Source organism: Dasypus novemcinctus, chromosome 16 (genome assembly GCF_030445035.2).
Source record: "Dasypus novemcinctus isolate mDasNov1 chromosome 16, mDasNov1.1.hap2, whole genome shotgun sequence".
Taxonomy (NCBI): Eukaryota; Metazoa; Chordata; class Mammalia; order Cingulata; family Dasypodidae; genus Dasypus; species Dasypus novemcinctus.
Genome location: NC_080688.1, coordinates 59,006,926 through 59,583,641, shown reverse-complemented (window position 1 = coordinate 59,583,641; position 576,716 = coordinate 59,006,926). Strand labels below are relative to the sequence as shown.

Below are 576,716 nucleotides of genomic sequence, written 5' to 3'. Positions count from 1 at the left end.
CTCCAAGCCCCTCTTGATAGGGAAGGGATAGGAGGAGAGGGCTATTATAGTTAAGGCTCAGCACACTATTTTAGACATGGACATTCAGTGTAAGCAATCATTTAAAAGAAAAGGAACCCATCTTAACAAACAACCATTTTAAAATCCAAAACCTAAAAAAATGACAAAATACTTGAGATATGGATAAAAACATTTTTAATAATAAAAAAATGGTATTTATATATAATAAAACAAAACTTTGAGTGTTAAAAGCATATAGATTGAACCAGAAAGATGGCAGTGGAGTTAGGATCTCCTAGAGTCAGCTCCTGCTATAGGACAATTAGTAAAAACCCAGAGCTATCTGGAGCTAGATGAAGCACCTGTTTCAGTGTTCCAGGAGACCAGAAGAGTACGCTGCCACATTCTTGAAATAATGGAAAGAGGAGATTGCCCATCTGCAGAGAAGATCTGTAAGTAGAGCACTCCACAACATGGAGGCCAGTGACCATCCTCCACTGGAAGCGCAAGCCACCTCAGGAGTTGTTCCGCAGCTGGAATTGAAAGTTCCACTTCTCAAAAACAGGGGAGGAAGAGATGGTTGGGCACCAACTTAAGTTACTGATGAGTAAATTCAGTGGGCTAAAGTATAATCCTACACTAAAATTTGAGCCTGCCCAAGTCAGAAAGAGGCCAGTAGCTACCATTTTAACTCAGCACCTGGCACAAGGAGAAGGGGGGTGGATTGAAAATCATAGTCCTAATAGGGATTGCCTTCTTTCCATCCAGATCATTGCAGGTCTAGCTTAAGGGAGGAAGCAGGGGACCTGCACCAGCCTATACAGGTAACCGCAGGTACCTTTGGCTGGCACAGACTGAATAATCAAAAGTCAACTGGAACAACTGCAGTTATCTTGGACCCACACTGCAAGGATTGTTGCCCACACCTGCAGCTTCATCCCTGCCCCAGGCAGGCAGGGGAGAAAGGGGACTTAAGCCTCATTGGTCTCTCAGGGCAGCTATAGTTTGGCCTGCATGACTTGGATTATTCCACATAGCTGTGACTCTGTTCTACCCCTGGCAAAGGGGGAAGTTTGGTGAAGCTTCATTGGTCCTTGGGGCAATGAGGGCAGCTTGAGTCTGCACAGTGTATACCACCAACTACTCTAACTAGTTGGCTCCTACCGCACAACCAGCAAGGGAGAAAAGGCAGGAAGTTCTAAAGTAAAGGGAAAATCTACACCCAGAATAAATACTCTAGTAAGCCAGATGCCAAGACACCAACAAAAAATTACAATCCACACCAAATAACAGGAAGATTTGGCCTCCAGATGACATAAAGCAGTTGAGAAAACTAATCACTGATGTTCAAACAAATATCCTTAATAAATTCAATGAGATGGCTAAAGAGATTAAGGATATTAAGAAGACAATGGATAAGCACAAAGAAGAATTTAAAAGCATACATAGAAAAATAGCAGATATTATGGGAATCAAAGGCATAATAAATGAAATTTTAAAAAGACATTGGATCCATATAATAGCAGATTTATAGAGGCAGAAGAAAGGATTGGTGAGCTGGAAGAAATGGCCTCTGAAAATGAATATACAAAAAAAGAGATGAAGAAAAGCATGGAAAAAACTTGAACAAGGTCTCAGGGAACTTAAAGACAGCAAAAGACATGCAAACATACATGTCATGGGGACAGAAGGAGAAGAGAAGGGAAAAGAGGCAGAAGGAATATCTGAAGAAATAATGGTAGAAAGTTTCCCAACCCTATTGAAGGACATAGATATCCATGTCCAAGAAGTACAACACACTCCCATCTGAAAAAATCTGAGTAGACCAACTTTGAGACACATACTAATCAGAATGTCAAATGTCAAAGACAAAGAGAGAATTCTGAGAACAGCAAGAGAAAAGCAATGTATAACATATAAGAGATATACAATAAGATTGAGTGCTGCTTTCTTATCAGAAACCATGGAGGCAAGAAAGTCGCCTGATATATTTAAGATATTACAGGAGAAAAACTTTCAGCCAAGAATCTTATATCCAGGAGGATTGTCTTTCAAAAATGAGAGCAAGATTAGAATATTTAGAGAGAATATTCTAACCAAAAGACAAGATTTTCAGGAAACGTTAAAGTATGTGCCAGAACCTGAAAAGAAAAGACAGGACAGAAAGGTTGGAAGAGAGTCTAGAAATGAAGATGATATCAATAAAATTAACTAAAAGTAGGGAAGCGGGAAGTGGACTTGGCCCAGTGGTTAGGGCATCTGTCCACCACATGGGAGGTCTGCGGTTCAAACCCCAGGCCTCCTTGACCCGTGTGGAGCTGGCCCATGTGCAGTGCTGATGCACGCAAGGAGTGCCGTGCCATGCAGGGGTGTTCCTCGCATAGGGGAGCCCCATGCACAAGGAGTGCACCCCATAAGGAGAGCCACCCAGCATGAAAGAAAGTGCAGCCTGCCCAAGAATGGTGCCGCACACACGGAGAACTGACACAGCAAGATGACGCAACAAAAAGATACACAGATTCCCATGCTGCTGACAACAACAGAAGAGGACAAAGAAAAACATGCAACAAAATGGATACACAGAAGAGACAACTGGGTTGGGGGGAAGGGGAGAGAAATTTAAAAATTTAAAAATAAATAAATAAAAAATAAAAAATTAACTAAAAGTGTCCAAAGAGTGGGAAAAGTAAAATATGACAGATAAAACTCAACTAGGAATAAACTTAACCAAAAATATAAAGCATTGTATTCAGAAAACTGCAACTCAATATTAAAAGAAATCAAAAAAGGCCTAAATAACTGGAAGAACATTCCATGCACATGGAATAGAAGACTAAATAGCATAAAAATGTCAATTCTACTCAAATTAATATACAGATTCAGTGTAATCCTAATAAAAATTCCAATTTAAAAAAAAATTGAAAACATGATTATCAAATTTATTTGAAAGGGTAATGGGTCCTGAATACCCAGAAACATCTTAGAAAGGGAAAGCGAACTCTCTTCTCCAGACTTTAAATTATATTACCTAGGTATAGTGGCAAAAACAGCATGGTACTGACATAAAGATAGAAACATAGACCAAAGGAACAAAATTTATGGTTCAGAAACAGACCCTCACATGTATGGTCAAGTGATTTGTTGACTTGTTTGTCAAACCCACACAGCTCAGGCAGAACAGTCCACTCAACAAATGGTGCTGAAAGAACTGGATATCCATAGCCAAAAGAAGGAAAAAGGACCCCTATCTCACACCTCATACAAAAATTAACTCAAATGGATCAAAAACCTAAATATAAAAGCATGAACCATAAAGCTTCTAGAAGAAATTGTAGGAAAATATCTTCAAGCCCTGGTGGTAGGTGGTGGATTCTTAAAGGAGATAAGAGGAGGACTGAGATGGACTACTGATGTTTAATGTATGTAGAAGTTTTAACTACCTTTAATGTAAAAGAGTAGAAATGTATAGAGTAGATGGTAACAAATAGTGAGTAACAATTAGTTTATAAATGGGAATGTGGCTGAAACTGGTAGTCTAGGGACATAAATGCCAATTGACAGAATGCTAAAGAATAATCTAGTAACTAATAGCACAGTAAACCAAGAGGTGGATGGAAATTGTGGCTGATGGTACAGATGCAAGACTGTCCTTTGGAGCTAGAGCAATTGTACGTCACTACTGCAGGATTGTGGGAATGTGGAGAAGCATGGGAAAAATACCTATGGACTGTGGTAAGCAGTAATAATGTAACATGTTTGCATCTATGCCAAAGATGTACTCTGTTGATAAAGTAGCAGTATGGAGAATGTGTGCCCAATGTACACTATGGATATGGTAACAATCAGATGATATTATTTTATCTGTAACAAATGTTCCACCACAGAGTGGTATGTTGATAGATGGACTTTGTTTGGGAATTCTGAACATGTGCATAATTGTTTTACAAGTTTAAAACTTCTGTTATAAAAAATATATTTAAAAAATAATAATAGGGTGGGTTGGGGGAAAAATACACCAAATGTAAGATAAGGACTACAATTAGTAGTAAGATTTTGACAGTATTCTTTCATAACCTGTGACAAATGCCTCACGACAATGCAAGGTGTTGGTAGAGGGTTGATATATGGTACCCCTGTATAATATTATGCATGTTTGCTTTGTAAGTCCACAACTTTTACTACACACTTACTTTTTATGTGCGTTCATATATAAATGATATAAAGGTAATAATAATAGGGTGGGTTGGGGAAAATACTTTGGTTAGTAGTAATATTTTGGCAATGCTCTTTAATCATTAGTTTAAAATGTTTAACAATGCAAGGTATTGGTAGGAGGGTGAGTTATGAGAGTCTTTTATGATGCTATATATGTTTGTTTTGTAAGTTCACAACTATTACTATACACTTATTGTTTATGTATTTTTATATGTGAGTGATATACTTCAATAAATTAAAAAAATAAAAGTATATGGGTGGCACTGCTCCTAACCAAATGATTGTTCTGCTGGCCAAGAAGGAGTAATAAACATGATTGGATTTACTCTCTGGTATGATAAAACCAAAACTCTGAACAAAGTATATGAAACAGTGATTTTAAGACACTGGGCACCAGATAATGAGGCATAATGATCACTGAGGGAGTGAAAACAAATATGGTGGGTCATATGATTTCCCCAGCTTACTACATCGCAGACTGCAATGTAAGGGAGAACAACCTAGGAGAAGCCTGGAATAATCACATAGTTGGAGAAACAGAACTGAGAGTTCTAGGAGCCAAAGGTGGCTAGAATTTGCAGAACAGAATGCCAGAGACTAGAGACCTAAAAAGAGAGAGAAATTCAAACAAAATACAGAGGGAACCTGTATTAGTCAGCCAAAGGGGTGCTGATGCAAAATACCAGAAATTGGTTGGTTTTTATAAAGGATATTTATTTGGGGTAGGAGCTTACAGATACCAGGCCTTAAAGCGTAAGTTAATTCCCTCACCAAAGTCTATTTGGAGCAAGATGGCTGCTGACAACTGTGAGGGTTCAGGCTTCCTGGGTTCCTATGTTCCTGGGGCTTGCTTTTCTCTGGTTTCCAGGTTCCTTTCTTCCTGGGGCTGGCTTTTCTTTCCTCTGTGAGCTTACTTCTCAGGGCTCCAGCTTAAGTCTTTAGCATCAAACTCCAACATCAAAATTCCAACATCAGAAACCCTCAGCTCTGTTCTTTGCCATGCCTTTTATCTTGGTGGGTGGGGACTGGGACTCAATGCCCTAGTCCTAACTCAGTCATGCCCAGGTACAGATCAGATTACAAACATAATCCAATATTTCTTTTTGGAATTCATCAATAATATCAAACTGCTACAGAGCCCTTTAGTACTCACAGGGTATTGATCAGTACAGTAGTATGAGAAAACTACCCAAGATGGGGAAAGAACCACCAGAAAAGCTGAGAGGAAACAGTGCCTGGCACAAGAGAGTAAGGAATAGTGTCTGTTTCCAACATCCAGAGTGGAAAACCTCATAATTAATGGGACATTAGTATGAGTACCCAGAATGGTCTTGCCTTATTAGTCTAAGCCTAAACACTGCCTTCATCTCACATAACAAATCTTAAAAGCAGGACCTGAGTAAAGATAACCAAGGAAAGCAAGAGATAATTTATCGAGAAGATAAATAAAATTCTTAAATCTTTAGCCTGACTGATCAGAAACCAAAGAAAGAGAAGACACAAAACACTAATAAAAGAAATGAATGAGATGATATCACTAAAGATTTTACAGATTTTGACATGACAATAAGGGGATACCATGAACAGCTTTATGTCAAGAGCTGTGGATATTTAGATAAAATAGACAAATTCCTTGTAAAATACAAACTTCCAAAGCTTATGCAAAAGAAATAGGCAACCATAATAGTCCTAAATCTATTAAATTTGCTTTGCCCTTTAAAAGCCTATCCACAAAGAAGCTACAGGTTTCAATATTTTCAATTGAGGAATCCCAAGAAAACATTAAAGAAGGAAATAATAACAACTACACACAAATTCTTCCAGTACTTCCCAACTCATTCTGGAAGTCAGCATTAACATGATACTAAAACTGCACAAAGATATTACAATAAAAGATAATAGACCAATATGCCTAAAGAACTTAGATGAAAAAATTCTAAGCACAGTTGTAGAAAATTGAACCTAGAATGTCTGTAAAGGGTAATATAACATGAACAAGTGGGACTTTTTTTAGGAAAGCAAGGTGATTGTTTAACATTCAGAAATCAATAAATGTTATTCATCATGGCAAATGCAAAAAGAAATGCTATGTCATTTTCTCAGTAGATGAAGGGAAAAAAAATCTTTGTAAAAAGTCAGGGTCCATCCTCAATAACAACTCTAGAAAGGTAGAAGGAAAGCAAACTTCCTTTATATGATAAAGGGAAATTCTGTAAAACATACTGTATTAGTCAGCTAAATGGATGCTGAAGCAAAATACCAGAAATTTGTTGGTGTTTATAAAGGGTATTTATTTGGGATAGGAGCTTACAGATACCAGACCATAAAGCACAAGTTACTTCCCTCACCAAAGTCTATTTTCACATTTTGAAGTAAGATGACTGCCAACGTCTGCAAGGGTTCAGGCTTCCTGGGTTCCTCCCTTCCTGGGGCTTTCATCTCTTTCCTCTATGTGCTTACTTCCTTGGGACTCCAGTTTAAGGCTTCAGCATCAGACTCCAGCATCAAAACTCCAACATTAAGAACCCTTAACTCGGTCCTTTGTCATGCCTTTTATCCTTGAGTTCCCACCCACAAAGGGTGGGAACTCAATGTTCTACAGGCACAAGAGGGTTACATAATTACTTAATCAAGTGAATCTATGAATCCAATATAATCTAATATGCTCAGAGGAAAAGATCAGTTTACCAACATAATCCAGTATTTCTTTTTGGAATTCAACAATAACATCAAACTGCTATACTTACACCTAACATTTTATTTAATAAGGTGAAGTTCTGAATAAACATTTCTTCTGAGATCGAGAACAAGGCAAAGATGTCTGCTCTCATCTTTTCTGTTCAACATTTTACTGGAGGTTCTAGCCAGGGCAATAAATCAAGAAAAGAGAAGTCATCCAGATTGAAAACAAGAAGTAACTTGATTTTAAAGACATAAGAAGGTATTTCTATGTAAAATATCTAATGGAACCTATGCATAGACTACCAGAACTAATGAGTTCTATCAAAATCTACATAACATTTATGAGAATAATTAAAGATGAAATAGAGACATATAGCATATTTATGCATCTAAAGACTCAATTTTCTTATAGCTGCCAATTCCTCCTAATTATCCTGTGGATCATTGTAACACAATTAATGTCCTGGCATGCTGGACAAGTGAAAACAGAGTCCAGGAGTAGACCACACATGAAAAGATGCATAACAACATTAATCACTGGTGAAATGCAAATTGAATCACAATTATATAAGAGTACATACCAATTAGAAAGGCTAATTAAAGAAACTGAACATATCAAATGTTGACACTGGCATGGAGCTATTGGAATTTCCATACCCTGCTAGTGGGAATGTAAAATGATACAACGACTTTGGGAAGTTCATTTAGCAGTGTCTTAAAATAAGTTAAATATACACTTACTATAGGTTCCAGCCATTTCACAGTTACTTATTTACCAAAGAGAAATGAAATGATACTAGTTTTAAAGCAAGCAAGGACATGAGCATGAATGTTTGTTGCAACTTTATTTGTAATAGACAAAAATGGAAACAGCCAGAATGTCTACCAACAAGTGAATGAATATACAAACTATATTGTATATCTAATAAAAATGGGACACTATCCAGCAATATGGGGTGAACTACTGATAACACACTACAACATGAATAAATCACAAAGTTAGTGGGCTGAATGATACAGCATACATACCATATGAATCCACTTATATAAAACTCTAGAATATGCAACCTAATCTAGAATGACAGAAAGCTGAACAGAGGTTGCTTGAGGATGGAAGGGTGGAGAGGAGTGGGAGGGAGGGATTTCACATGCAGACAAGGAAACTTTTGTGATGATGAATATGTTTACTATATTAATTATGGTAATGAGTTCATATGTGTATACTGTAAGGATACTCCTTAGGGTTATTTGCTTGAAAACATAATAGGCCTGAAAAGATATTTTGCCCTTTCATCTTACAATGCATGGTCATAGGTCCTTTGACCTTTGGACTAGGAAATCTGTAACTCCAAAATTAACTTAGAAGTTCCTCAAGAAAATTTAAATATGTACAGTTTATTGTATGTCTTATATATTTGAATAAAGGTATATAATAAAAGGAAACATTCACTATATTTGTATTGTCAATAAAAACATGGAATCACATGAAATACAAGCAGTTTTAAATAAAAAATAAAATGTATTTATGGTCACTTAACCTCTTAACCACATCTTTTTGTCTGATTCTTTCTCCATCTCTCTTGCCCCCAAAATATACTTATACTTCTAATGTTTACACATATATATTTACTATATATGTGTGTGTCTATTGTGCATTGTAAAATAATGGAAATTAAATGATGGAATTATCTTAAAATACACTAAAATAATAATTCGGTTAAATTTTACAAGAAACCCAATTATCCTATGCTGTAAATTAAATATAATGTACTGCATAATTTAGGAAAAAATTAATATAGATTACCCTAACCAAACAGAAAATGAGTATAAGTTTGATTTTTAAGTAAAAACATTGACTAAAGATTTCATTCAGCGAAATGCTTGAAGGCTAATCCAAAAATTCATTGGAACCTAAGAATAAATTTATTCAATTGAAATGTATTACTAAAATTATTTTTTGATCTAATAGAGTGATAATTGAATTCTTTTCTAATCTGAGACAGAGGAGATAGAAGCACCACAACATAATTACTTGTCTAGTTAAATACATCTTCCTTTTTTGTGGAAATAATTTGCTTTCAGATTCATGCTGAGACAAAACTAGCTTCTCTTTATCATAATATAATTTAACAGAATGTAGCATTCCTTCTCCATCACATTAAGGCAATTTGGAAAATTGAAGAGTCTTTGGGTCTTTGATCTTCAATCATCTTCCATTGTTATTCTCAGCTGAAAAAATAACTGTGAGAAAGAAAGCAGCTTAGTTTCATTTCATGAAACTAAACTGAAGGGAAATAATGCCTTTAAAGATGGTTATGATAGCAATGTCCTCTTGACACTCTTTTCCATGGGTCAAGCCAGCTCCATTCAGGTTCTCACAGGACAGCTTAGAACTGGATGAGAAGATCAAAGCAGATGAAAGTTCAAACTGAAGAGCACTGAGACCTCTGTAATACTGACCAAAGTCTCTCATTTGTCTCTCTTTCTTTTTTCTTTCTCTCTCTCATTTTCTGTCATGTCCACAGACAGTCCAATGAAGAGGAGAACAGAATCACTTCCATATTAGACCTTAAAACAATTAAATCAATTAAGAGGCCATCCATGCTGAACAATAATGTCTGTTCTGTTTATGAAGTGCTCTTTTTTAAGTGATTAAAAAACCCTTTGATAAGGAGGATGCCAACTAGAAATTATAAGGTTTAAGCAATATTTTAAAAAAAGATTCTGCATGCCCTGGAGTTTTCCTGTGGAAAAGTCAGTTGTAAAGGTATTAGACGAAGGAAGATAAATGGAATACTGATTTTAAAAGCAAAAGTCCAACATATTCCTTTTGAAGTGTTTTTGAAACTATCATCTTTGGGTGATTATGGAATTTTGCTGAATCTCATGTTATTCATATTATTAACCTAAAACAACATCACAAAATTTATGTACAAATGAAAAATTACCCATTTTAAAATTTGGTCTTTTTTTCTTCAGTCTTTAGTATATGCATGTATTTATTTCAGAGTTTTAGGGAAATTTTGACAAAATCTTATATATGTAATTTTCACTCATAAAATATTCTGAATAATCATGTTAAGAAATTCGTTTGTAACTGAGTAAATATAAACGAATTAATCATTCCAATACTCTAAATCTTTATAGAAAGAAATTATTTTTCTTTATTAATCTTTTTAAAAATGACATAATCTGTAGAAATTATTTTTTTTTTAACTTTTGATTTATAGAAATTTTCAAGCATATATGAAAGTTGAGAGAATGGACCCATTTAACTAATGCCTCAAAACAATTCCTTTGAGGGAAACGGACTTGGCCCAGTGGTTAGGGCGTCCGTCTACCACATGGGAGGTCCGCGGTTCAAACCCTGGGCCTCCTTGACCCGTGTGGAGCTGGCCCATGTGCAGTGCTGATGCGTGCAAGGAGTGCTGTGCCACACAGGGGTGTCCCCCACGTAGGGGAGCCCCATGCCCAAGAAGTACACCTGTAAGGAGAGCCGCCCAGCGCGAAAGAAAGTGCAGCCTGCCCAGGAATGGTGCCGCCCACACATCCCGTGCAGCTGACGACAACAGAAGCAGACAAAGAAACAAGACGCAGCAAACAGACACAGAGAACAGACAACCGGGGGAGGAGGGGGAATTAAATAAATAAATAAATCTTTAAAAAAACAACAACAACAATTCCTTTGCTTCATCTCTTGACAATTGAAGTAGTCTGAAATGGTATATAATTACAGTTTACATTAGCATGTCCCTTCCTGCTCCTAAAATAGATTACCCTTTCAAATCCCTACAGATGCTTTTGGTATTCTAATCATTGAATTGCCTTTTCATATTTCTTTCTTATTTTTTCCTGTTACTCTTGGTTTTATTCTTTTGATTTACAAGTATTCATTTATATCATACTTAAAAGTGTTGCAAAAATAGTCTTGGTTTGTGGCTGGACTCTTCACTCTGTTGGTTGCTTTGCTTTAATTTTTTTGAATTTTCATTGTGGTAACATATATACAACAAAGCATTTCCCATTTTAACCACTTTCAAGTATTCAATTCAGTCATTTTAATTACATTCACAATCTTGTGCTACCTTGACCCTATCTGTTACTGAAACTTTTCCATCATCCCAAATAGAAACTCTGTACCTATTAAGCATTAACTCCCCATTACTTATTGAAAAAAATATATTAATGTCAACTCTTTCAAGCTTACTCATTTTGTTTATGATTGTATTTTTACTTTATGATTTTTCTTTTATGTATGAAATCTTTCCTTATCATGTAATAAAGATAAAATTTTTAATTAAAATATTTCCTCTTTCAAATTTATCAATTTTTTCCTAGATTTCCTTTGCATTTATTTTTGTGTATTTTTTAAGTAGGTGTACATTATTTTCCATACAGATGGCAAAAAAAATCTCAGCACCATTTTTTGGTTAAAAATTCTTACCTTCTGATATATAATGGCATGTCTTTCCTCAAATTTTATTAAGGTTTGAATCTTATTCATGTAAATCTTTCTATCTCACCTTTTTATTTTCTTTCAAAATTGTTCTTGTTATTTAGTGCCCATCAATATTTCATATAAATTTTAATGTCAATTTCTCAAGTTCTAGAGAAAGCTTTATTATGTTAATACATCTATTGTTAAACACATAATGATGTCTACTATGTGCCAGGTACTGTTCTAGATTGTGTTTTACAATAGTAATTTAGTAATTCTTTATATCAGCCATAGAAAGCAAAAATATAAGAATATCTAATATCTTCAAGGTTACCTGTGTGGTAAACATGGTACTGGTAAAGCTGAATTACAAACCAACACTGTCTAGATTTGCATGGAGTTTATATATTTAATTTTGTAATCATGAGACTTGGTGAACCACGAAAGAGTAAGTTAGAGGGAGGGGACAGAAATATCAGGAACTCAGTTTTTAACACTGCCAGGAATAACTGTGCATTAATATTGGAAATTATGATGGAATTTACTATATTAATAGATCAAATTAAAATATTATTACCTCCCTTTGGTGTGAAAAGGACATTTGATAGAACTCAGTATCTTTGCTGGTAAAGGACCTTAGCAAAGAATAAACAGTGCCATATTTCTTAATGGTTTAAATATACATTTCACAAACCATCTTGCTTATTAGTAAGATGCAAGAAGCATTACCATTAAGTCTGAGATAAAAGTGTCTGCCTCACCATATACATTGCTATTAGTCTATGAAATAATAAAAGAATGAATATTAGAAGAAAACTGCAATGTGATTTCAAGTGATTTAATCTAAACTGGAAAAAAAACAGAAATACCTCGAAGAAACCTATTAGAATTCTATGGGAGTCTTAGGAAAATAATCAGTCATAAAATAAAAATGCAAGCCTTAATAGATTGATTACATATTACTAGTAACAAGTTGCAAACTGTACTTTAAAATGTGTCCAATATATAGTATAGATTATAATTAGAAGTAAAGAGAATTTATGTGTATAATCTTTAAAATTATCAAAATCTTTTTAAGGAAAACTCATGATAATTATAGCAAGCACTTAAATGACACTTAATATACCAGACATTGGCCTAAGTTCTTAACACAAACATGTGATAGATTTTGTTATCTTTATTTTGCATAGAAGAAAACTTAAAAAAAGAGGGATTTAAATAATCTTCCTGAGATCAAGCAATTAGTAACTACCAGAGCCAGGATGCAAGTTCAGGATGTCCAAAATCAAAGTCTGAGAAACAGCTTGCTTTTTGATAAAAGCTAAGTTTAGTCTAATTCGTTCCAAAAGTTAACATTTCTTTAAAACTTGGACATTTCTTTAAAACTTGGCAAAATTATTTTAAATATTTATAAACATAAGCATGAAAGTAAAGGCAAAAACATTATGCAAAAAGGTAATTAAGAAGGGAGACATGTCTTACCAAATATTATAATGATTTTAAAGTTTTAGTAATCATTCAAATGATGCTGCCAAATCAATAGAACAGAAAAGATAACACAGAAATATTACTAATATAAATAAGATGTTATTTTATGGTTTTAAAAAATGAAATGAAACAAAGTAGATCATTTCAAATAAGTGCTAAAATAATTTTTTTCAATAATTTAGATTGTATATTTATATACACATCCTCATGAAAATAAATTATAGATTGAACTAAAAAAATCATGAATGCTCATAAGAAAGAACATATTTTTAAAAACCATTATTATGGGTTTATGCCACTTTTCCAGAGGCCACAAAGAATGGGTTGATGAATTTAAATTCATAAAAATTTAGAATAAATAACGCGTCCTTCTAGAAATCTATAAAGACAAGCAATGCATGATGATGGAGTGAGTTTTGAAAAATATGCATCTGGCAAAAAGTCAGCATCACTAGTTAAAAAAGTGTTTCTGTAAATTTACAAGCATAAAGGGAACACTCTAAAAAAGCTAAATAAGGAATCTATCCCTGTAGAAAAAGGAAAGGTCAATGAACAAAGGATGTATTAATTTTCATCAGTAATCAAAGATATTTGAATGAAACCAACACATTTTTTAGCCATTAGATTCGCAATGATCAAAATATTTAACATTGCTACGTTGCTGAAGATTTAGGAAAAAATAACTGCTATATACCGCTGTTGACAGGCTAAATTGGTAAAAATATTTCCAGAAGGTAATTTCTGATATGTTTAAAAATATGGTCTTTCCCAGTAAATCCACTTAAAAATTTATTCTACAAGTCTGCAAAGATTCATGTAAAATATTAATTTTGGTTTGTTTATGTATTGACATTTGGAAAATATGTAAATATTTATTAATTGATACAACTAAAGATTCAAATGGAGTATTCGAATCTTGTGATGGAAAATTTTTATATTAAGCTGAAATGAAATTCAAGTATATGGATAAAATAGCAAAACTTTAAGACAAACTGAGAGACTTTATCTTCCACAATGCTGAAAGAAATACAGTAAATGGGGTTAATAGAATACATTTACCTATTAAAATAAAATATTAGATTTCATTTTTCTAGATTTAATTTTTAAAACTCAACTGTATTTTGTATACAGATAGCAAATCTAAAACAAGATAGTTTAGAAAGGTTGAAACAAAAAGGTTAGAAAAACATATTTCAAGCAAAAAAGAAACAAGGAAAGTTGGGGTTAAAAGTAGTTAGCATACTAAAAATGTTTAATTCAAGAGAAAAGACTTCAGATTAGATACAGAAGGTCAACCACTTTTATAAAACTAAAGTATATCATTCAAAATCATGGTATTATGTCCTTGAACTTTTATGCACCAATTATTAGTATCAAACATGTAAGCAGTAACATCTGGTAAATAAAGGAAAAATTGATAGAAAATACTTTTGGGGTAGAAGAACGTATTTTTCTCAGATTATAAAAGAGCAAGGAATAGAAAAGATATAACTTAAGGCATAGCTTTAATCAATAAAAAATTTATCCTTTTCTCAAATACCTGTAACACAGATTTTAAAAGGAGCACAAAAAGACCACAAAGGAATATTCAGTAAATTCCAAATAGTAGAGCAAATATAAAGTACAATATTTGGACTCAGTGTGTAATTTTAGTCATTAAAAGCAAACAGAATGCAAAATAAAGCTAGAAAAAATTTTTTGAAATATTTGGGATTTTTATAGTATAATTCTAAAGCAAGTCTTTGATCCAAAAGAAGTTAAAATTTCAATTGAGAACCCTGTATTTCATAAGAAATGGGACTGGGTCCAAATGGTACTGTAAAGAAAATTTAGTCTTAAACATTTTTATAGGCAATGCTTGAAAATAAATGACTTAGCATCCAGCATAAGATGTTAGAGGAAAACAATGCATTACAACTAACAAAAGGAAGATATAGAACTCCTAACTGCTCCGGTCTGGCGGGGGCGAGTCCAGGGACCTGTGGGAAGAAGCAGGGTGGGGCAGGAGTCAAGAGAAGAATGGAGACAAGACAGGATTCTGATCAAGTCTCGTTTATTGGGGGTAAAACACGGGGATATATAGAGAGGGAAGGGAACGTGTACATAGGTGATAGGCTGGTCTTGTGGGTGGCAGACGTTCAAGGAGGGGATTGGCTGACAGTTCACTCCGGGTCTGTGGAGTTTCGCGCCTTGCGCATGCGTATTGCTGTGGTCACCTGAGTAGTGGCGGGAGGGGAGAACAAAGAAGCAGGGAGGAGAAGAATAAGGAAATGACAGGGCAGATTTGTGAACTCCGCCATGTTGTGAGATCCACCATGTTGTGGGAGGCTGTAGATAGGTCTCACAGTGGGTGGCTCCCTACAGGTCCCCCTTTTCTGTTTAATGAGTTATGAATTGAAGAAAGGAACAGCTGGCGACGGCTCATGATAGAGCAGGGCTTATTTTCAGTGGTGGCATGCGGCTGCAAGGTGCTCCCATGCTGAAAGCGGGGCTGTGCCTGTCTTAGGTTGGGGCTGCACCCGGTAAGCGATTCGTCTTACCTGGCATGCGATCAATCTTACCCATCATTGGGAATCATGGCAGCAAAAGGCCACGTCCCTGTCTTAGGTTGACTGATGGGTCAGCCCGGTTGCCCGTTATTGGCTAACCAGTCCAGCGCCTCAGCGACAGATGGCTTGCAATTACAGCAAGCTATAATGGGGAGCCCTCATAGACCGTGTATGACAAGCATGATGTAATGAGATTGGTGGATGTGGCCACACCCGCCCCGGTCTTGTCAGGCCAGGGTGCCCATTGCTCGTTCGAGCCGCTGGATCTTTGCTGAAGCCGTTCAGTGATATAGATTAAACAGAGAAGGTTAAGCCATGATAAGGGAGGTGGTGACTGTAAGGGGAAAACAGGCAAAGAAATGCTATTAGGTTACAGGATAGCAAATGAAACAACATAAGAAATTTGCATTTTCAAAGGTTGGTTGTTCGTTCTTCAGTCCGGAGAGGTGGGTACTGATGAACAGCAGCAAGATACATCACATGGGCCGAGATTTGCTTCATCCTTTCTTGGAGAAATTTAAGGAGGCAAGGTGCAAATGCACAGATTAATAGGAGAGCGATTAGGGGGCTGAGGAGGGGACCTAGCCAGGTCACGAGAGGGGAAGTGAGCCAGGCGGAAAAGGAGGAGGTAGATTGGGAGGGCAGTATCCCTTCCCACAATTCTCGCAATTTCTTAACATTTTGCTCAACAATACCAGATTCATTTATATAGTTAGCAGCATTCCTCTTGGAGAAAGAGGGAGGATCCCCCCTTTTTAGCTGTAAATTTAAGGCCCTGCGGTTTTGTAAGGCTACTTGGGTGAGGGATGTTAGTTGCCGCTGCAGAGAGTCAAGAGACTGCGCACTGGATTCTAGGCTAATTTGTCGTTGTTGTTTAAAGTATTGCAAGCTGATGAGGCCATGACCAAGAGCACCACGTGCTGTGGCAGCTGCAGTGACTGAACCTGTGAGGCTAATTTTTTACCAATATAGGGAGGAAGGCAGCTCTCTTTGACACAGATGGGGATAGTAAAATTTTTTAGTTTGCCTTCTCCATAGTATGTTAGTTGCGGGGTAATGGCTACTAGGATGCAAGGCCTCATTTTTATAGAATAGAGCATTTTTGGGTTATAGTTAATTTTCCAACCACAAACATATAAGGATCTCTTACACATGCCTGAAGATGATGAATTTGATTTAAATGCAGATATTGACCATTCTTACTATTATTCCCAATCCATTCTATAGCAGGAGCTTCTCCTAGAAAAACTTTCCACAGATTCTTCTGCTTGTGTATAGATGTAAGATTACACCATGGAGAAGGGATCCATTTCCCTTTCTGTTTCCAAACATAATTTTTAGTAAAAATTATTTTTTGTTATCCTTTACTATTTAGACCATGCCAAATAAATCTGTCATTATATTCAATGGGACTCCCCATAGGGGCACTTTCCCACACTATTCCATAGGAATCATTAAAAATGACAGATTCCCTTCCTATATGGCATTCTTGCCATCCTTCTTTATCCCTACTGTCTTTTTGCGGACAATCATAAGTAGGATTTTTAGTCATGATTAAATCGTAAGAGGGAAATAAAGTCACAATAAACTGAGTATTATTATTTTTAAAGATAGTTATGGCCCGATTTTTAACATACATACAGGAAGGATGGTTACTAATGCATAAGGGTTGATAATCAAATGGTAATATGAGAATATCGATTCTTTGTCTTTTTTTATAGGGTTTAATTGGCAAGCGATTATCAGTTGGTTTAGGGAATATATGGGTTTTATTCAGATATATATGAAAGAATGGATTTTTCCAGGTTAACACTCTAAGTAATGGGGGGTTAGGTATATAGGCCTAATAAGTGTAATTACTGGCAGCTTCCTTATTACTTACGATCACCATCATCAGAAGTTGTAGAAGACTCCATCTCTTCATTCTGGGGTTTAATCCTTTTCGCAGATAACTAAATTTGTTCTCCATTTTCTGAAATGATAAGAGCATAGCCTCACCCCCTTACTTTAATCCTGCCCTTTTTTCCATTCATTGCTTAAAATATCTTTCTAGAATATTGGTTGATCTTCATTTCCTGTGTCTACTGTAGATGTTTGACATTTTCTAAGTGACATTCCACAGGTGTTAATGAATTATAAACATTAAGAAAATGTAAAGTAAATAAAGCTTTTGCTAATTAATCTTTTGGTGTCATAATATCATTATCTCCCCCTTTTTTTTTTTGAAATCATAGTTTTTAGGGTATGATGGCCGCATTCAACTATGGCTTGACCTGCAGGATTATAAGGAATGCTGCTAACATGTTCAATACCATATTTTAAACAAAGATTCAAAGGATTTACTAATGTAAAAAGGTCCATTATCAGTTTTAATTTTCAGAGGGCATCTCCTTACAGCAAAAGCAGACCAGAGGTGTGAGCGAACATGATGAAACCGTTTCCCACTTGAGCAGTAGCCCACATAAAATGAGAATAAATGTCAATATAAACATGAACATATTGTAGTTTACCAAAGGATGGTATGTGAGTAACATCCATCTACCTTAATTGATTAGGAGTCAGGCCTCTGGGATTAGTTCCAGCCTGAAAAGGCACCACTGTTAGTGGTCCACAAGTAGGACAAGCATGAATAATTGTTTGTGCCTGTAATTTTATTAACTTTTGATATTTATTTCACAGGCCTTTAGCATTAATGTGAGTTAGAGCATGAGCACCTTGTAAACACCCTGCTAATAAATCAGCTTGAGCATTATTTGCTGTCATAGGACTAGGCAAAGAGGTATGAGAGATATATGAGTAATTTAAATAGGTCTTAACCTAATGAAAAGTTGCAAGATAACTCATTATCTTGCAACTCAGCAAAAAGTTGAGATAACTCATTAGTAGCAAAGATATGAGCTGTTTCAATATGCTTTACAGTAAGACTTACATATTTAGAGTCAGAGACAACATTCAAGGGCTCTTAAAACATTCGTAAAACTTAAATGATGGCTGAAAGCTCTGTGCATTGAGCAGATGAATAAGGAATTTGCTAAAGCTGTTCTTTTTGAGAAATAACATATGCTGCTTTTTTATTACTATTACTATCAGTAAATACTGTACAAGATGACTGGGCTATGCACACAGCCCTGAAAAGCACTGCAAAAGTCTATTGTTGGGTTTTTTACAGATAGGGGAATGCAGCTGGCTTGATTTGTCTAAGAAGACAATAAAGAAAGTCTTAGCAAGTTTTAAAACAAAGTGATAACAATACAGCTGGACTTTAACTTTTTGCAACAAACTAGCAGTGTTTGGGATTGCTGCATACTAGTGTTGTCACTTTAATCTATGATAAGAGGTTGTTTCTGTGACACATACTCTTTTATAATAATTAAAACCATGAATAACCACACTGTACTTCTCTTTAATATTATGCTGAAATATTGGTAACTTTATACACCTTTAAGCATTTATAGAAACCTTTTATTTATACAACTTTAATTAATAGAGGGTTAAAGGAAAGAAAAACTTGTTAATTTTGTGACACTGTAAAACACCTTTCATTTAACTCACAACATATTAAATGAACTCAACCATCACTTTAATTTTTCTTTCAAGGCAAAAGAACAAATCTCCTACAATTAGTCTGGAACAAAAGGTTACTGTTCAGGATCTGGTTTCGAGAAAGCAGTCCTGAACATTACGTTCCTTCAAAAGAGACAATACCCTCCCCTCTTGGAACACCAAAGAAACGATAAGCACAAGAAGCATAAGAAGCTATCTTGACAAGACAGACCCTCTCTGTATACTGATTATTGAGGATAAGAACTTTTACCAAAACAGATTAATGATGAGAGGCCTTGAGAAAGAATAAAAATTTTTAACTTTGCATCAGCATACTACTTGATATTAAAGCCTTTAAAATTTTATAGATAGACCCATTAAATTTTATTTAACTTTAACTGTAAAAATTCCTTTTCCACCAACCTTCTGCACTTTCAGTATTCACTCAGGTTTTGTCCCATACTCTACTCTTTCCAATAATCAATCATTTTATCTCAGGACAAAATCATCTTCTGTTTCCTTAATAATAAAAACACACTCCATATAGCCTACATACAAAGTTATCAAGCAAACCTTTTATAACATAATACCGTGAACACTAAACAAGCTTGTTAAAATAATGAACTTTTCTTTAAATACTTAGTAGCATGCAATATCAGAAACAGTTTTCTAGAAGCAAGTTGTGAAGGGAGGCTGGCTGCTGTCAATCTTTCCTGTTATAAAATTACCTTTGATGATGATTATTATTATTAATTCAGGTTTGTTTAATAATGACCTTTTGGAATTAGCCACTTAAACACTTTAATGTAAACAATGCTTCATAAGACCTTTTATAATTATTTATTACCATATAGACTATAATTATATCATTTTAAGACAAATTTTATCTTTACAGAACACATTCCCTTACTTAAAGTTATCACAATACCTTCTACAACTTGCCACATGCAAATTAAGTTTCAAGAGTTTATGAAAAATTAGCCATCCTACTTTAGGACAAAATATGCCTTTTTGCAAAACTTATTAAATTTCAGTTAGCATTGTCACAAACTTTTAACCTTTTTAATATTCATTTAGGTTTTGCATCCTTCATATTGTCCTGTGAAGAAAGATAAGTTATTCATTTCAATCTAGGCAAGAACAACTTTTTATAAAAAGGCTTATAGTAATTTTGTTAATCAAGACTTATGATTTTTAGCATTGTAGAGATTTTATTAACGTTTAAACTTAAGTATTAATATAGGCGCTTATTTAATTTTTGGCCATTTGAATAGAGCTCTTTTATAAATTTTTATTAATTTATATTACCATCCGGAGCTATCAAAATATACACAGACATTGAACGAACAAACACAGAACAATCACAACACAGTAACAGAAACATACAGTTTACAATTAACTTATAATTCTTACTTTCTTGGTATAGCTGCTTTTAAGCTCTCCATTATATGACATTTTAAATATTACTTCTTAAGATTTCTTCTGAAATCCATGTTGCCTGTAATATGCAAGCTGGTACTTGGAAACATTGTTATTAGTTTAGTTATGGTTAAACATTGTTCAAAGTGGGGGGAGGGGACAGCTAGCCTGAACTTTTGGAAGGGTTTATTGCTCCTCACATTTGAAAACGCTTGGGGCAATGACTGTTATCCCATTAGTAATGTGCGGGTACTTACACATTTGGCTTTATTATAATAGAGAGCTTTCTAGGTAATAAAATGTTTGGGGGTTAAAATAGGAAGGGCTAGATTTTTCTAATCAGTAGGTGTATTGTGAGCATGAGAAATGCTGTTTAATAACACGTGAGCACAAGGGCTATTAAGACTATATTTTTGAACGACTTTAGGAAGGTGAGCAATGGTTTTATGATGCCAAGGAGCCTAAAAGGGAGGAGAATCTCATTGTGGTAATTTACTGGAAAGAAGTGAAGAGGAGTGAATGGGTGGTGATTAAGGACAATTGCAGTAAGTGGAGCTGAAAGAGGGGGTGTAGAAGGCACGGCAGTGAAAGAGTTAATAAGCGGAGCTGAAAAGGGAGGTGTAGTAGGTGTGGCAGTGAGAGAGTTAGGCTCCAGTGGCTTTAGTCAGTGTCTAGTGGGGGATAATGAGTTATTTGATTGCCTAAAGGAGCCAGAGCTTGGGAAGCAGGGGGAGTACTTTTTGAGGGTGTAGTCTTAGGTTTTGGACCTAAGTTTGAGCTATTTTCTTCATTGTTGGAAGGGGAACTTTCACCATCACTATGTACAGTGATGGAGACTGAACTGGAGCGGCTAGAAGGTCTTACAGCCTGAGGAAAAGGAGGTGAGGGCTGAGGGCAGAGGGCTTCATTGTCTTGTATAGGAGGGGAAAGAGAAAGTGGCGGACTAAGAGCCTTTTCGCCCTGTTTTACTACTTCAGCCGCTTGGGGACAGGAATGGCACACGGCTAGGAGCTCATTAATTACAGACCAATAATTGAAAGCAGTAACGGGGACCCTTTTAGGGCCGAAGGTTTTGTAAAAGTCTTGTAAGGTGTTACCTACACAGCGCCACCATTCTTCATTAATAGTACCTTCCTGGGGGAACCAGGGACAAATTTCTTGGAGGAAAGCAAAAAATTTAGAAAGTTCTTTAACATGAACCTTTACTCCTCTCATCTTAAGTGTGGCCTGCAGGCCAGATAGGAAAAGGGAATGATCACTAGAGGAGCCCTGCCCCATTGTAGCCGATCACTTACCGAGATGTCTTCCAGGGAATAGGTAGTCCCCTGAAGGTCTCCTCCGCCCAAGCTGAAAGCTCAGGTCTTCCGCCCAGGCCGATGGCCCAGGTCTTCTGCCTAAGAATTCTCAGGTCTTCCTTATTCACAAAAGCCACCTGCACAGGTTTTCCTTTGTGTTGGCTTGCTTCTTCCCCGGGTCCCATCCACAATGTTTGGTGCCACTTGCTCTGGTCCTGCGGGGGCGAGTCCAGGGACCTGTGGGAAGAAGCAGGGGGAGGCAGGAGTCAAGAGAAGAATGGAGACAAGACAGGATTCTGATCAAGTCTCATTTATTGGGGGTAAAACACGGGGATATATAGAGAGGGAAGGGAACGTGTACATAGGTGATAGGCTGGTCTTGTGGGTGGCAGATGTCCAAGAAGGGGACTGGCCGACAGTTCACTCCGGGTCTGCGGAGTTTCCTGCCTTGCGCATGCATGTTGCTGTGGTCACCTGAGTAGTGGCGGGAGGGGGAGAACAAAGAAGCAGGGAGGAGAAGAATAAGGAAATGACAGGGCAGATTTGTGAACTCCGCCATGTTGTGAGATCCGCCATGTTGTGGGAGGTTGTAGATAGGTCTCACAGCGGGTGGCTCCCTACACCCAACAATGTCAAACTGCTATCTGTTTTATTCCCTTTTGTTTTGTTTCTCTAATTCTCATAAAGTATTTTTCTCTAGACATGCTGGCTCATTTTCGCAGCAACATCCCATGAAATCACCTAGAATGTCCTCCACTCTCTTTCTTTTACTTAATATGATATCATCTTTCAAAATCAAACTGAATATGCCTTTTTTAATAAATTGTTCTTTGACAATTATCAGATTACACTAAAAAGTAATAAAGAATTTATAACATAGAACAATCTCAGAATATATATAAAAATCAACATTTAATTATGTGCTCTATTATTATATGTATGTCATCTCTAATTAGATAAATAACTCTTCCACAGCCTTATACCTATTGCTTTCCCTTTCCAGGTTATAAAATAATGATTTATCAAGAGAAACATCAATATTTGGGCAAAGTGCAAATACATTTGTAACATGTTAATGATTGTAGCAGTGTGATATTATTTATGAGTTCCAAAAATAGATATTGAATTGTTTATAAACTGGTCTGTCCCTCCAGGCATATTAGATGATATTGGATTCAGAGGTTTTACTTTTACTTGATTAAATAATGATTAAGGCTTTGATTGGACCATGTCAATAAGACATTGCATCCCCACCCCCTTGGTGGGTGGGGACTCATAGAGAAACTACACCACAGAGAAGAGAGGTTGGAGTTTTGAGCTGGAGCCTGAGAAGTAAGCATGCAGAGGAGCAGAGCAGCTGAACCTAGGGAGAATAGAGCCATAGAAAAGAGAGACAGAGCTGGTCACTTGAGAGTCAACAACTGGCCTTGTGGAGAGAGCAGGGCAGCTGAGCCCAGAGAGAAATAAGCCCCAGGAAGAGAGGAACCCAGAAAGCCTGAATCCTGGCAGATATTGGCAGCCATCTTGGTACACATGGCAACAGACTTTGGTGAGGGAGGTAACTTATGCTTTATGGCCTGAAAACTGTAAGCTTCTACTCCAAATAACTACCCTTTATAAAAACCAAGAGATTTCTGGTATTTTGCACCACCATCCCTTCGGCTGCCCAATACAATGATAATATTTTTCCAATCACTTGTGATATGCAAAAGAAGATAGAGAAATATACTGAAAGATCAGAGATAAAGCAGTGATTTTGCCAAAGGACAGATTTTGTAAAATGCCATTTCCAAATAAGGGATAAACCCTGTGCCCCACCACTTAGGCTGATTATGATGTTACTGTTCAGTATTCTTTGAGTCCTTCTTTGTCACCACAGGCTGTGATATCATTGTATTTATTTTGCCACTTTACAGGACCTACTCTGTCAAGTATCTTTACTTCTGGCAAATACAACTTGTACAAAATGATTCTCAGTAAATTCCCTAAACAGGAGCTGGGATAGCCACAATTTGTAATTCAAAATCCTGTCATCCTTTCGCCTCCCTCCACGACCTCTCCACAAATCTTCTCTGCCTTTCCCCTCTCTTCCACTGATTGACACATCATTCTGACTATTTAGAAAGTTCTAAAAGTTATTTTACAAGAAGAGTTTGGAAAGAAATAAATTCTCAAACTCCTTGCAAGACGATCTAATGCGCAATAAAAATGTGCGTTCAGGAAAAATCAGGAGCAAACTTCAGATGACAGACGAGCACTTGCACTTCAGTGGTGCTGCTGCCTGGGTTGCTGAGAATTGTTTGTCATATAATACACTGGATAGATTACCTGCTTCTTGTACCAAAAGGTTTTATTTTTATTTTAAAGATAAGGGAACAATTCAGGCTTTCCCTATGATGGAGTTAAATTAAACTATTTTGAGGATTTTAAACTGCAAATTGTCAAGGAAAAAACAAATCCAAAGTTAAGTTAGGAGAGACTTTATTTGAAAGGATTGTTGCGAGAGGAGCAAAAGGGACTACTGCAATAGGAAAGTGACTATTCCAGAAAGGAGAGAGCTCTGACCATGAAATCTGCAAATGTTACTAAGGACTGGCAGAAAAGGAATTTTCTTTTATAGGGAGGGGTGAACAAGACTAGAATGAAACAGGGGTAGAGAAGTGGAATGAGAAGATGATAAGACAGTTGATCATTAATGTTTTCCCCTGAGATCAGTTGATATTAAGAAAAAGAACCCTTAAGGGGGGCTGATTGGGGGTCAAACTGAAGGTAGATCAAAGTTCAGGAGGCTAAGATAAGGAGAGAAACCTTACTAATGTTTAATCAAACCAAGGTAGCAGGTATTATATGCAGATAATTCAGTGTATAAAAACTGTTGAGCTAATCATTGATAGGCAAAGAATGGCAAATTTGAGGACCTGAGTTTGGCCTTTTAATAGGTAAACAAGGGGTGGGGAGAGCCTTGAGTCTCATCTGAACCATATGGGAAGGATGGTTCCTTGCAGTAAGTAGTTTCCAGAACACAAAGAGGTAGGGAATGTTCAACAATGTCCAGAGCAATATGCTTTAACCTAGGAATTCCCTGAGAATTCTGAGACTGGATACACATATGGACAATGCCCAGACCATATGTGTCAATAGAACTCTAATTCACCATCTGTACAGCAACCAGCCAGGAATCCAAAACACAGCTTCTGCAGTAACACCACCCCAGCTCCCACCATGGTCAGGAATTCATGCATGACTGCCAGCTTTTCTATTTTTGGCTCCTTGTCCTGAGTCAGGACACATCAGAGAAAGCCAAATATGCACCCCAAACCAATTATATAGGGTGCTTCACTTCTAGTTAGCCTACCTCTAACTTCCCCATGCCAACAACCTGAAACTGGAGCATGCCTAAGCAGTCCGTTATTTCACTATAAAGTTTTCCCACTCCCCTGCATGACTTTGAGTCTCTGCCAAATACAAATAAGCATGTAGCTCCTTACTTGCTATAGCAAGTAATTTGAATAAATAACCTCTTCTTGTTCTTAATTGGGTGGTTTATAAGTTTTCTAGGATTTCTACAATTTGGTTTCTTAAAACAACATAAATGTATTATCTCACAGCTCTGGAGGCCAGAAATCTGAAAAGTTTGGCAAGGCCTCCAGAGATTCTTTTCCTAGCTTCTGGAGGCTTGTGTCAATCCTTGGCATTTCTAGGCTTGTAGCTGTATCACTCCAACCTCTGCCTATGTTTTCACATGATCTTCTACTCTATGTATGTCTTTCCATTTCCTCTCTTCTTCTAATAAAAACACCAGTCAGTGGATTTAGGGTCCTATTTTCAAATAAGATCACATTCACAGGTACCAAAGGGTAGGACTTGGACAAATCTTTTGACTACAATCACATTATAGTTGTCCTTGTTTATTTCCATGGTTTTCCTGGGATCTCCCACTGATTCTAGTTTTTACCATTTATCATCACAGAGACCAGTCATCAACCAAGTGCAGTACCCACCAAGGCTCCTCGTGCTTTGCTGCTTGTTGCTTCTTTAGTCCATGCCAATGTGGTAAGTCAGCACCAGGTCTAAACTCTACCCAGAGTGGGTTCCCCATTATTCTGTTTGGTACCTAGATTTTGTTATCAGTTATCATAAATGAAGACATGCCTTTTCATCCTTTTTGCTCTCTTTTGTGCCTCTAGCCAATGTTGTGCTAAGTATTATCTTAAGAAGGATAATCACAGGGTAGAAAATAAACATTGGCCTAATAAGCCTGTTCTAGCTGATCTCACAAACCAGTGAACTTGCATTCCCATTCAGACAAACTTTGCTGTGGATCACAAATAAAATTAGATTGGTTCTCCTTCTGCCTCAATTTTTTTGCCCTGAAAGCTTGGTTCTCACATGAGAGCATTTCTCTGCTTCTTTGCCTGCCTGGGGGTGCAAATTATCAGGACTGTGGAGTCAGCCAAATGTCAGGTTGGGGTCCCAAGACTGAAAGTGCACGAACATCATTTTTGACCAACCACTGTCAGCTCTAATGAGGTTGTCTACACTTAAATGCTTCCCTCCTCCAGGAAAATCCGCTATTGCTTAAATAATTATACTCTCATTACAATCATAATTATTCCACCAATCTCTTTAAAAAGGCGTAACCTCAAGGATGATTTGGGCTTTCAGTAGCCACTCTGAGTAACGTTTGACTTAAAAACAAATTTGTTTATTTGAGAGGCCCCTTAGGAAAGAAAGAGAATAAGATTTTTCAGGCTTGGGCAGCACTTTTTTAATTGGTATGCAGATGCCTCCAAATGACAGTCTGATTCAAAATTTACTTTGCTAAAAGATTCTTTGGTCAAAGCTTATGAGCAATTTGATAAACATAAGCAACAAAAACTAGCCTCATTTTTTTTTTAAGTCAAATCTGCCCCCTCCTTGTCCTCCAGTTGTCTCTCTGTATCTATGTGACCGTTTGAATTTGGTTAATCCCAAAGAGATTATATTTTTAAACTAATCCATTCCTGTGGGTGCAGGGGCCCTTTTGATTGGACTACATCAGTGAAGCATGAACTAGTTTGGTCTTCTACACCTCCGTTGACTCCTTCCTCTTTTCACCTTGTCTAGACACACTACCATTTTGCAAAGACTTTCCTAACACCTCCCAAATGCCAGATGCCTATAAAAATCTATCCTACTCATGATGCAGCTACGTAAGCAACTCCATACTTGGACCTGAAAAAGTGCTACTTTACCTGAATAGGCAAAAGAGGTCAAATTGGCAAAAGGTGGTCTCTAATGAGATGTTTGAGTTCTTTGGCTTTTCTCATGCTTTTAGAGTTTAGTGACATTGTATTATGTTGTTAAAATACAAACAAGCAAAATTTGGTTAGCTTTCAGAGAGTTTTATTTAATCAATTCATGAATAGAGAAGAATCCAATCATCATAAGGTAGAGGAATTCCACTAAAGAAAGAGAGCAGCAGGCTTTTATAGATAGAATGAAGAGTAAACTGGGATGAAATTTTCATTGGTTAATGCAGTCTACAGCCTAAAATGTTTTTTGCAGGCAGCAGCATAGCAGTGAGAAAGTTAGCTGGAGTAAGATTAAAGAGTTGGTGATAGTTGATTGGCTTTTAAAAATTCTCTTCTCTGGGAAAGCTGCGAATTTACAGGGAATAGAAACTTACTTAGATTTTGATTTTGCTGATATGAGGCTTAATATGGGGTACCTCTGGTTGAGTTTTTGAGATTTTATTTATCAACCCCCCCTTTTGATCCAGCCCTGGGCCAAACCAAAGGCTGGGATCAAAACTTTTGCTATTTTGGAAGTTATTTCATCTTGTCAGGTAGCCCAGGGATGTGAGGAAGAAGGGTGCATAACTAATGACTGTGCTGTTGTCTTTGTCACAGTATATAAATAAAGGTCTGCCTGATGTTTGTGCAGTGATCATGACTGTAGAGAGGAGAGTTCAAGCACAAGGTTACATTTGGGACCTAAGAGTAATTAGTAATGGGTAAAATAATTGGGTCTCTAGTGTCATGCACAGATTGTGGTTTGTGATGATGGCTCCAAAAATCAGTTAGATTTTTCTCTTTGGCAATGGCCTGAGGAAGATAATCAATAGCATTATCTTTTCAGGCCATGGCAAGAAGGGAAAAAGACTTCAGCAAGAAGGTTTAAATGTTTTTAATGGTAGAGTTTTCTAAGCAAAATGGAAAAGGTATGCAAAAGGGTGTATGCAAAAGGGTGTGTGAAAACAATGGAATGCAATATTTGTAAGGAATAATATGATAAGAAATATCACAGGAATGTAAGGGTTCGCGGGATCTTGTTCCATGATCTTGGGTGAAAACTGTCCACCTCATGAAGCCATCTACTTTTTGTCCTAGTAAATTTTAGTTTACGTTTGGTCACCGGTCAAATTGGAAGGTGGAACCCTTTTAAGTTTTGGAATGTGAATGCAAGGTTCAATCCCTTCTAGTTTGACTGTCATATCACAAGTGAGGAGTATCTGGTAAGGCGTCTTTTAGCTGTTTCAAGGGCTGTTCAAGGGCAGTTTTTCATTGATTTCGCTTCCAGTTTACTCAATTGCTGGAAGTTAGGGTGTAAGAAGTCTGAGGAAGATTCATATCTGGAAAAGTGTCCCTCACCTGTTTTTGGAGATAACCTTTGGCATAAGTCATTGAGATTTACAGTATTGAGTTATCTCCTGCTGGGGAAGCAGGGGATCAATGTTAAGATGAAGGCCAATTGCCATAGATCTCCCATTGATAATTTCATAGGAAGAAAGCTTATATCACTCAAAAGGTGTGCTTCTAATGGCCATAAGTGTCAAAGGAAGAACTTCTGGCCAAGGTAACCCAGGTTCCTTGTTTAATTTAGACAGTAAGTTGTACTATGTCGTTTGTCCTAGAGGATTGAGGGTGGTAGGGACAATGATAATGTCAACTTGTTTATAGGATTTTAATCAGCACTTTAATGATCTGCCCAGTAAAATGAGTGTCTCAGTAACTAAAAATAATTGAAGGAATTCTCCAAGCAGACATTTTCTAAATGTTTTTTAATAACTGTTCTAGCATCTGCCTTACAACAAGGAAAAGCCTCTGTCCATCCTGAGAATAAATAAAAAATGACTAGGACTTATTACAAGTCACGCTAGGAGGCAGTTGAATGAAATCTAGTTGTAAATGCTCAAATGGGCCAGAGGATGGTAGTGTACAGCCTCCAGAAACTGCGATGATTTTTCCTGGGTTGTGCTGTTGATATGCATTTATTGTAAATGTTGGTAGCAGCCTTAAGAAAGTTTCCCAACGAATATTTATTTAATATTTGAGTCTTTTGTTGGCACTATGGTGAGATAAGGAGTACAAGGTTCTAGGGGCTAGTTCTTTTAAAAATCTCAGGAAATACCAAGGGACTATCCTTATGCTCCCAAAAAAGTCTGCTGGAATTAAAAACACAACCTTCATCTAGCCAAGTTTGTTTTTCGGCCACAGGGTCCTTGTCTTGTTTAACCCTCAATTGCTATGAGTATATTTGATTAAAATTAGGGATTGACATCTTTAAGAGAGAAAACTGAGTAAATACTTAAGATGAAGGTGGTTTGGGAAATCCGCTAGATTTTTTTAAAATTTCCTGATATTCTAGTTCTGTTTTTTGTTTTCAGAGGAGCCTTCATTTTAATAATAGTGATAGATATTGAGGAAGTAAGATGGCAGTTAGTATGTCACTAACTAGTTTTCTGTTCTTTATAGGGGATCCAGTTGATATAAGAAAACCACTCTGTTTCCACAACATTCCAAAATCACAGATGGCTATAAAAGCATACTGGCTGTCACTATAAATGATAGCTGTTTTTTGAGATCATAGTATAGATGCTCTAGTAAAGGTATATAGTTCTAATTGTTGGGCTAAGGTAAATTGAGGTAAGTGACCTTGTTCATGTATTTAAAATTGGGTTGTGACCACATTTCCAGCTTGAAATTTTCCATTAATTCCTTAGATATAGGATCCAACAACTAAGACAATAAGGTCAGGATTATGCAGTGGTATTTTCTTGTAAGTCAGGGTGGGGAGTTACTAACTGAGAGATAATCAGTTTAGTTATGAGGATCTCCTTTGTCTGCCAAAGGTGATAGGATAAAAGGGTTAAGAGGATTGCATCTTTTTAGAATCAGATTAGAAGGTGAGAGTAAAGTGATTTCATAGACAGTAAATTGGCTGGAGGATAGATGCTGAATAAATTCAGAATTTAAGAGGATGTGGACAGCCCAAGGGCTTTGTAAATACACATTGCAGTCCAGGGTTATTTCTGCAGAAGCATCAACTATTTTTGCAGCTGCAGCTACTGTTTTTAAATAGGTAGGGTATTCTCAACCCATGGCATCTAATTGTAGGTTATGAGAAGCAACAGGTCTTAGCTCTCTACCATGTTCTTATGTCAGTAAGCGAAGAGCCTACCCATTTCCTTCATAACAGAGTAAATAGTTTAGAATAATCTGATAATCCCAAGGCCAGAAGTGTTAATAAAGCCATCTGAAATTATTTAAAGACCTGCTCTAGAGAGTCATCCCAAGGTAAAGGTTCATATGTACTGGCTCTAGTTGACTCATAAAGAGGTGATGCCAATAAAGAAAAATTTGGAACCCAGAGTCAGCAATTACCTGCGAACCCAAGAAGTCCCCTTAATTTTCTTTTTTTCATGGGTTTAGTGAATTTATTAATCATTTTCATTCTTTTAGATGATAGGTGATTTTATTCAGCATTTAAATCATGATCCAACTATTAGACTATCTCTGGAGTGAGCTATAGTTTTTCCGTAGAGATTTTATGTCCCTTTATGTCCCTTTTGTAGTAAGTATATATAATCTCTTAACGAGTTCTCTTCAGTAGTAGAGAAGAGCAATAAATTGTCTACCTATTGTAATAGAGTGGAGCTACTAGGGAATTGCAGGGGTTCAGGCCCTGACATAACACTTGAGAGATATAAAAAGGTGTCGCTGTAAAGCCTTGAGGTATACCTGTCCAAGTATATTGCTGTTTATTACACATCAAAGCAAATAGGTATTGATTATCTGGATCTACAAGAATGCTAAAGAAAGCAGAACAGAGATCTACAACTGTAAACCATTTAGAATCAGGAGAAACTGGGGATTATAGGATATTTGGGTTCAGAACTACAGGAAAGCAAAGAATGACTAATTTGTTAATGGCCCTTAAATTGTGAACAAACCACCATCTGCAACTATTAAGTTTCTTTACAGGTAAAATATAATAAGTGTAACAAGGACTATTGCAGTTATTTCAGTTTTCCTGGGCTTCTCAAGCAAATACCATTAAAAAAACCTTATACAATGGGAATTTAATGGCTCTTGGTTTTGAGGCCAGAAACAAATCCAAATCAAGGCAGCATCAAGGCGATTGTTTCTTCCTGAAGATTGGCATTCTGGGGCTGGCTGATGGCAATTTTTGGTTTTTGTCTCCTCTGACACAAGACAGTGCACATTGTGCACATGGCAGCCTCTCCATTCTCTTCTGGGCTCCACTGACATTCAGCTTCTTGCTTCCCTGGCTCTTTTCCTCTGGGAATTTTATTCTGCTTACAAAGGACTCCAGTAATAGCCTTAAGATCCATCTTGACGGGGTTGGTCCACACCTTAACTGAATTAACCTTATCAAAATATCCTACTTACAATGAGTTCATACCCACAGGAAGGGACTAAGTTTAAGAATATGTTTTTCTGGGGTACTTCCAGCTCCACACCATTATAACAGAGAATAATTTGTCCTCGAGATACTAATTCTTTAATATTGGGGTTAGGCCAGCAATGGCCTCCAGTTTAAGTGGATTTGGAGAAAGTTTTGGTAAGCATGTGTGTATGTCTTTCTGTATTTTTATAGGTTGGGCACTTGGATTCTCCCTACATCAAGACTGGGTATGGCCCATAGAGATTCAAAAATTACATGAGTAATTTCCTCATCTTCAACATCTAGTAAAGTTTGCAAAGCACATATAAATTCTGCCACAGTATATTTGGGAATTTCTGAAGAGAGTTCTCCCTCTGGGGAGAATTGAATTTCACCTCTCATTTTTGATAACAGGTCACCTCCTAGAAGATTTATAGAAGCAGAGTCACAAAGCAAAAAAGAATCTTTTTTAATAAAAGAGCCTACAGGTACTTAGATTGGTTGGGATAAATACTCCTGCTGAGTTTTATTGCTAACCCACCATGGGTGACCCAACTAGGGACCTGTTGTTTTAACAATATGGGGTTAAGAGTTGGTGACCCCAATACCTACAAGAACCTTATTTGTTTTTCTCATTTATTTTTAATTCATTTTCACTTTGTGCATTTAGAGAGATTGGGTGAAGAGACCACTGAGGTCCCCAGAGACCCATCAACATTGAACCAGGGTTTCCCTTCCACTCTGGTAGAATTATTTTTTTCCATTTTTTCTGAGGGCAATCTGTCTTTCAATAGCCTGGTTGTTTGCAAACTAGGCACCTATTTCTAGGCCATTTTCTGGGTGTTTGATTTATGGACTTAAAATTGTAATTGGTTTAAAACCCTCTATTACTCAGTCTAGATCTGGTCTTGTAATTCTTTTCATTGTAAGGATGTATAGTTGGCAATTTTATTTTTTATCTCTTTCTAAGGTTTTCTCAAAATTGTTATCCATAGTCATAAGTTCATCTAGATCCATTACTTCCAAATCAATCTTTGGTTTTTTGGTAAGTCCCTGTATTTTGGAGACCAGGCCATTATAAATAGAACCCCCAAAGTGGATTGGGTGTTAGCAGTTATTTCTTTAAATCCCAAGCATATTAAAAAAAAAAAAAAAAAGTGTTTCTAATTGAATTTTAAAATACCACAGATTCATCTTTTTTTGTTTATAAATTCAAATGATGACCAACCAGTGTGTGCTGCAAAACTTTAGGAATCATCTGCAATTTTTTGAGCATTTTCATGCCCATGGGCATATGGCACCATGGAAACTTGGGCATTTTGAATATCTTTCCCAGGCTCCGGCCAGTCTACCTTACACATCAATTTTTTAACTTCTTCTGGCCAACTAATTTGTGGATTAATTTAAAAAAATCTAATAGCCATGGGTCTTGGGATCCTATAAATATTTTAAATTTCTCATAGAGTTTTTGAGGATCTTCCTGTGGCATGGGAAAATCCTTGTATAGGTCATAATTTAGCTTTTATCCATGGATAGAAAATTTTTCCTGGTGGTTCTCTGGTACCCCAAGAGGTCTAACTTTAAAAGGCAACTGTTTAACCTCCTTATCCAGAATGTAGGGTAACTCTTAGACTGTTACTAGAGAAGGGATATTCAGGCAAAGGTGGTATAGCAGTTTGATATTATTTATGAATTCCAGAAAGAGATATTTGATTATGTTTGTAAACTGGTCTGTTCCTCTGGGCATGATAACCTTTGATTATATTAGATTCAGCTGAGATGTCTTTGATTAAATTATGTTAAGATTAGGGCTTTGATTCGACCACGTCATTAGGGTGACTCAAGCTCTCTTTGTGGGCTATTTTAATGTAGATTCAAGGAGACCAAGATTCAAGGAGACACACAGAAGTAGATACACTCAGGAGAAGATAAACACATAAATAAAGAGAGCTCCATAGACATGGAAGAGTAGCTTTTATCCTACAACCCTGGAAAGAGAGATAAGCCATCCACCTGATAGTTTACAGTCCCTTAATAGGAAAGAGGAAGGCTCAATTCTTGCAGGCATCACTGTAATCTTGCTTCAACACATGGCAACAGACTATGGTGAGGAAGTACCTCTTATGGTACCTTGAGCTGTGGACACTTTAGGCCTTGTAACTGTACGTTTCTACCCCAAATAAATACCCTTTATAAAAGCCAACAGATTTCTGGTACTGTGCATCAACACCCCTTTGGTTGACTTACATGGCTAGATAAAGAAATGGAACTGTTAGAGGTTTGCAGTAATTAACAAGCTGTAGCTCAGTTCCCCCTGATATGCACTGGGGAAAGGCAAACCCTCTCCCCCATAAGCCTCTGTGTCTGAGGGCATGGCACTTGCCCAAAGGTTAAACAAAGAAACCACAAAGAGACGGGAATAAAGGGAGATGGAGATCTTCACTACCTGCATATCAAAGGGGGATGGAAACTTTCAATACCTGCTTATCAAAGGGAGATAAAGAAACCCTTTACTCCCCACAGATCAAAGGAACACCCACTCCTCCGGCATTCCAAACCTAACTCCCTAACCCACTTACCCTCTAGCCATACAAGGGAAAATTTTCACCTCTAGGGCTTCCTATTGGCCCCTGCACCTCGCTCAGACTTTCAACCCCCTTCCACTGACTATCATTTCCCTGCCTAGGAAAATTCTGTATAAATTCAAATCCCCCCTTCCAGGAGAGGGCTGAAGTCTCTCTTCAGACCCCTTCCATTGGTAGAGCTTCCCAATGTACTTTCTGCCTGCAGTCAGTCTCTGAGCCCCGTGAGTGTCATTTTTCTCCAACAGGAGTAGTTGAGGTAGGAGAGGTACTAGTCAAATACTTGGTGGCATAAAGGATTCACACCTTTAATTTCTCATTTGCTTTTCTTTAAAGGAGTCCTTTAAGGAAGCTATTTTAGAATCTTGAACTTTTTTGCATGAGTCAGAATATCATTTGCTCTCCCTTATTTGGGAGCCTGCTTTTTCAAATACACTTCCAAGATGAGTAATCTCATTCAGCTGAATATTTCCTCTAAGGACCATTATAATTATAAGTTATCCCTAGTGATCATCTGTTATTTAATTAATAGCAAAACTCCATGCCCCATAATTCCAAAACATAAAAGATGTGATGCTGACCAGCAGAGGGCACTTAGAATTTCAGTATCCCATAACTAGCAAAATAATGCAGACCCTACAATGAAAAAGCTGTGAACCAATTAAAGGGTAAGGATTTAGGTCCCTTATAGTGGACCTTTCTCACTAGAATAATTGGCCCATTAACCCCTAGACAAGAATTTACTGAGATCAGAGAGCTCAAACACAAAAAAGAGTAGAGTTCAAATCTGAGAGGAACTCGCTATGAATTTTGATAAGAGAGCAAGAAGGAAAGAAAGCACAATGGGTTCCTGCAGGTGCCACACCTGGCATTCAGTTTATTTGCAGAATCATCAGCAGTTTCCATTGGGCCCCTTCATGGTTGCCAAAATAACTGTTAAAATAAAACCTTGAGCAAAATTTGGTTAAATCTCAGAGAATTTTATTGCATCAATTCATGAACTGGGAACATTCCAATCACCAAGAGGTAGAGAAGAATTTCACTGAACAAAGAGAGCAGCAGACTTTTATAGACAGAACAATGGAGTACATTGGGAGGATATTTTCATTGGTTATTGCAGACTATATTCCTAATGTAGTTAGAGCAGGTGGTTACTTAACAATGAAGACATTAGCTGGCCTAAGAATAGGGATTGAGCAATAAATGATTGGCTGATTTTGATCCTGTTTTCTGGGTTAGTCAGGCATTTACAGGGAATAGAAACTTATTAGATGTTGGTTTTGTTGATATGGGATGTTTAGCATGGGGTGCTTTTGATTGGGCCTACCAGATTTTCTCTGTCTTCTGGCCATAAAATTCCTTGGGGACATGGTCTATCCATTGAACATCTCTCAGAAAATATTTTCCTCCACTTCTGGTTCTTTAGACCCTGTTGTGTTTTGTTTTATTTTGCTGTTGTTGTCATTTAATTTCATTTCAGCCTGTCTCTTACAATCCTCATTCAGAAGCCTGGGTGTTTCTCAGTTATAATCTATCAGGTCTTGGCATCCTTCAGTGTCCCATGAAGTTAGGAAATAGAGAATGATGGTTTCATCAGTAACACATAAAATACACTGGCACTTCTAATAGTGGCCAGAATAACAAATGGCTGCTCAATGGCTGAGAAATTTGAACAGGAACAGTTCATTTACATTAACAAATGACAGTCTCCAAAGTTCTAATTTAGCGTAACCAGGGCTAAGGAAATCGGAAAAGGAAGGAGAGAAATAGCTTGGGGGAGAATAATGAGAGAGTCTTCATTCAATGGGAAGTTAAGTCAGGCCTGAATTAGTAATGTTAAGGACACTGGATAATTATGCATTAAAGGTAAATCAATAAAGCAGCAGAAAGCAAATAACATGGTAAGTGCTAGTGGGATAATAGTTATCTTTCTGGGCAATTTAAGTGCAATGCAGGTTGTGGGCAGGATTTGCTCATAGAAAAGACACACTTTATTTTTTTAATGGAGATGCTTTTATTTATTTCTTCTTAAAACTGGGTTATCGTTTCCATTTTGTAGCAGTACATAGATGAGATCGCTAATAGAGGATTCATATAATGTTCCTGGAATGGCCTTTGCCATTCAGTGATCAAGTCAGGATTTGACCTTGAGAGATCTGACACCAAATCCTGCATCCTTAACTGCTTATTTACTCTGTCCTCAGAAACACTTCTCAAATGAATGAGGACACACTGCTTGGATTTAGGCTGGGTACTGAAAAGCAATGGTGGGGTTTGCTAATTCTAACTCAGTATGCTTTCGTCTCTTCCTGCATTACAGAAGACTGTGAGACTAAGACTCTGGAGCTGGCCTACCTGTGTGTGAAATCCAGCTTTGCTTACTACTAACTGTGTGACCTATGGAAAGTTTACTCCATCTCTGTTTCTCTCTTTTTTCTCACCTATAATAAGGAATAATATTAGTGCCCACTTCATGGAGTTATTTTAAAGATTAAACTTGTTCATATCTATAAATATTTAGAACAATGCCTGGCACAACCAGTAGTTCTGTGTGCTGTTTTTATTCCTTTTTCACAGATAATTACATTCCATAAAAGAAGATTTGTGGGAATAAGATATGGCTCAACCAGCTAGACACCCACCTACCACATTGGAGGTCCCAGGTTCAGGTACTGGTGCATCCTAAAAGCAAATGAATAGATGCCACCCCCACCACAACAAGCTAGACACCACCCCTGCCATAACAAGCTAGATGCTGCCCCTGCCACAATAGGCAGATGCCATAAGCCAGCAGACACTGCAACCCATGGGGAGCAGATGTGGCTCAGGCTGTTGGGCACTTGTATTTCATATGGGAGGGCCTGGGTTTGGTTCCAGGTGCCTCCTGGACAAGGCAAGCAAACAATGAGAAGACAGACAAGAGAACCATCTGAGGGAAGGGAAAGATAAATAAATATAAAGTAATTAAATAAATCTTTAAAAAAATGATTTGCAACTAATTAGATGCTCTTATTATGTACCCAAATTAATTAATATTTTATATTACTCTTTTTCATACATATAAGTCTTGTATATTATTCGAAACTTAAGTGCCTTGAGAGATTGGCTGAACCTTATATTTCTGGATACATCACAAATTTAAGCATGAACATTTTCTAGACTATATAAATTTTTAATTGTCTATATAGACATCATATTCCATAACTCAGTTACTAAAATGTCTTGTGCCACATGTACCAAAGGTCAGTGAGGGTGGAAATGCTGGCATGAGGAGATATTACAATATTAAGGAGATATTAAGTGATAGCATAAAAACAAGAGTACCCTTTGACCCTCAACTTTTCTTACTATCTCATATACTTGGACTATCTTTTCTATCTCTTTTAAGTTTAACTTTCTTGTTTATATTTTGTGGATAATAATTCTGAGTCTGCAGGGCTGTTGGAAGAGTAAATGAATTTAGTATAAGAGGCAGTGCTCCCAATAAGTGCTAGTTATTATTTGCTGTGCCTTTGACTGCTTGTATGCTAATGCAGGTTAGAAAGTTGGGTGGAGTCAGCCTTTCTTCCAGTTTTCATTATGAAATTCAAGTCATTGATACCCTTTGTGTATCTTATTTAAGCATATTCACTAACTTAGAGGAAGCCACTAAGAGACAACCACCCATTTACAATACCACACATTCCAGCATCACTTACTCTATGTCATTTTAGGAATCACTGGCCCATTCATTTTACACGGCTGTCACCTTCATCTTGAGTTAACCAGACCTTTCTCTTTGTGTTCACCCCAGCTCTTCCTCCATCCTGGGAGAAAAATGACTCTGATAATGCAAAGAAAAATATAACAGCTGAAGGATAAATTACAGCTAACTAATAAAACAGAAAGTGAAAAATCCATCAAGGCAAGATAAGCAATTGTGCTCAAGGCCTGTAGTTCAAGGCAACATTGTAAATTAAGAGTACCTGAAAGTTACCACTGGGCCTGGAGGAAATAAAATGCACAATGATTCAAGATGGAACTGGTTAGACTATATCAAAATTATGATTTTAAGGAAATGCTGACTGATACAAAGATGCATAATGGCAAACTGAATGAAAGAAACAAACCACAAATATACTGATTTGTGACTGACAAAGGGTAATAGTTTCACTATTAACAGAATTCATCCAAGACCATGATATATTTTTGCATTAATTCCATTTTTTTCAGATCATTATATGTCTTTCAATAAGGCTTTATATGTGTTTCAGATGGAACTGTGCATTTCCTACACAGCGTATTTTTAAGGATTTTATAACTTCTATAGCTACTTCTAAACTGATTTTTTTGTGTGTGGCATTTTGAGTTTTGGGGTGGGAGCTTTGTGCTAGATTAGGAATAAGGCTTTCGCTTTGTACATTTATATTGTATCTAATGATATTTGTCTCATAAATTCCAGTAGTCTTAAAATTATTAGGATTTATTGATATATAATTATAAATTCACAACAAAATATATGAATATATTTATATCAGTATCTGTAGCATTTATTTCATTTCCTTTTCTTATTGCAATACCAGTAGTAATTTGAATACCAGTAGTTTTATCTTTTAATTGGATTTAATGGCTCTAAAGTTTATATGGAAAAATAAAAGCCAAATAATATCTAAGAAATGTATATTAAAAAGCTGAATATTGAGGGAGAAATTTTACTAAGCTAGATATTAGTATAGCCACTGTAATAAAATCAACTTGGCATTTATTAGGAATTCAAAAATAAATTGTGGAAGGTAATATAATATAGAATATTAAGATTGAATACCTCTGGTAATGAAGAAGGAAGTAATTCATCTCAAAACTCCCACTGATATTAAGTAGAAAAGATGTTTAAAATATTAAATATATATTCTGGAAGTTATCAAAGAAAGAACATACAATGAAAAATAGAGATCAGATTCCTGAAGAAGGAGATCCAGAATAAGGAGTCTGGTGTTTGGCATTTGTGATTACTCTTTTTTTTTTTTCAGTTTTAACATTTTATTTTATTTATTTCTTTTAAAGACACTTTAGATGATATAAATGTTACATTAAAAAAATATAGGGATTCCTATATGCCGCACTCCCTCCTCCTCCCACAATTTCCCACATTAACAATATTCTTCATTAGTGTGGCACATTTTTTACAATTGATGAACACATATTGAAAGCATTGCCACTAATCATAGATTATAGTTTACATTATTACACTCTGCCCCACACAAATTTGTAAGTTATGACAAAATATATAATGACTTGTTTCCATCATTGCAGTGCCCTGCAGGACAATTCCAATGTCCTGAAAATGCCCCCATATTACATCTGTTTTTCCCTTTCCTTCCCCTCAGAACTCCAGTGGTCACTGCCTCCACATCAATAGTAAAAGTTCTTCCATTGCTACTATAACAGTAAGTATACAGTAGAATAGTAGTAAATCTATTTTAGTCCATTATTCATTCCCCAATCTTGAGGATTTGGGGATGATGATACCCACTCTGCCTCTAATCAAGAGGGGGCTTAGATCCCATGGGGCATTCTTGAAAATAGGGTAAAAGGCAGAGAAATTCATTAGAGCTTTGAGCAAATTCTCAGAGTTAAATTGACAAAACTTGGAACCCAAAGACTGCAAGGAGTACAGGCCTTGCTAAAAATCTGACATTTATATCCAGAATTTAAGGGATCTACCTATTAAAAAGTGCAAACCAGAAGGGTATGACATCATAAGGACTGAGGCCAGCTTTGAATCATCTTACAATCCCTGATATTGGATTAAGGTGACCCTGGCCAGTGCACCTAACTTCTCGCCCAAAGCAAATGAACATCTTTTCTGATGAAAGAAAAAGATGTAATAGAGTTTTATTTCTGTATTTTTAATTTCACATTGTTTCCACATATACTATTCACCACTCAAGAAAATACCTAGGCTCATGAAGAAACAAATAACACAATTAAAACAAAGAGCAACAGAAAATACAATTAGAACAATTAGACTGACACATGACTTTTTAGGATAAGGCATTGACCACCTTTACCTCCTCCTTTTTACGACCCCAACCAATATACATGGTACCACCACATATGTTTTAGATAACTACATCCAGGTTGACCTTGTAATTTCACATGTGAATGAGGCATTATAACCAATTCATAAAACCCTTTAATGTGATAGGATTGATTCCAGTTGTAATGAGCATACATTTATCAATTCCAGCTCTAAGGAATTTATTGCTTCATCATCTTGTCTGGCAAGTATAGTCAGTGATGTCAAAGAGAATCTGGAGAGATATGTCTGGTTTTAGATAACATCACCACTACTGGAAATGCTATTCAAGAATATATTTATTAATCTATTTTACTTAATATACTTTCCCAAATTCCTATCAATGATAACATGCCAGTATTGTGATCTTCCCACCTACATTTTTCAGATGGATTACCATTTATCATCAAATTCAATTAAGGCAAATCTACTGTTAACATTAGTCATAGATTGCTTCTAATACATTTATTTTCTGCCAGAGATCTTAGCCAGGAATTAATAATCCACACTCTATTTATTTGCTAATCGAATTGAGCTGAAAATTTCAATTTGATCAAAAGGACACTTGTTCGAGTGTTAATTGATATACTAAATTTTGGTTTTTACAACTTGGGCAAAAATGTTTTGACATATGTCACTACTAATGTAATGAAATAGTAAGTAAATTTTTAAAATGTTATTGGAATATAGCATCTTAAACAATCTTAAAGAATGAAATTAAGACTTAAATGTAGTCTCATAACTTGAAAGGTGAGTTTGTGTGCACACATTGCTTATGCATGTTTATGTCATTCTCTCTGTGTATATATTCCTAACCAGGGATAACAATGGATGAAATTATGAAGAGTGCATTTTATCTCTAGGGATTTTGTCCTCAGGATTTTTCAAAGACTTATTTTTTTCTCTTTGTTCTCAGGAGATACTTTGATAGCCATCAGAATGACAGCCACAGGGTTCTTTTCCCCAAGGAGTTTTCTCTCTCATTCTCATCCTTGTTCATTAAACGAGAAATCATGTCCAAGAAAAGGAATAATGTTGCTCTTGTTGAGATGTGTTGTGACAGGTTGATGCTTTCTGATTCCAGAAAAGATCACATTCTTGGAACTAATCCATCCCTGTCAGTGTGGGACACTTTGATTGGATTGGATTCAGTTAGAGGGGACTTTGATTGGATAACTGCAGTGAGGTGTGACCCAGGGTGGGTATTGGTGATCTTGCTGGAGTCCTATGAACAGAGGACTGAAAGCAGAGACAAATATAATAAAGTGGCAGAGACAGAGAAATCCTGAGAGGCTGAGAGAGACGGCTGGAGGAAAGGGGAGAGAAAAGTCATAGACTGTGGTATTTGGTAATATGAGCTCTTGGATCAATCCAATCCAATAATATATTATAAAAATATTATCCCTAGTTATTGACAGGATCGTGAATCATTTAATTTTATGCCATATTCCTTAGCAATAACAAAAACTATAATATCCCATTATAAAAAAAAATTCTAATTCTAATCAAATCTTTGCCCTAAAAAAATTTTATACATCTGCCCCTGGAGAGTTTCTATAGCTAAAGTTATGTAAGCAAAAGCTCTGCTGTTTGCTTGGCTAGTATTTAGGGATATAAATTAGTGGTTGGGTGTGGTTTTCTCTCTGGCTTTTTTTACAGAAACGCATGTGCAGAAGGACAAAGTTAGACATTAACATTAACATTCTATGCCTGCAAATATGTGCTAGGTCTTTAAAGCAATAGAGTTCATCCCCCCAAGCTATACTTTTAAGTGTTGACATTTATTCTACTAGAATATATCACAACAGCCATGTCTTTTTACTTTTTAAAAGATTTTCACTTTGAAATAAATATAGATTCACAAGAAGTTGCAAAGATAGTACAGAGAAGTCCCTTGTACCCCACCCTAGTTTCCCCTATACATTTTACATACCTTTAGTACAATAACAAAACCAGGAAATCAACATTGGTATGTAGTGTACATCTAGTTCTATGTCATTCTGTTATATTTGTAGATTCCTATAACCACCAGCGCAATCAAAATAAGAAATTATTCATAATCTCAAAGATCTCTCTTACGTTCCTTCTTAATAGTCACACCTACCTGCCTCTCCCTTACCATCCCTAACCCTTGGCAACTACTAATCTGTCCTCCATCTCTCTAATTTTAAGAGTATTACATGTAATATTTGATTTGTTGAGATTGTTTTTGTTTTTTTTTTTTACTTAGCGTAATACCATTTATGTCAATTCAAGTTGTGGAATGCATCAATAGTTTGTTTCTTTTTATTGCTGGCTAGTATTTTATGGTGTTGATGTTCCACAGTTTGTTTAACCTTTCACCTATTCAATGACATTTTGGTTGTTTTCGGTTTCTGGCTATTAAAGATAAAGCTTCTATGAACACTCTAATACAAGATTTCATAAAGACATAAGGTTTCATTTTTCTGGGATTAATATCCAAGAGTACAATTTCCAGGAGTCATATGGCAAGAATATGTTTAGGGTTTAAGAAACTGCCAAAGAATTTTCCATTTCTCACCAGCAATGTATTGGAGATTCATTTTCTCTATATTCTTGCCAGCTTTAAAAATTGTCTTAAATTATGAATACAATTTAATAGTTTTAGAGCAGGGTTTTTTAACAAGAGGTCTGTGAGTGTGAATTGAAATTCAGAAGATTATTCTTGTGGGGACATGTTTTTTCAGGTGTGGTATATTTATTAAATAATATACAGTATAGTGTGGACTTAGTAGGGGGTCCATAGTTTTTATCTGACTGGCAAAGAGGTCTGTGGAAAAAAAAATTGAGAAACTCTGTTTTAGAGCTATTCAGATTATGTTTCATATTGTGAGAGTTGTAGTAGTTTCTCCTTCATAGAAAATTGGTCTTTTTCATCTAAGTCTACCTCTCATGCTTCATTTCTGATATTAGTTATTTGTATTGTCTTCTCTTTACTTTCCTTTATGAGTTTTCCTTGTAGATTGTCAATCTTATTGATATTTCATAATCTAGATTTCTTTCATTGATTTTTTATTGTCACTCTATTTTCAATTTCACTAATTTCTGTTCTTTTTATTATTTCTTTCCTTCTCCTTGCTTTGAGTATTTTCTTCATTTTTTCTTTTCTTAATGTGGGACCTTGATTATTGATTCAAGACTTTCTCCTTAGTGCTGTAAATTTCCCTCTCAGTACTTCTTTTCTGTACTCCATATATTTTGATATATTTTAATTTTCACTCTGCTCAATGTAATTATTTTTCTTGAGACTTTTTTGTTCCATGGATTGTTCATGATTATATATTTTGTATCCAAATTTTGGAAATTTTCCTATTATCATTCAGTTACTAATTTCTAATGTGATCCCTTTGTAGTCAGAGAACACACTTGGCATAATCTCGATCCTTTTATATTTTTTATGATTGTTTTATGGCTCAAGTTATGGTCCATATGTTTTGTGAGCATTCGAAAGAATGTGTATTCATTTGTGGCTGGGTAAATATTCTATAAGAATTTATTATATTCTGTTGGTTGATGGTGATGTTGGGTTCTATAGTCAATCATTGTTAATTTTCTGCCTATTTGTTCTATCAATTATTGAGAAACAAATATTTAAATCTTCAACTCTACTTGTGGATTTTTGTATTTCCTATCCAGTTCTCTCATATTCTGCTTCATTTAATTCACAGATCTGTTATTTTGTGCCTACACACTTAGGATTTTTGTGTATTGTCAGTTGATTGATCCTTTAATCATTATATATATCTCTTTTCCCCTGTTAGTTAATTTTTTGCTCTGAAGTCTGCAACATGATATGAATAAAAACTTCTTTATTATTATTAATGTCTGAAAAGTATATCATTCATTATTTTTACTTTCAGCTTATCTATATTGTTATATTGGAAGTGTGTTTCTTCTAGATAGTTTAGAGTAAAGTCATAGTTGCTTTTCATTTTATTTTGTTTTTAATCCACTCTACCATTCTCTGTCTTTTAATTGGTCGATTTAGACCTTTCAATTTTGTGTAATTTTTGATATGTTAGGGATTAATTCTGCCATTTTATTTGTTCAGTTTCTGTTTGTTCCATCTGTTTTCATTTCTTTGATTTTTTTTCTCCATACTGTGGGTCACTTGAATATTTCTTAAAATTCCATTTTGATTTATCTATATTGTTTTGACCCTTTCTTTGTATAGGATTAAGTGATTGTTTTAGGTATGACATTGTGCAGACATAATTGATCATAGTCTAATAGTGTTGACATTTTACCAGTTTCAGAGAGGTATAAAAATATTTTAAACAAATTTATTTCAAATTAAAAAAAATAAAATAACAGGAAAATATAGCTCAACAGGTATGGAAATATTACTCCTAAAATGTTTTTTCCAGGCACTTTTATCTCATCTACTTTCAACTACCAAGTCATTTTTTCTCTATGGTTCTGATAAATACGCAGATGATAACAGATGAGTTAAATGACATAGTGAAGGGCTCCTTATTAAAGAAAAAAATGAAGAAGAGAAAAAATGCTTAATCATATTCATATCTCACAAGACCAAATTCCATATTCTTTTTTTTACCTTTAGCATTAATATAGTACCAACTTTGCTTTTGCAACAAAAACATCACAATGTTTTTGTTAACTATAGTCCATAAATTAAATTAGTTATAATTTTCCTGTGTTTCACCACATCCCCAAAACCTGGCAGTAGAGGAACATACCTGTATTTATATTATTAACGACAGTTCTCATCTACTGCCCAAATCATAATGATAAAACTAGAATATGGCTAAAACTCCATAACTAAACTTGACTGGATCAATTTATTTCAAGTCCCAGTGAAAAATAGGCGAGGTCATGATCTTGGAAAAACTTAGAAAGTAGAGTTACTGACAGAGCTTTACATCTCTGCTGTCCCTCAGGGCCTAGCAGAAGTCATGAAAGAATAGTTAGAACTTTGCTTACTTGAAGTCAATTCTAATAAATAACTGAAATTGGTTGCCCTTCATCCTGTGACTGGTTTCTGAGCAATTCACAAAACATTAAACATTTCTTAGTGTAAAACTGAGAGATTAAAAAAATGTGGATTGGGAAATGGACTTTGGCCCAGTGGTTAGGGCGTCCGTCTACCACATGGGAGGCCCCCGGTTCAAGCCCCGGGCCTCCTTGATCTGTGTGGAGCTGGCCCATGCGCAGTGCTGATGCGCGCAAGGAGTGCCATGCCACACAGGGGTGTCCCCCGCGTAGGGGAGCCCCACGCGCAAGGAGTGCACCCATAAGGAGAGCCGCCCAGCGCAAAGGAGGGAGCAGCCTGCCGAGGAATGGCGCCGCCCACACTTCCCGTGCTGCTGACGACAAGAGAAGCGGACAAAGAAACAAGACGCAGCAAAAAGACACAGAAAACAGACAACCGGGGGAGGGGAGGGGAATTAAATAAATAAAAACAAATCTTTAAAAAAAAAAAAATGTGGATTGATTCCCTGCTGGGTACAGATAATCTGCTTGGCCTATTTTCTCTACATCTGAAATACAAAAATAGCATCTGTGAGCCCTGATTATGCATACTTTACTGTCCTTAGCTCTTCATTTATTATGGGGGCCTTTGTAATTGCGGGTTGTCTGGCAGGTAGCTCTGTTTCTTACTAACATGAAACAGGCCATTGTGTGTTTTCAAATAGATATAATGTCTCAACTCTTCCTACAGAATCCATAAAAGGAAGAACCTCTCTCTCTTTGCTGTTTAGTATACAGATGAGCATGGACACATTACCCAGTCTTGCCCCTTTGATGTTTTTGTTGGTTTTTTGTTTGTTTGTTTGTTTTTAACTTTTTTTTAATTCATTTTTTAAAAAATATTACATTCAAAAAATATGAAGTCCCATTCAAACCCACCGCCCCCACCCCCCACTCCCCCCACAGCAACACTCTCTCCCATCATCATGACACATTCATTGCATTTGGTAAGTACATATCTGGGCATCGCTGCACCCCATGGTCAGTGGTCCACATCATAGCCCATACTCTCCCACGTTCCATCCAGTGGGCCCTGGGGGGATCTACAATGTCCTGTAATTGTCCGTGAAGCACCACCCAGGACAGCTCCAAGTCCCGAAAACGCCTCTACATCTCATCTCTTCCTCCCATTCCCCGCACCCAGCAGCCACCATGGCCACTTTCCCCACACCAATGCCACATTTTCTCTGTGGACATTGGATTAGTTGTGTCCATTGTACTTCTATGTCAAGAGGGGGCTTAGATTCCACATGGATACTGGATGCAATCCTCCTACTTTCAGTTGTAGGCACTCAAGGCTGCATGGTGTAGTGGTTGACCTTCTTCAACTCCATGTTAGCTGAGTGGGGTAAGTCCAATAAACCAGAGTGTAGGAGCTGAAGTCTGTTGAGGCTCAGGGCCTGGCTATCATATTGTCAGTCCAGAGATTCACATCCCCTAGGTATATCTTAAACCCCAGCACCAACTACAATTCCAGTAAAGTAGCATGAAAGTCTTGTGGAAAGAGATCCCATCTGAGTCCAGTTCCATCACGCAGAAACACCAGCTCCAAAGAAGGGCCAACTGACATGGAAGTGAACACCATCTGCCATGAACATAGAACCCGTGTGTCTCTTTAGCCCTCAAAAGAACCAATACTTGGGGTTGTATCTATTTTATCTGTCTCTGAGACTCTGCTCAGGTGTGCATAAGGGCAATCCTTCTGAAAACCTCCACACTCTTTTTTAGAGACTCATAGCCATATAAACTTATTTCTCCTTTCCATTTCCCACTTACATTAGGGCAAACAGCATTTTAAAGTCCTGTTATTATATGTAGACAGGGATATTCTGCTCATCCGCATTGAACCTTTAATTCAAGGTCATTTTCTACTTGCATCATCAGCTGGTATTTGGTAGTGGATCCCTCGGTGCCAGGGAAGCTCATCCTGGGTGTCATGTCCCACGCTGGGGGGAATGCACTGCATCTACATGCTGAGTTTGGCTTCAAAACTGGCCACATTTGAGTAACGTGAAGGCTGTCAGGAGGAAACTCCCAGGCACAGTGCTGCTCTAGGCCTTGTTCTTATTTCAGGCATATAGGCTCACAAGCATAGTCATTAGCATCAGGGGCTCACTGTTGGACCCTCATTCCTTCCTGGTTCTTACCGTTGCACCTGGGGGACTGCCACTGCTCCCCTAGGGACCATGACAGAGCACCCCTGACCAGGAACCCAGTACCCCCCAGCTGTTGTTTTTAATTGTTTCCACTATCAGTATATCCAAACATTACCATGCACCCTGGACATATGCCCTGTATAACACCCTGTCAACCATATATCGCCTGTCAATAACATCCCATACCAGTATTCCTCTGCTGCCATTGTTGAACCACTCTGTGATCCAAAACTTCCTGAAAAGCGAAGCCCAATATAATGTCAGGTTCCCTTACTAGTAAAATGGAATATAGCGATGAGTTTAAAGGTTAGATCTAGAATACGTATTAATTTGGAAAAATTCTACATCCTATCTTTTTCTTTTCTTTTTTCCTAATTATTGAGCTTCTCTTCACAAGAGCCTTAGATCACAGTAATTCATATATACAATATACAGTATTCCCACACATCCACCATAAAACCTACTTGTGATTGGTTTGTTAAGGTCATCAATTTCTTCTTCATCAGTATGGACTGCTTATGTGTTTCTAGGAATTTCTCCATTTCCTCTGAATTGTCACTTTGTTGGAGTATAGTTTTTCAAAGTATCCTCTTATGATAGTCTTTATTTCTGTGGGGTCAGTGGTGATATCACCTTTCTCATTTCTTATTTTGTATATTTGCATCTTCTCTCTTTTTTTCTTTGTTAGTCTCGCTAAAGGTTTGTCAATTTTGTTGATCTTCTCAAAAAACCAGCTCTTGGTCTTGTTTATCTTTTCAAGTACTTTCTTATTTTCTATTTCATTTAGTTCTGCTCTTATCTTTGTTATTTCCTTCCTTCTTCTTCCTGTTGGATTACTTTGTTTTTTTTTTTTTCTAATTCCTTCAAATGTGCAGTTAGTTCTTCAATTTTTGCTCTTTCTTCTTTTTTGATATATGAATTTATGGCTATAAATCTCCCTCTCAGTACTGCTTTTGCTGCATCCCATAAATTTTGGTATGTTGTGTTATCATTATCATTTGTTACAAGGTAGTCATTGATTTCTTTTGAGATTTCCTCTTTGACCCACTGTTTTTCTAAGAGTGTGCTGTTTAATTTCCAAATCGTGGTGTGAAATCTGGGCCTCTGTCCCTTGCAAATTTCCAGCTTCACTCCATGTGGTCAGAGATATTGTTTTGTATAATTTCAATCTTTCTGAATTCATTAAGCCTTTCTTTGTGGCCTAGCATATGGTCTATCTTGGAGAATGATCCATGTGTGCTTGAGAAAAATGTATATCCTGCTGTGTTTGGGTGTAATGATCTATATATGTCTATTAGATCCAGCTCCTCTAATATACTGTTCAAATGTTTTGTTTCTTTAGTGATTCTCTTTTGAGATGTTCTATCAAGAGTTGATAGTGGTGTATTAAAATCCCCCACTATAATTGTAGATGCATCTATTTTCACTTAGTTTTTCCAGCGTTTGCCTCACGTATTTAGAGGCACCCTTGTTAGGAGCATAAATATTTATGATTGTTCGATCTTCTTGACAGATTGTCCCTTTCACTAAAATGTAGTATCCTTCTTTGTCTCTCACAATTGTTTCGCATTTAAAGTCTATTTTGTCTGATATTAATATAGCTACTCCTACCTTTTTTTGTTATTATTTGCTTGTATGATTGTTTTCCAGCCATTCACTTTCAACCTCCATGAGTCTCTGGGTCTAAGATGTGTCTCTTGTAGACAGCGTATAGATGGGTCATATTTCCTTATCCAATGTCCCAGTCTGAATCTTTTGATAGGTGAGTTTAATCCATTGACATTCAGTGTTATTACTTTCAAGGAATTATTTGTGTTAGCCATATTTTAATTGGATTTGTGTTTGTCATATTTTGTTTTTGTTTTTGTTTTTCTTCTCTTTTTGTCTTTTTTTGTTGCTCTTACACTCTCCTCCAACTCTGCCTGTCCTGTTTTTTCCTTTCTTCCTGCCGAACTCCCTTTAGAATTCCTTGAAGGGGAGGTTTCTTGTTGGCATACTCTTTCAGTTTCTGTTTATCTGCGAATATTTTGAACTCTCCATCATTTTTGAATGCTAGTTTAGCTGGATAGAGTATTCTTGGCTGGAAATTTTTTTCCTTTAGTACCTTGACTATATTACCACTGCCTTTTTTCCTCCATTATTTCAGATGAGAAATCAGCACTTAATCATATGAAGCTTTCCTTGTATGTGATGTTTTTCTTTTCTCTTGCTGCTTTTAGAATTTTCTCTTTGTGTTGAGCATTGGATAATTTGACAAGTATATGTCTTGGGGTGGGCCTGTTGGGGTTTATGATGAGTGGGGTGCACTGTGCTTCTTGGATATGTACATCTGTCTCTTTCAGTAGATTTGGGAAGTTTTCAGCTATTATTTCCTGCAACACTCCTTCTGACCCCTTTCCCTTCTCTTCTCCTTCTGGAATGCCTATAATATGTATGTTTGAGCGTTTTGCATTATCATTCAGGTCCCTAAGTCCTTGCTGGTTTTTCTATCTTTTTATCGACCAATCATACTATCTGTTTGATTTCCGATGTACTGTCTTCCACATCACTAATTCTCTGCTCTACCTCTTCTAGTCTGCTAATATTTGCTGCAAGTGTATTTTTGATTTCTTGAACTGTGGTGTTCATTTCCATCATATCTGTTACCTTTTTGCGTATGTCTGCAATTTCCCCTCCAAGTGTTGTCTTCATGTTGTTAACCTCTTCCTTTACTTCATTAAATTTGTTGGTGATAAATGTTCTGAAATCTTTCATTACTTGTGCAAAGTTCTGCTCCCCTTCCTGATTTTTAGTTTGTTCATTGGATTCAGCCATGTTTTCCTGATTACTGGTTTGGTGTGTAGATTTTTGTTGCTGTCTGGTCATCATTTTATCTTGACGGGTTTAATCAGTTCCTTAGCTTCTTTGTCTAGTCTTGGAGATTAATTAGCTGTTGTTTTTGCATAAGTGTTATATCTTCTCTTTGTCACTTTGTTCTTCTTATTCTAATTTCTTATTGTTGGTTGAGTTCACTTTAAAGGAAAGTATTAGGGCCGGGGAAAGGCAATTGTGTAAGCAAGGAAAAAGTGTAAAGCAGTATTGGTGATATATGTTAACAGAGCAACAATATGAGATCTGGGAGGATGGATGTTAGATTCATGTAAGTTGTGTAGAGTTATAGCAGTAGGTAGAGTACCTATAATGAGGTAGTAGACTGAATATGGGAGGAATATGTTATGAATTAAAAACCTAGTGTTTTCATGAGAGAGGGAAAGAGAAAAGAAAGGCAATAGTTTCAAGAGTGGATAACAGACAGAAAACAAAACAAAGGTATTAGAAATTAAGAGTTAGACACTTTGTGGATCAAAGAAAGGGAGGTGGAATATAGGAGAGACAGTAGATGATAGAGGATATCAAGATATAGGGGAAAGGGGATAGTGTAGATAGCCAAAATCTATTCACAAAGAAATGAGGCAGTGGAGGATGAGGAAACCCAGCAAATGTGAGGTGTTCCCTACAGCACCTATTGTATTGTTAAGATAAAATAAAATAAGAAGAAAATGAGGGACAAGAGAGAGAGAGAGAAAAAAAAAGAGAGAGAAGAAAGGAAGAAAGAAAAAGGGGGTGGGTAAAGGGTGGGGAACAGGTAGGAAAAAGAAAAAAAAGATATACACCAACCACAACAGCCACAATAACAATTTAAAAAAAAACCTAAATAACTGAAAAAAAAGACTTTGGGGATATGCTGGGAGAAAAGCCTAGGGGATAATGCAATGTTAGCAATCATGACATTAAAAAAAAATAAAAAATAAAATAGAATAAAATAAAAACAAAACAAAAAAGAGAAAACGCAAATGTTGAGAGCTAAGACATTCAAGGACCTCAGATGGACCTCAGGGCATGATGGATTCAGGGATGGAAAGTCTGAGATATTGAAGACTCAAGAGGTGTGAGTCTCTGGGGTGTGGGCCACCAGGGTTTGGGGGACTCAGAGCTGGCAACCTCGAGTCCAGTTAACAGGGAGCCTGGGAGCACCGCAGTGCATCACAGCCTTCAGGGATCCCCGCAACTGGGTGCCAGCCCTATGGGTGAGGTCACATCGGCAAGCTTTATCCTGTGTGTCTGTACCCCACAATTCACTCAGTCACTGGGGTCTATTCTGTGGATATATCACCAATTCGACTTCAGGACCCCTCCCAACCTGTGATCCCCCGGAACGGTCACCTGGGGGCGCCTCTACACTGCAGTCAATTTAATGACGCAGATCAATAGCCAGGCCTGGGGGTGGGGCTCCAGCCGGAAATGCTAATAACAGAGTCCAAACCTGAAATTCCCATGCTTCGCAAAATATTCCCCTAATCGGCTTCCAAATGTCTCCCACCCTGCCAGACCCTGGTGGTGTCTCTTTATTGCTATCAATTTAAGTCCACTGTAGATCGGCAGCCAGGTTTGGGGGGGGCAGGGCTCTAGGCGGAAGTGCTATTGTTCATGTCCGCAATCAAAAATTCCCCCGCTTTGCGATAAAACTCCCGTTTGTCTCCCCAAATCGGTCTGCAAGCGCCTCCTGTCCTTTTAACCCCCCAATAGGCCGCTCAGGGTTTATGAATTCCCCAGTACTGCAGAGCCTCCAAAAAAAAAAAACTGCCATGGCAGCGCCAGGTGCCCCGGCTCCGCCCGCCCTAGGAGGGAGCATTGGGGACCTCTGTGTAAAGAGTCTCAATTATATTTTATAGACGTATTTTCTCTGTTACCTTCCCACCAAATCGATGTCCAGACTCCTCCTGTCCTGAAAAAATCCTGAAACAGCCTGGTCCCGAAGAACCTCCAATGCTGCCCCTCCTTTGATGTTTTTGCAAAGGCCTTGAACATGGAGGAAATGATGAAAAGTTGAAAGATGATTAGTATTTATTTTAAGTAGTGGTAGTATTGGTGGTGTATCAGGAGTGACAATAACCTGCTGATGTAATGGTGTTTTAGCCAGACAGTTCATTCTTGAAGAGAGATGATGTCTTATTTATTCTTGGCCTACCAGACCTATCACCTCAGGTTCTGATATTCATCCCAAGTCTAGTCTACTTCTGGTCAATTCTATGATCCCTCATTATCTTTCCACTTAATTCAATTTATTTCTCTTCTGTATGTATTCCAACCCCACACTTAAGATAAGCATATTTGTTTCTATTACTTGCAAACAAGAAACCTAAGAAATACAGAAATCAATACTGAGAATGGCTTATGGTCAACAGATTTATATGGAAAATGGAAAATCTGTGACTTGCTTTCTTGCCTAGCTGGAACAAATGAGAGTGAATATTCCATTAGTTTTTCAGGATGATAATCTGATATCATAAGATATGTAGTATAAAAAGAGTATTTTGATTATCAGTTTGTTCATATGAAATTGAAGGTCCATTATATCCAATGTGGCTGCTTCTGGAAGAAAATAATTAGAAGAAGAAGAATGTTAAACTCAAATTACTCAGCTTTCTAACTCAAGAATACAGGTTAAAATGCAGATTTTTTTAATGGTTTTGTTAAAGTACCATTTCTTCTCTTGTAGGCTATCATCTAAAATATTCTAAAATTAAATTTGAAGTTTAATCCTTCAGAATGCCAGCTAATAATACTAATTTTATTCACAGACTTGAGAATGATGAGAAAAGTAGTGGAGCTCTGAAAATTGGAATAGAAACATAGAGGAGGATTTAGAAGATCCTATACTCCATGAGACTCCATCCTTCAGTGAGTTTCTCCTTCCTTTGTCTATAAAGTTATTTCTCTCTAACTGGTATTTAAAGATACTACAATTTGTAATCTGAGTTTTTACCTTGAAAGAGGAGGTCAGTTCTCCCCTTGCTTTGCCTCCAACCCTCACTGCCTCTAGATCTATAACTAGAATCAGATTCCAGCATACCTAAAAGTACAAAATCACACATTACAAAGTCAAACATAGGAAAAGAATATTTACCAAAACAGAACAGCTACATCTTGGTTGTTTTCAATATAGAAAAAGTGTTGGAAAATACTTTGGGACATTAAAAATGGGTTCGCATGACTGCACAGACCAGAGACACTAGTTTTTGGCCTGAAACAGATGACTAATGTGATTCTTATAATTTGGTGATTGGTAAACAGGCCTATAGATTCAATGTGACTCATGTGAAATAAAGTTGAAATGTCAGAAATTCCTAAGTACAAAATAAAATATGAAATAAGCAAATTTTGGAATTAGAAATTCTAGAGTGCACTTCTCTTTTATGATCCACCACATTACTCCATATACTATATCCCATTGTAGGGATACTAACTTCACTACCTCCTTGAGACAAACATGGGAAATACAATGTCAGCACCTTTGAAACGTATCCCAATGGTTGTTATCAGTCTGCTAGTGATACTCTACAAGCTCATGGTGAAGATTTCTTGTAAGTGTAGGAAGATCAACCAGTGATAAGAGCCAAGTGGCTGCATATAACCAGAAGCAAAGTTGCCATGAATAGAATCACTGAAGAAAGGTGAGAGTAATGATCAGAATTATCTGACCTGCTATTATTACTGTAAGGCTATTATTTAATCATGGGGTTACTGGCAACAAAATAGTAGGGCAGCCCACCAAGGTCCTCTTTGATTTTTATTAGCACAATATTCACAGCTTCTAACTTGTTTCTCAGACAGATTCAATTCACAAACCCAGAGCTCCCTGAAGGAAGAAGAGTCAATGTATTTACTCTTTTATTTTTAAACAAATCAATTTTATTGATACATATTGATAAAGCATACAATTTATCCAAAATGTACAATCAATGGTATTTGGTATAATCACATCATTCTGCATCACTATAATCATTATTAAAGCATTTTCATTATTTCAAGAAAAATAATAATAAACAGCAAACAGACAAACAAGAAAATTCCTCACCTTTCAAGCTTTCTGTTTCCCCTGCTGTACATAGATGCTATTTCTGACTGTTCTTGCACAATTATTTATTTGTTTATTAAGCAATTTTATTGAGATATATTCGCATACCATATGATCTTTCCAATGTGTGTAATCAATAGCTCTTTTTTTAAGCTGTTAAAAAGTCCTTTATTGTAAAATTGCAAAATAAATAGAAAATAGATTAAAGAATTTAAAAATTTTCAAAGAGAGTGCAAGGCTAGGTTAGATTTAGTATAATCAATTATAAAAAATGGATAGCATAGCAAAAACCATTATAAATGTAAATAATAATTCAAATATAATAGAAATAATTCAAATATAATAAAACCTAATTGTAATTTTTATATTATAGCTCTAACTATTGGACATAATAATATCTAAGAATGAAATAAATTATTGGTTTAATTATTTAATTTCCATTTAAGCCATAATTCTTTCTAGATAATCAAATTCCTATTTGGGAGTTCTTCACATCTTATTGGAATAAATTACAGCAGATAGCAATTTGCCAACTCATAAAATTATGAGGCAGAAAAACTCAAAATCTTGTTCAACAGTAGTCATCTAAATCATTATTGATCCAGATAGATTATTTTAATTAAAGAGTATGAATAAAAATGGGTTAAAGAAAAATGAAGTATCCAAAACTTTATCTCTTTTCCAGCCCTCTTCAATTAAATGCACATGTTATTTTGTACGAAAAAAACTGTAGAATACTGATCCCTGGAACAATTTGCCAGCTCCACTGAGTAATTATTGTTCATATACTACAATATTGTTATTTTCCATTTATCTGATCTACTCTAGTTGTTTTTTCACTACTATTTGCATGGAATAACATCTGCCAACCTTTCACTTTTAACCTGGTTGTGTCTTTATATCTGAGGTGGGTCTCTTCTAGACAGCTATAGATGGCTCATAATTTTTTATCCATTCTATCAGTTTATGTCTTTTGGTTGGGGAGTTCAATCCATTAATATTCAGTGCTATTACTGTAAAGTTCTTACTTCATCCATTTTAGCCTTAGGCTTTCTGCTTTCATATCATTCTATTGTCCGTCCTTTAGTTTATCCTTCCTAATAAGCTTCATTTCTAAACTCTTTTCCAAATCTCTTGCCCTTGATTTTTCATTTCAGGCTGCAGCACTCCTTTTAGTATCTCTTGCAAATATAGTCTTTTGGTAACGTATTCTATCAGTTTTTGTTTGTCTGTGAAGACTTTGAACTCACCCTCATTTTTGAAGGATGGCTTGGCAGGATACAGAATTCTTGGCTGGCAGTCCTTGCCTTTTGGTACCTTAAATACATCATACCACTTCCTTCTCTCCTTCATGATTTCTGATGAGAGATTGCACTTAATCTTATCAAGTTTCCCTTATAAGTAACTTGATAAAGATTATATACAAAGATTACATACAAAACAAGTAAATATTATGTACAAAGCTTACATAAAAAGCAAATAAAGATACTTGCTTTTCTCTTGCTGCTTTCAGAATCCTCTCTTTATCTCTGATATTTGTCATTATGAATAGTATGGATCTCATAGTAGGTCTGTTTGGATTTATTCTGTTTGGGGTGCACTGTGCTTCTTGGATATTGATATTTACATCCTTCATAAGGGTTGGGAAGTTTTCAGACATTATTTCCTCAAATATTCTTTCTGCCCCTATTCCATTCTCTTCTTCTTCTGGGACACCAATAATGTAAATGTTTGTGCATTTTGCATTGTCATTCAATGCCCTGAGACTCTGTTCCATTTTTTTCATTCTCTTCTTTTTCTATTCTCTTGTCTTTTCAAGTTCAGATGTGCTATCTTTGCAATCATTAGTTCGTCTTCAAGCAATTAAAATCTTCTCTTTCATGCTTCCAATGTATTTTTTAAGAATTTTAAAATTTATTTATTCTACCCCACACCTCGTTGTTTGAGGTTACTGTCTGCTCTCTGTGTCCATTTGTTGTCTGCTCATCTTGTCTTTAGGAGGCACTGGAAACCAAACCGAGGACCTCCCATGTGGAAGAGAGGTGCTCAAATGCCTGAGCTACCTCAGCTCCCTGGTTTGTTGTGTCTCTCATTGTCTTTCCTCTTTGTGTCTCTTTTGTTTCCATCATCTCACTGTGCCTGCCCACCATACCAGCTTGCCTTCTCCAGGAGGCACTGGGAACTGAACCCAGGACCTCCCATTTGGTAGGTGGAAGCCCAATCACATGAGCCACATCTGCTTCCTTCTAAAGTATTTTTAATCTCATCCATCATGTCTTTCATTCCAATAAGGTCTGTTACTTTTATTTGTAGGCTTTCAATTTGTTCATTATGCTCTCCCAGTATCTTCTTAATATCCTTTATTTCTTTAGGTATGTTTTCTTTAAATTCTTTGAAGTGATTTAGGAGAGTTTTGTAGCTATCATTGATAAATTCTATTAAATCCTGTATCTCTTTGGAACAGTTGGTTTCTTCTTTTGGCTGGGCAATCTCTTCTTGTTTCCTAGTATGGCTTGTAATTTTTTGCTGATGTCTAGGCATCTGACTATGTTGGTGAATTTACTCTGATGACTAATTTCTCTCTCTTGCCTATTATTTTTTATTCACAGCTCTTCTTTGATATTTGTTTCACCTTATTCTCAGTCTTTAAATTTGACCAGCTTAAGCATTTACAATCAGGTCAGAGTCTCTCTCCTGCACACAGATTTTCTCCCAAGGGTTGGATACACATAGTGTGGAGAACATTTTCTGGCCAGCAGATGGTACTTGTCAATGCACCTTTCCACTGAGATGTTTCATTCTCAGCTTTCCTGTGCTCCAGAATGGAGATTCAGAGTGGGCTCTGCTGGTCAAATTCACTGAAGAAAAGCACCCCTCTTCCTCTCCCTTTTCATTGAAAGAGCTGACAGGAAGGAAGATGTCTATATCCCTCTCAGGCAGGTGCAGTGAGCCAGGTGTTTTACCCAAACTTAATATCTTGGAGGCAAGAGAGGGGAGCCCTTCCTGCCACACAGGGACTTGGGAACTCACATTTGTCATTTCAGCGTCTTCATCTCTCTGTCCCTTACCAACATGGGAATTGTATAGCACTGACCTGGTCTGTTGACCCCTAAAGCAGGCCCCTCAGACAACTTTTGACTCTTTGTCGATTGTTTTTGTGAGAGCATTAAGACAAGGCAACACCACCACAATTTGTACTCTAAGACTTTTTCCTACTCTTTCCAAAAATACCTAGGCTAACAGGGTAGAAAAAGATGTTAAATCATCAAATATGTAAAGGACTTTAGGGCACTAGCTCTAAGAACACTAAATCCTATACACAACAGTTGGTAGGATTACTAAATTTATTCTCTGACTTCATGGAGTAAGAAGTTATGGAAACAGCCAAATGCAAACTACCAGACTTCTATTTCTACCAAAATAGTAACTTCCAAGTCACATGGTATGCTTAGGGGACTTAGAGAAGAGTGCAACTGTTAAGACTTAAGATAATTCCTCAATATCCTCATTATATCTTCATGTGGCCAAATGCAAAGACACATGTGAAATTCAAGAATAACAATGATTTACAAAAGTGCCTATTGAAAATGCAGATTTCTTGATTTGGCAATGCAAAACTGCATTGCCCCTGGCACCTGGTAACAAATATTATCTCATTAGTCTAATAAACAGAAAGTGGAAAAAGCAGTTAAATTGCATCTGGCAAGTATATTTCACTTATACCAACATGCTCCAAAGGAGCTTCATGCCACTGGGCAAAGAGATTGAAAATGAAAGGGGGTCAGTGTGTCAATTGTAGTGATTGATTTTGACTGTTAAGACAAAATAAGGTATTTATAAGGTAGTGTTGCCAGGGAAGACTCACAGATGAAACTCAAGGGATCTATTGGGAAACCTCCTAAAATTTGTCTCTACTAGTAAAAATTAATCGAAGACCAACAGGCAAACCTAATTTATACCACTCTTAGGCCAGATAGTGGATATCTTTGGAGGGAGTAATGATTGGAAGGAAACTCAAGGAAAATTTCTGGAGAGCTGATAATAGTCTGTTTCTCAATGTCAGCTCTGGTTCATGGTTGTGAAGTCATTGAACTACGTATTTGTGTACTTTTCTATGTATTATGCTTTAATAAAAAGTTGTTACTAAGCAAATAAAAGTTTTACCTATATAGTATATCCTTCATATCCTTCAGAAGTATAGGTTTTGCCACACCATTGATTAACTCTTCCTGATCTGCTGAGGTGCTCACTGAAAGCAAAAAACCATGGAACGTGAATATAGAGAAAGACTCATAAATACTAGTGACACCCATGTGACTAGGTAGAGAAACAAAGATTATAATGTACCTGTAGATTTCACTTTTTTGTGGGCTTATTTTTAATTATTACTAGTTAGTTTTCTTCCTTCCTGTCATTTTTACTCATAATTAACTTAAAAAGTATGGTGTTATTGGTGTTATTGGTTACATTTATCCTTTGTTTGATATTTTGTAAAAATATCAAATGAGAATCAGGATGGATGGGTATGTCTCACCCAAAAATCCTTAATTTAAGAACTGGGTGGACTAACAGATGAGAACTTAAGTAAGAAGGAAAGTGGCAGTATGTTAGGATAGAGTGATCTTGTGTAGGTAGGGGGAATGAAGTTCCTGTGGATTATGGCCAGGCAAAAATGTTGATTGTAATAGCTATTTGCAACTGTCCATTGAGTAGAATTCAGTTCTTTCTTCCTATTTTGGAAGAATTCTCACTTATGTTTGGTATTGGTGGGAAACAAAACCAACCCCCCTCCTGGAGAAACTATAGTCATGATCATCTCTCTTCCACTCTCAGCGAAATGTGAAAAAACATGATTATAGTTGTATTAGCCAAAGGAGTGCTGATACAAAATACAAGAAATCTATTGGTTTTTTATAAAAGGGTATTTATTTGGGGTAGGAGCCCACATTTACCAGGCCATAAAACATAAGTTACTTCCCTCACCAAAGTCTGTTGTCACATGTTGGAGCAAGATGGCTGCCTATGTCTGCAAGGGTTCAGGCATCCTGGGTTCCTGTCTTCCCAGCGTTCATTTCCCTCTGAGCTCAGCTCCTTTACACTCTTCACAGGACCAGCTGTAGACTATCAGGCAAATGGTTTGTCTTTCTTCCCAGGGCCTCTACTGTGTCCAATTGAGCCTTCTCTCCTTCTTCACATATCTGCTTCTCTATGTGTTTACTTGCCAGGCTCCAGTATCAAAACCTCCCACTCCCTTTTCTAGGTGCAGTTTCTCTGTGAGTGCCTGCCCACTAAGGGGGTGGGAGTGCAATGTCCTGCTATCTGACCCAATCAAAGCCTTAATCATTATTTAATCAAGTAAAAGTGAAATTTCTGAATCAAAATAAAATAATATGCCTGGAGGGACAGGCCAGTTTGCAAACATAATTCAATGTCTGTTTTTTTAATTCGTGAACAATATCAAACTGCCACAATAGTTATGGGCAATTAGATGTTCCTACCAAAGACCTGGAATCTGCAGTTACCAATACAAAACCTACAAGTAGGTTAGAGTAACTACTGAGTAAATGTCAAGGTAGAGGAGTGTCAATGGTGGTGGTATTCTGGTCAGAGGGTATTTGGTAGTTTCTGTGCTTTCTGCTTCTTGTCCTTCCAAGGTTTGCCTTGGATGTGGTCTTCCAAGTCTGCTATTATAGATGCTAGTTGAGTTCATGAGTATCTTTTCTATTTCCAGTATATTTCTTTCATTGCTTAAAATAGCTAGACTCAGTATCTGAGGCTTGCAATCAAGAACACTGACCAAGACTAATCATTATTTAAATTGGTCATTATAGTATGTTTCAGACGTGGATATTGTTATCCACAATTTACAGACAAGAAAACTGAGTCTTGGAGAGTTTAAATAACTTACAAAAGATTCTTTGTAAGTAGAAGACTTGGAATTTTAGCCCTTATCTATCTAACTCCAATTTCTCACTTTAGCTGTTATATGAAATTGCTTTATAGTAGTAGGATGTCCTGCCTATTTTTTTTTGTCCAGGTGACTTAGGAACCCAGGAAGAAGTTGAATGACACTTCTTCCTAAAAGTCTGGAATATAATGTAAAACTTCAAGTTGTCTTTCTATATTGTTGTCAATGTTTTCTGCAACGGCTTGAATGAAGAACTTAGGTGCTGACTCAGCATTTCCAAACTATTTTCCTTCTGCTGCCTAATGCTTCCTTTCCTTCCTCATTCAGAATTAATATTACAAATTCTGAAAATGGACTTAAAATACTTCAGAAATTTCAAACAAAATAAACTGCAAACATGATCAAATTAAGATTTGTCCAGTCCCTCCTGAGATTTCTAAAATCTCTACAACAGCTTTTCTGACTTTAATGTACATGCTGAGATGCTTTTTCATTTCTTAGTGATATTGTTTAACTATTATATGCAAAATTAGGTCATTGTTATAGGTCATTGTTATACTATATTTCCCATTAAGAGTTTATGGAGGGAAACAGATGTTGCTCAACCAATTGAGCTCCTGTTTACCATATAGGAGATCCAACATTTGATGCCCAGGGCCTCCTGGTAAGGGCAAGCTGGCCCATGTAGCAAGCCAGCCCTCGTGAAGTGCCGGCCCACATGGGAATGGAGCCCTGCACAGGAGTGCTGCCCTGCATGGGAATGCCTCCTCATGTGGGAAAGCCACCCTGTACAGGAGTGCCAGCCAACATGGAGAGCTGGTACAGCAAGATGATGCAATGAGACACAGAGGAGAGAAAATAAGAAGACATAGCAGAACAGGGAGATGAAGTGGTACAAGAGAGTAATCACCTCTCTCCCACTCTGGAAGATCCCAGGATCAGTTCCCAGAACCACCTAATGAGAATACAAGCAGACACAGAAGAACACACAGTGAATGGTCAAAGAGAGCAGACAATGGCGGGGGCGGGGAGGGGATTGGGGGGGAAATAAATAAAAATAAATCTTTTTTTTTAATAGAATTTATGGAGTAGTAAGGGAAAGAGACCAGTAAGCACACAATTCTTTATAATATTCTAAATTCAGAAATTTGTCAAAGGTGTAAGGAAGAGTAGCACTTAGGCTAGCAATGGGATAGCATGGAATTCAGGAAATATTTTCTAGAGGAGTTGTCGCTGGAGGAAGGTATAAACTGGGATAAAGAATTAACTATCCAACCAAAAAGGATTACCATGGGGAGTGTATCCCAGGCAGTATTAGCCTCAATGAATCCAATACAGAGAATACATGTGGGTCACCACCACCAGCCTGGTATTATGATGAAAGGTATGATATAAGCAATGATTCTGGAGAGGTAGAAAGGGCTAGGTGAAGGAAGACTTTGGTCTTCCTTGCTAAAAATTTGGACAGAATCAGGAAAGCGGCTTTGCTTAGAAATTCAAGAAGAAGAAAAAATATTAGGTGGTAATCTAGTAGGATTTGCTGTTAGTTGGTTATAATGGCAAAGCAGAAGGAGTGGTCTAAGCTAAATCTTGGTTTCCTTCCTTAGTCAATTAAGGAACATAGAAAAGAGAAGAGTTATTAGAGTTGAGACCAGGTAATTCTGTCTTTAGTTTTGAACATGCTGTGGATGTTCACAAAGTATTTGTGTACATATATGTCTGAAGCTCAGAAGAGGAAATTGAATTGGAGATGGTTAGATGTACATATTTGATATACATTCAGAACAAGTAGGTTAAGTAGACGGAGACCCTATAAAAACTTAAAAAGAAAATCAGGCTACTCATTTGCAAGAAGGAGTCTTCCCTTTCCTTTCAGTCATACATATCCCATCTGCCTCTGAGATTTAGCACTACATGCTTCTCTAAGAAGCTTTCAACAAAATATTATAGTACTCTTAAAATAACTAAGTGGTATAGACTTAGGCTTGGGAAAAGTGAAACTTTGAGAGGATACTCAATTTTTTTTTTTCAGTTCTGGTAAGCCACATCAATTTATCTGGCACTAAACTAACAAAAAACTGGAGCTGGCTCAAGTTGTGTGCCTCTTTTTCCGACTCTGAGTTCAATCATATTGGTAGCTTGAAATCAGACAATATAGGAGTATTTACACCACAGAAATTGTTAAATGCTATAAATCAGGATTTTATAGTTTATATTTTACTTTTTCTTCCTCCTGGAAAGTCAGTTGCTAAACATTTACCAATACATTACCTGCTTGTTTTGTGGATAGACACTCCTCAAACAAGTTTTGCAAAGGCATCCATGGAAAGAGCAAGAAAAACATCTGGAAGAGACATTAGCTGGACTGCAGCCACCATGAGGGAAAAAAGAACTACAGCAACAGAGAATAGATGTGTGTTTGGTGTTGGGTTCCAATATATATTCACTATCTAAACTTGGATAAATCACTTGACATTTCTGTGCCTGAGTATTTTCACATACCAAATGGGAATGATGATATACCCAGAAAAATAAATGTTAAAAGATAAGTGAGGGAAACGGACTTGGCCCAGTGGTTAGGGCATCTGTCTACCACATGGGAGGTCCGCGGTTCAAACCCCGGGCCTCCTTGACCCGTGTGGAGCTGGCCCATGCGCAGTGCTGATGTGCGCAAGGAGTGCCGAGCCATGCAAGGGTGTCCCGGGTAGGGGAGCCCCATGCGCAAGGAGTGCACCCATAAGGAGAGCTGCCCAGTGCAAAAGAAAGTGCAGCCTGCCCAGGAATGGCGCCACCCACACTTCCCGAGCCGCTGACAACAACAGAAGTGGACAAAGAAACAAGATGCAGCAAATAGACACAGAGAACAGACAACCGGGGGACGGGGGAGGAATTAAATAAATAAATAAATCTTTAAAAAAAAAAAAGATAAGTGATTATTTTAACAAGTTTGACTGGCTATGCACATGTGAGATATTATTAATAAGTCAAGGTTTTGAATATCAGCAAAGTATATTCAGACTTCAGAGGCATCATTATATCTTGCCTCTGGCACCATCCTATTATACCCAAATTCTCTAAACTTCAGTGGTCTACAAGGACTTATATGGCTTGGCTTTGCACTAAAATTCTGGTAAGGTCATTCCTTTTATTTCTCCACATGTATTAAACACCTCTACTTTAGGGTTGGGTGTCTGTTTTGCTATTAACAAAAGGAAAGGGATTCCATAATGATATTTTTGCCTGAGAAACCTAGAATCCTAGCTGTAATCCTTGTTAAACAGTCTCAGAGCATGCCATCGACAGTTCTAAGATTAAATCAAATTATTTTTTGCTGTGTACATTGGAAGGTATTTCTGTAGCCAGTTTTCCTAGTTCAGTTCCTGGGGAGGTCTTTTGGAAAGAACCTGTGACACCGTACAATGAGCTGTTTGCCAAATCAGGATGAGAGCCTGGGTCTCTGGATTCTACTACTCTGCTTCTTCCAATATAACATGCTACACTCTGTGTCCTTAAAAACATTAAGCTGCATTTCAATTGCTTATAGTCCAGATTGCCTGTCCCTTTTATCTCTCCTTATCCAAAGCAGTCTGTCCTTCAAAGCTCAGTTTGAGTCCCACTTCCTACATGAAGGTACACCAATGACTTAGGCCCCAGTGATTTTTTTCACCCTTGTAGAAATCTCACACTATTTTAGTATTAAAATAGCATAAAATTGAGGCTCATATATAAAATATGCTCATAGCATAAAATTGAGGCTGTCTCCCTCATAGCATAAAATTGAGGCTGTCTCCCTCAGAAGAATGCAGATTCCTTAATAATAAGACAATATTTTTTCATCCTTCTGTATTTCTCATAACACAAGAGCAGACCTAGAATAATCTCTATATGAATAGTTTCTAATGATAATAATACCTATAATGAGCATATATATATCAAGAAACTCCATATTTAGAGCTAACACATGTTCCATACACATTTGGGCAAATAGATGATGAAATTCAAAAACATATGTGGCCCACTCAATATATACATGACAGAATGATATATTTATAGAAGTGGTTTTTTGAGAGTTAATTTATGTGTACTATATTTGAAGACTAGTTTCTTAGAAGGTTTTCCCCTCTTCCCCTGACGGATGTCTAATTAGTATGCTTTAAATTTAGAAAGCATGAATTAATTGCTGAGAACATTTCTTTGGAGAATTGGAACTAAAAAATTCCCCCTAAAATAACAAGATTTTCAGATCAATTGCGGAGATGCTCAGCCAGCTCCTTTGCTCATTGTCTTGACAGAAGGAATATAGTACATTATTTTGTTATTAATTTCCCATTTAGTAAAGGCTTTTTTTTAAAAGAAAAATAATAATGTGAAGGAACAAAAGTTGCTAAACATAGCAACTCATATGGCGTTTTTTTCTTGTCATGTCCCAACTTCTTCACCCAGTCTGAAAAAATGTCCCTTGAGAACATGCTGGTTTTGAGAACACCAGTGGATGCTTTCTGGCGACTGGGACCTGAGCCATTTCCTATCACTCTGGTAAAGCAGACAGTGTTTCCACAATCTTTTCCATGTTCCCAGAATCTTTTTTGTCTAGTATTAATAGTATCTGGATGAGTATATCAGAAACACAGAAGATCCAAAATGAAGGAGTAGGGAACAGTATAATATAATGGTCTGTTAGTGTGCTTCATCAATATATGAATTATTTCCCTTTTCACAAATTTATTCATCATTCACCAGATAAATGAGTGCTCATGGGCATTTGATGTACTGGGAACACTATGAGAAACACATTACAGTAGACCTCACATGGAATTTCTTTGGGGAGAAAGACAATAGGTAGACTTTCAAAGATAAACCTAAGTAGTGGGATAGTGCAATTCTCTCATCTACAGTGTAATTGTGCAAAGACAATGTGATTTCTTGATTTTGTCTATAACCACCTGGTTTTTCACCTATTCATTCTCTTAGAAGAAAAAAAAAAAGTTCAATGTAATGTAAAGCTCATTCTGATCCACTAACTTAAGTAGTGTCCTCTCTTGGATAAAATCCTGTCTCCCAGATAATCCCCTTCTCCTCCTGATTCTCTCCCTGGGATAGATCCTGAGGAATGAGGGAAAGAATATTTTATTTGCGCAGACTCATGTCCACAAGAGTGGCTGAAGGGAGTTCTAAGGTTTGTACTGGCCTTGGTTGTACCCTGGTCATTGTTTACCTGGCTGCTATATGCCCTGTGAAATCTCTGGATGATGAACTTGCAGTCCATTTTTGCACCCAGTTCAATAATCCAGAAAAGCATTCACCATTCCTCCTTTCAGACTTTCCTCAGTTCTCCCAGGCTGCAGGGCTCTATACCTTTGATTCTCCATTTGGTCTTCTGGTCTTTGCCAGCAAGGTACCTTGCCCAACCATACCAGGCTCCAAGAAAAGCCAGCTGTCTTTCAATTCCTTAACTATGCCACAGAGAAAATACAAACAGCTGTGGAAGTAAATGTCATACCCTCACCCTGACTAGCTATGGCAGGCTGTCAAATTTACTTGGAGGCCACGTCTCCACAGGTATATATGTGACAGCTTCTTCCCAGAGGCACAGAGAGGTAGGGGGCAAGCTCCCAGCACACTCCTGACTCTTCGCTGTTCTTTCTTCAAATCTGAGATCTGGGAAAGAATAAGCTTTTCCTTTACTTCTCCAAAGAGATGCTCTCCAGAGATGCCCTAGCTATCAGAGGAGAAAAGGGTCTTCTCCCCATTGTGAGCTGAACCCCCATGCCTGGTCTTTTATATGGTAAATGTGGGAAATTAAGAGCTCTGGGACAGCTGTCTCTCAATGACATTTATTTTCTTTATTATTTTGCATATGTCAGAAACCGAATATTATCTTGCTCTTTTTCTTTATATTTCATTTATTATGAAATATCAAATCTCCCACAGATGAATATCTCACATGGGTTCTGGCAAAGATCTAGTACTCAGATAACCAAAAGGAGAAATCATATCAAAATCTTACTCCTTTTACGTAAGTAATTACCAATAATGATAGTTTTTATAAAGGAAAAATATAAGGTGTAGTTAGATAGTGTAATTGGGGAATTTATTTCAGGTATAGGATAGGGAAAGTCTGAGAAGGAATTATTATGCTGAGACTTGAAGGATCAGAATGAATTTTAGAACATGAAATTTTAGATGTCTCCCTGCTCTTTTGAATAAATGGAAAACAGATTAGATTTAGGGCATTTAATTAAAAGTAATTCCTGCTGTGTAGCGTATCCCTTACCACACTGTCAAACCCGGTCTGCTATAGCAAATCACCCCAATTGTTCAAGCAATCTAGTCACCTCAAACACTGAAATGACAATTTTAATTAATTAATTTTAGTTAAAATCCCAAGCATATATAACCAATTACTATAGCCTACATGTATTTGTTTTTTTAATTGGTATTCTTTTCAGTATCTTGAGTCCATTGACATAAACAATGTATAATCAGAGGATTATAAGTAAACTCATATTACTGGCAAAGGTATAGTCTAAAGATGATATACATGCACACACACACACATACAAGTATATTAATTAAAACTGTGCATTTAGAATTATGATCAAACTGTTTTCAAAATGCAAAAATATAAAATTACAACTTGAAAATAATGAAGAGATTATCTGTGCACTTAAAAAATCTAATATGGTTTACATCAGAGCTAAATGACAGCTACAGGAATGTACTGTTCAATGAGAAAAAGAATGGATTTTTAAAAATTTCATTGAAAATACATTAACAATATTAAAGAAATCTTGTACTATCTTAGCATAAATTATGAAATCTAAAGCCAATTACCTAATATATGTCTTCTTACCTAACTAATGCAATAACATTAATAGAAAACTACACTTGGGTTTTACTAACCAATCCAGCAATATGTAATGCAACTAAATCCTGTAAATATGTAATGCAACTAAAAGGCTTCAAACTTGAAATAAAAATCTGCTAGAATTATTAAAATATGGAATGGTGCAGGTAGAAAAACAATGAAGATACAATTGGTTTACTGAATAGAAATAAATGATGTTGACCTTTCTTTGATGCTTAGAACAACTAAATTTTATTTCTCTGAACATTTGTTCCTATTATTTTTTTTCTTACTAGTGCAATTATCTTAAATAGCTTGCAAAGGTATTCTCTACAAAGCCCTCTGTCTGTCGCAGCACAACAGACTATTCTGCTTTAATTTAGCCATATATCTATTTAAAAACTTATTTTTATTTACAAACACTCTATACCTACCAAGCAAAAAATCCCCCTTCCCCCATCCTCATCCCCTTGTATTGCTAATCTACTTCCTTTCTCTGTGATTTTGCTATTTCTAGAACTTATACAAGAATCACACAATATTTGTCCTTATTTGCCTTGGTTATTTCATTCAGCAAAATGTTCTCAGGTTCATCCATATTGCATTCTCTCAGAACTACATTGCTTCCTAATGGCCAAATAATACGCCATTGTGTGAATGGCCCACATTTTGCTTAAACATTCGTCTGTTGAAGTGTTGTTTCCACCTTTTGGCTATTGTGAACAATGCTGCTATGAACATTGATGTACAGATATAATTTTGAGACCCTCTGTTCACTTTTTCTGTGTGTGGAATTGCTGGAGCATGTGATAACTCTTTAACTTTTTGAGGAAACACCAGGTTGCTTTCCATAGTGAATGCAACAATATGCTAGAGTGTTGATTTCTTTGCATCCTCTCCAATACTTGTTATTATTTTTTAAATAATAGCCATCCTTATGGTATGAAGTGATAACTCATAGCAGATTTTTTAAACAAATAAATTTTATTGATACATATTAGTAAAGCATAAATTCATCTAAAGTGTACAATCAGTAGTATTCAGTGTAATCACATAGTTGTGCATTCATCACTTCAATCATTTTTAGAGCATTTTCATTATTCCAGTAATAATAATAATACTAAAAAACAAAAAACAAACAAAACACATCACCTCCCAATCTCTCTATGCTTCCCCTACTATACAGAGCTGCTATTCTGGTTCCTTCTTCTAGGTTATTTGTATTTATACTTTGTAAAGTAAAAAGTCTTATGTATACAATATCACCCATATTTATATTTTAAAATAAGATTTCACTGTTATACAGTCCCATGTTTCATTTTTCAGCTTTTCTTCTATTAATAGAAATGTCCTTAGGTTTCCCCTTTCAACCACTGTCATATCCATATAAGAGAGTTTTATGGTTGCCGCTTTTATATTTAGGTCCAGTTTAAGTAGTACTGATATCTTAATGATATTTAGTTTTCCAATTTGTTAGTGCAAAATGTCCTTCTATTCATTGAAATGTTCTTCAGTTTCTTTTAGCAATGTTTTGTAGTTTTCTGAATACTGGTCCTTTATGTCCTCGCCTAAGTTTATTCCTAAATATCTGATTATTTTGGTTATTAGTATAAATGGAATCTTTTTTCTGATTTCCTCCTCAGATTGCACAACAGTTGTGAATAGAAACGTTACTGATTTTTGCATATTAATCCTGTATCCCACCACTTTAGTGAACTTGTATATTAATTCTTGTACTTGTTGTGGATTTTTCAGGGTTTTCTAAATATAGAATCATATCATTAGTGAATAGTAAACGTTTTATTTCTTCCTTTCCTATTTGGGTGCCTTTTATTTCTTTATCTAGCCTAATCGATCTAGCTAGAACTTATAGCACAATATTGTAAAACAATGGTGAGAGTGGGCATCTTTGTCTTGTTCCTGATCTTAGCAGGACAGTTTTCAATCTTTCACCACTGAGTACAATGCTAACTGTAGGTTTTTCATGTATGCACTTTAAAATATTGAGAAAGTGTCCTTCAATTCCTATCTTTTGGAGTGTTTTTGTCAAGAACGGGTGTTATGTTTTGTCAATACCTTTTCTGCACCCATTGAGATAATTATGTGATTTTTCTTCTTTGACTTATCATGTGGTTTATTGCATTTATCAATTACAGTAATCGATTTTCTTGTGCTGAACCACCCTTGCATACCTGGGATAAAATCCACTTCATCGTGATGTATAATTCTTTTAATGTGCTTTTGGATTCAGTTTGCAATCCAAAATCAATCCTTTGTTGAGGATTTTTGCATCTCTATTCATTAGAAATATTGGTCTGTAATTTTTCTTTTTTCTAAGTATCCTTATCTGATTTAGATATTAGGGTGATGTTTGCTTCATAGACTGAGTTTGGTAGTAATGTTTCCTGCTCAGTTTTTGGAAGAACTTGAGCAAGATTGGTAGAGATAGTCTTTGAATGTTGGTAGAATTCATCTATAAAGCCATCTGGTCCTAGACTTTTCATCTTTGGGAGGTTTTTGATGACTATTTCAATCTCTTCACATGTGATTAGTTTGTTGAGGTCTTCTATTTCTTCTAAGGTCGGTGTAAGTGGTTCATGTGTTTCTTGGGATTTATCCATCTCCTCTACATTGTTTAGATTTATGGCATACAGTTGTTCTTTGTAACCTCTTATGGTCTCTCTTATTTCTGCAGGGTCAGTGATAACGTACCCCTCTCATTTCTGATTTTATCTGTGTCTTCTCTCTTTTTGTCTTTGTCAGTCTAATTACGGATTTGTTGATTTTGTTGATCTTCTCAAAAAAGCAACTTTTGTTTGTTTTTTTAAAATTCTACTTGTTGTTGTTGCTCTTATTTTCATTTATTTCTGCTCTGGTCTTTACTATTTCTTTGCTTCAGCTTGGTTTGGGATTAGTTTGCTGTTCTTTTTCTATTTCCTCCAGGTGTGCAGTTAGATCTTCAGTTTTAGATATTTTTTAATGTAAGTGTTGAGGGCTTTACATTTTCCTCTCAGCACTGCCTTTGCCATGTCCCATAGGTTTTGATATGTTGTGTTCTCATTTACATTCCTTTCAAGATATTTCTCAAATTCTCTTGCAATTTCTTCTTTGACTCACTGATTATTTAAGAGTATATTGTTTAATCTCCATATATTTATGAATTTTCCATTTTTCTGTCCTTTACTGATTTCCAACTTCATTCCATTATGATCAGAGAAAGTGTGTTGTATAATTTCAATCTTTTAAAATGTATTGATACTTGTCCTGTGACGCAACATATGGTCTATCTTGGAGAAGTATCCAGGAGCACTTGAAAAGAATGTATATCCTGTTGTTTTGAGGTGCAATGTTCTATAGCTGTCTATTAGGTCTACTTCACTTATCATTTTATTCAAGCTATCTGTTTATTTATCCTGTGTCTGTTTATTTAATACTGGGAGTAGTATATTGAAGTCTCCAACTATTAGTGGAGAGACATCTGTTTCTTCATTCAGGTTTGCAAGTGTGTGCCTCATGTATCTTGGGGCACTCCAGTTAGGTGCATAAATATTTAGCATAATTATTTTTCCTTAGTGAATTGTCATTTTTATTAATATTTAATGGCCTTCTTCATCTCTTGTAACAGTTTAGCTTTTGAGATATATTTTGTCTGATCTTAGATTTGCTACTCCAGCTTTTTTGGTTACTATTTGCATGGAATATCTTTTTCAACATTTCACTTTTAACCTGGTTGTGTCCTTGTGTCTGAGATGAGTCTCTTGTAGACAGCATATAAATGGCTCTTTTTTATTATCCAAGATATCAGTCTAGGTCTTTTAATTGAGACTTCAAGCCATTAATATTCAACGTTACTACTGTAAGGCCTTATTTCATCCATTTTGTTCTTTGCCTTTTGGTTGTCATCACATCCTTTCATCTACCTTTTTACCCTTTAATTTGCCATTCCTAATAATCTTCATTTCTACACTCTTATGTTTTCCTTTCAGAATGCAGCATTCCCTTTTGTGCCTTCTTGTAATTCTGGTCTCTTAGCAACATATTCTATCAGTATTGTTTTTCTGTGAAGACATTGAACTCATCCTCATTTTTGAAGGACAGTTTTGCCAGATACAGAATTCTGGGCTGGTAGTCTCTCTCAGTTTTTAAAGATACCATACCTCTTTATTTTCTCCTGCGTGGTTTCTGATGAGAGGTCAACACTTAATCTTACTGAGGTTACCTTGCTGCTTTCAGAATACTCTCTGCTTCTCTGATATTTGTCATTCTGAATAGTAGTATCAGAGAAGGTCTATCCAGATTTATTCTGTGGGGTGTGTTTGCCTTCTTGGATAGTGAAATATATGTCTTTCCTAAGGGTTGGGGAGTTTTCAGGCATTATTTCCTCAAATTTATTTCTGCCCCTTTTCCATTCTCTTCTCCTTCTGGGAAAATGTTTATGCAGTTGTTTGTGCATTTGTTCATTGTCATTCAATTCCCTAAGACCTTGTTTCATTTTTTCCATTTTCGTCTCTTTCTGTTCTCCTTTAGTTCCAGTTTAGATATTCTGTCTTCAAAATCACTAATTTTGTCTTTGAGCAATTCAAGTCTGCTTTTATGTGCCTCTAATGTATTTTGTCTTCCATTCTCATAAAGTCCATTTCGTATTTTGTTTGTTTTTTTTTTGCAGGCTTTCAAATTGTTCTTTATCATCACCCAGTGTCTTGTTAATATCCTTTATCATTTTGGTTGTATTTTCTCCAATTCTTTGAAATGATTTAGGAAGGTTGCATAATTACCACTGATTAATTGTCTTAAACCCTGTATCTTTTTGGTTTGTCCCTTTGGCAGGGTGATCTCCTGTTTCCTAGTATGCTTTGTGATTTTTCACTGATGTCTAGGCCTCTGAATATGTTGGTGAATTTACTCTGATGACCAATTTCTCTATCTTGCCTATTTTTTTTTCACAACTCTTCTTTTGTATTTGGTTCAATTTAGTCTAAGTCTTTAAAATTGCCCAGTTTAAGTCATCAAAATTAGATCAGGGATTCATTAATGGTGTGCAGGTTTTCTCCTAGGAGTTAAGATACAGACAGAAACAAAAGCATGTTTTGTCCATACATTTTACAGACAGCCAGAAGATGGCAGTTGTGGGAACATCTTTCCACAGAAAAGAAATTGCTTTCCTGTGTCTTGATCTGGCCAACCTGAGATTCAAAGTGGACTCTGCTGGCTGAATTTACTCAAGAAAAGTCCCCTGAATCCCTCTCCCTTTTTCCTTTTAACAACTGACAGGGAGGAAGATGTTTGTTCTCCTTTCAGTCAGCTGCTGTAAGCCAGGGGTTTTATTCTAGCTTAATATCTTGGGGGTGAGGAAGGCAAACCTCTCCTGGCCACCACAGGCTTTTGATATCTCACTTTTTTTTTTCCTGGGTTCTTCATCTCTCTATCCCTCACCCTCTTGTGAGTTGTATAGCCCTGTCCTGGTCTGCTGACCCTAAAAGCAAGTCTTTCAGATAGGTTTTGGCATTTTCTCCATTGTTTTTGTGAGAGTGTTTAGTCCTGCCAGCCTAGTCTCAAGCCATCATCCAACAATTCCCTCATTTTAGTTTTTTTTTAATATACTTTTTATTGAAGTATAGCATTCATACATGAACACACATAAACAATAAGTATAAGGTAAAAGTTGTGAACTTACAAAATAAACATGCCAAATTTCATATAGGGGTACCATATATCACCCCTCCAACAACACCTTGCATTGTTGTGATAAATTTGTTACAAACTATGCAAGAGCATCATCAAAATATTACTACTAACTATAGTCCATATCTTACATTTGGTGTATTTTTCCCCCAATCCAACCTATTTTTTAACAAATCAATTTTATTGATACATATTAATAAAGCACACAGTTTATCCAAAATGTACAATCAGTGGTATTTGGTATAATCACGGACCTGTGTATTCATTACTTCAATTATTATGAAAGCATTCTCATCACTTCAAGAATAATAATAATAAATAAAAATAGACAAATAAAAAAACAAGGAACTTCCTCCCTTCTCAATCTCTCTGTTTCCCCTTCTGTACATAACTGCTATTTCTGGCTATTCTTGCACAATTATTTATTTGTTTATTAAGCAGTTTTATTGAGATATATTCACATACCACAGGATCTATCCAAAGTGTATAATCAACAACTTTTTTTAGCTGTTAAAAAGTTCTTTATTGTAAAATTATAAAATAAATAGAAAAATAAAATGAAAGAAATTACAAATTTTAAAAGAGAGCATAAGGCCAGGTTAAATTTAATATAATCAATTATAAGAAATAGACAGTATAGTAACACATTTATAAATGTAAATAATAATTCTAACATAAGAGATTAATTATAACATAATTCTAATTTTTATATTACAGCTCTATTTGACATAATAATCTCTAAGAATGAAATAAATTGTTGGCTTTGTTATTTACTTTCCCTCTAAACCATAATTCTTTCTAAGAAATCAAATTTCTACTTGGGAATTCTTTACATCTTATTGGAATGAATTATAGCAAATAACAATATGCCGACACATAATTTTATGAGACAGAAAAATTTGAAATCTTTTTCAACATTGGTCAAGCTAAATCATTATTGGTATAGATAGAACATTTTAATTAATGAGTATGCATAAGAAAGTGTTAAAGAAAAATGAAGTATTTAAAAATATTTCTCTTCTCCAGCCCTCCTCAATTAAAAGCACATGTTTATTTTGCATGAAGAAATTTACAGAATACTGATCACAGGAATAATTTGATAGATGCACTGAGTAATTATTTTTCATACACTATAATGTTTTCATTTTACATTTATCTAGTCTACTCCAGCTCTTTTTTGGTTCTATTTGCATGGAATACCTTTTTCCAACCTTTTACCTTTAACCTAGTTGTGTCCTTATGTGGGTCTCTTTTAGACACATGTAGCTGATTCATATCTTTTTTAACCATTCTATCAATGTCTTTTGACAGCTTGACTGGCTACAGAATTCTTGGCTGGCAGTTTTTCTCTTTCAGTACCTTAAAGACATCATACCACTTTCCTTTTTTCTCTCCTCCGTGATTTCTGATGAGAGGTTTGCTCTTAATCTTATAGAGATTCCCTTGTATGTGATGCTTTTATTTTCTTTTGGTGCTTTCACAATCATCTCTGTATCTCTATATTTGTGATTATGAATAGTAGGTGTCTCGGGGTAGGTATATTAAGATTTATTCTGTTTGGGTTGTGTTGTCCCTCTTGGATATTAATATTTATGTCCTTCATAAGGGTTGAAGAGTTTTCAGTCATTATTTCTTCAAATATTCCTTCTGCCCCTTTTCCATTCTCTTCTCCTTCTGGAAGACCAATAATGAGATTATTTGTGCACTTCATTTTGTCATTCAATTCCCTGAGACTCTGTTCCATTTTTTCCATTCTCTTCTCTTTCTGTTCTTCTATCTTTTCCAGTTCATATGTTCTGCCTTTGAAGTCACTAATTCTTTCTTCTAGCAATTCATATCTGTTCCTATGTACCTCTAATGTATTTTTAATTTCATCCATCATGTCTTTCATTCCATAAAGCCTGTTACTTTTCTTTGCAGATTTTAAAATTGTTCTTTTCACTCTCCTGGTTTCTTCTTAATATCCTTTATTTCTTTAGTCATATTTTCTATAAATTCTTTAAAGAGATTTAGGAGAGTTGTGTGCTTATCATTGATTAATTGCCTTAAATCCTGTATCTGTTCAGGATATTTGGTTTGTTCTTTTGGCTGGGTCATCTCTTCCTCTTTCTTGGTATGGCTTGTAATTTTTTGTTGATATCTAGACATCTGAATATGTTGGTGAATTTACTCTGATTTCTCGCTTTCACCTATTTTTTTTCCCACAGGTTTTCTCTGATATTTGGTTCAACTTATTCTAAGTATTTTAAATTGCCCAACTTAATTTTTCAAATTAGGTCAGGGTCTCACTAGTGGGGTGCAGATTTTCTCCCAGGGCTTAGATACAGAGAGCATGAGCAGTTTTTGTCCATGCAATTTCTATACCAGCCAGCAGATGGTGCTAATCAGGGTACCTTTCCACTGAGGAGTAACAATCTTGTGTTCCTGTGTTTAGCCTCCAGAGCAGAGTTTCAAAGTCGGCTCTGCTGCCTGAATTCACTGAATAAAAGCACCCCAAACTCTCCTCCCTTTTCCCTTGAAACAGCTGTCAGGAAGGAAGAAAGATGTCTGTTCCTCTCTCAGTTGACTGCAGCAACCCAGAGGTTTTACCCCAGCTTAATATCTTGGGGGTGGTAGAGCGGAGCTCTCCCACTGCGTCAGAGTCTTGGTAACTCACATTTGTCATTTCAGCTTCTTTCTCTATCTGTTCCTCACCCTCCTGAAAGTTGTGTAGCACTGTCCTGGTCTGCTGATCCCAAAAGCAGGTCCGTCAGACAATTTTTGGCCCTTTCTCTATTGCTTTTATGAGAGCATTTGGCTCTGCATGTTAGTCCATTGCCATCTTCCCACAATCCCTTCTTATTGTAGTTTTCATGTGCATTTCCCTAAGTGCTAATGATATTGAACATCTTTTCATATGCTTATTAGCCATTTGTGCTGCTTTTCTTTTTGGAAAAAAAAAATGTCTCTTCAAGACCTTTTCCCATTTTTAAATGGGTTATTTACCTTTTTGTTGTCACCCTATAAAAGTTCTTTATACTTTTGGACAATATGCCCTTATCTGATATATAATTTGCAACAAATTTCTCCCGTTCTGTAGGCTTTCTTTTCACTTTCTTGATAGTGGCCTTGGATTCACAAAAGGTTTTAATTTTAATGACGTCAAATTTGTCTATTATTTCTTTATTTGCTTATGATCTTGGCATTATATCAAAGAAGTCACTGTCAAATCTAATGTTATAAAGATTTGTTCCACTGTTATCGTCTAAGTATTTTATTGTTTTAGCTCTCAGGCTGTTCTTTCTGACTTGAATATTTTGTAATTTTTTGTTGGGAACTGGACATTCTGAAATAAAAAGGTGCTCTGCCACTCCAAATGTCTTAGTACATGCTGCTACTGTGGAGACTAAAACTGAGGCCAACATCTGTGCTGTTTCCTCAAGAATCTACCAGACTATAAAAAAACAAGAAAAAGAAAACCAAACAAACAGACAAAAAGGTGCACTGGCTCTTTTTGTCCTTGCAGCTGCTGGTGTGATGCAAAAAGCTACTGCGACAGGGGAGAACCAAAATTGAGACCAGCATCCTTTGAGTCATCGAGTATATGCCAAACCTAGAAATACCCGCACACAAAAGAAACAAAAAAAACCAAAACAATAAATAAAAGATGCACTGGCTTTTTACATCCTGCTAGGAAGCCAGAAGCCAGAACTGCCCTGAGTGCCAAAACTGAGGGTAGCATTATCGCTGGTCCTTCAAAGAACCCCACACTGACCTCAATCTCCAATCTCAAATTTTGGAACATCGGTCTTCCTCTGCCAGCCCTGGCTCCTGCTAGCAGCTCCTGGAATCCAGGCCACATTTCCATAGCTGCTGAGGAACCAGCTGGCTCTTCCTCACATTCACCTTAACTTACAAAGGCATCCCTTCCCTTCCTTTCTAATCCTGTCATTGTTCTAAATGCTCAATCTAGTTTCAGGTGCACCATCAAGTTAATTTTTTTCCAGTTCATTCATTTATCTGGTAAATGGAGTAATCTGTAGAACTCCTTTCTCTGCCATTTTTGACTATGTTATCCCAGAGTAATCTTTTTCATATATGGGTTGATAATTTCTCTTCTACTTCTTCTTGCATCTCATGGCTTTTGAATCTACTAGCTATCTAAAGCAGAATATTGCATTTCTCTCTATTCTAAAGCATCTAGAGGCTTCCCATCTGATTCAGAGAAGAAACACAAAATCTCCGAATTGATATTCTGCGTATATCCCTCCACTTCCCCATTGCTCTCTACTCCTCCAACTTCAAGTCCTGCTACCTCTTTCCCCCCTCCTCACCCTGCTCTGGCCACATTGGTCTCCTTTCTGTTTGTTGATCAGGCCACTTCCCTATCAGTGACTTGTGTGTCCTCTATCCATTGCCTGGAACAGACATCTGGTTGGCATCCACATGACTCACAGCCTTACCAGGTTCAGGTCTCTCTCTGCTCAAAAGTCACCTTAGTTATGACATTTTTCACACTCTGATACTCAAAAGTAGTTCTACTGAATCCTCAATCACTGGTTTTTCCCCTTTTTTGCTTCATTTTTCTCTGTAGCATCTGATATGCCAATAATTTCACATTTATTTTCTCTTCTTTCCTATTAGATGATGTTATACTTGGACAGAGATTCTTGTCTATTTTGCTCACTGTTACATTTCCAGTGCTTAGGACAGTGCTTATCAACACAGAAGTGTTGAAAGAACGAAAACATGAATGAATTATTGAATGACGGAGCACAAAACTTATTCCAAAGTCTCTTTATTTTGCAAATGCATACATTCATGTGTACATACATACATATATACATACATACAAATCTATAAAGTCCTCTTACTTGCTGCTTTAGGGGATTTGGGGACTTGATGACAGAACAACATTCATTCCCACTTAAAAGGAAGGAATATTTTTCAAAGGTACACACATTTCAAATAATGGACTTGAGCAATTCAGTAATATTCTGGTTTTGGACCTGCTTTAAATGAAACACAGCTACATAAAATATACTTTTGAAAGATACTTAAAAGGAATAATATTGAATTATAGTCCTTAACACACAGAAAAACAGCCATTTATTTAGTATCTACTCCTCAGATATTGGAGGAAGTAAAAACTCACCTCAATAGAGAAGACAGAGAACAATTATAAATATTAATATATTTAATTGTATGTCTCTGTTACAATGAGAGGATTATAGAAAATAAAAAGCACTAAGGATGCCATAGTTTCATTCCTTAAGATAAAGGTTCATGCTAACTGACCAGATTTTCATATTCTTAAGCAGTGATGCTAAAGTGACTTCTAAAATTATTGTTTTTATTATGAGAATTTCAAACATAAAAAATAGAGAGGAATAATATAGTGAGTCCCACTTTACATGATATTCAGTTTTAACAATTGTCAACAACATATTTTTTTTATAAAGTGCTTTGATGCCTTTGAGGATGCAAAAATAACACTTATTTCCCTCTAAAGAATAGTGGAAAAATGTTCATATATGTCCAAAATTTTCCCAAAAGTGGTACTCGTATTCTCAAAACACCTAGGAATTTCAGTGTTGAAATCAGAGGGGCATGGGAAGTGGATGTGGCTTCAGTGATTGAGCTCCTGCCTACCACATGGGAGGTCCATGGTTTGGTTCCCAGTGCCTCCTAAAGAAACTGAGCGGGCACAACAGGCATGTGTGGCAAGCTGACACAACAAGATGACACAAGAAGAAAAACAATGAGAGACACAACAAAGCAGGAAACAGAGGTGGCTTAAGTGATTAGGCACCTTCCTCCCACATTGGAGGTCCTGGGTTCAGTTTCCAGTACCTCCTGAAGAAACTAAAAAAGAAGATGAACAGATACAGCAAGTGTAAACAACAAAGGTGTGGGGAGAAATAATAAATAAAAAAGAAATCATAGTGGCACAATTCAAGAAGAGGTCAAATTTATCTGGTTGTTATTATTATGCCCATTTTTGAGGAGAAAAATGAACATCATTAGGGATTTTTGAGAAACTTGGCCAGGATTATACAATAAATAAATGAAAGATTTGGAACTTGAGCTTAGATTTTCTGACTCTGTGTCCTAAAATTATTCTGCTGTTGATATGAGTACTTAATTAATTTAGATCCTCACTTTGTTCTTTGAATTTTTCTTAATTAAATCTGCCTTCTCTCTTTCCTGTATTACTTTTGTATTAGTTCTTTAATTTGGACATATAACATTGATTACATTTCAATTTATTACATTTCAATGTGTATATTGATGATTATTATAATCTACTCAAGGAAAGGTCATGTGGCCTATGTAGTTTACATTAACAAATGCATCTAACAAATAGTATTAATTTAAAATACTTCTGCCGTGCTAAATCGTCATACTAACCCCAGAACTGACACTTAGATATTTGTTTTTTATAGTGAAGATGTCACTATTATAAAAAAGATAAAAGGGCACATTTATTCTGTGAAAAATAACACATTAATTTTGAAATATGAAGAACCAAAGATAAACTAATGGTTCTTCACTGATTTGTTTTCTGTTGCAGGTTCAATGCAATTTAGATAATAATACAGTTTTCAACATGATACATGTACTGTTTCAATTAAAAATACCAAATACATAAACAAGTCCAAATTAATGATTGGGGAACGTCTGGCCTTATTCAAAAGATTTTTTTTAAAACCTTGGATGAGGTAATTCATTATAAATGCAACACTAGATTCCACCTATGTAGGAAAGATAAAAAAGGTAAGCCAGATAATAGAAATTCATTAAAAGTTATGATTTAGACTTCCAGTTGATTTGATTCCAGAAGATAGAATTTTCCTGATGTTTTTGAAAAATTTTTAGAAAAATTTTGAAATAAGTACCTGAGGATGGTTTAACCTCATAACTCCATACTTGGGTAACAATATGAATGCAAAACTGTGAGTTCTTCATCGCTATATGCCATTCCCTAGTAAGGGACCATGACATTATATTGGGCTTCAAATTTCGGGGAGTTCTGGATCACAGAGTGTTTCAACAATGGCAATGGAGGGATACTGGTATGGGATACCAATGACAGGAGATATATGACTGACAGGGAGCTGTACAGAACATATGTCCAGGGTGCATGGTAATGTTTGGATATACTCATAGTGGCAACAATTAAAAACCACAGTAGGGGGGGTACTGGGTTCCTGGCCAATGGTGCTCTGTCGTGGTCCCTAGGGGAGCAGCGACAGTCTCCCAGGTACAGTGGTGGGGACCGGGAGGGAGTGAGGGTTCAACAGTGAGCCCCAGATGCTAATGACTATGCTTGTGAGCTGATAAACCCAAAATAAGAACAAGGCCTAGAGCAACTTTGTGCCTGGGAATTTCCTTCTGTCAGCCTTCATGTTACTCAAATGTGGCCCGTCTCGAAGCCAAACTCAGCATGTAAATGCAATGCCTTCCCCCCAGCGCGGGACATGACACCCAGGGATGAGCCTCCCTGGCAACGAGGGACCACTATCAACTACCAACTGATGATGCAACTGGAAAATGACCTTATACGGAAGGTTCAATGCGGATCAGCAGAATATCCATGTCTACATAAAATACCATGACTTTAAAATGCTGTTTGACCTAAAGTAAGGGGGAAATGGAAAGGAGAAATGAGTTTATATGGCTACGAGTTTCTAAAAAAGAGTCTGGAGGCTGGCAGAAGGTTTACCCTCATGCACAACTGAGCAGAGTCAGAGAGACAGATAAAGCAGATACAACCCCCAGATACTGGTTCCTTTGAGGGCTAAAGAGACCCATGGGAGTTATGGTCATGGCCGATGGGGTTAACTACCAGGGCAGATGGCCCCTCTTTGGAAATGGTGTTTATGTGTGATGAATCTGGACTCAGATGGGATCTCCCTTCATAAGACTTTCATGCTAATGTGCTGGAGGTGCAGTTAATGTTGGGGTTTAAGATATATTTAGGGGATTTGAATCTCTGGACTGACAATGTGATAGCCAGATCCTGAGCCTCAACAGACTCCAGCACCTACAATCTGATTTATTGGACTTACCACACTCAGCTAAGATGGAGGTGAAGAAGGACAACCACCACACCATGGAGCCTAGAGTGATTACAACTGAAAATGGGAGGATTGCATCCAGCATCCAGGTGGAATCTGAGCCTCCTCTTGACATAGAGGTGCAATGGACACAACCAATCCAATGTCCACATAGAAGAGGTGGCATTGGATTGGGAAAAGTGGACATAATGGACAAAGGGTATGGGGAAAGGCAGGAAGAGATGAGAGGTGGAGGCGTCTTCGGGACATGGAGCTGCCCTGGATGGTGCTTCAGAGGTAATCACCGGACATTGTAAATCCTCACAGGGCCCACTTGATGGAATAGAGGAGAGTATGGGCCATGATGTGAACCAATGTATATGAGGTGCAGAGTTGCCCAAAGATGTACTTACCAAATCCAATGGATGTGTCATGATGATGGGAACGAGTGTTGTTGGGGGGGGGGGAGAGGGGGGGTGGGGGGGTGGGGTTGAATGGGACCTCACATATATATTTTTAATGTAATATTATTACAAAGTCAATAAAAAATAAAAAAATTAAAAAAAATAAAAATAAAAAATAAAAAAAAAAACAAAAAACTGTGAGTTCTACTTTTTTATGAAATTCAGATAACTGTGTTAAAATGTTAAATGCTGACCAGATATTTGTCCCACCTGCTCTCTGTTTCAAGTACATCCTTGTGAGGAAAAAGTATGGGTTTTATAACGAATATGTCATTATTTAATTCCCACCTTCTCAGGATGTCAAATTTGTTTAGTTCTGTTTCCCCTCTCACCCTGCCCTATTCTTCTAGGCACTCAGGAACACTTCTTTTCTTGAGTTCACATGTGCCCTAGTTGAATGTCTGTAATGTCGTATGTGATTGTCCACATAGGATAACTAGAAAGAGTTTCAGGAATGTCTTACACAATATACTGCTGAGCAGTTTTCAGGTAAAATTGAGGATTCTGAGAAAGTGAAAACTCCATTCAACATGAATGGAAGAAACAAACTGTAGTTTATGATCATAGGAAGTGGAGGTTCTTAAGTGAGTGGAAGCATGAGGCAATATCTCTTTCCTAGGACCAACCACTGGGCTTTGCTTGAGCACAAACCTTCTTGTTTCTTAACTGTCTTCCTCAAGTGGCAATGTCCTTTTTGTCTCCCCATCGCTTACCCAATTTCCTTTTCAATGAATTTGCCCCAGATCTACTTTTTTCTTCTACTTCTTTTTAAATTGTTTCCTGACAAACTACTTTCCTTATTCATTTTCTGAAAGGATTTTATTGAATCCATTGAATCCAGAGCCTGACTCATTAGCAACCAAATAACTCAAAGGCAGAAAGAGCTAAGGCTTCAAAACTTCAAGAGGATTGAGAATTACTTGTATTCCATTCTTCTAATGCAGCAAAGAAGAGAGAACCAAGAGTTAACTTCCCCTATCAAACCAATCTTAACATTGATACTTTGTCCTCTTATTTGACTTTATGGAGTAGTTTGAGAAGGCCAAGTATATATCTCCCAAATCTACTCTTGAATATCCTTCCTATACTGATATTAAATCCTTTGATTTAAAATCTTATAATTTGCCATGTTCTCTTTTTAACATGGGACCCTCTTACTTGATTGAAGAAGAAAAGGAGGGAAGGAGAATAGAAAATTCAGTCACTACATTAACTAGCATCATAGTGCTTAATGAGTTTCTCTGAAGATGTGTCTACAAAGACCAAGTGTCTATCAGAAGATATCTATTCCAAACACACACACACACATGCACACACACACACAATCATTTTCACTTTCTATATGCTCATAGCATCTTGAGTAATAAAGGTCCTTGAAGACAAAAAGGTCACTTACCTGGGAGACCTTGAACTTCAAAGTTAACAATGAAAATTTTGCTGAAAATCTATTCACTGCACTGGCTGTAATGTAAAGCTCATATGATTTTTTAATAATAGAATCTTTATTTGTTACCTGACTGACTGAAAACTGACTTCTTCAAACACTATTTTGTAAGCTAGGAGATATAATTTACTGGAGGATTTAAATGTGGATGTTGACAAATCACTGCCCTCTCCTTACAATTAGTCTCAGTTGCCTCCTATAGGATAGGAAGTACAATATAATAAAGGCAGCAAGCTTTCCTTACAGAGACCTTCATTCAATCATTCAATAAACACTAGCTGAGCACCCACTTGGAGCCAGGCACTCTTCTAATGAGAGAGTTTACAGTGATGAATTCAGCTGAGTTCTTGGTCAAGTTGGAAGAGACAAGTAAAATAAACAATTTTAATAGGTATACAACCAATAATTGCCCAATAAAGAATATATACTGTATTTTGGCAAATCTAAGATACATTTAACATCTCGGAAACCAGAATATAACTTGTAATTAATGATCTCTTAAATTCAATGAAATATGACTTTTGAAGGAATATAAAATATAGTGTAATAAAAGGCAGGGTAAGTAAGCATGGGCCCTATTTTAGATAGGGAGGGCAGGAAAGGTCACACCAACAAGGTAAAAATTAGAAAAATCTAATAACACATTGCATGTGAAAGTGCTTAGTAAAATACCATGTGCCATAGAAATGTAAAAGCTGATGATTTTTATATAACAGCTTTATTGAAATACAATTCAAATGCTTAGCACTCACCCATTTGGCATATATATTCAGTGTTTTTAGTGTATTCATAGAGCTATGCAGCCATCACCACCAATCAATTTTTAAACATTTTTATCACCCTAAAAAGAAACCTCATGCCTGTTGTAGTCACTCTCATTTTCCTCTGTCCTAGGCAACCACCAATCTACTTTCTCTATACAGATTTGCCATTTTGGACATTTCATAGAGAATCATAAATATGGAGTCTTTTGTGACTGGTTTCCTTCACCTACAATACTCTTTTTAAGGTTCATCTAGGATGTAGCATGTATCAGCACTTCATTCCTTTTTAATGAATAATGCATAACATTACATATTATGGATAAGCCAAATTTTCTTTACCCTTTGCATCATTTGATGGGCATTGAGTCCTTTCCACTTTTTGGTTATTATGAACATTCCTGCATAAGATTTTATGTGGACATATGTTTTTATTTCTCTGGACTATGTACCTAGGATGGATTTGCAGGGTCAAAGAGTAGTTCTATGTTTAACTTTTTTTTAAATTTCTCTCCCCCCACTCCCCCCCCCCCACCAGTTCTTCGCTCTCTGTGTCTACTCGCTGTGTGTTCCTCTGTGACCGCTTCTATCCTTATCAGCCCCACCGGGAATCTTTGTTTCTTTTTGTTGGGTCATCTTGTTGTGTCAGCTCTCCGTGTGTGTGGCACCATTCTTGGGCAGGCTGCACTTTCTTTCACGCTGGGCAGCTTTCCTTGTGGGGTGCACTCCTTGTGCGTGGGGCTCCCCTATGCAGGGGACACCCCTGTGTGGCACGGCACTCCTTGCACACATCAGCACTGCGCATGGGCCAGCTCCACACGGGTCAAGGAGGCCTGGGGTTTGAACCGTGGACCTCCCATGTGGTAGGCGGACACCCTATCCATTGGGCCAAGTCCACTTCCCCTATGTTTAACTTTTTGAGGAGCTGCCAAACCATTTTCCAAAGTGGTTGAACCATTTAATATTCCCACCAGCACTGTATGAAAATTCCTATTTCTCCACATTGTCACCAGTACTTTTTATTATTTTTCTTTTGATCTTAACTATCCTAGTGGATGTAAAGTGGCATTTCATTGTGCTTTTGATTTACATTTCCCTCATAGATAATAATATTGAACCTCTTTTCACAGGCTTGTTGATCATCTATATATCTTCTTTATAAAAATGTCTATTCAGATCCTTTTCCCATTTTTAATTGGTTTATTTGGCTTTTTAGTATTGAGTTGTAAGAGTTCTTTATATATTCTAGATAAAAGTTCCTTATAAGATACATTGTTTGAAAATATTTCCTCTAAGAGTTGATTTGTGATGTGATCTGTGAGACTTAAGAGCCAAAGATCTCTTCACATGTACCCAAAATTAAGGGAAATGCAGCAGTGAGTTTTAATGAATGAATCATTTTAGGACTCCAACAGAGTTTAATATCCTCAAGCAAGCTAAAAGAATTTTTAAATTTATTTAATATTTTTCAGTAAAAATGGTCCCCTTGTTTACTTTTTCTTCTTGGCCAAAAGGTAAATTTTCACACCCTGGGAAGTCTACATAACACCAAACACAGGACAATGGGGTCAGGGTTCAAGATCAGCTCAACTCACTTCAGTTCAGAATCCACCCTATGAAACTTGCCTGGTCCCTGCCACAAATCTAAATTTTGGGGCCGATATTTGGCTGGATTAGCAGTTGAAGCTTTCTCAAAGATGGCCTATTTGTGAAGGGCTCAGCATGTTTGCTTTGGTGAAAGCTTAAATCCAGTCTTGAATAATTAGTTCAATTTTTCATAATACATGGTAAAAGTGTGAAAATCCAGGAAGATATAGGGTTTCCCAGAAGCCCTCCTGGGCCATGGTGATCTCAATAAGGAGGTGAGGAAGTATCACCGCTTCTGCAAACACTGGAAAAATAACAAAATTCCTTACCAAAACAGCACTATCTACGTAGCATCAATATGCTTGTAAACTGATTTTTCTGCTCTTTAAAGTTCATAATTGGGATATCACAATTCTAAAACAGAAATCAATAGTAAGGAATATACATCAGTTGAAAATAGAGTGTCTACTGAAATGTGCCATAATGTCAGGGAGTCCTCAAAATATGATTGAAAGAAAAAAGAGGTGTGTCCATAATAATGATGGGATGGAGGCCTTTTGGATGCTTGCATGTTGTTTTAATACGAAAGACAAAAGGGACATGTCTGTCAACAGGGTCCTTCCAGTTAATGTTAATTAAATTTATTTAAGTCAAAGAACTAATATAAATACTTATATATTTTATTTTATTTTCCAGTCCCTAAAGAAATATACATTTAGATTAGATATATGGATGGATATATATAGAGACAGAGATAGATTGTTATAGATATATATATGTACATAGATACTCGGATGAAAAGAATAACAAAACCCTCTGTGAAAATCCCTGCCTATTCCATCCTTATTAATTAATGTTAAAATTCTTAGAAAAAGTCACAAAAGGAAATGAACAAAAGAAAGAAGCAAGAGAAGGAAAGATGTAGGTTGAGATGGAGAAAGGGCAGAAGGCAATCTGTGGAGCAGACAAACCAGACACAGACAGACAGTGAGGCAGAAACTAAAATATCTGTAGAAGTGTCATTTCTTTGAAGTGTCATAGCAGCTTTTTGGGGAGGATCTTATTGACACATTTTAGAAATGACAAAGCTCAACATCATAGAAGTTAAGTAACTCATTCAAGGTCACAGCTAAAAAGTACATAGGTCTCATTGTCCCATGAGGGAAACTCAGGGTAGATTAACTGGAAACACCAATCCAGGTGGAATGCAGCAGCTATTGATTTTCCTAAGGGCTTCACGCCCAATGGCCTTTAGAGCTTGCTGAGGTTTCACATTAAGACAGTCAGAAATACACTTCCAAGAATCTCTTTGTTCAGGTAAACATGTTTTTGTATAGATCTTCTCTCTTCAATATATTTTTAAACTATACTCTAATTTCCATATTTGCCTACCCCACAGGGCTCTGTCTATAATTGCTTCTTAACTGTCTGATGGAGCATGTGAGTGTGACACATTAATTTGTATAAATATATGTGCATCCTTATTTATGTACATGTATCATGCACATGTGTGAGTTTTGTGTGTTTGTGTGCTGCTGAGATGGTTAAATTCCTCCACTGCCAATATTTGTGACCTTTCCGCTGACTTTTCTAGAGGAAACAGAGTGTAGTTGTCAAAAGTAGGGACTTTGGCAGGCTGTACTTTTTACATGCTGGGCGACTCGCCTTACAGAGAACAGGAGAGAAATTTAAAAAAAAAAAAAGCACTTATCACTTATCAACTGCATGATGCGGACAGTTACCGATCCCCTCGTGGCATTTAGCATGCTCATCTGTAAAATGGAGGAATACGAGTGAAGATATGTAAATCTCTTAGAATAATGCCAGACACGTAGCAAGTACTACATTGTGTTTTTGTCAGTTTTATTGCATGCTCAATTACATACTCAATTCTGTTTGTCCACTCAACTCCATCCTCGCTTCCTCCAGGCTTTCCTGAAAAAAAACACCTCTCCATAGGTAACATTATTCTTTAGATAAAGCTGAAAGCCCTTTAAATGGCCTTAAAGGCCCTGACTTGTCATGATCAGGATCAGTCTTCTTCTTCAGCTTGTTTTAAACAGTGTCCCTCATTCATTCCACTTCAGCCCTTCTAACTTTCTTCAGTTCTTAAGGGCTGCTGTGCACATGCTTATTGTTCTATGCAGAAAGTTCTTCTTTCCTTTGATTACATACTAGTATCTGACTGATCTTTCAGAACCTAGCAATCAAGAACCCCTTCCTCGGGGAAACCTTTGCTGACCTTTTTTACTAGGTCAAATATCTCCTTTCTGGGATTCATAGCACCATACATCTCTTTTACATAGAATTTTTCACAGTTCTAGTTTTACTCTGTTTTCCACTTAATTTTTGCCTAATGGCTATATTCCTCATTAGACCATAAGTGCTATAAAGGTGAAGTTTATATCAAATTTTTCTCATAATTTTATCTTGTATGCCTAATAACATGCAATGAATAAGTAATTGTGAAATGAATGAATGAAAGCAGTTTGTGTATGTCAGGTAGGGGGAATTTGATGTTATAGCTGAAATACTGAGAGTTTATAGCAGGACTGAGTAAAGAACTTCAGGTAAAAGTAGATATGGTTGTAGCTTGGAGTATAGTTTAAGAGTGCTTTGTGGGAAGCAGATGTGGTGCAAGCAATTGAGCTCCTGTCTACCACATGGTAAGACCTGGATTGAGTTCCCGATGCCTCCTAAAAGGAAGACAACAGACACAGCAAGTGCAAACAATGAGGGTTGGGGAGAAATAAATAAATAAAATAAATCTTTAAAAAAAAAAAATAGTGCTTCATACTGAGACTTGAGGAGAGACCAGATGTGGAAGAAGTGAGAGTAACTGGTGAGAGAGAGCACCGAAGAAACTTCACTGACCTCAGAGTTAGAGCTGTACATATCCTACTGATTAGATAACATTAGATATGTTGCTTACTACACAGGAATAAGCCCAAATAATGAGCTGCAAAATTATCTTGGCCATGCTCTGCAAATAAACTCAAATTTTAGTTTTCTTGCTAGAATTTCTGAAGTTCAGCTCAGGCCCATTGCTATTCCATTTTCAATGGTAGCATTGCCACCTTTCTACTCCATGTCTAACATCTCAGTCATTCTGAGTGAGAACAGTTTGGAGGTAGAAAATTTTCTAACCCAGTGTGTTAATTTCATAATAAGCTGTAAACAGAGGTTCCATCTGTTTCAGGACAGAATGATCAGATATGATTTATTCTGATTTGCCTCCAAAGCATAGCTTCAACCCAGAAAAAAATCAGTTTTAGTAATCTCTAAAGGATAAATGTAAAAAGAATATTAAAGTAAGAATAAAACTTATACTTCCATTTTACATATGAAAAGACAACACTGAAATATGAAAACTTCACTGAATTTTCCACAGCTAAACATAACAGGTCTCCTAACTTCCCATCTAAAACCAGATTCTATACATCAGTAGAATTATAGAATTAACAATTTAGGGATTATTACACTGATTCTTGTTTATGCCACTATCCTGATGCCTGAATATTTAAGAAAAACCCTAAAAATAACTACTAATGTTTGGAGCTGAGCTGGACTCCATGTTTTAGATGAAGTATCTGTAAACTCTTTCTATGAAGGATCAGATAGCAAATATTTCTCCTTTGTGGGCCATACAATCTCTGTTATAGCTCTACAGTTCTGCAGTTGTAGTGTGAAAGCAGCCATAGACAAAATGTGAATCAGTAAAATTGTCTTTACTATTAAAAATTTTTCAAAACAGGATAAAATAACGACTCTCATACAGATATAAAATGAATGTGGGTTAAATATATTTTCTAAGTCATATGAGGAAACCAGGCAGATATTATAACCAGTTCAAAGAAGAAGTCAAAGATAGACATATTTATAGAGTGAGAATATTGAAATGAATGCGCAAATGGAGCAAAACTGACTTCTCCACAGGGGGAGTTGGACCATCCCACCACTGGCCAAGGTTTAACTGCATGTCTCTAGACAAGAATTATTTTTGTTTTGGTCTCAGTTACTTACAATCTAGAGTTGTAAAAAAATAGTCCCCATAGAATCAGAGTCAGATGTGGTAGACAATGTATAGTTCTTTCATTGAAGCACAAATTTCCCCCTACATTATAGAAACAGGTGAATGGGGGAGACCTAGTTTGTTTAACCCTGTCTCAGGTGAACTGAAGGGAAGTAAAGAAAACAATGGCATTTTCCTCACCTAAGAATCTACAAAGGAAGGAAGTAGAACATGTCTACTGGTAGATGTCACAGGAAACTAAGTATAATCAAAATAGCTTTGAATTGGACACTTTGGGAGGATTCAGTTGTGGACACTATGCTTCTGTGACCTTCCTACAATGGGCATGCCACTTGAAGACAGGAAAAAGAAAGCCACCGATGCTACCTCTTTGGGATTTCCTAAAGATTCAAGATAGTGGATATGAAAAACTTGGAAATAAGTAAAGCACCAGAAAAAATATACAAAGAACCACACATGTAAAACTGTGATTCAAATTGCTAGGCTGGTGACTGATGACTGATGACCTCAAGTTTCTTGTTCCAGTATCCATACAGTTGTCCCTTATCAGTGCTTGCCACCTAGTTAATTTGGGAGCAGATGGTGAGAGAAATGGAGGACATTTCATGCAGAACTCCCACCTACCTGCCTCTCACCCTGGACCATAGGAAATGCCCTGTGTGCTCTCTAATCCCTCATTACTGGGCTAGCAAAGTGATCTTTATTGTTCGCAGTATAATCCTTATTGCCTAATTAGAGTCACTGGGAAGAAGTGAGAGATGACTTCACTCTAATTCATTAGAAAATAATATATCAGGGCTTCTTTAATTACAACAGAATTACTACAACCTATTATAGAGCGGAACCTTGCTGGAATGATGGAGGGTAGCTGGCCTCTCTGTCTTCTATTATCCCAAGACCTGCATTAGCTCAGTGGGGAAGGGGAGGATTGTTCATCTGGGTTGTTGCAACACACGCATTGGCACATTCATCTAATTGTGACCCCCTTATCACCAGATAATGTAATCAGTGTCACATGCCATTCAGTGAGTCACTCTTCAGCTGCTGAAGGCTCCAGTGGAAGGAAGGTGCTAATTCCCATTGTTGGCAATAGCTTCTGAAAAGCAGAGAAAAACATCTCATTCATTGTCTCTAACTGCTTAATTGCCAGATATGTTGTCTTCAAGTAAGGGGGAGGATGGAAAGGATAAAATAAGAACATAACCTCCTTTTTATAAGACACAAAATAGGAGACTCCCTTCTTTTGTGTTTTTCCTATTTAGTAGAATTACATATTTGCTTATTTTTATGTTCAGGTATTTGATAGTTATTTGCTGTATCTCTGCTATGTAACCTGCTCAAGTTTAAACTTTGCAAGGGATACACAGTTGAGTAAGCCCCAACCCTGCACACCAGGAATCAACACTCAGAAAAAGACAATCTTAAATATGCACATATTCACAGTATGAGGTTAACAAGAATGTTTAGAAAAGAATTTTACATGAAGGAAGTTTTCATTGAAGAAATGGGATTTAGCATAAATGTTAAAGAATGGCTATAATGTGGATATAAAATGATTGGGGAAAGAGCACTGCGATAAAAATGGATATCATGAACAAAATATATATAGATATGACAACAGGGATTATGTGTCAGAAAAATTTGATGTAGTCTAAGTTACTGGAAGTGTAGCAAGGAATAAAGTTGAAGGTTAGATAGCATATGATAGTTTTAGTGAACTTTAGTTTTTCTTTTTGGTTGCCCAGCATCTCTTAGCCCCTTCCTAATATATTCTGATTTTCATCAGAGAATTATATCCATTGTGTGTAAATTACTGGAGCTGGATACAAATCAAGGGGTAGTATCCTATCCTAGTCAGGTGTGGCTACTTAATTCAAGTTTGTTGCAGGGGTTTTCTTTCCATGACCTTCAAATCTTGAGCAGAGTTGGAAAGACCCAAATGTTGCCCAAACTTGGAAGTGGTCATGGCTCCTAATTAGTTTTATCCTATTTCCAAAGCTGGATTTCCCAAACCTGTTCATTTGGTGGCTAACTTTTATCTTGATTTACTAAATTATTGTGTTAATTAATTATATATACATTGTTTATGACCAATCAACAGACTTATTATAAGCCGAGAGATTTGGGTCTTAACCTTATCACTGAAGGCTTTAGGAAGAGAAAGGCAAGAGAAGGAGAAACCGGAAGTCAACAGAACAGGAAAAGAAAGGAGAAGATATCACCATGTTACAGACAAGTCAAGGACCCAAGTTTCTCCAGTAGCCAGCCTCAGAATGCCACAATCTTTATGGAGAAAGCATCATCTTGCTAACGCCTTGCTTTCAGACTTCTCCTAACCTCAAAACTGTGAGCCAAAGAATAACCTTTGGTTAAGCCAACCTATTGTAAGGTATTTGTTTTAGCATCTGGGAAAATAAGACATCCATCTAAATTAAATATTTCCACCTACATTTTAGAACTTACTATATCCTACTTCACACTATAAAGTATACCTACTATACTCTTCAGAGTTCTCCCTCTCCCCTAGATCCTGTCCACCAGTTATTAAGAATATGCAAGTCTCTCCTATACAGATAAAGAGCCTTAACTGGACCTCACTTTTCCCTCCAGCCACCATTTTTAAAATTTTCTATTCATAATCAATTATCTCCAGTGTTTTTTACCCACGTTTTCAATTTGCACACTCATCATGCTGTCCAATCTGCATTCTACCAGTGTACTTTGAAAAAATTTACTCTTATCTAATATTCCCAGTAACTTTCTTGGTATTAAATGCAGAACCCATTTTCCAACCTTCCTACTACTTTACTGATCAGCAGTATTCAATGATGCAGATCACTCTTTCCTTGACATACTGTCACCCTTTTGCTTTCACATTACTACATCCTAATATATTCCTCCTACTTTTTGGCCACTCTCAAATTTATAATTCTATCCAATAATTAATATTTATATTTTTATCCACAATTCTTCTTGAATCTCTTAGACACATTTAACAAACTACATACAAGATTCTTTACTGGGATGTTTAACAACTTCAACATGTGAAAATTTAAGCTCATAACCATTTTCCTTTACAAACTGATCTTCAAGTATATTTTCCTATCCTGGTTAATGGTACCATCATTCTAATCAGTTGAACAAATTTGAAGGTCAGAAGTAATTTTTTGGCACCTGCACCCTGGATTGAATTGTGTTCCTCAGTTTGGACATGTTATTGGTTTTGGTCCACATTCTGGCAGTTGTGGACCCATTGAAATAGGATCTCTTAAAGATCTTATTTCAGTTAAGATGTGGCATAACTGAATCAGATGGCCCTACCCCCAGATGGCTCCCTCATCTGTTTGCTCATTGTTTCTTGCTTATTGTTATTGTTCATTGTCTGCTCATTGTTTTTGCTCAATATGTGCTCATTGTTTGCTCCTTGTTTGTTTTGTCTTCTTTAGGAGGTACCGGGAACCAAACCTAGGACCTCCCATGTGGAAGGGGGCATTCAACTTCTTAAGCCACATCTGCTCCCCCATACTGGGTTTTAATGTAAATTACTGGAGTCTTTTATATAAGCAGAGTGAAATTCAGACACTGAGAGAGAAAACCATGCAAACCAAGAAGCTGAAATCAATGGAACCCAAAAGAAAGGTGTAGCAGTTTGATATTATTTATGAATTCCAAAAAAAAAGTATTGATTATATTGTAAACTGATCTGTTCCTCTGGATATGATACCCTTTAGATTGTATTAAATTCTAAGAATTTAGGTTTGCTTGTGTAAATCAAGATTAGTGCTTTGCTTTGACCACATCAATAGGACATGACTCAGGATTGAGTCCCTGCTACCTTGGTGGGCTGATAGAAACAGACATACACAGAAGAAGATGCACAGAAAGGAGAAGGCTCCAACGGCTAAGCCCCAGGAGGAGAGACAAGCCCTGTGCTAGCCTGCAGCTCAGATTGGAAGAAGCTGAACCTATGGAAACTTAAGAAAAGAAAGAAGGTGAGAACATACAGAAATTGCCTGCCATCTTGCTTCAATGCAGACTTTGGTGAGAAAACAACCTTAGCTGGACTCTTTAGGGCCTTGTAACTCTAAGTCTTTACCTCTAATAACTACCCTTATAAAACCCAACAGATTTCTGATATTTTGCATCAGCACCTCTTTGGCTGACTAATACAAAAGAAGAGAACATTACCATGTGAAATGTGGTATTATTCAATACCACAGTCTTTGAGGACAAAGGATCCATCACCTTGCTTATATCTCAATTTTGGACTTCTCCTAGCCTCAAAACGATGAGTCAATAAATTCCTGTTTTTTTAGACCAACCCATTGTATGGTATTCATTTTAGCAGTGGGAAAACTTAGATATACTCTTAAGCTTCATATCTAATCAATTTAAATCATACTTATTTTGAAATCCTAGATACAACTTTACTCTCCACTTTTATCTATTGCCATTGTCACTACAATAGTATAGGCTATTCGTGAAGTCATGGAGAAAGCCTCTGCCTCTCCTAACCCCATACTTGACACAGCTACAAAGCGCTTATGCTATTCTCCTAAAGTTCATTTTCAATTAGTGAGGGGATATAGATTAGTGGTTAATGGGGTGGGATCTAGAGTCATCCTATCTGAGCTCAGACTCTGAGCAACTGTCTTAACTCTCTGCCCCAGGTTCTGATTGTTCCCTAAGAAAGTTTCCTCCAGCTGGGTTGGAGTCTAGGTCTTGATGTGATGGATTGATAGAAAAGAGGAGGAAGAGTATTACAGGAGCTGAGAACTTTTAAGAAAACATTCCAGCATCAATTTAGAGATACTAATTTGACTTACGCCTCTGGTCAGCTGAATGGACCCAACAGAGAAGACTCCTTGCTTGACTGCACCACTCTCCTTTCCCAAACACTGTAGGTCTTGGTAGGCTTAGTCTCATATACACTTATCTCCTAAAAGGTAGTATTACTGACTTTAACTACTCCCTATCCTTCTTGTTAGTTGAAATGTTTTTAGCAACTTTATTGAGGTATAATTTACATATCATAATAAAATCACCCATTTGAATTTTAGCAAATTTACTGAGTTGTACAATCTTCATCATAATGAATTTTAGAATATTTTCATCTTCCCAATAAGAACTTCCGTGACCATTTACAGTTAATCACTATTCTTAGCATCAGGCAACCACTAATCTACTTTCTGTCTGTATAGATTTGCCTTTTCTGAGCACTTCATATAAATGGAGCCAAATAATATGTGGTTTTGCCTGACTTCTTTCACTTAAAATAATGCTTTCAAGATTCTTCCTTGTGGTAGCATGTACTAATAGTTCATTCCTTTTTATTGCTGAATAGCATTCTGTTGTGTGAGGTTGTGCCTTCAGTCAATGAATATTTGTGTTGGTTCTTTTGTTTTCAGTTATGACTGCTGCTACTAAAACATTAACAGACAAGTCTTTGTTTGATACTATGTTTTCATTTGGAGAGAGGCCTAGAAGCAGAATTGTTGGGTTATATGGTAACTTTATGTTTTATTTGTTAAGAAACTGCTAGACTGTTCTCCAAACTGACTCTATCATTTTGTCAGTTGAATTTTATCTTAAAAAATAAAACAGACAAACAAATGAGCAAAAACCCTCCTTTACTCTAAGGCATTGATATGAGTACAGAGATACTATATTTCTTTTATTTGAAGACAATACAAGTGTTGGTTATTAGGTTAATAAAAGATTTGGGTGAGAGTAGGTGAGGCAGTAGGGGCAGAAGGTGGTGGAAGCCTGGAGAGAAATACTACAGTTAAACACTTTACTAAATGAATTTGATTCAATTACCTAATTTCAGAAACCTTAACTTTTGAAAAATTTATGTTTCTTAGAATCAAGAATGAGTTTTAAGTCTCACCAAGTTACCTCTAATCTACCAGCGGCTCTTGCTGCCTGCCTACCTGCTTTGAAAAAGGCTCAGCCTCAGGGTCTTTGGGCAGGCTTAGTGGGAAGGAGCCCAGGGATTCATTAATGAGGGGTGCCCTGGTTTCATCATTTATGCCATTCATTTGGTTTTCCTGTATCGGGGATCGATTTATTTCTTTTTGAAAGAAAATAAACAGAATGAAACAAAACCCAGCTTTTAAAAAAATCATTAAATAACAAATAATACCTTTGTTCATAGGAAATTATTGCTTGTGATCTAATTTCAGACAGACTCGTGGTTGGTATTGGGCAGAGCCACCTTAAACATATTCTTCACCTTGAATCATGTAAGGCAAAATTTTCCTAGTTTTAAGTATTGGTCTGGATCGATGTAGTCTGTTTTTCAAATCCAGAAATATGTGACTTTCTGCTTTGCCTTCCACTAGGATCTGTAACCTCTGTTGCCTCCTAGTTTCTCCTTAACCTTTTTATGACAATAACCAAAGTAGGGATGTACAATGTGTACATGAAATCTTTCCTCGTGGTGAGGAGTCAGCCAAAATCAGAGTCCCAGCCTTACACAATAGGAGATTTGCACCTCCCACAGCTCTTCCCTCCATCCATGCCCCTCCTGTGGCCAGCGTCCCCCTTTACAACCATCAGTATTCTCAAAGCAGCTGAAAATGAGATACAAAGGCAACATGATGTACACGCAGCTGACAGTAGCACTGCACCCATTACCAGGTGGTCAGCCCTCTCCTCCCAGTTTTCTCTTCTACCCCTATTTGCCGAGAAACTTTGACTGCTAGCCATAGGACCAAATTTTGAGTATCAAGGTTCTAGGCTATTCCCCCTTTCACCACACCCTTTGTGAGTGTGTGTGTGTGGTACAGAACTGAGGCCGTAATATGTACAGTGATTTGGTCAAGATCTCACAGAAACCTTAGTGACAGGGCAAATCTAGCTGCTGGGTCTCCTCTGCTTTTTACCTAACCCAAGCCAGAGCACCAGGAAGCAATGAGGGAGCATTAATTGGAAGAGAATATGGGAGGTAAACTGATAGATGTCCTACCTGTATGTAACTTCAGCTACCAATGTACAGGTGGAGGAGCTGATTGAGGATTGCATTCCATGTATTACTGAACATTCAGCTTGCTGGAGAGTGTAGAGTGTCACCCTTGAATCAGGAATCCAGTATTCTGCCAGTGTCGCCATTGCTTTCAGTTATATATAGTGGGTAGGTCTTGAATAATCTGAAGGTTGCTTCTAGCTCTGACCTTTTGTGAATCTATAACAGATTTAAATCTGCCACAACTGGATGATTATTCAGCTTGTTTATTTTATTTTTCTTTCTGCTTCCAGGGAGTAAAATATCTGACTGAGAGAGAGAGTGCTTTGGGCAAAACCAGTACTTTTTAGAATCCTATGCTACTTGCTCAAGTGTTGTTTTCTCCCTACATTTCCAGAAAAGTGTGGCAGAGTTGTCTGAAGTAGATAGAAGTCAATAAACATGGGTTCAAATTTCCAATAAGCACAGTGTAATAAAGGCTTGCACCACTGTACATGAGTATTAGAATTAGAAGAGGGCATATTTATGCTGTACATGTTTTCATTCTACATCACTATTGAAAATGCACTTCATAAAAATGCTAATATCTACATGTCCTTGTTAAGTTACACCACATTTTCATACTTATATCTGTAACTCTTGCTCGCTGCAGTTGGTTGAGAAGCTTGTGGATTATAGTAGAACACTTGGAGAAATTACATTATTCCTTGTACTTTATAAAGTATATTTCTGATGCTTGGGTTATCATTTACTTGAGTATTTTTTTTTTTCCTTACTAAAAGAGGTTACCCAAATCTAATCATATCAACAGTTTCCCATTTCACTTTTATTATCATTGTATTTTAATGGCTGGTTTAGTTAATGAGATTTGAAAGTTTTATAATGAGAGCATTTGAAACAGATTTCATTAACACGGGAAAATTTTTCTATGATATGCAGAAAATTACATGTTAATAAAATAGGAATATGCTTTGACAAATTTTTTATACAAATTGATTTTTACATTAATGATTTCAGTATCCAATCTTGGAGAATGGGAGAGATGTCAGTTTAGTTAGATATGAATGGAGAATTTATGAATTTACTGCTCTGTGCACAACCCCATGTTATACCTGGAGAGCCAGAATGGAGTAAGTCATGTTTCCTACCTTCTAAAGATTCACTGTCTAGTCAGGTAGATGACTGACATCCAGGAACCAATTAGAGAGCAATGGGAGACAAAACAGAATTAAATTAGTATTATATTGTATTGTTTCAGACTGCAAGTGACAGCTTCATTTGAGACCCAGGAGAACATTGGATCAAGGAAAATTTCAATGAGAGCCTCTGGTAACATGAATCCCCACTTAAATTGAGAAGGGTGGGAAACAGCTAGTCCAATTCATGATGATTCATTTTTCTCTAGTTGTACATAGTTTTGTTTGCTTGTCTTTGTTTTGTTCCCTTTTAAAATAGACCATCCATGGTCATAATTACCAGTTCATAGAGAAATTAACGAAGAATCAGAACATCTGGCTTCAAGTCCAGGTTTCTGCTATTCAGAAAATTTGCACTTAGCTTGTATCTGGAAGAGTAACCATCCTAAAGGAAGTAGAAGCAAATACTTGTGAACTCACCTCCATTGAAATAAGCAAACAGATATGTTCTTGGGTGACAAAGAGGAGAGCTGTTTTTTAAGGAGAGCTCATTATCTGTCATTCAAATGTGTTTCCCTGTCCAGATCCCATCTGGATTTATGTCTTAGTACTATGTTGAATAAGGAAGCTATAAGTCCAAACTGAAAGACTTGTTTCATTTCATAAACTCTTTAAGACATTCGGATATGAGCAGTACCATTTTGGTATATCTTTAAAAAGCATTCTGATTGAAACAGGAAACATTGTCTTTCATCTCTTGATGCCATCTTCTAGTTGCAGTGGGCACCATGGGCCCTGGCAGAAAATAGCACCTTTTGAATAATACAGGGACAACTGAAGGGTGTCCAGTGAAAGGCTCCAGGGTCTGTTGGAACACAAGGAGATCCAGGGGACCCATCAATAATCAACAACAGTAGAAAGCTAGAGGACATCAGGAAGGAAATAGCCAATGGGAGACTCTTAGATATAATTGAAAGTGGAAGCATTTTGTAATGAGTTGGAGGGGAGGTAAGGGGTATAAGAAAGGAGGCAGTGAAACTTGAGTTATTATTTAAAGGCCCAAACTAATGAAGTCTAGAGCAAAGCAGCATGTTAATAATGTTGCATTGATACTTATGCATCTTCTTGAAGTTTTCTAAATTGAGGGTATATAATTAATTTTTGATCTCTCCTCTACCTTTATATGTATGTCTTTCAAATTTTGATATCTTATTTTTCCTAATGAAATTCACTAAATAGTTATTACAAAGGACTACTCTTTGCATTATGTATTAAACTCAGTTTTATATTTTTATATGTAGATATTATTTTTATTTACTTCCTCGTGTCGTCACTAAAGATTATTGGCACTTTTTCAATAATTTTAATTTGAATATTAAAAATTAAATAGTCTTCATTCTGATGTCTCAATACAATATCCCTTCCAATTCAAGCCAATGACTGAAACCTGGTCCTCACTCCCAGACATATTTTTTTTTATCAGGCAGTTTCATTTTGGGGGCAATTTGTATCATCCTTTGGTTTGGGTTTCCCAGAAAGACCTCCCCACCATTTTTATGAAGACTTACCCTTGTCTAAGTGTGGGAAGAATAGCTCCTTCTTGAAGAGGTAAATGACGCATGTGAGGCTTTTAAAATTCATCCACAGTGTTATTCTAACTACAGCTTTTGGAAAAAAACCATTAACTCTCAGTTTACAAATCAGTCATATGAAGAAATGAAGTCAAGGAGAAATAAAGGAAAGAGAGCATGTGAGACAGACCAACACACAAAGACAGGAATGGAGAGAGAGAGAGCTGGAAGCTTCTAGTATATTCTTTTTGCAGTTCCCAGCAGCCTTGATTTCTGTATTTCTTTTCTCACTTCTATTAGCATCTCCAAAATTCTTTTAATTAAAAAATTTCTCTTGTTTTAACTTGTTTGAACTGAGTTTTTGTCCCTTGCTATCAAAGGAATTCTACTAATACATCACTCAAATGTGATTGATATATTTATTACAATTTTATCATCTCCCTAATGGCAGTCTCTTATTTTTTCCTGGCATTTGATACCTAGAATGTCATTAATTCAAAATGGATGCTCCCTTTATTTTCCATTTTGACAAAGAAAATAAAAACAGACATGAAATATTTGAAGCAATGAATTTCCCTCCTAGTACATTTTTGGTCTACTTCAAAGACCCTGCCCTCATTTTCATTTTTATTCTACCTAGAGTGCTTTATCTAAATTGTTCTGATGTGTCATTGCAACTTAGAGAATGTGACTCTTACAATTTCTTAATATTTACAGTATTTTCCATTAACATTTTTTAAAAAGATACATTCTCTCATTGAAGGGTGATGATTTTATTATATATTCTTTAGATGTTAAGTGAGAAATCACTTAATATTTCTGATTAACTTACTACTATTTTCCCCAGAAGCAGGCTAGTTTAGGGAATGAAAAGATGAATCTGGGACGTGATAGAAACACTTGGCCATGAAATCCCATCTGGAAATTGTCTAAGGAAAAGATTCTGCCCACACCAAGAAGCTGCTGGAAGAATCTGCAAGAATTTTCCATGATCATCCTGGATTAAGGAAATGCCCCCCTTATTCTCAAAGTGCTTTATCATTGGGCTTCTGGGGAGAATTGATGGCTAGGGGAATCAATCAAAACAGCAAATAACTAGGACCCCTTCCCCAAACATTAGCAAGTGGGAGGAATAATTAATGGTTTAAAACCAAGCACAGACAACATTAAATCGGCCCTTTTTTTCCTTTCTCTGCCTGGACCAGTCCTCAAGTATACCTGAGAATCTGTAATTTGTTATTTTCTCCCATTTCTATTTTCCTCTCTTGTTTCCTTAATAAACTACTAGTCAAACTAAACTGGCATGTTCTAAATTCATTTATGTAGCCTAGCCAAGAACCTAGAGGAAATCTGGCAGCACCCCTGTGGGTGAGACAGTTTTTGAGAAACTTTGAGGGGATAGAATGTTGATTAAGTGTCCAAAATCACTGTCTTTAGATTATTTTCCTTTTATATTATTAATAGTTTTGGTATTTAGTTGTTTGGACTATAAAAATAATTTTTTTCTTTAAATTTCAATAATGTACTTGCCTTATTTTTATAACCAGAAAATAAAATATCACTACACAGTCTTCCTTTCTATTTTTCCTTTGTATTTTTCCATGTTTTTAAGTGCTACCCATATGAATAGTCATAATAACATTTTACTCCTTTTGTCTTACAATTTGCTTTGTCTGCCTGCCATTCATTAGCTGTGTAGGTAGTCACTTAACCTCTGTGGATCTCAATTTCCTCATTTGTTAAGTATGAATATTAATATGAACTTCATATGAGCTGTTTAGGAGTTAAGTGTCTGTCTGAATATACGTTCAGTTCAAGGGATGAGGAAGCTTTAAATCCACAGAAATATTTAATTTTCTGGTTTTTTAAAGTTATTTTTTACATTAAAAAAATATGAGGTCCCCATAAATCCCCTGCCCCTCTCACCCCACTCCTCCGCCCATAACAATTCTTTCTCAGCCACAAACACCCAAACACCAAGACATTGCAGGAAGACTGCATTACTTCTTTTGACTAAGCTGAATGGGAAACACATCTAAACTTAAGGCCCATAAAGTATGTATTCCCTCAAACCTTTCCTTTTCTATAACGTGCCCCATTCTTCTGACTTCAGAATATCAGCATCCTTATCTGTTTGATGGGTTTAATAAATGCTGTGGTAGGTTTTGGTAAGAATTAGACATGCTTTCTTTAACACAGGTTCAAGGGACTGTGGATGCGTTTATGGCTTTAGGTATCAATGGAAAGATGGTGGTAGGCACCGTCTATGGAGAGAGCTCTGGGCATAACTCAGAAGTGCTGGGTGTCTTTCTAGGTGTGTGCCCAACCTAGCCACATGATCTTGAGAGAAATCAGTTAATATTTCTGATACTTTGTTTCTTTCACTAAAAAATGTTTATTAACATTCTTTCCTAACCACCTTATACTCTTTTGGGAAGAACAAAGGATATAATGATTGTGACAGCTTTTTAACTGTCCTCATGAACAACCCACAATTACTTCTTTTGGGATACTTCCAAATTCCTTAGCTTGGTAATTGAGACCTTTCACAGTCTGACTTCTTATGGTTCTCACTAAATTTCTTCTTTCTGTCACCTTAAACTTTTGCCCCTCAAACCAAATTACTTGAGGTTCCCCAAAGTCACTATCTCTTGGCTTGGGGATTTTTACATAAATGATGTCCCTCTCCTTGGAATATTCCCCCCTAATGCCTCTCCCTAACTCATTGGTTTGGCTTACTCTTTTCAGAAATTTAGGGCTCACTGTCATGTTACCTCATGCAGATAAACATCTTTAATTCTCCAAGGATGGGCTGGTACCATGTTATTCTCATTTATATAAATTATCAAACGACTCTGCCCTTATTCATGTTTGAATTTATCTATATCCCTCACAAGTATGTGAAAATTGCTTCCCAAGAGTTTTTCTTTGAACACACTGCATGCATTTAAGAGCTATTTGTTGAATGGATCAAATAGTAAAGAATATATATGCCCAAACCATTATTACTATAAAACACCAGTCTAGGCCAAATATAAGTTTTGAGGAAGTGAGTGTGTAGATGCAATTCCCTTACTCAGAGTAAGTAAAATCTTTGTGGAATTGGAGGACAATACAATAATACATTAAAGAAGAGGTTTTAAAAAGAGTTTTTACAATTTTAAATGACTAAACAAATAAGAGGTTCAACAGATAGAGAATAATATTATTATTCTAACTATGTATTAAGAAGTTTTGAACTGGCAAGCTTCCAAAGAAGCTCTTTATATTAAAAAAAAAAAAAAAAAAAAAAAAGCCAGTCCTGAGAGCAAGAGTCAAAAAATGGTATGCACCTCAGTTTCCTGACAATTGCTTGAGCTAGGAAAACCTCTTTCTTTTGACTCTACTGCCATCTATCGTTTAAAAGAGTAATCGCATTTCTATTTCTCAAAATGTGATCCTGCGTAAAAGTACTGATTCCTCAACACCACGCTGAGAATATACCAAATCTACTGCTCTGGGACATGTGGACCTGAATTTTCAACAAGCTTCCCAGAAGGAGAGGAAAATGCTTGGCATAAGATCTAATGTGTATTTCAATAGTTAGTGGGTATAGGCGCTAAGCGAATTAGAAGCTTTTTAAGTGAATATATTGTCAAGGAATTATTCTTGGCTCAGTAAAGCAGGCCTTTTATTTTTCCTTGAGCCATCACCACCACCAGACCATTCCTCACTCCCAAGACCCACCTTGGGTGGAAAAGAACATTATACTCTGCTTTTTGCTATAGTTTGTTATGTTTTGGCTTGGTCCATTCAATATTTAATACATATACATATACTAATAATACGTTTATTGATCCAAATGTATGTAAGCAAATTGGGTAGAAGAAGAAACTGGTGTCAGTTTTCAAACTCCCATCAATGTTAACTTCAGATATTTATTTCACTTTTTTAAAAATTTCACATTTCACCACCCCCACTTCAGACTGTATTTTAAAATAAAGCATCTGCTTTACAAAAGCAAGCAAATATTCATAGGAGAGGTGACACATTAAAGAGTTGCTTGTCATCAACACAACATGAAGCACTTTCTAAATGGACTTTTCTGTGCTTTGGAAAAGAGAGCCTGTGTCTTGAGACCATGGATTCCTAGGATATGTAAATCTGTTTTTGGCAGAAGGGGTGGGCAAAGGATCATAGAACATAGCTTAAGAAAGGCAATATTTCATGGGTCTCTGCTGTGTGTGAGAGGGAGGGGCCTTGATATTTGTGAAGCAGCATTAAACCACCAACCATCAAGAGTGGAATTTAGGAGGGATTATAAAACAGCCATTAGTCCAAGATTTGTATTTCATAATTTTGCCCAAACCTAGTTCTGGGGATCATAGGAACATATTCTGTGCCTTCCTGTAGGATGCTTCAAATGATAGCTCCTGCCCACCATACTACTGGTGTTCTCCTTATATACCGAAAAGCTCCTGCTCATTTACTCTCTGGCCACAAACTTTAATTACTAGCTGATATAACTTATGTCTCGTTATGCTTAATTAATATTTTTTAGGCATTTATTGCTGGTGTGCAGAAAAGTAGAAACTTTTGTCTGTTGACAGAGTATCACCACCACTGTTTGAACTCAATTTTAATTTATAAAAGCTTGTCAATTTATTCTCTTTGTATGTGGTCATCCTTAACTTGTTTTTGCTTCACGAATACTTAATTTTACTATTATTTGTCATGTTCGAATGCTGTATATTTCTGGTCGGCAAACTCTGTCAAGCTAAGAAAGCATTATGTGAAAAGATTATTGAATATTATCAAGTGATTTTTTTCAGCATGTACTGAGAGGATCACATTTAATGTCATTTTAAACTAGCTAATAGTATAAATTACATCAAATTATTTTATGATACCAAACCAACCATTCTTGCAAATCTAGAATATTTACTTAGCTATATAGTATGTTATTCTTTCATTTTCCTTGAATAGATTTATATTATTTTATTTCAAATTTATGTTTCTGTTAATGGGTGAAATTGGTCTTCTTTTTCTGTGTGCATATTTACATGTATAATCATGCATGATTGTGCAAATGCAAATGCTTATACAATTACAATATTTTATTTTGTTTTGATGTCCAGGCTATTACTAACTTACAGAATGAATTGAGAAATTGGCTCTTCCACAATGATTTGGAACAGTTTATTTAACTGGTTGTTATTATTTCTTCATGAAGTAATTGATACAATTTTTAAAAAAATCTCAGGACCTGTTGTCTTTTCTAGAACACATATTTGATTATATTTTCAATTTTTTTTCCTACAGCGATTGGACCCTTCAGATTTCCTCATTTTTCTTGAGTTATACATAATATATTTCCCCAAACATATAATCTGTCTAGATTTTAAATTTTTGTATAAATTTGTGCGCAATAAATATGATATCATGCTTTGTGTTATTTTAATTATAATGGTAGTTATTGGAGAATTTTTAGAAAGCAGGGGCACTTAACCTGATCTATATTTTTAGTGTAAATCTTATTGAAGGATTACATACTTACTGAAAAGTATACATATCATGAATACACATGAATATTAACAAAATAAACACACCTGCGTAATCAGCACCCAATCAAGCAACATCACATTATCAGAATCCCTTGTGCTCCTTTTCACCCACAACCCATTTCTGACCAAGAACAACCACTATCTTGACTCTTAGCACCATAAATTAGTTTTGTTTATTTTTGAACTTTACATTAGTATGATTATACCATATGCACTCTCTACTAACCTGTTTCTTTCACTTAATTAAATATGGATGAGATCCATCCATGTTGTTGCTTGTAGTTTAGATAGTTCATTCTTATTGTTTTACTATATTACATTGTATGACTATACCACAATGTGTGTTTCCATTCTATTGTGAATCTACTATGTTTATACATTCTACTTATTACTGTTTTTCAGTTTGGGGCTTTTTATAGGGATTTAAAGGACATTCTTGTGAATATCTTTTTAGAAAATGTATACACATTTCTATTAGATATATACATATGAAAATGTTGGGTTGAGTCTATGTGTATGTTCAGCTTTATCAAATATTGTCACAAAGTTTTCAAAATGGTTGTACCAGCAGTGTTTGGAAGTTTCAATTGCTATGCATCTTTGCTGACACTGAGTATTTTCACCTTTTAATGTTTACCCTTCTATCAATTGTGTGGTGGAACTGAATTATAGTTTTAGTGGGATTTCCCAAATAACCAATTAAATTAAGAATATTTAATACGTTTATTGGGTAAATGCATATCTTCTTTTATGATGCGTCTGTTTATGTCTTGTGTCCTTATGTGTATTAGGTCCCTTTGTAAAAATTTATTTGTAGGTGTTTATATATATTCTGGGTAGAGGTCCTTTATCAGCTATATACATTTCAAATATTTTCTCCAACTCTGGGGCTTGCCTTTTTAATTTCTTAAGAGCAGTTAGATGAAGAGTAATTCTTCATTTTAACATGATTCAATTTATAATTTTCCCCTTTTATATCTTATTTAATAATCTTTATCACAAAATTAGGCTTTCTCCCCTGATTTCCTTTAAAAAGTTTATTATTTAATCTTTGAAATTTAGATCTATATCTAGAATTGGTTTTTTTATTAGGGTGATCACAATTTAGTTCTTTCCCATGTGATAGTCAATTGACTCAGCACATTTATAGAAAATACTATTGTCATAATTTAAGCAACCATACATGTGGAAGTATCTGTGGCAGTTTGATATTGTTTATGAATTCCAAAAATAGATATTGGATTATGTTTGTAAACTGGTCTGTTGCTCTAGGCATATTAAATTACATTGGATTCAGAAGTTTCACTTTTACCTGGTTAAATAATGATTAAGGCTTTGATTGGGCCACATCAGTAGGACACTGCATCCCTGCCTCCTTACTAAGTGGGGATTAGTAGAGAAACCACACTGCAGAGGAAGGAGGTTGGAATTTTGACCTGTAGCCCAGGAAGTAAAAACACAGAGGAGCAGAGCAACTGAACCTGGAAAGAATTGAGCATACGGAGAGAGACAGAGCTGGCCACCTGATAGTCACCAGCTGGCCTTGTGGAGAGAGCAGGGCAGCTGAGCCTGGACAGAAGTAAGCCCTGGGAAGAGGGGAACCCAGGAAGCCTGAATTTTTGGCAGATGTCGACAGCCATCTTGCTCCAACACATGGCAATAGACTTTGGTGAGGGAAGTAATAAATGTTTTATGGCCTGGTAACTGTAAGCTTCTACACCAAATAAATAGCCTCTATAAAAGCCAACAAATTTCTGGTATTTTGTATCAGCACTTCTTTGGCTAACTAATATAGTATCCTTTATATAAATTTGTATATTGATTTGAGATGCAACAAATTTACAAATGTGCTTTTCATTCTGATCATTTGTAAGTAAATTCTTTTTGAAATTTCTGTCTATAAAATTATACTTTCAATATGTATGAAGGCCTATATTTGTTCAGTTTTTATCTTCATATGCTTTATTTCACTGTCTGAGCCCAGGAGTTCTTCACTGAAAGATTTCACTGTAGATTAATTTTTAGTTGTATAGGACTATCATGATTTTCCATTTTATCTTGTTTCAAATTTTGAATTTATATTAGCCTTGAAATTTGTCCTTTTCATTTGAATTTCCAAATTATTAGCATAAATTCATTCTTAAAATCTTCTTATGAATAATAATGCCTGTAAGACCTGTAATGATGTTCTATATTCAATTCATAAAATTGACAATTTATGACTTCTCTATTTTTTTTAGTCTTTCTAGGGGTTTACCAATTTTATTAATCATTTTGTAAAAGTCCGACATTTGGCTTTGTTGGTTTTCTCAGTAAATTTTCATTTTTCATCTCTTTGATTTCTTTCCTTATCATTTTTATTTCCTTTTTCCTACTTTCTTTGTGTTTATTCCATTTTTCATTTCCTGACTTCTTAAGTTAGTTATTTAGATTATTAACTTTCAGACTTTATTCTCTTTTATGGTATGAGTTTAAAGCTATTTCCTTCTACTATGGCATTATTGCATCCCACATGTTTTGATAAATCATTTCATTTTCATTTTGCTAAAAGTGTTTTGTAATTATTGTTTTATTTCTTCTTGGACCCATGGCTTATTATTTTTTTAATCTATTGTTGCACAGCACATTAATCCTTAAAGCAACAAACATTGATTATCTCAGTTTCTGAAAATCAGAAATCTGTGAGTGGCTTAGTTGCTTGTTCCTAACTAAAGGTCTATCATAAGGTGGCAATCAAGTGTTGGCCAGAGCTGCAGTGCTCTGAAATCTTGACTGGGACTGGGAAATCCTCTTCAGTGCTCATTCACATGGTTATTGAGAGATTTCAGTTCTTTGCTGACTGTTGCCTAGAAGCCAGTTCCTCACCACATGGGCCTTTTCATGGGGCTGCCCACATCATGACAGTTAACTTCTCCATAGTAAATAATCCAAGAGAATGAGCGAGACGACTAAGAATGAAGACACAGGTCTTTTATTATTTAATCCTAGGAATGGTATATCATCACTTCTGTCTTATTCTCTTGCTCCCACAGAACAACCCTGAATAATGCAGGAGGGCACTCCTGAAAGGTATGAATACCAGGGATCACTGGGGGCCATCTGGGAGGCAGTCTACCCCAGTTACATAGTGTGTTCTGTGTTTATTGGGTGGAAAGTTCTGTAAATATCATTTGGGTCAATTTAATTTTTCATGTTCAACTATTCAGTGTGCTTTGTGATATTTGTCTTTCCATACATGTAGTGCTCTTGAGATATTTGATTAATTTCTTCCATTATAATTATGTTTTACCCATTTATCTTTGTAATTATGTCCATTTTTGCTTTAAAAATTCTGAATATATGCTATAAGATACAGACAACACAAGAATTGCTAAAGCCTTCTGGTTAAATAATCCTTTTAATCATTATGATGTGTTCATTTTTATGTGTATAAATTCTTTTTGCCTTGACATCCACTTTGATATTAACATAGTCAAACAAATTTTCTTTTCAAAATGTTTGCCTGAGATATCTTTTTTCTTGCTATATAAGGGCATCATTTGTCATCACTTTTAATTGGAGTCTATTCAACTTACAATAACTCTTGGTTCTTGTTAAATCTCCATTCCTGACTAGTGTCATGCAACTTTTCTCTAAGTGGTGAAAACCTCTCCTTTCCTTGATCCTCTCTGTAGCACTGATTTGAAGTATAAAGTTAACAAGCTTGGGTTAATATGTATATATAGAACCCTGTATGTAACAATTAGAGATCACACATTCTCTCAAACACACACTAGATGATTGATACCAGATGAGACCATTAAAGGAAATGTCAATATATTTTTAAATTATCATACAGCTCAGGATCCTTGACTTTAATACAATTAAATGTAATTTTTCCTGATTTTTTTCTGTTTGATATGCTGTTGTCAATATTTCCAAATATGATGGTGAATTTTCAGCTTTTCCTTATAATTTTATAAACTTTTATATATGTAGTGCTGTATTATTATGAAGTTCCAAGTTTAGAATTGGTAATGCTTTCCTGATGATTGTATCTTTTATGTAGACACTATTTGCTCCCTCATAGTGTTTTTTGCCTTGAAGTCTCTTTCTGTATGTGTAGAGTTAATATGGATATACTAAATACTTTTGGCTAATATTTTTGTATATATATTTTCCATCAACTGTCTTTCCATTTTCCTCTGTCTTACTTTCAGTGGATCGATTGTAGAAAGTATGCAATTTAATCTTTGTTAAACTAACAAACGGTGCCTTCTAATTGGTGAGTTTAGTCCATTTAGAATTATTATAAGTAATGATTATTTTACCAATCTATTTTGTGCTATATACAGTAGAAATATAGATCTGGAGCTTTGGGAATTAAATCTGAACTGAAGACCAAGATTTTGGAGTGTAGAATACATAGGTAGCCACGAGGAAAAATGAGATTAGCAAAGGAGACTCTACAGGGATATGGTAGTTTGTGGCTTTTATGAGGCCCAGAAAATCATGTTTCTGTGGGTGTGAAACTATTGTACATGGGACCCTTTTAATAGATTACATTAGTGGGTCTTAATCCTCTTACTGGAGTCCTTTGTATATGGGATGAATACAGAGAGAAACTTAGAGAAGCTGAGAGAATGGTGGAATCAAGAAGCTGAAGCAACGAAACCTGGAGAGAAGGGAGAAACCAGCAGACACCACCATGTGCCTTGCTATATAAGAGGGGAGTCCAAGATCACCAGGATCCAGTCTTTGAGGAGAAAGCATTGCCTGATGATGCCTTGATTTGGACATTTTTCTCAGTCTCAAAACTGTAAACTTATAATCTAATAAATCCCCAATGTAAAAGCCAACCTATTTCTGGCACATTGCATTTTGGCAAGAGACACCTGAGAAAAAAATCAAGACTGTGGAATCACTGATGCTGAGTGACAATTCTCAAGTAAAAAAAAGTGTGCAAGGGTGGCAAAGAACAAGGAATTCAATCTCCAAACCAAAGGACTTTGGCCAATGTGTGTGTGCTTTCCCTTTCTAGTAGATATGCTCTCCCTTCAAATGAACTGTATAACTCCATGTGGTCAGTCCTCCCTTTCTTCTGAGACAAAGTTCTATTTAAATTTTATGAGGCACAAAGATTTCTCTAATGATTGTCCTTCAGAAATTCATTATTACCCTGTTTCAGTCAAACCAGCCTGTCTGAAGACCACGGGAAGAGAGACACAAACAGTTCCTGCATAGCGATCGCCCTCCGAGTTCTGTGCCTATGACTTTATATATATTGTTTCATAAAATTTCTCTTCATAATCCTATAGTATGGGAGTTTAACCCACATGAAAGTGAGAAAATTGAGGTTCAGAGAAAATAAATAAATTTCTAGGATCACACAGCTAAAACATAATTTTTCTGATTCCAAAGCCATTCTTTTTCCTCTAAGTGAATCCATAAATTTCTCTTGCTGTTGTAAGAGAACTGGAACTTTTCCGAGACTCAAAAAGAAAGGAACACTTTTAACCAAGAACTTTGTGACCCAGGGATATTGAAAAGGGATTAGCAGACCTTTTGATTCAGTCATTTTCCTTATCAACCAGATTAACAAAATCTATTTTTCTCCTTCATTTGTCTATAGCATTAGTGATGAAGGATCTTACCATAGGTGCTCTAAACAGAATTTGAGGAGAAATATTGGATGTTCATGAATAGGTACAAGGTGTATAGCCTGAAATCCAAAACACTTTATAAATTCGCCCCTATCTACTTTTACAGGTTTATTTCCACAATTGCCCTACACAGCCTTCTCTTTTTAGGCACAGTGTTTCAACTATCATCTCCTATTATTGTTTAGTTTGTTTTGAACTCATAGTTCCTATTGCCTTGAAAGCCCTGTTTACAGACACTTCTCGCTTTCAAAATGCTTCACCTCCTCTAGGAAGTTTTTCTTCTGCTCATTATGAATAACAGCATCATTGTTTTGCAGATAGGAAGAACTTGTATAATATTCATTTACTGATTAATTATTGTCCAGTATATTTTGAATCAGAGTTGATTTTAAGTGCTTTTAATAATATTATTAATAATTTTAATAATAATAATTTTAAATATATTTTTTAGTTTTTATTGACATATATTATACTTTACACTAAAATGCTAAAATGCTCAGGGCATAATTTGATGAATTTTGACAAACATAGAAAGTTGTAATCATTACTAATCAAGTCAGAGAACAGCTCAGTCAGTCCAAAAAGTTCCCTCATGTCCCTTTCAGTCCATCTTTTCACAGAGGCCATTGCTGTTCAGATTTCTGTCACCATCAATGTTTTTAAAATTCAAGGTATGTTTTTTTTTAATCATTTTGTCTTTTTTTTCAATTGTTCAAATCATAAATCCAGATTTTATATTTACATCCTAACACAATTTATACTTATTCATTTATATCTATATCAACAAGACACATTTAAGGTTTTAACTTATATAATGATGTAATTTTAAAATTATTAAATTTATTAAATAGATAATACATATTTTTATGGTTCAAACAATAAAAAGTAAACCTGTCTATCTGTCAACCCTGACTCTCTTCTGCCCCCAAATGAAAAAACAAAATTGCTTTTACTATTATTATTATTTATTTCTTCTTGAAGGGTTTGTTATGTATTTACAGGACAATTGAAACACATGTCCCTCTCTTTTCTTTCTAGATAGGAGATTATATTCTGCACCTTGACTTTTTCACTTAACAATATATCTTGGAAATGTTTCCATATCAGTACCTAAACAACTTTCTCATCCTTTAAATTTCTTTAGTTTCTTGGTATTTCATTGTAGCAATATGACATATTTGATTTAACCATTTCCCTACCAATGGAATTTAGGTTTTGTCTAATAATTTCCTATTACAAATACTACCATAATGAGTAAAATGGCACATGTGTCATTTGCAGGAAAAGTTCATAGAAAAGGTATTGCTAGGTTAAAGGGTATACACATTGTGATTTTTTTCCTTTGCTTTTTTTTCAAACTACCCAGTTCTTAAGGGTACAGTTTGATGAGAGTTGGCAATTTTGACAAATATAAGTGTCTGGGTAACTCATACCTCTATCAAAATGCAGCACAAGCCTATCATTATAGAAAGTGTTCATTAGAAACTGCCAAAACTTGTAAAACTAGTAGTCCTATTTTTTTCACTCATATCAGCAATGTGTGAGGTTTTTGTTTGCTCTCCATCCTTGCCAACATTGGATCTTGTCACTTCTTTTCATTTTTGCCATTGTAGAAGATGGTTCTGGTATCACATCTTGGGTTTTATGTACATTTTTTGATGGCTAATTATTTCGAGTATAATTTTAAATAGATTTTGGCTATTTGTATATCTTCCTAGGTAAAGTGTCATTTGCCTGATTTTTGAAAATTTGAGATGTTTGACATTTTATTATTGATTTATAGGAATATTGTAATATTTTAAAGACAAGTCTATATAAATGTATACATATACATATATACACATACATACATATATACACATATATACATATACATATATACATACTTATGTATTTATATTTTATTTGGATGAGGTAAACAAATCTAATTTTAGTGAAGTGCAATTTATCTTTTTTTAAAACAGCTAGTGATATCTATGCCATATTTAAGAAACCTTTGCCTACCACAAATTAGAGCACATGTTATCCTCTATACTTTTCTAGTATCTTTGTAGTTTTTTAGTTTTTATGTTTATATAATGATTTATCTCAAAGTAATTTTAGATTGACTATACATATATTTATTAATATTTTAAATTTTATTTTTGAAATTTAATTGTCTAAGTGTTGCTGGTCTCTCTCTAGTAATGCAAGTGATTTTTTAAAAAACACTCACCTCGAAGTTTATGACCATGTTCCATATATAAAATATGATTTCCCAGCATCCTGTGTTGGGAAAGTTTTCCTTTTCCCATTGAATTGCCTTGGCACCTTGAGTAAAATCAAATACTATTTTAATGCTGAATCAAATCACTACTTTTATGCTAACCCAATTCTGAAATTTATGCTTTGTTCCATTAATTTATTTGTCTCTCTTGACAATAGTACCACTGTTTTCATTATAATTGATTTATATAAAATCTTGAAATAAGGTAGCATTGCCTGTTGTTTTTGTTTTTGTTTTTCAATTTTTCCAAGGATTGTTTTGGGAATTCTGGGACTTTGGATTTCCGAAATTTTTTTTAGAATCAGCTTACCAATTTCTACAAGAGTGCTTGGTGAGATTTTCATTGTGGTATGTTAAATGTAGAGATCAATATAAGGAGAATGGATATCTTAACACCATTAAAATTCCCAAAGTGTCAATATGGTATACCTCTTTAGTTATTTGTCTTCTGTATTTTTTTTTTACAATTTTCCACGTATTTCATTAAAATTATTCCTCAGTATATTATTTTCTATCTTATTATAAATGGAACTGTTGTGTTTATTACATTTTAAATGTTTCTTTTATAGATGTAGTATAAATTTACAAATACAGAAATCTGTATTTATAAATCATACACAGATTTCTATATTATCTTTATAATCTAAACTTTGATAAACATTTATTGGAAGAACTCTTTTTCCCCCCTTCCCCAACCCCTCCAGTTGTCTGATCTCTGTGTCCATTCACTGTGTTTTTCTGTGACCACTTCTATCCTTATCAGCAGCACTAGGAGTCTGTGTTTCCTTTTTTTTTTTTATTCATTTTTTAAAAATATTACATTCAAAAAATATGAGGTCCCCATTCACCCCCCACCCCCCACCACCACCACTCCCCCCACAGCAACACTCTCCCCCTTCATCATGACACATCCATTGCATTTGGTGAATACATCTCTGGGCATCGCTGCACCTCATGGTCAATGGTCCACATCATAGCCCACACTCTCCCATGTTCCATCCACTGAGCCGTGGGAGGATCTACAATGTCCGGTAGTTGACCCTGCAGCACCACCCAGGACAACTCTAAGTCCCAAAAATGCCTCCACATCTCATCTCTTCCTCCCATTCCCCACACCCAGAAGCCACCAGGCCACTTTTTCCACATGTTCTCGATTAATAACCACAATATTTCATGAATAGAATATCAGTAGGTCCACTCTAATCCTTACTGTATTCCTGCATCCTGTGGACCTTGGATTGGTTGTGTCCATTCCACATCTATGTCAAGAGGGGGCTTAGAGTCCACATGGATACTGGATGCAATCCTCCTACTTTCAGTTGTAGGCACTCAAGGCTGCATGGTGTAGTGGTTGACATTCTTCAACTCCATGTTAGCTGAGTGGGGTAAGTCCAATAAACCAGAGTGTAGGAGCTGAGGTCTGTTGAGGCTCAGGGCCTGGCTATCATATGGTCAGTCCAGAAATTCAGATCGCCTAGATATATCTTAAACCCCAGCACCAACTACAATTCTGGTAAAGTAACAGGAAAGGCTTGTGAAAAGAGATCACATCTGAGTCCAGCTCCATCACACAGAAACACCAACTCCAAAGAAGGGCCAACTGACATGGCAGTGAACTCCATCTGCCATGACCATAAAAACTGTGGGTCTCTGTAGCCCTCAGAAGAACCAATACCTAGGGTTGTATATACTTAATCTGTCTCTGAGATTCTGCTCAGTTGTGCATAAGGGCAACCCCTCTGATAACCTCCACTCTTTTTGGAGACTCATAGCCATATAAACTCATTTGTCCTTTCCATTTCTCCCTTGATTTAGGTCAAAAAGCATTTTTAACTTCTGTTATTATATGTCGACAGGGATTTCTGCTGGTCCGAGTTGAAGCTTTTATTCAAGGTCATTTTCTAGTTACGTCATCAGCTGGTACTTGGTAGTGATCCCTCGTGTGTTTCCTTTTGTTGCATCATCTCATTGTGCCAGCTCTCTCTGTGTGCGGTGCCATTCTTGGGTAGGCTGCACTTTCTTTTGTGCTGGGCAGCTCTCCTTATGGGGCGCACTCCTTGCACATGGGGCTCCCCTACGCGGGGGACACCCCTGCATGGCAGGGCACTTCTTACGCACATCAGCATTGCTCATGGGCCAGTTCCACACGGGTCAAGGAGGTCCCAGGGTTTGAATCGCAGACCACCCATGTGGTAGGTGGACGTCCCATCCATTGAGCCAAGTTCACTTCCCTGAAAGAGCTCTTTATTCTTCCAAACTGATGGCAATTTTCCCACAGATTTTTTCTGATCTTTTATGTACAAAATTGTCATCAGCAAATTAAAAGTTTTGTTTAATCCTAATTTTGATGCCTTTGTTCTTTTTTCCTTCTTCTTTTGCCTTATTTTAATGTCAAGCACCTCCCATACAATGTGGAATAAGAAAATAGAGTTGAAATCTTTAACCTGATCCTGATCTTAGGCAAAAAGTGATTTATATTTCACAATTAAGTTTGCTGTTGTCTGTAAGTTTTCCTATATCTCCTTTCTCAGGAAAAGAAAATTTCCTTCCATTCTTGCTTTTTAGGAATTCTTGCCATGAAAGTTGTTAAATTTCATCAACTGCTCTTTTTCCCATCTATGAAGATGAGGATTGAGTTTTTGTCCTTTAAAGTTGTGAATTACATTGATGTTTGGAATAGAAAACCAGTTTTGCATTACTAGAATAAACCCTACAAAGTTCATGATTTAATAATATTTCTGCATTAAGTGTTGGTCAATGACAATTATATTATATTCTCTTTTCAGTTGTTACACATTTATAAGGCATGTGCAGCCCAGTAGAAATTTAACGTGCTTGCATAGTTCCATTTTCCAGTAGCATTGCTGCACTTCTCCACTAGATGGCAACATTCACCTATTTGTTGTCAAAACGTACTGCATTTTCAACTTGAAGTTACTCACCTGAATCCTGTACTACTATGATTAGGAAGACCAATTTGTTCACCGTTTACTCAGTCAGCACTTTCAGGCTGAATAGTGGGGATACAAAGATGACTAAGACAATTACTCTCCTGAAGGTGGTCACAGTCTTCTGAGGGGTGAAGCAAACGTGTAATCCACTAATTAAAATGCAGAGTGTATTAAGCTCTTAGTACTCCTGATTTGAGGAGCATGTGAAATATCATCTCTTAAGTGCTTCTGACTCTCCCTAGTAGTGCATTCTCTTTTAAACTGAGGGCAGTTTTATAATAGGATCTGAAACTGATGTTTAAAATGGAGTCTAATGCAATAAATTATTCAGTGAGCACTTGCTATGTTTATGTGGAAACCAAGATATTAAGTGCTACAATCAGAAAAAAGTAAGACTCTTCCTTTCATACACTGCTTAAGAAACACAACCCCATATTGGGGAGTTATGTACTAAGATACAAGTATTCAGGTAAATATGAAATGGGAAATACTATAATGTGAAACCTTGAAGATTCTAAAAGGAGGTTAATTTCTGGCTGGGGAAACCAAGAAGTTCTTCATCTGAGAGATTCCAATTCAGGAGTCTTTTTAAAACAGATAAAGTTTCAAAAGACAAAAATTGCCAGGAACCTCATTTCAGCCAGAAGAAATAGCTGAGAGGAAACCCCACCTTTGGTGCAAATCTCCTACCATGTTTCTAATTCTACCCTTTTATCTAATTCTAATAGTGCTACTGACTGATAAGCTCTAATTCCTTTGAAAACAGTTCATTTTTCTGGGCCCTATATTTCTTGTCCACTAAATTAATGGTTTAGACATATGTAATCCCTATACTTATCTTCTCAAAGATCTACAAGTCAAAGATAAGGGAGTGAAAAAATATATTTTATTTAGGGAATGAGAATTCTCCATTTCTAACCAGAGTGTAAGGTCTGGTTAGAGGCCACTGTATAATAAGCCTTGAAAAGTAATGTGGCCATTCTGTATAAGTCCTTCAAATTGAGTTAGAAATTATTTATTTGATTTGGGTGTTCGGTAAGAAACTATCAAAGGTTCATGAGCAGGAGAGAGGGGTACTCTTGCCAGCACCCAGACAATAGTTTAAATCTTTGAGAACGAAGCCATTGCAGAAAAAGAAGTAAAGTTGGGAAGACTTTTTGAACACCAGTTGAAAACAGAACAATGGAACTGAAGTGATAGGACCTAGTAGAAGGAGCACTGAATGAGCAGTCTGGAGTCTGACTCATGTCTTGGTGATTTTCAAAAATGTCCTTGACCTTATGAAGTGCTGCATCATTGTAAAATGTAAAACTTGTCTTCCTTCTCACAAGGCATTTGCTTGGATCAAATAAGGAAACAAATGAGAAAGTGCTTTAAAAATTATGGGGTACTGGATAAATATAGAATCTAATGTGCTTTGTGTTAGAAAAGAACATAAAGATGAGAGCGTCTAACTCCCTTACTTGAGTGTCATTAGACAGATTTATGGCATGGTTTGTATTGAAGACAACCAAAGAATGCTAACACCTCTCTTCTGTGATCCCTAATACTAAATAGACTGCATTTCCTTTTTAATGGTCCCTGTCATATATCTTATCATACATACAGAATTCCATTAGGAAAACTTGAAAGAGTCATAAGAAGTCATTTAATTCAACCATTCTCCAAGCACTGGAAAATCTTCAAATCAAAATTTAGCTATATGACTCTAAGGCAAATTACTTAATATCTTCTGTATGTGAACATTACAACTTGTTAAGAAAATTGGAGAATATATATATGTTTTTAAAAGAACTTGAAAAATCATTAGATAGAAAGTAGTTACTGTTATCATCATAATTGGTAATAACAATAGCAACATCCTTGTCAGGTTGGATCTTAATAGTATAAAAGCTAAATCTTTCCAGTTTTACTTTCTCTGTTTGCTAGAAAATCTTTTCTTATATTCAACTGAACTTTCCCTTCCGTTGACTTCTTGCTATAGGCTTTTGTGTCCTTCTTTGGTCATTTAAAAAATAAGTGTCTTCTTTTTTCCAAATTGACAGTTCTTTAATTATTTGATATTGTCTCATGTTCCAAAGTTCATTCCATCAGAACACACATGACATGATTGTTTTGTGTGTCAAAAATGCCTTAGTTTCCCGACTCTAAATATACTTTAACTCAACATACTCCTTAATATATAGTGCCTGGGATTTAACATAGTAAGTCAGCTATGAATGGATTATTGTTGAATGCTTATGGAAAATCTTCTAGTCACTCTATTTTCTATTTACCAGTTCCTAGCACTGCTGTACACATAGCAGGTGCTCAGTAAATAATTTTAATATTTAGTGTAACTTAGGTTAACATTTAGGCAGCCATTTCAGGTTGTTGGTTTCATTTGTGTTTTGCAATTAACTTAAATCCAAAATCAAGAATGTTTGCTAAAATTGCATGGAAACTATGCCCCATACATGAAGGATAGAAAGTATTGGATCATATCAGTCCCCTTTGGCATTTAACAGGACAATAAAGTCATTATTAGTAGGCATAACTAAAATTTCAAAACAACAGAATATTATTATGCTTTATATCACGTAGAGTGAGGCAAACAATTTTTATAAGGCAAGACACAAAGCTTTGTTGACTTGCAGCACAGCTGGGAGAAATCAAGTGCTATTTTCTTTATTTGTGTGTACTTTACTCAGTAACAAAGATGAAATGTTCAGGGTATGGCTGAATAAAGGGTAGGGGAGTACCCCCAGTAAAAAGAACATATCTCTTCCACACTTCTCCTCAGCAACTCAGAGATATCCTGGCTACATGTCTTTGTATGTGAAGATGTCAATCAAACTAGGTGTTCTTGGTGTTGAGATGCCACTCAAAATGAACATTGTGCAAGTGAAACTGCCATTCAAAATGGCTGCCAGCAAATGGAGCTGTCATTCACCCTGAACAGTTCAGTCTGTTTCATTGTCAATAAGATGGGCTGTTATGCACTGATAGCGGCCTCATCAGACTTAATAAAATTAAACTCTAGATTTTAACTCCACGGCTTGTAGATCCCCAACCTCTTTCTTCAATAAAAAGATACTTTTTATTTTCCAAAGGGTTATGCTGACCAAAAAGAAAAACAAAAGGGGTCGTTGAGAGGAAAATACTTAGGGTACAAATTACTAATAGAAGTGGATAAAGAATTAGTTCAGACGCCTTTTCAACTTTTTCTTGCAGGCCAAAGAAAACGGAGTATTTTTTGTGATAAGAATCATAGACATTTATTCATTCACTCCACAAACCTTCATGGTATGCTACTGGGAACCAATCAATATAATTTGAGGAAAGACATTAATATGTTCAGCGAAAAGCAGGACTTCAGGTTCTCCAATTCTCAACCATCTCTACGTAAAATGCACCATCCTGTGCAATTCCAGTTTTGCTTGTTCCTCACCCTTTTGTTTTTAGTCACAGTTTCACTTGGCTGATGAAATCTCTTTGCTTTTTACTTGCTGTGTGGCTGCAAGTGATGGTCTCTCCTTTACCATTAATGTATTGATTTCAGCTAGCCAAACTTCCTGTAGTTGTAAAATGTTAATGGTAAAGTTACTGGAATTGTGGGGTGTTATGTGAATCTACTTCTAAGTGTAATGTCAATCATGAAAATAGTTTAAGCTGTTTGGTAAAGTTATTGGATTTGTGGGGTATTATTTGAATCTACTTCTGTGTGTAATGTCAATTATGAAAATAGTTTAAGCTGACAGCTATCTTAGGTCTTTCCAGCCACATCTACTAACAGAAAATATAAGATAATAACCTGTAGTTTCGGATGTATCTAATTCCCAAGAAAAAGCCAGCTCCACATCTACAGGAAACATATCTGGTGTTTCAACCACTGTGTAACTAGAAAGCAGCATTGTGCCTGACACAGGGAGGACCTCCATAAATCATGCTGACTAGAGGAATTTTAGCCAGAGCCAGGTGTGCAATTCAGAGGCTTCTCTCTAATTGTAGGGCAGCTAGACACTATCTTTCTAGCACCAATAGGCCCCATATTTGGACAGTTGGAGCATGTCCCCTGACCCCTGTGTGTTCCAAGTGCCTCAGCCTGTCTCCTCGCTGCTGTATTCTCCTAGACTGAAATACTGAACCTCTTTCTTTACTTCCTGGTCCAAGGCACAGTTTCCATCTAGTAATAAAGTTTTCTGTTCTACCAATAAAATTAAGACTCTTCTTTTCCTAGTCATCCCTCTTCTCAGGAGAGGCAACACTGGCTTTCAAGCCCCACGGATCTATTTAACTAGCAACTTGATGTACCCACCTCACCTAATTATGAGTATTTTACTGACCACCACCAGTTTTGATATGCTCCTCCTCTGAAAATTGGAAGCCTTCCGGTATTGGGTCTTATGGAAATTTGTGACATCCCTTTGGACTCTCATTAACATTCTGCTGCCCCCCCCTTTAAATGCCATATCCACAATCCAGTCTCGTCCTTCAACCCCAGATCTTCCTCTACCTAGTTCTTTCCCAATTGATGTCATGTCTCTTACACAAGTTCCATCAAGTTATGGCAAACAATCTCTACGTTTTTTTCGTTTTTGGTCATCTAAATAAATAAATGTCTAATTATACCAATAATCTTTATGTTAAATGACACTGAGTTTTAAAATGCACTGCCATATCATTTATAGATTTTATAGTGTTTTTTTCCTGCTTGTGATTATTAAGTTTTCTATCTTACCTGTATCTTACCTGCTCAGTTGATCCCAAACTCCTTGAGATAGTGTATGGTGAGCATAATATCCAAAGTTTTGTTTCATTTTAATTGGGGAAAAAGAGACTTGTATTTTGATTAATCTTTTATTAACTTCGTGGCTGAATTTCATGAGAAGTTTGCATTAAATTAGTTTGAAGTCCCCTTCAGCTCTGGAATTTTCTGCTCTTATGTCAATGATAGAGAAGTGAAGAAATAAGCAAAATATTTTTCCCCCTAGGAATGGGGAAGTAGGGAGTATGAATGAAAATTAACAAATCCCTGTCTAGACTGAGGCTAGTGTTGATCAGTGGTGAGGTTCAAATAAAGGGCAATGTGTCACCATGGAGAGATGTATCATATGCATAGAATCAGTCATAAATGACCTCAGTGGATTGGGATATGCCATTGTAATTTTATTGAAGATACAATTTTAATGTTTCTGATTGCATACAATTTTAATGCTTCTGACTGCACTTTCCTTCATAGACACCAGGTGGCACAAGGATTTGATTTATTAAAATGGAGACAGACCTGCAGCCTTAAAAAAATAAAGTGCTGTTCCACAGCTTTTTCAGGCTCACTTATATAATAAAATCGTGTTTTAAGAATTATGTAGACCATTCCATTTGTTCAATTAGCAGTGAAAATGGGCTACTCTGTGTGAGGGAGTATATTTATAATGAAAAGCATGTCAAATGTGGATCATTGATATAAAATAATAGAAAAGCTGCTAGATGGTAGAGAAGAAAGGGGAGATTAGGGAAAAAATATATACAGTAGAAGAGAGACCAAGGGGGAATGGACACAAACAAAAGAAAAAAGAGAATATAGAAAAATGAAACTTGAAAGAAGAATGTGAGAAAGGAGGGGGAAAGAGGAAGAACAGAAAGGGGGAAGAAATGGAGGAAAAAGTAAAAAAAGAATAAAATTGAGAATCTGATAGAGGGAGATTGAAGACGAAAGAGTCTTCCAGAGAAAAAATAAGGGAGAGAGGTTCAGTAACTTTTGGGGTGAGTAATAGAGATCACTTAATACTATTTATACTAAATAAGTATTTTGTTTGAGTTTTAGTTTGTCAGGTGTGCTATGCTAAATAACACACAGTGGGTTGGCATAAACAATATAAGCATTAATTGTCTCACACTTTTGAAGTCTGGAAGTCTAAAATCTAAATGTCAGCACAGCCAGGCTTTCTCCTGGTTCAGTAGCGTTCTGGTGATGGCAGTCCTCCATCATATGGAGATCTCTCTCCTTGTGTCTGCTTTTCCATTGTCTTCTGGCTTCTGGCATCCCTGACTGTGGGATTTTCTTCTTTATAAGGCCTCCAATCATGTGATTCAATTTGGCCATGCCTTTACTAATAATGACATCTTCAAAAGGTCCTATTTATTTATGGGTTCACACTCACAGATATGTGGATTAAGATTAAGAGTGGGTTGAGGTATATGCTTCATTTTACCACAGTTTGATTTACAAACCCTTTGAAAGTTTTGAATAGAGGTATATACATATATACTCTGGCACAATGATAAATGGAGCAGATGAGTGGATGAATCCCTTTACTTATTTGTAGCATAAGTTGATGCAGCGAGGAAGATATATGCAGAGGCCTTATTCTTATATGGATGTTTAGATGAACGCCACAATTAAAATGACTTTGATGATGTCAAGATTCTCACACCTTGCCCCTAAAAACATTGAAAGACATGAAAAAGGCCCCTGGCACTCACTGGTTTTCCTGGTCTGACAGTAACTCCTACTCCCTGCCTTCATCAAGTATAAAGTTTTGATAAGACATAGAAGTAGCTGAGGACCTCCCAGATTGACACAAACTTGTCCATGAATAGGAAAACCTGAGTAACAGAGAGAAGAATGATTGTCAATTACGGACTAGGCTATTTCTCTCTATGGCCATGGGCAATAACTCTAAGGACCATATCTAACCTCTAAGTCATAAGACCCAGCTCTTGGTCATCGAATCCAGTTGAAGTAGGTCTATCTTGGACTCTGTACAGCGAAGTTTATTAAATGGACAAGCCAATAACCATAGGAAAATTCTTTGATGTGTAACTCAAGCTCAGCCTTAGAACAGACTGTTAAAATAAAGTATGGTCTATTAGGCAGGAGTTTCTGGTTAGAAGTAAAGATAACCAACTCAAATGAGCTGAAACAAACAAACAAGATGGAAATATACTAGTAGATATAACCATGAAATTCAAGGATGGCATTGGCAGTTTCAACTGAGTCCAGGTATTAAAATATCCTATAAGCTCTACCTCTTCAGATATCAATTCTGAGACTTCATGTTCACCTTTATTTGCTATTGGATTCAGGAATCAAATAATGTTATCTTGGTTTGCTCTCCATCTTTGATCTGTATGGCTTTATTCTAATAATTGTCTCTGTCCACATGGTAGGAAACATGGCCATACAGTCTCAGATTCACATGTTCTTATCATCTAACACCACCTGTGAAAGAGTTCCCCATCTTAATAGTTATTGCTGGACATTCCAGGGATGGCTTTAATTGGTCTGGTTTGGAGTATCTGTCCATATTCTCATTACTAATACCAGAAAAATAGGGTTCTCTGATTTGTTATACCCAAGAATAAATGTTCATCTATGTAGGGGATGGTGTGGGACCAGTCTTACCCTAGCCACATGGAATAGGTTTCCACTGGAAAGAGATATTTTGTCATTAGCATGAAATGAGAAAGGGGAAAGTAGAATCATGAATATCAATTATACAGGGCCAATTTAACTAGTCTACAAAAATAATTAGGCTTGTGACCTCAGCAGGTTGGTGCTCTAGTCAGTCAGGGAAACCATCACAACCCTTTTCTCCATAAACTAACCGTGTGATATGCCCTTTATCAGCATCTATTAGTTGAATACTGTTTTAAATAAGCTCCTGCATCCAACTGTAGAAGTATTCAATATCAGCTGATTCTACCTTGCTTGAAAGGGTAAAAACAACTCAATAGACATTATGTTGAAACTCTTTCAGATACTTATGGACAACAAGTTTAATGCAAAGAAAACAACTTAACTTTTTCAAAAAATTTCACAAAATGTTTATGAGGAACAACTTATTGAAGACATTCTAAAAGGTATCACTGGACTATAAGTTCCAGTTTATTTCTAGGGTCTGGTATAGAAAATCAATTCAAAATCAATTTGCAGAAAAAAGAAGACTGAAAGACAGGGTTATGATGAACTATCACAAACCAAGTTGGGTTGTATTCTTGAATGAACATTCAGGATCAGAAATGAGTAAACAGGGAAGGCATTTCTTTAAATGGATAAGTTTATTACTTGGGTTTGGTCCTTTCCTGTTATGCTTTTTAAGCTATCCACTGTTGATCTTTCAAAAATCCTTTATCTCTTCCTTCAAAAGAGCATGTCAAACATATTTTACTTTAATCTTGAAGTCTCAGGTACACCATAATGTCACTTATTATAATTCATTGTGTTAAGGTAAAATTTCATGAGGTGTATTTAGACTATATTCATATAGTAGACAATCTTACAATGATTTATACATATATATATTTCTTTTCTTTGATATACAGCAAATAGAAAATATTTACCATTCAAAAAATATAAACAATTGACCTTGTCAATTAGGAGCAATCAAACAATAACTGTTCTTACCAGGACCAAAATTACTAATTATAAAGGATAACATTCTTCAGAAAGACCTTAGGAAGATTCTAATCTATGTGGTAAACACATTTTAAAAGTGTTCAAGTAAGTAGAGATGAAAGTAATAACAAGCAAAAAGAGGTCTATGACCAGGAGGAAAAGATGAGTGATCAGGACAGGTTTGGCAAAGAATATGGTCTTTGAACTAAGTCTTAAAGATGGATAGAACTGAATAAAGTATTTCAGATTCAAATCTTCTCTATATTATGGTCTTTTCCATTTGACTCTGATTAAATTTCTCCTGGAGGGTCTCAGACCCTAGGGTAGATAAGGCAAAGTGAAGGTACCATGCTGGAGATGAACAACAACATAAATAGCAGAAGAGTTGAATCTGTTCACAAAATCTAAGATATGGGTATAGAATTGAAATCATGTAGAGTTCAAAATGCAGGAGTGGATCAGAGATAAATATATAATGTAGTCAAAATGAAGATACTGGAGAAAAATGAATCAAATGAATGAGAATTGGAGTTTATTGAGAATAAACCCCTAAATATCCTAAGTGTTTGCCATGAAAATGTTTGACTGTTGTTCATCCATTAACATATGGTACACAGGCAAGCTGACATGTCTTACCAAACCAGAGATGGGGCAAGCAGATTTGGATAAAAGAGTCACAGAACTGGAAAAAGATTTTTTATGTGAATTAAACATTATCCAGACAGGGAAATGAAAAGTTCAGATATAATATACAGTGCTGGAGCATATATAGCAAAGGTAGAGATCTTTATGCATCTAGCTATGCAGATAAACCCAATATGACTCATCACTAAAATGGTCAATTTATTTTTACTGACACTTATAAGAGACCAATTAAAGGAAAATAAATTACTTCTGAGTAGTCAGTCATCCATTTTTAAGCTAATAAATTAAGTGAAGTTGATTTGGTAGCACAACAAGCCACTCTAGCCATGAGTAATCTTAGGGATTATTCTGTGATTTGTACATTAAAGACAAATGGAGTGGTTAAAATAGGCATAGCTTTAACTTGAAAACACTATTGTCTCTATTATAGAGATTTTCTCTTTTCTAAATTTCTTTTCTTTCCTTCCCATCCATTTATTCTTATGCCTTTTATTTGGGTGTTACCAAAAAAGAAATAGCATTTCATTTCAACAAATTTCCTTTGAAAGATTGTGGGAAGATGGCAATGGACTAACAGCAGAGCTAAATGCTCTCAAAAAACCAATGGAGAAAGAGTCAAAAGCTGTCCAAGGGACCTGCTTTTGGGGTCAGCAGACCAGGACAGGGCTACATAACTCCCAGGAGAGTGAGAGAAGAGACAGGAAGAAGCTGAAATGACAAATGTAAGTTACCAAGCCCCTGTGGCAGCCAGGAAGGCTCTCCTCCTCCACCCCAAGATATTAACCTGGGGTAAGATCACTGGCTCATTGTAGCCTACTGAGAAGGGAACAGACATCTTCCTTCCTGTCAGCTGTTTCAAGGGAAAAGGAGGGGAGGTTGAGGTGGTTTTCTTCAGTGAATTTGGAAAGCAGATCCCACTTTGAATCTCCAATCTGGAGATTCAACACAGGAACACAAGAAAGCCAAGACCAAAACACCTCCAAGGACATGTGTATTGACTAGCGCCATCTGCTGGCCAGTCTGGAAAGTGCATGGACAAACCTAGGCACTTAGGCTAGGCAACTTTAAAGACTGAGAAAAAGTTAACCAAATATCAAAGAAGAGCTGTGTGGGGGAAAAGCAATAGGTAAGAAAGAGAAATTAGCCATCAGAATAAATACACCAACATATTCAGATGTCTAGACATTAGCAAAAAATTATAAGCCATGCTAGGAAACAGGAAGGAAAGGCCCAACCAAAGAACAAACCAAATATCCTGAAGAGATACAGAATTTAACACAAGTAATCAGTGATAATCACACAACTCTCCTAAATCAATTTTTAAAAATTTAAAGAAAATATGGCTAAAGAAATAAATTATATTAAGAAGACACTAGGAGAGCATAAGGAATGATTTGAAAGCTTGCAAAGAAAAGTAACAAATCTTATGGGGGTGAAAGACATGATGGATGAAATTAAAAATACATTAGAGGCATGTAAGAGCAGATTTGAATTGCCAGGAGACAGAATTATTCATTTGAAGACATAATATCAGAACTGGAAAAGACAGGAAAACAGAAAAAGAAGAGAGTGGAGAAAATGGAGTGGAGTCCCAGGGAATTGAATGATAACATAAAGTGCAGTAACATTTGCATTATTGTTGCCCCAGAAGGAGAAGAGAATGGAAAATGGGTAGAAAGAATATTTGAGGAAATAATGACTGAAAACTTCCCAACCCTTATGATGGACATAAATATCAATATCCAAGAAGAACAACATGCCCCAAACAGAATAAATCCAAATAGAACTATCTTGAGAAACCTACTATTCAGTATGACAAATATCACAGATAAAGAGAGGATTCTGAAAGCAGCAAGAGAAAAGCAAAGCATCATACAAGGGAAACACAATAAGATTAAGTGCTGACCTGTCATCAGAAAGCGTGGAGGAAAGAAGAGAGTGGTATGATGTATTTAAGGTACTGAAAGAGAAAAACTGCCAGCAAGAATTCTGTATCTGGCAAAGCTGTCCTTCATAAATGAGGGTGAGTTCAAAGCTTTCACTGACAAACAAAAACTGATAGAATATGTTACCAAAAGACCAGATTTGCAAGAGATAGTAAAGGGAGTGCTGCAGTCTGAAAGAAGAAAACAAGGGAGAGAGATTTGAAAATGAGTTTAGAAATGAAGATTATTAGGAAAAATAAACTAAATGATAAGAAGAAAGACAATAGAATAATAAAACAACAAAGAGCTGAAGACAAAGTGGATGAAGCAACTCATAGTTTTCAGGTAGCCCTTTGCATCTATCCAATGAACTCTGAAAGATGTAAAGAAGAACTTTCTTGGGCAAGAATACTGCAGGAGCAGCAGAAAGTGGCAAAAAGGATTAAAACGAGTGAATCATCAGCAAAAGTAACAGATTTCTCATCAAAGTCAATTCCTGACTATGACTTTGAAAGTGATGACATTGTTGCTGTTTGTGCAGGTATTGCTGAGAAACAGAAGACATACTCAACAAATTAAATAATGGTTATTGTATCTGCTTCTGGGATGTAGAGATGTAACTGAGAAGGAAGATGGTGCTCCAATACCAGACAGCTCTGTTTTTATCAAAGACCAATGAAGGAAATGCATTGCATGAATTATTTGAATCTGTCTTTTTTTATCATCATTTATAGTTTTAGACATAGGGTTATTTATTCTGGTGAAACAGGGCAAAACTCCTGTTTGTAAGATAAGTTTTTCGGATGAAGCATATAAATCTAAATGGTAGCATTATTGTATAGTGTTTGGACTATGCTTTGATAAGTTATGGTTTATATTTAAGATTAGAATTCTGACCAATATGTTTTTGATACATAAATTTAATTTATTCTAAATATATGTATGGATACATTTTAAAGACACAACTTGAAAAGCAAATTCTTGAGTAGTAAAAAACAGTATTACTAAAATGTTGACTTGTTGACTTTTGTTTTATGATAAAGGAAACAAGTGATTCCCTTCTCTCCTAGAAATATACTGCTGTTATTATTCACTCTGTCTTCCTTGCTTCTGTAGAGTAAGTTTGTCACAAGGCTTAAATGTTTTTAATATTCATTTTGACTCAAAGTTCTGGTTTTGTTATATGTGGAATCTTTGAAAGTTCAGCCAAAAATACATGCAAATGTTAACATTCTGAAGTTTCTCTTAATTCTGATTTGTGCTTATGTTTTTGGCTTTAAAAAAGTTATAACAATGATAGTTGTCTCCTTCACTATTTGTTAGATGTGTGAAGTACTGATAAATGTCACAGGATGGTTTTATTTTTTAGATTATTACTGTAGGTAGGTTAGTGAGTCATAAGTGAGTCATTTTTTAAATGTTCTTTCATTTATTGAATGGCTTTTACAGATACATCATAATAAACTGTACTGCTACATTAAAAAAAATAGGGGATGATGTGGGAAAGGGAGGAGCAACATGAGAATCCCTCATATTTTCAATGTAACTTTTCTAAATCTAAAACCTCTTTAAAAATAAAATTCATTAAAAAACAAAAACAAAAATACAAAGAAACAAAATTCCTTTGGCTTGTGCTATGTAGGGTGACTTAAGATTTAAATGGAGTCACTTTTTAAACAGTTTTAATGAATTTTAACTAACACATGATAAGCTGCACCCATTTGAAATGTACAATTTGATAGGTTTTGACATGCAACACATCTCAAACACCATCATCACAATCACAGTAGTAATATCCATCACCCCCAAAGTTTCCTCGTGTCCCTTGTAATCTCTTGCTAGTGCTTCTAGTCCCTTCTTCTTCCAGAGGCATCTGCAAATCTGTTTCTATCACAATAAATTAGTTTGCATTTTAAGTTTTAGATAAATGGAAAACAAACTATGTATTCTTTTCTTTTTTTTAGACTCAGCATAATTATTCTTAGATTAGTCCAAGTTGTTGCATGCATCAATAGTCTGAGCCATTTTATTATTGAGGAATGTATGATTGTATGAATAGTCTACACTGTGTTTATCCATTCTCCTGTTCATGTGCATTTGGGCTGTTGCCAGTTTTTTGCTGTTACTTATATTTAAAACAAATATCTGTGCATTAGTCTTCATATGGACATATGCTTCCATTTCTCCTGGTAAATATCTACTAGCAGCACAACTAGATTTGGGGACACTTGAAGAGTGAAAAGGGCCTGGATCGAATGTCAGGACAGCAGTCGTAAACCAGTCTGCTCTGAGAAAACACAGTTTTGAGTCACCCTAAGTCAAGCTCCAGGAAAGTGCTTTTCAAGTTAAGCCGATACTGGCTTGGCAAAAAGGCAGCATTAATACCGCTTCTATAAGGTGCTTGACAAAAGCCTGGGGGCAAAGACCATTGGCTGTCTTCCAATATCTGTCCTCCCCATCTTTTCCAGCAGGGGTTGGCAAGCTGCGGCCCTCATGTCAGATCCAGCCTGCATCTGTTTTTGTGAATAAGGTATTACTGGAACATAGCCACGCTCATTTGCGTATTGTCTTTGGCTGTTTTTGCACTATAACAGCAGAGCTTGTTACTTATGACAGAAACTATATGGCTTTTGAAGCCTAAAATATTTACTATCTTGCTCTTTACAGGAAAAAAAAAAAAAATTACCAACCCCTGTCTCAAAGTAATAGGATATCAGAATTTTAGCTGGGCACATAATCACCTGGAATAGGATTTACTTTCTAGCTTCCTTTGCAACTAAGTTCTGACTAATGCCATATAACCAGATGAGTGTATGTGTAACTTCCAAAAGTAATTTTTAAATTAAGAGGGCCTGTCTCTCTTCCCCTACCAGTTGGTCTCCCTTTATGGGTACTAGCAGACATACTGGCTGGAGACCCCACAGCATCTTGGACAATGCGGTGACTCTGAGTATGGAAACTATGGTGCAGCCCCCAAATAGAAGAAACCTGTCTTCCTAGTATCACCCCAGACCATGCACTGACTTCAGCCATACTACATGAGTGAGAGAGAAAAAATAAATAAACTTCTATCTTGTTTAAGCCACTTTGTTTGGTTTTGGCCAGGTGAGGGGTTTCCTTACTGAAAGCAAACATAACCTAAAGGATTTAACACCTCGTGAAATGACCAAGTTCCATATTAGGGTCATCTTTGTACTACTCATGGACCCTCAGGCAGGTCTGCTAATCTCAGCAACCTCGTCTTTCAAAATCAGTTATGCAGGGGCTCCTTGCTTCCAGGATTGTACAAACATCACAACCTGCGGAGACCTACTTGATGCCTGCCGCCCACGGCCTCGGGCCTCTGCCTCCCTGCACCACTGGCACAAGGAGCAGGCTGGAAACCTAGAGCCAGGAGGCTGCCTCCTCGAAGCCGCGGCGGCCTCTGAAGGCGTGCCATCCTGTACGCTGCCACCAAGAACTTCTCAGGTCTCGCCTCTCCTGAAAACCCATCATGTGGCCTCTTGGGAAATTCCCTTCCCTTCCTCCGCCCTCTTGGGGTGCTCTTGTCCTTCTCTCTTTCCTTCTCTCTCTCTTTCTCTCACACTCCCTAATGTCAATTAAGCCCAGGCTTTAGTAAGGAGGAAGAACCTGTTGACTCTGAAGAAAATATTCGTTTTCAGCTTTGCCAAGATCCCTGAAGAAAGAGAATACTAAGGACGTACTCAGGGTTTCTGCTCCCCAGCACTGCTGACATCGGGGCTGGATAACTGTGTACTGTGGGCGCCTGCCCTGCGCATCAGAGGATGTTTAGCAGCTGCCCTGGCCTCTGACGCTAGCTGCCCAAAGCATCGTCCCCAAGTGGTGACAACCAGAAATGTCTCTACACATTAACAAATGTCCCTTTGGAAGGCAAATTTGTCTCTGGTTAGAATTCTCTAATGAGTGACTTAAAATAGAGGAAGGGAGAAACATAAGCTTAAAACAGATTACAATTTTAATCGTTTCACCCTTAATTATAGAATGTGTTCAGTGTACCAGGCTAAGGATTGTAACTCTCTTGTCTCATTCATCCTCACATGAAACTTAGGAAGTATTAACAATTTACTTATTTTATTGTTGAAAAAAATGATACTGCGTCATTTAGGGTCCGTCAGAAGCCAGAAACCACACCAACTGTTTGAACAGAGATTTTAGGTTAAAGACTTGTTTACTAGATAAAAAGTAATTAAGTAGGCAATTAAAAAGTTCGAAAGAGAATGCTAAGGCGCTGTGGGCTGGTAAATGTATGGTATGTGCCAATTTTAATGGTGTACGTACAAGCACCGTTTCTGATTTCGGCTACCAACTTGGCATCACAGAGCGCAACGTTGGAAAGAGAAGAGTACATCCGGCTCCCGTGAGCTGGCTTCTGTGCACCACAGACTCTACGGTATTGCCAAGGCAGCAATGGAGCAGGTAAGACCCCTAGCACTGAGAAAACAGAGAAGAGACTGGAATTATGTAAATGCCGAAACTTGGTTGGTTAGTGCTGGGATCTTTGCTTTTTGAGGAGACACCCTGGGCAGCTAGGACCCACAACTCCAAGGGAGGAGCTACCAACAGACTAGTGCTGGTATCTCTAAGAGAGTGCAGTGAAGCTGGATCTATAAGTATTGGAAAAATGACAAATTGATTTCAGCTGCTGCCACAGGGTGGAATTGCTGCTGCTGGAATGAAGAAGTGTTGCTATGGTGATACAGATAGGAAAAACAAATAGAAAAGAAAGAGTGCCTTCTTCCCCCCTACAGTCTTGCAATCTCTCTATAGTGCTGAGGACAACAGGGAACCACTGTCAAAGCAGAAATGTGGCTTTAAAGTCCCAGCCTCAGCACCACAAAGCAGAAGTGTGGATCTGGAGCCAAGAGGTGATATATTAAATAATTGGCCTAGTGAGATATAATGCCACTTACGTAATTATTAACACATATCAAGTACCTACGATCAGTTAACTAATTTAATGTAGACTTGAACACAAATAAGCCTGACTCTACTGCGTTCTTTTTCAAATTTTTTAGAGAAGTTGTGGGTTCATAGAACAATCATACATAAATTACAGGATTCCCATATAGCACCCTATTAATAGGTGCAGTATATTTGTTACAACTGGTAAAAGATGTTTTATAATTGTGCTATTAACTATAGTCCATGGCCTAACTTAGGGTTCATTGTGTTGTGCAGTTCCATGATTTTTTAAAAAATTTTTATTCTAGTAATATATACAACCCAACCTAAAATTTCTCCTTTTAACCATGTTCAAATATTTGATCCAGTGCTATTAATTATGTTCCAAATGTTGTCCTACCATCATCACAATCCATTACCAAAACCTCCCATCATCCCCAAACTGTATAGTTAAAGCGTAAACTTCCTATTCCCTATCCCACCCTGCTCCTCTCCAACCTACATTCTGATTCTGACTCTATATGTTTGCTTATTCTAATTATTTCATATCAGTGAATCAGTGTATGAAAATACATACAATATTTTTCCTTTTGTGTTTGGCTCATTTCACTCAAAATATGATTCCAAGGTTCACCCAAGTTGTTGCATGTATCAGAACTTCGTGCATTTTTACTGAATAATATCCCATTGTGTGTATATACCACATTTTGCTTATCCATTCATTAGTTGATGAACACTTGGGTTGCTTCCATCTTTTGGAAATTGTGAATAGTGTTGTATGAACATGAGTATGAAAATATCTGTTCAAGTTCCTGCTTTCAGTTCTTTTGAACATATACCTAGAAGTGGGACTGCTGGGTCCTATAGTAATTCTATTCTTAACTTTCTGAGGAGCTGCCAAACCCTTTTCCACAGCAGCTAGACCATTTTACATTCCCAGCAGCAATGAATGTTACAGTTTCTCCACATCCCCTCCAACACATGTAATGCTTAATCACCCCTTTATATTAACAATGTGTGTCCAGTAAAATTTCTTTTTTTCTTTTCTTGATGTTGATCTTTAACTTGCTATTAATAGATTATACTACAATTGCTATCTCTTGTGATGACCATTCTAAAAATTTTCTGACATGGTCTTTGCTTCTTGGAAGCAAATGTATGAAAAATGAATGCAGATGAAGATTGATTTGGTGAAAATAGATGGGATCATGGGATCTGGCTTCAGGAAAGAGCATTCCTTTTTTTTGGTGTGGGGTGTGGGCTGGGGATTGAATCTGGGACATCTTATATGGAAGCCAGTGCTCAACCACTGAGCCACATTGGCTCCTCTGGGTTGGTTTTTCATTTGTTTGGGGTTTTTTGTTTGTTTGTTTGTTTAGGAGGCACCAGGAACCTAACCCAGGACCTCCCAGGTGGGAAGCAGGCACTCAACCACTTGAGCCACATCCACTCCCCAGAAAGTGCATTCTTATCATAAGACTTCAATGTATTCACAAAACTGACTAAAGACAGCATAGAAAAAAATCTCATGATACCTAAGCATTTCACATTTCTGAACACAACTTTAACATTTTCTGTCAGATACATAGGTAAAAGTGTTTATTAGCATGGTTAAATAGAGTGGAAACATGGAAGAATGCAAAGTTCCTCTTTACTTTACACACATCACCAAAGAAATGGCTTTAGAAATTGCTTGGCACAGGGTTGTACACACACACATGAAATACAGAAAGGGTATACAAAAAGAAGATATTTAATCTGATATATTTGAAGATGCCATTGATTGTAAGACAATCCATTAATTTATTTAACATTAATGAAAATAATGCTGCCAATTAAATATGTCTTATTAGTGCTTGTAAAACACATCACAACTTCAGAGATGTACAATGTGAAAAATTGACATTAGAATTTATGAAATAAGGTAGAACTATATAAATTACATAAAAATTAAAATACAATAAATTAGGTATGTGAGATTATAAGAAAAAGCACATTAAGTTATAAGGAATCAGCACCAGTGAGAAGAAAGAAGGCTTTTGGGTCATTTTGAACAATTCCTCCGATATAGGAATGCTTTTTCCTTCCTAAGGCTCTTCTCTATCTCCTCCAAAGGATAAATTGTGTAGGGAGAACTTTGGGGACGGTATGTTGAGTTAAAATTTTATCTAAGGAGAACTTTTCTAATAGTAAGTTGCATTCATTTGTGTCCTTCAAGAAGCAGATATCAAAATGTGGTAAGATATGTCAAGAGATATAATGGGGGACAGAACAGGGAAAGGAGGAGGGAGCCCTCAGACTGGACTCAGGCTGGTAACTAGAAGAGAGAAAGAACAAAAGAGAGTTCATGTAGGGAGAATCTTGGACTACAGCACAGTTCCAAGAAAGGTTGGACAAGGGGAAACCTAAGCTAATGTCACCTGTTGGAGGAGTCACATGTATCAATGGAATGGGACTGTGTTCATGCGCCTAACATATTCACCCGTTGGCCAGGAGCAGTCACAGAAATCATGGCCTTAGTGTGCAATATGGTAGGTTCAAAGGGATAGCAAAAGCTGTCAGTTATACTCCCTGAGGTAGAACTGAGCAAGCAGTGCATTATCAAGTCCACTATATAAGCCTTGATAAACACTAGAAGAATGCTGAGAAATTTTCTCAATAATATGCAAAAAAATATAATCTCATCTTTTGGAATGAGTTTCATTCTAAAGGCAGAGGGACAAACCATATGAACTATTTAAGTCTTTCTCAGCCCTGCAATTTCATTACTACACAAATCCATATTGTGATCTACAATTGATGAAACTTTAGAAGCAAAAATCACAAATGGAAATGAAAGGCATTTAAAATGCAAGAATGTTATTGAGGATGTACCAGATGATGATGTAGAAGCAATATTTAGAAGTCTACAGATGATGCTAAATTAGGTGGAATGGTAATAATGAGCACAGTATATTCGTGTGCAGAACGACTTCAGTCATTTAATTACAGTGCTGGGCTAACATGATAAATGCACCTGAACTCAAATCAATAGTAAATGGTTTCCCAGAACAAAGCATTCAAGAAAGCCATGTATACTAAACAGAATAGTGTTTGCAATAAACAGCCAGAAATAATTCTGACATTAGAGGACAGAGTTAAAGCAGCAGAATTCTAATTACATATTGAAAATGGCTTTGGTAGGTGACTGAGCTACTTTCTGGTTATAAATGTGCTATTTGGGAAGCTGCCGTTTGGCTTAGAAATACTACTTATTGCACAGAATGGGTCTCTGTGTCCTGAGATAGAAGAATGAATGCCTACCCTCTACCTGTAATGAAGCCTGAACTCACACTAAACACCCAGAGAGGAATATGGAAAATTCCATGGGGTAGGGGGAAGATCATTCATAAACTGAGGCCACAGAATGATGTCTATGGCATACCCATGAGCTTAACCTCTCTGCTTTTCACTATTCCCAAGATGGAGGTAGGTCCACTTTTTAAAAGCAACTAAACGAAAAAGATTGACAGCAGAGGGCTGAGAAACCTAAGTAATATTTAATTGTCATGTATAAATATATGGTTAATTAATAAAAATTATTTTGTTAAAATACTCCCTTTTGGCAGATATTTCTCTTTGAAGTTCTGAAACTCTTACTGCTTTCAAAATAATCATTTATTTCATTTAAAAGATTGAAGTCCCCTCTAATATATGACTACACAGATAAATTTGTACTTCTAGAGATAGTAAACCATTATTGAGGGAAACCATTACTTCTTTCCCTCAATATGCATTTAGAGAAGGAACATTTGTACATAGAGAATGCACTAAGAAGTCAACATAGTGGATGTTTGCAGTATTTCGAGTTATGTTATCCAGTCACACACTTTGAGGAACAGTTTTTGTGTTCATGTAGGGCTCCTTTCCCTTCTCTCACTCACAGGATGTGCAGTTCCTGGGAAGCCAACTCTAACCCCAGTCCTAGGAGCAGCACATGGCAGTCATGCCAAGGAACCAACAGCTCATTTTTTTCCTGGCACTGGATGGTCTGGGAACAGGTGCATGCCTTCTACCAGGCCAACTGGAACAAGGTCTTTTGCTTCAGTCGTGGGAGTGGAGGATTTACTCTCCTGCTGAATGCAATCCTGAATGGATATATGAGCCGCACATGCTCCCATCATCTTGCTATCAGGTGGAACTTGAAATGGAAGCCAACACAGCATAAGGCAGAGCCAGAGACAGAGAATAAATTGAGCACTAAAAATATCATCTGATTAGCTTTTACAGCAGTACTGGAGCCGGTTCTTTTCTTAGATGTTTCAGTTTTATGAGCTCATAAATTCTCTACTACATTGGTTTGGATCCGATTTTTTTGCCTTCAACCAAAAGTGTGCTCACTTTCAGATTACCTGACAGTAGGTTATTGGGGTGGGGGTGGAGTAGAGTATATTCGAATCATAAAATAATTGGAAGTGAACACAAAATGCACTTTGTTTAACATATGTTAAATATGCCACAATCCTTCCTTAGAAAGTACTATAATAATTGAACAAGCTAGAAATGTTGATGGTAATGAACTAGGAATAAAAAGGTTGAAGAAATTTGATTTTGGTGGTATACATTATCCTGCCAAAGCTGAAAAAAACTGTATCAGCACAAATAATTTTTACCTAGGTTTGTCAGGAAGGAGAGTAATGTGGCAAGAGATAAAAGAAAAGAAAAATTACTTTAGAGAAATGCCAAGCTGATTATTCCCAAGAAAGCAGTGTAAATCAGGATGAGAAAGCTGGGGCATGAAAATCAGGAAGGGAAACTGCATAGGATGCAGTCACAGACATTGGAGGCCCAAAACTGAACTAAGGTGGCATTTCTTCAAGATAAAGACCTTTGGAATTCCTGGCCCAGATCCTCCACCTGTTTCCTCTTCTTCACACACCTGACCATACCTTTCCTCCAGAGTAAGTGCAGGAGCTCCAAGCAAGCTCTTTGAGGCATTCACTATTCATTTTAAGCATTCAGCAAGTATTTCCTGTGCACCTATTACTCTAGGCAGGCCCTGTGTTTGGGTGATATCATAGAATACAGAAAAGCAAGCTCTTTCCTCCAAGAGTTTATATCCTGCCAGAGTATGCAGAAAGAAAACAGGTGAGGAAACAGAATTATTTTTTAAAATGCTATGAAGTGGCCCATGAAAGGTTAAACTAAAAGACATGATGAGATATGCAGGTTCAGCAAATGTACCTTTAAGGAAGAGCAACCCAAGCTGACTTCTGTGTGAGAGTTAATAATGAGATGGCAGGATCAGGGAAAGCATTGCATCCAGAGGGAATATGATGGATGAAACCCTGTGTCATGGGGGAGCGCATCATGCTTGAAAATCTGAAGAAAGTTCAGTGTGACTGACACACCAGAGATCATGGACATGGAGCACAAGGTGAGATGAGAAAAAATGGGAGCCAGACAGAGAAGAGGCTGGCAGACTGCATCTAAGATTTAGAGGGGCGGCGGACTTGGCCCAGTGGTTAGGGCGTCAGTCTATCACGTGGGAGGTCCGTGGTTCAAACCCTGGGCCTCCCTGACCGGTGTGGAGCTGGCCCATGTGCAGTGCTGATGCGCGCAAGGAGTGCCTTGCCACGCAGGAGTGTCCCCGTGTAGGGCAATCCCACGCGCAAGGAGTGTGCCCTGTAAGAAAGTGCAGCCTGCCCAGGAATGGTGCTGCCCACATTGAGAGCTAACAGAACAAGATGATGCAACCAAAAAGAAACACAGATTCCTGTGCTGCTGACAACAACAGAAGCGGACAAAAAAGAAGACACAGCAAATAGACACAGAGAACAGACAACCTGGGTGGAGGGGTGGGGAAGGAGAGAGAAATAAATAAATAAATCTTTAAAAAAAGATTTAGAGCAATAGGAATCCTTTGAGAAGTTTAGTCAGAGGTGCCACATGATCATATCTATAATTTTAAAATATGTTTGGTTACCCAGTGTAGATTGACTAATGAAGGCATAGAATGTGATGGTGGGCTGTCATTTAGGAGGCCCTTAAGGAATCCAGGATTGGAACTCATTAAGATGTTAAAACTAGGTGAATCCAAGTAGATAGAATCAAGATGTGTTTAGGGGATAAATTAGAAATTTGTGTTTGATTAGGTATGGAAGAAGTACAGAAAAGGACTGAGATGTTAAAAGTGACCACTAGCTTTCTAGTTTGCACAAGAGGTTAGATGGTAGTTTTATTTCCACAAGGCTACTAATGAACATTACTTCACTTTGTCAGGTAGAACTTGAGGCATCTAGTGATCTAGAATGGGAAACTGAATGGGCAGGTAGATGTATCTGGACCTCAGAGGACTGATATGACTACATATATAAATTTGAAAATAATTAACTTTTGAGAACAATTGAAGCCACAGGCATGATGGAATTGTCTAGGAAGAAAGTGTGGAATAAGAAGAGAAGAGGATCCTTCTGAGATTCTCTGCTGTCTCATTCTCTTCTGTCAGCTCTTTAAAAATGGAAATCTCTGAGGAGTGAATGTGGCTCAAGCAGTTGAACACCTTCTTCCCATATGGTAGGTCCTGGGTTTGGTCCTGATACCTCCTAAAAAACAAACAAACAACAACAAAAATAAAACAAGGAAATAAACGAAAAACCAACTCAGGGGAGCTGATGTGGCTCAGTGGTTGAGTGCTGGCTTCCCACATATGAGGTCAAGGGCTCAAGCCCCAGCCCAGGTACCTCAAAAAAAAACATTAAAAAAAAAAAAAGGAAATCTCTTTAGGACACAATCTTAGATCATACATATAGGAAAAAATCAGAGAGCAAGAAGAAAATATTTCAAAGGGGAAAGAGTGGTAAACTGTATCTAATGCTATGGAGAGACCCAATAAGATAATTAATGGACTAATTAATGTCCATTTGATTTAGTTTTGTGAAGGTTATTGAGGACTGTATTGAGAGCTGCTGCAATGAGTAAAACAGACATAAAAATAGAAGTGGTACCTTAAAAATAAGTCCATAGTTTCAGATAATAATCTACCCCCTTCTATTTTTTAACCTAGCAATAAACTCATGAAGGATGATTCATTGAGTCCTGATGAAACCTATTCTTTGAAGTGTGATTGAAATGTAAATAATACTTTTTTGGTTTTGAAATGGTCATGGTCTGGAAATAGGATCTGAACATAAGCTGTTTCCAAATGCAGAGAACAACATGATAATAGCATTTTTGTTGCCTCAAACATTAACCTAGCAAAGACTACATTCTAATTAGCAGTCATAGCTTTTGCAGCTAAAAATGGAGTGGGCTTGCAGCTAAAACTGGGACTACCACCTAAAATGAGTCTACACCAGCATCTAGAAGTAACAGTTAGCGTACGGTTGCTGATTCAAAGGGAAACTCAGCCAAGAAACGTTTGAATAGCACCTTCTAAATAGCAGGTGCTGACTGATGGAGGCTGGGCTGTCAAGTTCAGTCCTCCTCCTGAGAGAAGTTGCATTTGGAGGTTTATAGTCTGGAGAAAGAAAGGATTCATGGCCCCTCATCCTCGTCCACTTTCTCAGCTAATAATTTCCTGAAAATAGTCTGTAATGAAAATGTAGTATCTAGCCAAAGAGAGAAGAGATCCTTATTTGGTGAGGCAGGGTTTATGTAAATATGATTCTTTGTTGAAATGAGAAATGATGGAGGCCAGACCCCCACTAGTCACTGTCAGGTGCAAGTGTACCCAGTGCACAAGCTGTTTGGGGAGACATCTGCAGCAACAGAGCGAGTGTCGCTTTTCAGACCAAGTTTCTGTCTTAAATTTAAGGGCCAGCTGCTTCTATTTGGGAAAAGACAAGAGGAGTACACACTTCAAAACCTGTGCTACAAAACCCTTTCAGAATCTCAACAAGTTTGACAGCAGGGGACACTGATCGTTGGTTTTGTTTCTCCTTCCTTCCCTACAGATCCCTGTAAGAATGGCACATCCATTCAAAAAGCAGGCATTGAGTAGCTCTTATTTGTTAAGACAATGTTACTTACTGAGATGTAAAAAGGAAAGTGCGCAATATCTCTTACCTCATTAAATGTACGTTGTCTTAGACCAGGTATACGGTGAAATATTTCACAAATGGAAAATGATTTTTGATATAACAGAAGTACAGTAAACTAATATGATATTCACTTGGAGAGTTGGAAGAGATTCGTTTTCTATAGAGATACGCATATAGAGCTTGACTTGAAGGACAGGAACATTGTGAATAGAGAAGATGAGAGGATGGTTTATAGACTGAGGGAACTGCATGAGTAAACAGGTGGAGGTATGAAAGGACATGGTGAATTAAAAAACAAAACAAACAAACCCCCCAAATCAGTGCCATGCAGAGGGAAACAGAATGTAATATTTCTATTCTCTGCTGATGTTAACATATGGAAAAGAACTTCAAGATTTCATGTAATCCTTCACTGTTTATAAAATGCAGGGAGGGAAAAGAGATACCTTTACTAAAGATGGAGAGGACAGCAAAGAGGCAGTATATCCTATTTTTAGGCACAGGACTCTGGATCCTGCCCATCTGGGTTCCAGTTGAACACTTCCACTTATAAGCAAGGTGGCCTTAGCATAGTTATTGTACCTCCATGAGCCGTGCTTTGCTCATCTATAAAAGGCAGATAACATTACACCCTTCACAGGGTATTTGGGTGTAGTAAGTGAGTCAATACTTGCAAAGCCCTTAGACCCGTGCCTGGAACATGGTCAATTCCATGCAAAGGCCTCAACCAAGAATTATTTGATAGATTATAGCTCCACCTACTGGCTGATGGGGTTAGTGTTAGTATCAATTTATTTAGAATCAAATTACATTTTTTACATATAGGAACCATGGGTGGCATAATAGTATTCTAACTTATGTTTTCCTGTTATTATTTTCTCCTTACTTTCCCCCTATTGTGGCAAATGCCTAAACTTATACTTCTTTGCTTCAGCATGTGGCAGAATACAAATTTAAAGTTAACTGCTATAGTTTCTGGAAAACCAATGTCCTTTGGAAAAAAAATGTGGAATTCCCAGGTATGGACACAATGCCTTGAATTAACATAAAGGGATCATTCATTCCCCTGGACTAGGAAGAGACTTTAGGTTATTAGTGGGGTGAGTGTAGAGAGAGGTCTCTTCTTCCTGGCAACTGCTGAAGACGCAGAAATGACCACAGGCTGATCGGAGCTTAAAAAACAAGATAGTGTCTACATTCAGGATAAGACCACTTGAAGACCCATGCAGCCTGGGATAGCACTGCCTTGGCGGCAACCTGTGTGGCATTATGACAGGTACCACACAACCACGGATACACCCTTGGAGGTGTGTGAGATCCTGGGGCAGTGAGAAGCCAGATGTGATGGTTAGACTAATGCATCACCTCAGTCAGATAATTCTGTCCAGTTGTTTGGTCAAGCAAGCACTGGGCTAATTGTAATACAAAGGCATTTATGGACTTTAGTCACCAGTGAGTTTATTGCATGAATGGCTGATTATATCTAATCAATCAAGGAGATTGCTGTCAGCAAAGAGTGATGTTTTATCCAATTAGTTGAATGCTTTAAAAGGGGAAGTGATTTCAGTATTCAGAGAGAATTTTCCAGCTTGACTTTGGACAGCTAACATCTCCTGGAACTCATCAAGGATCTTCTTCGGAGCCCCTGGTTTGCAGCCTGCTTGCAGAATTTGGACTTGTACATCCCCACAGTCATGTGAGAGAGTTTTATAAAATCTTATACTATTTACAGATATCTTCTCTTGATTCTATTTCCCTAGAGAACCCTGACTAATACACCAGGAAATCCCTGGAATGACTGAGGCTGTTTCTTTTCCCCTTTCATTCAGGACTTTGGGTACTCAGATTTCATTATTAATTAAGTCACATAAAATAAAGAAAGTGATAACCTGCTCACCTGAGCTTATGGTTACATCCCAGCTATATACTGGTTAAAATCCAAAATAAGGAATTTATGATGAAGTTAGGTAATTCTTCCACTTCCTCTGTTTTGCTTTCTTTTCTCTCTTGTTAATGATGAAAAGAAAATAGGGTTGAACTGGGAAAACAAAGTCTCACAGATATTTCAAATTAGCCTTTAACTGGGTTTAAAGAAACCCAAAAGTTACGGCATCCACTAGAAGGCCGCACAAATCTAGGCTGAGTTTGCCCAATCAGTTTATCTCCATTATTCTTCCACGTCTCATTCTGAGTCCCTTTCAGATTACCTGCCTCCTCTCTCTGGCCTTCAAGATATCACTATTCTTCTCACTCCCCATTTTTTAACAAAAATCTCTTTAAAATTTCCCTCCTCCCAATTATTATCAAAATCCCAAGTAATTTTGAATGATTGTTTTGTAAGCTCACAACTTCTCTAATAAAAATATATATTAAAAAAAAATCCCAAGTATTCATTATTATTACCTGCCTCATGGAATTGATCTGGTTATCTAATTAAAGCAATTCAGAGTAAGTCCTGAGAGAGCAAAAATTTTCCATAGGATATGTGTATTTTGTTAATACAAAGGAAAAATTCCAGTTATTTGAAAGCATAAAGAAAATCCACTTAACACGGGACAATATCACGGGCTCTTCCCTGTTTACTACTTAGTTGTCTATGATCTGAGATATGTGAAATCAGTGCTGCAACTTTCATTCAAAATCCAGTCCTTGAAAGTGAGTTTCCCAGCTGGTATCTTATAGAACTTATAGCTGAAAAAAATTTTTTTAAATACTTTAACTCATTTGATCTTCACAATAAAACTTTTTGATAGGCAGAACTTGTATTGCCATTTTTAGTTAGTTAATATCATGTGCTCACACCTCCCCAGGTTAAACATGCAAGCTTTTTCTGAATTCAGTATTTTGGGGATTATTTTTTTCAACTTTTTCCTTTTCATTAATGGAGTGATAATTATTAATCATTATTATTAATTTTGAAGATTTTTAATGATTTGATACTAAAATGAATATTCAGTATATAAGAACATTAGGCAAAATTCATTTCCCCTGGCTGGGAATAATCAATAGGAAAAAATAGTGACTTCAAAGATTGACTAGAATAAAAGTTACATAGAGGGTTCTAGTCCTTACTGAGTTAAAAAACAAATTAGTGGGAAATGGACTTTGGCCCAGTGGTTAGGGCGTCCGTCTACCATATGGGAGGTCCGAGGTTCAAACCCCGGGCCTCCTTGACCCGTGTGGAACTGGCCAAGTGCAGTGCTGATGCGCGCAAGGAGTGCCGTGCCACGCAGGGGTGTCCCCCGCGTAGGGGAGCCCCACGCGCAAGGAGTGTGCCCGTGAGGAAAGCCGCCCAGCGTGAAAAGAAAGTGCAGCCTGCCCAGGAATGGCACCGCCCACACTTCCCGTGCCGCTGACGACAACAGAAGCGGACAAAGAAACAAGACGCAGCAAGTGGACACCAAGAACAGACAACCAGGGGAGGGGGGGAAATTAAATAAATAAATAAATCTTTAAAAAAAAACAAAACAAATTAGTTACCCAAGGCTAAAAGGAAAACAAAAATGTTCTTGCATATTTAAATGGCTTTGTTCTTCAGTTCCAAAATGAAATCTCTTGCTAATTGTTCTTCACCTAGCATCAAGTTATCACATATTAAAATCATAGAACTACAAAATCCTAAAGCTGAAAGCAACATTAGAAATAGTTTAGTCCAGCCCCTATTTTTTTAAATTTTTTTTATTGACTTTGTAATAATATTACATTAAAAATATATATATATGAGGTCCCATTCAACCCCACCACCCCCACCCCACCTCTCCCCCCCCCCCCCAGCAACACTCATTCCCATCATCATGACACATCCATTGCATTTGGTAAGTACATCTTTGGGCACCTCTGCACCTCATGGTCAATGGTCCACATCATGGCCCATACTCTCCCCCATTCCATCCAGTGCCAGCCCCTATTTTTAAGATTAAGAGATCAAAAGTCTAAAATTCACCAAATTAGCAGATTTTCTGTAACAGATTGTCTATATTGTGACAAATACAGTTACAATAAAAAGAGGTGGCACTGTTACCATAAGGACAGCTATTTCCAATAGAAGGCTCTTCTGATCTGGCACCACAAAAGACAAATGCATTTCTTAGGGAGAAGGTGATTTATTGTGAGTACGCAAGCAAGGAACTGGGAGAATCATCCCCAAACCAGTTCAAAATGAAAATGCGGGCTAGGGTTTTTATCTGGAGAAAAGAAAAAAAGAGAAGAGGAGAGGAGAGGGGAGGAGAGCGGAGGGGAGGAGAGGGGAGGGGAGGGGAGGAGAGGGGAGAAGAGAAAAAAGAGGTAGTTGAGAAGAAAAACAAGTTAAAAAAAAAAAAAAGTGATGCCGGGGTCTTGTGAGGAGGCTATGTGCGATTTCTCAGTCCTATGTTGTCTCAAGCATATTGAACTTGTCCTTGATTTCAATGGCAAATAAACCACAGTTTAGATATAGTTTTGCAGGTACAAGGCCTTTCATGGCTTCTTTCCCAGCCAGCCGCTCGAGGATATCAAGCTTTTTTGTCTCTGAGAAAAGTTACAGATTCACACCATTCTATACGGTTTTGCTTTGAGACATTGTCTTATTTCTGTAAGCAAAAAAAAAAAAAAAAAAAAACTGAGAAGGTCTGGTTAATATCCTTCAGGGAACTAAGTGCAAACAACAGAAAACCAGCTCAATTAGTTTTAGAATTTCCAAAGCTGCTTAAGTGAAGAAATTGCAATAAGCACGCTTTCCAGTTATCAGCACTAGGTCCTGGTTTCCTAAATTCATATCTTAAGATGGTTCCATGGCCCCACACTAGAGTCAGGCAGGTTAAAACCAATATATTCCCAATTTCCTTTCAAATACATACTTAAAAAAACAAAAAACCACTCAATTCACTCAGGATGCCATCGTATTGTTTGGGTCTGTGCCCTAATTCCTCTTTGTAATTTTAGTCTTATCCTCTGTTCTGACCACTGCAGCCTGGATAAATACTCTAAGTTGCAAAGAATCTTATCACATCACTCAGCTTACTAAATTTTTTCAATAATGATAACCAACACCCATTTAGCATGTACTAAATGTTTTCTTTAGATACATTGGTTCATTTTAATGCTCACAACTTACAAGACGAGGAACTGCAGCACTGAGGGGTGAAGAAGCTTGTCGAAGGTCACAGCTAGTAAGTGGCAGAGGTGGGACTCAGATGCCAGAATCCAGGCTCTTAACCACTGTGCTGTGCTGCCTCCAAGATTCACCAGGGCTTGAGGGCAAAGTCGGAATTCCTTCAACACTGCTGAATTTGTTGGAACTAGCAGATGCTAAAATTGCATTGCTCACATCTCCTGCCTCAACCTTTGCTGTTACTCTGATCATGAGTATGCTTAAGCCAGGCTGAACTCTTGTCATTGCTAAATACCTGAGGTTTTTTTCTCTCCTCTAAACAAAGAGGGATTGAGAATTTCAGAAACTCTAACCGACAGAAACATATGGTGGCCCTCCATTTTCATGTAATTCACAATACATGTAAAATTAAACCATGATTTGTTAGGAACTGCAATGAAGTTATTTCCCATGCTAGAAATTTCAAAGATCAAATTCTTAAAATTAGTTTCTAAAGTTTTGGACCCTGCTTTTCTGGTGCCCTAAGCATGTGCTTTACCTGCCTATTCAATAAGCTGGCATCTCCCCCTGATTCCTTTCCCATCCATCCCTTTTAACTGATTATCTTATTAGATTGTCAAGATTCAAGAAAGATTCCTTAGTCTTAGAATGGTCTTCCCTGAGCCTGGGGTAGCCATCCCACCTTAGTCACCCTAGGGCACTCTGAAGTTCCCTCTAACATAACCCTTTACCGCACTGACCATCTATTGGTATATCTCCCACAGCAAGTAATTTTGTACCCAGCACCTGGTATAATCTAACAGATTACAAATAGTCAAATAATTTTATAGATCAAATAAATAAATGACTGAGAGCTGAGTTCTATTAGTGATCTGTATTATAAAATGCAATATGATAGGAATTCAGATACTTGGGGCCTGGTCTTGGGTCTATGGTAAAATGCTTTATAATCTTGGACACTGTCTTTCCATCTCTTAATCAATAAAACAGAAAACTTTTAATGTCTTTACCTGCATCATAGGGACTTCACAAGGCTCTAAGAAAGAATGTGAATAAAAGCAATTAAAAAGGAAATGAGTTTTTGTTGGAAGAACTCGTATTGCTTCTATGAAATGCATCACTAGCTCTTCCACATCATACTGAACATCAAATGATTGACAGCATGAAGTGCATCATCATGGGGTTCAGCTCATAAGCTTGCACCCTAATTCATCTTTCTATCTCCAGCCTTATCTCCTGTTTGAAACTTGAATCAAAAATCAGAGCCTTGGCTATGTGGAACAAGCAGTGAGATATGATGGACAATCACCACTCAATACAACTGTCCAAGATCGATAGAGGGATTAGAGGATCTGGCTACTGGATTGATTTGGCAGATCTAGCTAACAATCTAGTGTTGGCTAAACAAACATAAGAGGAAAAGTGAGTGATTTTCATAATGAGCTGAGTCCCATTCCACTCTTTCCTAACTGTAGTCAGTTGAGACATTTCTCTGGTTGGAGGGAACTGGGAAGGATGTCTTCTGATGAGGAGTGGAGGTAGGGGTGGCATTACTTGTTATGAAGTAAACACACTGCATGCATGCCCACAGATCTTACAGTTGCCAGCACCCAAAATCTATGGGTGATCTATTGTGTACATAAAGACACTGCTTATTTCCAAAATTCAAAGCAGTGTCATAGCAGAAAATATGCTGCATTGAGAACCAGGACATGTGACTACATTTCTTCCTTTAACTAGTCAGGTCACCTTAGGCAAGTCACTTAACCTCCATCTGTCTCATAATCCTTATCTGTGAAATGCTTAGAAAATATAAATGATGTCTCCTAGACAGGGTTATCATGTGGATTAAACAACAACAAAAAAAGTTGAAAGAAAGTTCTGTTGAAACCTTCCATGTTCTTTAAGAGTTAGAGGGCTTTGCCTTCACAGCAGAATAAAACTGAGTGTAGAAACACTGGGCACTAAAATCAACTTGGTTCTCATGATCAGAGTGTCTCAAGTATATATAGTCTGATGGGTTTTTTAGGCACTGCAAGTTTTAGGTAAGCCACACCCTCTAAAATAACTCATGGAATTCTGTGTCTCTAAGACATAACTGAGGATACAGAAGTGAGCCTTACCTTCAAAGGTTCTGAGTCAATAATTTGCGTACGGGTCTAAAAGCAATATTTTTAATGAGTACTCCAAGTAATTCTGTTGCAGGTGATCCAGGAAATACACATTGAGAAGCAGGTCTTTGGTATATGCAGTCATGATGTATATAAATAAACACTTGACAGTACTCTCTACTCTTACAATTATGCCTCATTCATCCATCATTAATGCAGAAGAGGAGCTATGCTGTACAAGAATTTTCCAGATAATTGAACTTCCTTTGAAAAATAAAATTTGTATTTATTTTAAACACTTCAATGTATATTCTTTTCAAAAATATATTATATATGTCTTTACCTTCTTCCTGAACTCCTGGACTGAGAAGGATTTTTATGGTTATCAATTTTACTGTGAGTGGAGGCAACAATGTCCCTAAGCATTATTAAGATGTAGAGTAAAACGTACCTCCACTCTTAAAATGACCCTGGATGGTTATGGATCATGATTTCTTGGGTATAGATTATTAAGGTTGATTTTAATAGTTGATTTAAAAATAATTTCAATTCTTTCAAAAACCAAGTGCAGTGTAAAATCTACCAAATACTCTGATTCCTAACTATTAAAATTCCATTCTTCCACATTCGATCCATCACCTCTCTCTCTTTCTCTCTCTCTTTTCCCTTCTCTCTCCATGCATGCACACACACACAAACACACACATTTGGTCATCAATCTTTCTTTTTTTAAGAGGTACCAAGGATTGAACCCAGGACCTCCTACAAAGCAGGCACTCAGCCATTGAACTTCATCCACTCCCCATAATGTTTGTTTTCATTTGTTTTGTTTTTAGGAGGTATGGGAGATTGAACCTAGGAACTTGTATATAGGAAGCAGGTGCTCAACCACTTTTCTTAAAACTATTTAAGAGCAAGCTGCACACATGGTGTTCCTAATACCCCAAAAATACTCTAGACCTTATTTCCCCCAAATAAGGAAATACTCTCCTACCTAACAACCACACAACCTTCCAAGTCAGAATATACCTATTGATCAAACAGTACTATCCATTCCACTAACAATAACATTGTATTTTTTTCACTCTCCTTCAGGTCTTTATCTAACTGGTTAGGGGAAAAATACTTTGTTTAGTAGTAATATTTTGACAATGCTCTTTAATCATTAGTTAAAAAGGCTTAAAAACAATGCAAGTTATTGGTGGTAGGGTGAGATATTATATATGTTTGATGTTATATGTTTGTTTTGTAAGTTTACAACTATTATACATTTATTGTTTATGTTTATGTATGAGTGATATATTTCAATTTTTAAAAAAAGTTTAAAAAAAGAACACTTACTGAATTTAATTGCTATGATAGTAAATTACATGATCCATGCTCTCCTCAAATACATACGCATTCCCAAATAACTCATGCACTGTCAGGATCCTTTGTATTCCCTCCTGTTTCCACTATTTACTATTCTTATCCACTTTTACCTGGGATCTGCTACTCGCTGTCCATGCCCCTCCTCTGTGAAGACTTTCCTCCTCCAAACTGCAACGGTTCTTTGCCTATCCTATCTTTAATGTTCCAGAAAGATTTAAAATCCATAGATCTTACATTCTATAGTTGACTCTCAATAGGATCTGTCCATTATTTATTCATGATCAAACCTATGTCATGCTTTCTTGGCAGGAATTAAAAAAAAAAAAAAAGATGCTTGTCTTTTTTAATGCATTATATCAGGAGGCATACAATATCCACCCATCCCACCACTAATTACCTGGTTCTCTTGGTGCCTGCCATACTGTAAATTCACGATTTTCCCCTTTGTATTAATGGTCAATTGGTATTTTCAAAGATTATGTCGATATCCTGTTCCTCATTAAACCTGTATCCATCAGCCTTAGCCTCCATTGTCAACCCTACCTAAATCAACTACATAATAATGTGATGATTGCCAAACTGTGATTTTATACTTTTTATTTTTTCTACATTTTTTACCTTTATTCTACTACAAGAATAAGCTTTTTCTTCTTTTGTACTTGTGCATTTATTCATAAATGTATTTCTATCATTATGAACTCATGGATTCCTATTTTACTAAATGTGTTGCATTCTGTTGCCATTATTATTTATTTTTATTTCAATTGCCCTATATGTGGGAGCCCTTCTAGCTGGTTCTTCTGCCATTTTGTCATGACCTAACACTCTTTAAGCACCTGGCGCAACAAGATGTTCTAGGCACCACTTCTTGTGCTTTCCTTGTTACAATCCTGGAATCTGACATTTCTCTAAAGAGGCCAGCTGGATAAAGGGATGAAGATCTGGGTGTTAGGTTCCTTCTTTGCTAGTGTGGTATCATTGCTTCTAGGCTCTCTTAGAAGACAGAGCTATGAAATATATGTATTTAAACTTGTGCATATGCATATATGCATATAAATATATATATATATATTTACAGTTACATGTATATTTTTAAAACATGGATACACACACATACCTCCAATTCTAATCCAATACCTACCCTCAGGGGTGACTCTGCCCTTTCACCCTTTCAATGTTTCAAAGGACTTTCTCCAACAACGAGAAACCTGGCTTCCATTATGCTCAAGTGTGTTCACTTATTTGCTAAATATAACTGATTTCACAACTGAGTCAAACATTTCTGGCCACCTCTCCACTCCTCCCCTCTAACACACAGTTTCCTAAGCTGGCAACATGTGTAGCTTCCCTTTCCCCCAGAGTGCTGTGCCCTCAGGTGCTAATGAATTCACAAAGTGCTTCTGTGGGGCACCTTCTATCCCATCCAGCTCCCCAGATTCTTAGGCACTGGCAAGCATACTGCCACTGCACCTCAAAAATGTCTCCTCTCACCACCATGCAACAAGCTTCTGCCACCTTCTCTACTCTTCTGCACTGTAAAGAGAACAGAAAGGAAGATATAAAGGAAAGGGACAATATGAAGGAAAGTGTGGTGGTTTAAAACTGTATCCCAGAAAATCATGGTCTTAAAGGTAATCTATTCCTGTGGGTATAAATCTAGTTTAAGTAGGAGCTTTTGAATTCGTTACTTCAGTTAAGGCATAGTCCAGGATGGGTCTTAGTATTGTTTATTGAGTCCTTTATAAATGCGATGAATACAGACAGAGACAGAGAGAAAGCCATGGAAGCAAGAAGCTGAGCCCAAAAAAAGCCTAGAAGAGAAGGGAGAGGCCAGTTGATGCCACCATGTACCTTGTCATGTGACAGAGGAGTCCAGGATTGCTGGCAGCTGGACTTTGGAGAGAAGGCATCACCTGATGATGCCTTGTTTTGCACATTTTTCTCAGCTTTGAGACTGTACACTTATAAGCTAATAAATTTCCACTGTTAAAAGCCAACCCATTTTATAATATCTACTCTTGGCAGCTTAGCAAATGTTTTTCCCTTATGAAAGACTATCAGCTATCACTTCTGCCAATGTCAATATGCTTTTCTCTACTGTATTAGTCTTCCCACATTTATGTATTTGATATTTATAAAATATTTTGGATGGAAAACCAGTATATTTAGATGCCAGTAGGTTAGATTCATGTCCAATGAAATTATAAAATGCTCAGTGCAAATATCTGAGTGCAATACTTGTGAATATCCAAGGAATTCAAAATCCTCAACTTCAGGATATACATCTCATGACCTCTATTCTGGTTGTCCAGGATTCATTAAAGTGATAAGTTGGAAAGCAAAAGCCTTTATACGATCCCTGCATGAGAGAACACCCCAACCCATAAGGATTCGTAGCCTCTCTGTGCATCAGCTTCTTCATCTGTATTATGGGATGATAATACCTAGCTCGTAGGTTTTTACGGAGATTAAAATGAGTTAATACAGGAAACGTGCTTGGAATGGTACTCAAAGAGGTACACTAAATAGAAACCAATGATTCTTTTATTTCTATATGACCGTGTGTTGGCAACAGAGACCCTGTTTCAGTCTGCTCTATCCAAACAGTAAACCTCCAGCCTGGGGAAGTTGAGAGTTCCTGGCAGTCTGCAGGCACTTGAAAAATTTTACCCCAGAAACAAATTAATACTCTTTAAAACTTGGTTCTTGAGGAAATGGGCTCTAGGTCAGGGATCTTTTAATTGTTGCCAAAAGATCAGGGGAAGAGGTCAAGAAGATCATAAATGCTAACCCTCATGTAAATGAAGTGTGAGAGTTTCATTGGGCTGAAATGGCTGAGATTAAATGACTTTTGGAACATAATACTTTACTACCTTTCTTGCACTTTTATTTCCTTGTGCAGTTCAAATAAGGGATTAGTATTATTTGAGGTTTTTTGTTCTGTCATCCATCTCAATATTTGTTTCATGACTAGGCCAGCTTGTATTCTCTTTTCCACTTGTAACTTTATATCTCACCATCATGTAAGAATGGTAAGGCTACATATACAAGCTTACCTAGGAGTATATAGTAACTTCCAATCCTTCTGCCATTCTGAGTCTGTTTCTATTTGTAGCAGACAGCCCACTGTTACTTCAGTAGTGTCAAGTCATCAGCTGAAATGGCAAATACTCTGATCCAGGAGCAAAGATGTAGAGCAGAAAATGAGACTGAATTGTGCCAGTGATAACCCAGCTCATCCTAAGGAGCAGATGGAGTAGATCATTTGCCACCATATCAGGAACTTGGTGTTTGATTTACCTTTGTTCCAGTGACTATCATTCACATTACAGATAATCAGAGAAAAGATACCTTATAGAACCCATACCACTTTCTTTATTGGTATGCCCCTGGTTGTCACCCTATTGTAACAGGATCATTCCGTCTACTGAGATGGATGAGAAAGCACTGGCATCCTCAAATAACACTGACTAACTTCCCACAGAGCCCTTGACCTGGCCATTCATCTCTTGAAATACATCTTTTACAGTTTGAAAACAAAAGAAATCCAGCATATGGCAGTTAGTTTGGATCTTAACAACTCTCTATTTTGCAAAGACAAATGATCAGCAAGCTGTTTCATACCTTAACCTACAATTTCAGAGGAATAATTTATTACCTAAACAAAAATCCCTTAATTAATCAAAGCTTAACATTAAAGTCCAAATTAAGTTATGTTACCAAGGCCATCTGTTGGCAGGTATGCATACTCTCTCCTTTTCTTCAGACAATGTGTTGTTCATTGAGCATATCTTAGTGGCTCTTTTAATCAAATGCTGGCTTCAATAAAAACCTCAACATTTTTGTGAAAGAGAAAGGCAGTAGATAATGAAAAATATAGCAAAAGAAGCAGTTGTCAATTTGTCAGGAAGAGAATGATATGATAGTGAAAGTTCTCCTGATTGATGATAATGACAAAGCCTACCAAATAACCTGTAGAGAACTTATGATCCAATAGCAAGCTTCCATCATTAGATTTCTAGACTTCTTAAATTGGAATCTAGTTACCTAGTGATTTTGAAAACACAGGACGAAAACAAGTTTGAGAAAGAAGCAAAATCTGTAACATTTATGATTTAATAAAAAATAGAGGTCCCAAAGCCAGTGTCAATTGGCATGCCTCTTACTCAGTGGTTGAATTTTACTAATGATATGATTTGAGCACAATTATAAAAAATGGCCAGCAAATTTGCAAGTCTACATTACATAAAAACAAACTAGTTGGAAGGGGGTGAATATGTTATAAGAAGAGAGAATATAGAGCAAAGCAGAATTATAAGCTGATAATAAATTTTAAGCTGGTAATAAAGAAGACAGAATGTTGAACAGTCAAAATAGCATATGGCTATTTCTATAGGGAGATACATAATATAGGCCTACATATTGCAGGAGCTCCTGAAAGATTATGACAATGGAAGCCAATGAAATAATGACCCAGTAATATTGTTAAATTAGGCCTACTGTCCATGATTTAATAAAGTAATCATACATTGCATATATCATAAATATTTAAATAAAGGTAATTTAGGTGCAGCCGGTAAACACGCTAAATAAAACTATTTGTTACCCTAGTATGCTAGTAATGGGAAATTTCTGGGTCACCTGCTCAACTTTTCTGGTGCAAAGTTACTTTGGCCTGAGAACTTGAAAGAATGCTCATGGTAGACTATGGACTTAATCTGATGGGATAGATTTATAATAGATTCCACGCCAGACCAAACTTAGAATAATTTTAAGTGAAGGGTGGGACTGAGCTTTCTAGAGGCCCTTCATATCATGTTATGGAGATATTCAACATTCATGTTAAAATATGAATACCTGGGAGATGTGTTAAAAGTTATTTTTCAAGCACTTTTCATGAGAACTCTAAATTTTCCCGAAACAACTTGAGTTTTTAAAACCATTTTGTTCCTTTTTCTTTTTTATTTCTGTCCTTCCCCCATTCTTCATCCCTCCCTCATTCCTTTCCTTCCCTCCTCTCTGAATCAAGTCTGGGTTCTTTCTCATTCATGCCATCTCTGTATATATGGGTGCGTTATTTACATGTTTAGGAACATTTTCGTTGTTAAGATAATTGGATTATGTGACATCAGTCATTTATCAACTGGTAAAATGCAGGGTCCTGTGGAATTTACAGCTTGGGGCTATCCAGTTGAGAAGAGCTGCCAGAGATAAGATGCTCCCCTCAAGCTGCACAAGCTCAGGGGGAGTGAAGGGCTCCTGTGTGGGAGGAGGAATGGGGTGGCTAAATTGATATGAAGCTAAGAGGAAGCTTCTTTGCTTTCATCTTCCCTGTCCAGGAATCATATTTATGTCAATCCTGGCTGTCTTATGTAAGATTTCAGCCCAAAATTTGCCACTCAAAATATACAGAGAGGGAGGGGAAAAGAAACAATCAAACCACAAGGACGACTAAAGCAGAATATCACAAACCCCCTAAGATATTTAAATTTCACTGTGAAGATTTTCTTTAAAAGAAAGAACTATAAAGACAACTTAAAATCTAACAGTCTTTATATTTATTCTTGCCAATCACCTCTTTTAATACATAAGGAAACTAAGGCCCATGGAGATCACGTTATTAATCCAATGAACCATGATAAGACCCTTATCATTTAATTTGTCATGTGCTGCTTTATTTTTTCCCTCTGTCCCAATGTCCTAAACCAGATATGTGGCTGTATAATCTTTGTGATTTTTGTGGGTAGTCGAGGAAGGAACGTGAATGAGAAGAAAAGAAATACTGATCAGGTGTGGGGACTTCTAACTCTTTAATGCATTCTCCTTTTAGGTTTTATATTTGGGATGAATTTTTAAATCTCCAAGCCTCTACTTCCTCTCTCTCTCTCTTCCGTCCTTGTCCCTCCCTCTCTTTCTCTCTCAATTCCTCCTTTTCCTTCTTTCTTTCTTCCCTCTTCTCCTTTTTCTTTCTCTCCACTTTTTCTTTCTTTACTTCTTTGTTTTTCTTTTGTTTCCTAATTCAGAATTCTTTCTCATGTCTTGTTTTTTTCACACATAATTAATTGATAACTTACCTGCCCCATGTTTTGTTTATTCAAATCTACTTTTCTTCTTGTAGCAGCTGATCAAGGGGGAAATATTTACTTGGGATAATATAATGAAAAGATTATGTGGCTCTTTAATTATGAAATTTAGTGGAAAAGACATCTGTGTATTAACATTAAATAACTAATCTCATTCACTAATGGAATAATGTAATCCTCACGTAAGGATATATTGAAAATAAGACATAGTCTTTATTAATAAGACAAACGAGCTTCTCTTTTCCTGTCCTTAAGCTTCATATTAAATTTTCAATATCAATATTTTACAATTTCTCATTAACCAAATAGCTATGTTTTCTTTTATTTGGTGAGCTCAAGATTCAATCACTATAGAGCTTCTTGACATTTCTTTTTTTTTTTTTATTGACTTTGTAATAATATTACATTAAAAATATATATGTGAGGTCCCATTCAACCCCACCCCCCCACCCCCCCTCTCCCCCCCCAACAACACTTGTTCCCATCATCATGACACATCCATTGGATTTGGTAAGTACATCTTTGGGCACCTCTGCACCTCATATACAATGGTCCACATCATGGCCCATACTCTCCTCTATTCCATCCAGTGGGCCCTGTGAGGATCCACGATGTCCGGTGATTACCCCCGAGGCGCCATCCAGGGCAGCTCCACGTCCCAAATACACCCCCACCTCTCATCTCTTCCTGCCCTTCCCCATACCCATCGTCCAGACATTTCTTGATAGAGAGATTTCAGAGCTTCTTTCAGTAATCTGGGGAAAGGAACAGATTGCTAGCTAAAAGAAATTTCTGGGGTTTCAGTTTAGTTGGTATAGGAGTCATTAAAGCAAATATTTGTTCCTTGTTAAATTGGTTTGATAATTATCAATTTTATTTTATTTTCTCATTGAATCTACTGCAAATATAAAAATACTTTGTTTCTGACAGACACAGGTAAAGATTCTAGCTGCTCTAGTTACCAGCTCTCTTTCTCTGCTACCTCTCTCCCCCATTGTAGCAGTTTGATATGGTTATGAATTCCAAAATTAGATATTAGATTATGTTTGTAATCTGATCTGGTCATGACTGAGTTATGATTAGGGCCCTTGATGGGGGGGACTCAGAGATAAAAAGGCATGGCAAAGAACAGAGTTGAGGGGTTCCGATGTTGGAGTTTTAATGTTGGCGTTTGATGCTGAAGTCTTAAGCTGGAGCCCTGGGAAAAGAGACAGAGCAGTTTGCCTGATAGTCTACAGCTGACCTTGTGGAGGAAACAGAGGAGCTGAGCCCAGAGGAACCCAGGAAGCCTGAACCCTCATAGACATCAGCAGCCATCTTGCTCCAACACGGGCAAATAGACTTTGGTGAGGGAAGTAACTTATGCTTTATGGCCTGGTAACTGTAAGCTCCTACCCCAAATAAGTATCCTTTATAACACCCATCAGATTTCTGGTATTTTGCATCAGCACCCCTTTGGCTGTCTGATACACCCATTTATGAACTTTGGAAGCAAACCATATATATATATATGATATATACATATGTTAGTATCCTCTCTTATTAGTATATATTAAATTAAATGAGCTTTGCTAACAGAGTCATTCATGTTTTGGGCTTCTTATTTACTAGCTGCACGACAGTAGATAGAATATTCAAGCCTCAGTTTCCTTATCTATATTTAGGTATAATAACAATACTTGTCTCATAACCAAAATAAGAGCTATTTATAAGAGAAAATTAATTAAAGGGCTTTGCCTATTTTTTGTGACAGAGAAAATCCTTTATAAATATTGATCATAATAATTATGATAAAATCCATTCTGTTCTAAATATTAATATCTAGAAACATATATTACCTAGATTTTCTTCAAACAAAAAGGTTTATGTCTATATCATAATGCTAAGAGAACAGAAAGGCACTGTGTTTGCTCAATGTTAATATTAAAGCATTCCTTCTGTTCACTCAGCACAGTATTTCCTTTAGACTCATAGATTTGGAAGGAAATTTAGAGATTAGCTGGTCTTGACAGTTGGTACTTGCCCTTGGCCTTTTCCTATCCCCCTCCTCTTTCTTCTCTTTCTCTGTTTGGAATTCTGACATAATGACTGGAGCTCTAGCAGTTATGTTTGACAATGAACTAATGTGAGAATAAAGATGTCAAGAGGGCAGATACCTAAGATGGCAGAGAAACAGGTGGATAAAGTCTGTGACATCGCAGACAACATGAAGTTGATATATCAGTCTGTCCTGCCTACTTCTGGACTTCAACCTCTAATTTTTCAACCTGCTGGTAATTCAGTCTCATAACTATTGAAATAAATTCCTCAGAGATGGCTACCATTAGCAGAAGACTAAGCTGAATTTTATGAAATTATTACACCTATTTTTTACATATATGTGATAATTCAATTAAAAGAAGTGCCTTTTATCTTTTTTTTTTTTTTCAGTTTTCTTCCTTTGGTTCAGCATTACCTAATAAAGGAGAAAAGTCTTCACAAATGCATAAATTTTATGTAACCTCTAGCTGAAAGGAGGGCTGTCGTTAGAGTGTGGCATTGGCAATCTTCGCAAATAATCTGTAGCTTGCTCTCTCTTTAGAGGGCAAATATTTCCTTCCTCATTTCCTTAATTTCTAGCCTTTCCCATTTTCAGCTTGAATATTGATTAATATGTGGTTTGGGAATGTTTGAAGGACACAAGATTGCCTCTTAACACACTCTTACCTCTACATTCTGTGCTCTTCCACCCTCCTGAGACCCTGGAGGCATGCCTCTAGATGTCCAGGGCTCTTCCAGGATGAGACTCAGTCCCACCCCTTTACAAAGATGCCCAATGCTCCAGGATTACTATCATTCCTCTCATTTTCATGTCATTAAACACTTACTGTCCTATTTTCCCATCTTCCAGGAAGAAAAGAAAAGTCTAAATTAACTCACCTTGGGGCATTGCATATGGACTCTTAGTTGTGTACCCTCTATAAAACAGTCATTGAACTACTATAACCTGTATTACCCATATAATTTATTCCTTCATTACATATTGTCTTGTATTCCTCAGGAATCATTCTCATGTTTTCCCTCTACTAGATTAGATTGTATGACTCCTGATGGTGGAGCATTAAGTATTCCATTAGATCCCAGAAGACGTATCTCGGCCTTTGACACACTATACTCGAATTTATTGATTTTGCTCTTCAAACAATGTTATCATAAAACATGAACTAGACTCCCATGGCTTAAGTAGTTTGAAGATAGGTGCCTGAAGATATCAAAACATAAAGGAAAATGCTATGAAAAAGCTGAGGTGAGGTACAAACCAGAGTTACTAACTTTAAGTGACCCCTAGATGTACCCCAAACTAGGCTAGTCTAAAGGATTAGCAAGAGACATTCTTTGTGCAGATAAGAATATTTAGAATGAGGAACCATCACATTAGGTTTCTTGTGAAGACACTGTAGAAGGTTGACAATGGGAAAAGTGCTACCATTTTGTGGAGAAGTATGTTATAAAATGAATTCCAGAGGACACCTTCATGTTTTCAAATTTATTCCTCATTTAAAGAACACTTACTTGATTGAAAACATCATGCCAGTTTTGCATACACAGGAAATGACTCTCCTAAAGAATATCTTGGGGTACTGGTCACATTGCCATATCTCTGTGGTAATGCTCACTGTGTATGTGCTGAACTGCTAAGTGGCCATTACAATTTATTTTCTCACTCTCATTGTGCCTTGTCAAGAATCAATCTCAGTTTAAAAACTCAATCTTAGATCATTTTTTTTCTCAGCTCCAAGGTTATTTGAATTTCAACTTTGATTATCTGAAGGCAGCAATGGCTTCAAAACATGATTATCTAACGTTGAAATCTTAGACATTCTGTCTGCAAGAGGGGTTGCTGTGACTTTTGGAAGGGAAAACCTTTCTATCTCCTTCAAATCATACTAGTAAGCCACTGTTCATTCCAGCATTTTGTTTAAGATTGGAGCAACCCTTGCACAGGAAATCATATAATTTTTTACCTTTAACTCTTTCCCATTAGATTAAGAATATAAAAAGCCAGTCTATTAATAATAACCACTAGTTTCACAAAATGAGCCCATCTGAGGCATTTAGTCATTCATTCCGCAGTATTTTCCTTTGGAGCCCATCACAAAACTAGGTGCTCTGGGCACCTGCAAGCACACCATGACCTATAATGCAGGAGTACCAATTCATTTAGGGGCCACTTGATCCTCACATCTTCATCTCTAGTTGATTTTAACTCCCCCTAATCAAGCATCTGAAGATTTCACAAAAGCTTCCACTAATTTCTTTGGTATATGGTGGTAATTCCAATTTCCACTGTCTGTTTTGCTCTTTATGTAGAAAACAGATTTTTAGTGTTTTCATAGGATTTCTTCTAAAAATGTTCACACATTTTTGGTAGAGTTTAATTAAAATTTGAGGCATTGCATAAGAATGTTAGTTATGTGGCTATGTGAACAAATTCCAACATCACCAGGTGATACTTTCTCTTACCACCCTCCCATATCTTCTTCTCACTCCCTCCTCACTCCAAATTTACATCTCTCTACTATATTAAACCTGTAGAAACTCCTGTCCCTGGGCAAAGTGAGAATGCCAGCTTGTCTCATTTCACTTAATGCATTCAAACTTGTTTTTACCAGAGAAACCCTTTTAATACATGCATGCATACACAGGAATGAAACAAAAAAAAGCTACAAAGCATCCTTCTTTAGTAAGAGGTACTTTGATATCACATATTCTAGTCTGGTCTGTTTTTGTCTAATCTAATCTAATCTATTGCTTTATAATTAGATTGCAACACCAAATTGATTTCAAAATCCACTAATAGTAAATCATAAAAAGCACTTTTAAAAACAATACTCTAATTTGTACACGCAAACCTGCAGAACAATTCCCATTTTGTTACAGTCTACACCTACCTTGGAAAGATATTGGGATATAGGAAGCAAAAGCTTTTGTTTCTTTAGTAAAAAGCACATTGGTGATAAGAAGGCATCACTTGGTCTTGCCACAGCAGGGAATTATCTGAATATCTTTGAATGATATCCTCACCTTGACTTTCCTACATTTGTGAAATTCCTTTGGACATTTTCCTTGTGAGGATTTAATTGTTCTTGGCTTTTGAAAGCATAGACTTTTAGTTCTTTTTCTGCTCTGATAGATTTTTATCATGTCTCAAGCCGATTAACTACATCATTTTTAACTCATCCATATTAATAGACCTTTTATTATAGGTGAAGTCATTATGACTTGACACAGGCCACATGCTTTTATAAAATTTTAATTTTCTAATAGTCTTTCTGTAGGTAGAAAGATGGGTACCCTTGGAGAAACTGGTATTTTAGAAACATGCAAAAAGATTTTATTTTAAGAAATAAGTACACAGGTCTTTATGGCCCAAACTAGACCTTTTGTGTGTGTATGTTTATATATGAATATTCTATACCTTGCATATACCTCTGTTACAGTATGCATTACAGTCTATTATTTATCTCTTTATATCTCTCAGTATACCTGCATATATTACAACTCATGCTTCCATAGATCATACTAGCTGTGGGATACAAGTAAGAGACATGGATTTAATAAATAGCATTTCTCTGACTCTCATCTATCTCCTAGTAAAGCTCCTCGACCCTTTTATATCCTTCCTCCAGAGTGGCTTCTACTACTGTGTGGCCTTTGTCCTTTTCTTCCTTTCCTGTTCTGGTTCTATGGTGAACACCTCTGCTGGGAAGTTACAAGCTCTTTCCCTTCCCCTGCAGGTGTTCTCCCAGCAAGCCGCCCCTGGGCACTGCAACCAAGCACCAGATCCCTCCATTGCCCCAGCCCAGGAGGCTGCTAATGCCATGGGGCCCTTCGTATTCACTTGAGAGCCCCAGTGTGCCCAAGCCACACCGTGCTCATGCACCAGTGGGCAAGAAAGGTATTGACACAGTTTTTTACTTGTTTCCCTACACCTCACAAAATATCTGCAAACGTTAGTTTTTCTTAGAGATTTTTTTTTTTCTCTGTAGTATTTAGATCCGGTTGGAATACATGTGAAAGGTGGAGATGATGTTGTTACAGGTAACTGAATTATCCCTGGGCCAAGATTTTCTCTGACTTCCTCTCCCTTCTGGGTATTTTTCAGCTTTTCATGCAAATTCTCCTTGTTCCTTTTCATTTATTCAAATACCTTATGGTCTCTTTCACTAGTACATCAGACATTTTAAGAAATATCTAAATCCTAGCTATTGGCACAATTTAGAGTCAAAATGCAAAACACCTTTATGTGTAGATGTTCAAAGAAATGTCTCCCTGCAAAAAGCAAAGTGTCCTATTTATTTCTGCACCATCAAGCAGTGTGTATGCCACATAAGTCACTTAATATTTGTTTGAGTAAATCCTAAAGCCAGATAAGAGTGTTTTTAATTATTTTTTCCATCCAGGTGAACTCATAGGAATGATATTCAGTACACTTGCTAGTTAATCAAGTTGTCAATTCTCTTTTCAGGTTCAGTAATTGATTTGCAGTATGGAAAAATGGGAAGATTACTGACTGCACGAGGGCCCCTGTTTTGTTTTGTTTTTAATTTTTGCTACATATTGACTATGTGAATTACATTAATGTAAGTAACATATATTTCCCCTTCTCTCAGAACCTGTTTAGTCTTTTATTAAATGAGGGAGCTGGATAAAATAATCTGTATCCATTTCTCATTCTATTGTTTTTATGAGTTTAGATTGTTCTCTATCTGGCATGGTCTTTTTATAGGTTTCCTAACATGTATTTGGTCTGTATTTAAAGCACTTTTTTCCCCCTAGAATAAAACTGCCCATATAAAATCCACAGCAGAAGCTCTATGCACATGTTAGTGTTCCAAATCTGTGTCTGACTCACTAAATTTATATAAATGGACAAAGGTTAGGGATGTTAGCAAACCATTTATGAATTTCATTTTTACCTCTTTCTATTTCAGCAAGTTCAGAACTAGATCTGTACTAGGTAATTACTTCATGATTTTAAAAGTGAATTTAGGGAAGCGGACTTGGCCCAGTAGTTAGGGCGTCCCTCTACCACATGGGAGGTCCGCAGTTCAAACCCCAGGCCTCCTTGACCCGTGTGGAGCTGGCCCATGCGCAGTGCTGATGCGCACAAGGAGTGCTGTGTCACGCAGAGGTGTCCCCCCATAGGGGAGCCCCACGCACAAGGAGTGTGCCCCATAAGGAGAGCTGCCCAGCGCGAAAGAAGGTACAGCCTGCCTAAGAATGGAACCACCCACACGGAGAGCTGACACAACAAGATGATGCAACACAAAGAAACACAGATTTCCGTGCCGCTGACAACAACAGAAGTGGACAAAGAAGACGACGCAGCAAATAGACACAGAGAAGAGACAACAGGGGGCGGGGGGGGGGGGGGTGGAGGAGGGAAGGGGAGAGAAATAAATAAATAAATAAATCTTAAAAAAAAAGTTAATTTGATGTGTTTGATGTGACACACTTTGAAAATTTCCCTCTTATTATATATACCTTCATCTCTTTGCTTCTCTATGCTTCCTTCCATCCTAACAGCATGAGTTTCATTGATATTTACCAGTCATTCCTCATATGTCTGCTCTAATTCCAGATCATCAGACCCTCTTCAGACCAATCTTTTCTTTACTCTTTAAATCATTCTTTTATGTCCACTTTTATACACCCTACACATTTCCTTCTTCACCTGTTTTATCATTCCCCAACTCTGAGTAAAGCTAATTACTTTTTTCTTTTTTATTTATCCTAGATTGATTTTATATATTTATATGAATGTTTAAATATATATTTTAGAATTTGCTTTGGTAAAATGTATATTCAATGCATTAGTTTCTTTTTGTTAATGTAACAAATTACCATAAACTTGGTAGCTTAAAACAATACAGATTTACCATGTTGAAGTTCTGGAGGTCAGAGTTGCAAAATCAGTCTCGTTGGGCTAAAGAAATTAGAGCCCCCATGGTCAAATCCCTATTTCTTTCTCTACTTTTGAAACCATGGGTGAGATAGCCAGGAATCATGAGTAAAAGTCAAGATTCAGACAAGACCCTGCTTATTAGGACTTCTTCATCCTCCATATCTAAAGTTCTTTCTGAACATGTTTTATAGTTGCCCAAATTCAGCTGTAAGTGGGAGACTGGAGCATGCTTTGAAATGCTTGTTCCCTGAGATACTAGGAACAAAATTTACCTCCCTTGGAATGAAGATTACAGGAACAAGTCATCAGAAGCAAATAAAATGTGAGTGTCTCCTCAAAAGGAAGATAGGATGCAGCCCACTGGCATATTTCTACCTCATATAGAATGTCCTATAAACAACCAACCAGAATAGGCCAATCTGAATCCCTGTCACTGACACCATCTCCCTCTGTTTCCGTCCTATAAATCTACCTTAATTCTTGCATTGGGAGACAGCTTTGAGCCTGTTCTAGCTTCTTGTTTCCTTGCTGGTTGACCTCACAATAAAACTCTTTCTTTTCTCAAAATCCTGGTTCCATGGCATTGGCTGCTATGTGCATCGGGCATTGAGCCAATTGTTTGGTAATAATTTCAATTCTCTTTCCTCCAGGGGATTACATCTTTCAGGCAGACTTAGTATCCCTGGGCTGCATCCTGCTCAGTGACTTTGATGTGTTTGTCCCTACTTCTAATAACTTAGCTTGAGGTTATCTTTCATGCCAGCTAGCCTCCTCTGCTACTCTCCATGCCCACATACAAACCCACCTCTGCTCTTACAGACATACACACAAAACACTCCCACACTTACCCTCCCACAAACTTCATACTCATAACCACACACACTACATCCCTACTTATCTATACACACTCATGATCATACCCACCAACACAGATACCCTCCACACACTCATACTCCCCCACACTCACCTATACACACACCCATATCCACACAAAGACCCCACACACATACCTCCTCACAAACACACATTCACAAATATTTATATCTAAACACAAACCTATCACACACACATCCTCACACACACAATCCCATTATACACATACTCACATAAGAACACATTAAAAAATGTGCACACACACTCCTCTCACACATGCCCTGCTGCATTCAAACACACATCTAGCATACTGGCAAACCCATCCACCCACCCAAAATACAAAGAGACACACACTCACACCCCCATGCACTTTTGCACCCATCCACACACACTAAGATACATATACTCACCACACACATACCACTCACTCATGCACACACACAGACACACAAACTTATTCACAATGCACCCCCATTAACTTCCCACACATGCACATGCAAACACATGCACAGAAACAAACACACACATTGCTCCCTGACACACACCCCCACCTCTATACATACACATGCACAAACACATGCATCCACATTCAGACAACCAACAATGCTTATGTCTTTTATTTAGAAAGTAAACATCCCCACATTATCACTCCAAAATGCAGGTAAACTAGGAGATTGTAAGAGAATTTTGGATAACAGCAACAATAATAGAACTCAAGTCTCTTTAATGGTAAGCACTCCCTAAATTAAGCACTCTGTCAAGGGGGTAAGAAGTAAAAGAATAAGCCATTTAAAAAAATAATAAAAGTGAAAACACCACAAATCAAAACATAAGAGATTTTAGCAAAGCAACATCCAGAGGATACTTGGCTGCTTTGTAATTGTAAATATTGCCAGAAACCTCTACGGTTTCCACATCAGCTCCTGACACCAACTTCAACTACTGTAGTGACTTAATTGATCTAATTCTGCTCTAACTACCTGGAGTCAGGCCAGATTCCTCAGATTAAGGGCAGTCCCTGCAAGATGAGTCGCCAAGTCCTGAGGTCCAGGCCACCTGCATTTCTGACCAACTGGTTATCAATTCTGGGGTTCCCATTACCCATCAGGTTAGATAATTCTCTAAAATGACTTATAGAATTCACTGAAAGCTCTATACTTAGGGTTATAGCTGAATTATAGTAAAATGACACAAATAAGAAGAAGCCAAGAGAAAAGATGCATAAGGTGAGCTCTGGGAGGGTCTCAGATGCAAGCTTCTATGTCCTCTCCAGGTGGAGTCAGACTATATGCCCCCCTCTACCCAGCAGAGATCTATTTTCTCAGTCATGCAAGTTTTTCAGAGCTTCAAGTGTCCTGAGTTTAAATTGGGGTCATTTGGTAGGTATAATTGATAAAATTCATGCCCAAGGAGCTGAACTCAATCTGCAGCCCCCACCCCTTAAGCCCCCCTCCCCCCCCCCGCCCACCGAAGATCTGGGAGGTGGGCTGATTTGAAGTGACTAGAAGCCCCAATCTCCTAATCACATGTTTGGTCTGTCTGGTGTGGCCAGCCCCCACCCTAAGGCTGCAGATGTGGCTACTGCCACACTGTAACTATCCCTTAGGATCCTGGGACCTCTAAGAGGAACAAAAGACCCTCCTAACAGAGGAAATTCCAGAGGTTCAAAAGTTGCTTTAAAGGCCAGCCAAGTTTTCCATTATGCTAAAATAATTCTTCATTATTATTAAATGATTTAAAAGAGAAAATACACAAATTTAAAATTTAATAAGATACATTGGAAAAAGCATACAATAACACACTCAAATACCAGAAGACAGAACAAATAAAGATAGCAGAAATAAATAATTAACTATTAAGGTGGCGGACTTGTCCCAGTGGTTAGGGCGTCCATCTACCACATGGGAGGTCCGCGGTTCAAACCCCGGGCCTCCTTGACCCGTGTGGAGCTGGCCCATGTGCAGTGCTGATGGGCACAAGGAGTGCCCTGCCACGCAGGGGTGTCCCCCCAATAGGGAAACCCCATGCGCAAGGAGTGCACCCTGTAGGGAGAGCCGCCCAGCGCGAAAGCCAAGTGCAGCTTGCCCAGGAATGGCGCCACACACACAGAGAGCTGATGCAACAAGAAGACACAACAACAACAACAACAAAAAGAAACACAGATTCCCGTGCCACTGACAATAATAGAGGTAGACAATAAAGAAGACCCAGCAAATAGACACAGAGAACAGACAACCAGGGTGGGGAGAAGGGGAGATAAATAAATAAATAAATCTTTTTTTAAAAAATGCACTTAATTTATAAAGTCAAGAGCTTTATTCCTTTAAAAATGTAACTAAAATATATTAACAATCTATAAAATAAGAACAAGAGAAATACACATTGTCTGTAAAATTGCCAGTAAATTTAAATAATAGTGTCATATGCTAATGGATTTAAATCCTCAATGAAATGGATGATTTTGAACAAAATAGTAACTATGGAAACAAAAGTTAAAATAAAAAAGCATTGAAAGCGTAAAGATTCAAGTTAGTGATCAGAGATTACGGTTATATATTTTTTAAAATATTCTAAAAAATAAATTTAATATTCTCATCAGCTAATTAAACTATTTGAATGTTATATAATTTGGTCAAATGCTGGCCTGAATTTTATCAAATTAAAGTAATTCCACAAGTGATTTTGGAAAAATTTAAGTCTTTTAAATTAGAGTAAATTTACAATACATAGTATTATAACCAAATTTTGTCTAGGTTCTTGATTATGCTGCAGAAATTATTTAAAAAACATGTTGGGTTAGTTAGGCCAGTAATTTATTCATGTAGGGAGGAAAGAGAAATGAGAGAAAATAACAGATCATGAGTCCCAGGTAGAGAGGAAGGGGCTGAAAAGTGATAAAGCAGGCTGATTTATAGACAATTCTCCATTAGAGATTATAAATGCCCAGGTGTTACATGGCCATCATGGTAGGGGAAAAACTGTGAGAAGAGGACATAGAAGGCAGGAAGAGGCACCAGGACAGGGTAAAGGCAAGAGAGAGCAAGAGAGAGAGATTCAGCATTTGCGCTTGCTTTGTAAACCACAAATTATTCCACCCCTTTGCTAATGGCATGGGAGGAGTCCCAGCTGTTTGCTATTTTGATTGATTACCCCACCCATCAATCCCCCAGGAGGGCCCAATAATAAGGCCCCTAGAAAATATCCGGGGCTTCCCCTACCTTCCAAAGGAAATCTTCTGAATGACAGAATTTCATGGGGGTCTTCCAGCCGCCGTCTTGGGAGGTCCCTCATGACACGTGGACTTCTTGCTAGGTTCCAAATCCACCTATTGATTCCCTGTCTTACTAGCCTGCTTCAGTATCTTATAAACACATTGAATCAAGTGGGATATAAGTTTATACCCTCTGCACATAAACATTTAATCAGTGCTGTTCGTTGCTTCAGTTGATTTACATGCAATTTTGTACTAAATGCTGCTTGATTGACTTTTCCATTGTCTTAAATGGTTCACACTGATTCATCATTGAAATGAAAATTCTTTGCAGAAAGACATGAAAACAGAGCAGTGAGGTGTGCGTGTGATTATCCTGAAGTAAATAGTTATTGTTGGGAATGACCATCACCACCAAAACCTGAGGAATTGGTGTCAGCAGCTTAGAAGAAAATGTTAGAGGCAATCTAAGATGCACTTTTCAGAAATGCTGCATCACTAATATTCTTGATGGTTTCTTCATTGCTAAATTGGGAATCTACTGTTGAAATTGCTATTTTATTCCCAATATTCATTTCCTAGGAAGCAACTCTAATCTTTAGCTAGGCACATGGCTTCAAGGCATGTAAATACATTTTGAAGACTCCCTTCAAGCTAGATCTAAAAGTCATATTTTCAATTTCTTTCTAATTAGATGAAAGTAGAAATGCTATGGGCAATATCCAGGGAGTGTTTTTAATCAGTGGGAGTGCCTCTTTCCACTTCCAGTTTTTGCTGGAATGCAGGCATGATGGCTAAATCTTGAATTATCATCTTAGATAATGGGGTAGAAAACACATATTGAGAATGGACAAGTAACAAAATACCAGATATGTGGGTCACTAATGATTATGGTGCCATTATCTTATCTTTGCCCTGCTTCTACAGGACTTCATTTATCTGAGAGTGAACATAATTTCTATGATGTTCAAGACACTTTTATTTTGGTTTTCTGTCACTTGTAGCCAAAGTTAACCTTAATTCATACAGCACTGAAATACATGTGCTTTTTAAACAGTTTTCTTCTGTGTTTGAAAACTCACATGATAGAAGTCAACTTTTCACTGTATAAGAAATGCAAAAATGCTGTGACTTTCTTTATGGAATATAGTTAAGCTCATTTTACTTATCTACAATCATTCTAGTGCTGGGTATAGGGATATTACAATTTTTCTTCTAGTATATAATTTACCATGGAGTAAATATCAGTCTATTTCTCTTTTCTCAAGAGGTTCTCCTTCTCTCCTTTTTCCAAGTGCTCTTTCTGAGGGAAGCTAATTTATTCTCCCAGAAGTAGAAGAAGTGGCAGCTTCACCTCACATAACTGTCTGGGTCCTTGCGAGATTCTTCAAGATAGACCTCACATCTCAGCTAGGACCTTAGAATGATGAAAGACAAAAATAGTTTGGTTTAATTTCTCAGAAATATAATCTGAATTACACTAACGATATATGTATATCGTACATATATTCAGTGTAAATTATAATTGTGATAGTAAATCTAAAAAAGCAAGCTGAAGAAGCAATAAGTTAACTTACCACAGCCATTTGAAGAAACTGCTAGGAAACTACCTTGGGAATATAAATTTACTTAAGCAACATAGAAAAAAACAGAGTAACATTTCTTAGTAGTAGATTTTAATTAATTCCTGCTCTACAATTGACATTTGCCCTTTCCTATGAGCCTTTTGAAGTCTTAGAAACTGATATACATGCGGATGTGTATCTATATATATGCCGACTTGTAAACATCAGACTAAAGACTCAGGTGACCTTTTCATGTTTTTAAACACTTTAGTTTGAAAGGATATCCTTGATACTGTCCAAGCAAGAGAAGTGTAAACTTCTTGCATGGTATTAAAGATGGGCAATCTCTAAAGCTGTAATTCATGACCCTGTTCATTCGGCTTGTAAAATGTTAGTTTATGACTTCAAGTTAATGCTTGTTAACATCTTGTAATATAGATTCATGGTCATTCCATTTTAACCCAAACTTAAATCTAATTGACCCACAGTGGAGCTTTCCTCAGAACAATGTGCTGGTTTTAATAAGAAGTCTACAGCCTCAGCAAGGGAACAGGTGCATATGCATTTCAAGTCATTCTTCTGGAAAATCAATGTTCAATGTGCATGCTGTTAGGTTTCAGTTGGACAAATCAATACATTTTAGATGTACATGGCTTTGTAATTCTTTTGGTTATCCTCAGGAAGAACAGAATATGATCTACTTAAGATGTCAAAAATGTTCACATTAATTTAAAATTCCCATTATATAAGTTAAAGGTTACTTCTGTAAGCCCTGGAGAATATTTTAAAGGTAAATGCAATATCGTGAAAATAACTGTGATCTTGGAATTAGAAGACTTAGTTTCGAACACAGTTCTGCCACAAGCTCTGCCACTAGTATCTTTAACTTAGAGAAAGAATAAAAAACTTCAATATCATTAATCTGAATTTCTTTTCTAATTTATTTATTATGAATCAATTTTTGAATGAATAATGCATGCACACTATTCAAAGGTCAAAAGGTACAGATATTTACAAAAGCAAAACATCAGGCTACTTTCAGTTGGTGGGTCAGCCAGTTGTCTTCCCCAGAGACAAACTTGGTTAAGAGCGTCTTGTGTATTCCTATAGACACATTACATAATACATCAAGCATATATATAAAATTAAGTATACATCTGTTGAAATATGTAATATGTAAAAATGATTGCTTCCACACCTTGAGTTTTTACTTAGGCTATCTTGGAGATTCTGCCTCAACATTCACATTAATCATTACCCTAATCCTAAACTGACTCTATTTCATTTTATGGAGTTACCATAACTTAATAAACATTTAGGTAATCTCTAGTCTTTTTTCCATATTAAGTGATGTTGTAATGAATATTCTTATGCTTATTTTTGGATCAATATGATTATTTTAGCATCATATTAGGAGCATGAATATGCTGGGAGCATTTTGAGTCTTGAGTGCAAACACATTTAGTATTTTGAATGTTGTAGCCAAAATTCCTTCATAAAATTTGCACTATTTTACATTCCCATCAGCAGTGTTTGAGAGTGCTAATCCTCCCATTCAACCAAAACAGTATGGTGGAATCATATTGATTGTATGGATTAAATGGGACATTATGCCAATCATGTACATTTTCCTTATTATGAATAAGTTTGGTCATTTTTTCCTTATGTAAAGGATATTTGAATTACTTTTGTTATTGTCAAAGTAGCTGTTCACATCCAGTTTTATATTAGGCCCTTGTTTTTCTTTTTTCCTTTTTGTTGTATGTGTGTTTTAAAGTGCTTATTTTAATTCCTCATGATCACAATGGTAGTAAATTACCAAAGGAAGATTAAAATCTAGGACATTCGAATCTACAGCCAGTATTTTTTTCCAATTTAATTGGTTGCCTTACTAAAAATACAGGATCATAAAACAGCGAGACAAGTTATCCTAAAGTTAGCTCCTATTCAAGGGACTGTATTCAGATCTTTTATAAAGTATCAGTTTAGATTCCAAAATACATATATACAGATTGTATAATATATGGGCCACTAAATTCAATATATATATACTGTTATTGTGACTTACAGAATATTATTAAATTATTGCAATATTAAAGAAATACTATTCTCATAATTTATTATGATAAAGAGACCCCTCTTAGGCTACATTGAATTAGACACTAGTCTTCCAGCTATTTATCACTTTGAATACAAAATATATGAGTTATCAACTACACTGGAAGTTACATCATTTTGAGATGTTAGGATCTAAGGTATGTTAGATTATGGGTGAGAAGTTAAAAGTTAGAGAATGGTATTTCTAAAATCTACATAAAGACACTCTGGTGAGCTTCCTAGACTGAGAATCAGTTTTTAATGTTTTCTGAAGGTTTGCTTGGCTTTCCCTTGAGGCAGTTCAGTTTATAAGAAATGCCATTTCAGAGCATGGAGAAGTCTCTTCCCTCTTCTAGGCACCAGTTTTATCTTCTTGCAGTCTACTCTGTATAAACTTAGAACTAATCTCAAAGAAATGTGAATTCTTATGCTGAGACTTTGTATGTGAAACTAACTACCTTTGAGGCCATACAATTTAATGAACTGTGGAAGCAGCTGTGGCTCTATCAGTTGGGCTTCTGTCTACCATATGGGAGGCCCTGGGTTTTCATCCCAGGACCTCCTCGTGAAGGCAGGTTCTCCCGCTGCCATGGAGAGCCACCGGCCTGCAAGCTCCACGGAGTGCTACCTGGCCTGCAAACACCATGGAGAGCCGACTCAGCAAGGTGACCCAACAAAAAGGGAAACAAGTAAAAACACAGAAGAGCGCACAGCGAATGGACACAGAGAGCAGACAACAAGCAAGCCACAAGAGGGAGGGGATAAAAATAATTAATCAACTGTCTTCTGCCATTATTATTATAAACATTGCTATTTTGGCAGTTTCTCATTTTTATTCTATCTGCTATATTTAGTTTATTCTAACTGCAATAGCAGGCATGCACCTTCTTCACATACAATCCCAACAACCCATGGCATTTTATTTATGAGCATCTTCAAGGCAGTGATGCTAGAATGTATCATCGAATAGTCCAATAACCACTCTTTGCAACTATCACTTCACACCTCTTCTGCCTGGTGCGCCTATGCTGAGGAGGGTGTTTTTGCTAAACCAGCCCCTGGGTTTTGTCCTCTGCAGTGCCTTCACTTTTGATAGGTTCTGCTATCCTAGTCCCAGCAGGACAGTCTGTGTCTTCTTCTGAAACCCTTTCTTTATACTTGAGGCTCTCATGTCACTGCTGGCTCATGTGGATGCCTTGATGGGGCTGAAGCCATTGATATTACAAATCGATTCAGCATTTGGTGATGAAGTGTGGGACATGTCGCTCTGTTTTCAGCCATACTCTGTATAAATGCCACAAAAATATTACCTCTTTGGACCATAACACCTTTAGATCCTTACTGAGATACATTGATTCTAACACCAGAGATCATGTGATCACTGTAATATAGCATTATGGCATGGCTTAACTCAAGATCAGAATCTGCATTTTAACAAGACTCTTAGGTGATTCACTTACATGTTAACATTTAAGAAGCTCTGATTTTGAGGATTTAGTTAAAAAGCAGATCTTCTGATCATGAATGCCTCTGTGGCCTCTTTCTTTCTCTCTTTCTATATAAATCAAAATGGACCAGGTCAAGGATATGCCTGGTCTCAGACTTACTATGTGCTCAGAAGGGTGGACTTTTCTCTAGAAGTAAACTTCGTTACAGAGCTAAGCTTGCTATTTATGAATCGCTTTTCCCAGGAAGCTCCTTAGAACTGATGCAAGGAGATCTCTGGCAAGATGACCCTCCAGATTCTCAAACCAACTTCAGGATAACTGTATCTTAGTAGCAGGCTTTGAACAACTTACTCCATTTGTGTCATGTCTCATTTTTGCTCAAGGGTCTTTAAACAGAGGACTTAGTTTTAAATGAACAGATTTAATCCACTGTGGTAGAAAGTGCTTTCTGTTGCCTCTCAGTCAGCATCAAGTCTTGTATAACAGTTTTATTTATCAACTATGCAGAAACATTTCAAAAAAGCAGGTGGGGGGAAGTTAAAAGTAAAACAGGAATATTTCTAAAATCTACACCAGGACAGACTGATGTGCCTCCAATCCGATAATCTTGTTTTTTTTCCTCAAGTTTTCTAAAATGCTTTCTTGGCTTACTATAGGCAAATCAGTTTCTGAGCTTTAAAACATTCTTAGAGACAGCTTCATTAATGCCACCTGAGTGTCTGACAGGTTAATTTGTTAATACCAATTATTAAAATATTCTAACTATACATTAATCTGCTTATATATGACATTTGAAGAAGACTTTCTCAGTATCTTCCTCCAAGTCTGCTACTTATTGTGGATAGCTTTATGTCTCAGCAATTAGCAATGAGGGCTTGGGATTTTATTTTTAATTGACCCAATAATTTTGTTACCTTCCAGATAGATCCTACTACTCATTCAATATTGAACTAGAAACTGTATACTAGAACTTATATCTATGTACTAGAACCTGTACAAGACATAGTATGTAGCATGAAACTAAAAATATTGGCTCAGAACTATGTTCATCCTTATCTTAATCAGTATCACCTTTATCATCATCATCATATTTTCTTTATCCTTTAGCTATTACTTCAAAAAATTAAAGGGGATGCTGAGTTTGGTCTTTCTCATCTCTTACTCACAAAAAAGAGTCAGGCACTTTATTTGTGTACCCTATGTTGCTCATAGTAACTATCTTGATAATGCAGAGAGGCAATATTAAAAAATAATAAAGGCTCTAGCTCATTAAAAAATAAATGAACTAATCTAACTGACTAGAAACTTTATTTATTTATTTTAATACCAATTCAGGTTTCTAAAGGCACACTAGGGAAGCCATCAAATAAATGACATAGCTACAGCTATTTGAGTTGTGCTTCGGAGCATGATCAGCAAACTGAACTTATTCCTTCTATAGTCTCCATGTTACAAACAAATAGAATAGACTCAGGAAACAGAAACCAAAGGACTAGTTAAACAGCCAGTCATCTCCAAAGAAGACATCCCATGACCTTTTCTGATTGTCAAAAGTAGAAAATAAAGGATTCGAGGATATAATGTAAAGGAAGATCATTGCCTTATAATCCCTGTCACCATATAATGGTTTTATTATAAATTGCTTTCTATTATTTTCATAATTCTGTTATTTCAAGAATAATATTGGCAAGTTTTTCTACAAATGACTAAGTTGGTAAACAATAGATTACCAGAATACTGTAGTCATTCCCTCTCCTCTTGGTATATTTTCCATAAATGCAAAGCACAAAATAAAAGTATGTATGTTATGTGTATGTGTAAATATGTACATAAATGTATAGCAATTAGACACACAGGATCCATACCCAAGTGGTACAGTGGCTTTATCTAAGGTGGGAAATGGGATATGAGGCGGGTTCATATTGAAGACAAACTTTCACTCTACAAGGTAATTCAGTTTTGTTTGAAATGTTCACAAAGAGAATATTTTCCTAGATTCTTTGTGCAGTTAGTTATAATCATTTTTTATTCCAAGGAAAAACATACAGGAAAATTTAGATGTTCTCTTCAATAGAGAAGCTTTTTCCTAAGCATGATACCGAAGATAGAAATAAATTAGAAAATAGTTACATATTTATTGTATAGAAATGTAAGGTTTCAGTGTGTCAAAACACCTTAAGTAATGTTAATATTGAATAAACCAAGAAAATATTACAACATATTTTTCAGACCAAGGGTCAGACTCCATAATTATAAATCACTTAAATGCTAAGAAAGGGAAACATGCCAGAATGAACATAGGGGAGAACACTCTTAAGCAAGTCACAAAAGCTTAAATACAAAAATAATAATTGTATAAAACAATGCTGAACCACACTATAATCAAATAACATTTAAAAACAATGTTACAGTACCTTCCCTATAAAATGGCAAAGATTGAAAGTAATAATAACCCCCAGTATTGCCATGTGGGAAGGAAACTGGCATGAGAACAACCTTGCTTTTGGCAGAAGTGGAGGAGGGGAGGAGATGGAAGGGGAAGGGGAGAGGGAGGGAGAGAAGAAGAAGAAGAAATTTCTGGAGGCCATTTGAACAATGTGGATAATGATCTTTAAACCTGTGTTTATTTTTTGGTATAACAATTCTGCTTCAAGGAATGTCTTAAGGATATAATTATATTTATGTAGAGATTAATGTATATAGGCTTCCTATCTTAGTATTACATTAAAAAGCTAATTTTAAAAGATTCTTAATATCCAGTGGTTTGGAACTTAACTATGATTGAATGCTGTGGAAATATTAAAGATGATACTGAACTTACTATCTTGGAAATATGCAGCATTGAATTTTTTAAAAATCAGTTTACAAAGAAAGGATGTATATCCTAATCATATATTTGTTTAAAATACTGTGTATGGGAACAGATATGGCTCAAGGGGTTGAGTGCCTGCTTCCTACATGGGAGGTCCCAGGTTCTGTTTTGGTACCTCCTAAAAAAAAAAAAAAAAACACAAGTAAATAAAAACAACAAGCAAAACAAACAAAAAAACAATTCAGGGGAGCCTATGTGTCTCGGTGGTTGAGCACTGGCTTCCCATACATGAGATAACAGATTCAATCCTGGTCCTGATGCCTCAAAATAATAAATAAATAAAATAAAATTTAAAAATAGACAAAATTAAATTAAACACTGTGCCATGTTAAATATCAACAAAAGTCTATAAAAGTATACAGTCTAAAATGTAGACCATAATGTAAACCATAATGGAACCATGCTTAGTAGCTATATTTCAATATCTGTATATCGCTTGCAGCAAATGTAACATTCACATGTGAAAAGATCATTGCCAGGAAAGGGGGAATGATTTTGGGTATATGGGAGTTCCCTATATTCTACATGTGACTTTACTGTGACCTAAACTTTTTTGAAGACATAATAAACATTTTAAAAAAGGATGTAGACACTGAGGAAGAAATGGAAGAGATTGCCTTGCCAGTGTACATACAGGCAACACCTATTGCAGTCATGAAAGGCAAAAGTCAAAAAAATTTTTCATGGTATTTTTCAATTTTAATATCCCAATTTATTTTTTACTTTAATTTTTCTAAATTATTATGTGTTCTTTATCTAATGTTTAAACCTATCATTACTATTTCATTTTCCTATTACTTGAATTTGGCGATATATTAGACTTAATTTTTGAAGAAGTTTTGGATCATAGAGGGGTTCAACTGTGGCAGGGGAGGAGCACTGATGTGGGGTGTCATTGATTGGGGAAGCATGGGTGGGAGGAGGTTCTCCAGGTGTATAGATATATATAGGTATATAGATATGTTCAGATGTTTGTTGGGTATGAACATAGGGGGTAGAGTTTCACATGACAACTGAGGGAGAGCTGAGTTCCCATTCTGGGAAACTGTCACACTCCCCAATGGAGCAGCAACAAGCCCCTAAGAACAAGGGCAAAGGCCAGTGAAGAAGGTCCAGTGATGGGTCCTTGATACTGATGACTATGCTTATGAGGATATGTGCTTGAAATTTCAACTAGGCATAGAGCTGCTGGGTGCCTAAGAGTTTTCTCTTAAGAAAATCCATATTGCTCAAATGTGGCAACTCTCTAAGTCAAACTCAGCATGTAAATGCATTACCTTCTCTCCAGCATGGGACATGACTCCTGGGGATTAGCCTCCCTGGCTCTGAGGGATTACTACAAAGCTGGTGATGCTACTAGTAAAAGACCTTGAGTAAAAGGGGGAAATGATAAAGACAAATGAGTTTATATGGCTAAGAGACTTCAAAATGAGTCAGGAGGTCATCAGAGGGTTCTCACTTATGCACATCTCAGCAGGATCTCAGATATAGCTAAAGTAGATTCAACCCCAGGTATTGATGTTCCTGAGGACTATGGAGACACCCAGATCCTACAATCATGACAAATGGCTCTGGAGTGCAGTGCCTTGCCAGTGGGCTCCACTTTGGAATTTGTGCTCATGAGAGTGATGGAGTTGACTCAGATGTGACACTCTATACATGCCTCTTCTGTCACTTTTACTGTGGTTGGCACTGGAGTTGGTATATGCTTGGGAGACTTGACTCTATGGACTGTCTATATGCCAGCTTGGTCCTGAGCCTCAGCAGTGTTTCAACACCTACTCTCCAGTTCGTTGTACTTACCCAGGCCAGCTAACAGGGAGATGAGGATGGTCAACCACCACACTAGGGAACTGAGAGTCTACAGTTGTAAGCAGGAGAATTTCACCCATCAGTCATGAGGGATCTAAGCCCCCTCTTGACTTAGGGTCCTTAGGAGGAATAAAATATGAATTAGAGTGGACTTACAGGTATTCTGTTATAGAATTACTGTGACTCTAGCAATGGAAGAAATTATGTCATTGAAGTGGAGACAGTGGCTGCGGGAGTTGCTGAAGGCATGGAGAGGGAAAAAGAGGTGTGATATTGGGGCATTTTTGGGACTTGGGGTTATCCTCAATGATAGTGCAGGGACAGATGCAGGGCATTATATATCCTGCCATAAGCCATTGAATGGACTGGGAGAGAGAGTAAACTACAGCATAAACTATAATCCATGCTGTGTAGCAATGATCCAAAATGTACTCATCAAATGCAATGAATGTACCACACTAATGAAAGAGGCTGTTGATGTGGGAGCAGTGGGGAGTGTGGGGAGTGGGGTATATGGGAACCTCTTACATTTTTTAATGAAACATTTTGTTTGATTTATGTATCTTTTAAAAATATGGTGGTGGACTTGGCCCAGTGATTAGGACATCTGTCTACCACATGGGAGGTCCACAGTTCAAACCCCATGCCTCCTTGACCTGTGTGGACCTGGCCCATGCGCAGTGCTGATGCGCGCAAGGAGTGCCTGCCATGCAGGGGTGTCCCCCACTTAGGGGAGCCCCATGCACAAGGAGTGCGCCCCATAAGGAGAGCCACCCAGTGCAAAAGAAAGTGCAGCCTGCCCAGGAATGGCACCGCACACACAGAGAGCTGACACAACAAGATGACGCAACAAAAAGAAACACAGATTCCCGTGCCGCTGACAACAACAGAAGTGAACAAAGAAGAAGACGCAGCAAATAGACACAGAGAACACACAACCAGGGTCAGGGGCGGGGGGGAAGGGAGAGAAATAAATACATAAATAAAATTTTTAAAAAATATTAAAAAACACTGTGCATAAGAAGGGAAAATAACAATATTAAGGATAGTAGTGTGTTATAGACAATTTCACTCTCTTACATTTGCTTGTTTTTTGTATTAAACCTTTATTACATGTACAATAAAAAGTGTTTTTTAAAAATAACTTTTTAATTAACTCATAAATCATGTACAATGCATTCAGATTGATTATAGGTTGGGGGTCTTTTATCTTCTGAAAAGAATACAAATAAGAATTAATCTCCCAGGATTTCAGTTTTAGTTCTTTTTGAGTTTGGCTGAAGTTTAAATCATTTAATCTCCAAACTAGACAGGATTCAGAGGGTGGCCCATGTAACATGGATTGACATCAAAATGTCAGCTTTAGAAATTTAATCCAAAAGGGATTTTTTTTCAGATAGGATGAAATGAGATAACCTGAGGGGCTGAGAATGAAAGCAACAGAGCATTTAATTGAAGAAGGAAAAAGTCTATTGGTTTCAGGATTTCCAGTGCTTTATTGGACTTTCAGGGAGGAAGGAAATCTTATGAAATTGGTAGTTGGCTACATCTCTGCTAATGTCCCCTGCAGTCTCCTAAATAGTTGGCACTTCTCTAGCAGCTTTAGGAAATCAATTTACTTTGGGAATTGTACCCATTCAACTTTATAGCTTTAATTTAGTCAAGGTCCTTATATATTTTCCAATGAGTTAAGAAACAAACAAAAACATCAGAGTAGTGTGGGATAGAATGAAATCCAGTAAAATTAAATACAATAAGAGTTCACATTCATGGTGACTTAGCAATTACAAACCATTTTCACATACATCACTTAGTTTATTCCATATAGAACACTGTGGAGGTAGGTATTATATAATCCCATAGTTATAGATGAGGAATTTGTTCAGATCATGCAGACATGCATGCTGTACTAGCAATCATAATAACAACACAAGAATAACCACTTGAGGCAGCACTACATATATCACACACTGTGCCAGGACTTATATAACTTATCTCGAATCTTCATAATAGAGCTAGAAGATAAGTACCATCATTCCCATATTAAAGATTTGGAAACGATGGCACACAAACATTAATATGCCCAAGCTCACTTGTATATTAAGTAGAATTTTCCCCTCCTCTAGATGACAGTTTGGATGAACAATTGTACAGGTTCTTATTTCTATATATATATTTTATATCCAGTGCATGGGGGAAAACCAGACTGGATTAAATTTAGACCATTTGGGAATTCCTGAAACAAGCCAGCAAGCTTTAAGAAATGACTAGGAGGCAAATGGTCACCTTTGTGGTCTAGTTTCAGGGAGGCCACAGTCGAACATTTACACCTGCTTTTCCAGCATTTTTGAGTTTGGTTTTATAGCCTTAAGACCATGAGAACGTGACTAAGTCTGCATTCTGAAAGGAAATTGGAAACACAAGATGAAATAGGTATAGAAAAGAATTTTTAAAAATGTACTGGGAGATACTTTTGGATGGCAGGAAGTGTAATTCCAAGATGTTGCAATTTTTCCCCTGCTGGAAAAATTAAGACAGAGTTAGGGAGCATAACTGCCTTGAAAAATGTTTAGGATACAAGGGAAATATCAAGGTCACACCAAAATCCAAAGTCAGGTACCTTTCCACTCCAAGATCCTTCTACAGTTCTACCCCAAGATCCTTTTATAGCTGTTAACTTCTAACTGTATATAAATTTGATAACATGGATGCACATTGGGGACATATTTAACAATGAATTATTTTTATTATACTTCTAATTAGCTTAATTTAAAATGTTGGTTTCCTAAGCAAAAGAAACTCATTACCCTAATTGAAGGAAGATACTTAAAATAGGAACAAGGATGCTGTTTAGATTGGGATATTCTTTTAATTATTTTAAAAAAGGAAATGACTATGTTCTTACTTGGAATAAACTAAATATTTGTTTTGTTTAGGAAATTTAATTGCTATCAACTCTAAAATAGTGATGAATTGGACATATTTGCTTAATTTAGAACAATACATAGATTAGATTAGATTAGACTAGAATCATGCTACTAAAAGTCTATGAGTAGCTGAAAATATTATAATTAACATAAATTTATTATGATATATTATGAGTTAAACTCTCTCACTTATTTATTCATTCATTTATATTGCAAACTCAGATGGTTTCCATATTAGTAAAGTTGAGCAGCTTTTAAGCTTAAGACTTTCTTGGAGATATACTTGATTGGGTCATTAGAGCAATACCTCCCAAATTGAATCATCATTGGAATTTGTTGGGAAACTTTACAAAATGCTAATGCCTGAGAATTTTCCCCAGAGCTCCAGACTTATTTGATCTAGATGTAGCCTAAACAGGAATTTCAAAAGCTCCTCACTAGACTTCAAGATATGAGAACACTCATTTGGAGGAAAATAGATTTCAGCAACCCCTTATTCCTACATGGCACTGATTGTCATAAACAGAAGTAGGCATAGTCCAAGGTGGGTCTGGAGTAATAAGACTGAATCAGATAGTGTTCATTTCTCATGTACCTTGGTTATAAGAATGTCTTGTACTCATTAGTCCTATGACTGTAAAATAATAACAAAACAACAACAAAAATTACACTGGGAGTTGTGGTAAATACAGTACGTTGGAAAATATGTTGGAAGTTGTGAGGCACTCAATTAAGGGAAGAGCTCCATAAAAGAGAGGTATTTTTGAACTTTACCTGAATTTTCTATAGAATCTTTAGATTCTGTCTTATACAGTTTGCCTACTTCTGGCCATTCTTTCAGTCAATAACTATTTATGAATACCAGCTAGGCACTAAAGATGATGGTAAATAGAAAAGTAAGTAATTAATGAGTCTTGCTCCGAGAGGAGCTTACACAAAGAGGTACACACACACACACTCTCACACAACTGCAAAACATGAGATAAATATGACTGAAGTTCAAGGCAAAGGCTCAGCAAAGAAGATATATTCTTCTAGAATTGTACAGAAAATGACTATGGAAAAAAACATGTCTTATCAAATACATATGTTATTAATACCTTTTTGTGCATTTTGTTCATAAACAAAAACTCACTGAAGAATTCTGTTGAAAATTTAAGCAGCATTTATTAATAAGACACAGAGTTGTCTCCAGTACATTTGTTCAACTAAGGTAAATTTGCTGTTAAAGCAGGCAGAAACCTAGATGGTACAAGGACACTTCAGAACTAACGTATATTTGAAAACAGAAGTCTAACAGGATGTTACAAGAAAGAAGCTGGTAAGGATTTATATGAGTCTGAGTTCTTAGTTCCAAACAACAGAATCTACTTCAGCTAGTTTATAGCTGAAAACCATAACTTAAGGTTTTCTTAATTTATGTAGATATTTCACAGAATCATTGGAAATGCTGAAGAAATTAGTTTCAAGCTGGAACAATTTCCATTCCACACTGCAGAACTGGAAGGAGTTACCTCAGGAAGTTTTCAAATTGGTAAGCCATAATTCTGGATATGGCAATTCACACCAGCAAAATAGATGTTTCATTCACACCCCCACCCTCCCCAACACACACACATCAGATTGGCAATTTCTAAATCATACCCCTGTCCTTTAGAATATATAACTATAATTCCAGCTGCATATATGCTCTTTTTGCTGATCCGAAATGAAAAGAAAGCACCCTGGGACACTGACTGGGGACCAGAGCCAGTCTTTCTTGTCTGTCTAGTCTATTAATTCATACAAAAGCATCTTCTGGAATAGGGATCCTGGTAAAGACAAGTTGCTCTAGGAAAACAGCAATTCCTAAAAGCTCACCCCATCCCCGTACGCCTCAAGGAAACTATCCCAGGAGCTCAACTGGTAACCTCGTTGTTACAGACGGGTCCTCAATGGAGCACACTAGCAAGCCTCTAATTCAGCTGTTTGCAATGAAACCTCAATCTCTTCTTGTCTGCCATTCTGTCATTCTATGCAGGTCTTTCAGCCAGAGAGCTATCTGGTCTTTCTCAAGCCCTTCCTTTCCCATCAACTTCCAGTCCCTGTCCGTAGGTCTTCTGCTCTGGGGCCACTATGCCTACTTTTCTACTGGTGCTGTAAAGAGAACAAGTCTAAGAAAATTGAAATGCATATAGAATAACTGCCCTGATCAATAATTCCCTGGATCAGCATTTAGAATAGTGCTGATGATCTGGGTATAAATGACTCTGCTTTGCATCAATCCTGTCAGAACTGATCACAGAGAAGTGTTTCCTTCCTCTTTAGATAAAAACAAAGAGAAGACTATGCACATTAGAATGAAAATAGAGCATGAGGGAACCAAGCAATAGTAATTTCTCAAACAAAATTCCTAAGAAAAAAGTTTTGGGCTGAAGAGTTCAGTCAAATAAGAGCACTTCTACAGCCATAGTTAGATGGCCAGCTCTTTCTATCTAGGTTTCCAGCTAATCAGATTGTTTACTGCCTAAAACTATGTTCCTTCTCACCAACTAAGCTAAATCCCTTGAAGGTCTCAAAAGGTCTCATATTGTTATCCCCTTTGTTTCAAACACATTGTTCCTCTCCTAAGCTGTTCTACTAAAGTAGACTGATTTGTACTTATTTATAATTTTCTTATGTTAGTATGAAAATTATCTCCAAAGTTTGCAAGAGTCATGCTTAAATATTGTAGATGAGGTTTCCTGTAGTTACTGTTCTTGGTTTATTCCCTAGGAGATATCCATGTCATAGGCTTCTTTGAAAATCTATCATGGAATTTATTCTCTCTATATTCTTCAGGCATTCTGCTGCCTTTTATGGAAACTTGGACTCCGTAAGAAGAGCAGTAGTTGCATTTTCAGGTATTCTTTCCTGAGTTATGTTCTGAGTGACTGCTGTGAAGTCGCCATGCTCTTGATAGGTTCTGTCTCTTCCTGGGAAGTGAAGAGGGCAACTATGCTTTTCTCACTGAATCACATGGACTGGCATTTGCAGGTCCCTTTTGTGGTTTCTAATGTGCTTGTTCTGTCTCCCTTGGCACTTGCCTGCCTGCATGCTGCCCTCTACCCCAGGCTTCTCCCCATGGGAACTTGTTTGCCTCTGTCCTTCTCAATAGTGGACCTTGCTCAGAATATTTCCTGGCTTGTGACTTCTACAGAGCCACCTTTCCTCAGAAACTCCCCCTCGGTAATTTCATTGCTCTTAACAAAACATCACATCAGCGCATCTATGTGAAGCTGTTAACACTGAAGTTTAACTTTTAAACACCAAAAGTTTAATAGCAGTTGTGTCTAGAGAAGGGAACAATAAAATAATATTAATGGTGGATGATATGTTTTCATGCATAAACTCTCTGACAGTCATTGGTTATTTGTTTTGTTTCATTTTGCTTATTTTTGTTTTTTGCGGAGAACAACTAAGAACAACACACCTTAATCCAAAGGAACGGACCACTATTATTAACATTCGCAGGTGCCAGTCTGGATAGTGGGAAAGATGTTTAAAACGTGTTGTAACAATGACACCAAAGCTACACCTAGGCAATAATCAGTCTCGTCGTAGAATCACACCTTCTGTTCTTCCTGTCATTATGAAAACACAAGTTAATCTTTGAACATCATCACCTGAAATATCAACTAGGCCAGCCATTATGTCTCTGGATACCCTGGTCACTGTGGAGGGGATTGGCTTGTTCTCCACACCACTCTCTTTTAACTGTCAGCCCTGCGGGCACAGGCTGAAGTTGCAGTGATTGGACCAAAACTGATTAAATATCTTCTTTCTGGAGCAGTAAAGATAAAGATAATTCAAAGAATGGTACCCAAAGATTAACTGATGTTATCAGAGCTGTCATATGAGAGGAAATTGTAATTTGTATTTGCTGAAAAAGGCCAATTAATTGGATCTCATCCTACATGTTTGATATGACTTGTCAGATATTTATGCTTTAACATCACCTGAGAAATATGTTGTGTGATTTTAACACTCTTTTTCCAATTCAAAAAAGGTAAAATCCTTTTTCTTTTTTTATGCAAGGACCTTAAGCTCTACTAGGTTACTGCATTTCTTAGATGGGTAGAAAAATTAAAGATACAAGTTACACAATATAAATAGTACATTAAACAAATATTTGTTTCAGGCCTGCTCTACACCAGTGCACTGTTCTAGATATTGTGGAAACAGATGATAATCTATGATTTTTCAAGTATACAACTTAGTAAAAAGAGAGAGTAAATTTAAAAAACCAAACAAAGGAGGTGAAAAAGTGCTAAGTGCTATGGAGAGAAATAAAGCATGGAAAGAGCACAGATGTGCCTCAGTGGAAGGAGTTTTGATTTTAGGTATAGTAATCTGGGAAGGCTTTTTTGAACAAAGATAACAAAAGAGATGAGAAAGCAATCCATACAGTATCTAGGGAAAATGTTGCAGGTAGAAGAAATAGCAAGCACATTATCCCCGGATCAAAAGTAGACTGGCATGTTTGAAGAACCTCAAAGCAGCCATGGAGCTAGAGTGGACAAGGAAGAGAATAGAAGCAGCTGACAACAGATAGGATAACATGGAGGCCATGTTGAATAGGGCCTTCGTGATGAGTGTAAGCATTTTAATTTTGAATTGAATGAATGAGAAGTGATTGGCAATTTTAATCAAAAGAGTGGCATAATGTTAATTATATTTTTTAACACTTTTTTGAGTTTTAATTAGCATGCCATATAATTCACCCATTTTAATTTGTGCACTCCATGCTTTGTTGTTGTTTAATTTTATTCACAAATATCCCATATACATTAAACATACACACCCCAGACACAGACCAAAAAATATAAATAGTTCTTACAATCTCTTTATTAATACATTTTCATGGTTGTGTAACCATCAACTCGATCAAATTTTAGAACATTTTGTTTCCCCAAAAAGAAACCCCATATCCATTAGCAGTCACTCCCTATTGCCCCCCTTTGACTCCCCTCACCTCTATCCTTAGGCAGCCACTAATCACTAATCTTTCCTTGGCAAGTCCAAATCTACCAGTGATTCCCTTTAGAGAATTTTCATTTTGGATGTTTTATCTTCCAAATTCAGAATTTCCATTCTTTAAAATAATTTCTATCTCTTTTTGATATACCCTATTTTATGAGATGTTATCATCCTACCTTCCTTTACCTTTCTCAGCATGCCTTCCTTTACTTCTTTGAACAAATTTATCATAACTTTTTTGAAGTCTTTGTTTGCTAAGTCCATCATATGGGCCCCTTCAAGGGAGTTTTATTAACGGCTACTTTTTCTTAATATAGGTAAGAGTTTTCTGTTCCTTTGCATGTCTTATAAATTTTTTGTTGAAAACTGGACATTACTATAGTGACTCTAGAAACTAATTACCACTGAAGGGTTTTGTTGTGGTTGTTGTTTGTTATTTATTTAATGATTTGACTGAAATAATTGTGCAATCTATTTCCTCCACAGTGTGCAGCTTCAGGTGTTCCTATTCAGAATATTCCCCCATATCTGTTTTTCAAATATATTTTTATTAGAGAAGTAGGTTTACCAAAAAAAATACAGAAAATCCACCTTCCTGTATATACCACACACAGTTATCCCTATTGTGAACACTTTGCGTTAGTGTTGTAGCTTTGTTACAATTGATGAAACAATATTATAACTATACAATTACCTATAGTCTATAGTTTACATAAGGGTTCTGGGTATATGGTAATTCTATACTTTCTGAGAAGTCAACAAACTATTTCCCATAGCAGGTCAATATTTTACATTTGCACCAACACATCAGCAATGACTGAGTGTTCCTATTTCTCCATGTCCTCTCTAACACTTGTTATTTTCCATTTTTTAAATAGCAGCTCTTATAGTGGGTGAGAAATAGTATCTCATTGTGGTTTTTGGTTTACATTTCCCTAATGGCTTCTAATGTTGAGCATATTTTCATCTACTTTTTGTCCATTTGTATATCTTCTCTGAAAAAATATCTATTCTAGTCTTTTTGTTAATTTTTAATTGGGTCGTGTGTCTTTTTTGCTTGAGTTGAGTTGTAGGATTTCTCTATATATTCTAGATGTTAAACCCTTACTGAATATGTGATTTCAAATATTTTCTCCCAATCTGTAGGTCAGTTTTTACTTTCATGATGAAGTCCTCTCATGCTCAAATGTTTTTAATTTTGGTGATGTCCCATTTATCTAGTTTTACTATTGTTGCCCACACTTTTCTTTGGAGCTAGGAAAACACTGCCTAATACAAGACCTGAAGATGCTTCTCTATGTTTTCTTTTCAGAGTTTTATAGTCCTTGCTCTTTTATTTAGGTCATTGTTCCATTTTTAGTTAGGCTTTTACACAATGTGAGGTAGGGGTGTCCATTCTTTTGCATATGGATATTCATTTTTTTTCTCCAGAACCATTTATTGAAAAGACTATTCATTCTCCAATAAGTGGATTTGGCACTCTTGTTAAAAAGTAATTGATCATAGATATGAGGATTTATTTAGGAACTCTTAGCTCCATTTCATTGGTCTATTTGTCTGTCCTTGCTCCAGTACTGTGCTGTTTTGGTTATTGTAACTTTGTAAGAAATAGGGAAATGTGAGTCCTCTCACTTTTTCATCATTTTCAAAATGTTTTTGCTATTTGGTGCCCCTTAACCTTCCATATAAATTTGATAATTAACTTTTCCATTTCCACAAAGAAGGCAATAGGAATTTTATTGGGATTGTATTGAAACTGTAAATTGCTTTGGGTAGAAATGACATCTTAATAATATTTATTCCTACAAATGGACTGTCCTTCCATTTATTTAGGTCTTGATTTCTTTTAGCAATGTTTTAAGGTTTTCATGTGAAAGTCCTTTACACTTGAGGTTAAATTTATTACTAGATATTTAATTCTTTTCTTTGGTACTATAAATGGAATTTTTTTTAATTTCCTCTTCAGATTGTTTATTACTAATGTATAAACACTCTATACTGATTTTTGCATATTGATCTTGTACCCCATCACTTTGCTGAATTTGTTCATGAAATCTACTAGCTTTGTTGTAGATTTTACAGGATTTTCTATATGTAGAATCATGCCATCTGCAAATAGGGAAAGTTTTACTTCTTCCTTTCCAATTTGGATGTCTTTTATTTTTTTCTTGACTAATTGCTCTGTCTATAACTTCCAGAATATTTCTTAATAACAGTGGTGACAGTAGGTATCCTTGTCTTGTTCCTGATCTTTGAGGGAAGGTTTTCAGTCTTTTAACATTAAGTAGGATGTGCAGCTTGGGGAAAACATTCATGTCTGCCCCACATCTTGCTCTGATTGCCCCTGAGTGGTTACCACCTAGTGCATGGGCACAATGTTGCTGACTCCCAGAGTTAACTGTCATCCTAGCAAGTCTCTTTTTGGTGGCCTTTCTTCTCAGTTCTCTAGTAAACCTCTAATTGTTCTGCTCTCTTGCTTTTTTAAATTTTTTTTTAATTTTTAGTATAGTCATTTTTACTTAATATTTACATACAATGAAATACACAAATCTTAAGTGACAAGTTATAACAAACATAAACATATATCCCTATTTACCCAAACCCCTATCATGTTATAGAATATCAACCTTTTTTTAATTTCTTTTTTTTCTTCTTTTTTTTGATGTTACATTCCAAAATTATGTGGTCCCCATATACCCTCCACCCCCCTAACCCCACCCCTCCCACATCAACAACCTCTTTCATCATCATAGGACATTCATTGTATTTGGTGAATACATTTTGGAGCACTGCTGCTCCACATGGATAGTGGTTTACATTGTAGTTTACACTCTCCCCCAGTCCACACAGTGGGCCATGGCAGGACTTACAATGTCCAGCATCTGTCCCTGCAGTACCAACCAGAACAGCTCCAAGTCCTGAAAATGCCCCCACATCATATATCTTCTTCCCTCTCCCTACTCTCAGCAACCACCATGGCCACTTTCTCCACATCAATGCTACAATTTCTTCCATTACCAATCACAATAGTTCCATAGTAGAATATTAGTAAATCCATTCGAATCCATATTCTATTCCTCCATCCTGTGGACCCTGGGATGGTTATGTCCACTCCACCTCTATATCAAGAGGGGATTTAGATTCCACATGAATGAAGGACACAATTCTCCTGCTTGCAGTTGTAGGCACTCTTGGCTCCCTGGTGTGGTGGTTGACCTTCTTCACCTCCCTGTTAGCTGGCCAGGGTAAGTCCAGTAAACCAGATGGTAGGAGTTGCAACTCTGCTGAGGCTCAGGGCCTGGCTGTTACATGGACAGTCCAGAAATCCAGGTCTCCTGAGTATATACCAACCCCAGCGCCAACCACAGGTCCGGTAAAAATAACAGAAGAGGCATGTGTAGAAAGGTCTTTGCTTTTATCACAGCATTATCAGCCTCCTTTATTCTCTACCTACTCCCCAATATATATGGAGTTTCTACTCTTTTCCATACAGACAGTGTTGTGGACTACTTCATACTTATGGCCTGCCTTCTGTCCTGGTAGAATTCCTATTCTACCACATCAGAATTGGGCATAATGACCTGCTTTTCCCAGAGTGAGAGTGACATTCCTGCTCTATGAATGGGTACTGAGTAAGGGTAGCAGTCCCTAAAATTCTTGGCTTGCCCCTTTTGACTTAAAGCCTCTGTCTAATGAGTGAGCTGGGGCAGGACAATTGAGGTCCCAGTATTCTTGGTCTGCCACATGGGAGTAAAGTTTGACTCCATGAGTAGGGGATGTTTGGGGGAAGGAAACTCAGTTCTCCCAGTCATACCTGCCTATTATTAGGCTTCTGTGACAAAGGGCTGTAGGGGAGATGGATGGTGAGAAATAGCAATTCTCCTCTAATGGGGTGAAACTGTAACCCCAGAATAGAAGCTAGGGGAAAGAGATACCTCAACTTCTTGACTTACACATAACCATGATAGAGCTTCTCTAATATGGAACTTGTGTTGGGTAGGGGTAGGATGAGGAGAAGATTACAGTGCAAATGCAATAGACTTTCACTCTTCTTACCAAGATTTAGCAGATTTTCTGGAATGAATGCTTATCCATTTGCTTTATTCTCTTGTACAATTTTCAGAGACTTTAAATAATTTTTAAAATATAATTTCCTTAGTTAAATTGTTATTTCTCAAGAGAGGACCAATCTAGTTTCTTATTCCATAGTTCTGGAATATGAATTATGTTTTTAAGGGCCATTCTAGCCACAGTATTAAGAATAGATTGTGAGTGGGCACAAGGGAGTTTTGTAATATAATTTAGGTTAGGTTTAGTGATGGCTTTTAGACAGGTTGGGTGTCAGAAAAGACGATGAGAAGTACTAGGGTACAGCAGTTTTCTGATCATATGAATCAGGGTCTAACAGGAATATAGAGATAATATACCTCATGTAATTGATTAATTATGTGACAGAATGTTTAGAAAAACAGTGTTAAATGAGGACATGAAGAAATAGCAACCACTTGATGTCATCACACTACATCCCTACGCTGCTGTGCAAAACCTAAGGGGAAACACCCTCCCCTCCCTGTTTTATACTGCGTTGTAAGCTTGAATATCAGAGAAGTTCAAAAAGAAAACTATCTCCCCAGACTTTGAATTAAATAGGGACAAAACATTTTATAATTACACAATGTGTGTTTATATTTTATCTTTTATTTCAAGAAGAATTTCAGTATGCTTAATTTAATGCAATAAATATTAATATTTCATTGATATGTACAAGGAATTATATGAAAACAAGTTCAACCAGCAAGAAATACATCTTTGTACCTGCACTCATTGAGTTCATGGTCAAGATGAAAAGATGATATATTTACACACAAATTTTAAAAATTGGAAATGTAGAAGTGACAAATAAGAGGTAAAAGTCATAGAATTCAGTGATAAGAGATCTCAGAGGAAGTATCGGGATTAACACATAGCTTATGAAAGTTTCTTAATGCAGTACAGTCATGGTCAACCTTAAAGTAAATAGAAAAGAGAGACAAAACTTTGTATCACTAAATGGGTTAGGCATTTCATAGCAATAGTATGATAAAAGAAGAGCTGGGATGTTCTCTGTACCCCAAAATACATCTTTCACACAATATGATATTATTAACCTAAGTGTTTGCATTAAAATATACTTCATTTAAAGTGTCTTTTCCTTAAGTGCAGATACTAATAAACTTAATACAGATTTTTCTAAGCAGATTACATTCTTCTTAACATCTATTTAACATGAGGCACAATAAAGAAAAGTGACTTTTGATAAAGGATAAAATAACTTTGGAACTCTGGGTAATCCAGGTGAGGGTGTTAGATAGCTCTAGATAGTGATATGATACTAAATTCAAGGGATTTGATGACATCAGTGAAAAAGGGAGACAGCACATACTAAGGGCAGACTTCTCCTACTTGAAAAGTACTCTTCCTCCCTTGTACTCTGTATTCCTACTTATTTTCTAAAATCTTCTCTTATCTCTACACATTACATAGAAGATTACAGTGATGGCACAAAACAGAGATCCTCTGCCAGTGCGTTAATTGATTAATTCACTAACCTATGGGTTCTTTCATTGAGTTGGAGAATGAAATTAATCTGTAGAATTAAGGCAAATTTTACAAAGGGATTCCTTAAACAAATCTAAATACAGTGTGGATTGACAGCTCATCTATATATGGCTCTATGATTTATTATGTGTTGAATAGGATTTCTATGGCCATCTGTATTGTGTCCTCTGCTTGGCTTGTCATTTAACGCTCTAAATCTTTTCACAAACAATGGCTTCTAACAGTGTCTGTCATTTCATAGTTGATTAAAACTGTAATAGTAGACAGTGTCTAGTCCAAAATCTTGTTTTACAGATAAGGAAAAGAAGGTCCAAAAGAAAATAATCTAGGTATGATCACACCACTTCCGTGATTCTGAAATTAATTCTAACTGCCCACCTAGACTTCCATTTGGCTAGTTTTTACTTCTTTCCTTGTTCTTTTATTATATGGTACTGTCTGGTGACCTATTGGAAGGATCTTTTCCTTTCTTCTGTAGAGATAAAAACTAATTCTTGTTCTTTTAACAAATATGTCCCTATTTAAGGAGGAATTGCATTCTCTGAAATTTCCTTTAAATTCCAAATTGCTTGCTTAGCTCTATATCTAATGCATTTTTTCAAAGGAAGTACTGGGGATTGAGTCCAGGACCTTGTACATGGGAAGCAGGCACTCAACCACTGAACTTCATCTGCTTCCTAATGAAAGTTGGGCTTTTTTTCATTTTTTCATTTGTTTGTTTGCTTGTTTTTAGGAGATACCAGGGAAAAAACCCCAGACCTCATACATGGGAAGCAGGCACTCAACCACTTGAGCTACAACTACTCCCAAAATGCCTTTTTGTAAACTTTGCCTTATTGAAAATCCACTTGTTATTAGAATAATAGGAATCACAAATATGCCCAGGACCAGGATAGAGACTGTCATTACAATTGATATTTATAAACATTTCTTAATTAACCACAGAAGTCAGGGCATGTAGTAGATATGAGGGTTCATGCTTGAGAAGTGCTGGGACCATTGGGCAAGGTAAAGTTGTCAGCCAAGAATTAGAAAGGGGTGGGAGGCCAAGGAGATTATTCCTGTTACAAAGACTGTCCTTATAAAGGCAGCCATGTGACCCGATTAAACAGCAGCATCCAAGAATGCACCACACTGAGGTAGAGGCAATGGCAGTTCCAAGGTAGGGAGGAGGGTAGGCTTGAGAAAAGAGTGGAATGGCTGATCCAGCAATATGACACAAGGGAATTCCAGACAGCAACAGAACTAAGCTAAATAGGCAGCATCGTGTCAGGTTTCTAAGATTTTCCCCTGTGATGTGGTGTGGAAAGAATCTTTAAAATACTCTCCCACATACCCAAAGAGAAAAGATGGGAAATTGCTAGTAGAGACTCCTTTGCTCCAGTCCAGTGGACTGGGGTTCAAGATGGTGTCCTAGTACCAAAGTTAAATGGCAGTACTAAGCAGAGCAAATAGCTAGTTCATAGGCCAATTGTTAGGGTAAGTGCCAAGCTCCATAAAATAGCTCAAGGATTTCGACCTATTTGGGTGAGTTTGTATGAGGAGAGAGAATGGGTGTTTGTGTGTATCTTTGGGGGTGGAGGTTTGGGAAGAGAAATGGAGGGATGGGTTGTTCCAAGGTCCTAGCAGTATAATTGCATCTGCAAAGTAATCTCTGCAGAGAATGGTGGTGATGCTCTTGGTATTTACCATCCTTGCCCTGAGTGTCTCAGAAACATGAGTGGCCTTGACTCAAAGGAAGTTCAGTGGATTCAATTGACACTGTGCAGTTAAGGATAAGTTATCATCTAGGTGGGTAGGTAAATTTGAGCATATTTGTAACTGAGTAAATAAGTAGATAGGGCCATTGTGTTTAATAATAATCATGCAGTAAGAATATTGAGAAGGGAAAGATTAATATGATTCCAGTACAAGAAGGATAAATGGAGGAGAAGCAACACAAATTACAACTTAAGGCTGTGTGGAACATGGATAAATATAAGTGAAGAAAGAGGTCACTTTAGGTGCAAAAAAGATTAAATTGAGAGGTCAGAAAAACTGCTAGATGGGTTTGAATGTGAGTAGGGAAGCAAGGTTAAAGCAGAGAATAGATATTTTTGAACATTTCAAAAATAAGTTCTGAAAAATGCATGAATAACACCATTGTCAAAACCAGGCTAAAAGGTAGGTTCTCTGAGAGGTAACCAGATCTGTAGTTCATCTCTAAGTGGTTACTGATATGGGTCATGGTAGACAGTGTGATTTAGAAAAAGAAGTCTGACCTTACGCTGCAGGTTCATGATTAAAAATGAGGGAGGAAATTGGTATGAAAAAAAAAGGAGAACTGGATAAATACATGAAGAGAAAATGGTCCTGATTTGGTAGGAGAAGAGACACATCATTCCCTTTGATTTCTTTGTGCAATGTACTAGATCAGAACAAAATGAAAGCCATAGCAATATTCTCATTTTTAATGATTTCACTGTTTTCTGTCTTTAATTTCTTATTTCAGGGACTAGCTACGTAAAATGCCTGTTATGTTTATTTTCCTATCCAAAGTAAGAGACCTAATTGTTGCTTCTAAACTTCTTACTAATATTCCCAGACTATCTCTGGAGAAATAAAATTTTCATCACTTATTTTCTCATTATAGAAAACTAATTAGAGTTCTAATTAGTATATAAATGGTTTTCAAAATAATCTTCTTTATAATACAAAATAATTTACTTTTCCAATTAAATTTTGTGTTTGGCAAAATATTGGATTGATTATATTTCTGAAAGACTTAGTTATTATGGCTGAGACCTTGTTTTCGATTTCCTCATGGGAGATTAGTGGAAGAAGAAAGAAAGCAATAATAGACTTTGTTCTCACTCTGCACTTCTGTATATGTGGTTAATAGTTCTTTACTTCCCAGGTCCTTGAATTTTACTCCTCCTCCTCTTCCTCCCTATTTTTTGTAAATTAATTAATTAACCTGTTTATTTGTTTCTTTGTGTGTGTGTGTGCACTACATGCACATGTGTATATACAGAAGCACATGTTTTCTTAACAGGAAGTTTAAGGAAAAGAATGGCCATCTAGGTCTTTTAGAAGAGCCTCCAAAGCAAGTCTAATAAAGTTTTAGGTAAATCAGATATATGGTTTTTAAAGATGAAAATCAGCATTTTTCTAAAATATAAGTATGGAGAGAGATGATTGCTAGATTGTGTACAAAAGGCAGGCCTTGAAAGTTCTTGTAGATCTCTTAGGGAGTATTGCCTTTATCGTAAGAGCAACAAGAAGTCATTAAATGGGTTTAAGTCAGGATGTATCATGATCAGATGTGCAGTTGGAAAGATCATTCTGTGTATAGTAAAGAGAACCAACTAAATGTGGCCCCAATGGATGATGACAGTGTAAATATCCATGCCTTGATTCCTTCCAATGACCATTTCTTCAGGAAATATTGTTAGATGATAGAGATAAAGATTGAAGTTACTTCCCACCCCCCTTACCCCCTGTATTGGAAGCTATGGATAAATACATCATTTGAATATTTTCAAGTCTCCAGTTCCAGATCTTATACTCTACCTATTGAGTTGGCTTGCTTTGCAGAAAGATGATTATCATGTGATTCTAAATTACTCAGTTTCTCTCTGTTCTATCTTAACAGTTCTCTTTAGTCATTCATTTATTCAACAAAAATACACACACACATGCATAGGTATATGTTCTCTATTGAGTGCCACACATTGAAATTCCTTCCTGACATAGTTTACTAAAGGTTGCCAAGTTAGTATACCAGAAATGGGTTGGCTTTTACTATGGAGATTTATTAAGGGTTGAAAGTATGCAATTCTGGGACCATGAAAGTGTCGAAATCAAGGCATCATCAAGAAATCAAGGCATCATCAGGCAATGTCTTCTCCCCAAAAGACTGGCACAAGGCGGTCTTCTACTCGTGCTTTTCAAAAGGAATTAATCACTCTTTGTTGGCACGTTTTTCCTTTGCAATTAACTTACAGTGAGGACCCTGGGTTTGACTCCCGGAATTCCCACTGGTTCTTCTTCATTTATCTGAACACCAATTCCATTGTCATTATAATGAGAAAATAATTCTGAACTTCCTTTCTTATTTCATTGTGTTTTTTCTTCAGCTTAGAGCAGGGGTTCTTACCCAGGGTCCATGGACCCCCAAGGGGTCTGTGGAAAGATTTCAGGGGATAAGTTTGAATTGAAAATTTAAAAAAACATTATTCTTGTGGGAATGTGTTAGTGTGGGTGTGATATATATGTTAAATAATACACAGTATAATGTGGACTTAGTATGATTTTTTATTTCAACATAGTGTGTTCTGTCTGCAAGAAGGTTGGTAAGGAATGGAGAGAGGGTTTGATGACATCATGGAAAAACTTGAATTTCTAAAAGTTTGCCAAACTTAAAAAACATAAATTAAAAAACTTAAATGAAATAAACCAATTTCTGAAAAATCACAAATAAACAAAGCTCACCCAAGAAGAAAACGTATAACCTTATTATTCTAACATAGTTAAAAGAAAAGAAAATATTGATGTTGAGTGTCATAAAACTATTTGCCACTACATTCTGAGAAGGAATCCGTGGTTTTCACTTGACTGGCAAAGGTGTCTATGGAACAAAATGGTTAAGAATTCCTGGCTTAGTGGGAAGGTATTCACTCTTTCATGATTAAGTGTGCGATATAAGTAGACGCCCTTTGTCAGGCAAAGGAAGTTTTCTATTCCTAATTTGCTGAGTTTTATCATACATGAATGTTGAATTTTATCAATTCTTTTTCTGCATAATTGGATATAATCATTTCATTTTGCTTTATAAGTCTGTTAATTTGAAGGATTGCCTTGATTGATTTTCCATTATTGTAAAACAGCCTTCATTCCCAGGATGAATTCCACTTAAGTGCAGTTTATTTTTAATATATTTCTGGATTTTATTTTATTCATGAGAAATATTGGTTTCAATATTTCTTTTCTAGCTCTATCTTTGCCAGCTTTTGGCCTCATAAAATTTAAAAAATCCCTCCTTTTCTATTTTCTGTAAAAGAATTAATAGAAGTATAAAAAGGATGGTTTTTTTTCTTTAAATATTCACCAGTGAATTTGGGCCTGGATAGTTTTCATAAGGTTTTTTACTTGTTTTCTTTTCTTTCCTTTTAACTATATTAGAATAATAAGGTTATACATTTTCGTCTTGGGCGAACTTTGTTTATTTGTGTTTTTTTAGAAATTGGTTTATTTAAGTTTTTTAATTTATGTTTTAAAGTTGTTCCCTAGTTTTCCTTTATTATCCTTTTAAGTCTGTGGGGTCTGTAGTGACATAGCCTCTATCATTCCTGATATTCATAATGTGTATGTGTGTCTTCTCTCTTTTTTACCTTGGTTTCTTAGTTTTGACAAATGTACCCTGGTAATATAAAAGGTTAGCGTGAGAGGAAAATGGGTGAGGATTATAAGGGAACTCTTTGTACTATCTTTGCAACTTTTTTTGTAAATCATATTTTTTTGGTCCTAAGCTCATCAGGTTTAATAGTTTATATATGATTCCAATATCAAAGATTGGAGAAAGGTTAAAGATTAATCAATATTAAATACTTGTGAGTTTCACTATACTAAAAATATAGCCTTTCCTTTCTGGTCTCAAAATTCTAGTCATCTATGACACATAAATAAACATATCAGTACAACACAAAATAGCCATGGCTTTTAAAGCCAAATATACTTAAATTTTAATTGTAGCTTTATTATTTATTTAAAGGCTATGCAATACTAGACAAATAACTTAGTCTCCCAAAACCTGTTTCTTTATTTATACAAAAAGGATAGTTGACTTTGACATATAAGACTGTGAAAATTAAATGAGATATCATAGTTCATGTGTCTAGAACCGTCTGTGGAACTTAACAATTGCCCAGTAAGCATTTGTTTTCCTCCTGTTTGGGCCTAAAATTGTTTGCCTTTGCTTAGATGCTAATTTTCTTTATATTTTCTCTTTCCTCTTCCTTAGTTTCCTATTTTGTTTATAAAATAAGCTGTACTGTTAATTGGAGACAAATTAATGATATAGATTTAACCCGTAAGCCACAAGATGATAGTGACTTCATGTAATGACTAAACTCTCTCAAAACTCTGGAAAGCTACAGCCTTATCCTAGTGGTGCTGTAATGATTGGAGACATAATTTAAAAACATGCTTTATAGGCCTTTTAGAAAATAGCTTTCAGAGGCTTGCTTGAGATACTCAAAAACCCTTTCATTTTCAATATTCAATATTCTTGAATATTCAATATTCTTCTTGTATGATTTTTATATCACTATCATAAAAGTCTCATAATATGAGTTGGAAATTGTCAACTGGAATATTTTTTTAAGTATTGACCGATTCATTCCTTGATATTTTAAGCCATCTGAAAAAAAATCTTTTTTTTAAATTAGATTTTAAACTACTGATTGAATTTCTTTGATGATGCTAGAATGGTCTATTTTGTCTTGGATAATTTTTGGTAAGTTTTTTTTTTTAATTTTTCAATTTTCGTCTAAGTTTTCAAATTTATTGCCATAGAATTATTCACATTTCTGTTTCTGTTTTCTTAATTTCTGCTGTATGTATCATCAGGTACTATTTTTCAATCTTGTTTCTTTTTTATTGATTAATCTCCTTTATTAGCTTTTCCAAAGTTGGCTTTTGAATTTGATTCTGTCCATGCTATTATTTGTTTTAATTTTGACAAATTCTCCTCCATTTTTAATCCTTTTCTATTTTCTGTGAATTTATTCTGCTCTTATTTTTCATCTTCTTAGGTTAGGTTGTTACTTGTAAATTGTAAGTTTTACTTATTTTTTATCATAGACTTTTAACATGATAGATTTCTCCAGGAACTATTTTTGCTGCATCCCACAAGTTTTTAAATTTAGTATTGTTGTTGTCATTTTGCTTTGAGTATTTTTAAATTCCCATTATATTTTCTTTGAGCCATAAAATTATATTATTTCCAAATATATGGAGAATTAATAGGCTTAAATACATGAAATATGGAGACAGAATTGTAGGTACTTTATAACCATATGATAAATAAAGGATTATAGATTGTTAAGTCTGTGCATTCATTATTCTAAACAATATGGAATCCTCTGAGAATTGTCTTTTTAAGTTTCCTTTCAAAGTGGCATTATATACAGAGAATAACATGGAAAAAGAAAATTGAAATGCTGATCACACTCACTTTCTGGGCTATGTAATACAGTGTAATTACCAGCTGTTAATACTAATTAGCTATCATCACTTAGCTTTCTCTGACAAAGGAATCAAATGGTTTCTGATTTCTCTATTTCCCTTCTCAAATATTTCTGATACAAGGCCCCTGGCTACATAAGGACACAAGTCCAGTTGCTAATATATGAAAAACTTTTACAGTTATTATTACTTATTGTTTTCATTGCTATTGTTATTTTTATATTTCATGAATAGAAATATCACTGAAGAGTTCATGAATTCCATTTGTGATCTCTAATAAAACAAACAAAAAGCTGCTGGAAAAGGTAATATTAAGGAGATGGGTTCTTTCTGGACTTGGTTAACCATAAAGTACCCAAAATGATGTCTGCCTAATATTTGAGCATTATTTTAGTGACTGCTTAATTTTAATTTCCAGAGTGAGAGTCTTTCTGCTCAAAGAGTACTTTTCTCTTATACCATAAGAATTAAGTGATGTAAAAATACTTAATCAGATGATTAAATATTTAGTCACTGAACTAGTATCTTTGTCTGAACAGCTTCAGGAAATCATTTTAATGGATGTATCTATAATTTCACTGGCATTTTAATTAATTTAATTATCCTTTAACTAGTAAGAATTTTAGGCAACTACTGCAAGTTTCAAACTATCCCAAGTGTCACAGGGTATTTTAAAAAACATAAAAGGAAGCTTTGCTTCACAAGTAGATAAAATGCACATGAAAAATATTGCCCAAAAAAAGTATAAATTAAAATACTGTGTGTATAATTAGAGAAAAGATACAGCTTATAAAACCACCTGCTTTGTACCGAAATTCATTCAACAGCAAAAATTTATTTAAAAACTACTATGTGTAAAAGGCCCTGGGAATATAGCTATGAATACGAAAGAATCTTTTACAAATAGCTCACAGTAAAATGTAATATATCATTGTAAGCAAGTAAGGAATTAATTATAATAATAAGGTAATGGGTACACAAAGCAAAAGACAGAGTATATGCAGGTGGTATTGGAGGGGCATTTTACCTGTTTTTTAAATTTTTTTTTAATTTTTAATTTTTTTAATATTACATTAAAAAAATATGAGGTTCCCATATACCCCCCACCCCCTTCACCCCACTCCTCCCCCCATAACAACAATCTCCTCCATCATCATGAGACATTCATTGAATTTGATGAATACATCTCTGAGCACCGCTGCACGTCATGGTCAATGGTCCACATCATAGCCTACACTCCCTCACATTCCATCCAGTGGGCCATGGGAGGACATACGATGTCCAGAAACTGTCCCTGCAGCACCACCCAGGACAACTCCAAGTCCTGAAAATGACCCCACATCTCATCTCTTCCTCCCACTCCCTACCCCCAGCAGCCACCATGGCCACTTTCTCCACACCAAAGCCACATTTTCTTTGATTACTAATCACAGCAGTTCATGAATAGAATATCAGTAAGTCCACTCCAATCCATACTTTATTCCTCCATCCTGTGGACCTTGGAATGGTTGTGTCCACTCCACATCTATATCAAGAGGGGACTTAGATTCCACATGGATGCTGGATGCAATCCTCCTGCTTTCAGTTGTAGGCACTCTTGGCTCCCTGGTGTGGTGGTTGACCTTCTTCACCTCCATTTTACCTGGTTTTTGAAGGTCAGGAAAGACTGAGTCTTCACAGATGAATTCAGGAGGCAAAAATCAGGAAGAATAGGGAGCAAGAGTGAGTATTCCAGGAATCAGAAACACATTATGTGCAAAGGACAAGAGAAAGAATGACACATTTTTAAAACTGCAACTAATAATCAAAAGTTGAAGATGTGTGGATAAATAGGCAAGAAATAAGGCTGATAATCCTGGAGATGTAAGCAGAGATTAGAACATGAAAGAACATTGAAAGTCATAGTGAGAAATTAAGCTACATATTCTGAAAGCTATAGCCCTGGAGATGTATAAATAGGGTGTGATCAGAGTCTTCCTTTCAAAATTCAATCTTGGAAGCAGATGTGGTTCAAGGAGTTGGATGCCTGCCTCCCACATGGGAGGGCCCAGGTTCAGTTTCCCATGACTACTAAGAACAAAAGGGCAAAAAACAAGCAAACAAACCAAAAAAGCCAACTCAGGGGAACTGATGTGGCTCAGTGGTTGAGTGCCAGCTTCCCCAAATATGCGGTCCCAGGTTCAATTCCCCAGACCCTGGTACCTCAAAAACAAAAACAAAAAAATCTGCCTTTATCATGGAGAATGGATTAAACATAAACAAGACTAGAGGCTCCCTGTGTACTGCTCCAATAATCCAAGAACATTGATGGAAGCAATGGGAATATAGCGAATATAGCCATGTAGCAGTGTGGAATCAAAAGTTATTAAGTCAAGTGCAAAGCACCTCAGAAAGTCTAACATGTAAGACAAGAGGGAAAATGAAAGGTCTGTGATGAAACTTGGTAAATGGTGGTATCATTCACTGAGTTAGGAAATCAGGAAACTGGGCTAGAAGTCCTTTTGAGATACCCAGGTGGAAATAGTCGTTAGGGGGCATGGTATATGATGGCTATTAAGTATAGGAGAGAATCTGGATGAATGATGAAAATCTGGGGACATCATATGTAAATGAGTCTTCCCAACTTATTGATAAGAAAGCTGAGGCTCAAAGCTGTTACAGGAACGGCCAAGTTGTCACACCTACTAAGTAGTGTAATCAAGATAAAAGTCAAATCTATCTTGCTACAACGTCAGTATTTTCCAAAATTCGCTTGGGTATTAAACTCTGTTAAAGGAAATATTATTCTCATGAACTCACTGTTAATTTAAATTTATTTACTTTTACAACTATGTACAAAAAGGAATTACAATATTCTTTTCTCTATACATATAAAAAACAAAATCAAATTTACAAAGAAAATGAAAAAAAATACAACCACAAAGTTAGTATGATTTTTTTTAAAGACATCAATTTAATATAATAAATGATGTTGTTTAGCTGACACTAAATCTCTGCCTACTTCTTGTACATGGACTGACAGTTGTGATGTGGGGTCTTTTCAGTTTGGTGGCCTTTACTTCTTGTGCTGTGTGGAAACTCAGTTTTCCCATTATATTCTAGTTTCTACTTACTAAGAAACCTGCAAACTGGTGCTCTTTGAACTTTCTTCTCGAAAGGCCCCAACAGCTACATATTTTCCCTTTTTTCCTGATTCAGGAACAACTAAAGTAGTACATGACATGAGTACTATTGTAAACATAAATCAAGAGCAGGCAAAATCCCAGTTGTAGAGTGTTCACCCAGATAATGCAGAATATGTTTGTATTAATTTTGTGAGCACATATTATTATCAAAATAGGGACAAAACCTTAAAATATCATCTTAGAGAGTTTGCAAACCCTTGAGAATGTGTAGATAATGCCCAAGAGGAAAACTGCTGGCCTTTCCTATGGGCCTCCCCTTAAAAGCATTGTGTGGAATTTTTCGTTTTTTCATTCATCTCGTTTAAGGTAGCCACTTTATATTTGTTGTCCAAATGAAAACTATTGTCCTTCAGAAGATATTTTTGGTTAATTAACATCTGATTTATTCACTTCTTTAGACTGTCACCTAAGCTAATGTTAGATTTTATATAAAATGGCTAATTATCTACATACTTTGATTTAAAAAAGGAAAGCTGTAAGAAATGGACAAATACATTTTTTAAAATTAATTTTTAAAGAAGCTTTAGATTAGAGAAAAGTTACATTGAGAGCATAGGAGATTCCCATATATCTTCACCCTTCCCCCTCTCACATTTTCTCCTATTAATAATACCTTACATTAGTGTGGTACATTTGTTACAATTGATGAACAAATATGGAAGCATTGCTACTAACCATGGTCTTTAGTTTATATTATGCTTTCCTCTTTGCACCATATACTTTTATAGGTTTTGACAAAATATATAATGGCTTGTATCCATCATTGCAATGTCTTGCAGAACAATTTTAATGCCTAAAAATGCTTCCATGTTCCACCTATTCTTCCCTCTTCTTCCCCTCAGAACCTCTGATGACTACTATCTTTATATCAATGTTACAAGTTGTGGCAGTTTGAGATTATTTATGAATCCCTAAAAGAGAGATTATGTTTGAAAACTAGTCTATTTCTCTGGGTGTGAGAACCTTTGAATGCATTAGATTCAACTAACATGTCTTGATTAAATTATCTGTTAAGATTAGAGCTTTTGATTCAACCACATCAGTAGGGCATGACTCAGGTTGAGTCCCAGCCCCCTTGGTGGGCTGATATAAATGGCCACTCACTGAAGAAGACACATGGAAGAGGAGATAACTCTGTCGTGTTTGACCTTGGGATGAGATGAGCCATTTACCTGATAGTTTGCAGCTGAAGAGAACAGAGCAGCTGAGCAGCTGATAAAACCTGGAGAGAAATGAATTCTATCCCAGACTGATATAGGAAGCACTGAGAGACAAGCCCTGAGCCAGCCTACAGCTAAGATCAGAAGAAGCTGGATCCACAGAGCCTTAAAAGGAAGAAGAACAAGAGACCAGGCAGAGATCACCCGCCATCTTGCTTCAGCATGTGGCAGCTGACTTTGGTGTGAAAGCAGCCTTGAGCTGGACTCTTCAGGGCCTTGCAACTGTAAAATTTTACCCCAATTAAATACCCTTTATAAAAGCCAATAGATTTCTGGTACTTGGCATCAGCATCCCTTTGGCTGACTAATTCACAAATTCTTCCACTACTACAATCATAATCAGTCTACTTTGGTCCATGGTTGCATTCCCCCCTTATGTTTATTCATTCTTCTATCTTGAGGATTTAGTGATGATGATGCCCACTCTGCTTCAGACTGAGAGGGGGCTTATATTTTGCAGGGTAGATAGAAGGAACTGTTTTGCTTGCAGTGATACATATTCTTTGATTTCGGGGATGGGGGTTGCTCATCATCATCATTTTGTTAGTTGTCCTGGATAAGTCTGATGAACTGGAGAATAAAGTGATAACTACAACCTGCTGAGATTCAGGGCTCAACCAGCACACAAACAGTTGGAAGATTTAAGTCTCTGGGACATACATTTAATTGTTATACTGCTAATTATGGGTTCAAGTAAAAGGTAGAAAATCATGTGTAGGGAAATTATAAATGAGTCTAACTCTGATATATTGGGGAGACAGGTTACCATGTATTCCAAGGTAAGGCAGATCAAAATCAGGATGGCGATTTCATGGGGTTGTATGCCTTGCCTAGAGTGTCCGGGTGTCTCTAGATCTTTGGGAGCTCTGTTTATTGTTTGAGGCTTTGTTTACTTTGTCAGTATAATCTGCCTTGAAATCTCTTAGCAGCTAAAACACTTTTGTGTTTAATTATTCCTCCTGTTAATCAAGGTCTTTTTCCAAATGTATTGCTGTTCGGTTATTGGTAATAATACCTCCATGCCAGTCAGGCTCATCCCCATGAGTCATGTCCCACGCTGGCGAGGAGTTTATTTGCTGAGTTTGGCTTAGAGTAACAAGAAGGTTTTCAGGAGTTAAATTTCAGGTTATTACTAGGCTATTTTTTTTTTAATTTATTTCTCTCCCCACCCTGCCCCCCTAAGTTGTCTCCTCTCTGTGTCCATCCACTGCATGTTCCTCTGTGAATGCTTCTATCCTTATCAGCAACATCCAGAATCTGTATCTTGTTTTTTTGTTGCATCATCTTGTTGTTTCAGCTCTCCGTGTGTGCAGCGCCATTCCTGGGCAGGCTGCACTTTCTTTCATGCTGGGTGGCTCTCCTTACGAGGTGCACTCCTTGTGCATGGGGCTCCCCTACGGAGGGGACACCCCTGCGTGGCAGGACACTCCTTGCACACATCAGCACTGCTTGGGCCAGGTCCACATGGGTCAAGGAGGCCCAGGGTTTGAACCACGGACCTCCCATGTGGTAGGCGGACGCCCTATCCATTGAGCCAGTCTGCTTCCCTTATTAGGCTATTTTAATTTTATAAGTGTAAGACTCATAAGTATAAGCATTAATATGGAGGGCTTGGCATATTCCATTTTCTTCTATTCGGCACTGCCTATGTACTCTAGAGATTCTTGCCACTCTACTAGAGAACATAGCAGGATTCCTTAAGATGGGAATTTAATATTTTGTTGGTTATTGTGTGGGTCTCCAGCCATTGACATAATACTCTATGACCACATGAACAGATTCACATTCCATTAAGGCATGTCCAGGTGCATCCTTCCCCACAAATCCCCCTATCACTGACCCCATGCAGCAGTGACCCTCCCCAGCCATAGTTGCCAAAAAAACACTCCCACAATTGTATTCTCAACCAGAGTTCTCTACCTCCCCAGAGTTCATCTGTTTCTTCCTCCAGCCCTTCCCCAAGCTCTATAGATAGCCCAATCCATCCCTCCAACCCTGCTTACACTCAGATTCCAAGACCATCCACCCCACGCACATTGCTGCCCCACCTTCACCCCCATCCACTGCCAAACCTCCCCTATCCACCTTAGAAAATGGACAGATAAGTTTTGAATATGTGAGGAAGGAACCCCAGGGTATCTGAGGATGGGAATTTCAAAACAGAGGGGTTTCAAAAGAAATTCCAGAAAGAGACTATTACCAAAATACACATTTTATGGTGGTTGCATTATAGATGCAGCTCAGCAAAAAGGGAATTCATGGATTCTGCACAGATACTATCCAAGAACAATAGAACACAGTCATTAACTCTCACATACAGTACTTGGGCATCTCCTGCTAGAACATATGTGCATTTTTTCACCATGATGCCCTTTGACAGTAAAGAGCCTCAGGACAGTGCTTCTAAAGCTTTGTTGCATATTGGAATTTCCTGGTGAGCTTTTAAAAACCCAGTGTGAATGCTGCACCTGAAATCAATTAATTCAGATTCCCTGGGGATTGGGTCCCAGGCACCAGTAATTTTTAACTCTCCCCAGATTCCACTGTGCAATCATATTTGAAACTCATTACTTAACATAGATAGTGGGGTAAAGAATTTATTCAAGATTTCCCATTTATTTCTTGTGATTAATTTGAAGTGTGTGAATATGACTACCCTATAAACTATAAATTCCCTGGATTTTATTTAATAGTAAAGGCACTTTGGGGATCATTTGTTTGTAGGGATAATTATACACACATCAAACTTTTAAAGTGTCATTTTGATTAAGGATTTAAAACCTTAAGATTCAAAAATTGGGGCAATAATCTACTCAATTTCTTCAGGGTGGACAGAACTGTCAGGGAACTTAGAGAAAAAAACGTAAAATATCCTACAGGATAGCTTCTGTTTGATATATATGCCAATCAGTATAAACCATCCAGTAATCATTTGGTATTGATTAGATTAAAATCAGGTACAAATATAGGTGGAAAAGATGGTCATTTCTGTGGTATTTAAGAAACATCACTGTCCCCAAACTCAGTTCCCTTTCTAAAATATCCATACCTGGGTTTGTAAACCAGAAATGAGTAATTCATTTCACTGCCAACTCTATCTTCCTGGAATAAATGTGGGGAGAAGAACCAGAACATGATCACAGTTAACTTGTCACAGGGGATATTTAATAAACATATATTGAAGAGATATAAGATAATTGTTTCTAAAATGAGTAAAGATCCAGAAGAAATACGTTTTTTACAAAATCGTGTTGGAATTTCTTGTGCAGATTATAGAAGTGAAGAGCACTAGAAAATTCTAGTGTTCTTTATCTTTCCTTGGGTGTCAGAAAGTCTTTCTTTTTTCATTTAAGAAAGAATGGGAGTGATTTCAAAGTCTGAGAAAGTCAAATAAACCCACAGGAAACTAAGATCTTTTCAGGGTAAACAATAGGTGAATTTAAGAGCTATCTGCTGTCTAGAAGTCTCTTTTTTGAGCAGTAGATATCTGCTTACTTGACAGTCACATAAATACACAATAGCTATGCATTAGTCTTAACACATCCCAAATAGAATTCTTGATTTTTCTTCCAAACTTCACGCATCCTTTTTATTTTTAACCTAAATAAATGACATCATCCGTCCAGAGGTGCAGGTCAAATTGTTGATTCCTTTCTTTTCTTCACACTTTGCATCCAATCCACTAGCAAGTCCATATTGCTTTATCTTTAAAGCAGTTAGTGTATTTTACCACTTCTAAAACTTTCCTTTAGTAATTTGTGCTGTCCTATTCTTATCTGCAACAAAAGGCCACATAGTTTCCCTGGCTTTCTCACATAGAAGCCAGAGTAAATGTTTTAAAACGTGAGCATGCCCTTCCTCCTATGTGTGCTGAATACTTACAGGGGGCTGACATCATCAGTTACCGTTCAGACAATTCTATAGAGGGCTGCTTTATTTTCCAAAACCAATAATGAAGTACAAAACCTTCAGAGCCCAGAAATAAATGTCTCTATGCTTTCTCAGTAATCACTCAATTGGCAAATAACTGTAAATGCACCATTACCATTTAATGTCTCCAGCAGTTCCAATGGTACCTGGAAGATAATAAAGAGGTGTCAGTATTATTCATATCTTTTAATTGCTCCTATTAGCATTGCTTTTGTTATCCTGTGGGCAAAATTGTAATACTTGGCTAAGCATACAGTGACATAACAGTCCAGACTAAAATACTCTTTCTTCTAAGTACCCATTATACTGGATAGCTATGAGCAACAGTATAACTTTGCAATAAAACCTATTTACTGGTAAAAATTAAAATTGCTTTTAACAGCTTTATAGCATGCAAACAATTAAAATAATTATATCAAGTTGCAGCTGCTGTTCTGGTACTTCTGGCTAAGAAATAGAATAAACAAGAAAGGAAAACAAAAGAAAAAAAAGGAAAAAAACAAAAATAACGTAAATCCCAAAGAGCAAATACAAGGACCCTGTGAAATCTGAGAACCTGGGATCAAGTATTGCCCCCTTTCTTCCAAAGTGATTCACTCTTCAGACTATTTGTGTGGTTGTAGAAATCATCTTATATACACTTTCAAGTTCATAAGTGTTAATTAAAGTAATGCTTTCCACTCGATTTACAAAGCCTCATGGAACATTTTGAATGTTTACTTTTTATGAGGTGTGAGAAGTATCTCTTTGAAGACTCACTAAGCAGTCTCTTCACTTTGTCTACAAGCCTTGTCCATAAGCCAGAAATCCCCATGGCATGATGGGTAAAATCATTTTCAAAGGTAGCCAGAGAACTGGAAAACCTACCATACCCAGAGATTTTATTTGAACATACACTTTTTTTTTTAGTTTCAGGTAAACTATATTCTTCTCTGGTAAGTCATTAAAAAATTGGAAATGACTTCTTTGTGAAGCCCTGATGGACAAAACAAGGCAAGATATGCATGCTACATTCAGGCAAGTAAAACCTTGAGCCGCAGTTCAGACCACCTTCTACTCTTTCTACATGTGTGTTAGCATGCAGAGTTGAATAACCTGAGACTCAGAGGAGAGTGGACTGGCTCAAAATCAAATGTGAATCCCAAACTAGTACTAGATAGCTGGCCTTACAGTGATACCATTTATTTATTCATTAAACAGATTCCAAACATCTGTTATTGTTATCTGCTAGCCTTCTGGCACTCACGTAGGATGAAAAAGTCATAGAGCAAAGGCTCTGACATTTAGCAGCCCACAGGATATAGGAGGAAAGAATGCCACATAAAGGAGTTATTGCAAAGTTATTAGTTCTTAATGAAAGATATGAACAAAATAAGGAGTGGTCCCTTCATTAGATCAGGTAATTCATTTTTATTCCCAACTATATAATTTAAAACCACGTATCTTAGCTGTAAAGATAAATACATACCTTTATTATTTTGAAGGACTGTTTGAAAAATAATAGTAAAAGTTGCTATTTATTGTATATGCTAAGTTTCAGTATCCATTCACATTTCAAAAAAATTATTTACGGAGATGAGGAGCCAGATTATATCATGCAAGACTACCTGGATCTGAATATTGTCTCTGCCACTTATTAATGAAGTTGGCCTTATCAAACTCATTTTAAAGGTGTGGCTAGTGGAGTGTGGGTGTAGCTCTGTAGTTGAGTGTCTGGTTTGCATCCATGAAGTCCCAGGTTCATTCCCCAGTACCTCCTAAAAAGAAAAATAGCGAACTAAAAAGTGTGGATACCTAGCAGCATTTTTTTGGTGAAAATTAAAACATGTGCATGAGGAAACACTTTATAGGCATTGCTCTATTATTACCTCCACTAAGTTTCACAGAAAGCCAATGAAGTAAGAGGTAGCCTTCCTAGTTTGCAGGCCTGACAATTGTGGTTCAAAGAATTTGCCCTAGGGATCTCATGAGCAGATATGGTGGCAGAAATTCAAAGCTAAGTTTATCTAAATCTGAAGATATGGCAATAAACCAGAGTTCCTCTTCTGTTTCATCACATCCCATCCTCTCCAATCTCACTTTGTATACCCATCCAGGTTTGGTCTGGTCTGACCTCATGACTTTGAAAATCATTTATTTCTCTAGTGGACATACTGTCAGCTACTCTCTATGGTGTCTTCCTTTTGATGAACTGAAATTCTTAATCTCAATATAAATGAGTTTCCTAACCATTCCTTTATGGCTTACACATTTCATGGCATATTCCAGAAATCCTTCCCCAATCAAAATAATAGCAATCTTCTATAATGTCTTGTAAATTTTTAAAATTAATTTATTGAAGTAATTCACTCATACATAAACCTACATAAACAATAAGTGTATAATAAGCGTTGTAAACTTACAACATATATGAAATCATACAGGACTCTCATAAATCACCCTACAACCAATAACTTGCATTGTTGTTGAAACTTTTTAACTAATAATTAAAGAGCATTGTCAACATATTACCACTAATCAAATTATTTTCCCACAACTAACCCTATTATTATCTTTATATCATTTATATATAAACATACATAAACAATTAAGTATATAGTAAAAGTTGTGACCTTACAAAGCAAACATACATAACATATACAAGGGTCCCTTACATCAACCCTCCACCAACACCTTGCATTGTTGTGAGACATTTGTTGCAAATTATGGAAGAATATTGTCAAAATCTTACTACTAATCATAGTCCTTATTTTACATTTTGTGTTTTTACCCCCAACCCACCCTATTACTATTTTTTAAAATATATTTTTTATGATGGAAGTTGTAAACTTATAAAACAATCATGCACATGTGCAGAATTCCCAAACAACACCCTTCTATCAACACACCACACTGTGGTGGAACATTTGCTACAGATAAGATAATATCATCTGATTATGACCATGTCCATAGTGTACATTTTGCTCACATTTTCCATATTGCCTCATTACCAACACAGTGCATATTTCGAAAAGATGCAAGGATATTATATTATTACTACTACCCACAGTCACTCCAACTGTATTTTTTCCCATTGCTTCTCCACATTCCCAACACCCTGCAGTAGTGATGTACATTTGCTCTAGCTCACAAAGGACACTCCTGCATCAGGACCATCAACCACTATTCTCATCCACCTCTTGTTTTACTCTGCTATTCACTTCCTAGATTATTCTCTAGCATTATGTCAATTGGCATTTATATACCTAGGCTATCATTTTCGGTCACATCCCCATTTATAAACTCACTATGTGTTACAATCTACTCTATATATTTCCACATTTTTACAGTAAAGCTAATTAAAACTTCTATATGCATTAAACATCAGTAGTCCATCTCAGTCCTCCTCTTAGCTCCTTTAAGAGTCCACCACCTACCACCAGGGCTTGAAGATATTTTCCTATAATTTCTTCTAGAAGTTTTATGATTCTTGCTTTACTTTTAGGTTTTTGATCCATTTTGAGTTAATTTTTGGATAAGGTGTGAGATAGGAGTCCTCTTTTCTTCTTTTGGCTATGGATATCCAATTCTTTCAGCAACATTTGTTGAATGGATTATTCTGCCTGAGCTGTGTGGATTTGACAGGTTAGTCAAAAATCACTTGCGCATACATGTGAGGGTCTGTTTCTGAACCAAAAATTTGGTTCCATTGGTCTACATGTCTTTCTTTAGACCAGTAGCATGCTGTTTTTATCACTATAGCTAGGTAATAGGATTTAAAGTCTGGAAGTGAGGGTTCACTTTTCCTGTTTATGATGTTTCTGGCCAGTCAGGACTGCCTACCCATCCAAATAAATTTGATGATTGTGTTTTCAATTTTTTAAAAATTCTGGTGGAATTTTTACCAGGATTGCGTTGAATGTGTATGTCAATTTGAATAGAATTGGCATCTTAATGATATTTAGTCTTCCAATCCATGAGCATGGAATGTTCTTCTAGTTAATAGGCCTTTTAAAATTTCTTTTAACATTGATTTGCAGTTCTCTGAATCCAAATGCTATGTGTTATTGGTTAAGTTTATTCCTAACTATTTACATTTTTTCTGTCATATAATTTTCACCACTCTTTTGGCACTTTTAGTTACTTTTATTGATATAATCTTCATTTCTCTTCCAGGCCCCTCTCTCCTGTCTTTTCTTTTCAGGCTCTAGCACATCCTTTAGTACTTCCTGAAAATCTGGTCTCTTCCTTAGACATTCTCTCAGTTTCTGTTTATCTGTGAATATTCTAATCTTGCCCTCATTTTTGAAAGACAGTCTTGCTGGATATAAGATTGTTGGCTGGAAGTTTTTCTCTTATAGTATCTTAAATATATCTGTTGAGAAATCAGCACTTAATCTTATTGGATATCCTTATATGTTATGCATTGCTTTTTTCTTGCTTTTCTCAGAATTCTCTCTTTATCTTTGTCATTTGACATTCTGATGATTTATGTGTCTCAAAGTTTGTCTATTCAGATTTTTTTCAGATGAGAGTACATTGTGCTTCTTGGACATGGATATCTATGTCTTTCAATAGGGTTGGGGAATTTTCTACCATTATGTCTTCAAATATTCCTTCTGCTCCTTTTCTCTTCTTCTGGGACACACATGACATGTATGTTTGTGTGCCTTTTGCTGTCATTTAGTTCCCTGAGACCTTGTTCAATTTTTTTCCATTATTTTCTTTATCTCTTCTTTTGTATGTTCACTTTCAGAGGCCATTTCTTTAAGCTCACCAATCCTTTCTTCAGCCTCCTCAAATCTGCTATTATATGATTCCAATGTTTTTTTCAATTTCATTTATTGTACCTTTCATTCCCTTAAGATCTGCTATTTTTCTACATATGCTTTCAAATTCTTCTTTGTGCTCATCCAGTGTCTTCTTCATATCCTTAATCTCTTTAGCCATCTCATTGAATTTATTAAGGAAATTTGTTTGAACATCCGTGACTAATAGTCTCAACTCCTTTATGTCATCTGGAGGCTTATCTTGTTCCTTTAACTGGGCCATAGCTTGCTGTTTCTTGGTGTGTATTGTAATTTTTTTCTCGGAGTCTTGGTATCTGTCTTACTAGAGTATTTATTCTGAGTGCGTTTTTCTCTTTAGTTTAGGGCTGCCTGCCCTTTCTCCCTTGCTTGTTGTACAGTAGGAGCCAAGCATGCAGTTGTTGCTGTAAGCTGTGGCGGTTAAAGCTGACCTCATTGCACCAGGGACCAATGAAGCTTCTTTCAACTTTCTCCTTTGCCAGGGGTGGGGCCAAAATCACAGCTGTGTGGAATAATCCAAGTTTTGCAAGTCTAGACTGTAGTTGCCCACAGAGACTAAAGAAGCTTCATGCCCCTTTCTCCCCTGCCTGGGGCAGTGATGGAGGTGCAGGTGTGGGCAGCAATGTATGCAGTGTGCATCTAAGATGACTGCAATTGCCCTGGTAGACTTCCAATTTTCAGTCTGTGCCAGTGAAAGCTACCTGCAGTTACCTGGATAGGTTAGTATAGGGCCCACCAGCCTCCTCTCTGCCAGAGGCGGGGCTAGGCTGGGGCTGCAAGCTGATCTGGGTGAAAGAAACCAGTTCCTACCTTCACTGTGATTTTCAGTCAGCCCAGCTTCCCCTCAGGCTGGGGGCAGGGTCAAAATGTCGAACCCCGAACTTTTTGCAACTTGGTCTGATTCACACCCCAGCTGTTCCCAGGGTTTTATCTTAGCCAGCTGAGTTTACCAATCAGTAGCCAAAATTGGCAGCCAACTGTCTTCTCCTTTCCTGTTTTTGGGAATGGAGCTTCCAATTTCAGCCACAGAATACCTACTGGAGTGGCTTGTGCCACCAGAGTAGGATAATCACCAGCCTCTACAGCTTGGCCGGTAATTTCCCAGAGAGGCTAGTGCAGGTCCCTGCAGCTTCCTCCCTGCTGGAGATGGCACTGGAGCCTAGGCTGGAGCTGCAATCTGATCTGGATGGAAAGAAGCCGATCCCACCAGCACTGTGATTTCCAGTCCTTCCTACTTCCCCTCATGCCAGATGTGGAGTTAAGATGGCAGCTCCCAGTCTCTTTCTGACTTGGACAGGCTCAATCTTTACCTTTTCTCAGGATTCTACTTTAGCCTGCTGAATTTACTCATTAGTAGGTGATATTGGTGCCCAACCATCCCTTCCAGTCCCATTTTTGAGAAGTGGAGCTTTCAATTCTAGCTATGGAACAGCTCCCAAGGCAGCTTATGCCTCCAGTGGAGGATGGGCACTGGCCTCTGTGTCATGGAACTCTCTATTTATGAGTATTCTCTGCAAATGGGCAGTCTCCTCCTTCCATTTCTTCAAGAATGCTGCAGGATGCTCTTCTGATCTCCTAGAGCCCCCAAACAGGTGCTTCAGCTCTCTCTAGATAGCTCTGAGTGTTCACTAACTGCCCTGTAGCAGGAGCTGACTCTAGGAGCTGCTTAATCTGCCACCATCTTGCTGGTTCTCTCTGTCTTGTAAATTTTTGACTTGCATTTCTTCTCTCTAAATCACCTGGATTTAAAGTTTTGACAGTCAACAACTAACTGTTTAAGACCTAAAATAAAAAAAATATGATCTACAGTTTCCTTATTCATCTATAATAATAAATTTATCATAAAGTTAGTTTCTAAAAATGCATGGACTGGAATTTATCACAGGGTTATCTTTCTATCAATATCACCCTGTTGAAGACGGAGAAGCACTGGACTCCTCTAGGTTCTTGGCTATGATGCATATTCTTCCTGAATTTAGAGGCAAGCTATCAGTCACATGGCTCATCTTTCCCTGGACCTTACCTCTTTGAGACTCTCAGGGTCTTTTCTCCTTGCAGCTTAGCTATGGGTGAAATTACTGTCCTTTCTCTTACATGGCTGGATTAAATATGGCAGAGCTCCTCTTTCCTGTGTGTCTATTTATATCAGATTAAGCAAGAGGGTGGAGACTGAACTTTAGTCATACATCGTTGACATAGTCCAGTCTAAAGAATCTCACACTCTTAGGAATGGATTCATTCAGGAACATAATCTTTTTCTTTTTGTGGTTTATAAAGTAACTCCAAACTCTCACAATTGGTCTGTAGATTTTGTACATTTTCCATGTAGACAATCATATTGAATTTTAGTTATTTTGTTTTCAAATCTTGTACATTTTTTGCTTTGTGCTCACTGGGTCCTTAGGTTTACTTAGAAGTGATGGTAGAGGGCATCCTCGTCTTTTTCTCCCTCCAAAGAGAATGGCTTTAACACTTTAACATTTCATCATGTAGCATACTCTTTTCTATGAAACTTTTTAAAGTACGTTCTATTTCTCACTCTCTATTTCTGAAGAATGTCATCAAAAAGATGTTTAATTTTGCCAAATCCTTTTCTACCTCTATTGATTGAAAAGATTTTCACCTTTAATTGTTAATATAGTTCTTATCGATTTCCTAAAGTTAAACCACATATTCATTTCTAATGAAAACCCAGCATTGTTTTAATGTATTACTTTTTTTTCTTAGTTTGCTTGGATTTAATGTGCCAATATCATTCTGAAAAATATTACCACTGTTTTGTTGAGTGAGAATGGACTATGATTTTCCTCATTCATACTTGCCAGATTTTGGTATTACTACATTAAAAATTGAGTTGGCGAAGTATGCCCTATACTTTTTTAATATGGACCAATTGGTACATATTTATAATTTGTTTCCGGAATGTTTGGTAGAACTTGGCAGAAAAACTTTCTCTACTGGTTTATACAGAGGAAATTTTAAGCCTCTGTCTTAACTTTTAAAGATTATTGGAACTTTCAGGTTTTTTATTTCTTTTAGATTCCCTTTTGGTAAGGTAAGTTTCTAGGAATACAATGTTTTTAGCGCATTATTATGATACTTCATAATATCTTCAGTGTCTTTTTATTACTTACAATGCTTATAGTATCAACATCATCATTCCTGGGTATGTATGTGGAGTTTTGTAAATGTTATTAGTCTTTTTAAAGAACAAGCTTTTGGATATTTTAATCTTTACAATTGATATTCAGGCAGTGCTCAGTTGTAATATGAGTGAATTTCTGTTCCCACAGTTTCATTAATAAGCACCAGTTCCCCAACTACATAATTCAAATTATAGCTATCACGGTATGTTAACTGTGATTAATTGCATAAAGTACAAACTTTGCCGCTAGGTTTTCATTCTACAAACCATGATTAGTCATCAAACCCATCACTTCTTTTAGTTGAAATGGCACTAAGCACAGAAAGCAAGTGATTGAAATAGAGTGTTTACTTCTACTTTGAAAGGCTTTAAAAAAAAAAAGGTCATCCTAAACCAGGAATCCCATTCAGGCCAAAGCATTGAAATTATTTGACTCACTTAAAGGAAGTGATGATTACAAGGAGACTGGAAATCATCCAATTTCTTTAGTGAGTTTTGAAAGAAATGTGACAGAGCATGCAACCAAAAGCATTCAAGCATCAGGTCTGGAAGGCACGATGAGGAATATGTATACAGTATGGCAGACACTTTTACCATACTATGCAAATAACTTTGCAGAATTAAAATAAAACATAAATGGGGTTATAGGAGAAATAGCAGACTAGCATAGTGACACTGACACTGTTTGAGAGAGAGAGAGAGAGAGACTCAAGATATAAAGCCAGAAGAGCTTAGTGAAGGCAAGCTTATGGAAATAAATGAGGCAATTGGATGTGACGAAAGGTTGAAGGTATCCCAGAGAAAGTGATACCTGCAAAAAACTTCACATTAAAGAACTATAAGAGATACTTCATAACATTGAAAGTACAATGTACTAAATATTACTTTTACTATTTTTATTTCCCTATGTATTATAAACAAATACAAAAGACTTTTTAATATGTTTTGACAAAATCTTTTAAAGTACACAGAATAACTGTAATTTTTTACTTTGATTATTTTTTACTTGCATTTTTTTACTTTCATGGTTAATTTTACAATCTGTGCACAGCAAGAACTGTATTTGTTTTCTTTTCTTTCTTTTCATTTTTGGTTTCCTTCTTATTGCATGCATTATTTTTTCCTCCTTTTTTGAAGGTTTATTTTCATTTTCTGAATTATTAGATTGGCTGGTTAATTCAATATTTGGCCTTTCTTGTACGTGCATTTAAAGTTACAAATTTTTATCTAAATATTATTTTGGTTGCATCCCACAAATTATGATAGGTAGTATCTTAGTTTTATTCACATCCAAATCTTTTATAATTCCTCTTATGATTTTTTCTTTTAAACAAGAGTTGATTGGGAGATAATTGCTTACTTCCAAAATACATAATATTTAACCAGTTATCGCTCTGTTATTAAGGTTTAATTTAATTTGCATTGTGATAATACTACTGATTTATATGCTACTAAACCTTTGAGATTTATTGGCACTTGCTTTATGCCTGAATGTGTGGCCAGTTTTACAAATATCTCACATGTGCTTTAAAAAAATGTGTATTTTACTGTTCTTAAGAGCAGTGTTTCATGTATATTCATAATTACCCAGCTTGTTAATTGTGCTGTTCCTATCTTAAAACATTAGTTCATCTGTTATATTTGTCAGTTATTGATAGAGGATTGTAAAACTTTAAGATCTATTTTTCTGCTATTTTTCTGCTCTAGCTTTCTTTTAGAATATCTTTTCCAAAATTTATATTTAAACTTTATTTCTTTAATTCTGGATAGGATACCCTTGGAGACCATGTGGTTGGATTGTGTGTGTGTGTGTGTGTGTGTAGCTGGATATTACATCTTTAAACAGTTGTTTTACTGTTGTTAACTGAACCATATTTTCATTAGTTGTAATTATTAATGTATTTGAGTTTATTTAAAGTAAATATATAGTCTCTTTTTCACTTTCCATTTGAACTAATTTGTTTTGATATTCCTTGTCTTTTTCTTTGCTTCTCTCAGCTTGAAGTGCTTTCTCATTCAATGATTTTATTCCCTATTAATTTAGCAGTATATTTCTAATTTTTAAGTGGTTTTCTTTTTAAATTACTGAGGTCTAACCAATATCTCAATCCTTTGCTCAAAGAATTTTATCACCTTAGAAAACTATAATTTAAAATATTTTTCTCATGAATTATATAAAATAGTTGTCAGATATTTAGTTCCATCTTATTTTTAACCACATGAGACATTACTATTAATATTTTATACATTCAAATATTTTTTTGGCTTTATCTAAATAATTGCAACTATTTTTTTTCCTTTCCTCAGATAATTTTTTTAATTGAAGAATATCTATTTCAAAACCCTTCAGAGGGACTATAGAAGTCACAAACACTCTATTTTTTTTCATCTGTAAAAGCACTTTTTCTGTCACTTTCAAAAGAAATAGTTTTATTAGCATACAATTCTAAATTGACAAATATTATATTTAGTGACATTAAATACATACTTCCTCCACCCTCTGGCTTTGATTGTGATAGAAAGTTTAGCTGTTACTTAGTAGTTTCTCCTTTGAAAGTAATCTATCCTTCCTGCTTTTAAGATCTTCTTTTTGATATTTATGTTCTAATTTTACTTGATGTATGGTAATGCTCACTTCTTTATTTTTAAATTCATGCTTTAGATTATTTGGATTTTCTGGACAGATTCACTATCACTCATAATTTCTGAAATCTTTTCAGATGTTAGATAATCAACTATTCCTTCTCTACAATTCTCCTCCTTCTGGACATATATTAAATGTTCCCCATATATTCTTCATTCCTTTTAATTGTTCATATTTTTCATCTCTTATACTTTCTGTGTTGCATGTTGGGTGGCTTCTTTAATTTTATAATCCAAACCTTTAATTCCCTTCTTAAATGGGTCTAATTTGTTAGGTCCACTGTTTTTAATTTCTATTATTATTAAGTCTCATATCTGTAAGTTCTTTTTACTAAAAACATTTTCCCTGTTCATTTTGCATAGAGCCTTACTTTTAATAATATTTAAAATCCACTTTAAGTATATTAAAATAATTCATTTTTTTCCTGATTCTACACTGCTAATATTTGAGGTTATTTCCAAAAATCTCTAATATGTGTGTGTTTTGTTTTTGTTTGGCTTTAGCTCAGAATGCATCATTTTTTGTGTATTTTGTGGTTTGGTTTTGTTTTTGTCTTGTTCTGTTTTGTTTGTTTATTTTGAGTTAGGAGGATCAGGGATTGATCCTAGACCTTCTATGTGGGAAGCTGGTGCTGAACCACTGAGCTACATCAGCTCTCTGAATTGGTTTTTTCATTTGTTTGTTTGTTTTTATTTTTAGGAGGCACTGGGGACCGAATCCAGGACCTCCCATGTGGGAAGCAAGCACTCCACTATTTGAACTACATCTGCTTCTCTGGTTTTTCATTTTGAGGTCATAGTTCTTGGAACTATACATGTGAAAAGTTTTTAAGGGCAAATTCAAAGTGGGTTCTTTCTGAGAAGATTTGCATTTGCTTCTGCCAATTTCCAGGGGGATCTAACTACATAGTAACTATTTCAAAACTAATTATTGGCTTCAGATTTTTTTTTCACACAATTGAGGTAGCATGAATTTGGACTTCTAAGTCATAGGTGAGCCTGATTATTGGTATAATTTTTTGTTTCCCTTTATTAAGCAGTAAGTTTCAACAAGAACAGTTTCTTTGTTTTTTGTTTTGTTTTTGTTGTTTTTCTTTTAATTCATTTCTTTTCCTTTTGGGGGGAAGTGCATTGAAACATTTGAAAATATTATCAAAAGTATTTTACATTTTCTCTAACACAATGGAGACACTGGTGTCATATCAAATCTGTCATAGAGCCAGAAATGGAAGCCCACCCAGGGCTCTCTATCACTGAAACATGCTTAATTGTGTTTATTGTTCCTTTAACTTGTTAGCATTATTTCTTTGTTTGTATATTTTTCAATCTCTATGAACTAGCAAGTAAGTACCATAAGGGTAAGGTCTTTGTTTTGTGATTAGTTTAGATTTTCAATGCTGTATTTCCAGTGCCTAGAATATCATCTGGTACATAGGAGCATAATAAGTATCTGCTGAATGGAATAATGATGAATTTTAAGTAATTAGTGATCAAAGCCTAGAGTAATGCCATTCTCCTTTCTCTTTCTTGCTCTTTATACCTTCTCACTTCCAATCATGTAAGAGCTAGTGCCAAGGTTATTACACTGATCTGTGAAGGCATTAGTTTTGCATCTCACCGAAGCTACAGATTCCAAAACTTAGATTTAAAATTGGGTGCATCAAAGGCACCTGGGTCTGTGGTCTTGACAGAAGTTGTGTTCCATCGGTCCAACAGAATCAGTTAGCTCCCTGAATGCAAAACTCCAATTAAAAGTAAAATGATACTTTATTCAATTAGTGCCAAGGCAGTATTAGGATATTCATTAAATCATATTTCTAGTTTAATTGTTTTTTGTTTTGGTTTTGTTTTGCTTTCATTTCTGGTATACAAATTCCAAAATATTTTGACCATAACCTTATGTTTAGAGCCCTGGCCCCTGTAGGTTTCTACCATACTATGAAAACACAAGTTCCTATTATGAAACCAAATTACCTAAAATGTCTTTAAAGAAAAAAGCGTGTTTTAACCACTAATTCTCGAAGAAATGTTCTAAATTCCTGTATATATATGTGTGTATACACAAATGTTTGTGTATTTCAATAAGATGGCTCAGTTTTCTTTAACAAGAACTAGATATCTGACTTATTCTCTACCCAAATCAACCATAATTTATTCATTCAGTAAAATTTTATTTTTCTCTTTTAGGGTCCAGGTAGACTTAACTAATGACTACTTTATAATTTATTGCTTTAACTATGTGAGTAAGCCTATTTGCTTTAAAGAAAGAAATTTTCAAAGGTTGATTTTTTTAAAATGTGCTTTTCTCTGAATATTTTAATATCCTCTTTTAAAAATACAACCCTTAAATTATAACTGTTTTCTGTCTTTAATCTATCACATGCAACTTCTGTCCCTGTGCTGCTCAATTCTGTTCATTTTCATTTGCAAAATGTACTTCTGCTGGTTTTCACATTATAATCATCACTCTGTACTAGAGGGTCTCCTTTAAAAGATTATTCAAAGATGAAGCTGAATCCAATGTTTTATTGATGAGTCCTAAGAGAAAGCTCTTTTGAAATCACCTGGATTGGAGAAAGCTAGGTACCTGTGGCATTATCTTAGATAGCATCACTCATCTTTATAGAGCAAAAGAAGCCACTTCTGTCATTGTGAAATCTTAGTGCTGGATTTCAGAAGCGTGTGTGCCTGAAAGCAATGCCTTAGGCATTTACACAGCTGGTCATTAATGTAAAATGAGGAGGGTATTACTAGCTGTTGTTATCACACACTGAATTTACTTTAATATCTGAAGAGGGGAAAAAAGAGTATATTATTGTTCTTGCTTCTCTTGGCTTTTTCCCCTGCTGATAATTAGAGTGCTTAGAAAATAAAATAGCCATAGATTCTTCTCAGGCACATGGAATGTATTAAAATGATTAGAGGTATCTTTCTTCTATCTGCAAGGAAGCAAGTTATTATTCAATTATTATGCATTTACCTGAAGTAATCTCAAAAAAACTCAACTGCCATGTTCCTTGTCATGCATTTGCAGAATTTCACTTTCTAAGGAAAATATTTATAGGATAAAACTTTTGGATTTACAAGAATTTTATTTTTACAAAGAAGTTTTATAAGCTGGGGGCTAGAAACAAATAATATATATGAATTGAGTCTCTAATGGAGATAATATATGTAAGAATATGGATATTTTTTCACATTTGAGGGAAAATGGGTAGAATTGCAAAAAATTATCTAGATCAGTCCTCTTTAATGTGCAGGTATAGACAGAGTCTATGAGGATTCCTCAAGGACTAAAAAGAAATTCCTGTAATGTCACTGGCATGTAGATACAAGGATTCAGATGGAGTTTGGCCCCGATGCCCAACTATAAAATTAATCAGTTATAGGGATTTTTGTTTATATTCATATCCCCTTAATAATACAGATATGTACAGAACTCAAACCTAACTCAATATTAATTTTGCCAACTGCAGAAGAATGAAAAGGCTTCCAACACAAAGAGAGTGTGCTCAGAAGAGTCAGAGATCAGGGTACTTTAGACTACAACTAGTTCAATATAACTGAAACATAATGTAGGAAAGAGATTGGTGGAAATAAGATTGAACAGGTGAACAGGAATAAATCAGGATAGGTTTTGAAAGCAGTGCCTAGAAATCTTCATTTCACCTCTGTAATTCAGGGACTTTCAACAAAATTTTCATGTAATAATCACTTAGGAAACTTGATTGCACTACTCATACCTAGTGTCTATTTCTGGATAGTTAATAATATAATAGATGCAGTATGGATCCCCCATAGATCTTTTATTGAAAAAGCATGCCAATGTTTATGCTCCACTAATGTAAGCAAAGAATGGTCATCAAAAAATTTTAAATGAGCCAATTAAATGTACCTGTTAGAAAAGACACTCTAGGAAGAAAAAGGTCAAAATAGGAGCAGGGGGGCAATATAAATATATCAAGGAGAGAAATGAGGCCTGAATTAAGTCAGTAGCAAAATTGTTAAGGAAGAATATACAGACTAGAAAGACTCTCAGGAGAACTGACTGAATGTGGGATGGGTGGTAAGGAAGAGGGAAAAATACAGGATAACTCCAAGGTTTTTGGTTTAAGTTGGGCAGATGTGGTTGACATTGATAGAAATATGAAAAACAAAATGATAAGTGACTTTTGAGAGGAATTTCAGACGAATAAATTGAGCAAGGTGCTTTTGAGCCACTAAAATGGAGATGTCTAAAAGGTAATTCATGATATGGGTCCCTCAGAGAGGAAAAGTTGTGGAAGGCAATATGACTTCACAAGGGATGAGATGGGTGATTGACAAGCCTGAAAACTAGGTAGAAGTGGTTGGATTTGATACAGAAGGCATTATAAACTCAAAGAGAAAAATTACAAATAAGAGTAGAATTGATGAAGGTGGCATGTGCCAGGCAACAGTATGTTTGAGAATTATGATGAGAAGAATTGGAACAAATTCTGGGGAATAAGCCAGGAAGTTTTACAATAATAAGTCATATTAAGAGTCAGGACTAAATGGCATTTGAAAGCATCAACAAGAAAGGGAAGTATTAAGACACTATGGGACTTGGCAACAGAATAAATCCATGGAAGATGAAAAACAGGGAAGAGTCAGAGTCATGATGTTACTAATTCAAGGTTAAGGTGCCTTTTAATAGGCTTTCACTTTTACATGTACCATTAAACAAGATGGAAAAACACTGCAGAACAGTTGGGCAGATGTGAAATATTAAAGGGCCCTGTGAAATCAGTCCTGATAAACTGAAGAGTCAACTAACTACACTGAAAATCCAGGGTCCCCAGTCATTGTGGACTGTCCATGGCAAAAATTAGTACTTCCTGTACCATCAACACCTGACCAGAGAGTCCTTGAAATTATTTTTTAGAAAGAAATTTATGTTTGCATTGTTTTCAAATCAAATTTTATGTTTTTATAAAGATGCTATAAATGGCCTGGTTCATGAAACTTGATTGCCCTTCTTCAGGTAGCAGATCTGAGTATCCCTTGACCTACCTTGAACTAGCACTTAAAATGGCCTCCCTCTGCATTTCCCCAAAGTATCTTTATCCTTAAAACCATAGGCAGATAGCTGGGAATCCTAACTACATATCAAGATTCAAGCCAAAACCGGCTGCTTATCAGAATTACTTCTTCTCCCATTTTACCTTCCCGCAGTTTGTCTTACAGGCAGTCATATTTAGCTTCAGTCAAACTTAGCTGCCCATGGACCATGCACAGACACAGACACATTATACCCTTGAATAACCTTTGAGATACCAAAAACAAAAATCGCCCTCCTCAGAACTAAGATTATGAGGATGAGGAGTCAACAGAAGCAAATAAAATGTGAGGGGTCCATCAAAAGGAAGATAAAATGCAGCCTGCTGATATATTTCTACCCTATGTAGCATGTCCTAAAAACAACCAACCTGAATAGGCCAACCTGAATCTCTTCCTTTGTTTATATCCTATAAATCTACTTTATTTCTTAAATCAGAGAGAGAGAGATTTAAGTCTGCCTCCTATCTCCTTGCTAGTCAGCCTCACAATAAACTCTTTTCTCAGAATCTTGGTGTCTTGGTATTGGCTTCTGTGCACATGGGACAGTGAGCCCACTCCTCCATAGCACTCTTGTATATATGCCTTTGCATTGTATAGCTAAATATTTCTGATTCTAATAGAAGAGATAATGGAAATATGAATTGCCAACTGGTTTTTTTTTTTTTAACTTTTGGAAAACTAGAAAATGGACGTTGTGTAGTGAAGAATTAACTTCACCCAAAGAGAGGTCTGGCCTTTTCCTAGACTCCCGAGGGGTAGCATCTAAACCTTTCGAATTTCTCTTACTAAAAGTGTCTTTCTTGTTCATAGCAGGGTGAGGAGAGGTGAGGGCTGTCAGGGGACATTTGTATACCTGATAGTTTATGCTAACAAGATGACTCAAGGTGCGGCATACCAGTAGTCTAGGTTGGGGAAGGAGATAGCCATGCCTAAAAGATCAACCTTGTGATTAGACAGTTGGGGCGTTCAGCTACATGATGTCAGTCTTATTTTCCAGGAAAGGAGAGGGACTGCAAACTGAGTTCAACCTCATGGACAGTGATTCAGCCTGTCACGCCTATGAATAAAACCTCAATTAAAAACTCTGGATGCAGAAGCTTCAGTGATCTTTGCAGGTTGGCAATATACTTTGAGTACTGTCATACATTGTGTGCGAGGAGAGCTATGTCCTGGGGAGAGAACAATGGGAGCTCAATATTGGAGACCCTCCCAGCCTCACTCTATAGACTTTACCCTATGTGTCTCTTCATTTGGCTGGTTTTCAGTTTATCCTTTTGCTATAATAAAACTATAATCATAAGTATATCACTTTCCTGCATGTGTGCTTTCCTGAGTACTATGAGTTGTTCTGGCAAATTCTTGTTCTTGACCAGGTAATGAGACCCCCAAATTTGTAACCAGTTGGTAAGAATTAATGGTGGCTCTGGGAGCCTCCAAATTTGTGGCTGGTGTTTGTGGAGGACTGTGCACTTGTGGAGGACTATGCACTTAATCTGTGAAGGCAGGTCTGACTCCCAGTAATGAGTGTCAGAAGTCATTTCAGGGGTATAATTAAGTAATTATGTCTCTCATGGTAAGTGCTTTACATGGTATTTTATTTCCATCTCTACATATTGCTAATGTTGATCTCACAGCCAAATTCAACTCAAAACCCTGGATCATGTCATCATAATTCTGATCATTCAAAACCTTTGTTTGTGCTTTCTGACTCCAAAATATATGCTGTAAGACCCAAATGTCTTTTATCAAATCTGTATCTCTTCCAAATAACAAATTTGCATTTCCAAGTGGACACTCTAAAACCGTTCAACATAACCCAAACAAAAATGGTAAACACATTATTGATCCCTACCCACCCCCACCCCCAACACACAATCTGCTAATTTTTCAGTTTGTATTTCCTTTTTAAATTACTGGTTTTGCTTCATCAGAAATCTCATACTAGTAACTCTTGATGGCCCCTTCTTTTGATCTGCATAATAAGTTAATCATCAGATCCTGCAAATTCTCTCTTGAAAATGTCTCTTAATGTAGAACCTCCTTCTCCATCCCCTTTAAAATGCCTTAGTTCAGAGTCTTAGTACTTGCCTGAAGTATTATGCTGGGAGATTGAATGTAAGAATGAACAATGGCCAAACAATCCACGTCAATAGAATTCTGACCCATAATCTCTACAGCAACCAGGCGAGAACAGTCAGGACTTGATCAATGAATGTGAGGTCCCCTGTTTTTTCCTTTTCTCCAAACTCAGGACCAGCCAGATAGAGCCAAGATGCTTCCCAAACCAATCACATACCCTGCCTCCAGCTTCCCTACACCAACAATTTTCAATTAGAACATGCCTGAGGCTTTGCTTTCCTTTTTGTCACACTAAAGTTTTCCCATCCCCTACCTGTCTTTGAATCTCTGCCAAATGAAAATAATGGCTGACTCTTTCGAGGTTGACGATCTTGAAAATTCTGAATAGATAGCCTCTGTTTTTTCTCATTTGGGTTGACTTGGTTTATTTCCATGGGATCCCCTATAGTCCTGCCTCTGTTAGCGATAATTTGAAGAAGTATCTGTCTTACTAAGAAAAATATAAAATCAATCCCAGTTAAAAAAATTTCTATATCCTCACTATCCATTGCTATTATTGTCAAAGTGCTTCACAAAATGGCATTCCTAAAATTCTCTCATTTTCTACCCATAACTAAATTATTTCAAGCTAAGAGGCTCTTTCCTTCCAACATAACCCATGAACATCCTCTTCTCTTCTTATTTCCCCCATAATTGTCTCACTTATATGAAATTGCAGCCCTTTCTGATACAAATCCTCTTCATATGATCTCCTATTGTTTCCTTTTTCACCATTTGCTACTTTGCTAAGATTCTGCATCAAAAGACACCTGGTGAATTAACAGCACTGAAATATATCTCTGAATGTGGTTAAAATGGGAAATTTTAGGTTTTATATACGGTAATAGAATACTTTTTTTTTAAATCCATGGAACTGCACTACATAAACTATGAACACTAAGTTAAACCATGGAATTAACAGTACAATTATAAAAATGTGCTTTCATCAATGGCAACAAACGTGCCACACCAGCAGAAGGTTTAATAATAGGGTAATTATTTGGGAATTCTGTATTTTGTGCATGATTGTTCTATAAACCCACAACTTCTCTAATAATAATTTTCAAAAGACAACTGATAAGTAAAACAGGGAAAGTCTGAATAAGATCTGTGGATTGATCAATGTGAGCTGTGCTGATTATGATAGTATACTATAGTTTTTAAAAATGTTGCCATTGGGGGAAATTAGGCAAAATATACAAGGATCTTCCTGTATTATTTACTGTAGATGTGTGTAAGTCTACAATTATCCTAATAAAAATTTCAATAAACAATAAGACAACTGCAACTGAAATGGTCAGTGTATTAGTCAGGATTCTCTTGGGAAACAGAAACCAACAGGAGATATCTGTAAATACACAAGATTTTATAAAATTGTCTCACAGGACTGTGGGGATGGGCAAATCCAAATTCAGTAGGGCAGGCTGCAAGCCAGGAGCTTCAATGAAGGTCCTCCCTCACATGAATTCCCCAGGAGAAGCTGTACTGACTGAAGTAGAGATGGATTTTTTTCCCTCTGACTGCAGAAGTCATCACCTCCTTTGAAGGCCTTCAACTGATTAGATGAGATGCCTCTTGTTACTGAAAGGCCATCTCTTCAGTTGATTGTGGATGTAATGAGCCATATATACAATCAATTTCCCAATTATTTAAATCCAATAAATGTCCTTATAGTAACAATTAGGCCTGTGCTTGTTTGACCAAACAACTGGGCACCATTACCTGGTCAGGTTGATACATCACAGCCCACCCCTTGTCAACTTGGCACCCATACATATCATCTTAAACTATACTTACTCTCTAAATAAAAACAATAACATTTTTTGCCTGACCATATTCAACTGCCCTGCATTTAACCAGAAATGCACTAAATCTCCCCAGAATAGGGTGCAAGTTCTTGGGTATTATTCACTCTTAAACATGATATCCTGTAACTTAAATTTTATGACTTGAAATGAAACCAACTTATATCATATGATAAGAAGATACATTACCTGGCTAAGTTGAAACATAAGCCTAGCTTAACCATCACAGACAGCAAAATTCTTCTTTAAAAAAAAAAAGATAGGATCTTAAGTGAAAGTCAAAGACAGAATTCTCTTTTGCACTCTGGAAAAGAAGCAGAAGGCTATGAATACTCGTAAATTATTAAATTTTTCAGTTGTATGTGTGTTAATTGAATTCAAAATTAACAATGATGCTCTATAACTCTAGGTTGATTTGTTAGTAAGAAAGCGACTGGAAAGTCATCTTAGAAAGCATCTCTTGAGCATAAGACCTTGGTCTTGGAAACCTGGAAGTGTGGATCAAGTTAACTTCCCATGCCATACTAAAAATTCCTTTTATAGTGTTCCTTTCCTGTGGATATCTAGTCTAGAACAAATACCCTGGGAATGCTCCTACTCACAGAGATAATTCATGTCTTGGAAAATCCTTCCTCAAACTGAATGTGCATCTTGCTCCATGAAGTATCCCCTTACTCTTCTTAATTGCATTCAATTGGAGACATACCAAACAAGTCAAATAACTCTTCTGCATGATTCCTTTCATATATTAATTATAACTATCATTTCCCCAATGACTTATTCCTTTTCTAGGTTAAATGCCCTCATTTTCTTTGAATTATCTTCATATGACAAGATGTTCCACAATGCTAGGTACACTGTACTGTTCATACCTAACTATCCCTCTTAAAGAGCCTATAGTTAAATACAGCACTTTGGGTATATTCTGACACAAGTACAGTACAATGACTTCTGTTTGTTATTTCTGTTTTCAAGGTAGCAGACTTGCAGTACCTTTGTTGACCACATAAATCAAACTTACCAATTATTTTCTACCATTTTTTAAAGACACATATCTTTCTTTCCCATATATACGTTTGTCCAAGTTTTGCTTTTATTAAAAGGTGTATATTTTACTCAAGGTATTTGATCTCCCTTCCAGATATAAGGCACCTAACAATTTGATAACCACACTTTTAATAGTATCCAGATCTCAGCCTTGGTCAACCCAGCCTTTGAAAATCTAAACACAATATGTGTAAATTTCCTACATGTCCTATGCAAAATCCAAAGTCTTTCATGGACCCATAACCCTGCACATGTTTTATCTGTTTCCCCTTACATAAAGCTCAGTATCTTTTCTTGATCCTCACCTTCCTGTCCCACATTTTATTTTTAATTTACTGAAAGACCTTTATGTGAGTATCAGACTTTACTTTGTGTTTGAGGGATAAACACCATTTCAAAAATGAAAATGAAACATTGAACATTGTTTTTATAGAAAATGACTCAACACTTTCCAAAATATTGCACTGATTTTTTTCCTACCATTTGATTGGCTTATCTCTACATGACTCTATTCCTCTTACCCTAAATTTATCTTCCACTTAAAAGCAGACAAGATTTTTTTTTCTCTTTTGTTTTCTTACATCCTGCTGACTCACAATGTACTTATTTTACTGAGTACTGAGTTGAGCAAATTAGTTTTTTAAACAAATCCCAAAAGAATTCTACTGCTGGACAGTAAGAGATATACATAATACATCATCATTTATAAGATAAGAATGCTAGGTAAGTAAAAGATGACTAATGGTTTTTTGGCCAGGGAACAAGGAATATCATGTTCTGTAAAGTAAATGGTTAGCATAAACCTACCAACTGCCAATACTGGGAACACTGTTGATGAGGTTCATTCCTTGTCCTAAAACTTTTCAAAGTCTAGCTGGGGAGATAGAACAATAAATGAATAAACTAAAAAAAAATAATAAACAACAATTATGCAATACTAGGAAAGCATGGATGATGGAATGATTTATTCATGAAACAGACAGGGATGACAACCAGAAGGAAAAGAAAACTTTAAGAAATTATTTGGACTAGACCTTAAAGGATAACCAGGTAGTTACCAGGGAAAGAGCATTCCAACAAGAAGGGAAAATATGGGCAAAGTCATGGAATTTATAAGTTGTAGGGAACATTTTGAGAAAGGAATGAGTGGAATCAAGATGAAAGGGACTATTGGTGAAAGGATACAACATGAGAATAAGCCCAGAGATGTACTTACCAAATGCAATGGATGTGTTATGATGATGGGAGAGAGTGTTGCTGTGGGGGGAGAGGGGGTGGGGCAGTTGGGTTGAATGGGACTTCATATTTTTTGAATGTAATATTTTTTAAAAAATGAATAAAAATAAAAGTAAAATAAAATAAAATATCAAAAAAAAAGATTAGATTATAAAGGATTTGTGTGAACAATTCTATTATTTGGTCTATAATAAACCAAAGGACAAGGGAGCTTTATAATTAGGAAAGACTTATCATCTGATCTGTTCCTTAAGAAGGCCACCTTGAAAATAGGTGGGAAATGAAATGGCAGATAAAGATACCCAAATGTGGATAGACAATGCTACTAAGTAAGTGTATGAGATGGGGAAATAGGTCACTGAAACCTGGTTCAGACAAGTGGATGTATGGGAAACAGTAATGTATTAAACAGCACCGTTTGGCTAAATGACAACTAGCTGTTAATATCCAACTAATAATCCTTTATGTTGTAGGGGGATATTGGAGCTTCTCAAGCCTAAATATATTTTCAGTATCTTCCACTTTGTACCAATAGAAGAAATCATGCTGGAATAGCATGAACGGTCTTTGTTCATTTTATCACGAGTTGTAACAATCACCTTTTCTTCTAAATGTTTACTAGCAATCCTTTAATAATTTTCTTTCAAATATTTCTGGAGGTTGATATAAGGTTAGTATATAATTTGTAGAAATCACCTTTCTATTTTAAAAAATTATAATGACGCATGCAACTTTTTCCCTTCCAGCAGAACTCTGTTTATTATTTTTTAACTTAACCTAATAGATTTGTGATTTTACCAGCCAGAAAATACATTGTATATTTGCCTGTAATTCATCTGTGAGGAGACTTGAAATTACTTGGAAGAGCTAGCTCTTCTCTTTCAAACTCTCCATTCATCTTGGGCTTCAATTCCCTTTCTCAGTTTCAGCACAAGAATAATTTTACTTGACAGAAAACTCCGAAAGACAAATATGAAACAAGGTTTTCTTCTTTATGTAATCAATTAACAATATAGTACCACTTCCAAAGACAAGAATGCTTACCCTTTTTATTTTTTGGTTCCAAAGTCTGCTCTGTTTGTCTGGGCCTTTTTGTAAGACATGGTTTTTCATGGTTAGAGTTTAAAGAATAGTTTAAGGTTATTTATATTTTAAAGAATAGTTTAGTTAAGGTCTGCTCATTAAAGACTTCATATATACTATGCTGTTTTTTTCATGGAGGACATTTTTCAGAACACTCAGAAATGCAATGTTAAAGATTCTGCCGGTGTTTTGGTCTCAGACAAACCAGGGTTTGAATGTTCTTTTCATACTTATTATGCTCTTGAAATTCACTTAGATTTCAGGGTCACATTATTCTCATCTGTAAAAATGGAGTAAATGGGAAATTAGCAAATCCATTATCTTAGTTTGCCAAGGCTGCTATGATAAATACCACTCAGTGGGTTGGTTTAAACCAGAAGAATTTATTGACTTATAGTTTGGAGGCTAGAAGTTCAAAATCAAGCTGTTGACAAGGCCATGCTTTCTTTCGGATTCAGTATGGTTCTGATGATGGCAGCACTTTGTCGCATAGCAATCACTCATCTCTGGATTTTTCTTTAAAAAAAATTTTTTTTTTTAATTAGAAAAGTTGTAGATTTACAAAAAAATCAAGTTAAAAAGCACAACATTCCCGCATAACCCACCCCTCTATTATTAACACTTTGCATTAGTGTGGTACTTTTCTTCTAATTGATGAAATAATATTATAATTATACTTTTTAACTATAGACCATAGTTTACACTGTGGTATATATATATTTAATATAGCACCCTATTCTTAAAAGCTTGCATTAGTGTGGTACATTTGTTATAATTCAAGAAAGAACATTTATATAATTGTACTATTAACTACAGTTCATTGTTTATGTTAGGGTTCACTGTGTTGAATAGTCCTATGCTTATCCTCTAATGTTTATTCAGGTAACATATGTTTGATCTAAAATTTCCCTTTTTAAATACATTCACATATATAATTCAATGCTGTTAATTACACGTACAGTATTATTCTCCCAGCACTACCATCCCTTTCCAAAATTTTACAACCAAGCCAAATAGAAATTCTGTACAAAGTAAGCATTAATTCCCCATTTCCTACCCCCAACTCCCTCTATGGCTTCTTTTGACTTTGAGCTACTAGCACTGTGGACCAATTCTCTCTCTTTATAAGGCCTCTGGTTATATGAATTAAAATCTCCCCTGATTCAAATTGGCCACATCATAACTAAGAATATCAAAAAGTCCTATTGAAAAATGGGTCCTCATCTACAGAAATATGGATTTAAGATTTGAACATGTGTTTTATGGGGTATATGATTCAATCCCCAACACCCATATAACAACTTTAGAAGAGAATCTGGCATATAGCATATTCTTAAATATTAATTTGGTTCTTTCTTCTTAAATTTCCTTTTAAATATAAAGATACTGAACTTTTAGCTAAATATTCTCTGTTTTGGGGAATATCTCCAATTTTGGAATCTATCTATTTTTGGAATTGTCTCTGTTTTGGGAATCTGTCTTTCAAAAAATTTGTCAACCATGCTAAAATAATAAAAATACTCTTTCTTCAACTTTCTTACTATGATCATTTTATCAAACAGTCTATATTACTCAGAATAAGATAAAATTAGAGTAAGAGTTCTTTAATAATTATTTCTAGCTGCAGCTGTGTTTGACTTTGTCATTAAACTGAATTTTTTTCATTATTATTATTTTTTTAATGTATTTAGATTATACAAATGTCACATAAAAATATAGGGAATTCCCATATGCCTCACTCCCCACACCTCCCATATTTTCACACATTAACAACATCCTTCATTAGTGAGGTACATTCATGCAGTTGATGAACACATTTTGGAGCATTGCCCCTAAGCGTGGGTTAAGTTTACATTGTAGTGTACACTGTCTCCCATCCAGTTCTGTAGGTTAGATAAGATATATAATGGCCTGCATATGTTGTTGCAATGTCATTCAGACAATTCTCAATTCCCAAAAATGCCCAGGTATTATACCTGTTTTTCCCTCTTCCTGCCCTCAGAACCCCCAAGTGGCCACTGCCTCCACATCAGTGATATAAGTTCTTCCACTGATAGAATCACATTAAGTCTATAGTAGAGTACCATTAAGTCTACTTTAGTCCATAGTTCATTCCCCAATCCTGAGGATTCTGGGATGGTGATGTCCACTCCAGATGGGACTGTCTTGCTTGTAGTTGTAGACTCCTTTGATTCCTTGGTATAGTAGTTGTCCATCATCTCCTCTTTCTTAGTTGTCCTGGATGAGTCCAACGATCTGGAGAGGAGGTTGCAACTCTGCCGAGATTCAGGGCCCAGCTGGCACATCGACAGTCCAAATATTTAAGTCTCTTGGATGTACACCTACCAACTCTAGTATTAATTATGGGTTCAAATAGAAGGACAGAAGGCCATGTGTAGGGAAACCACAACTGAGTCCAACTTTGTCACCCTGGGGAGCATAAATTCCAAAGTAGAGCCCACTGGCAAGGCACCAAACTCCTGAGCTATCTACCCTAATTATAGTGTCTACAAATCTCCAGAGCCCTCAGGGGCCCTGCTATTTGGGGTTAAACTGATTCTTGACTAACTCAGGTCTCCGTTCTCTAATCCGGTATACCCTGCTGACTTCACTATTCTGTCATTCGCTTGGGACAGTGTTGCATGTCATGTTTTCTTGGACTCATCTCATAACTGCAAACAAAAAGCCTACCACATACTCAGAGCCTGACATTCGTAGCCTTGACACAAGTGTTATGCAACCTTGTTATACAAAGTTCAATGCACAAATAAATAACACAGCCTTAATGTTACCTGGGAGCTTGTCAGGAATGCAGAATCTCAGTCTACACCCCAGACCTACCAAATTAGAATCTGCATTTTAACAAAATCCTCAGGTAATTCATGTGTATATTATACCTTGAGAAATACTACTATAGGAGGTCAAGAGAGGTGAAAATCAGTTTAACAGGAGAATAGAATAGAGTATGGTTTTACTTTTATATAATGAAATATAGGTGAGAACTGAAGGTGAGAGTCTAACCTAAGAAACCTCTCAACCTATTCCAGTTCTCTACTTCAGTTAAGAGACCTCAGAAATCTTTTCATTTAGTAGAAATTAATTGTACTCCTATGACTTTCAGGAAGCAGACTCATTTAAATTTGAGATTTCCTACCTTAGGATTTGCATTTAACTGTCATAGTATTAAGATGACTTTACCTTACTAAAATGACAAACTAAGAGTAGAGTAATTGTTTCTTAAATGCAATAATGTGAAAGTCTCTGAATCAAGTGAAATAAACGTTGGGCTATAAAAGAAATAACCCATTTTCATTCCTTGCTTTATTGCAATGTAAAAATTATCATTATACTTATTAACCTGAACAAATAAATATTCATTGAATGATCACACTCCCTTTTATTAGGATTTTCACAATAATAAAGACATCTAAATTTCCCTTTCACATTATGTTTGTATTAAATATCTCAGATGAAAATGAGATGAACAGTGTGATCAGTGTGGTGAGGGTAAAACTATTTAAGAGGAAATAACTTATATTACCAGAAAGGGCTTGCCTCTCATCTGAGCTCTTTTCTGAGCTCTTTTGAGTTTTTCTTCTTTTATTTTTCTTTCCTCTCTCACCTTCTCTCCCTCCTGTCTCTCTCTCCCTCCATTCTCTCCCCTCTCTCCTCTCTTTTCCCCGTCCCCATCCCCTCCCCTTTTCTCCCTCTTGCTTCCTCCCTCACTTATTTTTCCCTCACTCTCTTCTTCTTTCTCTTCCTTCTTCCTTCTTGCCTCCCTCCCTGTTTCCTTCTTTCTCTCTTTTACCCATCTACACATATTTAATGGAAATTGTCTATGTGCCAAGAAGTAGATGATAGAGCTATCATGGTGAAAAATACAAAATATCTGATCTTATAAGGTTTATATTTTAAGTGACCTGTTTATACCGCCAGACTTGGGGATACAACCTTGCTTTGGAAATTATCATCTGGATGTCTTTCTATAAGTGCATGTCTTCCCACAAGTGCATCAAACTTATCTTTTTTCCTACAATATATAATGTTTGCCTCACTCCCACATTTCTGAGCTCTTATTGACTCATTTGATTCCTTCATTCTCCATATCTAGCCACCAAAGCAAGTTATTTTACTTCTATATTTAGTGAAATTATTCGTTTTTGATAATTTATTCTATTCCTGTCACAAATTTGGTTATTCACAAAATTCTTCTTCATCTTTACATTGAATGATATCTTTATAATCTAAGAGATGTTCAAAGACATCTCTACTGAAACCAAAAAATAGTTTTAGGAAGAATTATTAAAGAAACCCTAAATAATCTGAAGGATACATCATACTGAAAACTGACATTAAGTATTATAAAGATGTCACTTTTCCCAAATTAATCTATAGTTTTAGCCAATCCCAATTAAAATCTAAACATTATAATATAATTATAAATTTATTTTGGAAATGCAAAAGATCAAGAATGTCCAAGGCAATTATGTAGAGCAAATCTGAATAACATGTAGCACTAGATATAAGACCTATTAAAAAGGCATAATGATTAAGACCATATGGTATTGGTGCAGTGATAGACAAACTGACTGATAAAACTGAACAGACACTTCAGACACAGACCAGCACACACATACTTATTTATTCCCGTGGTGCCACTATGCTACTGTAGAACAATGGGAAAATAACAGCCTTTTCAGTACTGGGCAGATTGGCTGTATTTTCTGTGCACATCCAAGTATCAGGGTGACTAAACTGGCACTCCAATTACAATTATTATGAGGAAAGATTACTTGATCTGATATAGGAAATTTAAGGATTCCATAGTGACTCTAAGTAGTATTACGTAGTTTCGTATCGTTTTAAGCCTCAATGACTGGTAATGGTAGCTGGCATGACACAAATCAAGGAAATAGGGGAAGAGTTGCTGGTTTGAGATAGGGGTTCATTGGCTTGATTTTGGATATTTAGATAAACTTATTCACAGTAAATGTTTGGTGGCTCATTGTTGAAAAATAAAAAAAACTGACAAAAACTCTAAGTGGATATATTCCATAAAAAGTCTATCATCTAGAACCCCTTACTCATTTTTTGGACCTACAAAATACTCATTTGCATATATTCTTTAATATTGATGCACCTAAAACTGCAGGAAACACTCAATTTAGTCTGCATTATTAAGTTACCAATTGTGTAGAGAGAGATGTAGAGGACGCACTGTTAAGAACAAAACTCTTTACTTCTTTTCAAAACTTCCTTTGTTTGTCCTCTTCCTCCTATGTTTGATAATTCATAACATTTTGATGCTTAGTTTTGTGCTTGGTCCAGGAATGCACGTGCTAGGCAAGTACATCGTGGACCTTTAGGGATCAATAAAAACCGATAAATTATAGTCCATGTGAGATTCTAAAGATTAAAAAAAAAAAAAAGAAAAAAAAAACCCAGGATGAACATTTGCAGCTATATTCTGCCTTAGAGGAAGGCCAGATGAGGCTGCCCATTCTTCTTAATTCCCAGTGTCTCCACGAGTTGCTCAGAATATCACTTTAGCCTTATGATGATGCTTCCAAATCTTTGAAATGACATAGGAATGTTATTTTACAAACAGCAAAATATTATGACAGAAAAATGATGAATAGGGAGAGTACTCTCTCCTTGGCATCTTCTGCTAATTCAAATTTAATACCACCTGATTTATTTTTCAGGTGATGTCACGAAACACAGGCATTTTAGTGGTAACATTGCAGGGGGAGACATATGTCATCATTAAATTTTAGATAAATAAGATGATGTAAGTAACTCTTTTACATTCAATGACAAACAAATAGTTCAGCAAGCCGTGGGTAATTCGTTTTTATTAACATTCATCATAAATGCATCCTTTGTGCATTGCTGATGCAGCAATGACTGCAGGGAAATATCTATTGATAGATTCTATCGGTCATATTTTAAATTCTTAAGCTCCCAAATCCAAGAGGCTGTCTCTGTCTGAAGAGGCAGGTGTTGACTTTCCTGCTATTCTTAATGCCATCCTCACATATGCATCAAAACAAGCCATTTAAAATTGTACGTGGGAAAAAAAATTACCTTCTTCAGGAATTTAACATCAATAAAACCATGAAGTGTCAGAAATGGAAAGGGTATTAGAAATCGTTTGCTTTGGCCTTATTTGATATTTGAAAGGCAGCAGAGTGTAGGAGAAAAAGGTGACCTTGGACTGGTGATTAAACACTAAATTCATTTGCATCATCTCTATGTTATAATTTCCCCCATCCTACTATCCTGAGTGCTGAAAGAATTCTTGCAAACCAGTAAGAAAAATCAAAGTTTGCAACAACAACAACGAAAAAGGCAAATGATATAAGCTGGCAATTCACAGAAGAGGAAATAGGGAAGGCTAACATATATTTGAAAAGATGTTTAGTCTCACTGGTAACCTGAGAAATAAAAATAAAAGAACCATGAGACCATGCTTCGCACCAGCAGATTAACAGACCAACAGATGTTGGTCAAAATGCTTCAGCAAAACCTGGAGCTCTCCCACCTAGTGAGCTCTCCCAGGTGCTCCAGAGAGCAATTTGGTTATACATAGCGGAGGTAGAAATGAAAACAACCTGAAACTCAACAATTTCACTTTTAGACACATATCCTAAGAGAATTCTCGCACAGGCACACTAGTAGTTATATATTGGGAAGTTCATTGTTGCAATGCTTGCAATAGCAAGGAAACAAATTGTGACTATGTGCACCAGTGGACTATTCTATGTCTGATAAAATTAAAGAACTAGATTTATAACTGTCCAAAGGATAAATCTAAAAGAAAATTATTCATTGCAAAATCACTACATGTTACATACATAAAAATTTTAAGATATGAAAAGTAACATACTCTATATGAACATATATAGGTAATAAAACTAAAAAAAAATATATGAACTGAAATCATCAAACCAAAGACTAAGAGAATAAAACTGATGTATAGAATGTGATGTATTATCCTCCCCCACCCACAAATTATATGGGTCATTTTTCAAAATGCATTACATTATTTTTCTCAGGAAGAGTATGAAAAGGAAGCTATTTGCGTAAGAGAAGTTTTTTAACTTTCCATTATGAATAATTCAAACATACACAAAAGTTCACAGAATAGTCATATATCCATCCACCAGATTCAACAATTGTCAACTCCCGGTCAATCTCTTACATCTGTGCTCCCATCCATTTCCCTGTGCTACATATTTGCATTATTCCAGAACAAATCTCAATCAGAACCACAAGTAATATATTAATTCTAAAGAAGAACATATGAAACATAAGATAATATCATTTGATAATTCTGAGTGGTGAGTATGTAGATATTTGTAATTTTAGCCTTCGGACATTTCTGTAATTAAGTTTTAATAAAAAAGAAATAAAATGACAGGTAGGGGTGGGAGGGAATAGGAATAACAAACAGCCCTTGACTATTTCTTATCATTTTCTCCAAAGTAATCACACATTTCCACAAATAGTACTACTGTGATTCTATATACAATAGGTTATTGTTTTCAACTTTCGCCCAATTATAGAATTCTCCTTTCTATATAGAATGAAGCAGAATTTTAAAAGATGCCATCACAGAATAGCACTTTTTATTTTAAGCAGAGGAAAGAAACATTGACTGTTTATTTCATTAGAATGATTGTCTACAGTGAGGAACTTCCTGTGCTGGAACCCCAACTATGCACTTTCTGTAAAGGAATTGTTCAGCAAAACAAGGGGAAATGTAAGATTTTCAATGTTGCCTTTAAACAGTAGAATTGTTTCTCAGAAAGCTTGTCCTTAAGTTCATTCAAACACTCCTCAAACAGCTCCTTGGTCTTAATAATCTAGAGAGAGAGAGTTTTTACAAGTATTTTAGTTTAAATAAGTGGTAAGAAATTAACATTCAAAAAACTCCCAAGGTATCTGTCAGCACCTACCTTTGACTGGGGAAAGTTCTCCATGTAATATGCAAATTAGAAATATAACCTCACCCACATACTAACCAGGATTGATCAATGATAAGAGGCATAAATTAGAAAGTGTCAAAAAGAAATCTATTATCTTTCTTTCTTTTATAAAGTGCACGCATCATTTGAATGCAGATGTCCAGGACAGTTAATTCTGCTCAGATGAGGAAGAAGATAATTAGGTTTCAGGAGGAAACATGGCTATACAGAACCATTTCCTCTTAAATTTGAAAATATAATCCACATGTGAAGGATTAATTTCAAATCTTTTCTTAAAACATACCGATTGAAATTAAGGTATAAAAATGTTATATGACAAGAACTATTTGCTTGGGCTCATGAATGGCATAATTTAATTAACATTTTCTTAGTTAAATGAGATTTTTTTCAAAATAAATTATGGACCACCGAGATGTCTGACAAATAGCTCAGGAAGATTTATAACCAAAAATGTGTCCAATAATTTCAGTAAGTACAAATACAAAAAAGCTTATTTTTATTTACTTTAAATTTACTATAAACAATTTAATTTGGCTTTTTGGGGGAGGCAGGAATTATATTTTGGGAAGCTATGAGGTACTCAGAAAACTAGAAATGTAACTATTTACTCAGGAAAGTAGAAATGCAGGAATGTCTGCTGGGGAAGTCAGGGACACAGCTACTGGCATCTCCCAGCCCTCACCTACCCCTGCTTCCTTTTCTAATTAGTGTGCAGATGTTTCTCTCTGTGTCCATTCCATAGTCTGGGGAAGATGTTGGGTCTAATAAAAACTCCTGACCACACCTTAAACCCCAAACCCAGGACAAGCACTCCCAGCTGCTTATCAGGGTGGGAATTCTCAGTGGCAGGACTGCTCCCCACTGGTTTGTGTAAGTACCACACTCTCAGACAGCTCAGATTTGTCTCTCCTCTCAGATGAGAAGTGACTCTAGCTGTTGGCTTTCCCCAGGAGACCAGCTGCAATGAGATCTCTTCCCCTGCTCTTTTGGCCCTTTTACCTGTGCAGGAAATAAAGAGGTCACTTGGTGAAAGTTTCTGATGTGCCTGAGCCTGTGTTTCCTTAATATTCCATAAAGAAATACATTTTACAATGTCCACGAGAGTTTTTTTTTTTTCTGATTACTTCTAATTTTAAACATCAGTTGATTTTATGTCTTATTTTTTCCCTTTATTTTCAAAGGAAGCTTAGATTACATAAATGTTACATCAAAAATATTGGGGAGTCCCATATACTCCACCCTTTCCCCCTCCCACACTTGCCCCCATTAACATCTTTCATTAGTGTATTACATTTGTTACAGTTGATGAATACATATTGAAGCATTGCTACTAACCATGGTTGATAGTTTACATTTTGCACTGCACAAGGTTATAGGTTTTGACAAAGTGTGTGATGGCTTATATCCGTCCCTGCACAATCATGCAGAACAATTCCAATTTCCCAAAAATGCCCCCACGTTACACCTATTCTTCCCTCTCCCTTCCCTCAAAACCTCTGGTGACCACTGTCTTTATATCAATGTTATAAGTTCTTCCATTACTTGAATAATATTGTCTACTTTAGTCCATAGTTGCATTCCCCCCTTATGTCTGTTCATTCCTCCGTCTTGAGGATTTGGGGATGGGGATGTCCCTGTTTCTGACTGAGAGTGGACTTGAAGCCCATGGGGCAGATGGATGGAAATGTCTTGTTTGCAGTTGTAGATGCTCTGTTTTATGGGATGGGTGTTATCCATCATCACCATCCTTTTGTTAGTTGTTCTGGGTAAGGCTGATGAACCTGGAGAGGGGTATTGGCTGCAGCTCTGCTAAGATTCAGGACTCAGTTGACATATGAAAAGCCAGAAGATTTAAGTCTCTGGGGCAATGATTTAACAGGTATAATGCTAAGTATAGGTTCAAATAAAAGGGGCAGATGAACCATGTGTAGGAATATTATAAATGAGAGTAACTCTGACACATTGGGGAGATAGGTTATCATGTATTCCAAGGTAAAGTCCATTGACAGGGTGCCAGTTTCCTGGGTTGTCTGCCCTGCCTCTAGGGTCTAGATGTTTCTACAGCACTCAGGATCCTACTAGATTTTAAATGTTTCTCTTAACATTCCCTAAACCCTAAAGTCAGGAGACTACCTCATTTAACTAAGCATCTTGGAGGTTAAGAGCTCATATGTGGGTCCTAGTTGCTCATTAGCTATTTGCATTTGGACATGTAGTTTAATCTCTCTAAGTCTCAGTCTCTTCATTTATAAAATAGGTATATAGCAGTATCTAGTTTGTACACTTACAATGATAATTAAGTGAGATACCGTGTATAAAGTTCTTTTCATTGTGCTTGGAAATTAATAGTACATGCTCATTTAATAATAGTTATCATGACTTTATGGAAATGCTAAAATATATTTTTTCATTTATACAGGTTTATTAGGCTACAAATGTATATTTAGCTATATTATTGATATTAATAACCAGTGCATACATTTTCTTTTTGTGTTTAATATTTTACCAATATCTCTCAGAAAAAAAAGTCCTAACAGAGTGAACAATTACTCTGGTAAAATGAGAAGAATCATTTGAATGAGATGAGTAGGGCTTGAAAGATAGGGAGGAAGGGGCTATTGCAATAGTAAAAGCCAGGGATGCTGCCAGCCTAAACTAATACCATGATAGTGCAGATAGAAAGGATGGGGTACATATGAGAGAGATGCAAGGCATAAATGCAATGAGATCAATCAATCTCAGGGACACAGGATTTCAGAGTCTGAAGAGGTAGGAGACATCCAGGTAGATTCCCATATATCTGGTTTGAGTGGCCTGTTGCATGGTGAAACTATTAGCTTGTACTAGGCCCACAAAAGGAAGACAGGTCCACAGACGAGGAGGGTGAATTTAGTATTTTATTGCATATGTGACAATGTGCATGGACATTCTTTTTAAAAGTCAGCTAGGGAAAACAGGAATCAGTGAAAGCTTAAGTTATAGGGAAAAGCTTCGTATGGGCTTTGAGGCAAAGATCTAAACCTGAAGTCCAGTTCTTTTACCTATTGTCTGTGTGATCTTGGACAACTTGCATAAATTTCCTGAGCCTCAGTTTCTTCATATATAAAACATCTCATTGTGTGTGTGTGTGTGCACACATGCATGTGCAAGAGAGAGATGAAAATTATAACAAAGGACTTAGCTTATAGTGAGCCTTCAAAAAAGTAATAAATATCATTACTAATATTGTTAATATTAGGAGGAATTTGAAACTCAGCAAGTTAGGACTATGTAAAGTATTTGTTGCCAGGCATTGTACTAGGTAGTTTGTATATGTGATACCCCTGTATAAGATAGCTTATTCCCACTTCATAGATAAGTGGGGAAAAAACTTAAGGATCTGAAGCTGTCATGTCTGTATCTACTGGCTCCCAGACTCCAGTCTCTTTCTATCCCACTCTGCCTTTCTTAGCATTTGTTATTAAGAAGTAATATGGCCTGTGCATGAATTCAAGTTTATCTAATTCTGTGTCCAAGTTTGCCTAGTTTCCAGAGAGCCAATTAAGTGACATAGGCTCTATAGGCTTTGAATATTAAGGGAAAATATAGACTGAATGTGTATTCGAACTTACATCCAGACAGAATGTGGGTAATATGTTAATTCAAGTTTACCTGGTATGTGGGTGGTATGTTAATCCAGGCTTACCTGATATCCAAACAAATCTCTAAACCCTACTAAAAAAGAAACTAACAAAGTCTTTTTATGCCAAAACCTCTCCTGGCCCCACCTCGTGTGTCTCTTGTATAAAAATAACCTAAAGCACCTACTCTGCGCTTGTTTTTTATGGACAGAAGTCCACCGGGCCCTGCCGGTCATAAATAATCTTTCTCAGAGAATTCCTATGTCCTAGCCTTCAATACGCAATCCCTGAATCCTCTCTGCTTCCACTACATTTCCTGGGGGCTCATCTGGGATTGCTATGAAGGCCAGAGATGGCAGTAGTTGCCCCTTTTAGATGCCTCTGAGGAAGCTGGGTGGGCCAAGAAGAACCCCAGCCTAGGGCGCCCCTGGACCACTTTAGTCCAGAAAGAGGTTGTGGACTCCGCTGGAGCCTCCCCAGAAGAAACTGGAGCCACTAAAGTGTCTAAAGGAAATCCTGAGAACAAAAGAGGAGCTCCGCATGCCAGATGGGTAAGACCCCTGGGGGCATAATGTAAGAAAAGCCTGTGACCATTAGAAGGGGGGCCTAATCAACTCCCAAGACGACCCTAATACCCTCGTACCCCCAAAAGTTCAAGGGGAGACTGTCTTCTCCCAATCTGAAAAGGGAAAAAAAAGAAAAGCCTGATGTTTGGTTTTAGTGACTGTGGGTTGGCATTTGGTTTGCCTTCACTGTGATAGTGAAGGTTTGGTTGCAGTGGGAGAGGTATTGAAGGGTTTAAGTCCCACTCCCTAGCTCCCTTTAAGAAAAGCCCTGCTGCCTCTTGAGCCTTTATTTTGGCTGCTTTCTCTCTCCCGTTCCGCTGCCATAGGAAATATTGTGTCAGTATCTCAGTGCTTTCCACTGGGATGCATCCTGAAGAATTGGTCTAAATTCGAAAGATCTCCATTACAAAAAATGAACTGGTTTTTATGATAAAGCTTAGTTTGAGTATGAATTGAGCTAAGGGGAAGTTTGGCCAAACATAAATCTTTTAATTTTAATGTTGGATTGCAATTGGGCTTGTTTTGTAAACAGCAAGGGTAGGTAAAGAATCCTGTTAGAACTTCCACCTCACTAAGTTTGCAATAATTAACAAACTGTAACTCAGTTTCCCCTGATAGGCATTAAAAAAAAGATAAGCCCCCTCCCCCTATAGCCTATGATGGCACTTCCCAAAAGTTTAACAAAGAAACCTCCTAGAAATAGAAGTAAAAAGTAAAAAGCTGGGAAATGGCCATACTGGAGAAGTGGAAATTATGAGGCAAATTGATGGGCTTTGTGTTTCTGTCTGTGTGCCATGGCCCTTTAGTGTTTGTCCATTTGTTCAATGCCAATGTATGTTTTCATGCCTCCAGATGGTGGTATTGAATTGTGTGAAATGGTAAATTTTGGTTAGGCTGGAACTCTGGGATGCCAGGTCAGTCAATTTACAGGGTATCTTTTCATTCTTCCTAGAATGATAAACATGCCTTCTGGCATGCCGGTGGGCTCCGCATGGGAGTCTCTTCTCAGGAATCGGGAAGTTCTGCCTGCTGCTGGCCCCATGGCCACAGAGCAGCCTCTGTGTGGAACCCTGAACTCCAGTTAAACCAGCGTAAAAAGAGGAACAGATAGATCTGAGGCCTAGAAACCTCATATCATGTCTCCTTAAGGAAATAAGAAAAGAAACCTCGAAATTCCATTAGTGTAAACTCGGTTGTGCCTATAAAAGGTATAAAGAGCGATCAAGATAAAACGAGCTCTTATGCCTTGAAAATCAGATTTGGAGTTCAACTGTTGAAAAATATAGAATTTTTTCTTATGTTTTAATCTGTGCTTAACTCTGTGTTCAGCTTCCAAGTCTGCATTTAGTTTTGTCAGTTTGCTTATGCCTAGAAAATCAGATTTGGAGTTCACCTGTTGAAAATTAAATAAAGGTGAAAGGTAACCTAAAATAAATTGTTAAATGTCAATACTATCTTGCTAGTGAATTTAATGCATAAATCACCAGTGAAATTTATTTAATTGCTGAAAAAAAACACAAAAACTACCCAAAGTTATAAAATTGTTTTAATTGCTTAGTTAATAAATAAAGGTGCCCAAACTGATTTTAAGTAAAAACTTTCTAGAAACTAAGAGTTGAAATTATTATATAAATGCCTTTATATATAAAACAGCAAAAAAATAATAACTGAAATTATTACAAAGGAGTAGAGGTAGCCTAGATTTCAGCTATTGTAATGGTAATCTTAAACTAATTTACCTTCGTTTATAGCTACTTCAAGTCTATCTAGTGCTTACTATATTAATGGTAATTATAACTTAAACTTATCTTTAATTATGGTTATTTTATAACTAACTTCACCTAGCCTCTAGATGTCAAATTGTGATGGTAATTATAAAATGAGTTTACTTTTGTTTATAGTTATTGCAGGTCTAGCCTCAGTGAATATACACATGGTTATTCTCGCTCATTCAAAGTCTGCTAAAAGTCAAAGTAAAATATAAAGTTCTGAGGTAAAGAAAAATTGTATTAAAGCATTGGAAACATTTTGATTATAAACCATTAAGAAAGCCACAAAGAGGGGGAATCACAGACCTCTAACCTAGAAAAGCCCGCAAAGGAAAGCCTTCAGGGAGATCTTTCAAATGTTGTTTTACAGTTGAATTTGTTTTGAAAAAAAAAAAAAAGAAAGTTTTAAGTAACTAACTTAAGTTGTGTTTCCATGTCAAACTATTCATGTCAGCCTATTTGCTTGGTGTGTATCTTCATACATCGGAAAAATAATATCAAATTAACAAATAATTCCTAAAAGAGCTCTATTCAAATTGTTAAAAATTAAATATACAGTTATATATATAATGAATATTCCTAGAACCCAAATTAAGCTGAAGAAAAACTAGATGTAACAGATTAAAACTCTTCTAAGCAGAAAAAACTAAGAATCAGTTTATATTAAAAAGGGGTTTAGCCCCCTGTAAAGAAATGGAAAAAAACTGTATAAACTATAACAGTTTCAATTTATTCAGCTTGGATGTTATCTCTTTGGTTTATAAAATACCAAGTTAATGAATTAACATTATATGTATTAAGTCTTTAATACGATAAAATTCTAAGTTCATATCTAATGAAATTAAGTTGAAATGTAGACCTGCCCTCTCTTAAATGCAGTAAAATCCATTGGTTGCTATTTGTAATCTAAGGTAAATTATCCAGTCTGTATGGTTGTGGTTAATTATAAAAGCATCTTCTAAACTGAAGCATTTAAATAGCTAATTCTAAAAAGCCATTATTAACTAAAAACGTACATTGATGTTAGCTGCAAAAAGTAACTTCATAGCAATATGATCTGTCTGGAAGTCACCTCAATGTGCATATTCAAGTGATGGTAATGAAAAGTTACCTCGGGAAATGGACTTTGGCCCAGTGGTTAGGGCGTCCGTCTACCACATGGGAGGTCCGTGGTTCAAGCCCCGGGCCTCATTGACCCGTGTGGAGCTGGCCCATGAGCAGTGCTGATGCAAGGAGTGCTGTGCCACACAGGGGTGTCCCCCGCTTAGGGGAGCCCCACGCGCAAGGAGTGCACCCGCAAGGAGTGCACCTATAAGGAGAGCCACCCAGCGCGAAGGAGGGAGCAGCCTGCCGAGGAATGGCTGCATCCACACTTCCCGTGCTGCTGACGACAACAGAAGCGGACAAAGAAACAAGACGCAGCAAAAAGACACAGAAAACAGACAAACGGGGGAGGGGAGGGGAATTAAATAAATAAAAATAAATCTTTAAAAAAAAAAAAAGTTACCTTAATTCAATTGTGAATTTTCAGTTTTCATTTTAAAAATAAAAAAAAGTGTTTTTTTCCCCTACTGTTAAAATAAAATACCGTGTAATTAACATCTTCATGGTAAAAGTGTAGAAGTAAAAAGTACTAAAAGTTCATTTAATATGTAACACATTGCATTAAAAATGTTTACAAGGTATATAAAAATCAAGAGATAGACTTCAGCATTGTCAAACTCTTGTACATTCAAAGTAGGCATTTAATACATTGCAGGTTACCTCTCTTTATGAGTTATTGGCTAGGTTGTTCACTTACCCCTAAAATAATAAAGATATCTACTACATCTCTGGTTGTGCTCCTGAAGTGAATAGGACTACGCTGCAGTTTCAGACTCCTGCAGCAGCCAAAAATAACTCAGTACAGCCAAATATATAATGGATATCACCTCCAGACTGGCACTGTTTCATAGTACCAAAGAATACTACGCACCAGGCTAGTAAAACCCTGGAACCTATTTTCCTAGCTTCTCTCTAGGCTCAACGGTGCTGCAACTTCTGTGAAGAACATACCAAGTGAAGCAAAGATTACCAGAGTACTGGGAGTAAAACTTAAAACACAATTAGCACTATAGCTTGCTCCCATTGAGAAATAGCCTGTACGGTATTGCAAACCTGAAACTTGAAGCTATTATTTGCAGCTCAAGGAGAAACTTATGGATTGAGTAGTACATTAATTAGTATTAAGTACTGTACCTATATCCTATTCAGTTATGCACTGTCCAAAGTATCAGCAAACAAACTGCTATAGCAAAGGGAAATGCTTGAGCTGATGCAGCTGCTAAGGCAGCAGCACAAACCCAGGTTTCCCTCCTACCCCTTATTCCAGCACCTGTACCAGTACCTGAAGTTCCACAGTATGCCCAGAATGAACAAACCAGGGCAGCTAGCCTGGAATTCACCCTGGAAGCTAATTAGTAGCTTGTTAAAAAGACTCAATTCTATCTGCCAGGAGTAGTGCAGTAGAAAGTCCTTCATGGACTTCACCAAGCCACTCATCTAGGGAAAGGTGCCCTAACCAGCTTAACCAAACAGGTTTTCAAAAGACAAAGCCTGATAAAAGCAGTCAAAGAAATTACCAGGAGGTGCTCAATTAGAGCCAAAATGTAAACATCTTTACTCTGTAGTTCTGATCACTCCCACAGCTATTAAAGTTAAAGGAATGTACAGCTTGGTGCACTAATCTTGAATGAAGCCAGCTGCCCAAGAGAGTGTCAGTTCACCAGAAGCACCTGACAGAACACATGAGTGCCAGTCATTGGACAGCCTGAAATACCTCTTCAAAAGACAAAGCTAAGTAGTGTCTATGTCAAAATCAGCTGTTACCTCTAACTCTAGCCCAAATGCCTATTGCTAGGGGAAAGGCAAACCAGACTTCCCTTTAAAAAACTGCCTCTTTTCTTTTCCTTTACCTTAACTGAAAAGAGAAAGGCCTCTTCTCATTCCTTTCCTCTACCATAGAAACTGGGATTGACAATTTATACCTATCCCTGAAGTCTATTGCAATTTCTCTCTAAAGTTAACCAACAGCATAAAATAACTCAAAGAAAAATACTGTTTCCCACCAATTTTAGGAAAGTGCAGCCTTTGCAGGCACCTAACCTTTTCTACTTCTGTGGTCCAGTGTCCTCTTAGTGGGACCATATATTCTCAAAATTCCAATTTTATTACTTGCAGAATCAACATCTTGTTAACCATATGGAAACTTCATCCAGCTTCACTCAAGATGCCAGTTCCATCTTCCTTCTACCAAGAAACTGAGATAAGATTGCCAGAGAGTTTCACACCTTGTCAGGTAGGGCCAGCTGCCCCTGACCAGCAGAAAGTAGCTACAAAAAAAAAAAAAGATCATCTCCCTTCAGCACCCCCTTTAAGATTAGAGGCATAAACCCTCTAAAGAAAAAATAGGGCAGGCTATTAAGATAGGAAATCAGTAGACAGATGTGGAACTTAGGAAGAAATCTCCCTGAGATTCTACCACTCAGAAGAAGACTTCCTCCAGAAGCCAAGAGAAGCCCCAGATGTTCTCAGAGACTTTATCATTAAGCCCTCCTGGGAAATTAATGGGAAAAATGAGCAGTCAAGATGGTGAATAGCTGAAATTCCTCCCATGCTCTCATCATACTTCTCTGCTTCCTCCCCTTAATAATAACTAGAGTATGTGCTTTAATAAATAATGCAGTAAGAACACAGACAGCAGCCCACCTCATAATGGACTATAGTGATGCCAAAGCTTAACAAGCTTAAGCATGACTCAAAGGGGAAATAATACGGCCTGTGCATGAATTCAGACTTATCTAATTCTGTATCCAAGTTTACCTAGTTTCTGGAAAGCCAATTAAGTGATATAGGCTCTATAGGCTTTGAATATTCAGGAAGAATATAGACTGAATGTGTATTGGAACTTACATCCAGATGGAATGTGGGTGATATGTTAATCTAAGCTTACCTGGTCTATTAGTCAGGGTTCTCTAGGGAAACAGAATCAACAAAGAATAGCTGTTGATAGTAAGAGATTTATCAGAGTTTCTCACTCAGCTGTGGGGATGCACAAGTCCAGGTTCCACAGGCAGGCTGAAACCAGGAGCTCTGATGAAAGTCCAGTGAAGATTCTTGATGAGTTCTAAAAGATGTTGGCTGTCCAAGTATGAGCTGGGAAATTCTCTCTCAATGCTGAAATCACTCCTCTTTTAAGGCATTCAACTGATTGGGTTAAGCGTCACTCATTGCTGATAGCAATCTCCCTGATTGATGTAACTATAACCAGCTATCTATGATTTACCACTGCAATAAAGTCTGTGGTGACTAAAGTCTATAAATGCCCTTGTACCAATTTCACTGAGGTGGAAATGTGCATAAGCTGTTTGAAGGACAATTATTCCTGCTTGCAGTGCCTTTTCCAGCAGACTTGGTCACTGTGGATCAAATGGAGCACAGTCTTTTTGACGTTTTTTGCCTTCCTGTCAGTTTCCACCACCCAGCAAGATTTCCCACCCCTAGCACAATGCTGGAGAGTACTTTTTAATTAAGAGGAAAATAGGGTAAATTCATTTTTATTGTACCTACTAGGACTGGAGGACTTAGCATTTGATGGACTTTCCTGATTCTAAAAGCAACGCAAGTTAACTGTGAAATACAAGAATATATAAATTTCCTACCATTTCTAAAATACAAAAAGGAAAGATTTTAGCATTTTGGGAGTGGTACATCATCTTCTCCTATGCATATCTAAATTCACGCATATGCACAATCAGGCATGTACATATCAATACATATTATAACTGACTTTGTGCATCAATCCTCACAACCACTTGTGAGATAGGGAATATTATCCCTAATTTTATAGATAAGAAAGCTGAGAGACAGGGTCTTAATACTATATAACATATATATATATATATATATATATATATATATATATAATACTAGATAACAAATGATATGGCTTGGTTCTAAATTCAGAAGAGCCTAGCTTCTAAAGTCACATTTCTCCCCTGCCTTTACTGAGGTTAACCTCATTTGGAGATTGATGCTTCTTTCAGAGATTTCATGAGGGCTCAGTCATAAAGAAACTATGGGGCCTTCAAGCCAGGACAAGGTTGTGTGGCAAATAAAAAGCCGAGGTCAGTATTAGAAGTTGTAGGGTAGTTGGGGGATTGCTAAATCATAGGAAATATAATTGGAGAGCAAGAAAGAAAGATAAGCCAAAGTGCTCAACTCACTTATTGACCACAATCCTCTGCCCCATTAGGAAGTGGCTCTGAGGCGGGAGGAGACGTCTGTTGAGAGAGAGCCAGATGGAATCCTGCTGAGCCAGGACTGATACCTGATGGGTCAGGTTCTGTGACTTGGCAGTAGTCTTCACCAGATACTTTCATATCCCCTGTGGAGTTTTGATTTCTGCATATAATGAATTCTCATGTTGTTGTGGAATTTAAGAGAAGTTCAATTATTTGAGTATAGAGAGGCCAGGACTCAGGAATGATTTTGAGAAGGAAAAATGGTTTATTGACGGCCGGCCGGACTCGGGAGCTTTCTGTTTGAATCCCGAGCCCCGAACAAGATTTTCAAAGGTCTTTTATACAGAGAGGAAAGGCCAAATGGTCCCTTTGTTTCAGTTCTCAATAGGCTTCAATTAGCATATATCTCTTCCACATCTTAGGTAAGCTTTTAGCAAGGACTCCAGACATTCTAGATAGGCCTTGGTTTTTGCATTTCCCCTAAATACTTAAAGTTTATAGCCCTTGCTTTGTTAAACATTTCCTGGGACTGGAGCCTGCTGTCACCGTCCCTAAGGGCAGGACTGCAGCCTCTTACCGTTCCACACCCACAAGTCAAACAACTTAGTTATTTCTGAAGAGACCCAAGTCAAACAGCTTAGTTATTTCTGAAGAGACAAAGAGCCTTCCACCCATAGCCCACATCATTCCCCCCTTTCTGCCAAAGATTAACTTGCTAAGCTTTGGCATAATTATTGTTGGAGCTATGAGGTGGATGGCTGTTTGTTGTTTTGATTGATTATTTATCAGTCTTTAGTACAGCATCCAGGACTGTTTTTAGAAGTTTAGAGCTTTTCATTCTGGACAGCAGAATCTTGGGCAGGGGCCTCCTGCAGTTATTCTGCTGCCACTGGCACTCACGTGGATTCCCAGTCAGGTTCCAGATCCATCTATTACTTTTATTTTACTCTTAAAGAGTTTACACCTTTAATTTAAAAGGGGTGCTGAAGGGAGACGATCTCTTTTCTGTAACTGCTTCCTGCTGGCCATGGGCTGTAGTCATTGCCTAATAAGGTGTAAAACTCTTTAATTTATTCTAATTGGAGGAAGATGGATCTGGCATTCTGTACGAAGTTGGATGAAGTTTTCATATGGTTAATAAGATGTTCACTCTGAAAGAAACAAACTTAATTAAAATTTTGGAATACCTGTTTTTAAGAGGACACATTGGATTACAGAGGTAGACAAGGTTAGGTGCCTATAAAGATGGCATTCCTTAAAAGCTGGTGGGAACAGCATATATATTCTTTTTTAAGTTATCCATCTTTAGAGAGAAATTGCAACAGACACTTAGCTTTGTCTGAAGACACATTCCAAGCTGTTCAATGATTGACACTCATTCGCTCTGTCAGATGCTCCTGGTGAACTGGCACTCCTTGGGCAACTGGCTTCACTCAGGATTAGACCACTAATTTGGAAATACTCTTAGTTTTCACCTGTGGGAGTGATCAGAACTACAGAATAAAAGATTTTTACACCTTGGTTTTCATTGTACAATTTCTAGCAATTTTGACTTGTTCAATAGGTGACTCACCATCAGCAAGCAAGCCTCACTTTTGCTACACAGCAGAGTACAGCAGAATATGGAAGCTGACTGAGACTGGCTGAGACTGCCACCTTATTCTATAGACATGTTATTAACTGTTTAGAAAATGATTTTACCAGGAATTTAACATGTCTAATATACTTCTGCACTTGATCCAAAATAAAAAAGATAACATTACAATTATTAGGCATATATTTAGTACAGGATAAAAGTACAGCACTTAATACTAACTAATGTATTACTTAATGCATAAGGATTCAGAGTTGCCATTATTAGTTTTGAGTTTCAGGTTTGTAATACTTTACATGTTATCTCTCCATGAGAGCAGGCCATAATGCCAATTGTGTTTAAGTTTTACTTACAGTCTCCTGGTATCATGGCTCCACTTAGCATGTTCTTCAACGCAGTGAGCAAGTTGCAGCATCCTTCCAGTATTCCAGAGATTTTCCAGTATTCTACTAGCCTGGTGCATAGTGCTCTCTGGCACCATGGAACAGTGCCAGTCTGGAGGCGATATCCATTGTACACTTGGCTGTACCGAGTCATTATTGGCTGCAGGAGCTTGAAACTGCAATATAGTTTCCATCGACTTCAGGAGCAGAACCAGAGACTGATATAGCACATATTTTTAATTGAGGGGTCAGTGACCAGCCTAGCCAATAACTTACATGGAGAGGCCACCTGTAATGTATACAAGGCCTGGTTCGAATGCACAAGAGTTTGACAATGTTAAAGTTTATTCCTTGTTTTATATATATATTTTAAACAACTTAATGCAATACATATATCAAATGACTATTTACTTACACAATTTTACTATGAAGATAACAGTAGGTACTTTACTTTAGTAATAGAGGAAAAATATTATTTTTCATTGTTAGAATGAAAACAATATTTCCAATAGAATCAAGACAACTTTTTATTACCATTTACTTAAATGTGTATTTTGCAGTGGCCTTCAGACAGGTTTATTATCATGAAGTTATTTCTGCTACCAATACCAATCTAAGTTTCTTTAGTTAACAATGACTTCTACAACTAGAACTATTTAAACATTTTCAGTTTGGAAGATGTTTTACAAACTCTTTATAATTGACTATAACCGCATTGACTAGACACCTCATGTTTAAATAAACTTACTAAATTACAATTACCAATGAAAGAAATTTACTCTTTATTTAAGAGAGCATATCTACAATCTTTTTCCTTTAGCCTAATTTCACCAATGTGAACTTACAATTTTCACTTACAATTTTCATTACTGTAAAGATTTTGTACATATGTTAATTTAGTTTATAAATTAACTATGGGAGATTACACTCAAGTTAAATAAAATTGAAACCATAATAGTTTATGCAAGGAATGTTCTCTTTTTCCCTTACAGGAAGCTAAAAACTTCTTTTCTTTAAGTTATGAAAATTATTAATTTAAAAGCATAACTGACTACCAGGTTTTAAAACACATGCATACTGACTTCCAGGTTTCAAAACACATTACACAATTACTTAATTTTTTAAAATCATAACCCAGGAAAGATCTCTCCATAGTTTTTATGGACTTTCCTTTACTTACTGAAATTTGTTAATAGAGCCACTAATTACCTTATTTTGTTGGAAAGAAATCTTCTGGAAGAAAATAAGGCTCACCAGATTGTGGAGAAGAAAATTCTTTATTCTCAATCTTGCAAGAAGGGGCGCAGAGCCAGATATGGCTGGTGCCCCGAACAAAGAAAAATGACACAATTTATACCCCTAAGCCTAGCATGCAAGCTCTTCCTGTTTTTCCATAGATTGGATACTTCAGAAGTTACAGCTTATCTGAGATTTAACTTTCCCACGCAAAAGTTTGATTTAACTGCTTCTTCTATCACATTCCAACCATTTTAGTTTTTACCTGCTCCCCCCCTTTGTCAAATAAGGAATAGAATTTAGTGCTGAAATGGCACCGACTTAGTTAGCTCCTTCTTGGGCATCCTTCCACTGCCCATAGGACTGGCCTAAACTGGTCTCCTCCACTGCTGTCCAACCCGGGAGTGGGAGACTGAGGCAGCAGGCCGCCGGGTTACATCAACATTTTTCTTCTGTGAAAATTAACCTAATCTTTGTTTTGTTTTTTTTTTTTTCAATTTATGGCTGACAAAGGTTTAAACTGGGAAATTACCAGGCAAACTGATTCTTAATTCCCTAGCCTAGTAGATAGGTTTAATCTGCCACACCTAGTCTTGCCTTAAAAGCTCTTGCAAAGAGGAGGCCCTTTCCCAATTGTTTCCATAATCAGATTTCTATGACTTTTTCATCCTGCTTAGTTCAATTTGGGCTTTAAGAATATTTATAAATATAACTGCATATTTAATTTTTAACAATTTGAGCAAATAGGCAGACATGAATAGTTTGACACAACAACATGACTTTAGTTACTTTAAACTTTTCAAAGACCTTTGAAACTCTTCTTAATTTGCACTATGACCATGCAGTTTACCACAAGAATTTTCTTTCTTACTTAATGGATTGTAATAACCAAAATGTTCTCAATGCCTTAGCACCATTGTTTTAGAACTTTATATTTTACCTTGAAATTAGCAGAATTTTGGATAAGCAACAAGATTAGTTTTATATATATTTACTGAGGCTATTTGAAGCCTCAGGGAGACAGACTGCTTTCTCTCATGAATTGCCACTCTTAGGAACACTGACCGTCAAGGCAGGAGACTTCTCCCCCTCCACCCCCCTTTTGGTTTTGGAGATAATAAAACTCCAGTGGTCATTTAACCTTATTCTATCAGGCAGCAATTTATTTAGTTTACACTTGAATTCATGAGAGAAAGGGTTACTAATACCAGAAGAGGAGACAGTGATGTCCCAGCTCTTCTCAATTATGAAATAACCACAGGCAAAGGCAAAGGGCGAGGTTAGGCCTGAAGCAACCATAAACAAAGGAAAGGTTAGTGTAGAATTTACACTTAAATAATAGTTTCAGGCTAAATTCACCCAGCTATAATCTCAGTTATTGTCTTTCCACTGTTTTACAATATAAATGCATTTATAAATGATTTTAACTCTTAGTTACAGTTTTTATTAATTTTTTAAAACCTATTAATTTTATAACACCTTTAAATACCTTTCATTCAACTTATAACATATTAAATGAACTTAACCATTACTTTAATTTTTCCTTTAAAGTGAAAAAATAAATCTCTTGCAGTTAGTTTGAAATAAAAGGCTACTTTTCAGGATTTGATTTCTAGAACATAAAATGTTCTTTTAAAAGAGGTAAGACTCTTCTTCAAACATTGAGGATATGATGAGGTTAAAGCACAAGAAGCTATTGATAAAATATTTTCTTTGTATATTGATCTTACTCAATTTAATCATAAAAATTTCCCTTCCACAAACCTTCTACACTTTCAGTATTCATTCAGGTTCTGTCCCACACTCTACTCTTTCCAATAATCAATCATTTTATCTTAGGACAAAATCATCTTCTGTTGCCTTAACAATAAAAACACACTCCATATATCCCACATACTAAGTTACCAGGCAAACTTCTTGCAACATATAATTGCCATTAATACTAAACAAGTTTGTTAAAATAATGAACTTTTCTTCACTTTAAATACTTAGTAGCATGTAATACCAGAAACAGTTTTTTTGGAAGCAAGTTGGCAGGGGAGATTGGCTGCCGAATAAGTTTGTTATAAAATTGCCTTTTATTATTATTATTATCAATTCAGTTTTGTTAAATAATGACTTTCTGCAATTAGCCACTTAAATACCTTAAACAATGCTTTGTAAAACTTTTATATTTATACCCTTAACACAAATTTTACCTTCACAGAACATTCTCTTACTTAAGGTTACTACAATACCTTCTAAGAACCTGAGCAGAATGCAAACGTATTTTGGCTTTGACACCCTAAGGAGGGAACTTTACTGCATTTATTCTGATTCTGCTTTTCACCTCCTTCACTTCCCCCCCTTCCAGGCAGTCGGGTGCACAACAAACAGGAATGCGGCTTATGAATAGAAGGGTGGACTCACTGGAAAGGGGCAAGCCGCTCCCCCCTTTCCAGCTTTCAGCCAAAATGGGCAGACAGAACCTACTCAAATTTGGCAACTCTCCCAGGAACCCAGCCGCCCTGACTGGGACATTCCCAACAGACTTGGGTGCTTGGCGCGGACACAGATGGCCTCCAAGCCGGGGCAAAGGGCCAGACCAGAGACAAGACACCAGAACATGCACAAACATCTAGACTCCTCAGCTTTTGCCCCAGAATCATTTCACCCCCTTGCCAATGGCAAGGGGGTGCTCCAGCTCAGCTGTAATTCTACTTCATGTAAGGACACAACTCCAACACTAACATTGAGCTGACACAGACAGAAGCACAAAGGTCACTAATCTGACTCACAAGTGTATATATTTATTTTCACCACGGCTGCCCCCACAGCCATCACAAACCTCAGAACACTTAACATTTGGTATAAAGCAAATTCATTCACAAATTAGCACCATAACAAAAGATTTCAGCTAGACTTTTCCACTGTTTAAACTTTACACCCAGACCAAGCTCCACCAGAAAAGCCGATCCATTTTCCTGTAACCAAGTTTTGTTTTCCTTAATCTAGACCAATTTCCAGGATATTAGGACTCGAACCTATAAATACCCTTCCTATTAAAATCGAGACTCCACTCCTTTAGTGGATATAAGACCAGTACCAGATTCTAACATGCAGTTAGACAAACCCAAAACACCAGGGCTTTTCCCCGGTTTTCCTCCTTTTCCCAAGCCTAGAGAGAACGGCTTCCCCCCAGCCTTCTGGGGCTACTAGGGTTCTCTCGGGAGGTGATCAGCCTCCCCTTCCTAGCAATTAAAGCTAGGGCCTTCCAGACTCTGCTCACCCGGGGAGTCTTACCTTCTTCCCTGTTCAGAGCTCTTTTTCGTTCCCAGAATCTTTCTCTTCAGACCTTCCATTGCCCCTTGATTTTGTCGGGAAGATTCTGGTGGAGCCCACATCTTTTCTGGATTAAATTTAATCCAGGGGCGCCCAGATTTGGGGTTCACCCGAGTCCTCCCGGCTTCCTCGGGGATTTGGAAGGGGCAGCAAAATGCTACCGTCTCTGGCCTTCATTTATTGTCCCTTCGTGGTCGCCATTAATGTTGTGGAATTTAAGAGAAGTTCAATTATTTGAGTATAGAGAGGCCAGGACTCAGGAATGATTTTGAGAAGGAAAAATGGTTTATTGACGGCCGGCCGGACTCGGGAGCTTTCTGTTTGAATCCCGAGCCCCGAACAAGATTTTCAAAGGTCTTTTATACAGAGAGGAAAGGCCAAATGGTCCCTTTGTTTCAGTTCTCAATAGGCTTCAATTAGCATATATCTCTTCCACATCTTAGGTAAGCTTTTAGCAAGGACTCCAGACATTCTAGATAGGCCTTGGTTTTTGCATTTCCCCTAAATACTTAAAGTTTATAGCCCTTGCTTTGTTAAACATTTCCTGGGACTGGAGCCTGCTGTCACCGTCCCTAAGGGCAGGACTGCAGCCTCTTACCGTTCCACACCCACAAGTCAAACAACTTAGTTATTTCTGAAGAGACCCAAGTCAAACAGCTTAGTTATTTCTGAAGAGACAAAGAGCCTTCCACCCATAGCCCACATCAATGTCACCTGGTTTACATTCTTCAACTTGCTTGTCTCATCTTTGCAGCTATTTTATTGCACATGCAGAGTATGTACAAAATGTATACATTCTAGGAGTAGAATTCAAGCACAAATGGTAAGGAAATTAAGACTCATTTATTGTGTGTATACTTACTATAAATAACATTAAGTATTTACCTTTAAAATAATGTGTTTTATAGAGGTTCTAGCTTTTCTCGGAAATATTAACCTGTCCTTTGAGAAGTATTCTCTCTTCTGTTATATTTGATGAAACTCCCCCTTACGACAGCAAGCAGTAAATTCAGCTTTATCCTTTTAGTTCAGATATAGAGGGGTGGTCTCATCCTTTGACACCTACAATTAGTTAAGCATTAGAATAAGAACATGACATGTAGTATCTCAAGTAATTCTCACAATTGCTTTATAAACTCAGTGTCATTAGCTTTTACATGAGAAAATTTAGCCTCAGGGAGTTTAAGAAACCTGCTCAAGGACACACAACTTTAGATGACAAAGTCAAAATTTGACCACAGGTATTTTAAACCCAAAGGACGTGCACATTCTCTTATACCAGGCTGCTAAGAGAGTAATATTATTTCTCTTCATTTTCTTACTTCTGTTAATGGGAAAATGCATTATGCAAAGATTAGACTATCGATCTTTTTATCATAGGGGTTGTTCATTTCTCAGCCCCTTTCCATCCATGACCATCATTTTGCACACACACAAACATACACATAAACACATGTGGGAAGCTGCCTCTGGCACTAGTATTGTATCGGCCATCTTGTTACCAAACGCCATCTTAGATACTAACCCAGTTAGGTTTCTATTCCCCCAACCCAGTTAGGTTTCTATTCCCCCATCCTCACTGAAGTAAGTTAAGTTTCTATATCTCTTTACGCCACTCCCCCGGGCTCCGATTGTGCACTCCCTAAAGCGCGCGAAAGTTTTTTCGCCACGTTGCCCAACAACCATCTGCGCATGCGTGTGGCGCGAAAACCGACAATCTAGTTACTTAATCATTTACCAACACATGCGCTGTCGTCAGTATGTACTACCTTCTTCCCTCCTAGTTATAAATACCCCTACCCTACCCCTAATAAATGAGACTTGATCAGAATCCTGTCTTATCTCCATTCTTTCTCGTCCCCTGCCCCTACCCCCGCTTCTTCCCACAGGTTCCTGGACTCGCCCCCGCCGGTTTCAGACAAACACATATCAGGGAATTTATGGAATCACAGAGTTCTTAAGCCAAAAGGAAACTTAGAGACCGATTAAGTCTCATACTTCATTTTCCTGAGAGGTAAAGTAATGTTTCTTTCTCTCTTTTTTGATTCCCTTTCCCAGTTATGCACAGATTCAATTATTTCTCCAAATTTATCCCACAGCCCCAAACATGGGACACACATGAATACAACTATCTTCTTTCCCTTCTCCATGATAATGCATGTCTCCCATCACTAATCCTGTTGTCAAGGGAATCGGAAGCCATTTAAGATGCCACACAGATCCCTGTTTACCACATACCTAACAATCTCAGATCTATCATGGGGGAAAGAGTGGACTTGATTACCCTTATACTTCTGTCATCTCAGAAGCTCAGCTGGCTCTTTTATTAAGACAATGAGTAATGGAAACTACAGCAAGTTTTGCTCTCTCTATGTAAAACCACACCAACAGATTTTTTTTTTCTTTAGAGCAGATTCCAAATAAGTAGTGAATATGTATATTTTGGGGGACATGCAGAGTTGAATTGCTTAATCAGACAGATGAAATTTTGCCATCCAAATTACTGTATTACATGGAATTACATTAGAGATTATATTGCTCAAGTTCCATATGAAATTTGTGTCCCTCATAACATTTTTTTCTTCAAGGGAATCAAACCAGCATCCATTTCCCCCCGCCCCCACCCCCTTTCCTAAGGGAGTGATGCTTTGCATAATTGCATCAAACATGTTTTCACTTTTTAGAATTCAAGTTGATACTTTACTATGTGCTATTTGGCATTGATCTCTAATTATTATTTGGAATTTGTTGTCCTAATTTGTTTTTATAATTCACAAAGAAAATAACATAGTGCTGGTCTTTCATGGTTTCAAGTTGTATGTACCCTGGAAAAACACGTTCTTAAATTTAATCCATTCCTGCAGATGTGGACCCATTGTAAGCAGCACCTATTAATGAGGTTATTCTAGCTAAGGTGTGACCCAAATCATTCAGAATAGATCTTAATCCTATTATTGGAGTTCTTTATATAAAAAAAAATGAAAGTCAAGGAAGCATGAAGCTGAAAATAAAGAAACTTGGAAGAGAAGGGAGAAACCAGCAGGTGCCGCCATGTGGAAAAGAAACCAAGGATTGCCCACAGCTAGTCTTTGGAAAGAAAGCATCACTCTCTTAATTTGGACATTTCCAGACTCTATAAACTAATAATTTTCCATTGTTTTAGGTAACCCATTTCATGGTATCACTTTAAGCATACTAGGAAAATAAAACAGATTTTGGTACTGGGAGTGGGGTGCTGCTATTGCAAATACTAAGAGGTAGAAATGGCTTTGGAATTGGTTAACAAGTAGAGACTGGAGGAATTGTAAACTCTTTGATAGAAAAGTCTTAAATTGCTTTGAAGAGACTGTTGGTAGAAATATAGACGTTAAATGTTCTTCTGATAAAACCATAGACAGAAATGATTAATGTGTTATTGGAAACTGAAAGAAAGGCAATCCTTGTTTTAAAGTGACAGAGAACTTGGCAAAATTGAGTTCTGATATCGGATGGAGGACAGAATTGGAAGAATACTTATCTGAGATTTCCAAGCTAAGTGTGGAAAGTGCAGCCTGTTTCTCCTTGCAGCTTATAGTAAAATGAGAGAGGAAAGGGATAAGTTGACAACTGAATTCTTGGGCACAATGAAAGCAGAAATTGATGGTCTGGAAAATTCTGAGCTTCCAGAAAGCAAGTTCCCAGAGAATAGTGCTCCATGTGAGGATCCAGTCAGCCATTTCAGTGCATGACAGGATTGGAGGGGCAGTTATCCAGGAAGGATCTGTGGAAAGTTCTACTGTCTGATGGTTTGAACCCATGAGCTACATGCAAAGGTTTTCTTGTGAGATCTGTATGAATGGGACCACTGCCAGCCTGGACCAAAAGAGACAAAGTGGACAGATTGAAGGAAAAGTCACTTTAAGGGTAGGACTATGGAAGCTGAGGTCTGGACTATAGACATATTTTCAGGCCAAGAGAGTGGGCCCACTCATGTATGTAGAAAGGGTGAGTCTGCCTGGCACTTAGAAAGCATAGGCCTTCCACCCACTATGCAAGAAAAGTGCTACCACCCCTGTTTTCTCAGATACCCCAGGGATTGTGGAGGGTCTCGCTGCTATCCCCATGCTTGAAGAAGGTGGAAACTACCCCAGTGAGCAGGGAAAGCATGGTTTCTGTGCAAGCCCTTGAAAAGGGTGAGACTGCCACTCCATCAGGAGGATAAAACATCATTCCATAGATGACAAGACCTTGAAACCTAATGGGGTGTACCCACCAGGGTTTTGGGATTGTTCAGAATCTGTGACCCTTATTTTCCTTCCATTTTCTCCTTTCTGAAATGGGACTGTGTTATTCTATGCCTGTCCTTCCTTTGTATATTAAAAGCAGATAACTTGTCCTCATGTTTCACAGGTTTACGGATGGAAGGGATTGTGCTCCAGGACAGACTATACCTATAAATGATCTTGATGATACTTTGTACTTAATGTTGTTACTGAAATTATTTAAGGCTTTTGGCATATTGTAATGGAATGAATGTATTTACATTATGGAAAGAGCATGTCTTTTTGAGATCCAGAGTGTGGAGTGTGGTGGTTTTAAGCTGTACATTTCCCCAGAAAAACATGTTCTTAAATTCAATCCATTCCTGTGGGTATGCACCCATTGTAAGTAGAACTTTTTGATGAGGCTACTTCAGTTAAGGTATGACCCACCTCATTAAAGATGGATCTTAATCCTGCTACTAGAGTCCTTTATAAATAGACTGCCATACTTAAACATGGCAGCAGACACTACCATGTGCCTTGTCATGTGGCAGAGGAGCCAAGGAGTGCCAACAGCTAGTCTTCAGGAAGAAAGCATCACCATGGCGATGTCTTGATTTGGACATTTCCCAGACTTTAACTGTAAGCTAATAAATTCCCATTGTTTAAGCCAACCCATTTCATGGTATCTGCTTTAAGAAACCTAGGAAACTAAAACATGGTCAGATTGAAAATATATTAAATACTCATGAAACTGAAAAATTTTGGACAAAGGAAACAGCTAATTTATTTAAGAGTTGGATCAGTACAAACAAAATCTCTTCCCTCTCCTAAAATTCAGTAGTGGTATATGTATTTAAAATGTGCCCTCTTGGCTTAAATACATTTCCTTTTGTTGTTATTTAAAAATGAAGGACTAATCATTAATTATTGACAAGACCATTATCAGAAATGAAAATTCCACGAGCTGACAATTCTTGGATTTCTGACCTTTTTAGTGTTACTCCTCTTTTCTTCTCATTGGTGTATTCATGATTGCAGGAGGGAGAAATGATCCTGCATCTGTTTTTGTGCCCATCATTTTTCCCTTTTCCCAAAGATCTTCTCATTCTCCCTTCTACATTCTCTATGAAATCCATAAATTCTTCATCTCTGTAAGGACAATTTACAGAAAGTACCAATGACACCCACTGATCCCACACTTATCTGCTATAATCATATAATATTTTGCTATCTGCCAGCTAGGGGTAGAATGTGTGGTTTTTAAAGTCTGAAGATGTGAGTTAGCATTCAGCTATATACAAATTAACCATATGGCTTTGGACAAGCCATTTAAATTCTTACAGCATTTGTGTGTTTGCTTGTTTTTGCTGATTATTAATTTTTCAATATAAAATACAGGTTTTATTAAGAATACTCAGCAAGCAGAATGAAGAATAATATATTTTAAAGTACTTTGTCATACTTTGCAAAGGTATAACTTGACTTTTCAATTTAATTATAAGGTCCAAAAGAATGTCTCATATATTTATGTACTTTCCAATATATTTAAAACAATGTTCTTCATCATGTCATCAATAAATACTTACTGAATAAATATAACTGCACCTCCCAGTTTTCTTTTAAAGTGGTACGATATGTTGATGTATTCCCAGTCCTGTTGCAAATTCCATCTATAAACTAAAGATTGAACAATGAATGAATAACAGAATTAATAGCTACAACTAGAGTCAATGCACACTGAAAGCATAAATCATTGTTGTACAAGGTTTTCATTTTTCCACATAATTTTTCCTTAAACTGTGCCTGGGCTGCAAGTTTTCTTATTAGGCCAATAAAGATATAATGAAATATTAGCAATGAATCACTCTTATTATATTATAGTATTAAGCAAATTATATTATGAAATTAAATTAATGTTGTAATAACAGCATAACTAAGATTTATAGGGAGAACTTTGTTCTCAGCTGTTAACCTATTTATTGATGAAATAATAGGTAGATAGATTAATCAATCCCTCTTACCTTAATCAAATGACATATATCAACTTGACTAATTCACCTTAGCTAGGTGACTGGTAAGTAAAATAATATAACTTGCCAGTATCTTTGAAAAGAAACGCCATAATTTTATAATATTTATCATTTGGTGGTATTCCTTTTTTGAGGGAAAGAGTTTCATTTGCATGACAAAATATGTTTACCATCAGAACCTTCCTCTCTAGTTTTAAGGTACCATATAAAGGTATATCTTCTAATTCTGATTCATTTATGAAGGCGAATAAATGGAAGGATACGAAGTGGAAAAATATCCATTCTTCTCCATGCACATCATTTTTCTGATCATAGTTGGAGAGTATAAGACTTTGCAGAGTTAAATCAGAATAAAAAGATCAAGTTGATCAGGATAGAGGCGTCCATGTTTACTTTGCATCCTTCAGAGGCCAGTTCTTGTACATGGTAGAACTCACAACATGTGGCATTTTTCAGGGCTTCAGTGCATCTTCCATAAGTGACTTTTATTTCAGATAAAGTTTATATGCCTATAGAATATTGCTCTAATTAAGGTCAACTTTATTTGCTTTCTTTCCTATAAGATGACCTGAATTAGAACACATTTTTAAAAATTCATTTCTCCCAAAGTTTCTCAACTGCTAAAAAATAAAACAAAAACCTACTACAGGACCATGACAGAATAACTAATGCAAGCTTGTCCTTCCATAGAATTCAACAGTAAAATTGCACAAAATGTATAAGGCATCTGTTTCCTGGCATAACATGAAATACAGGCTTGTGTTCCTTGAGAAAATGGAAAACTATTATGTGAGTCCATGATTAAGCCTGTGTTCTGCCTCGGGGCAGAAATACTAATTCATCATGAAATCTTTTGGCCAGAGAAGGCTGAGAAGCAATGATACACTAGTAGCAAGCATTCTACTAGCACCAAGATCTTGGTTTCTGAATACCATTCTCCATTAAGAGGTAAGAGGACTCCTTGAAGAAAAGACTGATTCCAATGCCAAGGCAGTGAAAGTACTAGATGTGCCTGAAACACCCCGTTACTCCAGAAAGTAAGGAAATGTTCAAGGGATGATGAGGACATATCAAAAATATACGGATCAGTTTGAACATTAAAATAATGTTATGTTAATGAGTAAAATAAGATTCCATGAAATCATATTAATACAAATAAATGAATAGGAAGAAGAAAAATCTCTTTTAGATATAGAAGGGATGAATGAGTTAGAAGGTCATCATTGGATCTAAAAATAGTGGTGAGAAATGTGGTATTAAATTGTTTTCAATTTATCCCTAAACAAAATTACAATTAGTTTAGAAAAGAATATGTTAACTTTATAGTGCAGATTCCTGGTAGACATCACCTTAACCAAGTGATTAAAGTTAGCATCACTAAATTTAGGATTAAGCGACATCAAGTAACTCTTGATATGAGGAACTGAGAAAAGCACAGCATCACTTCCGAGAATGCATGCAAGGGAGGGGTCATAGTGGTGTGCTATGCAGTTGAGGAGAGAACTGAGGATTCATACTCTTATCCTCACACTACAGATGAGGATACTGAGATCCAGTAAGACAATTGAACAGTTCAAGTTCACCAACCAGTGGCAACAGCTCCCAGCCCTGTAACTTTTTATTCTTTCTGTACAATTTCAAACAAACAAAACATGGATTAGGGAATGGAAATTAAATGGGTTTCCACTCAGAACAAATACACAATTTTAGATTCTCAACCCCTGTGCCCCTCTATTAACCTTTGCCAGTTTGCAATCCTATTGTTACAGAAGCAGAAAGCCTGTGACTTAGGGTTATTCTCTTACGTGAAAGCCCAGATCCCATATACTCACATCAGGTAAATCCATTCTATGTGACAATCAAACAGTCAACATTTTCAGATTGAATATAAGTTTATTTCTGGACTTTTGTCTTTCATTTCCAAACTGCCAGTAAGGAAGACATAAAAAGTAAAACAGTAAGTACTGGCAGTATAAGAAAACTGTGCTGACAGACAATGTGTCTGCGAAGAAGGAATTCTCATTTAAAACACCATACCATTCAAAAGCACTTAAGAAATTACTCTTTAGGGTTTCCAAATCTCTGTGACAGATTCACTTCTATTTGGAAGCAGTTAAGTATAATTATGTCAAATACAGAATTCTTTGTATGTTCATGTAAATCTTGTCATTTAATATTTTTAAAAAGGTTATATAAGCTTTCAGGGTCTCAAAAATTTTATAGCAAAAATTAATCATCAAAATTTGTAAAACATGACCTACATATTACCCACAGTGCTGGAGTGGAGGTCCCTGAAATATAACACTATCTCAAAGAGTTCAAAACCTTAACTGACCCAATACCCCATGCTCATGCACATGCTAAGAGAGAATATGCCTATTTCCCAACACCCTATAATCATGCACACACTAATAGAGAACTTCATGTGGCTATAGAGAACAAAGGCCAGGCTTATATAGTCCAGAGGTAAACAAAGCCTAGAGCTGGGTCCAGTATCAGTGTAAGAAAAGTTACATTTACATAAAGAAGAAGGGGTTTGCCACAAGTATTAAAATCGGTCATAGGTATGGAAGAATTCTGAAATGTAAAAGCAAAGGAAGCACAAGGCCTTATACTTAACAGTGTTCCATGTTTCTCTTTCCTTGATGTTACAGTTTCTTTGGAATGGGGTGTATGAAAATAGATTTGACATGGAGAAACCACAGAGGCAGTCATTATGAAATGGCATCCAGGTGAGCCTGTGAATGTCTATCAGTGATGCTAGAAGGTGAGACCCCCTCCCTCACTGCTCCCCTCCGCTTCTGCTCTAACTGCTATGTTCCTTTGAATCTGAGAAAACACTGCCATTAACAAACTTTATCACTAAGGTTGATCCAATTTCTCTCGGCGTTCCTATTTGGAAATACACCAATGATCCCTCCAGTAATGGAACCCTGAACTTCGTATTAATGAAAGAAAAAACACACAGGCAACATCTACAAGTTATGAAATATAATGGGTTTATATAAGCGATTAAAACCTACATGAACAGTAACTATTTTATTGACTTAATTAGAATTTTAACAAGAGAAACAAATGACAGTTAATTTTGAATACATTTAGAGTTAGCGAGGAGAGCTTTCTGCATAAGAAGTGGGCAAGGTAAGCATAAAAGAAAGGATTCCTTTTACCCCTAACAATTCAGTTTGCAAAAAAACCCAAATATGAGTGGATGCTTATATAGCACTTAACATCACCCAAGTACAGGTATAGTATTTTATCTATATTTAACTAATATAATCCTCCCAAACCCCTTGAGGTATGTAACTTGTTCATGGTCAGAAAACTAACATTTCAGAACCATAAGTCATAACTCCATGGCAGTCTGGCTATGGAGAACTTGATTATATCCCTGACTTTTAATCATCCAAATGCCAATTTCAGTGCTGAACACTGCGGATTCAAAGATATGTAAGACAAAGTTTTAATCACAAGAAATTTTCTGCCTGGGGAGATAAACTTTGATCTTGTCATATACAGTAGGATGTGGGCCAGAACACAAAAACTAGACATCAAATCCAGTCTTGAGATAGGAGATGAAAAGGAGTGGGAACATGAAAGAAAAATTCCTAGAAAAACTTTGGATTTTTTTTTACAGGTTGTATGTCTAAATATTTATTCAGTTTTCTTCTGATAACACACGGTTATACATTTTACTTTGGAAAGATAGCGGTAAAAGATAGGAACCAAGAAAGGTACAACTACCAGGCCACCATATTCGACACTTACAAGGAGGTTCATAAGTTGAAGGAAAGTCTCCTCTTGGAATAGCTATTTATGTTGGACAAAACAAAAAGGAAGGGAGAGAACCACTAAGAATTAACCAAAGTCGCTAGTGTGGCTCTTTCATCCTGGCCTTTCAGTTGACTCTTTTTGAACTGTAACTACAATGTCTACTGAAACGCGAACTAATCACCTACCCATCCTCTTCTCTCCTCTTCTTTTCATCCATACATAGAATACTCTGGCTACGCATACTCTTCATCTTTAAATCTTATTTATTCTTCAAGACCCATTTAAATCTTACCTCTTCCTTGAAGCCATTCTTGACCACTCTAGTTCATATTTATTCCTCCCACCTCCCTACCCTAAAATCATTATGTGTCATATCAAAGATAACTCATTTTGTAACTAGATAATGCTTTCTTTCAAATAACTGTGAACTTTCAATGCCGTAGTTGGTAAAAGAAAAAAAAAGACTGTACTTAGATGGTGTGTATTCAAATCCTGGATCTTCTACCTTCTAAATACATGTCTTTGAGCAAGTTGTTTGATTTCTATGAGCTGCTATTTCTTCATCTATAAAATGACCTTATTGATAATGTCCACCTCACAGTATTGTTGAAAAAATTGAAGCGCTAACATGTGTGAAGTGTTTATGACTGCCTATTTTAGTCATATTTATTATGGGCTAGTCATTCTTTCTATTCCAGTCACTGGATTAGAGTACTGACCTAGCTTACACTTTTCTTCTGGTTTTCACAGCCAGTTCTCAAACATTACATAATATTTTGAATTGAAATGATAGCAATAATTGATAGTAACCCAGAGCATTAATTTTTGCATGAATAGTTTTTTCACATTTATTTATATTTATCTCAGTATTTGAACATTTGAACATTTACATCAAGTCTGTATTTGAATATTTACATCAAGAGTTGTCTGATCTCAAGCAAGGCACCAAAATAAATATGAATTTTTACTTTTTGTTTAGTTTTACAATAACCTTTTGGTAAAAAAATAATGATGTAATACAGTTTTGATTTATAAGAAGAATAATTATCAATTCATTGTATAAAAGTCAGCCTAATAGAGGTATCCATAAACAGAAATTAAGAGTCATGATGTTTTCTTTCTCCCTTTCAATTAATTGGTGTGATTAGGGTTCTGCTTTTGTTTAGTTCCTTTTCCTGCCTTTGAAAAAAATCTATGTTTTATTAAATCACATAATGAACAATCATATTTTTTTTGTTTGTTCTTTCTTCACTAGCAGCTAATATCATGCCTGTGTTGGCCAATATGATAATCACTATCCACATGTGACCAGCACTTAAAATTTGACTATTCCAAAAATATGCACTGCCTTTCTAAGCTTGGGTATGAAAAAATGAATGCAAATATCGCCTTAAATATTTATATTGGTTGCATACAGAAATAATACTATTTTCAAAATCCTGGGTTAAATAAAATATTTAAATCAATTTCACCTGTTTCTTTGCAGTTTTATTTAAAGCAAACTATTTCAACTTCAAAACTAAAATAACAGACAAAAGGCAGCTGAACAAATTATGGAAGAATTACTTTAAAAAATTCTGTCCAGGCACATTTGTCTCATATAATCTTAAAAATCAGACTCAATTGTTTCTCCAGTGTTCAGAAAGGTACATAAAGAAGCACTGATTGATTAAATTTCATGACCAAGTCCTCCTTGTTAATGAAGAAAAAGAAGGAAAAAAAATACTTAATTATATTCATATCTCATAAAGCTTCTTTGTAATTTTTTAATGTGACTACTACTAAATTTATAATTACATATGTGGCTTTCCTTATATTTATATTGGATGATGCTGTTCCTGGAAGTAAAAGTGCCTCGCCTATAATGAACATTCAATTGGTATTTCTAATGTAAAGCTTGTCTCTTTCTCTCTTCTGTTCTTCATCCCTAATTCTTGGTGCTTGCATATAGCAGTGGTAGAAATAATTTATTGGAAAGATAAAAATAAAACACTGAGAGCTCATCTAATTTATTCTCTAAACTCTAAGCCAAAGGATCTGAAAATGCACCTATGATCATATTATTATCTGTATGAAAATATTTCAGTGGCTTCCTGTTTTCCTCAGGATAACATCCAGAGTCCTTAATACAGCTTACAAGTCTTTGCATTTTCCAAGCTGCATCTTTCCCCACTCACATCTGGCACTTACATCTAAGTTGTGCAAATTCCCTTGTGTCCCTTGTACAGTGTGTCTTCTCTCTTTTGCACAGCCTGTAACTATCCCCTTCCAACCCCTTTTCGTATGATTACTTTTTATTCACCCTTCTGTTGCTAGTTTTTTTGAAAGACCTTCCCTAATTCCCTAAGGCACTAAAGTTGGGTTAGAGATCTCTAACACATGCTGTGACATCCCTCGTAAGTGATGTAATTCTGTAATTTATATTTTATGTTATGCCATATTTTATGTACCAATTGTCTTTCCTTCAAGACACTATTGACATTTTAGGCAGGACAGTTTCATTGTATGGGTCTCTTTCAGGCAGTGCAGGGTGTTTAGGTTACCTAGATCTTACCCATTGAGGACCTGGAGCACTGCCTAGTTGTTATGTCAATTGGTAGCATTGCTCTCTGGACACCATCCCCCCTCCTCCCACCCTGCCTCTCATCTCACCACTTGCCACTTTTCCAGACCCTATCTAGGGAAGCTAATCACTGCTAGGTAAGACCCACTTAACTGTAAGCCCCATGATACACCACTAGAATGTTTAACATGGAATGGAGAAAGTGCATGTGAATTATCTTCCCAATTAGCAAATATTCATGGGGTCACCACCATCACTTCTTTACTCCCAGAATCTCACAACCAAGCTTCTGCAAGTATCCATGAATTGAGGTTGAAGAAACAGTATTTCTCCTCAAATCTGCTAAATTGCAAGCTCATTTAAACACCAGGATTTCTGTCTTGGTCCGTTTCAAACGAACTTATGCAACATCCAACTAAAAAATAAATAAATAAATAAGCTATTTCTAATGGTTAAAGGATTTAGTCCATTTTTATTGTTCAATAAGAATTTATTAAATTTGATTACTATATAAGGGTCTAATTTCTATAAAAGACAGTATTTGGGTTAAAAATAAATATAGGTGTAACATTTAAAGAAAAATAAATAATTGGGATTAATGTGGTACTTTGTTGACTAATCCATTGCCAACATCTTTCTGCAATCCTTCTGTTATGTCTAGTGCCTAGTTGTGGGAAAAAGAGTTTCACCTGTTCTATTGTAGATGTTGCCTTATTGTATATGTTGCAGTTGTTCCCTATTATTGTAGATGATGTTGTAGTTCAGATAGCAAACAGCTGCTGGGTTGTTTCCAATAAATATGAGGTAAAAACTAGAGTCGAGGCTCTCGGTTCCAGAAGCCGTGAGTCTCCTGGTCTCATCTTTTTCTCCTCTCTTGTCTTTCTCTCTGTCCTTTATTTCTAAAGTTCTGCGTTGCCTTCCCTTCGAGCCAACCTATGGCTGAGCTGATCTCAGCACCTGGTTACTTTCTCAATAGCTTGTCTAAATTTCAAATGTAATTCTCACCTTGGATCTCTGAGTTCTATCTTCAAATGTGTAACCAACATTCCACCTATGCTACGCAAGATACCAGTGTTGACATAGACCCCAATATCGTTTCTATAAATGTCCTATGTATTCCTTGGATCTTTTGTTCTAAACGATGAGCCTTGAGTCTTGAGCTCTGGCCATTAATGACACAAGATAGAAAATGGGCATTCCTTTGCAGTTCAGAGACTAAAGCCAGATCCCAGCTTCCACAATCAATATTTAGGCAACTGCTAAAATAGTCAGACAATGGAAGCCAACACAGACTCAGAATATAACCAAGTGAGCAAAATGTTTGTCTTTAAATATCATTTTAAACCTCTTAAAACCATTTTTGGATTAACATTTGAGTATAAATAAACTAAAAATGAAATGTGCTTTCATTTTAAGGGAAAGAGAACTTACTGATCTTGGTGGCTGATATGGAAATAAAAATCAACATCTGCAGAAGAGGAGTGATGACTTAAGAATTTTTTGTTGTTGTTAGACACATTTTTAAACCACCTGGCATACCATCTGTACCAAGAATCTGACAAACTGAAAGAAATGATGTGCAAATGTGCAAGGCTAGAAGTAAAACAGTCTCCTTTCCTATATCCATATGTAGTCCACCACCTGAAAATATGTATTTACACAGAAATCAAGGCTGAAACTTTTCAATTCATTTCTATCTTTCCCTACAAGGAGGCTGTATTATTGTTTCATTTAAATGATTTAACATCCAAATTTATGATCCTTATTGATGTTCAGCCAGAAAAATATTTCACCAAGATTGACTGTTTCATCATTTCATTAGTTCCCTATTTATAGCTCTTCTAACCAATTTTAGCAGTAATCACTATTGCATATGTTTGTCTTCCTTCTTTGTTGCTTTAAAAGAATTTTTGGATCAAGCACCATATCATTACAGTTGTGTACATTCATGCATATATTTAACTACTTATCAGGCATGAATTGAATATTTATTGAATAGAAAAGCAACAGAAATTAAAGTTACCTGAATAAAATGAATAAAATTTCTTTGAATAATTATTTATATGATTTATCTGAATTTTACAAAGAATATTAGTGGAGGAGAAGACTTGAACAAACGTCTTGATTCAGAACTGTCTGTTAATGATAGGAAGGGGCAATATCTGGCTTACTTTGAGAATGTAGCTAACCATGCTAAAGATTCCACTCTGAAGCACCATGTTGTGGTATATGCCACTTTAAAATCACATTTCAGGAGCTGCCTGTGCATGTTTAAAGCTTGATTATTGGAGGCACAAATGGGAGCATATTTTAAGGACTACTTTCAAAGCAGTATGTTCAATTGTAAATTTTATCTGGTCACTCAGTGAGAGCCCATAGTTTCAGAATAATGTTTGAACCCTGCTAAATATTCAGTAAGGAACTGTGTGGATAGTGAGATTGTGGTGGACACTGTCGGTGCCCTTCCCAGAGCCCCTTTCCTGAGCTGGTGCACTTGTTTCAGCTGTGGCCAAGTATTGTCTGCTCACAGCTGCACTCCTTTTTAGAGAAGGTGGAGAAATAAAAAGCCTTTTAAAAATAGTGCAGAACCTCTGTCTCCACATCAATGATACAATTTCTTCCATTGCTAGAGTCATAATAGTTCTATACTAGAATAACAGTAAGTCCACTCTAATCCACATTTTATTCCTCCTTCCTTTGGACCCTGGGATGGTGATGTCCAGTCCACCTCTAAGTCGAGAGGGGACTTAGATCCATATGACTGATGGATGGGATTCTCTTACTTGCAGCTGTAGACTCTCTCGGTTCCCTGGTGTGGTGGCTGACCGTCCTCACCTCCCTGTTAGCTGACCTGGGTAAATCGAATGAACTTGAGAGTAGGTGCTGCAACTCTGCTGAGGCTCAGGGCCCAGCTGGCACCTGGACAGTACAGAGATTCAAGTCACCTGAGCATACACCAACCCCAGTACCAACCACAGGTTCAGTAAAAGTGACAGAAGAGGCATGTACAGAGAGGTCACATCTAAGTCCAACTCCATCATACTCAGAAGCACAGATTCCAAAGTAGGGCCCACTGGCAAGGCACTGAATTCCAGAACCATCTGCTGTGATCAAAGTACCTGTGGGTCTCCATAGCCCTCAGGAGCACCAGTAACTGGGGTTTTATCTACTTTGGCTATCTCTGGTCCTCAGCTGATCCTGCTGAGACATGCATAAGTGCAACCCTTCTGAATATCCTGGCATATTTATATACCCTATATACATGCCGTGGAGAACTCCCTCCCATCCATGTGTCCCCCATCAATGACATCCCACACCAGTGCTCCTCTTCCGCCATAGTTGAAACCCACTGTGATTCAAAACTTCTTAAAAAATGGGTGATCCAAAACTTCTTTGCTGAGGTCAGGGAAAGGGAAAAAGAAGTGTGATATGGGGGGCATTTTTGGTACTTGGAGTTGTCCTGAATGATATTGCAGGGACAGATGCAGGACATTATATACCCTGCCACAACCCACTGAATGGACTGGGAAGAATATAAACTACAATGTAAACTATAATTCATGCGGTGTAGCAGTACTCCAAAATGTAGTCACCAAATGCAATGAATGTGCCACACTGATGAAAGAGGTTGTTGATATGGGAGGAGAAGGGCAGGTGGGGAGTGGGGCATATGGGAACCTCTAATACTTTTTAATGTTACATTTTGTGTGATCTATGTATCTTTAAAAAAAAAAAAAGAAAAATTGCTATAAAAATAGTGTAGGACTTTGATAAGTGACAAAATATTCTTCATAATGGAATAATGATGTTGGATTGTGTAAGTACAGGACAAAAGTACCAAATATCTTTCTCACTCAGCAGCTTCTAGAGCTTGTGGGGTTTCACCTCACAGTGCTGGGCCCTCTGTTACCTTCATTTATTGCATCTGCTTCTGGAAATTCCTTTGAAGTACTCAGATCCAGAAAGTTCCAGTTGCTGTGTTCTTGCAAAATTATTATAAATGCCAATTCTTCTTTTCACACTTGTATCCCTCTTTATAGCTTGGAAACTCTATGGTCACAAAAATTATAATTTTATGTAAATATAATACATTTGTTCCAGGCATAGGACTTTCCTGTAGACTATAGACAGCAAAGGAAGAAGTCTGGAAGAGCATGTGCATGTGTCATTTTTCCTCCCTCTGCCTCTTTCCCATCTACCTGTGGCTCTAAGCATGTTCCACATCATGGTCACTTGTGACTTGCTAAGTTCCCGGCCAATAGGAAACAGTCACATTTTAGAATGTGCAACCACACCTCATTTTCCCCTTTCTCAACCAAGTATGAAACAGTTTTCTTTATAGGCAGTTAGATTTATTTCCCTTATGAATGATGATTTGTGTATACTTCTGCTAGAAACAATTGATTAGTATATATAGACATAGTCAGTATGTAACCATAGCTTGAAATAGACTACAGTGCCCCATCATTAAAATTGTTCCTACATTGTGTTGGGTGGGACTGATTTTCCTTGGTTGTGGAGGGGAGGGAAAAATGTAGAAAGAGGCAGAGCTGAAAAGATTGAATAAGGTGAAATCACAAAAGATACTCAATGAGTATTATAGTATTTTGGACTACATTCTGCAGGAAATAGGGAGTCTCTAAGGGCTTTTAAAGGGAACAGTAGCATTATCTGACTTAAGACTTAAGATAAATTGGCCCACAATATGAAGGAAAGGTGGTTGAGGAGACTAATCAGGAGTCCATTGACACAATTACCCAGTGAGGGATGACGAGGAGCTGCACAGGAGCAGTTCCTGCACATTCAGCAGGAATGCGCTGGACACCATGGCTGGCTGGAGAGGGGAAAGGGGAAGAATCTAAAATGACACTGAGTTTCAGAGAAGTTCAAGTGTTCATGTTTATGAATACTGGAGATAGATTAATTGATTAATTTGGGGCCAGCCCAAAGGGCAATAGAGGCTTTTAGGAACTTTATGAGCATTTGGATATAGGTTCAGTTTTGATGCTGATAGATGAGCAATACAAAGAAAGAACAACTGTTATCTTCTGTGGCAGTTTGATATTATATCTGAATTCCATAGATATTGATTATGTTTGTAAACTGGTCTGTTCTTCTAGGCATGATACCCCTTTGATTGTATAAAAGTCAGAGGTTTCCCTTTTACTTTATTAAATCAAGATTAGGCTTTCATTTGTCTACATCATTAGGGTGTTCAGCCTTGAGTCCCTGCCCCCTTGGTGGGCTACATAAATGTACACTCAGTCAAGAATATGGAAGTAGATTCATGGAGAAGAATACAAAGGAATAGAGACAACTCCCTGAACATAGTAGAGGCCCTGGGAAGAGAGAGTAGCCTAATTGTCTATGAATGACCTTGTGAGGAGAACAGAGCAGCTGAGTCCAAAAATAAATGAGCCCTCCAGCCTACAGCTGAGATTGGAAGAAGATGGGCCCAGAAAGTGTTAAAAGAAAGAGGAAGGCTGAACCCTCCCTGATATCTCCCACCAATTTAGTTCAACACATGGCAACAGAGATTGGTAAGGAAGTATAACTTTGAGTTGGACTCTTTAGGGCCTTGTAACTCTAAGCTTTGCCCCCAAAAATCCCCTTTATAAGCCAACAGTTTTATGGTACTTTGCATCAACACCCCTTTTGGCTGACTAATCTTCCATTCCTGAAAATATTCATAAATGCTCTCCTATCACATTAAAGCTAAAGCAGACTAGTAAACAAATCCCATATGTGGGAGAAAATTTGAATTCCCAGTGTCTTTCCGAGTGCTGTTTTGTTTTAATGAATGTTGTTAGCCTTCATTCGGGTATGATTTGGAGGATGTCATATGGAGTCAATAACTCTTCAGTGGGGCTCTCCCACACCTAGCACACACATAAATATGTTAATTATTCCTAATTAAAATAACTCCATTCATTATAGAAATATATTTGTTCTCATTACACAGCCCTGTAGACTGGTCACATGATCATGTTAAAGCTAAATGGCATTTGGTAAATGCATATGCAGAGATGGGGGTGCCAGGTGTTTTTGTTGTTGTTGTTTTTACTTTCAGAATTGTGTGTCCTGCTAATTTGACTTTTTCAGCAGTGAAAGGTAAAAGAGACTTTTGATATCATGTACTAATATTTTTATTCTTAAATCTTTAGGAAGACTTTCTTAGGTCATGTCCATTTTAAGGTGGCAGGCTGCTTTATTGTTTTATTAATATGTCATCACTTTATGCTAAGTACTTCATATAAGTGGCACCTAAGACTCCTGGAGACAGCATGAAACCAGTTGAATGTGAGATTAATTAAGTCTGTTAAACTTACTTAATTATCCTATTGTTTAAACCATTTTATAATTTTTGAAGTACCAGCTCAATTTACACTCAACTCAGTGCATTAGGGATCTCTTAAAATATTTTAAGCACTGGTTAACTTAAAGACATTCTTGGCAAGTATAAATATCTGCTTATGATTTAACTTTTCCTTTTTTTTCAAAATTAATGTTACAATTAAAATTAACAGATAATTCTACTTAGAGCTTTTACGAGCACTTAAGTATAGCACTGACATTTCCTAAGCTAGCAATAGGGAGTGCTAATATCTCTGGGATGGTTTAACTTTTTTATAGTATGGTTGGAACAAGTTTCTTCAGAAAGAATGAAAGTTCTACTCTAAGATGACAGTTACCCATGGAGAGAACCTATTTCCTACTGTACTATTAGTATGAGAATAAATGAATGGACTCTTATTTTTAACAGCAGTTCTTAACAAGGTGTCCCTGAGCTTGAATTGAAATTCAAAAATCATTCTTGTGGGGAATGTATTGGTGCAGGTATGATATATTTATTAAATAATACACAGTATATTGTGAATTTAGTAAGGAATCTGTGGTTTTCACCTGATTGGCAAAGGGGTCCATGGATCAAAAATGATTAAGAGCCTCTGTTTTACAGGGACAAACCTTGATAAAATAATTTAGTCCACTAATTTCTAAATATGGCTATGCATCAAAATAAACTGTGAGTTTGTTTACTTTTTAATAACAAATATACCAAATGGAATCTCTGACACCTGGAAGATTCCTGTACAATCATCTCATCATTAATCTACAAACAGACAAGTGTTTAGGAACTACTGGTATGATCAACTTTATCTCTCCCACATTAATATTCTCTAGATAAATTACTCAATTTTCAAGAAGTCATACTGCTATAAAAAGTGAGCAGAATTTAGTGGTCAAGAACAAGAAGTATGAAGCTAGTTGGCTTGGGATTTAATTCATTCACTGTGTCTCTTGTGCTGTGACAAGTTATTTAACTTCCCTGTGTCTCACTTCCTTCATCTGTAAAATGAGTTGTTATGCAGATTAAATGAGTTCACATGCCAGACACCAAATGAAGGCTATATAAATGTTAAATGAAAAAGTTAACCAGAAGTTTCAATTATAATGATGCAAAACAACATGCTTTTTAATGGCATTCTTTGATATCTTTAGAGGATTAAGCCTTGTAACAAAAATTTGCATTTCTGATGACAAAATGTCACTTTCCAGTGAAGAGTTGATGGGCCAGAAACAGGGTTATATGTTTTTCTTACCATCATTGCTTCAACTATTCTAGCAACAATAAAAGATACAATGGCTTAAGGATCAAAATTGAGTGAATAAAATACACTTTCTATACTGAAAACATTAATAATATAGTTGGGGAGCCAGCATGTAAATTAATAATTGCAGTATAACACTAAGTAAAAAATATAAATTAAGTACAAATGAGAATAGATTGTACAAAAAGGGTGGGGATCACAAAAGGTGGAAACATTTGAGTTGAGTCTTGAAGGAATTGCATGAGTTCACCAAACTGTTATGTAATAGCCATTAATTCCTTTTGCCAGATACTTTTGGTTCTTCCTACTTTAGGACCTATTCTTTTCCTAATCCCTCCACTAAGGCAGGCATGGCATGGACCAATTTTGCCCAGTGAGCCAGGTTTTTCCTGTCCCTCTACCACCAAGATTGGCCACACTGGAGACCATGTCTACTCTGCCTCTCTGGTCCAGAAGTGATGAGCAGTAAACGCCTATTGTTAACAAAAAATGGACTTTGTTGATTCAGTCCTCCGAGATTTTAAGATTATTTATTCCTTTTTAATGATAGAATAATTTGGTGTGGAAAGACAGAGGTGCAGGTGAAGGGGTATGAATATGTGGATCAGGGTATTCAGGTGATTTATAAATAGTTCATTGTAGTTGGAGTGGAGGGTTAATTTGAGGTTTGAGGCTCATGACAGAGGCAGGGCCAGCAGGAAATGAGATTTCAACAAAGGATTTTACATTGAGGAATAAAACTGAGAAATCTATGAACTAGTACAGTGTATCAGCGATTTGGCAGTGTAGAAGTTAAATTCGAGGGGACCAGTTCTGAAGTCAGAGAGGAAAGTTAGCATACTGGCTCATCCTGCTACTTCTGTTCTGCCTATTTCTCCCATGCTAAAGACAATGCTCCCTACCCATGGTTACCCACGATTAATGACAGCCTTTAAAGGATTTCAAATGAAACAGCTTATGTAAACTGCCAAGCCAGCATAGAGCCTGGCATAAGGGAACTGTGAATAAATGTAGGGCCCCTTGCCCCTGACGGATAATGCCTGTGAGATGAAGAATATTTTAATGTGTTTGTTGTCTCCCTACACCTAGCTCAGCAACCTTCTGTGCTTGTGCTTGTTTACAACAAAATAGGAATGGATAGTTGGAAAATAAATGCTGTGTTGGAAAACTTAAACTCCTCTGACATTTTTATAAGGCCTAAGTCATAGGACATTGATATTTAAGTGTTGCATGTAATGGGTCAAATTGAAGTGATAGATCGTTTTTATGAACAGTCCCAAAAATTAGGCTTTTGATGTTTTGCTTTTCTGGTTAATTGAATCTTATCCATTTAAATACAGTGTATTAGTAAATATTAATTTTAGAAAGAAAAGTTTTTGATGGTTTTGTGTTTTATTCTACCTTCAAATGTAATGTATAAAAAATAAATTTATGATATCTTTATAGCACATTGACCCTACTGCACTGTCCCTACTGCTGATATGAAAGAAGGGAATGAGTTAAGGATGACTCCAATGTTTTGGCCTGAGCAACTGGGTAAATAGAGATGCCACTAAATGAGATGGAGAAAACAGAGAGGAGAAGGTCTGGAAAAGGAAACTGAGAGTTAAATTTATTAGACGTCCAAATAGAAAGATTAAGTGGGCAAATAGACAAACAACTCTGCTGATCAGGGTTACTAATTAGTGTTAGAGTGGTCATGAACACATGGACAGTTTAAGCAGGCTTCAACACTGGATGAGATATCCTAGGGAGGACAAAAACAAAGTAAACAGAGATGAGAAAAGGCCTCAGGTCTTGAGGTACCTTTACATTTAGAAATCAGGATTAGAAGATTCCAACAAAAATTATTAAGAAAGAACCCCAGAGAGGCAGGTAAAAAGCAAAGCGAGTTTGTTGTCCAGGAAACTTAATGAAGAAAGAGTATCTAAAGGTAAGGAATTATGAAATATGTCACATGCTCTAAAGGTATGAAAAAAGATAAGACTGAAAAATCACCCCAAAGATGTTCCAATATGAATGTCATAGGTGACTTTGATGAGGACTCTTGACTTTTCCAGTGGAGTGGTAGGAACTATAGGTTGATTGGAGTAATTTAAGTGACGTAGAGATGGAAACGCTAGGTAAAACTTTCATGGAGCTTTGTTAAAAAGTTTAAAGAAATGTGACAGTAGGGGAGAGATGGTATAATGAGAAGCAAGATATTGAAGGAGGCCATATGGGATAAGATCTAATAACAAGTAGAAGGATGGAAAAAATGACATTTCATCTAGCATAACAGGAGGGGAGGCAAAATATGTATAATGGGAAACATATGCATTATTAGATTTGGTGATATCAGGATTTGATAATTTTCTGATTCTATTTTGCAATGAGAAATGGAGAGGAAATGAAAGAGAATAGAGTAAATGGATCTTCTGGGAGAGCCAGAGAGTTGACCATTAAATGTAGTGTAGTTTTAGGCAAGCATTAAGATCCCAAATGAAGTTAATGACTATTAATTATGGTGGATAAGTCAGCATCATTATGTGTTTTTCACCAGCCACAAAATAGGTAGAAAATGGATTAAACTATGAATAAGGTTTTTCCAGGTGAGTATGATAGAAGAAAATATGGGTAATGTGTTGAGGTTCAATGTAAGAAAATGAATATGATGATGGATCTAAACTAAGCATTGGAATGAAGAGGATGGTGTATAGCAATCAGAGAAAATGAGCTGCAAAAGCAAGAGCCACTTGGAGATTTAATGCTTAAAGATTAGATTTTCTTAGAAGTAGCAAAATGATTGGAAATGACCATGAAAATGGGTGGTTAAGGTGGTATAGTGAATGCAAGCATTGGAGGTGAGGAAAGTCCAGGTACTCTGAAGCCAGGATATTGGATGGATCACCCATATGATTGTTAAAATTACTGAGAATTATTGGTGGAGAGAAAGTTGTTATGACAGGTGCTAAATCTTTAATTAATGAGGGTGATCAGGAAAAATGCAGATATCCACAAAAAGAAGTGGTAGCAATGGTATGTTCTGATGGCAGGTGCTTCAAAGATAAGGGGCAGGGAGAAGGGTAGAGCAGAACAGTGGTACAGCAATATCTAGGAGGATTTCTGATACCCCTCCAGGCTCTGTGGTACAAAATTTGTGAAAGAGAAAGCAGGTTCTAAATGAGAGGGCTTCTGCTGAAGCAGAGGTCAGAGAGCAGTCAGGTTTCAGTTAAAGCAAGAAAGTGAAACATTTCAAGAAAATGATGGAGGAGGCATTTCTCTGAAGAGTGAACTCCAGAAGACACTGTTAATAAATTTTGGTTTATGAAGGGCATAATTATGGATTATTGTAGGAGGCATTCAGAGCCATAGTGTAGGGAGAATCTGGGAAATAAGGGATTACTTTAGGGACTTGGATTTCTTTCAGGACCTGAGGAAAACAGGGATGCAGGCCTTCATGTAACTAGTTGTGTTAGTCTCTCTGGCAAGGATGGTCTAATTTTTTTCTCTTCTTAGAAGTCTGTCTTTAGGCATTCCAGTGGTAAGCCCTGGGATTGCACTGATAATATTCTTTTGTATGTTAATTTTGCTTTCAAATAATTCTAAGGAATGAGAAACTATATATTAAAGCTACTTGGAAATGGGTGAAATAAAAGAATAATATTTGCAAAAATTATTCTGCATAGGTTTTATGACATTTCATAATGCTTTTGAGTTTTCTATATTTTTGGCAGTGTCGAACATATTAAGAATGCTGATCTGGTAAATTCTATTTACTTAACTTGTAATTATTTCTTCAGTTTCTCACACAGGTTGTGGCAGAAAGATCACAGGATTTGGAGTCAGACTACCAACTTAGTTTCATGTCTTTTCTCTGTAGTCATGTTTCTCAACCAAGACGTACATTAGAATAACCTGAGGGAACTTCTAAAAATTATCGATTCTAAGGGCCTACTCTAGAAAAACTACAACAGAAGTTCTAGGGTGGAGCCAAGGCATTGGTGATTTTTCAAAGGTCTCCTTATTGTTCTGTGCAGCCAGAACTGAGAATAATTGTTTCACAGCTTACTGATCTTTGCCAATGTTACTTGCCAATTATAGCTAAACTTTATGGGCTCTGATTTTGCATGCCTAAAAATAGGAATAATGACCCCTATTTAACTGATTATTTTAAAAATTAAATATTCATATTTTAAAATCTAGCTCCAACACTTTAATAAGAATATATACATCTATCAAAATGCCTTCCTTTCCCATAATCAACTCATTGTTTGGCTTAGAGCAGAAGTTACAAATGTGACCATAAAAATCACTGTAGGCATAGCAAATGATTTTGAGATGATGACTCATGATGATGGTCTGTTAATTTGTGGCCCGTTCAAGCATCAAACACCTGACTCAAAGCCAGCTCTTAAATGAAAAGTGGTAAGTAACCTTGCTTGGGGAGTCTATCTGTAGGTCTCATTTTATTTTAGAACTTTTTATTTTCATGCAATTTCCAATTTACAAAAATGTTGCAAAAGTAGTACAAGGAATTCCTGCATATGTATTACACAGATCTACCAAATATTTATATTTTCTTCATTTGCTTTAGTATTTATTATAATTCTTTTTTTTTCCTGAACCATTTGAAAGTAAGGTGAGAGCATTGTACCCTTTTACTGCTAATATTTAAATTTGTATTTCCTAAAAGCAAGAAAATTCTCTTATACAACTATACAACAATTACAAAATCAGTAAATTTATCACTGATACAATATGATCATCTAATCCACACTCTATTCAGATTTAATCAACTGTACCTATGGGGTCCCATTTTAAAATGTTTTCTAGCTAGGATTTCCTTAGAGTCTCTTTCAGCATATTTAAAAGGCAGTTATGAGCTCACTCAAGTTATTATACCTACCCCAGCACATAAGCAAGTTTAGATAGTATGACTGCAGACCTCCAAGTAAACAGCCATGTGTATGTCTGCTACTCCAAAACTTTGGCAGGCTCCATCCTTCTATCAGACCAGTTAAGTATCCATGCTAGACTTGCCATTCTTCATGTAAAAACCTTGCACAATAGATACCCAGCAAATACTCAGAATCAATGAATGAAAGGAAAAGATATAATTTCTACCACCAGGAATGACCACCCGCTCCACTCCATACATTCCAAATCTATCCCTCTGTAGATATGATAAAAAATTTTTTAATGAATTCATCCATAAAATAATCTTTGAGTGTCTGTTATGTGCTAGACTATGAATTAGGGGCTAGAAATTCAACAGTGAATAAGATGGATGATGGATAATGCTCCTACCTCATAAAGCTTCCATTCTAGCCCAGCATAGGTTGTGTCTAAGGGGATCTCTTCTTTTCTGACCACACTTGGATAGTGACATTCGAATATCAAAAATAGAGCATCATTTATTGTGTTTTACCATTATATGCATCTTTAGTTGGTATGTTTGTATAGTTTGTCTTTAGGCAGTTAATAAAACTTAAGGGTTGAAAGTTCAAGATTTGGTGCCAGATTGCTTTGTTCTGAGGACATGCTCTGCTACTTGCTAGCTGTGTGACAGTGAACAACTCTCTTTATCATTGGAAGCTTTTCTGGAATAACACCAAGGCCATCTACACCACAGTGTTAAGGAGATGATGCTTGCAAAGCTCTTAGCAGAATGCCAAGCACATACTGAACATTCAGGAACCATCAGCTGTTAGGATTAACTATTATTTTAGAGAACTGGAATTTCTGTTTATACATTTATTTCCAGCTCCCACAGCCGTCCGAGTCATAAGGAGGTACACAGTAAATTCCTGATGAGTTAAACTGAGCTGCAAACAAATTAAAATGTTGAAGATGTGTTCACTTAGAAATAACATTGCAAAATACCCATTCATAAAATTTTCAATTTTTACTGATATAAGAAAAAAAAACTTGTCTTTTAAAATTTTTTTTTAAGATTTATTTATTTATTTTTTAATTTCCCCCCTCCCCCGGTTGTCTGTTCTCTGTGTCTATTTGCTGCGTCTAGTTTCTTTGTCCGCTTCTGTTGTCATCAGCAACACTGGAAGTGTGGGCGGCGCCATTCCTGGGCAGGCTGCACTTTCTTTCCCTCTGGGCGGCTCTCCTTACTGAGGCACTCCTTGCGTGTGGGGCTCCCCTATGGGGGGAACACCGGGGAACACCCCTGCGGGGCAGGCACTCCTTGCGCGCATCAGCACTGCGCATGGGCCAGCTCCACACAGGTCAAGGAGGCCCGGGGCTTGAACCGCGGACCTCCCATGTGGTAGACGGTCGCCCTAACCACTGGGCCAAGTCCGTTTCCCTAAATATTTATTCTAATGTTCTCTCCTTTCTATTCCATTGAGATAGCATGCTTTTCTTTGGAATAATGATTATAATTTATTTATTATTCATAACATTATTTTGCAAAATTTTAACATTGTTAATTTTCTGTTATTAATATACTTGCCTGCTTAACATAGGGATCTGAAAAACACTAATAGACTGTAGCAAGTCCCTTAGATTTAGAGAAGGCATGGGCTTTGATAAACGAAAGCCCAAGTTCAAATTGTGAGAAACTGAATTAATGTCAATATTCACAAAATAGAAATGATAACATGTAATTCCTAAGGTTATGTGAAGCTCAGTAAGATAGTTTATGTGAAATCCATTTAGTGATAGAGATATACTGACTCTCAGTTTTTAATATTTAATCTTAAGTTAATTATGGTCAAATCTGACATGTTTGGATTCAGACCATTGACACTTTTCATGTCTTTTCATAAGTAAAGATGATACAAACAAGAGCACACTTAAATCAGCAGATATTCTATACATATGGATTAGGTCCCTAATCCATAGCCTAGCACATTAATAGACACTCAACCCCTTCCTCCTTTGAACAATAGTCTTAGATCCCATTTAGTGGATTAGGGACTTGAGCAATTGACTTCCGTCAGGGGAACCCCTGCTATCCCCATTGTTTGGTGACTAGTGATATTCTTTAATAGCATCATGCTTTTTATTACAAGATTGGAGATAAAGCTTAAATTGCAAATCCCCCTGGAAAAAGTAACAATGATTTAATCATGTTCAAATCAAGTTGTAACTGATTTTATGAGAAGATAGGTGTTTGTTTGTTTACTGAGAGCGGTTTGATAGGGAAAGCAGGGGAAGAATAAACTGCCTCCAAGTAATTGCATGAAAGGAAATGATAAAAGAGAGAAAAGGGAAGCAGAAATGAAGGTCCCAGGGTAAAGCCATACTTTACTACTTTTACCATTGGTTAATGGTCTTGTTCTCAGTGAAACATTCAGAGATTTGGTCTTAAAATTTTTCTTCTTCCAACTAAAACTCCATGACCCACACTCCCCCAGAGTAGGTTAGAGAATAGCAGACAGAAAAAGGGGGCTTCTTTGACCCCCTTACACGCCCTGTTCCATAGGCAGTCCACCAGCTCCAGCATTCAGGGAGGACCCCTGCTAGGTGTAGCAGTGTATAAGTATCGGTGCCAGCTATAAATGTGGACACTGGCAGCACAGGACATTGCCTCTTTTGTTTCTAGTTTACTGCAACTGTAAGAACCATGGATTTGGTATCCTGTCTTTTAAAAAATCATAAACATGGCCTTTGTTTTAAGTTTTCTCCTTCCTACATCTGCCTCCAATGCCCTCTCTTCCCTCTTGTATCCTACTTTTGTTGCTTCTCTACTTGTAATTCCTGGATGTCCACAGTAGTGCCTGACCCCCCTCTCCTTGGGCAAAGTACAAAGCTTTGGACCTGAACTTTCCTCCATCCCTATTTTAATGGAAGTTACATATTCTTTTATGGTCTTGAGCAAGTAGTTAATAGATTGATGAGCTTTTTGTTTTGTTTTTGTTTTTTCTAAAATTCAATACCAATAATAGAAAGAGCATTGACTTAGGAGTCAGATGTCCCAACTTCAAATGCTTTCTCTGCTACATAACATGTGACTTTGAATGACTTGCTTAATCTCATCAAAGCAGACTCACGTTTCTCTTCTAGCTGGGAAAAAGACATTCTATGAAGATTTAAACATTTTTGTTGTTCTAAATCACAGACGATGGTGAATAATGATTTTCTCTTAATTTAATTATTCCTTAGTGTGTTTTCTTAAAAGAAACTCTTTTAAAGTTTAGAATAGTTTAGATTTCTTTAATTTTTAATTTTGGATAAATATTTATCTTCCTCTATTCTTGCTACTTGATGTTAGAGTAAATTAGGTTATAAATTCCTATGAAACAGTATCTAAAGCAGAGATTCAAAGAGAACTATTAATTGCTCATTTTTTCCTGGAGAATGAAGGAAATTTCTGCATGATATTAAGTCAAAAGAGATACTATCCACACACAAAAAAAATATATAGATGGAAAGAGTGAAGGAGGTTGTAGTGAAAATCAGTAACTCTATAATTTAACCTGGTTAGATCAAATTAGATATATTTGCATGTGCTTTTGGAGTGAAAAATTAGCATGTCACTTATATTTATAGTACAGTGATGACCTAAAACACTTAAATTTCCTCATACTCCTAGATTATTGCAGAGAATGGATGATGGATATTTCCCATTCAACTTTCTCATTTTTGCATTGGTTCATTTGACATATTGGATTTCAAGAACAATTATAGGCAATTAAGTTCTCATGTCAAGAGAGTATTATTTTCCCATAGTTAAATATGTGCACTCATATATTGATTTCTACTGGTTTCTTTTGTGGGATTTTTGCCACTAGAAAGAGACCAAGGCATTGATTATACGCTGGCTGTCTTTTACATTCTTCAGCTACAGCATTCTACAGAGGGCTTGTTTATTTGAGCCCATTGTTGTTATTTTCAATCACCATATATTATAGAAGATCGAACATCATTCTTGAAAGTCTTGAAAATAGAGATACTTCTCATTGGTGTAATTTTTTTGTTTTATTACAAAAATTACTTATGAAAAAATTGGCTTTACACAATTTTGGGAGCTGACTAAATAAATCCAAAGTCTGTAGGGCAGACATACAGGAAGCAAAGCTCATGACCTGCCTGGGATCCCATGGGCACAAGCTGAAGCTTGTCACAAATGGCAGTCATAAGGGAAGACCCAGTGGGAAAGACCTGCAGATGCTGGTCTGTTTGGAGTCTCTCTTTACTGGTTTTAGTAGTTGCACATGACACAGTTGGTACAGGATCCCAACTGAGTATGCTGTACAAAATATCTTGGCCAAGCAAAAGAAGCATACAAGCTTAAGCTTCCAAGCTTTATGAAATAACATAAACAATCATCATTGTGTTTCTTTCTATACATCAGGTACCAGATACCTCAATAAGGATAAACTAATTCTGGCTACTTAATGAACCAAAGAGACATCTGATAAACTAATAAATATTCATTGCTTATAAATGTATGTGTATGCGCTTACAGAATTTCATGTACTTTATATCACAGTATGAATTACATATTGTTTGTATCTATAAAATTCACTTAAGAAATTATGTGGTTAAAAATTAATATAGAAGGGCGCTACTTTGGAATTTGTGCTCCTGAGTGTGACGGAGCTGGACTCAGATGTGACTTTTCTGCATATGTCCCTTCTGTCACTTTTACTGAGCCTGGGGTTGGCGCTAGGGACGGTCCATACTCAGAAGACTTAAATCTCTGGACTGCCCATGTGCAGCTGGACCTTGAGCCTCACCAGAGTGGCGACTCCTACTCTCTTGTTCATCGGTCTTACCCAGGTCAGCTAACAGGGAGGTGAAGATGGTCAACCACCACACCAGGCAATCAAGAGTGCCTACAACTGTAAGCAGAGGAATTGCATCCATTATCCATGTGAAATCTAAGCCCCTCTTGATCTAGAGGTGGAGAGGACATCACCATCCCAGGGTCCACAGAATGGAGGAATAAAATATGGATTAGAGTGGACTTACTATAAAACTATTGTGACGAGTAATAGAAAAAATTTTAGCACTGAAGTAGAGAAAGTGGCCACAGTAGCTGCTGAGGGCAGGGAGAGGGTAGAAGAGATGGGATGTGGGGGCATTTTTGGGATTTTGAGTTGACCTTAATGATACTGCAGGCTCAGATGCTGGACTCTATATATCCTGCCATAACCCACTGAATGTACTGGGGGAGAGTGTGAACTACAGGGTAAACTATTATTTGTGTAGTGCAGCAGTGCCCCAAAATGTGTTCACTGAGTGCAATGAGTATGCTGCAATGATGAGGGAGGTTGTTGGTGTGGGAGGAGTGGGGTGGGGGTGTGGAGGATATATGGGAACCTCATATATATTTTTTTTCTTCTTGTTTTCTTTTAAATGTTACATTCAAAATCTTATATTTTTTACTGTAACATTTTTTTTTGTGTGATGTATATATCTTCAAAAATATATAATTTACAAAAATGTGGTGGGGCTGGGGAGTGGGTTATATGGGAACCTCTTATGTTTTTTGTTTATGTTTTTTAATGTAAAATTCCTTGTGATCTATTAACTTTAATTTTTAAAAAAGATTTAAAAAAATGAATATGAAAATGCTTATTTAGTCTAATGTCTCATATTATTATTTAACCTTTAAACATTTGCAAATGTAAACCATGGTTCTTTGCACAGTCTCTCCCCCTCCCACCTCTTTTACTTCTCTGACTGGTTTTATTTGCAACTTTGCATTTAAGGCAAATTCAAAGCTTCTAGTATTCTCAGAGGAATACTCTGCTAATCATATTGCTCAAACAGAAATCACTGATCTTCATGAACATTTAGGGTTTTGCTAAGGAATTGCCCATTCAGAGAGAACAAGCTGGCTCATCTCTCCTGTGCATTCACCATGCTGAAACTGAAATGGCTCAGGGGCAGGAGAGAGATGGTACAGCTGATTGCTGTGCTTGGAAGCCCTTCTGATACACAAAATGGGAATCCTTTAGGTAAATGTTCTATTATTCTGTCCATATCCTCCAGACCTGACTTGGACTTACGCTCGCTCAATGCTAGGAAGGGGAAGGTGCTTCATCAACAGTTGCTAACAAATCTTCTCTTCCATGAAATGACAGCTTCCACATATAATGGGGCAATGTGTAGGAGAGGCAAGAGAATGGCAGCCCATCAGGTCCAAGATACTGCCCTGCTCTGCTTCAGAAGAAAACCAAAAATCTTCGGTCTGTTCATATGCCAGTTGAGCACTGAATCTCAGCAGAGTTGCAACACCTACTCTCCAGTTCATTGGAGAGGTCCAGGACAACTAGCAAAAGGATGATGGTTGACAACACCCATCCCATAAAACAGAGAGTATTTACAACACCCAACCCATAAAACAGAGAGTATCTACAACTGCAAGCAAGCAAGACAGTTTCATCCATTTGTGCCATGGAAATCTAAGCTCCCTCTCAATCAGAAACAGTGGACATCATCATCACAAAATCCTCAAGACTAAGGAATGCACAAACATAAGGCATAAGTGCAACTATGGACTAAAGCAGACTTATTATTCTAGCAACGAAAGAACTTCTATTATTGATATAAAGGCAATGCCACTAGAGGTTCTGGGGGGAGGGATAGGGAAGAATAAGTGCAATATGGGACATTTTTGAAACACTGGAATTGTCCTGCCTGACATTGCAATGATAGATACAGGCCATTATACATTTTGTCAAAACCTATAAAACTGTGTGGTGCAAAGTGTAAACTATAATGTATACTACAGTCCAGGGTTAGTAACAGTGCTTCAATATGTGTTCATCAATTGTAACAGATGTACCACACTAATGAAAGATAGTTGTTAATGGGGGAAAGTTTAGGAGGGACAGAATATATGGGAATCCCCTATATTTTTTATGTAACATTTATGTAATCTAAAGCTTCTTTAAAAATAAATAAAAATAAAGAAATAAATAGGTGAGGTTTCAAGATGACAATGGCTGAGTGGCAGACCAAAGGGCCAAGGTGAAGACCCTGTGAAGTAAAAGAGGCCATAAATCGCCCACACTATGCTTTAGAAGTCCCAGGAACTCAGCAGAAAAGTGTTTTGTTTTGCTTTGTTTTGTTTAATGAACAAATAAACAATACATATTTTAAAGATGGGACAGATATCTACATTGTCCACCAAGAGTAGAAAGTTTATGAACCCCACAGACAAGACCTGACAGGAAGCCCAGAAGAGAGAATTAAAGAATAAAAAACAGTTCATGATGGTACAAGCTGCAGTTTTGAAGATAAAGGATCCCATGCAGATTATCCACGACACAGAGAAATGGGATGAAATGAGGTTTAAACCCATGCAACAGCCACAGTTAAGGGAGAAGGTGCTGAAAGACAAACGTAAAAAGCTGTGTGAGGGAAGCGGACTTGGCCCAGTGGATAGGGCATCCGTCTACCACATGAGAGGTCCACGGTTCAAACCCTGGGCCTCCTTGACCCGTGTGGTGCTAGCCCACACACAGTGCTGATCGCACAAGGAGTGCCGTGCCATGCTAGGGTGTCCCCCGCGTAGGGAGGCCCATGTGCAAGGAGTGTGCCTTGTGAGGAGAGCTGCCCAGCACAAAAGAAAAGTTCAGCCTGCCCGGGAATGGCGCCACACACACGGAGAGCTGACACAGCAAGATGATGCAACAAAAAGAAACACAGATTCCCATGCCTCTGACAATAACAGAAGCAGACAAAGAAGAACACATAGCATATATACACAGAGAACAGATAACTGGGGTGGGGAAGGAGAGAGAAATAAATAAATCTTTAAAAAAAAAAAGATGTGTGAAACATTTAAATGTATTCTATGACTATGAAAATGAGAATCCAGGTATTTACAAAGAATTGAGAAAGTTAGAAGTAGAATATGAACAAAAGAGGGCTCAACTTAGCCATTATTTTGATGCTGTGAAGAATGCTCAGCACTTGGAAGTTTAAAGTATTCCTTTGCGAGATATGCCTCATGCTCCTTCCAACACCTTGATCCAGGACATCCCACTTACTGGTGTCGAGCCACGTTCCATCCTTTAAAAGACTTCAGCCTATGGACCTCCAGCTCGGGCAGTTTCTATATGTCCTTTGCTTAGACGTGGTGCTCCATGTTTGCCTCCCGACAGAAATCTCATTGTCCTCCCACTGGTCCACCTCCTCCTCCAGTCTTGCAGATGTATGGCCACAGAGTGGGCTTTGCCCTAGATCTTCCTCCATGCAGGAGAGATGAAGATATGTTATATAGTCCTGAACTCGCTCAGCAAGGTCATGATGATGATGTTTCGAGAACCAGTGAGGATGATGGCTATCCTGAGGACATGATGATGATGATATTATCATCATGATGACAACACTGATGACAGTGACACTGACAGATCAGATGGAGAAAGTGAGGGGGATGAATCTGTGCACAGTGATGGTAATGGGAGACAACAATGAAGGAAAAAAGTCAGATCTGAGTCAATTTGCAGATATGCCTGGAAATTCAAGGGAAACAAACAAACAAACAAAAGACAAACATAAAGGAATTGACTCCTCTTCATGCCATGGTGTTTCAAATGGCAGGTCAGGAAATCCCAGAGGAGGGATGAGAAGTAGACAAATTTTCAGAGGATAATGATGAAGATGATGAAGTTGATTCTGAAGAAGAAAAGCAATCACAAAATAGCATAAAGAAGAATCTCTTTCTAATGGCATATCTACAACTTCTTCACAGCAGCAGGCTCCTCCACAGTCTGTTCCTCCTTCTCAGATACAAATACTTCCTATGCCAGGTCAACTTCCTCTTGGACCACCACCTGTACCACATTTACAGCCACCCAGACTACCTATAGGTCTTCCTCCTAGGCCACCTCCAGGAGCAACTCTGCTTCTGAGACCACCTGGAATGCCAGGACTTTGAGGGCCTTTGCCCTGACTTTTACCTCCAAGACCAGCCCAAGCCCCTGGCCCTCCCCCAGAACCTCTTCCAGTTCTGCCTTCTGGCCTTTCTCCTCAGGGACCTCTACCAAGGCTGCTTCCCTCTGCTCCTCCAAGTATCTCTTCACCTTGTTCTGGCATGATACACACACCTTTGGTACTTCTACTTGGACCTGCCCCAGTTGGGCTTTTCCCACCAGCACCCTTGCTGAACCCAGGACTTCTGTGCCCTACCCAATTTGATTCAGTGGCCCAAGGTGACACACCTGCAACCACCATTGAGAAGATAGCTATAGCAAACATCAGTGCCAAGCCACAGATCACTAATCCCAAGGTGGAGATTACTTGATTTGTGCCCACTGCACTGAGGGTGCATCAGGAGAATAAAGAAGCTACTGCTATTCCCCAAAGAAAGTCAGAGGATGATTCTGCTGTGCCTTTTGCCAAAGCAGTCCCCAAATCTGATCCTTCTCTTCCTGTCTCAGTGCAAACTAAGGATGGTGTATATGAAACTTTCATGAAAGAGATGGAAGGGATGCTGTGACAGCTTCTGATGCGATTTCAGGCTTCTGTTCACATCAGTAGCTCATGGAGAGTCTCTTCTTAAGGATAGGTGAAAGAGCTACTTCCACTGCCAGGGTATTTTCTAATTTCAGGGCAAAGGATGTCTTAGTCAAAATTTACTGCATATAAGAAGGGGTATTCATTGACAATAGATTGATTAGTGAGGCAGTGCTACTAACATCCATTCCTTTCATATCACCATTTCCATCCCATTTTTTCTCTCCAATTCTTTTGAAACATGTGACCAGGGAATCTTAGTTACTCTCTTGTTTTCACTCTCCTCTCTTGTTTGCTGTGCACACATGAGAGATTTCTGAGAAAATGGTTTATTTCACCCCATCTTGGCTTTTGTGTTTGAGTTATTGTAAATTTAAAAAAAAAATATTTTGTAGTATTTTACTTGTAGTGAAATGGATCACAGTGTCATTTCCTAATACAAAGCAGAATTCATAGGAAGAAAATGTACAATTCTTTGATTAAACTTATTTCCCACTGACCTCAACTTTGAGTGTTTCATGGGAAAAAATAAATAAATGTTTTACACCAATAAAAAGAGATAGATAAATACATACATAAGTAAATAAAGATCCTGCCCTCCTCTGCTTCAGAAGAAAACCACGAACCTAGGAATGGTTGCTTTGGTCTCTTGGTCTGACCAGAGGGTTTGATAAGCAACTGTGGAGGCTATTACTGCATTTTCTCTGAGATAGCAGAGTTCTGAAGTCAGCTATATCAGACTCAAAGAGTGCTTCTTTCCATTGAATTTTGGAATTCTCACCCAGTGTGAGGAGCCCATAGGAGGTGGTGATTTGGGGAAGGTGGGACAATCATAGGGCAGCCTGGGTTGCTGGGTCTGAGTGAGCCATAATCCTTTGCACATCATTGCAGTTAGCAAGGCCATCAGCCAAGCACAGAGGATCCTTTTTGTTTAGACTTTCTCTTTTCCTCATATTCCTCATTACTATAGAAGATTCTGATTTGCATGGGGCTGGTGTAGATTCAGTTTATCTCATCAGAGGGCCTTTTCCCTAGACACTAGTCTTCTGGGAGTTGGACATATTTTAGATATACCATATCTAAAGAGGGGATGAAGAAATTAGGATGTGATCAGGAGTCATCACAACTTGGAAAATGTCTTGTCTTTGCTTGTTAGTTTATCTTTTTCTGTAGGCTTTCTCAGTATGGAGCTGGTCCAAGCAAACATGCTTTTGGTAGCACTCTTCACAGCAGGCTGCGATGCTGCTGACAGCATGATTTCAACCTGAAGATAGTTTGCATCCCAGGCTGTGAGCTGATTGAAATCTCTCTCCTGAAATATTGGAGGGGAACTAGTCTTTTACTAATCCAGACAGCTCTCATTTCGCCATGTCGCAGTCAGGCGTCATTGGCATAGCAACCGGAGATAAAGAGCCTGTTATGGTCCGCCTCAAACTCTTGATTCATACAGCTCCATTAGAGTAAAGCAGCTCAAAATGTTTCATATAATTCACGTTCTTTAAACCTCACCCATCTGAGGTGCAAAGATTAGGAAAGAAACATAAAGTAAAATTATTCAGCAAAATTAACTTAGAAAATACACCTACACCTATGTGTAAACTTTAAAAGTTTGCTGCTAAAGTATCAACAGGATGGTTATGAAAAAGGCTTGCGAATGCACCAAATATACACAAAAAAGATTTAGATACAGTTGGAGTCACTATAGGGGCCTCTGTGTGTAATTTAGTCTCATTGTTGATGACATTCGTGGGTTGTTGTTTCTTAATGTTTAGAGCAAATCTCTTTCCATTTCCAAAAGCATCATGAAACTGCAAGGAGGTGTTTGTAAAGGGATAGGGAACAGATATTTTTAAGGACTAGGAATTATTTAGCCATACATAATGCTTGATGACACATGCATCTGTCACTTTATATTAAGCATGTTCTAGTGACTCAAAAATGTGCTAATTCCTATGGAGGGATTAAGATACCACCCCTGACCTTAAGGAACATACATTGTGACACTTTTTTTTGCAAAAATGACTAGAGAGAAGAGCAGTATAAATGAAAATGCTGAGCTGTATTTCACGCAGATAACACTTGATTCTTAAAAGTATGGACTGTAGTAATTAGCAGAAACTGTGGATAAAACAGAAGTGGATATCATCTCCAGGGGAAAAAGAGGAAGAGGGCACAATGCGTGGCATAGAGACAAGACTGAGCACCTTGGGCCACAACGGGCCCCACCTGGCAAGGCAGGGTAGGGTGGGAGGTGATGCACTAGGTAGAAAAGGTTAAGTGGTAAGCCAGTGAGAACCCAACCTAGGGGCCTTGAAAAATAACAAAAGAAGCATAAAATGCATGCACCAGACAATCAGGACACACTACTACCTTAAGAAAGTAATTGTAGGCTGTGATCCACTCGAAGGCTCTACCCTGGCTATCCATGCAGTGTGGAGCTTACATTTGAAGGTTTCTTTAAGAGCAAATTGCTCTTTTGCACTTCCTAGGATGCTGGAAGCCTCACCTAAATCACTCAGCTGCCCTGCACCCTGTTGGTCTATCAACCTATCTAGGTGGCAAGGAAGAGCATATCTCCTGGAGCATTTGAAGCTGGGCTACAACGGGACCTCTCATGGCATCTTCAGCCCTCCTTACTCCAACAAGCCACACAGGATTTCTGACAAACTTCTTTGCCTTCCACTGATTTGCATCCTAATAAAAGAACTAAGTCTTTGGAGTAGAGATTGGTCATTTCAACTGGCTTTGTTTGTATTGGAGGCAGTGGATTGAGTGAGGAACTCTTGATAATGAGGAGGCAGCAGGACTATAGTGGACCCATAAAGGACTGTTGACTCTGAAGACCCCACCCGGTTCACACCCTGAGAGCAACTCTTGCAGGATCTCAGTTTACTGACCTGACACCCCACTATCGGGATTAGCTAAAATAACGTCTCTAGAATACTTTACAATAACAAAAGTCTAAGCATTCATTTCTTAATAAATAAGCCCTTTGGTTCAGTCAAGTATACCTTGAAATGCCCCCTGTGATCTATGCTGAGCACTGGGGATACCCAGGTTAAAGGATGGATTTCTCTCCCCCTCTCATGGAGCTTCTGACTCTGTAAATTAGGGAGTAGAAGGATTAGGAAAAGGTTATTGAGCTAGGAAGAAAAGGAGGGACATGAAGGATGCTAGTCTAAAATGCTTTGAATTACTAAGATGTAAACTGTAAATTCCTCAATGGAAAGAAACGCAGCAGGATCTGAATTTTCTTGTCTATAATCTCATTTTCTGTTCTCTAATGACAGACCTGGCCAGGCCTTACAGGACCTGCTGAAATCCTGGCACCACTTACCCCTTAGAATGTCCCAGCCATATACACATACCACTCTTAGGAACTCTGAATGTTGACCAGGAATCACAGGAATCTTTTTAGGCAATTAGATGTGAACAATGAGTTGCAAAGACCACGAAGGAAGAACAGAGGAAGAATTACAGCAAAATACAAACAGTGGGGCTGGAGAAAAAATGGTTAAAATCCAGCCATTCATGTTTATTTCCCTGTATTTAATGCCCATACAAATATTCTCATTCTTTTAGCTTTCATTAAATTTGTATCATTTTAGCATTTATTAAATTTGCATCAGTATATAACATTCAGCTATATAGTTATGACTATGGTCATAAGAAACAAAGATTGGTTCTAATTAAATTAAGCAATGAAAATATGATAGTAATCATAAGCAGAGTAACTTATTCAAACCTGCAGGGTTGACACACAGAATGGAAAGCAGCATCACAGCTGGGTTCAGGAGACTCAAAACAAAAGAGGCACAGCTATCATGCTCGTCTTGACTCTCTCCTCTGCTGCTCCCTGCCTGTCTGCTTGATTCAGCACACCCTAGCAGCAGCTGTCCCCGTGCAGGTGGGGTTCCTGGGAGGAAGATGCTGAAATACACCTAAGGTGTGAGTTCTTTATCAGGAATCACCTGCGGAGGGAGGGGACAGCAGCAGAATTGGGTAAAGAATTGTGATGCTGGCCTCAGCCAAGGTGACAGGCAGCTCTGGACTGAGAATTTCCCATCAGGGCTATCCCCTGTCAGGCCTAAGTGGGGCATCTTCATACCCCTCCTCACAGGCACTGGATTCAGGCTATCCTGGCAGGAACAGAAAGAGCACAACCCCAGGAAAAGGTGGCTCTGACTATGCAGCTGAGAAGGATCCTGAAAGGGGCTGACACTGGGACCATCTACTGACTCCACTCCCTACAGTGAAGGGAAGCCCCCTCTCTAAGTGAGAGCTGGGCAGCCCATCGCCACATCCATGGTACTCTTGGACTTTCTTGTCCACAACAGTGTAATTGTTCCACAGCTGTTGGGTTTCATTCACCTGGTGTCCCCCCACTAACTATAAGGCTTAGAAGGCCGAAATGGCCCTTTACCATTTGGGTGTCCCCACAACAGCTGAGCAAATAGAGCACTGTCTTTACATGAAGTGGTGCAATCAGTGAATGCTGGTGACATTCTTGATTGATTTATAAACAGGATAAATATTTAAAATTAAGAATTTTTATAGTTTGGCTGTATAAAAAGAAAGTATTCCAGTAAAAAAGAACAATAGAACATGGTATTAAAGAATTCTGTGGAACCTTTTTTTCTGGAGAACTTCAAGCAGAAAAAATAATCTGCAAAAAAAAAAAAAAAAAAAACCAAAAAAAAAAACCCTTAGGAATTAGTGTGGCAATCTTAGTTATTGCCTTAATTCAAAAACTAGTTAAATGTGTGACATTGTTCAAGATACTTGGCTTCACTGACCTCCAGCTGCTTAATCTGTTAAATAAGAAGTTGAGATGAATTGCCACATTTATTACAATATTTCATGAAATCATAAGAACATAGAAGGTGACGTGCTGGGTATTCTAGCAATGGTACCCAAGGGGTTATTTGTGTTTTCTTTTACTTTTTAAAAATTTCCTAATGTAGGCCTTCCCTGATTTGGAAAAAAAAAAAAAGAAGTTCATGTTATAAATAAATAAAAATAGAAAAAGAAAGAAAGGGAAACAACTGAGAAAAATTGAAGTGCCTAACAGGTGTTATGGGTAATGATACTAGAAGCACTTTTGCAGACTTTGGTTTATAGATAGCACTACTGTGTGTTGGAAGTCACAGTTTAGGATGGAAAAACCTGAGTGTGATTTCATCGTCTCCCACTGATTATTTTAGTCATTGTAGATAAGTCACTTAAACCCTCTCAATATCTTCCTTACCTTTTACAAGATGAATGAATAATATCTTAAACTTATACTTCAAGGGACTGCTGAAAAGATATAATCAGATAATATCTGGGAGGATTCTTTATAAAGCATTAAAAGCTTATATATACATTAGTAATCTGGTTATAATTATTCCAATAACAGATAGATAATGGATTTTGTATTTTGAAGAATTTTAATCCCCTTAGCTCAGGGTGAGTGAGACCACTTTTCGCAGTGGCTTGGGAACCTGGGGTGATCTAAGGCACTAAGCAGGAGGGCAGGTATTAGGGATGTTAGAAAGATGTGAACCTGCAGAAAGCAGAGTTGGGCAAGAAAGGATAAAGTCTGACTTTCATTTTTTTCTGTAACTTGGCCCTGACTTTCCATATTATCTCTGGCCCAAGTCTACTTTTTCTTGATAGCATTTTTTTTACTCCTTAAGATAAAATGTAATTCATGAGAGAAATGTAGTAAAATTTAGCTCTTAAATAAGAAGTCATAAAATTAAAGTTCTCTTCAAACCATAAACTTCACTGAAGCCAGCCCTTTCAATTAGAACTCATTCCAAGCATCCATATTTTCATCTTCTTCTCAGTCATCAAGATATTTCATAGTACAGGCATAAACTCAGGCATGGATTAATAGTTTTGTGATTCATGGAAGAGCTGTAAAAACATTATTTTTAATCACTGTAGTTTATAAATAGGAAATTGCATAATAAGAGTAGATGACAATATTTATAATTTCTTAACCTCATATTCATCATATAGTGACCAATTGTTTTTCATAATAGAAAAGTTGTATGTAATTCAGATTGACCTCCAAAAGCTTGTGTTTTAAAAGAAGCCCTATATACAACAAAGATTAATTTTATGAAGTAAAGAATTGGTTTATAGTTTATGTGGCGTTGGATAGTCATCTATTTGGGATTTTTAAAAATAAAGTATATTGCAGCTCTTTAAACACTGTCACTTAGAGTTGGTAAAATTATTTGAGATTATCTGGCCCAACCTCTTTCAACTTTTCAGAGGATAAAACTGAGATCCTTGAAAGTGAGGAGACCTGCCCAAAGTTCACAGTCCTTTACTGGCAGAACCTGTGACCAACCTCAGCCTTCTGATGCCAAGCCCAGTGGGAAAATAAGCCTACATTTGCCCTCCATGCACTCTGTATGAACACACTTCTTGTGCCCACTAGAGAGAGGTTTTTGAATTCTTGTTCCTCCAATATTTTATGCCAGTGAATTCAATAGGGCATGACATTTGTATGAGTCCATTCAATTCCAGGGCTCATAGAGAGATAAGTAAGAATCTTAGTAATGAAAGAAAAACCTTAGTTTTTTGTTTGTTTGTTTGTTTTTTTGGGGGGTGTGGAGAGTTGATCACTCAGTGGTCTCTTCCTTCCATGAGTGTTTTGATTGCTGTGTTCTCTACAAGCTGATATTACAGAGATACAACTCAGGCACAGGATCAAAGAACACAGGCCTCTGGGAGTCACCACCATTGGTCTCCTTGGATATATGTGTGATTAGATGTTGGATGGAAAGTAAATAAATGCTACCCTCTGCTGTTTTCATCTGTAAATATGAGAGTGAACTCAGGAGGAAGAAAGGTGAAATCCTGTCTGCTTAAAAACTGAATAACTACGTGAAACCTTAAAAGCCTATAATTTACCTAGGAGCTGAAACATATGTACTCTCAAAATAATCAAAACAAAGAAATAATCTATTTAAAAGCCATGGGCATTACAGTCTCTTAGCTCTAAATTATCCCTTCCATTAAAGTGGGAAGAAACCACTTGGCTGTGTTTTAAAGATAAGCAATAAACATGTTTATAAGTGCGCCTGAAGCCGGGAGGGACTTGTGGCCTGGAATTCACGATGAGGAAGAGCAGGTTCCCTCCCAGAAAATTGAGGTGCTGTTTCTGAGTAGATAATCACAAAGTCTGCTACAGAGAAGAACATGGATTCCAAGTGGGGGTATCTGAATATGAACCAATTTTCATGATGGTTTGATGGGAAATTTTTCAAGCAACATTCTAAAATACTGGAATTTGGCTCTATAGCTACTGTAGAAAAAGAAAGAGCAACAGCAGCATTTTGTCTTTATGGATAACTTATTCATTCTCCTCTGTAACTATAGCCTCCTCCACCATCACTGTCATCACCACCCCCTACCACCATCCTTCTTCTGAAATTAAACGGTGATTGTTATGACTGATTTCTAAAGACATTCGAGTAGATCAGAGGCTCAATAAAACTTGGAACTTAGTGTTTTTAAAATTACTTTATTGGTTAAACCAAGCTCCCACCACATGCCAAGATTCTTGCTCTGGACGAACTTTCAGATAAAAAGAGGAGACAAAGATGTAAAGAAATACTGAATCAAGTAGCAGAGCTGCACATTTGGTAAGGGGGTTTTATTTCAGGAGCTGTGGAAGCAGAAGTAAGAGGAAGCTCCTCAGGCAGAGCACTTTGGCATTAGGTTCTCAGCCTTCCTATTTTCCTTGCCCGATGCCCCGCGTTGCTAGTTGTCTTTTTCCTCACAGGATCCCCATTGCTTCCTGCTACCACTTGCCCCATCATCACCTCTCTCACTGTCTTAAAAATCTGTTTCAAATTTTCTATTCACATTGAGATATAACTGATAACAAAAGCAGGTATGGGGAGATGCTAAATGAAACACTACAAGTAAAATTTCAGGCAGAATCCAATCCAATGGATAAGAAAAAGTATAATTTAAAGCATATATCATGTGGTTATTTTTTTCCTTTGGGATAAGCAATAATGACTGTGTGACCTCCTGCTCTTGCCCTCGTATGTGGAAGCAAATCTTCGCTCCCTGCCATGCTCCCCTTTCCCAAAGGCCTTTGATATGTGCACAAAGTAGCTCACAGGTGCTCAGGAGCAAGCCAAGTCTGTTTCCACCTGCCATTTACTGCTGTAGTTCTTATCTTCTGTTTCAGGCATCTACTTTGCAGCTAGTTGTCTTATGGGTCTTCTGTGCTTTTGGTGACTTTGAAAGCTACTGTTTGTTCCTTCAAGATATACCATGATTGGATGTTTCTCAATTAGGATTTATTAAAGAGATATAGCTAATTACCCTAGCCTATTCAGATATAGTGACTGTAATTCTCAAAATAAAGCATGGATGCAAAAACAGGAATTTCTTCCAATAAATAATGCAGTAATATGAAATCTCTTACACTTTTATAAAGAACAAATTCACATTTACTTATACACTTAACATTATTAAATACCAGTACAATTATATAATACAGTGGTTAGTAAAATGATTATTTTAATCATTTACAGTGATTTACTATACTTGATTCCTACAAATGTTGACATCTCCATTTGAAGAATAGCTATTTTGTAAGAGAAATTATTTATTTTGCTTCTAGTAGCATCGTATTAAAATTTTCAGGGCATTTCTATGGTATATTAGGAAAACAGGGAAGGAAGTTTCCAAATTGAATTAATAAAAAGTTTCCTTGCCTTCAAGATCTCTACAGGAAGGAGGCAAGCAGAGTTGCAATGATTTCAGTGGTAAATTGCAATCATTTTATTGAGGTTAACTTACTTCAGTTTACCAAATAAAACTCTTTTGCTTCCCTGCTGGTGCCAAACTATCTACTCAGACAGATGTCTGCTTAATTAAAAAACAAAATATTTTGAAAAGACAATCAAAGTAGCTTCATTTCATTTGGGTTCTTCAGTGGTTTGCATGGTCTTTAGTACTTTGTAGGTGGCTTTGCTATCCAATTACTCTGGACATTTCTCAACAGCCAGATTGCAGAATTCGGGAAAGTGCTGGGGAATTTATGTACTAATTCATGATGTGTAAGTCTAGCAAGACTGACTTATACATCCATGATCATATTTTGAGGGCTCTTTGTGGGCTAGGGGATGTAGGGAGTTTGTCCCCTCCCTGCTTTTCCCAGTCATATCCAACTTCTCTCCAGTGTTCCTTGTGCCACATGCATTTAAGTGAAAATTGAGCAGAAGACTTCATGTGACGTACCCCAGTCTCTGTCCTTCCCTTACTTAGTATTGTTTGTGCCAACAGATGATCTCCTGAATTATATAACCTAGTATCCACAAACCCTTAGTTGTAACCTAGATGGTAGTATGGTTTGAGCTGTGTCCCCTCCTCCAACAGTTATGTTGAAACCCTAACCCCAGTTGCTCAGAATGTGACCTTATTTGGAAATAGAGTTTTTGCAGGTATATCAAGTTAAGGTGAGGACATACTGAATTAGGGTGGGTCCTAATCCAATATGATGTGTGTCCTCAAAAGAAGAGGGGAAGAGACACAGATAGAGATACACAGGTGTGAAGGCCATGTGAAGGCAGAGGCAGAAAATGGACTGATGCAGCTATAAGCCATGAGCATCGGGCCCCACCAGATGCTCAGAAGAGGGAGGAAGTCTCCTTCCCTAGAGCCGTCTTAGAGAGCACGGCCCTGCCAACACCTTGATTTCCTAGACTCTAGAAATGCAAGAGAATAAATGTCTGTTATTTTAACATAACAAATATCCACATTAATTTTAACATAACATAACATAACATAACATAACATTAATTTTAACATAACAAATATCCACATTAATTCAACACGTTACATAGACCAAAATTTGAGAACTACAACTCTAAAATTTCTAGAAGAGAACAGAGGAGAAAATCTTAGTGACCTTGGGTTTGGCAAACCTTTCTTAAGACATAAAAGCACTAACTATAGAAGAAAATACCCATGACCTGGACATCATCAAAACTAAAGGTTTTCCCTTCAAAGGACATTCATGAAAATGAAAATGCAAGCCACAGCCTGGGAGAAAATTTTTGCAAAACATATACCTGAAAAAGGATTTTTATATAAACTATATGAGAACTTTTAAAACTTATTAAAATAAACAGCTCAACAAAAAGGGGAGAAAATTTGAATAAACTCTTTGAAAAGAAGATACATAGGTGGCAAATATGCATTTGAAACGATATTTACCATCATTAGGCACTAGAGAAATATTCATTTAAAACACAATGAGATACACTAAACTCTCACAAGAATGGCTAAAATGAAAAATACTGATGATACCTAGTGTTGACAAGAATGTGGTACAAACTAGAATTTCCTCTATTGCTGGTGAGAATGTAAAATGGTTCAACCACTTTAAAAAAATGTTTCTCCTTCTTAAAATGTTAAGCATGCACCTACCATATAACCTAACCATTACATTCCTAGCTGTTTACCTAAGAGAAACAAAAGTATGTGTCCAAACAAAGACTTGTATAAGAATATTCATACAGCAGCTTTGTTTGTAATGTCCTGAAACAGGAAACAAACCAATTGTTCATTAACAGGTAAGGGGATAAATAAATTTCAATTGTACATTTACACAGTGGAGTACTACTCAGGAGTAAACAGAGAAACAGGTCCGTATAAAGTCCCCTCTTCTAGGTAATATTGCTTCATCACAGCAGTGGGAAGCCTCCCTTTCTGCTCTGCAACCTATACACCTGGCTGCCCGCATCACATTTTAGGACCTTATTTTACTCAGTTTTGTATTATATATCAATTTTGTCTTTGGGCATACAATGTCATAAGAAGAATAACCAGGTGCCATTGTGCAGAATGGATTCATGTAAAAGCTTGGGGTTCAAGTTTTCATCAAAGATATCAGAGGATGAAAGATGGGTATTCTTCAGATATTACTGGTGAGGAAAGCAACAAATAAACTCACATGACTGAATTCTCTAGAGCAAAGTAATTTTTAAGCTTGAAAGGATTATGGAAATCAAGTTCTTCTGAAAACCAACTAGATATCCAAGAATTTGGACAATAAAGGACATTCTCATGGAATCATATCAACATTTAGAATTTTGAGAAGAGAATGGATATATAGGCCATGCCTTAACATTTTCCTCCTATTTTTTCTGCAAATCCACAAGGTTTTTCTTCATCAAGCAAATCATACTATCTTAAACTTGTAGATATACCTGGTCATACACAAGTGTTTGTTCAAGGAGAGAAAATTAATATCTAATTCTCTTGAAGTATATGCAAACTCTGAGGAAAGGAAAAGCAGGACTGTTAGAAATGATGGATCGTGGACATGAGATGGGTTACAAAATACTCCCAGTGCTCATGCCTGACTCCCCAGAGTATTGGGGGAACAATGAAGCAAAATAACATATTGCTAAGATAAAATTCCTGGCTAATTCTTAACCCCCAGATTTGTCATTATACAGCAAACTGATTCATCCCTGAAATTTTTTTTCTAAACTATCAGGCACGTCAAGATAGTTTAAAATATTCACTGTGGAACTAACAATTTTATTTTGCCATCATTTATTTTAAGTAATTGCAAGGCATTTTCACAATGTAACTGTTATGAATTAAAATACAGGGGGCAGATTACCAGAGAAAATAGCAAAACTTCTCACTTCTCCAATGGTAATTGTAATTGAATATATGAAGCCTTGCTAAAAATCAATTTTTCATTTTTTTTTTATTCCTAGGAGGTTGAATTCTCTTTCCAAATAGTTTGACCAAGGCCAGGGAAAGAAAATGGAGAGGGTATAAGAATGGGTGAATTCAGTCAATCAAAGCTATATAACAAATGACTCCTGGTATACCTTATGTCACATCTATGCAGAGTTCATTCATACTCCAAATCCTATTTTAAAACTATTGAAAAATTTCTAAATTCAAAGTAACCTGACTAAGTTATCCCACTGTAAATGGTCTTAAAAGTAATCGTACATTCTCTGATGGAGTATAATTTGAATTTTTTTCATTTTATTTATAATTGTGTCTTATAAAAAGTATACATATTTTTTAAACACAGAGTATGGCCACAACATAAATTAAAGTGCAGAGTGAGAGCCAATTTTGAGCTAAGTGTGGAAATATTTAAAATATATGGCCTAATGGACAGTGAAGAGTAGTGTGCCTAAGGATAACAGCTCCTACAATCAGGAAAGATTAGTAGGTCTGGTCAGGTCCACCCAAGGAAGGCATCAATGGCTGCCTCTAACTTCTTGGGAGTCAGCAAATCTGTGGAAGTATGGACTTGGGCAAGACAGTTTTGCCCTGAAAATAGATAAAGAGAAAGATGATAAGCCATGCTGTTTCTTAAAGGTAAGCAACCAGGGGCATTCGCCTATGTCTTCAATTCAGGAAAGGTTTCTTAGAGGAGATTATATTTGCACTGACTCTTGAATTGTAATTAAAATTATCCAAGTGAAGAAAAGCAAGAACAATGCTTTAGGCAGATGGAATGAAATGACCAAAAATATGAAGCTTTAAATTAAAAAAACATAGATGTGACTTTATATTATGTAAACATGGGAAGCAGACTTGGCCCAGTGGTTAGGGCATCTGTCTACCACATGGGAGGTCCACAGTTCATACCCCGGGCCTCCTTGACCCGTGTGGAGCTGGCCCATGTGCAGTGCTGATGCGCGCAAGGAGTGCCGTGCCACGCAGGGGTGTCCCCCGTGTAGGGGAGCCCCACATGCAAGGAGTGTGCCCCAGTAAGGAGAGTGCCCAGTGCAAAAGAAAGTTCAGTCTGCCCAGGAATGGTGCCGCACACACGGAGAGCTGACACAACAAGATGACACAACAAAAAGAAACATAGATTCCTGTGCTGCTAACAACAACAGAAGCGGACAAAGAACACACAGCAAATAGACACAGAGAACAGACAACTGGAGTGGGGGTGGGGAAAGGGGAGAGAAATAAATAAATCTTTTAAAAAATGTAAACAAAGTGTAAGGTGGGACATGATAGGGAAAATAATTTAAGGTAAGCTTTTTTACGGAAGGGGGAATCGTTTGCCATGTTAAGAGCTTGGAGATAGGCTTAAAGCAGGCCAAAAATATGCTCATATTTTAGTTTCATATAATGTAATGTGAATGATCAAGTCACCTATGAAGTAAAGCAGAGCGGCTCAGATAAATTATTACATTGAATGTAGGCCGAAATGATATGGACAAAAAGATAAACACTAATTCACCGAAGGTCTTGAAGACCAACTTGCACTGTTCTTAAAATCAAAGTCCCAGGGTATATATTTTTTGTTTTAATTGCTTCCTATTTACCACTTTGGTGAGGGATGGTTTCCCACCCTATGGTTGCAGGGATGGTCAAACACTCGACAGAGGAACACATGACATCCAATTGTGGACAGATGAGATACAGAGCAGTTTATTAGTAATGTACTCAAAGCCCAGGGGAGAGGGTCACTACATGCCACCCAGGACAACATGGGAGTTATAATTGGAAACAGAGTGAAAAGTCAGGGACTGTGGCAGGCAAGCTTTGTAGTAACAAGAGGGTGGGGTTCCCATGGTTCCTGCAAAAGAATGTAATTGGTTTGTCTAAGTAATTACAGTGGATGCCAGGAAACTGAAACCTGCTTCTCAGAGAGAAAGGAACTGTACCAGGTCTCCTTGATAAGGAAGGTTGTTTGGCTATGGGGACCTTAGCCATTGGGAGGGGAATTGGTAGCTAGCAAGGCCTTCCTAGTTTCTTATGTCAAGGCAGCATATAAAACTGGCTCTTAATTTTAGGCCAGCACCCAAGTCTTCCCTAGTGAGAATAGTAATCATCTCTATTATTTATTGGCCATTTTATATGTGTCAGGTACTATTCTAAGAGTTTTGCAAGTGTTATTTCTTTTAATGTCACAAAACTCTTTGGGGTAAAAACTTAGATGTCCTCATTTTAAACACAAAGAAACTGAAGCATAGGTTTACACAATTTTATTAATTTCAAGTTAATAAATCTTTGAACCAAGATTTGAACACAGGTTTGTCTAACGCTGAAGTCCTTGGAATACATATGATACTTTACAATAAAAATCTACAATAGAAATTTACTCAGAGATTTATGTTTGAACTAAATTCAGCCGAAATATGTTATGAATTAAAACATCATATATGCTTAAATTCTTAAGGCAAATTTGGAGACTTACTTTGGACTCTGGTCTTAGATCCCTTGGTATATACTTTCACTCTCGTATGCCTTCAAGAGTACTTCAATGGAAATATGTAGATGCACTGGTAGCAGGAAGGAGTCTGAGTCTCAGTTCTAGCTCTGCCACAAAGAGTAAGACCTGGCATAAGCCATTTGACTTCCCTGAGCTTCAGTTTATGTCTCAAGAACAACAAGACAATAAATCCTGTTATTTTAAGCCATTCAATTTGTGGTACTTTGTTAAACTGCTCTAGAAAACCAAGACAAGGCAATTGCAGGAAAGATTGGCATGACAAGGCACCTGGGGTATTGAGAAGACAGCAGAAAATTTGGGAGATTTAAGGGCATGCAAATGGGAACAATACAAGTCCAAGGGCAAATGCTTGAAGTTTAGAGATTAAGATTTAGGGAAAAAAGTAGTTCTCAGCAGGGTTTGCTCTTGTTTCCTTGCAGCCCTAAGGTTTTCCTTCTTCCTTTATGTTACAACTGTCATATGAACCACTCTGTCGTTTCTGTTGTACACACTGCCACCTTTTGTACTATTCCTGAGGGCTTTTGGACTTGAATTCTCTTCTGATTACAATAAATTTGGGTCAAAATCTAGAAATATGAATCTGGATTAAAAATAGAGTGTGCCTTGGTTGGTTTTACAAAATAGAACCCTCTGACTTTTCACTTCATTTTATATATCAGAAATGCCAGTGACTTTTATTGATTTTGAAATTGAGAATTAGGTACTATGCACTATATATAAGTTTTAAATCTTGGTGTGGCAGTCTGAGATTATTTTATGACTCTCAAAAAGAGTAAGACTATGTTTGTAAACTAATCTTTTCTTCTGGATGTGCTACCCTTTGATTGTATTAAATTCAGCTGGGGGTTCTTTGATTAGATTTACCTGTTAAGATTGGGGCTTTTTGATTTGACTATGTCAGTGGGCTTGACTCAGGTTGAGTCCCTACCCCCTTGCTGGATCTGATCTAAATGGACAGTAATACAGACAGACACACAGGAAGAGAGAGCTGTGTCATTTCTGATACTGCCATGTGACAAATAGAAAGCCCAAACAGCTGAAGTTCCGAGGAGAGATGAACTGTTTTGCCTGGTAGTTTACAGCTGAAATCAGAAGAGAGCAGAAAGTCCAAGACTGATGTAGAAGGCCCAGAAAGAAACAAGTCCTATGCCAGGAGAGAAAGGACTATAGGATCATTTAAGCATGAAACTTCAAAAGGCTGGACCCAGGGAGCTTCGAGAAGAAGAGGAAGCCCAGGGGGAAAGGCAGAGACCAGCAAGAAATCTGTGACCATCTTCTTTCAACACGTGACAATTGACTTTGGTATGAAAACAACCTTGAGTTGGACTTTTTATGGCCTTGTAACTTGCCTTGTAACTTTATTTTGTATTACCCAAATAATACCCCTTATAAAAGCCAACAGATTTCTGGTACTTTGCATCAGTAGCCCTTTGGCAGACTAATACACTTGGTAAGAGTGATAACAACCCTTGATCTCATAGACTCAATTCTTTTTCAAATACACCACATTATGAAACTGGATACAGAAACAGAAAGGCTTAGAGCAGAGCTACTCAAAGAGTGGTTCATGGACCAACGACAATGAAGGAAATGTTTGGTATCACTTGGCGATGAGTACAGAAATTTAGAATAGCTTCCAAAAATTTTTGGAGCAATTTAATGGATTACTATATTTTTAAGCTTTTTTTCCATAGATCTTTTTTTTTTTCTTTATTAGAAAAATCAGCATAGAATACAGAATTTCCATACACCAACCTACCAACAAAAACTTGCATCGGTGTGGAGCATTTGTTACAAGTGATAATAGCCCATTTTTATAAGGGTACTATTAATTAAAGTCCATAGTTTAATTTAGGGATCATTGTGTAGTAAATATATTTTTTTAAATTTTTATAAAATCCAATATTTTTCCTTTTAACTATTCAGATATGTACTTCAGTGATGTTCATGACATTCACAATTTTGTGCTACCATCATCACCATCCATTCCCAAGACATTTCCATTATTCCAAATAGGAATTTTAAGCCTTAACTTCCCATTTCATATCCCCACCCCATTCCCTGGTAGCTGATATTCTGCTCTAATCTTTGTTGTTTACTTCCTTCTGCTTGCTTTGGGTTTGGTTTGCTCTTCCTTTTCTAGTTCTTCCAGTTTTGAGACACAATGGCAGGTCTGCTGGCCTGGGTCTCTACCTTGTCCTCCAGGCTTACATTCTTCCCAAGTTCAGCTGTGAGTGACAGGCATATGGCTCATCTCTCCCCTCTCCTCCAGGCCTTGTCTTTTTCAGCCTCTCAGAGGGCCTCTTTCCATATCTCTGTGCTGCACTGACTCCAGACTCTGGCCTCTGGGTCATCTCTCTCAGCCTCTTGGGGTTTCTCTGTCTCTGCTGCTTTTTTTCTGTGTCTACAGCTTTTTAGTCCACTGTTTTTTTTGTGGTGTGTGTGTGTGTTTAACTTTTTATACAACTCTATTCATATCCATATTTCACATAATAGATTTAGTTCATAAAAGGGCAATCATACAGTATTTGTCCTTTTGTGTCTGGCTTGCTTCACTCAACATAATGTCTTCTAGGTTCATTCATGCTGTCATATGTTTCATGACTTCATTTCTTCTTACTGCTGCACAATATTCCACTGTGTGCACACTCCACAATATGTTTAGCCATTCCTCAGTTGATGACACCTGGATTGTTTCCAACTTTTGGCTATCACGAATAATGCTGCTGTGAACATCAGTGTGTGATATCTATTCATGTCACTGTTCTGAGTTCTTCTCAGATGGTATTGCTGGGCCCCACGGCAAGTATATACTCAACTTCATTAAGAACTGCCAAACAGTCCTTCACAGTGGCTGTAATATTCTAAATTCCCACCAACAGTGAATAAGCATTCCTATCTCTCCACATCCTCTTCAACATTTAAAGTTTTCCATCTTTTTGATAGTGGCCAGTCTAACAGGTGTGAAATGATATCTCATTGTAGGTTTTTTTTTTGTCTTTATTTTTTTTTTAATGTTACATTCAAAAAATATGAGGTCCCCATATACCCCCACCCCCCTCACACCACTCCTCCCATAACAACCTCCTCCATCATCATGGAACATTCATTCCACTTAGTGAATACATACATCTCTGAGCACTGCTGCACCACATGGTCAATGGTCCACATTATAGTTTACACTCTCCCCCAGCCCACCCAGTGGGCCATGGGAGGACATACAATGTCCAGTAACTGTCCCTGCAGTACCACCCAGGACAACTCCAAGTCCTGAAAATGCCCCCACATCACATCTCTTCTTCCCACTCCCTACCCACTTTCTCCACATCAATTCTGCATTTACTTCCATTACTAGTCACAATAGTTCCAGAATAGAATGTCAGTAAATCCACTCTAATCCGTGAGCTACATCCGTCTTAATCTCTCTCTCATTTTTGCCAGATATAAAATTCTTGGCTGGCGTTGTTTTATTTCAGCACTTTCAGTATTTCAATACACTGCCTTCTTGCCCCCACAGTTCTTGGTGAAAAAGCAGCAATCTGATTGGAACTCCCTTGTATGTACTCTTTGTATTTTTTCTTGCAACTTTCAGAACTCTCTCCTTGTCTTTTGCATTCGATAGTGTAATCAGTATGTGATAGGATATATTTTTCTTCATGTTTATCCTGTTTGGTGTTCTCTGAGCTTCTTGGTATGCGTATTCACTTCTTTTGCTATATTTGGGGAGTTCTCTGTAATTATTTCTTTGTCTCTTCCTTCTGTCCCTTTCTCTCATCTCTTTCTGGGACCCCATAATGTGGTTATTGGTGTGCTTGCTGTGTTCATAGCTGTCTTAAGGTATTTTAGCTTTTAATATTTCTTTTTTCTTTCTGTAACTCAGCTTAACTCATTTCAACTGTCTTCTCCTCAGGATCACTGATTCTTTCTTCTTCCAGTTCCAATCTGTTTTTGAAACCCTCCTGAGCATTTTTCTTCTCAATTATTATGATCATTAACTCCAGAAGTTCTATTTGGTTCCTTTTAAAAATTTTTACCTCTTTTCTTAGAGTCTCATATTACTCATTCATTGTTTTCCTGATATCTTTTACTTCTTTCTCTGTACTGTCCTTCATTTCCTTGAACATTTTAGAGACAGCTTTTTAAGGCATTGTTCGGTATGTCCACATTCTCATTTTCTTTGTTGGTGTTTTCTGTATTTTTATCCTCTACCTTTGAATAGACCATCATTTCCTGCATCTTTCTTTGTCTTGTACTCGTGTTGTACACTATACATTTTAATATTTTAAAATGTCAGCTCTGGGATTTATTCCTTGAGATGTCTGTTTCATGGTTTTATAACTGACTGGTGAAAAAACAGAGATGTTGCTGAGCTTCAGACCTTGGACAGGAAGTTCTACCCAAAGCAAATACAGTATACAGGTGTTCCCCTGTCTCTCTGGGCTTCTGTCTTGTCCTGGACTTTTGCTTGTTGGTTGTTTTCAAGTGCCCCTGTTTACAGGAGTTTGGATGTCTCCTTTGTTTCCCAGATAACAGAACACCCTCTCCCAGGAGATATCGAGGATTGAACCCAGGACCTTGTACATGGGAAGCAGGCATTCAACCACTGAGTTACATCCATTCTCCTGCCTCAATAGATTTTTTACACTCTTTCATTTTCTCTAGGTGCTTTTGCCTGGAGGGCAAATATTGTAAGACAAGACTTTCCGGAGTCAGTTTTTCCCTGCCAGAACAGGGCCAGGGACCACTGAAGGGGCACAGACTGGATCCAAAGTGCCCTGGAGAGGTTCTGGAAGGGTGCCAAAAACTTCTTCAAGGGCTTCCCAAAGCTGAGCTTCCCTGGTCCGTCCAGCAAATACAGCCCTTCAGCTAACTGGCCCCACCTCCCTGTCCTGAGGAAGTGCTCTATCTTTAAATCTCCACTGCCTCTCATCCTGTCCAGGGAGGGTTGAAACAATGGCTCCTGCTGCCTTTGTCCAGGGAGGGTTGAATCAATAGCTCTCCCCCAGAGCCAGACCCACACAATCCAAATTTGCTAACCAAAAGACATGATCAGTGATCAATCACCACCTACCCCTGTTCTTGGGGAAGGGGCTTTTACATTCCTTTCTGTCACCAGGGATCTAGCCAGGGACTGGACCCCAAGGAGGCATTCCGTGGGAGTTGGGGATTGGCTGACAAGCAAAGGGGTACTTTATTGTTCTTTACCTTCATTTATCAGCTTCTTCCTCCAGCTCTTCCCTGTAGGCCCTATAGTGTTCTTCTGGTCCCTGGAGTTTCAAAATAGTTTCAGGCAGTTTCTGCCTGTTTAATAGTTGTCTTGATGGAAGAACTGATTCCTGGAGCTTCCTGCTAAGCCACCTTCCCCGGAAGCTTGATAGATTAAATTTATGTGTATTGAATACAATAATGAAAAACAGGAGCTGGATTGTATTTTGTATGTATTTGTTGTTTTTAGAGTTCTGTTTTCTGGAAGTGTAATTTCTTACACTTTCCAAAGATAGCCAATGTAACAGATTGAAGGAAAGTAAAACCAAAACAGCAACAACAAAACCTGGCCCTTCAAATCACATAGTTTCTTCTCCCCAGTTTCACGTGGCTTTTCTATAACATGCAAATTGTGCATTTCATGATTATGGGATCCCATCCTCATCCTTTATCTCATATTTCATGTAAGCCCTCTAGCTAATGCCGTGGGCTCTGCACTTAAACACTTCTAGGCCATTGACTGGCCAAGGATTCTGAGAATTGCAGTGGTCTCTCAACAACAGGATGTTTACCAAAAAAAAAAAAAAAAAGAATAACACCAATATAAAATGAAATTCCAGAGGCCACTTTTCGTAAACACCAGAAAAGGAACTTAGGAAAATATTCCATTTACGCAGCTGACTGCACTAATAGCAAAAATAAATTTACCATTGACTACTAAGACTCATGAACATAGATATCATAGACTTTCAGGCTAGATTTTGAATATCGTTAATTCAAGGGATATTTACTTTCCAATTTTCAATGAAATATGAATAGTTTCTGCCCGGAAGTCGTGGACACATTTAGTGGCTACCTCCCAGCCCTTGCCTACCCTGCACCTCCTTTTCTATTGTGTGCAGATGTTTTCTATTGTGTACAGATGTTTCAATGTGTTTCCATTCCAGCCTGCGGTAGCTGTTAGCTCCCCTGGAGCAGACTTATTATACCTTAGAGCCAGGAACTGGGAACTCACGATCTCGCTGCTTATCAAGGCAGAAACTCTCAGTGGCAGGGTCCCCTCCCCTGAGGTTGTACAAATATCCCACCCTAGGGCATCCCAGATTTGGCTCTCCTGGGAAATGTGACAAGCAGCATCCACCTTTGCAGACTCTAGCAATTGACCTCCCCGGAACACCTGTCACAATGAGAGCTCTTTCGCTGCTCTTTTAGAGTCTTTGTGCTATGCCAATAATAAAACGGTCATTTGCTAAAAGTTTCTGTTGTGTCTGAGTCTGTGTTGCTATGACGCACATATAGCAACTTGCCTCACACACTTCCTTTATAAGGCATATTGATGCAAGTAAAGTGACTGCAAAAATATGATTAAACATTAGCAAATATAAATGCTTTTCAGTCGTATTACTCTGACGATATCAGACAAGAAACTATTAATATTTATTCCTTTTTCTTTGAACATTCCACATTTACTGTTTGAGTCGAATGCATAATACCACCCACCTTTCAATTATAAAAAGTCTCTGGGACAATTTAGCCAACAAGCCAGGTTTCAATTCTCTCAGGCATGTAAAGTACTCAGGTAATAAATGTGTATGTGAAATAACTTCAGGGCACATGCTATGGTGGAAATACAATGAGCTAATAATACTTGATCTTGAGAACAGAAGCAGGCGTAGCCCCAAAACAATGCCTGGTTGTTTTCTGATTTGTTGCAAAGAAATATCAAGTCTATTCTCTAGGTGGCAGCAGAAGTCTAAAGACTCTCACTCAGGAAAGAATGTCTGCAAATGCCCAAGGTAAATCTAAGATGAAACAAATTTTGAAAAACAAGCTCTCTCTTTCATGTCTTTGGGAAATCAGAAGTTCTTAACGGCACAAAAAATTGTTGCTGTTTTTTTTTTTAGCCTGTTAAATAAAATGATAGAGGTTAATGGCAGCAATAAAATGCTAGCAACTCAACCAGGTCATGTCTGAAAAGTGAGCAGTTGTCTAATACTTTATTTCAGGCAAAAAAGGAAGGTACCAGGGAATAAAAATATTCTTCCACATGACAATGAACATCTGAAATTATATTATAAAATCCTACTTATTTTCTTTAAGAACTTGATCACAATTAAATACAAATTTCTTTGAGTGACTTAGAATTTAAGATATCAATAAGTATAATTGTAAAAATGGAGGTAAAATTATAATTCTCAGTTAGCCCTCTTCTCCTTACTTCCTTCTTCTCCCTTCTGCTAAATTTCTGTTTACTTCTCACTTCTTACACTACTTTCTTCACTCCTCCTCTTCCTTCTCCTTTGGTATTCTGAGTCATGTCTACCATTTTAAATCCTTTTACATAAGGCAGGAAGGAAATATTGAGATTTTTAAAAGTTCACAAGAAAAAAATTTTTGGCAAGTGCTTTTCCTGGAGAAGGCTGGTGGGAGTAAAAACCAAAATTCATTTCAGAGGTAGATGTCATTTTTTAGGGCAAAAATGATTATTTTGGTAATGAAAGGGGACTTCTAGAGCAAATTTATTAGAAATACATTAAAAAATAAGATAATTTTAATTTTCCAATGGAAACTTGGGAGATAGGTTCTGAGTAGTTTAGAATCAAATAACAAGGAAGTAGTAGAAAGTTCCTACAAGGAGAGAGACTAGGTCCCTGTTACATGGCAGCAAGAGACATTATTTATACTTTGAAAGCAAAATGTTTCTCTTACAGTAATTCTTGCGAAGAAGATACCAAAACTGACTTTATCCTTGCAAAAAGTCATATACAAGTTTTTACAGCAATAACCTAAATGTTCACTAACTGACAAATGGATAAACAAAATGTGTATCCATTCATTGGAATATTATTTGCCCATAAAAAGGAATAAATTCCTGATACATGTTCTATCATAATTGAACATTTAAAATATTTCTAGATAAAAGAAGCCAGAAACAAAAGACTACATATTATTGGATTCCCTTCATATGAAATGTCTAAAACAGGGAAATCTTCAAGACAGAAAGTATTTTTGTGGTTGTTTAAGGTTGATGAGAATGGGGCCATGGCCAGTAGTTCCTAAAGAGTAAGGTGGGTTCTTTTGGAAGTGAGAGTTGTGCTTACTTGTGAAAATACTAAAAACCATTGAATTGTATACTTTAAATGGGTGAATTGTAAGTGTGCCCTGACTTATGAATTTCTCTTCAACTGTTTCTAACCTGCTGAAGCTGATAGGAGACCCCGAATGCTTTCACTAAAACACCAGACCCTTACTGGACCTACTTAAAGACTTTCCTGACCAGAGAACAAAGAAATTATTCTAACCAACTATATACAGACCTATGGATTCATTCTGTCCTCTTTAGTGTGCTGGTTTTCTGTGCTGAATTAACATAACTGCCATGAACTTCTTTTTATTTCTTCGTGACTCCTGAGCTACCCCCTCTCTGAAATACTCAGCAAATTTAATCACTGAAGTGTGTACTCTTACTTTGCACAGTTAGTATATACTCAGTTTCATTTTTTTTAACTTCTGTTAGTGTTTATCTTATTTGACAACCTGATATCTAACATTTACTTTGAAGTCCTATTTTGACTCTTCTCTATTTCTCTTTCCTTATTGTCAAACTTTAGCTAAAAGTCCATTGTTTGAAACTATCGTCTTTAGTTATGCTTTGTAAAGTATTTCTCAAACACCTCACTTTTATTCTGTTTTTTTCTTCTGTGAACATCTGTGTAAGCTTCCATCATCTTACCCTTTAACTAGTCATCCAGTTCTATCTCTTATTCCTTTGATAAGAAACTTCAACAGCTCCTATTTATAGAATAAAAGTCCTTGAGTTTCTTTAAAGAGATCCTACATCTGGTCCTAAAACACTTTTCCAGTCTTATGTCCCTCTAGTCTCTTGAATTTATGCATTGTTGTTGTTTTCTTTCAAACATATCCATTCATTATTCTTTAAATCTGCCTGAATTTTGACTTCCTTATTTCTTCCAAGTTCCACCTTTAACCTAGAATACCATGTTTACCTCTTCAAATCTTACTATTGTTTACAGACTTGATTAAAGTCCTTCTATTTCCAAGAAGTCTTATGGAGCTTGCTCTAGTCATTTCTCACATCCCCTGGAATCATAGCTCTCATTATTGTGTGCTTTATTTGGTGACCCAGCAAACACTACCTGTTAGCATCACTTGACCTGTGATTCTGAATTATAATTTAACTTTCCACAAGCCTTTCTCAAATTTATGGCATGTGAGGGCAGTAGGTTTTTTCTTCTATAAACTTTTGTATTTTCCTCAGCGCCCAAAGTGGTCCAATAGTCCAGTTTGGTAAATGTATGCTGAACATTCTTAATGAAAAAGGAATCATTCTAGGTTCCAGATGTATTTGACCCAGGATGTATTGGATTATAATGTGGCCACACATAACTGAAAGTCTCAGTGGCTTAAAACAATACAGGTTTATTTCTCAAACAAGCAATCTTTCCATCACAGGTAGTCTGGGCATTCTGCTTGCCCTCAGACCCAGGATATCCATTGTCTAGAACTTAGCTGCCTCCATAGCACAGGGGAAGAAACAATGGCTAGTCTTGCACCAGCTCTTAATGTTTCCCATCTGGAAGTTATATGCAGCACTTCTACCCACATTTTACTAGCAAAACAAGTCACATGGTCAAACCTTACACAGATGAAGGGTATAATTAAATTCAATCTTACCATATGCCCAGGAGGAGAACTGGAAATATTTGGCACTATGGACAGACAGGATGCAACAGAGATACAATGCAACCTCATATGGTAACCCAATTATTTATTTACAATAGATAATCCCCATTATAAATTTTGCACATGAAAAAAAAATTTTGTACATGATTGCTGGTACTATTGAAACACCTAGCAAGTATTCAATCAACAACTGGCATTTAATTATGTGTTCTATATGTTTTTGTCCTTCTAATGATCAAATGTTTGATAGCGAATAACTGCACTATAGTCCCAATTTGCTCCTTCATCATATGATCCAAATAGTTAAGCTTTATAGATAAGCACTAGTCAAAGCTGAATAACAGTAAGAACTAATTTGAATTAAATTAGTTAACTGTCTAGTCCCTAGAAAGCAGAGGTAGTTTTAACAGAAAAGAAAAATAATTTACAGCTAGAATAATCATCTTACACTTGTTTTTAAAGGTTACTTAAAATAAGATGTGAATTTATTTGAAAAATATTCTACCTGAAACATGGGCCTGGGGTAATTTTTATATTGTAGTTAATATTCAAAATAATATAACATACATTAACTGCATTAACCCCTCATAAAATTCATAGGCTTTAAGTCCCATCCATGCATCTGAGTGCCTGTAGGAAGAGAAACCTTGCCATCTGCATTTAATTAGAAATTGCCAGTTGCTTTTGTTCCATAAAAAATAATCTTATAAAAGACATCTGTATTAAGGGAAAAAAGCAACATCAGAGAACCTGCAATAAAAACCAAACCTGCAGGCGTTGCTTTCTCCACATAGATATTGGTTCTGTAAATCCAGACTTGCCTTGTAAAGTTAATGAGGCTCCTCCAAGCCTTTAAAATGACTACAACGTGGAATCCACATAACTAGAGAAATAAATGGAGGTTAACCGTACCATCGGCTTATTATTCTCGCTATGCTGACTCCCTTAAAAACTTGAGCTAAATGAACAGGTGTATTAAACCTTTTATTGCATATATATTGAGAACAATTGTTTGTTGGGGCTAACTGTGAACTGGAAAATACAGTCACCAAGTATATGGTTGTGGTGGTTTGGAAATGTATGGTTAAGTTGAAGAGAAAAATGTTCTTAAATTTAATCCATTCCTGTGGGTGTAAACCCATTTTAAGTAGATTTTAATGAGTTACATTATTAAGGTGTGGCCCACCTCAATCAGGATGGGTCTTATTTTTTTAATTGACTTTATTTTAATTATCTTTTTTAAAAGTTAATAGATCACACAAAACATTACATTAAAAAACCATGAGATTCCCATATACCCCACTCCCCACCTACCAACCTCCATCAATTTTTCAGTTGTATTTTTTTCAAGATACATAGATCACAAAAAATGTTACATTCAAAAAATATAAGAGGTTTCCATATACCATCCACCCCCCCTCACCCCACTCCTCCCACATCAACAACCTCTTTCGTCATTATGGCACATTCATTGCATTTGGTGAATACATTTTGGAGTACTGCTGCACCACATGGATAACAGTTTACATTGTAGTTTACACTCTCCCCCATTCCATTTAATGGGTTATGGCAGGATATATAATGTCCAGCATCTGTCCCTGCAATATCATTTAGGACAACTCCAAGGCCTGAAAATGTCCCCACATCACATTTCTTCCCTCTCCCTTCCCTCAGCAGCTACCATGGTCACTTTCTCCATATCAGTGCTATAATTTCTTCCATTATGGGTCACAGTAGTTCCACAGTAGAATATTAGTAAGTCCAGTCTAATCCATATTTTATTTCTCCATCCTGTGGACCTTGGGAGGTGATGTCCTCTCCACCTCTATATCGAGAGGGGACTTAGATTCCACATGGATGATGAATGCAATTCTCCCACTTGCAGTTGTAGGCACTCTTGGTTCCCTGGTGTGGTGGTTGACCATCTTCACCTCCCTGTTAGCTGACCTGGGTAAATTCAATGAACCAGAGGGTAGGTGTTACAACTCTGATGAGGCTCAGGGCCCAGCTGGCACATGGACAGTCCAGAGATTCAAGTCTCCTGAGTATACACCAACCCTAGTGCTAACCACAGGTTCCGTAAAAGTGACAGAAGAGGCATGTGTAAATAGGTTATGTCTGAGTCCAACTCCATCACACTCAGAAGCACAAATTCCAAAGTAGGGCCCGCTGACATGGCACTGAACTCCAGAGCCATCTGCCATGACCATAGAGCCTGTGGGTCTCCATAGCCCTCAGGAGAACCAGTACATGGGTTGTAGCTATTTTAGCTGTCTCTGGGGTCCTGCTAAGGCATGCATAAGCGCAAACCCTCTGATGACCTCTTGACTCTTTTTTGAAGACTCTTCAAAACTCATTTGTCTTTGCCATTTCCCCCTTTTATTTAAGGTCAAAAAGCAGCTTTTAACACATGATCCTACTTGTAGGCTGAGATGTTATGCTGGTCTGAATTGACCCTTTTATTCAAGGTCTCTTTCTAGTTGCATCACCAGTTAGTGATTGGTAGTAATCCCTGCATGCCAGGGAGGCTCATCCCCAGGAGTGATGTCCCACACTGGGGGAAGGTAATGCATTTCCTGGAGTTCCTAATAAGCAAAATGAATTTGAGACTGACAGAGCCGGAGGGAGCAGTCAGAACTGAGTATCACTGGAACCTGGAAGAGAAGGGCAAGACCAGGTGACAGTACCATTGCACAACTGTGTGTCAAACTAAGGACAAAGAATTGCTAGCAGCCAACCTCAGAATACCACAGACTTTGGGGAGAAAGCCTTTCCTTGATGATGGCTTGGTTTGGACTTTTCCTCAGCCTCAAACTGTGAGCCATTAAATTCTCATTTTTTTAAGCCAACCCATTGCATAGTATTTGCTTGAGCAGCCAAGAAAAATAGACAATGATTTTATAAAGCAGAAGGAAAAGGATTAACTCCAGAAGGAATATAAGCCAGTGGGACAAACATGAAAGCAAAGCACAGGGAACCAGAAGCAGAATAAGTAGTGTGAGAAGAGCAAGGAATGAGACAAAGAAGACAGCAGAAAATTGATAATGTGCATAGTGATAGGCTGTTTTTTCCTAGTGAAGGATCTGTACTAAAATTGACAGTTAAAGGTTTCTGCACCTATTGTTTCCCTTTTTGTCTCTTAACTATTGTTAATCAAGCATAGCATATCTACATAAACTAAATTCTAAGTTTCAGCTGAACACATTTTTAAAAAGTTAATACACCTATATAATAACCGAAAAATCAAGTTTCAGAACATTTCCAGACCCTAAAGAGCCCCCTAATTTATTTCCTCCCAAGTCAATACACTCTGTCAGAGGGGTACTCAGTGCCCGACTTCTATCTCCTTGAATGGTTTTGGCTATATTTGAAATTTTATAGATGGAATCATACAAAATGTACTATTTTGCATCAGTTGTGTCTGGTTTCTTTACCTCAACATTGTCTTTGAGATTCATTCATGCTGTTTTGTATAGCTATAGTTTGTTCTTTTTCATTGTTCCATAATATTATTTCCTATGAACATACAATTTATTCATCCATCTAGTGTCAATGGCCTTTAAGGTTAGGTCTAATCTGGAGCTATAATGAATTCTGAGGTTTCTGATTTTTTGGATGTGTCTTTTGAGACACATATATACACATTCAAGCCAGATATACACCTGGAGTTTGGGGAGCATAAGGTAAGTGTATGTTCAGTTTTCTACATGATTATACTAATTTATACTTTCAGCAGTGTATGAGGATTAGAGATTCCCCAAAGACTAACTGATACTGTCAGTGTGTTTATGTATTTATTTCCATTTTTGCTTTTCTCTTGAGTGTGTATTTTATCATATTTTGATCTTTATTTGCATCTACGGTGAGTTCTGAAGTTGAGCACCTGTTTGCATAATCAACACATTTCATATATCCTCAATTGTGTTTTGAGGTTTGTCTGTAGTTTCCTTATTGATTGGTAGGCATTCTTTATAAATTCTGGATATGTTATTTACCATTTAAACGTAACCCAAATATTTTCTCCCATACCACAGCTTGCCTTTTCACACTTATATGATATTCTTAATTGAATAGTTGTTTCTGAAATTTTAATGAAGCTTAATTCATCAATCTTTTCACTTAAATTTGGTAGTTTTGTGTGATTTTAAGAAATATTTGCCTACTTGAAGATTATGATAGACTGAAGTTTAAAAGATATATTGTTTACTTTCCACATTTAGATGAACAATTAATTTGGAATTGGTTTTGATTCAGGTAAAAGGAAAGGGTCACAATTCAGGATATTTTTTCCACACAGATATGCAGCCGATGCAGCATTCTCTCCAGCTATCCCTCCTCACAACTACTGCATTGTTGTGGCATTCTTATCCTTACTCAGATCACCCTATATTCCTGGTTCTGTTTCTGGTATACCTTTCCTTTCCAATGGTTTATTTAGTTATTCGAGCACAATTACCACACTGTTCTTATTATATAGCTTTATAATAATTCTGGATGTTTAGAAATATAAATCTTCCCACTTCATTTTTAACTATTATTTCCATGTACATTTTAGAATCAGCCTTGTTAACCTCGACATGCCAAAATAAATGTCTGCTAGAATTTTGATTAGGACTAGATTAAATCATAGATCATTTTGGGAAAGAAGTCTCTTCTAAATATGCATGTTATATTTCTCCATTTACTTATGCTTTCTTTAGTTTCTCTTGGTAATTTTTATAATTTTTAGAGTACAGCCCTTACACACACATTCATTAGATTTATTCCTAGATATTTCATGTTATTATAAATGGTCTTTTATAATTTCTTTTCTATTTGTGTATGGCTACTATGTAGAAAGAAAATTGTTTACACTGAACTTATACCCAGAAACTTAACTAAAGATACCTATTAATTCTAATCATTGTCTTTGAATTCTTTTAGAATTTCTTCACATATATCCGTGCTGTCAATGTATGCTTTTATTTCTTTATTTTCTTTATTGCCCTGGCTATGACCTCTGTTTTACTTTGCTAAGGGCTGCAGAGACAATATACCAGAAATGTGCTGGCTTTTTTTATTGAGGAGTTATGAGGTGGAAAACTTACAGTTCTGAGGCTGTGATAGTGTCCAAACCAAGGCATCATCTGGAGACTGTCTCACTAACTTGTAGCTGTGGTCAATAAAGCACATGAGGGGGCAAAATGCCAGCAGCGCATCTCTTCCCTCTCATTCAGGCCTTGTTTCCTCAGCTTTGAGCTGCTCCGTGGGTCTCTCAGGGCCTCTTCCCATGCCTTTGTGCTCTACTGATTCCAGTCTCCAAACTCCAGGACCTTTCCTCTATCTCTGTCTCTATCTCTGTCTCTATCTCTATCTCTATCTCTATCTCTATCTCTATTTCTCTATCTCTATCTCTTTCTCTATCTCTATCTCGCTTCATCTCTAACTCTAATCTTTAACTCTAATCTATCATCTCTCTACTTCATCTGTCTATCTATACCTATCTATCTATCTATCTATCTATCTATCTATCTATCTATCTATCTTCAATTTCCCCTCCTTTCCTATTATTTTTACATTTACTCTAGGGCTCATATCATTCTTAACTTCCTGGAGTCTTCCTTACATTAGTATTTTTTAGCATTTCACAGATAATGCAAAGACCTACTTAAATTTCATTTACTCCCCCCACCAACTATTGTCATGTGTTTTTATTCCACATGTTTAATTTCACAAGATTTTGTAAGCAGACAATATTCCTTTGGATTTCCCCTACATACCTTCCATTGGTCTTCATTGTATCCTACATTACCATACTGCTATCTATGATCATTCTCAATCTACCTAAAACACTCTTTTAGTATTAATTTTAGTGCTTATATGCTAGAAAATAATTTTCTCTGCCACTATTATACATTTTATTTTTGAGTGCTATATTAGCTGGGTAGAAAATTCTATGTTCTAAGTTTCAGCATTCTAAATTTACCATCCTTATTTCTGGCTTATCTCCTTTTTGTGAAAAATCAGCCTTCTGTGCCAAATTTTTCCTTCACATGTAAATTAACTTTTCTTTGGCAGATATTAAGATTTCCTTTTTGTTTCTGGTTGTCAGCAATTGTGCTATGATGTGCCTTATATGTAGAGTTTTTTTTATTATTGTTATTAGTTTTTTTACTTAATTCTTGGAATTTTTTGAAATTTGAAAATCTCTGTCTTGAAATTTTCCCTGTTTTTCCAAGAGGAATAATCTTTATAACTTCAAATATTGACCTGCCCATTTCTACTGTATTTCCTTTCTTTTGTGATTCTGTAATGACAGAGTAGGGGCTATATCTAGACAAGAGTGATGTATTCCAGTTTGTTTTTTTTTCATATTCCTTCAGTTTTGCCCCTCCAGTTTCATAATTAAAAGTCTGAGGATTTTATGAGACTTTTTCCCTTGGTGGGAACTTATATCCAATTTTTATCTTTCCCAAATCATGAAACTACAACATTCTCTATTTAGGTCTTTAGCTTCTAGCATCAGCTTTCTGTTTATTTCACCATGTTTTGTTCTTTATGCTTGATTTAGGAGTCACACCATAGGAGAAGAGTATGCACAGAATGTTAGGCTCTGCAGTTCTCTTATCTCAGCGATCTTAGCCTCCCTCAAGTTCTGACTGTTTAATAGCCCTGAACTCTACTTTTTTGTGTGACTGCTCTGTTCAGCCTCTTATCTGCAGGAAATTGGCAAGTGCCACAAGAAGCAGTAGCAGCAGAGAATTCAGGGCACACTTCAATGTATTTCCCTTCTCTCTTGGACCTTAGCTTCACCATTTCTGACAGCCTTGTTATTCTCCAGTGCTTTCAGGCAGCTGTTGTATGATAGTGTACTGATTTTAAAATTGTTCTCAGTGGGATAGTCTAATACCAGCTATTTTGGTATAGCCAGTCACAGAAGTTACATTTCCTCTTTTATAAGGGCAACATTAGTTGACAAGTAAATGACCCTGCTACTTTTCTCAGCATACTGAGAAGATGTTTTAGCAAAAGTGCTAAGAGCAAGAATATATTATCTTCTAAAAATCCATGAATTATTTGGATTAAAATTTAAATATAAATGATCACTTTTAACCACAATGACCATTGCAATGGAAGCATCTGCTATATTTTTTCTACTGCCTAAATTTTAACCAGTAATTGACTATACATCTCCATACTGGAACAAGATAAAAACCTATTCAGACTCACTGATAAATGAATATCCAGCAATGATTTTTGTTACAACCATTGAATTCTATTGAAGATATAAAACTAACCCAAACAAAGAATCTGAGATCAAGGATTATAGATCACTCTGTCACCTTCCCATGGGTAGAGACACTTTCCTTGGCTTCCTTCTGAGAGATGCGCCATGACTGCTACAGCAACAAAAGCATGATAATGGCAACACAATGGGGAGTCAGTGTGAAACTGGTAAGGCCCCCACAAACTGGCATCTATTTTTACCATTGCATATTTCACTTTTTACAAATAGTCAAGTCTCCTCTTGCTTAAATTGCAGGTGAAATATCTTATGGTTATGTTAATTTTGGACAAAATTATATAAAGAAAAGCAACTTGATGAGGTCTGGAGGAGATAAACAGTTTAAATCAGAGACTGGCAAACTACAACCCACCATCCAAATACAGCCTACACCTGTTTTTGAAAATAAAGTTTTATGAAACACAGCCATGCTCATTCATTTACATCTATGGTTGTTTTCATGCTATAACTGCAGAATTCAGTAGTTGCAATAAAAGCTGCTTGGGGTGTGCAAATCCAAAAATATTTCCATCAAGTCCTTCACAGAAAGTGTTTGCCAGCCCTTGCTTGTCTTAGTAATCCAAATTAAAGATAAAAAAGGATGCCCAGGACAACATTAGGAAGATAATTCCTTGGTATGAAAAGAAAATTTGAAACACAAAGCACAAAAACTCAAAGAGAGAAGGATCCATTCTGCTTCCTCATGAACTTTTTATTTTATTTATTTATTTATTTATTTATTTATTTATTTAATATTCTCGCATATCCACTTGCTAACTATAGGCTTTTTATCTCCAAGCCTTCATACCCTCAGCTGTAAATGGGACAATAATATCAATAGCTTCATGGCCTGGTTGTGATGATTGATAGAATATTAACTGTGAAAGCCTAGTTCACTGGAGTAAATGTCCTAATAACTTCTTATTTCTCAAAATCTTTTCAGAGGATGAAAAAAAAAAATCTTTCCTAGGAAGAGATATAGAGAATTTTAACTGGTTGACTTTGACTTTGAGAAAACTCTCTTTTAGCAGATTATGTCCAGATATTTTATAATGTTCTCTTCTTAAGCTGTGTTTTAAGATTCTTACTCAATAATGGATATATATATATATATATATATATATATATATATATATAACATCACTTTTACTTTCATATCAAGCAGGGAAGGAGTTATATTGCAAAAGAATTTGTCCTAAAACGTAATTGTGCTTTTTATTTTCCACTCCCTTCTTTTTCTGTTTTTCTGTCATTTCCAGTTCAGAAGTTCTATCTTTGAAATCACTAATTCTGTTTTCAAGCAATTCAAATCTGCTCTTATGTGCCTCTAATGTATTTTTTTAAAGATTTATTTATTTATTTCTCTCCCTTCCCCCCTCCCCCACCCCGGTTGTCTGTTCTCTGTGTCTTTTTGCTGCATCTTCTTCTTTGTCTCTTCTTCTTTGTCTGCTTCTGTTGTTGTCAGTGGCAAGGGAATACGTGTTTCTTTTTGTTGTGTTTTCTTGTTTTGTCAGCTCTCTGTGTGGGTGGCGCCATTCTTAGGCAGGCTGCGCTTTCTTTTGCGCTGGGTGGCATTCCTTATGGGGCACACTCTTTGCACATGGGGCTCCCCTATGCGGGGGACGCCCCTGCGTGGCATGGCACTCATTGCATGCATCAGCACTGTGCATGGGCCAGCTCCACATGGGCCAAGGAGGCCCGGGGTTTGAACCACAGACCTCCCATGTGGTAGATGGATGCCCTAACCACTGGGCCAAGTCCGCTTTGCTCTAATGTATTTTTAATCTTATCCATGGTCTTTCATTTCCATAAGGTCTGTTACTTTTCTTTTCAGTCTTTCAAATTGTTCTTTATGCTCTCCCAGTGTCTTCTTAATATCCTTTATTTCTTTTGTCATATTTTCTTTATATTCTTTGAAGTAATTTAGGAGAGTTGTGTGATAATCACTTAAATCCCATATCTCTTCAGGATATTTGGTTAGTTCTTTTGGCTGGGTCATCTCTTCCTGTTTCTTAGTATGGCTTGTAATTTTTTGCTGATAGCTAGGTATCTGAATATGTTGGTGAATTTACTCTGATGACCAATTTCTCTGTCTTGTCTATTTTTTTTTTTTCCATACCTTTTCTTTGTTATTTGGTTGAACTTATTCTAAGTCTTTAAAATTGCCTGGCTTACGTTTTCAAAACTGGGCCAGGGACTCACTCATATGGCACAGTTCAATCCAGGGGTTGGATATAAAGAGCACAGACCACGATTTTTGTCATGCAATTTCCAGACCAGATAGCAGATTGTGCTCATCAACACACGTTTCTGCAGATGTGTTTCAGTGTCATCTTTCCTGTATTCCTGTGTTGAATCTCCAGAGACTCAAAGCAGGCTCTGCTACCAAGTACCCCAAACTCCCCTCCCTTTTCCCTTGAAACAGCTGACAGGGACAGAAATGTCTGTTCTCCATTTAGTCAGCTGTAGTGAGACAGGGTTTTGCCCCAGCTTAGTGTTTTCAGGGTGGGGAAGGAGAGCCCCTCCCAGCTCCCATGGGGGATTGGTAACTCATGCTTGTCATTCAGCTTTTTTGTCTCTCTGTCCCTCACCCTCTTGGGAGTTGTCTAGCATTGTCCTGGCCTGCTGACCCCCAAAGCAGGTCCCTCAGACAGCTTTTGGCTCTTTCTCTATTGTTTTCATGAGAGCATTCAGCTCTGCCTGTTAATCCATTGCCATCTTCCCACAATTCCTCCATAATTGTTTTGAATATAGCCTAGATAATAAAGATTTAATATTTTAAATATCATGAAATTTTAGATTTCCAAATATATTGAGTAAACTTTCATTAAACTTCTCTATTGCACTCTGCAAATGAGAAAACCAAGACCTCAAAACAATAAGTGTTTATTACATAGATAATTAGAGAATTGGGGTCATAACTGGGCAAATGACCTGTGCCACATGATTCTTAGGCAATTGTTCACTTTCCTATCACTGAGTTCCCCATTGTAATGCAGCAAAATATTATTTTTCTTTGTTCCCAATAAACGTTTTCTGTTGTTCTTTTTACCAATTATCCCTGAAATTCATGAGGATTTTGTTTAGAAGCATACAATTATGTCTTAATTGCTATTTATTTGTTTGAATCTGATAATGCTTTTTAGTCTTTTAAACTTCAACTTTTCCATTTCAATTGGTTTAGCCCCTAATTGACTGCAATTATTCATTTTAATTCACAGAAACTAAAAGTGAAATTTGTGATTAAATTCTGTATTCCAAATGACATGACATTCATTCAATCTTTCAAAACAATTTTTTTTTCTTTTATATGGGATTCTGCATAAGGTGCTATGAAAGTTAGTGGTGGAAGTATTACAGGATTGCTTGTGGGCTGAGGAAGAAATTACCATGTAATACAAAATATTACTAGCTTTATGGATGATTGTTAACTGAGTGTTTTTATATTCGCTTTAGTCTTCTTGTGGTTGCTAGTTAATCTCACTTGTTTTTATAGTCACAAAGGGCTGGCCCCTAAGGCTGAAATCTGCCATCTTGGAGATACATGGTTTTGAATTCAAGGGGTCCTAAGCAGGAGCACATGCATACTACCAAGGGTGCACCTGAAGTGTTACTGCTATTCAAAATGGGCAGGGTATATTTTTACATTCTCACCATATGACTCCATTCTCTGGTTAGTGGAAAGTATATTACATAAATATCCAGAAAGGGTTTTAGAGTTGGCCTGGGCTCCAAACCCAGCTACTACTTGATAGACTAGTGGCAACGGGGAAATCATACATCTAGGAAAAGTTCTCTCATCTATAAATTGGGAAGAATAAATTTTAGTTACCTCATTTATCAAGAATAAATGGGAAACACATATAAAGTACTTAGCCTAGAGGCTGGCATAAAGTAATAATTCAGAGAAATGTTAGTTATGATGATGATGATGATGATTACTCTTATTTATGGTTAAGCCCAAGTTTTCCATCTCTTCTATCATTCAATCCTACAGTGTGGTAAGATCTTTAGAATCAAATATTCTCTCAGTAAGCAGACATGGAACATTGTGCTGGGTGCTTAGCTAGACTGTAACTACAAGAATGATGAAACATCATAGCCAAGCCAAGTTAGCTTCTCAGCACAGGAAGGCCTTCTGTAGTATTTAAGACAGAGAGACAGACATTTAGTCTCATCCTGTAAATCTCTTCCTGACAAAGTGTTATCCATTAATAGATAGATTTTTCTTTACATTTTCAAGCCCAGTTTATAACACTGTGGTTATAACAATAAAAACAAAAATAAAACAAACAACATTCTATGTGCCTGATATTTATGATTGTTTCAGTTATTATAACTGCATAACAAATCACCCCAAACCCGATGGTCTAGAACAACAATGATTTTCCTTTGCTCATGGATTCTTTGGTTCAGGAAGTAGGAAAGAGCACAGAAGAAGTGGACTTTTCACAATGTCATGGAACTCAGCTAGGAAGACTCAAAGCCTGAAGTGACACAATGGCTGCAAACTGGAATCACCTGCAAATTCATCCACTTAGATGTCCGGTAATTGTTACTGGTTGATGACTGGGACCTGAGCTGTGTCTGTCTGCTGGAATGTCTAAATGTGTTCTTGCCATGTAGCCTCTTGAACTTCATCACAGTATGGTAGCTGAAATCTAAGAATGGACATCCTAAGAGAACCTGTTGCAAGTTGTATCACTTTTTATGACCTAGCCTTGGAAATCACATAGGGTTACTTCTGGTATAGTAAAAACCCAATAAAATCCAATGGGAGGGGACATAGATTCCACCTTTCAGTGGAAGAGTGTAAAACTTAGATTTTAAGAAATTCATTCTGGATGAGAAATATTGAAAAAAAAACATTCTATCACAGTGATAGATTCAAAACTTGAGCAGATTTAGAGTTAATCTAATTCAGTCTGCTATTGAGGAAACTGAGGTTAGAGATATAAAGTAACTTGTCATTATCTGATTAGTAGATCTTTTGGTATTTTGCACATTTGGAAATTATTCTTTGATCCACCATACACACCCAACACACATACATAAAACTTATTAGCAAGAAACCAATTATATTTATAATGCTGTATTTTCGACTCAAAGTTATAAAATTATCCTGAAGTCATTGCCTAGAAAAATCTTCACCCATCTTAATTGTTCCCTCCGGGCCTGGTGTTTCCCAAGGGTTTTGTTTTTCCATGATCTCACTTGATAACACAGCTTTGGATATAGCCAGGCTCTCATCACTTCTGCTTTTATTATATATTCACAAAAATTGAGTATATCATTGCCTTGTCACCTCTTTATAATAAATATATCAAGTATCTGAGAAAACAATATTTTAAGCACAAAATCTGAGCTGTGTTTACTAACTCAAAAAACATAACGTTGTATATGAATAAAGAATAAAAATAAAACTGAAAAAAGAAAATTCCTAAAATGTAAAGGTTTAAGGATTATAAAGAAATTTCCTTTTTTATTATCTTCACTGTAGGAATATTGTGTAATTCTATTTAAAATATTGGAAACAGACTCTATGAGGCAGGAATGTAATGATCAGTTTTAAGATATTTGAAGTGTGTCAGCTTGCTATTTAAATTATAGGAATATTGTACTGTTATTTAAAAGTTTATTGCTTCTAAAGTTCATTTTTCCATCCACTAACAGAACTAGCCTTATCACCTGTATAGAAATAAACATAAATGACTAACAAGTCTTTGAAATGCAAAGAGTAAAAGAACTGAATTCGTGACCCTGTTGTGTAAACTGGGTTTGCTCTGGGTGAAGCTTACTCTGAGGTTGATGTGGGAGTCTTGCTGAGGAAGTACCCACTTGACCCTTAAGAATACAATCTGTGCCTCTCAATATAGAAAAAAAAATTTTTCTTGCAAAATATTAATTTCCGATCTAAGATCTTAAAATCCTGACTCTTCTTGGCCAGGGAACTCTTTTATTTAATAGAACACCTATGTTTTATCTGGTTGTTATTGAGGGACTTGGGGAGCATATTAACCACTTAGTCACCAATGTTGGTGGTCAGAAAACTTGACAATCTTTCCCAACTAGTTAAACAAAGGATTCACACCAGCAAAGAAAATTTCATTTTTTAATTAAATTGTCTTTTTTATGAGGTACATAGATCACAAAAAAATGTTACATTAAAAAATATGAGGTTCCCACATACCTCAGACCCCACCTCCCCACTCCTCCCACATCAACAACCTATTTCATCATTATGGCACATTCAAGCAAAGAAAATTTGTATCTTAGAAGAAGACAGGAATGTTGACTCTCTATCTGGAAATTTTAATTTGTGAATTTAGCATAACTTGTCTTGATGTTATTCTTCTCAATATCATTTGTTTGCCCTCTTTTTCCTACCAAAACCAAATTCCATTTGAGTTATTTGACTTTGTAAGGTCCATGGTCAGATGCAATGAGATATAATGAGATTTACAGAAAACTTCAGGTCTACCACCTGAAGGAAATTCCTGTCTAGAACAGGATGCAGTCAAGCACCTATATATAAAAGGTGGAGCATGGTAAGTTTCCTAAAAATAAATAAATAAATAAGAGTCACACTTCCAATGTAGGAGTTTAATGAAGATGTGGTATCTGAGTCTGAAGTATGGGGAAGGGCAGGGGTGGGGGGGACAGACCAGGTAGATTGCAGAGCATGAACTAGGTATGAATGTGCAGAAACTACTCAGATCAGTCAGGAAATTTGTCAAATAAGTTCCTTCATTGTAGACACCCACCCAGAGTTATTTCACTCTATAATGAAGAGCCCACTTTCATGGAAAACCACATATAATAGTGAAACATAGGATGCTCCTTATGTCCACCAATTATACCATGGATTTGAATTTCATTCTGATTTCATGAGTGCCTTTTTCATCTAATACAAGATTTCAATAGTTAATTATGCTTTCCAATGTGACCAGATATGTGTTTTCAAGACCTAAGTAAAGGCAGTGAACCATAAGTAGTTTATGACTTTGACTGTAGGTCGTGAGATGTCCTTGGGAAGGCATAGAGTTTGAGGATCCACTGGGCCTTGTGAGGTGCAATATGGAGACATGTGGGCCAAGGAAAGGATGTGGCATCAAGAGATGGATAGCAACAGGCAGAAGGAGGAAGATCCATCAGGAGAGTACAGACTTCATCGAAAAGTGAAACTCTCCTGGACATAGTATTTGACTGAAGTAAGCTTTATCTCTCCCTCTAATCTCTCTTCCAAAATGTCTGCTACTGACCCTAAATTCTCACCACTTTAACTGTTTGGGGTTTCCCAAATGAGGAATGTGGTCCATCTCATGACACATATCTCTCCTTGATTCCCCATCCTAAGTGTATTGCACTTCCTTTCCTAATAAACACTTTCTGAATTTTCAAACTCACCTCAAATTTTAATCTTCCTGTGAATTTATCTTTAATATTTTCATTTTACTCTATCATTGTTTGTTTAGAGTTAGTTTGATTCTGTTTTCTCAGGATCTCTTACTTAATTTGAAACATTACATCATACTTTGTTGTCTATATTATTGTCTCTCTCACCATTGTTTGTCCCTGTAAGTGTAAAAACTGTACCTAGTCAATGTTACACTTTTGTAGTCAAGCATACTGTAAATAGCATGCAATTGCCACCCAATAAAATGTAGGGAATTAATAAGGAAACCAAGGTAGGGGTGATAAAAGCATAAGGAGAGGAGCCAAAGGCCAGTGTAGAATATACATAAATGTAAAACAATTTGCCAGCATCATTCCTTAGGTGGAACTGGAAGTTGAGATTCAAAATCAACTTAAGCCAGCATACCCAAATTTAAACCAAATTTAAATCCAAGACTTTTACTGTCTTTGTAAAGTTTATTCATGCACTAAAAACCTAGTAGCTTATGACAATGATGACAGGAAGGATATATTTGATGGGTGCTAACAAAATCCATTTGCATGTCAAGTAGTAATTGATGAGGGTAGTGCTCTTTCTAAAATGAATCAATACTAATCATCTTCAAAGAAAATTAGAATAGCTGAAATATTGCCATTAGATAATGAAATAAATAAGTATTTTGCATAGTTCTTGAAAATCTTGAAATCAGGTGGGGCAAGTAGGATTTGAATAATTATAGAAGAAAGAGGAAAACCCATTTAATTAGGAGATTAGTATATGATTATCCGGAGGCAGAAATGGTTGTGGACTGTGTTTGGGACAAGAAGTTCAGACTACTGGACAATGAATTGTATATAAGTGAAAATTTTTAGATAATGTTAGAGCAGTTTTAACATAGGCAAGACGGAAGTGATAATAGAAGCTTTTAATAAAAATCACTAACATTAATTGAGCTCCTCTTTTATTCTGAGCATGACTAGCTACTTCTATAGGTATGATACCAGCAATGGTCACAAATACCTATTGAGGTATGTTTTGAATAATTCCTTCTTGTATGGAGAAAATTGAAAATCCTCATGATTCTTAAGATCACTTCAAGATTATAAAAATCTCAAGATTGCCCATAATGAAGAAGCTGGTATGCTTGGTATGAAGTCAAGAATAAAGCCCAAGTATGTCTGACCCCAAAGTTCATTCCATACTCATTCTTGGTTTTAGTATGGGGTTCATGCAAATATATTCTTTAAGTGAGAAAAGTCTTCACTTGAAGGGTACTTTCAGGTGAGAAATTGTTTTTATTAATTTGGATGTTTTCCAGGTCCAAAAATGAAAAGTCAACTCTAATGTTAAAGGATATAATTTTTTAAAGGAAAAATCAAGGCTTTCATACAGTTACAAGATGAGTTTGTTTTAAAGATTTTATTTAACTCATTATTAATGAAGGAACTTATAAGATGTTATAATCAGTTCAAAGGACAGATAAATTTATAAATCAGGAATATTAAAAGTAACTTGCAAATGGACACATAGCTTCTTTTCGAAAAATTATTTTGCATTGCAATCAGTTATCTACAACTTCCAAAATTATAAGACAGCTCAAGAAAATGAGAGACCAGAATTAGATAGCCCACAAGAGTGTATGCTGTACAATGCATAGTTTTTCATAGAAGATACCAGTAATATTTTCTTGCTTATTCAAAATTTCTCTACACAAGTTAAGTAAAATGAGAATGTGGCCATAAGATTATACTAGATGTTTCTTGATACCAAACCACAGATCACTCAAAGAACAAACCAAGAGACACGTGCTTTCCTGAATCCTTATCGTTCATATATTCTCTCTGGGCATGTTTTGATTTTTTAAAAAATATTTATTTATTTATTTATTCCCCCGCCCCCCATAGTTCTTCACTCACTGTCTGCTTTCTGTGTCTATTTGCTGTGTGTTCTCTGTCTGCTTGGCTCCTCTTTGGGTGGCACCAAGAACCAATCCTGGGACCTTCCAGAGTGGAAGAGAGGTGCTCAATCTCTTATGCCACCTCAGCTCCCTGGTCTGCTGGGTCTCTTATTGTCCCTCCTCTGTGTCTCTTTTAGTTGCATCATCTTGCTGCACCAGCTCTTCCCATGTTCCAGCACTCCGCTTGGGTCAGCTCACTGTGCTGGCCAGACTGCCATCTCCAGGAGGCCCTGGGGATCGAACCCTAGACCTCCTATGTGGTAGACTGGAGCCCATTTGCTTTAGCCACATCTACTTCCCTGCACATGGCTTTTGCTTTCTCTCTCTCTCTCTGTCTCTGTCTTCCTCTCTCTCTCTCACAATTACCTTTTATCTCTTTCTTACTCCATAAAACAATATAACCACAAACAGCACTGGAGTTTATGTATTTTCTGGAATGCAGCCATAATATTCTGGTTCTCATTCCCCAATTAAAACTTCCTAGGGAAGAAATCTGTCCCTTCCTTGTTTGGGCACCTATCCCTAGATCTATGAATTTATGAAAAGGGAGTCATATCTTTTTATTCTAATTGAACAAATTACTCAGTAACAAGGTGGATGGAGAAAGGAAGAACAGTGGCAATTCCACAAGAATGTGTAAAGCTGAACAGTTAAAACAATTGACACTTACTACATGATGTAGGCCAGAAGGAAAAAATCTATAAGAAGATTTTTACACAGTACAGAGGCATGCCAAATATGCAGGCATTTAATAGGTCAGTAGTTTTGAACTACAGTACATAGTATGAATAATATTGGAGGTAGGTTGCATTGTGACCAAGGAAGCATACAAACATATACACATAAATTTTCCTAAGATAATATTTATCCTTACTTCATAAGATAGACTCTCTTTTACTCTACCCTATAGGGCTATTTCATTTATGGAAATAGCAATTAGAACCTACACAAAGTATTTCATGATTTCCAATAATTTCTGATCTGAAATAGAAAATCCTGGGCTGGTAGAGCTAAGAAGGCTCCTGTAAGTCAAGTATAAAATTAAATACCATGAAGATGCTTAGTTAAAATAGAGGAAAAAGGAACCAATTTATTTCCCATTGATTCTAGGTTGATTCGAGCTCAGGTTGTGCTCCCAAGGGACAGATAGGTCTTGACAGTGGAAGGGAGACTGGGGAAATCAGAGTTACAGAAATCAGAGTTCATCCATTCAAACTGTTTTGATCTGGCTTGAGGAAATGAGTCACATTAATCCAAATCACGAGTCTGATACAATTAACTGCAAAATAAGAGGACATTTCCACAGTAAAACTCAAAAAAACAAGCTCAAATAAAATAATTTGCCTTTTAATATCTAAAGTAAAGCATGGGATTTGGTATCAGTAAAATATTTCTTGAAATAGAACATCTTGATGTGGTACCTTATACCATTCTATAGTGGTTTTTTTTACATAACCATACCTATAATAATTTAATAATAATTAAAATAATCATTAAATTAATTTAAGCATTACATGCTTTGCTAGAAAAGGTTCAAGGATTCCTGAAAACTCATCTCTGGTGACTCTTTCATTTAGGCTCCAGTGTAGACAACCTTCCTTTGGTCACAATTATATTATTGTCAGAACTTATCTTTTCAGCCCATTTTAACAAAATTTGAAAGATACTCTTTTCTCCATTTTGGGGAGATAACTTTAGGAAATTGAGACGTGCCCTAGAAAAATGCCTCTCAAATTTTAATGTACATTCTAATCAGCTAGGGAAAAAATGCAAATCTGTTACTGTAGGTATAAAAGGGCTTGAGACTCTGCATTTCCAAAAAGCTAGTTTCAATGATTGTGTGTGAATCTCATTATCTTCTTTGTTCTGACTATGGAGCAAGTACTAGGTGTACGGAAGACCAGAACCATTTGAAGACTTAGACTGTCTTTTGAGCAGCACCAAAAAGCTCAATTAGAATTAGAGAAATAAAATTTTTGGTTTTTAATTTGGTAGGCATATTTAAAAATTAACAAAGTAGAAAGTACCACTACATAACCTGGCACCCAGGGCCAGAGATTTTTAGCTGTTTTATTGACCCATTTGAAAAACACTTTTTATGCATACCTACTGAGTCTTGAGCATTAGAGATGCACAGGTCTGGTTGTATAGAACTTTCATTTTAGCAGGGAGATAGGTGCATAGGAAGAAAGGTACAAAACACTATGGTGGGAAGCAAATGTGGCTCAAACAATTGGGCTCCCACCTACCATATGGGAGGCCCTGGGTTCGGTTTCTGGGCCTTCCTAGTGAAGGCAAGCTGGCCTGCACCACCCTATAGAACTGAGAGCAGATAGCAAGTGCAAACAACAAGGATGGGGGGAAGGGGGGAATAAATAAATAAAGTAAAATAAATAAATCTTTTTTAAAAACTATGGCAAGCTCAGGAAGAGTTTTGCATTGGAATCTGAAACTTGGGAGACTTGTAGACCATTTACTTAGAATTAATCTGCCCAATCACTAAGAAAATTGTGGAAAACTTCAGTTGGAATGTAGCCCAATGAAGATAGAGCGAGAGTTTTGTTTCTTTCAATTGTTCCTGTTGCTAGTCACTTTCTCTTAAAACATTAAGATCAAAGGAGGTGCTTTCCTTCTCTGTTTGCAAGCTTTTTAAAAAGGGGTGCAATTCATGTTTCTTAGATTATTCTCCATCATCTTTTTGAAATACTAGAATAAACCATGTGTATCGATAAAACGTCTGAAACACACATTAGCTTTTTTGGAGGTTGGGAAGTAATGGAAAGCAGTGAGATCTGGGAAAGGGGGACCTTCAGTGAAATCATGGTAACCCTGGACAATTGGGGAAGAAGGTTATCACTGGATAAGTGAATTTTGTGGTTGACAGGTGATAAACAAAACTCCTTTTTCTCCTTATTGAATAAAACTTTCTACAACATGTGATTACTTTACCACACGTTAGTTAATAATATACAGAGACATGCAGGCTGTTTATGTTAGAATTCTGTGCAGTGTCTTCCCTGTGATTTCAGCCATGTCTTTAGGTGTTTAAGTCATTTCCCAAAGAGAACACATGTTATTTTTAGATATTTTTTCCTGTCAACTGTGGAGATTTCTCATTTCCCTGAGAAGTATATTAAGTTGACTCTATGTTTGTCGGTGCTAATTGTTTGTTTTGAATTAATTTCAATTACTTGAATAAGGCACATATACTTGGAAAAATGAATAGGCCACAAGATACAAATGCTCTGAAAGCTCAGAAGACATGTACTTCCTTGCTCAAATGAAAACACCTTTCTTGTAGGTGCACTACCTGGCAACTCAAGTCCCAAAACTCATTCTCATTCCAGATTTATTTTCATTCTGAGGGATGTGGATCTAGAGGAACTAGCCTGAATTTTGCCTGCTTTCCCTTTTCCCCCAGGAACTAAATTCTTAATTGGATAGCTATGAAAATATGTGTAAAGGAGATGAAATGATTGCTAAGAGAAATCTCTTCCTACAGGGAACTTACTTATGCTCAGTTTTAAATATCTCTGACTTGCAGATGCTGGTTCTGGAGGCTGAAGCTAAGACAGAGCAATAGCTTCATCTAAGGCTTTGTGTTATAGTAGCTAGAGGAAGGCAAAAGAACTCAAGGAGATGTACCCCAACTTAGAAAATAAAGAAATCAGTGAAAATATTAAATTCTCTGTCTTTCAGCATAAGTTGTGTCAAGTCATGTAAACAAACAGTAATGGGTTCATATTGCAGATCAGGCACCTGAGTTCCAGGGAGAAATAGATATTCAAGATCTGCTCCATATCTCCAACTAATTATTGCCATTAAATCCAGCACTTTTTGGTCATTTGTCCTTCATCCCCACACTGGTTCATATGTACTTTCTTTTTTGTCATTAAAGGTGTATTAGTAAGTCAAAGGAGTGCTGATGCAAAATACCAAAAACTGATTGGTTTTTATAAAGGGTATTTATTTGGGTTAGGAGCTTACAGATACCAGGCCATAAAGCATAAGTTACTTCCCTTGCCAAAGTCTATTTGGAGCAAGATGGCTGACAACATCTGCAAGGGTTCAGGCTTCCTGGGTTCCTACATTCCTGGGGCTTGCTTTTCTCTGGGTTCAAGTTTCTTTCCTTCCTGGTGCTGGCTTCTCTTTCCTCTGGGTGCTGACTTCCTGGGTCATCAGCATCAAATTCTAACATCAGAAATCCCCAAATCTGTTCTTCACCATGCCTTTTATCCGTGAGTCCCCACACACCAAGGGGTGGTGACTCAATGCCCTAATCATAACTCAGTCATGCCCAGGTACAGATCAGATTACAAGCATAATCCAATATTTCTTTTTGGAATTCATCAGTTATGTCAAACTGCTACAAAAGGTAAAAATGAATGCTTAACCCCCTTTGTAGAAGCCTAGATTTGGTAACCCCAAGGAAAATGCTCTAGAAACTTAATAGGCAAGTATTTGGAAAAACCAAATTTCCTTTCTTCTTATGCAATGTATTTTTTTGTTCTTGTTCTTGTTGTTTTATTATTGTTGTTGTGTTTGTTTGTTTTTTTTTGAGGTATGGGGGCCAGGGATTGAATCCTGGGCCTTGTAAGTGGGAAGGTGGCACTCAATCACTGAGCCGCATTGGCTGCCCTGTGCAATGTACTTTTTTTTTCAATAAAGATTTATTTATTTTTATTTATTTCACCTTCTCCCCACCCCCGCCCATTGTCTGCTCCCTGTGTCCATTCACTATGTGTTCTTCTGTGTCCACTTTCCATTCTTGTTAGTGGCACTGGGAATTTGTGTCTCTTTTTGTTGTGTCATCTTGCTGCGTCAGCTCTCTGTGTGCAGGCTGTGCTTTCTCCGCGCGGGCGGCTCTCCTTGCAGGGTGCACTCCTTGCACATGGGGCTCCCCTACATGGGGGACACCCCTGCATAGCATGGCACTCCTGCTCATCAGCACTGCACATGGGCCAGCTTACCACTTGGATCAGGAGGCCCTGGGTCTGAACCCTGGACCTTCCATATAGTAGGCAAACACTCTATCAGTTGAGCCAAATCCACTTCCCAGTGCAATATACTTTTGATGGGGTCAACGAGATACTAAGTGTCACCCCAGCTGTACCAGGATAATACCAAGGAAATAAAGGTCACAAATTTCCACCCTTCCTGCATACTCCTTATAATGAAAACAACAGGAGAGCTTCCCCTTCAAATCTTTGTCTTCTTGAAATTAGCTTGTTCTAGTTCATCCAAGAGTTTTCCTGACCTAATTTTAAGATATTAATTCATGAATACCCTTTTGTGGGACACTTTACAAGGAACTACCTATTTGGTGTGAACCTATTCTAAATTACCCATAAAGTCAAGTCTGTGATGTCAAGGACAATATCTTATTTATGTGTATGCCTGTGTATGTGTGCAAAGATAGAAGGCCAGGCAAGGCTAGTGTCTGTGCTTATCAAGGGTTTGCTGGTTACTATTGCCTAGAATCAAGGCATTACACCACAGGGCAGGCTAATGAGTAGATCATTTCTAAAAGATTTCCCATTCTTTTTATCTCTCCTTGTTACTCGCAAATGAAATATACTAACAAAGACAATTCACATAATTACTTACACATATCAAATGTTCTTTAAATATCACTTCTCCTCTGGTGCCTTTTTTTTTCTTATTACACCAATAGCAATGTGCCGTAAGAATCAAATTAAATGAAGCCTAATCTCTATTTGCTACCCTCTGCACAAGACTGTGAGAGGATGATAGAAGACATTTAAAAAATCCCCAGCCACCTTTAGACACTTGGATCTTCTGCCAAAAGAAATGGTTTACTGAAAATATCATATAAAATTGAAGTACCAGTGCAGAAAATTATAAGAAAGTAGCATGCATAAATTTATGCTCAATTTTAAAATGTGGGTAAAAACATTGCCCTTAATGTTTGTTATAACTACAATATAGCATATGCCCACTTGCCCTTCTTTGGAAATGGCATTTCTGCAGTTAACGTAACCTCACATTTCAAAGCTCCCTACTGGAAAACCTAGTTGCTTGTCCTGTCAAAACAAAGTATTTTCTCCTATCTCTTCTGTATAATTTCACATCCTTACTCAATGGCTCTCTATTTTTATTCACAGAAGAAAGAGGAAGAGACTAGCATTACAGTTCTCCTTCTACCATCCATCTTTTTTTCATTATGCTGAAATCAATGTTTCTAGAAAGGAATAGCTTCTAACCAATCAAAAGCAATCCAGTCATTTGCTGACAAAACTAATAAGATGAGTATAAAAATGAGCCTCAACCCTTGTAACATAAACAAAAATGTTTACATAATAACCAAATAAACATCAATGACTAAAAAAACTTAGAATAAAAAAGCAATGAATCTCAAAAAATTTATCAGACAGACATGAGTTTTCACTATAATTAAAATCAACATGACTTAAAATATTTTAAAAATTATGTGCTTTTTATTTTTATTCAAAGAAAATATGTACTAGAAACATTTAGTGTGTTCCTTTCTTATACATATATAGTACGTTTCACTATGCCTAGTGCAAAGGTGGGCACCTATAAATGCTCACAGCCTTTGATGAATAAATGGTAATATGCAGCTTGCTGGGTGCTCTCACTTAGCAATATTCACACAAGGAAGAAATGAATCAGGAAATTCTGAGCCGAGATGTTAAATTTCTGGTGGGGATACCATAGGCAGTCAGAAAGCCAAATGGAAAGACAGATAGACTTAATTTTATAAAAATGTAAGTTTTCTATATTAGAAATAATAATAAAAAGTCAAATTATACAGTAAGAAAAATTTATAACATCTAAGACTAATAATCTTCTATATCCTTTATATGTAAATAAATATTATAATTTTTTAGAAAAATGTAGTCCCTATTTTCTATCTTTGGAATACATTAATGAGCAAAAAAGATAAATACCTGTCGGCATCACATTTACAGTCTAGGGGAAAGGAGTAGACAGTAAGTAAATTCTAATGCATTCTGGTCTTCGGACTGTGGCCTGTGCCTGTTTAACTATACTATACGTAAAGAAAACAAATGTTATCATTTTCTTTTGCTATTTCACACAAATACACACACACATACAGACAAGAAAAACAGCTTGGAGTGGCACCAGGCAAGGCAGCAATGGAAAATGCTAGACAGCATCTGGCACTTCAAGAGGAGCCAGTTAGTCAGTGCCTTGCCTGAAGACAAGACACTCAGACAGGAATGTACAACTTTTTTTGGAAGTTTTTGAATTTTTTCTTAAACAAAGCTCTTGCTTCTTTGTAGCATGTAGAGGCAATCAGGGGTGGAGAGCAGAGGAGAGAGGATAGCCAAGAATTATTTTGTTGGAGAAATGCAGTAAAATACTGGCCTATCCATTTTTTGAAACTATTAACCACGGTGTGAGAGCTACTCATTGTGGCTCTATTTTGTCATTTTTTAATCCATTCAAAATTGGCAATCTACAAATGGTGCACAAGCCCTAACACTCAGGGTTAAATGGAAGATAAAGGTGCCCCCCACCTCAACCTGATAACATTGAGAAGCTAAAACATAAAACCTCCACTAACTGCTTATGCTATGTCAACATTTTACCAAGTCAGAGCGCTGAGGGGTCTGGGAGAGCAGACTGACTGGGGATATGTCATTGCAGACATCCTAGGCAAAGGGGAATAAGGGCAGGATCTGCCCTAACCTAAATTAAACTGAGCTTTAAAAGAGAGTAGGATTCAGCCCGGTTGTATTTCTTAGATGGAAATATTGAATGTTTTTATAAAATGATTGATCTGTAATTCAATGGAAATTTCCTCTCTTGAAATTTGAGCCAAGAGCTTGAGGCTTTTCCCAAATTCGGCATATAGAATATTCATAATCTCACATCATCTCTGAATTTTTCACCAGGTAGATATATAAAAATATCATTTTTTAGGAATGTTCCAAGTTTTTAAAGACAGGAAAATTATTTTTGTCGACATATTTAGGCTTCTTCAAAGTCCTCTTATCACTTCTAGGTGCAATAATTAAATACTAGCAACTCTTTCATATGAACATCCAATTTAGTTCTAAAAGCCCTCTGGTGATGCCCAGAGACAAAAATATTCCTGTTTTATTCACGTTTTATAACTCTAATACTATTTTAATGGGAGAAAGCAGAGTCATGGTTTTCGTTTTGTCTGATAATAGATATTTCTGAAGAAAAGACCAAGGCTTCTTGGGTGTGACTGTCTCTTATCAAAGAATACACTGAGATTTTTTAGAGCAATGTTTCTCAAACTGCAAGCCATGAAACTGATTTTATGAATTGCAATCAAAATTGTTTTTTGTTTATATATTTTAGAAAGTAATGGGATAGGAAGAAATAGAATAGAATAGAATAGAATAGAATAGAAATAGAATAGAATAGAATAGATCAGAATTTATCACCCATAGAGAGAGTAATTACTATCTTATGGTATCATGTGTGTGATGGCATATGTGACAGTTTAAACCTTTTTGTGATCCCAGAAAAGATCACGTTCTTGGAGTTAACCCATTCCTTGGGGGTGGGACCCTTTGATTGGATTGATTTCAGTTGAGGGCCTTTGATTGGAGTACTTCAGGGAGGTGTGACCCAGGGTAGGTCTCCACCGTCTTGCAGAAGTCCTGTATAAATGGGAGAAACATGCAGAGAGAGACACACAGCAAAAGAGAGCTGCTTTTACTCCACCATGTGAGAGAGGAGTCCAGGACTGCCCACAGCCACAGAAGGACAGAGAAACCCCAAGAGGCTGAGAGAGAGACTGGATGCTGGAATTAGTGCAGCAGCTTCAAGTTAAAGAGACATAGCCCAGGGAGAGACAAGCCATATGTCTGATCACCCATGCCTGAGCTCAGGAACAAAGTGAGCCTGGAGGAGAAAGCAGGGCCTGGCTGCCATTTTGCCTGGCCATGTGGATGAGTCCAGGATCTGCCAGCTGCCTACCAGCAGCTGGTGAGACACCATCTCTGATGATGCCTTGTTTTGGCCATTTTCACAGTTTCTGAACTGTAAGATCTTATCCTGATTAATTCCCTTTATAAAAGTCAACCCATTTCTGGTATTTCGCATTGGCAGGCTCTAGCAAACTAAAACAGCACATAATATAGATTTCTGTGTTCATGTGACAAATGTTAAAAAGTCACTGTATTAGAAGGTAATGGACACAAGGAAGAATAATTTTACTTCTGGACATTCCAAAATGCAGTGTTATTCTAAAAAGAAAATAGAAACAAATATTTACACAAAATACTAAACAGGGCCAAGTTCTGATGTTCATGCAATATGCACTAAGAAGGTTACCACATGCTGGGTTCTCTGTTGGTGCTGGAGGTATAAAGATGAAAAGGTTTTATACCTCTTTAAGGAACTTACTCTAATAGAAGAGTTTTGCCTAGGTGATCTTTTGGACATCTTTTCCTTCTCCTTTCCTTTGTTGTTGTTTTTTTCCCTCTCTGGAATTTAGTGCCTCCAGGTGTTCTTTCTCAGCATCCTCAATGAAAATTTATTGTTTTGATTTTTTCAGACTCCCAAGTGACTCTACTTCTCTTGGTAACTCAAGGGAAGTATGTGCTGCTATAGTGTTTGGCAACCTTTCTATTTTAATAAGGAACAGTTTTAACTTGAAATAATTCTTAAGAGAGGATTAATTTATAGAAGACGCAAACTGCTTGAAGACATATTACCAAGCAGGGAGAAGAGGGCTTCCTGGTCTGCTTTAATTTAGACCATGAAGAGCAATTTCTGTGGTATCAATAAAATGCAGTCATTGAATCCTGGCCTTGGCCTCTGTATACTTATGTTTGCAATCAGTTTCACCTGAACTGAACTAATCTGTGACATGGTTGCAATGAAAGTGGAGGAGGCCTTCGCAGAACACAGAGAACCATAAGCAATTTTCCCCCCATAACTGTAAAGGGCTAAGGAACTAGTATCATAAATGTACAATTTTTTAAACAAAAAAGTTTCCGTTACATTAAAGAAAATAAATCACTAGGATGGAAGAAACATTCAGAACTTTAGTATTTCATTGAGGGAAAAATGTTTCTTTCCTAGCTGTGTGCACTCTATATTTTATAGGTAACACTTGTAATAAAATTGACAATAACAATAATAATAATAAAGATGGCTTTCCAAGACTTCAGAGGTTCATCACGATTACCATAATAAAGTAGGACTCAAAGGAAAAAAGTAGATATTACTCTTAAAACTGTGCTTCACATCAAGGTCAGGGTAAGCTGAAGATAATTTGGGGTCAAGGGAACAGACTTCTAAACATGTAAGTATACTTCAACTAGCCATCTACCACCCTACCAACAGAGTTCCCTGGAGAAATATATGGACAGAGGATATATGTGCTGGTTATCTCACATTTATCCCTCCAGGCCAACTCTCCAATCATCACTACCTTGCTCTCTACTTCAGAAGGCAGATGACTGCAGAAAATATCACCAAGATGTTTGGCTATCTGACTTCTTATGGGGTCTAGCCAAAGAAAATCTCTAGTTTTAGTATAGCAATTGGCGCACATGACCATGATGATTGGCAAATCTGAATTCTGTAGAGCAGACTGCAAGTTGGAAACTCAATTAAAGTGATGTTGAATTCCCCAGGAGAAGCTGCAAGCTGAGAATTCTGATGAAGTTTCCATGAATTCCCCAAAAGAAGGTGGTTTTATGGAACAGAGATAGAAATTCTTCCTTCTAACTGCTGAAGTCCTTCATTCTCCCCTTAAGTCCTCCAACTGATTGGATAGGAAGACACCTGTCATTGCTGGGAGCAACCTCCTTTGCTGATGTAATCAGACATAGATGAATGGGCTATCTTATTTAATTTTCCATTTTATACATAAAATGTATAAAATGTGTGTGATAGATAATTTTGACAAATCTCCGAAGATCAGAAATAAAAAAGGATAACGTAAAAATAAGATAAATACAGTTCTGATCATTTTTCCACATGTTTATTGGGTTGTCTTGTGCTCTTTTCAGAAGAACCCTGGTCAAGATCATTTGTCCCAAGACAATCAGGCTAGAGCCATAGCATAGGCACACTCACTGTTCCTCACTTGGGCAGGAAATCAGGCAGAGCAAGAAGTGTCAGATGACAAGAAGCCACTAGCATTTGTCCTTGACCTTTAACCTCTTTGCTCCTTACATTTAAAACCTAATGGTCAAGAAAATGCCCATGTCCTGAGACAGGATTCTTCTTCATTGGTGGTCATGTGAAAAAAATCTTGATCCTGGGCCATTCCTTTTAAGAAAGATGATGAAAAAGGAAGTGCCTTCAATTTCCCCTAAATACCAGCATTCTACCTAAACTACACTCCCTTCTAGACCACATTTCCAATGCTCCACCTTCCAGTGACCCTTAAATTCTAAGGAGTGAGGCTTTTTCTGCATGTGCAGCTCTCTGACTCCATTTTAAGTCCCTTAGCCTAAGTTACTTCATATTGTTTTATTTCCTTTCACAGCTTCAAGATTGGATTTTTAAAGAATGGATTGCATAGCATTGGCTAGCACACAGGCTAAGAATTAACTTCCCCTACCAGTATGCATTATAGGAACTCTGGAAATCCAAACCATCCATAATTTAAAAAGTAATAATAATAAAGAAAAATTAACAGTACAAGATTTAAATCATAAAGAAATTTCACTTACCTGTGACCTCCAGTACCTACATTGATTTAGCTTCTAGTAAATCCTAGAAGCTTTGAAGTTTTGAGGCCTTCTACTCAAAACGGAGGAGTAGAGGAGGTGGGAGATTCAAGGAGTATGGTTCTGATAATTTCACACTCCTGTTTAAAACTTTTAATGGTTCTTCAAGTCTCTAATTTAATATAAATTCCTCATCTTGGTGCTTAATAACTCTATATACCTTGAGAAATAACTTATTATGCCAATTTTACAGTTAAGGAAACCAGTACTCAAATTAGGTCAATGGTGTAAATTCATACAACCAGTAAGGGATACAGTCAGGACCTAAACCTGAGTTTCCTGGGTCTTATTAGGAATTCTTTCCAGATCCGCATTGTCTGTCCTTTCAGGCACTTCAGATTATGGCCCTATACCACATTTTTCATTTTCCCTCTTACTAATTTGCTATATAAGGCACACCTGTTTCCATCCTTGCTTTCGTTCTTTGAAATGTCTTCCTGTCGTCCACCCCAATTTCTATCTCCCAAGATTTTGCCCATCCCTCAGGATTTTACCTCAAATATCAACTATTTGATAAATCAGATATTGTCAACCTTGTTTGCCTATATGAAATATCTGGGGATATTTTAAAAATCCAAGTTGCCCACCTATAAACTATAAATCAGTGTCTGGGGGAATGGGGCCAATTACAAGTAGTTCCTACTTATACCTGCTGCCAAGGTTGAGTATAACTGTCTTAAAATCTAAATGTCATCACCAGCTGACATTTAGAAAAATTTTTCTCTAATTGATTTCTCAATAGATTTTACTGATTTTGTTTTCTCCCTTTCCTCAGTCTCTACCAAACATAATGCCTTACATATTTTAAAGACTTAGAAAGAATTTATTTAATTGAAATGAATTGGATTCATGTGAAGGAGTATAAAAGACCATCGGGGTGGTTCTAGACTAATTGTTTAGAAAATAATTTTTCCTTTCTTCTGGAAGATCAACTTGGAGTTTTGGCACAAAGACATCCATTAAGAAAAAACAATTTAAATATACATCCATATTTTAGGACTTCCCTTTATGGTATTTTCTGGTTTATTCTTTTAGCTGGGAGATTTTAAACTTAATGCACATACATTGGAATTTTCTACTTAAAGTAATTACCCATTTCTAATGTAATATCATTCTTATCTTAAAGACAATAATGGACTAAAACTATATAGCTGTCATGCATCAGAGTATTTATATTTCCAAGAAAGCCAGATGAAGATAATTTATTCTGATATGCTTTATATCTTTTATTGCAATTGCCTTTGCCTGTTAGTGCCACAAAAATGTTCTCATACTGATTAAATTGTTATTAATACCATATCCACAACAGTATCATTCTCACCATTACCATTATCATTTCCTAGCTATTGACCTCAAGCTATCATTGTTACTGATTTTGACTAATGCAGTAGTTTTATACCTGATCCTTTTCCATTCTCTAATCCTGCTTCCATTTTGATTCCAAGATAGTTTCCTAAGTTACAGATTTTCTTAGTTCAGTCCCTAAATAAAATAACTTTAGTGGCTCCCTATATTTGTAGGATCAAGTCAGCAGTTCTCAACTTGGTATGCAAATTCCTGTCAAATATGGCTTCTCCCTAAAATTCGCAATAGTTCTCCTCATGGCATACTCCTTATCCCTCAAGGTCTGTGGAAGTCCAGCCACCTTTCTCTGAGCATACCCCAAATATGTTCTACTTCTTCCAATATCTGCCAGGAAAATCCTTAAAAAACTTCCTTAAGAATATATTAAATTCATTACATCACAGAATGTTTGCATAGCTGCCCCGATGAAATTAGTGTCTATCGTATTCTCTTAGCAGTTCTCTGGTTCTTCTAATTTAGTTTCATGAGTGGGGTTTAAAGTTTCATTGATAGGATGGTAAAGTAGACACAACATTTCCTTGTATTTGGAGGGGTCCATCATTCATCAGCACCTCAAAAAGTCTATGACCCCCGAGTGGGTAGGAACCAGGGGTCTATGATAGCATTTGTTAGTCAGCTTCTGTTCACATTGTTTATCCATCCCCTCATTTAGACTAAAGTCTCCTAGACAAAAATGTCTGCATGTTAGTCATCTTAGTATTGTTTTATTTTCCTTGGCTGGTCCTTATAGTTTTCTCTCTGTCTAAATTTCATTCTCTTATGAAGGACTCCAGTAATAGGGTTAAAACACATCTACTTGAGCTGGACTATACCTCAACTGAAGTAGTCTTATCAAAATGTCCAATCTTCAATGAGTTCACATCCACAGGAATGAATTAAGTTTCACGATATATTTTCTCTTGAGTACATACAGCTCCAAACCATCATATGATCTCCTGAGAATCTGACTTAAAATGAAGCGTGAGAATGATCTAGAAACAAGTAGAAAATGAAGTAGTACATAAAAACATGGTGAGCATTCATTTAAATCATGTGGCTTAAACATAGGTAATTTCTTTCCAGCTGCTTTGACTTCACATGTACAGGAATGAGATGACCAGTCCAGGGAGCAACATCATAAGGGGATTTTTACAGAAATGATAAGTTTAGTAAATCTAGAGACTTGTTTCCAAGAAAAAGCAGGTAAAATATGAAAAGAACAGTGGAGTTCACCGTCAAAAGTGTGACTTCCTAAGGAGTAAGGGACTCCGTTGAGTGAAAAGAAATATGATACTATTTTTTTTTCTTGTCTGCATCTATCAAACACCTAACCAAGGCCCCTGAGCTAATAGATACTTAATATTAATTTGTGTATTGCCTGATTAAGTAAATGAGAAGTTCACATGTGGCTGAAGCATATACATGTGTCAGAGGAGGCAAATGGCTAAAACTAGCAACCTGGTGAGATTATCTCATCTGCTATGCCTTAATGAAGAAATGTTTGGAAACTTTATTTCCCTTTCTCCCTACCACATAATGCCATGAACGACTGCAGTTAAAACACTAGATCAAAAGTAGGTAATACCCCAGATGTATGGATGGTTGGTATTCAACTCCTTTGGGCAATTTATTGGGCTGTATTACCAGACAGATTATTATATATCATAGATGATGATTGTGGGGACAAAATCAGACATGAATATAAGAACTTGCCTTTGAATAAATGCTTAAAGACCAAACCCTCAGCTCTTTTGTAAACATTCTTCTAATTATTTCAATAATCCTCTATTGATAAAAATAAATGAAGAGGGGTAATATTAGCTTAAATTCATCATGACCATCTTGGGGGATACCTAATACTGGAATATGCAAGAGCAAATTTTATGACAATTTTTGGTGCTCAGTTAATTCCCTACCATTACCAACATTTCCTAGCTGTAAAAAACAAGCATTACTTTGCACAGAGAATTTTGAATTAGAGTTTGAAGAAGTGCAGTCTTCTACCACCAATGGAAACCATTATGAAAGAATGGGATTTTCAAATCTGCACTCTGTTTCCAGTGTTTGAGTTATCCCTAGGTTATCACAGCTGCAGAAGCAAAATCTCAGGATCACACTAAGAGGAGGATCCTTCTAACAGTGTTTCTTAAAGAGAATAAAAACCACTCTATTCATAGTTTGATTTGAATGCATGACTTCCTTTCAGGGTAGCCAGATAATATACCTTTTGCACTAATAGGTTTAACACAGAGGCAGAATTGGAATGTTTCATCCAACGAACTCCAGAATCCCTTCATCCCTTGGCACCTACTGCCCAATTACAGGCATAGCAGGAAGATGACTCACCATAGGGCTTGTCACATTTGCCCGGATCAGGTGGAGAAAACCCTACTGTTCCCATCACCTGTGTGGACCCCATTCAGATACAGGGAGGGTCTGCTAATAACTGCCATCCTGCCATCACTTCAGATGTTTGTGACAAATACTTCCTCTAATTTGGGCCAAGATAAGTAAAGTTTTTCCTAATCACTTTGTCATCTTTTTTTTTTTTAGATGTGATACATGAAAAATTGTCATGATTGTTCATGTATTTGGTGTTTATTTGTTTCTAAACAAATTTGCCACAAAATGATCATTTCCCTTATGCATGGTACCGTTAAAGAACTTTAGATCTACAGAGAAAGAATATCTCAGTTATGTACAGTAGTAGTTCTTGAACTTGAGCATGCATCAGAATCACGTGAAAGACTTACTGAAACACAAGACTGCTGGGTCCCACCCAAGAGTGTTGGAGTCAGTAGGTCTGGGTGAGGCCTGAGAATTCTTAGTTCTAGCAATTCTTACCGTGGCGGCGATGCTGTTGGTCCAGAAACCACAGTTTGAAACCAGTGATGTAGGGAAATATGAATCATATTTTGTGAGGGTGCCAGGATTATAAGGAATTCATGCCATTTCTAAGGTATCATGTTATTCTTTGAATGTGAAGAGCATGATGCTTGGAACAAGTTGGTTTTGGATGTTCATTTGTTCATCCATAGTTTGTTGACTTTCCAAAAATGAAATAGGTTTGTTCCACTGTATCCACTCACTTCACCTTCCTTCCTCCTTCTCCCCCAGTGTCAGTGGTTGAGAGTTGCCTAAAGGATTAGTAATGACTTTGGAACACAGCAGGCCAGCACAGTGAATTAAACTAGCTGTGCAGAGAAATAAGAACATGCCTTCTGCTATTTTCAGCTTAAGATGGTGTAAAATATTCATGTTTTATCCACTTACATGTTTAAAAGTAGTGATTGCTTTACTGCCTTTTACCTTTGGGATAGCAAGTTCAGCTCTAAACAATTCTTTAATTTCCTTTTCCAAGAAACTATCCATAGTTAGTGACTGGGATTCCTACTTAGTATCTTCGGGTTGATAATAGAAGAATTTCAACCCTCAGCATACCTAGGGCAATAAAACACACACACCCTCATACACACATTCATTGAAGTTAACCCTAAAGAGAAAAAAACAAAGATTTAATATATTTGTTTACTGCTTGTTTTGTGTTCTTAAACCTCACCTTTGATTAGCATATTCCTCTAGGGGAGACACCATTTCTCTTGGTTCAAATCTTCTAATCTGTCACTTTCATGAGTGGAGGGACTCAGGTCAACCTAGCATCTTAAGTCTTTGAAATGTCTGAGACTCTGTTTTTTGGACATGTCAACTTAGGGTAAAATTATAATGACTATAAACTTCCATAGCTTACTTCTGAAAAAATATAGCACTTGTTTACTTCTTTCTCTTGTACATTCCTCTCAAAAACATTAAAAAACCAACAACATATATCTGAATAAACACTCCCATATATTTCTCTCATAATGGATTATTTCCTATCTTTTCTAGTTTAGGTAATTTTTGACAGAGATAGTCCACCTGCCTTACTTATTTGATTTTGTTAGTTAAGCTAGGATAAATCTAAGTTTGTATCACCACCAACTGTAAGATATGATTCACATTTGCTTGTAATATAGAGATTATAATTTGTAAATCTCAGTTTGTAGTAGAAGTTGGCTCTGAAAAATTTTGGCAAGGCTTTAAACTGAATTTTTAAATTATTTTCCTCAAACATTTTACATTTTAGATTTTTAAAGTGATGGATTACAAAAATAGAATTATTCTAAATTGGCATCTGTGTATTCTGAATGTTAAATACTTGCATTTTGATTTTTCATATAGCATTTCAATTGATAGGCTGTGGGCCCAGAACATTTTTTCTGTTTAGAAACTATTTTTTTGTCAGTATACCCAAATTTTAATAAGTATGTATGTATAAGTAGGTTGATATCTATAACTGGCATAATTTAAAGTGAGGAAATTTGGGGGGTAACTGTGACAAGAGGAGAATCTGCAGTTCATAGTGTTCCATGGACTAAAAAGAATTCTATGAGCAGGTGGCACATAAAATGTTAACAGAAATTCTTGTTTATTTCTAGGTAACAGGATTATTTTTCTTCTTCTTTTTGCTTCTCTGTATTTACTGAAGTGTTATAGCAGTTGAGAGAGATTCAATTATTTGCATATATAAAGGCCAGGACTCAGAATGATTTTGAGAAGGAAAAATGATTTATTGACAGCTGGCTGGACTTGGGAGATTTCTGTTTCAAACCCGAGCCCTGAACAAGAATTTTGAGTTCCTTTATTATAGAGGAAGGGTCAAAATGTTCTTTGTTTTAGTGCTCAATAGGCTTGAATTAGCATATATCTTCCACATCCTAGGTAAACTTTTAGCATGGACCTTATACATTCTAGATAAGCTTTTAGCACATTTGGTTTGCATTTTCCCTGAATATTTAAAGTTTATAGAGTTTGCATTGCTAAACTGCTTCTTGGGACCGGTGTCGTTGCCATGGTCACCAAGGGCAGGACTGCAGCCTCTTACCATCCCACACCCACAAGTCACAGACAGCCTAGGTTATTTCTGAAGAGACAAAGAACCTCCCACCCATAGCCCACATAAAAACAGCTCTAGTAAAGTCATATTGCTTATGTAATATTTTAAAAAAAGAAAATTCAATTATGCCACATTCAAATATTAACTCTATTGATGTTGGTAGGAGAGACTTTCAAATATTTTTGTTGTTGTTGTTTTGGTCAGACAAAGCACAAAATGTCTTCCATAAGGTAAAAATGGAAGAACTTTTCTCTAGTTTTGTGATCTATGTCCCTAGAATTGCAGTAGACACATCATAATTGCCCACTAAATTCTTTCTTTATGGATCCTAGATTATCAATTTTTCACTTAAGTTATGTTTAAAGATGCCAATAACTGTTAATTGAATCTATGAATGGCAGGAATCTAGAATGCTCTGCAGGCATGCCATTAAATTTTCCTTGACTCCTGTTTCTAAATTAGAGCCAACCATGTGAAGTTTGTAAAGATGGTAATGTATTTACAACACCTTTCACTCTCACTCACTCTTTTTTATTCAGTCTGCATCTCATCTCACATATGTGCTGCCATATCTCTACTCACCACCCCTACCTCTCTTGCTTGAAGTTTATAATTTTGGCCACCTTACTGGCCTTTTCAATCAATTCTACATGTTGCATAAAGAATCAATTTGTTAGTCTAGATTTCAAAGGTTCATATTCAAATTCAGTTTCCCCCTCAACCTTTTGCATGAATTGTATTCTCCTGCCAAAGCTTAACTTTTCCCATATACCCCACCACCATCCCTTCATCTTTGCCCCGTCCATGTAGACAAAGAGTTTTACACAGAGCTGGCTGAGATCAGGAGTTCAGAAAATACTAATTCATCCTCTTCTGCTTTAGCTGTCCAACTTTTCCTTATTCTAACCCTAAACAAAAGTCCTGATCAAATGCCACTGTATCTATGAAACCTTAATTACCACCACTGGAATTCATTTGTCGCCCTTTCCAAGTTCTGAATTACTTAGTTGTAATATTCATAACAATTATCATTTCAACCTTGGATCACAGCAGTTTATATATTTCTCCTTATTGAAATGAATGCCCCTAAAACTCAAGGTCTTTGCATCTTCAACATTGCCTAAAACATACTTCTACATAGTAATTTTTCAATAAATATCAGTTGAATTCAAGAATAAAACCTATACTTACTGGAGATCTTTAGGGTTCCCATTGGGCCAAAGAATATCTATTCTCCTGATATGACTTTGCCAAAATGAAGGGCTCTCATTTTTGAAATGTGGTCTCATGAAAGGTAATTTAAAACTTTTCACCAGAAAATACAAATTATAGTGAATTAAGCAAAAAATAAATAAATTCTATATTTTATTTCTGTACATATATTCACATACAGGTGTATACCCAAACATGTGCATACAAATACCTACATCATTCTTCACAATCTAGTTTACAATGACTGCACTGGAAGGAGCTAGTCTATCAGAAAGACAGGTGAGAGGCAAATTAAATTTAGATTCAGGAAAATACACCCAAAAGTTTAATTTTCTTGGCTTTGTTTTGTTGGGAGCTTTTATAATTCCTCCATAATATTTAAAAATATTCCTTTCCTGGACAAATAAAATTAACAGTGGTCCTACATGCCAAAACTTGGTTTCATTTAATGTCAAGGTGGCTTGGTACTTTGAAAACAGTTTGTCAGTTACTCAAAAAGTTAAAAATAGAACTACCATATGACCTGGTAATTCTACTTCTTGCTGTATTCCCACAAGAATTGACAGCAGGGACTCAGCTAGATATTTGTATACCAATGTTCACACAGCATTACTCACAGTGGCCAAAAGGTAGAAGCAACTGAAATGTCCATGAGCAGATGAATGGATAAACAAAATGTAGTATATACATAAATGGAATATTTCCCAGCCTTAAAAAGGAATGAAGTTCTGATACATACCACTACCTGGATGAATCTTAAGGACATCATGTTGAGTGAAATAAGTCAGGCACAGAGAGACTGATACTGAATGATTTGACTTATCTGGACTAGTAGAATATGCAAATGCATAAAGACAGAAAATAGAGTACAGGTTATCAGGAGCATAAGGGGAGTAGGGGAATGGGGAGTTAATGCACAATGGGTATAGGGTTTCATTTGGAGGTGATGGATGGAGGTAAGGGTACCACAATGTGGTAATTATGATTAATCCCCATGAATGTGGTTCATCTCACTAAATTGTATACTTGGAAATGGTTGAGATGGTAAAGTTTATGTTGCATATATGTTTCTTAAAATTAAAAATAAAAGAGCAATTAAAGAGACAATGACAAATGTAATATATGATCCTGGAAGGGCTCTAGTAAGGAAGGAAAACAGGCCCAAAAGGACATTATTGGGACATATGAAAAAAGTAGAATATAGACTGATAGCTTTACATCAACGTTAAATTTCTTTAATTTGTTAACTGTACTTTAGGCAGTTACCTAAGTGATCATCTTTGTTCTTAGGCAATACACATGGAAGTATTACGTGTTCAAGGAGCATAATTTATACAGCCTACTCTCAAATATTTAGAAAATTGGTAAATGGTAGGTAGATAGATGATAGTTAGATCAAAAGTTATAGCAAATTGAGTAAAATGTTAAAAATGTTGATTATCTGGGTATCTAGGTACCTGGGAGAAGGGTATATTGGAGTTCTCTATGATTTTTGTATTATTTTTGTAACTGTCATGTAAGTTTGAAATTACTATCCTGATAAATGAAGGGTGTCTGGACAAGGCTGTCAAAATTTCCTCAGAAGAATTTATACTGTGAAAACTGAGTGTTGTAACTTTTATGTTCATATATTATTATTCTCTTGAACAAGTTAATCATGCATTAAAATTCTTTATTTCAATCAGTATTTATGACATAGCAATAAAATCATACTTTAACTTTTTTATAAGGTGGCCATTAAAGTGAAAATTTTCTTTTGAATTATAATTACCAGTGACAACGTTTTATATTTTCAGTGATACTAGTAACTATTTGCCATTTTGTATTCTTCCTCAAGCTCCTCCACTTCCATCTTCTACATTGAAAATTATCTGCCACATCTCATTGTCCCAAAGTCTCTGTTTGGAAAATTAAATTAATTTAAAATTAGTCTTGTAGTGTTTCTCAAATGTATTCCTATGATCATCATTGCCAGCAACTCCCTGCATGCTGGCTCAGAGATATTTGTTGAGCTAAGGGTCATGCACAATACTAGTCAATGGATGGGTGACAGTAAGCAAGATAGACATGGTTCCTGCTCTACTTTCTAGTGGAGAGAGACAGAAAGACAGTAAGCAAGTGAATTTTTCAAGTTGTGACAGCAATAAAAAGGAAACAGAGCTCTAATCGGTGATAACATTGTGGAGAAATTCAGAGATGGTAGTCAGAAAAGAACTTCTGACAAGGTAACATCACTTAAAAAGTGGGGAGTAGAATATATATTTTGCTGTTCTCATACACACAAGAGCTTGTAGATTACCAGTCTTGTAAACTTCATAGCTACATCTTTAGATATATGTGGACTGATCCAATGGTTAAATTTTTCCAGATATTCCCTATTGCTCTCATTTAAAACTCAAAGTATACATCATGATATATAAGAATGGCTCTTTTGATGAGAACTCTAACTTTTGTCCCATGATCCTATTGCTTTCTACTCTTCCCCCATGTCACAGTGACCATTTGCAATTCCTACTTTGTTCTTCCAAGTCTTTGGGTTTTTATAGGTCTTTAATCTTTGTGTGGAAGGGTCACCCTTCGTGACCTGGGCCACTCCTACCCTGGGCCACCTGGCTAACTTTTATTTGTCCTATAATTCTCAGCTAAAATGCCTCCTCCCTATTGCCTCCCTCATTTTTATTGGATCATTTGCTTCCCATGAGACCCATGAATATGCCTATTTTAACACATTTCACATTGTATTTTTGCTGCTTCTCCTTTTTTGCTTTGCCCACAATTATTACTTCCCAAAGAAAGATATTCTACACATCTCCAGATCCCCAGCCATATTCTGGCTCAGAATAGGTCTCCAATGAACATTAGGTAAATGAAGGTAGGGACTAATTAACTACATGATCTTGGTTAAAAATAGGGAATACTTCTGAGAAGACAGTCACTTACTTTCCCTTATTCTTATTGTTAACTATATCTAAAAACCCTGGGCATTAAATATAACACAAACACTGGAAGATTCTGAAAGGTAGAGAGAAGAAGGCAGATGGACTAGAGATCTTGGGTCTAAGGGTGGACATAGTGGTGAGTTCCTTAGGTTTTCATTTTGCCTCACATATCCCAGACTTAGGTCTGAAGAAGCCAGCAAACCAAACACCAGCAGGCACAGACAAAGTTTCTTCCCTTCCTCCCCCATCCCCTCCCCCGACCCCACCACCATCCAAAGCCTGTAGTTCTAAGGAAGGACCAGTGAAAAGCAAGAAAGAAAACTTGTAGACAACGAGCATCCTATCAGCCAAACACCACAGAACTACACTTTGATCCCCACCCTAAAAGAATCTGAGTAGAGAGTCTAGAATTCCATCCTTCCCAAGTTGAAACAATATGCCCCAACATCTCTGCTGGGATGATGTCAGAGAAGTCCAGTTAGGGAATCTGGATTTTCATTCTTGCCCGGCAATATTATGTGCCTATCATCCCACTGCCATGGTGTCAGGGGAGACCATGTGGGATACTGGGACTTCCATTCCCACCAGGCAATAGCAAGGTGGTCATCACCCACCTCGCTGGAGCAGTGTATTACCCAACCAGGAACAGCAAGGCCCTCCTACCACTCCTAGCCCAGGGCAGTATAGCAGAGGTCTAGAGGGATCCAGAGCTCCTACCTCCACCCAGCAGTAAGAAGAGCCCCCATTTACCTGAAAAGGATATACAGATTGCAAACGGGCACACAGATATATGTTCAGCATCACTAGCTATTAGGAAAATGCAAATTAACACCACAGAGTGATATCACTACACACCTATCAGAAGAGCTACAATAAAAAATAGTGACAATGCCAAATGTTGACAAGGATGTGGTGAAACTGGACCATTTATAAGTTGCTGGTCAGACTGTTAAGTGCTATACCCACTCTGGAAAAGAATTTGGCAGTTAAAAATAACTAAACATGCAACTCCCATGCCACCTAGAAACTGTACTCCTGGGCATTTATCCCAGAGAAATGAAAGATTATGTTCACACAAAATCTCATTCATGGGGAAGTGGCTGTGGCTCAATCGATTGGGCTCCTGTCTACCATATGGGAGGCCCTGGGTTCATGTCCCAGGGCCTCCTTGTGAAGGCAAGCTGGCCCGCACCTGAAGAGAGCTGACGGCCCGTGCCCACAGAGAGCTGATGGCCTGCACCTGTGGAGAGCTGGCGCAGCAAGACGACACAACAAAAGGGGAGACAAGGAGACACAGAAGAATGCACAATGAATGGACGCAGAGCACAGACAGCAAGCAAGCCGCGGGGGTGCAGGGGCAGGGATATATAAACATAAAAAATAAATCTTTAAAAAAAAATCTTATTCATGAATGTATAGAAGAGATTTATTTTAATAGTCAAATAGTGGAAGCAATGTATACATCCTTCAAATGGTAATACTGCTCAGCAATTAAATGGAACAAACAACTATACTCACAACTACCTAAATAAATCTCCAGAGATTGTGTTGATTGACAAAAGCCAATTCCAAAATGTTGCATGCTGTATTATTTCATTTATACAACGTTCTTTAAATGGCAAAGTTATAGAGATGGAGAATAGATGAGTAGTTACCAAGAGGTGGAGGTAGGGTACAAGGCAAATGAGTCTGGCTATAAAAGTACAAAATGGTGATGCCTGTGGGGATGGAAATGTTCTGCCTCTTGACTATATCAATGTCAATATCCTGATTGTGCCATTGCCCTGTAGTTTTGCAAGACTCTCAATAAGAGGACTGGGTAAAGAGAGTACAAGGTATCTTTTATGTCTTACAACTGCATGTGAAGCTATACATACTCAAAATAAAAAGTTTAATTTAAAAAAAATATATATATATAATAATCTTCACTAAAAACACAGTAAACTAATTTTTATAGTGCTATTTTTCATATTTGCCAAACTGTAGAAACACCACAAATTTCCTTCAATGGATGAACAGATGAACAAACTATTATATTTTCATTCAGTGGAATACTACTTTGCAACAAAAAGGAATTCAATACAGGAAACGACATAGATGCATCTCAAATAACTTTGCTACACAAAAAATGCCAGTAGCAAAAGCTTATCTACCTTGTGATTCCATTACATGACATGCTTTAAAAGGTAAAACCACAGCGAGAGAACCCATTAGTGCTTAAGGGAAGTTAAGGTGGAGGGGTGTGTCTGAAAAGGAGGAATAGAGGGGGATTCTTTAGAGTGTTGGAATTGTTCTATACCCTGTTTATGGTGAAGGTCACAAGAGTCTAGTCATGGACTAGAATTCACCTAAAAAGGCAAATTTTACTGTTTGTAAATTTAAAAATTTAATATATGTTAGAAAAATTGGGTCACAACAATGCAACAGTAATAATAAAAATAAAACTTTTGTGTACAGCTTGGCAAGGATTTCAACACTGTCAAATTCCTCCCCAATTAGTTCTAGATGACCAGTCTTTATTTTACATTTTGTTCCAAACTTTATAGTCGGCTCTCCCTACGACTGCCTCCTCCTTCTCTGTCTTCACCTTGACCTTTTTGGCTGAGGAGTTTATCATCTGGTTTTGCCAGTATGCATAAAACCTAGTTGGGAAGTGCCCATGTCACTGATAGCCACAATGAAAGCACACAGGCCTGAAATGCTCTCTTCTTCCATGGTCCTAGTGGGTGAAGTTTCACTTTGATGCTCATTCTAATGCAAGCCAGTGCTTTTCAAATAGGGAAAGTTCCCCTCCTCAATACTGTGCTAGAATCTTCCATTGTGCTAAAAAGCAGTATTGCCTTGTCCTATAAACTTACAGAGAATTCAGAAATTCTTTTAGTCCTTACTACAGTTTTTAATCCACCAAGGTCTATTACCACCCAGGAAATTCCAATAGGAATTCAAGGGATTTCTGCCAGACAATCTCCTAAGTGGCACACTATGCTATTCTCAGAATTGCCAATTCTACTCCTTTTTCTTGACCAAAGCTTATGCTCTCCAACTTGCTCTTCCCTTAGGATAACTCTTAGAATCTACTTCTCATGGACATGTGAGACCAGCCCTCTCCACATTCCCAAATAGGTAGGAACCAGATTGAATATGCCTTTACCTCGAGCTGGAACTGCCTCCTACAAAGGAACCAAATCATAGATAATTGTCACTAAAAAATAAAGGACCAAACTTCCTCTTCTGTGATACCACATTGGATTTTACCCCACAAAGAACCGAATATATCCATTTTCTTCTAACAAGTATAAAAACAAGAGTGGATAGCAGCAATTAATTACTAAGCAGTCATTATACAGAGCTATCTTATTAGGAACAGAGATCATCATACCATTCTGTCCAAGGGATGTTAATAAACTGTATTAGTTATCAAGGATAGAAAGAAAGAGCAAGTAAGAAATTGCCTACCAGATTAAAATTTCCAATATTTCAATTATAGAAAGCTATTGAACATACAAACGCAATGAATCTTGTAACCCATGAATTATGTTCTGGCCACAGGGAACAGCATCACAGTGTCTCCACTTAATAGAGTAAATAGCATCCCATTCATTAATAAAGGCTCTCAATGTAAATGCTAAAAGGCTGTTGGATAGAATGCACACACAGCACTCACCAACAGTATATTGGCCTCCTAGGTCAGTTCTGATTTGCCCACCACCTCTCATCATGCTTTAATGCCAAATGATATCTTTGTGAAGAAAAGGAAGTTCCTGTTTCCTTCCTTCTTAACTTTGACCAAATAATTAGACAATGATCGTTATGAGCTTGGAAAATCCACTTGGTACTTAACTTGCTTTCTAGTCCCCCGAAATCAGCCTTCCTTTCTCTCTTCCCATGAAATAGAAGGGCAATTTCAGCCCCATTTTCTTATCAGAACTATTAACCTTCTGAAAGTTTACATTAGAAAAGAGTATACATCTTTTCAATGAATTGAGTTATTCAGCATTGTGATTCATTCCATTTTTTTTCCCTAAACTAGTTTTAACATTTGAAATTCATTTTCCTCTTTACATTATAATATGTCATATGGCAATATATAAATTTTTACAAGCTGTGTCTTGCTATCTGTGGCAGATTGCGATTATTTATGAATCCCAAAAAGAGAAAGATTATGTTTGTAAACTAACCTCTTCCTCTGGGAATAATACTCTTTGATTGCATTATATTCAAAGGATTTACGTTTACTTGATAAAATCAATTTAGGGCTTTTGATTTGACCACATCAATAAGGCGTGACTCAGGTTGAGTCCCTGCCTCCTTGTTGGGGCTTTATAAACAGACACTCACTCTAGATTACACAAGAAGAGAGGGAGAGAGCTCTGTCATGTTTGGTCCTGGGGTCCCGGGATAGATGAGCCATTGGCCTGATAGTTTGCAACTGAGAGAACAGAGTTGCTGAGGAGCTGCGAAGGCCCAGAAAGAAACGAGCTGTATGCCAGAGACTGATACAGGAAGCCCTGAGAGACCAGGTGGAGATCAGTGACCATCTTGCTTCAGCAAGTGGCCACTGACTTTGGTGAGAAAGTATAGCCTTGAGTTGGACTCTTTAGGGCCTTGTAACTGTAAGCTTCTACCCCAGATAAATATCCTTTATAAAGCCTAGTATGTTGTGTCAGTGTCCCTCTAGCTGACTAATATACTATCCTTGATAATTAATGTAGTGTAATAATATCCTTTGGGCAGGTTCCTCATGATTATGATAATACATGTCAATGGTAAAGAATTGCTACAGTAACAAAAGTATGGAAAAAGAAAACTATTACATCTCCCATTCACTTTCCAGAGAACTCCACTTAACTGTTTTGTTATATGCAATCAAGCACGCACATGTTTTAGTTTAATTTCTTCCACCTCAAAGACTTTCCTCATCCTATTGCACCTTCCTAAAACTACTACTTACTAAAATGGAGATAGTTTTAGCCTATAGTTTATACCTTCCTCCTCCCTCCTCAAGAAAAATATTACTAAGCTAATCCCACGTCCATGTGTTCACACTGCATGTGTGTGCACATATGGATTTTTTGCTCCATGGCTCTTGGACCTGCACCATAAATATTAAGTGATAACTTCTAAAAAAGGCAAATTCTTGGGAAGACCCCAGTCTTACTAAATTTGAATATCTTGTGTGGGGCCCACTAATCACTATTTTGACAAGCTATCCAGCCAATTCTTCTGCATCCTGAAGTTTGAGAAGTCCTGCATTGATCACATTTTGAATCACTGATTCCTTCAGGATGTATTTATTAAGCACTTTCTGAATCGAGGGCCTTTTCTGGGTGCATCAGACATGAATCCCCTCCTGAAAGAGTATAACATGCAGAAGAGATGGTAATGAAAGTAATTAACACCCCTAAATGGTTGAAATGGATATTGTCACAAGGAAGATTCAGTCAACGCACTGTGGACAATTACATGAGGCAAAGATTCTTTCAAACTAAAATGCTTTGTAACATGTGGCAGTGGAGTGGAATTGCAGTAGGGCTTTGATGACTGAATGGGCTGTAGAACTAGTGATGCAGGAAAAAGCAAGGGCCAGCGGTGTGTAAAACATAGAAAGAACAAAGGTACAAAGAGGGAGCACGTGGCAACAGCAGAGAACGGCAAGTGGTTGAATCTGGTTGAAGCATGTGGAGCATCACAAATGCTTATTGTTGGACATAAGAAAGTTAAGAGCAGTTAAAAGAGCAGAGAAAGCTTTGAAAGAATGTTTAATCCATGTTTATTCTAAGTCACTTTTCTGTATTTTTAATTTAATCTCAGAAAAAAAAAGCTCTCTGAACCACTTACTATGAGAGAGGAACTAAGGAATAGGCTGTGCCATCTTTGCATCTACAGTGTCTCATATGGTTCCTGATACACTGCAGAGGTTCAATTCTATTTCTTTGGTAAAGAAATGACATTTTGTGTCTTACAAGTACTAATAACAAACAGAAACATTCACTTTGTGTATGAGCCCCGTGCATCTGTTTGAAAAATTAAAACTCCAGAGAGAAATTTAGATGGTTCATTGTATCCACATATTAAACATGACATAGCAAAAAATGGAATTTTATTTTTATTTATTTTTTTCTTTATAAAAGTATTAGTGTAATGAAATGTTTTTTGGAACATTAGAAATATGTCACCATATGCTTGAAATGTTCCGAGAATTCTACAGAGGATTCCACTTCACCTCTTGTGGGTAATAGGCAATTATAATTTTGGCAGAATTCTAAAACTCTGGACAAAAAGAGAAGATGATAAGCTCTTCTGGGCCAGAGACCATGTTTATTCATCACTCTGCCTTCCATGGTGTCTTGCACATAGTAGGCAATCAATAAATGTTCTTTAATTGAATAAACATCCAGGGACTAGTTTGAGGCAGCCTAGGTTTTTTAAACACATTGCCAAACAACAATGGTTATGACAGGGCAAAAAAATTCTCTGTATTAAAAATGCTCGATTTACAATAGTAGGTGGGGGTGGGGATTTTATTACTATGCAGGGAAAATACGCAGCAGCCAGCCTTGCTGGGAAGTCAGGGGATCAGCAAAATGACCCATGCATATCTATAATCGTAATTTTATTGTTGGTCTGGGATTTGGATACCAAATGGAAACAGTTATTAAGCCTCATTTTGTGAGCACAGTATCTCCTTCACCTTAAATGAGCCAGGATAAGTGCAGTAATGCTCCTTTCCTTCCCTAGAAGGGGTCGGGTTACATGTTAGGCTCCAAGACAGAAAGCAAACTTGGTAATGGGACAGGGCTGTTTTTTTCTTCTTGTCCCTCTTCTCCAGCTGTGGCTCAACATTATAGCAAAGGTCAGGGCTTTATGAACCGTCCACGAGTCTCCAGGGAGGGTTTCCTTTTGCTGAGCTTCTACAAGAAATGAAAGTAGAAGTGATGACTTCTGCCATCCATTTTCTTGTGGAAAATAAGAAATAAAGAGCCACCTCGGCCTGTAAAATTGCCAACAGGCAAATCTGTTCCATACAATGGGGCTGAAATTTCATAGTTTTGAAAAGAAAATAATAGTTTCAAGGCAAAATGAACAAGTTCTTTCTCTCATACACGTCCTTTTTCTCTTTTCTATGGCTGAAACAATTGACAGCTCTATTAAATATCCCCTTGGCTAACTGGAAAGACACATGGTTTGTCACCCAAGATTGCTTACCCAGAAGACACCAAACTTTGTCTACAGGTCTGAATGAGCTATGGGTGGTGCGGAGGAAAGTATCTTTTCCACCTCTTCCATGCAAATACTGAGTTCCATTTGCTATTGTCAGGAGAGCTAGCTCCAGAAACTCAGATATTTTCATCAAAACTTTGAAGCAAGCATGAATGGCAAATACTGTCATTTTGAATCATTTGTTGGTTATGATTTTAAAGCAGTGTTGTATTAGTCAGCCAAAAGGGTGCTGATGCAAAATACCAGGAATTGGTTGGTTTTTATAAAGAATATTTATTTGGGGTAGGAGCTTACTGATACCAGGCCATAAAGCATAAGTTACTTCCATCACCAAAGTCTATTTTCACGTGTTGGAGCAAGATGACTGCTGACGTTTGCAAGTGTACGGGTTTCCTGGGTTCCTCTCTTCCAGGGTCTTGCTTCTTTCTGGGTTTAGGGTTCCTCTCTTCCCAGGGCTTGCTTCCGCCTAGACTCAGCGTTCCTCTCCTCCTGGGACTTGCTTCTGTTTTCTTTGTGAGCTTACTTCCCAGGGCTCTAGCATCAAACTCCAACATCAAATCTCCAACATCAAAAACCCCCCAACTCTGTCCTTTGCCATGCCTTTTATCTCAATGCCCTAATGACGTGACCCAATCAAAGTCCCTATCATAACTGATCATGCCCAGGTACAGACCAGATTACAAACATAATCCAATATCTATTTTCAGAATTCATAACCATATCGAACTACTACAAGTGTGTACTTTTAATTATTTGAAAACCAGTTGCAATGTAGCAGCATATAAGAAAACTCTGAACCTCCTAAAGTTGGAAAACTTTTTTTCCTAATAATATAACATATTATGATTTCAAAAAATAATACCCTATCAATATCTCTGTTATATGTGGAGGAAAGTGCTAACAAATTATATAGGTTCTCTCTCTCTCTCTCATTTACAGGACATCCTTTACATATTATTTATTATTAACTATCAGCTCTCTACCCCATCCCCACCCCCAACCAACTACCACAACCCAGAAAAGAAGTTCCAAGAGAGAAGCATATTGCCTAACTGGTCCAGACCCTGACCCCAGTGCTTAGGACTGAGCTGAACACATGATAGGTGCTCATTGAAAAGGTTTGGATAAATTATTCCAGTGTTATTAATATGAAGCCTCTAGGCTGTACCCTACACAAAGCACACAGTCACCATGGGGGCATTAAATTCCTTCCTGTGCTTGGCAAGGCTTGACTCACCTGGGGAAGGCAGGTGTTCCTCTTAGTCATAAACCTGAAGTGATTAGCTCAGTTTTAGCATTAATAGTGGAGCCAGGAGGACAAACAAATTTTCACTCAAGCCATGCTCTCCCCATTATAGAAGAGAGACACAGTCTCCTTTCAACTGATTGCCATTACCCAGTTCAGAGCTATATTGTGGTGAAGACAGTTCCCTTGGAGAAACAAATCAAAGCTCCAGATTCTCTCTCCAGACATAGATACATACACACACGATTTTGTACACAATAGTAAAGACTTCACAATTGGACTTGAAGCAAAAATTAAGAATTCTTGTCATTGTTCAGTCTTTGTTCCTGCCTGCTGTGAGCTAGTTAGTTTTTTAGTTTTGAAATTGTATTACAATGTTTCCTTATTCTGATAAACATATTTGATTCTCATTATAGAATCTGAAAAGCAGTTTACTTCCTCTCACCAGATCTAGAGGCCCATTGGGTCCAGTCAGTGTTCTACTGTCCCTCTGTCTCTTCAGCACTCCTCATACCCCTGCCCTCCCTCAGTGAGAACCGAGAGGTGCATTTGCCAAGGAAAATTATACTCAGAAAGAGCATTATCAGCCTGTACTAGTCCCTCCTTTTGACTGAAATGTCTGAGGTCAACATTTTGAGAGTTGCAAATATAGATAACCCAAGGTAGTTAATTAATCATAAAATGGAGGACAAGCATCTATTCAACAAGTGAATTTAATTGTAGGTCTCAGTAGAATCCTTTAGTTTTTGGAAAAATTCTGTCCATGAATGTAGTATATCTTCACCCTGAATGCTCTATTTTGATTCCTAGGAATCCAAATTAATAAAATTAAAACAAACTTTTAAAAAGCAGAAAACTTTTAAGAGCTGAGTTTAAGATCTTACAACCTGACTGACTTGCTGACCTAATAATTTGAACAGGAGTGCATTTAGCCAAGGAGCCTACTTTTGATCTAGGATAAAAGTAAGCGCATTTGCTATAAAACCTCATAGTTATTATTCAATATATCTGTTCCAAATGGTAAAGGACATTACTAAGAAACTCTTTATTTAATAACTAATTAAAGATCTACCAGTGGAATTTTATTTAAATTTATTTTACAGTTTTCACTCAAAAAAAAACTATGGTGCAGTATTCTTGCTAAGTAAATTTTTACATTTGATAATAGATAAATGATTATTTACATCAGCATACTTTGGATATCTTTATTAAGTCCAGATGTAAAGACAAATGATCAATTGGTAACAAATTTGCTTACATTTAAATGGCTCATAGATTTTTCACCTCTCATTTAAATATCTTAAAAGCTAGTTGTAATATAGTGCATAAATGAGCTGAGAATAAGGTCTTTAGCAAAATGTTTTCTACTAACAACTGTAATGATATTGTGTTTTTGCTCATATGTTATATAAAGCCTGATTGTACTTCCACCTCAAATCTTGATAAAATAACATACTTTAATGCATTCTTAATTTAAGCATTAAAAAATCAAAGCATTTTTAAAACAAAAATCTGTTTTGGTTCTTGAATAAAAAGCACCATAATTGTAATTAGGGACAAAAGCTGCTGTCTTTTTCTTATTATAGTGATAGATAAAAACTGTAACTACATTGTTGGCGCCTAAATGAAATGTAATAAGCTCTGTCAGCAGAAGATGGTTCTCTTGTAGATATGGATATATTCTGCCTGGTAATGCTAAAAATTCATTTTGCTGCTATCAATTTCTTAATTATTTATTATGCAGAGTATGTTTAAGCCATGTCTACATGAGATAAGAGGTTCACATTGCCCTGCATCCTTTGGCCCCAAATAATTCTCTATTTTCACCAATGCATAATAATTTAGATAATAGAAATCCAGTAAATTAGAGTATTAAAGAGAAGCCCAGGCTTTAATTGATTAGGAATGGCAGTCAGCCCATGTACTTTGGTAATGAACACTGCCTTATTTTATTGTGTTAAAACACTGTCTTTGTTCATTGTTTTGTATGTAGCATAAGGTGATAACTTGCCTATACAGACATGAATAATGATAATCTTTCAATATAGTTCATCACTGATTTAAAAGTAACATTCAAAGAGATAGCTCAATCGCTAGTACATGGTGACTGTATCCCAAACTTATATGCACCTCTTAACTCTGAGTTGAGATGGCTTTTCCTCTAACAGGCCTTTGGGAATATCATGGGATCATTGATTTTCAGGTTGTTTTTATAGCATTTTCCTTGGGACTCACAAAGAGGGAATTGAGCTCTGCATCACTTAGCAATTTCTTTCTTTGTGTTTGGGACTGAGGGTTGGGAGAGTACATTGGAATGCACTTACAGTCAGTCAATATTTATTGCTTATACAATATGGTAAGGTAAGGACTAGCTGCAATAAAGTTGTAGTTCGCTAAAATCTTCCCAAATTCTGGTAGATGAGCAACTGGAGAAAAAATGAGTAAAAACACAATTAATCCTCAAACCTTAGGATATGGCTACAGAGATCAAATGAGGTCTCTTTCAGAAAACATCTGTGGTATCACTGCCTCCTCCTCCTCCAACTTCTACATCCTCTGTACCTCCGTATAGGCAGTCACAGCCTTCTGCACCATGTGCTGCATATACATCTAGGAAGCACACAACTTCAGAAAAAATTATGGCTGCAGAGAGTAATTGTGAAGACTTCTGCAGCTGAAAAGCTGTGTACCAAGCCATTAGTTGGTTAGAGCACTGGAAAGTGAAGTTAGGTACACTTTTCTTATCTGCATGCCAGAAGGTAGAGCCCACCTGCAGCCTTCCTGCCCTCTGTTGTTTCAGAGGACTGTTTCTGAGTGCAGAGGTGGAGCCATTTGTACTGCCGGAGGTTTACTTGTGGGCACATCCAGTACTCTGCCACAGGCTCTTTAATTAACTGAAAGCCAGCTAAAGAATGTTCAGTTCCTGAAGGTAAGCGAGTAGGAAAAACAAAACCAAAAATGCGCATTATTTTTCTATTATTGAGCGACTCATGTCTTGTAACAATACCCTGAATACATACAGGTCCCCAAGTTTGAACCAGTCCCCAGGGAACTAGATCAATTGCAAAGGGACAGAAACATTAGTGCTGTATTATTAAGAAGGGGCACAAATCATCATAGTTACGCAGAGCAGACCACGCATCGTTCTACAGAGCCTTATCCATAAAACATAAGTGTTTGATAATTATCATAAAAATAAAATGCATTCACTGAAATATAGTGTCCTGGAAAGTATAATGCACCACAGAGTTTACTTTTGATTTTGCTGGAGGTGTTTTCTAAATAGCTCAATTAAAATAATTTTCTCCGTTTGGTGTTTAAACTCACTTAAGTACAAATTCGTGCATATAATGGCATGATTCAAATGTACATCAATAGCCAAGTACTTTAGAATGTATTTCATAATTATCTTTCTTACAGCATTTGCCACCTCCCTGCTCTGTGATCCTCCTTCACAATATTCTCTCCCTGCTCCCACTCCTGCAGTTCGTACTATCCCTGCTGTCCTGTGATTTTTGCTACAACCTTAAGGATAAAATGTCTATTGTTTAAGTTGTTTTTAAGCAGTAAGATAAGTTATTCAGAGGTAAGTTTCTGTGGAATTCTAATAAAGGCACATTTTTCATTCTTTATTAATAACCCTAGTGTATAAATATCATAAGTAATATTCATCACAGCCACCAATGCTTTCAGCCCTCCACCATGACTGAACTTTAACAAATGATTCTGTCTAGTCTGATTTTACTTCTGAGGCAACCAAGTTGCATTTTCCTTGAGGGGTGGGTAGGGGGGTAAGGCCCAAGAATGACCAGCATATACCCTAGGTAGACTACCAGGCCTTGGATTACTTCCCACACCATTCCATCATCTATGACAACCAGGCTGAGTTACAAAGCAGTAACTCAGTGGTGCTCCTATATAACCATTGACTTGTTATTTATAGCAGTTATTCCATTCGTTTTATACAGTTCTTATTATCACCTGTTTAATGTGTGCTACTCACTGTGCCACCTGCTAGAGGACAATGATCATAGTCCTTTCTTTTTTTCTTTCATTGCACAATCTCTACTATCTCAGTGCTTACCCATGGTAATAAATATTTGAGAAATGGTTGGATGAATAAATACAAATTTTGGATGAAAAATAAATAAAATACAATAAAATAGAATGAGGCTGTCAGATTTAGTGGACGTAAATAATCCCCACTGTTGATTAGAAAAGAGTCCACAAAAAAAGACAATTCTAATCTGTAACATTGGCTCATGTGTCCTCCTGGAATTGACCAGTATTTGCTGAACAGATGACTCAATAAATCACTACTTCTTAATACATCATCTTGTACCCTAATTTCAACCCTGGGTTACAATCCTACCTTTCTAAAGGCATGTTGGGGATCTGTGTCTGCACTTAATATTGCTCTGTAACACAAAACATCACATTTAGTTTTTTAAAAGAAAATTTTATCGAAATATTCATATGTGAACATACATTAAACAATAAGTGTATAGCAAAAGCTGGGAATTTATAAAACAACTTTTTATATCATCATACAAGGTTCCCATACATCTTTCCACCACCACGACCTTGAATTGCTGTGAAACATCTGTTACAAACTATGAAAGAATATTATCAAAATATTACTACTAACTATAGTGCTTTATCTTGCATTCGATGTATCTTTCCCCCACCTGATTATTAACACTAATATTTGTATATTATATATTTGTTGTTGTTTATGAGAGAGTGTTCTCATATTTGTCCTGTTAAACACATTTCTTCTTCCACTGCTGAATTTCCTGTGTATACAGAACATGCTTTGTACAACCCATTCAAATAGGGCATCACATTTACTATTAAAACTACTTCTGCTTATAACTATTACCTTCACTCTCATTTCCATCACCAACAGGGTAAATTATTACAAACAACATTCTCAATTGTGGGGATTTCCTTATCTCCCATTGCCACTTACATTACATGATTCCAAGCCTTGCTCTGTATTGTTACTTGAATATGGATGGTCTTTCCTTTTTCCACAGCCCACACCCTCAAGGCAAGCACTTCATCCCTTCACATGCCTTTTGTCTTGATGGCCCTAGGAATTCTTCCATTTGCATGTCTGTAGGGAGTGGTTTCTTCAGGGTCAGGGCACTGCACTGTATGTCCTACTGCCACCTGCTTTTATAAATAAAGTTTTATTGGAATAGAGCTATGTCTCTGTTTACATTTTCCTCATGGCTGCTTTCATACAAATGGTGGAGTTGAAGAGTTGTGACAGATACCACTTGACCTACAAAACTCATACTTACCCTCTGGTCCTGTATAGAAAATATATGCTGATCCCTAGTATGAATTGGTGTTATAAACATTAGGGAAACTTGATTCAGTACCAGGATTTCAGACTTAAAGAAGACAAGGGATGTCAGTTTAACAGGGAGCCATTCATTAACTTCATATACATTTTAAAATTTTGTAAAAATCCTTTTGTTGGCATATATTATAGACAAAAGCATCATTGTAAGACCTTCTTTAGCCACAAGTTCTTGTGGGTAAAAGCACCCTAAAGAGCACTGCTTACATCATCTTCCAAAATTTAACTCTGACAACTATATATTCCACTTGGAAAATTCCCACCATTGTTGGACCAGAAACCCAAAATCCAGCCACTTTCATATTTTTGAGGGTTGTAGCAGCTAAGAAGTAGCAGATCTCCTAACACAGGGAGCATAATTGACTGAAGGCCACTGCACTCAGAAATCCACGGCTATGTTGGGTGACCGCCATGCCTCTTCCAACTGGCACCCAGCCAAAAACTGAGTGCTCCAGAGATATGGCAGACCCATTCCTGGGAGACACCTGTCCCTCTGATGGGTGACTCAGCTTGCAGACTCCTCTCCTCAAAGACAATAGTAAACATGTCTTAGATAGTACAGTGCCTTAGGACTTTTCTACTCAACCTCACTTCCCTCTCTGCTTTACTCAGAATCAGATTTGCATCAGGATCTGATGGCTTGGCATGTCTTTTCTGGCCATGCTATTTTCTCTTATTGGTGTTTTCTAATAAAATTCTTGCATATTAATTCCTTCATGGTATCTGCTCTTGAGATATGTGGACTCTCCCCTTTTCTACAAAAGTGGTCTCATTGCATTTAATCTTTTCCTTCTCCTTTCTTCATTCAGTCTTTCCTTATCCCGGTTTTTAAAAAATCAACATTTTTCTTTGCTATTGGATCTTTCTCTAGAGAATTTCAGGAAATAATTAAAGTCTTAAGTGTGGAAAGGACTTTAATCTAATTTTGTTTCTTTTGTTGGAATTTATTACGATTTCGTTCTTTTGAACAAGTGAAATTATCATCTAGACTTTATTTGCATACTTGTAACACTCTATAGGGCAGGGTGATTAAAGGTCCATAGGGGAATATTTTCAGTGAAATGATGTAAGGTGATCACTCTGCACCTTATTACCTTCTTCAAAGTATCACAAACTGTAGAATTTCAGAGTGTGATGGTTGCTATTCTCTGTGACCCATCCACACAGCTTGGGGAATAACAAGCAAATTGGACACAAAAGTTTCTATTTTCATCTGGGGATTTCCTACTTTAATTAATTAAAGAAGTGGGTAGCTCTAAATTGTGATATTCCTGCACAGTGTCTATTTGTGGATTCATGAAGCAAATATTTATTGAATGCCTGCTGTGTATGAGTCAGGCACTGTTCTAGTCATGAATCAGGCCTTTCATTCAGCAGTCTTCAGGAAGCTGGTGCCATTTGAATGTGCCTCTTTGGGACACCTTAGATGGTTCAGAGATTAGTCAAGAAATTAGAAAGTACCTATTTGCTGAAATACACTTGCCCACATATTCTATAAATAGGAAGTTAATTTGGGTCCACTTTTAAATTACAAATATATCTTCTTCAAAGAGATGAGACTCAGTGAGGGGGCAGGGGGAATACGGGAATGTCTTATATTTTTTAATGAATATTTTTTTTCTGATGTATATATCTTCAAAAAATACAATTTACAAAAATGATGAGGTGGGGGTGGGAGTGGGTTATATGGGAACCTCTTATGTTTTTTGTTTTTTTAATGTTTTTTAAGGTGATGTTCTTTGTGATCTATTAACTTTAATTTAAAAAACATAGGAAAAAAGAAGACTCAATGAGATCACAATCTAGAATTTGTTTATTTAATCTGACAATTACATCTAAGCAAGTAACTTGAATAGTTTCTCAGTGTGAAAATCAGCAATGTAAAATAAACTCAAGAAGCATGAAATGCACAGGGTTCCTATTTGGAACAATGGAAATGTTTTGGTAATGGATGGTGGTGATGGTGGCACAGTATGGTGAATGTAATTAATGGCACTGAGATACATATCTGAATGTGGTTAAGAGGGGAAATATAAGGTTGTATAGATGGTAAATGAATAATTAAAAAAAAAATCCATGGAACTGCACTACATAAACAGTGAACCCTATATTAAACCATGGATTATAGGCAAATGTACTTTCATCAGTTGTAACAAATGTTCCACACTGATGAAAGGAGTTAATAAAAGGGTGATATATGGGAATTTTATATTTTAATCATGATTTTTCTGTAAACCCACAATTTCTCTAATAAAGAAAAAAATATATAGAACCGAAGAGAAACATGTGAAAAACAGAACAATTACAATAATTTTTTAAAAAGAAAAGTGAGATAAATCTGAGAAATGAATTAGCAAACTAGATGATCAGATTTAAAAAAATCCATTCTCCCCAATGAAAAAGGAAAGACTAAAGAAACAAAAATGAAAAATATGACTAAGTTATGCAGAAGAGAAAAGTATTAAGTATTAAAACACAGCTAGTTCCAGAAAGAGATAGTAAAAAAACAAGGAGGAAGAAACATACAGTTAATGGAGATAAATTTTCTAAAATTAAGAGAAAGCACTACAGACCTCAGACTGAAATTGCTTATAAAGTGCTAAAGGGGAAAGGCATTTAGACAATAATGCAATAGAAGAATACCATAGATGCAAAGAAAATTCAAAAATCTTAAAGAAAAAAACAGCTCATATTCAAAGGCACAGACATTTTTATGATTATACTAGATGCAACATGGAGTATAGTTTTCCAGACATTGAAGGAAGAGAACATAGAACCCATAATTTTTATGTAACAGCACTGTCATACTAAAAATAACCATAGTTGTACAAGTCCTCAGAAGCTTTATTCTACATTATTGATGAAAGATAAATATCAGCCAATCAATTGCTGTTGTTAAGCCAACCCATTGCATGGTATTTGTTTTACCAGCAGAGAAACCGAAATAATCAGGATAAACTCCATCTCAACGTCACCTGACTCGCAGTCTTAATTCAATTTACATCCCAATTCCCCTTTGTTGTATAATTTAACATAGCCCTAGTTTCCAGGGATTGGGATGCAGGCAACTTTGTGGGACCATTATTCTGCCTATTACAACCATCAAAACAAATAAGCTTTCCATACAATTCCACACCCTGGTGGATCATTTGTTACAGATTATGAGATAATATCATCAGACTATTACCACCAATCATGGTCCAGAGCATACGTTTGGCACACTTTTTCCATACACCTCTTATCAACACAGTATAGCTTGGCATTAATGTAGGGAATATTATAGTTAACCACAGTCTATAGGTTACACCAATTGTAGTTTTCCCATGTTTCTCCATATTCCCATCATCCTACATTAGTCATGTACATCTTCTCTAGCTCACAGAAGGACTCTCTTGCATTTGTACCCTTAACCACAATTCTCAACTGCCTCTGGGTTCACTGTGTTATTCAGTCCCTAGATTATTCTTTAGCTTACTTTTTATTGACATTTACTTCCCCAGACTACCTTTTTCAATCACAATCCCATTTATAAACCAGTTGTTACTGTAATGTGTTACTATCAATGCTATCCATCTCCACACTTTTACAGTCAAATTAACTAAAAAAAAAAAAAAGTAATATGGGTTGGGGGGAAAAATACATCAAATATAAGATAAGGAATATAGTTGGTAGTAATGTTTTGACAATGCTCTTGGATAGTTTGTAATGTTTCACAACAAAGCAAAGAGTTGGTAGAGAGGTGATATATGGGACCCCTGTGTGATGTTGTGTATGTTTATTTTGTAAGTTCACAATTTTTTACTATACATTTATTGTTTTTTGGGTTTTTTTTTTAAGATTTATTTTTTATTTATTTCTATCCCCTTCCCCTCCACCCCCACCCTGGTTGTCTGTTCTCTGTGTCTATTTGCCGAGTCTTCTTCGTCCACTTCTGTTGTTGTCAGCGGCACGGGAATCTGTTTCTTTTTTTGTTGCGTCATCTTGTTGTGTCAGCTCTCCGTGTGTGTGGCACCATTCCCGGGCAAGCTGCACTTTCTTTTGTGCTGGGCAGCTCTCCTTATGGTGTGCACTCCTTGCACATGGGGCTCCCCTACACGGGGAACACCCCTGTATGGCACAGCACTCTTTGCGTGCATCAGCACTGTGCATGGGCCAGCTGCACATGGGTCAAGGAGGCCCAGGGTTTGACCTGCAGACCTCCCATGTGGTAGAAGGACACCCTAACCACTGGGCCAAGTCCGCCGTCTACATTTATTGTTTATGTGTGTTCATGTATGAATGATATACTTCAAAAAATAAACACCTAAAAAACAAAAACAAAAACAAATAAGCTACAGTACTGTAACATATGGTTGAACTTTTGCAATATAATATTATGTGAAAAAAGTCATTCTCAGAAGATTATATAAAGCATAACATCATTTTTTATAAAGTAAAAATAAGTGTTTAAAAAGAATATATTTAAAATACAATGCAGCATTATAGAAAATGGAGTTTTGGGCATTCTGAATGCATGGCTGTAGGAAATGGGTGAAGGAGAGTGGAGACTAGAATGAGCAAGGTGAAATTTTGGAATATCTACAGGAGTGTCTCAGGCACAAATGTAAGGAAACAACTTGCCTTCTTCCACCAAGTAATTTTTAACAATGTGGATTTTATTCTACTGATCATTTGTGATATGCAACTCTATAAATGTGAGCAATTATACAGAAAGAAATGTTAAAGTGGGTCAGTAAATTTGAAGGCCTTACTCCATATTTTCAGAGTCTGGCCATTCAGTATCACCCCGATGAGTTCTCACATAATATTTTTTTCATTATGTGTCTACCAGAGAGAGTGAGACTAACCTGATTTAGGCCTGCTTGAAATCATCAATTAGATTGAGACTGACTTTTGTTTATAATTTAGTGTTTTTCCTTAGAACAATCATGCTCAGAGGAGCATCTCCACACTGTGTGTGAGAAGCAGCCTTATCACCATGTGATAACTCTCTCTAGAACATCATGAGACTCCATCTGTACTAATCACCATTTCAGAAGTTGGACAAGGAATTACCCATTTATAAAAGTAGTTGGATTTATTGTTCTTAGAGATGATGTATCAATTCAATTTATGTGTCACTTGAGAGGCCTGGACTCCTCAAATTATCTTAAAATGTCCTGTACTTGTATTATGTATCAGGCTTTGCAAAGTGTTCTCAGATCCATTATCTTATGAGGGCTCTCTTGTGATCCTATATAATGGGTTGGAAAGCATCTTTAGTGCCACTCTACAGATGAGGACACTGAGATGTGGCAAGATTAAATACTTCATCTGATGATGATAAAACTCATACCGTATTCCTGTCCACTGAATCTTACCTGTATTAATTAAGGCAGTACTGTTTGTTGCAATAAACAGTGAATTATATAATAGCTAATATATGACAGAAGTTTTTCTCTTTCAGGTGAAGTCTAGCAAGCATTTTCAAATTGTTGGCAATTTCCCCCAGGCATGATTTAAGAATTTAGGCTCTATTGCAAGCTTCCAAGTCACTGTCTCTGTATGTATCAAGTCACGTTCTTATGGCTCAATCCAGACAGAAAATGTCATCTAGTTTTATGCCCAGGTAGATAATGAAACTAGTTTGATGTCCACCCAGTCTGCTTCTGCTGCACTAAATCAATGTTCTTTCTACTACACCCAATTACCACATAGGAGAGCAAGGTCTGAAGATTCTACCATGCCTGTTAATTAGATCCATTTTCTCTTCCAAAGTCTTGAAGTTCTAAAGATTAATATGTTTATTCTAGCAGGATCTGTAACATGTAAATGACCATGTTCAATGAGCATTATGAACGTGTCTGAGCCAAACCTAAATGGAAACTCCAAAAAGGGTCCACAAGCTTTTGTATCAGCCTTGTCATGGCTAACATTGTAACGTCCACCTGGATGATGACATAGATGGCACATCTGCCAATATTTCAGGTTCCAAAAACTAGTTAAAGTTAGTTAGTGTGATATGTCTAGAAACAGAAGAAGCTTCTTAGGGATATTGTGTTTAATGTTAGGGACCATTTTTATTAAACAATGTTTCCATGTGCCAAGACTAGTAATAATCAGTTTAAAATGCATCACTCTCCCAGATAAGGTAAGTTCTATTATTGTACCATTTTATAAATACAAAACTGAGACCTGGAGAGGTCAAGTGACTTGTCAAAGTCACATCACTGGTATGTGGTAGGTTCAGAGCCTGCATGGCTCTAGAACCTGAACCCTTAATCAGGATGCTATTTATCTTATGATTCCCGGGCTAGACTCAGGAGCCAATGACCCTAAGGAGCCCTAATATGGATATTTAAACAGAGCTGTTAGACCACGTGACCTGTTTTGTAATCCAATTATTCTAAGAGTGATTTTCTTATTTGTGTAAATTCTTACATATTATGGGATTGAAATTTTGACAATTTTTCTAATAGGCTGACATTTTTATAAGCCCTTGACATTTTTAAACATATTTCAATATGAACAATTTATTATGTAGTATTTCTTTACCATCCTCTAAAATGTAAAAACAATAAATACGGTCTGTTTTACCAAGCCTCTTTTACAAAAATCTAGACTAGGGATTTCCTTGGCTTTTGGCTGTTACCATTGAATGAAGACTGAAGCCACAGATCTAATTTTCTGCAGGCTATGGTTTGTTTTTCATTCATATCACATGTCTCCAGTAATACTCAGGGGGTCTTGCATAATAATGTGGTCAGGAATTACAAATACTAAGTTGGTCTTTTCCAGAAATTCAATTTGACCTCAGCTCTCAAATGTAGGTTCTGAAATTCTTGCCCAGTTATGATATTTTGTATTATAATTTCTAACTTTAAAAAATTGCTCATATGAATTATTATGGTTCTAACTGGATAAATTGCTCATATGAATTATTATAGTTCTAATTGGATAAACCACCCTCTTACTCTCCACAGACCTGCCTATGAACCCCCATTCTTGAGGCAATTATAATTTTAAAGTTAAAATTTTTGAGGCAGAGAGGAAAGGGGCAGGAATTAAATGGGAAACTTAACCCAATCATCAGAGATATTGCCTGTATATGGAAACACAACTTCCCCAAATCTCCACTCCAGCATGGTTATAACAGTAGAAATTTGTGAAAATTATTTCAGTAGTTTATCCTGACTAACGTCTACCATGAAATATAGGGTTACCAAAAAGGACTTCTTTTTACAGAATAAGAAAGAATCTTATTCTTTGGCACGTTTTGGAACAATATATTTCAAATTTGTTCCTAGTCACAAGATTTGGCTCAATTTGTTGTTCTTCTGTTATAAAAATCACTATCTTTTCAGATCCTCTACCACAATAATTTTGGGGGCAAATTTGCCCATTGCAATTAGGTCATTGGTTTCAATTCTTCTCTTATGTAATTCATGGATGAATGACTATTTCATAAATAGGTGTAGCTTAAGTTATCTATAGTTTAGGAATGATATATAAAGGAAACACAGTCATCTATGATGCTTTTAATGTCTGCATAAAAATTGTATTCAGTCAATGAATTTGATGAAGAATTCATGCACTTTTCCTTGTGGAATTGCAGGTCTGATAAAATCTGATAAAATCCCCTGCAACTGGCAGAGGTCACATATGAGATTCTGCTCTCCAACAGTAGTCCTGGGAGGACAGTGGACACCCGCCCATGTACCCAACCCATTCACTATTCTGCACCACTTTGAGGAGTGTTCTGTACATCTCAGTCACCCCTGCATATCCCCTTGCCCTTCTTTTTCATAGACAGTCATCTCTGCATGGGCTATCCTAGCTCCGGAATTCTTCATAATAACAAGAGTAGCCTGGGTGCCATTGTCCACCTTTGGAGGCAAATTAATCTGTTCACCTCAACAGGACCCAGGCCTGGCTTATGAGATGCCACTTTTCTCTCACTCGTGTGGCCTGGTAAAAAAGATTTTTAGAGGATCTTTAAAATGAAGCCTGATATGCAAATTAGATAAAGTAGAAAAAAGTTGCTGGGGTTACCCAGATTTCTCTTGTTCAGCTCCTCTTGCAAATGGAGCCTGTGACATCTCCATGGGCCCCCACGGCTTTGTGGTATGTGATCTAAATCCATTGGAAGCCAGAGGCATGGGGCTGGGTCTTGATTTCATCTCACTCTGAAAATTCTCAGTTATCTTTCCTGCTGTCCTAGTGCTTCTTTCAGAACAGTGTCCTATGCTGATCCCTTAAAGCTTGGACGGGACCTAAAGTGCCTACCTCCCTCCTGCATGTTCGTCTTCCCATGAGATTAGGGCAGTATTATAAATGAACAAATTGCCCAGAACTGTGATGCAGCTTGAAATTTCCTGTTACCACCTCATTAGGTCATGCAACTGACTCCCGTTGCTTTGTTTTCACAGATTTGATTGCCTAACTTAGGCTTCATCTAAAGACACATCAGCTGCAAATGGATAGAAGTAACCAATATATGTTGTTGTAAACAGAGTTATGCACCCTAGATAAAAACACAAACATATCTTAATCTTAACCCATTTGTAAACAGGACCTTTGAATATGTTATTACTAATGTGCACAATCTGAATGAGGGTGGGCCTTGATCCAATATGGCTGAAGTATTTATAAACACAGGAAATTGGACATGGAAGAGATAGCAACAGGGAGAAGTCAGCAGTCAGCAGGAAACTGGAAGAGAAAGGAGAAGACATCAGCACGTGATGGGAAAGCCAAGGAACCCAACGATTGCCAGCCCACCAGTTTGCTACTCCAGAAAGAAACAAGGCTTCCTGCCTCTGAAACCATGAGACAGTAAGTTCCTGTTGTCTAAGCCAACCCACTGTGCAGCATTCATCATAACAGCTGGAAAACTAAGACATGGAGATGGAAGTATCCAAATTGGGTATCATCTGAGATTTGAGACTGTAGACTAAGACGTTTCACAAGCTTTCATCCTTTGCCCCCACTTACACCTTGATCTGAGTGTTTTTTAGACACCCTGTCCATGATAGCTGAGAAGCACTTTGTCACTGCTGCTGAAGTAGGCGTCCAGGAGGCAAAGCCCCTTCCAGGCTGCGCTCTAATCAGTGTGACAGAATAGTAAGCATAAATAACTTCACCTAGCATGCCTATTCATTGTGGAGACATCAGGGTCCAACATGAGACACTGCTCCAAAGTTCAAATGTAGCTACCTGATACTGGAGGTGACAGCCCAAGAGATCTGACTGTTCCAGGCCCAGCCATTCTAAGGAATGAGGGATTAAAATATTGGTTCACATGTAGCTAGGTATGCCCACTTTGCATCGTAGAATACATGGACTGTATTAAACAATGCGAAGAGGGAGGAAGAAGGAAGAAAGAGGAGTCAGCTTTGAGGCCCTGGTAATATAGTCCTATATGGGGCTTAATCAGTTGTGCTGGGGAAATGAAAGGTATACAATGTGTCCTGGTGAGATAGTGGTGGTGGATCCCTTTTAGAGAAGCCACCATGATGGTTTCCCCTACCTCATTTCATACACCCTCTTAAACTTCATTAGAAAGAAGAGGGCTGTCTGACTAAAACATATAACAACACACACATGCACCTGATCTTGTCTGAATAAAATCTCCACCTAATTAATTAGTATTTGGTTCTTACTACCGTTTTATGTTGAGCACTGCTTTTTGTTCTGAATGTCTGACCTTGAGGCTCAACCACTTTAACACCACTCTTATAATTATTCATGAGAAGCAAACAGGGTCAGAAGTTCTTAATGAAAAAAAAATTATTTGGGGTCTGATTATGATAACTACACTCAGTTGACCACCCCATAGCTCTGATGGCTTTGATTCAGCTCAGATATTAATTGTTATCCATACCATGGGGTTAAAGGGACAAAAATTCTAGTAGTTGGGCTATAGAAAGAAAACCAATTTTCCCATCAGAGGAAAACCCAATCAATGATGTATTGCCTTAGAACTAAGAGTTAAAGGGACCAGCTATAGAACCATTTCTACCACCAGATGTTGTTTGTCTGCTTCTGTGTACTAATTGCTATCAATAATTAAACACAGGCCTTTGATTCATATGCACAGAGGCAGTGATTCTTAAATTAAACATTTTAGAATCATTATAGTACAGTTTATAGGTCCAGCTAAACACAAGACTGGCTGATTATGATTAAACATACTGATACTAAATTACATATTGATCTCATAAATATCAATGCATGCAGAGAAGCAATGAGAAGAATGCTTGTAACTAGGAGTATTTTAATTTTAAATGATGATGGGGACAGTTTTTAGTGGGACTTCATGCAGAGGTTTGAGCTCTCCCAGTTGACTTTCATTATATAAGAAACAGGTTTACTTTTTCTTCCATAATAGTAAGCATTACTTATAGACTATGTCTAATTTTTGAAGTACATGATAAGCAAAAGTAGATTCACATATTTGGGAAATGGAAAAGAAAAATCATTCAGGTCATCTAACTATTTTCTTTGAACTTTAAACTAATGATATAACTTAAAGTTCTTTCTACATCCTTGAATTTTTCCAGTAGGATAAAAGACAGATGAACCATATGAAGAAAATGCAGAAGTTCTTTTGGAAAGGACATCACATTTTTTTGGTTAAAAATTAACAATACAACAAGACTGTGCTTCAGAGTGGCTGCTGCCTTTCCATGTAACCTTGTGCCAAGACTCATATTACAGACTGAGTAGTAGTGTTCTCTCCTCCATCATGAACAATATAGCTCAAAGATCTCAGAGGTCTCTTACAGCTCTAAAGTTATACAGTCCTATTGCCTTATTAAAATCCACAGCTATTTTAGAGGAAGCCACATTAATTCAAGGGTGCCCTGAGATTGCTCACTGAAGCCAGAAGTTACGCTTGATGATTCACTCATTTCCAGTCATTTCATCTGCTGATCCATTGAATGATGCAGATACTTTACACAGTCTGCATCAACATCTTCAATCAAAGCCATTAGATGATGCAACATGTATAAAGGCTTATCTATCAATTATGAATCATATGTTAAACTGTGCTAGAGGAGACAATAAATAATGAAAGCATTCCTATCAGAAGAGAAAAAGCAATGATTTAAAAAATAGATAAGTTTATTATTTCTTGTTGGTAAATTGCTAACTTGAAAACTTTGAAAAAAAATATTGTATCTCTAGTGTTACTAAGTTGATTAGAGATTTTGGCAAATTATAGTGTGTGACATATATAAAGAGCAGATGACACTAAGATCCTTTCTTAGAGCTTTTGTCTTCAAGGTATATTTTAAAAGTCACATTTGTTGATTCTTTCTCATTTCTTCTCTATTACTCTGACATGCTACAGGAGTGCCTGTGCCAGGTTAGAGACAAGCACAGCACAGCAACATAGCAACATAGCAACAAGGAACATGGTTTCAACGAGGTCAAAGAACTAACAAAAACGGAGGAGTAACCACAGTCCAATTAATCAGGGTTTTGAAGTGTGGCTTCAGGACTTATCAAATTCTTCAACCTCTATGGGTCTCATTTCCTAGGGAAATGTTTATCAAAGTATCATGGAACAAAAGGGAAAGCCGTGACTAAATTCACATCTTCATCTGTAAAATGCAACAATGATATTCTGAACTATTAATTATGATGATGACTAAGGTCTTCCAATTAAGGAATTAAATCACCATATTGCAGCCCAACTTGAGCATTGTATCTTATTTACAGACAAATAAAACATAGTCCCATTACCCTCAGTGGCACCTTCAAATTCTTTCTACTATCTAGATGCAATTACAGTGCTTGGGTTTTAGAAATGTTCACAAAAGTACAAGAAAAGATGATACCATTTTAGGTTGATAGAAGCACTGCAAATGAATATATCACATTTCAATACAAATTCAAGGTCATTTTAGATGACTTGCTCAGAGTCTTGAGTAATCAAAAAAATGGCAGTGTAAGATTTTAATATATTGATCTGTAATGTATTTTATGGATTTTAAAAAGACATATTTCATAATAAAATTAAAATATATATACTAATATAAGAGTGAGGAATGCAATAGGTTGAACATATTACATGCTACCAGAGAGGTCAAATATGGAATGAAATTGCCATCCATCCCAAGTTTAATGATGGAGAAAAATAAGAACAACATATTTAGAGTAGAGAATATATTTTAATTTTTCTAACACTGTGCTTCAGAGGGAAATCTTAATGAATACTGACACAAAATAAAGTAAAGCAAACATGACAAGGGGCCATAAATATGATATGAAGAATTGGATGATTGCAGCTAAATCTATAGAGACCTGCGAAGAGAAAATGCAGCTCATGGTACATGCACAGATACAAACAAAGAACCGCATTACACATGTAAGCTGCTGCCCAGACAGACAAGGAAACATTATTCATAAGCTTGCAAAGGCCATTTGAAATACAGAAATAGCCCAAATAGAGCACATGCTGTGATGCAGATACCCATGTGCCGACGTGCTTTGGAAAGTGATAGCATTTTCATCACCTGCCTTTGCTAGTTCAGAATGTATTTTTGAGTGGATGAGGATGTTATTAACTTTTGAGTCTATATAAGGACACTGTTATCTGCAAAGGGAATTAGTGCCAAGTGTGACTGATAAGGAGTACACGACAAGGGAGCACTCTGGGTATTGATCCTGAGAAATCCCTAGGAGATGTCACAGGAGGTTGTGCTCAAAGGATTTTGCATCATCCCCCTGCAACAGGCACTTTATTCATGTAACAATCTGATTCTGAGAGGTCTCAATAACTTGACAGCCCCATAGTGAAGGCAGTCACTCCAACAGGTACTTCATTTATTGTACATCAGTCTTCAAACCTGGTGACATTTATTTAGTCAGGCCCAAGTAGTTTCCATTCCATTTAGAAAATTACAGAACTACGTTTTACATTTAAAGCAGCAGGGTATTTTTTAGTCTCACACTATGTAAAAGTGCCTAAAATGTACCTGGAAATTTACTGTCAACTATAGTTAGCTATTTACTAAAACTTGTTCTCAGGTTTTAATTTTGGCTCCAGCAATAGTGAAGGTATTACAAATACAACATAGGAAAATCACCTTTATTTCTGTCTTCCTGAACAAACCCTTGTATTCAAGATTCACCTGAGCTATTTGTAGCTGTTCAGTGATTTCATAAGGTTATAATATAAGGAAACATTCTAGAGAGCAGTCAGTTGAAAGATAAACTAAGTAAATTATTAAGACTGGGCCAATACTTGCAAAGGGGAGTTGCCAATGTGATATATGTATTGATCTTCACCATGGCATTTGTTACAGGGTCCTACGCTACTTCAGCAAATGCCATGAAATAAGTTGGCTTAGACAATGAGACTTTGTTAGCCTATAGTATTGAGGCTGAGAAAATGTCCAAATCAAGGCTTCATCAAGGCAATGCTTCATTTACAAAGACAGGCTACCAGTGATTCTTGGCTCCTCTGCCATCTGGCAAGGCACATGACAACATCTCATGTCCTCTCTCTTCTTTTCCAGGTTTCATTGATTTCAGCTTTTTGCCTCTGTGGTTTTATACGTATATATATAAATTTCATTCTCTTTTAAAGGACTCCAGTAATAGGATTAAGAGAAAATTAATCCTGAAAGATGTAGGTCACACTTTAACTAAAGTAGTCTCATCAAAAAGTCCTACTTACAATGGATTCACACCCACATGTATAGATTAATTTTATTTTAAAAAGGCTTTAGATTACATTGACAATATAGGGGATTCCCATATACCCCACAAATTTCCCCATTAACAACATCTTTCATTAATGTGGCACATTTTTTATAATTGATGAACACATATTGAAGCATTGCTACTAACCATGGACTATAGTTTACATTATAGTTTACCCTATGCACCGCACATTTGCATAGGTTTTGACAAAATGTATAATGGCCTGTACCCATCATTGCAACGACATTCAGAACAATTTCAATGTCTCAAAAATGCTGCATGTTACATCTATTCTCCCCTCTCCCTCCCATCAGAAGCTCTGGTTACCATTGCCTTTATATTAATGCTACAAGTTCATCCATTGCTAGAATGAAAATAAGTCTATTATAGTCCATAGTTGCATTCCCCCCTTATGTTTGTTCATTCCTCTATCTTGAGTCTTTTAGGATGATGATGCTCACTCTGTTTCTGATTGAGAGGGGTTTAAACCCCATGAGGCAGATAGATGGAACTGTCTTGCTTGCAGTTGCAGATACTCTCTTTTATGGGGGGAATAAGCATTGTCCATCATCATCATTTTGTCAGCAATCCTGGAAACAACACCTGGAGAATAGGTATTGCAACTCTACTGTGAATCCAGGCTCAACCAGCACATGAACAGACTACATATTTAAGTCTCTGGTACATATTTTTAACAATTATAGTGTTGACTATAGTTTCAAATAAAAGGGGTAGAAGCCATTGACAAGGTGTGGAATTCCTGAGATTATCTGCCTTGCCTGTAATGTCTAGATGTCTCCAGAGCCCTCAGGAGCACCTCTGCTTGAGGCACTGTTTACTGTGACAGTCAGTAAGATCCTCCTGAGACATGCACAAACAGCCTCTGGAATGACCTCCTGACTAACTTTGAAAACCCTTAGCCTTTAAGAACATGTTTTTCTGGGTACAGAGAGCTTCAACACATCACCAATGTGATGTATATATTGTCCCTCACCATGGCATTCAACAGTTTATCCCTCTTTTCATTAAGAGACTCATTTTGCTTACTTCTTTAGATGGTTTTGCAAATAAATTGGCTATTAAATTATAAATGGTACCTGAGCATAGTACCCGGAGAAAGCAGGATATCCAATACTGAACTGAATCTAATTTCTTGGGTAAGTCCTAACAATGTCAAAGAGAAGCCCAAGAAAGCTAGATAAAGGAGGGAAAAGTAAAGGAAGGGTTAGCAAAGTTTGGGTTGTGGGTAAATTCCTTACCTTGTATGGGGTGTTATGGACTAAATTCTTGGAATCCTGGTTGTAGAGGAAGAAGGAAAAAGAGGAAATGTAGAAGGTAAATGGAAAAATGCTGAAATGTTTCTTTTATCATTTTTACACCAAAGGACTAAACCTGAGTAAATGCTGTCTTACTCTGGACACATGGCAGGGAAATACTGTTGCAGAAAAAGGGAACAGAGTTAGAATCTGCCTTTCTTTTCCTCAACCTCTTTGATCCTCTGTCATTCATCTTGATAGACAACAGTAGAAGACACACTTCACAAACAATTTAGAAAACATATGTTATTAAAAGTTCAAAATAGAAAACCAGGGGGATACATCTATAGAATTGGGATATCCCAAAAGCACAATTTCAGTCTAACACATGATTTCAAAACCCATTTAGCCAATACAATGAGTTTCTCAAAGACAAGAGTCATCATTCATACATCTCATAAGTTACTTATAGGCTTAATAGGTTCATACTGATTACCTTTGTAACTCCATAAACAGAATTGAGAGAAAGCTAACAAGGGTTTACACTCCTAGAAATGAGCTTGGGATCTAATTTCACACAGAATGAAAAGTTTGCTGATGACCTGACCCAAATCTTTGATAGCCCCAAATGCTGATAATAATAACCTAGAGAGTAATTGCTGTAGGCTGATAATTTCTGGGCAGATGAGGCATAATTCGTGAAATTTGGATAGATTTTGGGAATAGATTCATTTATCTTATGGAGGGACTAGAACTATTTAAAGCTACTTTCAGCATGTCACTCCTTAATCCTTCAAAACAAATGAAATATTTCCAAATCTTTAATGCTTTGGACTGAGTAAAGGTACATGCCCATTTACAGCCTTTATGACCTGCTACTGTGATTTTGTTGCTGTGATTTATAGCTTTCTTTCCTCACTAAACTATAAATCCCTTGAATATAGACTTACTTTTATTCATCCTTTTAGGCTCAGTCTCTACACCATCCCACAGGATAGATAGATACTCAGTAAAGTCTTATCGAATATTAACTCGAACAGGTTCAAATCCTTTAAGTTCGTGCTCAAGATGTATCAAAAAAACTTCCCACCCTATTTCCAATATTTTAATTACTACTGTCCTATACAAATAGTACTAAAATAAATCTAACTTCTGGACTCACTGTACCTGTTTAAATCCTTCCTTTTAAGGACAATGTTTGTTGATACAGGTCTCTTTCTTTTCTAGTGCTGAACAATAATTTGTATAATTTTTCTTTGCTTGATCCTGGTTTAACCAGACTGCTACTAACCATTTACATTTGGGACTAAAATTCTAAAGTGACCCTTGGTCCTACCCTACTCTAAGTGGGCCCAGAAACTGGGTAGAACACAGATGTACATAAATATCCTATGAATGTTTTTAAATAAACTTTACTTTTGAATAATCTTAGATTTATGTAAAGACTGAAAAGATAATACAAATGAGATTTTTTTAATGCAGAAAATCCCAAGGAATAATAGGAAAAAAACTCCTTGAACTAATAAGTGAGTTAGCAAGGCCACAGGATACAAAGTCAACATAGAAAATTCCATCATATTTCTATATACATCTAATGAAACATTGGATACCAAAATTTTAAAACACAGTATCATTTACAATAGCTCCAAAAAATGAACATTAAAATAAAAAACAGGTATAATATCTGTATGCTGAATGCTACAAAATGTTGATAAAATAAATTTTAACAGATTTAAATGGAGAGACTTAACCATATTCATGGTTTCAAAGACTCAACAAAGTAAAGATGTCAATTATTCTCAAAGTGATCTATGGATTTAACACAATACCAATCTAATACCAGCTGGAATTTTATAGATGTAGACAAGTTCATTCTAAAGTTTGTATGTAAGGGCAAAGGAACTGAAACAGCCAAAGCGATTTTGAAAAAGAACAATATTGGGGGAATTACACTATGAATTTAAGACTTACTATTAAGCTACAATAGTCAAAACAGTGGCAAAGGTTCAGAATCACAGATAAATGGAGCAGAATAGAAAGTGCAGACAATCCACGCTAATATGATAATTTGATTTTGGCAAAGGTGCAAAAGCACTTCAATAGAGAAAGGAAAGTCTTTCAACAAACGGTGTTGGGCCAGTTGTTAATACATATGCAAACAAAGGTAAAATTGACCTAAACTTCATATATTATTCAAAATTAACTCAAAATGGGTTATAGATCTAAATGGAAACATAAAACTATAAGAAGAAAAAAACTTTTAAAAGAAAACTTTCCTCTCTAGGTTAAGCAAAGTGTTCTTCAAAATGACAGCATGATCCATAAAAATAAAACTTGATAAACTGACTTTTTCAAAATTAAGAACTTTCTCTCTGCCAAAGACACTCTTAAGAGAATGCAAAGATAAGCTACAGATTGGAAGAAAATATTTGTAACTCACTTATAATACAAAGGACAGATATATAAAAGTCCTCCAGAACATATAAAGAAATCTCAATATTCAAAAATAACAAAACAAACAACTTAAATTCCAAAATAGTTGGGCAAAAGACTTGAACAAACACTTTACCAAAGAAGATATATGAACAGTAAGTAAGCACTTGAAAAATGTTTCATATTGACTGTTAGGGAAATGCAAATTATCATCACAATGAAATATCACTCCATATCTTTCATACCTAGCAGGAAGACTAAAATTAAAAGTACTAAGGATACTCACTGTTGGCAAGGCTGCAGAGCAAATGGAACTCAAATGCATTACTGATGGGAATCCAAAATGTTATGTTCATTCTGGAAAGTGGTTTGGTAGTTTCTTATAAAATGATATACATACTTACTAAAAGACCTATCAATCCCACTCCTGGGAATTTACCCTAGAAAAATAAAATCTTATATTTACAAAAATACTTGGACATGAATGTTCCTAGCAGCTTTTTTCGTAATAGACAAAAACAAGAAAGAACCTATATTTCCTTCACCGGGTGAGCAGCAAGCTGTGGCTCATCCATACAATGAAATATGACTCAGCAATAAAACAGAGCCTGCAAAAACTTGGTCAAGCAAACACTGAGCTAATTATAATACAAGGGCATTTCATGGACTTTAGTCATAAAGTGAGTTGATTGCATAGATGACTGATAACATCCACACTCAACCAAGGGGATCGCTGTCAGCAATGACTGAAGTCTTATCCAATCAGTTGAAGGCTTTTAAAGGGAAAGTGATTTCAGCATTCAGAAAGAGAATTCTCAGACAATCAACATCTCCTGGAAACTCATCAAGGACCTTCATTGGAGCCCCTGCCCTGTGAAATTTGGACTTGTGCATCCCCACAGATGCATAAGAGAATTTTATAAATTCTCATACTATTTACTGATATCTCCTATTGGTTCTGTTTCCTTAGAGAGTCCTGACTAATACAGCAGGATAGAAAAGACAAAGGGATAGAAGTAAAGGAGGATAAAAATGACAACAAAGAGTCCAAAGGAAGTAGATTTCTGTGGCTACTAACCTGTCATTTGGAGATTAAACTAAGCTATCTGTATATTAATTTCTCTATTCTAGATAAATTCCCTTTTATTTTTCTCCGTTTCTTCCTTCCTCTCTCCTTTCCATCTCTTCTTCTTTCCTTCCATTTTTCTTTTTTCATTTCTCCCTCATCTCTCTGCCAAACTTCCCGTCTGTTTCTCTAGTCTTGAATCTTCTCTACCCTTTGCCATCCCTTCACTCTGTTTTCTCTGCATTTTTTTTCCCCTCTTTCTTCCTCTCATTCTTTATTTCTTGGACCATGCTGTATCTTGGTCATTGGCAACAATTTAACCTTGGATATTTGGATGACAGTTCATAATTTCCTACAAAATCAGAAGAACTGATCAGTGAATCTGCAAGCCATGGCTGCACATCAAATGGACTAAATGTGGTTGAATGCCAAATATAAATCAGTATGTTATAATTCAATTTTTAAAAAAAAGATTCCTGTAAAAGATGGAGGGGGGTGGCAGGAAAAAATGTGCAACCTGGACAAAATTAAATTCAGTAATATCTAACTAATATATGTCATGCACTGTCATCTAAAATTTTTTAGTAGTCATGATTTGGCTAAATAAACTACCATTGACTTTTCTTTTTCTTAAGGATTATGGATATTTTCTCAAGTATCAAATGATTTCCTAACTTAATCTTTTCCATTTATTTTTCTGTCATTATTAAATAGATATCATTAAACTGTGGTCTTAATTTCTCCAATATATCTAATTAGTGTGTGGTGTTTCTAAAAAGGCATGAAGATTTTGTCCTACGCCTGCTTTCCCAGGGGAGTGTTATTGTTGATTTCATCCCCCAAAAAGAAATGTAGAATTCCTAACCCCTGGTATCTGATAATGTGAATTTGTTTGGAAACAAACGTTATTTGTTAGGTTTAAATGAGGTCATATTGTAGGTGGCCCCTTAATTCAATATGATTGTATCCCTTTAAGAAGAAGACATTTGGAGACATGCCAAGACAGACACAAGGGAGAACACAATGTGACAACTGAGGCAGATCTTGAAGTGCTAAAAGACAAGGAATGCCAAGGATCAAGGACATATCACCAGAAGCTAGGAAGAGGCAAGAAAGAATTCTCTCCTACAGGTTTCAGATAGAGCAGGGCTCTACTAACACCTTAATTTCAGATTTCTTGCCATCAGACTGTGAGACAGTACATTTCTCTTGTTTGTGGCAATTTGTTAAGGCAGCCTTGGGAACTAAAAGAAGAAAATACCGTAAGCAGAGATAAAGCATAATCACTACACGTTTTAAGAAGCAAAGGTAGAGTCATAGAGGTAATTTCCATCCTTTTCTTTTTTCCCCTGGAATATGGAAGCGTCTTTCATTTTATAGAGAGATGTAATTATTTTAAAATCTTATCTCCTGAGAAGCCACAAAAGGATCTCATCTCAAAGTAAACTATGAACAAGTGTTACTAGTTTTTTGTTTTGTTTTGCTTTGTTTCTGCTTTTAAGAGTAGGTATGAGTTTGGGAAGGGAAGCAGGTAAAAGCAAAAGAAATGAACACTAAATTTTGGAAGAAGTGAGTGCTGTGAGGGAAAGAAAGTTTGCATAAAACAAAGTCAAGGAAGTCAAAGAGAAGTTTCATCTTCAATTTTTAATTTCAGGCATGTCCATTACACATCTGGACTTTTTATGTTGGAGGTGTTAATCGAAGCAGAGGGTTTCAGTAATGAGGACATTAGAGCTGTTCCCTCTGGGATAGAAAATTGTTTCTTAACATATAATAATTGGAAGGAAGCTTAAAGGCCATGGGTTTCTAAACCTTTCCACCCCAATCTGATGCTGGATCATGATTCCAGTTCTCTGAACATTACCCCAAACTGCTTTAGATATACAAAACAGACATATGCTTCTGAATTTATAGGGTTCTAGGATTGTCAGGAGAAATCTATGACTTTTATTTTCATTTCTTTTGATAATGTTGAAACCATGGGAAAGAACATTTAGAAATGCATATTCATTCTATGCAGCAGCCCAGGAAGTTTATATTTCATATAGATTTTCTTTATATAATTTTTATATCTTTATACAAGATTGATTCCCACTCCTTTCGATCCCTGTACTATTTTTATAACATCTGTAGCTGGGAAAAAGAAGTAGCACAGAAGTTTTCTGCTACTGACCAATCAAAAGGGGACATGCAGATTTGTGACACTGAGAATAATTCAGAGGGAATAGGTGCTTGAAAAATTAAAGATTGTTCAGAAGGATACTCAACATTTTGAAATTTGAAAAAATCATAGCTTCATCATAAATCCATGCACATTCCATCTCTAGTTTCAGTTATTTTTCTCCTTTATGCACAATTGCCAGAATACTTCCATTATATCTACCCTAATTTGTTTGCTCTGTGTCCTTGAAAATATTTTTACTGTTGTAAAATATGTAGCCATTTTAATTGTGAACACACACAATTTTTTGGTAAACTTTATATGTATGTGTGTGTATGTATAACACCTACAGAATAGTACACAATTTACATCTGAACAACTCAATTAACTTTACAACAAAAAAACCTATTAGCATCACCCCACAACCCTCCCCTGTGTTCCGCCCAGTAAGTGTCCCTCACAAAGGTGACCACTATTATAACCTCTATCACCATTGACAAGTGTTTTTTATTTTTGTTTTAAATTCAGAAAAATGAAATCATATAGTATGTGCTTTTTCTGTCTGTATTCTTTCCGTCAACAGTACGGCAGCACTTTGTTCTTTATCGTTTTGGTATCATATTCTACTTTGTGAATTTATCCAATCTAATGTTGATAAGAAAGGTGAATCATTTCCAATTTTGGGTAACAAGGATAAGGCTGCTATGAGCATTCCTGTACACATATGTAGGAATTCCAATTAGGAATTTAGCCGTGTATGGAACTGCATAGCCATAACATTTGCTTATATTCTGCTTTAGTAGGTTCTGTCAGTTTTTCAAAATGTGTGTACCATTTTAAAGGCCTAACAGCAGTGAATATTTCTTATTGTCTCATAATCTTATTGATTCTTGGTGGTGAATTTTTTTTTTTTCTCCTCTCTAGGTCTTTTGGTGAATGTATTGTCCTACACATTGTAGTTTTATTTTGCATTTCCCAGACAAAGTAATTTAATATCTGATTATTAGTCATTGGTGTATCCTTTGTGAAGTGGATTTTCTGGGCTCTTCCCCATTTTTAATTGGAATATCCTTTAAAAATTAATTTTTACAACTTTTAAAAACATACTTCTGTATACAATTTCTATGTCAAAAATAGCATTGTGAATATATTCTTCTAATCTGTGGCTTGCCTTTATGGTTCACTTTTGTCCTTTATAAATTGTATTTTGCCTTCATTGAGTTACCATTTTCTAGCAATGACTTTGCTCAGTTTTTGTTTTCTATAAATCATTTTCTTTCACCTTGATTTTATGAATAATTTTGCTGGTACATAATTCTAGATGGGCAGTTAATCTCAGTATTTTTTAAAAAGATTTATTTATTTATTTATTTATTTATGTATGTATTTATCTCCCCTTCCCCCCACCCGCCCCGGTTGTCTTTTTCTGTGTCTATTTGCTGCGTCTTCTTCTTTGTCTGCTTCTGTTGTTGTCAGTGGCACGGGAATCTGTGTTTCTTTTTGTTGTGTCATCTTGCTGTGTCAGCTCTCCGTGTGTGCGGCACCATTCCTGGGCAGGCTGCACTTTCACGCTGGGCAGCTCTCCTTACGGGGTGCATTCCTTACACGTTGGGCTCCCCTACACGGCCACACCCCTGAGTGGCATGGCACTCCTTGCGGGAATCAGCACTGTGCATGGGCCAGCTCCACACGGGTCAAGGAGGCCCGGGGTTTGAACTGCGGACCTCCCTTGTGGTAGACAGATGCCCAAACCATGGGGCCAGGTCTGCTTCCCTCTTTCAACATTATAAAGGTTTTATTCTCCTGTAACCAGGCTTATATCTTCTCTACTGAAACATTTTCTTAATGCTCCATGAAGGTAATGTATCTTATTTTCTGAGTTTCAAGCTTATTGTTTTTGCCTTTTTTTTCAGCCATTCAACTGTGATTTCCTTTATGCAAATCCTGCTTGGAATTCTTAATGATTCTTGGATATGTGAGTTGACGTTTTCCATTGGTTCAGGAAATTCTGTTGTTATTTTCTTTTCAAATATTGCTTATACCCCATCCTTTTTTTTTTTTTTTCAGATTTTAAACATTTTACTTTATTTTTTTTATTTTTTTATTTTTTTTATTTTTTATTTTTATTGACTTTGTAATAATATTACATTAAAAATATATATGTGAGGTCCCATTCAACCCCACCCCCCCACCCCCCCTCCCCCTCCCAACCATTCCATCCAGTGGGCCCTGTGAGGATTTACAATGTCCAGTGATTACCTCTGAGGCACCATCCAGGGCAGCTCCATGTCCCAAAGACGGCTCCGCCTCTCATCTCTTCCTGCCTTTCCCCATACCCATCGTCCACCATGTCCACTTTTCCCAATCCAATGCCACCTCTTCTATGTGGACATTGGATTGGTTGTGTCCATTGCACCTCTATGTCAAGAGGAGGCTCAGATTCCACATGGATGCTGGATGCAATCCTCCCATTTTCAGTTGTAATCACTCTAGGCTCCATGGTGTGGTGGTTGTCCTTCTTCAACTCCATCTTAGCTGAGTGTGGTAAGTCCAATAAATCAGATTGTAGGTGCTGGAGTCTGTTGAGGCTCAGGACCTGGCTATCACATTGTCAGTCCAGAGATTCAAATCCCCTAAATATATCTTAAACCCCAACATTAACTGCACCTCCAGCACATTAGCATGAAAGTCTTATGAAGGGAGATCCCATCTGAGTCCAGATTCATCACACATAAACACCATTTCCAGAGGGGCCATCTGCCCTGGTAGTTAACCCCATCGGCCATGACCATAACTCTCATGGGTCTCTTTAGCCTTCAAAGGAACCAATATCTGTATACCCCATCCTGACTTTCCTTCCCTTCCATGATGCTAAATTATACTTACATTATAATTATTCTCATCTTCCACATATCTGTTAAGATCTTTTCTGAATTTTCCATTCTTTTAGTGCTCTGTGCTTTAGTCTTGATATTATCCATTGATTTTACTTTTCTTCCAGTTCATTAATCCTTTTTACTCTTATACTCCTCAGTCATCTGTTTATTTTAACCATTTACTTCTTCACTTCAAAAATTGTATTTTTCTTTCTAGAATGTTAGTCTGAGACTTGTAGATGCTTGTTTTCTGATAAATTTTCTCATTTTATAATTTTTAATAACAATATTAATAACAGTTATTTGTGGATCATCTATGGATCTATTTTTGTTATCTATTTTCTCCTTGGTTACATTTTTCATTAAGTCTCATGATTATTGATTGAATGCTGAACAATGTGTGTGAAAAATTTCCAGATTGGATTCATTTATCGTCTAGAAAGCTGCCTTTATTCATTCAGGAACTAATGACCCTGGGTTTTGTTTCTATACAGTCTCATTTTATTGTTGATTTATCTTTTCTCCTTGATGTACTTCTTCAGCAGTTTCAACTACAACCTGTGTTGTTACTCAGGATCATTCCCCTAGTAGGGTGATAAGGTACAATTTTTGTCTTCACAGCCCCATGAGTCAGTTGAAATCACCATTTTGCTTTTCAGTGACTTTGTGATTAGCTTCTAAGCCTCTGGCCTTCAAATATGAAGAACTGAACATGTATATTTTTGGGGGGATCACTCAGTGCAGGGACCATTCCTATGTCCCTTCTCTACTCCAGTGAGAATGGCAAAATATCTGCTTGCTTCTCTGTTTATTACTTAAGTTGTTTTGTTTTGCCTGATCTCTTAATTTCCCACCATTTTTGAAATCAGAGCATTCCCTGAGAGAAAAAATTACTTGCAGAATGTCAGCTCACCTCTCTGATGTTTCTTTTTCTCTCATATCTTGGATCTTAGAGCTTTCTGTGTCTCTGAAATTCTTAAAGGCCTTAAAACAAACTTATATAACAGATTTTGTTTGGTTTTTCTAATTATTCTTGCCAAGTCTGCTACAAGTGAATCCCTTATTGATGTGGGCTATAGGTGGGAGGCTCTTTGTCTCTTCAGAGATAACCTAAACTGTTTGACTTGTGGGTGTGGAACGGTAAGAGGCTGCAGTCCTGCCCTTAGTGACAATGGCAAGGACTCCAGTCCCAGGAAACAGTTTAACAATGCAAGGTCTATCAACTTTAAGTATTTAGGGGAAATGCAAACCAAATATGCTAAAAGCTTATCTAGAATGTCTGGAGTCCATGCTAAAAGCTTACCTAAGATGTGGAAGATATATATGCTAATTCAAGCCTATTGAGAACTGAAACAAAGGGACCATTTGGCCTTTCCTCTCTGTATAAAAGAAATTTGAAAATCTTGTTCAGGGTTCGAGATTGAAACAGAAAGCTCCCGAGTCCAGCCGGCCATCAATAAACCATTTTTCCTTCTCAAAATCATTCCTGAGTCCTGGACTCTCTATACACAAATAATTGAACCTCTCTCAAATTCTACAACATTATAACTTTGAGCGAAGTCTGAATATGTTTTATATTGTTGAAAAATATCTAGTGATATTTGTGTGTATATGAATTTATTTTTCATAAATGTTTTGCTATAACTCTTAGTATTCTCTTCAACATAATAATTAATAAAATATAGGGATGTTGAAATACATATATATTAATATATTTTATTGCTTTAAGCTTCAGGCTAATGTTACATGAGTTGTTTACAAAGCAATTTACTTATTCCTTCATATTGTGATGGACATTCACATGTTGCTTTCAACTCCCTGACACCATAAACAATGCTGTCATGTATATTCATACATCTGCCCCCTTTCTGGCCTGCTGTGAGATTTTCTTCTTGATGTATATTTACTAATAAAAGAATTGTTAGATCATGGGATATATATATTTTATGTTAGCTTACTTCTGTAAATAGCATTCAAAATGTACTTTTTGAAAATTATGGTGTATTGATCTTTAAGTTCACTATTAAATATAACTATATATCTTAATATCTTCTCACTATTCTTAACTTTCTAAGTAAATTCTAGATTAAATAGTTAAGACATTTTTCATTATTTTCCCTGCTCCTTAGTTTGCATGCTTTGAGAAACATGGATTCTTTAGAGCCTGGGGAAAAAACTTGTCAACAAAACTGTCCCATGACAAATAAATTGTCTAAACCTGTAATGAAAATGATCTGTAACTGGCAAGAATAAAAATGTGTCTCTATTCAGTCATTATGTGTCTATTATTTCTTTTAATTATTTATAACAGTTTTGCTTTATGTATTCAATGTTAAGTTATTTGGATCATAAGCCCTAAAACCATTGCCTTTCAATCATCAAAGTATTCTTTTATAAATATAAAATTGGAAAGTTTCTCCCTTTGGATTTAAATTTTTCTTGATGTTAATTTCTCCATCTCCATATTTTTAATAAATCATCATTCATTCTATTATTGTAATATTTCCTTATGTTTTCTTTTTTTATTGACTTTGTAATAATATTACATTAAAAAATATATATATATATGAGGTCCCATTCAACCCCACCACCCCCACCCCACCTCTCCCCCCACCCCAGCAACACTCATTCCCATCATCATGACACATCCATTGCATTTGGTTAGTACATCTTTGGGCACCTCTGTACCTCATGGTCAATGGTCCACATCATGGCCCATACTCTCCCCCATTCCATCCAGTGGGCCCTGTGAGGATTTACAATGTCCGGTGATTGCCCCTGAAGCAACATCCAGGGCAGCTCCATGTCCCAAAGACGCCTCCACCTCTCATCTCTTCCTGCCTTTCCCCATACCCATCAGCCACCATGTCCACTTTTCCCAATCCAATGCCACCTTTTCTATGTGGACATTGGATTGGTTGTGTCCATTGCACCTCTATGTCAAGAGGAGGCTCAGATACCACATGGATGCTGGATGCAATCCAAAAATATGGAACGCTTCACGAATTTGCGTGTCATCCTTGCGCAGGGGCCATGCTAATCTTCTCTGTATCGTTCCAATTTTAGTATATGTGCTGCCGAAGCAAGCACTCCTTATGTTTTCATTTATAGTCATTTTTACTTAACTAGCATAGAGTTTTACTTTATTTTTAGTTTATCTTGAAGTTTATAAATCTTCTAATTAGATTTTAATGGCTTTATCAGTTTTTTTCTATTGTGTTTATAATCATTTTTGTTTTTCTCTTGCTTCCTGTCTTTTGTTAGCACTCTTTCATGTTGGGACTATATTATCTAGTGACATTAGATATTAATCATTTTCAATTGTACAGTTTTAGTCTTTTTTTAACCATTTATTTCATTAATTATCAAGAATGTGATTTTTAAATTCCACTATTTAAGATGGAAAATTTCATCAACTTCTACCACTTCCACACTTCTCCAACACACATATAAATTATCCCATTTTGTTGTTGCTAGTGGAAGGAAAAGACAGGTCTCACTTAGTGTTTTAGTGTCCCAAAGTGATGCCAATGCAAAGTACCAGAAATGGGGTGGCATTTATAAAGGAAATTTATTTGGGGTAAAAGCTTACAGGTCCAAGTCTGTGAAAAGCACCATCAGAGATGCTTTCTCACCAATGTCAGCTATTGTTGATCCCGGCGTGTTGCCCCGTGGTGAAGCAAGATGGCTGACCATCTCTGCTGAGGTTTCAATCTTCCCCTCTGGGCTAACCATTTCTTTTTGAGCTGCTCAGGGGTTTTGTGCTTCAGCAACCCTGTAGTCCTCTCTCTTACATGGCAGGATAAAATATGGTGGCTTTCTTTTCCTGTGTCTGTCTGACTGAGTATCTCTCTGTGTTTTTGTTTATACCAGACCCAGCAAGGTGGCAGAGACTCAACCTTAGTCACACTTCACTGACATAGTCCAATCAAAATCTTTAAAATGATCTTATTGGGTAATCCAATCAAAGGTACCTCAACTGAATTTAATGCAAGCAAAGGGTATCACACCCAGAGGAATAGATTAATTGATAAAATAATATTTCTCTTTTGGGGATTCATAAAATAATTTTAAACTGCCAAACTTTGGGATAGATGGAAGAGGAAGAATTGATGTGTCCCGAGGCGCTATAAAGAGTTGCCTTCAAAGTAAACTAAAATTCAATAAGCTTCTGGAATACTTCAAGGTCAAAATTCTTGTTGGGGAACAAATATCCAAGAACAGGAGGAGTCAGTTCACAGACCACAGCTTAAACAAAGGTGTAGAATGTAAAAATAGAATGATGCCTAGTCATGAAATATAGTGTAGCAAAGCAAACCAGGAAGTAGGAAACTTCTGTGATACTTGAATCTTTGGGTACTTGCTCGTATGCAGATGAAAGATGTGGCTTAAAGGACATCACTAGAAATAGGGATATATGAATTTAAAGAAGAAAGAAATATTCAGGGGTGCTGGTAAATCAGAGATTCATAATAAAAATGAAGCTCTGACTTTTAAAAGCGAAAGAAGATGTGGAAAGGTAGAAGGGAAGGAATAATGAAATCTGTCTGTAAGACTCATCATTAATCCACAGTCAAGGAAAAAAAGGTCAGTAAGATCAGTCTGGGTGGAAGAGGGTGGTGGCTGTGTAATAATTTGGTCTAGAGTTCAGTAGAGAGTAAAAAGTAAAAGAAATATGAATATAGTAACAATCTAAGAAGTTTTTCCCTAATTTACGGGAAGGATTGTCACTTTCTCCTGAAGTCTGTAAGCTCCATGAGGCCAAGAATTATTTTGTCATCATGACCAACATACATCATCCTCTTAGAAAAAAACCAGGAATCAGTGCATATTTAATAAATATGTGTGAAAGGAAAGAAAAGAAAGCAAGGAAGATCATAAGCTTACTTTTAGTTTGGACTAATGAGGTTTTCATTTGTGTGCCATTAGAGCCTAATATATGTTGACACATAGCAGATGTTTATTAGGTTGAAGGAAAATTTAGAAAGGGGATTTCTGAAGCAGCAACTTGGAAAACATTTGTCTTGCAAGATTTTGACTTGGATTTGCTTGCAGTATCTATCTGTTTCATTATTATTAGAACCAGCATTCTTAATAGAATGATATGGAACATTAAAACAATTACCCATTATCTATTATCAAATACTCCATTCTACTCCATCCACACACTGGAAAAATGCTTTTATATGATTTAGTAATCTTGACTATTACTAAAGATTCCTAAACATTATTGCAAAATTTTCAAAACTAAGTTTTCCTTTGTTTAACAGAAGACTCTAATTCCACTCTCTAATATTAATTTTAGAGAGTGGAGAACACATAGACTAAATCATATAATTAACAAGCTATACTAATAAAATGTGTAATTCAAACTATATAAATAAAATGAGCAAAATAGAAAAAAAAGCAAAAACCCTATCATATATTGAGTTATCAAGGGTTTAAATTCAACTGGATTTCTTAAAACTAAATGGAATTCAAATATTCTGTTAATTGTTTTTCATAGTAATATGTAGACCCTTGCAATCGGAAATATAGTAGGGTAAATACTGAGTCATTTAAAGCGTCAAAGAATCACTCTAAACTAAACACTGTGCTTAAAGGTCTGTTTTTCCCAGGGCGGAACTTGTTGGAAGCTGTGTGTTTTGGGCGGTGAGAAGATGGTTACCTAGCAACGACCCCTCCTACCAAGTCTCTACTGCAAGAGTGATATTGCGCATGTCAGCGAATTGATTACGTGTTTGCTGGATGTAAAGAGAACATTGGTATAATGTGGTAGGGCATTAGTCTCGATCGTAAGAAACTTACAGCTTTTTCTCTAAGTGGGGTCGTCTGCCCACTCTTCATCTAATGCTACTAGAATTTTATCTGAAAAATTTCATCATGAACAGTAAGTTATTTAGCATATTCAGACACTTTAGTTAATAACATTTATTTTCAATTTGCTTGTAAAGCAAGCATTGAAACAGTTACTACATCCACGATAGCACTAGCTCTGGGCAAGAGATAATCTAATCACAATGTATCATCAAGAAATGAGACAACCAAGGATGGGGTGGGGCTCTGTGAAAACAGTTTAAACAATCTAGGCAGATTTTAGATGACAGCTTTTTGCCACCAGACAGTAAAATTAATGAGATTCTAATTTATATAGAACATACACATAAAGTACTTATGTTTACAACAAATGAGCTTAACCATATGTTAGCAATAACTTAGTTAGAAAATAAACACTTTAGTAAACCCCACACCATATATGTTGTCTACCTGTAATATGCATCACAAATAAATATCCCCCTCTCTTTCATCAAATGGCTGTTTATTCCTAGGGACAATCCCACCAGGTGCAGGCATCACTGTGGAAGAAGCTGAACTGAATGAAGTGGATAGATAAGCACGCAAAACACTGACATCACCAATGAAAAATCAATACAGCATATTAGTTTGTGCATTTTCATAGCATGAAGATACAAGGCCAAAAAGAATAATAAATCTATAAGAAGAATGCTAAAATACCAAGTGTGTGGGGGTGGGTAAAAAGAGAACAAAAAGAAGCTTTGCTTTATAAAATTTTCCATGATGCAAAAGACCAGAGCCAAGTTCTCCCCAGACAGAGCCCTGATGCTCAGGACAGCTACTCTCCAATGTACAGGAACCTGTCACTTGTACAGGAGCTTTCAGAGGGCTCCCCCATTTACCCCATCTCCCCACATCCTCACTTACACTGAATGCCATTTTCTCACTGAGCTACGGAGCAAAGGAATTCTTTGAGGACCAATAACTGACATTTGGAGTCACAGCTCTAGTTCTCTCATTTGGAAATTTGGTAGACATTTGTTTTAAGAAGGCACAGATTCAAATCATTAGAATATGACATCAGATTTTCCCCAGTTCCTCATCCCTAAAATGTTAACAATTTTGAAAAGAGTAACTTTTCTTTTGAAAATAAACAATAATAATCAATGTCACTTTAGATTTCTGTCTATATCTTGTAACCTTTTTTCATAAACCTATAAGAAGCTGGGCTTTTAATCAGAAATATCAATGCAGAAGCAGTTTCAGTCTATGCAAAAATCATAGGAAAGAGTCGTATTCAATGCAGAAGGGATTATTCCCATCTGTTCCTACATACTTTGGTCAAATATCAGATATTGAAAAGAAGGGGGCTGAGAGTTTAGGATGGAACAACAGCATCAGCAAAGTGTTTAGAATAATAATTTATTTGAAAATAAGGAATCATAGTGGGGGGAGTTGTTATCTTATTCAGATGGATCAAAGTATGATGGATTTTTTGTGGCATAAGTACAATGTGTCAAAGGGAAAAACTGAAATAAAGGAAATACATTCTTGGGTTTTACAATGGGTCATTTGATACAGAAGTTTTCCCTCTTCTTACTACGGCCTTAACCCTCTCTGTTGATCATATTATTCTGAAAACTTAGAGAGATATTTTTACTCATCTAGATCAGTAGATTTTTATATTAAGAACTGACAGGTAACAATTTGGGATCGTATCTCCGTGTGCCTCCGAGGCCCCACAGAATAGAAGATCTAATCTCCAGTCGTCCAACAGTTAAAATAATTGATGAGTGTGTGTTGAATCCTCAGGAGAGGAAGGAGGAAGCAAGAAAGAGGCAGAGAGGAGGCTTGGAAGGAGGAGGGGAAGGGGGCAGGTGCTGATTTCAGCCCTGTAGCGTCAGGATTGCGTCAATTCAGGTTTCAGCCACGTCTAGAGTCTGGGGACACAGCTTCTCAGAAGAGCCAAACAGGAACAGAGGTGGCAAACCACTGCGCGAGGGCGAGTGGACCTCCCCCTTTGCCTCCTCCCCGTTCCAGGCGCAGGTCCCCTGGGCTCTGCGTCGTTGCTTTCAGCGCACTGGAAAGCCGGCGTCTTCGCGTCCAGGCAAGTGCACCAAGCTAGGGAGTTTTCCGTTCAGCACCTCGGACAGAACACGCAGCAAAAAATGGCTCCGATCTCTACGACCCGGGAAGAATTTGGTAAGCAAGTTCCACACTCAACTTACAACTGCGGTTGTTTCTTGAATACTCCGGGGGGTGGGGGGGAGGGTGCGGTTTTTTTTTTTTTTTTCCACCCCTCGCTGGATGTTGGATATCGATTTCCTAGGTAGTTAATCTGAAAGAAAAATGAGAACAGCAGCCGGGCAATCGTGGCTCAGCTCGGTTCTTTCTTTGGTATTATTTTTTCCTTAGAAATTGCCTTCTGCTAGGGCAATTTTACCTCTAAGAAGTTCTTAAACGTTCCGATAGCTCTGTAATTGTAGCACGCTTTGGGAAAAGGAAAATAGATCTGTTGTTTGCTTGTTTGTTTCATCTATAACGTAGGTGATTCTTATTTCTAGGTATATCTATATTTAACTTATGAAGGGAAACCAAATATATCTGTGGTTACATAAGAGTTTGATCTTGGTAAAAAAATAACTTGTACATTTGGGTCTGGAATGCATATTTCATTACAGGATATACCATAAGGATGTTTTTCTTGTATCCTTGGAATATGCTGCTAGTGAAAGAAATAGAATCTTTTGATTTAGAGTTAAGGGGACTTTAGAGCTGATCTAGCCCAACCCATTTCATTTCACTGGCGAGGTAACTGAAGCCCAGAGAGGTGAGAAGTGTTTCCGGTCATGCAGCTAGCTAAAAGGTGCTGGGAACTAAAACTAAGGCTCTCATTTTCCAATTCAGTTTCCCATTTTCTACAACAAAATTTTGGCATTGTTGCTCTCCTTTTCTGTTTCAGTAAATAAAATCAAGAGCACTTTTCAGAATGAAAAAGTAGCATTTTAGGTCCCATTATATTCCAAAGACAAGAGCTCAGAGTTCTACTTACTCTACTAGTTTAAAAACATGTATCAGGGAATTTTATAGAAGTTTATGCATTAGGAATGATATCAAAAATTGTTGGATAATTTGTAGTAAACTGAATGAAATAACTGAGATCTTTGCTCTCAAAAGCTTAAGACCTTATCAGTAGAGAATACATAGGGAATAAGTGATTCTTTCCATGTCATATTGAATATTTTGCCATTGGACATAAATACTCAAAAGAGGCAATTTGTGATATCATATTCAGAAATGTTGGTTTTTTGTTGTTGTTGTTGTTGTTGTTGTGTTTTTTTTACCATAGCCTTCCCTTTGGGTGTTTGGGTTTTTATTGTTGCAGTATGTATTCCCAATTCCTGATAGAAAAATGAGCAATTTTCTAATACTGAGGGATTATAGAGACCAGGCTAGTGAAAATAGGTTTTAGTTTGGACAATCAGTTTATTTAGGAAAAAAATATTCTATTGCTTTTACTGTTCTTCTTGCATTGGCTGAAGAATTACCTTGGTTCATGACTTTGCTTTGCTCTCTGACTTTGAATTAAAGAGTTCAGAAGTGAGGGTGATGATGTATTTGGGTTTTTTTCCCCCACAAATATTTGAATAGAAGGAAAAACTGAAAAGCTGATACTAAGTTTAGCTGATCAGTTTTAGCTCTTGCCTCATTTATTTTCTATAACAGTCATTGCTTCTTCTATTTTAGGAATCCAAAGGATTCTTGTTTATCTCTACATGATTGAAGTTCTTAAGATACTCAAAATATAGACAATTTTATTGTTGTGATTGTTTGTTATTTTATATTCTTAGATACTTCTGATCTTATTTCCCTATATTCTTTGAGTTCAGTTTTGTGATTATGAAATAGGTAGAGAGAAGATTTTGGGGGATGGTGAAGAGAACTAACAAAAGATTATTGAAACAAGTGTTAACCCGTTCCTCACTGGGACTTTTAACTTTATTTTCACTATTTGGACTAGAAAATGTGAATGGAAGTAAGGGCAGTTAATATTTCATTAGTTATAGTCACTTTGATTGTACTAAATGCTGATTCAATTCCACTATGTACTATGTCCAGTTGTAGTAATACTGCTTTTACCTATAGAGTGTTACTAATCATTTGTTGAAGAAATATGCTTATATATAGAACATGATAAGCTTCATACCCGATCGATATTACCTAATGTCAGTAATTTATTGTTATCTCATTTAAGGAAAGAATGCCAATTTATAGTCGACTGCCATTTGCCATGTGGAAATGTACTAGGAAAAAAAATCAGTTTTAGATAAACTTGAACTCTAAATTATCTATGTTCCTTTATTTTTCTCATTACGTGTTAAGGAGTGATGATTCATTTATAACCACTGTTCTGTTTTTATATTATTTAAATGTAATTAATTTGTACTTTGGATAATTCAGTGCTTGCATGAGTGAGGAATTTGGGGTTGGAGTACAATGGTTTGCAATGCTATAAGTTATATGATAGTACATCCCGTTGCTCCTCTTTTTTGTTCTTTTTTTCTAATATATGCACATTTCTCTTAAAACTCTTCTATAATTAGGATGAAAATAATCAATGTGTTTGTGGCAATGGCAAATAATGTTCTAATGCCTCTTTAAATTGCCTGAATCAGTGAGTTCATAGATGCTTGCTGCTGAAATCCTGGGAAAATAGAGAACTACTAAGAATACAGAATCCCTCAGTATTTGAAGAATGTGCATTTAAATTTCCACAGTCGGTAAGAATTGATCCTCTGTAAAGCATCAAAATGTCACCGAAAAAAAAAAATGAAATTAGTACTGACCCATCATGCTATAGTTGTCTCACATAATCTGAGAAAACGTAGTTTTAGGTCAGAGTCCTTAAGCTTCCATCATTCCTGACCCAAGCCCAGTTTCTTCTCATTTTATATTTTATGGAAAACTACTGAAATGGAGAAGTTTCTAACATATGTATTTTTTTCTGCATGTCACACAGAGGATATGTTTATCCCTGAAGGTGGTATGAAATGTGTACATAACTCATACTCAGAACAGTTGGAAAGTAATTCAGTCTGTCTAACCTACAGCAATTGCCAGCTCAATTATACTTTTCAAGTAGGCTTCTATCTCCAAATCTGCTCCTTTAATGTATGTTATTGGTCATTTGATTTTTCAGATGAAATCCCCACAGTGGTGGGGATCTTCAGTGCATTTGGCCTGGTCTTCACAGTTTCTCTGTTTGCATGGATCTGCTGTCAGAGAAAATCATCCAAGTCTAACAAGACTCCTCCATACAAGTTTGTGCATGTGCTTAAGGGAGTTGATATTTACCCTGAAAACCTAAATAGCAAAAAGAAGTTTGGAGCAGATGACAAAAATGAAGTAAAAAATAAACCAACTATGCCAAAGAATTTATTGCATCTCGACCTTGAGAAGAGAGATCTCAATGGTAATTTTCCCAAAACAAACCTCAAAGCTGCCAGCCCTTCTGATCTGGAGAATGTGTCCTCCAAGATCTTTTCAGAAGGGGAAAAAGAGGCTATTTCCCCTGATAGCTTGAAATCCAGCACTTCCCTGTCTTCTGAAGAGAAACAAGAGAAGCTGGGAACCCTCTTCTTCTCCTTAGAGTACAATTTTGAGAAGAAAGCATTTGTAGTAAATATCAAGGAAGCACGTGGCTTGCCAGCCATGGATGAGCAGTCAATGACCTCTGACCCATACATCAAAATGACAATTCTGCCAGAGAAGAAGCACAAAGTGAAAACCAGAGTTCTACGAAAGACCTTGGACCCAGCTTTTGATGAGACCTTTACATTCTATGGCATCCCATACACCCAGATCCAAGAGTTGGCCCTGAACTTCACAATCTTGAGTTTTGATAGGTTTTCAAGAGATGATATAATTGGAGAAGTCCTTATTCCTCTCACAGGAATTGAATTATCTGAAGGAAAAATGTTAATGAACAAAGAGATCATCAAGAGAAATGTTAGGGTAATTCATTTTCAGTACTTCAAGTTTTTATAAACAATCTTTTTGAAGTTTTTTTTTTGTATCTAGGAGATTTTCATTAAAATGATGAGATTATGCCATTTTAAACTATTATTAATTATAATCAAATGGAGAGCAAGGCACTAGAGCAGCTAAAAGAATTTAGCTCACACCGAAATGTTCAAAGTATTATAATGGTATAAAATAAATATACATCCATTACGGATACTTAAATATCAATTATATAAATATTTTTGGTGATTTCTGTCATAACTGTTTTGACAAAGACTGCAACTTTAACTTAATTGCAGAAAACATTTTTTATTCATAAACAAGTTAGTAAAGATGTTTCCAAGTCAGCATAATTGAATTTGAAATTATAATTGAAGTTTAAAATTAAATCACTTATTTCTGAGGATTTGGAACTTGCATTGACTTTTAATTGAATTGCTTTTAAAGGAGATATCACATCATGGTGAATTACAAATATCCATCCTTATGTTGTATAATAGGAAGTGAGTCACTTTGCCTTTGCAATAATACTACTTTGGTTGTTCTGTGATTATTGGAAAAAGATAAGGTATCAACTAAGCAAACTTAATCATCTTTTCACTTGGTATTTAACAATTTGTGTCTATAATGGCATAATTTTGAAACATTCCAAAACATGCTAATTTATGCTTTTTAAAAATCATAAAATTAAACTTTAGAGTGCATCTTAACCATATCTTCATCTTTTGTCTCTTTGTTGAGATTTTTAAAAATTCAAGGCACAGAGACATTAACCTTGTTTGAGACAGCTGACTGTTTAATGGCACAATGGGAATAAAGATCTGCCCCCTTACTAGTATTCTCTTTGGAATACTCATTCATATATACATACCCCATGTCAGCTTTTATATAAATATATATTGCCGTTATAGGAACCCTAACCCAGCCATCCTTATTAGTTATAATCAAGCCCCACATTTATATTTTATTTTCAGTTGGAACATATTTTGAGTTCTTGGTCATCTTATTAATGTCTTTAAAGTACAAATAAAATCTATGTATCATGCAAAGAAGGATCCTATGACATCATCGAGAATGAAAGATTGTTTAAATCAAAAGGTTTGGAAGTCTGGACCACTTCTCTCCCATACTTAAGTCATTCCTTGCATTGAATTGGTACTATAGGGGAGGGCCAGAGAGTTTTAGCTCCATCAGACCTTTGGGTCAGGGGAGTTGGTAAAGGTAAGGATTAATCTCAGTTGGTTTGAATCCCAATCCCAATTATGTCAGTACTAAAGAATTATAACTTGAATCAAATTTAATTTAACAGTAAGTCATTTTCTACCACACAGATTAAGTCAAGTGGTTACTTTGTATTATTATTATTTACTACAAAGAGTATATGTATAACTAAAAAGCAAGAGTCACAAATACCCCACTCAGACTATATATACATGAAATATTCTTTTTAAGTGTTTCTTGTGATGGGTGTGGCTAACTCATGACGAGTTATAACACCCGTAGTACCTAAAATGACCACAGGATGGCAGACAGGTGTTCTTAGGAGGTGATGGCACCACAAAAAACTTTTATACTAAAATAAAAATAAGAGGAACATTTTATTTAAATATCCCAGAATGCTAATATATTGTCAAAATATTTATAGAAGTCCAAATTACAAAACCAAAAAATGATAAAATAGTTCTAACTCGTTTCCTTCCTTTGTTTAGAAGTCTTCAGGACGGGGTGAGCTACTGATCTCTCTTTGCTACCAGTCTACCACGAATACTCTCACCGTGGTTGTTTTAAAAGCCCGACATCTGCCTAAATCTGATGTGTCTGGGCTTTCAGGTAAGAATGCTTCTGAAAAACATCAGGTTCTGTTTATATATGAGTAATATATTGGGCAAATAGTTAATTAAGATTGGTCTGTGATTCCAATTAGCCTGTTATCTCAATTACAAGTGATGTGACTCTTTCTGAGTACATGAAACACTAATCTGAGCCAATGCCATTAGCAAAAAGAAGGAATTTACATAGATCTCAGATCCAAGCCTACCCCAGGCACATGGTAGATGTCTTATCAGATGGGGTCAGAGCAGAAAGCAGTGATGAAGGCAGGGGCCAGAGGCCAGTGCCCAAAGTACAGTGATAGAAATACAATTAAGACTTGAGGGAAGATTTTTTAATTTTAGCTTAAATTAGGCTGCTTATACTTACCGTTATTTTTTTATCTTTAATTCTTTATGCATCTGCTTTAAGAATCAAAATTAGCTTTCACTTTTGTTACTAGTTTGGAAAAAAAAAACACTTTGTGGTGTAGCCTGATAAAAACAAACAAGCAAACAAAACAAAACAAAAAACAATGAGTTATGGTTAGAATGGCCTAAGCTCAAATCTTAACCCTTCCATTTCTTAGCTCAGTTGCCTTGGCTATGTTTTTTTAACTCTGCAGTTTGGATACAATGCCTATTTTACGAGGTATTATAAGAATTAGAAAAATATACTTCATTGCATATCATCTACTGCTGCCATTATTTTATCATTAGATCATGGAAGTTTAAGATATGGTTTTAAAGGTTTATATGAGAAAGCTAAAATTAACTAATATGACTCAACCAGAAGAAGTAGGCAAAAATAATATAATTAGAGGTGTGATAAAAACAGCATGGTTCTAAAATCCATAAGCCAAAATGTTTGGAAGGGTGACACAGGGAATATCAACACTGAGAAACAGGAAGCAAACCCAGCAGGTGATTAAAGAACTACAGAAAATTTAAAGCCCCAAAAGTCACTAGCATTTTGTAGTAAAATTTCCATTCAACTGAAAAAGCAGTCAAAATCCAGAGAGGTGGAGAGACTTACCGAAGTCACACTGTCCAGTAATGCCAAATGTCATCTAATGAGTTTATTTTCTGTTTCACTCTCTGGAATGAGTTATAAATAGCTCATGTGTTCATAGAATAGTTTTTCTATTTTTCTTCATTTCCTTCCCCATCTGCTGGTTGAGAACTTTGTTTTCTCTTATGCAGAATATGCTTATTTAACCGCAACTTGTTAACAATAGAGAGGCCAGGCTTTATCCTTATTTGAACTTTGCTCTGTCTCATTTTCATTGTAATTACATTTTACTGGCTTGCAATGATCACGAAAGGCACCTTAATCTTGAGATCCACTCTCCAGCCTGGTTCTGTGAGGATAATGACTGCTCTTTGCTATTGCAGATCCCTACGTCAAAGTGAACCTGTACCATGCCAAAAAGAGGATCTCCAAAAAGAAGACTCATGTGAAGAAATGCACCCCCAATGCAGTATTCAATGAACTGTTTGTCTTTGATATTCCTTGTGAGGGTCTTGAAGAGATAAGTGTTGAATTTCTGGTTTTGGATTCCGAAAGGGGATCCCGAAATGAGGTGATTGGTCGGTTAGTGCTGGGAGCAACAGCAGAAGGAACCGGAGGAGAGCACTGGAAGGAAATCTGTGACTATCCCAGGAGACAAATCGCCAAATGGCATATGCTCTGTGATGGTTAGCATCCTAGCCATGTGTTGGAACTTAAATGATTTTTACTAGGCAAGGAGCAATTTTCTTTCTTTGTGATTGTAATTGTAAGCTTGTCACAACAAGCTACCTTTTTTTGTTAGAGATGAAATGAATTAGCAGATCAGAAAGTAATTGTAAAGATGTACCATGATAATTTCCCCCTTTATCTAGAGAAATTGGATAAATTTTCAGAAGACACTAAATTTTCCCTGAAGGGTAACAGTGATATAAGTAAGAGTAGCCAAGCACTTTATGAACATGGCACCACAATCCCAAATTCTGGGTGTGGTTTAGAAGGTGATGACCTCATTGGAATGTGTCACTAGAAGGTAATGTGTTGTTAGGGTTTAGACATGAAAAAGCCTGTCTTCTCTTATGAAAATACATCCATTTTCTTCAGGTTGGGAAATCAATTTTTCTTTAAATCCAAAGATATTGCAGAACTGTTCTCTAGTTTGTTTTTATTAATTATGTCATGTACAGATGGTTGTCCTGCATATAATAGTATGTGGTCATTTCTCTTTGGTTTGTAATTTTTTGATACAATTCTATCATAAGAGGAGTAACTTAGGTGCATTTTTAAAGGACAGTGACCAAGCTGAGAAATCATTTTTATCAAAGGGCTTAATTGAGAACACTGTGGCTGAAATATGACTTTTCTTTCTTCTCAAGTTAGATGTGAGTCAAAGTATTATAAAATATAACACGTAAAAATCATAATCTTGAATTTATTCACTGTCATAAATCATAAGCCTCAGTGTGGCCTAAGAAACCCCTGCTTACCTTTGTGAAGTTGTTGACTTAGCTAATGGATAAAGAAATAAACTTCAGTTAGAAATACAGTTTTCTTGTAGGAAATATGTACAGTGTGCAGGTGTTCTTTCAGAGTCATCCTTTATACTCAGAGATTGCATTGCTAACTAAGTCTTCATTTAGCTTCTTCTACCCAACAAATGGCTAAGCTGCTTGGAAAGAAAATAAAACAAAAAGACTGTGAAGTTTTAACCATTTCCAGATAGAAAGTGTTACATAAGCCCAACTAACTAAATGATAAGACTAAAAAACAGTTAAGCAGCAAGTCTAATATAATTTACATATGTTCACACAAATATATTTAGGCTGTCAAATTAGCACAACAAAGTATGTGCTCTATCTTTTCTAGGCTAATTTGTCTTGAGCTGTTGTCTGTGAAACAGTTTATAGACTTGTGTCTTGTACAGTTTTCCAGTGCCAGGGCTCTGAAATTCATTAAAAAACCCCTTAGAGTAAAGCAGTGCCATGTGATTATTTGGAAAGAATTGACTTGAGGGTAACTTCACAATATTTGAGTTTTTAGGGAATTATGAGAAAAATTCGGGTAGAGTTTAATTATTAAATATGCAAGTTAGAAATAAAGTCTACTGAACAATTTACATTTTGAGTCTTTCAGGTTTTGTGTCAGTACTTTAGCAGTTTTTGAGAATGTGTTTGATATGACAGTGTTTGTAAAATTCTATGAAAATGCATTTTCAAAACAACTTATACATGCTTTTTATGACTATGCCTAATGTAAAGAAAATGTATTACATTCTGTATGTACACAGATTAAAAATCAACGTTTTTTTGTGCTTTCAACTGACTTTGGTATTTAAAAAAAAATACATCCCTATCACCGTCTTCATCCTACCACAAAATCACCTCAAGCATCTTGGTCTGCTCAGCATTTCTGTGAATGCAACAGGAAGCAAGTTGTAGTCAGTTTGTGGTTTGGGGAAGTCAGATGGCCTTTTTATTCATGTATGTTTTGATATCTGAGGCCATGGAATAGAATTTATTTTGAAGCTTTGCAAGATTGTAGTGAGGAGTCAGAAGTTAATGGTGTTACCAGCTTAAGAATGGTTGTTGGAGAAGTGTGAATTTTTCTTTAAGTGGAATAACAAAACCAACAACAAATACTTTTAAAATTATAATGGGTAATTTGTAAATAATTTTTATTTTAGCTTTTAAATTTTAAGATTTTTTTTTTGAGTGCGAAAAGTTGAGTAAACTATTTGCAACTGATTTTAAGAAAAGAAAGATGAAAAACAAGAAAGGAATTGAAACAGGCAGGGACATGTGTGATCCCATCATCTTCCAAAATACTTAACTGTTTTATAATGTATTTACAATACCAATGTGGGTATCTTGAACTGTTACAAATCCTGCGCTGTAATAAACTTGTAAATTAACTGTTTGTCTGATTAGCCAATCTAAACACCCTGCTGGGGTGGCATCCATGTTTGAAGAACTGTGTAACTCAGTAACTGATTTGTTCTGTTGTTGTAACTTAATAGAAGTGATTTGGAAGGAAGCATGGTGTGTGAGATGGCGTCTGTTCTTTCGTGACAGCTCTGTATGATGTTTGTAAGACCACGTTTGTAAGACATGAATAAATTGCTGCTTTTGCCCACCCCGTTTCAATGCAAACTTTCTGTCTTGAGCACTCAAGATTCTCGAATAGATCTCCTGGCACAAATTTGGAAACGTTACTGACTGAATATCAACCCCTTGAGTGTGCTTTATTTTAATCTTCTGGGGGCAAATATCATTATACCCCCTAGACAGAGAAGCAAAGCTTGAGCCTATACTCAGGGAATATAGGCAATTGACTCAAATACCAAGGGATAGTAAAGAGATTTCACAGCATATCCCATTCTTGTCTCCATACCAGGCTATTCTCTCTAAAGGCACCTCATTAATTTGCTCTGCTAAAATCTTAAAGGGGCTCATCCCCACTTTCTTTGCCTTCTTCTTTCTACCTTTTTATTTACTTTTCCATTTTTGTTTTTTCACTATTTTCTGTTGCCATTTTCTTTTTACTCTTCCTTTTCTCTATTTTATTTTTTAGTCATTTTCCATCACTTTCATTTCCTCTTTTATGTTTCTCCTTTTTACTTATTAATTATTTTATTACATATCCCAGCACTGGATGGATTTGGTTACAAAAATGGGTGTGAAAATAGAAGTCTTATTCCTTCTAAAGCAGGGAGTAAACCTCAGAACATCTGCCATGTTTCCATGATACACCAGCTAAGGTAAACTGGAGCAATGAGCTCTACCACATGGAGAGCCCGTCATTTTTTACAGCACTGGGATTCAGAGTTATTCTATGCTGAACAAACTTGGGAAACTAGTCTTGCAAATGGAATGTAACTAGAATTCACTGCCATTATATTTATGATTAATACGATTTGCAACAAAAATAAGTGTGCACAGGCATATTATAATTGGTTAATCATTATATGTGGTTGGTCATCACATTTAAAAGCTCAGATATATTTTAAGAATGTCTACCTTCCAAAAACAACCAGAGACATTGAACATTGAAGAAATTTAACAAGGTCATTACTCACTAGAGAAAAGTTAATTAAAACAAGAAAGAGATACCATTGCATATCTATTAGAATGGCTAAATTAAAACAACATGAGAAGAGTTGGTGATGATGTGGAGAAAAAGGACCTCTCCTACACTGCTGGTGAGAATATAAAATGTCCATCTTCTTTGGAACACATGTTGTCAGTTTCTTAAAAAGTTAAACATGCACTTGCCATATGATCAAGTCTTTCCACTTCTAGGTAATTGCCTAAAAGAAATGAAAGCGTGTGTTTATACAAAGACTTGTACATGAATATTCATAGCAGCTTTCTTTGTAATAAACCTGAACTGTAATTAACCCATATGGTCATTAAAAAGTTAATGGATAAACAATTTTTCATATACCCATGCAATGGATAAGACTCAGCAATAAAAAGGAATGAACTATTGATACCTACAAGAACACATTAATCTCAAAATAATTTTTCTGGGTGAAAGATGCCAGACATCTACCCTAAATAGAGTACAGACTATATAATTTCATTTGTAGAAAGTTTTAGAAAATGCAAACTAATCTATAAGTATAAAAAGTAGATCTATGTTTATCTAGTGTATTCATCAGCCAAAAGGGTGCTGATGCAAAGTACCAGAACTCTGTTGGCTTTTGTAAAGGGTATTTATTTGGGGTGGAAGCATACAGTTACCAGGTCCTAAAAAGTCCAACTCAAGGTGCCATAAGAGGTACTTTTTCACCCAAAGTCTGTTGCCATTTGTTGACACAAGATGGTAGGTGATCTCTGTGAGGGTTCAGCCTTCCTCCTTCCTCCTAAGGCTCTGTGGTCCCAGCTTCTTCCGAGCTCAGCTGTGGGCTGGCATGAGGCTCGTCTCTCTCCCAGGGGCTTGTTTCTTTCTGGGCTCAGCTGCTTTGTTCTCTCCACAAGGTCAGATGCAGACTATCAGGCTCATCTCTCTGCCTCTGCCATGTCTAATGAGCTGTTTCTCTTCCTCGGTATCTGCTTCTGTGTATCTACATCTTCATGAGAATCTGTTTTATCAAACCAACGGGGCTGGGACTCCATGCTGAGTCACACTCTAATGATTTGCTTGGATCAAAGCCCTAATTGTAACATAATTTAATCGGAGATCTCAGCTGAATCTAATACAATCAAATGGTTATCACACCAGAGGAACAGACCAGTTCACAACATAATCTATATTTCCTTTTGGAATTCATAAATAATATCAAACTGCCACACCTAGGGATAGAGGAGGAGATGAAGGATGTGTGGAAGACAGATATTAAAAAGAGGCAAGAAGGACGCTGACTTGGCCCAGTGGACAGAGCATCCGTCTACCACATGAGAAGTCCGCAGTTCAAACCCCGGGCCTCCTTGACCCGTGTGGAGCTGGCCCACGCACAGTGCTGATGCGTGCAAGGAGTGCCGTGTCACGCACAGGTGTCCCCTGCATAGGGGTGTCCCCCGCGTAGGGGAGCTCCTCGTACAAGGAGTGCGCCTGGTAAGGAGAGCTACCCAGTGCACAAGAAAGTGCAGTCTGCCCAGGAAGGGCGCTGCACACATGGAGAGCTGACACGACAAGACGATGCAACAAAAAGAAACCCAGATTCCTGTGCCACTGACAACAACAGAAGCGGACAAAGAAGAACACGCAGCAAATGGACACAATTTGGGGCGGGGGGAAGGGGAGAGAAAAAATGGGAGGGGAGCAAGAGAAAACATTTGGGAGTTATGAATAAATTCATTATCTTGACTGTGGTGATGGGTTCATGAGTATATACACATATCAAAATACATCCAATCAGGGAAGCAGACTTGGCCCAGTGGTTAGGGCGTCCGTCTACCACATGGGAGGTCCACGGTTCAAACCCCGGGCCTTCTTGACCCGTGTGGAGCTGGCCCACCTGCAGCGCTGATGCGCGCAAGGAGTGCTGTGCCATGCATGGGTGTGTCCGTGTAGAGGAGCCCCATGCACAAGGAGTGTGCCCCTTAAGAAGAACACACAGCAAATAGACACAGAGAACAGACAACTGGGGCCGGGGGAGGGGGGGCAGGAAGGGGAGAGAAATAAATAAATAAATCTTTCAAAATATATATATAGATATTAAATATGTCCAGTTTATTGTATATAAATTATACTTCAATAAAGTTTAAGGGAAAAGTCCATTATATAAAAGTCGATTATAATCCAACAACAAAAAGAATATCCAAACATTATTCCCTGCAATATGAATTGTTAAAATTAATAATAAAGTATAACATTCTTCTTAGGCAGTTCTTTTTGTTCTTAAGATTGTTCTCCCTAAGGATATATAATTATATTGTTATTTTTTAAAATCATTTGAGACAGTTCTTGTGTAATTATGCCACCAACTCATGGTTAATTTAAGTAAATTTCTTGTTTGCTTTTTATTTCAATTTTTAAGAAATTGTTTTTTAAATTATACATTTTTAGTTATATAAAATATTTAGATTGTTCTAAAGTAAAATTTACAAAGCAAATTATATTTCCAAGAAGCCCATTTTCTATTTCTACACTCAACCTGCTCTCTCCTTCATAATGATTTTGAAAGTTTTGGTTTAATTCTTCTACTTTCAATACAAGCAAAGACATACAGATATTTATATTTTCCTCTCTAGCAGATCAGCAAAATCATGCTACACACTTTTCTCCACTTGTCATTTTCACGTAATATATCCTGGAGTCATTTCCTAGCTTATATAGAAATGGTCCTCGTTCCTTTTTACAGCAGTATAATACATCTTACAGCATCATATTTTTTGACCATATATTTGCTCTCCCACTATAAAATAAGATTGTCACAAGGAAGAAATTTGTATTTTATTGGTATTACTGTTCCATACTACTTAGATTGGAGTTTTCAAATAATAAGCTCAATGAATATTTGTTTAATGAAAATTTAAGCCACCATTAATGTCAAATTTGAATCAGATATAATTAATTTTATATGGGAAAGCATCATAAAACAATTATTGTACAAGGATGGTAGAAGGAAAAAATCAATTATTCCCAAAGACTTAAAAGGATTTTTGTCCTTCTAACTGATTGCAGCAGTTTGAGATTATTGATGAATTCCAAAAAGAGAGATTATGTTTGTAAACTATTCTTTCCTCTGGACAAGACAACCTTTGATTGTATTAGATTCAGCTGAGATTTCTTTGATTCGGGCTTTGATTTGACCATATCAGTAGTGTAACTCACTGTAATTCCGGGCCCCCTTGGTGGGCTATATATAAACCGGCACTGACTCAAGAAGACACAGAAAAGAAGGCACAGGAAGAAAGGGAGCTCCAAAGACACAGAAAAGAGAGAACTTTGTCAGTCTTGATCCGGGAACCCCGGGGGAGAGAAGGGTCATTCACCTGATAGTTTGCAGAGAACAGAGCGGTAAGAGGAAGAAGGAAGGTGGAGACCAGGGAGAGATTAGGGACTATCTTGCCATCACATGTGGCAACTTGTGGGAGAGATTAGGGACTATCTTGCCATCACATGTGGCAACTGACTTCAGTGAAAAAGTACCGCTTACAGTGCTTTGAGATGAACTCTGTAGGGCCTTGTAACTGTAAGCTTTTACACCAAATAAATACTCTTTATAAAAGTCAACAGATTTCTGTTACTTTGCATCAGCACCCCTTTGGCTGACTAATCCACTGATTATATATGAGAAGCCATATAGATATAACAGACATGGCCCAGATTTTTAAAAAATTAGTTTTCATCTGTTTTGTTTAGAACTGGATTGGCACTTCAAATGTCAGTATGAAGCTAATACTGAAGAGATTTTGTTTTTTGTTGTTGTTGTTGTTGTTGGGATATCATCATGGAAATAAAATTTTAAAGTTACTAGAAATTGACAGACCAAATGAAGTGTCGAAGTTCATCTAAGCAAAATATTTTAAGAGCACGTAAGTCTTGGAGGCCTGACCGTGGTGGTCTGTGCAAGGCCATGCAGCTAGCACTTGGTAAGTCACAGCCAGCAAGCAGGCATCCAGCCTGTACCTCGGATGTCCACATGCCTCAGACAAAGAAGAGACAGGAGCACACTGAAACCATCGCCTCAGCCTCTGCTATGCTCATAGGCTTTTTATTCATAGGAGAACCCATAAAGACACATGACCTTGGGATAGGGACTAAGGTCCAGCTCTCAGCCCTAGACAGCTCCCTTGGTCCTGGATAACACTGAGGATGAAAGTGCTGCTGCTGCTGCTGTATTTCCTCTAGTACTAACACCACCACCTTACACTTATAGTTACTTGTTGAAAGTTCATCTTCTAGTTTGATAGGGCATTATGCTGTGAGTTTCATTGCTGTATTCCCAGGGTCTGATTCATAGGTACTCAAACATTTGTCGGACTGAAATAGAAAACTTAATAATACTTTACTGATCACACATTTAATCCACAGTGTAAACCAAGATGTAGGCGCCATTCCCCTAGTTCTACTACTGATAAGACTAAATCTCAAAATGTTATCTAATTTGAAATCATCCAATGGCAGAGATGATATAGAGCTCAGGGGTGCTTCAATCCAAAGTCCCTGCTTTGTGTACAGCATCATACTGACCTGCTTTAAAGTGGCAAGGTATCCTATGTCTTACTTCTTTCACCCCAATTCCTGTGATAACGTTAGACACACTGGAAATGCTGAAAATGCTAGGAAATACTAGCTGAATTAATTACCATTTTTACTGATGTTTCTTAACAATGATCACATAGCAAGTACATGGTAGAACCAGGAACTGAATATGTGTGCTCTTTCTACTAACAGTTTTAAGAATTACTGTCTACTCTGAACCTTTGAGTTTGAAAGTTTATTGCAGAAAAGGCAACTTGAGGTTATCTTGGATACAAATACCAATCCAGTGCTCAAAACTACCTGAAACATCAGGTTGAGATGGATTAAGTTTAACAGAAAATGACTGGACTTGATTATCTGTGGACTGGGAAGGGCTTTTAATGATCTCAGAAAAGTAAAATGCCATTGTTCTTGAATTTATGCTGCAAAAATGTGAATTGATTAAATGGTTTTATCAAGTCAATGTATCTTTTTCTTATTTAAAATTATATTTTCATTCTCTGTATAGTTTAATGGACAAAGCATGAGCTCGATATCCAGACTCCCCTTGGTGTGAATCTTGGCTGTACCTCTTACTAGTTATATGAGCCCTACCATATTACTCATTATGTCTGTGTCTCAGTTTCTTCACCTTTAAAATGGATAATAATAATAATTCCACAAAAGAAAAATACCCAGATTGCACAGGATAGTAGTGAGAGTGATTAAGTCATGTGGAGAAAAGAGAGAAGATCTCCTGAATAAATTCAGACATCTTGTCCAGATGGTTTATAGAACCAACAAGATCCAGGCACCTCCACCAGGCTGCTTACAGGCAGCACAATCCAACATGCTCAGAGCCAAACAGCTTTTTCCCCTAAGCCCCTTCCATCTGAAATGTCTTCCACATATGATGGCTCCATATTGAGACCAGGAAGCAAGCTGGAAAGCAGGGTCCATGCGAAGAAAAGTTGATGTTTCTTTGAATGAATGTCTCAAGTAAATGCAGGTAGAAATGGATGATGACTAAGGATTTAGTCCTGGGTTTTAGGTTTAGGTTTTAGATTTTGGATGTTAGATTTGCTGACAACTGAAGAAGATGAATAGTAAATTTATGTTTATTCCTCAACCATTTTCATCATGACACTCACATTTCACGTAACGTGTGCAATTTTTTTATGTGTGGAATTTGAAATATTACAGGACAGAAAGTAAGGGAAGAAGTAATTTAAAGGAGTTATAATAAATGCTATGAAGGGGCCAGGTTAGAAGTAAAATGAAGTCTTTCCATTTGATAACTTTTTGACTTCAGCCATTGGAGAGACAAATTTCAATAGACAAGTGGGGACCAAAACCATGTTATAATGAGTTGAGGTATCAATTTCACTTTCTTTATCTCCATACAGGGTTACTAATAATTCCATCATAGAGAAATGCCAAAAGTGCATAGAACTATGGTGAAGGGATTGCAGTGAAAGGTGAAACTCCCATCAAAAGCAAAGTGATTGAGCAGAATCATGGGAGCAGAGGAATAAAAACATAAGATTTTAATCATAGAGTGGGATCCTGGAATTGAAACTTCCATATGTGGAATTGTTCAAGGTGACAACAAGTTCTGGAATGAGACTACAGTGTGAATTGTTGAATGGGTTTTCAGAAAACATTGATTGGATTTCTTTAGATCCAAAGAGGCAGAAAGAAAATCTAGTAAATCAAATGGAAACTTTAAAAATAGATATTGATGACTTGTTAGTAGTTCAACTGATTCTAGAAGCTTTTTATTTCACATTATAGTGTATATCCATCTTAATATTTAATATTTCCACTAAATCTATGAATGAGATAAGAAAGATATTTTTTTAAAATTATTTAGGAATTTGAGGATTTATCAGAGCTTAACATTTTATTGTACAAGTTGAAGCAGTTGTGGGATAGAAAAAGCATTGGGCTGGAGGGAGACAGCATTTCAGGGAGAGTTTAGGATTAAGGTAGAACAGAGCCAAATCACACAAGAAAGAGAAAAAGCATGTCAAATGAGGGATACTCCAAACCATTCATGTCACTCAGTGGCAAGAACAATGGGGAATTTTGATGGGTTAAATGGGGTGAGTAGACTATCCCCCTTATGTGAGAAATGTTTTACTTGGAGAAATTGAAATCTCAAATATTTTTGGTGGACCTATTTTATTGCTCTGGTAGTGCAGCTCTGTTGTTCATTCATGTACATTAATATACATATGTAGAATCCTGGGTGTTTTGTTTGTAATTAAATATCAAATATGTTATTAGCAGCCAAAGCAAAATTTCAACCTCATTATGTTTATGAACGCTATTAAAGGAATCACACTAAGGCAAAATGTTGCTGAAGTATTTATAAAGATCAAAATTATTAAGTATTATTTTAGCATTATAATTTTATTCAATCAACTATAGCAGAAGCACACAGGTATACACCTTAAAGAATTACACAGTGACTATACCAAAAACAAACAGTGCTGTACTCTAAGGAAAGTAAAAAAGAGATAGTTGGGCAAGTAAAAAGATTAATTTATTCCCCCAAATGCATACCATGCTGCTGTTTTATATTCAATGTAAAAGAAACACCTTTTTGAGACCACGTTAATTTCAAGGCTTTTGTTATACTGTTCCTTCTTCCCCTTGATATATATGGGTAACAGTGAGTAATAGGAAAAGTCATGCATATCCAGAGAGAGATTGTAAAAACATTATAACCTCATTCTGAAAACACATTTTGTGGAAAGAAATTAATAAAAAGCATTATTATTATATTGATAAATATATTAATAACATTTTTAGCTACCATCTTAGGTGACTTTTTCACTACTGCAATGAAATAAAAACTAGTCTTTCCATCAAATATGGACTTAATTTATTAGAAGTAGTTAGAAGTGTAATAGGTAGACTGGACTTTCCTTTTCTTAGCACAGAGAAACTAAATTTTGACTTCAAAGTGATAATGAGTTGCTATGGAATTTTAAATTATTTTCATAATCTTATGTTAATGACTATAGAAATATGCGCATTGAAAACTTATGGGGCAGTGTGGAAGGGTGCTACAATGAGATATGAATGGCAGGTCCCAATCTCAATCTCAGCTCTACTATCAGCATGTTTTACTATTTAAGGCTCCACAATTTTGTATGATCAAGATAACTTTGTTCTATTGTGATATCATTTAGATATTCAAATAATCTGATTGAAATCAATACAATTCTTCCACATCTTTCATGCAGTACAGTCCGGCAAAAAAAAAAAGGTAAATAAATTTCAAGAAACAATGTTGAAACCAAGACTTATGTTTGGTGAATATGGACCTTTCTTCTTAGTACTCAGTTCTCCCAGTTTTGCTTTACTATCACCCTCGCACATGTCAGAGAAGTGTAAGGATCAGTTGACTTCTTCAGTCACTAAGCTCAGGCCTCTGCTGCCACCACAGTCCTTCAGAAATTTCCTTCAGACTAATCAAAACTCATCTTCCCTGCAGGTGAGAGGGGATTCTTTCTAAAGAGCATGGTATGAATAGTTCAAAAACCATGCTGGTATCTACAACTGCAAGCAAAACAGTTCTGTCCACCTGCCCCATGGAATCTAAGCCCTCTCAGTCTGAAGCAGAGTGGACATCACTGTCCCCAAATCCTCAAGGTTGAGGAATAAACAAAGTGTGGAATGCTACTGTGAACCAAAGTAGACATTATTATTGTAGCAACAGAAGATCTTGTAACATTGGTATAAAGATAGTGGTTACCAGACGTTCTAAGGGGGGGGAGGGGAAGGAACAGGTGGAACATAGGGCATTTTTAGGGCATTGTAATTGTTTACAAAATATTGCAATGACGGTTATAGGCCATTATACATTTTGTCAAAACCTATCAAACAAAATGGTGCAAAGCATAAACCATAATGTAAACTATAGACCTTGATTAGTAGCAATGCTTCAATATTTGTTCATCAATTCTAATAAATGACCACACTAATGTAAGATGTTATTAATAGGGGAAGATGTGAGGGGAGGTGGGGTGTATGGGAATACCCTATACTTCTGATATAACTTTTCTGTAATCTAAAACTTTTTAAAAAATAAAGCTTGTTATATGAAAATAAAAGAAACAATCCTATCCATTAAATAAATATTCAGCAGGAAATGCTTTGAATTTTACCATTCATTTTTTAGGATTTAATATTGCCTCTTCCAAATGACTGCTTCAGAATATACTGACAACTTAAGAGGCATAATATAATATATTAAGATCTTCAGAATTAAGGTGAATGCATGTAAATCAATCAGGTTACTTTAGACAAGAGGATCTGGGCTCTTACATGTGAGTGTAAGATAGACAAGTAAAAAGAAAAGGAGAAAAAGTTGTAAAGGAATGGTAGACTCTGAAGGTGAAAGTAATGTCCTTCAGCGTTATACTGGAGATTTGGCCTTAGAACTGTGACACAATTATCTTCTATAGTGTACCAGTTGTTTATCATTGGAAAATTTTGAACAAAACAACATATTGTAAATCAAATCCTATTTTATACTGACTTGCAGAACTACTTATACAAAGGAATAAGATTTTTAAAAATCTATGAGTATAATGACTTGGATCAGGGAGTCTTAAAACTAGAAGGAAATGGAAGGTGGAGGACATTGTTATTTTAAAACACTATCTTAAAAATTGCCACTCTTGAAGGTTCTGTCTCAGTAGAATTTCAGTAAGACTATTCTGGCTGGATTATTCCAATAGCTTCTTTTCTCTCTGCTTACATCCTTGAAATACCACCTAAGACTGTTTTCCGCACAATTGCCGGGATCATTCTTTTAAAATCTAAACCACACCATTTTACTCTATGCTGAAAACTCCCCAGACTCTTCCCATCTGAACACAGCCACCAAGGCCTCCATGGTCTACCCCAGTTGCCTCTCTGACCCCTTCACCTGCTCTTCCCCCCTCTCCCTCTGCTTCAGCCTAAGTGAGCTCTAATATTCCTCAGACTGCTTTTTTAGAAGCTTTACATGCATTGTCCTCTGCCTTGGATGATGTCCCCTTGGAATTCCAACATGCTCTGCTCCCTCATTTCCCCCAGATTTTTTTTTACTTCTGTTATTTTTTTTTAATTAATTTATTGAAACATATCATCCACACATAAAGATACATATCTCCCAGATTTTTGCTCAGCTTCCCTTCATCAGAGAAGCTTTCCTTGAAGTCCATCTCCTGCCACATCCCCCCTTTACTTTATTTTTGTCCATAGTTCTTATTTCCTCCCAGGAAAGTATGTTTTTATTTACTTTTTGTCCCACCCATTAGATTGTAGACTTCATGAGAGAAATGATCTAGTTTCTTTATTCCCAGGTACTAGAACAGTGATTGATGCAATTTGTGTATTCAGTCACAGTTGTTAGATGGATGTATGAAAGAAGCCAGGGCCATAAATGTTAAAAGTGAAGTTTCTGAAATTGTACGAGGTATTTATGAGTTGTGCCTCACTAGTCAAAACTCCTTCATTTCAGTAGCAATCCTAGCATCTATAGGGGAAAAAAGAAACAAACTCAGGGTAGAATTCCCCAGAACAAGATTTTCTGCTGTCTCCTAACTACCTAATTGTTTTCTAACCACACCATCCTCTTCCCAACCACTTTCTCATAAATGGGTTTAACAATTAAGAGTTGGTATTTTCAAGGCCTATAAACTTAATCAGATCTCATCAAGAATACTGGCAAAGAAATGTGAGTAAGTACTTGAAAAACAAAACTGGGACTCTTGAATTTTAACTTCTAACCAATTTCTTAATTTAGAAAGGTCCAACCAGAGAGAAAAATAGCTTAAGGAAAACTTCATGCAGGACCTTCTTCCTATACTTTCAGAAATCCTGCCTGACCTTTTAAAACATTACACCATGTACTTTAAATTGTTGACCTGTCCCTCACAATGAAGGTGAAAAGGATAAATCTGCCATGGGAACACAAGCAGCAGAGTGGAACTCAATGCAATCCGTCCAGGGAACAGCAGGTCGTTCCTTGTTTTGTTGTGATTTGTAATAACTTCCTAGAGATGACAATGTTAGCAACAATATATGTTCCAGACAGGCTTGCAAGTCAATGGAGGGGGAGCTGGGTGGAGAGCTGAAATGGATGACCCCTACCCTCTGTGGCATCTTGGGAGTCCTGAAATTCCCATCAGCAATGGTAAACCTTACATTTTAACCAGAATATGAATGACAGAGTTTTTGATCTTGCAGAGATCATAGATCTCTTATCCTCATTTAATAAATAAGAAGACCTTAGTGAGGCATGTAGAGGGAATACGTGTTACCAATAGAACCTGCTGACCTATGGATCAGAGCAATGTATATCACTACACAGAGCTGGGTTGACATGCAGGCACAAGTAGTTTTCTGGTACCACACGGTTCAGACAATTCATATTATCATGGGGCGTCATTGTCATTTACATTATCAAAAGGCAAGAGCTTGACTTGGTTGGCTTAGTTTGCTGTAGTGTTAGTGGCAAAGAAATTGATGCGTTTTTGAGCATCTGAAGTCAGCCCAGATGAAGCACAGCACGAGGGTGCTTGGCTCCTTATGAATGTGAGGGTGGAAAATTTGAACTTTAGAAAATAATGCAGAAAGACTGGAAAAGAAACATGACCTTTCATTCTCTTAGTTGTATAAAAATTCATTCCCTTGATGAAATTTTCCTCATCCCTAAGAGGCTATTGTGTTTCTGGTCAGACCAGTTAGGGATGACAAACAATATCACATATGTCAGGATCCTCCCTGAAATGCTCCTGATTTCAGCATTGCCCGTTTCCCCCCTTATCCCTCCTTCATTCTCACTCCCACAAAATCTTCTCTTTTTGAGAGCTACCAGGGACTATCACATATGTGCACAAAGGCACACTATAATCAACAATGACCATTTCTTCCACTAGCAGTGAGCTTCTCTCCCTGTGCTGGTGCTCCACGAGCTCCAATGAGCCAAATACTTTCATAAAATCACAGTGAGCTTTGTTCTGTGCTGTGGGTGATCTCATCTTGCAACCAGTGAATGCCTCCCTGTCTGAAGCGTTCTGTATGCCTTCACCATTAGCATTATCAGTGGTCGAGTAGTGTGTTTTTCATCTCAAGACCACCACAGCAATCCTCTTTTTCATGAATATGGAGAGAAATGTCCATTCCCTCTGTAAAATTATGTGAGTCCTAGAAATTCTCCCTCTCCTGCTGCCAAAAGATCATATATCTTCTATTCAAAGGGTCCTTCCAGTTTTCACTCTCCAAGGTAGCTGTGGCCATAAGTTAGATGTTCCATTGCTCAGAGATAAGCCCATGGGTCCTGGAATTTAAGGTCAGTACATGAGTTTTACTTTGTGGTACTAACAATCTTCCCACAACCTAAGCCTCTCCTCCATCCCTGTCATACAACCTTTGGATTGAGTTTATATGTCAATTCTTTTCTTTGGAAGTATTGTCTCCCATAATGTTCTAGCATATTCTGGCAGGATCCCTGTAATACCCATACATGTTTTCCAGACATACCTGAAACCCAAAGTGAGCAGAGCCAAGGTTTACACTCAGTAGATTCCTGTTGCCTATAAAATTGCCAGACCTGATGACCCCTATTACCCTCCTAGCACTAAAGTGCTCGCCTCAAGTTAAATATTTGCCAGAATTATCATGGTGATACCATAAAACATCAGAATTTCTATCTCCAAAAAGCTAAATTAGTGTTCTGATATTTGGAAATCGAGTAGATACTCATATCTCAGTCTGTTACTAACTAAGTTTCAAGGATGTTTTAAAAGTAGCAAGTAAAATTTGTGTAATGGCAGGGAATTTGGAGGTAAATGGTGTACTGGCAGAACAATGGGAATTTATTTCAAATCAAGGAAAGTATTAAGCACACAAATGCTTGTATAATTGTAACCAATGGGATTAATAACCAATAAAACTTAGTTCCTGGCCTCAGGGCCTCTAGACTGATGCTAGAAAAAAAGAGACATATAAGCAAGACTTAAAGTACAGGGCAGGATGTGTTACATGCTGTAACAGTGATATAAAGTAAGATAGGATTATAGAAAATGGAGAGTAATTATTAAAAAAGACATTCTATCGAGTCATAGCAGAAGTTGCTGTAAGTGAAAACTTAAGTTTGTGTAATTAATAGGAATTTAAACAAGAAAAATATGGATAAAGCAGTACAGGGTTTGTCGTAATTGGGGAATAAGCGTTTGGAGAGAGATACTTTGGTTAGATTTTGAAAGGCTATGAAAGGCTTGCTAATGCATTTACATATTATTTTGTAGACACTGAGTAAACTGAAAGCTGTTATTTTCTACCTCTTTGGGCACCGATCTTTAACAACAACAACAAAGAAAAGCCAATACAATGGGGATTTATTTTTTTTATTTCTTGTATGTTTTCCACCAATAAGACATACTTTCTGGTGATTGCTGAAGGATATTTCTTTTGTTTAAACTTTTTATTTTGAAATATTTCAAACTTACAGACCATAGCAAAAATAATACCAAGCTCCATACAGTGAAATCCAACATTCCCCCGGCTCCCAGGTACCCAGATCCACCAACCACCAATTTTAACATTTTGCAACCTTTGCTGTATCATTCTCTCTGTCTGTCTATCTATCTATCTCTATCTATCTATCTATCTATCTATCTATCTATCTATCTATCTATCTATCATCTATTTTCTGAACATTTGAGAGCAGGTTGCATAAATCACACTCCTTAAACACATAATACTTCCATGTAGATATCCTAAGAACAAGATTATTCACTTTTGTAAACCTTGGGTGCAATTATCAAGTTCAAGAAAATTAAAATTGATATAAACTTAACTATATTCCAATTTTTCTTAAGTACCAATAATGCCCTTTTGAGCCATTTCCCCTCCCTTCTTAGAGCCATCCTATATCGTGTATTTTATTTAATTGTCATTCTTTATTTAGATTTTTTCTGTTTTTTAAATTGTGGAGATACATATATATGATATATATATATATAATATATGTCATAAAATCTTCCCATCCCAACTGCTATGAAGCACATAATTCAGTGGGAGAAATCACATTCATAACATTGCAATACCCTCACCACCATCTACTGCTAAAAATTTCCTTTGCCCCCAAACAGAAGCCTTACATTCATTTTGCCTTAATTCCCCATTTCTCTTGCCTTCCACAGCTGGTAACCTGTACTCTACTTTCTGTCTTTATGAGTTTGCATATCCTCTGATATAGGTTTTTTTGGTTACCATGGGCTTTAAATTTAACATTCTAAATCTATAACAATCTTGTTTGCTTTGATCACAACTTCAATAGCACACAAAAATGTATGCTCCTATATCCTACTATTCCCCCACTTTTATGTAGCTCTTTTCACAAATTACCTAGATACACATTGAGTCCCAAACCACTGATTTATCATTACATGTTAGGCATTTGCCTTTTAGATCCTGAAGGGAATAAAAATTGGGATTACAAATCAATAAAACAATAGTACTGATATTTATATTTTTCCATGTCATTATCCTTACAAGAAATCTTTATTTCCTCATGTAGCTTCAGTCAATTGTCTAGTGTCCTTTCCTTTCAACCTGTATAACTCTCTACAGCATTTCTTGTAGGGCCAGACCAGTGGTGACAAAGTCCCTTAATTAATCTTTATCTAGAGATGTTCTAATTCCTCCCTCATTTTTTAAAAACAGTTTTGTCAGATACTTGTTTGGCTTTTCCCTTCCTCCCTCCCTTCCTCCCTTCCTCCCTTCCTTCCTTCCTCCCTTTCTCCCTTCCTCCCTTCCTCCCTTCCTCCCTTCCTCCCTTCCTCCCTTCCTCCCTTCCTCCCTTCCTCCCTCCCTTTTTTTGCTTTCAGCACTGTAAATGTCTTCCCACCGCCTTCTTGCCTTCATGGTCTCTGATGAGAAATCAACACTTCATCTTATTGAGGCTTTCTTGTATGTGACACTTTGATTCTTTCTTGTGGCTTTCAGAATTCTCTCTTTATCTTTGGCATTTTAGTGATAATAACATGGTGTGGTCTTGGTTTCTTTGGGTTTATCCTGTTTGGAGTTCATTAGGCATCTTGGATGTATGTATTCATTCATATCTTTTGTTAAATTGGCAAAGTTTCAACCACTTTATATCCTATAGCCAGAAATCCCATGCCCCAGGCAACATGACATGACTGTTCTCTCATAGTATTCTGTAATAGAGCTTAGTGAGCCACCTTCTACTGCAGAGTAGTTCTAGGATAGCGAGTCCTTCAGGCCACTGCCAGATAGATTGAACCATTCAAACATGCTCCCAGTATGTGCACGAGACTCCCTCTGCTCTGGTACCAGGACCAGGGATCTGTACTGGGAGCACAGACTGACTCTGTGCTGAGTCAGGGAAGGATAGGGGGAGTGGTTAGCAAGGGTGCCATGAGATCCTACTACTTTAAAGCCACATTTTTCTTGATTCAGTGCTTGCCCTGTTACTACAATCCTTTAACTGTTTTCTGGAGCTTTAGAAAGATGTTTCTGCCGGTAGTTCTTGCTGGTTGTTTAAAGCTTCTGTAGGGAGATGGAGACTCGAAGCATCTCACTCTGCCATCTTTAGCAGGGTGGGGGCCAATATTTGTTTTTAATATGTACCTCTAATTCCAAGCAAGGAGTACAAAAAAGTTGAAAATTAAACTTCATACCATATACTTGGTTTTAAATTAGGAGTGGTATAATGAAAGTATAGCTTGATGTTTGGCTGCTAGTAATCACAGAATTTCCTTCCCTTTATCATCTCCTTAAAGAGTGGACATCTCAGGCCTTTGTTTTCTGTCTTTATGAAGTGTGTTTCCCCAAACTCCAATGCTTTGAGGCTGCTTTTACACTGCTTTCCATCATATGTCTTTGGTTCCCAGTGCTGGAAACTCATTTCCTCTCTGCTATGAAAACATACTTTGTTCATGTCTTGTTATGACTGGTCTCTATTTTGTGGCGTGGTATAAAAGGCACTAACAAGATTATCAGGTAATCTTAATCTAACCTATTCAGTTCTTTTGACTGGTTTATGCTACTTTCATAAAGTCAGGAGGGTTTGGTCAATTTAAAACACATCTGTTTTCTGAACACCTCCAAAAGATGACTCTACTTTGCAAAAGTAGTGCAGTTCATTCAGGGTCTCCTTTTGAATGGGGAGGAGCTCATGAAAAAAACTGGCTCTCACACTACATCCCTGATTGGTAGTTCCAGCACTAAGTTTCCTAAGCCCCTGCTACAAGATAACACTTACCCTAAAAGGGTTATCTTGTTTCCAACTTCCAAGCTCCTTCTCCTTCAGCAACATGAAAAGAGTATACTTTTCTGCCCATCTCCAGATGGGTGGATCCATATGATTTATTTTGGCCAATGAAATATGCACAGAATTGATGTTGTCATTTTCCATGGATGTTTTAAGAGCCAGGAATGCTCCATCAGATTTGCCTTTTATGCTGTCCTGGTATTAAGTAATGGTATAGCTAGAGGTGTTGCTCTGTCATCCTGGCTCCCATGATGTGGAGCAGAATTCCCAACTAATCCATTATGGTTTAAGTCACTGAGATTTGGGAGTTTTTAATTACTGCTATTACTCCCTGACCTTCAAAGGACCTCATCTCAAAAATGTAACATGGCTTTACCAAGGTCATACAACCAGCTGGAGGCAGAGTAGACTAGAATCTTACTATCGACCAGTTCTCCGGTATTTTCCACTCTGTCCCTCTTCCAGATCTAAAACCTAACCTTTTCTCAGCAACTTTATTCAATTAGCCTATCCCTTTGGAATCATCATTTTCTCAGTTTCTATAATATTATTACCATTGTTTTCCTTTGTAGAACTGTCACTGTATTTATAAATATATTTATATTTGCAAAACTATACTATATTTGCTTCCTTCAAGTCCAATTTTAATATGCTACAGATATTTTTAAATGGTGTCTCCTTCCCTTTTTTGAATGTAGGACTCAAATACCATTTATAAAAGACAATTTCAGGCAAATTTGCCTGTGCAAGATAGATATATGAAAGGAAAACCTGATCATGTTAGAATCAGGAGTTGAAAGTAAAACTGACAAGAGAGCTCAGACAGTACCCCAGTAAGCCATTTATTTTTCAATCAGATAGGAACATTGTATTCATATTATGCACATTTCCTTGTAATTTATTCCAGACAGTAAAATTGGTAAGCATAATTCTCTAAGAAATATTCAAGAATCTAGGAATGAATCAATTAATCACACATTTAACTGTAGCTGTAGGAGAAAGAGACCAATATTACAGTTCTTAAAGTATTTGTGCACATATTCCTGTTACATTTCTTCAGAAAATTTTATTTCCAGGGATTTCTGAGAAGCATTTTTATATTATTAATACCCAGCTTCACACATTCAGTCATTAGCAACATAGCTCTCCAAAACATTTTATTTTCCATTACTATTATCTTTGTGTTCATCTTGTTGTGTCGGCAACCTCCTTATTACACATAAGCAGCTTCCATAAAACTTCTTCTTTGGATAAATAAAATGTGGTATAAACATACAATGGAATGTTATCTACCCGTAAAAAGGAATGAAGATCTGATACAAGGAACAACATGGACAAACCTTGAAGACATCGTGTTGAGTAAAATAGGCCATACAAAAGGATACAAATTATGTGATCTCATCTATATGAAATAATCATAATAAGCAAATTTAGAGTCTGAATCTAGAGTATAGGCTACCAGGGGACAGGATGGGGTAGGAATAGGAAGTTATATCTTAAAATGTACAGAGTTTCTATTTGGGTTGATTGTAAAGTTTTGATAATGTATGTTGGTGATGGTGGCACAACATTGTGAACATAATTAATAGTCCTGAATTATATATATGTGAGATTAAAAGGAAGAAATTTTAGGCTGTATATATCTTACTAGAATAAAAAAAATCTATGGAACTATACAATACAAACAGTGAACCCTAAGTTTAATCACAATTACAGTTAATAGTACAATTATAAAGATGCCCTTTCATGAACTGTAATAAATATACCACACTAATTCAAGGTATTAATAAAAGGATGGTATATTGGAACTCTTTATTTTATGATGATTTTTCTATAAACCTGTGTCTTCTCTAATAATAATAAAAATGTTACTCTTTTCCTTTACTCCATTTCACAACAAGCTGAGAAAATGATCTCTAATTATCTAGCTAGGATTCCTATCTAGATTGACTTGGCTGGAAAATGTACAGACTTTGCCCACAGGGAGATCAGGATTTGAACCTCATTTTTCTCACTTGAGCAAGTTATTCTGAAATTTGATTTCTTCCTCTGTAAACTGGTACAATGAATACCTACATGGCAGGCCTTCCTGATGGCAATTTACACAAAGTGTTTGCAAATCAGACACTCAAAAATTGGAAGCAACAAATACCCTAGCTCCGAGTTTATCTCTGCTCTCTGCTATGCTGTAGTAACTGTTGTAGTAACCAGACCAGCTGCAGAACATTGCCTTCCTTTGGAGAATAAAAGTGGTAAGCCATATTCTCTAAGATTCTGAAGAATCTAGAAAACACTGGGCATACATACTTGTCAGGTCCTCTTTCATTTCCCCATACTGCAAGTGTGCTTAACACCAAGGGGAAGATCAGACAACTCCTGGCTGAGGCGACTTCTCCCTGCCATGGTTATGTTCTTATATATGTCTACACATGGGAAACAGCTTAAATATAGCAATACCGCAAAGGGGTCTGCCAGTTTGATATCTCTTGCAATAGTTTTATTTATTTTTTCTTCTTCACAATTTGGACGTAGGCTTCTTGAAAAATTTAGAGACTATGTTTTTCTCACGTCTTCATTATGTTTTCTCTTGACCCAGGTTTAGCACACCTACTCACACCCTATATCTTATTGTTTCTTCTGTTTTAGCCTTTCTCCCCAGATACCAACATGGAATCACCTGAACCATGTTTCTTTTTTCCCGTTTGAACAGGCATCCTTAGTCTCTTAGCTGGTTTTCAGCTTCTGAAGTCTTGTTAGTTACATGTATTTTCTTCCTTTATTAACTCTTCTCTGAAATTCTTCTACATTCTGCTCTCAGCCACAGTGCCATGTATGGTATATCCTGTATTTGCTTATGTACTGCTATCAATAGCTTACAATTGATTCTGGGAAATAAAAAATCTGGATGAAAAGCCATGGACACTCAATTGTGGACCATAAAGGTCATGGTATGTAAGCATAAGAAAAGGACCAAGTGGAATAAATATGAAATCATTTCCTTTTACTTTACACATTTAGAGACCCATGCTACAATTCTTCCTTCTCCCCAAATGCTAAAATAATTCAACATAATTTAGGTACTATTGCCATCTGGGAATTGAACCAAATGGGATATAGGATACTGCAAGCTGAGCACTTCTGTCAATTTTTCCACCTGGGAACAGCCAGAGAAGGCCAGGGTATATTTACAGAGAGACTGAGCTGTGGCTCCCTCAACAGACTCAAGGTGGCAGATTATTTGAACAAGCAATTTTTCTAGGGTTGAGGCCCTGACCCTTGAGGGCTCATCAATATGCATAATGTCAAAAAAGATACTATAATTGTAGTAAGCCTGGCATATGAACATTAGGTCTGGTTTCTATTGAAACCTTAGCAAAATTTTCTGGCTTTGTGCTAAATTTTCATTGATTGATTCCTTCTCTTTCAATCAAATCCATCCATTGAATTAATGTGACTTAAACCCATTAGATATATTTCCATTTAAGCAGATTATGTTTAATGTGACATCAAACATTTGTAGAAAAAACTTAAAACAACAAAGTCTAAATCCTGGATATATGGTAAGCAGCCAAATAACCACTGTACTCTTCATCCCTTCCGCACTCCTAGAATCATACCTGTGTGAACCTCCAAAATTCATTAGGATCCCAGGGCCTGTTCCATTGTGTCTGTGCCATTAATAAATATGGGTTAATATTTTACTATTAAAATATTATATTTTAATAAGTATTTGGTTTTTTCTCTTTTTTCTTTTTTCTTTGTTTTTTTTTCTAGATTTTAAAAATAAAAAAAAATAATTTTCTAGACATCTGGTCATAAATATTTGTTAAATCCATGGGCCTGGATTATTGAGTAACCAGAGAAGTCATGAGGTAGGGATTAAATAGGATCATCCAATGATATGAATTTCTGGTTCACTATGTCTGGATGAGCATGTCTCATAGCGGTTTGATAGCATGAAACCTCTCTTGAAATCAGAAGAAATGGATTTGGAAACTTAAATATGGAATTTTTTTATTGTATTTTCAATGAAGTATTTAAACTCCCAGAGTTTCAGTTTTCTCCTCTGTAAAATGGGATGATAGAATCCTATCTTTCTGGCCTGTTAAAAAAGTCATGGAATAATGTGTTAAAATAAGTTTTCAAGGCATTGTTTGGATTAAGGTAAATATTTATATAAAATGAGCAATTGTCCTTAACAATTTTCATTTGCAGATAAATGGAGCCTACAGCTATGACATTTGCTCATGTGTCATATACTTGATTGGATTCAGTTTAAATCACATCCATTTTTTGAACACTAATATTTAGTTCTAAGTTATCGGTAATATATGGTTCCTACCTCACCCAAAAGGGCTAAAGTAGAACCAATGGTTTTAAAGACTAGAGGAATGCAATAAATATGGGCACATTGAGACGTGGGCCATTATTTCCAGCTGGGATGACCTAAAGAACAAAGCAAATGAAAACCAAGGTGAGTCTTGAATTAGAGGAGGGATTTTGAAGATAGGAATATAGAAGAAGCACTGTAAGAGAATGCCTACATATGTCAAAGCCTACAAAACTGTACAGAACAAAGTGTAAATCATAATGTAAACTATAGACTTTAGTCAGTAGCAATACTTCAATAATGGTACATCAAGTGTAACAAAGGTACCACACTATGTAAGATGTTAATAACAGGGACAGCTATGTGTGTGGGTGTGGGTTTGTGGGTGGGGGGATTATATGGGAATTCCCTATACTTTTGGTGTAATTTTTCTATAAGTCTAAAACTTCTCTAAAGATAAAGTTTATTATTACTAAAAATATATATATATATTATAGGAAAAGCCCAGTCAGATTGGACTGAAGCCCAGGAAATATGCAAGAGAAAATGAGAGATATTCTGGAAAAGTTAAGATAGTGCTAGACCATTGAGGGTCTTGAATGCCAGGGTGAGATCTTTGGACATAATTCTGAAGGTTGTAGGACAATTCAAAAGTTTGAGCAAAGGTCTGACAGTATCTCTTCAGTGCTTAGAAAAGCACTGGAAAGACAGATTAGGTTTTTAAAAAGTGAGTAACTAGGAGGCAAACGTGGTAGTTTTTTTTCCTCCCACCTCCAAATGTTAGGTCAGTAGAAAAATTATACACATTGTCCAAGGTGAGAAAGAAGCTGTAGGTAGAGAGCTTGGCTTTATGTTTGTTATAATATTTTATTATCATATTGTTATTACTTGATAATACCTATCTCTTATTTCTGACACAAGATTTTTGTTTTACTTGTGTTTTTATCCTGCCCAGTAATCTCTACTATTGTCCTTCTTTCTTTCTAACATGTTTTTCACATCAGAACAAGACTCACGGCTTCTGTAAAGCCACCCCTGGCTTGCCCAGCTCTTGCTATTTTTCCACTTCATTGCATCCATTCTTATTTTATAATCTGAAGTTCACAAATAAATGCCTAGTTATGTTCATGTGCTGCATGGTTAACTTAATTGTGTGTTCATCTTGAATCTCTTGAATCATTTTCGAATCTTTTTATGTGTAATTCTGTAATTTACACTGATTTTTGTTTTGAGTACATGGTAGATACTCAGGCAATGTGTGAGCATTACTTGATTGGGTGATGGTAATTTTTTTCAAGTAATATCATCTATTCTAATTCTATAACAATTGAAAATCAGTCAAGCTGCGCAGGTAGAATATTCTAGTTGGGTGTGGACAAAGAGATGTTCAACTTCAAGTTTCCAATTTTAGGAGAAACAAAAGAGAGACCAGTAAACAGGAAGAGATCTGGGAAATGAGTATACCATGGTTTCCCTGCTAGTTGCCAGCAGCATTAATCAATCATTGGAACCAGATTTCAGGTGCTAGAGAAAACTAGTTCTGCAGATATGTGTTTAGTCTCTCAGATCTTGCTTTTTTATATACAAGTGTAGCAGTTTGATAATATTTGTGAATTCCAAAAATAGATATTGGATTATGTTTGTAAAGTGGTCTATTCCTCTGGGCATATTAGATTGTATTAACTCCTGAGGTTTCACTTTCACTTGATTAAATCATGATTAGGGTTTTGATTGGGCCAGTGGTAGGCAGGGACTCACAAAGAAAAGACACTGTAGAGGAGAGTTGGAGTTTTGATGCTGGAGCCCTGGGAAATTAATACACAGGAGAAGAACACAGAAGAATAGAGAAGACTCCACAAACACAGCCGAAGCTCCAGGGAAAGAGAGAGTCTGAGAGTCTACAGCTGCCCTTGTAGTGAGAACAGAGCAGCTGAGCCCAAGAAGAAATGAGCCCCAGGGAAAGAGATGAGCTTTATACCAGCCTACAACTGAGACCTGAAGAAGCTGGGACCATGGAGCCTGAAGAGGAAGGATGAATCCTCATAAAGATCAGTAGCCATCTGATCTTAGTAGAGCACTACTAAGTTAAGTAAGTTAGTAGAGCACTAACACGTGGCAACAGACTTTGGTGAAGGAGGTAACTTACACTTTATGGCCTTGTGAATGTAAGTATCTAACTGAAACTGAAATAAATACCCTTTATAAATGCGAACTTATTTCTGTTACTTTACATCAGCATCCCTTTGATTGACTAATACAACAAGCATGTGGGCATTTCCTCTCAAGAGCGTCGACAACAAAAAAGAGTTAGGCCTTCTTAAATTTTAGAGAAAATGAAAGATGGAGATCACATGTAAGGTGAAAATAATCATCCCTTACCTTATCCCCATAATATGAAATACCTAAATTGAGGTTTTTCTATGAGTTTATGATTGCTACTGCTTGCTCCATATGCTGGAGGATTAAACTGATTTGAAATAGCATCTCACATGTTACAAAGAATTGGAAAATAAAAAATGAAACAAAAATTCACACTGAAGCTAATTAAGTCTAAATTATCCTGAAAATTAAAATAAAAATACACATAAGGAAATTGAGGTTTTAAGAGATTAAGTGATTTATCCATAGTCACTCTTTTAAATATTACTAAATATTAAAAACAATAGAAAGGCCAAATATGTTTAAACCCATGAGGTGATAGCTTCTTTCCACCTCATTTTGGGCTCATTTGCTATAGCAACATCATTCTAAGATTTAATGAATTTTAAAGCATTCTGACCCTGTAAGTGTTTATAAGTAGAAAGATTAATGGGCATATATAGAGGAAGGAAGCGAGGAAATTAATTTTTTCATGGTTTTCTGTATAAAAGCAAGAAAGCACAAAGTTTCCACAAAATTTAGGGGGATGGCTTTGAATTTACTCAGTTCTTGAATTAAACAAGTGAACTGATTGGGCTCTTGCAATAAAGACTGCAGAATATTTTCTAAGTTCCTCCAATTTAAGGTAAATTCTAAATTCATTTAGAATGTATTAGTTTTATGAGAAATTTCTGAGGATGTACAGCAAATTGAATGCCTGAGTTTAGAGATAAATTCAGCAAAATCAGGACACAAAATTTGACCAGGTCGATAAGGAGTCTCTTTAAGACCAACCTTTCACTCTAAAGTAGATATATTTTCCTGAGGAAGTTAAAATGAAACTCAAAAGAGATAGAAGATTACAAGTAATTGCATTGTAATTTAAGAAAGTATTTGCTACTACATAGAAGAGTAATAGGTAAGCCTGGCAGGTACACAGCCTTGATGAAATAGTGAATTGGGTAAAAAATTGACTAAGATATAGAAGCCAGTCTATGGTGGTAAATAGCTCTCCTAACGGAAATAGCAAAAGTTCCATCACTGAGGTCATTTACAACTGAGTTGGTCAAGGTACTGGAAAATATTTTCAAATAACAACCTTGGAAGAGATGGAACAGATATTCTAGTAGACTTTCCCTCTCCTTACTGGGGAGACCAAGTGGCTAAGAATCAAGTAAATTCTGACAAGTAGAATATTAAAGAGGATCAGGTCTGGGTGCACTCCTGTGCTTCTGAGAAAGGATCATTCGGTCTTAGGAGAAATATTGCTCAATTCTGTCTCATGAGCCATTTACCTCATATAGGAGGCCCAGAAAGAAACAAGCCCTATGCAAGGAAAGAGAGGGCTATAGGATCACTTACGCATGAAGCCTTAAGAGGCTGGGCCCATAGAGCTCAAAACGAAAGGGTGAACCGGGAGGGAAAGGCTGAAATCCAGGCAGAGATCAGTGGCCATCTTGCTTTACCACATGGCAACATGCCAGGATCAATAGTAGCTAACTTTGGTGAGAAAGCATCTCTTAGGGTGCTTCAGTTTGGACTTTTCATGGCCCCTGGCCTTATAACTGTAAGCCTTTAACCCAAATAAATCCTCTTTTTAAAAGCCAATAGATGTCTGGTACTTTGCACCAGAACTCATTTTTGGAAATTAATACAGTGGGTTCCACTCTGTCTCTGAGGTTTTTTTTCCTGTGCCTGTGGCTTTTTATTCCTCTGTTTATAAAGGACTTCAGTAAAAGAATCAAGACCTGCCCTGGGTCATGACCTACTAAAATGATTTAATCAAAAGGAAGATCACTTAAATAAATCTGATCAAAAGGTCACAACAGGAGCAGATGTGGCTCAAGTCGTTGAGAACCTGCTTCCCAGATGGGAGGTCCCAGGTTTGGTTCCTGGGGTCCTGGCGCCTCCTAAAAACCAAAACCAAAACCAAAAACAACAAGCAAACAAATGAAAAAACCAACTCCGGATTGCTGATGTATCTCAGTGGTTGAATGCCGGCTTCCTGCATACAAGGTCCTGGGTTCAATCCCTGACCCCAGTATCTAAAAGAAAAAATGTACTATCTATGATAGCTTTACATGAGCAGGAATGGGTTAGCTTTAATAACAGGATTATCTAGGGCCAACAAAAGACCCAAACTGCCACAGTAAGCATGAAAAATTCTTGTTGATTTTATGAATCAATTATTTAATTAACTAATATAACACATTTTAGGAACCATGGTGAAATAAAATAATAGAAGATGCAATGGAATAAGAAAATGCACATTATATGACAATAATGCTATAATACAATGACATCTAAAAGTGTAAATTAGAAATGAGGTTCAAAGAAGAGAAATTAACACGTGGAATTGGAGTTTGTATTGACTTCATGAAGCCCATGTTTGAGATGACCAGAGTTTTAACAGCCTGGGAGAGAGAAATAGATCTATGAAAAGCAAACAGAACAGAATCAACAAAGAAGTAGAACGTATATGGACAAAAGGAAGTGATTGAATTGCTTTGGCTTATAGGTTATGCTTAGAGAAATATGAGGAGATAAGTGGCAGGAGAAACTTTGGGATATGGTAAATGAAACCATATAACAGTGACACTATTAGTGACAAAATAATATGGGATCAAGAAACCACATTTGTTAAGGAAAGAGAAGCTCAAACATGACAAACCTTAATAATGCTCTTGCTCTTCAATATGGTATGATGAAAAATTTCAAACAAAAAACTACAAGAAATATACAATGAATGCCCATATACCCACCATCTATAACTAATGGCAATTATTGTTTTGCCAAATATGCCTAACACCTTTGTTTGTTTGTTTGCTTGCTTATTTATTTATTTACTTTTGTGGATGCATCTGGAAGTCAGATGCAGGTTTTATAATAGTTCACCTCTAATACTTTAGAATGTATTTCAAAAAAATAGGAACATGCATAACTGTAAGAATGTCATATCAAAAAGTTATAATAACTTACTAGTATGATCAATAATCAGTCAGATAAGTTTTTTTTTTTCAAACCAGGATACAATCAAGGTTCATCCATTGTATTTACTTGTTAACCTTTTTTGATCTTTTTAATCTAAAATAGACTACCACCATTTATTTAAAAAAATTGTTTACAAATTTGACTTTCTGGGGAGTGTAGACCAATTACCATTCAAAATGTCCTATCATTTTAGATTTTTAAAATTATTTCCTCTAAATATCTTTTAATGTATTTCTTTATTCCCCTGAATTTACTGTACAATAAAATTAGACATAAAGTATTGATGAGATTTGTGAGAATATGTCATAGTGATGTTCACATTTTTTATTGCCTCAAATCAGGAGGCACATAATACCAGTTTGTCCTGTTATTTTTGGTTCTCGGGTTACTCACTTGGTTAAAATTGAGGTTGCCAGATCTATCCATAATAGTACATGTGTTTTCCCTTTACAATTAGCTTTAATCAGACACCAGGTGAAGATCCTATTCCCTAATGGTTTATACAGCTACTCATGATTCTTACTTGAATTAATTATATCATTGTAGGTTATAAAATGGTAATTTAAAAATTCTACCACTATTATATTTCTTAGCTAATATTCTTTAGTATAAAAGGGCTTGCTTTCAGCCACAAAAAATGAACAACGTAAAACAAAGGCTAGTTTTGTTTGTTTGTTTTTGCCCTTTAAATGATCAGTCTTTCAAATAATGACTTAATGAAATGAGTCGTTCTGATGATGGTAAATTATTATTCCCTAGAAACTCCCTTTTTTGACTAATATTATGGTCTCATGAATTTTTATGTATGCACATTGTTACTGATAATATTTTTATTCTTTATTATGTTAAAATTTTACAAATATTGCAGATGGGAGTACCTTCAAGATGGCTCCAGTGTTCTTTTTAAAACATTCTGTCTTTGAGCACTTCTTTGCTTTTGAACACAAGATCACCAGGTGCATTCTGTGTTTTCCCTGCCCTAAACCTGGAATCAGCCATTTCTCTAAGGAATTCCATATTTTAAGAAACTGACATCTGTGTGCTGTGTTATCACAATCCCTAGAAACTTTTGACAGGAATTCATATGTCTAAATTACATATTTATAATACTATTTTCAATCAAATATTAACAGAGTATATCTTTTCTTTGTCTACTTCATATTTGATTTTTAAAATTTAGAATAAATACCATAGCTCCATGAAAACATGAATATATTTACCTATTTGGTTCATCTGCAATACACACAAAATGGTTTCAAAATTGCCAACTCATTAATATTATTAACAGTTTTCTTCTTTGGTGAATTTCTTGTTCATCCCTGTTGCCCATTTTTCTATTTAATATCCCTTCGATATTTGTGTGTTTTTTTCATTAATACAGGTATTGATGTGGGCTATGGGTGGGAGGCTCTTCATCCCTTTGTAGATAATCAAAGCTGTCTGTGACTTGTGGGTGTGGGAAGGTAAGAGGCTGCAGTCCTGCCCTTGGTGACCATAGCAACAACTCCAGTCCCAGGGAACAGTTTAGCAATGCAAACTCTATAAACTTTAAATATTCAAGGAAAATGCAAACCAAATGTGCTAAAAGGTTTATCTAGAATGTATAAGGTCCATGCTAAAAGCTTACCTAGGATGTGGAGGATATATGCTAATTCAAGCCTATTGAGAACTGAAACAAAGAACAATTTGACCCTTCCTCTCTGTATAAAAGGAACTCAAAATTCTTGTTCAGAGCCAGGGTTTGAAACAGAAAGCTCCCTAGTCGGGCAGGCTGTCAATAAACCATTTTTTCTTCTCAAAATCATTCCTGAATCCTGGCCTTTCTATATGCAAAAATTGAATCGCTCTCAAATTCTACAACAATATTAGCAAAGTTTTCTGTCATATATATATTGCAAATAACATGAATTGGTCTCTGTCTTATCTTTATCCTTCCTTCCACATTTAACCTTGCTGGCTACCTTGGCAGCTGGATTTGTTTGCCCATTTAAACAATGATGAAACACATGTTCCTATGTATGGGAGTAGTATCACAGAATATGCGGGCAGGACTCAAGCCTAGTCCAGCTTTTTTTTGCCTTTCTGCTCTCCTTTTACAGTGCCTTCCTGGTACAATTATTGTGGTTATCTAAATTCACAATTAGTGCACCTTGATCATTTTGAATATTTCTGAATATTTGTCCACATTTTGGTACTTTCTATTGAACAGTTTCTATGAAGATTATTTCTGTATAAAAGTGATAGACTTAGCAGATTTAATATGACACATGTGCATAAACTAGAAACAGTAGCACCTACACACATCTTTAAAAAAGAAGCAGGTACAATTAAATGGGTAAAATGTAGAAATTGAAATGTATGTAAAGTTTAATTGTTTTGTGTTATAATTGCTCAGTAAAGAGAGGTTTTGCAAACATCCCTTAAAAAAATTAAGGGCTTGCATTTTTCCATACAAATGAAGTTTGAGGCAATTGTTCAGATACAGGCTGCTTTTTCAAAAAATGTTTTTTGAGAATTTTAGCTAAGGTGAGGATTCACTCCATGCTAATTATCTAATTATCTCATTTAATCCTCTCTAAATAAGCCTGCATTTCTCATTAAAAAGTTCCATTGCATAAGTACTTAAGTAGCTCAGGAAGTGTTAAACAGCCTGCCTAAACGCATAGAGTTAATGAGAGTGAAGCCAGGATTAAATCCTACTCTGTTCTCTTTTTTTTTTTTAAGCCTGTTTTCTTTAGCAATACCAAAACTGCTTCCAAGGAAAAAGAATACAACTTTAGTTTGCAAGAAAAAATAAAAATACAAAACAATGAACTACAGTACTTAAATTGAGGACTTGCAAGTTGTGATGTTCTCATCTCATTAAATCATCTCCAGAACACTGAAATAATTATGGAAAATGAAAAACGTCCAGAAAAGAACAACTTGGAAGATGAAGTCATAGATAAACCTTATCACTTGGAAGTAAGAAGGAAGTAGGGGCATTAAGCTAGAAGAGGAAGAGATTTAAGTCATATTACCTCCAGATCTTTGGAAATCTGCAGTATTGAAGGGGGATTTGTCTTATCCTGTGAAGTAATTAAACAAAGGGAAGAAGTTATGGAAATTATTTCACTGTAAGAAAGGAGTTTTCTAGTTAAGAAAATCTCCAGACCAGTACTCTATCCATGACTCTGTTATCCTTGGTTTATCCCAGAACATTGGAAGCAGAGGTTCTTAACAAGGGGCTGTGAGCTGGAATTGAAATAAATAAAAACACATTCTTGTGGGGACGTGTTGGTGCGGGTGTGATATATTTATTAAATAATACACAGTATAATGTGGACTTAGTAAGGGGCCCATTGGTGTTCACCTGACTGGCAAAGGGTCCATGGAACAAAAAAGGTTAAGAACCCCTGATTGGAAGGATGGGGTATTCTATTGACTTCACACAGAAACCAGTATGGAAACATTTTCTCTGACCAAAGGTTAGTTAAAAGTTCTTTTTAGCAAGGGATGGTTTTCATTGAGCAAGCTTCTGCCAATACACAAGCAGAGATTAGCAATATAGAAAATCTGTTTTCCCTCTTCTCTAACTGTAAGTCAAAGTAGACACGGGAAAGGTTATATTCTCCTGTGACTTTCTATTTAAAAGTTTATTTCTATATTATCAGAATCGCCCATTCTTTTTTTTTTTTTTGAACTCTTCGAGAAGTGTACACAAGTCTAAACCTCATTGAAGTTTCCACTAAAATATTACCCTTAAGCGTGAGATTCTTGACATTATAGAAGGAACAAGATCATTTCAATTACAGATTAGGATAAATGATTTAAACAAGCAAAATAGTAACTTCAGTGAGATTTAAACTTCTTACTTTTCCTATTGCTCTCAGGTCCCGGCAGCCAAATGTGGCTTTTGACTCTGACTTCCTGTTTCTTGGATATCACCTATTCTCACCCTCAGCCTTCTCTACCTGCCTTGAGTCTCTGCTTCCCCCAGGCTCACTTAAATCTGCATTTTAACTAGCACTCTGGGTGGTGATTCTGATGCAGGTGGCCCACACTGATCGCCTTATCATTTGATTTGGTAAATTAATAATAACATCATTTCGGTCTATGTCAAGGATTTTTGTGAGGCTCAAATGAGATAATCTTTGTATTGATAACAATGCTGTTTGTTATCATTATTATTAGAGACATGGCTTGTGTGCATGACTCCATGCGCACTGCTTATTCCTTTTTATTAGTTTTCTACAGACTGCTACCTCAAAGCCAGATTTACCTCCAGCACCTGGGTGATATTAAAAATTGTAGAACTTTAGAGATAGAAGAGTCTGTGGAGACTTTGTAGATCAAACCTCTTAATTCTTTAATTCATGCATTCACTCACTTGTTTACTCAGTTAAATACTGTTCTGGAAGCATGTACAAAAAAGCCAGAGAAGAGAGTGACCAACTTCCAGGTGAAGTCAAGAGAAGATGTGCAAAAATAGACCTTTGGTCTGGATCTGGAATGTGGAGTAGAATTTTGACAAGCAATGAAATGTAGCATAGGCAGAAAGAAAGACATGAACAGAAAGCATTTTAATAAAGAGGGCTTACTCTTTTATGATGCTGGGTGGGTTTGAAATTTGTCCAGTTGGCAAGACAGAATAATTGGAAGCCAACTGTATATAATGAGATACCCACACACACACACACATGTATACATATACACTAAATATAAATATATATGCACACAGTTACACACACATAATATGTGTGATGATTATGTTAGCCATTAAGAAATGAGTGCAATGTGGTGGTAAGGAGACAAACTAGGAGGCTATTGCAGTAATCTAAGTATTAGAGAGTGAAGAAACCTAAACTAAAGCTGCAGGTATGAACAGGAGGAATGTAAACCAGGAAACATTAAATTTAAATCAACATACTTTGTCAATAATGATGTGGGCTATGGGTGGGAGGCTCTTTTGTCTCTTTAGCGATAACCTTAACCTAAGCTGTTTGTCCTAACTTGTGGGTGTGGAAAGGTAAGAGGCTGAAGTCCTGCCCTTGGTAACCATGGCAATGACTCCAGTCCCAGGAAACAGTTTAACAAGGCAAAGTCTATAAACTTTAAATATTCAGGGAAAATGCAAACCAAATGTGCTAAAAGCTTATCTAGAATGTATAAGGTCCATGCTAAAAGCTTACCTAGGATGTGGAAGACATATGCTAATTCAAGCCTATTGAGAACTGAAACAAAAGGACCATTTGGCCTTTCCTCTCTGTATAAAAGGGATTCAAGAATCTTGTTCCGGGCTCGGGATTGAAACAGAAAGCTCCCGAGTCCAGCCGGCAGTCAATAAGCCATTTTTCCTTCTCAAAACTATTCCTGAGTTCTGGCCTTTCTATACGCAAATAATTGAACCTCTCTCAAATTCTACAACAATAATAGCCCCTAAAAGGTGATAGAATTCAGAAATTCCTATCATCTGCCATACTTCATGGTGGGAACTAGGCCAAGGATTAGCTATAAGCTAGTGAGTGAGTTAGAGGAAGGGGTTGCAGGTGGTAGGCATGTGCTTGAGAAAATGAACCACTACCAGATAAGGGTAGTGGGTCCAAGACTGATGTAGATTAGATTCTGAGGTCTAAGCACATAAAGTAGAAGAATGAATAAATCCAACAGAGGCCATGTCAAGCCCCAGAGAAAATCAATTTACCAAAGCAAACCTGGAAAGCAAAGAACTATCGCTATAACTCGAATCTTCGAATCTTTTGTCACTAAAAAAAATGCAACATTGCTTTATTCCTTGTTTCTATTTTTTCTATGCAAATTGGGCTTAAACCATTAGATTTAAAACCTACTGCTACCATTTTTATTGTTAGAGTATGTGGTAATGCTCTTTCAAATCTCCCTATAGCAGGGTTCAAAAATGGATGTTAAATTGTAAAGAAATCAAAAGAAAATGAAAAGAAACTCTCTACTGCTAAGGATATCAAAGTATGTCTTTTGAGTTGTCAGCTTGGCTTGCATTATTTGCATTCTGGACTTGGCCTAACGGTGAATATCCTCCTGGCTGTCCAGCAAAGACAAACCATTTATTTTAAAGATAAGATAACCATCTACAAGTCCCTACAGGTGTAAATACCAAAGGGAAAGCTGAATAATTTGTAATACAAAAGGGTGTAATTAACTCTCTGCATAATGTAAGGAGACTTAAAAGGAGAAATTGAAGGTAATGTCAGGGAACTACTCCTTAAAGATGAGGTCTTTGAGAGGTTTGCTGCAGAAACTTCCTAGGATGTGGTGAGAGTTCTGGTGTTTTAACAGCTTCATCTGCACTGGGCAGAGGCTGAAAATATTTACCATCAAAAAATGATGTCCTACAAAAGACAGGACAAGAAAAATTAAGCTCCAATCTTGTTGTAATCCTTAGAATCATCAAATTATTCACTCTTTTTTGAAAATGGAGACAAGATTGAGGAGACCAGGGCTACACATATCACTACTATAGATGATGCAATAAATTCACAGAAAACTGAACTAAATAAAAATGTATTGCCAAAGTCAGGGGAGGAACTTCCCACTTCGTGATTCTTTTATATATAACTTGTTCTTTTGAGTATGTACCTTGAATTTCCATGTCCCCCCCGCCCCCACTTACACACATACACACCCACAACACTCCCTCTACAGAAATAAACATTTTTCTTTCTGAAATAGCTAACACTAGGAGTTACTGCAAGCATAATATGGAAAGGTGAGTGGGAAAACTTAAACAATGCATAGCACTGTAGAGAGGCACACTAATAATTGAGGGCAATGAGTTATTTCACAATAAATCCACATGCCTATATGTTTATAGCTGTACTTTTTTAACCCTTTTTAAATCCAATTAAGTGAATTTGCCAGCCATCTTGTTATCTATGGTAACTCCTGAGGGGAAAAAAAGGAGAGTCATTGTGTTGCTCTGTCCTCATATTTAAGGAGTTCTTGGAATGTGTATATTTTAAGATATAAGAACCACAATGAGTCATAGTCTGTTTTTTTTTCTCAACAGCAAAACATTCCGTCAGAGTTGAAGAGTCAGGGGGAAAGTAAGCACTACTGGAATTAGAACCAACAACAGAGACACTACAACATACCTTGACCTTGGTCATGACCAACTGATGTGGGCTATGGGTAGAAGGCTCTTTGTCTCTTCAGAGATAACTAAGCTGTTTGACTTGTGAGTGTGGAACTGTAAGAGGCTGCAGTCCTGCCCTTAGGGAAAATGGCAACAGGCTCCAGTCCCAGGAAATGTTTAACAATGCAAGGGCTATAAACTTTAAGTATTTAGGGGAAATGCAAAAAGTAAATATGCTAAAAGCTTACCTAGAATATCTGGAGTCCATGCTAAAAGCTTACCTAAGATGTGGAAGATATATGCTAATTGAAGCCTATTGAGAACTGAAACAAAGGGACCATTTGGCCTTTCCTCTCTGTATAAAAGACATTTGAAAATCTTGTTCAGGGCTCGGGATTCAAACAGAAAGCTCCCGAGTCCGGCCGGCCGTCAAGAAACCATTTTTCCTTCTCAAAATCATTCCTGAGTCCTGGCCTCTCTATACTCAAATAATTGAACTTCTCTCAAATTCTACAACACAACCACAGCTGCAAAGATCCCGTGATGCCCTGTTTTCTGATGTGTAGGGTGGATGAAACAAAGAGCAGGAGGGTGGAGTCAGACATCTCTTTCTAAGCCCTCAATGAACTCAGCAATCAATAAGCTCTGCCCCTTTGGAGCCTAAACAGGCATCTTTTCCACAATACTCAATTGGATATTGCATGTGTGGTATAAAGGGTGGTAGGAGGGGCTTCTGCATATTTAACCATTGCTTTCCAGTGTTCAGAATAAATGAAGGCATGTTTCTGATTTGTTCACTTTTATCATACTTTCCTACTTGCAGTAGAGTAGCACGGTAAGAACAAGGGAAGAACAAGATGGAATGTTAGAGATCTGATTAGAATTTTAATTTTAGCATTAAAGAAAGAATGGACGGTATTGTTTAAGGAGTGAAACCCCAACTGGGAAGATGAAAGCCCCAAAGTTTATAGCGGTGAAGTTCTTTCTGCTTTTCATCACATTACCTTCATCCAACATTTCTGCAAAGAGACAGGCTACAAATATTTGATTGAAGTCCCAGATAGGACCAAAATAACATCCCCTAGTATAAATTATTTGTTTTTCTCATAGTTCAACATGAACATGCTTTGATTCACATCTGATTAGAATTTGTGGTGCAACCGCATTTTAATTCTTAATAATTATTTGAAATTCAATTTTATCCTGAATTGCATCATCTAATTTTCTACCTGAAAATTAGTTTGAACTCCTAGAGATAAGACTAACTAGGCAAGGACATCATCATAGTTTTCCCTTTACCTGGGAACTACAGATATTAATGAATAACTCCAAACATAGTGGCATCTTTTTTCTACATGATTTCTGAGGTTAATAGTTCACCAGTGGTCTGACTCATGTAAGAAATTGCACACAGTGATGTAGGAGAGGAAAATTCCTGGAGCATTTGTTCTTGTTTCCTGGCAAGACTGAAATATCCTTGAGGGAAAGAACCATTTCTCATGTACTTATAATTCTTCAATTCCCAGTATTAGTAACTATCATTTATTGAGCCTTCCTTGCTTAAAACTATCTCCAATCTCCTCACCAATCCTACATACAAGATATTATTGATTATCTATCTTCTCTCTTCTTTTATTACACGTAAGAATGCTAATGTTGTTGTAGAATTTGAGAGAGGTTCAATTATTTGTGTATAGAGAGGCCAGGACTCAGGAATGATTTTGAGAAGGAAAAATGGTTTATTGACAGCCGGCTGGACTCAGGAGCTTTCTGTTTCAATCCCCAGCCCTGAACAAGATTTTCAAATTTCTTTTATACAGAGAGGAAAGGCCAAATGGTCCCTTTGTTTCAGTTCTCAATAGGCTTGAATTAGCATATATATCTTCCACATCTTAGGTAAGCTTTTAGCATGGACTCCAGACATTCTAGATAAGCTTTTAGCATATTTTGTTTGCATTTTCCCTAAATACTTAAAGTGTATAGACCTTGCATTGTTAAACTGTTTCCTGGGACTGGAGTCGTTGCCATTGTCACTAAGGGCAAGACTGCAGCCTCTTACCGTTCCACACCCACAAGTCAAACAGCTTAGGTTATCTCTGAAGAGGCAAAGAGCCTTCCACTTACAGCCCACATCAATGTAGCATGTTAAATAACATGTAGTAGCATAAAGCAGTTAAGTAATTCATTGCTACATTAAGTAACACAAAGTAATACAAAACAGTTAAAAAATATCAGTTAACATGAGGTACAGTAGATTGAAAACCAAGGCTATAAAAGGTATAAGTCTATGCCTTTTCCATTACATCACCCACATTATGTCTCATTTCATATAGTAGAATTTCAATAGTACTGTGGTGTGTGTAGTATTATGGTAGGACTGGGGATTATGGGTGATGCTTTCATCACCTTTAAAGAGAAATAGGAACTGTAATCAATTTCATAAAGAATTTTTCAATAATAATTCTATAATACATTCTTCAGTGTCTCTGATTCATTCTTCAGAATATTCAGAGTAATTTCACAGTGATTTATTTTTTACTTGTATTAATGCCATTATCTACATTTTACAGAAAACAGTGCTAAAGCAAAAAAAAAAAAAATTAGAATCAACCATTTATGGAATCTCATTTCTGGAAAGGAAGTTTTAAGGTTTATTAGGTACAAATATGTCATCTAACAATAAATAATGACAGTGAATAATTATTGTTTATGATATGCCCAGTAAAGTGATAAATTTGAAAAAAGCTTTATCATTTCTCCAATCAAGATGGAGGAGTGAGACATTTCAGAAACTTTGAACAAAGAGTAAGACCTGACAGAAACATCTTTCTCAAAGCTCCAGAAAACAATTACATGACTGTAAACAGGGTAAATGTCAAATCAAGAGAAAGACTACTTTAAAAGCTTTAGAATAATAATAAGTCAACTTTAATTCATTGTTTATTCCCCAATTTTGAGGACCTTGGGATGGTGATGCCCACTCTGCTTCTAAATGAGAGAGAGCTTAGATCCTATGGGGCAGATGGATGGAACTATCTTGCCTGCAGTTGCAGATTCTCTCTGTTCCTTAGGATGGCATTATTCCACTATAAACTTATTATTATTCTAGCAATGGAAGAATTCTTATCATTGATATAAAGGCAGTGGCCACCAGAGTTTCTGAGGGATGGGAGAGGGAAGAATGGATGTAATATGGGGGCATTTTCAGGACATTAGAGTTGTCTTGCATGATATTGCAGTGACAGATACAGGCCATTGTATATTTTGTCCTACACTACAAAATTGTGCAGGGCAGAGTGTAAACTATAATGTAAACTATAATCCATAGTTTGTAGCAATGCTTCAATATGTGTTCATTATTTGTAATAAATGTACCACATTAATTAGGGATGTTGTTGATGTGGGAAAGTATGGGAGGAAGAGGGAGTGGGGCATATGGGAATCCCTCAGATTTTTTTATGTAACATTTATATAAACATTTATTAATGTAAACATTTACTTATTTAAAGTTTCTTTAAAAAAATAATAATAATTTTTTAAAAAGTGGTAGGATCTGTGGTCTCCTTTGCAGGGCAAGCAGAGCAACCCTTGTAAGGCACATACTGGGGGCATGTAAATCTTGTCCTGTCTGTCTGGTGGTAGTCTGAGGGAACACCTGTCCCAGAAATTGCCCTGCATGTAAAGGTGGCTCCCTGAAGTTTTCTACAGAATACTATGGGAAAGCAGTCAAGTCATGTGGCTTGAAGTAAGGAATCACTGCAGAATCTGAAATTATGAAGAAACTGTTTCCTAGAGAAGAGGGGACATTCCCAGCTATGTAAATAGAGGAATTCCTAGGGCTGAACACACATACCAAGACAAGATGTATGTGTGGGAACAACCAGAGAGGACCCTATGCATTGACCTAGAGCTTTCTCTAAACTCATCTTACCATTAAACCCTGAAGGGAAGCAGTTTCCCAGGTCAATCTGCTAAGACTGGAAAAGGTGTTTTGTTTTTTTTTCCCTTCTTTTTCTTTTTTGTTAGCTCCTGGTGTTGTAGAAATTGAGAGAAGTTCAATTATTTGAGTATAGAGAGGCCAGGACTCAGGAATGATTTTGAGAAGGAAAAATGGTTTATTGATGGTCGGCCGGACTAGGGAACTTCTGTTTGAATCCCGAGCCCCGAACAAGATTTTCAAACGTCTTTTATACAGAGAGGAAAGGCCAAATGGTCCCTTTGTTTCAGTTCTCAATAGGCTTCAATTAGCATATATATCTTCTACATCTTAGGAAAGCTTTTAGCATGGACTCCAGATAGTCTAGATAAGCTTTTAGCATATTTACTTTTTGCATTTCCTCTAAATACTTAAAGTTTATAGCCCTTGCATTGTTAAACTGTTTCCTGAGACTGGAGCCTGTTGTCATTGTCCCTAAGGGCAGGACTGCAGCCTCTTACCGTTCCACACCCACAGCCTTCAGCTTAGGTTATCTCTGAAGAGACAAAGAGCCTTCCACCCATAACCCACATCATTCTCCCCCTTTTGCCAAAGTTTAACTTGCTAAGCTTTGGCATAATTATTGTTGGAGCTATGAGGTGGATGGCTGTTTGTTGTTTTGATTGATTATTTATTAGTCTTTAGTACAGCATTTAGGACTGTTTTTAGAAGTTTAGAACTTTTCATTTTGGACAGCAGAATCTTGGGCAGGGGCTTCCTGCAGTTATTTTGCTGCCACTGGCACTCACGTGGATTTCTAGTCAGGTTCCAGATCCATCTATTACTTTTATTTTACTCTTAAAGAGTTTACACTTTTTGGACATGGTGGACGATGGGTATGGGGAAAGGCAGGAAGAGATGAGAGGTGGAGGTGTCTTTGGGACATGGAGCTGCCCTGGATGGTGCTTCAGAGGTAATCACCGGACATTGTAAATCCTCACAGGGCCCACTGGATGGAATGGAGGAGAGTATGGCCTACGATGTGGACCATTGTCTATGAGGTGCAGAGGTGCCCAAAGATGTACTTACCAAATCCAATGGATGTGTCATGATGATGGGAACGAGTGTTGTTGGGGGGGGGAGAGGGGGAGAGGGGGGGTGGGGGGGTGGGGTTGAATGGGACCTCACATATATATTTTTAATGTAATATTATTACAAAGTCAATAAAAAAAAAAAAGAAAAAAAAAAGAATTTCTATACAATACAATGGTAGCAGATATTGGAAAAGTACAATTGCTTTTTGCTTATATCTCATGAACTAAGAATTTTCAGTCATTACAGTTATATTTATTAAACTTCCCTTTTCTTGAAAAAAAAAAGAGTTTACACTTTTAATTTAAAAGGGGTGCTGAAGGGAGACGATCTCTTTTTTGTAACTGCTTTTTGCTGGCTATGGGCTGTAGTCATTGCTTAATAAGGTGTAAAACTTTTAATTTATTTTACCTGGAGGAAGATGGATCTGGCATTTTGTACGAAGTTGGATGAAGTTTTCATATGGTTAATAAGATGTTTACTTTGAAAGAAACAAACTTAATTAAAAATTTGGAATACTTGTTTTTAAAAAAGGATACATTGGATTACAGAGGTAGACAAGGTTAGATGCCTATAAAGATGGCACTCTTTAAAAGCTGGTGGGAACAGCATGTATATATTTTTTTAAGTTATCTATCTTTAGAGATAAATTGCAACAGACACTTAGCTTTGTCTGAAGACACATTTCAAGCTGTTTAATGATTGACACTCATTCGCTCTGTCAGATGCTCTTGGTGAACTGGCACTCCTTGGGCAACTGGCTTTACTTAGGTTTAGAACACTAATTTGGAAATACTCTTAGTTTTCACTTGTGGGAGTGATCAGAACTACAGAATAAAGATTTTTACACTTTGGTTTTTATTGTATAATTTTTAGCAATTTTGACTTGTTTAATAGGTGACTTAATATCAGCAAGCAAGTTTCACTTTTGCTACACAGCAGAGTACAGCAGAATATAGAAGTTGACTGAGACTGGCTGAGACTGCCACCTTATTTTATAGACATGTTATTAACTGTTTAGAAAATGATTTTACTAGGAATTTAACATGTCTAATATATTTTTGTACTTGATTTAAAATAGAAAAGATAACATTATAATTATTAGGCATATATTTAGTACAGGATAAAAGTACAGCACTTAATATTAACTAATGTATTACTTAATGCATAAGGATTCAGAGTTGCAATTTTTAGTTTTGAGTTTTAGGTTTGTAATACTTTACATGTTATCTTTCCATGAGAGCAGGCCATAATGCTAATTGTGTTTAAGTTTTACTTACAGTATCTTGGTATCATGGCTCTACTTAGCATGTTCTTTAACACAGTGAGCAAGTTGCAGCATTTTTTATCTTAGAGAGATTTTTTAGTATTTTACTAGCCTGGTGCATAGTGCTCTCTGGCACTATGGAACAGTGCCAGTCTGGAGGCGATATCTATTGTACACTTGGCTGTACCGAGTTATTATTGGCTGCTGCAGGAGCTTGAAACTGCAATATAGTTTCTATTGACTTCAGGAGCAGAACTAGAGACTGATATAGCACATATTTTAATTGAGGGTTCAGTGACCAGCTTAGCTAATAACTCACATGGAGAGGCTACTTGTAATGTATTCAAGGCTTGGTCTGAATGCACAAGAGTTTGACAATGTTAACATTTATTTTTTGTTTTTATATATATTTTAAACAACTTAATGCAACATATATATCAAATGACTGTTTACTTACACAATTTTACTATGAAGATAACAGTAGGTACTTTACTTTAGTAATAGAGGAAAAATATTATTTTTCATTGTTAGAATGAAAACAGAATATTTCTAATAGAATCAAGACAACTTTTTATTATTATTTACTTAAATGTGTACTTTGCAGTGGCCTTTAGACAGGTTTATTATTATGAAGTTATTTCTGCTATTAATACCAATCTAAGTTTTTTAGTTAACAATGACTTTTACAACTAGAACTATTTAAACATTTTTAGTTTGGAAGATGTTTTACAAACTCTTTATAATTGACTATAATCACATTGACTAGCCACTTCATGTTTAAATAAACTTACTAAATTACAATTACTAATGAAAGAAATTTACTCTTTATTAAGAAAGCATATCTACAATTTTTTTCTTTTAGCTTAATTTCACTAATGTGAACTTACAATTTTCATTACTTTAAAGATTTTATACATAATGTTAATTTAGTTTATAAATTAACTATGGGAGATTACACTCAAGTTAAATAAAATTGAAACTATAATAGTTTATGCAAGGAATGTTTTCTTTTTCTCTTACAGGAAGCTAAAAACTTTTTTTTTTAAGTTATGAAAATTATTAATTTAAAAGCATACTGACTACCAGGTTTTAAAACACATGCATACTGACTACCAGGTTTTAAAACACATTACACAATTACTTAATTTTTTTAAAATCATAACTCAGGAAAGATTTCTCTATAGTTTTTATGGACTTTCTTTTACTTACTGAAATTTGTTAGTAGAGCTACTAATTACTTTTATTTTGTTGGAAAGAAATCTTCTGGAAGAAAATAAGGCTCATCAGATTGTGGAGAAGAAAATAATTTATTTTTAATCTTGCAAGAAGGGGTGCAGAGCCAGATATGGCTGGTGCCACAAACAAAGAAAAACGACACAATTTATACCCTTAAGCTTAGCATGTAAGCTCTTCTTCTGTTTTTCTATAGATTGGATACTTCAGAAGTTACAGCTTATCTGAGATTTAACTTTCTCACGCAAAAGTTTGATTTAACTGCTTCTTCTATCACATTTTAACCATTTTAGTTTTTACCTGCTCTTTTTTGTCAAATAAGGAATAGAATTTAGTGCTGAAATGGCACCAACTTAGTTAGCTCTTTCTTGGGCATCTTTTTATTGCCCATAGGACTGGCTTAAATTGGTCTCTTCTACTGCTGTCTAACCCAGGAGTGGGAGACTGAGGCAGCAGGCCACCAGGTTACATTAACATTTTTTTTTATGTGAAAATTAACTTAATCTTTGTGGGTTTTTTTTTGCATTTTATGGCTGACAAATGTTTAAACTGGGAAATTACTAGGCAAACTGATTTTTAATTCTTTAGCCTAGTAGATAGGTTTAATTTGCTACACCTAGTTTTGCATTAAAAGCTCTTGCAAAGAGGAGGCCTTTTTTTAATTGTTTCTATAATCAGATTTCTATGACTTTTTCATCTTGCTTAGTTTAATTTGGGCTTTAAGAATATTTATAAATATAACTGTATATTTAATTTTTAATAATTTGAATAGACTTTTTTTAAGAACTTTTATTTGTTAATTTGATATTATCTTGATGTATGAAGACATACATTGAGCATTTTTTTTAAATGGGCAGACACAAAGAGTTAGACACAAACACAACTCATTGATATTACTTATAATTTGCATTATTTTATATACTGTTTAGCTTAATTAATTAGTGGTCTAGAAATACATATTACTTATATAACTGCATATTTAACTTCAACAATTTGAGCAAATAGGCAGATATAAATAGTTTGAGACAAAAACATAACTTTAATTATTTTAAACTTCTAATCTTTACAAAACAAGTGTGACTGCAAATATTTTAAAGACTCTTGAAACTCTTTTTAATTTGCACTATGACCATGCAGTTTACTACAAGAATTTTTTTTTTTACTTAATGGACTGTAATAACTAAAATGTTCTCAATGCCTTAGCACCATTTTGTTTTAGAACTTTATATTTTACTTTGAAATTAGCAGAATTTTGGATAAGCAACAAGATTAATTTTATATATATTTACTGAGGCTATTTGAAGCTTCAGGGAGACAGACTGCTTTCTCTCATGAATTGCCACTCTTAGGAACACTGACTGTCAAGGCAGGAGACTTCTCCCCCTCTATCCCCTGTTTTGATTTTGGAGATAATAAAACTCTAGTGGTCATTTAACTTTATTTTATCAGGCAGCCATTTATTTAGGTTACACTTGAATTCATGAGAGAAAGGGTTACTAATACTAGGAGAGGAGACAGTGATGTCTCAGCTCTTTTCAATTATGAAATAATCATAGGCAAAGGCAAAGGGTGTGAGGTTAGGCTTGAAGTAACTATAAACAAAGGAAAGGTTAGTTTAGAATTTACACTTAAATAATAGTTTCAGGCTAAATTCACTTAGCTATAATTTCAGTTATTGTTTTTTTACTGTTTTATAATATAAATGCATTTATAAATTATTTTAACTTTTAGTTATAGTTTTTATTAATTTTTTTTAAAACTTATTAATTTTATAACATTTTTAAATACTTTTCATTTGACTTATAACATATTAAATAAACTTAAATATTACTTTAATTTTTCTTTTAAAGTAAAAGAATAAATCTCTTGCAGTTAGTTTGAAATAAAAAGTTACTTTTCAGGATTTGATTTTTAGAACATAAATGTTCTTTTAAAAGAGGTAAGACTCTTCTTCAAATACTGAGGAAATGATGAGGTTAAAGCACAAGAAGTTATTGATAAAAGATTTTCTTTGTATATTGACCTTATTCAATTTTAATCATAAAAATTTTTTTTCTATAAACTTTTTACACTTTTAGTATTTATTTAGGTTCTGTCCCACACTCTACTCTTTTCAATAATTAATCATTTTATCTTAGGACAAATTATCTTTTGTTTTTTTAACAATAAAAACACACTCTATATATCTCACATACTAAGTTACCAGGCAAACTTCTTACAACATATAATACTAAACAAGCTTGTTAAAATAATGAACTTTTTTTTACTTTAAATACTTAGTAGCATGTAATACTAGAAACAGTTTTTTGGAAGCAAGTTGGCAGGGGAGACTGGCTGCCGAATAAGTTTGTTATAAAATTGCTTTTTATTATTATTATTATCAATTCAGTTTTTGTTAAATAATGACTTTCTGCAATTAGCTATTTAAATACTTTAATTTAAACAATGCTTTGTAAAACTTTTATAATTATTTATACCTTTAAGACAAATTTTACTTTCACAGAACACATTCTCTTACTTAAAGTTATTACAATACTTTCTAAGAACCTGGGCAGAAAGCAAAGGTATTTTGGCTTTGACACCCTAAGGTGGGAACTTTACTGCATTTATTCTGATTCTGCTTTCTACCCCCTTCACTTTCCCCACTTCCAGGCAGTCGGGTGCACAACAAACAGGAATGTGGCTTATGAATAGAAGGGTGGACTCACTGGAAAGGGGCAAGCCACTCTCTCCTTTCCAGCTTTCAGCCAAAATGGGCAGACAGAACTTACTCAAATTTGGCAACTCTCTCAGGAACTCAGCCACCCTGACTGGGACATTCCTAACAAACTTGGGTGCTTAGCGCAGACACAGATGGCCTCCAAGCCCCGGCAAAGGGCCAGACCAGAGACAAGACAGCAGAGCATGCACAAACATCTAGACTCCGCAAACATTTAGACTCCTCAGCTTTTGCTCCAGAATTATTTCACTCCCTTGCCAATGGCAAGGGAGGGCTTCAGCTCAGCTGTAATTCTACTTTCTACTTTACATAAGGACACAACTCTAACACTAGCATTGAGCTGACACAGACAGAAGCACAAAGGTCACTAATTTTACCCACAAGTTTATATATTTATTTTCACTATGGCTGCCCCCGCAGCCATCACAAACTTCAGAACACTTAACATTTGGTATAAAGCGAATTCATTCACAATTTAGCACTATAACAAAAGATTTTAGCTAGACTTTTCCACTGTTTAAACTTTACACCCAGACCAAGCTCCACCAGAAAAGCTGATCTATTTCCCTGTAACCAAGTTTTGTTTTTCTTAATCTAGACCAATTTCCAGGACATTAGGACTTGAACTTATAAATAGCCCTTCTTATTAAAATCGAGACTCTACTCTTTTAGTGGATATAAGACCAGTACCAGATTCTAACATGCAGTTAGACAAACTCAAAACACCAGGGCTTTTCCCCGGTTTTTCTCCTTTTTTCAAGCCTAGAGAGAACGGCTTCCCCCCAGCCTTCTGGGGCTACTAGGGTTCTCTCGGGAGGTGATCAGCCTCCCCTTCCTAGCAATTAAAGCTAGGGCCTTCCAGACTGTGCTCACCCGGGGGGGAGTCTTACCTTCTTCCAAGTTTGGAGTTCTTTTTTGTTCCCAGAATCTTTCTCTTCAGACCTTCCATTGCCCTCGATTTTTGTTGTGAAGATTCTGGTGGAGCCCACATCTTTTCTGGATTAAATTTAATCCAGGGGCGCCCAGATTTGGGGTTCACCTGAGTCCTCCCGGCTTCCTCGGGGATTTGGAAGGGACAGCAAAATGCTACCGTCTCTGGCCTTCATTTGTTATCCCACCAGAGTCACCAAAAATATTGTAGAAATTGAGAGAAGTTCAATTATTTGAGTATAGAGAGGCCAGGACTCAGGAATGATTTTGAGGAGGAAAAATGGTTTATCCGGGCCGGACTCGGGAACTTCTGTTTGAATCCCGAGCCCTGAACAAGATTTTCAAATGTCTTTTATACAGAGAGGAAAGGCCAAATGGTCCCTTTGTTTTAGTTCTCAATAGGCTTCAATTAGCATATATATCTTCTACATCTTAGGTAAGCTTTTAGCATGGACTCCAGATATTCTAGGTAAGCTTTTAGCATATTTACTTTTTGCATTTCCTCTAAATACTTAAAGTTTATAGCCCTTGCATTGTTAAACTGTTTCCTGAGACTGGAGCCTGTTGTCATTGTCCCTAAGGGCAGGACTGCAGCCTCTTACCGTTCCACACCCACAGCCTTCAGCTTAGGTTATCTCTGAAGAGACAAAGAGCCTTCCACCCATAGCCCACAACACTGGCTTTCAAGGGAAACTCTGCCATAATATTAGCTGGCTACAAGGTTAAGAACAGATAACTCAGAGTCTAAATTCCAGTGATAATATATTAAAATATTAAAATGTATAGGTTCCAGTGAAAGAGTATAAAATACACAGAGGAAGAGGAAGTGATGGCCCAGGCAAAAGAGAAGATTAAAGTATTAGAAATCTTCAAGGAAGAGGATCAGATATGGAACATTTCAGACAAAACTTTTTTATAAAAAAGTCCTAAATGTGCACAAAGAGGTAAAAGATGAAAGGAAATCAAGAAAATGATAGGTGAACACAAAGAGAATATCAATGTAGAGATGGAAATAATGAAAAGGAACTAAACAGACCTGAAGTCCATGAAAACAAAAATTAAAACTATCCTAGAAGAGTTCAACAGCAGATTGGAGCTATCAAAAGAAAGAATCCACAAACTTGAAGATAAGACAATTGAAACTATCAAATCTGAGAGGTAGAAAGAAGAAAGAAGGAAGAAAAGTAAACAGTCAAAAAGACTGTGAGACAATAACAAATGTTCCAGTGTATGTATAGTGAGAGTCCCAAAGAAGAAAGAAAGGGGCAGAGAGAATATTCAAAGAAATAATGGCTGAAAACTTTGCAAATTTAATGAAAGACATGAATTTATATATCTAAAGTGCTCAACAAATTCCAAAGAGGAAGAACCCAAATAGACCCATACTGTGACATATTACCATCAACTTACTGAATACCAAAGGCAGAGAGAATTCCTTAGGGATCTATCCCCTGGACTGAAACTGGAGAACCAAATTTGAAAATAGCATTTCAAAAAATGACATTTTCTTGCTTAAAATCTTTCTATGTCTCTCCATTTCATTAGAATGAAATCCAAATCCAATCTCCTTCTCATAATGTAAATATCTGCTACTGCTTCTGGGATTTGTTTTCTCTCTTGTCAGGGATCTCACCATTCTTCTATCCTAGCCCATGTGATTATGGTGGAGATAATTTTATCTAAAGGTCCATTCGATTCAATCAGAGCATACCAGCTTCATGGACTCAATAAATATTTTAGGGATACACATATGAACAAAGCTTGATAGTGAGAATCTTCCTCAGAGCTAATGGAAAAAAGGATCTATATCTCCACTGAGAGTACAAAGACCTAATAGGAGATTTGCTGGTAGCCATCTTTTCCCTTACATGTGGATGAAGAACCTGCTTGAGAAGAAAGGAAAAAGAGTAAAGCTGGCCTGAGAAAATGAGAAAGAGTACAAGTGAGAGAGCGCAGAGTCCTGATAACTTACTTGTACCCCTACATCATATGGCACTTTCAAGCCAGTTTCTCTTTGGAATTTTCAGAGATATGAGTTAATATATTATCACATTCCCTGATTTGAGTTAGGTTTTTAACACTTGCATCCCAAAGAGTTGCATCTAACCCATATAGACTATAAATCCCAGCTTGAACTTTATGTAAATCTTGCCTGAGGTTACTCTCCTACTTGCTTATTATGTTCTTATCACTCTGACCTTTCATTTTCTACAGGTCTTTCCCAACTTCACAAAAGCAGTCTATGTACCTGCAATGCTTTACATGGCTGGCCCCTCTCACTATTTAGATTTCAGCTCAACATTTGCCTACTTAGACAAACTAGCCCTGACCACTCTCTCTAAATGGACCTGTAATGACAGTTTTCTGCCACTTATTTCAATGTACTTTCCTAATTTGAATTTCATATATATTATTTGCATATATGCTTTTGCTATTTTTCCCCAAACCCCAAAGCCTATATACTCTGTGACTGCTAGAACCACATGGGATTGATTTACAATTTGCCAGAATGTAATGTTGTTTTTGTTACTTAGTATTTATTCCTACTGAATGAATAAAAACAAATCTTCAAAAACCATCTGAGGGAAGCAGATGTGGCTCAAGTGATAGGGCTTCTGCCTATCATATGGGAGGACCCAGGTTCAATTCCTGGGGCCTCCTAGTGAAAAAGGAAAAAGGAAAGCATACCTATACAGCAAGCCAGTGCCTGCATGGTGAGCCAGTGCCCATGTGGTGAGCCAAGTGCCCGCACAGTTAGCCAGTGCCCACACAATTGAGTCATGCAATAAGATGATGATGCAACAAAAGAGAGATGAAGGGACACTATGGACATGGTAACAATCAGATGATATTATTTTATCTACAGCAAATCACACACCACATTCTGGTGTGTTGATGGAGGGGTGTTGTTTGGGAATTTTGCACATGTGCATGATTGTTTTATAAATTTACAACTTCTGTCATAAAAAAATATATTTAAAAAACAATAATAGAGTGGGTTGGGGGAAAAACACAACAAATGTAAGATAAGAACTATGATTAGTAGTAACACTTTGATGGTGTTCTTTCATAGTTTGTAACAAACATCTCATGACAATGCAAGGGTGTTGGTGAAGGGTTGATGTATGGGACCCCTATATGATGTTTTGCATGTTTGCTTGTAAGTTCACAACTTTTACTATACACTTAATTGCTTATGTATGCTCATATATAAATTATATAAACATAATAATAATCAGATTTGTTAGGGGAAAATACTTTGTTTAGTAGTAATATTTTGACAATGCTCTTTAATCATTAATTAAAAAGGTTTAAAAACAATGCAAGTTATTGGTGGTAGAGTGAAATGTTGTATATGTTTGTTTGATATTACATATGTTTGTTTTGTAAGTTCACACTATTATACACTTATTGTTTATGTATGAGTGATATATTTCAATAAATTTTTTAAAAAAGAAAAAAAAATAAAAGAGACGAAGGGGAGGGTCAAGGTAAAGCACAGTAGAAACCAGGAACTGAGGTGGCACAGCTGATAGGGAACCTCTCTCCACATCAGAGTTCCCCAGGATCAAATCCAGGTGAATCCTAGAAGGGAAAAAGTGAGAAAGAGAAGACAAAAAGAAATAGATACAGAAGATCACACAGCAAATAGACACAGACGGCAAAAACAGCAGGTTTGGGGAGAGGGAGAAAGGAAGGAGGGAAAATAAATAAATATTTTTTAAAAAAACAAAACATCTGAATGAAATTAAGTTTGAAAAGAGAGACAGATGTACAGACTGAGGCAGAAAATTAGGAAGTTTTCCTATGAGTAAATCAGGTAGCAATCACAAGGGGGTAAAATTTCCTATGTGACCAATTTTTTAAGGTAATTTTTTTTGGATAATTTGCTATTCTACTTGGATAGTCAAGTAACTTGACACTTATTACTGTATTTTTTATGGTAGAAGACATATTAGAGACTATCTTTTTCAACCATCTCATTTTTTTTATAGATAAGACATTCAATTTCTGAGAAATTAATAAACTTTTCTAAGATCATGCAGCTAGTCCAGAATAGACTCATGATGAAATTCAGTCTTTTTAATTCTAGACCAGTGATCTCTTTACCCCATCATAATAAATTTTATTTCAGTCAAATCATAATCAATGTTTCCAGTATTCATGTTAAGACTGGATATAGACATTACCATGTATGGATTCCAGTTGATTGAGTACTTAATGAAACTCCTCTGCCCTAATTAAAGGGCCTCTGTTAAATCTGATCTCATTCCACATTCTTTCTCTGTAAATCTCCCTGATTTAGCCAGAATAACCTCAAGTGCCTCCTCTATTCATCCACAATTAAGCAACTACTTTTTAACTTAATGCCTTTACTCATTCCATATCTCATACTAAATCCTGCCCCTCCTCTCTGTCTGAAACCTACAGAGGTTTCGGCAACCACTTTTCATAGGATGCCTCACCTGTCTACTGAAGCCAGCACTTCAGTCCTTCTCAGGACTATAGCATGTATTTTTTTCAAATTATTTTACCAATGAACTTTTGTCTTATTCTTAATTTGCTTCCTATTCATCAGTTTAATAGATCTCCTCAAAGTGGGAGAATGCTCTCTCCTTCTTTGATAATTTCCACAGGATTAAGCATATAAACCCTGAACAACTTTATTTTGTCCATTGATTCAGATATTGGTCCTCCATGTCAACTGGATTCATGTACATTATAGTGAAATTCTAGGAAAACCCCAAAACCCATGTTAGAGTGTTAAGCCTTATTAATCACAAGACATATTGATAAACAATATCATCACAGCAATTAAATTTTAAATTTCAGCTTTCTAGTAATGACATGATCAGAAAACAGAGAAGGACACAAAGAAAATGCCTCTCTGGAGAGTTCAGGCTCATTGGGAAGCCAGGAAGGGAGTTAATGGCAAATCTCTGGACATTGTGACTGTTTATGGTGCTAAAAATTTATGTTATGGACCATCACCGTGCTTCAAACCCAGTGAATTCTCTTCTGATATGAGAGATCATTGCCAGTGTGCAAGTTTGAGGGATAAAGACTTAAGATGTCCCATCATGCCTGGGAATTAAAAACGCATCCATGGTGCAGCTTGAAAACCCACCAAGGTTTATAGAGGCAGCTGCTGGCAGCCACAATATTAAAATAATCTTCTTTCAATCAGCAAGAATGATTTTACACAGGGGATCTATTATTCAATAGTGACTGTTTAGAGTAAAAGTTTTATTGGGGCAGAGGAAAAAAAATTAGCAATAAATAGACTGTCAGAAACGCTGGAGCCTGTCTGATTAGGACCACATTATAAGAAAGTCATGATAGAGACAGAGAATAATCTTAGGGAAATTTCCACCCAAGGCTTGTAAAAACCATTGCTTCTGATCGACTCCTTTTATTTTTATAGACACAATATTGCAGACTGAATTATTTATGGAATATAAGAGGCAAAAGGGCTAGCAAACAATTTCTGGGAGCCAAAATCAAATTATTCATGCTCCAACAGGGACCTTGGGCCTTCCTGGCGAAGAAATATCCATTGACTTCTGTGTAAACTTGATATTTAGCTCAATTTAACATTTCAGGATTTTAACTTTGAAAAGAAAGGGCATGCCTTATTGCCACTTCTCCATATGATATTTTTGACCTGTGTCTCCAATCGTCAGAGTGGGTGATTAAGTTAAATAAAGAAAACACGTGCCAAAATATTGACACATATTTTCTTTATTTACTACACCATAAAAGGCAATTTAAACCTTACTTGGTGATAATTTTATTCAAACAGGTTTCTTCTGAAGAGACATTATTTACATCTCCCTGCCAGTCTGTTTCCGTACATTTCTGTTCCTTTCTGCTAACACTAATCTCCTCACTATCCACTTCTAACAGTTTTCAGTCTTCTCAATTTATAAAAAAAGGAATTTTAGAATTCAAAACAATTTCATGCTGATGACATTTTATTTTTTTCTCAGAAATCCATAGGAAAATAGAATTTCATAATGTGAAAAAAAAAATTTAGGTGTCAGTCAGCTGATCAGATTTCATTATCCCTCCTTAGGAGGAAAATAAGGAAACATAAGAAGAAACATTTTCACAGCAAAGCAGATAATTCAAAACAGTCTTGGAATATCAGAAGAAGTGTCACTACACACATTCAAGAGAGATATTTTACTGAAAGGGGAGGAGTCTGAGATTCTGGAGAAGGAAAGTTTAGGGAACCAATCCAGGGTGAGACAGCTATACACCAGGGGTTCCACATACACCCCCACTTCACAACACCCTTAGAAGGTAGATGTTTTTATTGCTATTTTAAAATGAAAATACATGGCTCCCGGATACTAAATGACTCTAAAAATCATACAACTGCTGATCATTAGAAGGATAACCTGGATTCAAGTTCTGTCTATTCTACTCCGGAGCCTGTGTTGTTGTTTCAATCCAGTCTTTCTCTATTATCTCCCATTGGTAATTGCCAGAACTCAAGAGTACTTTGCTAGTAATTATGTATTTTATTGCATAAGGGGCATAGATCAACTGAGGTATTAAAACTCTTTGTTTTTTACTAGATGCATGCATTTGTATTTAGAATACTTTTAGATTTGTGAGATGGTGAAAAATGACAAAAGTTGTCTGACTTTCACGATGAAGCAGTCGGAACATGTTTGACACTGCCTGTTCTCACTATTCAATAGATTGTCTCCTGATGTGGAAAATACTCTCTTTAGGCACTCTGCCCATTTTTAATTCTGCTCCTGCTGCAGAGCACTAGTGATGGAACTAAAGGGCTGGGGTAAGGAATGAAGAGGGGATCTTCTCTGTAACTTATAGTAAAACTGGAGGTCTAGACAATACCAAACCAATCCTCAAAAATAAAAGCCTTGTCTCCCATGTCTTCCCTCTACCAGAAGGAAGAGAGTTCAGAGACTAAGCAGAAGAATGGCACCAAGTAAAGAGGTACTGGAATGAAGGGTAGGAATCAAGATTCACTAACTAACTATACAACCTTGCAAACTGTTTAAACTCATTGAGTCACAGGATCACATCGGCAGGTAAAAATAAGTTTCCTCTATCTAGACCAGGCTTGAGCAGTTTGGAGTCATTTTAAAAGCAATAAATAGTGTTTCTCTGGCTTGCCGCTTCTATCTGTTGCAAGACTTTCAGCTTGCCCCCCATCCTCCAAACTCTCCACTATTTGGGGATGTCCTCAGTAAGTGTGAAGCCACCATTTTCCTTTCATTTCCCTTTCCCAACTTCCCATCTATGCTTTGCTCATAAAGCCAGGTAAAAATGGCAGCTACTTGTTCCTGCTCTTGTAAGTATCCAAAACGCTAAAAGGGTGTTTATATAGGTTTATCTTTGAAGCACTACAAATATTTTCCATAGAATGAGTTGTACTGAGTTGAGATTTTACTAAATTCACTGAGTCTTTTGTTTGAAACCATCCCTAAGAGGATGACAAAATGAGGTGGTTGCATCTCCCTCTATCTATAATCTATTTGTGAATAGAGTATATAATAATTTACAAAGGAAGATTCTTGCAGAAAAAAAAAAAAAACATAACAAAGATGCAAAGAACTATTTAGAGGAATGCCCTAATCTACGTAAGTCAAAACTAGGCCTGGTAAACTCCAAGGTGTCAAAGAGCAATAAAAGGAAATGAAAAATATAGTCTGGGATTAAAGAAATATAGGCACAAATGTTTGGATACTGAGTAAAATCTTGGTTTACTTCACAATTTGACCTAGAGCAGACCCTTAAAACTGAAAGGTCTTCATGGATAGAAAATTGGAGTTGAAGGAATTCTAAGTATGAATAATGTATGAAGATTCGAGGTGATGAGAGAGAAATTCCAATATACAACCATGTCATGTGACATTAAAATCTCTAAAACCTCTAGCTCAGAATGGGGTCAAGTTGAAATCTGTAAAAAGGCCAGAGGAAAGCAAAAAGCAGTGAAGGCTGAAGGGTGAGAAAACAGAAGAGACCTGTAAAAAAGTGAGTCACACAGCTAATGAGGAAATTCCTGGGAGAAAAAATAGACTTGTATAATCCCAAAATAGGGTCAAATGACCACAAACAAAGCAATCCTGCTAAAAGGGGACTATATCTACATTTGTCTTGAGATAAAATGGCCATAATGGAATACTAAACTATCCCATTTCATGTTTTTGAGTGGGAGATTAGGAAGGTTCAGGGAAAAAGGATTAGCCAAAACCCTGGAGTCAATTGAAAAAACAATCATTACCCAAGTCCACTGAAGAAATCTCAGTGAATACCACAGAGCAGTATCTTAGAGAGTGCTATACATCATACTTGACATATCTGTGCAGTGGGCAACCCCCTACACAGTTAAAGGTTGATAGTAGAGAAGTCAGTTTCTAGGACCTCAATGTGTCTATAAATGGTGTAATGACATCTTTGAAATTTCTACATAAATGTGTTTCATACCAGCTCCATTTCCTTAACAGTATAGTTGTATAGATAATTGAAAAAATTTAAATGAGAGCATTTTGAAGATTTCCTAAATTATTATAAATGTAAATATTATTATTAAATAGATGAATGCGGAAAAAATAGAAACCAATTACTATACAAAGTAATATTAACATTATAAAAATAAATGGAGGGGAGTGGACGTAGCTCAAGTGGTAGAGTGTCTGCTTCCCATGTATGAGGTTCAGGGTTTGATTCCTGGTACCTCTTAAAAACAAACAAACAAATGAAAAAACAAAAAACAAACCAACTCTCATTGGGCATTGGGGAGTGGATATAGCTCAGTGGCTGAGTGCCAGTTTCCCACGTACAAGCTTCTGGGTTCAAATGCCAGTATTTTTTTTTTTTTTTTTTTTTTTTTTACTAAACAGGATAATGTTTACAGCCTCTGAAGAAAAAAAATGACATTTTAGAAAAATATGTAAGAAAACACACCAATATTAGATCTGAATTCACATTAAAACTACAGTTCAAAACATCAGCAAAAATAAAGATGAAAATAAACCACAGAATAGGGTAGTTATAAAAATGTCTTAAGCATAGTCCCTTTATATATAAGAACTTCTTAGAAATAATGATCATCGTATCAATTGAAAAATGGACAAAAAAACATGAGAACAGTCACAAAAATGGTAACAATGAACGTGGAAAAATGTTTATCTTCTCTGTTGATCAAACAAAGCAAATTTTAGCAGGAAATTGTTACTGATTTTTTTAATAGCATAAAAATACACGGTGAAGGTGGTGGGAATGAACACAAACTTTCCAGATTCATGAACTACACAGAAATGGCTGCTCTTCCTCCCAGCTTCCTTTCCTCTCTAAAAACCTTCAATGTTAAACCTGTCGGGTGGGCTGGCTGAGCCAGGCAGCTGCGCCGAGGGTCCAGAGCTGGAGGTGGGAGTCGGAGCACGCTGAGGATGCGTCCTCTTGGGGATATGGGCCAGCAGGTGAGGCCACAGCGTAAGGGTGAGGGGCGTCCACGTGGGAGGTGGGCCACAGGGGGTCACTCCCTGCAGCGGCGGCGGCTGAAGAAAACCCGAAGGACTCCCGGTAGGCAGATCGCCAAAACAGGGTGATTTTTAACGTTCGGTCTGTGCCAAACCCTGCTTGTTAGCGCTTCACCTTCAAAATGTTCCTGTGTCGGGGTCGGGCAGGTGATGATATGTCCATTTTACGCAACCGCACCTTGACTCTGGGGGTCCCAGTGCCCACCCAGCCTCTAACAGAAGAGGTGCTCATTCTTTTGCATTTCATTTTCATTGTATTTATTAGTTTTTAAAAACCGGCGATTGAGTTGTAATTCACAACATACAATTCACCCACTTAAAGTGCCATTCGGTGTTTTTGGAGTATAGACGCAGCTTGTGTTGCCATCACCACCGTCAGTTTTAGAGCGTGTTCCTTACACCACGGGCCCTGCGTGCCTTTAGGGGCCAGGCCATCGCACCTCCCAGGCTGGCTCCCTGACGCGCTCCCTGGGTGCCGTTCCGAGAATGAACTGGTGATTCAGGACAGGCCTGTGGGCTGGGCCTCCTCCATCGGGTCCTGGCCTGAGCTTCTTAGATGGAAGCTGTGGCTGGCGTGAGGCTGAGGGAAGGACTTACCTGCGACCGACAGACAGTGTGGCACCAGGTGGGCCCCAGGCCGGAGGGAGGTTTTTATAGCAGACAAAATGCTATCATTTATGTCCTGAGCACATTGAAAAGTATATTTCCATCTCCCTGGTATTTAGACTGGGCCATGTAGCTCATTCTGGCCAATGGATTGTGGTTGGAAGTGATGTCAGTCACTTGAAGACCTGGTCATAAAACTTCTCTTTTGTTCTCTCAGGTGCTTTCTCATCTCCTTCCTTGCAGCTGGAAGAAAAAAAAAAAAAAAAAAAAGCCAAAACAAACTAAAAAACAAAAACAAAAAAACTGTGACTACCGGAGTTCCAAGAATGAGGGAACAGGAATCCTTTAACTCCACATGGAACTGAGGAGCTCTGGACAACCTAATCAGTAACCTTCCTGTTAGAATTTATATATTGATGATATAAACCTTTGTTGAACTAGGTCACTTTGAACTGGGGGTTATTTGTCATTACTGCATAGCTTATTCTATCTAGAATGATATATTGCTAATTACATTTATTTTCCAGGAATATTTTAGAATTTTGTCTTTTTCTCAGGATGAACTGCCATGTATGTTGTTCTTCTCCTCCTCCTCCACACTCCACATCTTCTTTTCTCTTCCTCCTCTTCTTTGATTTCCTTCTCCTCCTAATATTAAATACCTCTTCAATGCAATCCCATTTATGACATGAGGTCTAAAATTTTAACCCTGCCCAACAGTTTTACAATTCACTTCGTGTCTCTTTCTTTCACCTTAATATCATCCACTTGGCATATTCATGTTAAAATGTGGAAATAAACTCAAAACAACATACTTCTGTTTACCAGCACAGATTATATTGTAACTATTATCTAATTTTCTTCTGCACAAATATCTTCAATTAATGAACCTAAGAAACAATCAAATAGTTTTAGTAGCTGCTCTTAAATTTTTCTTTTTGGCTTATGTTAGATTTGCAGACACCTATCATATAATTTATATTAATTGAGGTTAAGACACATTTCCACAATTATCTCTCACTATGTATTTTTACTCATTTCTTTGGAAGACTTAATGTATGTTTTGAATATTGGCATCTGATTTCTATTAGATGAGAAAGGGCTCCAACAATTTGCAAAAGGAGAGTGGGCTAATTTCTGAATCTTCCAAGGATGTACTATCTTTTGAAGCTCTGACTGTGTTTCTGTCCCTGGAAACTTCATTCCAATGGAATGTATGTACTAGCACACAGCACAAAGTTAATTCATCCCATTTTACACAGTTGTCTAGTGAGTAAATATATAGTCAGCTCATTTAGAAAATAAATAAGCCCTTAAATCCAGAACTGACTCATGGAGGAAAATGATCTTGTTACCCAAATGTTATGATTAACTGAAAGTTAAATAGAAAGGGCGAGATTGACCAAAATGCTAATTTGCTAATATTCTTTAGTTATTATATGTTTATCATCCAATTGAAATAAAGTGATTTTAACCTTTCATTTTAGATCTAATTTTTAATTTAATCACTGAATATGTTCAGATATTCTTAATAATGTCTCCTGCATTCAACACTCTTTGGGTGGCTTGCAGAATTTGATTGCTCTTATTTCATAGAAGTATTCATTGTAATATATAAGAGCAGAACAATTTTAAATGTATTTAGAATTGATATTTTAAAGTTGAAATCCTTTTGGAGGGAAAAAATCACTTTTTTTTTTTGCCTTCAAAGAAACGATCAAACAAAATTTTTTCTCTGTAAGGTGCTTTTTTTCCCTAGTTGCTTAACTCATTATATTTGAAGAATTTAGATAGTATTTTCTTCATTGCTATTCCAATACTAGGTATAAAGCCAGATGCAAAAACATTTCTCACAATTATACTCTTGGATAAATGAGTTTGAATTCCTGTAATTATAAGGATATTCTTCTGCTATTCCATTCTAAGAGCACTCAAGTAACTAGAGAAATGGATTCTTCAACCTCTTAGATGGAATGTCTGTTGAATAATTGCTTGAAATACTGAAGAATATTACTAGCAGAAATGATTTATAATATTTAAGTACCTTACCCTGCAGGAATTAGTTTTAGATACAATGTTCAAAGAGTTGCATTGCATTTTATTTACATTGACTAGATTTGTTTGTGAATAGTTTATCTTTAGAAAAACATTTTCATGCTCCTATGCAAACCCCTTATGGCCAGAGAAACCTGGAAAACAAATGTTACATGTACAAAAAAGCAACTTCTATATTCCAGAGTCATGGAAGATTAGAATTGGAAATGAACTTAGAAATCAGTAAGTATTAAAGTGTTAATTTTCTAGATAGGAAAACTGAACACTAGGAAGAAAAGCCAAAGTCACAGACAACAGGTAGAGCAAGACTGCAAATCCTGGCAGAAGAGAAACTCAAAAGGTAAGTCCCCAAATTAGTATGGCTCTCTGCCCACAGAAAACTAGTCAGCTGCAACAGTGCTATAATTCAAGCAGAGCTCAACAGTTTTGCTGAGATGAAGAGGCACAGATAAGAATGAAAGGAAGCTGAAGCAGCTGGGATCTGCAGTGAGCAGAGAGGAGGAGACTGTGTACAGTAGTCTCCAGAAACTTATGTTAAATTCCCACGTGTGTCCTTTGTTGAGAAACAGGCAGTGCATGTGCAGAGAAAGACTATGTCAGGGTTCCATAGAATAGGCGCTGTGAAGTTAAGAGCAGAACAGAGCTATTGGAAGTTGACTAGTGCTGCAGGCTTTGTATTTTCAGTCAGTGGAGAGAACTGCCTAACTCCTCAACCCTTCAGTAGTCCATCTGAGACACCAGAAAGTATTCATGTAAGAAGCAAAAAACACACCCTGAAATGGGACCTACTCAAGATCCACCCTAGGAAAGATATGAGATATGAAAGGAATACAGAATTTGGAGTTTGAGCCTCATAAAATTAGAAAAGCTTGAAAAACAGTTTAGGTTTTCCAGAGAGCTGCTCTAAGAATGTGTTAAACCAAGTCAATAAAAGAACATGATAATCACCCAGGAATTGCACTGTCTACTAAAAAAATCAACATTCTTCAGAGGAAGATAACAGAAGCCAAAGTCTCTACATCATATTTTTAACATTATCCAGTTTACAGTAAAAGCCTAGATATGCAAAGAAATTGGAAAATATGATCCACAGTTCAGAATAAAAAGGCAGTCAATATAAACCAACCTTGAAATAATGCAGATAGTGGATATAGCAAATGCTGTAAAGTAGCTATTATAAATATGTTCAGATGATTAAAGGAAAAACATGATTGTAATGAGAAAACAGAAACAGCAGAAGACATAAAACTATAAGAAAGAATGAAATGGAAATTCTAGAACTAGAAGTTGCTCTTACTGAAATGAAAAATTCACTGAATCAATTTAAAAGTGGGTTAGAGAAAGCAAAGAAACATAGAGCAATCGGAATCATCCTCTGTGTTAGACTGAATTAAGTACCTCAATTTAAGCATGTCCTAGTCTTAATCCATGTCCCTATGGATGTTAAACTATTTAAATAGGACATCCCAAAGATGTTATTTTTAGTTAAGATGTGGCCGACTGAATAAGGGTAGGACTTAATCTGGATTACATGAGGCCTTATAAATAAAATATCAAAGTCACGGAAATGAGAAAGGAGAGAACATCATCATGTGATAGAAGGTAGGAATTCATGCCATGGAACCCCAAGGATGGCTGGCAGCCAGCACTAGAATGTGCAGACTCCAGGAGAAAGCAGGTCATGTGGACATCTTTATTTTGGACTTGTCGTCTCAAAGTCATGCACCAATAAATTCCTGTTGTTTAACCAACTTGTTTCATGGTATTGGTCAGAATCCTGGAAAATTAAGACATCCTCTATGAAGAACAGTGTGGATAAAAAAGGATCTGTGGTACTATATCAAATGGCTTAATACATTTGGAGCTCCAGAACAAGAACAGAGCAAAAATATGGCAGAAAATATATTTGAAAAAAATAATGCCACAATTTTCCCAAATTTTATTTGAAAAGTCAATTTTAAATGCATTAAAACAGTGAATCCCAAGTGGGATCCATGCAAAGGATAACTCACAGGCATATCATAGTCAAATTGACAAATACAAAAATAAAGAGAAATTATCAAATGTAGTCAGCAAATAAAACATATTACATATGAAGGCACACAGATATGAATAAAGGCTGACTTAGAAACAGTGGAGGCTAGAGGCCAATTAAATGATAGTTTTAAAGTACAGTAAGAAAAAGAAGAATTTGAACATTGTTTTAGTTTGACAAACATGTGCCAATGCAAAGTACCAGAAATCTGTTGGCTTTTATAAAGGTGATTTGTTTGGGAATAAAAACTTACAGTTCTGAGGCCATGAAATGTCCAGATCAAGGCATCAGCAGAAATTATTTCTCACTGAAGTCAGCCACTGTTGCTCCATGGTGAAGCAAGATGGCTGCAGATCTCTGTGAGATTTCAGACTTCCCCTCTAGGTTCACCATCTCCTCTTAGCTGCCCTATTGGCCCAGCATCTTACAGCTTCAAGCTTAGGCCATCCTGTAGTCCTCTCTCCTGGCATATGGCTTGTCTCTTAGGGCTTCTGTCCCTGAAGTTTAGCAATTAGCAAAACTGGAGACTTCTCTCACATGGCAGTTCCCTTTTTCCTCTCTCTGACTATGTGAGTCTATTTATATCAGACCCAGCAAGGGGGCAGGGAGTCAACCTGAGTTATGCCTCACTGATGTAATCTGATAAGAAGCCCTACTGCAACATTAACAGGTAATCCAATCAAAGGTCCCTGAGCTGCATTTAATGCAATCAAAGGGTCTCACACCCAGAGGAATAGAATAGTTTACAAATATAATTTTCTCTTTTTTTTTGATTCATAAAATAATCTCAAACTGCCACAGATACCTAGCAAAAACAAAATAAACAAACAAAGAACTATCTTTCATAAGGAATAATGAAATGAAGATATTTTCAGATAAAACAAAGCCAATGACTCCTTAGCAGAAAATCTGCACTATAAAAATTATTAAAAATGTTCTTCCAACTGAGAATAAATAATACTACATAAAAACTTGTATTCATAGAAAATAATAAAATGTGCTAAAATTGGAAATAAGTGGGTAAATATGAAAACCTTTTATTTTCCTCTCATAGAATTATTAAAATATAAATGACTAAACAGTTGCAGCATTGTAAAATATGTTTTATAAGATATAGCTGCAAAACGTATAACAACAATAGCATGAGTGTGGGAGAATGAAATTATATTTTTGTAAATTTAATGTGTCTGTAAAGTGAAAAGTGGGAGGTAGGAAATGGAAGGGAGTATGTGAGAAGGGTAAAGTGTGGAGGATGAAGTATACAATGTCGACACTAAATACACCTAAGAATTCAATATGAACATTTTAATCCTAAAATATTTTTAAAAATAATAAATAGTGGGAGATACAGAAATGGAGTATTAAAAAATAAATAAATAAAAGACTAACTCAAAAGAAGCATAGGGGAACAAAACACAAAAGAGACAAATGGAAAGCAAAAATTAGAATGATAGAAATACAACCATATCAAGAATATACTGATTGCAAATGGACTGCACATTCACATTAAAAGGCAGGCATGTATTTATCAGAATGGCTAAAATGAAAAATAGTAATAGCACCAAAGGCTAGAAATAGTGTGGATAAACTGATTCACTGACACATTGATGGTGGGAATATAAAGTGATATAGCCTTTTAAAGAAATACTTACTTTCATGCCGAACCCTGTATATGAACGTTCATAGTATAATAGCTTTATTTGTAATAATAAAAAACTGAAAACTGGAAACTATCCAAGGTTCTTCGATGAGTGAATAGTTAAACTCTGGTACAGCCATACCATGGAATACTACTCAGCAATGAAAAAGAATGCACATACAACAAATTGAATGAAACTCAAGGATATTATGCTGATTGAAAAGAGCCAATCTTAAAAGGATACATATAGCATTATTACATTTATCATGAAATAACATAAGTAGAGAGATGGACAACCCATTAATGGTTGCCAGGGGTAAGGCATTGGGGTACATGGCTATAAATGAGGTAACATAAAGGTGTCCTACTGGTTTATGATGATGGAACATTTGAATGTATTGATTGTGGTGATTATCCATAACGCTACAAATGTGGCGCAATTGCACAGAGCTATGGACACACACACATGCACACAAATAAGTATATGTATAACAGCTGAAAAACTAAATAAACTTTATGGATTAAACAAATGTTAATTTCTTGATTTTGATATTATACTATAGTGTAAAATGTTAACACTGTGGGAAGCCTGGGGAAGGATGTCCAGGAATTACATATACATTTCTTTGCAACCTCCTCGAATCTATAAATATTTTAAAATAAAATGAAAAAGCAGAGTTTGTTGTTGTATAAAAGCACAATCTATCTATATACTCTTTGCAGGAATATATTTTAAACATAAAGACACCAATAGGGTGAAAGTCAAAAAACAGAAAAAGATACATCATGGAAACAGAAAACGTATGAATGCTGCTATGGCTGTATTAAAGTCAGATAAAGTATCATTTTGGTTCAAATGGTTCAGAAAAGATACAAAGAGAAATTTCATAATGATAACAGTGCTGTTCATCAGGAAGACAATACCACTAAATATGTATGCACATAATATCAGAGATTCAAAATGTATGAAGAAAAGTTTATCAGAATGTAAGGTGAGAAATAGACAAATTCACAATTATAGTTAGAGGTTTTAATACTCCTTTATCAGTAATTGATAAAGGAAGTAGGCACAATTCATTAAGGTTATGTAAGTTATGAAGAATCCTATGAACCAAATTGAACTATAGACGTTTATAGAACACTACATGTAATAATGGAAGAATACACAGATTTTCAAATGAAATATTTTTACTAAGATAAATCATATACTGGATTATAAAATAAGTGTGAGTTTTAAAATATTTAAATACAAAGAATATCAATGCAAGAAGATATATTGAAAGCTCTCATATATTTAATAAATAAACAATGCCCTTAAAAGGAACTCATAGGTCAAAAAGATGGGAATTTACAAAATATTTTGAATTTATTGATGATGAAAATATGATATGATGAATTTTGTGGGATTCAGGTAAATTCAAGCCTAGAGGAAAAATTTAAGCTTTAAATAACTGCTAGAAAATACTGAAGATTTCAATTTAGTGATATGTTTCTATCTTAAGAATTATTTAGAAGAATAAATTAAATCTATATTAAGTAGAAGGAAAGAAGTAATAAAAATGATATAGAAAACAGAAAAAAAGAGAGAAACAAAGCCAAAGTTTAGTTCTTTGAAGAGAATGAACATAATAAAAAATCCTAGCAAGATTAATCAAGAAAAAAGAAAATGAAAACCATGAATTACCAGTATGAGAAATGAAAGGAGGATATCACTATGGATCCTACAGACATTAGAAGGATAAAATAGTTTAAAAACTTAAATAAAACAAAATTCTATGAAAAACAAAACTTTAAAAATTTTCTCAAGAAAATATCAGTAGCCTTATATTTATAGTTATTTAAAAATGCATTTGTAAAACAACAAACAAAAACACTGAACACAACACTCTAGTCCCTGGTGATATCACTGATAAATATTACAGGAATTTTAACATTGAAGAAAGAGTTGATACTAATTTTACCAAAATCTTTCCAAAAATAGTGGAGGAAGGAAAGCTTTATAACTCATTTTATGTGATCTGCACAACTCTGATATCAAAACTGGGAAAGACGTTTCAAGAAAAAGCAAGCTACAGACCAACATTTCTCATGAAAATAGGCACAAAAATCTTCAAGTAAATATTAGAAAATAAAACCAGGCAAACATAAAAGGACAGTATAACATGATAAAGATGGGTTTATATAAAAAATGCGAGGATGAGTCAACATTTGCAAAGTAATCATATTATGAGACTAAAGGAAAAAGTATATATTATTTCTGTAATTGGAGGAAAAGCATTTGAAAAATTTCCATATCTATTCATCATAAAAACTCTGGGCAAACTAGGAAGAAAACTGACTCAAACTCATAACAGTTAGGGGAAAAATTTATAGCTAACCTCATACTTAATGATGAACAATTGAATACTTTGATCATAAGATCAGGAACAGGACAAGGATTTCTGCTCAAAGCACTTTTATTTAATATTTTACTGGAAGTTCTAGCCAATACAATAAGTCCAGGAAAAGAAATAAAGATAATGAAAATTGGCAAGCCAGGGAAAAAACCGATTAGCAAATGATGTAGTATCTATACAGAAAATCATGAATCTTAAAAATGTTTTCTGTATTAATATGTGAATTGAAAAGTTCAAAGATTACAAATATAAAGGTGAATACACAATTATATTTCTGTATTTTAAAAATAAAATGAGAAAATTTTTAAAAATTGGTATTTAAAATTAATTAATTACTTAGAAATAAATTAATTGTGAAGTATGCAAGATCTCTGCACTACCTAAAATACTTTGCTGATAGAAAATAAAGAATACATAATTAAACTAAGACAACTATTCATTGATTGGAAGTCTCAAAATTTTTACGTTGTCAGTTTTCCTTCAATTGATATATAGATTCAATGCAGTTTCAAGCAAAATTTGTGCATGATATTTTGAAGAATATGACAATCAAAGGATCTAAAACAGCCAAAACAATTCTGAAAAAGAACATAACTGGAAGACTAACACCTCCTGATCCCAGAACTTAATAAAGTTACAGAAATTGTAAAGAGTGATATTCATGTAGGAATAGACATATAAATCAATTGAACAAGATACAGATTCAGAAATTGATTTGTTCATTAATTGCCAATTTTTTTGGTAAAATGGCACTATGGTAATTAAATGGGGGAAATGACACATATTTTAAAGAAACAGGGATGGCATAAGTGAATATTATATAAAAAATATGAGTCTCAGCCCTTACCACATACCATGCACAAAAATTAACCAAAATGGAATAGACTTAAACATAAAGTAGAAATGTAAAACTCAAGGAAGAAAACACAAGTGAAAAATATTGATAAGTAAAACTTCATAAATATAAAAAATCTTCTGCTCAACTATTATGAACATCAGGAGGAAGTCACATATTGGAAGTAAATATTCACATATATCTTATAAAATATTTAAGTCTAGTATATATAAAGAACACTTAGAACTTAATAATAAGAAAAAAAGCAATTGAATTTTTAATTAAATTTTAAAATTTTCCTTAACAAAAGGGTACATATAACTGATATAACAAGATGCTTGGCATCATTATTCATCTGAGAATTTCAAATTAAAATTCAGTGAGATACCAATACACACTTTCACAGCAGCTAAAATTAAGAGAAAAAAAAGCTCACCAGTAGCAAATATTAGTGAGAATTTATAGCAACTAGAACTCTTATACATTTCTGTTATTTGTAAAATCAAACAACCACTTTGGAAAGAAGTTTGAAAGTTTCTTATAGAATTAAACACATGTTTACCATATGAGTCAGCATTTTTTCTCCTAGGTATTTACCCCCAAATGAAAAATCATAGTAAATTTATTCCTAATATCCAAAATCTGGAAATTAACTGAATATCCAATGGGAGATGAATGAGTAAACACATTGTGATGTAGCTATCTAATAGAATATTTATCAGTAATATAAACAAAACTACACATACAATAACATGGATTGTCCTCAAAAACATAAAGAATGAAATTTTTTCGGTCACAAAAGAAGATATGTTTCTCTTAATATCATATCGTAGGTTAACATATACCCATTGAAATTAGATTGGAAAGATGAGGCATATTCACTAAAATGGTATTTAAACTACAGTTGGAGCTTGCTTTAATCCAAGCAATTCCTGATAATATGTTAACTTATTATGCTGTCTAAAATCTATTTGACTTCTTCGGTTTGTTATTCCCTATCCCTAATCTGCTATATTATAATAAAATGGACATCACTTCACTAAGTCCTTAGGAAGCACATTTCAAATAGTATTCCTCCTGATCATATGCTTATTTAAAATTTCAGCTTTTATATATTTTTAATAATATAAGACACAGAATTAATATCATCACTGTGTAAATGTGATACTTATTAAATGTAACAAACAGGAATTGACCAACAAACTGATTTGGAATGCCAGGGTTAATTTCTTTAATGAAGGTTATATAGTTAAACTCCTTTCCCTAGTCCTGTGCATATATTTGTGCTTGTTGTAAATGTTTTATTGTATAAATGGTTTTCAGCCATACATCTATATGGCCAACTGACTTTCAATAAGACGGTCAAGACAACACAATTGAGAGAGAATAGTGTCTTCAACAAGTAGTGCAGGAAAAACTAGATGCCCATATGCAAAATAATGAAACTGGACCTCTACTGCATACCTTATGCAAATATTTATGCAAAACATATCAGCAGCCTTAATGTAAGAATTAAAACCATGAAAAGACTCAGAAGAAAACATAAGGGGAACACTTCAGGATCTTGTATTGGGCAATGGATTCTTAGATTGACACCAAACATATGATCAATAAAAGAAAAAAATAGATAAATTGAACTTCATCAAAATTAAAAATTTTCTTTTCTGCATCAAAGAACATTGTCAAGAAGATGAAAAGACAACCTATAGCATGAGGGAAAATAGTTGCCAATCATACATCTGGTAAAGGTCTAATATATAGAATATATAAAGAACTATAACTCCACAACAAAAAGACAAACAAACCAATTAAAAAAATGGACAAATGACTTGAATGCCTATTTATCCAAAGAATGGTCAATAAGCACACGAAAAGATGCTCAACATCATTAGCTATTAGGGAAACATAAAGCAAAATCACAATGAGATACTACTTTGTACCACTAGGATCACTATTTTAAAACAAACAAACAAAAAACAAGTATTGGTGAGTATGCAGGAAAACAAGAGCACTTATACATTTTTGGTTGTTGTAAAATGGTACAGCTGCTGTGGAAAACAGTTTGACTGTTCCTCAAAATGTCACATAGAATTACCATGTGACCCAGCAATCCCACTTCTAGATATATACTCAAAATAATTGAAAACAGCAATTAGAACAGATGTTCACAGGAACATTATACGTGATAGTCAAAAAGTGAAAGTAACTCAAGTGTCCATCACAGATGAATGGATAAAGATGGTCTATTCATATTATAGAATATTATTCAACTGTAAAAAGGAGAAGTTCTGATACATGCTATAGCAAGGATTAACCTTGAAGACATCATGTTGAAAGATATAAGTAAACACAAAAGGACAAATATTCTATGATTTTGCTTACATGTAATACCTAGAATAAGTGAATTAACAGAGACTGAAAGTAGATTTTAAGTTATCAGGGACTGGGCAGCAGGGAGGAATGGCGAGTTACTGCTTAAAGAGTTTCTCTTAGGAGTGATGAAAAGTCTCGATAATGGGTGATGGTGGTGATAGCACAGTATTGTGATTATGATTAAGATCACTGAATTATATACATGAAAGTGGCTAAAATGGGAAAGTCTGTGTTGTATATATGTTACCACAATAAAAATCTAAAAATAAAAGGAGATCTCAGCTTTGTACTAGCCTTTGGTCTTTTGTCAGTTGGTTAATTGGTTGATTAGTTAGATTTGTTTATTCACTTCAACTTACCGAGGAAAACTGACCACTAGGAAGCTCACTTATACTGCACATGGAACAGAGTTCAGGTCTGCCTTCCATGCTCACATTCTCATCTTGATGTGATGTTTATACAGCTAGTGTACATGGAACTAGTTACCTCTTCATATTACTGTGTTATTATTTGTTAAGTTTGGATGTTTTGTGAAGTTTAGTAACATAAGAACACCATTTGAATATGCTGGGTCACAAAATTACCCTGTTTAAAATCAGACTCAACCTGCACTAAATAAAATGTAGCCTTTTGAAATTTTGAATGACTATCTGACAGATGGTGCACTGAGATATCTGACATTTCAAAAGATAATAGTTGTCATTTATTGGTGAGGGTATGGGATGAGATATCTTTGGAGGATGATTTGGAATTCTCTATCAAAAGTTTCCTGAACATGTTCTTTCACTAAGTATACTAAGTAATAGCAGTTCTAGAAATTATCTATGATAGACACTTCTGTCACCCATTCCCTTTCACTTTTCCTCACTTTCTGGGCAAATGGGAGACTTATAATTTTATATCTGTTGGTAGTTAGGCAGAGATAAATGCTTGTTTTGGCTAATTTGTTGGGAGCAGAAGTTGTGTGTCACACACTGAAGCAGTTTATTTTCCTTTATTTTTTTTAAAGATTTAATTATTTATTTTATTTCTCTCCCCTTCCCTCCACCCCCACCCCGGTTGTCTCTGTGTCTATTTGCCGTCTTCTTTTTTTTTTTTTTTGTCTTTATTTATTTTTTTAATATTACATTCGAAAAATATGAGGTCCCCATATGCCCCCCACCTCCCTCACCCCACTCCTCCCCCCCATAGCAACAATCTCCTCCATCATCATGAGACATTCACTGCATTTGGTGAATACATCTCTGAGCACCACTGCACCTCATGGTCAATGGTCCACATCATAGCCCACACTCTCCCACGTTCCACCCAGTGGGCCATGGGAGGACATACAATGTCCGGTAACTGTCCCTGCAGCATCTCCCAGGACAACTCTAAGTTCTTGTTTCTTGATTGCTGAGGTGATCACAGAGTTGTTCTGCTGTTGAGATAACATCACCAAATTTCCAAAGTAAAAGAACCACCAAACCATCATGCCACAGTTGTCCATGAGATTCCTGGGAACTACAGTAAACTTTTATGGATGAGAAATAAACTTTGTTTTTATAAACCACTCTGATTTTGGAAATATTTTTACCGGAGTAAAACATGCTTGGCAAAAATAATCATTCATGTACTCAAAGGTATATAGAAAAGAATATTCATTGCAGCATTGTTATAATAAAATCAAACAAACCTGGGAACAAGTAAATGTCATACATTGGAAGCAAGTTAAATAAATTATAGTAAAGATACATAATGCATACAGAAAAATACACAACTCATTTTTGACAGTAGTCATTTGTGGAGAATCATATGATTTTGTGTGGCAGTGGAGTAAGAAATACTTTTCACGATAAAACCTTCTACATTGTTTGAATTGTAATGTATCGATATGTTATTTCTATAGCAACTCTTCTTTTAAAAACTTTATTCTGATGGCCTACTATGCATTAGACATTTTCAGACCTTAAAATTTTATGATATATTGGAAAAATTACTTTTGCTAAGCAATGAATATTAATAAATTATTGACCAAATTACTTAACAAATTGTTAGCAAATTAACAAATGTGAGGAGATATTGAAATTAAAAATTAATTTAAATTTGTAAGTTCAAAATTGAAGGTTTAAAACTGAAAAAAAGCTATTGAAAAAACCTCTTCAAGTTACAGCCAATTCATTGAAACATAAATGTAGATTTCTAGGATAGTATAAAGGTTAGTCATGATGGTTAAGCTAATGTGTCAACTCAGCCAGGTAATTGTGCTCAGTTGTTTGGTCGAGCACTGGGTTAATTCCAATACAAGGACATTTATGGGCTTTAGTCATCAGTGAGTTTACTGCATAGATGCCTGATTACATCTATGGTCAACCAGGAAGATTGCTGTCAATAATGAGTGATGTTTTATCCAATCACTTGAATGCCTTAAAAGGCAAAGTGATGATCACCATTCAGAGAGAATTTCCCAGCTCGTCTTTGGACAGCCAACATCTCAGGGAAACTCAAGGACCTTCATTGGATTTTCATCAGAGCCCCTGGTTTGCAGCCTGCCTGTGGAACCTGGTCTTGTGCATTCTCATGGTCATGTGAGAGACTCTTTAAAAAGCTCATACTATTTACAGATATCTCCTGTTGATTCTGTTTCCTAGAGAACTCAATTTTATTGTTTCATTAACAATAAAATTGGGCGATTCAGGATATCTAACCTAGACAAATTACAAAAACAAATACTAAGGATGCTATTTCATGTATAATTCTTTAGGTTGGAAATTCTTGTGGTCATAAAATACTCTTTTTATTGATTGGTTTTATGCCCAATGAATAATTATTAATTTAAATTTATAAAATACATTTATGCTACTCAAATACCTACCTTCTTATGCATTGAACTTCTGCCTCAGATTTTATTTGCATAAATTGTTTCCAAAATGAAAATGAACACAGTAGATCATTTTTCAACTGTAGGATTCAATAATTCTATGATCATTTTCTAATAATTATAAGCCAGAGTTGGTAATGTTCATCAATCTACTCAACACTTGACATATTAAGTGTATCTCTTCAACAGAGCTGAAATCAGAAAATGATTACCTTTTCTTAACCTAGAAGAAGAAGATATATGCTGAACAAATTGTTAATGCTGGAATAACTCACTTTTGTGAAGAAGATGGGAAGAAAGGACATTTGACAGGTTCTTAAAATGTAATATTCAGGAGTAATATCCTGTATACACTCATTTGTGAGGTGCCTAGTGACAAGAGCTTTATTTAAAACACTACCAATTGTTTAACAAGGGGATCATGACTGAAATGCAAGCAGCTTAAAGCTAAAATAACACAATTTTATTGGAGCCTAATTTCAAAGAAACTTAAACATCATTTAAAAAATTCCAATTTACAGACTCTTCACTTTCAAAGTACTTTTTATAGCACTACAAAAACCATGCTATCTTAAGATGTGATTTTATGTGGTAAATTACTGACCCAATAATGCCTCTATTCTCCCATAAATGATCTCATGGTCTGTCGTTTCAACCACACATTATTTCAAAAACCAGAATTCACAACCTCTTATGTGCTCAGCACTATGCGTGGTATGAAAACCTGACTGGATTGTGTCTCAGTCATTGAAGATTTCTCTACTAGTCTTATCTCTATTTCTGTCTGTCTCCATGTCTCTTTCATATATGGCCATATGTAAACACACGCACATACTCGCATGCACACATGTTCATACAAACTCAGATTATTGCACAGAAGACTACCTCAGTCCAGAGTTTTATAATTAGTGTTTGTAGAGGTTCTTTGATTTTCAGCATTGTAACAGTTGTACTCAAGTAAAAAGGCTCTTTGGGTGCTGCTTAGAGAAACACCTGACTTCCTGGCACAGAGCACATTAGTTTATCATTCTATTCTGCAATCCAAGTGATGGGCTGCCTGAAGGAGGATACATGCTTCATATAGTTCTCAATGAACTACCAGCAGGACCATCTGCAGAAGACATCAGTGACTTGATGGCAAGGTTGGCAGCTGGGTAGCCTTCAACTAATTTAGTGAATTCACTTCAACTAATTGAGTGAAAACTATTATGATAGATTTTTCAGGAATTGTAGATAACATCTTATCTTTTTAAGAAAGTCTACTTCAGTGTTTATTGTCTATCCTATATTTACTTTATCAATCTCCTCTACTTATCTTGATTATCCCAGTTATGGAAATTAATGGAAAGGTGAGGGAAATTTTTAAAAATAATATTACTTATATGGTAAATTATAATGGTTTAGTTCTCATTCAAATGTGCCAGTTTGCATTATTTTTCCTTGCCTTCTTTGTTAGTAGCAGCAATTTGAAAGCAGAAGATAGAAAGACATAACTTTGAGAGCAACAAGGAACATTTGGGAATTATGCAAAAATGGCATCCAAAAATTTTACTAGGAATTTGACTTAAACACAAGGTAAAATTCTAGCCTGAGATGCTGACTGAATTTTAATGATATCAGTTGGTTCCCAGTTTTTGTCTCAGACAGTCAAGTCTAGAAAAAGGTAGAATATCTTGCTAACTGACGATGACATAGCTTGACTACACCTGTCTCCTCATTTAAGTCTGATACCGTTGTCAGTTTTCCTACATTTGGCATCTCTTTTTGTTATTATCTCATAGTAGTTAAGGTTTCCATGTTAATGCAAATTTGCTCAATTAAATTTTTCTTTAGGAGAGCATCATCAGTGAATTAGGAGATTCTAAAAAGTATAATTAAGCTCTGCTTAAATTCAGGATTTTAGTGTTATGAAAATTAGAATTAACTTTCTTATAAAAACAAAATAAAAACTTTTTATATGCCATTGCCAAAGAATGAAAATATATTAAAAATAAGTATGCCACACCTAAATGAATAAAAGATAAGTCTTCAAAGAACCCCCTTTGAGGGGAGTATATTTATTCTATTGATTCTGCCTTTCCTAAACCCATTTTAGAAACAACTTTAGAAATTATATTTAAAATAAGATCATGGGTTTTATAGGAAAATCAGTCTAATTTATTTAGACTCCTACTTTGTGTCAGGTTTATTAGAAATATATCCCAGTTTTATTGGTCAACAATTAACAAAAAAATTATTATGCATGTACCACACACTAATCTTGCATATAAGATTTATGAAAACAAATAGAATAGACAATCCACTGATGAACATTCTGGTAGTTTTGGTTCCCATGCCAAATAATACTGCAATAAAACTTACATGCTTTTGACAAAGATATTAATCAATTAATCACAAAAAAATAAACACCAAACTTCCTCTGTGATAAATGTGATAAAGGACAGTACATAGTGGTATGATAGAGTATAGCATGTAGACCGAATTTAGAATGAGGAAAGTAATATGTTATTCCTGCCACATAACAAATAACCTTGCAAAGGGGAAGTGGATTAAGAAGGAAAAAAGTATATCACCAGAAGAGAAAGCATGTAAAAAGTGTCAACCCCTTGAAAAGCTTTGAAAGGATTCAAGGCCTGAAATTTGGCTTAGAACTGACTTGGAAGCTACATTTAGGATAGTGGTCTTTCTCTTAAGAGCTGTTATCTTCCATGGAAGTACTTTAACAGGGGGATGATAAGTCAAGTGTGAGGAGGAAACAAAGTCTTGGTGAAGTGGTGAAATGGGTTGAGGGGAGAAAAACTTCATCTCCTTCTGCCAGTATTAGCCTAAAATACCCGCAAGGCTGAATTTTAGGAGGAAGCTTCAGCTTCTACAAGTGGTTAAGTTTAAGCAAGGAAATGTGTCCTCTGTCCTAAATTAAGCATGTTTTGGCAGGCAAATGGAAAAATATATACATAGTAATAATATTTGGTAAAAAGTTGTACAATGTGTGCTTTCTGTATTATTTGAAAGTATTCTATTTAGCTGTTGTGAGTAAACACAACAGTTATGCATCAGTGTAACTTCCCCCATGATAAGTAGTATAAAATTGGGCAGATTCTTTGATCAAGAAATTCTACTTATAGAGATTTATCTAAAAAAGATAAAAATCATAAAATGTGCTAAGGGATATGTGGAAAAAATGTTTCTCATAGTCTTATATTTAAGACAAGAAAATGATCTGAAAAATAACATACTAAAAAGCTTTATGAAATAAATTATGGGGAATTAAAAAATTTCGGCACCCATCATGCAGTTACTAATACTGATGCTATAGAAGAAAGCTAATGAAAGGAAAATAGCACAATTTTTATGGTGAAAAACCTGAGTTCAATGCCAATGGGAGTGTAACTTTCTGTAGTCTTTTTGAAAAACCATCTGGTCCTATATGTTAAGTTTTTAAATACATGTAACTTTTATCCCAGAAATCCATCTCTTAGGGATCTAGCCCACTTTTAGTGCCAGGATCTAAAGATATATGTGTGCAGGTTGTTTTTCATTTTCTTCTTCCCCAGAGCCACACTGCCCCTCCTTCCTGTAGAAATTAGTTTAGTGGTCCCCAGTGCCAAAATGGCCTCTGGTTGGGGACCCTCTAATTAGGAGGTGGTGGAGAAGGGGATAGGAGATTAGGATATTTTTCATCTCAGCTCCATTGAGAGGGACCCTGAGGCTGGCTGTGATTTTCAACCACAGGTGATTTCTCATCTTAAAGCAGCCTTCTCTATCTGACTTGCTCCTTCTAGTTTCTGGTAACAAACACCTCTCCATGTCCATTCTGACCTGGGGATGCTTACAGCTCCATATTGCTAATTTCATGTTACTGATATATCCCTTGTGGTCTCCTTACCCCTTCATACTTAAAATGAGGTTTGAGATATAATTGATTAGATATATTCTTTGCAGTATTTTAAAACTAAAAGCCAACAGAATGTACAATAAAAGGGAAAGGTCTGTAAAATGGAACAGCTATTATGTAAAATGAGTTAGATCTACATTAGTTAACACAGATGATGTTAAATTAGAAAAGCAAGTTACAATGTTGCCTATATTTGTGTCCACATTTTTGTGTATATTTAGTTATGAATATTTTTAAATACACATTTTGTATATATTTAACTTTGGTGACATTTTTTATTGGTTGTAGTAAGTATATGTCATTTTGTAATTTTAAGCAGTAATTTAATAAAGAACATTAAATAAAATGCATACAGTATTCTAGCATACTTTCATATACATATATTAAAGGGATACATCAACATTCTAACAGTATTTGTTGCTGTGTCCTGGGATTTCAGATGCCTTGTTTTTCTTCTTTGAAGTTTTTATTCCCCTTTTCCCCCCTTCTCTTCTTCTTCCTCCTTTTCCTCCTCCTCTCACTTCTTTATTCTTCCTCCTCTTCCTCTGCTGCTACCTTTTCCTATTACTCTTTCTCTGATAAACAAATTATCTCTGTAATTAATTATTTTATTTTAAAGAATATGTATTATAAGAGATATATAGGGAAGCAGATTTGGCTCAACTGATAGAGCATCTACCTACCATATGGGAAGTCTAGGGTTCAAACCCAGGGCCTCTTGACCCATGTGGTGAGTGGTACACACACAGTGTTGATGCATGCAAGGAGTGCTGTGCTACACAGGGATGTCCCCCGCATAGAGGAGCCCCATGCGCAAGGAGTGCACCCTGCAAGGAGAACTGCCCCATGCGAAAAAAGCACAGCCTGCCCAGGAGTGGAACCACACAAATAGAGAGCTGATGCAGGAAGATGACGCAACAAAAGGAGGCACAGATTCCTGGTGCTGCTGACAAGAATGGAAGCAGACACAGAAGAACACACAGCGAATGGTCAGAGAGCAGACAATGGGGGTGGGGAGGAAATAAATAAACAATGAATCTTAAAAAAAAGAAGATATATAGACAAAGTTAGTTATAACTTAGTTCTGTTAAGGTGAAAGAGAAGAGGCACTAAGCAATAGATGCCATTTGACCAGCTCTAAAATGATGTGAAAAATATGGACATAGAGATATTAGGGGAGTGTGGAGAAGGGGAAGGCACAGAATGGGTGAAAGCATTGTGGTTGTGAAGTGTAGGATATGCACCTGTCATGGTAAGGCTTCATTCTGAAGTGTAGGGTGTGGGAGTGGGAAAGGAGGTTTATAAATATAGGGATGAGGTCATGGAGGGATTTGTAGTGTCTGGATCATGATGAAGGCCAATTTGGAGGTTTTCAGCACAGGAGTGGAATATCGGGAGGCAGAACTTTGGAACACGAGTCTGGCATCATTGTGCAGAACAGATTGAGACTTGTGGGGAAGGTGGGGAGAGAACAGAAGGCAACGGGCCAGAGAGAGGGGCCTGCAGCAATGATCCTGGGAGACCAGGGAAGGTCTGCCTTAGAAAGGTGGCTTCAGCAATGACAGGGGTAAACACGAGAGGTATTCAGGGAAACAATGGGTTTCCAAGTGATTTTTGATTTCTTTTCAAAAACCCGATTTTTGTGAAACTGTGCAAAGACTGAGAGAAGAGTCAAAGATATACCACAATTTGAGCCAGGGTGAGGAGGATGCTAGTAGTGTTGCCAAGGAAGAGAGCAGCAGGCCTGGAGCAGACTGGTTTCAGGGTCATCATTTTGAGTATGCAGCCAGGCTCCTTCATCAGCCTCGCTTCCACCTTTGAAGTACCTGTTCCCAAGACTGCTCAAAATTAGAAACTGTCTAAACATCCTATTTTAGGCACTGTTGGAACATCTGTGTCAGGATGCATGTGAGTAAAATGTTGGAAATGGCAGGATTTAGTCCAGAAAAAAGTGATTGCAGCTGTCTAAATAGATACGGGAGATTTTCCATGCAAATTTTATATCTGATGCCTGAGAATTGAGGTTATCATTGGAAGGAACACAGTAGGCCAAATTAAGGTAGAAGCAATGACTCTTGAAGAGCAGCATGAGAAGAGGAACCAAGTATCCTTCGAAAGAATATGTCCCATTCACAATCTGAAGCTGTAGATCTTTCCTTAATATTATATTCCACATTTTGTGACAAGGAAAGTTCTCTAAAAAGGAATGTTTCCACTTCCAGAAATATTTACAAGGGACAGTGGTTTTCAAAGATTGGGTTTTAAAAGATTGACCCAAGCTGGGCCCCATCTCAGAGATTCTGATTCATCAGGTCTTGGTGAGACTCAGGAATTTGCATTTCTTATAGGTTTCCAGGTGAGGCTGATATGGCTGGTTTGGAAATATGCTTTGATAGCCACCGACCTAGGAGATATCAAAACTGAATATTGCTCTTCCTCACAACTGCTTTTAACCAGATGAGACTGATAAAGGGCCACACATGTGGAATGACTCAGTCCTTTACTGGCTCTGACTTTTGACCAAGTGTGTATAAACATATTGAGTCATTCTGACCTGTCCAGTGATCTCCTTCTTTCTAGCATTAAAAAAACAAACAAACCACAAAACCTGACTTTTTTCCCTCAGTGAAATAATGGAATATTTCTTCACTTGTGTATATTTCCTTCCTGGTAAGTTAACAGATTCAACTTTGGAATGCTTTGGCTCTGCTAGTCTTTGTTGTATACTTTGATAACTCTATGCCCATTTTAGAAAACTTACAAAACTGGAGGTTCCTCAGGGGAGTGCATTTGTATGCACATGACTAGGTCAAACCTTATGTAGCCGCTTCTTTCTCCAGATATCTCCCACAGACACTCAAAATGTTATATTTTTTGTGTATAATTATATGATTAACATCTACTCCTTACACATAAGGAATTATCACTACTTGCTAGTCTTTAGTCATTGATATTTTTATGTATTTTCCTGACATATCCCTCTGGGACAAAGAAAAAAGTCCTCGTCTGCTTCTTCATCAATGAGTTTCAATGACTGATTTTTGAAATATTCTATTATAGCATAAATTGAGTCTCCTGAATTTTTAGGTTGTGGAGAGGTATAACAGTTTGATATGGTTATGAAATCAAAAAGTAGATATTGGATTATGTTTGTAATCTATTCTGTCTCTGGGCATAGTTGAGTTATGATTAAGGCTTTGATTGGGCCATGTCATTAGGGCATTGAGTCCCCACCCCTTGGTGGTAGGGATAGATAAAAGTCATGGCAAAGGACAGAGTTGGGGGTTTTTGATGTTGGAGTTTGATGTTAAAGCCTTAAGCTGGAGTCCCGGGAAGTAAGCTCACAGAGGAAAGAGAAGCAAGCCCCAGGAAGAGAGGAATCCTGAGCCCAGGAAGAAGCAAGCCCCAGGAAGAGAGGAACCCTGAACCCAGAGAGAAGCAAGACAGTGGAATGGAGGAACCAAGGAAAACTGAACCCTTCCAGATGTCGGCACTCATCTTGCTCCAACATGTGAAAATAGACTTTGGTGAGGGAAGTAACTTATGCTTTATGGCCAAATAAATATCCTTTATAAAAACCAACCAATTTCTGGTATTGTGCATCAGCACCCCTTTGGCTGACTAATACACGAGGAAATGATAACTTCTTAGCTTATGGATATTTGCTTGGCTTCCACTAGCAAATAACTCTATTTGTTTAAGACTTTGGACTTCCCTGAATTAGGTGTTTTCTTAAAGTACTCTTATTTTAAGAAAACAAATTCTGTGACTCATATTACACATAATAACTAGAAGTGGGCACTTATTTTTTCCACACTTTTACTAAGCATATTACATTTATTAAACTACATAATATTCACAACACTATGAGTAGGTCCTAATATGATCCCTTTTGGGGACGAGGAAAAGGGAGTTGAAATTCTTAATTTAATCAAGATTACAGATAAAGCATGTCATACAGAGAAGACAGGAAATTTGACTCTTAACTGCATTAACAGTCAGGAACAGAATTATTCTCTCTTTAATATCTTTCAAATAATTCATGGGAAAATAATTTACTTTATGTACTTTATCATTAAAGTTCCTGTAAATTTAGCATTTTAATTCATAACTCGTTTATTCTTGTTTCAATATCAAACTAATATCTCACACTGCTTACCATTTAGAAAAGTGATATCCCATGACTATATGCCAAGCTTATTCTGTGACTTCATGGGGCCTCTTAACACTTCCAGGTATGATCAAGACTAATTTTACTATGGTTGAAATATACGGCTATGAGGAATTTAAACAATCTAATCCTTAAGACATCATCTCTGCCATCTAGAAAAAAAGGAATTGAGAAGCAGCTGTGGCTCAATTAGTTGGGCTCCCATCTACCATATGGAAGACCCTGGATTCGCATCCTGGGGCCTCCTTGTGAAGGCAGGCTCGTCTGCACACTGTGGAGAGTCGCCCGGCCAACAAGTGCCATGGAGAGCCAACTCAGCAAGGTGACCCAACAAAAAAAAATAAAAAAAGGGAGACAAGCAAAAACAGAAGAACACACAGTGAATTGACACAGAGAGCAGACAACAAGCAAGCTGCAAGGTGGGGAGGGGAAATTAAAAAATAAACATTAAAAAAATGAATTGGAAAATAAATCACTTATGAATTTATAAGCATTAAGCAGTGTGATGTACACTATATTAAGATGTTATGATTGAGCAAGTTTTACTTATTCAGCTTCCTCTTAATTGGATCTGGTAACTATATTCTTGGAATTAATATTTCCCTTCTTAGCAAGGATTTAGATGAGATTTAGCAGACAAATGGGCATCAAGATTTTGGGCTTTGATCTCTCAACTGAGAATATTAATCTTCTAAAGTGTGAAAACAATATCTGACAAATATTAATAATAAAAGTAATTATGATGAATAGGATAATACTAGTGGTTGTAATAATGTCTGAATGCTTTCACAGCTTTTTTCTCATTTATAGTTTTCTCTTCATTACCAGATGGCTATTTTATTCTCATTCAACTCTAAGAGATCTGTTTCTTTGATTTATAACTGACTTTTATATGGACTAGACATATGAATTGGTCATTTTAGAGAATTTCACACAGTAAACCTTCTTACTAAATAATGGATTTGGAATTTTACTTTATTTTTTATGCAGCAGTTTGTTTTTGGCATTTACAAATTATTAATGAGAAGTCTACCATACTTATTTTTAGGGGAGAAAACATGAATCAATGCAGACATTTTAATTTTTCAAACTGTTTAATAATCTATTCTAGAAATCTGCTTCAGTTCTCAAAGCACAAGACAATACTCTAATGTGAAGAAACTCAGTTCCAAAGAAATCTGGTGATTTAGTGATTCTGCCTCTAGGAATCTGCCATGATCTAAGTTCTATCCTCATCATTCACAAAAGTCTGGCTTTCTGTTGTGATATATAAATAAAAGACACTACATAATATAAAGGAAAAAAATAGTATTCTTCGGTTTGAAGACCTTTAATGTATCATAGTTTTTGTCCCTTCATGAGACAAGAACAACCTTGTACCTTTATTAAGTGAACCAAAAACCACTCAGTTCCAATAGTTAGCATACATACATACATACATATATATATATATGTATTTCAGTCAAAATACTTTAGAATTCAGATTGTCTCCAATTTAAATTGAACTTCTCTCCCAAGTATGTTGGAGGTAATGAGTCCACACTGACAACTGGGATAATTGGTTCAAGTGAGAATATAATTTAAATCTTTTCCAGTTTGTCTACACTATAACTTCAAAATGAAATAATCAGAACAGTAATATTTACTAATATCTGGCCCATTGTTCCATAATAATATAATTTGCTTGTTTGTAAACCAGTAAGACTAATGAACTGTACAAATGATGAGAGCCAGCAATTTAAATTTCGTATCAAAGATAGTTTACAGCTTTGTGGATAGATATTTCCTCAAAACCTCATTTTTGGCACAGCAGTTTTTATACATGGGGTGGTGAATTTAATCCAAAGCCCACCTAAGGTGTAAATAATATGAATTACTACTGGTCTTTGTTTTGATTGACTCTGAAACTAAAATATACATATAAAAGTTAAAAAAAAGTTATAATATCAGTTATAATGAAATATAAAAGTGTAAATATGTCTACATACCACTGACCATGTCACTTAAGAATACAGACATGTTGTGATATTGGCCAAATTAATATTTCAGTTCAATTGATTTTTATCAGTGATATATAGACAGAATTCTATGTAATTTCTATACGAAGTTAAAGAAATGAACCTATGTTCCAATTCAGATCAAAGAATCATGCTCCCTGATAAAAATCAGAAAGTGGAACAAAGGTACTTGTCAGCAATCAAACTGATTGTATCAGATTCATAAAGAATCTGATGCTCAAGACTTCAAAATCTCTTAGGTTAATTGTTTATTCCACAAATTTGTAATGGATGTCTCTGTGTACCTGGTACCTTTTTATATCCTGGGATGAGAGAGAAAGTGCCATAGAAAATCCATAATCTTTTGGGGGAAAGACCTGTATCTGTGCCCTGCCCCCTTGACTATCAGATGCTTGGCATTAAAGAACTTAGTTAAATCTTTAACATTTCAGGAAAAGTTAACTGCACTTTTCTTATGATATCTGGAAAATGCTGGGCATAAAACTTGGCATACACAGTTGATACTCTCTTAATACTGGTTTATGATTAACTTCATGTGTCAGGCCAGCAAGCACTGGCTTGATGGTGACTGGGAGGTATTTCATAGGTGGATTAACATCTATAGTAAGTGATTGCACTTGTGGCTTATTGCAGCAAGTCAACAAAGGAGATTGCCCTCAGCAATGAAGGGAGTCTTCTCATCCAATCAGTTGGAGGTATTAAAATGAGAACTAAGGATTACAGAAATCAGAAAGAAGAACTTCTATTTCTTTCTTTAGCCAGTTAGCATCTTCTGGGGAAAACAAAAACTTCATATTCATCAGCATTGTCAGATTGTGGCAAGCCCTATAGAATTCAGGCTCGCCAATCTCCTTGGTCCTGTTAGCCAATTCCTATAATATATATGTCTCTCTCTCTCTCTCTCTCTCTCTCTCTTTCTCTTTCTCCACACATGCACATACACACAAACACACTCATTATATTGAGAGAAAGAGAGATACATATACATATATCCTTTAAGTTTTCTTTCTCTGCAAAACCCTGACTAATACAAATGGTTTATTCTTTTATTTCTGACCTACTCTGTGAGGTTTTAGTATAATAAATAGATTTTACCCTCGAGGAACTAACAAATCAGGGTAAGATATGGATGTAAACAATTCCAAAAAAGATGATGGAGATGACGGAGAATGAACTTTGTTGAAAATATTCTAAAGCCAGACACAGAACTATGAGTTTATATATTATCTTTCTTAATCTCAGAATAGATACGTAATATAAAGCACAAAGTAATCCAAACATATAGGAGGTAATGATGATGATGATGATGATGAAAACACTGTGCTAAGCTTTGTGCTAAATGCTTTACATTATTTGGATAAACTTCAAAATGACAGAATGAAGCATATATTTATTATTGTTATTATTTTCAAATGAAGAAATTGAAGATTAGAAAAGTAAAATAACTTTCACCATATCCCACAGCTAGTAAGTGGAGAAAGGATTAAATTTAGCTCATTTTCAAAATAAGCAAATCTTTTATTAAAATTTCAGCTTAGTCCTACAACTCCACTCTCTACATTCTGCAACAATATCAATGTGTTTATTTTTATATAAAATGAAAATGCTTTAGTATTTATATTTTTATTAAAATTAGGCAATGGAAAACCTAGATTATATCTAGACATTGTCAATACAAAATGCAGTTTGTAAATTTTGAAAAATGTGATTTCTAATTCAGGTATAAATATAATCATTCTAAGTGTAAAGACATTTACAGCACACATCATCTTTATACGTGAGAGGGCTTAAAAACAATATAAAATCACACATATCTAACTCAGAATAACCTAGAAATTACTGAATCGAGCTGACTAGAGACCTTCCAGCTGTTTTCATATATAAACTAATCTGACTTTCATTTCTTTCCCACTGACTTTCTTCCATGAGGTAAATTTTTTCATGATATTATATTGTTTCTTTTCTCCTGAGGCACCGAGAATGATACATTCGTTATTATCTAAGAGTATGCAATTCAAGTGATATCTTCTTGCCTTGAGCTCCCATTTTATTCAACAATTTTAGAGACTTTTAGTAGTCTAAAATGTTTAAATAATATAATATATGAACATAATTTCTAAATAAAATGCATATTAATTTATCAGTACTATATAGATTTTTACTCTGCAGTATATGATGCATAATTTCATAAGATTATCTACAAAGACAAATTCCCAATTACTTATTGTTCTGAGAAACCAAAGTTGCAAAAATAATAGAAAAACGTAAATAATCCCAGGGGGAAAACATAAATGTTTTGAGGAAGTTATTGCAATAATCTGAAAAATTAATAATGTGGGCTTGCATTAGCAGAGTGGCAGTGAGTTAAAAAAAAACCCCATAAATATAGAGAATTGTGAATTTTGAGATGTGTGTAAGGAAAAGGAAGAAGACTATGACCATTCTGGAATTTTGAATTAAGCAACTTGTGGCACTATAGAATCATTATTGCACAAAATTAGGAGAAATGTTAGAACTTATCTACCCCCGAAATTCAGACCCAGATATTTGGCAACCTTTCCCAACCTTGCCCAATTTGTCTATTGAAAAAGAATCAGGATACTGGAGGGAAAAGTCCAAACTACCAAGTGTTCTGTCAAGTGTTCTTTCAGGTATCCTAGATTCATAAACAAAAGTGGGAGAATCAACAGGTAGAGGTGAGTGTGTGTGTGTATGTGCGTTTATGCATGTGTATGTGTGTGTCTGCTAAGGGCTGCTGGGGGTAAGTTTCCTTTAGAAAACAGATTGTCAGCAGATAATCTAAGGACTTTTTGTTTTTGTTTTGTTTTGTTTCTTAAGTCTTCTCTGGTTCAGAAGGTATGAAATGTATAATATAATTCAGAACAATTTCAAACCTGATTCACTATTATTTAATTTGTGATACATTGCTATGTAAATGTGTAGGTATCCACTATCTGACCATCTAATTTTTGAGGAGACCCCTTCCCTACAAAGTCTGATAAATATGGAAGTTATGGTCTACCCTACCCCACATACAGATCTCTATAGTTAGTCAAAACATTCAACCAAAGTGACTCCTGTGACTTTTCTAATATTAAGAAGACAGAAATTTGACTGTTAATATTCAGCTCTTCTATATTTCTGTGAGAATGTCAAATACAATAACCCCAGCTGAGGGCAACCTTCCAGGATCCATTGACAAGCAGTTCCATTCCCCAGAATAGAATATGTCTGTGGCTATTGACTTCAGCATTGTTTATAAGAACCAAAGATTAAAATCTTCCTAATGTCCTAATACTATTTTTAAAAGATATAAAAAGAACAGGGCAATCTCTTTACTTCTTGATATGGAATGCTTGCCAAGAAGCATTGTTAAGTAAAAATGTCAAGAAGCAGAAAAATATTTATCATTTTTCTAAAATAGGAGAAAAATATACACATGCATGTATGCACACATTTACACATCTTCCCAGATATACGTATGTGTGCTTGTATGTGTATAACAATTTTGGAAGGATAAATAAAAAACTAGTAACAATGGTTATGGTTTACATATTGGGGGAATGGGTATATAGGGAGAAATAATGGGTGGTAAATTTTTTACTGAAGTTTTTTTTTTTTTGTATTTTCAAATGTTTGAAAGATATGAGCACATTATCTATTAATAAACAAGCAAGTAAACAAAAAATTAAACTTTAGCTCTCTTGTCATTAGAAAAATGTGCTTTATTCATTTTGAGATAAAACTTCATCTGGTCATTTTTATTCCTTTTTTCTTTCCTTTTATAAAGTTTTTAATAGTATTTTTTAAAGTCTACCATTCTAGTCTCTTAGGAAGATATAAATAGACACACTAGATTTGTCTTCTAAAGAATAACATCTTAAGGATATGGTTACTTTGTACTGTGCATAGTTCTAGGCCAAGAAATGTCTTTACTAGCTTTATTAATTATGTTACATCAAAATCTTGCCCTTTTCTTACTGTACCTGATAATTATGATGGTCAGAAGTAACCAAGAGCTTACAGCAAAACTCTATAGAAAAAGGTAAAAATCAAGCAATAATAATTAAGGTTTTTAACAAGCTTCACAATTTTCAAACACTGAATATTATTTTATTTGATTCTTGCAAGTAAAGTTCATTATATTCATTTTCCAGATAGGGAAATTAATGCTTTCCTTGATTTAACCATTCATTTAAGGACATACAACTAGAACATTAAAAAGCAAAGACAAGAAACTAGGTCTACTTTCAAATCTATTCTACTGGCTTTATGAAGTGTTAATAATATAACGGATGAGTAAGCCTCATTACACAAGTGTAACATTCTCGAGAACCTAAAATAGAAGTAAAATCTAGAAGAGGGCCCAAGTCACTAAGCATCTTGACCAAAGTTTCAGTTTAGATTCAGTTTGAAAGCAGAGCTGCAATGTCCCCCCAAATATGACTTTACTCTTGATTGATTTCCTCCCTAGTGACCTCACACAACCATGAGCATTCTCCCCATCCTGACCACTGTCAGTTTACTCACCATATCAGTGATAAGAATCTCCTTTCCTCTTCCTTATCCTGCCTATTATTTTTCAAGGTCAAGTGTCACCTCTTTTATATCCACCAACCTGAAAGATGGTTTTTGAGTAGGATTACGAGGGAGAAAAGTGATGTGTACCAAGCAGTATATTAATGCATTAATCCGGCCTTAGAATTTTTATATCTTGAAATTTATACAAAAATGTTTTCATATGCATGGAAAGGCTTAATGTTCTTACTAAGGGCATTTGAATCCCACTACCTGATGTAAACTTTGGAACTTAAGCAATTTATGCATGTTGGTCTGATGATGAAATAAAATAAGTTTGAAACTAAAGCCTAGTAAAAACAATTCAGGTAAGGGATGTGCTTGCAGTACTGGACCCTGTGAGTTTCCTGCTCTGTTACATAAAAGCAGCACCAGAGGATGTGTGCTATAAATTTCCACTGGGGCTGTGTTCATCTGACAGTGGGGTGAGGTTGCTTGAGACATGGATCCTAGAGCCAAACTGCCTGAATTCCAATCCCAGCTCTGAGGCTTACCAGCCATGTGAATGAGGACAAGTTGCTTCTCCTCTCTGCCCATAAATTGCTTCATCTTTGAAGTGGAAGATAATAGAAGTACCTACTTCATAGAAGGGTGCCTGGCACAGAGGAAGTGCAATAGGTAGGTGTTAGCATATGGAAATTTTCTCATGGTTTTTTCTGACATTTTTCTCAGTAGTGTACTAAATTTGATTACAAGTGGCTGGATTATACATCATGCACAGGTATCCACAAAACTTACCAGGTATCCACAAAACTTATAAGGTTGGTTTTCATGCACACAGCAATTTTCTATCCTAATGACTACACAGAGTGTCTTAGATATGGAAGATACTTGGCAAATCAAATTGAGTCAATTCTTATAATTCACAGATGCAGCAGTTGTGAATTTGCCTACTTGTTAAAATTTATTTGTACCCCTACATCAATAATCATATTTCAAGGATATGCACAGTGCAACAAAACATTTTAGGTGCCTGATGTGTGCATTCCCTGCTGAGGTAGAACAGGGAAATGTGCTGCCATTTTGTTTCGGCTCTCATACTGCATACAAAGTTCTTTTTTGTGATGTATTTGATGCCATGTTTTTGTCCTTTTTTGGCAACTCATGGCTTAAAGTGGCCTCCAAGCATAGGGCTTAAGTACTACTTGGTGTTCCTAAGCTTAAGAAAAATGTGATGTGCCTTTTGGAGAAAATATGTGTGTTAGATAAGCTTCATTCATGCATAAGTTTTAGTGCTGTTGGCCGTGATTTCAAGGTCAATGAATCAACAATATATATTAAATAAGACATCTTTAAACAATAAAACAAGGTTATATATATTTATTGGTTGATGAAAATATTGTGACCAGAGGCTTGCAAGAACCTAATCCTGCATTTCCCAAAGTAGCAGTGGTTGGTATTCACTAATGAGACTTGACTGCAGCACAATCATTTCAAGTTACAGATGAAAACACTGAGGCTACCTGGTGACAGGCTAATATTAGAAAACTGTGTTGGCTTGTTCATGATCACAGAGAAGTTTTTAGGAAGAACAAACAACAGACAGACCTGGACTTGTACCTTGCCTCCAGTTGATATCGTTAATATTTTTATATTCCTGAGCCCCTTTATAAATAAAACATATCTTCTTTGTTGTTATTATTCAGGTGTAATAAATGAAGAGCACTTAACATAGGTCCTGCAGATAATAGATGCATTAGTTAGGCTAGGCAATGCCTTAACAAATGGGCAGCAGAATGTAAAATGGCTGTGGTTGATTATATTATTGTTCTCCATTACTCCCTTCTTGCTTGAAGGAGATGATATGACCACTCTTCTCCCCTCACCCTAGCTTCGACTTTGAGCTAGCTCATGTGATGTGGGTTTTTTTCATTATTGCCAACAAAATGTGCATGGAAGTGATGAGTGTCACTGAACTATAAATGTGATTGTCTACTTTGGCAGGGCTTGTATCTTTTCCTCCAGGCTTTACCTTCTGCCTTGCCCCCAGATTGTGAAGACATGCGGAGTAAACCAGATCAACCACTGCCTGGGGAAGAGCTGCTGCTGACTCTCAGCCCTCATGTATTGTGATGAAAAACAAATACTTGCCTTTATAAGACACTGAGATTTTAGGGCATATACCCAGAAAAATCCTACCAACAAAGAAGGCTTGAACATTGTAGAGGCTTATTTCTTATTCACATAAGTTCAGAACAAGTGTTTCTGATTAGACTGACCAGCTTGATGTCAGGAAGCATTTTATGGCTTTGAGTGTTTCAACATACGGCTTCCAAAGGTGCAAGTTTCCCATAAGCAAAAGACTGCAGAATTAGAAAGATAATGAAGAATTGAGAATGGGTAGATTTTATGGGCAGGTCCTAGAAGTGAAGCACGATATTTAAAATCACTCCATTGGCTGGAATTTAATCATATGGCCATATCTAGCTGCAAGATAGACAGGATATGTAGTTCAGCCAGATATTCAAGCAGGAAAGAGAGTTGTTTTAGTGAAACATTTGCCAGCTTCTATCACAATAGGATGCAAATAAATATCAGTTTACTTTCTTTCCACATTGCATCTAGTTTTGTCATTCAGTGATCAAGAAAACAAAAATCTAACTTTTTGAAGAGTCAATCCATCCTATATATACCTAAGAGAGTAACTTTGCCAAAGTTTAGACAGGATTTCATGCTCCTCTGCCAATTCTTGCAGAGGCTTCCCAATACAACAACAACAGTAATAAAGCTTTCCAAATTTCTTAACTTGGTAATCAAGATCTTCCTATGTAATGCCAACTCAAATTTTCCATCTTCATGCATCCTACAGTCAATTTAAATAAAATATAGTTACAGCTAAAAATGTAATATACATGCCATGCTGTGATTTGATCCATGCATTTCCATCTATAGAGGTTCTACTCGTTAGTTTTGATTTATCTGATTCCTATCTTTGGATATGTCTCATAAACAAGTGAAGCCTGGTATGCACGGTTGGTCTGCATAGGGATAATACCTTTTGCCTATAGTCATGGTATGTCATACTGAGAGGAAATTATTGGAAGTAAGCACACAAAAGGGAAATCAGAAAAGAACCAGGGATGCATTACTCATTTTGGTTACTGAATTCACACTGGACTAGGCAGGATAAGGGTTGCAAGGGAAAGGGCCAGATAAACTGAGGAATCAAAAATTAAAGGGATTTTAAAGGATGAAAGAATGGTAAGCCTGGGCAAATGCTATGACCTAAATACGGATTGTTCTTGTTGTCTTTTATCAAGATGCTCAGAACCCAAATGTGAAAAACCAGGATAACTTAGAACAACTGAAACTGAGTATATTATTACCACTGTTAAGTCCCAGGTCTAATATTACCATTTCTGTGTAACTTTCCTTGATTATTTCCATTTGAAGTTAACCTTTCTGTTTTTGAACTCAATCTTATCAAAAAAACTCCTTTATATGATTCATTACATACTATATTTTTTATATTACACTTATGTGTTTACACATCCTAACTCTACCAAATTTGTTGTTGATTGGATACCAGAATCTTATAAAATAAATGATATATTTAAAACATAGAATACAGTACCAGATATACAGCAGCATTCAAAAAAATATTGATCCTTTCCTTAGAAATATCTCAAACTTCTAGCCTTCTTCATTCCTTACAAAAGAGCTGTTCAAGTAATATTTGTGAATGAACAGATCAACAAACTAATGTAGTAGAAATGATTGGAAGACTATTTAATGATGTAATCGCTTATAATCTGACTTTGGGCAACTTCTTTTGAAGTCACTGCAGTAATATCTCTAAGATCATGTCTACTTCTCATAAGTTGTTTTCTACTGTGGCGTTACAAATTACGACCAATTTAGTGGTCTAAAACAACACCCATTTATTATCTTACAGTTCCATGGGTCAGAAATTGGACATCACATGGATTAGCTGGGTCATCTATTTAGGGTCCCACAAGATTGGAATTAAGGTGGGAACTCAGATGGGCTCTTATCTGGAAGCTCAGGAATTAAAATGCTTCTAAGGTCATTAAGGTTTTTGGAAGAATTTAGTTCCTTGTGGTATAAGACTTTATCCTCTTTCCTTGAATATGCCCCTTCTGTCCTCAAGAAAACAAATGCACACTGAATTTTTCTCATGCTTCAGATCTCTGACTTTCCCTTTTTCTTTGAAAAGCTTGTGACTATATAAGAACCACGTGTATAATTCATGCTTATCTCTTTATCTCAAGGTCAGTTGGTTAGTATAACCTTAATTACATCTGCAAAATTCCTGGTGCCATATAACATAATATAACATTGGGAATAAAGTCAGGGAGCAGAGATCATACAGACCAAAATCTACCTCCTCTAACTATTGTGATATTCAAAGAACTTCTAGAACTGTACAAAAATAGAATAAAAACTTTTCAGAAGAAATGCATGTCCAATAATTGAAGATTTTCAAGCAAAGACATTTTAGAGGAGCACTAATTGAAGGGTATGTCCTTTCAATCCCTTCCAACTCCAAAAATAAATGATTCTCTGCTCTATAGTTGTTATTTAAACTATTAACTTATCGGGTCTTTCTATTAGCTGAAGTACACTGTAATTCTTTGTTATCATGGCATGCCTGGGGAAGAAGCAAAAGATACTCTTGTCTATGATGGAGTCAAAAAGCAAGCGTTCTTTGAGTTCCTTCCTTTATTTTCAAAGCTAAAGAGTCACAAAAACATAACTTCTATACAATATCACATAAATGTGTACCTAATTCATGCTCTTATTTAATTGATATATCTAATCCTGGCATAAGCTTAAATGTTAATGTACATATTGCAATACTGCCAGCAAACTTGGAAAAGTATGTGAAATGTATTTAGAAATAATGCAAATTAGAGAAAGAAACTCTTCAAACATATCTGGAATGCTTCTGAATTCAGAATGAGCATCGTCTGGGAATGTTCCAATTTCACCTGCTGTCATCTCTCTCTAAATTACTTCAGAAATGCCATGCTTGGTTGAGTGCTGTATACACAGGTGGCTCTGAATCAATGGTGTTTAATGATAGTATGCATGGAAAAGAGGGAGGAGGAGTGAAAACTGTCTTAGAATATGTGACTTTCAGAGAACTACATTAGCCAATGTAAAGTACATTATAATAAAACTCCCATCATCTGGAGAGCTATTGAGGAGGGAAGAGTGTTCCAGGCACCAGGTTTCCTGGTCTGCGGATGATTAGCCTGCACTCCCTCCCTGCTTTCACACTTGTTGAAATACATTTTTAAAATGCATGTATTCAGTTTTCTGGATTGAAAAGTTCAGCATCCAAACCAATACTGAATTTGGAAGTGAGGAACTCACTTTGTTGACGATTGAACGTAGAAAATGGATAAGCTATAGTGGATTGGCTTGAACTGTTCTGAACTGCCCTAAGCCCAACACATGCTCCAGAAATGTTGAGCGTAACTGAACTGCATGAGATGTAAAATCAATTTATCATACTGACCTTTGTTTTTGTCACTGAAATATGGCAAATTCAATTGGTTGAGGATATTGGTGAGTAAAAGCCTCTTTTGCTGTTTGTATGTGTGTGTGTACTGGTTTGTGATGTGAAAACAAATACTGGTACTTGTTCTTTACCTGTTCACAGCTCTCTGGCCAGCTGGTGATGAGAGAAATGTACTGTGGTTATTTGCAAATACTTTTTTATAACTCGTGTGTATGGAACCTAGGACAATCAAGGAATAATTTCAGAGGTCTTGAGATGAAGTGCCAGCCTGGCCCTAACTAGTGATATGATTTTTGAGTGCCAGTTTTTTCACCTTCAAAACAAAAGGACTGGAATGAATTGATTAATTCAAATTTGAGTTATGGCTGCTTAAATGACCATACATCCCAGCTTGCCCATGAAAGATCTAATAAATAATATAGACATGGGAATAATAAATTATATAGACATGTCCTATTTATGTACTTCATTTAGAAGGAAAAACTATTTTCTGTATTCTCGGTGTGCAAAAATAAAACTGGATAAACTCTACATATGCTTATAATTCTCATATAACATTTTAAACAAGATATTTACAAAGAAAAAATATTATCTACAAAATCGGTACAATTCTAACAACCAATATTGACTTTTGTTATAGATAATATTGTTTTGCTGATTATGATGTTTGTGACTTAATATCTTTATTAGTTTTGGAAATTATAAGCCATTATTTCTTCAAATATTGCATTTGCTTCATCATCTCTTTGAGGTGATTTTGAGGTCTAGCAAAGAAGTTCTTTTAGTTTTCTAACTGCTAAAACAAAACCATACCATAGGTTGGCTTAGCAATGGGAATTTATTGGTTCAAGCTTTCATAGACTAAAAGGCTTGATTCCTCCTGGTTTCCATATCCTTTGGCTAGCTGTCAGTCTTTGGGGTTCCTTGGCTTTTCCATCATACATAGATGTCGTCTCCTTTCTCTTCCAGCTCCAACTTCTCACTGCTCACTGTGGCTTCTCTTTCTGTGGGCTTCTCTGTAAGACCTACAGTAATAGGATTAAGGCCCATCATGATTCAGCTGGGTTACACCTTAACTGAAGTAAATTCATCAAAAGTCCAATTTACAATAGGTTCGTCCCTCAGGAATGGATTAAGATTAAGAACATGTTTTCCTGGGGTATATAACTCTTAGTCATCACAGTCCTCTCTCTGAATCCCAAAAAGACACATTTTGCCTACATACAAAGTACATTCATTATATTACAACATCCTAAAAGTCTAGGTCATTTCAGGAACAATGCTAAGTACAAAGTCTCATCAAAATCAATTATGGGTATAGTCTGTTGTGAGGCAAAATTCCTGCCAATTGGTGGACCTGTGAAACCTAGAAAGCAAGTTATTTACTTCCAATATTACAATATGATTCACTAGTATACTTGTCAGGGTTCTCCGGGGAAACAGAACCGATAGGACATTCCTGTAAATAGTAGATTATATAAAATTCTCTCATGTGACCATGGGAATGCACAAGTCCAAATTCCACAGGCAGGCTGCAAACTACAGGCTATGATGAAGGTCTCTGATGAGTTCCCAGGAGATATCAGCTATCCAAGGTCAAGCTGAAAAATTCTCTCTGAATACTGAAATCACTTCCATTTTTAAGGCATATAACTGATAAAACGTCACTCATTGCTGACGGCAATCACCTTGGTTGATTGTCAATGTAATCAGCCATCTATGCAATAAACTCACTGGAGACTAAAGTTCATAAATGTCCTTGTATTACAATCAGCCCAGTGCTTGCTTGACCAAACTACTGGGCACAATTTCCTGGCTGAGTTGACAAATTCGCCTAACGATACAAACAGGTACAGGATACATTTCCATTCCAGAAAGGAAAAATTGGAAGGAAAACAGTGGTCATGGGTTCCAACAAGTCCAAAACCCAGCAGAGCAAATTTCATTTGACCTCAAGGTGTGAGAGCCATCTATGTAGCAATGATTTATCCCCCAGGCCTGCAGGAGCTGCTCTCACAAATTTATTCCTCAGAGTCCTGGTGAAAGGTATATCCTCTAAACATTTCTGGCATGTATGAGTAGGTCTTTCATGATAAATCCACTCTAATAACTCAATGCCTCTAAGCATCTATGTTATACCAGGGCAGTTCTAGCATTTCAACTTCAATAATGCAGACCACCATTTAGTCCATGCTACATCCAACCACCCGAACAAACTATTAGAGTCCTTTCTAGCCCTTGAAGTACAACATGGAATCCAGAATCTCTGCTTATTGTGTCCATATCAGTAAATGATCATTACCCAATTTTATGTTCCTTCTACCATTATCCCACACCTTTAGTAACCATTCTCACACATATTCCCCTGATTTCTCTCTATATAAATTATTAAAATCATGCAATTCTTTGGGAATGTAGTGCACCTCCTGAAAAATTATACTTTGTATCTCACCTATGATAGGCTGTTGAGATTTCAGTCTAATTATAGGTCTGGTAGAAAAGTAGAGTGGTTGGGATGGATCACGAGAAGAACTGGCAGTGTCCTGTAAGCTAACACCTCAGCATATTCCATTACAGTTTTATTTGGTAAAACAGAGTTAATCTCTCTAGATGGGAATGTAAGAGCTGCTTCCTCAGAGAATACAGTTACAGGTTTACCAGGCATAGAAAAATTAATCTGTTCAGAAGGAGGCAGGATGGCTAATTCCTCAGGGCAGAGTGGAGTTTGGAAGATTGATTCCTCATGGCAGAACATTACAACTTTATCTGGCAAAGAAGACTACTCAGAATCTAGGGTTTCAAAGTCCCCACCATCTTAATTATCAGCCCATAGGTCCTCATTCCAATGTTCAGGATCCCATTCCCTCCCAATCAATGCCCTAATTTTGACAGCAGACACCCTGCAAAGCTGGGAATTCAATTTACATTGTAATTCAGCACTCACAAAATGAGGCGCTGATTCTGGTTTTCTTGAATCTCAAATCTATGGCTACAAGAAATAATATTCTTTCAGGATACACATAGAAACTTTCCTGTCTTTCATGTGTCAGTTAAGCTGAAAATTTAAAGCCCTAAGCTTATCCTTTTCTTTAACAATTGTATCCAGCATATTTAGGAACAACCAGCCAGCATCCCTGTAATACCTTTTAATTCCACAAAACTCTGCTAAGATATAAAATACACTGTCGCCCAGAGCCTTGTCTCTTAAAAGCATTTGAATAGCAGTATTAAATGATGACATTTTGCATATCTCTAATGCTAATTCATGCATGGACTATCAGTGTCAACTTGATCATTGGAAATAGAGTCATTAGTGCCTTTTAATCTATTAGATTAGAGAACCAATTCCAAAATCCCCTGAATCCATCCAGAAATCTCACCCTTAAGATTTTCTTTCTCAAGAACCAATCCTTGGTACCAAAGTCTTTATTAGTCCAAGTTCAGCAGAGAAACAGGACTGATAGGATACATGTATTTATGTAAATATCATGAGATTTATTATAGGAATTGACTCATATGATCATGGGACAGGCAAATCCAAATTCCATAGGTCAGGCTGCCAGTTATGAACACTGATGAAAGTTTCAATGAATTCCCCAGGTGAAGCTGGCTGGCTGAATTATAGATAGAGATTTTTCTCTCTGACTGCTAAAATCATCATTTCTTCCTTTAAGGCCTTCAAATAATTAGATGTGACTTCTCTCATTTTAAAGTCAATCTCCTCTGTTGAATGTAGATGTTATTAGCCATAGATTCAATCAACTGACTAATGATTTCAACCCAAGAAACACCCTCAAAGTAACAATCAGGCCAGTGGTTACTTGACAAAATAACTGAACACCATAACCTAACCAGTTGACATGTGAACTTAAACATCACAGAAGTATTCTCACAATTTAAAAAGAAAAAAAAAAAAAAACAATTGAATTATACAGGGACATATTCCTAGAGGATGTAGGACCTGAGTTGATCTTGAAAAAAAAGTAGAATTCTGAATTGGCAAAGAGCCATGTGGAACCAATTTTTCAATAATATTTCTTTGATAAACAGCACATGAAATAAAATGTCAAGGAAATACAGGAGTCCTTGGTAAGAAAAGTAGACCTAATGGAAGATAATCTTATTCATATGGTAAATTCTGCAAATGCAATTAAATGAAATACTTTATATCAATTATATCCTATGAACTCTATTACCAGAATTACTTATGGGACCTACAAAATTAAAATCTATCAATTGGGGATGAAATAAAATTCAGTAAAACAAAATACAAAGAGTCATAGTGCAAACTATTTAACCAGTAACGAACTGTGAGTTGAATAATGCAAAAAAGCTCTTTAGGATGCTTTTTTTAAAAAGAATTTTTTATTTTATTTCTCTCCCCTTCCTCTCCCCCTCCTCCTACCCCCCCCCCCCCCCAATATCTGCTCTCTATGTCCATTCACTGTCATTTCTTCTGTGTCCACTTTGCATTCTTGTCATGCAGCACTGGGAAACTGGGTCGCTTTTTTTTGTTGTTGTTATGTCATCTTGCTGCATCAGCTCTCCATGTGTGTGGTGCCACTCCTCGGTGGGTTACACCTTTTTCATGTGGGGGAGCTCTCTTTGCAGGGTGCATTCTTTGTGCATGGGGCACCCCTACACAGCGGACACCTCTGTGTGGCATGGCACTTCTTGTGTACGGCAGTACTGTGCATGGGCCAGCTCACCACATGGGTCAGGAGTCCCTGGGTACCAAAAAACTGGACCCTCCATATGATAGGTGGACACTTTATCAGTTGAGCCATAACCACTTCCCCTAAGATGCTTTGATAGACACATCTTTGAAGTACCAACCTATTACTATTATTATTATTTATTATGAAAGGATTGCTTATTGAAGTCATTGAGATTTCATCTGGAGATAGTATGTAGTATAATATAGACAGGAGTGATTAGTAATATATAATACAGTTTTCTTTTCCATAGGAACAATTGAAGTGTTCTTTGACTGAATTTCTGGCATACTTTGCTTTTGTTTGTTTTTCCATGCTCAGTACTGAAAATCTCTTGTGAGTATTTGAATCACTCTATATTACATTCCGCTTGACAAGTCTACTTCCCCCATCCAGTTTAACTCATGTTATCAAGCATAGCCAGGTTTTTTCCTCAGGTATTTCAGGAGTTCATCTGTGTTTCTGAAGGGCTGAGAAGCAGGAAAAAAGAGAGGAGAAAGGTAAAGTAAAAGTTCTACTGAAATGTTCCATTATGAGAGGTCACAGCATTGGGAGGTGATATTTTTGTAATTGCCTTAAATCTCAGTTCAGACCATCCTACTTACAAAATTAGTTCATGATTATTTGACAAACTGAGGCCAAATTGACATTAGCCATAAAACAACAACCAATTTAAAAAATTAGATTCGTTGAGAGTTTCAGACTGAGTCAGGGTTTGTTAAATATTTAGACATCAGAAGATAATTAAATCATCAATGAGAACAATCACTCCTCAATGGACCATTACTATTTTATTTCCTCTGAAAGTAATCCCAGATGTTCCCTCTTTCATCAGAGGTGCCAACATTCTCACTACCACTCCTTAAACATAATCAATCACAAGAAGGTTGGGCCGTCAAGAAGATTTCCTCAAACCTGAACAAAAATCTACCATCTGAAGCTAAGAAAATCATAACAGGTATTATTTTCAACTTCTACTTCTGGATTTCCTTGCATGTTTACAAACACATAGCAGCAAGAGAATGTGTGGAGTATACGGAAAAAAATGCAGACAAACTTATTTCACCAAACTGAAGAATCAGAGCGATAATCCTGATTGCTAAGAATATATATTATCAAATTGTGAGATCATTTTTGATATTTTCCCTTAGTTTTAAAATAACATATGAATAAAGAAAGCAGGTTCTTTAAATAAATACCATTTGAGAATCATAAGTGTGGTAGCTTACATTGATGCCTCCAAATCTGTATCTAAATTATTTGCATGTGGCATTGCAGAGCCCAACCTCTGTAAGCAGAGTGACTTATCCCACCCCTTGACACTGCGATCTACCATGTCACTTGTTTTGGCCAATGGGAAGTGGCAGACATGAAGTAAAGCAAGACTTGAAATGGCTTATGAATTGGGACTTTCCATTTTGTACCTCTGCTGACACCATGAAATCATGCCCAGGCTAATCCTCGAGAAGAGAGAGTCATTTAAGAAAGTGTGCTGGAATTGATTTGAACAGGCTTGCAAAACTAGATTGTTAAATTTTCAGGAATTTTATGAGCATTTATTAAGTCACTGGTGACTTGAAATCAGCTATGTTTGGGTATCAATACTACAGAAATCAGCAAATGTTACAAATCAGAGCATTTTATTTTGTTCCTGGAGAACCAGTTTATAGCATGTGAAATAGAGCCAAGTCACCCCTTGGCCAACTAACTACCAGACATGGGAGCAAAACCAGCCAAGACAAGCCATTCTACATAGCCAATTCTCATTTTATATGAGCAAAAAATGTCCTGTATGTCACCAAGGCATTGTGTGTGTGTGTGTGTTTACGGTCTTCTAAAAATGTTTCTTCCTTTGGTTTTGCCATTGTGTGATCTGGAAAAAACACTTGAAGAAAGAATTTCCTTGCAGAACCTTAAAGACTATCCTTAAGGCACAGTGTCCAGGCATTTAGTGGAGTTCCTTGGCTGACAACGAAAAGAACATGGGTTGCTTCTTTGAATATGGAATTGTGGCTTTTATTTTTATATCTAATAAACTGCCCTAAATTGAGTGCTGCTTAGTATAATAAAGATTCTTTAGTGTGTGTTTCTCTGGTTCTGGTCCTGATTTATCCTTGGAGCCAGGTGAGGATGTGATCAGGTATTCTGGCATAGGAAGGAGGAAGAGGAGAAGCAGAGCCAGGCCTTGTTCCATCCCCGGCACTCCCAGCAGTTTCCCATATCCATTTAGGAAGAGAGGGAGGAGGTTTTTCTTCCTTTTTCCTACAATCTTGCTCTTGCCAAAACATGTCAAGGCTTAAAGCTTAGCTGTTCAACCAGCTTTAGGGGATGTGGTGAAGAAACTTTCCTTTCCCCCAAACAAAAAGGACAAATGATCCTAGGACTTCACTAAGGGAGGAAGAAAAAGCTTTTGGAGAGCAGAGAGTAGGAAAGAACTGAGAAGGATCCAAAGTTTCATAGAAAGGCAGTAAAGTTGGCTTGAGGATCCTTTTGATCCTGAAATACTAGCCAAACACCAAGAATCTCTGTGAACCTGAAGAAGAGTCTAACACCAACCAGGATTTTCAGGGCTTCATCTGAATGGTTAAGAAACTTTTCTCCATACATCTGGCATGTGGGGCTTTGGCTCCTTCAGATTGCAGTACAGAAATCATAATCTTGTTTATACAAGTTTGCAAGGTTGAACAAGCTACAGCAATTAAAATTTCTTTGTAGTTCATCTCTGGTCTTTTCATCAAGAAGCATTGATGACATCAGTCTGTTTGCTTCTGTTAGTAGCCAGACATGAACAAGAGATTCCAAATTGAAAGATGAAGACAAAACCAAGCACTCACCAGTCCAGCCACCACAGTGAGGAGATGGAAGACTTCCACAGTAATGATTCCCCTGATGATGTGTTTGCTGGATACCAGTTCTAAGCCCTTACTCCAAATAGCCACTACACTGAGCAACAAGTCCACCAACTATGGGAAACAGAGAATGAAGTCAGTACAGGATACACCACGGAAAAATCCTAGCAAGCAGCACAGACAAAGGGCCACACATGGTCTGGGATTTGGGCAGAAAAAGAGAATTGAATTGGGGATGGATGAAGAGGGAACCTACTAAGACCAGGAGCATCCTTGGACACTTCCTTCAGAGGTCAAAATGGGAGGGATGCAGTCAGGGGATGGCAGGGAAGAGGAAATCTCTAAACATAAAAATGGAACCCCTTAGCTTCATTCTATCCTTTCTCTCCATTTGGGCAGAAACTAATGAAGGGTTGGGGCTCTATGCCTGCAGCCTTCTATTTGTCACCCCTCACACACACACACACACACACACACACCTTTGTGGTTGTTTTTCATACAATGTTATTGCAGCAATATGAAACTGATATAACATGAAAATTGACGTTAAAAATTAATGTAGGTGGGGACAACCAGCAAGATGATGGCAGAATAAGGAGTTCCTAGAGTAAGCTCCTGCTACAAGGCAGGTAGTAAACACCCAGACTATCTATAGCTAGATGAAGCACCTGGTTGGGGCTCCAGTAGACCAGAACAGCCTTGAAGAAATGGAAGGAGGAGATTGTCCATCTGCAGAGAAGACTCATAAGTAGAGCACTCCATGACCTGGAGGCTGGTGCCCATCCTCCACTGGAGGCACAAGCCACCTCAAGAGCTGTTGGCTGGAATTGAAAGCTCCACTTCCCAAAAATGGGGGAGGAAGAGATAGTTGGGCACCAGCTTCAACTACTGATGAGTAAATTCAGCGGGCTAAAGTATAATCCTGGGAACAGCTAAAGTTTGAGCCTGTCCAAGCCAGAAAGAGGCCAGTAGTCACTGTCTTAATTCTGCACCTGGCATGAGGGGAAGCAGGACTGACTGAAAACCACAGTGCTCATGGGGACTGGCTTCTTTCCACCCCGGTCAGACTGCAGCTCCAGCAAAAGCCCTAGCCCCACCTTTGGCAGGGAGGAAGCTGAGGGGACCTACACGAGCCTCTCCAGGAAACTACTGACCAAGCCACAGAGGTCAGTGATTATTCTACATTGGGAGCACAAGCTGCCCCAGGAGCTATTCTGTGGCTGGAGTTGGAAGTTCCATTTCCCAAATACAGGGGAGGAGGAGACGATTGAACACTGATTTCAGCTACTGATTAGTAAATTCAGCTGGCTAAAGTATAACCCTAAAAAGAACTAAAGTTTGAACATGTGCAGGTCAGAAAGAGGCTGGTGGCTGCCATTTTTAACTCCACCCCCAGCATGAGGGGAAGCCAGGCTGACCAAAATTCACAGTGATGGTAGGAAACAGTTTCTTTCACCCAGATTGGCCTGCAGCCCTAGACTAGGCTTCAGCCCCACCTCTGGCAGGGAGGAGGATGATGGGACCTGTACTAGCCTATCCAGGTAACTGTAGGTACATTTGGCTGGCACAGACTGAATAATTGGAAGTCTACTGGGGCAACTGCAGTCATCTTGGACACACACTGCATAGATTGCTGCCCACACCTGCAGTTCCATCCCTGCCCCAGGCAGGGGAGAAAAGGCTGTGAAGCTTCATCAGTCTCTCTAGGCAATTACAGTCTAGGCCTGCATGACTTGGATTATTCCACATGGCTGTGACTCTGTCCCTACTCCTGGTAAAGGAGAATGTTGGGAGAAATTTCATCAGTCCTTGAAGTAATGAGGGCAGTTTAAGCCTCCAGAGCTTATAGCACCAACTACATCCATGGTTCCTAGTGCACATCCAGCAAGGGAGAAATTATAGGAATTCCTAAATAAAAGAGGAAAACTGCACCCAGAATAAATACTCTAGTAAGCCAAATGTGAAGACACCAACAAAAAATTACAACCCACACCAAGAAACAGGAAGCTATGGCTCAGTCAAAGGAACAAGATAAGCCTCCAGATGACATAAAGGAATTGAGACAACTAATCATAGATGTTCAAACAAATCTCCTTAATAAATTCAATGAGATAGCTAAAGAGATTAAAGATATTAAGAAGACATTGGATGAGCACAAAGGAGAATTTGAAAGCATATATAGAAAAATACCAGATCTTATGGGAATGAAAGGCATAATAAATGAAATTGAAAAAAAACATTGGAAACTGTAATAGCAGATTTGAGGAAGCAGAAGAAAGGATTGATGAGCTTGAAGAAATGGCCTCTGAAAGTGAACATACAAAAAACAGATGAAAGAAGGATGGACAAAATTGAACAAGGTCTTAGGGAACCAAATGACAGCAAGAGATGTGCAGACATATGTCATGGGTGTCCCAGAAGGAGAAGAGAAGGGAAAAGTGGCAGTAGGAACATTTGAAGAAATAATAGTAGAAAATCTCCCAACCCTATTGAAGTACATAGATATACATGTTCAAGAAGCACAACATATTCCCATCTGAAAAAATCAAAATAGACCAACTCCAAGACACATACTAATCAGAATGTCAAATGCCAAAGACAAAGAGAAAATTCTGAGAATAGCAAGAGAAAAGCAATGCATAATGTATAAGGGATACCCAATAAGTTTAAGTGCTGATTTCTCACCAGAAACCATGGAGGCAAGAAGACAGTGATGTTTTATATTTAAGATACTACAAGAGAAAAATCTATAGCCAAGAATCTTATATCTGGCAAGACTGTCATTCAAACCTGAGAGTGAGCTAGAATATTCACAGATAAACAGAAACTGGGAGAATTTCTAAGCAAGAGACCAGATTTTCAGGAAATACTAAAGGGTGTGCTAGAGCCTGAAAAGAAAAGACAGGAGAGAGAGGCCTGGAAAAGAGTCTAGAAATGAAGATTATATCAATAAAAGTGACTGACAGTGTCAAAAGAGTGGTGAAAATAAAATATGACAGATAAAACTCAAATAGTCAGGAATGAACTTAACCAATGATGTAAAGCACTTGTATTCAGAAAACTGCAACTCAATGTTAAAAGAAATTTAAAAAGTCCTAAATCACTGGAAGAACATTCCATGCTCATGGATTTGAAGACTAAATATCATTAGGATGTCAATTCTACTCATATTGATATACAGATTCAATGCAATCCTGATAAAAATTCCACAAGCGTTTTTTAAATTAAAAACATGATTGTCAAAATTATTTGGAAGGGTAGAGGGTCCTGTATAGCCAGAAACATCTTAAAAAGGAAAAGTGAACTCTCTTCTCCAGATTTTAAATCATATTACCTGGCTACAGTGGTAAAAATAACATAGTAGTGGCATAAAGACAAACACATAGACCAATGGAACCAAACTGATGGTTCAGAAACAGACCATTACATGTATGGTCAAGTGATTTTTGAATAGCCTGTCAAACCCACACAGCTTGGGCAGAACAGTCCACTCAACAAATGGTGTTGAAAGAGCTGGATATCCATACCCAAAAGAAGGGAAGAGGGCCCTTATCTCACACCTTATCCAAAAACTAACTCAAAATGGATCAAAAACCTAAAAGTAAAGGCCAGAACCATAAAACTTCTAGAAGGAATTGTAGGAAAATATTTTCAATACCTGGCAGTAGGTGCTGGATTCGTGAAAGTGATGAGGAGGACTGAGTGGACTACTGCTGTTTAATGTATGTAGAAGTTTTAATTAGCTTTACTGTAAAAGTGTCAACATATATAGAATGGATGGTAACACATTGTGAGTAACAGCTAGTTTATAAATGGGGATGTGGATGAGAATGGTAGTCTAGGTATGTAAATGCCAATTGATAGAACGCTAGAGAATAATCTAGGAACTGAAAAGCACAGGAAACCAAAAGGTTGATGAGAATTGTGGTTGATGGAACAGATGCAATAGTGTCCTTTGCTAGCTAGAGCAAATTTACATCACTATTGCAGGATGGTGGGAATGTGGAGAAGCATGGGAAAAACACAACTGGAGAGACCTATGGACTGTGGATAGCAGTAATGACATAATATTCTTGCATCTATGCCAAATATGTACTGTGTGGATAATGGAGCAATATGAAAAATGTGTGCCAAATGTATACTGTGGATGTGATAACAATCAGATGATATCTTATCTATATCAAATGATCCATCATGGTGCATTGTGTTGATGGAGGGGTGTTGTTTGGGAATTCTGTACATGTGTATGATTGCTTATAAGTTTACAACTTCTGTCATAAAAAATATATTTAAAAAATGATAATAGTGTGGGTTAGGGGAAAATACAACAAATTTAAGATAAGGACTATAATTAGTAGTAAGATTTTGACAATATTATTTCATAATTCATAGCAAATGTGTCATGACAATGAAAGGTATTGGTGGAGTGCTAATGTATGGGACCCCTGTGTGATGTTATGCATGTTTGCGTTGTAAGTTTACAACTTTTACTATACACTTATTTTTATGTATGTTCATATATAAATGATATAAAGATAATAATAGGATGGGTAGGGGGAAAATACTTTGGTTACTAGTTTTGACAATGTTTTTTAATCATTAGTTAAAAATGTTTAACAATAATGCAAGTTATTAGTGGTAGGGTGAGGTATGAGAGTCCTGTATGATGTTATATATGTTTGTTTTATAAATTCACAACTATTACTATACACTTGTTGTTTATGTATGAGTGATATACCTCAATAAATTTTTTTAAAAAAGTAATTGCTGAAAAAAAATTCATGGAGGTGGTCACTGTGGAGATTTCTAGTCTCACTAAAACTTGTATCAAACATAAGCAAAGATGAATATATAAAACAACAAATAATTGCTTCTTTGCTTATTAAAGAGAGAAGGGAATAGATATTTGTTGGGTGCTTATAATGTTTTAAGAATTTTATATTTAACCCCAATAGCAATTCAGTAATATTATTTATCATTAGGTGACAAACATCCTGACTGAATTTTCCAGAGTTAAAGCTTCCTTGTCCCATATATTCTTCTTTTAATGTGACATTGGCTTTCCTTACACTAAGGAGTATCCTTCCTCTTGTATATATAAAGTCTTAAGACGAGGGAAGAAATAATGTGATGTGACTTCCAAACCTAGGTCATAAAAGGCAAAAGAAAATATAACTTCTTCTTGGTTCTCTCAGAAACCAGCTAGGTTTTCTTCTCTTGGGACCCAGGCTATAAGGTCAGGCCTCATGCACATGACCCAGTCCAAATTTCCAAGGTACCAGATGACAGCCAGCACGAACTGCAGGCATGTGGATAAGCTTTTGAGATGACACCAGTCTCAGTTACCATAATAGGGAATGACACATTTAAATCTATATTAGTTTCTGGGCCACCTAAAGACCTATATCCAAAATGAGGAAATCATATAGTTGCCTTTTATTCCCAAACTTGGGAAAATATTTATCCTACAGAAATTAATTTGTGAGAATGGAACAAATTTTCAGAGGAAAAAAAAAAGTCACATGAGGCAATTTGAGGTCTGTGTAATGGGGAAGAGCCAGTCCTAGTTCCTTTAGTTTCCTTATGGCAGAATTGGAAAGAGGAAGGAGAGAGATGATCCACTGGCATCTCGGGGTATCTCCAAGGATGCATGGGGCCATAATTCTTTAAGTAAAGCCTTGATTGCTCAAAAGCTGTTATTTTAATAGTACAATTCATATCTTTCTCCTTCTTAAATGTTCCCCAATCTTCTCTCTCCCTCTCTGGTTAGAATTAATTACTTCCTCCTTGGTGACCTCATGCAGTTGTGTCTTCTGGTTAAACCACAGCATATACTTAGACTATTGTATATGTTATCTCATTTTTTCCTTACAGCAATGCTGTGAAGAGGTATTGCTTTCCCCATTTTACTGATGAAGTAAAGGAGACTGGGAGAAGGCTAGAACCTCGTGTATGGTTGTTCAACTGGTGAGTGTTGGAGCTTGTCCTTGATACCCATTTTGTGCAACTCTGTAGCAGGGGCTCAATCTACTCTACCGTTCTGCTCCTTGGTTCTCATTATTTCATAAAAAAACAATTAAAACACCCTAAAAAATGATCTAAATGCCTTTAGCTTCCTCACATTCAGTCTTTCAGAATATCTATATAGAACTAAATTTTTATAGAGATATTTTAAGTCTATTAAAATTCACAATTAATTTCTATTACTAAACCACAAGAAAAAAATACACATTTCTTAACCTGTTACAAAGGGTTTCCATTCTTTAGCCCTAAGTTCCCCCTTTATACTTTCCTCTCCATGCTTACTTGTCCTGTGTGTTTCATCCAAGTTAACTTCTTGTGACCTCAAAATACTTTGTGTTTAGATACATATTTTAATTTAATTTTAGAATACTTGCTTTTCCCAACTTCTTTGAATTACTCAAGCTGCAGCTCCCTATTAAAACTTTATTTTACCTTCAAGTCTACAATTAATTCATAGTACTCTGAAAATCTATAACTCTTTCTGCCATTCATTTGAAACTTACTACACATTTCTTTTATTGGTTGTTATATTTTACACTATTTTTTTCACATAGATTACATGAAAACTCCTAGATTAAAATGAGTGTGGCATAATTATACTGAAAGAAACCCAAAAAATAAAAGATATACTATATGATTCCCTTATTATAAAGTTCTATAACAGTCAAAACTAATCAACTGTTCTGAAAGAAATCAAAATAATGATTTCTTTGATGACTGGTAAAGGCCATGAGGGAATTGTTTAGAATGTCACAACTCAGTACACTATAACATATAAGACTATACATTTTAATTACTGTAAATTATTCCTCAATAAAAATTTTAAAAATAATGCTGTGTCCAAAAATAAAATGCTAATTTTAAAAAAACACTGTGTTTTGTATTTCTTTATTCCCTACTTTTGTTAAGTGATTTTAGATGTGGAAGTTGAAATGATTGAAATATTCATAGTAATTCCAGTTTATCCTCTGGATATTTTCTCTTAAAATATAATAAAAATACAGTCAAGGTATCAAGTACCCCATCATCTCATCTTCTCCAAAGAATGTACAGCAGAATTCACATTCCATAAAACTGAGGACTCCATTTGGTGAACTTCAATAAACTGAGGTTCTTGTTGCTGGTGGAAAGCCTTGAGCATTTCCTCAGTCTTTAATGATACCTCCTGAACAACTTAACCTTTCTATACACATTTTCTTACTCTTTGAGAAACAGATAACTCTACAAAAATAGTTCTAAAATAGTTCCAAAGTTTTTAGAAATCTTAAAATAGAGTCAGTAGAAAAGTGAAAACCATATCTGATAGTGACTTCTTTGGAAATAATATGGAATTTAAATAAGATATAATAACAAATTGTTCTAATAATAATGTTCTGACATGTAAAGTTCTTAATGCAAGACACAGTGATAGTTTTTCCTTATCTTGCTTCATGTTACTCTATTTTCTTTGTGAAAAGATTTTATTATTCTTTGTGCATTAAGTTCAATCCAGCAAACATATTTCAAATCTTATCGTTCTGAGGCAGCTATCTTTAGTGCATTTTAGATGGTATTAAGACACCAGACTCAAGTTTACTGATTTCAGTTATGCTGAATTTCCTGAGACATCCTATCTTATTGCTGTTCAAAAATGAAATTTGGATATAAAATATGAATTCTGATTAGTCTTCCCTGCAGTTGCTGCCTTTATGGCTAATGGTATGACATTACTGACAGCTGCTCAGAATGCCTCAGTGTTCTCTGCTACAAACCCATTGACACTAATACCATTGCTTGAATTTGCTGAAAGAAATTTTATGGATAAAACATATAAGTTTTCTTGATTTATGGGGTATTCTAAAACCAAAAATAAAACTCTACTAGATTTCTGCTTTTTATAGGAGAGCAAATTTCCTCCTCTCTCATCTAAGTCCAAGGTAATATCAAATAAAGAACAAATCTGATTTAGGTAAGGAGACACTTTATTTAGAAGACTATTGCAACAGAGAGAACACTCTGACCTCAGAATATGTAAGCACCTCAGATAGAAAATAGCTTTTATTTTATATGAAGGTGTAAGTTAGATGAGCAGGAATTTCTCAGGGGAAATTGGAATGGGATGAACAGCCAACATAATCTGGGTAGTCAGGCAGGAAATATTTCATGCCAACATCAGCTGTTTCTCAAGATGAGTTGTTAAGAGGGGATGTTCAGCATTTTAGTGCTTGCTCAGACTTGGGGGCAAGCCAAAGTTCAAAACCTAACTTAGTTTGGTTGAGCTAAGTCAGTGGGTAAGTAATGAGCCATTGTGAACAACTGGTCGATAATTTGCTAGAAACCATATTTTTAAATCAGATTGAAACCAAGTCAGCAAACATTTTTGTTTGCCTACCATTTACAGGACTGTGAAAAATAACAAATTATGCTCAAGTAATCTTATCATCCATAACTCTCTCTTTTTTTTGGAATTGACCACTGGGAAGTTTATGTCCTACTGTACCTTGACTATACTTGTTTCTTACCATTTGGAATGCTTTAATGAATGAATGATAATAAGACAATAGAAATAAACCAAGATTTTTTAGTTTGCTGAACATGTCTATAAGTAGTGACTGCAAGGTAGACTGTGTGAGTCCATTTTTTCTTAGGTGAGTTTATAGATAATTTATGGCAAATAAGATATACTGGTATGTGTGTGTATGTGTGTGTGCTTCTTGTGTTGAGATGGTGCTGCAGGTGTAGATTAGCATGAGTCTATAGCAAGTGGTCTATGATTGGTTTGAGACTCTTTCCTCAGAACACAAGATGAAGTCTCCATAAGTAGAGCTAGCAACTAAACTACAAATATGTGGCCAAAGAAAGGATATGAAAGAATAGGCAAGAAGTTGGAAATTCTTTCTCTTTATAGAACTGCCTCTAATGATGTAGATGATGGTATGCAAGCCACTTAAACTCTTTGAACCTCAGGGATAATATCTACAAAATGAAGGTACTTGATAAATTTTGGGGTATTTATTGTCCTCCAACTTTAAGAAACTATGATTATCATTCATGACAATAAAGTTGCATATTAAATTGCATTTGCCTTTGTAGAAATATGAGAAAATTCTAAGTTTAACATTTAATTTGGTTAGAGATAAAATAACAATTACCAAATATTATATCATTAATTATCAAATAAATGTTATGGATATTTGTGTAACAGCAATTAATAGAAAAATGAGAATACTTCTAAAAACATGAAAAAGTGGGAAGTGGACTTGGCCCAGTGGATAGGACATCCGTCTACCATATGGAGGCCCACGGTTCAAAACCCAGGCCTCCTTGACCCATGTGGAGTTGGCCCACGTGCAGTGCTGATACACTCAAGGAATGCCCTGCGGTAACCTCCGCATAGGGGAGCCCCATGTGCAAGGAGTGTGCCCCATAAGGAGAGCCACCCAGCACGAAAGAAAGTACAGCCTGCCCAGGAATAGCGCTGCACACACAGAGAGCTGACACAACAAGATGACGCAACAAAAAAACACAGATTCCTGTGCCACTGACAACAACAGAAGTGGACAAAAAGAACATGCAGCAAATGGACACAGAGAACGGACAAATGGGGTTGGGGGGAGAAGGGGAGAGAAATAAATAAAATAAATCTTAAAAAAAAACATGAAAAAGTGCAAAATTCTATTAAATTTTCAATTTTCTTTTCCTTTGGAACACATTAGGTAAGCTTATTTATGGTGTGGTTTGGAAGCTAGTATATCAGGAACAAAAACATAAGAGAGATGATTTCTCTGTTTTGAGAAATTTCAAATGAATCACTTATGACAATATTTTCTCAAGCTAATCCATATGTTTATTTATGAGAATTGGGTCTGAAATATATGACCAACCTGCATGGATACATAGATGCAGTTTTTATCAATATTTTTACTTAGCATAGAGTGATGTAACTTTGACTATGAAGCATGGCTTTTGGGTAATATTATCAACTTTCAAAACCTAAGAAAATGAAAAATAAAACTTGATAGGTTTTGATGTTATCAGTTTAGAGATTAATGGTATTTAATAATTAATTGTTAGCCCAATATGGAACTGGACTTCTTAGCATTTTTAATAGAATCAGTACAAATTTGTCAGAGAAAATGTAAACGTGACAAAAACGCAACACATATAAAAATGAACTGTAAATCCAATTCACTTAACTATAAATATTTTTAACTTTAGTCATGTAAACTGTAACTTTAAATAAATTTATACAATTTAGTTCATGAATCCACTGTCCAATATATAGCTATCCTCTTAAAGTGGCCTTAAACTATGACATATACAAAATAGGATGTAGTCATTATAGCTGAACTAAGAATGAGAGTATGAGTAGCCATGGAAGGTGAAGCACATTAATCTATATTTTAAAGAGAAAGGTTGACATGTAGAGAGCAGCATTTTGGTATAGGAAAAGGTAGGCATTACATGATTTGCTATGAACCAGCAAACAGAATTAATCTCTACTCATCTATCAAGAAGATTGATAACCCCCTTTAGTTGGTTGATGCAGAGTCCTTTTTCAAGTATCTGATCTTTTTGTAATGTGCATTTTATGGCTCAACAACTTTCCAAGGTTACTCTATTTATGGTGGAGAGTAATTTACTAATTCAACCACTGTTGCTTGGAGTAACATTCATCCTGATCTTCAACTACAAGTTCATATTTATTATGATATGTGATGAATTACCTGTCACTGCTGAGTTAGGCCCAAAACATTTACTGTGGCAACTGAAAATAGTAGATTTCCCCACTTTTCTTTGGGAGTTAAAATATAAATGAGCTTATATTTGCATCTCTTAACATCTAATTCTTGTACTTATCTAATTATCTCCAGAATTTCTAAGATCTCCATTCTGTTCTTTGTTAACAATTGGTGAAATAGATCCAGCACTTTTGAGAACTTCTGTTGGAAATTTATACCAAAATTCAGTGAGTATCCTTTATGTTCTATAAAATATACTTGGTCAGGGAGGGGAGAAAGAGCTAAAGATATAGCTAACATCTTTTGAGAGCTTCCTATTTACTGGGTGCTATATCAGATATATTATTCCATTTCATTCATGATACATCTTATAACTGTATGACCTGAGACTCTCTAAGAGGCAAGGGTGATCTGTCTTTTAAAGGAAATGTAATAAATATGAACATATCTCAAATACCAGGCATTTCCACACCTAAAAATGCAAGGATGTCCTAATTTATGTCTAAGTAGTAGTACTGGCCAATGCACAAATTCAGAAGAACATACAGGAATGGTTGTGAATTCAACAAATGTTTACAAAATGCTGCTGAGTGTCCAGGACCATCAAATTGTGGGTGGGTGTCAAATGATCCTCTAGGAATTCATGGAAGTGAGATGGCACTACCATAGGCCAAAGCAGCTGGAGAAATTCAGAGAGTGATGGATATACAAGGGATGGCCAGGTAGAGAGAAGGAGGAGATAAAAGCCTGTGTCTAAGGAGCAGGGGCTGGGAGCTTACCTTCACTAGCTGTTCTCCAAAGAAGACCTCAGTCCCTCTGGGGAAATGGGTATTCACACCCTTCTACACTGAATCTGGCCTGGGGCTACGACTAGCATCAACTGATACAAATGGCAGTAGTAACACTGGGTCCATTCTTTACCAGCATCCTAAGCAGGCCTGGCAGCTTCTGCTTGCATACTTTCGGAAGCCCAGAGCCACCTTGTAAGAACACTTTCCAGTGACCACAAATGGCTGATACACTGCCTACTAAGAAGTCTGAGTTCTGTTCTTAACCTCAGGGCCTTCTCTTTTTATTAGATATCAAAATTTGGGATGTATATATTTTGGGGATAGGGAAATTTACTGTGCATTACAGAGCAGAGCAATTGCTCTAAAAAGTGAGTAAAGAGGGACTCCTGGTGGAAGAGGGTAGAGGGGTAAACTTTGAAAAGAGAAATAGTAAGAGGGATTTTTAAGTAGTTTCCTCTGGATAGTATGACAAAATCTCTCCTCTGCTCTCTTCAAAAAACTTCAGTACTTTAATACTGTGGTGGGAGTAAGGATGGAGGAACATAACTTACATGAAAGATGAGACTGAGAAGCTAGTCGTTTACATAAGTGATGTGGCGTTTTCAGGAGATTAACAACTGTTTCCTTACCAGCCCATCTCTTCTTTTTCCTGGATGAAGAAAGACAGTGGACATTTGTGTACCCTATTTGGGTCCTCTTTACCACAGGTGTAACATTCTCAGCTGCTGGGAATCTTGGCTGCTAATGGCCCTCAGCTGCACCCTTTTCTGGAGAATTTCATTGGCTGACAGGAAACTTCTGTTAAGGGAACTTAAGGACTGACCTTCCACTTGACCCTCCACCACCAGCAGTGCATGGTGAGTGATGGGAGAGTGATGGCTGGGTACAAAAGACTGTTCCTCTGTCTGAAGGGGAAATAACCCGGAAGGAATTTTTCTGCCCTAGAGAAACCCCAGAAAGGCTTGGAAAAGTACAGCCCAAGGGCCAAATCCAGCCAGTTGCCTGTTTTTTGTAAATAAAGTTTTATTGGAACACAGCCATATCCATTCATTTATGAATTGTTCATGGCTAATTAATAGCAGATTTAAGTAGTTGTAATAAAGACCATGTTGTCCTCAAAGCTGAAAATATTTACTCTCTGGTCCTAGACAGGAAAACTTTGCTCACCCTTGTCTAGCACAGCCTATAGGTAGTTTCATTTATTGATGCGTTTCTGCTATGTATTGATTAATTGCCTTCTGTGCTTAATAAAGTACAACAAGTTGTAAGAGATAATTCTGGCTCTTAGTTTGCAGTCTAAAATAGGACAAATATACATGAAGATAAACACTAAGCTCAACCAGAGTAGGGATTACCTTACTTCTCTATTTTAAGACCCAGCCTTTATTCAGCATATATTAATAACCAAATAATTGTTGAATTAAATCTTAAAAATTATATCTTTAAATTTTTTATTTATTAGAGAAGTTGTGGGTTTACAGAACAATCATACACAAAATACAGGATTCCCACACCTTCCCGCATTATTAACACTGTGCATTAGTGTGGTACATTTGTTACAATTGATGAAAGCACATTTTATAAGTGTACTATAAATTATTGTCCATGTTTTAACTTAGGGTTCACAGTTTGTGTAGTGCAGTTTCATGGATTTTTTAAAAACATTTTTATTTTATTACCATATATACAACCTAAGAGTTCCCTTTCTTAACAACATTCAGATATATATTTCAGTGCTGTTAATTACATTCACAGTGTTATTATCACCTACATATATGTATATATATATCAGATATATCATCACCTACAAAGCATATTAAGTAAAAATATTGTTTCATGCCCAGTAAATTAGCTCTTGGTGTTTTAGAAACTTCAGAGAGGGAGGATGTTTTCTGGACTCTAAAGAGGGGATATTTTAGATGGAGAAGATTGAGGATGACATGTCATACAAAAGAAGTGAAATGAACCAAAATACAAGAGTGAGAGTGCACATAGTGGGTTTGGACACCAATCGTAGATTAGTTTTATTTATTTATTTGTTCGTTTGTTTATTTTTGCCTTCCTCTTCCTCTTCCTCCCTGTCTTCCTTCTCTTCCTCCACCTCCTCCTCCTTCTCAAAAGTTTTGTAAGCTCTAATTATAAAAAAATTAGAAGATGTGCTCAGATTAAAGAAGTCCTTAATAATAGGTTGAGAAATTTTTGTTCTATAGACATGGATGGGTATATTAAAATGTTTGTTTCCAAGAAAACAATAAGCCCCATAACCAAATGACCTATCAGAGTAAACTTTATAACCATAGGGTTATCAAAGTCATGAAAAAACTTCTTGATGAAATCAGGCAAAAATTACCATTGAACTTACTCTTATAATTAGATTATAACATGGTAAATACATACCCATATTGGAGTTAATATCCATTGAAGAGTGTTTATTTATACTAGCAACCATGTGTATTATTTTTTTATTTGCCTTGAAACATAGAGGTCTTTTATGATTTTTCCTTTCCTAATAAATAAGTATATAAGAACTTTCATACTTTCCATCTCTAAAATCTAAAAGTCATTGGAAATATTGCTGGGGAGTTGAAAAATTATAAGATTATTGCATTTCCTCTTCAGTCAGCCGACCTCACCATTCCTCTCAGCAGAATATGATTATGAAGTTACCTGCAAACTTGTTTAGTATGAATGTGATGCTTACTCCTATTGTCACATTCATCATTAAAATTATGGATGAAATTCAACATAAAATATTTTAAAGGAAGGGCTCTTAGGAAAAAAGAGGCAGGAAACTGTCAAGGATGAACATTACTAAAAAATTAATCCCCAATCCTCAGTACTCCTAGTTTCCCTATTTCCACTGATGTACAGTCAATGTAATCTTGTTGACTCGCTCTTGGTGGAATATAGATTTTATGCTTCTGGAAAATGGGATATGATAGTTGATAAAGTATAATACTAATCTGGCTGTTTATATATTGTAAATATATAAAAGAACAGAAAGTAGATGATCACAATGGATTAGATAAATAGGAGGCTAGCCAAGGAAAAGACAGTGTATATAGAGTAGAAAAATGCAGTGTTGGAACCTACTGGTTTATGATTACCGTTGGCTACAACTGGAATGAATATTAGTAAATGATAAGTTAGAGCAAGATCATGTCCTGATATTAGTAGATTAAACATTTTCTGTATCATTATAAAAAGTATTTCTACTGTATGCTAAAAATATAGTGTGGACCCACTGTTGAAGTGTTGTCACATCAGAGATACGAGACACTGATAAGTAGTAAAAGATTATTTTAATGGAGATAGAAGACATCACAAAGGATGCTTTGTGTCTTTGCCATGTTTGTAGGGAATTATAAGAGCATACATGTGAGGATTCAGTAGGTCTGCATTTTGCTATCTAAGGTGCCATGAGACTATTTCTAAAGGTGAACTGAATATTGGAAGAAAGGCTGGTTTAGAAGCTGTTTTTTTTTTTATTTTTCCCGTTACTCAAGGAGATGGCAGTGATTATTTAATCAGGGATTCAGGGATGAAAATGCTCCTTGTATTTTAATATTCTTTTGTGTTAGGATTTTTTAGTTGTTTTGACTATTGTTTATTTCTGTTACCCTAATAAATAATAGAGAATCTGGCACACAGTAGGAGGTCAGTATTTTTTTCTTAAATCAATGAATGACATATTCATTTCTAAGTTCATTTTAAAGGGGTTTGAGGAAGTTTTCAGGGGAGAAAAAGTAATGAAAATATTTTTCAATAAAATGACATTAGTAAGTTCCATATCCAAATGAACTATACTCTGTCAAGCCCTACATTTGGACATTCTATTTCAGGGGAATCAGATGACCTATATATTTCTCAAAACCTAAGTGCAAATGATTCGGGTTTCTTGGCTGGCTTAGATAAAAGGAATCTAATGTTTTGGACATTTTAGAATATTTTATGCCTTTCCCCTTTAGTGGCCATAACTCTTACAGATTGCTTATTTCTCCTGTTACCAGCCAGAGGCAAAATTGAAATAGTAAAAAGTAATTTGTGAAAGTCAGGCATGTTTCACAGGGTCCTGGGTTAATGTGAACCATTAAGAACAAGTGTGTTAAATATTCACTTCCAGGCTTGTCTTTTTTTTTCTTCCTCTGTATCTTTTTGCTTTTCCCTTTTTTAAACTTTAAGTTCATAATTTAAATTCTTTGGTACATGGCATGCGGTGAGGTGGTACTTGATTATGTTCCCTAAATAGTAATATGTTAGGTAATGTGATGTTTCTTTTACCATGTACATATTTAATAAACATGCATGTATATATATGAAATACATATGTATGTATTTTGTACCTTCACCAAAAGCCTATGCCTTAATCGTGAAGAAGGTGAAAGGCGGTCTTGTTCTATGGTGACTTCACTTTGTGTGTGTCCTTGATGTATCCATTTAGTCCCTGATACACAGTAGAATCCTTTCTTGAGGATTGTGAATAGTGGTAGAGGGAAGACAGTGAATGCGGCTATTAGTGTGTATCAAAGCCTGATCTCTGACATTACAAATGAAACCATTCTATGCAAAATTCTAAGTTTGAATTCTTTGCCAGTTCCACCCATTAATATCATTAATTGGAGGTGGACAAATATAGCTTTAGTTTGCTGACATCTCTAAATGAACCCATCTCTTTTGTCCTGCAGGAAATTTCTTCCCCTCTTCATTATCCTGACCCCTTAATATAAGTATTTGCAAAGTTTTTTGTTGCTATAGAAGCCCCTATTTCCAATAAATCACCAAGTCACGTCTCCCTTCACCGTATCTCTTGGACCCACTGCCTCTCCTCTTGTCCCCCTCCCCAACACCATTCTAAATCACCTGTTTCACTGATAAAACAAACCTCACCCCCCACCAAAGTGGTTTGACTTCCTGTTATTGTGTCCCCTCTAATTTATCTAAAACATTGCTACCAGACTGCTATTCTGAATCATTATTCTGTTCTTGTTCCTGATTAAAATTATAAGACACAAGGCTGGGTTTCATGACAAACAGTCTCTCATTATAAAATGATATCAACAACTCATCTGATTTCTAGATTTCCAGGAAGCACCGAACTAAAATCCATGCCCAATTTTAGCAAGTGTCCTTGGCAGAGATTTTCTGTTAGAATGACCATATCTACTTCAATTTTGGTTCTCCTTTTTTGCCCTTTAATAAAAATGTCCTATTGTTAAATCAAGACCCTTTAAGAAACCTGGTAGATTAAAAAAACTAATGAAATTTGCAAGCAGATTCATCCTTTCAAGTAAATTAAATTTAAATATAAAATAGAGTTTACTTTTAAAGTAAACTGTTTCTTTCTATTTTTGGGAAATCATGAATACATAAGTTGTCATCATATTTTCCTGAGTGATGTGAGTTTTTTCTTGAGTAGTGAAATAAATTTGAGGAGGTTGTCTTTAATTTAGAATTCATTTTGTTTGTAATAGAAAAATTCTTAACATAGTCTTACTACTGTGCATTTAGTTTTTTTAAATAAAATTTTATTGAAATATGTCATTCATATGAACATACATAAACAATAAATGCACAGTAAAATACACAAATTCACAAAACAAACATATTATCACACAAGACTTCTAAATATCTCCCACCACCAACACCTTGCATTGTTGTGAAACATTTGTTACAAACTATGAAAGAGTATCATCAAAATATTTCTACCAATTTTAACCTATGTCTTACATTTGCTGTATTTCCCCCCAACTCACCCAATTATTACCACCCTATATTAGTATAACATATTATCATTCAGGAGAAAACATTCCCATATTTTGTCCTGTGAATCTACCACTATTGTGTTCTGATATAGCTGATTGGCGTAATGAAGGCTCTAGGCTAATATAAAACCTTTATGGGATTGAGAGTTTAGTGTGCATCATCAGTAGAAGAAATTGATTCTAGGAAAGGAAATGAGACCTTGGGAAATGGGCCTTTGACAATGGTGAAGGAAAAACATTGTCTTTGAGAAATTATGTCTGCTGGATTTAGACTATAGGGCATGATTGATTCTGAGCATTTCTCAAAGAGGTATAAACTGAGCTTGCAAAAAGTGTAGTCTTACATAGGAAGACAGCCCTGAAAATGCATATACTGCCATTTCAAATAGCAAAAGTTCTCTATCTTATATCTGCTTTGGTTAACAAGATTTTACCAAAAGCTGTTGGATTAATGGAATAGTCTATTCATTCTAGGCCTACTTGGGTATATTAAAGTATTGGCGGTTCAATCATGGCAATTAAAGGATAGCTATGTTCAGAAGGGAGTAATTTCAAGAGGATCAACATCAAAGAAGAAGCAATAAAAACAGAGAAGAGGAGCTTGGTCTTGAATCTACCTTTGGTAGCTTATGTGGATATTCTCAGAAACACTTGAGAAACATTTGAGATGAGTTAATTTCTTGCACTGGCAAGAGCTTGTGCATGCAAACAGCAGGTCCAGAAAGAAAACTGACCTCATTTTATAATCAGTTGTTGACGAAGCCAGGACATTTGTATTATAATTGTTTAATGCCTGACTATACTCTCAATACATTAACTGTAAGCTGGTCTTTTACCTTTCTCCAGTTCTTTTTGGCTATCAGGATATGAATAAAAATAAGTAATAATTGAACAATAAATATGTTTAAAAGAAAGGGAAAATATTGCATAGATAAAAGAGGCAATATTTCAGAATGGGTTAAGGGCATGAGTTTGAATAGCTGAGTGATCTTGGGCCACTGACTAACCTTTCCTTTTGTCTTCATTTTTATCATCTCTAAAATGGGCCTAATAAAAGTTAGCAACACAAAGGGTTGCTAAGAACAATTAAATTTTTCAATATATGTAAAGCACATAGATCAGTGTCTGGTATCTAATGACGTTTAAATATGTGAGTTGTTAATATTATAGTTCTTATTAATTGTCATTACTACCAATTCTTTGAGGGAATGGTTATAGAAAATAATAGGATAGAAATAGATAGTATTTACAACAAAATCCTTATCGTCCAAGAGCTTTTTCATTATATTCTCTCCAGTTACTTTAGTTCACAATCATCTTTCCTATATCTGAACCACTTTGATTTTATTATACGTAAACACAAGTGTGTATAGACTTTTATGCTAACATTTTTTTTCTTTTCATTTATTCCATGTATTCTATTGCCATGAGATTTCTTCAAATTTGTTATTTCTTTAAAGATTGGGTATCTTCTCATGCTGTCTCTGGGTTACTTCATATTTCTATTGCATTGCTGAGCAGAGAGCTAGAGCACAAATTGTACATGTAAATTTACTGGAAATGAGTAAGCAGGAAAATAATTATGAACATTTTTATAATTGTTATATATCTTCACATCATCAATTTTGGTTTAATAATTAGAAATTTTAACTATCACACTAATAAAACTTCTTAATGGACAAATAGAGAATTTGGCTTTTTTTCTCTTTACCTCAAATAGTTTCTCTTCACTATATTATATTATATAAAGTCAAAATGCATAGACTACAAAGCCAGAATATTCATGTTGTTTTGGCAGAAAAGAATGGTGAATGTGATATATCTGTGACCTACATTTTCTAGCCTAGCCTAGATGCCCTGAGGGCAGAGGAGCACAATTTGCTTGGATCATTGCATTATCCCTATCTCAGCATACTCCCAGGAGATACAGGCTTTACATGAGCACAGGTGGTTGCTGTTTGTATTATCATACAATTTGTGATATTTGAGAAAAGCCCTCTTTGATTAAAACCAACTCCTCCATAACTGTAACAAACTGTAACACCTGAAATTTACCATTAATTTCTTTCCCTCAGAGATCATGCATTTCCCCCCTTTGAATGCAAAGAATAAGTAAAAGAGAAATTAGGGCATTGTATAGGTGAAACAGCTTGTCACTGCTTTCCCCAAGAGACCATACTTTAGGCTGAGTCCCTCTAGTTAGATGTAACAGAAGCAAATGGCAGAGGTCATGGAATCCTGAAGCCTAAGTCAGGTGCCCTGGATTCTACTCTGAATCACTTACTATTTCTGTATACAAATTTTTCAAATGTGTTCACTGGTTTTAGTGTGATTCATTCACTCACTGAGCATCTCTGGGTGCAAAATGGTACTCTAGGCTAACATAACCTCTGGTCTTGAGAAATTACATATCACTTGACTACAAAAAATGGGCCTACATGACAAGTGAAATACCAAAACAAAGCAATGCATGATTCTCAAACGACTGGTATAAAAAATATAAGGATTTAGAGGATAGGGGGATTATTCTGAGCTGATTGGTTAGGGGAGGTAGGATTTGAGGAGTCTAGGAAGGATGAGACTGACTGAGGTCGATGAAGAGAGAGTACAACATGAACATGTTATATGCTTTATATTGGGTAACTTGTGATACAAACTTTTTATGACTTGTTCAGAATAATTATAAGGAAGAAATTTTATGTTCTCATTAAAATTCCTGATAGCTTATATGGAATGCACACTTCTATTTTTATTCAGTTTGTTAGGCAAGAGTTAGCATTCCCTATTTGACTCAGGATTTATATGTGAGGGAAATAATTGGGAGATCTAGTTGTTTCTCTCTGGTTTAATAAAACAAAGATTTTTTTAAAGACAATGCCAAATGGAGCCATCGATTTTTATTTCAAACTAAGTAACTGCAGTCTATTCTCTGATAAAAGTGAAGAATTTCCTTTTCAGCTGATAAGGTACAGGGTGTTTATCTTGGGCTGATCACAGAAAGAAGTTGGCCCTAGCTATCCATCTGCTTTTATGAGACTTTGTTAACACAAAGGGACAATGAGGCTGAAAGTGCTTTTTGACTTATTAAATACTTATCATATCTGACACCCCTTCATGAAGGAAAATAAAAGTCAGGTGACTGTTAAATTGGATGAATATTTTCTAAAATGAAAACAAATGTGGGAAATGGTAGGCTTATTCCCCTTATTTTCTGGGACTTTATGAGAATTAACATCACTTGTGATCCCAAAGAATAACGTTCACTTTATCTCCCTGGCCTTGAAAGCATGTGCTTAGCACAGCATGCAAGCAAGGAAAGAAACATAGGCTTTAATCCCACAGCAATCCATTTTTAAAACTTCCTTGACAATTATCTCAGTGGTTCAGGATATCCTTACTAGCTGGAGGATGTGATACAGCTACGGCAGAGTGAGTCAAACAGGCCATGGGAGGAGAATATCGTTTCTGCTCTGATATTGTAAGTTTATAGAATGACCTCAATGGGCATATTTTTTTACATATTAAAAATCAAAATGTCTCAATAGGGTTGACTTTTAATGATAATTTTGGGATTTTGTTTGGAAAGTGAAGTATACTTTCTGATTCCCTTATTGCTACAACTCTGCATGAGTATGGGGAGGTGAGCAACCTCAATGATCGTTTTGTCTGCTGTATTAGAATCTCTTCCAAGCATCCTTAACATTTGTCTCTTGATCTGACTTAAACAGCTCCACTAAGGGGGGAGTTTCTACTCCTAGAGACTGCTCATCCCATTTTGTACAGCTAAAATTGTTGGGCAACCTCTACTCAGCTGAGTTTTCTGTTAATACACAGATTAGCAATAGGTTTCATGACAAAAACAATGCTGTCTCCACTCATATTAGTGCTTCAAATATTTGAAGAAATCCTCTTTATATTTTAGTGACTGTTTACTTTTAGCTTTCTCGTCTTTGATATTCTCGCCTGCTGTGACTTTAGATCATGTGACTTGGTTCCTAGTCTCCTTATCATACTGGACTTTATCCTCTGGACTTATCTTAAAAAAGCAATAATTCTTTTAGATTTTTCCCCCAAAACTGTACACTGTGTACTTCAGGTTTGAGCTGATGAGTACAGACTACCCTGAGAAATAAATTGTGACTTGGTATTTTTATTATTGTAATTTAATGTTGATTTTCATAGCAGGCATGTCATGCAATTTGGAACCAACCCAAATCCCAAGATTTGTGTTTTTTTTCTGCATATTAGCAACTTATTTTTATTTTTGAATATCACAAATTTCAATCAAAACCTCATCTGCTGATATTTACTTACAGATGGGTACTCTTAAAGAATCTAAGCATAAGAGTTTACATTTTCTATCTTAAATTTCAACTTTCTTTGTGCCCTGCATTTGCTATTCAGAGGTGTTACACATTATGATTTTGCCTTCTAGGAATTCATCTATAACACTAATTACAAATAGCAAAGGCTACTGTCATGGGAAGAATTTTCAAATAAAATGAGTCTCCCCAGTACTTCTTTCTTAGTAGTCACAGCTGAATGTTCTCCTCTGAAGCACTTCCTCTACTGTTCCTTTATCTTCCCAAAAGATCTTAGGTCTTACCAGTCATGTTGCAGTTGGAGTTACATATAGACTAAAGGGGATTTCAGAAAACTGCACCTTTCATCCAAACCCAGAGGTTTCACCAAAATTTTATGTGTCCAAAGAGAAAATAAGATAAAGGAAAAGGAAGATTTTAATAAAAATATAGTACTTTCCAAAAAGGGATTTTTACAACTGCAAGATAACAAAGTTCATGCAAGGAATTCTCATTAAAATAACCAACTAACAAATAACCATTAAATCTATTAATGGTGCAGGACACATAAAAAAGGGCTAGACATGATGTATATATTCCAATGAAGTGTACAGTTAATTCAGGCGATACAGGGGGACAAGACTAACATGCAAAGAAAGGAAGGGATATTAAATGTTTTATACAGATATTTTAGCTGACAACATAGCAGAAGTTACAGATAACTGGATGAGTAATTGTGAAATGTGTGGCATACACAATGGGTGAGGTCATTGTTCAATGGCATGGTCCAACCAAGCTCTGACAGGAAGGACAAGATGAAAGGGGCTTTGAAGGGGAAGAGGGGTAAGCTTTCTAGAGCATGAGGAGGAGCAGCATGACCTGTCTTCATCAACACCTGCTCATTTCATATTTTGGCATATTTCACCACTCTGTATACATAATCAGGGTCTTACTTGTTTTGGAAAATGAGTTTAATTCCCATCAACCCTTGAGACAGTTAATTATTTTTTTTTAATTGACTTTGTAATAATATTACATTAAAAATATATATGTGAGGTCCCATTCAACCCCACCCCCCCACCCCCCCTCTCCCCCCCCAACAACACTCGTTCCCATCATCATGACACATCCATTGGATTTGGTAAGTGAGACAGTTAATTATTAATGGTTCTAAGTACTGTAATGTGAAGGAGTTTTAAACAAACATATTGGAATTATATATCCAAATGAAAGTTTTCTTTCCTTGTTTTCCAAATTTGGACCTTGGAAATCTGTGTTTCACATCTGGGGTGCTAAGAGAAAAATCAAAAAAGCCAAAATGCAGAATGGTTCCAGCATGCTGAAAGAGAGGCTGCAGCAAATGGTACAGATCAAAGCTGGGAAGGGCAATGAGTCTAAGATATAGCAATTCAGAGGGCATCAGAGAATTTTTTAGGTGTTAGAGGTTTGCAATAATTAATAAGCTATAGCTCAGTTTCCCCTGATATGCCCTGGGAAAAAGGGAAACCCCCTCCCCCATGTCTGAGGGCAGAGCACTTTCCCACAGGTTAAACAAAGGAACCTCTTAGAGACAAGAGTAAAGGGAGATAGAGATCTTCACCATCTGCATATCAGAGGGAGATGGAGATCTTTACTACTTTTAGCTGAGTATCAGAACAAGACTGAGACTGAAACCTCCACTAATTACATATCTTTTAATCCTTACAGATCAGAAGAAACATCTGCTCTTGCAGCGGTCCAAGAAACCATAAACTCCCTAACTCATTATCAGGGAAAATTTCTACCTCTAGGACTTCCTATTGGCCCTTGCACCTCACTCAGACCCTCAAACCCACCCCGCTCCTAACTATCATTTCCCCGCCTAGGAAAGTTTTGTGTAAATTCAAGTCCCCCCCTTCCAGGAGTGGGCTGAAGTCTCTCTCTAGACTCCCACCATGCTGGTGGGGGGGCTGAAGTCTATTCTTCAGATCCCCTCCATTGAGAGAGCTTCTCAATGAATTCCTTTTCTGCCTGTGGTCAATCAGTTTCCGTGTCCCAGTGAATGCTGTTTTTCTCCAGCACTAGGGGTATTTGAACCACAAAGTCCAGGAACAAGATTAAATTCGGGAATATTCTGGCTTTGTCAGGATCTAAAGAATGTGAATTTAATCTTAAACAAATTTCAGAATTTCTTCAAACCTCCTTCCTTATCTCTCTGAAATTTTTTTTGGAGACATCATACATCAGAGATACTCTTAGAACATCTATGTATGTAGATTGCACTTTCTACTTAGTCTAAATGTGCTGCTTTGCTTAGAACAAAATTACATATTCTCTTAGAGAACTTCCTTAAAGTCTGAGGTACATTGTTCGAAATATGGTCACTGTATCCAGTCATAAACAATGTGAAACAGTAAATTCTTGAGACTTATGTTTACTGTGTTTTGTGAACTGGCTCTGAAGATAAGTCCAAAAGAGGAGTTGTTGAAATACTTTTATGCTCCTTTTGAATATCTATGACAATGATGTTTTATGGGGAATACTTTAAATGATAACATTCACCTGAATGTATGAGTCTTAACCTACTTATAAAAATATCAGTCCCATTAATTTATAATCATAACTGATATTGTGATTATGAACCTACAGATTTGAGATACATGTAATTAAAAATTTTGAAAAGATAATTTATCTTTCCTTTTCAATTTAGAAGCTATTTTTCTCCATCTTAAAAGGCTAGAGTTTTAATTGTGGGGCTCTTCTGATAACTAAGGCAATTGCATTAATTAAAAGTCTACGTGAGCTCAAATTTGCTCAAAATATCCAAATGCCAAAAGTTTTTAGATTAGAAAGAGGCTCTAGAAAACTCCCACAAGGTACTATGCTACTGAATGCTGCCTGGGACAGGGACAGGGCAGGGGATTGAGCAAGCACAGATTTCACAAGCATTTGTTATACTGCAACCACCTCCTTGTCCCTAAACACTCTCTAAATTTAATAATTATCACTTCCACCTCTATCAACAGGGTAATGAAGAACAAGAGAGTGGAAGTTGACCATCCTGAGGCACCATATGCTTGGCAACTGCGTGGATATTCTTCCTTCACTTTGCTCTGCACCCTCAATATTGTCATGGTTGACCAACTTAAATGTGAAAGCAATTGTCCTGGGATGTCTGAACATTAAATTCTTTAGTGAACTTTAGATTATATACCATGATGTATGATTTTTAAAATTTACATGCATTTTAATTAGGAGCGAAGTGAGAGAACACATGCAAAAGTAGGCTAGAATCATACTACGGGAGGTCTTGAATGCCAGGGTAAGAGATGGAAATAATTCTGTAATAGCAGAGAATCCAATTGATTTGTGAAAAAAAAAAAAAAAAGTGGTATTTGTTCAGAGCAACACTTCTGGAAGATTAATCTGACAACTTTGTGTAAGAATTCCATGAAGAAAATGAGTCAGGAGGGCGACTAAGTAGCTTTTTGAGTAGTAATGAGTAGGACTATTCATTAGTAGTCATACTCAGGGCTCTGGTAATATCAATGGCAACAAGATCTTGAGGCAAGAGGTCCTTTGGGGAATGGGGAGAAGGTGGGGTGGATATTTGGCTTAGCAACTGGCAAGGAGGTGGCTGCGGGGTAGGTTAAAGAAGAAGAGAGTTAACTTTAAAAGGGTCTACAATATATCAGGCCTGTCAAGAACTTAATATATTATATACATGCCAATGACTGTCTCCCCACCCTTGCACTATTTATAGAGAACCTGCCTTCATACAGCTGCTGGTAGAGTTTCCAACTCCATGTGCCACATGATTCTCCCCTCCATTCTATTCACCCTTAACCACAGAGGAGGGAACAACAACTGCCACTTGGCCAATCAGACCCTTCCTACAGTCCTTTTAATTGGTACCCTGAGAGACAGATTCAGGATGGTAAGTATCTGAAATTCAATTAAACCCACATGGAGGCTGAAATTATAGCAGCAGTGATTACATCAGTCAGAATACACAGAACTTGTTTATAGAGAGAATCAAAAATAGTCAGCAAAATGAATCTTGTTATGTAGGGGTTTATCATTGGTATCATGGAAACAGCACCTAAATACAGGAAATGCAAAACAATAAAACAAGATTTTAATTATGCACCCAGATATTATTAGAAGACAGTATTATAGCTGTGAGGGATCTTAGAAGTTATCTAGTTCATCTCCTTCATTTTGCAGATACAGAAACATGTAAGTAAGGGAGCACACAGTGAGACCTGATACCCATCCACTGTGGTATATTGCCCTCTAATTAATATCACAAGGGAGAGGCACCATTCAATGCCAAATTATCCCATTATTCCTAGTCATTCACCAAGTATTTATTGTATGATTTCTATTATTTAGAAACTATGTTGGTCACTAAAGATTCAGAACTGAATAATTCCATGTCCCTGACCACAAATAATATAGTTTATTCCATTAGACTCTAATGGAAAATAAGAAGGAAATAGCAATTTCAATACTGTAGGATATGTATTAGGAGATATTTATGCAAAGGATGCTATTAAATTTTATTGGGGAGACATCTGAATCAAACAATACATCTGGGAGAGTGGAAGCCTTTAGATGAAAGAGTTATAAGATTAGATATTTATTTCAAAAATCTTATCATCAGTGGCCTGGGAAGAGGAAAAGGCCAAATGGATCCATTAGTCACCCCTAGGGTGTGTTCCAGAGATCCTAGCAAGGATGTGGTGGGGGGTGCAAACATGAGATTGTGAAAGCTTTAGAGAGAGAGAAGTCCTTGGAGAAATACAAGTAGTAGGAGACATCCTTGAGAGAGATGAGAACTGAAGCAGTGTAGGCCATTGCAGGAATTTCTGGACAACATTGAGTGTCCACCCAGGGCTAGAAACTAAGCATGAGGAGCAGCATTCAACTTCCAGCCTGGGCGATTCTCTCCAGCAGGATTTAAGGCTTTGGATGTTGCAAATACATGCAATGCTTAGACTGATTAGAGGTTATCATTTGTCAGGGTGTCTGTGACAGATCAACAAGTGTATTAAAGAGTTCAAAAATGAATTTTCTATTTGTTGAGGAACTGGGAGTCCCTCACATAAATAATCAGTGCCAGACTCATGGGAAAGGATTATGTCCTAGTGTGTGGAGAGATACTGGGAAAGAAGTTGTTCTGGTTTCTCCTCCAAATTCTGGGCAAGAACCCTAAAGGAGTACATTGCTAAAGTTGGTACCTGCTATATTACTATTTCATAGCATATAGCAGAAAACCTCAGAATATAAGGAAATACAGTCTTTCTTTGTTTTTTATATTATGCTTATATTAAAGTGAGTGAGGGATGCTGAGGCATAATTAAAAGACTAAGGACCAAGTTTTGAAAACTCTTCCCCTGTAACAGTGGCCTTGAGCACGCTACTGAACATCTGTGGGCCTCAGTTAACTTATTTGTAAATGAGGCTGTTAATCGTTACCTCACACACATCTAGGTGAGGAGTAAATGAGAGAGTGAATGGTGTATCCGGTCAAGAGCCAATCACTGCTTCACAGAGTTTTCTATGTGGACTAAATTTCCCAAAGTTTTTCTCAGTGTTCATATCCCCAAAGAAATCCACCATCCTCCATAAAGAGATCCTTGTTTCCCCAAGGCTTAGGGGATTCCCTCTTGGGAGACAACTGATTGCAGTTTACATGCATGCAAATCACAGCACTGTCAAGGTTTTCCTTCCTCTGAGTTCTTCATATGTTTGGCTGTCTTCTCTTCTAGTCTGATAACTCCTTGCCAAGAGGACCCATATATGTTATATATACTTGCAGCCTATTTCCTTCTCCTTCTAATCACACTGACAGCCAGTCCCCAGTAACTTCTTTGAAGCCAAAGCTCTTCCTCAGTGAAATGAGAAGGTTGCACAGTAGCACATTAATAGAGGCAAAAGTCAATCTTTTTCCAATTTATTGAAATGCTCTCTGATTTCTCCTTTTTCTATTTGGCAGCTCAGTTCCTCAGCATTTCTTGCTTTTCATAGACATTTGTGTTCTCTGGACACATTCAGTGTTACTTGTCAGCCAAATATTTGTTCTGAGTCTACTCATCAATTTCTGACCAATCAAAAATTACCTGGTCCATGATCCCATTTACGTTGATCAGGCATATGATTTTTTTAAATTGAAAGGCCAAAAAGGGCACAATTATAATGCACTCAGTGCAATTAAGTCACAGTGGTAGGGTGCTGTCTTCATTATCAAGCAATGAGAGTAGTAAGCACTTACATATTTGACAGGAAGTTTCCAGGGCATGTGTCATCTCTCTCTGGACTCCCCCTCACCTTGCAAGAAACTCATTTCCACTAGAAATGGCATATGAATGGAACTGGCTTCTGCACGTTGGCATTCATGCTCATTTTAACATGTTTTCCCTAGGGCCTGTGGAGTCAGGGTTGGGAGAGTAGGATCAAAGTGGAAAGGGATCATCAGAGAATCCATAGAGTTTTACATGTGTTATAGTAGTTTCAATGTTTGGAGTGACATATTCTCATTAGCTGCTACTGCTTTACAACAATGTATTTAGATGGGGAAGTTAAATTTGTCTCCTATTTCTATCTCTCTTTTTTTTTTCCCTAAAGATTTATTTATTTATTTATTTCTCTCCCTCCACCCCTACCCCCACCCCGGTTGTCTGTTCTCTGTGTCTATTTTGCTATGTCTTCTTTGTCTGCTTCTGTTGTTGTCAATGGCACGGGAATCTGTGTTTCTTTTTGTTGCGTCAACTTGTTGTGTCAACTCTCCCTTTCCGTGTGTGCGGCACCATTCCTAGGCAGGCTGCGTTTTCTTTCATGCTGGGTGGCTCTCCTTACAGGGCACACTCTTTGTGCATAGGATTCCCCTACGCAGGGGACACCTCTGTGTGGCAGGGCACTCCTTGTGCGCATCAGTACTGCGCATGGGCCAGCTCCACACGGGTCAAGAAGGCCTGGGGTTTTAACCATGGACCTCCCATGTGGTAGATGGATGCTCTAACCACTGGGCCAAGTCCGCCGCCCTCTATCTCTCTTTATCACTGGGTGTATTAGTCAGGCAAAAGGGGATCTGATCCAAAGTACTAGACATCTGTTGGCTTTCATAAAGGATATTTATCTGGAGTAAAAGCTTACAGTTACAAGGTCCTAAAGAGTCCAGTTCAATGTTATTTCCTCACCCAAGTCTGTTGCTACATGTTGAAGCAAGATCGTGAGAAACCCTGCCTGATCTCTCCTTCCTTCTTCCTCTTAAGACTCTGTAGGCCCAGCTTCTTCTTATCTCAGCTGTAGAAAAGCATAGGGCTCCTCTTTCTTCCCAGGGTTTTAAACTGTTCAAGTCTTCTCCTTTCTGTTACATGGCAGGACTGAAATGACCAAGCTCTCTCCTCTTCCATATCTTCTTCTATGTGTCTTCTTGAGCGAGTATCTATTTAAATAGCCCACCAAGGGGGCAGAGTCTTAAAATGAGTTACACCCTACTGATGTGGTTGAATCAAAGCCCTAATCTTAACATAATTTAATCAAAACATCTCAGTTAAATCTAAAAAAATCAAAGGGGAACACACCCAGAGGAACAGAATGGTTTACAAATGTAATCTCTCTTTGAAATTCATAAATAATCTCAAACTGCCACACTCCACTCTCTGAATTCCAAAAATGCATTACAATATTAAATAACCTTAAATCCTTTCAGTTAGCAATGCTAAATACAAAATCATACCACAGTTTTATGAATACAGTTTTTCTTGGGGCAAAGTCCCCTCTGAACTGTGAGTTGTTGGCCTGGCCTTCCCTAACCTATGGGGGACAGGTCCACAACTCTCAGATCACTGGGATGTTTATCTCACTCTCCCCAACCCTTTAGGAATGTGCTCTACCCTCTCTGTAGCTGGGGGTGGAAAAATTCTCTGAACAGCAGGCTGGAACATCCACCCTCTTCAAGTGCCAGAACAAACTCACCCTCTCTGTACACATGGGTGGGCTCACTCTCTTGGCCAAAGGAAATGTCTTAACTCCAGACCTCAGCTTCTGTGGTTTTCCTGTTAAAGCTGCTTTCCCTTCCATCTCTTCCCTCCATGTCCCTTTTAGTCCAGGCTGACAGTGGTTTTGTTCATACAGCTCTCTCAAAAGTTTGTTGTTTTAGCATGCAGAAAGCAAGGGTCCAAGCCATTGACTGTAAGACTTTCCATAAATCTTTCCTTGATAACTGCATTTCCAATCCTGGCTTGCAAGTTCCAAGTTTAGTTAATTCCTGGGGGCTTAATCTCTAGAGGTGTGGAATTTCTTGAATCAGCTACTGCTTGCTTTGTGTCTAACAATTTAGTTATCAGTTTATCTCTTTCTTCTAACATTTTGCATTAAGCTTTAAGGAGAAGTCAGGCTGCATTTTCCACATTTACTTTGGAAATCTCCTTGGCTAAATGTCCAAACTTGTAGTTTTCAAATTCTGCCTTCCATATAAGTTCTCTGCAATTATAAAACATGGATTACCTTTCCTCTAGTTTCCAATGATAGTTTCATCATTTCCTTCTAAGGCCTTATCAGAAATAACTTTAGGCCTCATATTCCTACCAATAGTCTCTTCAAAGCAGTCTAGGCCGTTTCTATCAAACATCTCAAAATTCTTCCAAAAAATATCCCTTCTCCATTTATAAAACAGTTCCAGCATTTTTGGTAATTGTATAAGCACAACCCCACTCTCTTGGTACCAAATTCTGTATTAGTCAGCCAAAAGGGGTGCTGATCCAAAGTACCAGAACTTGTTGGATTTTATAAAGGTTATTTATATGGGGTAAAAGCTTACAGTTACAAGGCACTAAAGAGTCCAACTCAAGGTTACTTCCTTACCCAAGTTTGTTGCCATGTGTTAAAGCAAGATGGCAGGTGACCTCTGCCTGGTCTCTCCTTCATTCTTCCTCTTAAGGCTCCATGGGCCCAGCTTCTTCTGATCTCAGCTATAAACTGGCATAGGACTTGTCTCTCTTCCTGGGGCTTTGACTATTTGAGCCTTCTCCTTTCTGTCACATGGCAGGACCAAAATGACCAAGCTCTCTCCTCTTCCATATCTTCTTCCCCCAAGAGGGCAGGGACCTAAACTGAGTTATACCCTACTGACATGATTGAATAAAAGCCCTAATCATAACATAATTTAATCAATGACATCTCAGCTGAATCTGACATAATCAAAGGGGAGCACACCCAGAGGAACAGACCAGTTTACAAACAATCTCTCTTTTTGGAATTCATAAACAATCTCAAACTGCCACACTGGTGTATCTTCCAATTTCTATCTCACACCTGGCAGACCCCAGTGGAGATAGCATGCCCTCAAGCAGAAGAGGAGCAAAGGAAAAATAATCCAAATAGGTGACTGGAGCTAACTTGTTTCAGGAAAATGTAGATTTTAAAAGCAAAGCAGTATAGTAAGCACTAGACAGGACGTAAGCTCCTTGGGTTCAAGACATTAATATCTTATCGAATTCTTGCTCAAAACATTCAAAGTGCTTAAGATATGTCATAAGAGAGATGACTCCAAACAATAGGGAAAAAAACTAGGAATTCTGGGAAGATGGCAGAGTAGGAAGCTCCAAGAATAAGTCCCTCCACATGAACAACTATTTAAACAGGTAGGAATTCTCTGAATCAATTATTTCAAAACTTTGGAATCCAGTAGGCCACTGTGTAGCATCCAGGGAAGACTGGGAGGAAGAGTCTGGTAAACTGTGGTAAATACAAGTGAATTGCAATCTCTGGGCATCAGTTACTGTCACTCATCCTTCACTCTCAAGTCAGGCAGCTGTGAGGTTTGGCCCCTGGGATAGCTGGTACCAGAGAGGGACATAGAAACTTGGTCCCAGAATACGGGGTGGGGGTGGGAGTGACCTGATCACTGATCACCGCTTTTGAGAATCACTTAGGATCTTTGGGGTCCTGGCTCTGAAGGTGGCCATTGTTCTAACCTACTCTGGAAAAATGCAAAATGCCACTGGGGACTCTTAAAGACATGTGCTTCCTCAAAGCTGTGGCAGACATTTGGAGGGCTGCTTTGTGGGGCAGGTGCTGAGTCAAGAAAGCACAGTTTTTGAGAAGCCGCAGAAAAGGCTCCTGGCACTCATCCTGCCCCTTCTCTCATCTTTTCCCTGCCCTTTCCCTCATCCTCTCCCCAGGGCAGTTTGAAGATGACTGATGTTCCCTTTGGTGATCCTTGGCCTTGTTCCAATTGGGAAAGAATGGCTTGGAGAACACCTCTCCAGCATGTCCTCCCTCCCTGAACTTGCCCTTCAGGCAAAAACAGCTTGAGACAATGAAAGCATTGTAAAAAACCATTTAGGCAGCTGGCCTAAGGCAAAGGCTTTCCTGATTTAAGTCCTATAGTTGCACACACAGGAGAGGGATATGATCTGTTCCCTAGGAAGTAGAGGGGGTATTCAAACCCCTATATCTGGGGACCTCATAAAGCCACTAACAAGGACAAGGCCAAGATAAGACACAGGCCCAAAAAAGACAGGGAGGACCCAGCACTTTGTTTTTTCCATGAGATGATCTTCCTTATAGGAGGGTTAAACTGTTAAGGAGGGAACCAGCCATGGCAAAGCCAATGTGCAAAGATGGTGAAAGGTGCTTTTTGCTTAAATTTACATGGTTTTGTTGGCTTCAGACACTCAAGAAAAGTTTCTATAATATCACAAACTGGACACAAATGAAAGATACAGGCATCTCAGGAAATAAATCCCAGGATTAACATTTAAGGTATTAAAATGTACAGTATGCATCAAATATTGCAAGACCAAGAAATAGGAAAAGATGGCCTATCCAAAGGAAGAAGATGTAAATCCAGAAAACATCAACAAAGAAGGCCAAAATGTGGACATACCAGACAAAGACTTTAAAAAGATGATCTTCAATGTGGTCAAGAAGGTGAAGGAAAACACAGAGAAAGAACCAAAGGATATCAAGAAAACAGGCAGTATGTGCAAGGAGGTAAAGGAAAAGACAGGAAAAAAGCTAAAGGATATCAGGAAAATAGTGAATGAAAAATATAAGATGCTCCAAAGAGGTAGAAGTTTTTAAAAGGAACCAAACAGAACTACTAGAGGTGAAGACCACAATAACTGAAATGAAAATATCCTGGGAGGGTATCAATAGCAGATTGTAGCTGGCAAAAGAAAGAATCAGGGAACTCAAAGACAAGGCAATTGAAATAAATCAGGCTGAGGAGCAGAAATTTAAAAATAATTATAAAAAGCAAAAATAGTCTAAGACACCTCTGGGACAATTTCAAGCCTACCTATATGCACATTATTGAAAGCACAGAAGAAAGAAGGGGACAGAAGGAATATTCAAAGAAAATAATGACAGAAAACTTTTAAAAGGTTTCACAAAGCAAGAATATAAATGCCCAAGAAGCCCAGTGAACAATAAACAGGATAAACTGGAAGATAAATATGACCCGACACATAAATGCCAAATGGTAGAATGCAAAGGACAAGGGGAGTGTTCCGCAAGCTGCAAAAGAAAAGGAACATGTTATCTACAAGGAAGTTTCAATTAGATTAAGTGACAATTTCTCATCAGAAACCATGGAAGCAAGAAGGCATTAGGATGAAATACTTAAAGTGCTGAGGGAAAACAACTACCAACCAAGAATTTTATATCCAGCAAGACTTTCTTCCAAAAATGAGGGACATTTTAAGACATTCTTAGATAAACACAAACTAAGGGAATTCATTACCACTAGATCTCCCTTACAAGCAATGCTCAAGAAAGGAAAGGATACTAGTGTTTCAAAAGACAAAAAGTAATAAAGACCTCAATGGATAATTACAAATGCCAGTATTATTGTATTGTATTTTTTTGGTATATAACTCCACTTCTTACTTCCTTTTGGTGCTAAAATGAAAATGCATAAAAGTAATGATAATTCTATGGTTTTAGACATATAATGTACAAAGATAAAATTAAAAAATACAAAAAATGGGGAGCCAGAGGGGTATAGGAATCGTGTATGTGTATGATATCAAAGTCAATTTGATACGAAATCAAATAAGATTGTTATAGGATGTTATTTTTTAACCCCATGATTGTCAAAAGGAAAATACATGAAACATATATCGAAATAGATTCATTATGATTCAAGAAAATTTATGTAAATATGAAAGTAGGCATTAACAGAAAACTTGAGGGACAAATAAGATACAAGACACACAAAGATTAAAGAGCAAAGTGGCCAAGAAAGTCCTACATTATCTGTAGTGACTTTAAGTGTAAATGGAGTAAACTCTCCAGTCAAAGGGCAGAAATTGGCAGAATGGATAAAAAAGCATGACCGTACTATATACTGTCTTCAAAAGACTCATCTTAAGTTCAAAGACACAAGTAGGTTGAAAGTGAAAGAGTGGAAAAAATACCCCATGCAAGTAATAACCAAAAGAGAGCTAGGTAGCTATACTAATGTCAATAAAATAGATGTTAAGCCAAAAATTATTATGAGGGATAAAGATCGTCACTATATGTTGAAAAAGGAGCCAATTCAAGAAGAGATATCACAATTATAAATATGATTATAAGGGCAGAACTCAAAAACATATTAAGCAAATACTGATAGATTTGAAAGGATAAATAGATGGTTCTACGTCAATGATAGGAGACTTTAATATACCACTTTTAATAATGGATTGAACATCTAGAGAGAAGCTCCATAAGAAAATATATGTCTTTAATTACACTTTAAACCAACTAGACCTACTAGACATACATAGAACATTTCATCCAACAGGAACAGAACACACATTCTTCTTGAATGCACATGGGTCATTTTCTAGGAGAGACTCTATCTTAGGCCACAAAACAAGTCTCAATAAATTTAAAAAATATTTAAATCATACAACGTATCTTCTCTGAATACAATGGAATGAAGGTAGAAATCATAATAGATGGTGATACGAAAAATTCACAAATATGTGTAAATTAAACATGTACTCTTCAACAACTAATGGGTGAAAGAGGAAATCAGAGGAGAATTAAGCAAATATCTTGAGGTGAATGAAAATGAAAATGTAACATATCAAAATTTACAGGATGCAGGAAAGGCAGTCCTAAGAGAGAAATTTATAGCCCTTAAACAGGAATGATTTCAAACCAGAGACCTAACCTCAAAATGGGAAGAACTAGAAAAAGAAGAGCAATCTAAACCCAAAGTGAGCAGAAGGAAGGAGGTAACAAAGATTGGCATGCAAATAAATGAAATAGAGAATAAAAAAACAACAGAGAGAAGCATTAACAGAATCAAAAGTTGTTCTTTGAAAAAAATCAATAAAATTGACAAATTTTTAGCTAGAAAGATGAAGAAAAATAGGAAAGGAAACAAATAACTAAAATCAGAACTGAAAAGCAACATTACTATTTACTCCACTGAAATAAAAGGGACAATAAGAGGATGCTATGCAACAAATTAGATAACCTAAATGAAATGGACAAATTCCTAGAAACACACAAACTACATACACTGACTTAAGCAGGAAGAAGAATTCAGCAAACTAATAACTAGTAAACGGGCTGAATCAATAATCAAAAACCTCCCGACAAAGAAAAGCCCAGGATCAGATGGCTTCACAGGGGAATTTTACCAAATATTTCAAGAAAATTTAGTGTCAATTCTGCTCAAACTCTTCTAAAAAATTGAAAAGGATGGACATTCCCTAATTCATTCTACAAGGTTAACATGACCCTCTTACCTAAACAAGTTAAAGATAGCACACATGAAATAAATGCAAATTAAAATGTCTTATGAATATAGATGCAAAAATTATCAATGAAATACTAGAAAATTTAATCCAACAGCACATTAATAGAATGCTACAACATGATCAAGTTGGATTAATCTAGGTAGAAAAGGCATTTGACAAAATCCAGCACCATGTTTTGACAAAAACATTTAGAAATGTAGGAATAGAAGGTAACTTTCTCAACATGATGAAGGGCATGTATGAAACCCACAGCTAACATCATACTTACTGGTGAAAGACTGAAAGCTTTCCCTCTAAGATAAGGCAAAAAGCAATGATTCCCGCTGTCACCACTGTTATTCTACACTGTACTGGTAGCTCTGGCATGAGCAATTAGGCAAGAAAAGAAATAAAAGTCATCCAAATTGTAAAGGAAATAGCCAAACCTCCCCTATTTGCAGACCACTTGACCCTATATACGGAAAATCCTGAAAAAACTACAACAAAGCTCTTAGAGATAATAAATGAACTCAGAAAAGTGGTGGGATATAAGATCAACACCCCAAAATCATTAGTATTTCTATATACTAATAATAAATAATCGGAAGAAGAAAGCAAGAAACAATTCCATTTATAATAGCAACCAAAAGAATCAAGTATCTAGGAATAAATCCAACCAAGGATGTAAGGACATACAAAAAACATTGCAAAACACTACTAAATATTGCTAACAGAAATTCAAGACGACCTAAACAAATAGAAAGACATATCTCTTTCTTGGATTTGAATACTAAAAATTGTTAAGATATTAATTCTATCCAAAGCTATTTACAGATTCAATGCAATCCCAATGAAAATTCTGACAAAATTGTATTTGTAAATGGAAATGCCAATCAGGAAACTTATATGGAAGGGTAAGGGGCCCAAAATAGTCAAAGCCATCTTGGAAAAGAAGAATGAAGTTGGAGGACTCATACTTCCTAATCTTAAAAGTTATTATTGGGAAGCAGATGAGGCTTAAGGGATAGGGCTTCCACCTACCACATGGGAGGACCCAAGTTCAATCCCTGGGGCCTCCTGGTGAAAAAGAAGAGGAGACAGCATGCTTGCACAGTGAGCCAGTGCCAGCACAATGAGCCAGTACCCTTGCAGTGAGCCAGTCTCCACACAAGTGAGTCAGGCAGCAAGATGAAGATGCAACAAAAGAGAGACAAAGGGGAGAGCCAAGGCCAAGCACAGCAGAAACCAGGAACTGAGGTGGGTGCAGCTAACAGGGAAACTCTGTCTACATCAGAGGTCCCCAGGATCGAATCCTGGTGAATCCTAGAGGACAAAAAGTAAGAGGAGAAGAACAAAAGAGAAATAGATACAAAAGATCATACAGAGAATGGATACAGACAGCAAAAACAGCAGGGAAAGGAGAGGGGAAGAGGGAGAGGGGAATAAATAAATAAATCTTTTTAAAAAAACTTATTATAAAGCCACAGTAATCAAAACAGCATGGTACTAGCACAAGGACAGGCTTACAGACCAATGGAAATGAACTGAAAGTTCAGAAATCAACCCTCATATTTATCCCAACTGATTTTTTAAAGGGGTACAAAACCACAAGAGAGGGAAAAAATAGAAATCTTTCTATTTTTTTTTCTATTTTCCAGGATGCTGGAAAAACTGGATTTCCATATGTGAAAGAATGAAGGTGGACCCTATTTCATACTATATACAAAAATCAAATCAAAATTGATCAATGATGATCCAGAAGTATCAAACTCCTAGAAGAAAATATAAGGAAGGAGCTTACAGACCTTGTTTTAGGCAATGGTTTTTCAGACTTTACACCCAAAGCATAAGCAATAAAAGGAAAAAATAGTTAAACATTTTCATCAAAATTAAAGATATTTGCATATCAAAACACTTTATCATGCAAGTAAAATGACAATCTGCACTATGGGAGAAAATATTCGGAAACCACATATGCAATAAGGACTTAATATCCAGAATATATAAAGAAATCCTTCAACTAAAGAACAAAAAGACAAACAGCCCGATTGAAAAATAGAAGACTTGACTAGACATTTCTCAAAAGAAGATAAACAAATGGCCAGAAAGCACATGAAAAGATGCTTAAAATCTTTAGCCATTAGGGAAATTTAAATCAAAGCAATAATGACATACCATTTCACACTCACTAGGAGGGCTACTGTTTTTTTAAAAAAACAAAAGCAGAATATTACAAGTATTGGAGAGGATGTGGAGAAATAGCAACACTCTCCCATTGTTCATGATAATGTAAAATGGTGTAGCCATCATGGAAGACAGTTTAGCAGTTCCTTAGAAAGCTAAGTATAGCATAATTATCTAGCGATCCTAATTCTAGGTACATACTCCCAAAGAATTGAAAGCAGAGACTCAAATAGATATTTGCCAATGTTCATAGCAACATTATTCACAATTGCCAAAAGTTGGAATCAACCCAAGTGTTCCTCAACCAATGAACGGATAAACAAAATGCGATATATATATACAATGGAATATTGTTCAGCTGTGAAAAATGGACTGAAGCTCTAATATATGTGACAACATGGATGAACCTTGAAGACATCCTGTTGTGTGAAATGAGTCACATGCCAAAGGACATATATTATATGATTTCATTGACGTGAAATAATTAGAATAAGCAAACTCGTAGAGTCAGAATCTAGAATATAGATTACCAGGGGATGAGGTGCAGGTACAGAATAAAAAGTCAATGCTTAAAATGTACAGAGTTTCTATTTGTGATGATGGAAAAATTGTGGTAAAAGATGGTGATTTTGTAGTACAAAATTGTGACTGCAATTAATGTCACAAGAATATATTTTAATGTAGTTTAAAGAGGAAATTTTATGTTGTAAATATAAAAATAATTAAATAAAAATATATATAACTTTTTAAAAATCCATGGAACTGTACAACACAAAGTGTGAACAGAACCCTAAGTTAAATCATGGGCTACAGTTAATAGTAAAATTATAAAAATGTGTTTTTATAAACTGTAACCATTTTATTGCATTAATGCAAATTGTTATTAATAGGGAGGTATATGGGAACCCTGTATTTCTTGTATTTTATGCATGGTTTTTCTGTAAACCCACAACTTCTTTCTCCAGAAAAAAGACAACAGCAGAAAACATGAGCTACAAAAAAACAAAAGCCCTTGAATTATTTCCCATCTGTAAATTGGTAGTCAAAATTTGGCATACTGTAAATGACAGTAAAATTTTCTCATTTTCCATTAAAAATTTCCTATTTTCCTTTCAAATTAAAATGCATAACTCATGAACTCATTATTTAGAAATATTAATGAAGCACTTAAATTAAAATCAGATCATCCACCTGTGGCACAGTCTACCAGGAAGTGAAAGGCAAACTACTTCCCGTTCTGTTATCAGTTTGTTTCATGTACAGCTTCAAGGAAAAATGAGGCTATACCTAGTGTTATCATTTCCCAAATTCCTCCTCAAAATTTAAGCTTTTCTTTTGGTTTAACTTCTGTGTTTCATTCTTGCCTTTCTGGACTTACTAGAATCTCTAAACTACATGCAAGTATAAGTTTGTTCATTTTTAAAAGAAATGACATTTTTATTTTAAGGGGAAAATAACAAGAAAGGAGAACCCCAATTAGATCTGTCTGCACCTAGGGTTGATTTTTTAATTTGTTTTTTACTTTTTAAATTTTTTTTTTTTTACTGTCAGACCAGAGGAAGCAGCATGAATATTTGGGTCTTTTTGTGAGAATCACAAGTTTACAACTGAAAGTGTAAACTTCTTTATGCTGAATCTTCTCCCAACTCAGTAAGTAGTGAGCTGGAGGTAACATGCTGTTTTCTCTTACAGTGACAGCTTCAAGTGACAACTGCCTTGCTCTAAGAGGCCTGGTCTCCAGATTTGAAGAAAACGCTCCTATTTCCAAAATCCTCTCCAGTGGAGCTCCCTGTGGGGTTTATTAATCTCAAAGCCACAATCTGGAGAATCCAACCTAACATTTTGCCTCAGACAGCCTCACATTCCCTCAGCTACAACTCCAGCCCAATGCTCCACTGAGGTGGGATACTTAAGTGCTTTCCTTGCCACTGCTGATGCAAGGTGGAAGGGAAGTTATTTCTTGCTCGTCCTATAGCTCACCTACTTATACCTTACTCTATTGAAACCTTTCTCTGAATTTAAGTTGTGTGACAATCAAGTCTTCAACTGTCTGAGAATAATGCACACATCTGATGATAAATTCTACTATCAGAGAGTCAGATTATATTTTTCCTATTTAAAAAAAATGGCTAAAAAAAGTAAATGCTCAAGATTTGGAATATAAGGGCTTAAGAATGCTGAGAGGAAAATAAAAGAAAGAGGGAAAGAGAAAATATGGGAGTGAAAGTGTAATAGGTTGAATTACCACGTGCTCTAAATTAGAAGTGTTCTTAATCTTAATCCACATTCCATTGTAAATAGGATCTCTTGAAGATGCTACTTTAAGATAAGATGGAGCCAAACTGAATGAGATTGGCTCATAATCTGGATGACTGGAAGCTTTATAAAGGAAAAGAAACCCCAAGTCAGAGTGACAAAGGGTCACAGGGAGAAGCCAGAAGTCAGCAGGAATCCAGAAGATAAAAGAGAGGATATCACATGTGACAAGAAATCCAAGTAGCTCCAAGGATCACCAGCAGCCAGAATGTTACAGATTTTGGGGGGAAAGCATTGCCTTCTTGATGTCTTGATTTTGCACTTCGCCTAGCCTCAAAATTTTAAGCCAATAAATTCCCATAGTTTAACCAGCCTATTATGTGGTATTTGTCACAGCAGTCTGAAAAACTTAGACTGAAAACCTTAAATCACACAACATATATATATGGCGGAGTGGGTGAAAGAGTTGGCATTAGAGGAAAGGATAGACCAGAATATAGAACAGGATGAGGCTGATACTACCAGTTCCTGGCAACATTTCCAGGAGATGTCCTGCACAGTGGGGCTGGTGTTGAAGGGCCATGAAAATCTCCACCCCATTCTATCAGTGCTTCCTGTAGCGCTTATTGTAGACAAAACCGTTGCAAATCAAACCATCGTCCCAGACTTAGAGCTCTATTACTTGATGATCAATCTTTGTTTCTGATTGATCTCCAATTAGTAGTGGTTCTTTATGTTTCACTTCCCTCTTCTTCCCACCCTCCACAGCCTCAATCCTCACAATCAAATGGTTAGTAATCTGGAAACAATTAAATTTACTGGGAGAGTGGGATGTTTTAAGGGACCCTTTGAAAACTGGAATAAATTTTTAAAAGGAATAGTCATTTGTAACATAATAGCAAATTCTGTCCAAGATGTATACATTTGTTTAAAGAGAGGCTCTCCTGTCCTAAGCCTTCACATGATATAATGGCAAAGCCTTCACATGTGGAGCCTGTGAATATTCACAATACGGTCTTTCATTGAATGTAAGTTAATTGCATTGGGGGCAGGTGAGCTTTGCCAGCTTTGTCTTTTTTTTTTCCTCCTTTCCTGTGATGATAATTTTCTTACCTTGTGTGATAAGAATATTCAAATGACTCTAGAAGAATGCTGAGAAATTAGTTAGTATACTGTTTGTTAAAGATTCAAGTGTAGTTTAATTTGACTTGATTTAATATATAATTTCTTTGAGTACCTATGATGAACGCAGCACTATGTCAGGTGCCATTTGGAGCTCCAAGGAGGAATCCTCACCCGTAAGAACTTGCCATCTATTTGGAAAAATGAGGCATAGTTACAAATAAACAGGAAAAGGGAGTAGTTGCATGAGCATCAAAATGCACAAAACAAAAATACGAATTAATTTTGATGAATGCATAGTTGACTAAGCTAAAGATGTCTTAATAAAAGCAAATCATCCAGGCTGTGAAAACAGTCATCTCACTGGCTCTGGGGGTGCTCAGTGATACTGGAATGATATATCACACCCAGTTTCCCACTGAAAGAGTAACACTGACAAACCAGCTGATATACACCAAAGAAGGTGAGCATTGTGACTGGAAGTGTAGATTCTTTCTCACTGAGGGTACTCTGCCTACAAAAGAGAAAACTAAACCTAAGGAAATTAATGTCCTCCAAACATGGGAACTTTACTTTTGAGAAAAAGATTTGTATTTGAATACAGCAAAACTAAAATAGATGGGAAGAAATTACAAAAAAAAAGTTCATTATATATTAGATTGTGTATACATACATACATACCCACATACGCACACATACATACTGCAACTTCTAAAACATAGTGCTTCATCCTTGTAGTGAATGCCAGAGCAAAGAATTAAACCATGTCTTCTGGTGCCAAGTCCTTAAATAAGCCATTGCTGGCACTGTGGATGCACAGAGGAGACTGAACTTGTTGCCTATAACAGAGAGGGTTCAAGCTGACATGGCAGGACTCTCTGCAGAGGTGCCTAATTAGGTGGCAAATTTTGCTGGGACAAACTCTAAACACTCCTGCAGCTCTAAGACCAGGATTATTTTTTTTAGTAGTTATAGGATCTACAAGTTGATTCATGAGAATGACTTAGATAAGTTACTTTCATCTGATCCTTTCCTTGTTTGAAAGTCAGCTTCCTAATGCTGCTGTTGGTAAAAGGTCCAACAGGGCTTCAGGTTATTAGACTCTTTTAGTCTCTAAGCATCTTAACAAATATCTAATATTTTGGCTTCAATCTTTAGCCAAGCTCATTCATTTCAGAGCCTGCAGAGATCTAAAGGCCATAATTCGTTCCTTCATTTCTCCTAACTTTTCTTCTGCAAACCCAGTAAAACAGCAACATTTTTGATGCTCTGTGAGGCTTAAAATGTTTACTTAGACTCTCAGTGAATCAATACCTACCAATCTCAATAAGGACTTTATCCTACCTTTTAATTTGTCTAACATTTAGCCCACATTGTTTTCTCAGAGTGGCCAATATCTTCTTCCATTGGAGATTGAGATTAACCACCATAGCCCACTGTATTTTACATTACTGGTCTATTTTGGGGTTTTTATGAGATTCACTGAGTGCATCAACAAGCATGGAGAAAAGCACAGCTATTGAATATTTCATGGCTTCTTCTGTCCAGGAAGTTATTTGAGGCATTTCTGCATCTAAGCACAAATCCACATTTGGAAAAAATAGAGATTCGGCCCCTACATATATAAAACAGCAATTAAACTTAAATTGGAATTTGGGGCCACATAGAGCAATACAGACTATTTGTTGGATGACTTTTATCGATTTCTCCAGTCATTCTGCTATATAGATCATGTTTGGATTCATTATCTGAGTGGAAAAACAGATATTATATTTATTCTGATATAGCAATAAGAAAAATTCAGAAGATGACTTTTATGTGAGGGTGAATAGAATGTGATAAAGTCTTAATCCATGTCAAAAATGATTACAGAAACTGGTGGTGAGCTTGGAAAGGAGAAGAGTAGAAGGAAATAAAGCAACTGTTCTAAAGGCAGGAAAGGGCTTTTTCACCAAAGCAAGCTAGACTGCTTCTGCCTCATTTTGGAAGGCAGAACTAGGAGAAAGAGAAGAAGATAGTAAGGTGAAGATTTCATTTCAATATGAAACAATTTTTTGTAATAATCACAAAGGTAAGACACTGACTTAGGTCGTGCTGAGCTCCTAGTCTCTGGAAATCTCAAACAGAAGCTGGATAAATAATGGAAACCTTGAATGGGGATGGGGATGTTGCAAAGATGGGGGAGTAGATCTATATGACCACCAAATTTTTTTGTTCCCAAGAGTTAATGATACAGGTAGCTTCCTGGATGGAGAAATTAAAACCAGAATGCTGCTTGATGGGCACGGAATTAGCAGGCTCCAAGTGCTTCAGCTAGCAGTGGGTTCTGAGCCCTCCTGGAGTTCTCCCTATCACAGACAGGAGCACCTGTCCAGACACATAAAGCACAAGGGCTAAGGCCCCAGCCAATCTTTCCCCCGACTTCTACTTCATTGTCTAAGTTTCTTGCTGGACATTCATCTTCATTTAGTTCAACATACTCTTTCTTAGGCATCAATGAACTATGCTCAGTAACAAAATAGGACTTCATATGTGAGCTCAAAACCTAACTGAGTCACAAATTAGTTATTTGGATATAGACAAAAACTTTATATTTTCTGGAAGTCAGATTTTCTCCATACAACACTTGAAGGCAAAGGCACCTAATTAAACATAGCATTCACCCATTCAAGATATTTCTCCTCCTTTGATTCCCCCAATGTCAGCTGTGGATTCTCTTGTTTTTGTTGGGTTTCATTTGTTTCCACATTATTAGTGTGTTTTTGGGTTCCCTCCACAGACTAGCCCCTTTTGACTTCTTTTTTGAATTCTTGCCAGGGTGTTTTTTCTTATATTTATTTCCTAAGGCACATACAAAGCAGTTAAGTGAAGAAAGAATTTTACTTCTTGCCTGTCCTATATCTATCTGCTCCTGCAGCAACAGAGTTTTGATCTGACAGTTTTAGCAGATGCTTTACATCAACTTCTTCACTATGCCAAGAGTACTCACCCTCCACTTTTCTAAAAACAAATAATAGAACCTCTTATGTTTTTTAATGCACCATTTTGTGTGATCTATTTATCTAAAAAAAAAAGAACAATAAAAAAAGAACCTGAGAAGAAAAATTAAAAAAACAATAAAATAATTTGGATGAAAGTGAAATGTCCTCCACTCTATCATTTCTTTAATCCTTACTATCAACTTGTCTTTTTCTTCTGTATTTTGGGAAAAGTTCTTCAGGTTTTCTTCCACATCACTGATGCAACTCGCAATAATGCCAGTTCTGCTTTTACTATCTTCAATTTTGATTTACATTCCATTATTACAACACAAGTTTCTATGCATTTTTCCAATAGTACACCTTATTATCTTTATGTCAGTCTGTTGTGATCGCATATAGGAGGTGATATTTATTGAGGATCTATGATGTCCTGGTACTTGATGTGAAATAGCATACATTACTCATGAATGTTAATTATAATTCCCATTACTGTTCATTCCTTTCAGATACTTCTCTTTTTATAGCTTTCTACTTTTCTACAAAGGTCTTATTCTTGCATACTGTTTACAATTTGTAAATATCCTTTTGAAGCAAAATATAAAAATTTTAGGATTTTCAGGGGTTGGGTTTCTTCTTTGACATCCTGATAATGTTCCTTTTTCCTGGGCCACAGTATTTTTCAGAAGCTCCCTTTCTGGTTACTGATCCTCAAATGGTAGATCTATCTGAGCTTTATGTTTCACCAACCTGCTTGCCCCCACTCTTATTTCCCTTAATAGGAATGCATAGATAATCTACAATACCTAGCATGTCCTCCTCCCACAAATATTCATTTCTTAGGGTATACTGAGACTAACCTTCCAGGGTTCAGCATATAATAAAACACGGCCCTCTCATGTTCTTGACATGAAGTCATTCTCTGAGCTGCAATTATGAATAGGTTAAAAAAAAAAAAGGTGGTGGGAAAGTTGACTTCTAACCATCTCCAAAATCACTACCTGGATTATGGAATAACCCATGCAGATTTATTTTTGATGCAGACCCTGTCTCTAAACCAGCAGGAAGGGGCAAAGAATGCATGACTTTTGGGGATTGAATCATGCCCTCCACAAAAAGCATGTTCAGGTCTCAACTTCTGGTCCTATGGGTGTGAACCATTTGTAAATAGGACCTTTGAAGATGTTATTAGTTAATCTGTGCCCAAACTGAATACAGGTGGCCGTAATCCAATATGGCTGAAGTCCTTATAAGCAAAGGAACTTGGGCGTGGAAAGAGAAGTCACAGGGTACAGTCAGAAACTGGAAGTCAATGGAAGCCAAAGAGAAAGAGAAGATGTCACCACATGCATTGTCAGGTGATAGAAAAACCTTTAAGACCCAAAGGTTGTCAACCAGCCAGAAGATAATCATCCTAAGAGAAAGCAAGCCTTCTAGCCTCTAAAACTGTGAGTCAATAAATGCCAGTTGTTAAGTCAACCCATTGTATAGTATTTCTTTGACTTTTACATGACTTCCTGTTTCTTTTCAGGGTAGCAGACTTGGTAGATTTCATCACCCCCAGTACCAGAAATGTCAGAGACTTCCTTCCCTCTATTTAGCTTTATAGTTCCTTAACTTTGTCTTCAATGTATTTGCTCTTGTATTTTCTATATCTTCATAAAGAGTTTAGTTAAACCATTAAAGAAGCTGTATCTTGGCTTTTTGCCAGATATCATTTCATATCCTTAAATTCCCACCCTAGTTTTTCTCTGCAATACTGACAGCTACAGAGGTGACTTGAGGGAAAAAAATTCAGAAGGTCACCAAAATATCTTCCAGGATTAGAGGGCAAGACATATGTGTTTAGACATCAGAGACTAAATTTACACAGTCTACAAAAGAGAGGTCTAAAGGGAGGCTCTCTATGACAAGATCTATAAATATCCTCAAGGTAACAAAATAAACAAAGCAAATTATTTACAGTCACAGAAGATAATAGGACAGGAATGATTGTCTGGAGTTAAGTGAGGGTTATAAAAATAAAAAGTTTTTAGCTGACAGCAAAACCAAGCAATATAACTAACACACAAAAGTCAAGGTCCATTACAGACCTAAAATTATTAATAATACTAACAAAAACATTTTAAAAACAAATTGTTTTTAAACATCTGATAGGAATGGGATAAAATATGTATTTCTTTGAAAACTAAAGATGAATGATTATTAAATATTCATTGTAAAAATTAAGTAAGCATTTCCTACTCCCTAGCTGTATGATATTTGACACATTATTTTTAAATACGTGTAATCAGAAGAACATTGATTGCAAATGGTTTTACCATAAATTTGATGACCATTTCAAATCATGTCCTTAACAAAGACAATACATGATTTTTACTTTAAATCCATTTTTATTTTTAGATGACCTACATGACTTGTTTTTCTTAAAAAAACAATGCCTCCACTCCAAATAAATCAGGATCACAATAAATGTTGAATTCAAGATGACATCAGTCCATCTGTCTAAATCCTCATTTGGGGGGAGCAGATTTGGCTCAACGGATAGAGCATCTGCCTACCAGATGGGAGGTCCAGGGTTCAAATCCAGGGCCTTCTGACCTGTGAGATGAGCTGGCCAATGTGCAGTGCTGATGTTCACAAGGAGTGCTGTGCCATGCAGGGATGTCACCCATGTAGGGGAGCCCCATGCGCAAGGAGAGTGCCCCATAAGGAGAGACACCCAGCATGAAAAAAGTGCAGCCTGCCCAGGAATGGGCAGCAAGATAGTTGATGCAACAAGATGATGCAACAAAAAGAGACACAAATTCCCGGTGCCACTGACAAGAATATAAGCGGACACAGAAGAACACACAGTGAATGGATGCAGAGAGCAGACAACTGGGGTGGGGGTAGGGAGGGGAGAGAAATAAAAATAAATGAATAAATAAATCCTTGTATGGTGTGGATGAACAGCAGCAGCCAGTAATGACCATGGTGATAGATCCAAAGCAACTGTCAAATTTGTTAACATTTCTCCATTTCTAAAACATCCTTAAATAAAATCATATATGGGGTCACTCCATCCTCACGGTAGTCCAGGAGAGCACTATACCATCTGGATTAATGTTTTCACCAATAAAGAACTGGTAGTTGTTGAAATTAGCCAGGATGTGCTTTATTTGTTCTGTCATAAAAGATTTTACTCTTTTTGGTCTCTGTTCTTCAAGTCTGCCTTTGATTATCTTCTACATAATTAATTACAATTGTACCACATATAAATTAAAACAAAAGGCAATTAAAACTTCTGATCATAAAATGCATGGGAAAAAATTGTATAACATTTATCTGAAATTTACCACTAAGCAAAAAATCTATTTTCATCAAATTTACTGCCTTATCACCTTCATGTGCTTTTAACAGTCTTAGCTTGGTAATTTTTAACTTTATGTGGTAATAGTCAACTTTGAATGTAGCTAAAATTGCAATCAGTAGTAACCATAGCAGATTTTATTATGAAGTATAATAAAAAAAAAGACTTAACAGTGCTTATTTGTCACTTAAGATATGCCAGTAACTGGTTGCAGAACATGGAAAATAAAAATTTTAAAAAAGAGCATACACCTCTTTCACAAGTACTTACATTTTAATAAATAGTGGAATGCAAAGTATCAAATTAGTGATCCAGGAAATAATATGCCTTATAGAAATTTAGCTGAGTTCCAAATCACTGGGATTTTGGAATGCCAAAATGGTAATTAAAGAAAAGTAATTTGAGCTCGACTTTCATGTTCCTCATATTTGGAAAGCCTTGTGAATGTATTGACTGTTCTACTTTGAAGTAGGCACCATGCTTTACTTAAAGAAAAAAGTAAAAAGCACAAGCAGGAGAAACAACAAAAAGAAATCTAGCCCGGCATGTTGTAATTTAAAACTCTCCATGATTTGCCTATAATCCAACTTTTGAGTATGTTCCTGTGCTCTTATTCATCAACCATATTTTAACAGTTTGTAATTCATCAAATACACTTCAAACTCTAATTTTTGAGTATTTCTGTTGCTTATAATTAGTTCCATTTAAAGTCCTATTTTAGGTCCTAACCTCTTTCTTAACACTTCATCCTGCCTTTCTATTTGGATTCTGTTTTTCCTTCCTCAGCATTCCTATCAAACTCTGCTCATTCACCTGTTCCATCACTTGCCACATTCTGGTTTATTCCAGATCCTGGTATGCAGGCATCTTTTTTTCACACAAGGGTATAACCACTTTGAAATCGTGGACTATATTGTGGTTTCCTTTACTTTTCTGAAAAGCCTGACAAAGTTTTTGAATGAATGAATTTGACAATGAGCAAATTAGTCCATGTTTAATGAATGGATACATGTTCAATGATAAATGAATGAATTAAGCTTTTTTGATCACAGGTAAGATCTAATTTTTCCAGGTTTTTCAAGCCTAATAAGCTTGATGAAAGTTGGACATCACACAAGCAGATGTATTAATACTTTAATATAAGTGCTGTGTGAAGGACAGTGTGATGTATAAGTCTGTATTCTGCAGACCAAAATCAAATTAACACAGTGTGTTTGGAAGTCTTCCCTCCACTCCTCAAATTACTTTACTGGTCATCCTTTGGCTTCAGGCTTCCAGTTTATTTTTTGGCCTTAATAGTTGTGTTATTTTCTGCCCATATGGTAACAGTTCACAATAATCTGATACTTAGTGGTGAGAAAATGCATGCAGAATATTCATTTACCCAAAGGTTATGAGTTAAGCTGCTAACTATCTCTTGCCTCTATGATTTATTGTTTCATTAGAGGTATAAATAGTAAATTACACATGTTGAAAGACTAATTTAATTAACAGAGGAAATAGGTGGGCATCCACTTGGTACAATTAATTCCCTCATTTCATAAAATGTCTCAGTCACCAACACATGCTCAGCTCTAAGCTTTCTATCTATATAAAGGTGAATACAGCAGTAAGTTTAAGACTTTAAGCAACTTTCCAACTAGTAAGGTGAACTGTAATACAAGTAAATAATTGCAATAAATATAATAAATTCTCTAATAAAGGGAACAGTAGTTTTGTGGACAAGGGGATGAAAAATTCCACCTGTCAGTGATTGGAGAGGTAAGAATGCTGAATGCTTCAAACTTCTCCGCTACAAACCTATCACAGTGACTTGGTAGTTTGGCCAGTCCTAATGGGGTCTCAGAATATACCATTTTAAATAGTTAATGTACTAAATTTCTTCTTAGGGAATTACTTTTAAAAAAATTACTTTCTCCTTTTGTCTTTTAGGAAGGACTGGAGAGATGAACAGGATCAGCAGGCAGACTGGCTGATGATGAGTTTAGTTAGGTAGAGTGTTCTTGGATCCTGCTCAGGGAGCTGAGTGGCTCTAAATGGGCACCAAACATCTGGGTCTTCATTTGATGACGATAGGTATTCCAAAGGGAGTAATGTACATTCAAAAAGGGTGGCAACGGCCAGGTTAGGTTAGGGGAAGGGGATACAAACTCTAAGCATTTAATCATTTTCCTGAGAGCAAAGCAATCTGTCATGTGATGATTTTAGTTATTCAGACGTCTTGTTTTGATCAGTAGTCATAATACCCATGAGTGCACTTGTGGGCTCTCTCTCTGCATCTCTCTCTCTCTCTCTCTCTCTCTCTCTCTCTCTCACACACACACCCACATAACACTTGCACTCTTGAGTGCACTAGTTAAGGCACAAAACCACACAAACACGCAAAAGTTCACTGAACAGAATGGAAAACAAGTAGTATAGGAATATTCTACAATTAAACCATTATCTGTCAGGGCTGGGATTGTGGTTCTTTGTAACTCAAGGGAAGGGAATAAGATAGAGTAGTGCTTTAGAATTTCAGGGCAGAGGAAGACAAAGAGTGCCTTATAGCTGGGGAAGCCTCCATACCTTTCATGATTTTGTTCTTCAGTGTATACAGGGAAAAACATTGACTTCCATATGAAGAATATGGACAGATACACTAACTGTTAAGAAGAAATCCACTGCACTAGCTAAATTTGCCTATCGTTGTATCCACTGATACTTGGCAAGTCATTCATTTACTGTGAAGGGATATTTCCATGTACTCCTTTCTCTTACCCAGCATTAAAACAAAGTGTGTCAGATACAGAACAGGACAAAGACACAGCTGGTATGACAATTCCTGCATTTTACCACCAAATCTGAATGGCTGACACTGAAATCAGAGTAACAGATGGTGGGACTGATAGCTAGAGAGGAAAGTGATTTGCTCAAGGTCATAAGGATTTCAGCAGCAAAACTAGAAACAAAATCCAGAAAGACCTTGAAGCTAAATGCTATTGGTTATATTAATATATCTTATCTCATTGAGGGATAAAGTCACAATTAATCAATTACAGAAAAATGATAATGTATCCATAGTTCATTATTAGATCCCCCATTATGGAAATGATAGTTGTTTTGGAGGAAAGACAAAAGTAATCACTTTGACTGCCTCTCCTATATGGAATGAGAAGGGTACATTGGAACAAAACACTGGAATACATGCTATAAGTCCCAGTGCGCATTCTAAGCTATTGAATTGTATTCTTTAGCATTTGATTTATGAATATATGTCCAAAGGAATCTTCTAGGATAACATTTTGAGTAGATTTCCCTGGTATCGATGTACAAGATGAGGAGATCCTGGAAGGGCAGAAAGGGCAGGGAGCTTGAACTCAGGGAGGATAAGCTTTAAAAGTATTTCAGTCAAGGAGGTCAACCATAAGAAGAGGCTGAACACTCATGAAGTTAGAAAGCAGCATAGGCTTTGTTTATTGACAAAGAGAAAGATGTCTTTCTAGACATATTGTAGCATCAGGGACTCTGATGGGAACATTCAGGAGGCAGTTAGATATACTTCTCCAGCTCAGAGGGAAAATTGAGTCTAGAGTTACACACTTGGCAATTACCCACAAAAGGTGATAAACAGAGCTATGAGAGTGAGTCAGTTTTTAAGGAAGGGGCAGAGGAAGATGAGAAGGGAGATGGGAACAGAATGATTAGGCAAGAATTCATTTAAAGCTTGATGGATGACCCAAAGAGAAAAATCATGATTAATTGGACTCCAACAAAATTTAAAACACCTGTTCTTTGAAAGATACTGTTAAGAAAATTTTTAAAAAAAGCCAAAGACTGGGAGAAAATATTTTCAAAACATTTATCTCATATATGGTGTACATACTGAATATATAAAGAATTCTCAAGACTCAATAATAAGAAAACAAACAACTTGGCAGCCAAAGGTTTGAACAGGTATTTCAGCAAAGGATATATCCAGATGGCCAATAAACACATGAAAAAGTCATCTTTTCTAATGAGTGCTTATACACAATGGTCTGGGAGCACCATTAACACAAAATAATAATAAAATAGTTATAGCAGCAAACATTATGTAGTTCTTATCATTTTCCGGACACTGTTTTAAGCACTATGCAAATATTAACTCAATGAGTTAATACAGTAGCATCTTAATAAATGAGTTTACAGATGAAAGAAACTGAAGCACAGAGAGATGAAATGATTGCCCAAGGTTTTACAGCTAGTAAGAGACTTGAGCCTGGATTTGAACACAGCAATCTAACCCCAGAGATTGTGACCTTGGCTATAACAGTCGACTGCCTCCCAACCAAAAGAGCATTTACTCTGTGCCCAACACTTAGTCATGCACTACAGAGCCTTAAGGAATTGATTAAACATAGACCCTTCCCGAGAGGAGTTTTAAAATCCAGGTATAAAGACAAACCTATGTCCACCAAACACTTGACTATACTTACAACAGAAAATAATAAATATGCAGAACACCATCATTTTGTTTGAAGGACCAGGACTGACTATGGCAATTAGGATTACTGAAAACATTCTAAAACCTCTATAGCTTAGAAGGTCTCCAGAGAAAAGGAAAAACTCCCAAACCCCAAAGCTTTAAAAGAATTCAAATTAGGAAAAGGAGTTTAAACTCCTATTATTTTGAAAAATAATCTTCTACGATCTTTTATGCTGCTATAATTATAAGCAAGAATATTTATCAAGTATTCCTCACAAGCTTAACAGGGTCCTTGGGTTTTAGGTTGTTTCTAATAACCCACTGTAAACAAGGAAGATCCATGTCTAAACATGACAATGACCCCATTAAAACACTTCCTTGTGTTAGACTTGCAACTGTTAAGGCAACTGAAGCAATTCCTTTCAGGCAGGTATTATCTCAACAGATAAAGACATTTCATTAAGAGCCCTGGGTTTCTGTTTTGTCTTTATTTTAGCTCTCCTTTTCTCAGAATGAGAACTGTGCTGGAGGATAGTAATAAAAATCAATAGAAATCTTTATTAATCAATTGGCTCTGTGAGACCTAGCATTTCTGCTAAATCTCAGATTCACTCCATTCTAACAGTCCAGGCTGGGAGGAAGCCAAATAGGTGTGCCTCTAACAACTGCGACTGTGCGGGGGATGGGCAGCAAAGAGAAAGGAGGGAGACGAGCAAGGAAGGGAAAGGGGAAAGAAATAGAAGAGAAGGAAACAAATAGAGAGAAAGTGTGAAAAAGAGAGAGTGAGAGTGAGAGTGGTGGGGGGATAGAGATCGTGGGAGAGATGTGAAAGAGTGAAGGATAGGAAGGAGGGGGATGTAAAAGCCAGATTTTTATTGGAAGCAATTGAAGTGGTTGCTATGAGACCCGCTCCAGCAGAGGACCAGCAGCCAGCCCGTCGCTGATGGTTCTTACCTCGCACTACACCTTTCTATTGACACAGTTTTAGAGTTCTTTAATATCTGAGCAAGCACCTGACTCGGGCGACTTTTTCCTTCTTTTTTTCTCCTCCAGTCCCTCGGGTAAGATGGAGGTAGAAAATGAAGCCAGCTGCTCCACTAGCAGCGGATCAGGCGGGTCCAGAGAGTACAAGGTGGTGATGCTGGGAGCAGGGGGAGTTGGTAAAAGCGGTAAGTTTTAATACCAAATGTTGGGAAAAGAGGGATAGGGGATGAAGCAACTCTCTAGAATTAAAATAATAATAAAAATGCTAATGCTGTCAGGGACTAGCTATAGCAGCTAAACACAGAGCATCTGGAAGGATGTTTTAAAATGTAGAGACTGATAAAGGGATGCTGATGAGTCAGGAGGAGGTAGAGATAGCCAGTGATAACATATAGAACTTTAAGATGATCGGTTACCCTTTGATTTCATGCTGGGTAATATTTGCTCTTAGTTTATATGCTTTTAAAAAATGGCACTTATTAAATAGTCATGATATGAGAAACGCTTGTTCCTATCCTCAAAATATTCACATAAAGCATCGTTATAAATATTCAATTAGACTCACATACACAAACACACACCCTAGATTATCAGAGCTGATTGTTTTGTTTCTTCCACTGGTGAGCCTCTGGTCTCCTTTTCCATATCTGTGATCTGACTTAGCATGTGTAGGCACTGAATGCCAAGAGAAAAGTTGGTTTTTGAAAGTGACAGGGGTTTAAGGGTTAAAGAATGGTATTCACTGTGGGACCTGTATTTGGATGAAGGGGGAGTGGGGGTGGGACCAAACCAAACTTTGTGGATGACTGAATTGAAAGGGAAAGGTACAAGAATAAGGATGGTAGGATAGTGATGATGTTGAATACCTGTAAATTTGTTTTGATGCAAAAAGAAAAATAGTTGCCAGTGGTTGGGTTTCTTGAGAGATTTTAAAGACTAAATATAGCAAATTAAGAAATGTAAATTAAGAAATGAATATCCAAACTAAGTATTGAATAGCGTGGGATTATGAATATCAGCAGAAAATACACAGTCAAATATAACATTTTATGTGAATAAAAAGCCCAATGAGGATACATCTTTGGGGATGTCAAAGGCAGAAGAAATATTTGAGTAGCATGGAGGAAAAAACTCAAAATGCTTCAATAAATTTAGTGCCTGACAAAATGATTCAAAGTTGACTTCAAAACTCTCATTATAAGAAATCCAGAAGCTGTTAAGTTTGATGGTGGGTCTATAGGTAATAAGAAACTTGAGCAATAAAGGAACAGCTGGAAGGAAAGTGTGGTCTGGGGGTATAGCAAAGTTGAACAGACAAGAAAAATAGCAAGAGATGTAAAATGGACACTGCCAAATGAACATTTCTCCCACCAAAGATGAATGACTATAAAGAGAAAAGAAATAGATAGATCTGAGTGTGGACAGCCACTAAATGATTGTCAAAATGTGCAAAATGATTAATCTCTCCCAGGAAAGATACATGAAATGAAAAGCTATGTAACTGTATGGATGAGGAATTTATAAAAAGCTTTCTACTTATTTATTTTTTAATATAATGATTTGAGAAGGGAAGAATCAAAGCAGGTGACATTTTAAGTAAGAGGGAGGGAGGGAGGAAAGAGGAAGGATAAAGGGTAAAAAAATCTATATCAAAGAAAGCTATGCTTTTGAAATAATATAGCCAGGTAGATACAATGACAAAGAAAGATGCAATAATGAGAATAAAATTATGAGATGAAAGAGAGCTAAAAAAAAAGTCAAGAGATAAATCAACAGGCAATGCCACCCAGCAGCTTGTGAGGGCAGACAGGTGCTGCAAGGGTCCTGTAAAGAATGGGTCCATTTATTATCCTTGTTTGCTGGCTCCATATTTTCTTGATACATTAGGAGCTTGAGGGATATAGGGATAAAGTGACTAGTTTTCAGCTACTTTATTTTTGGCCATAGAAATGGAACTTGGAGAGAAGAGATGTTGGATAGGAGGATCCTTCAGCAATACTCTTATTCTGGAGGTGACATTATCCCTCCTATTCTGACCTGCAGTGTTATTTGTACTGATTGATTATTGCCACCATTCCAAAAACTAGGAATTTCAACATAAATGCAATGGCAGGCAGATTGGCTTTGGTCACTCCCACCTTCACTTTGTACAAAAGAAGCCAGTTCATAATCCCATAGTACAGCAAAACCTTTTCCAGTGTGACAAACACTAAGTAGGAGAAGCCACCTCTCCTCAGAGAAGGTTATATTTTCATCTTAGAAGTTACCCATTTTCTTGGAGCTATACCTGCTGGTGCTGCTTCTTACCATCCTTCCATGAGCATCTCCATATAGAACTTCTCTTCTTACTCTTACTTGTTTCTACCTTTTCCTACCACTGATATTACCAACCTCTTTATCAAGTACAATGTAACAAAGCAGCTTCTTGCTTCAAAAAAAAAAAAAGTAAGAGGATAAACGAATCCAGTTGTGCTGATCATATAAATGGCATATTTGTTTATTTCTCCAGAGAGAATGTTACTCCAAATGTTACACATTTGGAAATTGTTTTCCTTGTGGTCAAGTGTTTAGAATAACAGTGATGGAATCACATCTTTCCCTCAGACTTTAATACCTTGCCCCTATGATTAGAACATACATATTCCAAGCACTGATTCTCAATATTCACTTGAAAGTTAAAATGTTTGCTTTCAAAGGAAATAATTTTATTTTTAAATAAAAAGTCACTTTCTATATTTCCTAAGACCTGGATCAAAAGAGGTATATTTTACATTTTCTTCCTACTATTTTAGTGGCTTATGTGATGAGATTGAACAAGCCAATTACAGTAGGTCATGTGAAGGGTTTTCAAGAAGCCTGCTGTTCTGAAGGAACTAAAGAAGATGAATCATGCCACCATCTGTTTCCAATTCTGAAAGCTGGGTTCAAGTCAGACACAATTTACTGTGGCCATAATTTTAAATAGAATACATTTTTGGAGAGTTCCTAAGCTTCCTGAGAAATTACCTTTCTTTCTACCTACAGTTTACTAAGTTATACTTATGTGAGTAGGAAATTTAGAAAGAATTTGCTACGTCATTGGAACAGAAATTCCCAGAAAATTTAAAATACGTGGATGCATAAAGGTTCTGTGCATGAGAAATTTCAAAACACAAGCAACCAAACAAGTTATTGAATATATAATATATATGGGTGCTGTATTGATAATTGTAGAAGGAAAGCAAGAAGGAAATGCAAGTTTATAAAGCACCCACTATGTGGTAGATAATGGGCTAGTGCTCTTCAGGATTATATTCAGTACCCAGCACGGTCTGATTGTGTCTCTCCATTTTATGGAAAACTATTGCCCAGGGAAATAACTTGTGTCTGGTCGCCTGGATAATACGTTATAAGGTCGAATGAAGTTTTATCCAACTCTGTTACATCAAATCTAATACCATGGGAAGGGAAAGTAAATAATTTCACTACTAACTATTAAGAAGGAACCAGAGCTGCTGGTAACGCTATTTCTGCCTCTGAAATACTACAATTGGAGGAGTTCTTACCCAGATAGACTAATAGCCCCATTTTACAACTATGCCTTTTAAATCTTTAAATTTGTATAAATAAAAATTGTACATACTATCTATATTCAATAAATATACTTAAACATTTGCCTACTATTTTCCGAAAATGCTAAGTGCTAAGAAACGAGAGATAAATATTTCCTGCCCTCAAGGAGCTGACATCTATTTAAAAGCTAGAGAAACTGAGGCCCGGAAAGAACTTACCAGGCTTATGCACACAGTAGTGGTAGAGTCACAACTGGAATGCAACCCTCCTGATCTCCGTCATGCTGTTCTTCTACCATATATCGGTTTTTATGTAGGTTAAGCTGAATCAAAATCGGATCAATTATCCAATGAATTTCATGTAATTAGGCACAAATTTAGTCCTTTACCTTTCTTTCCTCCACTGTCCACCATCCCCTCCCTCCCTCAAAACAAAACAAAACAAAACAAAAGAATATCTCAGTTATAGTTTAGAAGTTATGTTGAGACTAAACATTCAATATGACTCTTAAATATTCATCTTTCTTTATCTTTGTAGCTTGATCTATCAAGGCTCTTCCTTAATGATAGCGTATAGCTATTGACTGCTTTCATTTTCATTTTCCAAAATACATTTTACCTATATAGTTTTATGATCTTAGTTGATATTAAAATATGTAGGTTGTCTATCCATACTTTGGATAAGATATATATGACTCAGAAATGTTAAGAGATATGCCTGAAAGCATACATTAAGTAAGAAGTAGGATATCAACCTAGATTTTCTAACTCTAAATTCCTTTAACTCGAAATTGCATGGTTAAAACATAGAAAGTGGGGAAACGGACTTTGGCCCAGTGGTTGGGGCGTCCGTCTACCACATGGGAGGTCTGCGGTTCAGGCCCCGGGCCTCCTTGACCCGTGTGGAGCTGGCCATGCGCAGTGCTGATGCGCGCAAGGAGTGCCGTGCCACACAGGGGTGTCCCCCGCGTGGGGGAGCCCCGGGCGCAAGGAGTGCACCCATAGGGAGAGCCGCCCAGCGCAAAGGAGGGAGCAGCCTGCCAAGGAATGGCGCCGCCCACACTTCCCGTGCCGCTGACGACAACAGAAGCGGACAAAGAAACAAGACCCAGCAAAAAGACACAGAAAATAGACAACCGGGGGAGGGGAGGGGAATTAAATAAATAAAAATAAATCTTTAAAAAAAAACAAAAAACATAGAAAGTATCCAAAGAAAGATGAGGGCTACATGTTCTTCTCAGGTCCCTAGGACACATCTTGGAATTACCTTAAGAATTATATTAGGATAAAATATTATCTTAATATACATCTTCAAGTATCAAAACTGTAGTAAACTTTATGCAAGACTCTGGTTAAGAGGAGGGCATTAACTACAATTCTAGACATGATTCCTGTCCTTTAAAAGAGTTCACCATTTCACTGGGGGGGGCGGTTTAAAAAATCAGTGCAAAATGATAAGATTTTATTAGGCCTATGAACAAAGAAACGTGGAAACTCAGGGGAAGAGATGACTAAATCTGCATGTGAAAGTTAAGACTTCCAAGTAAAGAGTATATTCAAAGACAAGAAGAAATGTGAGTGCTTATAATTTTTAAGAAGGGTTCATGATAACTTACTGTCTTTTGGGGTGCAGTTAGAAAAATCTCTCGAGATTTTCTTGATACAGATATTAGGAAACTGTAATAAGTTATACCAAACAAAACAAACAATCTAAAAATGTTATATATACATTAGGGGACTCCGAATATATTTGGATGCATCCTTTGTGAATTCTTTGCAAAGGGAAAACTCATTTGTAAAATAAGTTATCATATCGCATCCCACACTTTGGCAAATTGTCTCTTTTACAAATTCAGAGTTTTGTGTAACAGGAGCTCATAAAATGAAAACCACAGCAATATTTTCTGAGGTAAACAGAAATTAGTACAAAACCCAGTTCCTTCAGCCTCAATGAATTGGTGTAAACAGGTAGAAAAATGAGACTTTATCTGAGGAATTAAATCAAGGCAAATAAAGTGAATCATTCATGTCCCTGAGGCTCTGTGTTTTACCTCATTAGCAGAACTTTGGGTCTGAAAAAACAGAACAATTGTTGCCTCCTGACTATGTGTTATCTGAAACCCCCTAATTGCAAAAGCAAAAGCAAAAATAAACAAGATTTCAAGACCCAGGGCTTTCAGTTTTCTCCCTTAATTGTTGCCAGCCTAATTATACTGCAAATGCTCACTCATTGCAATCCTATCAGCAAGGAGGTCGACTCACAAGAAAAGTAATCAGTATCTACTCACTCAAGTAGCAAGTAATAGTGTAATTCAGGCAAATGATGTTGACTGACAATATTTCCAAGATTAGATGGGCTCTACAGACTTTCAGTAGATAATAGAAAGTTAGTACAGCTTTATGTCTTTATCAGTGAAAGGGAATGGAGATGAATGACTTGCTCCTGCTTCCTTACCTGTATACATTTAAACATCAAGCAACATCATGGATACAAAGTTACTGGACAATTATAATTTTCAACTCAAATAAGAGGGCATGTTATCCTTATTAGATGAAATAGGGGGAGAATGGGGAGTTCTGACCTGGACAGTTCAATGTGGAGATGCTGAAGACATACTGTGCCCTCATCTATACAGGGACCTCTGGGGGCCTTGAACACATAAAGATGGATGATGATCCTTAAAAAATCAAACAATCCAATAATTATAAGAAATTATTACAAACTGATCATGCCAGGGAAAAACTAAATCAGGATGCTGAATATTCCAGGTGGATATTTGAAATATATTAGGTGTTACTCTACTTGAGGAAGAATGTTTTCTCTAAATACACATCATAGAGAAAGTGATAGACTTAACTATAAATCAGAAATGGAAAATGTCTTCCCTGTCCACTTATTTAACAAGAACTAAGTGTGTGTGTGTGTGAGCATGTGTGCAAAAGCATGCACCCAGTCCTGTGCCAGGCCCTGAATAAACAGACAATTGTAATACATTATAGTAGGTACAATGATAGAGAAGTACACATGGTATTTGGAAAGCAGTGGGGACCATGACCCAGGATGTTAGCGTGCCCTACAATAGGCTGCTCAGCACTGGGACTAGAAGCCAGGCCTCCTGAATTTTAGGGCCATGGATTTTTCCATTAGGCCATGCTGCTTCCCATAAACCACCACTGAGCCGCTCCTAAATGAAGATTAGGCTGCTGATAGCAACAGATTGTTTCTCTGTGCATGCATATCTTCGCAGTGTGGGAGAATTGTGACTATACACTGAGCAACAGCAATTCTCAGTATTGCTCACACTCGTGAAGTTGTCTTATCACTAAGTTTAGTATTATTTACAAAGTCTGTCTATGATCTCAAATCAATCATTCAGGATTTCCTCATAAATATCAGCTTTCTGATGACCATCACCAAGATGTGCCATCTGCTTTTCTGGTTTGTCAACAGGTACCAGCTAAGTGCCATTTTTGGCAGCTGTGCCAGATAATCCTTTCTGCCCTTTCTGTCTGCCACCCCAGCTAACACCACAGCATCAGTTTGAGGCTATTGACCTACTCTACTTTCCACACACTCTCTTGCACTTCAACATCCTGCCACTGCTAAGTATATTGGTAGGATACAAGTATCTGCCTGTTCTCACTGGAGCATGCATGAAGGATGGAAACCTGAGGCCAGTGGTCTCTCCTGGGATAGTGTATGGAGAGGATAGTCAGAGGAAACACAGTGTCTGAAGTCCAAGGAAAAAATCTTCAGTTGAAATGGAATGAGAATGTATGGAAAATTTGTGTTCATGAAATGGAACATCCAGACAAGGATTTTTTAACTAGTTAGAAAAGTTTTGGTGGGAAGGATTTTAGGTACCATATTTCATTAGATAAATTGCTTGTAAAAGGAAGGCAATGGTTGGGTAGTCATATATTGAATGGATAAGAAAACCTGAAATAGTTTACAAGACCTTTAATATGCTTAAAATTTATATAATATCCCCACTAATCTATATGTACTCACAAAGATGATCCAGTAGGAATGATTCTTTTTTTTTTTTTCTTTTCCCTTAAACTTTTTAAAGAGAGTCAACTTAAAGTTTGTGATTAGTTGTTGGCATGTTTGTGCTTCTCTTGGTTTCTTAATCCTTCTGCTTTCTTTCCTTTGTACTCTTATGATTTTTAGTTGAAGTCTGGGTATTTGATTATTTTGATTTACTAACTCTGGAAGTTAGATTCTCACTCTTAACTAAGGTTTCAGTGTAGACTGTGTTGAGGCTTTTCCTCAATTTAACCCATTTTATACTTAATCTATAAAATGGTCTGTGGTTAACAGTTCAGTTCTTAGGTCTCTCTGAGTCTGCTTCTTGCCCTGGGGTTGCATGGTAACTTTGCACTGTTCCCTAGAAGGTGGATATTTGCCATCCAAGAAAGGAGTGTCTCCCTCCAGCTTCTCCTCCTGGGGCCCAGGATTGCATTCTTCATATTTATCCACAGTTTTTCCTCCCTCGAAGCTCCTGCGCTCTGGCCAGCCTTTTCACTCCAGCTTTTAGCACTGGTGCACCCAGTGGTTCTGCTGCTCAGAGAGCTCTTCCCACACCGCTTTTCTGTCCCCAGTAATTTCCGGGTTAAGAGACCTACACCCCAAACCCACTCCCTGAGTCTGTCTTATTCGGAGCAGGTTGGGGTCAATGTAGAAAGACACCCAGTATTTTCATCTGGGTGCACCAGTAATCAGGCCACAGGGACTCGCCCAGGCCGCCTAACTCCCCTTGCGAAGCCAAAATTGTGGAGGGGTCAGACCGGTAAGTTTGTTCCTTTGCTTACATTTTTAAAGGTGGTTTTTAAAAAAATTATTTTTAAATTTTTAAATTCAGGGATCCATTGAGTTTTCTTTAATCTCAGTGGTCTTTCAGAGTTTTGAGAAAGTTAATTCTGCCCTTTTGCGTTCACCAGCTCACGCCGTTGTGTGACATCACCAGTGATTCTGTTCATCCAAACTGTTGCTCTGTCTTCCATTTCTTCCCCCAAGAATAGTAAAATTCACATTTTGGAGTATTACGTATGCCTGGTCCTGTTCTAAGTGCCTCACATACTTTATTTCATTGACTCCATACAAAACCCAGAAGTGGAGGTTTGGTGACTATCCTGAATTTACAGAGGAGAAAAGTGAGGCTTGAAGATATCCACTGCCAGGCTGCCCACCCTGACACTCACCAACTCGTGCTCTTCATATGCTCATGATCTGCATGATGAGGTGTCAACAGAGAGATTATGGCAGCATAATATGAATTGGAGATTTGGGCTCCTTAACGAATCCAGCTCTGTTTCCTCCTCTGTAAAATGGATAACATTAGCGACAGTAATGACTTACCCTTGTAAAGGACGAATAAGGCAGCCCTGTGTTTAGGATGGTCAGTAACACAAATGGACCAAAGTAATTCTGCGGATCAAAATCGGATAGTCAAGAACAAGTCAGATGCAAATGCTGCAAAACAGACAAGATCTCCTGCCAGGCAAAGTTCCTAGAACCAGGAGCTATGCACAGTCCTTGAAAGAAAAAGGACAGGGACAGATGGCTGCAGAATACATACGGAGCAATGAAAATGTTCTGTTTCCCAAACCTTTTGACATTGGGTGTCAGACCTGTCCATTGCTCCTAAAATAGTTTCCCCAGGGGGCAAAAAAAGTATTTTATGAAATGTTCTGGGAAAACCTTATTAAATAATCCTCTACAACTTTGTTTACCCCTGTGGTTTTGAGTTCAAAACATGTATTAATATCTCAGTAAACAGATGATTTTTTTTTAACCCTAAGAAACAAAGTTAGATCGTACTTAAGAAACTGAGTCCTGAATCAGCCACAAGGTCTTATACATGTTTCCCATATGATGAAAATCAACCCTATGATATGATTTAATTTTTCATAACTTCTTTACTAAAATGAAAGGGAAGAGTAATTCCCAAGCATAGCAGATAATCACTTATTAGATGATAATTAAGGAGTGATCACCCCTTCTTGATTTCAGAAAGTTCTAAAATGAAAAAGGAAAGATTCATTTCAGAGGTTAAGTTGTTGCTGCTACTAAAAAAATTTCTTTAGGATTAAGGGCTTTTTCCTAGTTTTTCCCTCTTGTTTACCTCCTCAATCATTTCTACCTGCTTGATTATAATTAAAATGCTTAAACAATCTAATAGCGCTTACTCTTTCTTTAGGCCCACCCCCACAAAAATCTAATATATTTGTGCCTTAAAAAATGTATATCCCACTTAATTCATTACAAAGTAGCAAATGGAAAACATTTTCACATAAAATACTCTGCTGTGACAAGCACATAAATTGCCTGACTTCTAAGATTGTTTGCCCATTCCTTGAGTACAACAAAATTCTGAAGTGGCCCAGCATAATTGAAACAGCATGGAGTTTAGACAGAGAGACATGCATCGAAATGCACTCCTGCCAGTTGCTAGTGTAGTCAGGTGACTGCTGCTGCTTCCTCCTCTTCTTTTTTTAATATTTTTTCCTTTATTTTTAAAGAAGTTTTAAATTATGTAATAGTTACATAGAAAATATAGGGAATTCCTATATATCCTGCACCCTCTCCCCCTCACATTTTCCCATCAATAACGTTTTCATTAGGGCAGTACATTTGTTACAACTGATTAACAAATACTGAAGCATTGTTTCCAACCATAGGTCTATAGTTTACGTTATGGTTTACGCTTTGCACCGTACAATTTTATAGGTTTCGACAAAATGTATAATGGCCTATTGCCATCTTTGCAATGTCAAGCAGCACATTTCCAATGTCCCCAAAATGCCCCATGTTACACCCATTCTTCCCTCTCCCTCCCCTCAGAACTGCTGGTGATCCCTGCCTTTATATCAAGGCTATAAGTTCTTCCATTGCTAGAATACTAATTAGTCTGCTTTAGTCCATAGTTGTATTCCTCCCTTATGTTTGTTCATTCTTTAATCTTGAGGATTTGGGGATGGTGATGCCCACTCTGCTAAGATCCCACGGCAGATGGATGGAACTGTCTTGCTTGCAGTTGTAAATACTCTGTTTTTTGGAATGGGCGTTGACCATTATCATTTTGTTTATTGTCCTGGGCAAGTCTGATGAATTGAAGAGCAGATATTAGCAGCAACTCGGCAGAGATTCAGAACTCAACTGGCATATGAACAGACTGAAGATTTAAGTCGCTGGGGCATATATTTAATGTGTATAGTGTTATAGGTTCAAATAAAAGGGGCAGAATAATCATGTGTAAGGGAATTATAAATGAGTCTGTTACATTGCGAGATACTCCTTTTCTTCTTAATCTCTTAATATTGGAGAACCCGGAGCATCTTCTCTTCCTTAATCATACTATTTTCCCAGGTTATTTCATCTAGTTACATGGTTTTAAAATACACACACACACACAAGCATACTTATACATGTCCACAAAATTATATATCTAGATTAAAACCATGAGACACCCCTAAAATGGCTAAAATTGAAAGAACAAAACAAAACAAGTGAAGAAAAAAACTAACAATACCAAATGTTGGCTAGGATATGATGGGACTGTAAACTGGTACAGTCACTGTGGAAAATGATTTGGCACTATGTATTAAGTTAAATACTTAAGTTGACTGTATGATCTAGTATCTGTCCCAATAGAAATTTACATATATGTGGGCCAGGAGGCATGCAAAGTATTCATATTAGAGATATTCATAATATTCCCAAATTAAAAGATAATTACAAATGTAATCCATTAATATAAGAGTAGACTTATGATGTGGAATACCAAAAGCAGTGGAAAAGAACATATTTCATCTATATTCAAAAAGAATGGGTCTCACAAGCATAATGTTGAGTGAGAAAAGCTGGTCAGAAGGAAGCCATAATATAAAGACTATTTAAAGGTAAAAAAATATAACCAACTACTGTGTTCAGTTGGTAAGAGCAATGAAAATTATATATACATATATATACACAAATATATGTATATATACACACATATATATACACATACATATATATATATATTATATATATATATATATATATATATATATATATATATATATATATGGAAGGGATTGCTATAAAAGCCAGTGTACTAATCCTCTCTGAGGGGAAGGAAGAGATAGAGGTCAAGAGGGAAGGTGCTTGGAAAGTCTGGGGCTCAAGAGGTATTCTCTGTTCAGTTTAGGTGGTGGTGGCAAGGGTATTCACTTTGTGATAAACAACTGTGTGATACAGTTTTCTTTTGTGCATTCTTTTAATATATGTTAAATTTTACAAAATTTTTTAAAAATTAAAAATGTTACTGTATCTCCAGTCCAGATTTCCCTCCCAAACACTAGATTCATGTATTTACCTGTCTACTTGACATCTCAGGTGATTATCTGAAATATCAATTTCAGACTGAAAATATCCACAACTGAACTACAGCTTTCCCTTCCCAAACCTGGTTTCACCCACAGCTTCCCTCGTATCACTTAATGACAACTCCTCCCTTCTAGCTGCTCAGGCCCAAAACGTTGACCTCTCACTTTTTTCTCACATACTTCCACATCCAATTGATAAGTAGTTCCTCTTGCCTTTATCATATATATATAAATAAATATCTCCTCTACTTAAAATTCTACTGTTATCAGCCAGGTCCAAGTTATCATCCTTTTTTGCCTCTCTCCAATATTGTCCTAATTTGTCTCCATGCCTCTACCATCATTATTCTCCCCAATTTTTTCTCAGCCCAGTGCAGAGTGGACCTTTAAACTTTTAAGTCGGAACTTGTCATTACTATGCTTAAAGCCCTACCACAACTTCCCATTTCCCTCATAGTGAAAGCCTTTGTAATGGTCTACCTTACTTCTGTGATTCCATGTCCTCTTATTTTCTGTTGTTCACTCTGCTACAACTACCCTGGCTTCTTATTGTTCCTAAAATATGCTGGACAAGTACACTCCCCTTTTAGGTGTGTGCTAGCTTTCCTTCTGCCTGAAATACTTTTCTTTCAGATATCTGTTCAACAAGCTCAGTCTCTTCCAAGTATTGCTCTATTATTATCACCCATCCTGACCAGCCTATTTTATTGAAAATCATACTTTCTCCCAACATCCCCGGATCCTTTTCTCTGATCTACATTTTTTTCTTTATATAGCACCTATTACCTTCTAATTTGATAATTCATTATATTGTTACTTACTGCTGGCCTTCCCCAACTGAAATGTTTGTTTTGTTATCCCAAGTGACTAGAGCATAGATGAAGTAAATTTACCTAAATTTGTGAAGCCTCAATTTCTTCATCTCTGAAGTGTAGATAAAAATATCACCTGTATTATTCAGCCAAAGGGGTGCTGATGCAAAGTACCAGAAGTCTGTTGATATTTATAAAGGGTATTTATTTGGGATAGAAGCTTATAGTTACAAGACCCTAAAGAGTTCAACTCAAGGTACCATAACAGATATTTTTCCATCAAAGTCTGTTGCCACGTGTTGAAGCAAAATGGTTGCCAATCTCTACAAGGGTTTAGCCTTCCTCTTCCACTTAAAGCTCTATGGGCCCAGCTTCTTCTGATCTCAGCTGTCGGCTGGAGAGCTCATCTCTTTCTGGGCCTTCTCACCTACTCAGGGCCCTAGGCTCGTTAGCTGGAAACTATCAAGTGGATGGCTTAACTCTCTCACGGGCTTTAGCTGTTTGAGCCTTCTCCTTTTTGTCACATGGCTGGACCAGAATGACCAAATTCTTGCCCCGGCTGTGTCTGTGGAACTCTCTTCCTTCCTGTGCCTTCTTCTGTTGTCTTCTTCTGTGTGTCTTCTTGGTTGAGTGTCCGTTTATATAGCCCAAGGGGGTGGGGAATCAACTCTGAGCCATGCCCTCCTGACAGGGTCAAATCAAAGGCCCTGAATTGATTTAATTAAGTAAACCTAAAACCTTTGAATTTAAATCAATCAAAAGATATTATACCCAGAGGAACAGACCAGTTTATTTGGAATTCATAAATAATATAAAATTGCCACACCATCCTTACCAGTGGGTTGTAAGATCCAGAGTAGTAGCAGTGGAGATGAGAATTAGTAAGATTCTAGATATATTTTGAAAGAAATGCCAAAAATGTTTAATGATTTAGAAGAGAGAGTAGTTAGATTAAGCAATTGGGAGGATACGTTTGCCTTCAACTGAAATGGGATCCTTATATGTAACATTTTTGTCACTAAGAAAAAAAAACATACTTGTCCTTTTAATCTAAACAGCAGAAGAGAAGAAAAGTGGTTCTTGATATTGTACAGAGAGAAAATAGAGATGTTTTATTATCTCTAGATGTTTTAATCCAGTCAAGTTCAAGACCTTATCAAAGAGAACTTATACTATAGGGCTGATGTGAAGAATAAATGTAATAATGCAAATAAAACACAGTGTCATGTTAATAGTAGGTGTTCGATAAATATTTGAAATTAATATTCTTCCTTATATCAATAAAAGGACTGCTACTTGAGGTGAATAAGAGAGGGAAACATTAATAGGTATAATAATAAAATGCATATTTACACTTACACACTCTGAACAGAAAAAGTAAATGAAAGCTTTTTATTGATGAGTGCAATCTTGGAAATCTTCCTCTATTAAGGATGTTTTGAACCAAAGTTTTCATTCATTTGATATGCAGCTAAGATGTGTTGACTTGGTGTTTTCCAGTCATTGTTCTGGGTAAGCCAGAGATAGAGCAGTGAACCAGCCCCAACCTCTGGCCCTGAAAATCTTATGGCATAATGGCAAAGAGAAGCAAGTAATCAGGAAATTACAATTGCTGAAGCTTCAGAGATGATCTTGTTAGTGTTCATTACCCTTTTGTTTATCTTTCCTAAGTCAGTTTGTCTTATATGACCTATCTAGAACCAAAATAGAAAACCAGAAAACTCTGTTCCCATCTTTTCCTGTTTGAGCCTCTTGTCAGAGTCATGTACCAGTAGCACGCATTGCCTTCCTGCCTCTGTATTTAATCCCAGGTATTGACGTGACTGTTCAATCATCATAGACTGGGTTTGTTTCATATAGTGTGTGGTTTCTAAGAGCACATATTTAGGAGCCTGACTACCAGATTTCAAATTCTGGTTCATTTACTTAGTAGTAGTGTGATCTTGGACATGTTACTCGGCGTCTCTGAACCTCAGTTTCCTTCTCTGACAAATGGGAATAATGAAGCAATTTAACTCACAGGGTTCAGATGAATTAATACAAAGTGCTTAGGACAATATTTGGAAATTTAATATTATTGCTGCTATTATTATTATCTCTTTTTAAACACGTTATTCAGCACTTCCCAGGCTGAGGACTGTGTTTTCTATATTTTATTGAAGGCTGAGTTGACATTCCTTTCCCTTACTCCTAGAAAAGCATTCCTTATTTACATTTCAGTCTATAAAATCTCTTATCTTTGTGTCTAGGGTAAATATATTCATGCAGTCCTGAGCTCATGGACCAGAGACATAGGGTCATAAAGTCCTTTCTACTACTTAGATTCTGGGGAAGGGGTGACTTCTGATTTCCAAAACTCTAGTCCTTCCTAAAAGGAAGAGACTTGTTTCTGCTTTTTTCAAAAGTTCTCTTCATTTGACTATAAAGAATCACTACCTGGAATCACTCTGGAAATTCAGAGGAGGACTTTCTAATAGTTCTTCCAAAATTTCAAGTTTTCATCTAGTTTCATAGGTGGAAATCCCCACACATAATGATATTTTGGAGTCAAACTATTTTAAATGAGAATTAGGGAAGTCAGGGTAGTTTCAGTGCTTCATTACATTTGAGTTCTGCATGGACGGTCACAACTTTTATATCTCTCTGGGTTTCTTCCCATCATTCCTGGCATGAGAAATCATTTTTAATTTGCAACTTTTATAGTCAGCACTTGAGCTACACCTATCTAACTAATAAGGCCCTCCACTTCTACCTTAATTGATTAATTATCTTTTGGAGTTTTTAATATCCATTTGTGTTTAATTTGCTGATACTAAAAATGTCTCATTCTGACAGTGATAAATGGTCTTCCAGAAGACAGGACTTTGGTTTTGATTTATGTATGTGAGTTCACTGGAGTCTGGCTGGAAACTTGCCCTTGAAAATCATTTTAATAAAGAGCCCTGTAATGGACACTTAGGGTGTCTTTAAGAGATTCTCTACTGCTCAATGTATAAACATTGTTTTCTAGATTTTCTAGTATCTGCTTCCAATAAGACTACTCCAATGCCAACGACTCTTTCCCTGTGACAAACCCATAGCTCCAGAGGGACTGACTCATTGTGTCTCAAACAAACCATAAACCATCCCTACCTAACCTTTCCATACATCATCCATTCATTTCAAATGACCTATTTGAATTTTCCCTGCTTATTTAAATTCCATTTATTTTTCAAGAGCCGCCATGTAAACATTCAAACTCACAAAAATTTAGTTTTCCTCTCAACAGTTCTAACTTTTACCATCTTTACCATTCCTTTAACACTTAATATATTCTGATTTGTATATTTAACTATCTCTGTGTATGTCGTATCTGTTTACTGTAATATAAACTCTTTTAAAAGACTAGCTCTATATTCTCTATGTCAGTAGTTCTCAACCTGTGGTTCCCTGGCCATTAGCAGCAGCAGCATCCTGGACCTTGTTAGAAATATAAATTCTCATGCCCCCTCCAGACCTACAAAATCAGAAACTCTGAGGATGGTGCTCAGCAATCTTAATTTCAAGAAGCCCTTTTGGTGATACTGATGTAAGCTGGAGTTTGAGAATCAATCCTCTATTCCAATGCTTCTCAAACTTGGGTGCACACTGGAATCATGTGGAAGAATTTAAAAAATACTCATGTTTGAGTTCCATTCCCAGAAACTAAAATTTACTTGGTTTGTGGTGCAGCCTGGGTAATGAGATGTTTCGAAGCTCCCCAGGTGATTATATTGTGCAGCAGCGTTTGGAAACCAGTACTCACCACTACACATCTTTGCTTCTTACTCAACATAGTCATGGCTAAGCACATACTGGCTCTCACAGCTTCTCTAAAAATAAAACTTATTATTACAAAAAGAGAGTTTCTCTTAACACTAACAAGAGCTAAAACAATACGATGGCAACAAAGATACATCTCTTCCCAAGCACAAATCTTATTTTAGAATTCTTTCTCCATTTTTCTTCATTCCTTTACTACTTTCCTCTCCCAGCCCATTAGATTTCATCTGTAGCATCATACTTTCCCATAGAACTCCAAATTCAACATATAAAATACTTATTTGGATAACTGTGGCATAGATGATTGTAACAATTGCATTGATTTCCTTGGGATTTTATTTTTCTTATGTAATTTTTTAGTATGAAATACTTGACAGATATATAAGAATATATGCAAATAGAGTCAGAAAGAATAAAACAAATACCTGTGAATCCATCACTCAACTGAGCATGTAATTTTAGTTGTTCTTAAATAACTTTAATTACCCAAAATAAAACAAAACAAAAATGTGATTTTTAAATGAAACCATTTTAGATATATTATAGGCTGATAAAAGAGAAATATGTGGGTAAGGGCATGTTTCCAGTGGTAACCAAAACATAGTCTGTATATAACCTGTTCCCATGCTAGCATGTTTCTTTGAATGATATGGAAAAATAATTTTGTATTGTTAGTTGAAAAGAAATTTGACATGTTATGAAATAATCTTCCTTTATGATAGGATGAATGTGCTTTGCTCTTCTTGAAAATATGGATTCATTTTTGGATTTAGGAAGCCTGTCATCTTTCCATAGCTCAAAGGATAGATTTAATAACCTGATACTGGAGAACACTGTTCAAGGATCATCTCTGTATTATTAATCCATGGGCCATGGGTACTCAAGTAGGCCAAATTTTACAGTTCACTTAAACTTACTTGCACCTAATTTGCTGTGATCTAGACTGTCTTCATTAGAAAATGTTCTTTGCCAGATCTAATAGACCTTCAGTAAACATTACTTTAAAAATTACTGTTCTTTCCCCTGCCTTCCATCTTTCACTCTACCGTGAAATATCCTCCCTTCTCTGGTTGTTCTGCTTCTTGAACATGTACTCTTTAAGAGTTAAGAGGTGATTATCACCACCTCTGCAGTGATTTTATTTCAATATAGATGTTTTTGTTTATAAGTTTTAGTGTGATCTAATAAGCCAGTATTAATCAACAGAGTTGAGAGACCAAACCTATCCAGATTTTAGGTTCCTTACCTTTAATGTTAGAGTAAGGCAACAGGTGGATGAGATGATATCCAAAATCAGTGTACAGATTTTTCAGGAATAATAATGTTAAATATCTTGTCCAATCAAATTAGCATGGCAATTGAGTTAAATGCTTGGTATCTGCATCTTTTAAGTATAATGTGATTTTAAAAATTAGCCAGTGTATGAAGTTATACTACAGATATATATATAGGAAGATGGTAGAGATATAATCTTCCTTATGGCATTTTGGTTTAGATGAAATGATTGCATTGAATTTAAAATGAAGTTTATTTTTTACAGATGTTCTAGTGATTGAAATAATTTGCTCCTGAGTAGTAAGTTTTTAATTTATTTGTGTATTTTTCTGTGTTCTTGAACTGGATTTATCCTCAGATTTTCTAATTGATGGGAAGAACAGTTTGTTAATTTATGTCTGATATTCTGACTTACTTTTACCCCTCATTCCTTATACTTATTTTCCCATATTTCATTCCATAATGTCTATCAATTAATTAATTAATTGTGGAGCCTTTATATGCAAGGCAAGCATGTCTTTAACATAATTTTCCCAAGTATATTTCCATGTGAAACTCAATGCCGTTTTCAATATTGTCAAACTCCTGTTGTCCCAAATGTATCTTTAGTCTTTCTTATGCCAATTTATTCAATTTGAAGGTATTAAAAATCCATAGTATTATCAAGAACCAGATAAAGAGAAAACATATTGCAGAATTTATGAACACTGATTCAGAGTATGAGATGATTGAAAGCAAGTGGGAAGTGGATTTGAAGCTGATCAATACACAGGCATTTCACATTCACTGCTACACCAAATTCTGTAAATTATTCATCCTCTGTAATCCCACTCCTGTAATATTCAATGTCATGAAAATATATGATTACTCAATTTCCCTCTGGCTTTCTTTGACCTTCTGTGTTTTCCATCAGGGCCATGCCAAGCTGTACTGGAGCCAGACAAAAAATGAAAAATCAGTAATACTGATTCTGATATGTTGCTTTTCATGGATGTCTTGCATTAATTTTGAATTTTAGTATATTGCATTAAAGTATTATGTATCTTGATTACCGAATTTTTTGGTGCCTACATCTGATTCTAGGCCCTGATTTCCATTTACAACTTTCCCCTACACATGCATAATTTCCTAAGTAACAGAAATACCAGTGGCTAATCTTGGATAAAGCCTCTCTTTCTAAAGTGAAAATGAAGGTTGTGCAGTTGAAGTAAAATATAGTGTTTCCAAGAGGTCAGACCAGTGTTGGTGTGAGTGGCAAATGATCTCGCAACTAAGAAGTTGCTCTGTCTTCACCAGTCTCCACAGGTGTCTCTTTCCCCCACACCCCACCTCCCTCTTCAAATCAAGTGCTGGAGTTAACTTTTATGCAGGAAAGTTTTCTTCTCTTGTTCCCTGAGCTAATACTTAACTGACTCCTGGAAATTTCTGTGTTGAAGAAAACATTGCCTCCTCCATGCCCCAGGATATTCATGCTCTCTTCCCTTGCCATATATATAAATGTGACTGCTTCTGGGAAACGTAGCTTCCACCATCCACAAGTTATTAAAAAACAGGGGGCTAGGATAAGTGGAGAGCTGTGTCTATAAAAATAAATCATTGATGGTAATAAATACTAAAATAAAATACATTTCCCTGAGACAGACCCAAAGTAAGTGTACATTATTGCTACAGAAAATCAGGGAAGCACATTTTCCTCTCCTAAATGAAAACCAGTTGTTAGACTTTGCCATTGTTAGTAGGGGGTGAGTCACAGAAGACTCTCATGGACTCAGGGAGATGAGCATTTTTCCTTGATTGACAGCAACACAGCTTTAAAAAAATACCTCCATAACCCCTACTCCTTTGGGGTTCAACTCTCTCATTTAAAAAATGAAAGCACTTAGTTGGTTTAACTCAGGATGCTTTCTTCCCAGCTCTAAAAGTTCTCCCACTCACATGTTTTCTCAAGAAGGCTCTGTTTGACTCAAGCAATAAATGTTAGTGGAATTACACTGAAATTCCATTCTTTTAAAAATTATAATAGTCATTGTGTAGAAATTATACTCTGCTTATGGATTAAAAACATGACATGCATTTGTCAAAGCATATACTAGCTAATGCGTGGTGATTAAAGTTGAATCTTTTAAATTGTTCCTGTCATCAATAGAAAGACTGAAACTTCCCCTGACCATTCCAGACTGACAACACAGAGGCAAAGGAGACCTGTCACAGGACCCAAGTTCCTCCATGATTCTTTACTTTATTAATACAATATTGCTTGCAATCGTATACTACTGGCTTGCTCCACTGTCATTTCCTGTGCATAAACTTGATAACGAGAAGCAGCTTGAGAAGCTGAGCTTCTGTCCTTAGAGCAGGCAATGTGTAGCCCATGTTTGGGACCACATTCTCCCAGTTTGCAATAACATAGGTCTTTGAATGAAGGAGGACTAATATATCTTTAATGTGGTCCCAGAATCCCTACAGTTAGTCTTGTGACTATATTTGATCACCCAAAGTTAAACGTACACTCTATATTTAATGAGACTGACTTCTGCCATTTTTACATGATGAGATAACAAACTTTAGTTACATTTCAGAGAATAAGAGCACTTTTAAACAAAGAAGTTTAAAGAATCTCACTCAAATATAATCTTGTGAACTGCTCAGGCAGGTATAATTCCTTAATTTCAAAGATGTAAAAGCCTTAGATTTTGGTTCTTGCAAATGGACTAGAGCCTGAGATTTTTCCAACTCCAAAAATCTCAACTTTTGGGACAAAGGAGTTAGAATTCTCTGGAGCCCTTGCTAAAAAAGAAATAATAAAATAAAACAAAACAAATGCTTTCTGAGATGGTTTACTGCATGAGTATCTTAAGACTCTTTCTGTGTATCTTAAGTATCTTAAGTCTCTTTCTGTGTCCTCTAATAATATTTTTATAATTTAGATGGGGTCCTGGTACCTTCTAAAATAGGAATGTTTCTAACCTTTTATCTGTATGTGAATCCATGAATAGAAGAGTTCTGTGACCTCTTCTTACCGCAACTACCAATAACATTTTCTGTGAAGTAATATGTATAGAGGTATCAATGCCTGGAGGTATTTAATTTAGGTATGTGTAGCTAATGCCTAAAAACCTAGGTGTAGCGGACATACAAGGGTAAATGGACTCATCAGATGTTTTAAAATATTGCTAAAGAAGGAAATGTTAAATAAAACAGATTATATCTTCTCTCAGTTATCGCAGGCAGGGATCTGACCAGAAGCATTCAGAATCCTAAATAACAGATAATTCAAAGGTCATCTTTGTCTTTGGTGCATATAATGCAATTTGTTTGGCCGTACATCTTCCTGCCACATATCTGAACCAATTTTGTTTTAATTTCCGTAGAATGATTCAGTTTAATGTGAAGGCCTCATGAGCACATGTGGCTCCCAGGAAGTCAGGTTCACTGTCCCAGTCACAGGGGAGGGTGCAGATGGAGATAACCATGTTCTACGGCTTATGGTGGCCACATTTACCCGAGGCAAGGGGCATCCACATGGGGCTACAGAACATTAGCCAACACTTTATTTCCTCAGCATCTTTAATACCCTCGTTTTTACATCACCCAAAGCAAAAAATATAACTAGCAGGACATATAATCAAACTTCTAGCTCAGGATGCTAATGAAATTCATGACTTAGACTTGGTGAGAAAAATAACAACAAATAAATAAAACGCAAATAGCAAAGCATGCTTCTGTCTCAATATTTGCCTGGGTACTGTAGTCTCCCCAATGAATTCCTCTGTGAAATCTTGCAGAACAACAATTACATATTCCTTGTCTTGTA

The 576,716-nt window shown here is 36.5% G+C and overlaps 2 protein-coding genes, 1 long non-coding RNA gene, 1 other non-coding gene and 2 pseudogenes across 4 annotated transcripts in view; 3 read left to right on the top strand and 3 right to left on the bottom strand.

The window, feature by feature from the left end:
- Window positions 1-135,830: 135,830 nt before the first annotated feature.
- LOC131273683 (uncharacterized) lies at window positions 135,831-450,799 on the bottom strand. Its single transcript, XR_009180962.2, has 5 exons — window positions 450,368-450,799; window positions 258,844-258,934; window positions 258,245-258,406; window positions 204,421-204,451; window positions 135,831-137,303 (listed from the first exon to the last, which is right to left on the bottom strand). It is a non-coding gene; the product is annotated as an uncharacterized lncRNA (long non-coding RNA).
- Window positions 285,291-287,632, top strand: LOC101414628 (WW domain-binding protein 11-like; annotated as a pseudogene).
- On the bottom strand, window positions 390,895-391,001 carry LOC111759239 (U6 spliceosomal RNA). Its single transcript, XR_002793303.1, has one exon. It is a non-coding gene; the product is annotated as a U6 spliceosomal RNA (small nuclear RNA).
- Window positions 395,249-405,680, top strand: SYT4 (synaptotagmin 4). The gene is made up of 4 exons (XM_004473765.3): window positions 395,249-395,909; window positions 398,908-399,722; window positions 401,441-401,561; window positions 402,935-405,680. Exons 1-4 carry the CDS (start codon window positions 395,876-395,878, stop codon window positions 403,240-403,242), a joined length of 1,278 nt encoding a protein of 425 aa, XP_004473822.2. The 5' UTR covers window positions 395,249-395,875; the 3' UTR covers window positions 403,243-405,680.
- A 51,247-nt stretch (window positions 450,800-502,046) lies between the features above and the next one.
- LOC101413748 (tetraspanin-31-like) lies at window positions 502,047-504,491 on the bottom strand (annotated as a pseudogene).
- Window positions 504,492-554,815: 50,324 nt separating this feature from the next.
- Window positions 554,816-576,716, top strand: part of RIT2 (Ras like without CAAX 2) — a 408,812-nt gene continuing 386,911 nt past the window's right edge. Inside the window, exon 1 of the mRNA XM_004473764.3 lies at window positions 554,816-555,275. Coding sequence (XP_004473821.1) covers window positions 555,173-555,275 — 103 coding nt within the window. The 5' untranslated portion in view covers window positions 554,816-555,172. The remainder of the gene's footprint in view (window positions 555,276-576,716) is intronic.

Bases quoted from the DNA above. Each gene is read 5' to 3' on its own strand.
- SYT4 (XM_004473765.3), top strand. From the start codon at position 395,876: ATGGCTCCGATCTCTACGACCCGGGAAGAATTTG. The intron at 395,910-398,907 runs GTAAGCAAGTTC...TTGATTTTTCAG, and splicing joins TACGACCCGGGAAGAATTTG to ATGAAATCCCCACAGTGGTG. The intron at 401,562-402,934 runs GTAAGAATGCTT...TTGCTATTGCAG, and splicing joins TGATGTGTCTGGGCTTTCAG to ATCCCTACGTCAAAGTGAAC.